The sequence below is a fragment of the Ylistrum balloti genome, unplaced genomic scaffold, assembly GCF_031769215.1.
Source record: "Ylistrum balloti isolate Yb309-2 unplaced genomic scaffold, AGI_CSIRO_Ybal_v1 Utg370196, whole genome shotgun sequence".
In the NCBI taxonomy this organism is placed as follows: domain Eukaryota; kingdom Metazoa; phylum Mollusca; class Bivalvia; order Pectinida; family Pectinidae; genus Ylistrum; species Ylistrum balloti.
Window position 1 is genome coordinate 1326691 of NW_026782173.1, and position 550125 is coordinate 1876815.

The 550125-nt window shown below is 36.1% G+C and overlaps 14 protein-coding genes and 1 non-coding gene across 24 annotated transcripts; 9 read left to right on the plus strand and 6 right to left on the minus strand.

Moving 5' to 3' along the window:
* Positions 1-9715: 9715 nt before the first annotated feature.
* Positions 9716-79369, minus strand: LOC132551369 (sperm-tail PG-rich repeat-containing protein 2-like). Its single transcript, XM_060215507.1, has 12 exons — positions 79323-79369; positions 78213-78396; positions 77825-77946; positions 76757-76906; positions 75837-76001; positions 74963-75193; positions 74451-74564; positions 72464-72629; positions 65612-65865; positions 42309-42492; positions 27162-27277; positions 9716-10515 (listed from the first exon to the last, which is right to left on the minus strand). Exons 2-12 carry the CDS (start codon positions 78322-78324, stop codon positions 10381-10383), a joined length of 1749 nt encoding a protein of 582 aa, XP_060071490.1. The 5' UTR covers positions 78325-78396; positions 79323-79369; the 3' UTR covers positions 9716-10380.
* Positions 79370-79663: 294 nt separating this feature from the next.
* Positions 79664-250331, plus strand: LOC132551341 (short-chain dehydrogenase/reductase family 42E member 1-like). The gene is made up of 11 exons (XM_060215475.1): positions 79664-79732; positions 82632-82801; positions 86801-86896; positions 178827-178884; positions 195285-195400; positions 213883-214026; positions 244147-244281; positions 245022-245087; positions 246021-246084; positions 246782-246855; positions 247271-250331. Exons 2-11 carry the CDS (start codon positions 82646-82648, stop codon positions 247499-247501), a joined length of 1140 nt encoding a protein of 379 aa, XP_060071458.1. The 5' UTR covers positions 79664-79732; positions 82632-82645; the 3' UTR covers positions 247502-250331.
* Positions 244599-244716, plus strand: LOC132551438 (U5 spliceosomal RNA). Its single transcript, XR_009554245.1, has one exon. It is a non-coding gene; the product is annotated as a U5 spliceosomal RNA (small nuclear RNA).
* An 11238-nt stretch (positions 250332-261569) lies between the features above and the next one.
* LOC132551327 (calcium/calmodulin-dependent protein kinase type II delta chain-like) lies at positions 261570-380439 on the plus strand. Of its 8 annotated transcripts, none has more exons than XM_060215453.1 (21): positions 261570-261641; positions 273376-273470; positions 295414-295473; positions 301921-301975; positions 307853-307918; positions 314676-314748; positions 327861-327963; positions 329420-329503; positions 332331-332425; positions 334721-334843; positions 336739-336822; positions 346729-346771; positions 359243-359716; positions 360567-360626; positions 362375-362461; positions 363177-363197; positions 365772-365834; positions 370492-370567; positions 371408-371499; positions 374341-374455; positions 374823-380439. In XM_060215453.1, exons 1-21 carry the CDS (start codon positions 261577-261579, stop codon positions 374938-374940), a joined length of 2052 nt encoding a protein of 683 aa, XP_060071436.1. In that variant the 5' UTR covers positions 261570-261576; the 3' UTR covers positions 374941-380439. The 8 variants fall into 8 exon arrangements, with proteins under 8 accessions (XP_060071436.1, XP_060071437.1, XP_060071438.1 ...); XM_060215454.1 differs by having other exon boundaries at positions 363180-363197; XM_060215455.1 differs by lacking the exon at positions 363177-363197.
* A 1485-nt stretch (positions 380440-381924) lies between these two features.
* Positions 381925-420271, minus strand: LOC132551392 (sodium-independent sulfate anion transporter-like). The gene is made up of 23 exons (XM_060215533.1): positions 420220-420271; positions 407166-407293; positions 404562-404772; positions 402144-402246; positions 398793-398997; positions 397523-397608; positions 396971-397050; positions 396721-396775; positions 396089-396113; positions 394916-394978; positions 393643-393821; positions 393363-393435; positions 392865-392915; positions 392582-392642; positions 391755-391810; positions 391379-391519; positions 391109-391167; positions 389632-389703; positions 389194-389296; positions 388847-388914; positions 386405-386470; positions 385945-386032; positions 381925-382657 (listed from the first exon to the last, which is right to left on the minus strand). Exons 3-23 carry the CDS (start codon positions 404759-404761, stop codon positions 382569-382571), a joined length of 1923 nt encoding a protein of 640 aa, XP_060071516.1. The 5' UTR covers positions 404762-404772; positions 407166-407293; positions 420220-420271; the 3' UTR covers positions 381925-382568.
* A 156-nt stretch (positions 420272-420427) lies between these two features.
* Positions 420428-430597, plus strand: LOC132551335 (N-sulphoglucosamine sulphohydrolase-like). The gene is made up of 7 exons (XM_060215470.1): positions 420428-420518; positions 420739-420871; positions 421590-421723; positions 422449-422602; positions 424218-424444; positions 427526-427701; positions 428471-430597. Exons 1-7 carry the CDS (start codon positions 420428-420430, stop codon positions 429071-429073), a joined length of 1518 nt encoding a protein of 505 aa, XP_060071453.1. The 3' UTR covers positions 429074-430597.
* A 931-nt stretch (positions 430598-431528) lies between these two features.
* On the minus strand, positions 431529-446437 carry LOC132551334 (leucine-rich repeat-containing protein 45-like). The gene is made up of 18 exons (XM_060215469.1): positions 446372-446437; positions 445104-445196; positions 444637-444782; positions 444439-444500; positions 443448-443518; positions 442958-443136; positions 442487-442615; positions 441750-441862; positions 440536-440594; positions 440143-440220; positions 437227-437362; positions 436774-436851; positions 434985-435096; positions 434686-434756; positions 434086-434271; positions 433738-433911; positions 433225-433372; positions 431529-432892 (listed from the first exon to the last, which is right to left on the minus strand). The coding sequence occupies exons 2-18, from the start codon at positions 445187-445189 to the stop codon at positions 432714-432716; spliced, it is 2007 nt and encodes a 668-aa protein (XP_060071452.1). The 5' UTR covers positions 445190-445196; positions 446372-446437; the 3' UTR covers positions 431529-432713.
* Positions 446438-446620: 183 nt separating this feature from the next.
* On the plus strand, positions 446621-449818 carry LOC132551371 (leucine-rich repeat-containing protein 20-like). Its single transcript, XM_060215510.1, has 4 exons — positions 446621-446701; positions 448208-448351; positions 448970-449137; positions 449259-449818. The coding sequence occupies exons 1-4, from the start codon at positions 446638-446640 to the stop codon at positions 449402-449404; spliced, it is 522 nt and encodes a 173-aa protein (XP_060071493.1). The 5' UTR covers positions 446621-446637; the 3' UTR covers positions 449405-449818.
* A 2498-nt stretch (positions 449819-452316) lies between these two features.
* LOC132551344 (leucine-rich repeat-containing protein 20-like) lies at positions 452317-460546 on the plus strand. Its single transcript, XM_060215480.1, has 4 exons — positions 452317-452422; positions 457027-457170; positions 459218-459385; positions 459725-460546. The coding sequence occupies exons 1-4, from the start codon at positions 452335-452337 to the stop codon at positions 459880-459882; spliced, it is 558 nt and encodes a 185-aa protein (XP_060071463.1). The 5' UTR covers positions 452317-452334; the 3' UTR covers positions 459883-460546.
* A 410-nt stretch (positions 460547-460956) lies between these two features.
* LOC132551393 (uncharacterized protein DDB_G0290685-like) lies at positions 460957-465595 on the minus strand. The gene is made up of 3 exons (XM_060215534.1): positions 465496-465595; positions 461712-464333; positions 460957-461621 (listed from the first exon to the last, which is right to left on the minus strand). Exons 1-3 carry the CDS (start codon positions 465593-465595, stop codon positions 460957-460959), a joined length of 3387 nt encoding a protein of 1128 aa, XP_060071517.1.
* A 2127-nt stretch (positions 465596-467722) lies between these two features.
* Positions 467723-476188, plus strand: LOC132551394 (uncharacterized). Its single transcript, XM_060215535.1, has 4 exons — positions 467723-467866; positions 468257-468316; positions 468830-468883; positions 476165-476188. The coding sequence occupies exons 1-4, from the start codon at positions 467723-467725 to the stop codon at positions 476186-476188; spliced, it is 282 nt and encodes a 93-aa protein (XP_060071518.1).
* Positions 474051-491668, minus strand: LOC132551332 (WD repeat domain phosphoinositide-interacting protein 2-like). 2 transcript variants are annotated; one of them, XM_060215464.1, is made up of 11 exons: positions 491482-491668; positions 491267-491349; positions 488834-489000; positions 488350-488544; positions 487769-487861; positions 487408-487478; positions 486455-486562; positions 485445-485609; positions 484992-485099; positions 484080-484405; positions 474051-476798 (listed from the first exon to the last, which is right to left on the minus strand). In XM_060215464.1, the coding sequence occupies exons 1-11, from the start codon at positions 491550-491552 to the stop codon at positions 476671-476673; spliced, it is 1515 nt and encodes a 504-aa protein (XP_060071447.1). In that variant the 5' UTR covers positions 491553-491668; the 3' UTR covers positions 474051-476670. The 2 variants fall into 2 exon arrangements, with proteins under 2 accessions (XP_060071447.1, XP_060071449.1); XM_060215466.1 differs by having other exon boundaries at positions 484266-484405; positions 491482-491666.
* Positions 491669-493530: 1862 nt separating this feature from the next.
* On the plus strand, positions 493531-503016 carry LOC132551326 (nucleolin-like). The gene is made up of 6 exons (XM_060215452.1): positions 493531-493698; positions 495743-495869; positions 497302-497474; positions 498305-498437; positions 500062-500177; positions 501414-503016. The coding sequence occupies exons 1-6, from the start codon at positions 493671-493673 to the stop codon at positions 501632-501634; spliced, it is 798 nt and encodes a 265-aa protein (XP_060071435.1). The 5' UTR covers positions 493531-493670; the 3' UTR covers positions 501635-503016.
* Positions 503017-503525: 509 nt separating this feature from the next.
* On the minus strand, positions 503526-512805 carry LOC132551362 (meiosis-specific with OB domain-containing protein-like). The gene is made up of 13 exons (XM_060215502.1): positions 512656-512805; positions 512192-512249; positions 511548-511679; positions 511252-511327; positions 510918-511110; positions 510450-510550; positions 508488-508540; positions 508138-508233; positions 507857-507946; positions 507115-507271; positions 504506-504719; positions 504257-504343; positions 503526-503621 (listed from the first exon to the last, which is right to left on the minus strand). The coding sequence occupies exons 1-13, from the start codon at positions 512803-512805 to the stop codon at positions 503526-503528; spliced, it is 1503 nt and encodes a 500-aa protein (XP_060071485.1).
* Positions 512806-513151: 346 nt separating this feature from the next.
* Positions 513152-528738, plus strand: LOC132551333 (protein Njmu-R1-like). Of its 2 annotated transcripts, XM_060215467.1 has the most exons (13): positions 513152-513193; positions 514121-514212; positions 514373-514438; positions 515032-515157; positions 516945-517103; positions 517542-517599; positions 518472-518528; positions 521734-521853; positions 523396-523460; positions 523931-524112; positions 524673-524773; positions 525144-525214; positions 526287-528738. In XM_060215467.1, the coding sequence occupies exons 1-13, from the start codon at positions 513155-513157 to the stop codon at positions 526423-526425; spliced, it is 1275 nt and encodes a 424-aa protein (XP_060071450.1). In that variant the 5' UTR covers positions 513152-513154; the 3' UTR covers positions 526426-528738. The 2 variants fall into 2 exon arrangements, with proteins under 2 accessions (XP_060071450.1, XP_060071451.1); XM_060215468.1 differs by lacking the exon at positions 518472-518528.
* Positions 528739-550125: the final 21387 nt, after the last annotated feature.

The window sequence follows — 550125 nt, forward strand, 5'->3', positions numbered from 1 at the left end:
AGTATCAGACACGGAACAGATGATAGTCGACTTAATTGAGTTTCATTACGGAAGCTTGGTCAAAACACTGGAACATGAAGCAGTGTTCTTTAGACCTGACCAGGTGAGTAATGGCGTCCATTAACTCCCAATCACTACCCTTAGCCTCAAATTGCTCTAGTATAAATACAGGGGGCTACAACCAGCTTTGATGTAAAAGGCCTTGCTTCCATCAGCATCCAATGTTGATAAAACTTTGACAGTAAACTCTAGTGATATAATGATAGAAATAGTTGTCTTGAGTAAAATATATACGTATATGTTCTTTTGGGGATTTGAGACACTCGAGATCATATCTAAAGCATGCATCTCCGTAGGTCGTTACAAGGAAAGCACTTGAGTAGGACCTAAACACGTATTAATCACTGCCCTACCGTGTCTCTCTCTGGTTCCTGTTCTTTACATTCCAATAAACAGACTGGCATTTCTGATGACGGAATTGACAAATCTACCGGCCAGCTGATTTGAAAGTCGAAACACTGGACAGAAAAACACTCTTTAAAATTCTAGAGTTACAATGGATTATTTCAGTCAGAAAAAAATCGGCCAATGGCCTTACAATGTTTTCTTATCTTTGCAGGAATTTGAATATTTCATGTCGATATTTTTTAAAAACAATACATTTTATAATTGCTTAACCAATTCAATTAAGATAGCAGTTGTCAAATAATAGATAACACCGACATTGAGAAGAAGGACTGTTTGTTGTAATGGTAGAACTCCAATAAGGTAATTCCACTTAGAGAAACAAATACAAACGAATGAGAAGAGGTGAAATCTAATATCTCCAGATACGCCTATCTTTCCTCTCGAATAACTTTATGCCATCTGGTTAGAAAATAGGGTTGTTTTGTCAAATACAACGCTACATAAAATGTATAAAGGGACAGAATGGTCACTACATCATTACTGCGGTCTGGTCATTTCCATAAACAGCAAGCACTTTATTGATGGATTTATTGTTCCATACAATTGTCCTTTATTTCGTTAGAAATCCATGTACCATGCATTTTGTAAGATTTCCAATCGCATTTTGCTTTGTTAGAAATCCACCGACCGATTATTGAAGATTTCCAATCGTCCCTTTTTGCGTTAGAAATCCACCGACCGATTATTGAAGATTTCCAATCGTCCCTTTTTGCGTTAGAAATCAAGCGACTGGTTATTATTTCCAATCGTCCCCTTTTTGCGTTAGAAATCCACCGACCGATTATTGAAGATTTCCAATCGTCCCTTTTTTTCGTTGGAAATCAAGCGACTGGTTATTTAAGATTTCCACTCGTCCCTTTTCTGTTAAAAATCCACCGACTGATTATTTAAAATTTCCACTCGTCTCTTTGTTTCGTTGGAAATCAAGCGACCGAGTATTTATGATTTCCAAACTTTTTGTTTCGTTGAAAAATTCATCGACTGTATATTTTGTAAAATTTCCAGTTGTTTCTTTGTTTCGTTGGGAATCCACTGACCGAGTATCTAAGATTTCCCATCGCCTTTAGGTTTCCTATTAATCATGCCTTATTTGAAACTCGCCATTTTTTTATAATGAATGTTACATATGATTTAACATCGATATAAGCATTGCTCCTCTGGTATTTCGATACCTGGTTGTACTTCTTGTCTGACATTGGGATTACCTTGCTGACCATTTTATTGGATTTCATACAGGCGTTAACATCACAGAATATTGCGATATTACCATCACTTATAAACTGATTTCTCCGATATCAAACAATCTTCCGTAGCAACAGTTCATATTTTACAACTATCATAAATTCTAATAAGCCTTTAAAGGTCGCCTGCTTTGTTTAAGCCATCAGATATTGATAAGTTAACGATGTAGGGCCAGTACGACGAGACATATGTGTTTTAGCTTCAGTACAGGTGGATTTTCATCAACTTTAGACACAGATTTTATTAAAATGATTCAACTTTTGTATCTTCTTATTTTCTTGGAATCTCTTTGTATCTAAAGGGATGTCGCTTTACACTATGTAACAGGCCCCGTGTCCTTCTGGAGGAGTGATAGGAGCTTTGTAAATCTAAGCAAAATTGATGTAGTACTGAAGCAGGCGTTATTGGTTGTAAACTCGGTCACAAAATGGACAGGATGGACAATATTGTATCTAATTTATCACGAAGCGAAACCAAAATTAACAGATAAAAGTACAACCTTTAGCAAATACGTAAAATAAGGTGGAACATTGTACTTTAAAATGATATTAAGATTATCAATTTTATTTTAGATTTCTGACGAGTAAACAAGATTCTGCTGAAGATAGACGAGCAGTCAGGTTTTACTGCTGTAGAACGGATGTTGTAAACTACATTTTATATGAAAGAAACTAGAGATTAGGGGAAACGACACAAGGAAGAGACTTTAAACACATTCCTCGTCGGACAGGAAACCCTAAATTTGATGGAGCTGGCGTAAATTTTGAACTTTTACTCTCAGAAAACTGAGATGTTCATAAAATAGTGACTTTGATACTGTGGGAACTTTACCAGTAATAAAGGTGCAGACGGGTTTGATATTGTCAGGAATTAACCTCTATCAAAGATAGAAGTGAGCTCCCCAAAGTGATGCAGATTGGCAGAAGGTTCAGCTGTAGAAATAACAATGTCAGATGAAATTTGTCTGAACGGTTTAACTAGAACATAGGGAAAAGAAACACTGTCATCTCCTGTAGGGTAGGCAGAGGAACACAGACGTTTATTGGAGAGGGTTCCCACTACAGGTAATTTTACACGCCACACTAACATCGGCTACAGATAGTAAAGGCACAACCAAACATAAAAGCAATTTCTTTGTGCCGAGCTAACCTCATTGAATGTCGAGATAAATATCGGAATATCATGGCTTGACGACATCTGACAGCAAGATGTATAGTAAAACTCGTATCGGGAGTAATACCCGTATCGGCAGTAGCTTTGTTGTGTAATACACGTATCGGGAGTAGGTTTGTTGTGTAATACACGTATCGGCAGTAGCTTTGTTGTGTAATACACGTATCGGGAGTAGGTTTGTTGTGTAATACACGTATCGGGAGTAGGTTTGTTGTGTAATACACGTATCGGCAGTAGCTTTGTTGTGTAATACACGTATCGGGAGTAGGTTTGTTGTGTAATACACGTATCGGGAGTAGGTTTGTTGTGTAATACACGTATCGGGAGAAGGTTTGTTGTGTAATACACGTATCGATCGTAGGATTGTTGTGTAATACACGTATCGGCAGTAGCTTTGTTGTGTAATACATATATCGGCAGTAGGTTTGTTGTGTAATATACGTATCGATAGTAGGATTGTTGTCTAATACACGTATCGACAGTAGGATTGTTGTGTAATACACGTATCGGGAGTAGGTTTGTTGTGTAATACACGTATCGGGAGTAGGTTTGTTGTGTAATACACGTATCGACAGTAGGATTGTTGTGTAATACACGTATCGGCAGTAGGTTTGTTGTGTAATACACGTGTCGGGACTGACGTTTGTTGCATAATACACGTTTGAAAACGGTGAATATCTGACAACAATCAGACACAAATGTGTACAGGCCTATAGTGATTATCAACTAGGTACACATGTGTACCAGTAGTACAGTGAATACCTGACATCAACCAGGTACACCTGTGTACCAGTAGCAAAATAATTACCTGATATCAATCAGATACACCTGTGTACAGGTAACACGATAATTACATGACATCAATCAGGTACACCTTTGTACAGGTAGCACAATAATTACCTGACATCAATAAGGTACACCTTTGTACAGGTAGCACAATAATTACCTGACATCAACCAGGCACACCTTTGTACAGGTAGCACAATAATTACCGGACATCAATTATGTACACCTGTGTACAGCTAGCACAATAATTACATGACATCAATCAGGTACACCTGTGTACAGGTAACACGATAATTACCTGACATCATTCAGGTACACCTTTGTACCAGTAGTATAGTTGTTACCTGACATCAATCAGATACACCTGTGTACAGGTAGCACAATAATTACCTGACATCATTCAGGTACACCTTTGTACAGGTACAATAATTACCTGACATCAACCAGGCACACCTTTGTACAGGTAGCACAATAATTACCGGACATCAATTATGTACACCTGTGTACAGCTAGCACAATAATTACATGACATCAATCAGGTACACCTGTGTACAGGTAACACGATAATTACGACATGACATCATTACAGGTACACCTTTGTACCAGTAGTATAGTTGTTACCTGACATCAATCAGATACACCTGTGTACAGGTAGCACAATAATTACCTGACATCATTCAGGTACACCTTTGTACAGGTACAATAATTACCTGACATCAACCAGGCACACCTTTGTACAGGTAGCACAATAATTACCAGACATCAATTATGTACACCTGTGTACAGACAGCACAATAATTACCGGACATCAATCAGGTACACCTGTGTACAGGTAGCACAATAATTACCGGACATCAATTAGGTACACCTGTGTACAGGTAGCACAATAATTACCGGACATCAATTAGGTACACCTGTGCACAGGTAATGCAGTTTTTACCGCACATCAATCAAATACACCAGTATACAGGTTGTACAGTGTTACCTGTGACCCAGGTTGAATTTTTTCCAAAAAATACCTTAATGAAATTCCTTTCATGGATATATATTATTAGAAAAAAACTACATAAAACATCATGTTTGGTAGGAGGCCTTTTAAGACATTCATTATGTATAGCATAAAACTATGATATTAATTTTATTATAGGAGTGAATACATAAATTCAGACGCACTGAAACATATCAATTTGTCATCAGTAGAGGTCTGTGGTGTGACTGTATATCAAATAATTATCTTTAGTAAATATCTCGACTTACTAGTGCCATCACATACCTCTATACATTTCAATTTTAAGGTGGGCCAGTACGACTGTTGATTACGTATCTAAAGTTAATGTTTACAGACACTTGTCATTTTCGAACGAGACAAGACAATTTGAAAATTAGCTGAAAGGAATTTTGAATAGTCATTATCAGATTGTAGCTCAATGTGGTTTGTCCTGTATTATTTTGCTCGACTTAACAGACAAAATCATGAGGACGTTATGAAAATAAGCTTATATACAATTTGTGTAGGTTTTTATCAGTTACTTCAATCTGTGTGTATAGCTTATTACTGGACTCTCCCTGGGGAAGTTGAACCCTGACCTCACCCCAGAAATTATGTGATTAACCCTAATTCAGGTATTTAGTATATGTCCTGAAGCCCACAGGTAAAATTGTCCACAGATATGACTCATTTCACTAATTTTGAATCAATGATAAAAACGAAATCCGGACTGTCATGTTGGATGAGAATAATGTACCTGAGGTCTATAAATTTAACGTTGATGGCAGGGGGTTCCTGATACTGTCATTTCACATTGTACACCGTGTTTGATCCCAGATGCTATCTTGTAATTTTGAGTTTAGCTAATAGACCTTTTTATTCAAATACAAAAATATGACTATGTACAGACCATATGTCCCAGGGCGATTCCTAACTACATCAAAACAACATTTAAACTGTCCAGTTAATGTAGCCTCATATCCACACTCCATGTTCACCCACGTTAACATGCCATAAAGTGCTTGTAGTTCAGACATACATGCCTTTTTTTTTATGAAACAAAATGTCAAATGAAATCTGGAACCAAACAGCTGACCATTTATATTCAAAATCTATATACAAATATGTATATAACGCGATGTAATATCATAATGTTATACCTGTATATGACATTATATAATACATATACAAAAATGCTATAATACCATGATGTTGTACCTGTATATTATGACATAATATCATGATGTTATACCTGTACATTATGTGACATAATATCATGATGTTATACCTGTACATTATATGACATAATATCATGATGTTATACCTGTACATTATATGACATAATATCATGATGTTATACCTGTACATTATATGACACAATAACATGATGTTATACCTGTACATTATATGACACAATAACATGATGTTAAATATATCTGTACTTATCCCTTATATATAACATGAATCAATAACATTTTACCTGTATTTATGTAATCCCATATTTTTAACTCTACCTGTATATGCTACAATGCCCTGTAAATGTTATACATTATTGGTATAACAGAACTTGTTTTCAGTTTGCCATTATGAAGATGAGAAATTGATTTCTGATACTACAAAATAACACATCATTAGTTTATCTAATGCTATAGGAACATTGTTATCAGATAACAAGCTATTATGGACAATGTTTTCTCTAAAGTCTGCACAATAACAGAAACAGAGTGAGTCATATGAAAGTAAACAGGTAGGGAGAAAGCCTCCCTTCTAAGTCTAATTTGCATTTAATTTTTTAACCAAACAAGAATATTTGGACTTTTCTCTGAGCCTGCGTTGAAATGAAGTGATCTTTGATATGTCACTTAAATACCAGCACCTGACTTAATGGGAAAGGGAACTGGACAACCAAGGAATGTCCTTGTCAGACTGGAGCCCACAGGCTGGTCGACACAGGGCACAACGATACCATAGCAGGTGGATCTATTCCTGTTCATAAAGATCCTCTGTCATACAGCTTTACCATAGATGGTAGATGGGAGGGCTTCCATGAACCCCAAGTCACATGGCTTTACCATAGATGGTAGATCAAGGCCTTCAATGAACCTACAAATGAAATTTAAGTAAGATCAATCCTGTACTTCTGAAGAAATAGCGATAACAAACTTCATTGAAAAATCCAAGATGGCTGCATTTCAGCCATTTTATTTTCTCGATCAGGCCCAAAATTCAACGTGCACAACTAGGGACCAAGGGGAACCAACATATGCAATTTGAGAAAGATCCATTTAGTACTTTTCAAGAAATAGCGATAACAAAAATTGTCTATGGACATATGGACAGAAGGATGACAGACGGATGGAAGGACGACAGATGGATGGATGGATGGATGGACGGACGATGGACCATGGACCAGCAAGGGATTTGAATAGCCCACCATCTGATGTGGTTGGCTAAAAAAAAGAAGGCATTTTTTTTATATATATTCATATGCAATTGAAAGGATATAGATGAACCTTAATCTGTGGTGGCTGATACAGTAAAACTGGCCAGGATTGATGGGTTGTCTTAACCTGGACAAATTAATATACCTGTATTAAGTGTTCAATGAGTATGTCAATCCCACTGATGCCTGATAAAGTGCTGTAAGATTGATGTAGAATGACAAATGAATCAGTTTGCTTACCTTGCCAGTATTTTTGTATAAGAAGTGACATATCCAGATCGGTTGGATGCTTTACATGTGCCAGAGGTATGGGTAAAATTCAAGGGCATAACTTGAGGTCATTGTATGCTCAGGACCTTGACGAATCTCCAGGGCAAAAGATGAAAAGGGCAAGGGCAAAAATCATGAACATCACATGTAGAGGACCATGGAAATACAAGGGCAACACACCTCAGTGACAATAAGAAACATCGCACAACAGAACAAACACCAGACCAACACACCTGGACAAACACCAGACCAACACACCTTGACAAACACCAGACCAACACACCTTGACAAACACCTGACCAACACACCTGGACAAACATCAGACCAACACACCTGGACAAACACCAGACCAACACACCTTGACAAACACCAGACCAACACACCTGGACAAACACCAGACCAACACACCTTGACAAACACCAGACCAACACACCTGGACAAACACCAGACCAACACACCTTGACAAACACCAGACCAACACACCTGGACAAACATCAGACCAACACACCTGGACAAACATCAGACCAACATACGTGGACAAACACCAGACCAACACACCTTGACAAACACCAGACCAACACACCAGGACAAACATCAGACCAACACACCTGGACAAACACCAGACCAACACACGTGGACAAACATCAGACCAACACACCTGGACAAACACCAGACCAACACACCTTGACAAACACCAGACCAACATACCAAGGCAAACACCAGACCAACATACCAAGGCAAACACCAGACCAACACACCTGGACAAACACCAGACCAACTTACCAAGGCAAACACCAGACCAACACACCTGGACAAACACCAGACCAACATACCTGGACAAACATAGACAAACATACCAAGACAAACATAGGACAAAAATTCTACAACAAACACCAAACCAAGATGGCAGGACAAACATGAGACAAACATACCTGGACAAACATGAGACAAACATACCAGAACAAACACCAAACCAATATACAAGACAAACATCAGACCAACACAGCAGGGAATCTGTCAAATTTCCAAGATGACTCAGACTGCTTATTAGTTGTTTAAAAGTAATACCCAATGTATAATGTATGTTTCTTCATTTCCACATACCAAAAGTCCACATGTATGTGATGATGTATCAGATGTAGCAGTATTTGTCTACAGATTACATCACTGCTGCAAAAGTCAGTGTCTGAATATTTTAACAGTTGTACAGTGCATATGTACTAGTGAATACCAGACAAAAATCAGAGCCTACCAGAAATACCTGGAGTAGTAGCCATTGATCCCCACAATACACAATATCACAATACAGCGTATACATTTATACACATCATTACAGGGTTCTCCAAACCACCAATCTCCCTCATTTACTGTCAACATCAGTTTGTAACAGGTCTATAGCTGGCAAGCCTTTACATGACAGAGCAGCAGAACTCCACTCAGCTCTTTTGATCTGTCATATGTGGGTACCAGATATTATAATCATAGACATGTTCAATTTGTGTATCTGCTTTTGAAGTATGGTGTCTACATTTTAGCCATATGGATTGTGTTTTTACATATCTGTTGGTTACCTTGACACCATGACCTTCCTATTAAATCAGACTGCTCAGCAGCAGTCATCCATTTCCTGGAATTGACATAACTTAGATTCCAAGTTGGAGTAAATTTGTACACTATGATCCATCATTAGCTCGGTGATCACACAAAATGACACCATACATAACAAAACAATAGTTACCTTTCTTTTCTTTCAAATTTATTTTCAATTTAATACATAATTTTCCACTTTCATAAGGAAATAATACAAATATTTCATCTATAGAGCTAATATTGTCCAACAAGATTGAAATACCAGCACAGCACAAACAGATGAACTTGTGAGGGACTGTCATCTCCGCCACACTACCAAATATACTGCCTTTAATGCAGCGTTGTGAGATCATTACCCCGAAATACAAACTCTTCCTTTATTACCTTTTTCTTGAAGTAACTATAAACATCACAAAGAAGTTTTACTAGATTTTATTTTGTCTAAAAATGTTTTGATAATTTCAAAATGGGTTTTTGTTTTAAGATAGAGGTGGTCATGAGGGGTAAATGATGATTAAACTGTCAGATTTTTTATTGATAAATAATTATGATGCCAGCATCCGAAACTACAATCTGGCTGAAACCTCATCCATGTTACACATCAATAACACTGGTTTTACTCAACAATAATACTCAACAAGTATAAAGCACAAAAGTCATACAAATATCACAAACAAAAAATTGTTTATATTAGAAAGAGATGTTGTTACATTATGATAAGAAACATGTCAACAATGAACTTATTATAAGGGGCTTTGGACATTTACGAGGATAAAGAATATTTTGTGAGATAAAAAGTGATGATATAGAAGTTGAAGTATGTCATTAGCTAGTATAATTGTGGTTTTGAAAGAGATTTATAAATTTAATGTATGTCATACAACTAAAAAACACTGTGGTATAAAAAGGACAATTTCTTGGAGGGCCTTTTGATATCACACATTACTAAAGTGTTGCAAAACACTGGAGAATTTTCATACGAGACAAAAATACGCATTTGTGTGAACATTATCAGAAAGTGGATTCTATCAGAGAAAAGTAGTCCTTGGTGGTGTACAGATACACATGTAATGTGAAATTGTACAAACTCAGCAGTTTAATTGCTCAGCACAAACCATCAACACCCCAGAGTGAAGATTTCATCAGCAAAATTAAATTTCAGCATTTTATGTTTAAAAATCAATTCTGTTCATACATGTTACTTTCACAATGCTTGTTGATATATTTCTGGTACAAAATAGAATTATGTCTCATCACAGTTTCTTTTGAAATAAATGCCCTAACTTTATCCAGGTACTTCCATCAGCAATGCTGTTTCATTACTGATTTCAGGACATAGCTGATACAGCTACTGCTTCCTTGCTGTACTGCTGAACTAAAGGTGTCACAATGGTCGTTTGTATATGGTTTGTGGGCAGGATCACACTCCTAGAAGGAAGGCGTGTTTTGCTGAATTGGTGGCATGGATAGCAGTGTCCACTTGAGCAGCTATGGGGTTGTTGAGGGTGGCATTAAATGTTCCTTGTAGAACTGTATCCTGGACCAAAGGTGAAAACTGAAACAAACGACAGGATACATATGTTAACATCAACTTATCAATATATCATCAAAAATGGTGAAAACTTGAGTCTTATGAGAAATCATCCAGTGATTATGTCTTGTATAACTTGTTCCAAGATGAACCATGTGAAATTGTCAACACTGGAACCTTACTCAGACAGTTGGTCATGGAAATATACACTGGCACAATAAGTTTGGTAGAACAGCTTGTACACATAAAAGTTCTCAATATCAACATTTACAACAACAACCATTCCACGTTTTCTAAGTTGTAAGCAATTCTACAGTAACAGCAATGTTAAAATGGTTCTCATCACTAGAAAAATAAAACATATTTGATCTCTAAGGTATATCTGATTCTTAATTTCTATGTTTCAAACTATCATACTTTAATTCTCCCGATGATATGACTTTGAAAGATAGATTCTATACTGTCATTATCCCAAACATCATAACAACCCACCAGTACAGAAGGTGATCAGAATGACTTGGTTGTGAAAATCAGCAGACATTCATCAGAATGATAAACTAAGACAAGATGTTGTAACTTACTCAGGTTAAACAATGAGCATATTTCCATAAAGACCATGACATTCCATTGAAAATCAATTGATAGTAACTTATGGTTCCTTTGATGAGCGGGTGTTGAGGTGAGGGGTGAGCCCAAGTACAGTGATTTATCAGGATATGTCCTGATTACTAAGATTAACTGGAGAGTTGACAAACAAACACAAATTTCACCATCTCATTCTTTTTCTTTCCTGGAGCAAAACTATAAATTTCTCTTGTTTTCTCCTGTTGAAACAGCTGGAGTATAAATTTTACTTTTGTTATAATTAATCAGCGAGGGAGTTTTGCATAGAGATTTTATGGAGTAGGGCACTAGTGAAACACAGATAGCCTATCTCCTACCCAGCTGGGTTCTCGTAAAAGTCCTATAAACACTGCACTGACACTATCCACCCCCATACCAGCCTTCTTTTATCACTCTCACAAGTGACCATAATTTCTCATTCTTTTGAGTAAATTTAATCTTCTTTGCTGGTCCCTGTAAAGGTCAAAGACAGAATAAGCCACTGTGATTTTGAGGCTGAAGACTAAATCCCAAAATGAAACTAAAACATTCAAGAATCACAGAGGTGATTCTATGTACAGATAGTGATTCTGTCCAAGCTATCTACGGAAAAGTTATGTCTTTTTTATCAGATTCTAAATCCCCAAACAGAATTTTATAGATGTTCTACCTTTTATTCAACTGATGACATACATTTGTGATTATGGTGTATAAGATCTATATAAGATCTGCTCTGAATCTCCTGAAAACACTGATGGTTAATTCTCATGAAACACATAGCATGATTTAATTGATTAATAACTGTAAATCAATGACACAGTGCTATTCTGATGCTCAGTAAACTTGAGATGTGAGTGTTCTGACATTTATTTGACAATTAACACATTCCTTCATTGTTGTTTGAATTACACAGAACTTACAGTTGAATTTTCTGTAAAGACTTCAATACATGCGAAAGGCTAACTTAACATCAGAAAGTGAGCATGACATCTGGACGTTAGTATAACTTTGATAGCTCGACTCCATGTTTACCACTATTTAAATGGCTGTTTATTACATCAAGTTTCAATGTATTTGTACTTGGTCAATTACAGGGTATGAGTGAGTTCTCCTTGAGCCACTGTCAACACCACACAAACACAGCTTCTACATTACAGTGTCGTGCTGAGAGACAAATCACTATTCTACATGTCACTTGTTTAAGTATTCCACACTAAGCTGTCCAACATTTTTCCATGATCCAGAACAATGCATTAGCTTTATCAGATAGGGCCAATGCTTTTGGTGTTCAGTGGACCCAAGCTTATAAACATTGTCTTTGTAGGGCCATCAGCTGAAAAAGGCAGTTTATCACAAAATGCATGATGTCAAGACATCCCTTTGTCAGCCTCTTCCTCAATAACCCTTGAGCCTTTAAATTTCAATGACATTTTGAAAGCTTTGACAAAAATAGGGAAGCATATCAATCAATCACTAACCTTTTCTATATCTACAGTGGAGCCAATCCACTACACACCTATTCTATATCTACAGTGGAGCCAATCCACTATACACCTATTCTATATCTACAGTGGAGTCAATCCATCACACACCTATTCTATATCTACAGTGGAGTCAATCCACTACACACCTATTCTATATCTACAGTGGAGTCAATCCATCACACACCTATTCTATATCTACAGTGGAGTCAATCCATCACACACCTATTCTATATCTACAGTGGAGTCAATCCATCACACACCTATTCTATATCTACAGTGGAGTCAATCCATCACACACCTATTCTATATCTACAGTGGAGTCAATCCACTACACACCTATTCTATATCTACAGTGGAGTCAATCCATCACACACCTATTCTATATCTACAGTGGAGTCAATCCACTACACACCTATTCTATATCTACAGTGGAGCCAATCCACTATACACCTATTCTATGTCTACAGTGGAGCCAATCCACTATACAACTATTCTATATCTACAGTGGAGTCAATCCATCACACACCTATTCTATATCTACAGTGGAGTCAATCCACTACACACCTATTCTATATCTACAGTGGAGCCAACACACCTATTCCACTATACACCCTCCACCACACATTATATATCTACAGTGGAGTCAATCCACTACACACACTACTCCACCACACACCTGTTATATATCTACAGTGGAGTACAATTCTATATCTACATCAATCCACCACACACACCTATTCATATATCTACAGTGGAGTCAATCCACTACACATCTACAGTGGAGTCAATCCACTACACACCTATTCTATATCTACAGTGGAGTCAATCCACTACATACCTATTCTATATCTACAGTGGAGTCAATCCACCACACACCTGTTATATATCTACAGTGGAGTCAATCCACTACATACCTATTCTATATCTACAGTGGAGTCAATCCACTACATACCTATTCTATATCTACAGTGGAGTCAATCCACTACATATCTATTCTATATCTACAGTTGAGTCAATCCACTACACACCTATTCTACATCTACAGTGGAGTCAATCCACCACACACCTGTTATATATCTACAGTGGAGTCAATCCACTACATACCTATTCTATATCTACAGTGGAGTCAATCCACCACACACCTGTTATATATCTACAGTGGAGTCAATCCACAATCCACTACATACCTATTATTCTATATCTACAGTGGATTCATATATCCACCACACAATCCACCACACACCTGTTATGTTATATATCTACAGTGGAGTCAATCCACTACATACCTATTCTATATCTACAGTGGAGTCAATCCACCACACACCTGTTATATATCTACAGTGGAGTCAATCCACCACACACCTGTTATATATCTACAGTGGAGTCAATCCACTACACACCTATTCTATATCTACAGTGGAGTCAATCCACCACACACCTATTCTACGTCTTCTCTGGCCATTTTTTAGTGGGAAGATACTACTACCCTTGATTAGAAATGGTTGACTGTGGTATAGAGTACCAGTGCTAGAATTGTCCCACTTCCCATCATGTAGACCATATAACTCATTTATCTAAGACCACATATGCCAACATCAATTATAAGTAATAAGACCAAAAACAAATTTGTTTTCTCAACTCTTGTGTCCTGGACTAGCCCAATGAGAACACTCCAACATGGCGGTCACCAGGGACCTTAAGTATAGAGGATAGGGAAATTATATAAGGATTCAACGAAGAGGAAGAATTGTAGGTACTGTGCCTCCTATATCTAGAGCTGATCTAATGTGTCCAGACAAGTACAAAAACAACCAAGAACTTCAAAGCTGATAAATTTTCCTGATAAAGTTGCTGGTTTTTATCAGACTTTTGTACAGAACATGGATCAATTAAAGTCTCATTAGGGGTATATTTATTGGAATAACCAGGGTGGATACCATTCAGAGCTTCAGGCTTTATCTGTCAGACTGATAAGATGACCAATAGACTCATACTCAGAAGTGTATATTTTACTGTCAAATTCCATGTTCCCTACAGGGTTCACACTGGGGTCAACGCTTAATGTTAACAGTAAGTGAAGCCAACTCCCAAAATGCATTTTTGTTGTTTCAAGTGCATAAACATTTGTTACTTTTGATAAATGTGAATTTGTCTCATTTATCTGAGATATCACTTGAATCTGAACTCTTAAAAAGTTTGGGTCAATCTTTTTCCTGTGTCTGCTGGTTAGGAAATGCCATTTAAGCTTTGTTCTCTTGGTGAACTCTATAGTGCCTATCATTCAAGTTTAACCTTTCCAATGACAAAGTCAATATTTTACTCAAGTAGTAATATCACGGTATCAAATACTCATACAGAAATCCATAAATACGCTAAAATGAATCCATGCTTAGAATACAAATAGCATTACCCCCTCCCCACCCCCCACTTCTTTTTGCAGAAATTGATAAATTCAAAACAATTACTGAAGTACATATTGATTTATCAAAATAATTTTCCTTTCTTTGAACGTGAATTTTTGGCAATTTCTCTTAATCTTTGTTAGGAGGATTAAAAAAGTAAATTAAAACTGAAGTCTTGAAATTAATCAGAAATCCTGTGTTAAGTGAGTCACAAATTTCATCATTAATTTACATTCCTATCCCCTTTACCTCCCTTACACAATGTTTCACTGCTGGTTTAAGAGAGAATTAGGACCTCACTTCTGTAATAAGTAGCAGTATGACATATAACAAGAGTATTATGATTTAGAATGATATACATCTTTCCTGTACCAAAACACATATTCAGGATTTGTTATATGAAATACAAATATGGAAATAGCAAGAGAGAAAACAGTGCTGTATTTTTACTGATAAATTAAAGCAATACCATGTTTTCAAGAGATTGGTGGAAAACTGCAAAAAATCTTCGCACAAGATTAAATTACCTAAAACGCTATTTTATGAAATGGTTATAAACTCTACCAAGTTTTATAGAAATTGGTGAAAACTGAGGAAGGAGATCTCCAAACAGTATTAAATGCTACAAAAACAAAGGGCAATAACTCCTTGAAAAATTGGTGAATCAAACTGCTTTGCAGGAAAATACAACTTTGTATCAGGGTGATTTCTCACTACCAATTTGAAAGAAATTGCTTGAAAACTGGGAGCGATCTCCTCACATGACTAACATCATGAAAAAAACAAGGGGAAGTAACTCCTAAAAATACAGTTGAATCCATCTGCCTTTCATGAAAACATAACTTCATGTCATGTGATTAAGTCTACGAAGTTTGAATAAGACTGGCTGAAAACTGTGAGAAGAGATCTCTGGACAAATAAGTATATAACAGAGGGACCAAAATACATCCCATCAAGATTTCTGACGTGTATATGAAAAAGAGGAGTTTTTGAGGCTGTTTAAGCTTACTTAACCTGAAGTGTATTTATCAGTGTTTACCTGGCTGAGGTATATTAGACTGGTTGCTGACTGCTGAGTGATAATTGTCAGGAGCAAGCAGACTGGTCAATAAGTAGTGTAAATCGGAGGTAATTGTGTGATTAAATCACGGGCCACACAAATTAAACTGTCAAGAGGGTTTGAAATCTGGATACAATCGGCAAAAAACGCATGTAATTGATTATAATTGGCCTGAATTAGCTTTGTCTCCCTAGTACATGAAAGGGACAGGTATTATACATCTAACTTAGTGAAAAATGAATCCCCAACAGCAAATCACTTAAAACCATTTTTCATGTTTTCACAACTGCTATAAAAAGATGTATATATTACAGATGTGTAATTTTAACTGTGGTTAAAGCTTTTCCTGACATTATCATCACCGTGTCACTATTACTAGACAAGGTGATTGCTGATGAGGATGAGATTCATGATCTTTTTAAAAAACCAGCTGGTATTGAATTAGAATGAAGGTATAAATTGTAAAGTCCATATAAGTATGCCTTAGTCATCTATCTGTAGAATTATGCTTATAAAAACTTGCAAAACAATTGCCATAATGTGTGTGTTATTGTGAAGTGTAGAATTTTAATTCCTGAGTTAATCTGATAATTCTATATTTAACAGACAGTATTCTACAACACCCTTCAGATGAATGTTTAATGTATCTACAAGCTTTACATTAGTATCAAACTGCGTATTATTTATTCCAATCACTTTTACACTAATTATAGATAAAATCTACATGTATAAATTCCAATATAGTTTGAATCTGAGATGTCAGCATATGAACCACCACAATAAGCCTGGCATGTGCAATAATTGTACAAGCAGAGCTGTTCAACTGAATATTTTCAATTAATTTTTCTCATAACTACATATTTACGAATACAAAAAGTCTCAGTTCTAAAAAATTCAACTGGCCACAACATTCAGATTGAAATAAATAATTGACCATTGAAGTTGAAAGCAAACATGGCCAGATAACTGGAATCTGATAAATTTGATATTTAGGAGATGGCCTTCCTGCTGAGGGTTTTCAGTGGTTTGCACTATAAACGCCAGCAGGCCTTTGATTTACTTTTGCTGATAAAATGAAATAAAGCTACAATAACTCAATGAAAAATAATGTAGCAGATAATTTTCATCTAAAAATAATTGCAAATTGAAATAAAGTCAGAAATATTATCCTGATAAACGTGAACTCCAACTGTTTAAGTGGGGAAAATTAAAAGGCTATAATCTTGTGGCCTGGTTTTATATCGTACCACCTTGTCCATATATCTCATTGTGGATTGTTCTGGTCAGGGTTTTATTTCACTTTACAGAAGATTCACAAGTTTAATTTGTCTACCCTCCTGACACTGTGGCTGGGGACAAGTTGGAAAACAACCAATAGAAGATAGGCCAACATTGTGTAATTGTCTATCTCTGACTCCCCATATCATTGCCTAACTGTGATCTCAGATTATTCCAAATCTAGCACTGACTGACTTATCATCTAAAAAAAACCTTGTATAAAAGTACAAAGTATAACATTGTTTTGAATTGTTTATGATAAGAAATCTAAATGTTGCATGTAAGAACTGATCAGAGATGAGACTACCCATACTAAATGTAGCAGAGCCATGTTGTGACCATTCCCATTTACTCACTGCCTTACCAGACTAATCACATACATTATTGTTTAACTCTCCCTGATGAAATTTACTTTGTATGTATTTTTGAAACAGTATTTTAAGTATGAATCATGTTCAATATTTAACACCCAACATTATTATGTATATGGTAAGATGTTAAACTTTTACATTTTTTTTTTTGCTTGGAATCAAATTTTATATGTGGTTATCCTTGTTCTCAATGAGTCCATGTCAACTTTGTACCAATTATGTAACAATACATATGTAACTACCAGCCTGTAATGTTTTATCCAAGGCTGATAATCACTGACAAGTCTTAATTAGTTATCTTAATATAACAAATTTGCTATCATAGTGGCTGAAAATCCAGCATCCTTTTTCCACAACTTGCCTGCTAATAACTTAAATAATATTGGTTATTTCTCAAAACAATTAAACTATTGTTCCTTGGTGTCACTACGCCATGTGATCTAAGCACGTGCAAAGCACCTGTGTAATAAGTGCAAGTTAATGTGGCATTGTCTTGGTCATGGGTTTTTGTAATCCCATCGGCTGAGCGCCTCAGTCGCAAGAGACTGATTTACGACCTCAATAATCTTCCAGCACTCGCTCATTTGCATTTTAAAATGAATGAAATATTAAAATTGATGACTCAAATGTTTTTAAGACACAAGTAACAATTGGTAATTACAGCTATGTAATTGTGTGTTATGAGCGTACTCGGTGTAATGTCGTCTCGTCCTCGGCCAATACTCACCCTCAATGTTGCTCAGTTGCCTGGCGCAAGTGCAACATTATGACCCAACATTTGAATATTTACACGATTGCATTGGAGAGGAGGATATTTTTAATCAAATTCTGTACAATCTTGCAGATGAATGAAGGCTAGTTGATTTTTATTGCTAATTACATGTAAGGCTGTCCCTTCCCATTAGTGGGGCATTAGTTATTACTGATCGTCCAGGAGATGGGAAAACATCGCTGGACGTTACCAACATCACAGTTTCACTCAAAATAATAAAAATTAGATCCGTTCTCTAACTTAATCAGGATTCTCACACCAATTTTTATATTGATATCTACATTTGTCTCAATTTTCTCCAACATTGAGCAATATGTTACTAAGCAAGAGTATGATATCGTAAAAATTGGCTATAAAATTCCTGTAGTACCCTTTCTTCTTGACGATGGATAGTGTGTTACATTTTTCTTAATTCAATGTCCGTATGAAAACAAATTGTGATGGGGGCAATCTCCAAAAAGCACTTTACTTGATTCGATGTTTCTTGCAGTTGAGCGATTTAACAGATTGATTGCTTTTTTGTAATTACACATTGAGTAACCATTTAGAGACAAAGGAATGTTTTGTAGGCCCCGCCATGAACTAGAGCAGTAAGCCTTGTGTAAGACGAGTTATCGTCTGCCAGGAATACCAGCGTTATTTCAGTGCAACATGAAAACCTCAACTTAAACTCAATCACCAGTGTCACAGGGAATGGAACAGAAATTTATAGTCATGTTTCTTTCTCATTTCTCAAACCAAAGGCGGGTAAAGCAGTGTGTGTCCTCGGTTTGCCCTCGAAGACAGTACTGGGAATACCATGGTCATTATATAAGCATTGTCTTCCAGATGGGGCACTCATCAGCCAACACCAGGATTTACTGTCACCATATCATTATGTAATGTGGATACCTTATGTAATTCAAATACAGTCTTTAAAAACAGCCAGCATCCAAATTTAAATTTGACCTTTACAATTAGCTTTAACAGGCAGTATCCCATCCAGCTTTTAATCTGACCTTTACCGTTAGCAGTAAAAGCAAATATCCCAATGTAAATCTAACCTTTATATCCAAAATTTCTAATGTAAATCTGACCTTTACAGTCAGTATCTAATGTAAATCTGACCTTTACTGCCAGTATCTAACGTAAATCTGACCTTTACTGCCAGTATCTAACGTAAATCTGACATTTACAGCCACTATCTAATGTAAATCTGACCTTTACAGCCAGTATCTAATGTAAATCTGACCTTTACAGCCAGTATCTAATGTAAATCTGACCTTTACAGCCAGTATCTAATGTAAATCTGACCTTTACAGCCTTTACAGCCAGTATCTAATGGAAATCTGACCTTTACAGCCAGTATCTAATGTAAATCTGACCTTTACAGCCAGTATCTAATGTAAATCACCTTTACAGCCACTATGTCTGACCTTTACTGCCAGTATCTAATGTAAATCTGACCTTTACAGCCAGTATCTAATGTAAATCTGACCTTTACAGCCAGTATCTAATGTAAATCTGACCTTTACTGCCAGTATCTAATGTAAATCTGACCTTTACTGCCAGTATCTAATGTAAATCTGACCTTTACAGCCAGTATCTAATGTAAATCTGACCTTTACAGCCAGTATCTAATGTAAATCTGACCTTTACAGCCTTTACAGCCAGTATCTAATGGAAATCTGACCTTTACAGCCAGTATCTAATGTAAATCTGACCTTTACAGCCAGTATCTAATGTAAATCTGACCTTTACTGCCAGTATCTAATGTAAATCTGACCTTTACTGCCAGTATCTAATGTAAATCTGACCTTTACAGCCAGTATCTAATGTAAATCTGACCTTTACTGCCAGTATCTAATGTAAATCTGACCTTTACAGCCTTTACAGCCAGTATCTAATGTAAATCTGACCTTTACAGCCAGTATCTAATGTAAATCTGACCTTTACAGCCAGTATCTAATGTAAATCTGACCTTTACAGCCAGTATCTAATGTAAATCTGACCTTTACTGCCAGTATCTAATGTAAATCTGACCTTTACAGCCAGTATCTAATGTAAATCTGACCTTTACAGCCAGTATCTAATGTAAATCTGACCTTTACAGCCTTTACAGCCAGTATCTAATGTAAATCTGACCTTTACTGCCAGTATCTAATGTAAATCTGACCTTTACAGCCTTTACAGCCAGTATCTAATGGAAATCTGACCTTTACAGCCAGTATCTAATGTAAATCTGACCTTTACAGCCAGTATCTAATGTAAATCTGACCTTCACAGCCTTTACAGCCAGTATCTAATGTAAATCTAATGTAAATCTGACCTTTACAGCCAGTATCTAATGTAAATCTGACCTTTACAGCCAGTATCTAATGTAAATCTGACCTTTACAGCCAGTATCTAATGTAAATCTGACCTTTACAGCCAGTATCTAATGTAAATCTGACCTTCACAGCCTTTACAGCCAGTATCTAATGTAAATCTGACCTTTACAGCCAGTATCTAATGTAAATCTGACCTTTATATGCAGTATCTAATGTAGATCTGACCTTTACAGCCAGTATCTAATGTAAATCTGACCTTTACAGGCAGTATCTAATGTAGATCCGACCTTTACAGGCAGTATCTAATGTAAATCCGACATTTACAGGCAGTATCTAATGTAAATCTAACCTTTTAACAGCCAGTATCCCAATTTAACCTTCACAGCTAGCAGTAACAACCAGTTTCCCAAATTAAATCTAATCATTTAACAGACAGTATCCTAATTCAACCTTCACAGGTATTTAACATGCAGATGCTGATTGTAAAAAGATTGATATTCAGGTACCACTCACATAAATCACTGTTTGAGGAAATGAATATTAGAGGGGATACATAGGGGTCATATTGTTTTATAACTACTGTGCAGAAGGGGGTACTAAGGGAAAGATAACTCTTATCCTACAGTGTTATAACTACTACTGGGGATGGGAGGGGGGGGGGGGGAGGTATAAAGAGGCAGATAAATGACTAATTTTATAGTTTTAATGCTACTGTTTAGGTGTATATACTAAGGGGCAGATAACTCTAATCTTACAGTGTTATAAATACTCTGAGGGGTGTAAATAGGCAGATAACTGACTAATTTTATAGTTTTATAACCACTGTATAGAAAAGGATGCTAGAGAACAGATACCTCTCACTTATCCTATGGTGTTATAACTACTGTGTGGATGGGGATGTTAAAGGACAGATCACTATAACTATTTCTACAGTGTTATAGCTACTGTTAGGGGTATTAAAAGGCAGATAACTGACTAATCAGAAGGTGTTAAAACTTACCTTGTAGAAGAGATACTAAGGGGTAGATAACTCTCATCAACCTTGTAGTTTTATAACCACTTTGCAGTAGGATTTCCAAGGGGCACATAACTCTGACTAATCCTCCAATGTTATATTTGTAGAGGGTATACTATGGGGGAGGATAACTCTGACAAACATTATGGTGTTATAATTACTGTGTACAGAGGGTACATAACTCTGACTAATCCTACAATGTTATATTTGTAGAGGGTATACTAAGGGGTAGATAACTCTGACCAACATTATGGTGTTATAATTAATGTGTATAGAGGGTACATAACTCTGACTAATCCTACAATGTTATATTTGTAGAGGGTATACTAAGGGGAGGATAACTCTGACCAACATTATGGTGTTATAATTACTGTGTACAGAGGGTACATAACTCTGACTAATCCTACAATGTTATATTTGTAGAGGGTATACTAAGGGGAGGATAACTCTGACCAACATTATAGTGTTATAATCAATGTGTACAGAGGATATATAACTCTGACTAATCCAATGGTGTTATAACTACTGGCGTGACACAAACAAGCAATCATTACCACTCGGCTATTACTGACACTATAACAATGGGTCAGCAGTGCATCCCTGACCGACACCATGATTGATATTGATACAGCCATTATACAGATAGGGGGTATCTAATGGCCAAACTGTCTCTCACCATCTGTCTCCACATTGGAACTACACAAACACTCATTCAATATTTTATTTTTTGACAGTTCTATTTTATGAAGGATTCTTTATTTTTTCTTTGTAACAAAAACACAGGTGAAACACTGAACAGATAAAATCTGTCACAAACCAGTACTAAATTGAACTATCTCACACCGATATACTTATACTTATACAATCTCATACCAACACTTTGATTATTATATGCCAGTAACATAACTATATAACCATATCATATTCCTACCTCCACATATCAAATTCTGATGTAATACTTTTGACCAACCGTATAGCAATTCTGACCCACCATATAACATTCTGATCCAACCATATAACATTTCTGACAAACCAGATAATAATTCTGATCCAACCATATCACATTTCTGTCCCACCATATAACATTCTGATCCAACCATATAACATTTCTGACAAACCAGATAATAATTCTGATCCAACCATATCACATTTCTGTCCCACCATATAACATTCTGATCCAACCATATAACATTTCTGACAAACCAGATAATAATTCTGATCCAACCATATCACATTTCTGTCCCACCATATAACATTCTGATCCAACCATATAACATTTCTGACCCACCATATAACTTTCTGATCCAACCATATCACATTTCTGTCCCACCATATAACATTCTGATCCAACCATATCACATTTCTGTCCCACCATATAACTTTCTGATCCAACCATATCACATTTCTGTCCCACCATATAACATTCTGATCCAACCATATAACATTTCTGACCCACCATATAACTTTCTGATCCAACCATATCACATTTCTGTCCCACCATATAACATTCTGATCCAACCATATCACATTTCTGACCCACCATATAACTTTCTGATCCAACCATATCACATTTCTGTCCCACCATATAACATCTCTGTCCCACCATATAACATTCTGATCCAACCATATCACATTTCTGTCCCACCATATAACATTCTGATCCAACCATATAACATTTCTGACAAACCAGATAATAATTCTGATCCAACCATATCACATTTCTGTCCCACCATATAACATTCTGATCCAACCATATCACATTTCTGTCCCACCATATAACACTCTGTCCCACCATATAACATTCTGATCCAACAATATAACATCTCTGTCCCACCATATAACATTCTGATCCAACCATATAACATCTCTGTCCCACCATATAACATTCTGATCCAACCATATCACATTTCTGTCCCACCATATAACATCTGATCCAACCATATCACATTTCTGACCCACCATATAACTTCTCTGTCCCACCATATGGATGGTTTAGCATTCCAGTGTCCTCTTCCATTTCAGTAAAGGGTAACATGTGGCTAATGCTATAGATCATCTGTCTGTGGTCAGAACTGGACAGCCCCTAGTCCCCTATTGACCCCCTACCACATATCCCTGCCAGCTACAATAGCACTTTGACAACAATGGCAGGACATTACTGTTTATGGTGATGCTCATAAAAACAGTGTTAGTAAGAGATGAAGAAACAATCGCAGCAAGCTGTCCAACATCAATACGATTATCTTTTGTGGCACTTTTTTCTCACCCTGTTGTCATAAATTGTAGTCGGGATTATGGACATTGTTTAGGTATAATGTTTTAAGCAATAACTGGTATTAGGTTGGCTGCCGTTTTGGATTAAGCTTGATTTATTTAGCTCCAGCTTAGCTATAGATAAGAGGGCACTATCAGATTTACTCTCTGTTGTCTGATTCTACTTGTGAAAAAACCCTCTGAAATCACATTTATTACTATCACTATTCAGTATTTATGAAAAATAAGAGGTGAAAAGAATCACTTTCATTTTCAATTCAGTTGTATTTGTTGTTATAGAGTCACACTATAATACAAGGATAGAGAGCTCTTTTGAGGAGTAGATTTTTATTGAAACTTCCTTCCCAACCCACAATGTTTGTGTGATAATCATAAAGGTCTCCACAAAACCTTTCATAGTTTAGCAATGGGATCTTTAGACTTTACAAATGTCAGCCATGTTTCTACAAAAATAGAAGAAAAAACACTGAAATGCTAAAAATGCCAAGTGCAATAAATCTAAAAAGGCAATAAAAATTGTAAGAAGAGAGAGCAGAAGTTTCAGGGTTATTTTTTCATTTTTTTTTTCTGTTCTGGTGTCTGTGAGAGAGTTTTGGGGTTAAGATCTTGACAGGAAACAAATCATAATAGCTTTCTGCAGTATGTTTTGAAATGTTTTCTTTATCCAGCAGGCAGAATACTCTTACTTTCATCACTTTCTCATAAATCACTGATATCCAGGCCAATTTATTACCTAAACAAGATAATCTCTATGGTGAAGACTTATCAACGGGCAAGGATCTCCCCCAATAAAACTCTAATTGGGAACAAACTGTAAAGACAATTTGTTCAAGCCACTGAAGCTTGGTGAATACAAAGCAGGTAAACACAATTCATCAGAAATCTATAGCATTGACAACACACTGATAACAGGTAAGTCGACATTTCTAGCGCTAAAATCCATTTCTCTCTCATTGCTTAATTACAAAAAAAGAACTGTTTCAACAACCCTATCTCTGCCTGACTTCATCAGAGACATTGGTGGGTGTGACTTTTAGACATGAGTGAAAATATAACTGTATGTACTGAAACAGCAATGATATCAGAAAAAAGTAACTGTGTTACCACCCTTAGTTTTCACAATTGTTTTCAAAATAAATATTTTTGTACAAATCCAGATAAAAAAAAGCCAAAAATAAGTTTACATATGATGCCATTAAAATCATGTGATTAGTGTATACCCTGATAGGTGATTAATAGAAATAAAAAGGCAGGCTATTATGTAGAGCTAAGTTAATTAGATCCTTCACAGGGACACTTTCTACCTAGGATTGTAAATCAATAGTTAATTACCAAGAATCGGCCAAACTTGTTATTAATCATTAATGAACAAACATGGACCAACTTTAGTGGTAGTCTGACTCTGTGCCATGGGCAGTGCTCTAGGGTAATTTTAGTGTCACTATGTGTGTAATTTGCGTGAAATGGACATGAGCTCCTGGGAAAGCCAATTGTCATGGAACATATAATTTCTAAGCAGTAGCCATCACATGAGTATACACTTCTTAATTTCTTCTGCCATCCACTTGGAATTTTTTTTATACAGAATTAAATGCTTTTTCTTGCCAACAGCTGTTTTTCAATGACCAACAGGAGAAATAAATGACCACGTCAAGATAAATATTGGCTTTAGGAATGGCCAGTTCTTGGCAGTTGGAATGACATGGAGGTACTGGAGACCATACTTTGGTCCTCATGTTTTGGCTGGTATCATTCAACCCTACAATGATGTCTTCAGTAACCTTTGCTTGAGTGACAGCCGGATGGAACGTAAATTGTGCTTTTTCCGTTTGTGATTCTAATCTGCGAGTTTGTAACCCCTTTTCTGTCTGTCACAATGAATTGAAACAAACTGTTGGTTGTTCTCATTGTACAACAAGTATAAAAACTCTACAAGGAAAACTCAAACCAGAGTTTTCATGTTTTTCATTTTTTTTTTCTTTTTGCACATGAAATGTATGTTGTGACCTTTAACCTGCATTTCGTTGACACTAAACATTCCAAGAGAGCCAAGCCCACGTGTTAGGCTTTTACATATATAAAACTAATTTGTAAGATATTTGTTACGTAGCAATGTGCACAAATGCATTTCATTGGGCTGTCTGCATGTCAGTACGTCAAAAATTTATGTCCTGTTTCAGTAAAAATCTGTTTTTTCTTGAACTGCATTAACAAGAGGAAACAATCCGTTATGAAAATATATCATTTGGTCTTGTCTGCATGTAGCACCCTGGGGGCCAGGCATTCCAACCGTGTATAGCACCCTGGGGGCCAGGCATTCTGTCTATTTCATCTGTTGAGTTGTTAATTTGCCCATAGTTTTATAGCTGACACAAGATGGGTGAAGTATCCCCATGTCTGATTTACATCATTATGTTCCCCCATTCTTTATTTCTCCACCCCTGACCGGATAAGGTATCCTTTTACAAGAATTTCTCAACTTATTCCAAACAGATCAAGATGTTTTTGGTAAAACATTATTTCTGTGTTCTGACTGCTTCCCAGAAATCCATTAACTTACTTCAATGACTTTTATGCTATGACGAAAAGCTTTACAATTGAGAGATCTTACTGTTGTTTTAACTATCATTAATGGGGTTCAAACTACAATGTCAGGGGTCTTTGAAGGTATTTTGTTCACAATATTTTTTTTTTCATTATACCAGGGTATCAATGATTTAGAATAATCTTTTTCAATATTTGATAACAAAACACAAAGTGTCACAACAGAAAGCTTCAGGGAAAATGAGTTTGATAAATTACATCAAAATTCATTGTTTGATAAATACATCCTAATTCGTTGTTTAATTCTACTTAACACAAACAGTTAAGACCAACTGTGACCTGATGCTGACAAGTCATACTTTAACTTTACTGATAAATATTTACTAAATGTGTGTAGAGATTGGTGTTTTATAGGATTACTTTTAGAATAAAAACATATAAAACATCATCAATATGCTGTACAGAAATTACCCATGGGCAATTCCTAAAGGATTCTAACATACACTCACACCCACTTCCTAATAACCTTAAAGATATTGTTGGTTTGTAAATACCCACCTCATATGACCCTGGTCCTGGGCCTTCTGCCTTGATTTCCTTGAATCTCTTATCCTTAGTCACCATTAGACCACCTTTCTTATTAATTCCTTCTTGATGTTGGTAGGCTCCAGGACCTGTAAACATAACACAAGAGTTAGTCTTCAATAGTTAACCTGTCTTTGTGCTCACCTGTACTGTCTGGTTATCTGTCTTTGTGATCACCTGTACTATCTGATTACCTGTCTTTGTGATCACCTGTACTACTGATCACCTGTCTTTGTGATCACCTGTACTATCTGATTACCTGTCTTTGTGATCACCTGTACTATCTGATTACCTGTCTTTGTGATCACCTGTACTGTCTGATTACCTGTACTATCTGATTACCTGTCTTTGTGATCACCTGTACTATCTGATCACCTGTCTTTGTGATCACCTGTACTATCTGATCACCTGTCTTTGTGATCACCTGTACTATCTGATTTCCTGTCATATAAGGAAGAAGCCATGAGAAGTCACCGATGAAACATTTTGTAGAAATATATTCTGGCTGCTATACATGTGACCTCATTTTTAGAAGAAACGATATTGTGACACATACCCAACCCACCAAGATAAATGTCTCACAGGTCACTGTCAACAGTTAAAGAGTTGGACAGATAAAGTATCTTTATTGGTGATCTGCTCATGTTTGTAGAGTTTCTGTCACTATGGCAACTATTTTACTGTGTGTTACACAAATCACTCACACTGGTTATTATCGCACAAACTATCATCTCTATAAAAAATTAAAATACTACATGTCATCTTCAATGCAGTTTATGTCATATAACCATTTATATTGCTTTTTTACTGAATAATCAGATGGTTTTAATTTTCAAGTGTTCAAATTTGATTGATGAACTGCTTCCATTTCCTCCATGGTAATAAATAAGCTTTCACCACTGGCATCAGTCAAATGAACCCAGTAACATCAGCAGTGAAATTTCACAGAATATTAACAAGACCATTGCAGAGTTTCTTCTCTAATTCATCTCATTACTAGTACATTATATAACTGTTTTTATTATGTGGAATGTTTCTTTCTTTTGTTGAAAATGATGAAAAGCAGACTGAGTTGGCATTGGTGACCATGTTGGGTATACATGACGCAGTGTGTGACAAGTGTACACTCAAAGACAGGCGGCCAACTATTTTAAGAACCCGTTGGAACAAAAACGTAACTAATAAATACATCATATTATGTCAAGTGGTAATTTATGCTTATGCTCTAATCTGTTACCCAGCAGGTAAGACAATTTATAAGGAAACAGTTTGCCAAAGCACCATAACAGAGTGTTCACCAAATTGGAAGTGACTAGCTCCACCATTGGGAATTTTTTCTGTGTTATATCAGCACTGCGCATCGTGTGTCAGGTCATATGTTAGAATCAGTCCTAGCCCTACTATGACAGACAGAAGAACTGATACAGCTTTTTCTCCCCAAGGTCCAAATACATGGTTTGCTTCACAAGTTATTGACTCTGACACCTACAATATGTTATTGAATGAAAGTTGTCCACTTCCTTACATGTCCATTTAACTTACCTAATACATTTGACCCTTTCATTCTGAAAGTGAGGTATATCATGTGATGGAATCAGGCAACAAACATGTTTAGATGTGGAATGGAGAAAGAACAATAAGCTTCAATTACTGTCAATAGACCATACACAATATTTTGTTACACAATGATATAACATGAGTGTCCCATATTTGGTCATTGTTTGGTCAACAAACAATATGTGACAATACTGAGCTGTTATCACAGGCCTACCTTAGCTAACATCCCTACAAAGAAATAGTTCTGTTTGCCATTTCTACCAGAAAAAAAAGGAATGGCTTTCAAGTGTGATCCCAATAATAAAATAATCTTATTTTTACCAAGAAAGAAAATACTGACATTGTTACACCATGACGGGAAAGAAATACTAAATTTGTCAAACTGAAACATCTGTTAGTGGAGTTTCAGACTTGTAGATTCTCACATACTCTGAAAAACCTGATAGAGAGATGGACATGGAAGGACAGACAGACAGGAAGACAAACTGATCACCATACAGCACCCCATTCCTGATATAGGGCTGTATATCACTAGCACCAGAGAAGATGAAAAAGAAATGAATGTTATTTTTTATATCTCTTAAACATATAAAGATAAGAAATGGGTGATTTTAGCAGAATGATTTCCGGGGAAAACCATTTATAAATATTGTTGAGTCCCAAACAATGAGGATGTTACAATGTGTAACAGCAGACTATATATATTGATGTTGAACATTTTTTTATATCTGTTTTCAAAACATATAAATTGCTAGTAAAGTTTTGAAAAATCTGCCTGAAGTCTAGCATTTCAAGTATGAATACCTGTCATAACTAAGTTAGGTTTTCAGAATGTGGAGGTGGCCAGCAGAAATGTCCATGTAAACTCAAACATTGGTGGTCCAAAATCAACATTACCAAATAAGAAGTATTCTGGTATTGTATTTAGTCCAACTGTAAGGAGTAAGAAGTGTACTGAACAGGTGAAAACTTTAACAAGGCACTACAGTAACCATTACACCTCACCAACATATAACAATCGACAAAAACCATTGGAAGACCATGCAGTTTTAAATTCACTTCCAGAAATAAGCGACAGGAGAATTACTGTAGAATTAAAAGTTTAAGCTGTAATAAGAAAAGCCAATAGTTTAAACAATTATTTTTATGATTACCCCACCATCTAGAAACCCTAACCTTGTTATACGATTACAACCCAGAATCGGAATTCCATTACAACGTTGATGACATCAGCATTGTACTAGGACAATAATTGAATTTACCAAACATTAATTCCTCGTCTTGGTCCACAGATAACAACAATCTATCTGTAAAACCTCCCAGCATCAGAAAAAATATTCCATTATCAGTCTCAAACTTGTTATCTTGATTAAGTTAGTGTTACGATACATATATACAAACACAACAACTTATTGGGAAACAATTCAATTATGAAAGGTGGTTTCTAGACAGCTTACACAGTGTTTCTGTTATTACAGTGTTCTGGAATTATTTTATGGAAATTGGAACCTCACAGTTTTGTAAAAGTGCTCTGAAAGCCAGATCGCACTTTGGTTCTGTATTGTGAAAACATCTATACCCGACCGAGCATCAAACATCCACTTCATATCATTTATCTTTTTATTGAATCATTCTTCTATTCAGAAATCACAGACCTAAACAAGGTTATATGTACACCCTTACTTCTCATTCCGTCCTCTCCCCCTGACCACTTTATGGAATTTGTCACTAAATGACAGGTTGACTAATAAAAATGTCACAATATCATGTCTCTGTACCAACCATTTATTATCATTTTTTCTGTTAGTAAGTAAGAATGTAGACCTCAACAAAAACTTGGCACTCAATTTTTTTATGTGTCAAGTGTATCAGTTGTGTTTCAAAAATCCTGTATAAAAGCCTAGAATGAAAAGTTACTGTACAGATTGTCCGACATGTTACACCTTTTGACTATAAAACAACTCAATTTAGAACACCACTGCTTTTATCACGCTTTATATAAAGTGAAATCTCTTGTTCCGAGTTGCCCACCATTATAAGTTTTTTTGTTTATTATCACTAATCAGTGTAGAATGCCAAGAATTCTCAGAAGAAAAGCCAAGCAAATATGTAGCATTAATCTAATCAAGTCCTGAAATACAACAAAATGATAAAGTTTTATTATAAACAGCCCAGTGTGTATATCACCAGTAAGATAAAACAGTCGGCTAACAAGAGCCTACCATTTTATTGCATCAATATCATTCCCAGAGCATGGTGCTGCTGGTCTGTGGGTTCCCTGGACAAGGTGGGGAGGGCAAAGTTCTAAGGGACATGAGCCAAGTTTTGTTCTAGCGTCTCTGTAGCAGTAAAAAGCATGGGCTGATTCTGATAAGATTATTTCATTAGAAGACATCTTTAGGTAAAACAAATTACCATTTCAGGTTACTGTACTGAACCTAAACAGAACAATGTTAGGGCTTGGGATATAACTACAATGTATTCCATCTGTTGACTACTGCCACACTTCAGAAAACAGGATTTTTTTATCCACTGGACCAAGCAATCTCTGAAACAAACTGACAAGCTATGTATGAAGGGTAATGGTACAAATGACAACATAAATCCCCATTATTTGCCTGATTTTCTGTATTTACACACTTTTTATCTGATAGTGGGATATTCTGGTATGTGTTGGGTTTGCCCATCTGAATACATCCGCCGTGAACCACATATCAGCCCAGGCCTGTAGTCGTGTACATCTTCCCTTTCTTTCTTGCTAACTCCTAGCCACTCAGAGACAACAGAAATGTAGCCAATTTTTACAAATTGCAGAGCATACTTGTCAATTTTATCAGACTGGCGGACCAGTATAAAGCAAGTTTAGGTTAATGTAAATTGAATGAGAGAGGTGCTGTCACAGGTTTTATCTAAATAGCCATTGTAGGGCCTAGTCCTGTCCAATTACCTCTCATGCCATCATAAACAGCACCAGCATCATAAGTCTGCCGATTTCTGTACCTATCCCAGGACGATAGGAAGATACTGACTGATTAGAAAACCACTGGGTAAGTTGTATTACACTGTGACAGGCCTTCACAGGCTAAGTATTATATAAGAGATACATTAAAACAATCTGACATATAAAATGGCAGCTCAACAGACCCTCAAAATGTATTCATAAGCAGGTTATGTTTGGTTCAAAAAAAGGATGCTTTTCTAAAGAGAGCACTTGAAAAAATGGGCAGAATAATTCTACTCAATTAAGCAACATAGAGTCATCAGTTTGAATGTTTTTATGGAAATTTTCTGGTGTGGAATCATTCCAAGCCTGATGGAGAATAAGTCTGAAGTCAGTTAGGGAATAAGTCTATATTCTAATAGAGAAAAATAAGTCAAGCATTTGCTTTGGAAAATCAGTCAAGAATCTTATTCAATAGTCTTGTAAGGGTATAAGTCAAAAGTTTGAACGGGGAATCTTGAAATGATGAGAAAAAGTCATTATTTCTCTCCAATTGAGCAACACAAAATCACCAGGTTTACTGAATGACTGAGCAACAATGTAATTACACATGTAAACCTGGTCAAGATTGTCCTTAAGGCAGTTTCTTTCTCTGCTCATCAAGCAAGATGACCAGTGACTAATGACCACCTCAGGGCTACAAGAAGGAATCAAACTACCTCTGATTAAAATGAATAGCCCACTTATGTGATGAGATTAAAGACATATTAGGACAAAATGATTCAGTCTCGTTTTACCCATTAACAATTTGCAACAATTGACAAACAGCTGACCAATACACAAATCTGGATTACCAATCAGTACTACCTGTTTGGGCGGGTCAGAATGACCATTAAAACTAGATGGACACTTAAGTATAAAAACTCTCGGAACTACCCATTCACTCCCAATGGTTAGCGATATAATGAATACCTCATTGGCCAGGTCAAGTTACTGACCAACAGTATATCAAATGAGAACAAATGTACACATAATGTAACTTGATAAAAATACAAAAGTAAACAATAGGAAATGTAACAGAAGGGTGTTGTCCAGTCACTGACCAGGCTTAGGTACACTCAAGGTCCAGTCAGACTTCATGACAAGGCCTAGTTAGGAAAAGGGTCCAGTCAAATTGGCCTGGCCTATTTAGGGACTAAGTCGAGTCACACTGACTGGGCTGGTTAGGATGATGTCTAGTCACACTAAACTGGTCTAGTTAGGGAGGAGGTTCATTCACACTGACCAGGCCTAGTTATGAACTATGTTCAGTCAAACTAACCTGACCTGGTAATGGATGATGTCCTCTCATAGTAATCTGGTCTAGTTGGAGACTATATCCAGTTACACTGACCAGGCCTCGTTAAGGACTATGTCCAGTCTCACTGACTAGGCCTAGTTAAGGACTATGTCCAGTCACACTGACCTGGTGTAGTTAGGGACTATATCCTGTCACACTGACCAGGCCTAGTTAAGGACTATGTCCAGTCACAATGACCTGGCCTGGTCAGGGATGATGGCCTGTCACACTGACCTGCTCTAGTTAGAGATGAAGTCCAGTCACACATGTCATTGAGGACATTCTTGTTCTGTGTTGGCTTTTGATCAGTATCACATTAAAATCCTCTACTGATTGTCACCACCATATAAACATATGACCTAAAATCCCTTTCCATAACTGCTGACACCAAAACAAGGTATTTGCTTTGTGTATTTAATAATTAAGATAACCCCCTAGGTCTGAATACTGTTCTCCCATGGCAAGGAGAGCTGGTTTTTCCTATCTGGTATAATTGAGTAAACTGGGTCCCTATCTGATACAGAATATTATGTTTGGTCATAATAATATCCCTAAAGTAGGTCTCATTCATCGTGGGAACTGAAACTGACTTCCCCATCAGTCAGTACAGTCATTAGGTAAGGTGTAGTGGCTAGCTGAGTGGTCAAGTGTTTCATCTGGGACATGAATACATGATTCACACAGAACAGAAATATTACTCATTAATAAAATTTCTCTTCTAAGTCAGTACTATACCTTTAACCAAAATGAAGACTGTTCTAGATTGCTAAATGGTTACCCTAAGTTAATGCCTTGTCTAATTGACCCGCTTCTGGACACATGTACAACAAAATATGGACACTGGACATCAAAGGATGGGTGGACCAACCATATCTATACTGATGATGTAATCCCTGACCCCAGGATCCCACCATTGACCTTGAGGGACAAATAAACAATGGACAACACAATAATCCATCTTAACCTTGTATTATCTTTAGGGCCAAAACTGAAAATGTCCAATGTCAGCTGGGCATGTGTCACAGTAGTACAGAACACACATTAACATAACCAGGCCCCTCCTCACTGTACACCTCCTCCCTATATACTTCCATGTCTTCCCTGTACCCACCTCCTCCCTACCAATATCCTCTCTGTACCCACCTCCACCCTACCAATATCTTCTCTGTACCCACCTCCACCCTACCAATATCTTCTCTGTACCCACTCTCTCCCTATCACCTTCTCTGCCCTCACCTCCTCCCTTCCCGCACCTTCTCCATACTCACCTCCTTGTACTACCCACACCTCCTCTGTACTTATCTCCTCTATTTTGTACATTACAAACCTCCTCCTTACCCACACCTCCTCTTAACCCATCTCCTCCTAACCCACACCTCCTCCTTACCCACACCTCCTTTTAACTCACCTCCTCCTTACCCAAACCTCCTCTTAACCCACACCTCCTCCTTACCCACACCTCCTTTTAACTCACCTCCTCCTTACCCAAACCTCCTCTTAACCCACACCTCCTCCTTACCCACACCTCCTTTTAACTCACCTCCTCCTTACCCAAACCTCCTCTTAACCCACCTACTCCTCTTCCTCACTACAAACCTCCAACATTAGGGATGACAATACTACACAGAGTAACATACACTTGTAACAACTTTGTCCAACATTTATTACAGAATGTGTTCCACCATCAAAGGGGAGCATTATCAGAGTCTGTTAAACATTATCAGACTTCACAACTTATTAAGCCACTACAATGGGGGAGATGTGCAGTATTACCAGCTATGTTGAACCAAAGTGATGGCAACCCAGTATACACTAGGCCACATCCTGTACTGGTCGGCAGGGACAACATTCATATCAGTGTCATATGTAGCATTGTATCATCTCCACTCTGACCTACTAATTATTAATCCATTCTGATCGACAAAACACTTGTACTCTGAAGTACAGACTGACTTTGAGAGGCTAGATTTCTCCCTGACCTTACATGTTGTGTTTACTACACAATTTCTATCCCCTACCTGATGCCTGATTCCTATGATTCTTTCCCTATCTATTAACTTAAAACAAATCAAATTAGAGTGTCAATACAACACACGTTCACTTTACAGCATAAAGACTTTCATTGTGGTGAACTTGATCAGTTAAAACCCTGTCTCATACCTGTACCTTAGAATGGATGTGTTTTGTTAAAATCTATATAAAAAACTCTGATGTTATCACTTTTCCTTTGGCCTGTTATTAACAACACAGATACACATCTATACACGTTCAATATAGCCCCTGACTAATTCACCAATCACACTCATTTCATGGTTAAACTTCAAAACATGTATTTAATTTAAAACTTCATGGAGTATTTTGGTTTGATCAGATCTCACTTTCTCATACAACTGAATGAAGTATCAGATTATGATAAAGTTTAAAAAGCAACTTCAAAGGCAGAGCTATAGTTATCCACAGAAAAATGATTGCAGATATTGGGACATGTGACACATAAACTAGTTATAAACCATCCATTCTTTTCTATAATCCTCTGATGTCGATACAGAAATGTTGGGTTTGGTCTGTACATGTGATGAGTAGGGTCCTAGACCTACAATTCTTAAACAAAAGTAGATAATTTCTCTGATGCTGATACAGAAACACAGAGAAAAATCTGGCCTTTAGTTGTAACAGGTAGGGGGTCTTAGACCTGCCTTTATTAAACAAAAGTAGATAATTTCTCTGATGCTGATACAGAAACGCAGAGAAAAATCTGGCCTATAGTTGTAACAGGTAGGGGGTCTTAGACCTGCCTTTATTAAACAAAAGTAGATAATTTCTGTGGTGCTGATACAGAATTCTAGAGTTGTATGTGATAGGTACGTCCTAGACTTGACACAATATAAGGGTAATTTATTTACATCAGTGGAACAACATTCAGCCACATTAAAACCTAGACATATTTTCATGTGTGATAAAAAAATCAATTAGAAATTCATCTTGACAATAAAGTCCTTGATTAACAATGATGTATGCTAGTACAATGTTAATCTGTTCAGTAATAAAACACCAACATGGCGACATCTGTTGACGAGACTTTTTTTCATTTGGCCTTTAAAATTGTTCACAAAGTTGGAATATGTCTCCAAATCACTGACACAATGAATTCATCTGATACTTATGGGCTTGGGATTAATGTTGGCTGACTTAACATGAAAATCTGCCAACACTTATACACTATGTCCCACCAGCATAGATTTATTTCTAAACAAGCAGTATAAACCAGCTGTAGTGTTAGAACTGAGAGGAGGGAGGTGTGCAGCGTCTCTATTTGACATTTATAACATAGTTTAAGGAGTCATGTTAATGGTGACATCTGAAACCTTGCCTCTCTAGGTGTGAATGCCATCTTGGAGGAAGAAATCCAAGCTTCGAAAAACAATTCTTTCATCCCATTTTATAAAACTTTTCAATAAATTTGAAATTTTATCAGATTTGTGCTGACACTGTGCCTGAAGACGTTTTGTCTGAGAGAAGAAATTCAGGGTGTAAACCATTACAATTTACGGTAATTTGTGTATGGGATGTTATATATTAAAGACTAATCCTATTGTAATGTTACACTGACATTTGATAGGCGTATATTTATAGCCGGTAGTCAGCTAAGGAATCAATGAATATCATAAGTCTACCTTATACAACAGATAATTTATACTAAACCCATAACTATACAACACCTGATGATGGTAATCTAAAATGGACAATTTAATTGTTTCCTATCAGTTTCAATAAAGCAATACAAGTTTCTGGATTTAAACATGTCTGTACTATGGAACACATAACATACAACAAGAAAAAATGATGTTGTACCACTGCCTGTTATTGGGTTTCTGTACCACTGAGAGATCAAAAACCAGAAATGCCAACTCCATGATCTGAAACTGTGATTAGCATTGTATATATTGCAAGTTCAAGTGAAACACACAGGTGACAGATATGTACAAAGATAAAGCAGGAAAGAAAGGCTCTTCTGCACGACAAATTCCCATAAATCATTGTATGCATTCAGCATGCATTATTGACAAGAAGCCAGGGACCTTGGCTACCAAGAGGACCTAAAACCTATGACCCCAGAGACAATTAGGCCATTGTCGGCAATGTCTGACATTTCTAATTTTTTCCCCACCAGAATATGACAAGGTAGATAATCTTTTGAAAAGTTGTCACTTTGACGTTCTTGTCTATTTTGATTTGTAACAGAATAATAGCATCACAATTCTGGTGAGGGCCCAAGGGGAAATAATTCCTAAAACTGCAGATACCTCAAAAATCCTTGGATAAATTAGCATATTTAGAAAGGTACCTGAGAGTTGAGTATTAGTATATTCAGAAAGGTACCTGAGAGTTGAGTATTAGTATATTCAGAAAGGTACCTGAGAGTTGAGTATTAGTATATTCAGAAAGGTACCTGAGAGTTGAGTATTAGTATATTCAGAAAGGTACCTGAGAGTTGAGTATTAGTATATTCAGAAAGGTACCTGAGAGTTGAGAATTAGTATATTCAGAAAGGTACCTGAGAGTTGAGTATTAGTATATTCAGAAAGGTACCTGAGAGTTGAGTATTAGTATATTCAGAAAGGTACCTGAGAGTTGAGTATTAGTATATTCAGAAAGGTACCTGAGAGTTGAGTATTAGTATATTCAGAAAGGTACCTGAGAGTTGAGTATTAGTATATTCAGAAAGGTACCTGAGAGTTGAGTATTAGTATATTCAGAAAGGTACCTGAGAGTTGAGTATTAGTATATTCAGAAAGGTACCTGAGAGTTGAGTATTAGTATATTCAGAAAGGTACCTGAGAGTTGAGTATTAGTATATTCAGAAAGGTACCTGAGAGTTGAGTATTAGTATATTCAGAAAGGTACCTGAGAGTTGAGTATTAGTATATTCAGAAAGGTACCTGAGAGTTGAGTATTAGTATATTCAGAAAGGTACCTGAGAGTTGAGTATTTAGTATATTCAGAAAGGTACCTGAGAGTTGAGTATTAGTATATTCAGAAAGGTACCTGAGAGTTGAGTATTAGTATATTCAGAAAGGTACCTGAGAGTTGAGTATTTAGTATATTCAGAAAGGTACCTGAGAGTTGAGTATTAGTATATTCAGAAAGGTACCTGAGAGTTGAGTATTAGTATATTCAGAAAAGGAACTGGCCACTGAATATTACATCACCTGAGAAATATTCGTGACAACCGAGGAGTAAATCCTGTCAAAAGCATACCAAGTATTTCCTCACCAAAGGGTTTCTAACAAAATGCAAACTCAATTTACTTGGCAAACTGTGTTAAAAATTTCAAAAAACAATACAGACCGATCCTGATGTGTAGTATAGGGGAGGAGATTTCTGGGAGAAAGCTGTAGCACCGGTTACTTACAGTGAGGTCTACTACACGAAATCAAGACTTGTTCCGAGTCAAACATTCATGTGTGGAACAGGACATAGGTCTAGTACTGTTAAATCTTCTCTCCAATCCACAGCCATTGAATAGTCAATCTAGCCAATTCTACATGTATTTCAGACAGTAATCACTTCAAATTTTCATGAAATTAATGATCGAATTTGACAAAGGTTTTCAATACTGTGACCTTGCTACTGTAACTATAGAGCTTTGATGGACTGTCCTTAATTTGTTAGATTAAAGGACAATACCCTGTGAATGCCACGTAATTATTGAACCTGATTCTGAAGTCTGGGAAGATAAATGCTGAACGTGCTATTGATTGAGTTTATATAGAGCGTGGATTCCTGAGCTGTAATCATCAAGTGACTGACATTCTTATATAATACCTATACACTGAACAGCATCCCCTAATCATTATGTACACCAACCTGCTTCACCAGAAATACCTGCTCTGTACAGCCCAATGTAAAAGTAGAAGCAACAACACCTAGCTGCTTGTTTATTGTCTAACCACACATAAGATACTGCTGATGGAGGTATTGGTATGAGTAAATATTTAACTTAAGTTGTATATACGGTTTATTGAATCCTTAAATTCATGATCTTTCTGGTGAAATTCCAATAATACAGTGTTTTTTATAAACCTATGATTACCTTTCTTTCATTCAAACTTCCAGGCACTCCATTCCAAATTTATGTTCAAAAATCCCATTTATAACGAATCCTCAGGCATGTTGTGGGTTTAAATAAAAACATCTTGATTAAATAATTTGATAACTTGATTCTCCTTGATTGATATATCCTGTCCAAAGATAATTTTATGATTTAATTTCATGGAAGAGAAATTGTGAATTCTATTAGATTAAAGACGTTGTGCCAAGCCATGTTCTGTTTGTCTTATCAATAGCGGCATTGTCTATCTTCACTACAGCCAACACAATAAAGATACAGTTAGGTGCTCATTTTGTATTCTCTGCCAGTTATATAATTACATTTTCATTTAATATGAATTTACGTTCCAAACACATTAAAAACAAATTGGGGTTGAATACTGAGGCATCTACATGCCCCACCTGTACGATAAGTCAAATTAGGTATCTCAGATACTATCCAAGCTTTTCAAAGTTAATATCATTGCCTTTTGTTTGAGTTAATTCAGTATGATAACCTACAAGTCCTTCATATTAAAGTTTTTCAATGAAAAGCCTAGTACACATACTTAAGAATCACCACTTAAAAGATTGGGGAGTCTCAAACAAAGCCAAGTGTGTTTTGGTATCCATAGAAACGGAATGTAGAGGTAACCAGTATAATGAGACAAATGGGGTAGATATTTGACCAATAAAGAAGTTCTGGTTTTTTCTATAATTACATTATCCTAATCAACCTGGAAAAACAGGAAAAAGTGGCACAATTATTAAAATGTATATAAAAACATTATGTTACATCCACACACCTGTAAGTTGTGATCAAAACCACCTGATATTACAGTATGTGATCTGTGCGTCAAAATAAAATCATTCTTAATTCAAAGCTAGAAGGCATGCTTTAGCCATGTTTGATAAACAGGAAATCTAGTTATTCCATATTAACATTTAGCCTTTCCATAGCATTACATATTGTAAACTTGGTACCTGAAAGTCATACCAGAAAATAAAACAGGGTCCTGGAAACTAAGGGAGATAACTTGCTGAAAGGTATTACAACTAAATTAAAAACTTGGCACTTACATTTACATTTAATGTTTGGGGTATATTTTACAAACTAAATATCCAATTAAGATGAAATTACACTTTTATCAAAGCAATTTTCATGTCCCATTTTCGCATTTAATTTTCTATAATTGAAAAAATGTAATTTCTTAATGCTTGCTGTTTTAAAATGAGATTTGAGTACAACACTGGATTTATATGTAAAGGTATGTGAACTTATCTGTATTTACTCCTGAGTTAGAAATATTTATGTTGAAAAATGGAGAAGCACTTGACTAAAGTTTGGACTAGAAGTTTTACCTTCCTGTTCAGTAGTACCAATTATTGTAAACATAAACTTCTATATACCTCAAAGGCATTCTATTGCAGGCCAAATGAATGGAAAGTTACCAGGAGCAATTTGATTATCCTGAAATTAAGTAAGCTACTGAAGAAATGAAACGTTAGCCCAAACTACACTTATAAATGCTTTTGGGAGTAAAAGACTTGATCTTAGTGTATATAGCATTACACACTGACTACTTCACTGACAATTAACATCGACCTCATTTTGTGAGAAAAAATTATTTCCAATAAATTCTCCAGGCACACAAAGACTTTGTAGGGAAATAAAAGTGGCCTTTATTCTTTTTCAAATATCACCTTCTACTTAAACAATTTGTTATTCAAAGTGGAATTATTTTAAGAAACTTGAAATGCCATTTAAAAGAATTAGTTGTGAAAAGCCAATATGAAAGACATGTTGAGAGACCAGAAGACTTTTAAGCATATATTCAATTCAGTGTAGGCTTACAGCTATCGTGAGCTATAATTTCATTAAAATATCAACTCATCTCAAATTTTGCAGAAAATTTCTCACAGAAGACACATGAAAGATTGGGAGTTTAGTGGAATGGTTTACCATCAGGTCTCTATCAACAGCATCTAGACAAGTCACCTTGCATCCCCATTCTGATGGATGTGCATGTTGAAAATTTAATTTTATATATGACATATCAAGAAATAGTTTAACTTAAGCAGAAGGGCTAAAGCACTTCACATGATGTTTGATAAATTGGATGTCCTGGAGTTAGATAATCATGACCTTCCTCTTACGCCAGAAGTACCCAGCACAGAGACCTGTATCCCTCCCCCCACGCCCCCTACCCATGATGCCACTTCCTTAACTACAACCATCTCCGACTGGAGCCCTCAGTCTTATCCCTGTTATCTTTGTTTCCTGGGATTTTCAGCAGATACAGTCTTATGAACCTGTTTACGTAATCTATCAAGGTAAATCACTTCAAATTTTGTCATAAATAAACGGTTTCCTGGTGGTCGGTGATATAAATGTTGAGGGTATATCTAATTTTAGCAGAGGCAGATTTGCTTTTTTTTTAAGACGACCTGAAGATTCTGTGTCCATCTGCTGACAGATTTCCCTGTGTTTTGTGGCATCTGAAAGTCAGCATCTGCTAACGTACCTATGTTTACAATCAGCAGCAGGCGGAGTCTTATTTAAATGACAGGGAAGGTGTGAAGCAGACTCGACAGACCAGTTTTTTTTTTATTTGTGATTGAAGAAATATGGGATTGATAAGATTTAGTCTCTAGATTGAAACAAGCAGATACATGTTTCAATTTTGTAGGAAATTTTTTGCCTCAATATTAAAAGAGTTGAGTGAGCCTATCCTATATCATCCATCAACCTCATATCTATGACATGCAACTTTGATTCCTAACTTTGCTGAAAATTTCAATCTGCAAAAGTACACATATTTAAAGAGTGCAATCTCCTAGAAATTGCAGACTTAGCAGATTGGAACACTTTATATATTGACTTAGAAAGAACCAAGTAATCCACAACTGGAACATGTTGATTAATTTTCAGGGTCAGGTGTTGAGAATGTCCCATTGTGTCTCAAATTGAACTCAATGCAGCTGGAACTAGGTGGAATCAAATTGCAGCTCAAGTTATCAATTTTAATATTTGGTTCACATTATTGTCAATAAAATGGAATGCATTTACTAAACTAATTAAATGCCTTTTTTCATTTCATCTACATAATTTGATACTTTTTTTTAATAGTTTTCATTCGATTTGTGCAACCAAATGCATTTGTGGTCAGTTTTATGAAATAAGAAAACAAACCTGGATTTTCTGGATCATTCTGTGTGATGACCACATCCCTTGGTGGAGCAAATCTGGATGCTGCTGACAGGAAAGATCCTTGCTTTCTCTTGGCATTCTCTGTTCTGGGTTTGATTCGATCTCTCTTAATCTGAGATTTCTCATAAGCGTTTTGCACCTCATATGATCCAGGGGGAGGTAACTCCTGTTAAACAAACATGAAAACTGCATGTTTTCTGAGACAAGACACAAAAGTGATAACATACATTTAAAAATTGTTTTGAATTTCAACTTAACAATTCTTAAGTAACAAAGAAACTTATATTCAAACAAAACAATTTTGCTGGTTCATCTGTTTGTATATGTGATGGGGAAATTGTTTAAATGACATAACAAATTACATTTCATGATCAATAAGAAAAAATCTGTCTATCATTTTGCAGTCTAAAAGCTTATCTTTTTCTGCATATTCTACAGCTATATAAAAAAGAAAATTCAAGCATTGAATATATTTCTGGTTTTGACTTTCTTATTATTCCTAATGTACAAACACTGATTTTTTCCATTAGTGTGGCTAGTGAGTTCAGAACTGATTTCAACTTTGAAACACTTGTATTTTTCATTATAAACACTTTTTCTAAACTTCTTCTCTCTAATTGGCAAAAATACTGAACATCATATTTCACATTATATACAGCAGCAAGTTAGATTTTCATACTAGCTATAATTCAATTGAAGTATACAGTATCCAGAAGTGCAAGATTGAGACTTCATGATAAGTGTGTCTGCACATGGCTGGTGCACTCTAATGAGACCGTGCATATCTGTGTTACTGGTGACTGCGCTTGGATTGGCTCCGTCGCCAGCTTACATCAACAGACAGACTCTATACTGAGAAAAATGTGATATTCACATGTGTAGCCTTAAACTCTGCCTGGAATGACATCATAATGCACCTTTATACTTGAACTTTATACAATTTTCTTTCCTTTATTCGAAATGGTTATGATTTTTAAAACATTAAAATCAAAAATCTTTATTTTAAGTTTCTTAAAACTTTCATTATCATGTGTTTCCTTGAGGGATGATAATGTGTACGAGACAAACACCAATAAAACATAAAGTTTGACATATCATGATGAATGGATGGAAACTACCTTAAATACACAGAACAAAAGAACAAGCTGTATAATTCTTTATAGCAGAAAATCAAAAGACAGCACGTGACATAAAAAGCCAGTCTGAACATGGAAACAGTCATTAATGCTATGACACCAGTTCAACATCAGGACAGTTATTGGATTGGGGCTTACATATACTTCATGTAGGCTGGAAAAAACAAGGAACACCGTACAGGTGAGGACAGTAATAATTCCATCTTTGGCCTGTACAGGATGTAAGAAACTTGGATTAAATGAGTTAACTTTATAGAGAGATAGGTCTAATGATACAATGTCCCTCAATCAGGAAACATAGCCACAGATCAGGACACTGTCCCTCCATCAGGAAACATAGCCACAGATCTGGACACTGTCCCTCAATCAGGAAACACAGCCACAGATCTGGACACTGTCCCTCCATCAGGAAACATAGCCACAGATCTGGACACTGTCCCTCAATCAGGAAACACAGCCACAGATCAGGACATTGTCCCTCAATCAGGAAAGATGGTCACAGATCAGGACATTGTCCCTCCATCAGGAAACATAGCCACAGATCAGGACATTGTCCCTCAATCAGGAAACATAGCCACAGATCAGGACACTGTCCCTCAATCAGGAAACATAGCCACAGATCAGGACATTGTCCTTCATCCAGGAAAGATGGTCACAGATCTGGACACTGTCCCTTAATTAGGAAACATAGCCACAGATCAGGACACTGTCCTTCAATCAGAAAAGATGGTCACAGATCTGGACACTGTCCCTTAATTAGGAAACATAGCCACAGATCAGGACACTGTCCCTCAATCAGGAAACATAGCCACAGATCAGGACATTGTCCTTCATCCAGGAAAGATGGTCACAGATCTGGACACTGTCCCTTAATTAGGAAACATAGCCACAGATCAGGACACTGTCCTTCAATCAGAAAAGATGGTCACAGATCTGGACACTGTCCCTTAATTAGGAAACATAGCCACAGATCAGGACACTGTCCCTCAAGCAGGAAACATAGCCACAGATCAGGACACTGTCCTTCATCCAGGAAAGATGGTCACAGATCTGGACACTGTCCTTTAATCGGGAAAGATGGTCTCACATTAGGAAGGACACTGTCCTTTAATCGAGAAATATGGTCTCACATTAGGAAGGACACTGTCCCTCAATCAGAAAACATGTTCACAGATCTGGACACTGTCCCTTAATTAGGAAACATAGCCACAGATCAGGACACTGTCCCTCAATCAGGAAACATAGCCACAGATCAGGACATTGTCCTTCATCCAGGAAAGATGGTCACAGATCTGGACACTGTCCCTTAATTAGGAAACATAGCCACAGATCAGGACATTGTCCTTCATTCAGGAAAGATGGTCACAGATCTGGACACTGTCCCTTAATTAGGAAACATAGCCACAGATCAGGACACTGTCCCTCAATCAGGAAACATAGCCACAGATCAGGACATTGTCCTTCATCCAGGAAAGATGGTCACAGATCTGGACACTGTCCTTCAATCAGAAAAGATGGTCACAGATCTGGACACTGTCCCTTAATTAGGAAACATAGCCACAGATCAGGACACTGTCCCTCAATCAGGAAACATAGCCACAGATCAGGACACTGTCCTTCATCCAGGAAAGATGGTCACAGATCTGGACACTGTCCTTTAATCGGGAAAGATGGTCTCACATTAGGAAGGACACTGTCCTTTAATCGAGAAATATGGTCTCACATTAGGAAGGACACTGTCCCTCAATCAGAAAACATGTTCACAGATCAGGATACAGTCCTGAATCAGGAATATAAGGTTGCAGATCAGGCACACTGAACCAGGATATCCTGTCTGTAGTCATGAGACATTGTTCTTCTGACATAGAATATGGTAGCCATGATGTAAGAAACCAATAAATATCCATCTTTGACCATTACACATGCCACAACAATGTTTGCCCAACATTAGGTCTACACATAGCTTCCCATTTTACCAGGATGTCATAAAGACATGCATACTACAGAGCAATTAACGCCACAAACAACAGATACAAAATATCAAAACATGAAATATTATCATAAAATGGATTTAAACACTGTTAAGCTCCTGACTTAACATGTGTAAATTGCGAACTGACACACCAGCCTGGATGTTACTAACAATTCTAATTAATAAATGCCTACATGTGCATTTCAAAAGTACATTATGACACAACAAATTATGTCACTAATTTAAATGGTTAGATTCATCTTTGGAGACATGCTCACACCTTGCTGATGAAAAAAGCCTGTTTTCTACTTTGAGGAGTTGACAATATTACAGGTAGCTGTCATTGTAGTCTGACTTAAGATATTTAATAAGCAACAGAGTGCTGTAATCAGGGACCAAGTGTACACCTGGCAGTGTTTACAATGTGCTACATGATTATTCTGCAGATAATTTATTCAAGAATTTAATTAATTTTCTAGAGATTTTATGTAATCTGAAAATTGTTATTAAGAATTATTCATATAAAGACAAATGATTAAAAACAGACCCAAAGTCACGAGATTTAATACATAAGCAAGCATGAAACATGATTTTTACCAACATTAAAAATCTGACTATTTCCTTGCTTTGATGACTGTATGCACTTTTTGTGTTATAAAGAAAATTAACTGATCAGGCAGAAAATATTCAGAATTACACAACAAATTTGATTTTTATATAGAGTATTAGAATGGGGACCATTATAAGCCCCAAAAAGTCCAGTGGAAAAGTCTTCGGTTTGGAGTTTTTGAGGTATTATCTATGCTCAGACCAGCTACAAGCCCTAAGTATTTGTATTGAATCACTCAATTAAATTCTTGTACTAGCTTATCTCCCCCTAGTTTGAGACTTTTAATTACACATTTCCCACTGAACAAAATTACAAACGCTCAATCTTATGATTCTGATATTCTAGAGAAAATCGAATTGTTACCATGTTGGTGTGATTACAGAAATACACATCTTACACAGTACACAAGATGAAATATCATAAGTCATCATGATTTAGGAAAATAATGCTAGGTCAACTACAAATTAATATTTCTGTCAAACAATGGCAGATTATTGTTTCAGATGGTCTGGTCTGGTGCACCATATGTCTGATCATTTCTGTAGACTTAATTATACTCCTGGACAGTGTAAAACTTCACAGTGGATAGCCAGAAATAAAACTAGCCATTAATGAAGGTCACACATTTTTTTGGCATTGACACATGTAATTTGTACCCAGACCCATCATAATGTCTATCACTTCCACAGCAGGGAGCTGGACAGTGCCTCTATAAACACCCCTGGATTGCCACACTAATTTGTCATGGTCAAGTTGACCTTATGACCTATTTATGACAAATGAAACATCACTTCAAACGAAAAAGTTATGACCTCAGATGTGGAAAAATAACATCATAACTGGTGGGTAGCAGATGCTCTCTGGTGCTGATGCTGGAACATCACTGTGTGGGATCCTATATCACCAAATGTTGCTATTTAATGGTGATAAACACTGCATGGGATTGTTACTGTTCACTATACCGATAATCCTCCACCATCTATCTATGCTGACTCTGTAGAATTGTTTACAATCAAACATACATTCATAATCATGGTGGGATATTTCATTTAAAAACTGATAAACAAAAGTGAAGGGTAGCCAATTTTAATGTCTAAGACAGATGGTTGACCAATCTCATTTTGGTGTGTATCCCTATGACTAAATGGCAAGAGAAATTATCCAGGATCAATTTACTAGATGTTTACAGATGTACACTATATTCATTCTCTACTGGTTGTAGGTAGAATATAAATATATTTATGAATGTTCAGAAAAACAAAACAAACATGCCTAATGGCCCAGATAAGCTAAGTTTCATATATACTACGGTATGTATTGGCAAAAACAAAAAAGCCTGATGACCCAGATTGGTTAAGTTTCATTTAAATAGTGTATTGGCCAAGTATACTCTTAAGTACAGTGTGTAATAGCTAAGTATGCTATATAACACAGTGTGTAATAGCTAAGTATGATATATAACAGTGTGTAATAGCTATGTATCCTATATAACACAGTGTGTAACAGCTATGTATCCTATATAACACAGTGTGTAACAGCTAAGTATGCTATATAACACAGTGTATAATAGCTAAGTATGATATATAACACAGTGTGTAATAGCTATGTATCCTATATAACACAGTGTGTAATAGCTAAGTATGCTATATAACACAGTGTGTAATAGCTATGTATCCTATATAACAGTGTGTAATAGCTAAGTATGCTATATAACACAGTGTGTAATAGCTAAGTATGCTATATAACACAGTGTGTAATAGCTAAGTATGCTATATAACACAGTGTGTAACAGCTATGTATCCTATATAACACAGTGTGTAATAGCTATGTATCCTATATAACACAGTGTGTAACAGCTAAGTATGCTATATAACACAGTGTGTATTAGCTAAGTATCCTATATAACACAGTGTGTAATAGCTAAGTATGCTATATAACACAGTGTGTAACAGCTATGTATCCTATATAACACAGTGTGTAATAGCTATGTATCCTATATAACACAGTGTGTAATAGCTAAGTATGCTATATAACACAGTGTGTATTAGCTAAGTATCCTATATAACACAGTGTGTAATAGCTAAGTATGATATATAACACAGTGTGTAATAGCTATGTATCCTATATAACACAGTGTGTAATAGCAATGTATCCTATATAACACAGTGTGTAATAGCTAAGAATTCCTAAACAGTATGTGATAACAACAAATACTGGTAGAATTATGTAGACTGATAATACTCAGTAGATCACTAAGTTACAGTCTTTGCTAAGCACTATCTTACAATTGCTGGCTAGATAATGAACATTCTCACTCATTGTGAAGGAAACTGGTTCATAGTGGTTAGAAATCCACTATCTTAGTGTCATAACAAATGTAGTTATACTGTTATTGCCAAGATAATAATTTTACTGTCACATCACAAAAGATGAAAATTCTGTTATGGTTGTCAAAGTAATTATTTCACTGTCATTGCCAAGGTAACTATTTTGCAGTTATTGCCAAGGTAACTTTTTAACAGCCATTGCCAAGGTAACTAATTTTCTGTTGTTGTCAAGGCAACTAATTTATTGTTGTCAAGGTTATTATTTTATTAATGATGCCAAAATAATTTTTATAAATACAATAGATGTAATTTTTACCTGCTCATTAAATCCTCCACAGCTTTTAAGAAAAACAATACATAAATAAGAAGTAACACAGTTTGTATGTTTGTAACATGAAAGCAATGAATGAAATTAAGTGTGATGACCAGCAGTATGTAGCAACTGACAGGTACAAGGAATACATGGGTGTATGTGATATCCAGACCTGTAGAACTTTGTCAGAAATGCTCCAGTGATTAGCTGAGCAGTGTCAGTCATGATAGAAACAAATTACTGCCCATTTTGGACAGCCCAGAGAGGTTGACCAATGGTCACTAACTGTCCAATCTGTGTACAGGTGATGGATGCCAGACTCCTTTGGTCAGCTGGTTATGGTATATCTACTGTATGATCTAGTGTGGCTGGTCCTATAATCTAGAGATGACAGACATCCACTACCTCTGGCCCAAATAAACATGTCTGCTTTTAATGTTGTTTATACTTAAAAAAAAACTCACAGCAGGAAATCAAATTAATAGCACTGGTCTCATTTCAGGAAAGATTCATACAGCATAATTTGTTGTCATAAAGGTTAGACTGTTATTTATTGGTAACCAATATCATTTTTACTTAAAGCAAGAGTTTTGTTCTGATACAAAACATTTTAGTACACCTAGACAAAGTTAGATCCAGAGTTGGGTTTAAATGCTACTAAATATTGACAGAACAAATTCAATAAATCATGTAATATTAACATGACACAGTCTTGTTTCTTCAACAGGTATAAACTAGGGAGTGGATAGTGCCTCTACTACCATGTAAATCGGCAGACAAGATCTATACTGACAGTTTAGATGTTTTCACCTTGAAAACAGGATGAATTTAGTTGAATTTTTAAAATCTGTTATGAAAGGAGCACTAGAAAAATATCTAATGAAAGCTAGGATGACCTTTAACTTGTCACAGACAAACTCAAAACTCAACTCAGAAACAGTAATCTCATCACTGACCTTTGTGTAGGTATATTAATTTTTGTATAAAAATTCATCTTTGTATAAACTTATTAATCTTTGTATAAAAATTAATCATTGCATAAATATATTAATTTTTGTATAAATTTTGTCCTATGTATGAATATTAATTTTTGTATAAAAATTATCCTTTGTATAAATATATTAATCTTTGTATGAATATTAGCCTTTGTAAAATATGGTTGATTTCATTATGTTTTCTAATTTAAACAGTTGCCATGGTTATGATATTATTCTATATAATATCAACTGAGGTGTTTGTAACAAAATATGACATTCGTATCTGCTTTAACACACAAAATAAAAATAATCAGAGCCATGGGGTATGTAAAAGTATAATGTATCGACATTTGGAACAAGAAAAAGAAAATCTGTGGTATCCTGGATCTTTGTATTAAGTCTGATAAAAATCTGTTTGGAAATGGTGGCAACAGAGAGATGACAATGATGCATAATAAGTAACATCAACCTTCCAGCCACGATTTTGGTCATCTAAGGCATTAAACCTTTGATGAAAGATAATACAGCAAGTAATGAAAGTCTTTAGTAATAACACGATTCTGTCAGAGATTATTCATGAAATGCAATAGTGATCTTGGCCTTGACATTTGACTTTGAAATGAAGACTCCCTGGGGTAAGAAAGTATGTCTAGCGTCATATATGAATCAGAAAAATTTTAAAAAAGAAAATAAAAGGAAACAAGTGAAATGAAAATAGCAGTTATGACAACTTGTGTGTTCTAGAGGCAACTGGACCACAGTATTTCTACACCACAGGTAACACCTTGGTACAGTTTTTGTAATAACACCTGTTTCTGCCGGATTTGTATTACTCATCAGGATTCTATCAGATATACTATCAGCATATTTACTCTCATTCTACATACATCCATGTATAGGAATGGTAGGAAGTAAGAAACAAATTACTTGCTGACAGGTAAAGTGTTTTGTTTGTCAAAGCCATCTAAAACAAAGACTCTCTATTCTGACTGTTGTGTTAAGTGAGGCTCCGGAAGACAGGTAACTGGAAACGTCAGTATTAGTATATATCAACCATGTCAAGTTAAAAAATGATTTCTTTATTTTCTTTTTGGGCTGATATTCTACTTACACCCAGGTACATATATATTGTTGTAAGGTTTCATCTACCTCCATTCTATATATATATATATATGTATGTTTAATTAACAATCCTGGAGTAAAATTAAGGAAAAAACAAACATTGGACAGAGAAAAACATTATTTTTTGTGAGTAAGGTTGCAATGTTAAACTTTTAGAATTTTTTTAAAATAAGTCTTCTTTTTAGATTTTTCCATTTGTCAATTTAATCTGTCTTTGAAAACGTATCCAAGGGTTTTATTCCCTGTAAAGAAAGGAGATTCCAGAACTACAAATATATTGGTCTGACCTTGGACAGAATTTGTCTATGTGGTGAGGATCAATCTTTGCCAACTCATGAAAATTAGACCAAATTGTATACAAAGTTGATAAACTGGTTTTAAGATTTACTTAATTATAATGAATCATGGAGGAGTAAGCCAGGGCAAAGTGGGCAGGTCAGGATGACATATAATAGGTGGAGAACTCACACAAGGTCTTGACAAGCTCAAAGGACCATGTGGTGACTGTCAGGTGGGCTGTCTGTCAGGCCTACAGGGTTAAAACAAGACTGCCACAACCCCAACCCTCAGCAGTGAACTTGTTGCAAAGGTGATCATTGGAAGAATGACCTGGTCTACACAATCTTCTTGAGAGTAATTAGAGAAAATGAGATCAGAGCAATTGTGTGCACAAACACTGCAGACATGACGAGCTGTGTAGTGACAGTGGTATGTAATGTGATCAATGTTTAGGAAGCTTCTCAAGGAGATGGACAAACATTTGTGTAATATAACCCTACAGACTACATCCCAATACCATATGGCTATCCAGGATAATTTACTTACAAAGTGTACCTCTGTCCATATACATTAATGGGAACTTCTCATTTGTATTACTAGCTAACTAGCTCTGGCCAAATACTTCAACTATGTGTGCACACAAAGTTTCATAAAACTCTATGAAATATGAAATGCTTGTGTCTATAGTAAAAGCTATTCAGATATTAGATACCACTATGCACATTGAGATCAAAGAAAGCTGATTTTATCCCAGTGACCTCAGCTACTCCAAAACTTCTGTAGAGGAACATCTGAGGTGAGACACACATTTAGCTAGGTATAAATGGTGTTGACATCACCTTCACACAGTTCTTATGTGGCACTGAGGAGTGATAGATTCTGGAGTCAGAGAGTCCACGGGGTGTCCATGGGAGAGTGATGGAGGCTGGAGGTGTTCATAAGGTGTCCCTGGGGTTACCAGGAGAATTGGAGTGATCAGAAAGGTTGGACACCCTGAGGACACCTGTCATGCAGCACCTATCTACCTAACTGTGTATTGGGTTAGAAAGCACTTCCAGCAAATTAAGGTTAACTGTCCAAGACAAGTCTAACAGTTCACATGTACTTGAAATCCATTTACTGATTCCCTTACAGATTCCCCAGCCCATTCCAAAGCCAATCCACCATTTAAATTTAATTGTGAAACAATAGCAAAGAACATACAGAACACAAACAAGCTGGTCTACAGGGAAAGTCATTCATCAACGTCTGTAGGTAAAGTAAAATTAATGGTGTATCACCAGGTCAAACTCTCACAGCATTAAGACACATAGTGCTGATATATCGCAATGTATCTTAGGATGACCTTCACCACAAATGCCTCTCAAAAAAATCTTGTAATGTACTGCTAGGACTGAAAATAGGATAACAAGGCCATAAAAATATTCCAATTACCTTTTGTAAAAGTGAACTTCAGTAGTAAAACCTCTCAAACATCAAACAATCAACAAATTAATAAATTCAAATTGACAGTCGAGGAACCCAGAAACACAACAAATCTGACAGAAATAGTAAAAGTACAAAGGAACCTATCGCAAGTTCATACACATAAATCTCTCCAAGTTTGTGTAATATCAGCTGTCCTCTTACACAAAACGCACCAAGTTTGGAGTCTCCCATCAACAATTTACTCAAATTAACTGTAAAATTGAAGTGAAACTTTTGCATTCTGCAAATTTTGGTAGAAGAGAAGTATTTTCTGATATCTGTCCTGACAGAAAAAAAACAACAAAAACAAGTTGAGCCGGATGTGAGACTGCATAGCAACTACAGTCGCATGTAATGATTATGTAGATAATTATCATCTTAAAGCAGAACTGTTTTCATTAGGACGGCACAGGTTTGGCACTGTGCACATACTGACAGTGAACGGCAGGGAGGTACAGTGCGACTGGTTTGTCAGATTTACAAATGATGCATATCATGCATGTACACAACCTAATTAGAAATAAATGTAAACGATGTAGGGAAATGAACAGAGAGTAATTAGACCACAGCAGTTGTGTTTGTGTACCACCAGCCCCTGATATATCCACCCTTTACAGTGGTGGAACTTCAAATCAAAATAGCCTTATTATAACCTGACCTTGCGTAACATAATATTAAAAGCTTAAGATGAAAATGAGTTGATTTTGATATTAATTCAGGATGTGTTGACTTCAGATTTACTTTTATTCGTCTAATTCCATTTTTGTATTTAAGACTTTCAGAATAAGATTAGAATTAAGGAAATTAATTAAATAAAACATTGTCTATGTCAAGAAATGGCTTATACCTGTACAACAGAAAGGTCTTTATCGGTACATCTCTCAATGAAAGTTTCTTTTGCCTGGCCCTGTATTTTGGGAGTACAATGCCTACACATATCTAAAGATGTGCCCTGGAGGCCTATACAAATCACTGAATTATGTTCCAATTTCAAGATACCAGTTTTTTCCCTAAGATAGAATACCTAGATTAGTTTCTAAACTCAGTTAAAATGTCTTCAGTCCTCCAGGAAATACAAAAATTGAAAGAGGGAAAAAAAATCAACTCTTCCAGAAAGAGTTGTTGAAATGTTGAGCTCCATGGATCTAGTGATACACACTGAGACAAGCTATCAGTAGGTGCATGAGTCGTGGGGATTATGGGTACATGGAATCTCTGTGATGACATCAAAAGGGCCATTAAATTCATGCTCTGCTTCTTGGGACTTAAATAGACACCCCTAACCCTCTGAAATCAGCCTGATAGGTAACAAGTAGAGTACTGGATGGGCTTGTATTATTTTCATGATTAGTATTTTGCTCTTGTGAACTGATGATATAAAAAAAGTTTATATAAGGAGCTGTACATATGGAAATCTTTGGTGAGTGATATTTTACTTGTATAACAAAACAATTAATCCCAAATCAGTCTGATTCTACAACCATCCAATGTTATACTCAACACCACTTATATCAATCAAAGTGCTGACTCGTGTACCAATTCCAATCTGACTATGCTTCAGGGAAAAAAATATGTGTAATTTGTGACTCAACTTTATGGTTTTTCCCTACTGCCATCTAACGCTACACATCATCTTCACAAGCCTTTCTGTGAAGCAGGCAAAAGTGCAAGTTTCTGTTTTTTCGACTAAAATTCTGTGAATTTCATCCCAGTAAAAATGACACTCCATAGACTTATCAATTTATTACTGCATGTATATCATATCTCCAGAATGATGGACTTCAAGCTCATCTAACATCACCTATGCTTTATTACAGCAATGTTTGTTCTTGTTTTTCGGCTTCCTGAAGGATGAGATTGGAAGAATCAGAAGAAAATGGAGAAGGTCTATGATGGCACAGGGACTTAAATCATAGCCTATATGTTAAATAGCCTATTACAATGACAAAGTTGGGTGAATCCTTACACCAAACAATAGTACACAGATACTTGTCTATGACAGGCCAATAAATTCCTCAGGCCATTTTCCCCATTCCAAATCCTTTTTTCCATTACTAGAAGCAACAGCTTGAGGCAACAGAATTTGACAGACTCTCTGATTAAAGTGATTTGCCTGTTTGATTGAGGGGAAATCAATCCAGGAAGCAATAAAGTCTAACCCCAGCGCCATTTCATCTCACCTCTCTGAAGGCCAATTCCATAGAATGCTGTATGTGTTTAGTTAATGTCTGTACAGACCCAGGGTTGTCCTTCACTGGGTGTGGTGCATATGTTAATTAATGGAAATGAGGGTCGTTTCCCTGGGTATTGGGACCCTGATAAGGGCTCTGGCCTTGAACTGCAAAGCCTGCACATAAAGTCACATTATGAAAGCCACATCAAGGTGTCAAAAATTAGAGACAACATTTCCATGAACATGTGGAGAGATAGCTGCAAGTTACATCAGAGTATTAACACTTCTCAATAAAAAAATATTGTAAACCAACTCTCTTTCGTGGTGACTAACTTTTACGGTTGAAGTATCATAGATAGTACACTTTGATTTACTTCAAAAATTCTACAAGGGAAGGAAGATATCCGAGGTAGGAAGATATCCAAGGTGGAAGGAAGAGAGAAATTCATGGATAGGAAAACGGAAATTGTTAAGTACTGGATGACTCCAAGAAAGGCTGGTATTCACCTATCAACATGCACCTCTATGGTTTAATGGGTCCAGTGTGTAATAGAGCTATCTCTAAGCTAGTGTATCATTGTCAATCCTGAAAGTCCTTTACTGAGAACTGCCAACAGACATAATCTCTCAATACTTCAGCAGATCTCATCCTGGATATGAGCTGTAAGACAAACACCAAATGTATTCTCACTTGTCTGTTCAACACCTTTCTATAGCTGTACATTTTTGGCACATTCGAAACTAAATCAGTCATAAAAATTCTTTCACAGAATGAAAATAGAAAAAGTTTTTATTAGAAACCTGTATCCTTCTGAATGTCTAGCTATTTTTTTCATGGAGAAGTTACTTAAGACATCAAAATTATATCAATATTTGTTTTTAAAATCATTTTTTCAGACAGAAAGAGATTTGAAATGTTGCCTTATCTATGAGAGCTGGTGGAAGTTGACAAGGTAAACTTCTACAGATAAACTCTGAAATGGCATATCTTATTGGCAACTCTCAATGGCTTCTACAGGATAAAAAGCTATCTGCTGATTTTTAATTCAAACTTTTCATGGTTTTATTTAGCAACATAGAAAGCTGAAAATAGTTTAAAGACACTAAATGGATTTATCCTTCATAAGAAGAATGATGATATTCTTTCGTAAGTGAAATGAAGTATGAGCAGAGTTTTTAGTGAATACATAACATCTGATTGTGATATCACCTGTCATTCTACTCAACCTGTTTTAAAAAAACAACAGCAGTCATTTTGAAGTCATTCAGTGCATAACTGAACAAGATGGGGAGTCCAATTGATAATACAAATATCAAAGACAAAGAAAAATTGAAGGATTATCAAACTTTTTCATCAGCCATATAGCCAGATAATCCTTTGTAATCTTCTCACATGTTTTTTTCCTTTACAACACTCAAACATTTTCTGAACTTTCACATTTTTTTTTTGGCTTTCAGCCAATGAAGCACCTTGACAAATCCAATATCAATGACAAGAACCTGTACTTGATAAGTAGGCCTGCCATCTGGTCAGGTTTGTGGAGTCACAGGAGAAAAGTCACAGACAAGTGGAGATAACTTACAAAAACCACAGACAAGTGGAGACAAGTTACAAAATTCACAAACAAGGAGATAACTTACAAAAACCACAGACAAGGGGAGACAAATTACAAAAACCACAGACAATGGGAGACAAGTTACAAAAACCACAGACAAGGGGAGACAAGTTACAAAAATCACAGACAAGGGGAGACAAGTTACAAAAACCATAAGCAGAAGAAGACAAGTTACCCAAATCACAGACAAGGAGATAAAATTTACACAAATCACAGACAAGGAGATAAAATTTACACAAATCACAGACAAGGAGATAAAATTTACACAAATCATTGACAAGGGGATACGATTTACACAAATCATTGACAAGGGGATACGATTTACACAAAACATTGACAAGGGGATACGATTTACACAAATCACAGACAAGGGGATACGATTTACACAAATCACAGAAAAAGGGATACCATTTATATTTATACAAATGACTGGCAAGGGGATTCAAGTTACACAAATCACAGGTAAGTTCAGTTAAGTCCTTACACAAATCACATGGAAAGGAAGACACATCCTTACAAAAACCCCAGGGATGGGGTACAGTGAAGGGAAGATAAGTCCTTACACAAATCACATGGAACGGGAGACACATCCTTACAAAAACCACAGGGATGGGGCACAGAGAAGGGGAGATAAGTCCTTACACAAATCATAGGGAAGGGGAGATAAATTCTTCACAAACCACAGGGATGGGGCACAGAGAACGGGAAACAAGCTACAGGAATCCAACAATCTCTCTTTACAAATATCATGCAAAAATAGAAGACCGAAGCCGAAACACTTTTTAAGAAAATCATAAACCTTGCAAAATAGTTGTAATGTTAAGCTGAATGCAGTTTTTTTTTTTTACAAATATGTTCTGTATAAAGAATTTCTTTCTTGATAATATAAGTAAAAACATGTGTGTAAAAACAATGTGAAAGAGAATTTACATGGGTATTTAGATTTGAGAATCCCAGTATACAAGCCATGAGATTAGAAACATTTGTGGAAACCCTTTACAAATGCCAGACAAGAAGATACAGTGTACAGTGGAGCGTTTTAATTACAGGAATTCAAAGAATTCTTTTTTCTTTTCTCAGAATGACTTGATGTTACAACATGGGAAACATGTCAATTTTCTTCACATGCTTTAAACTTTCTCTGTTATTTTTGGTTTACATTAAAAACAAATATCTTGACTCTGCAAATTTGAGAAATTGTATGAGTAAGCCAGAAAAATATTACCAATTCTAAATATGAAGCAGTATTTTGTAATAATTCCAATTTCCCTTTTCTCAGAATTTATCATGTCAAATCAAATGGTGTTAAGTAAGTTATTCTTTGACATTTCTGATAAAATGTTGTTGATATGATGGGTCTTCTTACTGTACAAGAAATCTGACATGATAAAGTTTAAACCTGATCATCTTAGACAGAGGCAGTCACCTTTCTCCCTAGATGTCTGGGACCTGACATCAGGTAAGTTTGTTTCATCATGGTAGAATGACATTTAAAAGAGAAAGAAAAACAGGTGGAAAGATAGGAGCTATAGAGTGAGATTATTGATGGTAAAGGAGTGTAATAAATTCTGTACACCCACAGGTAGGTAGTTCACAACCACATGCTAATGAGTACAAATTTCATTTTAAGGAGAAAACAATCAGGTGTGGTAGTAGATCTTGAGTGTGGCTATTGATAGGTGTATTGAGTTAGGGGTATGTAACTGGTCTGCCCACCCTAATCTGCCTACAGGTCTGATAAGCCTTGTAAGCAGTCCAATTCATCTACTCCATTATCAAACTCATGACAGATACATTCACATTTTTCTCCTGAATTTGAAAATTTCTCATGCATTACAATAATTGCTGCAAATTACGTACAGCTGAAATGCCAAGACGTCTGATCTTATCGGGGTTCCTCTGTATACCGACGCTTTTTTATTTATATCAATTCACTCAGTGTTTAATTTTCAAATCTTTTCACTGGCAAAGAAATTAGGCAAGTTTTTACAAGCCAATAATTGGACTTAATTCTATGCATACTGTGTATAGGGCAGCCATGTTTTCTAGCATTGATTCAGTAGAGACATAAACCTCGCCTTATTAACTTGGGATATGTAATTGTATGAAATGAATATCTGCCAGTAAAACTTGCCTAAAAGGCTGTCACGCCACATAAACTAGCTATACAGCCTGATGTAACTATATAAAACAAACCCACGACCAAGGAAATCAATTACACAAACCTAATCTACAAAACAGATCTGTCTAAGTGTCTACCCCCTTTGTGAATGTCTTTCAGATTTACTTTAAACCTACTCACACTTTAAAAAGAAGACCTTTACACATATTCAGGTTTCCTCTACAAATTTATTACTTAATGCTTTTTCATCAAGACTTTATTTTTGAAAAGAACATCTCGAATATTTAGTTTGAAAGATGGGAGATTTCTGTGTGACTTTATATCAATCTTTGACAATAAATATCTGAGAGAGGTATTCACATGATATATATCAGATGCTATGGTATCTAATAGTGAAAAAGGCTTTTATTGTGTGGAACGACTGACAAGATAACAAATAGGTTTACCCATACACAAAGTTTTAAAATCACAACTATTTGTGCTCTTCAGCTGAAATATCAATTGAAATATGTGAATTTCTTCCGTTTGTGTTGTTACAGATGATATTATACATGTGAAGCTTTTGAGACATCAGGAACCAGTAAATCGGAGTTGCATAAGAACAAGATATTCTGCCTTTAATGAATGAAACAACAAATTTCATTGTTACTAAATACAAAAAAGATGCAGAAAGGTCTAACATGCAGTAATACAGACATTAAGCTTTGGAATATTGATATTTGCCATTATTTTGGCTCAACAATCGCATGTAGGCCCTAAACGATTTTACTGGACCAATTCATTCCAGGGCTGTGTTTTGTACTAAGAATATAAGTCTTATTTAAGATGTAATTCCACAAGATTTAAAGAAAATGAGTTGCACAAGACACTCCAAGAAATGAACAATCAGATTTATGATAATTTGCCTCAATAAAATAGAAGTGTAATGGAATATTTATTCCAAGGATGGCACAATGGCTGAAATTTGATAGTGCACAGAGATGGAAAATAAATAGTTTCATCCTAAGGACAAAAGACAAAGCTACCCTGTAATTGACTTATCCCCTTTTGGGAGGCAGGATCGTGTCTTGCACTTGTGAAATTTCCTAGCCAGCCACCAAGTGAAATGATTCTCACCACAAGGGAGTCAAGCTTTTATCATTGTTTTGTCAATCAAAGAATTTGAAACAATACCAAGGGCAAGCCTTAATAGAAGAAAGGGGAGCCATTTTCTTAATAGCAGCACTATCTGTCGTTCATGGGTGGTTGAGAATCAATAGGTTTTAGCAGGTCTGTGCTGGCACAAGCCACACTCCCATCTTCAAATTTATGTTATTTCATCAAGTTTTCCTGTTCAAGGTTTTCATGTGAACTGTTGGTGGTCACACTGATGCACCGGTAATTAGTGATGTAATCATAATTAGTGCATGTCACTTAAGACAAATTCTACTCCCTGCAAGTTCATAACAACGAATGTGTGTCCAGCTAGTTTGAGTTGGATGCAGGGAGGGAAATCGAAGGCCATTGTCAGGGTGTTAGACAGGCCCTGACATCAGACAAAGACCAGCCAAGAGAAATTACCTTAAAAATTAAACTGCCAGTGAGCTAACTGTCCTACAGACAGAGCTAGATTGGACAACAAATGGGATGACATGGAGACAAAGCACCATATACAAAATACATGAGTTTATATAAGTCCCAGCTGCCTATGTTTATTAGAACTTCAAGGTCCCGTACATCATGGTTACTAGGGCAGCCTCGTCTCTCACACTGCTAACCTTGACTATACCCTTCCACAAACTCGGAGAACGTAAGAAATTAATCATCCGAATCTCAGCAAACTGGAATATTTCCATTTTAACGCCTAAATATTACATAAAAACTTGAGAGTTTGGAGTGTACAGATACTGTTTGAGTATGAATCGTTCCTTGTAAAGAGCCCGTTTGAACAGTTTTCTACCTAATACCCCTGTGGGGTTCCAAGTCCTCGAACATTTGACAGTCATCCTCATAAATCGGCATGACTCGCATCCTACACGTGCATCTCATTAACTAATTTATTCTGATTTGTTTTTTTTCTCCAAAATGATCTACACACTTAAGAAGCATACATATATATGAGGATAGAGTTCACATTTAATAGGTGTGTGTCGTGGGTTTATAATGATCAGCTGAGTCATCAACGCTGCTTCCCCATCTCCTCACCAATCCTACCTATCAATTTTAATGAAGTTGGGATTTTAAAGAAAATCTGAAATAATCTAATAATGCATAGAACATAATGACAGCCGTAGAATATCTTGGTTGGTAATTTTCTATTTCCTATAAAAGCTTGTGTTTTTAAAACATCTTCATCAGCGATAGACCCCTTTTCTAAATCATGTCGTGTAGACAAAGAATATATAGCTTTAAACTGTACCTGATTTTCTTTTTCACATGAGATGGAAAAGTTTATCATTAAGTAATATAGGGAGATATATTTACTGGCTTGGCAGTGTATGATTTATTAAATGGTTTCACATGAAATGTAATTATAGTCATTCAATTATGTCTATGATTTAATTTTCCCATTTTCCATTTTCAAATTACCAGAAAAGATTATAATGTATGAGAAGCTAATTATTTTGTACTATTTGTTATGACTGTTTTTTTTATTATCATTTTTATAAAAAAAACAGTATTAAGATTTTATAAAGATGAAGAAGATGAAGAAGAAGAAGACATTTATTAAATGAAATGCTTAGAAGATAATTATATGGAATATTTTGACTGATCAATTTTGTAAGTCAAATTTTTGTTAAAACTTTTCCCCATATAGAATTTCATTTACATTGAATAACATTAAATTTCATCAATTAATTACAAATGCAAATCTGCCAAAAATGTTCTTTTTTCTTCAAAATGTATTAGATATTTTTTTTTGTTTTTTAGGGTTGATCTCAAATGTAAATAAAATTTAGCCTGGACAATCAGACATGCAACATCATGCACAAAAATCTCTTATCATTATACATATTGGCCAAAGTGCCAAGGGAGCTAACCCCTACACTGTGTATAATGTTGGGACCATGTGCTTACCAACCACAAACCCCCTCTCTATGGTAATAGGGCCAATTGCATATGTCGTGCTGAATGAACTTTTTGCTGATAACAAGAAGAAAAATTGACTTGAAGATAAATGAAGTAAATTAGGAAGGTCCCTTATGGGGGATGTGTGGCAAGAAGGCAGTGCAGCAAGCCTTGCACAGGGCTGACCCCTTGTTAGGCGAATGACATGATCTCCAGTCGTACAGAAAATTAGATACGGAACAACACTCACAAATCAAGCAGACAGAAGTATCCTTGCTGATAATTTTTTGGTAATTTTGCGACAGAGTTTGCAACAGTGATGATCATATTCTTTGTCCTAGACAAAGCTTGATGGATGGCAAGATTAGGCTGTGCCCAAACTTGGATGAAATCCTGGTGCCACTGTTAAATACTGGTAATGTGCTTGGAATGGGATCATATCCATAATTTTGCATAATACTGGAATTGGTCGTGCCAAGCAAACATCTATCTGATGGTGTATAATCAGGCTTCAACTCTCAACTTTATCTCATTATTGTGAAAATTTGACATTTTTTCATCAACTATCTCTTCCCCATTATTCTTTGCTTGGCTATGATTGAAGATTTAAATTCAGATTTAGAATAGTGATATTGAGTTGTCTGTAATAGTAATGAAGATCCGTAGCCTTCGGCTGATGAAGTGGTCTACCTACATCAAAGTGCACCCACCATGCTATTTACTAAAGTACATATTTTTTTTGCTGTTTAATGAATCTAAGTATTATGGAAAGTCGTAACCTTCCTACCCTCTGATGACAGTTGAATGACCCTGATCAAAGGAATGTACTACTCATCGTAGAATCAGGGGATAAAAAGACTACATTAAAAAAGTCTGGACTGATGGCGGTGTATTCATCATCGTTAGTGTAATGTAAATAGTAATTATCATACTATCCTAAAACATCTACACACTCATTCACAACATTTCACATTACTGTAAATAAATGTATCTGATGCTTTAGGTGTCCAACGCGAGTATGAAAAATTTTCTAATTACTCTAAGTGATCAGAGACACGACCCAGCCGACAAAGCCAAATACTGTACTGAAAACAAAAAGGAAAACTTGTTACATTGTAACGTCAGTCAAAACGTTGGTGTTGTCATTTTTTTGGAGAAATGAGAAAGAGAGGACCATAGTCGGTATCAAGAAATGAGATTAACCAAATAAATTCTCCATTCCCTCTGTAGGTAATATCCCTAGGTCTATCTATACTTATCAGGCACAGACTTGATTCCAGTAGAGTACAGCAGATTGTAATCTTTATATATATATATATATATATTTTTATATAATATTTTTACATGGAATTGCAATGACTAATATATTATCCTGGATTTGGCACTTAATCATTTAATATCAGGTTTAAAACTGATCAATAAGGGCTAGGTAAATCCTATTTATCCTCTAAGTCTAGTCAATTACAGCAAGGGTGGGGGTGGGGTCCTAACCACAGTAGTCCTCTAGTCTAAGTCTAGTCAATTACAGCAAGGGCTGGTCCTAACCACAGTGTCCTCTAGCCTAAGTCTAGTCAATTACAGCAAGGGCTGGTCCTAACCACAGTAGTCCTCTTGTCTAAGTCTAGTCAATTACAGCAAGGGCTGGTCCTAACTACAGTAGTCCTCTTGTCTAAGTCTAGTCAATTACAGCAAGGGCTGGTCCTAACCACAGTAGTCCTCTTGTCTAAGTCTAGTCAATTACAACAAGGTCTGGTCCTAACAGCAGTAGTCCTCTAGCCTAAGTCTAGTCAATTACAGCAAGGGCTGGTCCTAACAGCAGTAGTCCTCTAGCCTAAGTCTAGTCATTTACAGCAAGGGCTGGTCCTAACCACAGTAGTCCTCTTGTCTAAGTCTAGTCAATTACAGCAAGGTCCTAACCACAATGTCCTCTTGTCTAAGTCTAGTCAATTACAGCAAGGGCTGGTCCTAACAGCAGTAGTCCTCTAGCCTAAGTCTAGTCAATTACAGCAAGGGCTGGTCCTAACCACAGTAGTCCTCTTGTCTAAGTCTAGTCAATTACAGCAAGGTCTGGTCCTAACAGCAGTAGTCCTCTAGCCTAAGTCTAGTCAATTACAGCAAGGGCTGGTCCTAACCACAGTAGTCCTCTTGTCTAAGTCTAGTCAATTACAGCAAGGTCTGGTCCTAACAGCAGTAGTCCTCTAGCCTAAGTCTAGTCAATTACAGCAAGGGCTGGTCCTAACCACAGTAGTCCTCTTGTCTAAGTCTAGTCAATTACAGCAAGGTCTGGTCCTAACAGCAGTAGTCCTCTAGCCTAAGTCTAGTCAATTACAGCAAGGGCTGGTCCTAACCAAAGTAGTCCTATAGTCTAAGTCTAGTCAATTACAGCAAGGTTTGGTCCTAACCACAGCAGTCCGCTAGTAGGACTAGTAGATTACAGCGAGAGCTAGGCCGAATCCTTAACTCAGGTATCTTATGACTAATCTAAATAGCATTTCACTGATATATATAAAACTTATTATAATATAAGTGATAATTGCCAAAAGTTTCATTGATTCTCATCTGTTCTACAATAGGCAAACTTCTATATATACCTGTATATCTGACATCATACATCTTTCAACATTCCACTGAAATATTATTGTCTGTTACACTACCATCATTATATAGAAATGTAAACTATTGTGATAAATTAGTCATTGTTCTATATCATCTCTGCACTTCAAGTTTACATATAGAAATACAATTATATCATTACATACACATAAATTTACATATCTGAACAATGATTTGTAATAATTCAGGGCATTCGATTTTTTATTTCTTAACTTAAAACAAATCATTGAGAGTGTTAATTCCTTCCACTTGCTAGACCCCATCATCAATAACATAATGATGATTGATCATATGTAGATTGTCTTGTCGTCTATGTGATGTCATTATGTGATGGTTCTTAGTACCAGTGGTACATATTTGTCTGGCGTGTTTCGTCATACAGTGAATATCTGTCATTATAAACATCTGCCAGCTAAACAAGGCGGTAGTAATCCCCAATAACCTAGATGAGTTATGGCTAGATACCGCCACTATGACGATTAAGGCAATCATTTAAATTCAAAGCAGTTATGCAAGATTAATTTTATGCAGATTCTTAGACCCATCTGTTAAATATTACACTTTAGAATAACAAATCCATTTGAAATTTGATATATAAAAAGCCTAATTTAATAGCATTTCCTTTAAAGTTGTAGAAGGAAGCCCCTAACCTTCCCTTTACTTTGACCAAGATCATTTGATATCTGGGTTTATAGTACTGTGTTATAGCACCCTTACACAAAATGGTACTTTGTTATTTCATGGATCACTGACAGTGGGTTTTTTGATGTTCTGTATCGGTGACCAGTATATTTAGTTAATGAATAGCAACAGGTGACAATCCCAACCAGAGACAGTTATTGATTTCAGCTTATCAAATATTTATTCTTTCATCTTCTGTTCTCCATTGAAAGGAAAATTTCTATAATTTATAATTTTTGTGTTATCATGTCAATTAATTTCAATTTCGAAAGTGGTTGATTGCTGTATAGTGTTCCCATGGGACTTAGTTGTTCAAGGTGTCGTGCATGTAACTGGACCACTATAATATTTACAGATAGTGTAGAAAACATCAGAATTCAAAATCTACAGCTATCAAACAGCATGTTAAAAATCGGATTTTGTTCAGTTCACTAGCAAAACAGTGGAGAGGCCTGACAAACATTATGTTTTTAATTTGGAATGATTACCATGATGACAATTTATAATTCGTCAAGTTGTAGACTGAATTACTGTCTTTGCTTCAAAATCTACTCCTTCTTCTGACATTTCTTTCAGGATTTTAACAATGTCAGTTGATATGATATTGTCTACAATTTTAGAAATATCATTTATCTTTAGTGCCAAGTCTAAGATCATCCTTTACAGTTACAATCAGTACCTGATCTGATCCTTTACCAACAATGAGACATTTATGGTATCTTTAGGTGATATTTCTCTCTCTAACCCGATCTAGACCAATGTTCCTGCTACACTAACAATGTGATCGATGATAATGAAATCTCAAATATAAGAAAATATGAATATGTACCTTTATAACACTAGGTTGCTCTGTGAGGCGAGAGGTCACGGAGGCAAAGGTCGAGGACAGGTTAGGATATCTGTTCTTGAATGGTTTCTCCTTGACCTGATAGTGGGCGGGGCCAGGGATTTCCACCTCGTCCTTCTTGGTCATTGTCTTGATCCTGACAGATGTTGTACCAAACACTCCCTTTCGTGTACTCTCAATGTATGCCTTCCTCATACTGTCTGAACCCATACCTGTAATGTTATAGGCTCCTGGACCTACAACACAACATAAGGGTCAATAGGTTACTGACTAAGTTTATCATATGTATGTTTATAATATTGTTTTCAGAGAGTATTGAAGTTATAGAAAAGTATGAAGTGTATTGGGAGGCAAGGGGTGGTGTGGTGTGGGATGGTGATATCAAAGTTGCTAGACAGAAGTGTAAAATATGAAAAAAATAAGATTATATACAAAAACTGGTGTGTGAAGGGAAAAGGGTGTGACAAGCATGAAAAAGTAAGCATGTTGGAAAGCACTGGAGTTGGAGTGAAATGAATGGAATTAAAGTTTGTCAGGAGGAGCAAATCTGTCGGGATAATACACAAAGTGATTCCTATCTTAAAACTATCTAAATCGCATACACACAGAGAGGGGTACTGTCACATGAAGTTATTAGAATCAGGAAAACAATTTTTTTTGTTATTACAATGTTTCAGTTGATGACTAGTAAATATCTCCCTCTACTCCCAAACAAATAATTATCATTGTTTGACAATTTTCAATGAAAAATTAACGGTGAGTTACAAATTTACATCACAAAATGATCATGATATTGTTACCATGTGTTAAGTTTTACCAAAACCTCCTGAGAAATAAAGGTTTTCTGTAAATAGTTACGGTGATATTGGCTGTGGCAGTCATGTCCAGAAAAACCAACTCGACTGAGGTATTGTCCCAGTTTATTTATGTTAAAGTTTTATAAAAAAATCCCTGAAAATAAAATCAACAGAGTGATATGCACTAATGAATCATGATTCTATGTTAATAGTGATAGTGGCATTGACCTTGGAGCCACGAAAGATGAACACATTTCATGTATACAACAGCAATTCTATTGTAAATTTCAGAGAAATGCATGCTGTTTGCCTTTGAATCATTGTAGACAAGTTTGCAGATTGCCATTAGAACGAGACAGGTGCAGTTTAATGTTTCTTGATTAGTTAGAAAGAATTCAAACTACGTAGTGGCCTACTTCTGACTACTATAACAGGTGTCTTTTCAAGTGATTTAATATCATCTGTGGCTTACGATATATATTCCTACTACTTCAAATTTTTCTTGATGATGAAACAAAGGTAAAGCATTAATTAACTGGATATTGCTATAAACTGCTGCTGTACATTTGTCTTTGTAAAAAGAGACTACAGACTACTTCAGACTACACTAAAAACCAATATCGTGGCATTACACAGGTAGTTTACAAAATCAACAGGCAATTTGCTGCCAAATACTTGAGTAAGTTTTCCAGTTGATCAGATGGTTAAAGGATTGTGCAGAGGCCTATTTCCCACTGGAAATGTAATAGGTTGTGTTGATAGCTAGTGATCAATGCACAGATTACAAACATGAAGAGATTCTTGAAATAGATACATTTGCATAAAGTAAAGCCTATTTACAATAATTACGATGACAGTAAAACTTAAAACACTTCACAGACATACTTCTAAAAATCCTGTTTTCGGTGTGGCTAAATTTTCCATTTAGATGAGACAGATACCCAGTCTGTTCTAATGCATAAAAGTGTAAAGATGGCTGTCCATCACCGAGGCTTAATCACTCCTCTGGGTGATATTACTGTCCTTAAGCAGGCTCCTATGTTCTGGTCTAGTCTCATTTCTTAAGCACAAATTAAGACATTGATAACATGGTTGTAAAATATTTTATAGAAATGTGTGAAAATATGACCAGTGAGTTGAGTGTGCACACCTTATTTGTTACATCTGTGAGAAGGCTTAAACATTTAATTTATCCCCTGATAGAGATTTTTGACACCCTATAAAATACTTGATGTATGCTTAAGTAATGAGAGTCCCTCTTCATATGGCCAGTTTGACATGACTCACTGTTCTACATTTCCATGTCTCCACATTTGAATGCAAGAAATATATGCATGGTCAGCCAACCAACCAACCCAGAAAGTCTACAGCCAAGACTAACACAGTGCAGTACAATCATTGAAGGTGTAAATATAAACCTTTCTGTTGGCATTAGGTGGGAGTTTTGTTGCTGACGTGGAGTTGATGGTCTGTCTTTAGTCGATGTACTTTAGGCGATGTTAAGTTGTGATGTAATCCCTTTAGCCGCTTATTACATAATGTCGTGAGCAAAAGTACCAACTGTACCAGTCATATTTATTTCAAACAAAGCAGATTTCGATTTTTACAGGCAAGGTCATCTGTGAAATTAATTCCTGACTCTATATTCCACTAGTGAGTTGGAAATGACACAGCAGGTAACATGCAACCCACTCATCATCTCTAACAGTACAAAATGTCAGTCTTTCCTGGCCCTCTCCGAGACGGCTGTACTGACTGAAAAAAACAGAAGACTTTGCCACATGGAATAACCTGTCCTTATAATAATAAATCTTCTGACTTTTCAAACAAGGTATTATTTTTTCCAAGATTTCTTCAGGGTTGATCTATCTTTCATTCTGTATTGGTCATTCCATCTGCATAATTGTCTTTTCTTCCAACCATATTGGTTTTTCATCCTGACTATATTGGTTTTTCATCCTGACTATATTGGTCTTTCATTCTGACTATATTGGTCTTTCCTTCTGACTATATTGGTCTTTCATTCTGACTATATTGGTCTTTCCTTCTGACTATATTGGTCTTTCATTCTGACTATATTGGTCTTTTATCCTGACTATATTGGTCTTTCCTTCTGACTATATTGGTTTTTCATCCTGACTATATTGGTTTTTCATCCTGACTATATTGGTCTTTCATCCTGACTATATTGGTCTTTTATCCTGACTATATTGGTCTTTCCTTCTGACTATATTGGTCTTTCATTCTGACTATATTGGTCTTTCCTTCTGACTATATTGGTCTTTCCTTCTGACTATATTGGTCTTTCATTCTGTCTATATTTGTCTTTTATCCTGACTATATTGGTCTTTTATCCTGACTATATTGGTCTTTCATCCTGACTATATTGGTCTTTCCTTCTGACTATATTGGTCTTTCATCCTGACTATATTGGTCTTTCCTTCTGACTATATTTGTCTTTTATCCTGACTATATTGGTCTTTTATCCTGACTATATTGGTCTTTCATCCTGACTATATTGGTCTTTCCTTCTGACTATATTGGTCTTTTATCCTGACTATATTGGTCTTTCCTTCTGACTATATTGGTCTTTCCTTCTGACTATATTGGTCTTTTATCCTGACTATATTGGTCTTTTATCCTGACTATATTGGTCTTTCCTTCTGACTATATTGGTCTTTTATCCTGACTATATTGGTCTTTCCTTCTGACTATATTGGTCTTTCCTTCTGACTATATTGGTCTTTTATCCTGACTATATTGGTCTTTCATCCTGACTATATTGGTCTTTCCTTCTGACTATATTGGTCTTTTATCCTGACTATATTGGTCTTTTATCCTGACTATATTGGTCTTTTATCCTGACTATATTGGTCTTTCATCCTGACTATATTTGTCTTTCCTTCTGACTATATTGGTCTTTCATTCTGACTATATTGGTCTTTCCTTCTGACTATATTGGTCTTTCATTCTGACTATATACATCTTTCATTCTGACTATATTGGCTTTCTTCTCACCACCAAGTATGTTGGTCTTCCAATCTGACTCTTCATATTGGCCTTTCTTTTTGACTTGATCTTGACTTGTCTGTCTGTGGGTTGCTCACAAAGAATGCCAAGGACAACAGTAGAGCCACATCAACATTTACAATGTATTTTCTATATAAAATTACATCATAACAAAAGAATACTTCCTGATCATTGTAGAAACATTAGTCTAGAATGAATTCTTCAGCAACCACTTAGAATAAGAAACTTCAATAGACACACTCTGGCTTGTGTGATTTCATCGTTGACTCCTGGCTACATTGATTTAGCATTACCATGTTTGTACCAATAGATTAATTGTATGACAACTAAAAAACCAGCAAATTGATGACTAGAAAGTTCCAAAATCTGATAACAGTTCCTAGAACTGATAGCCTCACACAACAGATTTAGAGCTTTGACGAAATGGACCTGAATTATAACTTTTCAATTAAAGCGCCATAAAGGCTGATGGTATCAGAAATGATAGGTGTCATAATGTGTAGGGAACATGGAAGCAATTTAAAACCAGTTAAAGAAGCAGCCAAATACACTGCTATCATAATAGATCTGTGGAACAAAGGAAATCAATTTCATGGTGATATTTATATTATATCAGCTCAAAGGATGTGAAACATAATTCAATTTTTTATCATGTATATTTAGATTGTAAGGGTTAGGGTATGCAGTGACATGTCATAATCTTGTCGATGACAGCGTGAATTTTCTCCCTCATGCAACCTGCCACGTAACAGACCTGTAAGGATGGGGGACCAGGGGGGGTGAGTCACTGTTCTTTATATGGCAGTACATCCATATTTCATCCCTATCTGATGAATGTGACAGAATTATGGAAATGACTATAAACCATGACTACAACAGGACAATAAAACATGGAGGTGTGGAAGTACACAGATAATTATTCCTAATTCACATAGAACAGTTTAACACATTATAGAGTTGTCTCCTCCTTGTCATCGACTGATGAGGAACGGATAGGCCCTAAGGAGAAACAGGACAAAAACCTGCCAAATAAGACCATGTGTGTAACAGTTTGTTACGATGACCAAAAAACTGAGTGATAAATTATTCAATTCATTAGCAGAAACCATTGTCTTTGGATGATAATGACGAAAGAATGTCAGCCCCCTGGGTGGCCATATCATGACATGAAGAAACACAGAGTTATCAGGCACACATAATTAATACCCTTTTTTAGCTACTGATTGGTATTTCTTTCTGCACAAAATATAACATCAGAAAACCTGGTGACTGGTCCTTTAGGATCCCTAAATCATTTTGATTATATTCATTATTTAAATCAAAATTCTCGCTGTCAGTTTTAAATTCATTGACAGCGGATCCCAGTTAATATCCACCAGGTGGTATATGGTATTCTCTTAGATGAGAATATTGTTTTGCATTTTTCACACATGCATGGTCATCTAACTGAAACAAAATCAGTCCACAGTTCCTCAGATAATCCTTGACCTTTGTATCGTCAGCAAATCAATAGTGGATCATTGATAATATTAGCCAATCAATAAAGGCCATGGCTTCAACTTCTCAATATTCAAAGTTAATACTATGATCATCAAGTATATCGGTGATGTCAACTGACCTCAATTTTTCATGTAAACTTTCTAATACTATACTGAAGGATGCTGAAGGTGTCAGAAAAAAAACATTCCTGTGTTTCAGATTGGTTAGAGTTTTACTAGCGCTAACTTGAAAATAAAACAAGACATGAGAGATAAAAGTGATAACGAGACATGGTCTGGACCAAAAGTTTTAATGAGGAAGACAGAAATGAGACAGAGTAATCTTAAGGTGGTAGAGATGAAGCACATGTTGGAATCATCAGCTTTCCTACTACGACAAAGTATATGAGACAAGTAAGGTGGGTGAAGGCATGGTATATTTTGTACCTAGCAATCACATTACAGTGATGAAGGCGAGTATGGGCTATTTTGTTTACTTTTTTAAATTTGAGGAACAGAGTGAGGAACACTTTGTTGCTAAAATTCTGTTACAAGGGTGAAGATAAAGGATACAAAGGAGGCTTAGAAGCCAAATCTCTTACTACAATAATAGAAGAAAATATGGAAATAGCTTTGTAGCCAAATCTCTTACTACAGTGAGAGTAAAAAATATGAGACAGACTTTGTAGCCAAATCTCTTACTACAGTGAGAGTAAAAAATATGAGACAGACTTTGTAGCCAAATCTCTTACTACAGAGAGAGAGAAAAAATATGGAACAAGCGTTGTAGCCAAATCTCTTACTACAGTGAGAGAAAAAAATACGAGACAGGCTTTGTAGCCAAATCTCTTACTACAGTGAGAGAAGAAAATATGGAACAAGCGTTGTAGCCAAATCTCTTACTACAGTGAGAGAAAAAAATACGAGACAGGCTTTGTAGCCAAATCTCTTACTACAGTGAGATAAGTGGATATGAAGCAAGCCTTGAAGCGAACAGACGGCCTATGGTGTGGATAGTGGAGATGAAGAAAGCATTGAGCTAACACAACACTACAGACTTGCACTTAATTGCATTTTCGTTTTTGTTGTCGAAAGGTTACAGTTACCATGGGATATTGTTCAACGCACATTTCTACACTATATAACCATAAAAGTCGAATAAACTTGGCAAGGAAAGCTCCAAAGGGGAGGGTCGCTTACTGGCCATCATGTGATCTAGCCATTACAATAGAGGCTCTCGACATTTCACCTCATCTAGCTCCAGGTTTTATGTAGATTTGGTGACAAAAGTAGCCAATAACAAAACTACAACAAAATTTTACAGCAAAATAATTGAGGGATTCGCCAATTTAATGTCCATGATAGAGAATATTACTTAAAGCAATAGAATTAAACAGTTTAATTGTAAAGAATAGAAAATTCTTAAAAGCATTAATTTAATTAAAAGTGTGTAAAAAATGAAAGTAAGTTTAATTCAGTGTTTAAATACATGTGAATCATTGCATGTGAGAATGTTGTTTGTGACTAACCTGGCACCTTCTTAGTTCCCTGGACTTGGTTAGGGCCAAATCTCACTGATGTTTGTCCAAAGGGGCTTCTCTTCAGACCTGTGATCCTCTTTGTGGACTCAAATGCATTTCTGGGATCGTTGTAGCTCCCTGGGGAAGGGTTGCCAGCTTTAAGGGGAGTGAATCTCTGTTACGACAAAAGACATAAATATTGTTTTCATATGAAAAAATGTCCCTACCATATAGTTTACTGACATTATGCCAGCTGTGTTATGTATCAGACTAGTGATTCACATACAGTAATAAAAAATCAATCAAAAATATAATAACCAGATGTCTGACACATCCGTTATCATCATCAAAATAAGTAAATATACTATAATATAAACACAGTGTCAACACAATATACTGACTGTTGTTACTTATACCTACACTAGGATATAGGGAGAATACAGAACATTACACAGTGTCAACACAATATACTGACTGTTGTTACTTATACCTACACTAGGATATAGGGAGAATACACAACATTACACAGTGTCAACACAATATACTGACTGTTGTTACTTATACCTACACTAGGATATAGGGAGAATACAGAACATTACACAGTGTCAACACAATATACTGACTGTTGTTACTTATACCTACACTAGGATATAGGGAGAATACACAACATTACACAGTGTCAACAATTTAGTACCTAACACAGTGTTAACAATATAGTCTCTAACACAGTGGTACCTAACACAGTGGTAACAATACTGTACCTATCACATTTGTAACAATACTGTACCTAACACAGTGGTTACAATACTGTACCTAACACAGTGGTTACAATACTGTACCTAACACAGTGGTAACAATTCTGTACTTAACACAGTGGTAACAATACTGTACCTAACACAGTGGTAACAATACTGTACCTAACACAATGGTTACAGCACTGTACCTAACACAGTGGTAACAATACTGTACCTAACACAGTGGTAACAATATAGTACCTAACACAGTGGTTACAATACTGTACCTATCACAGTGGTAACAATACTGTACCTAACACAGTGGTAACAATACTGTACCTAACCTGTTGTTACAATACTGTACCTAACACAGTGGTAACAATATATACCTAACACAGTGGTAACAATACTGTACCTAACACAGTGGTAACAATACAGTACCTAACACAGTGGTACCTGACACAGTGGTAACAATACTGTACCTATCACAGTGGTAACAATACTGTACCTAACACAGTGGTAACAATACTGTACCTAACACAGGGGTAACAATACTGTACCTAACACTGCAGTAACAATACTGTACCTAACACAGTGTTAACAATATAGTATCTAACACAGTGGTAACAATACTGTACCTAACACAGTGGTAACAATACTGTACCTAACATAGTGGTAACAATACTGTACCTAACACAGGGGTAACAATACTGTACCTATCACAGTGGTAACAATACTGTACCTAACACAGTGGTAACAATACTGTACCTATCACAGTGGTAACAATACTGTACCTAACACAGTGGTAACAATACTGTACCTAACACTGCAGTAACAACACTGTACCTAACACAGTGGTAACAATACTGTACCTAACACTGCAGTAACAACACTGTACCTAACACAGTGGTAACAATACTGTACCTAACACTGCAGTAACAACACTGTACCTAACACAGTGGTAACAATACTGTACCTAACACAGTGGTAACAATACTGTACCTAACACAGTGGTAACAATACTGTACCTAACACAGTGGTAACAATACTGTACCTAACACAGGGGTTACAATACTGTACCTAACACAGGGGTTACAATACTGTACCTAACACAGTGGTAACAATACTGTACCTAACACAGTGGTAACAATACTGTACCAAACACTGCAGTAACAATACTGTACCTAACACTGTGGTACCAAAACTGTACCTTAGACAGTGGTATTAATATTGTACCTAACACAGTGGTGACAATACAGTACCTTGGACTGAGACATAAAAGGTGGGTGCTCCACCTCGATGCCTTCTGTGTTCAGTTTTGGAGGTTCTGGGTCAAATAAGCCTTTGGAATCATACTTGCCAGGGCCTGGAACAGCCTGCAAACACAAACACAGACAACATAGACACATGAAATAGTGATGACATTTATCATAATGATCTCTGAAATAAAAATTAATGTAAGGGAAGCAACTCTTGGAATTGATTAAATTTATGCATTTATTAGAGGAAATGTATAATAGCACTAACACCAGTGGAACCATTTAAGTATCAGGTCATAGCTATTGATTTAATTTTAGATTTTACGTAAACACATCAATTCGACAGACAAAACAAAAAAAAAAAACCCAAAAATTAGCATAAATAAACATGCACATCAAATGTCAACATTTTTTCTTAACGGAGATAGGACAAAAGAAAACTCATCAATACATAACTTTAAACAGAGGACAGAGATATCTTCAGATGTGTCAGAGAAATAGTCTATTTTACCAACCTTCTTTTCTTCGTCTTTGACAATAGCTTCATGGTACCTTGGAATCCTCGCCTCAAATTTAACATGTTGAGGTTCTTCTGCATTCATATTTTCAGGCTTTCCCACCAGTTCCCGGTAAGGTTCATATTCACCTGGTCCTGGGCCCTGCCTCCCCATACTCAGATCTAACCGCTTAGATGTCTGCTTCCCAAAATGCACACCTTTGTAATTTTTTGTTGACTTTGTTTCATCCTGAAAATAAAATCATGAAACCTAAAAATTAATTAAAGCAGTTCTTTTTATTAATTAATTTGTTAATTTACATATATAATATATATATATATATAAAGAGGAAAAAAGTCTTCTGGTAAATTAGTGTATATAGTAATAATAAGTTTGAAAATTTACTGAAACATTGATTGAATAAGATTTAATGTTGTTTTGTACTGAATAGACAAAGTCAGATGTGGCCATATCAAATTTTAAATCAATTGAGGAGTGATAACACTGGTTCAAAAACATGACAATGATAGGAAATCTGAATACTATATTCAAATCTAAAATGTTTTATTATCTTCAACGTCAAATAGCACAGAAAAACTAAGAAACTTCATTTTGATAATGGTCTAAGAGAGCATCATTGGGTATATAAAGAATGATTCTTGTGAAGCAGTAACTGTTTTAGGAACACACAATATTATCTTCACAAATGTATTGCAAAACAAGCTCTTAAGTAGGTCTCTGAAACGGGTAAGATAATTCAAATATACCAAGTGAAGATATATTCCTAACATAAATTTCTAATTGGATATAAAATCAGAAATGATTTGTTACAAGACAAGCCTGGAGAAATTGCATCATCTTTCTTCAATGTTACAATAAAATGTCACCGTACATTGCTGGGTTTGTAGAAGGCAGGTCCCAGACTAACATCACGGTCAGGAGGGGCCTGTTTCTTCAGTGTCCCATCATCACATTCTTCATACCCATATGCCTGACCTGACATTGGAATGGAGGGTGCCTCTGGTTTCCTATGGAACTTGATTCTGCTAGTTAAAAGCTGAAAACAATGGAAATTGTCTGCTTACTATACCAATAACACAACATCAATCAGCTTTGTAACTCTAGAGAGGATTCATTCTTTACCATGTTATATGTATTTTTAGTAATCAAGTATTTCATTGGTCAATGATATATAACAATATATATCTTGATATTAGATTAATCACCGTTAATTCTTTGTTATATTTAAACAGTCATCTAATGACAGTTTCCTTTACAAGTACATGTGGATAACAACAACCCCGTGGAATCTGCTGACTCAGTCAGGACTGTACAGACATACTAAACCAGACCTTATAATTGTTAGAATGTTATAGAAACCATTTGAACCAACAAAACCAACAGAACCAGTCTTACACTGATTGAAGTGAATCAGTCAAGACTGGGTACTGAATCTGTCATTACACTTACTGAGCCAGCCTTATCCTTACCAACATGCACTGGTGCTGATTTGGATGTCCTGAACTCTTTATATTTATCAGAACATACTGAACCAGTTGGTACTGAACCTATCGTTATACTTACTGAGCAAGCCTTATCCTTACTAACATGCACTGGTGCTGATTTGGATGTCCTGAACTCTTTATATTTATCAGAACATACTGAACCAGTTGGTACTGAACCTATCGTTATACTTACTGAGCAAGCCTTATCCTTACTACCCTGCACTGGTGCAGACTTTGATATCCTGAATGATTTATATTTATCAGAACATACTGAACCATTTGATAATGATCCTCTTGTTACACTTACTGCGCCAGCCTTATCCTTACTACCCTGCACTGGTGCAGACTTTGATGTTCTGAACTCTGTATATTTATCAACGCTATATGTTCCTGGACCAGGATTGTCTGTGACAGAATCTCCAAATCTCTTTGATTTGTTGGCTAATGTTTTACCACCCTGTAACAAACATTGTTTCAATGGAACAAATCATCAGATAGGTATCTTAATCTCATACATGTAAACAAAAACAATACATTTCTCTATACATCAATGATAAATCAGATATTTAGAAATACAAAAAAAAAAAAACACTTTAAAGCTAGCTGTACAAATAAAACTGAATTACAGTAAATCACTAAAATATTACCTAACAAGCTTTATACTGGTACGATGTGACAGATATATAAAAGATATCTAATTTTTCCAATTTGACATATTTATTTCAGTTTGAAAGGAAAGAAACAAATTGAAAAAAAAATTGATCTAAAACTAAAATAAACTGATGTCAAGAAAGCTTGGGAAATATTAGTGTCTTCTTGGACAACAAAAAGTTTGATGTTACGCAATATGTACCATTTTGAAGAGAATTATTTATATATTCTAGCACTTTATCCAGAAAAATCAATTACAAAACTGTTTTATATACTTGATTTGTGGAAACTAGAAATGTAAAAAGGGGAAAGATTTCATAGAAAACCTTATTATTCTACATTTGCTTCATTTTTGTTTGAACTGGTAAATCAGCATATTTGCAAGAAGTGACTCAAAAAACCACACTGACAGATCAAAGGTTGTATCATTGATGGGAAAATCATATCATCACTAGGTGTTGAGTGTTAATACAAGAATATTTTTGTAAATACCTAAGTCTCACCAGTAAAAATGTAATGAATTTTTTTTCACATGTATTATGTTGTGGATCCACACATGAGAATGTCAATGTGAGACTAGTGACTAATGAAATTGTCCAGTGACATTACTTTGACCAAGTTCTAGGGATCTGCATAGATCAGAATAACCATGCATGTCCAGTGGCATTTTTCTCAAGAATGGCCTGCATGAAATGTCAACACCAACCCTGTTGAAGATACTTACCTTGATTGTGTCCTGAGCTTGAGCTGGGTCATAGTGACCAGGTCCTGGGGCTGCAACCACTTGATCTCGGACATTGAAGAAGCCATCTCTACTGGTCATAGACAGGAATGGGGCATAGCCATCTACAGGGGTCAAAATGTTTATGTAAGCATAAATCTATATAGTAATTATACCATGTAATGGCAAAACCTGATCACACCTTATCAATAATTATTCAAGTTAAAAATGAAGATTTATGATTTGACCTTTAAAATTTTTACCTCGAGCCTTTATGTGAGAAAATGAATCATCACATACACTACTGACCTCTGTGTTCTGAGATTATGAACATTTCTATTTTTATAATCATGTAGTCATTATTAATCTAAAACTATTGAATGAAATGTACCAGCTTTTACTCTGCCCTTGCCAGATAGTCCAGCATCATAAGAACCTGGTCCCACATTATGAGGTGTGGATCCATACAGAGCCACCAGATCTCTTGGTGCTCGGTCATACATTGTGCTTTTTTCACCTTGACTTTTTTGTGATTTTTTTGTCTCGATAAGCTAGATATTACACTAGCTCTTCATCTGAAAAGAAATTATAGACATGATGTTATCAGAAGTATGCTTGATAAATGATGTGATTACAATTATATATTATGTGACATATTGTTCATCTCTAATTTTAAAAAAAACACAGAATTAAATAAAAATACAAAACTTTTCTTTTTTACAGGAAGTATTGAATTACCAAAATATTTGCAATAGGTTTACACTTTTACATAAGAAGTTAATCAGATTTGAGACCATTCTATCGTACATTGTTATTTAGGATAATACAAGAAACTATATAGTTTTTCAAATGTTCTTTAATTTGATCTTGATGACATCTATCTGTATTTGGTGGGAAATTCAAATACAATTTTTGTTGCAATTTATGAAAAATGTATATATTTATCTGTCACCTATATCGCATTCATACTGATTGAATACTACCACATGGAAACAGTTTGTTGATTAAATGTAACATATGTCCTTTTGTTGAACATATTGGAAAATAAATATTTTGTCATTCTTCCAAAGGAGTCATGACCAGAACTGGGTATCAAGTTCGCTTACAATCAGTGGTGGAATTCTTAGGTGCACAAAATAATGACTATCAATGTACACATTAAGTGATCATTCCATGGCCGTTATGTTGCATTGTAGGCCATATAATGAAAACATTCACTTTAAACTCGCTATTATTTTTCAGTGGTCAGATTAGTTACATTGTTCAAGTAGACATAAGTGACAGATTCCTAGATACATTTTTGTAAAGAATAATTCCCAGAGCAGGCAAAACTTTTTCTATGAATTAGGGTACAAGATCGAAAAAAAGAAATTTCAGTACCCGAACTAAGTCTACAACACTAATTCAATAATATCGGTCAAATAAGTTGACATTGACACACACAGATTTAAACGTCTTTTACCTGAATAATATTGCATTTGCTTATTCCAAATATACGTACCTGTACTGCCATTCATATATCTTGATATATGGTTGAAAAATCTTGGGTAAAAACAAGGTAAAACTAACACCGTTCTTCCATTTACTTCTGTTGCTATGGTACAATATGGCCGCCAAGCTATCGACCTCTTTACGGTAGAGCGTTGTCGTAATAGTCATGCTTTTCCTACTTCATTGATGAAACTATATTGGATTTAGTCACAGACAAATTGAAAATATTAACTAATGATTGTGTGCTTAATGAAATAAATCAATATAGCACATACTGAAAAGTATTGATGTCGTTTAACTTTATGGTAGCACATGCGACTTCCTGTCACTATCGTCGGTGAGCGGTTTGTTTACATTTCACATTACACAACAAAAGCTACACGCCTACATTACGATTTCTGAAGGCTGGAAACGTACACTGTGTGTGGTTGTTCTTACATTGTTTTCTGTATATATTTTGCTACTTAATAATATTTATGCCATTGTTGCATATATTATGTAATCAACCCGACTGAGTTCGTCTGACCGTTTATCTGTAAGACCGTGTTATTTAGTGATTACTGTTACTATACACGACCTCCTTTTTCCCCGATTGCGTCGTGAAAATACTTTTGTTTGTTACAGCGACATCATGGATGTTCTAACTTCTACTGTGTTCAACATGTATTATGTAGAGACGTTCAAAGATACGTCATTGTACCGTTGCTGAAGAAAGAACGTATGATACTATCTCGGCTTATATATATATTTCACAAGCAATGATATTTTATGAATAGGTAAGAAGTATATTTATACATTGATACTTATACAGTATACCTCGGCACAAGGAAATATGTAACATATTATTATATGTCCCTGTAATGTAGTTACAATTATATGTATTGAATAAAGACAGTAATCATAAGAAATTATGATAAGAAGGAGAACTCTTACATTAATTAACTGTACTGCAGACACATGTCATGATAAATGGGTGCATGCTTTGGCAGACCAATGAAAGGCCATCATCACAACTTGGCAATCTTATGTGCTCACATGAAAGCTTGATATTTTTTCTAGAAAAAAGAAATTTAAAATATGCACCAAATGATTTGCCTTCAACTTTTGTTAAATACATATCCCATCAAAATGACATGTGTAATTATTTTTAATTGTTTAATGTTTAAGAATAGAACTAGTTCCAAAATTAAATTGTTTTATTCTCAAATAGACTGGATTGAAATGAGTTCAGCTAAAAAATATTGCAATCTCTTCATAGAAAAGTAAGTTGACTTGTTACAATTGAGATATTGGCATACTCACACAGTTAAAGTGAACTCAATTTTATTATTGTCCATACATGTTCAATTAGAAATCAGTCAAGCTTATTATAGACTTACACCACCTAATATTATAGTTAAAAGAGACAGTATAACAAATGTGAAGAAAGCTGTTCTTGCCGAGTACTCTTACAAGAATCAAACTTCAGGTGTCCAGCTTTATAATCCATGGTTTAATAAAATGAGTCAAAGAAGGATGTTGTATCCTCAGGGTGACAGACACCAAATTTATAACACTTTGGACAAGCCATGTGACCATCAATTTTAAGATAAGCATGCATAAGGATTTGTGATAAAGTACAATATATATAATGAATATTTCATTCTATAGAGTACCAACCTGCTTTCCCAACCTACAATGTATTCTAGTGACCTTTCCCAATACCGTAATATCAATGATAGATATCAAAGTTGAGGAAACTACTTTCAATAAGTGTTTTGCTAGATACAGTTTGACAAATGGGAAATTTTACTGTCATCATGATTTTGATGTGTTAGATGCACATTAGTACCAGTGGTAGTATTGTTAGTTCCCAATTTTGAGAATGTGAAATTATTTTGATTGACTTTGTCTTATTAACTTTTTCAAAGGTCTTTGTGTAAATTGTTCCTATTGTTCCTAAAGTCCTTTTGTTTCATCAATTATTTTGACATGTCTGTATTCACTTGTTGCATTTCCTAGAAAGGTAGCTTCATTAGGATTGATAGATAGAATTGGGAACTTAATTATAGCCTACATCCTTATATGTGTCCTCCAGACCTGTTTTCAATTTCTGTCAAATGTATATGATAAAAGATATTAAAGTAGGTGATCAGTACAGATCCAAGGGCCTGTTATTTATGTTGACAGTGTCCGTTATATTGATTACTTGTAACATATAAGCAATGCTGAGCTTGTACCACTCTTGTGTTTCTATTGACAATTTTCATGCTGGTAACAATAAACTTGGCTTTGCAACCTTTATCTTGAGCAACTTGATTATGATGGTGACCTGATAATAGTGTTTTTGTCATGTTTACAGTGCATTTCTCATCGTAAATCTCGCTCTGATGACCAAATACTCACATTCACAGTGACTGATATTGTTACAAACATATGACATCATTACGATGACAAGCTGTGTATCTTGACAATCAGGGTTGAACAGAGAAAGCCTGTAGATGAGACTTTGATATTCTGCTGATAGTTAGATTGTTAACCTTAAAATGAATTGTTTTACCACATGAGAATATAGCATTAATTTTATGACACAGACGTTTTGGGGAACAAACAGCTTTGATATTACAACTTGTTGTTTTTCTCTTCATGTTTATCGTTTAACTGCATGTTTAGAAGTCTGGTGTTCTATTTCTCATCAAAGAATGGAACAATATCTTAAAGATGAATACATAGTGTTGATAATTCATTGTCAAGCTTACATTAAATACAGATTTCAAATATGATTATGTACGGGTGCAAGCAGAATTTTATGACTGATTTTGTACAAGTGTGTTATACATTTTAAGTATGATTCGGTTCAGATGGGATGAATTTTTTAATGTATGAACATGTACAGGTGTGATAATTGTTTTTCTCTTATTTCTACCTGAGTAATACTGGTCTGTCCAGGGCGATACACCCAGGTTCGCTGTTCTTGTATTACACACCTCATGCAATACAGTTGCACATGTGTAGAATATGACATGTCCCTTCCCAACTAACTTTATCATCTGATACAATGTTTACACATCAAATGTATGTGTACAAATAGTTATTTGCTGTGACTTTTTATATTTTGTTTTAATTTTCTAGAGCAAACTTTGTTTGCCAAATTTTGGTATGGAGAATATGTCTTGTATGTCAGCTTTGCTTATTAAAAATATAGGATTTTTATGTAATATTGAGTCCTTGGTAGTACATTGTCAACATCTGAGGCTAAGATTTTTCAATGTTATAGAATTAGAATTGAGAGAGTCTTTTATTAAAGTGTGATAAAGTTTTCATATATGATTATGTACAGGTGTGGTATTCAGAATGACAAGAAGTAAGGAGGTACACCTGATAACAGGAGGTGGTGGGTATCCAGGATACACTCTAGGCAAGCAATTGATTGGACGGAACCACAAAGTTATTCTTCTGGACCTCAGGGAACCAAAATGGCCGCTGGTGGAAGGCATGACCTTTGTTAAGGTATAACCACTGAGTATAAGATAGTAGTGTAGTTATCTTTTTCATCATTATATATATTTTGTGAAATATTTAATGGTTCTGTTGTTAGCAAAATCAAGGGAGCTCTGTGCTGCAATCTGTGGGGATCTCAAACAACAATAGACCATGGGTTATTACATTGAAATTTACTAAGTATAAACATTCATATATTATAATAATATCTTCACAAATCTGTAAAATGGAATAAGATAGAGAAATCTACTAACTAAAGCATTCAGGTATTGGTTTGATATCCCTGCTTTCAGAACTTTCAGGCTTTGGTTCATTCTCGATACTCCAAGGGATACACTCACTATCGCTCTTTGCACCCCTGGAACATGTCATAGCAAAATTGAAGGTTCCATGTGGGACACCTTGTGGACTAGACGAAAAGACTAGTTTGATCCTTTAATGTACATCAAACGAATCTCAAGGTTTCATAATGGTATATTGTAATGGCTTGGAAGTGGGGTGTTGCTTCTTTCTTTTCTCCAAAGGAGAATATCAGCTGGTGATTGGTATTGTTTTTCTCCTAAAACCTGCTCTAGACCAATCAAATTACCTAGCTTGTGCCTTCAATTTTGCCATGATGAGGATGACTTTGGTTACACACCTGTTCATTTGATGCTTATTATTTCACATTTCCTGTAGCAAGTTTTGTTACTTAGTACCAATTTTCCTTCTTTGTTTTACATCTTATTGTTTTGTGAGAATTAAAAACAAATTGAAAACCCAATGCAATAATATCTTGTGGAATTGGAGGAAAAATATTTAGATTAATCATAGCAAACCTTGGTAAAAATCTCTGAAGGTATACATACTTTATCAATGGTATTATGTCTTCAGATATTGTTTGTTGATTATCACAAAAGTAGCTCTTTTGGAGGGAAATGAATTATTGTTGACTAAAAGAGTCAAACTAGATTGACCGGTCAGACTCATCTTAGTTATCACATTGTTTACCTGTGTATTAATATTCATTTGGGAGGATAGGTAGACCAATCATTCTTTTAAGATAATGGTGTTTAGTGATTACAGATGAAGCAAGGAATAGTTGAGCATATCTAAGAATGAACGTGATACCCAACTGTAATATTCCAGGTAAAGTTCAAAGGGAAAAGTCATTTTAGTTTGACTGTTTAAAAAGTTTTGAAAATGAGTCAGTTATTTTACAGAATGATTACTTCATATTTGATTTCTAGTCATTCTGGGAGAGATTCTGCTCAATGAACAGATGTGTTACTTAAGACTTGGTATCATTGCCTTTCAGCAGACCAGTAACCAATGATATAAAAACTGTATTCTTACCTTTAAGGTGATTTGTATATATCTACACAATATGATACCTTGCACTGTTAGCGATCTGTATATAGAGCAGACCAACAAATTACAGCTGGAATCTTCTTACAGCAATCTGAAAAATTAAAGATCTAATGTCAGTATAGACAGGGAAATCTTATGTTCAGGTGTCAGTGTAGACAGGGAAATCTTATGTTCAGGTGTCAGTGTAGACAGGGAAATCTTATGTTCAGGTGTCAGTGTAGACAGGGAAATCTTATGTTCAGGTGTCAGTGTAGACAGGGAAATCTTATGTTCAGGTATCAGTACAGACAACAGATTCTGATGTTCAGGTGTCAATGTAGGCAGGGAAATCTTGTCTTCAGGTGTCAGTATAGACAGGGAAATCTTATGTTCAGGTGTCAGTGTAGACAGGGAAATCTTATGTTCAGGTATCAGTACAGACAACAGATTCTGATGTTCAGGTGTCAATGTAGGCAGGGAAATCTTGTCTTCAGGTGTCAGTATAGACAGGGAAATCTTATGTTCAGGTGTCAGTGTAGACAGGGAAATCTTATGTTCAGGTATCAGTACAGACAACAGATTCTGATGTTCAGGTGTCAATGTAGGCAGGGAAATCTTGTCTTCAGGTGTCAGTATAGACAGTGAAATCTTATGTTCAGGTATTGGTGTAGACAGGGAAATCTTATGATCAGGTGTCAGTACAGACAACAGATTCTGATGTTCAGATGTCAATGTAGACAGGGAAATCTTATGTTCAGGTGTCAGTATCGACAGGGAAATCTTATGTTCAGGTATTGGTGTAGACAGGGAAATCTTATGTTCAGGTGCCAGTGAAGACAGGGAAATCATAATGTTTAAATGTTGGAAGAGACAAGGTAATGATGGAGTTTTGACTTTGAATTCTGTAATTGATTGTTGCCTTTTCTACTGCATACTTGGATGTAAATGTAATTGTGTGAATTCTCTGGTTTATTATGTTATTCTAGGCTGGTATACATCAGCTATTGATGTGGTAAAATCAAGGTGGAAATGTACAAAATATGAAACCGCCAAACATCAATAAAACAAACTTAAAGATAAAAACAGATGAGGAAATATCAATAAAATGTCAGAAGAAATAAACTGTTGGGATATCAATATGGAACACAGAATATAAACGTGAGAAGTTGGAGTAGAGAAGTGAGAAATATCAATATTAAGACATGGCCTTATGTGTTGTATACTGGCATATCTCTGTGTATATTGGTAAAAGTAACAAATGTCAGACTTTGATTTTATCATGGCCACTGATTGCTTCATGTGGAATTGATCGCTTGTTTTAACATCGTTTAATTGATTCTTTGGTGCACTATCACGAAAGAAAAGGTTTTTATCTTACATCCTGTTATGTTTACTGGACAAGCAGTAAGTATTAGTAAATTCCAAGGTCAAGATGGTGTTTCCAAGGTTAGGATACTGTATACAAAACCAGTTCTGTATTGAAGGTCAGGATGATATGGCTAAGGTCAGGGTTCTGTATTTTTGAGACCAGGATCCTGTATCTAAAATAAACAGATACCTGATCGTACATAATGTGTCCAAGCTAAAGGTACTGTTTTCAATGTCAGAGTTCTGTGTCCATGGTCATAGTACTTTATCCATGGTCAAGGAACTTATACAAAAATAGGGGTACAATTTACAGGGTAAGGTTACCACTTCCAAAGACAATCTTAGAAAGACAGTATTTGGTATAACCCCAGTAAGATTTTATCTGGTACGACCTCAGTAAGACAGTATCTGGTGCAACCATAGTAAGGCAGTATCTGGTGCAACCATAGTATGGCAGTATCTGGTGCAACCATAGTATGGCAGTATCTGGTGCAACCATAGTATGGCAGTATTTGGTGCAACCATAGTAAGATAGTATCTGGTACAACCATAGTAAGATAGTATCTGGTGCAACCATAGTAAGATAGTATCTGGTACAATCATAGTGAAGCATTATCTGGTGCAACCATAGTATGGCAATATCTGGTGCAACCATAGTAAGATAGTATCTGGTGCAACCATAGTAAGATAGTATCTGGTGCAACCATAGTATGGCAGTTTCTGGTGCAACCATGGTATGGCAGTATCTGGTGCAACCATAGTATGGCAGTATTTGGTGCAACCATAGTAAGATAGTATCTGGTGCAACCATAGTAAGATAGTATCTGGTGCAACCATAGTAAGATAGTATCTGGTACAATCATAGTGAAGCATTATCTGGTGCAACCATAGTATGGCAGTATCTGGTGCAACCATAGTATGGCAATATCTGGTGCAACCATAGTATGGCAATATCTGGTGCAACCATAGTATGGTAGTTTCTGGTGCAACCATAGTAAGGCAGTATCTGGTGCAACCATAGTAAGGCAGTATCTGGTATAACCACAGTTAGACACTATTTGGTTTACACCTGATAACATGTTTGTGGTAATTGGTATAGGTTAAAGGTCAAAGCTCACACTTAACCACTTTGGAAATGATAAGCATGTGTATGAGATTTCTCATAAACTTTGCTAAACTAATTTAGTGTAATTACAAATAATCACATTACAACAGTGACCACTAACTACTTGATCCAGTGGTAAGAGGTGTATATCTATGGGAGTCCCTGCTAACTTGGATTTTATTGTATCTGATTTGGTTTATTTGCAGGCCAGCATCACAAACCTTGATGAACTGGAATCAGCATTTCAGGGTGTGGACTGTGTGTATCACATGGCATCGTATGGCATGTCAGGCAGAGAACAGGTATATCACACATAGATACATTGTTGGAATATTAAGGTAGTGACAACACACTGGAGACCAATAAATTTTACCTCTGTGTGAGGTAGACAGAGAATTCTCCAGCCTTACAGGAGTAAAAATGTTTAGCATGAAATTTGATTTTCTCCTTCACTGTCCTATTGTTTACCAGATGTTATGATCTAATTACCTGGTACATCACAACATTGTAAACTGTATAGAACATGTGGATAATAATGTGTTATCAGATTGTGACATTGTTAACCACATGACAATATATAATGTGAGAGGGAACATGTTAAGCTAAAGGTTCTGTGAGTGATGTCTTTTCAGAAGTGGGTTGATGCAGATTTTATTTTCCCTTAAAAAACAGGAGACACTTGTGAAGGGTGGGAGAAATATAACATGTAATCTAATACCACATCCTCTGTACTTACAATACAGTCCTCTAATGGTGAATATGATAGAGAGCACACCTTCTCTAATAGTGAACATGATATAGAACACAACTCCTCTAATGGTTGATATGATAGAGAACACAACTCCTCTAATGGTCGATATGATAGAGAACACAACTCCTTTAATGGTAAATATGATAAAGAACATAACTCCTTTAATGGTAAATATGATAGAGAACACAACTCCTTTAATGGTAAATATGACAGAGAACACAACTCCTCTCATGATTGAAATGACAGAGAACACAACTCCTTTAATGGTAAATATGACAGAGAACACAACTCCTCTCATGATTGAAATGACAGAGAACATAACTCCTTTAATGGTGAATATGACAGAGAACACAACTCCTCTAATGGTTGATATGATAGAGAACACAACTCCTCTAATGGTTGATATGACAGAGAACACAACTCCTCTAATGGTTGATATGACAGAGAACACAACTCCTCTAATGGTTGATATGACAGAGAACACAACTCCTTTAATGGTAAATATGACAGAGAACACAACTCCTCTCATGATTGAAATGACAGAGAACATAACTCCTTTAATGGTGAATATGAAGAACACAACTCCTCTAATGGTTGATATGATAGAGAACACAACTCCTCTAATGGTTGATATGACAGAGAACACAACTCCTCTAATGGTTGATATGACAGAGAACACAACTCCTCTAATGGTTGATATGACAGAGAACACAACTCCTCTAATGGTTGATATGATAGAGAACACAACTCCTCTAATGGTTGATATGATAGAGAACACAACTCCTCTAATGGTTGATATGATAGAGAACACAACTCCTCTAATGGTTGATATGATAGAGAACACAACTCCTCTAATGGTTGATATGATAGAGAACACAACTCCTCTAATGGTTGATATGATAGAGAACACAACTCCTCTAATGGTTGATATGATAGAGAACACAACTCCTCTAATGGTTGATATGATAGAGAACACAACTCCTCTAATGGTTGATATGATAGAGAACACAACTCCTCTAATGGTTGATATGATAGAGAACACAACTCCTCTAATGGTTGATATGATAGAGAACACAACTCCTCTAATGGTTGATATGACAGAGAACACAACTCCTCTAATGGTTGATATGACAGAGAACACAACTCCTCTAATGGTTGATATGACAGAGAACACAACTCCTCTAATGGTTGATATGATAGAGAACACAACTCCTCTAATGGTTGATATGATAGAGAACACAACTCCTCTAATGGTTGATATGATAGAGAACACAACTCCTTAGACTGCTGATATAAATTTTGTTGGACATTTACTGAAATGTGTTCTTTGTAAGAAGCCCTATTGAGGTTTTCACCTAAGCCATTAAATGATTTTGTACAATGCTTGTAATTTGTTCTTTTAATGGATGGAAAATAATCCTAAATCCTCAAACTAAAGAAAATTTAGCACAAACAAGAATTTTTGATAAAAGCCAAATAATCTGAAAAGATATACATAGTTGACCTGGTTTGTGGAGAGTGGATGATGGACCTGTTGAATCATTAGACCTCAGAGACTGATCTGCTTATAACTTCTGCATCAGTTCCGAAAAGTTCTACCATGCATTTACTCTATCAAGTGACAGATCATGGTGGTGATGACAACGTGTAATCTGTATTTAATGACAGATTGATAAAAACAAACGTAAAAGCTGGTTTTAGATGTTAACTACAATGTAGGTTGATAAAGAACTCGTTTGATTGGTACAAGTCAGCAGTCAGTCAGTCATGTGATATAATGGCAATATCAACAGCACAATAAACTAGTAACACAAACACTGTTTATCATCCTACAGATCAATATGTGCCTATCACTTTAATCTCTGTCCTGTACAGAAATGTTTCATGCATGGTTGCATTTGTTGAGGATTCTGACTGGGGGTTTTCAAGTTATTTCTTAATTTCAAACGTTAGAACAATCTTTTCACTGCTACCTTTTCACTGGTGATTGAACAGGGCAGTTATGTGAATTCTCTGCTTTCGATGACATAAACATAAAAAAAAAACATAATGGATGCATGCTCAGAAGCAATTTTTTCAGGATTTACATTTTGCAGTTGAGTGGCCTATTTCTTGGAAGACAGATCAGTAGGTGGTCCCATCAGAGACCATATTGTTCATTTACAATAATTAGGTTGAGATTTTAAAATCACAGAATTCTAGCTGCGCAAGTCATGATCTTATATATATTACATGCACTAAGGTTTACTGTTGTTATTGTAGAAGAAACTTTTTATTCAAGTATGGTAGGATTGTAGCTGTCCAGTAAAGTAAGAATAATGTAATAACAGCCACTTTTTTCCAGTAGATCTTTTCTAAAGATTGTTTGGAGATTTCCTCTGTCTGGATTGCAACATTTCCTTATTTGGTGATGCAGAACAAATTCAATTTTGTATATTTGCATGAGGTATTTAAAGGATTTGAAAAATTGAGTTGCAGTAATTTGCTGTTCTACCTCAACTAAGTTACATTTACCAAAAGTGATTACTGTGTCAAGGCCATTTGTTAATCTCCAACAGAAGGTCACTAGTCTATAACATCACCTATTCATGTGTGATTGACTCAAGGTGGCTGAGAATACCAAGTCTAGCTCATTAAGATGTTAAATGTCTTTAGTGATTCAAAACCAGACACATTGCAGCAACAACTTGAAACTTGAATTCACAAATAGGAACATTTTTTTTTCAAACTGTAAGTTAGTAAATAAAGTTTCTATGGTGTCAGAGTCCAAGGTTAGTACAATATCTGACAATTGCAGCCTTCAACTCAACATAATTGTTCTTAAACTTCATTTACACTGACATGAATGACATCTGGATACTCTATTAAAGGCTTTAGAGGTATTTTGCAGTACTTATAGATTATAATGTGAATATAAGATATCACACTCTTTATCAACTGGAGATCCAGATTTTATATATATGATTAGCTAATCAAGGGTTTGAAGACCAAAATGCTGATATCTGGTTTAGGACTGGATGTGGCCCAGATATCAGCTCATCTAGAGACCCAAGACTTGAGGTTATGAATGGTTTGTTATCAAAGTAGTCATATTAATAATGTCTTATTACAAATTTTGAAAACAAAACAAAAGGGGTAATTTAAATATTCAACAAACTTAAGAAGAAATTCAACATTAAGTGTAAGAGCTGTCAGATATGTTAAGTGTAAGAGCTGTCAGATATGTTAAGTGTAAGAGCTGTCAGATATGTTAAGTGTAAGAGCTGTCAGATATGTTAAGTGTAAGAGCTGTCAGATATGTTAAGTGTAAGAGCTGTCAGATATGTTAAGTGTAAGAGCTGTCAGATATGTTAAGTGTAAGAGCTGTCAGATATGTTAAGTGTAAGAGCTGTCAGATATGTTAAGTGTAAGAGCTGTCAGATATGTTAAGTGTAAGAGCTGTCAGATATGTTAAGTGTAAGAGCTGTCAGATATGTTAAGTGTAAGAGCTGTCAGATATGTGATGTTAACAGAAACAGGTAAGTGTAAATCTAAATTACAAACTGACCATAGAACTGAATTAAAAAGTGATATCAGCAAAGTTGGCAAAAACAATTCTTTATAATCTGCCATGACACTGATATGACGAAGCAAACAACGCCTGTATCCTAAACAAAATTAAGATAAGTAAAAGTCTTTGGAAGTCATATATATAGATATACAAATATATATTATAACTGTTACATAAATCTGACTGATATTTTACTCCAAGCTTCATAGCAGATTACTGCATGCTGTGGAGGACATTCTTTAAAATAATTACATGATATCAATTAGAACACTTCACTAATTCACAAAACTTGCTCTCAGGATAATGAAAAATGGTTACCTTCGATTTCCTGTTAATCAAATCTGTCAAAAGCACCTATTGATTCAAAGAAGGATATAAATGGAAATCTCCTATACAATTTCTTCTTCTGTGTTACTTACAAATGCATCACATCGTTGTCATTTGGAAGCTTTCTTACATCATTGTCACTTTCAGGCTTTCATCGCAACACAGATGTTTGCCTTGATATACTGCTAGAAGACAATTCTATCTGTCACTTAGGCCCATTGATGAAGTCATGTCAGGAATCACAGCAATGCTAGTCATGGCCGTCACAAATTTATCATTCAAATTGCTGTAGAAATATCTTGTCAACAGAATATTTATCCCAAGTCTATAATTTTTTATTATGCAAAACACATCATGTCAAATGACATTTGTGTAATTTGTTTTTCGACATGTTTGTAGAGATTGTTGAGGGGTGTGTATGCACAGCGTAATGGAGAAATTCACAGATATGCAATACCCGACAAGAAACTCGAGGAATATTGATTGTATTACAGGATATGTATGGAAAAAGATGAAATGTTTTACATTTTAGAGAAATCTGTGAGGAATTCTTCATGTATATGTATACATTATCACTAGCCTTTGATGTTGGGGAGGCTGCATGCCTGTAGGGTAATGGAAGGGGAGGTGAATGTTGTAGATCTAATAACTACCAACACTAATATTGGAGGAAGACGGGGAGAGGGGGACAGCGAGAACTACTATGATTTTGATACTTATGTACACATTTCATAACTACCAACACAAATATCAAGTACAATAAGTTAATATTGTTCCCAATATTTCGACACATGTATACAGAGAGTCATGAGAAACAGATAGTGTGTGAACCACAGCCTAGGAACAGACACATGGTTTTAAATGTTAACTATTTATCAGCTACCCCTGACAGTTATTGTCCTATCATATGAAAAGAAACATTTTTTTTTGCTTCTGATAAAAATTTAAAGCGGGTTTAATGCACTAGTTTGAAACAAAATCTGGATATTTTGTAAGAATTTACTAATGAGACTTCTGTGTTTATCTGTGAAAGATACTAAAGAAAACATGGGTTTGTATTTTCCTCGGGTTTATTTTGGTAGCGTTGGTTTGATGGAGAAATCTACATGTACAAAGAGTGCTGTGAGTTTCTCTCGTCATTTCTCTGTGACAGTTAACGCTGCTTGTATCTTCTCTCCTATTTACTTCAAAGTGAAAGTATAAAAGTTTATTACAGGTCTTTAAATGGTGAGAGTTTGGACAGGTGTTCTCCTCTCCATCGGTACAAATGAAACATGGGTTAATTAAGGGAAAAGAATAAAATAACTGTATAACCGTCACAAAATAGGGAGACGCTGGACCACAGTTATGTCGAACATTCGTATTCAATTTACTCCTGATGGCAGTACCTTAATTCCTTACCACAGTTTAATTACAGCGTTTTTGTAATGTCTTTTAAAGACACTGATGTGTATTGCATTCGATATTGTACATTCAATTGAAAATACAGTTGCTCCTTAATTGGACGAACCTAATCTGTTTCTCTCACTGGAGATAACACTTCTTTAACAGTTATCATTATCTCTTCAATATCTGCTCCATTTTATCCAGAGAGAATCACCTTGTTCTTAAATTCCTTTATGTTAAGGTTTTTCTGCTGTGCATGTGTTGGTAGAGGTCTGTAACCAGTACAGCAACACTATCGCTAACTATTAGTTCTTTTATCGAATTACTACTGTAGAACTATCACTCACTATTAGTTAAAAATAGAAATAAAATAACTAAAACTACAACACTATCAATAATATAAGTGCTCTACACTACTAGCATTATAACACTATCACTATTTATTAGTGTTTGTAAACTAACTAGAACTTTAGCTCTATCACTAACTTTTAGATCTGTTAACTAAGTAGAGCTCTAGAACTAACAGTAACCATAAGTGCCATAAACTAACTAGATCTGTATCGCCTTCAGTAACTAGTAGTGCTGTAAACTAACTAGATCTGTATCGCCTTCAGTAACTAGTAGTGCTGTAAACTAACTAGATCTGTATCACCTTCAGTAACTAGTAGTGCTGTAAACTAACTAGATCTGTATTGCCTTCAGTAACTAGTAGTGCTGTAAACTAACTAGATCTGTATCGCCTTCAGTAACTAGTAGTGCTGTAAACTAACTAGATCTGTATCGCCTTCAGTAACTAGCAGTGCTGTAAACTAACTAGATCTGTATCGCCTTCAGTAACTAGTAGTGCTGTAAACTAACTAGATCTGTATCGCCTTCAGTAACTAGCAGTGCTGTAAACTAACTAGATCTGTATCGCCTTCAGTAACTAGCAGTGCTGTAAACTAACTAGATCTGTATCGCCTTCAGTAACTAGCAGTGCTGTAAACTAACTAGATCTGTATCGCCTTCAGTAACTAGTAGTGCTGTAAACTAACTAGATCTGTATCGCCTTCAGTAACTAGCAGTGCTGTAAACTAACTAGATCTGTATCGCCTTCAGTAACTAGCAGTGCTGTAAACTAACTAGATCTGTATCGCCTTCAGTAACTAGTAGTGCTGTAAACTAACTAGATCTGTATCGCCTTCAGTAACTAGCAGTGCTGTAAACTAACTAGATCTGTATCGCCTTCAGTAACTAGTAGTGCTGTAAACTAACTAGATCTGTATCGCCTTCAGTAACTAGTAGTGCTGTAAACTAACTAGATCTGTATCGCCTTCAGTAACTAGTAGTGCTGTAAACTAACTAGATCTGTATCGCCTTCAGTAACTAGTAGTGCTGTAAACTAACTAGATCTGTATCGCCTTCAGTAACTAGTAGTGCCGTAAACTAACTAGATCTGTATCGCCTTCAGTAACTAGTAGTGCCGTAAACTAACTAGATCTGTATCGCCTTCAGTAACTAGTAGTGCCGTAAACTAACTAGATCTGTATCGCCTTCAGTAACTAGTAGTGCTGTAAACTAACTAGATCTGTATCGCCTTCAGTAAGTAGTAGTGCTGTAAACTAACTAGATCTGTATCGCCTTCAGTAACTAGTAGTGCTGTAAACTAACTAGATCTGTATCGCCTTCAGTAACTAGTAGTGCTGTAAACTAACTAGATCTGTATCGCCTTCAGTAACTAGTAGTGCTGTAAACTAACTAGATCTGTATCGCCTTCAGTAACTAGTAGTGCTGTAAACTAACTAGATCTGTATCGCCTTCAGTAACTAGTAGTGCTGTAAACTAACTAGATCTGTATCGCCTTCAGTAACTAGTAGTGCTGTAAACTAACTAGATCTGTATCGCCTTCAGTAAGTAGCAGTGCTGTAAACTAACTAGATCTGTATCGCCTTCAGTAACTAGCAGTGCTGTAAACTAACTAGATCTGTATCGCCTTCAGTAACTAGCAGTGCTGTAAACTAACTAGATCTGTATCGCCTTCAGTAACTAGCAGTGCTGTAAACTAACTAGATCTGTATCGCCTTCAGTAACTAGCAGTGCTGTAAACTAACTAGATCTGTATCGCCTTCAGTAACTAGTAGTGCTGTAAACTAACTAGATCTGTATCGCCTTCAGTAACTAGTAGTGCTGTAAACTAACTAGATCTGTATCACCTTCAGTAACTAGTAGTGCTGTAAACTAAATAGAACTATAGCACTTTCATGCAGAACCATCACCTAACTAGTTGTACTATCACTAACTTGTAGAACCATCATCTAACTAGTACTGTACTATTATCACTTACTTGTAGAACCAACACCTAACTAGTTCTACTTAGCTTTGTCCCTCCCTAAACCATCAGCACTGACATCTTATCCATCTCTGGTTCCCTGTAGCATCAGCATTTACATTCAATCTGTCTCAGGTTACCTCTGTCATCAGCACTGACATTTTATCTGTGTTTTTTTCCCCTCTACAATCAGCACTGACATTCTACCTAGCCTTGTCTGTCCCTCTACAATCAGCACTAACATTCTACCTAGCCTTGTCTGTCCCTCTACAATCAGCACTAACATTCTAATTAGCCTTGTCTGTCCCTCTACAATCAGCACTGACATTCTACCTAGCCTTGTCTGTCCCTCTACAATCAGCACTAACATTCTACCTAGCCTTGTCTGTCCCTCTACAATCAGCACTGACATTCTACCTAGCCTTGTCTGTCCCTCTACAATCAGCACTAACATTCTACCTAGCCTTGTCTGTCCCTCTACAATCAGCACTGACATTCTACCTAGCCTTGTCTGTCCCTCTACAATCAGCACTGACATTCTACCTAGCCTTGTCTGTCCCTCTACAATCAGCACTGACATTTAATCTATGTTTTTCCCCTCTACCATCAGCACTAACATTCAACCTAGCCTTGTCTGTCCCTCTACAATCAGCACTAACATTCTACCTAGCCTTGTCTGTCCCTCTACAATCAGCACTGACATTCTTCCTAGCCTTGTCTGTCTCTCTACAATGAGCACTGACATCTTATCCATCCCTGGTATAAGCACTGACATTCTGTCTAACTCTGTCCCTCCCTCTACCATCAGCACTGCCATTCAATCTATCTCAGGTCAACTCTGTCATCAGCACTAACATTCTACCTAGCTTAGTCCCTCCCTCTACCATCAGCATTGACATTCTATCTAGCTTTGTCCCTCCCTCTACCATCAGCACTGATATTCTATCTAACTCTGTCCCTCCCTCCGCCATCAGCTCTGTTATTGAATTTATTAAGGTCCCACCCTCCACTACAACATTGTTTTATACTGGAAGTTAATCAATAAGTATAAAACACATAGTCTTTGTAATGATGCCATTGCTAAAGAAACAATTACAACATAAAATCAAATTTACTGTTCTGCTGCGGAATGAATCGGAAAGAAGGCCAGTGTCTCATGCTATTTATATTTTGTAAAGGTACATTTTTTGTCTTTTCAGTAATAGAAGTTTGTTAATGACCCAACTAGGCATTGTTTCAAGATTTAACAATTCATTTAATCCAAGTGATTATTTCCTAGTATCGTCCTCCCCATAGCTCTGACCCAGATGCTTTTTATAACTGTGTTAGTCACTGTTTTCTTGACCTGTTTACTTAAAACAGAATTAATACTAATGATTATTTGATATAAGGAATATTGGATGATTTTGTATTGATCCGTCATGACGACATAATGAGGACATAATGAGGACAATATCTGGTAAATGTTTTTACTGTGATAGATTTTCAGATTCTTTGCAGATAATGTACAAGTTTTAGCACACAAATGAATATGAAGATGTTTAGGGCTATAATATTTAACTTGTCAATAGGAATGATGGTCCTCATCTGTGGGTATCTATATGGGAGACACTCTAGGTCAAAGGTCACTAGTATCAAACTCTAGGTCAAAGGTCACTAGTATCAATTACAATGTATTTCACCAATGCTTTTCTGTAATTACAATCCTGTTAATTTTTTACATTTGTTTTAAAACAATACAGGTTTATAACAACTGGCATTGCCTTTTGTTACTAGGGCATTGATAATTTCAGTGAAAATCAGAATGAATTTTGTGTCACTTGCCACAGAGGAGCTCTATCAGAGGTCGTTGTCAAGCCCCATCGGAGGTCGTTGTCACTGATTATTTATATATGTACCAGAGAGAGTCATTTATTTTTGTCTTTTATCCATAGAAATTGGCACTGCTTAATGAATCTCACAAAAACATACATTTCTTTGATCTTAACAACACTAGTAGCTTCATTTGAAATCCAAGACAACTTGGCTGAAAGCCCCTTCCTCATTACAGCCGTTTTTAATGTAGAACAACAGAAGTAGGGGATGTGACCAGTAAAAAACTGTGTCTGAAGAACAATTAAGGCAGATCTCTTTAAAGCCTTATGACATTTCTCTCCAATGTTTCTGTGGCTAAAATTGTTTGATAAACTTGTTTTTGATCTTCAGAAAATTAAAGAAATTTTGAAATGATAGAAAAAATGTCCATTAATTGAACAACTTAAGTTAAAAGCCTGTTTAAACCTTATGTAACTGACATGACAATCACATACCAGATAGAACAAGGGCTTGTAATTTTAATCTGTTTTTGGACCAGATCCTGTATAGCTTTGCATCAACTATTAATGTTTTGGTTTGAAGTAGTGATGTCACATTAATGATGTCAGGCTATGCTTCTTCCTATAACAACATTGTGAGATATTGGTTGTATTTGTGTGTGTATGTGCAAAAACTGATTATCTTTGTGCAAACATTTTACAGAGATTGAATGTCTTTGTGTAATAATTCCCCAGAGATTGATTGTCTTTGTGTAATAATCCCCCAGAGATTGAATGTCTTTGTGTAATAATCCCCCAGATATTGATTGTCTTTGTGTAATAATTCCCCAGATATTGATTGTCTTTGTGTAATAATTCCCCAGATATTGAATGTCTTTGTGTAATAATTCCCCAGAGATTGATTGTCTTTGTGTAATAATTCCCCAGAGATTGAATGTCTTTGTGTAATAATTCCCCAGATATTGATTGTCTTTGTGTAATAATTCCCCAGAGATTGATTGTCTTTGTGTAATAATTCCCCAGAGATTGAATGTCTTTGTGTAATAATTCCCCAGAGATTGAATGTCTTTGTGTAATAATTCCCCAGAGATTGAATGTCTTTGTGTAATAATTCCCCAGAGATTGAATGTCTTTGTGTAATAATTCCCCAGAGATTGATTGTCTTTGTGTAATAATTCCCCAGAGATTGAATGTCTTTGTGTAATAATTCCCCAGATTGATTGTCTTTGTGTAATAATTCCCCAGAGATTGATAGTCTTTGTGTAATAATTCCCCAGAGATTTAATGTCTTTGTGTAATAATTCCCCAGAGAATGAATGTCTTTGTGTAATAATTCCCCAGAGATTGAATGTCTTTGTGTAATAATTCCCCAGAGATTGAATGTCTTTGTGTAATAATTCCCCAGAGATTGATTGTCTTTGTGTAATAATTCCCCAGAGATTGATTGTCTTTGTGTAATAATTCCCCAGAGATTGATTGTCTTTGTGTAATAATTCCCCAGAGATTGATTGTCTTTGTGTAATAATTCCCCAGAGATTGATTGCCTTTGTGTAATAATTCCCCAGAGATTGATTGTCTTTGTGTAATAATTCCCCAGAGATTGATTGTCTTTGTGTAATAATTCCCCAGAGATTGATTGTCTTTGTGTAATAATTCCCCAGAGATTGAATGTCTTTGTGTAATAATTCCCCAGAGATTGATTGTCTTTGTGTAATAATTCCCCAGAGATTGAATGTCTTTGTGTAATAATTCCCCAGAGATTGAACGTCTTTGTGTAATAATTCCCCAGAGATTGAATGTCTTTGTGTCATAATTCCCCAGAGATTGAATGTCTTTGTGTAATAATTCCCCAGAGATTGAATGTCTTTGTGTAATAATTCCCCAGAGATTGAATGTCTTTGTGTAATAATCCCCCAGAGATTGAATGTCTTTGTGTAATAATTCCCCAGAGATTGAATGTCTTTGTGTAATAATTCCCCAGAGATTGAATGTCTTTGTGTAATAATTCCCCAGAGATTGAATGTCTTTGTGTAATAATTCCCCAGAATGTCTTTGTGATTGAATGTCTTTGTGTAATAATTGTGAATGTCTTTGTGTAATAATTCCCCAGAGATTGAATGTCTTTGTGTAATAATTCCCCAGAGATTGATGTGTAATAATTCCCCAGAGATTGAATGTCTTTGTGTAATAATTCCCCAGAGATTGAATGTCTTTGTGTAATAATTCCCCAGAGATTGAATGTCTTTGTGTAATAATTCCCCAGAGATTGAATGTCTTTGTGTAATAATTCCCCAGAGATTGAATGTCTTTGTGTAATAATTCCCCAGAGATTGAATGTCTTTGTGTAATAATTCCCCAGAGATTGACTGTGTAGGTGTAATAATTCCCCAGAGATTGAATGTCTTTGTGTAATAATTCCCCAGAGATTGAATGTCTTTGTGTAATAATTCCCCAGAGATTGATTGTCTTTGTGTAATAATTCCCCAGAGATTGAATGTCTTTGTGTAATAATTCCCCAGAGATTGAATGTCTTTGTGTAATAATTCCCCAGAGATTGATTGTCTTTGTGTAATAATTCCCCAGAGATTGAATGTCTTTGTGTAATAATTCCCCAGAGATTGAATGTCTTTGTGTAATAATTCCCCAGAGATTGAATGTCTTTGTGTAATAATTAGATGAATTCCCCAGAGATTGATGTCTTTGTGTAATAATTCCCCAGAGATTCCCCAGAGATTGAATGTCTTTGTGTAATAATTCCCCAGAGATTGATTGTCTTTGTGTAATAATTCCCCAGAGATTGAATGTCTTTGTGTAATAATTCCCCAGAGATTGAATGTCTTTGTGTAATAATTCCCCAGAGATTGAATGTCTTTGTGTAATAATTCCCCAGAGATTTAATAACTTTGTGTAATAATTCCCCAGAGATTGATTGTCTTTGTGTAATAATTCCCCAGAGATTGATTGTCTTTGTGTAATAATCCCCCAGAGATTGATTGTCTTTGTGTAATAATTCCCCAGAGATTGATTGTCTTTGTGTAATAATTCCCCAGAGATTGATTGTCTTTGTGTAATAATTCCCCAGAGATTGATTGTCTTTGTGTAATAATTCCCCAGAGATTGAATGTCTTTGTGTAATAATTCCCCAGAGATTGAATGTCTTTGTGTAATAATTCCCCAGAGATTGAATGTCTTTGTGTAATAATTCCCCAGAGATTGAATGTCTTTGTGTAATAATTCCCCAGAGATTGATTGTCTTTGTGTAATAATTCCCCAGAGATTGACTGTGTAGGTGTAATAATTCCCCAGAGATTGATTGTCTTTGTGTAATAATTCCCCAGAGATTGAATGTCTTTGTGTAATAATTCCCCAGAGATTGATTGTCTTTGTGTAATAATTCCCCAGAGATTGATAGTCTTTGTGTAATAATTCCCCAGAGATTTAATGACTTTGTGTAATAATTCCCCAGAGATTGATAGTCTTTGTGTAATAATTCCCCAGAGATTGATTGTCTTTGTGTAATAATTCCCCAGAGATTGATAGTCTTTGTGTAATAATTCCCCAGAGATTGACTGTGTAGGTGTAATAATTCCCCAGAGATTGAATGTCTTTGTGTAATAATTCCCCAGAGATTGATTGTCTTTGTGTAATAATTCCCCAGAGATTGAATGTCTTTGTGTAATAATTCCCCAGAGATTGAATGTCTTTGTGTAATAATTCCCCAGAGATTGAATGTCTTTGTGTAATAATTCCCCAGATATTGAATGTCTTTGTGTAATAATTCCCCAGAGATTTAATAACTTTGTGTAATAATTCCCCAGAGATTGACTGTGTAGGTGTAATAATTCCCCAGAGATTTATTATTTTTGTGTGATAATATTCTCAAATGGTTACCTGTCTATTGATGATACATATTTTCCTTTGTTTGCAAGACACTGAGTCTGAAAATGTACTATGAGTGTTTATTTAGACAATTCAGTTTATTTGGTATGCTGTTCTGTCCATGTATGGTGTTAGTTTTCTACATGTTGCATGTCATCATGAACAGACAGGTACATGTTCCATGCAGACCAGGAATTATGTTTTAATCTATAAACCCTCTGAGCATATCAAATGCCTGTAAATTGGCAAGGCCTTTAAATGCTGCTCAGTCAGATTTGGGTAAATCCCTCATGATGAAAAATCCCAAAGGTGATTTTGAAGTGATGGAAAATTTAGTTATAGGTAATGGTGGAAACATGAAAGCTGAGTTGATCATTTGTATCCTGACAATTACTGTACACTTTAGCACTAAGCAAAAACTAACAGCGATGATGAGAAAAATGTCTCTCTCACTGTCTCTAGCTGGATACATGAAAGGGCAACTCCGATTGAATCAATTCCTTGTTGAATTGAAATGTTGTGTTGCCATTGAAAGCTGTGTTGTCCCTGAAGAGGAGGATTTAGATTGTAATTCCAGATTCCATGCAAGTGGGCAATTGGAGAAATCCAAACAGAAATGGTGAACATTGTCACTGTTGATACCAACAGAATGCTCATTGCTGGGCCACACAACATTGCTGTCGGTGGTCAATGGATAGAATCTGATGTGATTACCGAGGAGTGTAAGACTGTAGTCTTCACTGTTGTACTAGCTCTATACTCAACACAGTAATAAATGTAGATACTGATAGGTTCATTTTCTTCTTCATTTTCTTAACTATTTAATGGATTTTGATAGATATTTCCTGAAAGCATAACAATAAATTAAATGAAATAATTTGGATTGAATGAGAAGATTATGACAGTAGCCTACCAGTTCACAGATCTGTACAAAAACCACAGACATCTGGTCTGCTTCAAGCCTATTCTGTATGATATTTTATAGCCATTTTCTGTATTGAATGTGTCCTGGATTAAACAATGGAAATTCAATTTGAAAAGATGAGTATTTTCCTATCTCTAGGGTGCCACATACAGCCAGGCAGTTGGCAAGAACTACTGATATGTTTTTTTTCCCTACATGTTGCAACCATGTTGCTATGTCAACAAGCTCAGAATGTTATGAAGACAGCCCTGCAGTGGAGTACTAGGGTGCCTTCTGTACCAAGTTGTCAGTTATTACCTTATATGGTGTTAACACTGATTCTTGGATAACAAACCAGTTGAATTTTCTCCTTTGGTAAATGTGTCAGTTTATATATCTTTATATTATATATAACAAATTATAGAGGACTTAGGATTGTTTTGACTATGATGGTGTACAGTATTGGTACCATGTGGCTATTTCTAGAGAGTAAGTGCATGTTATTTTAGGAATTTTTCAGTTAAGAACAATGAGTAAGATAAACAAAATCACAGGCAAGCTCTCAGGTTATTAACTGTATGTTATATAGGTTTTACATAATAGTTAAGATGGTTTCAATAGACGATGTCTTCAAACATTTTTTAATGATGTTTTATCAGAAGTGGAACACTTTTCCTCATTACTTCTTTATGCTTTCTCTGCACTTTTATAAGGTAACTGCGAAAATTCTATGCCCTTAATTTAAATATTTTCTTACTGTTTATACAAAATGTAATAATATATACTTATGAAATCAAACAAATTAAACATTCAAAAGTTGAATAATTATTAATTGTAAACTTGGGCAACATCTCGGCCTCACCTTAGATTTTGTGGCTTAATACCTGTATTTTGAAGAATCAACAATGTACATGTATAGCTGTATCATCAGAACCATCAGTAAACAGATTCACCTCATCAAACACTGTATGTTATAGGTCAGTTGTATGTAATGTGATCAGTAACACCTCACCAAACACTGTATGTTATAGGTCAGTTGTATGTAATGTGATCAGTAACACCTCACCAAACACTGTATGTAATAGGTCAGTTGTATGTAACTGTATGTTATAGGTCAGTTGTATGTAATGTGATCAGTAACACCTCACCAAACACTGTATGTTATAGGTCAGTTGTATGTAATGTGATCAGTAACACCTCACCAAACACTGTATGTTGTAGGTCAGTTGTATGTAATGTGATCAGTAACACCTCACCAAACACTGTATGTAATAGGTCAGTTGTATGTAACTGTATGTTATAAGTCAGTTGTATGTAATGTGATCAGTAACACCTCACCAAACACTGTATGTTGTAGGTCAGTTGTATGTAATGTGATCAGTAACACCTCACCAAACACTGTATGTTATAGGTCAGTTGTATGTAACTGTATGTTATAGGTCAGTTGTATGTAATGTGATCAGTAACACCTCACCAAACACTGTATGTTATAGGTCAGTTGTATGTAACTGTATGTTATAGGTCAGTTGTATGTAATGTGATCAGTAACACCTCACCAAACACTGTATGTAATAGGTCAGTTGTATGTAACTGTATGTTATAGGTCAGTTGTATGTAATGTGATCAGTAACACCTCACCAAACACTGTATGTTATAGGTCAGTTGTATGTAATGTGATCAGTAACACCTCACCAAACACTGTATGTTATAGGTCAGTTGTATGTAACTGTATGTTATAGGTCAGTTGTATGTAATGTGATCAGTAACACCTCACCAAACACTGTATGTTATAGGTCAGTTGTATGTAACTGTATGTTATAGGTCAGTTGTATGTAATGTGATCAGTAACACCTCACCAAACACTGTATGTAATAGGTCAGTTGTATGTAACTGTATGTTATAGGTCAGTTGTATGTAATGTGATCAGTAACACCTCACCAAACACTGTATGTTATAGGTCAGTTGTATGTAACTGTATGTTATAGGTCAGTTGTATGTAATGTGATCAGTAACACCTCACCAAACACTGTATGTTATAGGTCAGTTGTATGTAACTGTATGTTATAGGTCAGTTGTATGTAATGTGAGAGTAAATTCTATGATGAGTACCATCAGTAAACAGATTCAACTCAACAAACACTGTTATGTTGTTACACAGGTGCATGCTAGCTAATGTACAGCCTTGAAACTAAATTGTTGCACCCGAGGCCAATGTGTACTCAACAGAGAGAATCCGTTGAGTTCTGAGTGGTAATTAACATTTTGTATGATGAATGTCAAAAACATGTACAAAAATAAACATTGCTTAACACACTCTTGAAGTTTAAAGGTAGTGATTTGGAATTGGAAAATTTTTAAACATGAATAAATCACATTCCTGACAATATATCATGAGGATAATGAACAGTGTCGATTTGTGAAAAGAATAGACGATTGTTTTATGTATTGCAGAGACAAAGAAGTTTACAACTTCACTTCAGTTGTACAACTTCCTGTCAATTTAAATCCAATATACGTAATCAAGTTCATTTCAATTATATAGCTTCCTGTCATTTTTTTACTGTATGTAAAGATAGTATATTGTAGACCAGAGTCTGCTTTAAGGATCAATTCCTAAATAAATCAACGCACTAAGTCATTAAATTGTGATGATTATGTCAAAATTTGCTGATGTAGGAGATTCAAACTTATTTTGTCACAAGTATAAATTCTGAGATTCCCTTGAAGTGTGTAGATACTGATATAAATACCTTGCACACATCGTAAAAACAAAACAACATTTTTGGTCTGCGTACACTTTTATTGTCCCTCCTGGGGAGGTAAATCACTTTTCAAATGCACTGCTGTTGTTGTTGATATAACTTGACTTCCATACATGTTGTTTGGCTCAGATGTGTTTCCCAAAGTGTAGGTTTTAGTGTGTCCAAATGTCAAATATCTTCAACTTTTAGGGATTTATGTAGATATAAAACCAAAGAAAAAAATGATATATTTTTGTAGTTAGAAATAAAATAGAAGTGTGTGCTGATGGTGCCCAGCTATCACATACTTGGCGTGGTTTATAGTATAGATTTACAAATCTTCATAAGAACCTGTGAGAGGTGGGCTATGTATTAATCATATGAAACACAGCAGTGGTAGATTACTACTGATAGTGCCTTCCTGTGACAGCTCAGCACTTGGCATTACAACTAGACAGTCTTTTTCTTGTCAGAAACATCCATATATTACACCCATAAACTAAGGATAACTCTCCTGTCTTGACATGTGGAACTCTTCTCTTTGAAGGTTACAGTTTTGCATTTTAATGGTTTTAATGTTCTCCTTTGAAGAATACAATCAGTTTTTACTCTTATTGTCTTCAGGGAGAAAAGACCTGACTAAAATTTGACAATAATTAGCGTGATGATGGATTAATGGAATTTAAAGTTTTATTGAAAGTCAAATCCAGTTTCCGATGAAATTCAGTATTTTCCCTAACTCCAAGAGGAAATAAAGGAGATTATTCTTTTTTGTATGACAAACTTTATGACGTGTTTTTTTTTAGTTGTGTGTGTTTTTTAAAAATCACTTTAACAAGGAGCTGATTTGACCTTACGATGTAATTAATTTTCTGTTAACTATGATGTAGGGAAGCATTCTATTTTGTAATAGTGTTTGAATCTTAAGGTCAGAATCTTACTAGGACTGCATACCCTAATATATCATGTATATCATTTACTGTCTAATTTTATTTTTGGCTCTGAAGAGAACTGTCTAGTTTGCCTTTGCATATCAGGGCTGGGTATTTACAGGGAGGACTGAGTGATATAGTAATTTGGTTGTGGGTCTGATCTTGCTAGACAAGAATGTTTGACCTATTCCACAGTAAAAAGAACTTAAGAACGTCTTAGAAGGAAGTATAGTGAAATTTCCACAAGAAAATAATTCATTTTAACTCGATTTGTTATGAAACAACCTCTTACCTTTCTCTATAGTGAAATAACTGAAATATTTTTTCAATGAAACAACCTATTTTTCTCTCTAAACAACTAAACAACAGGTTATCTTTTCCCTCAAAGGGAACATCATGTAACCTTATAACCTTTCCCTCAAGGAAACAACATCAAAACTTTCCCTCAAGGAAACAATATCAAAACTTTCCCTCAAGGAAACAACATCAAAACTTTTCCTCAAGGAAACAACATCAAAACTTTTCCTCAAGGAAACAACATCAAAACTTTCCCTCAAGGAAACAACATCAAAACTTTCCCTCAAGGAAACAACATCAAAACTTTCCCTCAAGGAAACAACATCAAAACTTTCCCTCAAGGAAACAATATCAAAACTTTCCCTCAAGGAAACAATATCAAAACTTTCCCTCAAAGATACAGCATCTGACCATCAAACTTTCCCTCAAGGAAATAATATCTAAACTTCCCTTTAAGGAAGCAACATATGACCTTTTAACCTTTCCCTCATGGAAGTAACATCTAAACTTTCCTTGAAGGAAACAACATCTGACCTTTGCCCTTCTAACCTTTCCCTCAAGAAACAACATCTGAAATTTCCTTGAAGGAAACAACATCTGACCTTTGCCCTTCTAACCTTTCCCTCATGGAAACAACATCTAAACTTTCCTTGAAGGAAACAACATCTGACCTTTGCCCTTCTAACCTTTCCCTCAAGGATACAAGAACTTTCCTTGAAAAAAACAACATCTGACCTTCTAACCTTTCCCTGAAGGAAACAATATGTCACCTTTCTCTCTAGGGTTTGTCATCCTTGGCTATCGCTGATGACTTCTGGGTACTTGATAGTTACTATCAGTTTTACATTTACTGTGAATATGGAAGTCGTTGTGTATACACATTGATTTGTGACCGAGACTTCTGTACTCCTGGTATCTATAGACTGGTTAGAATGTCTGCTAAGTACCTTATTCACCATTCCACATGACTGCAAGGCTCTAGTCATTCCTTTTTGTGTGTTTTTGTTTGCTGTAAGAATTATGTTGTACTTATGTTTATGTAGACATGATGATGTTACATATTGTGTTGTGTCTTGAGCTCTACAGATACCACTCTGTGATTACCAGACGAAACAATATATTGTTGGATACAATCTTCTAGACTTGTAAGTTAATTTGCTGATGTAATGAAGACAAGACAAATTAAAACTACATTTAACACATGAGTATGGAGGCATTAGAGACCTATTCTGCCACTAAAAATGCATAATTGTTTTGAAAAAGGGTAAATCAGTAAATGAAATTCGCACAAAAGTGGGATGAGTTTTCTCTCTTTTGTTATATTTGGTTGAGAGTTGTGAAATGCTTCAAGTTCTTTTATGATCTATATAGACGATCTGTTCAGTAATAGATTACTCTGAAAAGGTGAGCTGCACTTTATAGAATATCAAAGGTATGTGTTAAACAGATGTCTCTAGAGAGTCTGCCTGCTTCTTGTTCACAGGTAAAACACCTGTTGATAAATAGCTCCATTTTTTTTCTCTTTACCTGTTTTTTTGAGTGGTCAGTATAAGCATTTAGCTGTTTTGTGGAGTGGTCAGTATAACACTTTAACTGTTTTGTTGAGTGGTCAGTATAAACATTTAGCTGTTTTGTGGAGTTGTCAGTATAAACATTTAGCTTTTATTTTGAGTGGTCAGTATAACACTTTAACTGTTTTGTGGAGTGGTCAGTATAAGCATTTAGCTGTTTTGTGGAGTGGTCAGTATAACACTTTAACTGTTTTGTTGAGTGGTCAGTATAAACATTTAGCTGTTTTATGGAGTTGTCAGTATAAACATTTAGCTTTTATTTTGAGTAGTCAGTATAACACTTTAACTGTTTTGTGGAGTGGTCAGTATAAGCATTTAGCTGTTTTGTGGAGTGGTCAGTATAACACTTTAACTGTTTTGTTGAGTGGTCAGTATAAACATTTAGCTGTTTTGTGGAGTTGTCAGTATAAACATTTAGCTTTTATTTTGAGTAGTCAGTATAACACTTTAACTGTTTTGTGGAGTGGTCAGTATAAGCATTTAGCTGTTTTGTGGAGTGGTCAGTATAACACTTTAACTGTTTTGTTGAGTGGTCAGTATAAGCATTGAGCTGTTTTTTGGAGTGGTCAGTATAACACTTCAACTGTTTTGTGGAGTGGTCAGTATAAGCATTTAGCTGTTATTTGGAGTGGTCAGTATTAACATTTAGCTGCTCTGTGGAGTGGTCAGTTTAAACAATATACTGGTCAATTTAATTAGAATGATTGATGTATATCAGTTACATACAGTGCCATGAGTCGATGCATATGTATAGTGTTTACAGCAGATGATGAACAGATCACATCTTGTTACTTCTAAATAAAGAGGACATTTTCACAGAGCTTCATAGATTTTTTTTTTCATTGTTAAGCTTAGTACACTTTTAATATTCTACTTATTACAGAGGTTTGCATATCATTCAAACTAGTACAGGAGTGACCTCTTGGAAAATTCCTAAATAGAACTCTACAAATAAGTTTTATCTGGCCTTTTTTGTTTAAACTTGTTGAGATACTTTTACAGTGTTAACCCTGACGTTATAAATTAGAATGGGGACGACCATCACGCCAGCCCTATCTCTGTGTATTGGCCCTGACTTGCATGCTAGCAAGCAATGTGCTGGATTAAGTTGGCAATTTACTTCCTTTAGTCTAGACTGTCTGTGCGATGCTATAAATGACCTGATTAACATTATATGTCTGGTATTTTATTAAACATTTAAATATTCTTTAATGCCAAGGAATGTAAATTCTATGTTTTAATTTTTGTTCTTAGTAGTGTAGATTTTATAATTACTAAGGTAGTTTTGTGATGACTTGTTGGCGGTAGTGATAGTTATTATTTATATACTGACCCGTGATTTCTCGTTTATGTACCAAGTTTGAAACAGAATTAGTATTTATATACTGACCCGTGATTTCTCGTTTATGTACCAAGTTTGAAACAGAGTTAGTATTTATATACTGACCTTTGATTTCTCCTTTATGTACCAAGTTTGAAACAGAGTTAGTATTTATATACTGACCCGTGATTTCTCCTTTATGTACCAAGTTTGAAACAGCATTGAAGGTAATGGCTTTAAACGTGATAAGCACTGCTCAACAACTGTGCCCTTTTAGGTTTTTTTTCCGGGAATTTGACTGACAAGTTAATCTATTGTGAGAAATGTGGAGGATATGACTTGTTAAAAAGAGGTAAATGTTATTGTTAAAACTGTCTTGTTTTGAGCTTGTACCAAGATTTGTATGGCCCTAGTCTTCATTGAGCTTGTGTGGGATCAACAGGGACATCTATATGTAAAAACAGGGATTAGACGAGAGAGACATTATCAAATATAGAAAGATAGCAAAACATTTGATTTGTAATGACTTTAAAAATAGATGGTGTTTGACATTAATAGTATGGTACTGTTGTTGCTTTGGAATATGTTACATTGTTCAAAGTACACTTAGACACATCTTCATTAATGTTGAAAATTGAAGTGAAATAATTATTTAAATCAGACAGACAATTAAAGTAACTGAGAATAATAGAGTAAACAGTGCAATCTAACATGATATAAACCAACGTAATCAAACGTGATATAAAACAGTGTAATCTAACATGATATAAAATAGTGCAACTTAACATGATATAAAACAGTGCAACTTATATGATATGAAACAGTGCAACCTAACATGATATAAAAACAGTGCATTCTAACATGATATTAAATCTAACATGATATAAACCAATGTAATCTAGCAGGATATTAAACAGTATAATCTAACATGATATAAAACAGTGTAATCTAACATGATATAAAACAGTGAAACTTAACATGATATAAAACAGTGGAACTTATATGATATGAAACAGTGCAACCTAACATGATATAAAAACAGTGCATTCTAACATGATATTAAATCTAACATGATATAAACCAATGTAATCTAGCAGGATATTAAACAGTATAATCTAACATGATATAAAACAGTAATCTAACATGATATAAAACAGTGAAACTTAACATGATATAAAACAGTGGAACTTATATGATATGAAACAGTGCAACCTAACATGATATAAAAACAGTGCATTCTAACATGATATTAAACCTAACATGATATTAATAAATGTAACTTAATGTTATATGAATCAGTAAAAGCTAACATGATATAAAACAGTATTTTCCAGAATAAAGCAGCTCATTCATTCCAAATTTATCAAACAGCAATAATTCTGGAGATGATATTGAAGAATTGCCAATAATGTAACAAATTATTTGATAAAAAGTTATGAAATATTGCATTATGTAAATCATGACACTTTTTCATCAGAAACGATTTTAAGTCAGAAGTTTACTACACAGTTTTGCTTCAGACCACATCTATATTAGTTTTGATAGAAATATTTAGTTTCAGTGACCTGTGATAAAGTCTCCCGAGCTCACTGGTATTTATATGGTTAGTTGTACTCTTGTTCTGTTACATTCCTAGGATCAGAAATAAGAATGCTTTTCTTAAGTACCACCCAACTGAGATGTGTCAGTTTCTGTAGGAGTACTATACAAGTACCTCTTGAGTCTCTACCAGGTCCTAGTATTGTATGCCACCCAACTAAAGTGTAAGCCTGTATCTTTGGTTACCATAGCCAGCTGTTTTACTGGTGTAGAGTGTCTCTGTAGAGTGAATGTCAGCACCTGTGTCCCAAGTATCCTCACCAAGTCAAGTGCTTTCCCCTCTTTCTGCCTGTAATGTGTACACTCTCAAAATGCCATTGTTTTATGTCAAGATTTTGAGTGAGGAACAACATGGTTTTGATGACAATTCATCAGAATTCAAATTAACAGAAATGATTCTGTTAGAATCTCCATCTCTGTTTTACATTTTTCCTTCTTGCTTCTTATTTAGTCAGGTCTGTCTTGAGAAGTCAGTTACATAACATCAGCCTCCATTTATATTCCTCTGTCTCATTGTGTTGAGAAATGCCGACAGATAACCGTTCATCCATGTGGAGTTTCTTTGTGTTTATGTACTAGAATTCAAGCCGTTAGACAGGACATAAGGATCTTATGTTATAGGACTCTAGGTGTTAGACAGGACATAAGGATCTTATGTTCTAGGACTCTAGGTGTTAGACAGGACATAGGGATCTTTATGTTCTAGGACTCTAGGTGTTAGACAGGACATAGGGATCTTTATGTTATAGGACTCTAGGTGTTAGACAGGACATAGGGATCTTTATGTTATAGGACTCTAGGTGTTAGACAGGACATATGGATCTTATGTTCTAGGACTCTAGGTGTTAGACAGGACATAGGGATCTTTATGTTATAGGACTCTAGGTGTTAGACAGGACATAGGGATCTTTATGTTCTAGGACTCTAGGTGTTAGACAGGACATAGGGATCTTTATGTTCTAGGACTCTAGGTGTTAGACAGGACATAGGGATCTTTATGTTATAGGACTCTAGGTGTTAGACAGGACATAGGGATCTTTATGTTCTAGGACTCTAGGTGTTAGACAGGACATAGGGATCTTTATGTTCTAGGACTCTAGGTGTTAGACAGGACATAGGGATCTTTATGTTATAGGACTCTAGGTGTTAGACAGGACATAGGGATCTTTATGTTATAGGACTCTAGGTGTTAGACAGGACATAGGGATCTTTATGTTATAGGACTCTAGGTGTTAGACAGGACATAGGGATCTTTATGTTATAGGACTCTAGGTGTTAGACAGGACATAGGGATCTTTATGTTCTAGGACTCTAGGTGTTAGACAGGACATATGGATCTTTATGTTCTAGGACTCTAGGTGTTAGACAGGACATAGGGATCTTTATGTTATAGGACTCTAGGTGTTAGACAGGACATAGGGATCTTTATGTTATAGGACTCTAGGTGTTAGACAGGACATAGGGATCTTTATGTTCTAGGACTCTAGGTGTTAGACAGGACATAGGGATCTTTATGTTCTAGGACTCTAGGTGTTAGACAGGACATAGGGATCTTTATGTTCTAGGACTCTAGGTGTTAGACAGGACATAGGGATCTTTATGTTCTAGGACTCTAGGTGTTAGACAGGACATAGGGATCTTTATGTTATAGGACTCTAGGTGTTAGACAGGACATAGGGATCTTTATGTTATAGGACTCTAGGTGTTAGACAGGACATAGGGATCTTTATGTTCTAGGACTCTAGGTGTTAGACAGGACATAGGGATCTTTATGTTATAGGACTCTAGGTGTTAGACAGGACATAGGGATCTTTATGTTATAGGACTCTAGGTGTTAGACAGGACATAGGGATCTTTATGTTCTAGGACTCTAGGTGTTAGACAGGACATAGGGATTTATGTTCTAGGACTCTAGGTGTTAGACAGGACATAAGGATCTTATGTTCTAGGACTCTAGGTGTTAGACAGGACATAGGGATCTTTATGTTATAGGACTCTAGGTGTTAGACAGGACATAGGGATCTTTATGTTATAGGACTCTAGGTGTTAGACAGGACATAGGGATCTTTATGTTATAGGACTCTAGGTGTTAGACAGGACATAGGGATCTTTATGTTATAGGACTCTAGGTGTTAGACAGGACATAGGGATCTTTATGTTATAGGACTCTAGGTGTTAGACAGGACATAGGGATCTTTATGTTATAGGACTCTAGGTGTTAGACAGGACATAGGGATCTTTATGTTATAGGACTCTAGGTGTTAGACAGGACATAGGGATCTTTATGTTCTAGGACTCTAGGTGTTAGACAGGACATAGGGATCTTTATGTTCTAGGACTCTAGGTGTTAGACAGGACATAGGGATCTTTATGTTATAGGACTCTAGGTGTTAGACAGGACATAGGGATCTTTATGTTCTAGGACTCTAGGTGTTAGACAGGACATAAGGATCTTATGTTCTAGGACTCTAGGTGTTAGACAGGACATAAGGATCTTATGTTCTAGGACTCTAGGTGTTAGACAGGACATAAGGATCTTATGTTCTAGGACTCTAGGTGTTAGACAGGACATAGGGATCTAGGTGTTAGACAGGACATAGGGATCTTTATGTTATAGGACTCTAGGTGTTAGACAGGACATAGGGATCTTTATGTTATAGGACTCTAGGTGTTAGACAGGACATAGGGATCTTTATGTTATAGGACTCTAGGTGTTAGACAGGACATAGGGATCTTTATGTTATAGGACTCTAGGTGTTAGACAGGACATAGGGATCTTTATGTTATAGGACTCTAGGTGTTAGACAGGACATAGGGATCTTTATGTTATAGGACTCTAGGTGTTAGACAGGACATAGGGATCTTTATGTTATAGGACTCTAGGTGTTAGACAGGACATAGGGATCTTTATGTTATAGGACTCTAGGTGTTAGACAGGACATAGGGATCTTTATGTTATAGGACTCTAGGTGTTAGACAGGACATAGGGATCTTTATGTTATAGGACTCTAGGTGTTAGACAGGACATAGGGATCTTTATGTTATAGGACTCTAGGTGTTAGACAGGACATAAGGATCTTATGTTCTAGGACTCTAGGTGTTAGACAGGACATATGGATCTTTATGTTCTAGGACTCTAGCTGTTATGTTTTAGGACTCTTCCTTTAATCTTTACACTCTGTTACTGTGATTGGTTGTTGGTAAACATTTTATTTACTGTTAAGGTTTGTACTTTATCCAGTATTTCTCAGTAAACATATTTGCAGATCCTTACATTTTAAGGCCATTTTCCTTTCTGTGCCTTGTCCTTGCCTTTCTGAGTCATGTCTTTTTCCTGTGTCTTGTCTCTGCCTTTCTGGACCAAGCTCTTTTATGTGTCTTGTCCTTTCCTTTCTGGGTTGTGTCATTTTCTGTGACTTGTCCCTGCTTGTTTGGTCCATGCCATTTTCTGTGTCTTATTCCTGCCTCTCTGAACTATGCCATTTTTTGTGTCTTGTCTTTGCTTTCCTGGGCTGTGTCATTTCTATGTCTTGTACTTGCCTTTATGAGCTGTGACTTTTTCGGCGTTTTGTCCCTGCTTTTCTTGGCTGTGTCATTTTCTGTTTCTTGTCTTGCACTTCTTGGCTGCATCTTTTTCTGTGATTGGTGCTTGCCTTTCTGAATAATGCCATTTTCTATGTTGTGCCCCTGCCTTTTGATGCTGTGTCTTTGTCTATGTCTTGTCCTTGTCTTCATGGACTTCAGGACATCAAAAATTCAGGAATGTACTTTTAAGTCTGTTTTGTCATTTTGAGAATGAAAAATGAGATGTTCACATAATAGCCCACATAGCCAAATGTGACACAATTAGTTTTGAAGAGTTCTCTGGTGATGTTGCTTGGCAATATTCGACCCACATCAGCAGAGTGTGGTTTCATTCTGGTACAAACACATGACAATTCCAGCCACAATTAGCTCAATCAGCTTCATCTATTTTGGGTTTATAGAAAATGGGGGCTATCTGTAATTAATTGGCCTGTTTAATAAAAAACGTTGAGTCCTGAAAGCAACCATAAACTGCCGCTAGCCTCTGTATCATGCTGCTTCTCGCTATGTCATGTGTCCTGTGTGCAGCTAACTGTATATTGATTTAAAAGTTGAAAGATACAAAAGATCCATTAAAGTTCACAGGAAAACTTTAAACCAATGACAATTTTTGACTCACCTGAATCACAGACCAAGAAAACCTACTAGTATTGTCATCTCATTGCCATTCTTTTCTATGTTTGTCATACCATAACAATTTTTGTTCTGAATTATGCAGCAGTTCTGCTGGAAAGAAGTTCAATCAAACTTCAGAATGAGTTTTTCAGTGTTTAGTCCCTGCAGAGTGTGATAAGTTTTCATTCCGTCAGCAGGTATCCAAGATGGCCACCACTGAAGCCATCAGGAAAATCAGTGTGAAATTGTAAGCTCCATTTCTCATTAAGGAACTTCAGTAAATTAATTTTTTTTTACAGATGATCAACTGATGACTGCAATTCTTTTCAGATTTATGATTGCAATCAGAAATCCAATTTGGCTTTTAGCCATTTTGAAATCCTGTGATGACATTTAAATGAGCCAATTTTGCAACATTATAGTAGGAATGATGAACTTTCATGAAAAAATACTTCTTCTGCATGTCTGGGACCATGAACAGCATCATTTCCTCTGGGATCAAAGTTCAACATTGACAATTAAGGTGGAAAAAAATTTCTGATGACAGTTATCAATTTTAGTCAACAAAAACAAAAACAAAAAATGTGACTACTTACTTCTTAACTAACATCTGTTCCTTCACAAATGATGGTCATTCACAAATAACCATTAACACTTTTGCACCTCATGATAATGACCATAATAATGACACGGTAAAGACGTACCACGAACTGAAAGCTCATACTGACAAGAGGTTAATAATTGTTAGGCTATGTGGTCCTCACAAAAGTTAACCGTCTGATTACTCTTCCAGTGTCAACGACTGGAAACAGGAAAATTGGATTTCTTCAGGTTGAAGGTTTTTCACAAACAGAAGATTGTTCAACATGTTTCTTAAATATTGAATAATACTAGAGCTTTAAGCTTTCAACTTCACTGTAATTAATTACAAATGAAGTGGAAAGAGACCAATCACAAACTGGAAACTGACAAGTCTGATTGATTGGTTGATTGATAGATTATGAATGATTTTAAATTGTAATAAGTCAGTGACATCCTTGTCATTTTGATACTACTGTTTCTGTTAAGTCACATTTACATGGATGTATATTCATGCAGTGTTGGTTGAATATTAAATGCTTTGTATTCCTGTCATTTGATGACTGGTTTGAGTGACATATAAAACATATAAACGTAGATATATGTATGCTAATAAGATCTAACTTATACAGATTGTAGTGTAGAAGGTGTTGTGTCTTGGGACAGACCATTTGGAGTGTTGGAAGTAGTGGCACCATTAGCACTGCTTATATTACAATATACTAGTACACATATGTTGCTAATGACCTTCCACATAAAGACTATACACTTTTTGTAGATGATATGCATAGTCAAGCTAATATTATTCAGAGTAATTCCTGTTTGTCTTTTTGTGTTTTTTGAAATTGCATTTTCTTGGTCTCTTTTATTGCACAATAAATCTACTATACTAATTGGAACAGTTCATGGACATGAATTCATGGATTAAGAACAAAAAGAATAAAAATGAATGCCCAATGGAATTTAATAAATTACACTTACTGGTAAGTAAATTGATGTCCAGTAGCCAATGAATCTGTGGGTGAGCATCACGACCTTTGGCTTAATGGAGCTTGACTATATTGATTTTAGTCCACCTTGCTGGATTTGAGGTCACCTGAGACAAAGTTCCATGGTGACCTATTGTGATCACCTTTTGTCAGACATTGTGTGTGCATAAACTTTTAACATTTTCATCTTCTTCTCAGAACTCTCTGAACTGATTTCAATGAATTTTTACTTCTTCCTGGCCAAAGATGAACCAGAAAAGTGAATTATAATGTCCCCACCCCCAGGGGCCTGAGAAGCAGAGCCAAAAGTGGTCAACATCCAGTTAGGATAGAATCATATGCTCTTCATGGATAAAGCATCTTAAGGCGCTTTACCATAATTGTGAATTCCATAGCCCCATGGTCTCATATTTCCCCCTGAGGAGGGAGTAAAGTTTTCAATTTTTTATATAGGAAAAAATACATTTTTTAGCATAATTTGTTTAATTTCCATTGGAAATATTTCAAACTTGATTAGAATTACTAGTATAGGATGGCAGCTTGATGGTATGCTCATATTCATCCTGGCTGTTCTCCAGGAGCTGATGGGTGGGGTCAAAAAGGGTCAAACTGACTCAAAATTCAAAAATCTCCTTCTCAACACCCAGATATGGTAGAATCAAATGCTGTACGTTGTTGGAAGGATCTGAAGGTACTTTACCAAAATTCTGGATATCATAGCCCCAGGGTTTCACATTTTCCCTTGGGAGAGGTTAAAGTTTTAATAGGAAAAGTGCATTTTTTAGCATGATGTTTATTTTCCATGGGATAACTTGGTAAGAATTATTAGTATAGGATGACAGTTTTGACTGTATGCATATACTGACACTGGCTGACCGCCAAGGCCTTAAAATACATATCACTTAAGTGTTACAATCATAAATGTCACAATTTCTTTTTTGTGACACTTGAAAGCTATACTTACCCTATAACTTTTTAGGTCATCTGGACCCGAAGGGTCCGATGACCTATAGTCATCATGCTTCGTCCGTCGTCGTCCGCCGTGCGCCGTGCGCCGTGCGTAAACTTTTCATTCAAACGACTTCTTCTCAAATACTAGAAGGTCTAGGGGGCTAATACTTGGCACAGAGGATACTGGCATGGAGCTCTACCAAGTTTGTTCAAATGAATGACCTTGACCCACTTTAAAGGTCACAGGGGTCAAATATGTTAAAATCTTTAAACAACTTCTTCTCATTAACCAAAAGGCTCAGAGTGTAGATATTGGGCCTGTGACATGCTGGGATGAAGGACTACCAAGTTTGTTCAAATGAATGACCTTGACCCACTTTAAAGGTCACAGGGGTCAAATATGTTAAAATCTTTAAACAACTTCTTCTCAATAACCAAAAGGCTCAGATTGCTGATATTGTGCCTGTGGCATGCTGGGATGAAGGGCTATCAAGTTTGTTTAAATGAATGACCTTGAACAACTTTCAAGGTCACAGGGGTCAAATATGTCAAAATCTTTAAATAACTTCTTCTCAAATACTAGAAGGCCTAGGGGGCTAATACTTGGCCCATAGCATGCTGGCATGGAGCCCTACAAAGTTTGTTCAAATGAATGACCTTGGCCCACTTTCAAGGTCACAGGGGTCAAATATGTTAAAATATACAAAGGACTTCATCTCAATAAGCAAAAGTCTATGAGTGCCGATATTGGGTCTGTAGCATGCTGGGAGGAAAGGCTACCAAGTTTATTCAAATGAATAACCTCAACCCACTTTCAAGGTCACAGGGGTCAAATATGTTAAAATCTTTAAACAACTTCTTCTCATTAACCAAAAGGCTCAGAGTGTAGATATTGGGCCTGTGACATGCTGGGATGAAGGACTACCAAGTTTGTTCAAATGAATGACCTTGAACCACTTTAAAGGTCACAGGGGTCAAATATGTTAAAATCTTTAAACAACTTCTTCTCAATAACCAAAAGGCTCAGATTGCTGATATTGTGCCTGTGGCATGCTGGGATGAAGGGCTATCAAGTTTGTTTAAATGAATGACCTTGAACAACTTTCAAGGTCACAGGGGTCAAATATGTCAAAATCTTTAAATAACTTCTCCTCAAATACTAGAAGGCCTAGGGGGCTAATACTTGGCCCATAGCATGCTGGCATGGAGCCCTACAAAGTTTGTTCAAATGAATGACCTTGGCCCACTTTCAAGGTCACAGGGGTCAAATATGTTAAAATATACAAAGGACTTCATCTCAATAAGCAAAAGTCTATGAGTGCCGATATTGGGTCTGTAGCATGCTGGGAGGAAAGGCTACCAAGTTTATTTAAATGAATGACCTTGAACAACTTTCAAGGTCGCAGGGGTCAAATATGTCAAAATCTTTAAATAACTTCTTCTCAAATACTAGAAGGCCTAGGGGGCTAATACTTGGCCCATAGCATGCTGGCATGGAGCCCTACAAAGTTTGTTCAAATGAATGACCTTGGCCCACTTTCAAGGTCACAGGGGTCAAATATGTTAAAATATACAAAGGACTTCATCTCAATAAGCAAAAGTCTATGAGTGCCGATATTGGGTCTGTAGCATGCTGGGAGGAAAGGCTACCAAGTGTATTCAAATGAATGACCTCAACCCACTTTCAAGGTCACAGGGGTCAAATATGTTAAAATATACAAACGACTTCTTCTCAACAAGCAAAAGTCCATGAGTGCTGATATTGGGCCTGTAAGATGCTTGGAGGAGAGGCTACCAAGTTTGTTCAAATGAATGACCTCAACCCACTTTCTAGGTTTGGCTTGCTTTTTGTCAGATGACCGTTAAGGCCCATGGGCCTCTTGTTTTTTATATTCAATATTGCTTATGTCAGGTGACCGTCAAGGCGGTCAGGTGTCTTGTTTGATATTTCATCCTGAAGGTGACATCATTTTTAACCCAGATTGGGATATATCACTCCTACAAACATACATCTACTTTTTTATTTTTCCAAATATCACATATATACACTTGTAGATGGCTATAACACCAGAGAAATTTACTTTCAGAATTTATAAGGTCATCTGACCAAAATGATGGAATGAATGGCTACCAGGTTTGTTTAAATGAATTACCTTGACCCACTTTAAAGGTCACAAGGGTGAAATGTGTTGAAATGTTTATATGACTTCTACTCTATTACCAAAAGGTCCAGGATGCTGATATTGGGCCTGTATAATGCTGGGTTAAAGGGCCAACAAGTTTGTTCACCTTCACCTACTGCCATGGTCACATGGGTCAAATGTGTTAAAATGTGTAAGCAACTTCTTCTTAATCACCAAAAGGCCATGGGTCTTGATAATGGGCCTGTAGCATGTTTTTTCAACCTGCAGTATGTCCAGAATAATGGCATTGTGTAGTACAGGTGTGAAGAGTATGATTTCAAGTTTACAGGAAATGTCTTTTATGTAAGCTGTAGTGTTGTTAAGTATTTTATTTTAGGCCTATTTGGTCTCTTCCATATAAAGGTCTTTATACTCAGATGACCCTTAAAGCCTGTGGACGTCTTGTTTTAATATTGATTGATAAAATTTTGCATTAAGAACAAACTCATTTTCATCACAAATATTACTTCAACTGAGTATTTGTTTTGCAGTCATATCTGTAATTGTACAAAATATGGTATACATGCTATTAGTGCAATGTCTGTTGATTTTTTAATTAAACTATTTGAGTCAGCTAAACTGACACAGATGATTCAATAAAGATGACATGCTGTAGGTGTTTTTTGGAAGGTCCCTCACAGCACACTGATGGTCTAGCTACTGCTAAAACTCTGCCAGGTGGGAGGATGGTAGTCTCCAGTTGAAAAGAAACACTACATGATACCTTGTCATAAGGAGTGGCTAATTGGACTAACACCTGCCTAATTAGTTAATTATGTCATGTTTACTTTCTTCCTCCTTAGTTTAACCTGCTAATCTTGGTCATAGTCATCTTAACATATCAAACACACGGAATCTGGTGTTAATTCGATCCAGATTTTGGAGTGACACCCTGTTCTTCCTCTTGAAGGATTCCCTCATACAATATATGATTACATCGTTGTTAGCATGTGTCCAACAAATAACGGGTAATGAGATATTACAGCTGTTACTTACACTGTCGTAACGACTAGAAGCTTTTCTTCATTCAGTTACTAATATTGCCAAATGTAGTTATTTATACCTACCTGGAATTCCCAACAGAAGAGCTTTATTCCAATAAAGCATCTGACTCTTTAAAATCATTTTAGAAGTAGAAAAATACCTATACGCTGTCAATTTAATTCATTTAAGTAAAATTAAATGATGCCATTTTGAAAAAAAATAAAAAAAAAAATAAAAAGCATATGTTTTGAAGTTGAATGACCTAGAACGTGACTTCTGTACTTTGTTGCCATGCTGAACAGCTTAGTTGAGAGGTAGTGTGTACCTTAACTATCAGTTTAGGGTTTTATAAATGAGTTCCTTTTGGTTGGATCATTGGTACATGTATTGTTGAAAGCATTTTTATCAGCGTCATTATTAATTGACATTTTTACAATCATTTTTCCATGAGATTGCATGCTAAACGGCCATCAAAACATTCAAAGTTTTCTCAACTGTTTGGGAGTGTTACGCCAATAATTTCCTGCAATCACAATTTTATTATTTTTCTGACACATTGTTCATTTTAATTATTTGAAATTATGAAGAAAGATGATATAAAAGTTTTGATTACTTCCTCTTCATTATAAATACATGTATGAATTTTAGAAGATAAAAGAGAGCCAGTCGTTAGAAATGTTAAAATACTCTTACCTACTTCATTACCAAATGAAATAAATCTGATAAAACATTGATAGGGTATTCTGTTATAACAGAACTAGATATGTACTGAGGAATTTCAGAAACTTCCACACAGACTATCTTACAGAGGACATTACATGGAAAGTGTATCTTACAGAGGACACGTCATTGGAATGTCTGTCTTACAGAGGACACTTCATTGGAAGGCCTGTCTTACAGAGGACACTTCATTGGAAGGTCTGTCTTACAGAGGACACGTCATTGGAATGTCTGTCTTACAGAGGACACTTCATTGGAATGTCTGTCTTACAGAGAACGCTTCAATAGGTCAGTCTTACAAAGGACACGTCATTGGAAGGTCTGTCTTACAGAGGACACTTCATTGGAAGGTCTGTCTTACAGAGGACACGTCATTGGAATGTCTGTCTTACAGAGGACACTTCATTGGAATGTCTGTCTTACAGAGGACACGTCATTGGAATGTCTGTCTTACAGAAGACACTACATTGGAATGTCTGTCTTACAGAGGACACTTCATTGGAAGGTCTGTCTTACAGAGGACACTTCATTGGAAGGTCTGTCTTACAGAGGACACTACATTGGAATGTCTGTCTTACAGAGGACACTTCTATGAAAGACCTGTCTTGCAGAGGACACTTCATTGGAATGCCTTCCTTACAGTGGACACTTTATTGGAATGTCTGTCTTACAGAGGACACTTCATTGGAAGGTCTGTCTTACAGAGGACACGTCATTGGAATGCCAGTCTTACAGAGGACACTTCAATGGAATGCCAGTCTTACAGAGGACACTTCATTGGAATGTCTGTCTTACAGAGGACACGTCATTGGAAGGCCTGTCTTACAGAGGACACGTCATTGGAAGGCCTGTCTTACAAAGGACACTTCAATGGAATGTCTGTCTTACAGAGGACAAAATAAGGTTGTCTGAACAAATGATACTTCAATGGATGCCTTTCTTACAGAGGCAACTTCAATAAAAGGTCTGTCTGAACAGAGAAACTCTTTAATAGAAGTCCTGTCAGAACAGAGAAACTCTTTAACAGAAGACCTCCCTGAACAGTGGAACACTTTAATAGAAGTCCTGTCAGAACAGAGGAACACTTTAATAGAAGACCTGTCAGAACAGAGGAACACTTTAATAGAAGTCCTGTCAGAACAGAGGAACACTTTAATAGAAGTCCTGTCAGAACAGAGGAACACTTTAATAGAAGACCTGTCTGAACAGAGGAACACTTTAATAGAAGTCCTGTCTGAACAGAGGAACACTTTAATAGAAGTCCTGTCAGAACAGAGGAACACTTTAATAGAAGACCTGTCAGAACAGAGGAACACTTTAATAGAAGTCCTGTCAGAACAGAGGAACACTTTAATAGAAGTCCTGTCAGAACAGAGGAACACTTTAATAGAAGACCTGTCTGAACAGAGGAACACTTTAATAGAAGTCCTGTCAGAACAGAGAAACTCTTTAATAGAAGACCTGTCAGAACAGAGGAACACTTTAATAGAAGACCTGTCTGAACAGAGGAACACTTTAATAGAAGTCCTGTCAGAACAGTGGAACACTTAGATAGAAGACACGTGTGAACAGAGGAACACTTTAATAGAAGACCTGCCTGAACAGAGGAACAATTTAATAGAAGTCCTGTCAGAACAGAGAAACTCTTTAACAGAAGACCTGTCTGAACAGAGGAACACTTTAATAGAAGAACTGTCAGAACAGAGGAACACTTTAATAGAAGACCTGTCTGAACAGAGGAACACTTTAATAGAAGTCCTGTCAGAACAGAGAAACTCTTTAATAGAAGTCCTGTCAGAACAGAGAAACTCTTTAACAGAAGACCTGCCTGAACAGTGGAACACTTAGATAGAAGACATGTGTGAACAGAGGAACACTTTAATAGAAGTCCTGTCTGAACAGAGGAACACTTTAATAGAAGTCCTGTCAGAACAGAGGAACACTTTAATAGAAGACCTGTCTGAACAGTGGAACACTTAGATAGAAGTCCTGCCTGAACAGTGGAACACTTAGATAGAAGACATGTGTGAACAGAGGAACACTTTAATAGAAGACCTGTCTGAACAGAGGAACACTTTAATTGAAGACCTGTCTGAACAGAGGAACACTTTAATAGAAGACCTGTCAGAACAGAGGAACACTTTAATAGAAGACCTGTCTGAACAGAGGAACACTTTAATAGAAGTCCTGTCTGAACAGAGGAACACTTTAATAGAAGTCCTGTCAGAACAGTGGAACACTTAGATAGAAGACATGTGTGAACAGAGGAACACTTTAATAGAAGACCTGCCTGAACAGAGGAACACTTTAATAGAAGTCCTGTCAGAACAGAGAAACTCTTTAACAGAAGACCTGTCTGAACAGAGGAACACTTTAATAGAAGTCCTGTCAGAACAGAGGAACACTTTAATAGAAGTCCTGTCTGAACAGAGGAACACTTTAATAGAAGTCCTGTCAGAACAGAGAAACTCTTTAATAGAAGTCCTGTCAGAACAGAGAAACTCTTTAACAGAAGACCTGCCTGAACAGTGGAACACTTAGATAGAAGACATGTGTGAACAGAGGAACACTTTAATAGAAGACCTGTCTGAACAGAGGAACACTTTAATAGAAGTCCTGTCTGAACAGTGGAACACTTAGATAGAAGTCCTGCCTGAACAGTGGAACACTTAGATAGAAGACATGTGTGAACAGAGGAACACTTTAATAGAAGACCTGTCTGAACAGAGGAACACTTTAATAGAAGACCTGTCTGAACAGAGGAACACTTTAATAGAAGACCTGTCTGAACAGAGGAACACTTTAATAGAAGTCCTGTCAGAACAGAGGAACACTTTAATAGAAGACCTGTCTGAACAGAGGAACACTTTAATAGAAGTCCTGTCAGAACAGAGGAACACTTTAATAGAAGACCTGTCTGAACAGAGGAACACTTTAATAGAAGTCCTGTCAGAACAGAGGAACACTTTAATAGAAGTCCTGTCAGAACAGAGGAACACTTTAATAGAAGACCTGTCCGAACAGAGGAACACTTAGATAGAAATCCTATCTGAATAGAGGAACACTTAGATAGCTGTCCTGTCAGAACAGAGGAATACATGCCTTTCAACCATTTTTTGTGGCAGGGCAATGTTTTAGGATTTGAAAATAGATTTTATATCCTTTAAAAGAAATTTGTTATTTTAAAACTTTGTTATGTACATTACAGCAATACAGATGTGGTATCTGTAAGTTAATTCAATTATGATATGCATGATCAGACAAATTATCAATGATATAGTAGGCTGTTTTTAATTTACATTGCCATAAGAGATAACTGACTTGGATGTAGCAGATAAATGTTATTTTTCGTTAGCTGTAGATATTGCTGTATTGCAGATTGATATTTGTCCTGAACACAGAGCCCAGTGAGCCGACCATTACTGGCTACTAAAAGCAGTTTACAATGTAAGATTTCTATTTCCTGACAACAGTTTCCTAGTGCTGTAATAAATAACAGTGGTTTACATACTTGCATGTAGGTCGGATTAAGATAGAGTACATTGGGCTGTGTAATGTATCCGACATACATCAGTTTGCAGTTGGTCAAGTAACATTATACACATGGAAAATCAGGAATAGAATTGATCCCAGTGATCTTACAGGAAGTTGGTCCCTATTCTGATAAAGTTCTGCCATGTACCAATGTTTCATATTTCATTGTAGATATGTATTATCAATAAGCATGAAGCCTACATACCATTCTGTAGAGGTAGCCTTGTTGTCATGCTCCACAAATATCTTAATCAGTAAGACAGTAATGGCTCATAGAATTCTGGAACTTCATGCAACATCCTTAGAGTACTTTTACACACATATCAAATGGCATATTACATTGGTTGACATTGAGGTCGTTTTTAGGATATGATAGCATGATGAAATCGCACCACTGTTATATTACACAGCGAGGTATTGTATGGAAATTTCAGACAATCCTATTAAACAACACATGGAGTACATGTCTACAGCTCTATTATAGAAATTCCATATTGTCAATAAACTCAATGTTTACCTTCATTTTCTCAGCAGACATGAAAGTCTTTACATTGATATTTAGCAAATGATAAATTATTCAATCACACAAGGTCAAATCACCTGACCTTGACATAGATATTGGATTTTTAATATATCAGTATATCCACAATGATGTCCTACTAAGTCAAATCACCTGACCTTGACATAGATATTAGAAATGATTTGTATATATACTGTTTTACATAGTACATGTATATTACAGTCACCATTAAAGGGATACCCCAGTTTCCCTTATCATGATATAGCTATACAATCTGCAGTACATAGTTAAAAAAGACAAGACAAGGATTCCTGTATACATCCACATACATTACTGTAGTCTATACACAAACACTGCCTTACACCCTCTGCTGTATACATCTTCACAAACACTGACTGACACCCTCTGCTGTATATATCCTCACAAACACTGACTGACACCCTCTGCTGTATACATCCTCATACATTATTGTAGTTTATACACAAACACTGACTGACACCCTCTGCTGTATACATCCTCACAAACACTGACTGACACCCTCTGCTGTATACATCCTCATACATTACTGTAGTGTTTACACAAACACTGACTTACACCCTCTGCTGTATACATCCTTACACAAACACTGACTTACACCCTCTGCTGTATACATCCTTACACAAACACTGACTTACACCCTCTGCTGTATACATCCTTACAAACACTGACTGACACCCTCTGCTGTATACATCCTCATACATTACTGTAGTCAATACACAAACACTGACTTACACCCTCTGCTGTATACATCCTTACACAAACACTGACTGACACCCTCTGCTGTATACATCCTTACACAAACACTGACTGACACCCTCTGCTGTATACATTCACATACATTACTGTAGTCTATACACAAACACTGACTTACACCCTCTGCTGTATACATCCTCATACATTACTGTAGTCTATACACAGACACTGACTTACACCCTCTGCTGTATACATCCTTACAAACACTGACTGACACCCTCTGCTGTATACATCCTCATACATTACTGTAGTCTATACACAAACACTGACTTACACCCTCTGCTGTATACATCCTCACAAACACTGACTGACACCCTCTGCTGTATACATCCTCACAAACACTGACTGACACCCTCTGCTGTATACATCCTCATACATTACTGTAGTCTATACACAAACACTGACTTACACCCTCTGCTGTATACATCCTTACAAACACTGACTGACACCCTCTGCTGTATACATTCACATACATTACTGTAGTCTATACACAAACACTGACTTACACCCTCTGCTGTATACATCCTTACACAAACACTGACTTACACCCTCTGCTGTATACATCCTCATACATTACTGAAGTCTATACACAAACACTGACTTACACCTTCTGCTGTTTACATCCTCACAAACACTGACTTACACCCTCTGCTGTATACATCCTCATACATTACTGTAGTCTATACACAAACACTGACTGACACCCTCTGCTGTATCCATCCTTACACAAACACTGACTGACACCCTCTGCTGTATACGTCCTTACACAAACACTGACTGACACCCTCTGCTGTATACATTCACATACACAAACACTGATTACACCCTCTGCTGTATACTATACACAAACACTGACTTACACCCTCTGCTGTATACATACATTACTCTATACACAAACACTGACTGACACCCTCTGCTGTATACATCTTACACAAACACTGACTTACACCCTCTGCTGTATACATCCTCACAACTGTACATCCTTACACAAACACTGACTGACACCCTCTGCTGTATACATCCTTACACAAACACTGATACACCCTCTGCTGTATACATCATACTTACACAAACACTGACTTACACCCTCTGCTGTATACATCCTCATACATTACTGTAGTCTATACACAAACACTGACTTACACCCTCTGCTGTATACATCTTCACAAACACTGACTTACACCCTCTGCTGTATACATCCTCATACATTACTGTAGTCTATACACAAACACTGACTTACACCCTCTGCTGTATACATCCTTACACAAACACTGACTGACACCCTCTGCTGTATACATCCTTACACAAACACTGACTGACACCCTCTGCTGTATACATCCTTACACAAACACTGACTTACACCCTCTGCTGTATACATCCACATACATTACTGTAGTCTATACACAAACACTGACTGACACCCTCTGCTGTATACATCCTCACAAACACTGGCTGACACCCTCTGCTGTATACATCCTCATACATTACTGTTGTCTATACACAAACACTGACTGACACCCTCTGCTGTATACATCCACATACATTACTGTAGTCTATACACAAACACTGACTTACACCCTCTGCTGTATACATCCTCACAAACACTGACTGACACCCTCTGCTGTATACATCCTCATATATTACTGTAGTCTATACACAAACACTGACTTACACCCTCTGCTGTATACATCCTTACACAAACACTGACTGACACCCTCTGCTGTATACATCCTCACAAACACTGACTGACACCCTCTGCTGTATACATTCTTACACAAACACTGACTGACACCCTCTGCTGTATACATTCACATACATTACTGTAGTCTATACACAAACACTGACTTACACCCTCTGCTGTATACATCCTTACACAAACACTGACTTACACCCTCTGCTGTATACATCCTTACACAAACACTGACTTACACCCTCTGCTGTATACATCCACATACATTACTGTAGTCTATACACAAACACTGACTTACACCCTCTGCTGTATACATCCTTACACAAACACTGACTTACACCCTCTGCTGTATACATCCTCATACATTACTGTAGTCTATACACAAACACTGACTTACACCCTCTGCTGTATACATCCTCACAAACACTGACTGACACCCTCTGCTGTATACATCCTCATACATTACTGTAGTCTATACACAAACACTGACTGACACTCTCTGCTGTATCCATCCTTACAAACACTGGCTGACACCCTCTGCTGTATACATCCTCATACATTACTGTAGTCTATACACAAACACTGACTTACACCCTCTGCTGTATACATCCTCACAAACACTGACTGACACCCTCTGCTGTATACATCCTCATACATTACTGTACATTGCTGTATGTCCTATACACAAACACTGACTTACACCCTCTGCTGTATACATCCTCATACATTACAGTCTATACACAAACACTGACTTACACCCTCTGCTGTATCACAAACATGACTGACACCCTCTGCTGTATACATCTGTAGTCTTACACAAACACTGACTTACACCCTCTGCTGTATACATCCTCACAAACACTGACTGACACCCTCTGCTGTATACATCCTTACACAAACACTGACTGACACCCTCTGCTGTATACATCCTCACAAACACTGACTGACACCCTCTGCTGTATACATCCTTACACAAACACTGACTGACACCCTCTGCTGTATACATCCTCACAAACACTGACTGACACCCTCTGCTGTATACATCCTTACACAAACACTGACTGACACCCTCTGCTGTATACATCCTTACACAAACACTGACTGACACCCTCTGCTGTATACATCCTCATACATTACTGTTGTCTATACACAAACACTGACTTACACCCTCTGCTGTATCCTCCATCCTTACAAACACTGGCTAACACCCTCTGCTGTATACATCCTCATACATTACTGTTGTCTATACACAAACACTGACTTACACCCTCTGCTGTATACATCCTCACAAACACTGACTTACACCCTCTGCTGTATACATCCTCACAAACACTGACTGACACCCACTGCTGATGAATTCCTGTAAACAATATTGGAGTATTGATGTTATCTGATGGAATTTTTCACCCTGAATGCCAAATATAAAGAGACATATTGAATTGTCTGTAGTTTTCTTGTACAGTTTGACTGATTTATATGCATAGCATTCTGGTTGAAGGATCTCACTCTTTGATACAGAAAGTACTTGCTGTCTTCAAGTTTGGTGTAGTCTTGGTTAGTTGATTTTTTGTTCAATGGTATTTGATTGTGAAATAAAAGGGAAGAGAAAAGGCTGGAACAACATGTACTTTACTTTGTCACATTTACAATATGCGATACACATCTCCACTGTTTCATATTAGTTTTATGGAAAAAATGATTGACTTTGATTTACAGCAAACACCACACAGATAGTGATCTTGTTTGAGATTTAGATATAAATAGAATATGATACAGACTGTCAGAATAGTTTAAAACTATAGATTCACAGTGAGTTTTGATTTGATTTTGATGTGTAAGATCAAAGCTGGGTTTAAATGATGTCACTACGACTCCTAACTATATGCACAGAAATGATGCTCTTTGGTTTAATTAAATAATTTTTGAAAAACGTTTTGAGATGGAAAGGGTGTATTGGTGGGTGTAAAACTTAATAATTCACAACATACACTTTACTATTTAATTACACGACATGAAATGAGTCTAAAACAATAGTTTTGAAGAAAACAGCCATTAAAGTAACATAAAGGCGCAGTAAAATGCCATATTGAAAATTGCTATTTTTGGAAGATCAGGTAAGTCGGTTGGCTAGCCAGTGAGACTACCAACCTGTAGGCGGGCAAATGCGTAGGATGAAGACAGCCATACTGTTGACCGACAAACAAATAAACTGGAAGACTGCATTCTTTATGTTGATGTTATGGATCTTCCATTCTGTAGACTAAAAATCACATATCGTAGGCTGAGGGTCTGTCATTTTACAGACTGATAAACACATAGGCTGAGGGTCTGATTCTACAGGCTGACAAACACATAGGCGCAAGGTCTGATTCTACAGACTGACAAACACATAGGGTCAGGGTCTGATTCTACAGGCTGATAATCACATAGACTCAAGGTCTGATTCTACAGACTGACAAACACATAGGGTCAGGGTCTGATTCTACAGGCTGATAATCACATAGACTCAAGGTCTGATTCTACAGACTGACAAACACATAGGGTCAGGGTCTGATTCTACAGGCTGACAAACACATAGACTCAAGGTCTGATTCTACAGGCTGACAAATACATAGATTCAAGGTCTGATTCTACAGGCTGACAAACACATAGACTCAAGGTCTGATTCTACAGGCTGACAAACACATAGGCAACAAATGTATTAAGCCTGCTGAGAATGTTTCACTGCTATTCATACAGATGACATATATATGAGCACAATGGATGTTATCTTTGTTAAATAGTTACATTAAGAGAACATTTTGAACAATTCAGATAAGCCTTGGCAGGAATATTGTTGGCGGGTGAACATTAAGCCATTAACTCACAACACGTGACAGAAATGATAAATTGTTAAGGTTATGTAATAAATTCAACAAGGCTTTACTGATGAATTTACTGCTTGCATTTCAAACAAACACTACTTGTAATGTACACCCAAAGGAAGGCATAAACCTGTGGAAAAGACTGGTCAATTTTGTGTTAGTGTTTTCCAGATTCTCAAGGCTGATCTGTCCTGTCCTACTTTGTCTTCTCTAGATTCTACAAGGCTGATTAATCCTGTCCTACTTTGTCTTGTCTAGATTCTACAAGGCTGATTAATCCTGTCCTACTTTGTTTGTCTTCTACAAGGCTGAATAATCCTGTCCTATTCTATATTCTACAAGGCTGATTAATCCTGTCCTACTTTGTCTTCTCTAGATTCTACAAGGCTGATTAATCCTGTCCTACTTTGTCTTCTCTAGATTCTACAAGGCTGAATAAGTCCTACTTTGTCTTGATTAATACAAGGCTTATTAATCCTGTCCTACTTTGTCCTGTCCTACTTTGTCTTCTCTAGATTCTACAAGGCTGATTAATCCTGTCCTACTTTGTCTTGTCTAGATTCTACAAGGCTGAATAATCCTGTCCTACTTTGTCTTGTCTATATTCTACAAGGCTGATTAATCCTGTCCTACTTTGTCTTGTCTAGATTCTACAAGGCTGAATAATCCTGTCCTACTTTGTCTTCTCTAGATTCTACAAGGCTGATTTAATCCTGTCCTACTTTGTCTTCTCTAGATTCTACAAGGCTGAATAATCCTGTCCTTCTTTGTCTTCTCTAGATACAAAGCTGATCTTCAAATAAAAATTTAAAAGGTGTATTCTACAAAGTGTGTATAAAAGATCATTCCCATTTGTCCATACTGGTACCTTATTTGTTGACTGGGTAGACTAAATCACCTGTTATATAGTCTGGTTTATGCATATGTGACCTTATACTCAACGATTTTAGAATAAGGCTCTTGGTGAAGGGCTATTCATATTGGTAGTAAAACTTCGTAAGACATTGTACCGTTTTACAGCATTGTAGGACTCTTCGATGAGATAGTGTGTACATGGAAACATTCACCCAGTGTTTCATTTTCATCCTGCAATTTATACATCATTATATTTGTTTAAGCTTTAACATGAAACTGTAGCCCACATTTATTTTTTTGTTCTAATGACTACTTGTGAAAAATTTACATGAAAAGTAAAGTGACCAGTGAAGGATACAAGGAAAAAGTAATGATCTGTGTCACTGTTCAGGTTCCATATTGAAATTAAAATTCTTCATTTTCAAGTTAAGTAGAAAACTAAGAAATAGCATAGGGGAAAACAAAATTAAATGCTGATTCAAGGGTGTTTGTGTCAAGTTTGATCTAAATATAACTTTAGGGAAACTTTGATACAAAACATATAAAGAATGACCAACCCCTTGGTACTTTTGGGTATGGGGACTTTAAGATTGTATTATCAATAGTTCACCCTGTACTACAAAAATAGTTTACAAATCATGATAATGTATGACATTGTACAGAACTATAAATTACTTGTTGTCCATCACAGACAGAATCAATTGAACCAATCCGGACACAATAATGGAAGGGAAGCCTTCAGCTTCTGATGGCCAGACTGCGTCATTCATCACAGTTGTCAGGGCTATCTATACAATCTCTCTAGAAAGTGTCGATATGGCCAAGGATTCAAAAAAGAAAATATTTATGAAACATTTTTCTCTTTCCGTTTGATCATGTTTTACATGAAATAATTAATTTACAATGGTTTTTTGTCTGATTGGCCATTATCTGTTGGGACATGGACAATATGGTCACAGATTGGGTTTTATTCCTGTAGCTAGGCTGTCTGGGACTTTTTCTATCAGCTCATTCCTCCCACTCCCGGGAGATCTAGACTGTATACAGGCTTTTTTCAGGTTGAGTTTTCTTTTTCTTCTCCTCAATATGGTTACTCTGAGAGGAATAGAGTTACAATAGAAAAAGGCAGGAGAATTTTGTGAGAGGTGACGCAATATTGATAGTCTCTAATTATATTAATCTGTACCTAAATAAGTTTTACCTGTAGTGTCAGATGATGTAGATAACACTGAACATACCTTGTCTTTTTTTGAAATATTTTATTATATATACAATATCATATCTCACTTAATTTTTGATGTTCTGTCTGAAAATAATGATAGATACTTTTGGTACAACTATGGGGCAAATATAAATCTGTTGAATGGTTTTCAGGATTCAGGATATGACATAGATTCTGAACAGGGATGGGGGCAATAAAAGGGCAGAGCAAAAATGTTGTAGTTATTATACATGTGTACTTAAATTGATGTATTACTGAAAACCTGACGACTTCCAGCTACACCTCAGCACTTCCTGATGAATTCCACCTATACCCCAACACTCCCTGACAACCTCCACCTACACCTAGACACTTCCTGATGACTTCCACCTACACCTCAACACTTCCTGAAAACCTCCACCTACACCTCAACACTTCAACATCTTCACACTCCTGACAACTTTTATGTGCACTCCCACAACACCTGACAACTTCTATGTATACTCCCACAACACCTGACAACTTGTATGTACACTCCCACAACCCCTTATAGCTTTGTTGTATGTCCCTATACTCCTGACAACTTCTATGTACACTCCCATAACACCTGACAACTTCTATGTACACACCCACAACCCCTTATAGCTTTGTTGTATGTCCCTATACTCCTGACAACTTCTATGTATACTTCCACAACACCTGACAACTTGTATGTACACTCCCACAACCCCTTATAGCTTTGTTGTATGTCCCTATACTCCTGACAACTTCTATGTACACTCCCATAACACCTGACAACTTGTATGTACACTTCCACAACCCCTTATAGCTTTGTTGTATGTCCCTATACTCCTGACAACTTCTATGTATACTCCCACAACACCTGACAACTTGTATGTACACTCCCACAACCCCTTATAGCTTTGTTGTATGTCCCTATACTCCTGACAACTTCTATGTACACTCCCATAACACCTGACAACTTCTATGTACACTCCCATAACCCCTTATAGCTTTGTTGTATGTCCCTATACTCCTGACAACTTCTATGTGCACTCCCACAACCCCTTATAGCTTTGTTGTATGTCCCTATACTCCTGACAACTTCTATGTACACTCCCACAACCCCTTATAGCTTTGTTGTATGTCCCTATACTCCTGACAACTTCTATGTGCACTCCCACAACCCCTTATAGCTTTGTTGTATGTCCCTATACTCCTGAAAACTTCTATGTGCACTTCCACAACCCCTTATAGCTTTGTTGTATGTCCCTATACTCCTGAAAACTTCTATGTGCACTTCCACAACCCCTTTTAGCTTTGTTGTATGTCCCTATACTCCTGACAACTTCGGCTTACATTTCTATATCCCCTGACAACTTCAACCTACACCACCTTACCCCCTGATGACTGCCACCTACACCCCAAAACCCCTTTATGGCATTCATGTACACTCCCATTCTTCCTGACCAAAGAATATCAGATAATCTCTAAATCCCATGATTATTCTCAGGGAATCACATTTTGTCATCAGGTCGACACCCAAATCAGTGTTGTAGCAAAATTGATTTGACACAAGTATTGGATGTAGAAGCAAATCACATGACAAACTTGGTGATATGTAATATTGATGAGATTACAATAGGCTATGATTTGTTTACTGGTGGTCAATACTGCCTCTAGAAAAGGGAACAGTATTTCTCCCTTCGGATATAAAATTGACAGCTAAGGTTGTTGGCATACCGGTAATTGAAACTCTGGGTATAAATTTCTGTGTGTTACCGATTGTTTCAGTATTATTCAAGTGTAGGTGTTAGGTGACCTAGTAGCACTATGACTGTTAGAAAGTGACCTTGAAGCTGTTTGACCAATGTCAGAAAGTGACCTTGAAGCTCTCTGACCATGTTAGAAAGTGACCTTGAAGCTGTTTGACCCATGCTAGAAAGTGACCTTGAAGCTCTCTGACCATGTTAGAAAGTGACCTTGAAGCTTTTTTACCAATGTCAGAAAGTGACCTTGAAGCTCTCTGACCATGTTAGAAAGTGACCTTGAAGCTGTTTGACCAATGTCAGAAAGTGACCTTGAAGCTCTCTGACCATGTTAGAAAGTGACCTTGAAGCTGTTTGACCCATGCTAGAAAGTGACCTTGAAGCTCTCTGACCATGTTAGAAAGTGACCTTGAAGCTGTCTGTCCAGTCTTTGATGGTGATTAAATTGTTGTTGACCTATATTACATGGTGACTAGCAGTTCTCATGTTGTTCCCCTTGACCTACTGTTATGGTCACAGTGGTCAAATGTTTTGAAATGCATAAGCAACTTCTTCTCAATGACCAAAAGGTCAAGGGTCTTGATATTTGGCCTGTAGCATGCTTTTTCAACAAGCAATATGTATGGAGTAATGGCATTTGTGTAGTGCATGTATAAAGAATAGGATTTCAAGTTTGCAGAAAACGGCTTTATGAACCAGCCAATGTCTTCTATGTAAGCTGTAGTGTAGCAATTTATTTTAGACCTATTTGGCCCTTAAGGTCTGAGGGCCTCCTGTGTTAAATGTGAACTAGTAGATCTTTTACTTGATTTCATGATGTTCTCACTTAGGTTATTACTGTAATAATTATTACACATTCACACAAATACCCTTCCACACATTCATAAAAAAATCATAACTCCCTCATCAAAAAATCTCTTTGGGTTTTTTTTTTTCTCAGGGGATAAAATGTTTGGTCGCTTCTCTGTTGACTCAATTGCAAAGTGTCAGATTTACCAAATCCGATGGAGCTGTTGCAGGTTATAAATAATGTACTGGTATAACAGTACAAGGTGAGAATATACAGAAAATTCTCTCATAGCACTGACATCCTGTTCATGGTCTCGTCATCCTGGTTCTTGAAACACAAGGCCATGTTCTAAGTTTGTAGCACAAAGGACATTACATTTATATAATGACTTATGGGGTTTGTACATTGATTTCACTGAGAGAGACACGCATAGGTATCAAATGTGAATTTTCTATACAGACACAGAGATATACAAATGTCACTGTCAATTATCACTATTGTTTGTCCAATTATCATAGTTCAATTCTTTGATCTAAACTTATATTGTTTGATCTAAACTTAAATTGTTTGATCTAAACTTAAATTGTTTGATCTATATTGCTATTGTTTTATCTAAACTTATATTGTTTGATCTAAACTTAAATTGTTTGATCTAAACTTAAATTGTTTGATCTATATTGCTATTGTTTGATCTAAACTTAAATTGTTTGATCTATTTTGGATCAATGTGTGTCTGTATAATCATTTCCTTCAGACAGTTAGATACACTGCATACTGAACATAGAACCAAAAGGACTGTTTGTAAATAAATTATAGGTGATCCATGATTTATATGATGAAAAGATTATGATATATGAATTAAATACCACATAGGTGATGTTTTGATGATAACTTACATGTAAAAATTACCTGTATTGACTGATCAGTTTCTACATGCAGCTGTTCGGTAAACAAGCTTTTTCATTTCAGTAATAATTACCATATTGGTGATTTTTCAGAGCATTTGAGTTGCTAATTTCAGATGAAAAGAAGTTTTTATAAGACAATAAGTAGAAGATAGGTCATAGATGTGCCTCAGAAGGCTAGTATTAAATAGGGATGAGTGGGGCCACAGACTTCTGTATATCTACGACCTAGTGCTTAACAAAGCGTAGCTGAATAGACTACAGTGCGTTGTAACGATCTTGTATACTTTACTGTTTTATTGTTTTGGTGATGTAAATAGAGGGACAATTAAGGATCAGGAAGAATGAGACAAATTTGTTCAAAAACCTTTCCAGGAATAACAAAGATGTCAACAGACAGCTGCAGACCATGAACGAAGGCAATGGAGCACAGATCAGGGATGAAAGCTGATTTGAACAGATTTATTGACTGTCTGCAAACTTAAGTACTGTTCAATATTGACGATGGACTTCTTGTATAACCAATTAAAAACAAACAGTAATGACATACTGTTTCCAAGTCAGAAATTGCTGTATAGGTAATAGGGCATGGTGTAATACTGCAACTAAAACCTGGTTGTAAAGTGGATGGACCATTGAGAAGTATTAAAAGTAGGACCTGGTTGTAAAGTGGATGGACCATTGAGAAGTATTAAAAGTAGGACCTGGTTGTAAAGTGGAAGGACCATTGATTTGAAGTATTAAAAGTAGGACCTGGTTGTGAAGTAGATGGACCTTTGATCTGTAGTATTAAAAGTAAGACCTGGTTCTGAAGTGGATGGACCATTGATCTGAAATATTAAAAGTAAGACCTGGTTCTGAAGTGGATGGACCTTTGATCTGTAGTATTAAAAGTAAGACCTGGTTCTGAAGTGGATGGACCATTGATCCGAAATATTAAAAGTAAGACCTGGTTCTGAAGTGGATGGACCATTGGTCTGAAGTATTAAAAGTAAGACCTGGTTGTTAAGTGGATGGACCATTGAGAAGTATTAAAAGTAAGACCTGGTTCTGAAGTGGATGGACCATTGGTCTGAAGTATTAAAAGTAAGACCTGGTTGTTAAGTGGATGGACCATTGAGAAGTATTAAAAGTAGGACCTGGTTGTGAAGTAGATGGACCTTTGATCTGTAGTATTAAAAGTAAGACCTGGTTATAAAGTGGATGGACCATTGATCTGAAGTATAAAAAGTAGGACCTGGTTGTGAAGTAGATGGGCTGTTGATCTGAAGTATTAAAAGTAAGACCTGGTTGTGAAGTAGATGGGCTGTTGATCTGAAATATTAAAAGTAGGAACTGGTTGTGAAGTAGATGGGCTGTTGATCTGAAGTATTAAAAGTAAGTCTGTTTCATGAAGTTGGTTTACCATTAGTGGCAATGTTTTTATTGAGAGTTTTTTTTTATCTTTTACATTTAAACTATTTTAGAAATATTTTACTTTATTAAAGTTTTCTTTAAATTTGATGATTAAGCTATGTTAAACCACAAATTTATAGTGTCTGTGTTCATAAAAACATTGAAGCATTCAAGATAAAAATAAGTGGACATTACAGACTTTTATAGCATGTGTAATATCTAACTTTATACATCTCATAATATATTTTAGTTTCCTTATTTATTTGAATAACTGGTTTAAGACGTTTTGTTATAGATTTTGATCTATCTATAGAGCTACTAGACATAGCAAGTTGGTGTCATGTTCTTGGATAATATCCTAACTGATTTAATAATGCTACATGTACCAGATGTGTAAGTTGTGGCTTTTCATATTTAGTTTCACTAAGACAAACATTATTTTCACCATGGTTAGAATATGGCTTGTACTGATAAGATCTTTACAAATATAGATTTGAAGAGGTTTGTGTAGGAATTGTTGCATGATTAAAAGACGTTTTGTTCATCTCCTTTGGCACAAGTAGGCAACGGTTTAGCTTTACTGCTCTATGGCTGTGGCGATGCTGTGAGAAATAAACGCTGTGAGGGGAACACGGCAGGTTCGTTTGATTGATAGATATGAGATACTATCACTTCACAATGGACATGGGACATGCAATAGACACATAGAGGGACAATTGTTTCACTCTATGACACCACAGGTGATACACATGCTGGGTATATTATATCATAAAACATGGCTATCATTGGCACCTCATCTCCTTGTGTATAGAGCAAAATCTGTGGCCTAGCGTTATCTCTTGGGTGTACAGAAAGGCTTATCCGCAATCATTTTATCTCATTGTGCAATGTCTTACCTTTTTACAATAAAACCTTCATCAGATTAACTCAGAACAGTGTGGAGGAGCTGTACTTAATATTTTTTATAGTCCTAGGATGATAAAATCAGGAAAGAAATTGGATTGACATTTTAAATATTTAAATTAAGTCAGCATGACTTCACAGAGTTTGGAACATTGTATTAGTGATTTCTATTTATACACACCTCCAAGTGAAATGACTTAATCATAGAAATTATTCTGAAACCTTGACCTTGTAAAGTTAGTGGCTGCCTAGTGATGCTTGGTTTACAGACTTGTTAATGTGATGAAGGTCATTCCAAGGTCTTTGTTTAACATTTACAGAGAATTTTGCTGGATATGGAATAAAATCCTCTTTACAACTTGATCAATGCTACGTTTACTCAATGAAAAACTGAAGTGAACCTGTCGGTGAAATATTAGACTTTTGAATGATACACAACTGAGGGTTGTTGCAACAGATCTGTTAGACATTCATCAAGTCGAAAAGACATCAGAAGGGAGATACATTATATAAGGTGACTGAGGTATCTAACAGAACACAACTTTTACTCCAGATCGTTCAGACTTCTGTAGTCAGTGCTGTCACATTTTGGTTCAGAATCATCCTAGGTCGGTGACTCTTCTTTGAGATTACCTGACTGGTCCCTGGTCTTAGCTTCTCTACTCTCTGTCCAAAGACCAGTAACCAACAAAGGTTGGCATCAGAAATTGCTATGCCTTCAACAATATACATTTCTTCCCCTTTTCTTGTTAATTTCAGTAACTGTGATCATTGTTATTGGTGTGTACTTTATACATTTATACTACATTACAGTTAATAAAAAATGTCAACATTTTAGTCAGTTATTGAAAATTCAAACACAGGTGCTTGCTACCACTTTGTATGGCATCACTGGTGGAGGGTAGTGAAACCTAAGCCTGCAACCAATCTATCAGATTGCTGAGGTAACCAAAGGGGGAGACTGTCTCTGCCATTTGGTTATCATTTGATATCAGGGGAGAGTGCATATGTCAGAACTGTGACATTAAATCAGCAAGGCATTCAAAGGGAGGTAAATCTTGTATAAAATCACTAAGGCATTCAAGGGGAGATAACTATAATACAAGCATTTTAAGGCATCAGAAAGGTTCTCCTGATACAAATCTTGTGAACTGCTGTTTATGAAAACTCATGGTCTTATTTACAACCTCTTCCAATTATTTCATTAGCATTACTTCTACAGATAAGCTGACTTTTCTTGTGAAAGGGTTTTGTTTGATAGGTGACCACTTTCAGCTGGTGATTAATTGACAAGGAAATTATTCAATAGAGACTTATCACATAGACATATGATTATAATGAGGTTGATAAAATGATTTATCAACCTGAGGAAAAATTATGTTTTCCTTAGGGTCAATAGTAATTGTTCATTATGTGATGTTTAACATTCTAAATAAAATGTGAAGACCTGTCTAAATCCTGTCAGCCATATAGATGCTTTTGTTGGACGAAGAAATTGAAAGCACTCGTTTCATTCACATCTAGAGGCAGTCTTCAAATTCTCCACTGACTAAAAACTCATCTTGGAGATCTAGCAACATTGTTTCTGTTAGTTCATATTTCAGGGTTATAAGGTCAAGGTCACTGTTACTAACAACTAATTCAGTGACATGATTCTAGTGATTTCATTTCTGAAGTTAATTTGTTTAAACTATCGATGCATTAAGTGATACACCTATAATAAGTTTCTGTTTCAAGGCCCCTAAGTCTGAGGTCACAAATACTCTTTGCCAAAATTTACTGAACAATGATACCAAGTTCCTCTAGAGTATTGGTGTTGTCTTATGGCCCCATTCTAGTTTACTCTTACTTAAGTCATGAATTTGAAATAAGTTTTCTTTATCATTTATAATCTATCTTTGTATTTTGTGTCAAATTTAATGAGGTATATAAGTGTTTTCTGACTTCCTTTTTTAATTGTTTGAACTTTATTTTGTTATATATATAGTACGCAGGCTGATATTTCAACTTCCTGGTTTTGACACTCGTAATCAGTTAGATTGTAGCTAGTACAGTAAATTTTTTAATTCTGTTATTGATGTCAGGTAATGTACAATCTCTAAGTTGATTTTAATGATGACAGCCTGATGAAGCTTTGGTATTTCTCTCCTCTGATGAATGTGAATATAACTATCAGCACTTCCTGTCCAGGCTATGCCCACCTTATTATGTAGCCAGAAAATTCTTCCTTTTTTTATCTAAGGTCGTACTTCTTTTGCAGACTGTAAAATCTTCGTTCGTTTTACCTTGAGTGTCACATCCTCATACAGACAGTTAAAACTTTGTTATTTCTAGTTTACCTTGAAGTTCATTTCCTTTTGCAAGCAGTAAACATTTAGTTCTTTTTTACAGACAGTCAAATAGATTATTTTAGTCTAGCTGCAATGTTGTAGGTTTTTGAAGAGAATGTATGTAAAAAAATTATCTTTGAAGGTAATTTTCCTTCACTTACAGTAAATGTTCTTTCTCTAGGTTCACCATGAATGACAATATATACGATCAAAAGTCATTTTTCATTCACATAGAACGTTTTTTCCTATGTGGTATCATGTCACTGATTGTTAATACAGAGTTGGTGGATGTCTCTAATATAACTAAATCTACAGGGATGAAATCCTGTTGATCTATCTGTGTGTTTCTTTTTATACCACTTGCTCTGAAGGAATTTTATCAGGAAATTGTGGCTGCAATAAGACCTTGTTGTACCTCTTTTAATAAAGGGCTCACATCCCTGGCAAATTTTTAACCAGTTAAGCAAATCTCATTCTGGCTGCAGACCATAATGTTCCAAATTATGTTTCTTGTTTTTTAATATTTGTTTTTGTAAAATGATTTTTCTGAATAGATTGGCAGTTGTATTTGTGGTGCTGGGGAAGATTTGTATGCAGGTCCATGTGTAAGATCCCATGTGTGTCAAGTTTGATAGCCAGTGCATCAGACAGCTTCAGTTTTTAGTGTTCACTATTTTCATATCAGACAGAAAGAGCCATGGAAATAACTTCATTAACTAATTTATATAGTTGAAATGCTGCCATTTAATATAAAGTGTTTACTTGCTCTAAATTTCAGTTTATTTTTCCTACAAGTTTACATGTATATCTGCTGGTACTTAATTGTATCGTTTCAAAGTATAGACCTGTCCTTATTATTATTTTCAACAGTCTTGAAACATTAGTCAGGTAGGATTATAGAACTTACCTTTAGCTGGTTACCCTGTACAGACGACTTAGACACACTTAGAGAAGTCCTCCACATACGTCACTAGGAAATTCACATACAGTTTCTGGATCAACTCTATCAACTGGCAGTAATTTGTATAGTCACTCACAATTACCAACCGAATCCAAATCACAGCTGTCCGACTTAGGCAGAGGGGAAACAATATCACAAAGATATCCCACGACTTCTTACACACAAGTTCACACACTTATTAATGATATAGAAATATTGACAAAAACTAACAAAGCTGCAGTAGAGCCATGTGAATGTATTAATTTGTTGGGTACAATGTATCTTTGTTGGCTATTGAGGGGTACGGAGGCTGGTACATACAACTCCACTCTCAGTCCTAGAGACATGGGATGACACAGCTCCTAGGCTATTCAGCAACGCTCAATGCAACAAGTGCCAGCCAGTCCACTGTAAGGAAATAGCAGGCAATGCTTGTTCCTGATCATAGCCTTTTGTTAATATTTGGTGAATCAATTTATTGGTATTACACTGTACAAATGTACAACATTGGTCCTTTATCATGTCAGATTGTAGCCACAGATCTGGAGAGATAGCCTGTCACAAACTCTACTAGAAACTGTCAAACCCTCCTTCATCCCCTGCCATCAACTCCCAACCCCAGTTTGAAAAAAAGATAGTTTTACTGACAGTAATATCATATTCATTGTATCTATAATCTCTTTACCCCCTACCTAAGCTTGTCACAAGTTGTAATGTTAATGAGGTTAGCATCATATATCAGTTACCTCAACCCCTACCCAAGCACCAGTTACCTCCACCCCTACCCAAGCTCTTCACAAATTGTACTGTTACTGAAGAAGGGGTAGCATCATATATCAGTTACGTCCACCCCTACCCAAGCTTGTCACCAAGTGTACTGTTACTGAAGAGGGGGTAGCATCATATATCAGTTACCTCCACCCCTACCCAAGCACCAGTTACCTCCACCCCTACCCAAGCTCTTCACAAATTGTACTGTTACTGAAGAAGGGGTAGCATCATATATCAGTTACGTCCACCCCTACCCAAGCTTGTCACAAAGTGTACTGTTACTGAAGAGGGGGTAGCATCATATATCAGTTACGTCCACCCCTTCCACACCATCATTTATCCCAAACCCCTACCCAAGCTCTTCACAAATTGTACTGTTACTGAAGAGGGGGTAGCATCATATATCAGTTACCCCACCTAAACCCCTACCCAAACTTGTCACAAGCTGTAGTGTTACTGAGAGTGACATATCAGTTAGCCCCTACCCCTACCCAAACTTGTCACAAGCTGTACTGTTACTGAGAGTGACATATCAGTAGCCCCCAACCCCTACCCAAGCTTGTCACAAGCTGGACTGTTACTGAGTGACATATCAGTTACCCCCAAGCTTGTCACAAGCTGTACTGTTACTGAGAGTGACATATCAGTAACCCCCAACCCCTACCCAAGCTTGTCACAAGCTGTACTGTTACTGAGAGTAACATATCAGTTACCCCCAACCCCTACCCAAGCTTGTCACAAGCTGTACTGTTACTGAGAGTGACATATCAGTTACCCCCAAGCCCTACCCAAACTTGTCACAAGCTGTACTATTACTGAGAGTGACATATCAGTAACCCCCAACCCCTACCCAAACTTGTCACAAGTTGTACTGTTAATGAGAGTGACATATCAGTTACCCCCAACCCCTACCCAAACTTGTCGAAAGTTGTACTGTTACTGAGTGACATATCAGTTACCCCCAACCCCTACCCAAACTTGTCACAAGCTGTACTGTTACTGAGTGTGACATATCAGTTACCCCCAACCCCTACCCAAACTTGTCACAAGTTGTACTGTTACTGAGTGACATATCAGTTACCCCCAACCCCTACCCAAACTTGTCACAAGCTGTACTGTTACTGAGTGTGACATATCAGTTACCCCCAACCCCTACCCAAACTTGTCACAAGTTGTACTGTCACTGAGTGACATATCAGTTACCCCCAACCCCTACCCAAGCTTTTCACAAGCTGTACTGTTACTGAGTGACATATCAGTTACCCCCAACCCCTACCCAAGCTTTTCACAAGCTGTACTGTTACTGAGTGTGACATATCAGTTACCCCCAACCCCTACCCAAACTTGTCACAAGCTGTGCTGTTATTGAGTGTGACATATCAGTAACCCCCAACCCCTACCCAAACTTGTCACAAGTTGTACTGTTACTGAGTGACATATCAATAACCCCCAACCCCTACCCAAACTTGTCACAAGCTGTACTGTTATTGAGTGTGACATATCAGTAACCCCCAACCCCTACCCAAACTTGTCACAAGTTGTACTGTTACTGAGTGACATATCAGTTACCCCCAACCCCTACCCAAACTTGTCACAAGCTGTACTGTTACTGAGAGTGACATATCAGTTACCTCCAACCCCTACCCAAGCTTGTAACAAGCTGTACTGTTACTGAGAGTGACATATCAGTTACCTCCAACCCCTACCCAAACTTGTCACAAGCTGTACTGTTACTGACATTGATATTATGTATCAGAAACCCGAACCCCCTTGCCAAACCTTACCTGTTGTATTAGTATCCCCTACCCAAGCCAGTGTTACATATAAAACTGTTGTCAGTTATCTGTCTATTCATCTGTGTATCTGTCAATATTTGTTTGTTTCCATGCAATATCTCCATTTCTATTGTGTCAATTGCACTCAAATTTCATCCATTATTTTTTCAAAGAAAGTACTTATTTGGGATTGCTTTTCAGGTCAAAAGGTCAAAGGTCAAAGTCAATGTTACTTTGATAGAAAATCTGTTTTTGCTTAATATCACCAGTTAATTTAATTTTACACAAACTTTATATATAGAATAGAACTGGCAATATACCGGAAATGTTATTGGTTAATATATCTTATGACATAATGAATCAACATTGACTGAAATCAAATGAAAACTTTCCCTCCTACAGGTCATCTGGTCTAGCTGCAGGCCAAGGTCACAAGTTAAAAAGTCAAGTGGTCAAAACTAAAATATTTTACTTGTTAATATTTTGTTATGAAACTATTCTATAAAGATGTCTAGGATCAAATGAGAAAGGTTAAGGTCACAAGGTCAAAAGTCAAGGTCAAATTTGAGATATTTTACCAGCAATTGTTTTGTTATGACAATATGAAGTGAAATTAACTAGGATCAAATAAGAAGTCATGAGTGCAGGTCAAGGTCATATTTGAATATTTCACAGGTAAATGTTTTGTTCTAACAAAGCGATGTGTGTGCAGCTGAGGGTTAATAGGTTTATATAAAGGTGACATTCTTTTTGTTTTTTTGATTTGGAAATATTTTCTTTATCATTATGATGAATATTTGATCACTGAGAAGTCACCTGACCAAAAGTCAAGGTCATAGGGCAAAAGTCAGATATTAGATATTTTCACTTTACATTTAATAATTTGTTCTGGCATTATGAAGACATTGTGAAGCCCTCTCTGATGCATCATTGCTCTAATGTTCATTGTAAAACTATACAGTGCTACTTGTATCTAAGTTTGTGATTTATGAAATTCTAAAAATTATTGATGATTAGCTCAGCATTTGAAATTAACTCTAACATTTCACCATTACACATAGAATGTTGTGACCAGGATCATTCAGGTCAAAGATCATTGAAGTTAAAAAAATCAGTTTACAATAAATCTTAATTGTTTTACTATTGCTTGTTCATTGACCTCTCTTACTGCAAGGAATCAATTCACTTAGCTATTTTGAATGTTCATGTTCTGATACGAGACAGCTATTTTGAATGTTCATGTTCTGATACGAGACAGCTATTTTGAATGCCCATGTTCTGATACGAGAAAGCTATTTTGAATGTCCATGTTCTGATACGAGACAGCTATTTTGAATGTCCATGTTCTGATACGAGAAAGCTATTTTGAATGTCCATGTTCTGATACGAGACAGCTATTTTGAATGTTCATGTTCTGATACGAGACAGCTATTTTGAATGTCCATGTTCTGATACGAGACAGCTATTTTGAATGTCCATGTTCTGATACGAGAAGTCTTTGTCTATAGTTCCAACGGTCTGAGATGAAAGAAAGTACATGTACCATTGATAAACAGATGAGATATAACACTATCACTTAAATCAGAAGTGCTTAAAATCTTCCAATGCTCTCAGACCTCAAAACTTTCACTTTTTTGCTTATCCAAAGGACTCCTTATATGGTAAAAGGATTTTATGAAAGACACAAGTCAATAGCAACTACAACACAAATCTCAAATTATGATATAATACTGCCAAATATCCCATTTTGTCAGAGATACAGGCTTAGAAAGTCAGTCTACTAACAACACCAAAAACAGTTTTTTTCTATTGGTATGCTTGAATATCTTAATTCATTTTTTATTCCCAAAGAAATGAACATTTAAAGATAAAAGCAACAGGTTGAATATTTCTGCATCTTGTGACTTGGGATATATTGGAGTACTCTGGAAACTTTGTAGCGGAGACAAATTTAATTAACTAGTTAAAGATCATAATTAACACGTTTCCAAACAATGTCCCCATCAGTTGCCAGGTGACCAAATGAAACAAAGTTGTTCTTCTCACCTTGGAGAGTTCAGTTATCGTCTAGTAATTAGCACTTCCTATGTGCTGGCTGTTGGATTTTCATTACAGTAAAAGCAGGTTTGGAGCAAGGGAATTCTAGGAGGCGATGTACAAATGACAGTGTGTTTTTTTCACAGACATGCAAGTTGTTATTGTTTAAGAGTGCCTGCACTGTTGGGTAATTGTGCACACTTACTGACATTGTTGTGGTAATCATTGGAGACTGATATGTACATGATAGGCTCTATGGAATGCAGTTCGTTGTTACATTATCACTTGTGCCATGCTGATTGGTGATATTGGTCCGGGAGATCTCTGCGGGACATGGACACATTCAGTCGTGATCTGCCTTGTCTCGGGGGATTTTCAGTCACATTTTTGATAGTGAAACCTAAAGCACAACTGATAAAACTGTAAATTTCTCATTAAAGCAATGATGACCATTAAAGCAATGATGACATGAGTCAAAATAAGTGACAACACTTGGTATACTTACAACAGATTAGGAAGATTTACGGGTTAAAAAAAACATCTACGAACATTGATCTTCATTGCTGTTTATTGATAGACATCATTACTGTATAATTCCAAGACAAAATCATTTTCCGTCTATTTGATATCTACTTTAAAATGCTGTGTACAATATCTTTGATACTGTCCTTATTATTTTAACATGTTTGGATGAATTTTCTGTGTGAAGTTTTTGTGTTCCAAGATTTGGAATGAAGACTTGGTGAATCACTGTAAGAAAGCCACGAGGACGAGCGGCATTGTAATTTACTTCTAACACTGTTGTGATGTTTGAACAATGGTTCCCCCATAAATTTCACGACAATGTCTCCATAGAATAGTTTTTAATGGCTATTTCTATTGATTTTCATCAGTACCTCCAAGGTCAGATCATTTATTTACTCAGAGCTGGTTTTAAGAAAAGATAAAGTTGACTAGGGTGACTGTACTATGGATTATCTGTGATCCTTTTATTGGAATAACTTGATTAGCAAATTTAAAGATTGACAAGCCGAATTCATTGTCTGTTGGAGTGACAATCTGTTGATTACAGCGTTCAGTCTAGAAAATATGTTAGCATTGTTAATGGGTTTTTTAGGATAAATTACAGATGGTCAGTAGTGATAGAAAAATGATAGGATGCGAGTTATTTTGAGTAACTGCTAAGCAAATTTTCAGTTTGAATGTTAAAGTCATTATTCTGTCATCCCGATTCTACAAGTAGCAGTAGTGAAGCTGTTTCCCTGTCTTTACCTGACATTCTACCAGTAGTTGTGATGTACCTGTCACCCTGTCTGTATCTGACATTCTACCAGTAGTTGTGATGTACCTGTCACCCTGTCTGTATCTGACATTCTACCAGTAGTTGTGATGTACCTGTCACCCTGTCTGTATCTGACATTCTACCAGTAGTTGTGATGTACCTGTCACCTTGTATGTATCTGACATTCAACCAGTAGTTGTGATGTACCTGTCACCCTGTCTGTATCTGACATTCTACCAGTAGTTTTGATGTACCTGTCACCCTGTCTGTATCTGACATTCTATCAGTAGTTGTGATGTACCTGTCACCTTGTATGTATCTGACATTCTACCAGTAGGAGTTTTAAGCCTGTTGTCTATACCTGACATTCTACCAGTAGGAGTTGTAAGCCTGTTGTCTATACCTGACATTCTACCAGTAGGAGTTGTAAGCCTGTTGTCTATACCTGACATTCTATCAGTAGTTGTGATGTACCTGTCACCCTGTCTGTATCTGACATTCTACCAGTAGGAGTTTTAAGCCTGTTGTCTATACCTGACATTCTACCAGTAGGAGTGGTAAGTCTGTTGTCTGTACCTGACATTCTACCAGTAGGAGTGGTAATCCTGTTGTCTGTACCTGACATTCTACCAGTAGGAGTGGTAAGCCTGTTGTCTATACCTGACATTCTACCAATAGAAGTTGTAAGCCTGTTGTCTATACCAGACATTCTACCAGTAGGAGTGGTAAGCCTGTTGTCTATACCTGACATTCTACCAGTAGGAGTTGTAAGCCTGTTGTCTATACCTGACATTCTACCAGTAGGAGTGGTAAGCCTGTTGTCTATACCTGACATTCTACTAGCAGAAGTTGTAAGCCTGTTGTCTATACCTGACATTCTACTAGTAGAAGTTGTAAGCCTGTTGTCTATACCTGACATTCTACCAGTAGGAGTGTTAAGCCTGTTGTCCTTACCTGACATTCTACCAGTAGAAGTTGTAAGCCTGTTGTCTGTACCTGACATTCTACCAGTAGAAGTTGTAAGCCTGTTGTCTATACCTGACATTCTACCAGTAGAAGTTGTAAGCCTGTTGTCTGTACCTGACATTCTACCAGTAGTAGAAGTCTGTAAGCCTGTTGTCTGTACCTGACATTCTACCAGTAGGAAGTATACCTGACATTCTACCTGTTGTCCTTACCTAACATTCTACCAGTAGGAGTTGTAAGTCTGTTGTCTATACCTGACATTCTACCAGTAGGAGTTGTGAGCCTGTTGTCTGTACCTGACATTCTACCAGTAGAAGTTGTAAGCCAGTTGTCTATACCTGACATTCTACCAGTAGGAGTGGTAAACCTGTTGTCTGTACCTGACATTCTACCAGTAGGAGTTGTAAACCTGTTGTCTGTACCTGACATTCTACCAGTAGGAGTGGTAAACCTGTTGTCTGTACCTGACATTCTACCAGTAGGAGTGGTAAGTCTGTTGTCTATACCTGACATTCTACCAGTAGGAGTGGTAAACCTGTTGTCTGTACCTGACATTCTACCAGTAGGAGTGGTAAACCTGTTGTCTATACCTGACATTCTACCAGTAGGAGTTGTAAACCTGTAGTCTGTACCTGACATTCTACCAGTAGGAGTGGTAAACCTGTTGTCTGTACCTGACATTCTACCAGTAGGAGTGGTAAGCCTGTTGTCTGTACCTGACATTCTACCAGTAGGAGTGGTAAGCCTGTTGTCTATACCTGTCTGTACCTGACATTCTACCAGTAGGAGTGGTAAGCCTGTTGTCTGTACCTGACATTCTACCAGTAGGAGTGGTAAGCCTGTTGTCTATACCTGACATTCTACCAGTAGAAGTTGTAAGTCTGTTGTCTGTACCTGTATTGTGAGTTTGTTCTAGATGGTTCTTTAAGTACAATTGTTCAAGTGATGTCAGGACTACAATGTGAACACAACCTTGAATGTCCCCTTTCCACTCACAATTTTCATTTTGATAATTGAAAATGTCAGATTTTTGCATTTGTCTGGGATTCGCATGATGAATTTGTCTCTGATGAATGCTGATAAAGACTGGATGTGCAGACCTGGCTAAGTGACACATTACAGTCATTTGATACATTGAATTGATGTTTTATTTATCTAATGTACAGCTCCCAAAAACTACGTCCAACACATGAGAGATCTGACACAGGCCATGTAACCTAGCAGACATTTTTCCAATGCTTGACTACTGGGGAAATGCAGAAGGATGGAAAGGCTATCGCAGGAGAATCAGACATCAGCCATGCCGCTATATGGGCTGTGGTGGATAGCGATTTCTAATGAAAATATACGAGGCAGATGGAAAGACCTCTGATGTAATATATAAGTACTCTATATTGGAATGACAACCGTAACATGTCCATCTGCCCACAAACACTGATAGCAATAAATTCACAGAGAAAGAAATATACGTTGAATATATGTAGTGGACAATACAGTATAGCATTATCTGTGAATTCAGATTGTGTTAGCAACGGCATATCATATAATGCTAGGATCATGTGAGTTAGATATCGCTTCCACTATACAGGGCACCTTTTCTGTCAGTTTCCTGGCCTTGAGGGGACAAGTTGTAGACTACACCAGTATCTATCACTATGGAGATAGATTTGTCAATAGTTGTATATATGGCACCAAACGTTGATATTACAAATTCTCAAAAACTGAAAAAGCTTTCATACCAGTCTCGGAGGATTTGCGTCTCCAGAACGGCTCATCCTACAGTTAAGAGTTTTCTATTGCGTTTTACCAGATGTCTGTATGCAAATTGAGTAGGGACTCTTGCATGTCATAAATAAATCCTCTAAAGTCACCTTGAAATGTCACGTTTATTATACAGCTTAGGTGTGGCTTTATCAACTTGTATATAGATTGAAATCCATTGTATATTCTGTGTTTATTGGCAATAATAGTTGGTAAGGTATTTGCTTGAATTGACATGATTAACTGAATCAAACTGATATTTTGACAATCCAGCATGTATGTAGGATGTCCTATGTCCACCTTGTATTGAGGATGTCCTATGTCCATCTTGTATCAGGGATGTCTTGTGTCCACCTTGTATGTAGGATGTCCTATGTCCACCTTGTATCAGGGATGTCCTGTGTCCACATTGTATTTAGGATGTCCTGTTTCCACCTTGTATTTAGGATGTCCTATGTCCACCTTGTATGTAGGATGTCCTGTGTCCACCATGTATTGAGGATGTCCTGTATCCACCAAATGTATGTAGGATTTCATGTGTCCACTTTGTATGTAGGATGTCCTGTGTCCACCTTGTATGTAGGATGTCCTGTGTCCACCTTGTATTTAGGATGTCCTGTGTCCACCATGTATGTAGGATGTCCTGTGTCCACCATGTATGTAGGATGTCCTGTGTCCACCTTGTATTTAGGATATCCTGTGTCCACCTTGTATTTAGGATGTCCTGTGTCCACCTTGTATGTAGGATGTCCTTTGTCCACCATGTATGTAGGATGTCCTGTGTCCACCATGTATGTAGGATGTCCTGTGTCCACCATGTATGTAGGATGTCCTGTGTCCACCTTGTATTGAGGATGTCCTGTGTCCACCTTGTATGTAGGATGTCCTTTGTCCACCATGTATGTAGGATGTCCTGTGTCCACCTTGTATGTAGGATGTCCTATGTCCACCTTGTATCAGGGATGTCCTGTGTCCACCTTGTATTTAGGATGTCCTGTGTCCACCTTGTATTGAGGATGTCCTGTGTCCACCATGTATTGAGGATGTCCTGTGTCCACCTTGTATTTAGGATGTCCTGTGTCCACCATGTATGTAGGATGTCCTGTGTCCACCTTGTATTTAGGATGTCCTGTGTCCACCTTGTATGTAGGATGTCCTTTGTCCACCATGTATGTAGGATGTCCTGTGTCCACCTTGTATGTAGGATGTCCTATGTCCACCTTGTATCAGGGATGTCCTGTGTCCACCTTGTATTTAGGATGTCCTGTGTCCACCTTGTATTGAGGATGTCCTGTGTCCACCATGTATTGAGGATGTCCTGTGTACACCTTGTATTTAGGATGTCCTGTGTCCACCTTGTATTTAGGATGTCATGTGTCCACCTTGTATTAAGGATGTCCTGTGTCCACCTTGTATGTAGGATGTCCTGTGTCCACCTTGTATTGAGGATGTCCTGTGTCCACCTTGTATTTAGGATGTCCTGTGTCCACCATGTATTTATGATGTCCTGTGTCCACCATGTATGTAGGATGTCCTGTGTCCACCTTGTATTAAGGATGTCCTGTGTCCACCTTGTATTAAGGATGTCCTGAGTCCACCTTGTATGTAGGATGTCCTGTGTCCACCTTGTATTGAGGATGTCCTGTGTCCACCTTGTATTTAGGATGTCATGTGTCCACCTTGTATTTATGATGTCCTGTGTCCACCATGTATGTGGGATGTCCTGTGTCCACCTTGTATTAAGGATGTCCTGTGTCCACCTTGTATTAAGGATGTCCTGTGTCCACCTTGTATGTAGGATGTCCTGTGTCCACCATGTATTGAGGATGTCCTGTATCCACCAAATGTATGTAGGATTTCATGTGTCCACTTTGTATGTAGGATGTCCTGTGTCCACCTTGTATGTAGGATGTCCTGTGTCCACCTTGTATTTAGGATGTCCTGTGTCCACCATGTATGTAGGATGTCCTGTGTCCACCATGTATGTAGGATGTCCTGTGTCCACCTTGTATTTAGGATATCCTGTGTCCACCTTGTATTTAGGATGTCCTGTGTCCACCTTGTATGTAGGATGTCCTTTGTCCACCATGTATGTAGGATGTCCTGTGTCCACCATGTATGTAGGATGTCCTGTGTCCACCATGTATGTAGGATGTCCTGTGTCCACCTTGTATTTAGGATGTCCTGTGTCCACCTTGTATGTAGGATGTCCTTTGTCCACCATGTATGTAGGATGTCCTGTGTCCACCTTGTATGTAGGATGTCCTATGTCCACCTTGTATCAGGGATGTCCTGTGTCCACCTTGTATTTAGGATGTCCTGTGTCCACCTTGTATTGAGGATGTCCTGTGTCCACCATGTATTGAGGATGTCCTGTGTCTACCTTGTATTTAGGATGTCCTGTGTCCACCATGTATGTAGGATGTCCTGTGTCCACCTTGTATTTAGGATGTCCTGTGTCCACCTTGTATGTAGGATGTCCTTTGTCCACCATGTATGTAGGATGTCCTGTGTCCACCTTGTATGTAGGATGTCCTATGTCCACCTTGTATCAGGGATGTCCTGTGTCCACCTTGTATTTAGGATGTCCTGTGTCCACCTTGTATTGAGGATGTCCTGTGTCCACCATGTATTGAGGATGTCCTGTGTCCACCTTGTATTTAGGATGTCCTGTGTCCACCTTGTATTTAGGATGTCATGTGTCCACCTTGTATGTAGGATGTCCTGTGTCCACCTTGTATTAAGGATGTCCTGTGTCCACCTTGTATTAAGGATGTCCTGTGTCCACCTTGTATGTAGGATGTCCTGTGTCCACCTTGTATTGAGGATGTCCTGTGTCCACCTTGTATTTAGGATGTCCTGTGTCCACCATGTATTTATGATGTCCTGTGTCCACCATGTATGTAGGATGTCCTGTGTCCACCTTGTATTAAGGATGTCCTGTGTCCACCTTGTATTAAGGATGTCCTGAGTCCACCTTGTATGTAGGATGTCCTGTGTCCACCTTGTATTGAGGATGTCCTGTGTCCACCTTGTATTTAGGATGTCCTGTGTCCACATTGTATCAGGGATGCCCTGTGTCCACCATGTGGTGAGGATATGGAGTGAGGTTATGTATAAAAAAAGATTTACAAAGTAAGACATGAGAGGATGGAGACAGGACATGAGAGGATAGAGATAGGACATGAGAGGATAGAGATAGGACATGAGAGGATGGGGATAGGACATGAGAGGATGGGGATAGGACATGAGAGGATGGAGATAGAACATGAGAGGATGGGGATAGGACATGAGAGGATGGGGATATAGGTGAAGTATTTAAAAAGGATTTGAAAATTGGAATGCAGGAGGACAGGTATAGAAGTTGTGTAAAAATGATAAAATGATAATAGTAATGCTAAAAGAAATAAAACTAACTCAGAAATGTGTCATAATAAAGTTGTGTAGTTACACGACCTTGAAAACTATTTCTGTGATAGCAAAATGTGTCATGTAATCTTTGCTCTAGATTTCTTGGAAATGCTTTTGGACTAAAAGCATGTCTTATTTTGCCATGTCCTTCCAATATACAACTGACAACCACTGGTTTGTAAGCTTGTGTATCTACATAAACTTGACAGGTCACATCAGAGCTGGCCTTTCTTTGGCAATATCTCCTAGAATGGATCAAACTGTACAAAGGTAAAATTACCACACAAAAATGTTAAAACTTAGGAATAACATGTAACATCAGTAAGGAGGTTATCCTATATTTTATTGGGTATGATGCCAGTTGGTGGAGTTTGCCTGTTTCTTCTGTTAAGCCCACTAGCAGTTTGCCTGTGGTTTCTGTGTACTTTTTCTTCTGTTAAGCCCACTAGCAGTTTGCCTGTGGTGTCTGTGTACTATTTCTTGTGTTAAGCCCATTGGCAGTTTTCTACATGCCCATACCTTTAATCTTTTGCTAGTATTTCACAATTAGATGGTTGAACATTTTTGCTGGCATAGCATTATCTCACTGGGATGACTTTACATCATTACTTATTTGGAGCCCATAGCTTTTCTGTTGTTTCACCAAAACTCCAAACTGACTAGAATCATACACCTTGAAAAGACAGTTCATCTCAAGCCAATTATGATCCTACATTATTTGCACTTTATGAGTGTGTTTTGGAAGTTGTAGTGTCTACTAATGAAAAAAAATCTTAAACCATTCTATATACAGTTGAACCTTGCTGTCTCAAACTCGTTATGGCCATTGGAAATCTTCGAGTATTTGATTTAAGTGAGTGTGAATTTATTTTGTAAAGTTAGGCAGGGACCAATGAAATGCTTCAAATTAAATGGTGTGTTTGAGTTATATATGTTTGATATAGTGAGGTTTGATTGTAGAAAAGTGATGTCATTTCGTTCATGTTTGAAACAAATTATTGCTTTACCATAATTGGAATACAGATGAAGGGAGACAATCCCTATATAAGAAAGGTGTAATTGGAGCACCTTGATGTATTCCTTGTCCTTGCAAAATTATGTTTAAGCTGTATCCCTTTTCATTGTAATTATAAATCAACTGTCAGAAGTAATATAATTAGTAGAGAAGTACATCCATGCAGGGGTTTCAAGATGCTGTACTTCCCAGTATATCTTTACTGATATTGTCCCAGAAATGGACATTAGCACACAGATTTTAAGATACAGTGTGATGTCTTTGTTCAGCTTGTTTTAGGATACCTGAGTCTCAGGGTGATCTATTACGATGCCCTTTTATATAGTACTTTCTTCTGGAAATCCCTGAACTGCTTTCAAAAAAACAAATTTTGCTAAAAATATTCCATGAATAAAGGTAAACCAAAATTATAAATCATATGGTCGAAAAAGGGTGAAACTGTTGTAATTTCAAAAATCTTCCTCTAGATATTCAAATATTTAAGAATCAATTACTCATCATGGAAAGAAGGATCTATGGGGGCTTTATCAAAACTGTAAATTTCATTACAATTTCTCCTGGGGAGGAAGTAAATTTCACAATAATCTATAAAGGAAAATTACCATTTTGAGCAAAATTTGTTCATCTTTAAGTGGAAATAATTCAAGCTTGATTAAAATTATAAGTATAAGATGAATTTGATAATGTGCACATATTGATTCTGGCTGACTCCAGGGACTGATGGGCTGGGCCAAATGGGGTCATATTTATTCAAAATTAAGAAAAAAAAACCTTTTCACTACCCAGATATATGAGAATTCATTAAATACTCTCAATGGATAAGAGTTTATATATGGAAAATACATTTTTGAGTGAAATGATTGCCTTTAATTTAAACATAGTTAGAAGACTAAGCATTGGATGTTAGTGTAAAGAAACAGCTGTATGATGCTGTTTAATTCCTTATCTTATGTTTACTATACATTAGTATGTATTGAAGGATACTATACATTAGTGTGTATTGAAGGATAATATACATTAGTGTGTATTGAAGGATACTATACATTAGTGTGTATTGAAGGATACTATACATTAGTGTGTATTAAAGGATACTATACATTAGTGTGTATTGAAGGATACTATACATTAGTGTGTATAGAAGGATACTATACATTAGTGTGTATAGAAGGATACTATACATTAGTGTGTATTGAAGGATACTATACATTAGTGTGTATTGAAGGATACTATACATTAGTGTGTATTGAAGGATACCATACATTAGTGTGTATAGAAGGATACTATACATTAGTGTGTATTGAAGGATAATATACATTAGTGTGTATTGAAGGATACTATACATTAGTGTGTATTGAAGGATACTATACATTAGTGTGTATAGAAGGATACTATACATTAGTGTGTATTGAAGAATACTATACATTAGTGTGTATTGAAGGATACTATACATTAGTGTGTATTGAAGGATACTATACATTAGTATGTATTGAAGGATACTATACATTAGTGTGTATTGAAGGATACTATACATTAGTGTGTATTGAAGGATACTATACATTAGTGTGAAGGATACTATACATTAGTATGTATTGAAGGATACTATACATTAGTGTGTATTGAAGGATACTGTACATTAGTGTGTATTGAAGAATACTATACATTAGTGTGTATTGAAGGATACTGTACATTAGTGTGTATTGAAGAATACTATACATTAGTGTGTATTGAAGGATACTGTACATTAGTGTGTATTGAAGAATACTGTACATTAGTGTGTATTGAAGGATACTGTACATTAGTGTGTATTGAAGAATACTATACATTAGTGTGTATTGAAAGATACTGTACATTAGTGTGTATTGAAGAATACTGTACATTAGTGTGTATTGAAGGATACTGTACATTAGTGTGTGTTGAAGAATACTGTACATTAGTGTGTATTGAAGGATACTGTACATTAGTGTGTATAGAAGGATACTATACATCAGTGTGTATTGAAGGATACTATACATTAGTGTGTATTGAAGGATACTATACATTAGTGTGTGTTGAAGGATACTATACATTAGTGTGTGTTGAAGGATACTATACATTAGTGTGTATTGAAGGATACTATACATTAGTGTGTATTGAAGGATACTATACATTAGTGTGTATTGAAGGATACCATACATTAGTGTGTATTGAAGGATACTATACATTAGTGTGTATTGAAGGATACTATACATTAGTGTGTGTTGAAGGATACTATACATTAGTGTGTATTGAAGGATACTATACATTAGTATGTATTGAAGGATACTATACATTAGTGTGTATTGAAGGATACTATACATTAGTGTGAAGGATACTATACATTAGTGTATTGAAGGATACTATACATTAGTGTGTATTGAAGGATACTGTACATTAGTGTGTATTGAAGAATACTATACATTAGTGTGTATTGAAGGATACTATACATTAGTGTGTATTGAAGAATACTATACATTAGTGTGTATTGAAGGATACTGTACATTAGTGTGTATTGAAGAATACTGTACATTAGTGTGTATTGAAGGATACTGTACATTAGTGTGTATTGAAGAATACTATACATTAGTGTGAAGGATACTATACATTAGTGTGTATTGAAGGATACTGTACATTAGTGTGTATTGAAGAATACTATACATTAGTGTGTATTGAAAGATACTGTACATTAGTGTGTATTGAAGAATACTGTACATTAGTGTGTATTGAAGGATACTGTACATTAGTGTGTGTTGAAGAATACTGTACATTAGTGTGTATTGAAGGTGTACATTAGTGTGTATAGAAGGATACTATACATTAGTGTGTATTGAAGGATACTATACATTAGTGTGTATTGAAGGATACTATACATTAGTGTGTGTTGAAGGATACTATACATTAGTGTGTGTTGAAGGATACTATACATTAGTGTGTATTGAAGGATACTATACATTAGTGTGAAGGATACTATACATTAGTGTGTATTGAAGGATACTATACATTAGTGTGTATTGAAGGATACTATACATTAGTGTGTATTGAAGGATACTATACATTAGTGTGTATTGAAGGATACTATACATTAGTGTGAAGGATACTATACATTAGTATGTATTGAAGGATACTATACATTAGTGTGTATTGAAGGATACTATACATTAGTGTGAAGGATACTATACATTAGTGTATTGAAGGATACTATACATTAGTGTGTATTGAAGGATACTGTACATTAGTGTGTATTGAAGAATACTATACATTAGTGTGTATTGAAGGATACTATACATTAGTGTGTATTGAAGAATACTATACATTAGTGTGTATTGAAGGATACTGTACATTAGTGTGTATTGAAGGATACTATACATTAGTGTGTATTGAAGGATACTGTACATTAGTGTGTATTGAAGGATACTATACATTAGTGTGAAGGATACTATACATTAGTGTGTATTGAAGGATACTATACATTAGTGTGTATTGAAGGATACTATACATTAGTGTGTATTGAAGGATACTATACATTAGTGTGTATTGAAGGATACTATACATTAGTGTGTATTGAAGGATACTATACATTAGTGTGAAGGATACTATACATTAGTGTGTATTGAAGGATACTATACATTAGTGTGTATTGAAGGATATACTGAAGAATACTATACATTAGTGTGTATTGAAGGATACTATACATTAGTGTGTATTGAAGGATACTATACATTAGTGTGTATTGAAGGATACTGTACATTAGTGTGTATTGAAGAATACTGTACATTAGTGTGTATTGAAGGATACTGTACATTAGTGTGTATTGAAGAATACTATACATTAGTGTGAAGGATACTATACATTAGTGTGTATTGAAGGATACTATACATTAGTGTGTATTGAAGGATACTATACATTAGTGTGTATTGAAGGATACTATACATTAGTGTGTATAGAAGGATACTATACATTAGTGTGTATTGAAGGATACTATACATTAGTGTGTATTGAAGGATACTGTACATTAGTGTGTATTGAAGGATACTATACATTAGTGTGTGAAGGATACTGTACATTAGTGTGTATTGAAGGATACTATACATTAGTGTGTATTGAAGGATACTATACATTAGTGTGTATTGAAGGATACTATACATTAGTGTGTATTGAAGGATACTATACATTAGTGTGTATTGAAGGATACTGTATATTAGTGTGTATTGAAGGATACTATACATTAGTGTGTGTTGAAGGATACTATACATTAGTGTGTATTGAAGGATGCTTTACATTAGTGTGTATTGAAGGATACTATACATTAGTGTGTATTGAAGGATATGATACATTAGTGTGTATTGAAGGATACTATACATTAGTGTGTATAGAAGGATGCTATACATTAGTGTGTATAGAAGGATGCTATACATTAGTGTGTATTGAAGGATACTGTACATTAGTGTGTATTGAAGGATATGATACATTAGTGTGTATTGAAGGATACTATACATTAGTGTGTATTGAAGGATACTATACATTAGTGTGTATTGAAGGATACTATACATTAGTGTGTATTGAAGGATACTATACATTAGTGTGTATTGAAGGATAGGATACATTAGTGTGTATTGAAGGATGTTATACATTAGTGTGTATAGAAGGATGCTATACATTAGTGTGTATTGAAGGATACTATACATTAGTGTGTATGGAAGGATACTATACATTAGTGTGTATTGAAGGATTTGATACATTAGTGTGTATTGAAGGATACTATACATTAGTGTGTATAGAAGGATGCTATACATTAGTGTGTGTTGAAGGATACTATACATTAGTGTGTGTTGAAGGATACTGTACATTAGTGTGTATTGAAGAATATGATACATTAGTGTGTATTGAAGGATACTATACATTAGTGTGTATTGAAGGATGCTATACATTAGTGTGTATTGAAGGATACTATACATTAGTGTGTATTGAAGGATACTATACATTAGTGTGTATTGAAGGATATGATACATTAGTGTGTATTGAAGGATGTTATACATTAGTGTGTATAGAAGGATGCTATACATTAGTGTGTATAGAAGGATACTATACATTAGTGTGTATGGAAGGATACTATACATTAGTGTGTATTGAAGGATATGATACATTAGTGTGTATTGAAGGATACTATACATTAGTGTGTATAGAAGGATGCTATACATTAGTGTGTGTTGAAGGATACTATACATTAGTGTGTGTTGAAGGATACTATACATTAGTGTGTGTTGAAGGATACTATACATTAGTGTGTATTGAAGGATACTATACATTAGTGTGTATAGAAGGATGCTATACATTAGTGTGTATAGAAGGATACTATACATTAGTGTGTATTGAAGGATACTATACATTAGTGTGTATTGAAGGATACTATACATTAGTGTGTATTGAAGGATACTGTACATTAGTGTGTATTGAAGGATACTATACATTAGTATGTATTGAAGGATACTGTACATTAGTGTGTATTGAAGGATACTGTACATTAGTGTGTATTGAAGGATACTATACATTAGTGTGTATTGAAGGATACTGTACATTAGTGTGTATTGAAGGATACTATACATTAGTGTGTGTTGAAGGATACTATACATTAGTGTGTGTTGAAGGATACTATACATTAGTGTGTGTTGAAGGATACTATACATTAGTGTGTATTGAAGGATACTATACATTAGTGTGTGTTGAAGGATACTATACATTAGTGTGTATTGAAGGATACTATACATTAGTGTGTATTGAAGGATACTGTACATTAGTGTGTATTGAAGGATACTGTACATTAGTGTGTATTGAAGGATACTGTACATTAGTGTGTATTGAAGGATACTATACATTAGTGTGTATAGAAGGATACTATACATTAGTGTGTATTGAAGGATACTATACATTAGTGTGAAGGATACTATACATTAGTGTGTATTGAAGGATACTATACATTAGTGTGTATTGAAGGATACTATACATTAGTGTGTATTGAAGGATACCGTACATTAGTGTGTATTGAAGGATACTGTACATTAGTGTGTATTGAAGGATACTATACATTAGTGTGTATTGAAGGATACTGTACATTAGTGTGTATTGAAGGATACTGTACATTAGTGTGTATTGAAGGATACTGTACATTAGTGTGTATTGAAGGATACTGTACATTAGTGTGTATTGAAGGATACTATACATTAGTGTGTATTGAAGGATACTATACATTAGTGTGTATTGAAGGATACTATACATTAGTGTGTATTGAAGGATACTATACATTAGTGTGTGTTTCAGTTAATTCTCTGATCTTTGTATCACAATGCTACAGGAATTATTACAAGGATATAGTATTGCACTAATTTGGAATGCTGTGGTTAGATAACATAGTTCAGTAATGAAACATTACTCTGGTTTGTATTTGTCGGATAGCTCCACTTTATGGTAATACAGATATGCATGAAATCTAAGTAATGCCAAATAGTTGTTGAAAGTTATACCATATTAAGCACTGAAATATGAATAGACCTATATCTCAATATTTCATGATAAACAATAATTTTATCTTTCAAAACCGTAAATTGCTAAGTCACTATGTAACAATTTATTTCCTCCTACATTGTATGATATATCAAATTTAGATATGGACATAGAGGCGTTGTTTTGCCTGCATCCATTATTAACTTAACTTAACTTGACCCTTGCCGACCTTATGATGACCTTTGACATGACTTTACAGTACTTTATAAGAAATTTGCAGGAAAACCATTGGTTTACTTATAATGTGTCATTTAACATGTGATTTTTCCCGATCAATTTTTATTTGCTATTTTAAGTTATCCTCTCTGTTGCTGGAATATTGCTCCTCTAATTCGGTACTTATACATGGATGACAATTGATGATTGAGACCTCGTCTTCTAATACATCTTCAGCATTGTTTTCACCACCATTGCCACCACAGCTCAAAGTTTGAGGATTATGAGAGATTTTTATCCTGATGATGTATCTTGAGGACCATTGAAAACTACTTATGTACAATATACCTTTTATCTTGTGTTATATGTCAGAAACATTAGAGAATCTTGATTCAAATACTGCCTTACATGATGGCAAAATAGGCACCACAGCTACTTCATGGTTTTGGTGCTAGTATTATGGTAGTACATTATTACAGGTGTGAATGATTTTGATTTTGTTAAAGAAGGGGGAAGTCTTTTATTATAATAATTATGTCAATGGGAGGGGGTGTCTATTATTATAGTGATGTGTGGAGGACGATGTAATTTGGACAGATTTAATGAAGTAAGAGTGCGTACATGTGCATGTAAATAGGAAGGGCGATTGTCACAAATGTCATGGCATTCATTAAAGACTAAAAAGTAATGACTGGAACTAAAACAGGAACACAACATTACAGATTATGTCTCAGAATAAACACACAATCTACACAACTTATTGATTCATATGGTTTCAAAGTCTCATGACTAGATGAATGTCAACGTTCTTCATTCTTCTTTTTAAAATGGATATAAGTGAGAGACAATTTCATTCAAGTGCAATGACTCCTCTGTAGGTGTAAGCAGCTGGATTTACATTGACATCAAATAAAAATAGGGCTACAGATCTGATTCAGCGGAGAATGATGATTAATTTAATTATAGGACAGAATAACTGCCCTTTAGTTTTGAATAAAAGTTATAAATATTACCTATCAGTGTTCCTTAATGCTTAAAGTAGAAACTTTATTGTAAAACAATGTAATTTTAGTTAGATCTACCAACTCACCTGTGATGACATATACTGATTATCCTGTGATGACATGTACTGACTGTCCTGTGATGACGTGTACTGACTGTCCTGTGATGACATGTACTGACTGTCCTGTGATGACATGTACTGACTGTCCTGTGATGACATGTACTGACTGTCCTGTGATGACATGTACTGACTGTCCTGTGATGACATGTACTGACTGTCCTGTGATGACATGTACTGACTGTCCTGTGATGACATGTACTGACCGTCCTGTGATGACATGTACTGACCGTCCTGTGATGACATGTACTGACTGTCCTGTGATGACATGTACTGACTGTCCTGTGATGACATGTACTGACTGTCCTGTGATGACATGTACTGACTGTCCTGTGATGACATGTACTGACTGTCCTGTGATGACATGTACTGACTGTCCTGTGATGACATGTACTGACTGTCCTGTGATGACATGTACTGACTGTCCTGTGATGACATGTACTGACTGTCCTGTGATGACATGTACTGACTGTCCTGTGATGACATGTACTGACTGTCCTGTGATGACATGTACTGACTGTCCTGTGATGACATGTACTGACTGTCCTGTGATGGACTGTCCTGTGGTGACATGTACTGACCATCCTGTGATGACATGTACTGACCGTCCTGTGATGACATGTACTGACTGTCCTGTGATGACATGTACTGACTGTCCTGTGATGGACTGTCCTGTGGTGACATGTACTGACCATCCTGTGATGACATGTACTGACTGTCCTGTGATGACATGTACTAACTGTCCTGTGATGACATGTACTGACTGTCCTGTGATGACATGTACTGACTGTCCTGTGATGACATGTACTGACTGTCATGTGATGACATGTACTGACTGTCATGTGTTGACATGTACTGACCGTCCTGTGATGACATGTACTGACTGTCCTGTGATGACATGTACTGACTGTCCTGTGATGACATGTACTGACTGTCCTATGGACTGTCCTGTGATGACATGTACTGTCCTGTGATGACATGTACTGACTGTCATGTGATGACATGTACTAACTGTCCTGTGATGACATGTACTGACTGTCCTGTGATGACATGTACTGACCGTCCTGTGATGACATGTACTGACTGTCCTATGATGACATGTACTGACTGTCCTGTGATGGACTGTCCTGTGGTGACATGTACTGACCATCCTGTGATGACATGTACTGACCATCCTGTGATGACATGTACTTACCGTCCTGTGATGACATGTACTGACTGTCCTGTGATGACATGTACTAACTGTCCTGTGATGACATGTACTGACTGTCCTGTGATGACATGTACTGACTGTCCTGTGATGACATGTACTGACTGTCCTGTGATGGCATGTACTGACTGTCCTGTGATGACGTACTGACTGTCCTGTGATGACATGCACTGACTGTCCTGTGATGACATGTACTGACTGTCCTGTGATGACATTTACTAACTGTCCTGTGATGACAAGTACTGACTGTCCTGTGATGACATGTACTGACTGTCCTGTGATGACATTTACTAACTGCCCTGTGATGACATGTACTGACTGCCCTGTGATGACATGTACTGACTGTCCTGTGATGACATGTACTGACTGTCCTGTGATGACATGTACTGACTGTCCTGTGATGACATGTACTGACTGTCCTGTGATGACATGTACTGACTGTCCTGTGATGACATGTACTGACTGTCCTGTGATGACATGTACTGACTGTCCTGTGATGACATGTACTGACTGTCCTGTGATGACATGTACTGACTGTCCTGTGATGACATGTACTGACGGTCCTGTGATGGACCGTCCTGTGATGGACTGTCCTGTGATGACATGTACTGACTGTCATGTGATGACATGTACTAACTGTCCTGTGATGACATGTACTGACTGTCCTGTGATGACATGTACTGACTGTCCTGTGATGACATGTACTGACTGTCCTGTGATGACATTTACTAACTGCCCTGTGATGACATGTACTGACTGTCATGTGATGACATTCATGCACTGACTGTACCTGTTATGACATTTTTTTTATTAGAGCAATTTTGACTAAGGTACCTTTAGGGGAAATGTGATAAGTCAGAACAAATTCATCAGAATTACAGACATTTGTGTGGTTGAAAATAGTGTTTTGGGATAGGATATTAAAACAAATCTAATTAAATATTAACACACTGTAGGTATATATACAGGTACATTTATGTACAATTTAATTATGGTTGATTAAGTTTATTTAAACTTTTTTTTGTGGAAATATCTGAATTATAGATGTAGATAAGTCAGAACATATTGACTAAGGTACCTGTAGTATAGATGTAGATAAGTCAGAACATATTGACTAAGGTACCTGTAGTATAGATGTAGATAAGTCAGAACATATTGACTAAGGTACCTGTAGTATAGATGTAGATAAGTCAGAACATATTGACTAAGGTACCTGTAGTATAGATGTAGATAAGTCAGAACATATTGACTAAGGTACCTGTAGTATAGATGTAGATAAGTCAGAACATATTGACTAAGGTACCTGTAGTATAGATGTAGATAAGTCAGAACATATTGACTAAGGTACCTGTAGTATAGATGTAGATAAGTCAGAACATATTGACTAAGGTACCTGTAGTATAGATGTAGATAAGTCAGAACATATTGACTAAGGTACCTGTAGTATAGATGTAGATAAGTCAGAACATATTGACTAAGGTACCTGTAGTATAGATGTAGATAAGTCAGAACATATTGACTAAGGTACCTGTAGTATAGATGTAGATAAGTCAGAACATATTGACTAAGGTACCTGTAGTATAGATGTAGATAAGTCAGAACATATTGACTAAGGTACCTGTAGGTGTTAAAATTTTCACGATTCTCTAAATAAATTAAATATCACTAGATCTACAAGAAGCATTTGTGTTTTGTACCTTTTGTGATGTCTTCTGGACCTAGATTCTGTCACATATTGATACTATTTCTAAAAGTTTTAGTTATCTCCAATAAATTTTGTTTTCTTAGGCTTGCCAAATATATGAATAACATTATAGATGTGCATTGTGTATTCCTGTAACCCCAGTTCCAGCCAAACCCTTCGGTAATAATCGTAGAAGGGCATTGGGTTACAACTAATTTCTTGTAGATTTCTGTAGTTTTTACATTCTTTGAAATTTTGATTTCCCAGATGATGATAATTAAGGGAAACTTAGTTGCATATGTGATACAAAATACTGACTAGATGTTGAGATAATTAGTGTTTATACCAGTTGTGTACGGAAGACTTGGACTTATGAAGTTGTCCTTTGAATAGCTTTTGGAATTATCCGTCTGCAGATGGTGTGACAATGTGTAGTTGGGATCAGATGTAATTAGGTCGCTAGGGAGCCCTTAGTTTACCATTGTCTTTTCAACCCTCCAAGGGCATTCGAGAGCTGTCTGTCAGGTAACCATCGCCTTGTGGTCACACACTCTCTGACTATTGAATTCAGGATATATCGCTTTTCGCAGATTCCCTGTTGACGTGATCTAATCCTCCTGTCTGACTACCCAATATTTAGTCTTACAAACCCCTAGGCTGTCTCTCTGTTGTCTGTCTGTCCATCCAATTGTTGGTCTGACCTGTCCAAGTTGAGACTGACCTGCAGATCTTGAGGCTGTCCTTCTGTCCATGTCTGTTCCTCTGTCTGTCCATTCATCCATTAGACTGACCTGTCTGTGTCTACACTGACCTTCATATCCAGAGGCTGTATCTCTGTCTGTCTGTCATTCTGTCTGTCTTTCCATTTATTGCACTGACCTGGCCATGTCTAAACTGACTAAACTAAACCTGCCACTCTGTCTGTGTTTGTCCTACTGTCCGTCTGTTGGTCTGATCTGTCCATGACTAGATTCTCTTCAATCAATGTTTCTTTTGTAGATTTTTTATTTATAAGGAGTTGTAGTACATACGATAATATTTAAGAAATATGGTCATTTTCAATTATATTGAGAAGGACAAACCCAAACTTATCAGTGATTGCCCATTCATTATACCTGTTTACCCTAGGTTTGGTGTATTATAAGAGTTAGCTCCCTTGTTTGTCATGATTTTTAAAAATGAACATGGTAAAACAACTAAACAAATGGTTAATAGCTATGTTTATTTGAGTTACATAAAAATATATTTAGATTATTCATGTTCAATTCATCTTGATTTCTGACCCAAAAAATATTCGTGTAAATTCTGTAATTTGAATTTTTGTTCTGTTTCAAATAGCAAATTTTTATATTTGACCAATCAATAAAAAGAAATCAGTGATAAAATGGATTTTGTACTATAAGTTTATTTATGTAAGTTTTATGTTTCATTATAATACCAAATACATTCAGGTCAAAAAATCAATTAAAGTCACTCATTACCCAACATTTGCCTATCCAAACAATTCTGAACATAGGTAATTAATTATATCACTGAAATGCTTCTATTGTTTGAACTAAGCCAGCAAATGGGATCACTTTGTGTATTGATACAAAGATATGGATGGTATAGATTTTCACAGATTATATATAGAGAGTCATATATTACAACATCCTGATTAATGCAGTGTTTTAAATCACTCAATCATTTGGTCAATTTTCTGGTTAACCACTTATAATTGGGATGTAATTTTTCAGACAAGAGACTGACAAGGAGAGATGGGATGTCAGATACATGCACAGTGTTGTATATATTGCTTTAAACTTGTCTCTGCTTCTTATTGAAACACCTAGCATGTTTTGTACTGACCACTGATATTTAAAGCAAGGTCAGACCTGTGCTCTGTCACTAAGGACCTAACTAGGTCAGACCTGTGCTCTGTCACTAAGGACCTAACTAGGTCAGACCTGTGCTCTGTCACTAAGGACCTAACTAGGTCAGACCTGTGCTCTGTCACTAAGGAGTCGACTAGATCAGCTCTTTGCTCTGTCACTAAGGACTTGACTAGGTCAGATCTATATTACTACAGACCTGACTAGGTCATGTCTGTACTCTGTCACTGTCTGTTGCTTTGGACCTTATTAAGTCAGGCCTGTACTGTTACTGATGATCAGACTAGGTCAGACCTGACTTCTGTTACTAATGATCTGACTAGATCAGACATGTCTTCAGTTACTAAGGACCTGACTGGATCAGACCTGTCTTCAGTCACTAATGACCTGACTTCTGTCACTAAGGACCTGTCTTCAGTCACTAAGGATCTGACTAGGTCAGACCTGTCTTCAGTCACTAAGGACCTGACTAGATCAGACCTCTCTTCTGTCTCTAAGGACCTGTCTTCAGTCACTTAGGACCTGTACTCTGTCACTATGGATATAGTTATTTAGACCAGGCCTGTACTCTGTCACTATGGATATAGTTATCTAGGTCAGGCCTGTACTCTGTCACTATGGATATAGTTATCTAGGTCAGGCCTGTACTCTGTCACTATGGACATAGTTATCTAGACCAGGCTGCACTCTGTCACTATGGCTATAGTTATCTAGGTCAGGCCTGTACTCTGTCACTATGTGTATAGTTATCTAGGTCAGGCCTGTACTCTCTCACACCTGTACTCTGTCACTATGGATATAGTTATCTAGACCAGGCCTGAACTCTGTCACTATGGGTATAGTTATCTAGACTAGGCCTGTACTCTGTCACTATGGATATAGTTATCTAGGTCAGGCCTATACTCCGTCACTATGGATATAGTTATCTAGGTCAGGCCTGTACTTTCTCACTCCTGTACTCTGTCACTATGGATATAGTTATCTAGACGAGGCCTGTACTCTGTTACCATGGATATAGTTATCTAGGTCAGGCCTGAACTCTGTCACTATGGATATAGTTATCTAGATGGAACATGTACTTTGTCACTCAAAAGGAGTACTCTATCACTGGAATGAAAGTGAGTGTCCCAAGACAATATAGGTGTTAAAGAGCTCCTGGTGATTTGTTTACAGTGCATTATTAGGTGATAATGCACAACTGAATCGACCCACAATGGCGCCAGACCCATACATAACTTGTATTTTATAGAAATGTGTTTGTTCAAAATTGTTTAGGAATTTTAACATTATTAATTCATGGTAACATAGAAACGTGTTTTCAATTTCAATTTAATTACAGTTTAAATTCTGAAATATATTTGATATTAGAAACCTAAAGATAAGCATTTTATTTCTGGTACAATCAAGCCTCTTTATTCACAGCTTACTAAACTTCATATCACAGTAACTTAATTTGACTTTGAAACCTGAATAGGATTACATGCATTAATATGGCCTTTGGACCCTTACGAAATTTTCAGATAGTATGGCTAATGTTACGTGCAATTCCAATGAATTTGACAAAAAAGAGGATGTTAACATGTGAAAAAGAGATGGTCTTATTTTGAGGTTTTTTAATGTAAAACCAATTTTCATGATGTAATACTTACCATAACTTTAGTATGCAAATACAGTACCTACACCCATCTTTGTATCCCAACAACAAAAGATTCAAAAGAAAAACAATCCCGCCCTCCCTACGATCCATGAGCCATCACGGCAGGAACGCAGAGTGATCTCCCTTCCTCTAATAACCTTTATGGCATAAACCCCTCAGAGGGGCAGCCAGGCAGATAAGGAAGAGGGGAGGATAGGGTGGGACTCCATAAAGTTATGGTAAGTATTACATCATGAAAATTGGTTTTACATTAAAAAACCTCAATTTCATTTCAGTAATAATTACCATAACTTTAGTATGCGAATTCGTCTTACCGTAGTGGTGACTAGAAGCCAGGCAGCCCCTTCAGCACAACCAAAGTAGTAGGGAGGGAGAACAGAGTGCTAAAGTGAAGGAAGGGACCTCTCTGTGAAAGAGCAGGTGTACCCACATGCCGCCATACGGAAAGACATGGCCCGGGGCTAACGAGGAGGCCCAGCCACTGACTATGCCACCACCAAAGGTCCCAATGAATACAGGCCTTCTGAGTGGGAAGCTAGGGATCACAGATAAAAATCTGTGAAGGTATCCCTGCCCTGCCAGAATACTGCAGACATGACCTCCTGAAAGGAGGACTCATTGAGAGAAGGGCCCAGGATGAAGCAAGGGCCCTGACCTCGTGAGACCGCGCTTTCGCTCTCGCCCGAGCCAGATCATCAAAATACTCGTAAGCATACTAAATCACCTGGCAAACCCACCTGGAAACCGACTGGGAGGAGATATCTCGTTGTCCCTGTTTAATGGGCAAAACAGATGGGATCGAGAGCCCCCCCCCCCCCCCCCCCCCCCCCCCCCCCCCCCCCCCCCCGCCCCCCCCCCCCCCCCCCCCCCCCCCCCTGGTTTTATCAAGATAAAACCTAAGAGCCCGACAAACACAAAGCAACCTATCTCGCTCCTCCGAGCTAGTCACAGCCAGGATCCTGATGGGATCGTGCGAGAACCCCGGAACCTGATTCTTCGCTAAAAACAACTCTATTCATAGCAAAGCCTCTGATTAGGGCAGAAAGAGAGGAGGACTAACCGATCTCCTTCCTGCCATAACAAGCAAGAACTCTGGCAATAGCTGTACGATAGCCAGCAATAGTGCCAGGTGGCAGATAGCGGTACCTAAACAGAGAGATTAGGAAGTCCGCAATCAAATGCAGAGGCTTCGAATGAATAAGCTTCCTTGCCGACACACCAATCACAGAAGATCATCCAATGTGACTGGTAGACGGCAGAAGAGGAAGCCCTGATTGATTGCTCAATGCAATCTGACACCTCTTGAGAAAAGCCTGCCTTGGCGTGGCTTCCAGAGATAGCCTCAACTCGTGAAGGTGGAGGATCTCTGGTCAAGAGTGTGTCGTTCTGGGCCAAGGCTGGCGAAGGAGATTCGGTCTGGTGGGGAGAGCCAAGGGCTCCTCCACCAGAAACGACAAGAGCTCCTGAAACCAAGCTTGCCTCGGCCACAGAGGGGCTCTCAGAAGTAAGGAGCAGTGATGCTCCCAGAACTTCTGTAGAACCCTGCCCACCAGGTTGAAGGGAGGGAATGCATATGCATACGTCCCTTCCTATTCCAGAGAAAGGGTGTCCACAGCCCACGCCTTACGGTCTGGGACCGGGGAGACGAAGGTTAGCAGCTGGTTGTTCAGGGAAGTGGAAAACAGGTCTATAATAGGTCTGTCCCACGCCTGACAATTCCCCTTGAAAATCAAGGGACACAGCTGCCATTCCGTCAACACCGGCTGGTGGCGCCTGGAGAGTGGCCACCAACACACTCAGCCTGCCAGAAAGATGCTTGACCGCTATGGTCAACTGCATGTCCTGGCAGAGAAGAAGGATGTGGATGGAGAGGGCACACAGGACATGAGACCTGGTGGCCCCTGTCTCTCCAGATACGCGACAACTGTTGTCGGTAGCCACACTTTGGACTGCAGGATACCCCTAAAGGACTGCAGAGCCAAATGAACAGTCTCATCTCGAGTACACTGATGTGCTCCGAGAGCTGTTCGCCAGACCACTCCCCCAAGCGGCATTGGCCATCGAGGTAAGCTCACATTCCTGTCATGAACGCGTCCATGAACAGGATCATAGAGGGGAAAGGCTTGGTCAGAGGTACCCCGTGGAAAACGTTCTCCTGAATGGTCCACCAGCAAGAGAACTCCCTGACCGACTGGGTAAGCGGGATCCAGGCCTCCTGGATGACGGAACCCAGTCAGACAGGAGGAACATCTGGAGAGGTCCGATGTGAATCCTCCCTAGGGGGACCACATATGCCAAGGAGTTGAGATATCCCAGAAAACTGAGGAACCAATGTACCTGGACAAGCGACCAAGTGATGAAAGTCAGAGCCAGAGCCCTGACCTTCTCAAACTTCTCCAGAGGTGGAAGGGCTAAGCCCCGAACCATGTCAAAATGGTTCCCCAGGAAGAAGAAGTCCTAATATGAAGGAACCTCTGACTTCTCTCTGGAAGGAATGAAGCCGACTCTGAGCAAGAGTTTCAGGACCAGACGAGTGTCCTTCACTAATGATTCCCACACCAAAAGAGGCATGAGGGAGTCGTCGAAATAGATGTGGACGTCTATTCTGCGTGAGTGAAGGAAACACCAGCAGCAACTTGGTGAACACCAAAGGAGCTGTCGTGAGCCCCAAGGGCATCTCTGCCTTGGCAGCATGGTCCCTACTTCCTCCTGGAGCACCCGTGCCCTTTCTGAATCCCTGGGAGGAGGAAAGAAACAAAAACGGCCAGTAGGCGAGGGACGAATCCTGAAGAAGGGAAATACCTAGACCTTCCCTGACCACCGACAAAAGCCCAAGCGTCATCTGTAATATCCTGCCACTGGGAAAGGAAAGCAGAGAGACGTCCGCCCACAGGGAGTTCCGGATGGGGCAGATTGAGCCCCTGCCAGACCAGAGAATCGTCTGCCCACCCGGAGCCTGAGCCTGCGGGAGAAGGACATGAGCCCGGGAAAGGAGAACCACCGTCCACCCGGCCATACCCTTCGCCTTTCGCGGCCAAGAAGCAGAAATAGTCAGGAACCCTTCTTCTTGCCCCCAGGAGGTTTCTTACCCTTCCTACCCTTCCCCTTGTTGCCGTTGAAGTGTTGTGCAGAAAACTGAGCAGCCGAAGACTTCGCCTTCTTCTTAGGAGGCACTGACCCCTGCGAGGCACTGGCCTTCTCAGCCTGAAACCTCTTCACCAGAAGTGCTGAGGCGACCGAGTCCTCCTTCATATCCTTCTGAACCCAAGGAAGAGCTCCCCTGAACAGGGTAGCGCCCTAGAAGGGGGCATTCAACAAGCGGAAACGGTAGGGTTACTGGACTGGGCGGATTTTCAGAACTGAAAACTGCCTAGCCAACACGGCATTGACGAGCAGAGAACCTGCAAGGCTGCCGTGTCCTGTATGTCGGCTGTTCTGTCTCGGATAACCGACACTCAGGCAAATCGGATACCCTGTATAGACAAACTGTCAGGAAGTCTATGTATGACAGAACTTGGATGGATAGGTGCAACATTCTCTCCATCCTGTGGTGCTCTTTGGGATCGAGCACCACCTGGTCCACTGATTTGCCGGGCCAGGCAGCCAGCTGTCTCAACTCCAGCTGTGCTGGTTGAGAGGCCAGCTGCCCATCATGTGTGGCATAGTCGGAAGCTGAAGCCTCCGACAATTCACCAACACTGAGCTGCAGACCGACAAACCCGGAAGCACGTGTAGAGAAGGAGTCCTTCTCTAAAACCGGAGCCCGGGCCGTGGCCAGAACCGAAGACATGATATTGCCTTCTGGCAGAGACCGATCTGAGCGAACGGAAGCCCGAGGAGCCACCAGGGAACCCAGAAGGATGGTGGATTCAGGCGCCAACGATGCTGAGGCGGTGGGCAAACCTCCGCCCTGAGAATCCGGGAGATGTTGGCCCGGAGGACCCGCATCCCAGAAAGCACATGCTGAGCCTCCGCTTCAGCAGTCTCAGGGCCATCTTCCCCTTGTGAACCCTCTTGGCCCAGGAGAAAGATGTATGACATCGTCTTCCTCTGCCGAGCCCGCACCCTCGATGTCCATCTCCTCCTCAATAGAGACCGAAGTCCCCTTGGGAGGAACAGGGGCCGCCAGAGGAGCCATCTCCGCAGAGGGGAACTCCTCTTTATGGCATTTGGACGCAGCGCGACCAACAGCCGTAGCTGTAGGCTTGGGTCGGAGACCCGAAGCCGACCCCTGGGAACAGGAGACCGACGGGTCCGCGCTTGAGGCGGAAGTCCTTAAGGTCTGGCAAACCCTTATAGGACTGGCCAACAAGGCCCCCGAAGTAGCAGAACATTGGGGGGATTCCGCACTGCTATAACATCTCCTAGAGGAGAGACCAACCCCTATGGGTTCCACGAGTGAAGACCCAAGGGGTAAAAACCCAAACCCCTGAGGGAATGGGAACGGTCCAGCGGGCCGGGAGTGACCCCAGAACTGGCCAAGATGGCCTGCCTGAGTCTGGGGCTGGACACCCTGTCCAAAGGACCAGGATGAACCGCCACTCCCACCAGGTGGAAACCCAGACATGTACGGGCTAAGCCCGTAACTGCTGAGTAACTGTTGGTACCCAAAACCATCCGCAGGTTGGCCTGGGCGACCCAGGAATAAGTGCCCGCATGCACCCCTACTCCCTGAGCCCGGGGGAAAGGGAGACCGGAAACTGGACTCCTGGCCTGAAGCCCCAAACCCTTGGGGGAAAACCCCCTGGGAAACCCTGCACTGGGAAATCTGGATAGGGACGGAAAGTCCCAGAGCCAGAAGCCTGTGAGGGTGGGAAAACAGACCCCGCGCTGACACCAGGATTAGTGAACTCAAGTGTCACTAATCCCCGTAGCCACAGACAATCCTGACAAAAAGTCTGTGGCCCCTGACCCTATACCCGAAGGCACAGTTCCGGAGTCAAAGCAGCCCCCACCAACGACGCCACCTGGCGCGCCTAGGTCCCTGAAGGAATCAGAGACCTCGACCGGAAGTCCCTTTCCGACGGTAACACCGCCGCCTATCGAGAGCTACCGGCCAATTCGACCCTTGACTGCGCCGAGTCAGGGTCGGGCTGCCCCCCCCCCCCCCCTACTCCAGGACGCACCTGGACAGGGGGAGCCACCCCCTGCTGAAGGGCGGAGCTCGGTGGAACGAGAGCACCCCCAGCAGGAACGCTCTGGTTCAGAACTTGAGGAGGGAGGTCTTAAAAAGCTTACTTCCCTTACCGGAAGAAGAGGACGAATCCCTCTTCCGGCGGAAAGTTAGCTGGAAAGGCATGGGAGCCTAAGCAGCAGACTCCATGTGCAAACAAAGTTCACATAGCGAGGTCTGGCTGCAATGTCGGCAAATGGGACAGGTATCATGGGGTTCCCATTATCTATAGAAATAGGAACATCCATGCGCTGACCCCCGACGTAAACCCGGCACCTTTATCCAGCATCGAAACAATAAAAAATTGTAACAATGAAAACAAGGATAAAAAGTTTTCTAACAATCAAAAAACTATGAACGAGATCATAAAACCTACCGTACGCAGCAAGATTGTACTGCAAAAAAAGAAAACGGTCGTACAAAACGGCCGACAAAGCAGCAAGAAAACAATTTCAACTTCACGAAAATCCGAGTGACGAGACAAGTAGTCACGCACTCGAACACGCGGAGGAAAAACACGGCCGGAAACGAAGTTCTCGAACAATCAAAAAACTACGAACGAGAGCACAAAGCCTACCGTACGTAGCAAGATTGCACTGCATAAATAAAACGGCCGTACAACACGGCCGACAAAGCAGCAAGAAAAACAAATTCCAACTTCACGCAAATCCAAGCAACGAGACAAGTAGTCACGCACTCGAATACGTGGAGGAAAAAACGGCCGGAAATACGGTCAAAATAAACAAATGACAATACTTAATTTCACAATATAAGTTGGGAGATGGGTTTATAGACTACTAATAGAGTAACAATATACTCAAACGACAATGGCAGTACGAAGAGAAGGAGTAAGAAAAGCACTTAGCTCAGACACCTCCACACTCGTCGGCAGCCATAAAGGTAAGAGGAAGGGAGATCACTCTGCGTTCCTGCCGTGATGGCTCATGGATCGTAGGGAGGGCGGGATTGTTTTTCTTTTGAATCTTTTGTTGTTGGGATACAAAGATGGGTGTAGGTACTGTATTTGCATACTAAAGTTATGGTAATTATTACTGAAATGAAAAGACTGTTTGTTGGTATTGAGGTGTTTATTCGTGTACATTTAAACAGAGTTTGTGTCACCCTCCAGGACGCTTCACTGTCACCAAATCTATATAATTACTATCGTATCAGATTATATAAAGAATCAGGGTGACGATGTAATCTCATTCTGTTTTGTTTTTGATGTCATGTCATCATTCTTTGATTATACATGTGAAGTTGAGAACATTTTGCCTGACTTGTAGTGTATAATTTTTTCTTTCCTTTTCTTTTCTTGTAGGACCTAGAAAATAATTGATATCTATTTTTCCATTGTCCTAAAATGAAATTGTGATTACTTTGACAACGACAGGTTTACTGTCTTCCATGAAAATATCAAACTAACTACAATGACATCTAAGCACAGGAAGCTACAGACAAAACAAGGAAATAAGAAATCTTGATATTATTGAAGGAGAAATAAAATGTTAGTGGGCCGGAATCTGGTGACAGATGATTATCTATATACAGTAGGAGTTGTCAGGACATTGTTGTTACATGCACGTAATGATCAAATTCAAAGGCCTGCTCATTAAATTATGTGACAGCTACATGTATGTTGATTTACTCAAATATCTTCTATGTAAATCTCATCAATTTGGAACATCTGTGGGATTGGACAGATTTTTAAAGACATGGCTGGTCACTTTCCTTAAATGATGACAAGGAAGACAGTGCTCCATCCTCGAGAGGGACATACTTAATGATAGACTGAGGCTTGGCAGTAAAGGACAGTCCCCCTGGTATCCTGGGGACTTGATGAAATCTGTCAGTACACCGGCTGAATTAGTATACTACTGTAGGTCTATGTAATGGCATTATGAAAATTACCTATCAATATCTACATTATAAATCAGTTTCCAGGAAGGACGCCTATTACAAAGCTTGTCACATACTAATGAAACATGTACGTAGGAAAATTATTTATAAAATTATTGTCTTGTATATTACACAAAGAACGGTAGAATTATTAACTTCCAATTAAATTTCAGAAACAGGGTCTGGGAATTTTCAAAAATGAGTCTTCAGAATTGTTAGATTTATATATTTGTTTGGAAACTCACATTAGAGGCTTTTCTAGTCAATGGTTTGGAAACTGTCGTACATGGCTTTCCTATTCATTGTTATAGGAACCTGGCATCATAAGATGCTGACACCAAAGGATTGTTTTATAAACACAGTATCATGAGAAACTGGCATCTGAGGATTTTCTAGTCATTGTTTTAGGAAACTAGCACTGACGTTGTCAGGAAAGTGGTATAAGACCTTTCCTAATCAATGTTATAGGAAATTGACATCAGATGGATTCCTGGTCAATGTTTTAGGAACTTGGTATCATGAGAAACTAGCATCAGAGATTTTGCTAGTCAATATTTTAGGAATCTGGTATCATGAGAAACTAGGATCATGAGAAACTGGCATCAGAGGTCATTCTAGTCAATATTTTAGGAACTCGGTACCATGAGACACTGGCATCAGAGATTTTGCTAGTCGGTATTTTAGGAATCTGGTGTCATGAGAAACTAGGATCATGAGAAACTGGCATCAGAAGTCATTCTAGTCAATATTTTGGGAACTCGGTACCATGAGACACTGGCATCAGAGGTCATTCTAGTCAATATTTTAGGAACTCGGTTCCATGAGACACTGGCATCAGAATTCATTCTAGTCAATATTTTAGGAAGTTGTTGTCTTTTCATGTCATTGAATGCATTAACATTAACAATACCCAGTTGAAATAAATGGCTCTTAATTACATATCTTTGTTCTGCAGTTTAGATGGAATTAAGGACAGAAGTAGAAGTGATACGGATGTTCCTGACAAGTGACAGATTGAGCACAGGTTACTGGGGACACAACCCCACTGTTCTTACTGCACCAGTGCATGTTATAGAGAGTAATGAGTGCTATGTCTCCCATGTCTGTAGAACGTTTCTTTTTCATATATTAAATCTGTTTTTGCTTCATTGACTTTTTAACTGTTGCTCAAGCTTACTGAATAAAAACATGTACCACTTAAATAGTTTTCTTAAAAAAACTCAGTTTAAGAAAAATCAAGAAACTAGGCTTGATGGCTTTAAAAGTAATTTGAAAACATAAGACATTTCTCCATTGTTCTTTTTATTTTACTTGAAATTGGTGGCTCCTTTTGGTTTGACCTTGACTGTTAAATATGCCTGATCTCAGCTATCGTATGTCTCTGTTCAACTTGTCATTTTACCAGTAGGCATTTTTCAACTATACTCATGCATTGGCTTCAGTCTCGAGACCACATATGTTTCATTAAGATTAGAATACCAAGTCAATAATTATTTAAGTTGCTGCCAGCCGAATTGTGTCTCAGAGGTACCCAAGCTCGTCTGTAAATACTCTAGTCACTATCTACATAACAGCATTACTTAACATTCTCCAGACAGAGTCAAGACTGGTCTTTATTAAAAAGTTGTAGAATGTAAGATTGACTCGACACGGAATGGTATATTTGTACGGAAATACTTACAAAAATTACCATTTAACAATTGATGGTCCTAGCACCAAATCACTGTCACACATTGTTTTCTAATTCAGGTAGTCACGGTCACAAAATGACTGATACCCTTCAGCTTATCATTGTCATAAAATAACCGGTACCCTTAAGCTAATCACTGTCACACAATAACTGGTCCCTTCCATTTAAACATTGTCACACAATAACTGGTCCCTTCCATTTAAACACTGTCACACAATAACTGGTCCTTTCCATTTAAACACTGTCACACAGTAACTGGTCCCTTCCCTTTAAACACTGTTACACAGTAGCTGGTCCCTTCCATTTAAACACTGTCACACAATAACTGGTCCCTTCCATTTAAACACTGTCACACAGTAACTGGTCCCTTCCATTTAAACACTGTCACACAGTAGCTGGTCCCTTCCATTTAAACACTGTCACACAATAACTGGTCCCTTCCATTTAAACACTGTCACACAATAACTGGTCCCTTCCATTTAAACACTGTCACACAATAACTGGTCCCTTCCATTTAAACACTGTCACACAGTAGCTGGTCCCTTCCATTTAAACACTGTCACACAATAACTGGTCCCTTCCATTTAAACACTGTCACACAGTAACTGGTCCCTTCCATTTAAACACTGTCACACAGTAACTGGTCCCTTCCATTTAAACACTGTCACACAGTAACTGGTCCCTTCCATTTAAACACTATCACACAATAACTGTCCTAAAGTCCTGTTTTTCACTCATAATCAATGATGTGCTGTGCTAATAACTGTGTGTCACTTTCTGGTAACCATAGAAAACAATACTGTTTTTTGATAATGACTGTGTGTCATTTTCTGGTAACCATAGAAAACAATGCTGTTTTTGATAATGACTGTGTGTCACTTTCTGGTAACCATAGAAAACAATACTGTTTTTTGATAATGACTGTGTGTCATTTTCTGGTAACCATAGAAAACAATATTTTTTTTTTGATAATGACTGTGTGTCATTTTCTGGTAACCATAGAAAACAATGCTGTTTTTGATAATGACTGTGTGTCATTTTCTGGTAACCATAGAAAACAATATTTTTTTTTTGATAATGACTGTGTGTCATTTTCTGGTAACCATAGAAAACAATGCTGGGTTTTGATAATGACTGTGTGCCATTTTCTGGTAACCATAGAAAACAATGCTGTGTTTTGATAATGACTGTGTGTCATTTTCTGGTAACCATAGAAAACAATACTATTTTTTGATAATGACTGTGTGCCATTTTCTGGTAACCATAGAAAACAATACTGTTTTTTGATAATGACTGTGTGTCATTTTCTGGTAACCAAAGAAAACAATACTGTTCTGTTGATCAAATATATCAGAAACCAAAATAAACATATTTTCTTTGAACTCACCTCATCTGAGGGACCAATAAGTGTAATAGCCCCTTAGGGATTTGCTTGTCTTCTGTTGATGATTTTTTCCCTTAAAACATTGCCAAATCCAGAAATTGGAATTGATTGTGAAATCTGCTTTTTTTGTTACGAGATTTGTGCAGATTTTAATATTGTGATATCAATGAGGAAGGACACATTTGTTATATAGGGGTATGGCCTAACAGGAGTAATGGAGGTAAATAAAAGGGATTGATGGATGTTAGAACAACTGTTTTGTTGAATCCTAAAGCAACAATTGTACCAGGTGTCTATCTAACAATGTTTTTCTGTTGTTTCAGTTAAACAAGAAATTGATTGAAGCTGTGAACATAGGAGGCACTGAAAACGTCATTGATGGTAAGATCTTACTCTCAGGAAGATCACAGACTGGTTTGTGCTGTCCTGATTGGGTCCTTTAGCAAGATTTGTCACTCCAATTGCATTTGATAGCATAGGGAAGACTTCTGTATGTTGTTCACTGAGGTAGCTCTAACAAGCAACTATAAAAAGAAATGACCTCAAAATGACCTAGACTGTTCATAGAGCAATAGACTCGGTAGACTTGAGTGTTAGTCAAGTAACCTGAGGTAAAGATTTTAGATGTGTAACATAATGTTTCCCAAACGATAGTGGTTTGTGTTTCTCAGGAAGCTGAGAAGAATTGTAGAGAGGTACTGTAGAGAGGAACTGTAGAGAAGTACTGTAGAGAGAAGTCGTGTAGAGAGGTACTGTAGGGAGGTACTGTAGAGAGGTACTGTAGAGAAGTACTGTAGAGAAGTACTGTAGAGAGGTACTGTAGAGAGGCACTGTAGAGAGGCACTGTAGAGAAGTACTGTAGAGAGGTACTGTAGAGAGGTACTGTAGAGAAGTACTGTAGAGAGGTGCTGTAGAGAGGTACTGTATAGAGGTACTGTAGAGAGGTACTGTAGAGAGGTACTGTAGGGAGGTACTGTAGTACTGTAGAGAGGAACTGTAGAGAGGTACTGTAGAGAGGTACTGTAGAGAGGAACTGTAGAGAGGTACTGTAGAGAGGTACTGTAGAGAAGTACTGTAGAGAAGTACTGTGGAGAGAAGTCATGTAGAGAGGTACTGTAGGGAGGTACTGTAGAGAGGCACTTATGAAATTCTGTTGTTAATCTCAGAATTACTCTTGAAACAAGTTTTTTTTTTATTCAACATGTTTTACACAATAATCGAGTTGTGCCCACTGTGCTCACATCCATGTCTGATATTCGTCCTATAAAGATTCAATCAGAATGTTGTTGATAGCTGCCCTCTTTACATCATATGTACAACATACTAAAATGCCTTGTAGAAAGCATCGCAGTAATATGACAAAATTAAGAATTGTCATGAAAGTTTTGACCTTTCCACAGAAGCATCCTGTTTTATATTAGATTTGTATTACGTCTCAAGAGAGATCTATTTAAATTTACGCTTTCTGTTTGATGTCAACAATGACGTCAGTGAGAGCATATAGAACAAAAATATGTTGTCATAAAACCCATAGATAATTATTTCCATCTTTTTCCCTTTCCTTCATTTTTCGGTTTGCTTAATTGTTTTCTAGGACAAATACATAAACAAATGTCTGGAGACAGTTTGTAATTTCCAATTCAACTGTCATGGATTTATGAGATATGGTGATATTCTTATCATTTTGTTTAGATTTAAATTAAACTGAATGTCAAACATTATCTGAGATAATCTGAAAGGAAATAATGTAAAATAAATAAAGTTTGTTCGTCCAAAACCCTAGTCTGAAAATCAGGAATGTCACAGCTGAGTCTATAAATCTTCATGGGAAACCCTACACCAACTATTCATGTTCACATAGGGCGATGGTAGAGGCAGAAGAGGTAATTGACTTAATCGTATTGGTTGTCGTTGGGATTCAAACGGTTACGCTGTTCATCAGAAAAGCGTTAGAGTAAGGAAAGCAACAGAGCCTGAAAAAGATAAAGTCGTTTTATCGCTGACCATTAACATTCAAATCATATGCCAACAGTAATCAGGCCTATAGCTCACATTCCACAAGTTATAGGTCTCTGTGCAGTTCTAGTATTGTCATACACTGTCAGCTAAAGTTTTGATCCCATCACAAAGTAAATAAGGCAATATAAATGTGTAGTGAAGGCTTTCTAAATTTTCAGTTATAAGCTGTGTATTATAATCTTCAATGTCAATGGAATCTGTAGTTTTACAATCAACTAAGACTTTTATCAATATCAGCTGTACACAATGAAGTACAATAGAATCTACTGCATTTTATCGACAGAAAGATGACCATATTGGATTTTGACAATTAACTTTCTTAATGCAATTTCTTGAGAAGTACAAGATGGATCTGTCTCAAATTTCATTTATTGAGACCTCTTTAGCCCTCACTGAGTCCTTTTGGTTTTTAGACTGTTTAAAAAACCTGAATTGCCAACAGGCGACCATATATGTTTTGGCAATTAGAGTTTATCATCAGTATTTCTTCAGAGGAATTTTCAAACTTCTTAGAATTAAGTTAAAAGAAAGAAAGAAAGATGAAAGAATGAAAGAAAGAAAAACAAACAAAGAAAAAAGACTACAGAAAAGAAAAGATAAGGGAATACAATCTAATTTTTAAGAACAAACGAAAATCAAGCAAAGATGGGCACCAAGATCCCCCTGGTATCTCTTGTTACATAATGGTGGGTGGACTATTCAAATCATTTTGTTGTCTGTCTGTCCTTCCATGATGGAACTTTTTCCAACAAATTCTCCTGGACTTTTAAGCAATTTGGAATTTTTTTGGTCACATGTGACAAAGTCTCAAGTGACCTATTATGATCACCTTTTGTCTGCCGGCATCCTGCTTGCATGCTGGGTTAAAGAGCTACACAGTTTGTTCAAATAAATGGCCTGGACATAGTTTCAAGGTCACAGGAGTCAAATGTGTTAAAATCTTTAAATGATTTCTTCTCAATAACCAAAATGCTGAGGGTCTTGATATTAGACAAGTATCATGCTGGGATTGAAGACTACCAAGCTTTTTCAAATGAATGACCTTGAACTATTTTTTGGATTTTGAGAGATTGTTTGTTATCTGGTTTTGAGAGATTGTTTGTTGTCTGGTTTTGAGAGATTGTTTGTTGTCTGGTTTTGAGAGATTGTTTGTTGTCTGGTTTTGAGAGATTGTTTGGGTTTTGAGAGGTTGTTTGTTGTCTGGTTTTGAGAGATTGTTTGTTGTCTGGTTTTGAGAGATTGTTTGGGTTTTGAGAGATTGTTTGTTGTCTGGTTTTGAGAGATTGTTTGTTGTCTGGTTTTGAGAGATTGTGTTTTGAGAGATTGTTTGTTGTCTGGTTTTGAGAGATTGTTTGTTGTCTGGTTTTGAGAGATTGTTTGTTGTCTGGTTTTGAGAGATTGTTTGTTTTCTGGTTTTGAGAGATTGTTTGTTGTCTGGTTTTGAGAGATTGTTTGTTGTCTGGTTTTGAGAGATTGTTTGTTGTTTGGGTTTTGAGAGGTTGTTTGTTGTCTGGTTTTGAGAGATTGTTTGGGTTTTGAGAGATTGTTTGTTGTCTGGTTTTGAGAGATTGTTTGTTGTCTGGTTTTGAGAGATTGTTTGTTGTCTGGTTTTGAGAGATTGTTTGTTGTCTGGTTTTGAGAGATTGTTTGTTGTCTGGTTTTGAGAGATTGTTTGTTGTCTGGTTTTGAGAGATTGTTTGTTGTCTGGTTTTGAGAGATTGTTTGTTGTCTGGTTTTGAGAGATTGTTTGTTGTCTGGTTTTGAGAGATTGTTTGTTGTCTGGTTTTGAGAGATTGTGTTATCTGGTTTTGAGAGATTGTTTGTTGTCTGGTTTTGAGAGATTGTTTGTTGTCTGGTTTTGAGAGATTGTTTGTTGTCTGGTTTTGAGAGATTGTTTGTTTTGGAGAGATTGTTTTGAGAGTTGTCTGGTTTTGAGAGATTGGTTTTGAGAGTTGTGTTGGTTTTGAGTGATTGTTTGTTGTCTGGTTTTGAGAGATTGTTTGTTGTCTGGTTTTGAGAGATTGTTTGTTGTCTGGTTTTGAGAGATTGTTTGTTGTCTGGTTTTGAGAGATTGTTTGTTGTCTGGTTTTGAGAGATTGTTTGTTGTCTGGTTTTGAGAGATTGTTTGTTGTCTGGTTTTGAGAGATTGTTTGTTGTCTGGTTTTGAGAGATTGTTTGTTGTCTGGTTTTGAGAGATTGTTTGTTGTCTGGTTTTGAGAGGTTGTTTGTTATCTGGTTTTGAGAGATTGTTTGGGTTTTGAGAGATTGTTTGTTGTCTGGTTTTGAGAGATTGTTTGGGTTTTGAGAGATTGTTTGTTGTCTGGTTTTGAGAGATTGTTTGTTGTCTGGTTTTGAGAGATTGTTTGTTGTCTGGTTTTGAGAGGTTTTGAGAGATTGTTTGTTGTCTGGTTTTGAGAGATTGTTTGTTGTCTGGTTTTGAGAGATTGTTTGTTGTCTGGTTTTGAGAGATTGTTTGGGTTTTGAGAGATTGTTTGTTGTCTGGTTTTGAGAGATTGTTTGTTGTCTGGTTTTGAGAGATTGTTTGTTGTCTGGTTTTGAGAGATTGTTTGTTGTCTGGTTTTGAGAGATTGTTTGTTGTCTGGTTTTGAGAGATTGTTTGTTATCTGGTTTTGAGAGATTGTTTGTTGTCTGGTTTTGAGAGATTGTTTGTTGTCTGGTTTTGAGAGATTGTTTGTTATCTGGTTTTGAGAGATTGTTTGGGTTTTGAGAGATTGTTTGTTGTCTGGTTTTGAGAGATTGTTTGTTGTCTGGTTTTGAGAGATTGTTTGTTGTCTGGTTTTGAGAGATTGTTTGTTGTCTGGTTTTGAGAGATTGTTTGTTGTCTGGTTTTGAGAGATTGTTTGTTGTCTGGTTTTGAGAGATTGTTTGTTGTCTGGTTTTGAGAGATTGTTTGTTGTCTGGTTTTGAGAGATTGTTTGTTGTCTGGTTTTGAGAGATTGTTTGTTGTCTGGTTTTGAGAGATTGTTTGTTGTCTGGTTTTGAGAGATTGTTTGTTGTCTGGTTTTGAGAGATTGTTTGTTGTCTGGTTTTGAGAGATTGTTGTCTGGTTTTGAGAGATTGTTTGTTGGTTTTGAGAGATTGTTTGTTGTCTGGTTTTGAGAGAGTTTGTTGTCTGGTTTTGAGAGATTGTTTGTTGTCTGGTTTTGAGAGTTTGTTTGTTGTCTGGTTTTGAGAGATTGTTTGTTGTCTGGTTTTGAGAGATTGTTTGTTGTCTGGTTTTGAGAGATTGTTTGTTGTCTGGTTTTGAGAGATTGTTTGTTGTCTGGTTTTGAGAGATTGTTTGTTGTCTGGTTTTGAGAGATTGTTTGTTGTCTGGTTTTGAGAGATTGTTTGTTGTCTGGTTTTGAGAGATTGTTTGTTGTCTGGTTTTGAGAGATTGTTTGTTGTCTGGTTTTGAGAGATTGTTTGTTGTCTGGTTTTGAGAGATTGTTTGGGTTTTGAGAGATTGTTTGTTGTCTGGTTTTGAGAGATTGTTTGGGTTTTGAGAGATTGTTTGTTGTCTGGTTTTGAGAGATTGTTTGTTGTCTGGTTTTGAGAGATTGTTTGGGTTTTGAGAGATTGTTTGTTGTCTGGTTTTGAGAGATTGTTTGTTGTCTGGTTTTGAGAGATTGTTTTTGTCTGGTTTTGAGAGATTGTTTTGAGAGATTTTGTCTGGTTTTGAGAGAGAGATTGTTTGTTGTCTGGTTTTGAGAGATTGTTTGTTGTCTGGTTTTGAGAGATTGTTTGGGTTTTGAGAGATTGTTTGTTGTCTGGTTTTGAGAGATTGTTTGTTGTCTGGTTTTGAGAGATTGTTTGTTGTCTGGTTTTGAGAGATTGTTTGTTGTCTGGTTTTGAGAGGTTGTTTGTTGTCTGGTTTTGAGAGATTGTTTGGGTTTTGAGAGATTGTTTGTTGTCTGGTTTTGAGAGATTGTTTGTTGTCTGGTTTTGAGAGGTTGTTTGTTGTCTGGTTTTGAGAGATTGTTTGTTGTTTGGGTTTTGAGATATAATTTGTACAGCTCTCCTATTTTGGTTAACCTCCATATTGAATTTGCTTTTAAGGATGAGCACCTGTAGTTGGTACTACTGCAAATAGTTCTACTTGTAACTTTGGTTACCGTATTTATCACTAAATTGTTTACCAGCATGTAAATCATTCTGGTGATATTCCAGGTTGATCATAAGGTTGAAAGATAGCATTTTGTATGATATTATGTATTTGCCAGACATGATTAAGAGGATTTATAAAAATGGACTCAGAGTCAACCTTTGCTATAATCTGTGATGTAATAATGGTGAAGGATAGGTTGGATTTGGATGTGGTTTACACTCCAGTAATGGAAAGCAGTTACGCCACAGTATTCAATAACTTGCAGAATTGGAGAAAAGGCACAAATCATATTGAGAAATAGCCATTAATTATACAATTAACTAATCTTATTATCATTCCTTTTGGCATTTTGACCTTGAAGTAATGTATCACGTGGATTGGCTTTTGTCTTCGTTCTGATTATGTGGTGTTCAACTGCATGCAGCCAAGCCGTCCCAAACACTATGTCAATAAGTTCTCTGATTTCAGGGAGATTGTTTTTCTTACGTAATCAATCACCTGGTTCAATTTCAAGTCGAGTTGTCAAATTACAATCAAATGCTTTAAACGCAAGAAATATCATGAGAGTGTTAGCGAGGCCCTCTGGGACGGAAATCAGGTTGCTGAAAACGTGAAATATTTGATAGCTCAATATTACGCTTAAGTGTTGGAATGGGTGATTAGTAGTCCCTGACAATTGTTCCACTGAATCCATTCTCCACAGGGACCGAAACAAAAATTGATAAAAATCACTGTCACACCGTAAACAGTGTTATTGAAAGCAGTATTCTACAAGACAGTTTTTGCTCTGAATCAAGGATCGGAGCAGTACAATTTTGGGAATATTCATGTCAAATCCCTACAATTAGTGTCGCTTTTAAATATCACAATACCAAAGAGTCTGTTCCTTTGTTCCCAAATATTTAGTAATGCGGAAATTTTAGTCCGTTCAACATTTTTTTTAATGTCATAATTTGAGTGATGGGTAGGACTGTTTGATGGACATATTATGCTCTATGTTCCATAGTTTTGTAATGTGAGCAGTATACAGGCAAAATGGCAGAGACCGCTAGTTGCTTCATCATGACAGAGATGTATCCTTTGGCAACAGGATCAAGACTGATCACTGCTTTTCTTCCTCTCTTTCTTGTAGCTTTCTTCTTCAAAACTAGCATAGTCACGGAAAGGCATCAAATCAGTGTCACCAATACTCCCTTCCTATTTTGGATTCAAGAATTCTACATTTCGGTTTTATTTTTTTTATGAATCAGGAAAACAGGATAGAAGTTTAAGCCCTAGACAGCCATTCAATGGGAATCTACTTTGCGGGAGATTGTAATGATTGCAGTGATAATTGTGTAACGATATTGATAATCCATTTCTATTTTATCATTACGTATCTATTCATAACAATCATTGGGCACAGGGGGATTTTAATGCTATATATGTATTTCAAACTTGAAAATGCTTTTGACTGATTAAATGGATAGAATTCTGGGAAAATTTAATGTGTAAGTAATGATCAGGCTCTAGAGACTTACAATTGAATTATAGTGTAACTTGTTGTAATCACTGGAGTTAATATTCATCTCTAATGGACCAATGTGTATTATTGTAGACAGTGATGGTAGTTCTATTTGGTTAGTGTTGGGAAATAGGTGAGAATGTTTTGGTATTCTCCTGGTGTAAATTATAGACAAAGCAGAGGAATTATACAATTACATTTGAATGTTTATAGTTACTTGTAACGATCACTAAATAAAGAGAGCTTAAGAATAATTGATTAAAATTCTCGGAGCGAGCAATTTTGTTGGAAGACAATTTAAATGAAGTTATATCTCAGAAGAGCAGTTGTAAATACCTATACAGCAGTTCTGTTGTCCCTAAGTTGTAATTAACCTACACACTGAAATAGCATGTGCAGTTTTTACTGATGATATGAAAAGTGTCCAAAAAGCCTACAATAAGTGTGAGCTTGAGACATTAAGTCTTCCTTAGATCTGATAGGTAGTTTCTGCCATATGCTTGTACCACACAGCTCTGCAGTAGATTTCCCAGGCCAATACTTCTCATATCCAGTTTGGGTATAATTCTCCCATTTGAAGAACATCTACAGTGACATAGTGGAGAAGATCTATTATGGATTGGCAACTTGTGTCTGCATCACCTGAACTCTTCTTTAGGGAAAGATACTTCATTCCTTTTTTCTGTTGTGCATTTTAGGCTTAATGTACCTTTACTTAGAAGTTGTCTTTAGTAGAATATCACTGGTAATTGACTGTGTATGGGTGTTAATATTTACCTGTTACTTTCAACATGTATAACCTTTATGATATTATTGGTCATGCCTACTTTTAACTGTTCATCGTCAGCAGCTTAACTTGCTCTATTCCTGAATTACAACAAAACCAACAGGGACAGCTTCTCTCTAAGCTGTATATGACAATTATAGCATGATGGTTTTTGTTTCCATATGCTGAATGATCCTGTTCCAGAGGAGACAAACCTCCATAGTGTTTACAGTTGATTTGTTATTCTACGAGTTGTTCCCAAGATCATGAATTCAATTGAAAGTAATGACTGATGAAATAAACTTATAAAACAGGGTTTCAAGATGATTGAGGTTGATTAAGTCTGTAGGGAAGTTTTATGGTCGCTGTCATCATCTGATCTGGGAATAGTCTGTTTTCTTGTGAAGACGTGTTTGATACTTGATATTATGCATGGTGCTATAATTTGAATAAATCTGCTTCTTATTTGGGTAACTTAACATTGCTTGTGTGGATTGGCCAGGATTTAGATGGCTTGTGTTATCAATAAAACAGAAGATGCAGATATTTTTGGAATACCTGGTTATATATTTTTTTTGTATTTTTATCAAGGTTCGCAATATTTGTTCATATTTTCTCCTTGTTTCATCTATGTTGGTGTTGAATCAAAATCTTGTTAATGTTGGTATTGTCTAGTTATATTTATGAGGGTTGTACTTTAAAACAATTTCTTATCGCTATTTCTTGATAAGGATTGATGGATCTTTCTCAAATTTCATGAAATTCTCCCCATTTGTGATGCTTTGATTTTTGGAACTGATCAGAAAAACAAAATGGCTGACAGGCGGCCATCTTTAGTTTGACAATGAGAGTTGGTATTGTTATTGTTTGAGAAGTACTTGTTGGATCTTTCTCAGATTTCAGATGTAGGTTTCCTATGGTCCCTAGTTGCGTTCGTGTGGTTTTAAGACTGATCAGAAAAATGAAATGACTGACAGGCAACCATCATGCATTTTGACTATGAAAGTTTCTTATTACTATTTCTTGAGAGGAATATTCAAATTTCATATAATGAAGAACAAAAACAGAGAAATGAAGAGAAAGCATGCAACTTTTAGGAACAAATAGAAACCTAACAATGGTGGGCGTAAGATCTTTCTGGGATCTCTGTTATTGTGATGATCATCTTATAAAGCTGTTAGTACATGTAAAAGTTTCTTTCTTGATCATTGTACCCTTTATTTCCTCTAGTAGAGGATCAAAGTCTCAATTGTAACATATTTTTATTTACCAAGACAGTACGTATTGCCACTAGTATCCCAAGTAGCCATCCATACAACAGTGCTGCAAACTTTATCACTGTAATGTATGTCTATTCATTAAGATATTCATTTTTTGACACCCTACTGTTGGTAACACACCTTTGTTGTACATCTGATCAGATAGGAAATAACATGATCAGGTCACACCTAAATGTACACTAGTAGCTGAATATCACTTGTTGATGAATTAACATTGAACTTTTACAAAAACTGTAGATGTAGGACCTTGATAGTTTATTTTGGTGTAAACACATTAGTGTTAGCTTTCGACTTTCCATTAGTATAACATGGCTTACCATGTGTAACTTACTGACACATCATACTGACTCTCTTTACTATTCTTGTACAAAATTGTCATGGCAAAGCTTGGATGTTTCCGCAAGGTTGTGATGGGTACCTCCCTGTTCCCGTGGAGTTTCAAGGATGGCAGCATCGTATCCAAGTGACTGCACATGTACAGAATCATCTATCAGTAGTAATACCCAGCCTCACCTAGAGACCTGTACTGAGGGCGTGATCCTACTCTGATTCTATATATACAGTGAAGTTCTTCTGTCAAGCATGACCGTAACATTGATCACCCCTCACAGGCCTTACTGTCCCTCACAGGACTCATTCTATTATGGAGACAAATCAAAACCGCATGATTTATATGTGAAAAATGCTATAAACTTTCCCAGGACCTTCATTGGCTGACAAAAACATTGGCAGCATTTAATTTCCATTTGGACTCTAGGGACAACTGATGCATCTTAAAATGCCATATTTAACAAACACTTTTTTGCTGCTATCACAGAAAATGTTGTAATAATGATATCAATCTTGTGTCCCTAAACTGAAGATTAAACTGACTGAAATTGTGTAATGTCTTCTGGTTTCTTCCTGGCTGACAATTGTTGCATGCAATAAAATAGTATCCCACTGAATGACCCATCTGTGTATTGTATTGTGTTCACTAAAAATTAACGAGCTGACAACTGTAACATTTCATCTGATTGGTTAATTGTAAAACTAAATGTATGAAATCTATCAAAACTTGAATGATTTCACATGTTTATTGTTAAAGTGCAGTCTCAAGTACATTGGAATAATATCTTAAATGGATGGTTCATAAAACTACATTTGCTTAATGTAGATGAATTTGATGAGTGTTGCAGTAGAGAAGATATTTGCTACATGGTTACAGTCAAACTGTTAAAGACACACTTACCAAAACATGCCTCATGTTTTAATTTTGAGCAGCATGTTACATTAAAGTTCACTTTTTTTCTGATGGCTAGTTTTTGAGACTGCATTCTGACTCAGCGTCGTCCGTTTTAGAGGGGTGCAATGTAAGGACCACAGTGTATCACCCTGATGCTGTGAACGAAGGATAAAGTGATTTTTCAGTCCGTCCCATTTGTGTCTTTGCTTGAACTTATTTTGGCCATATTTTGCATGCAGAGGATGAAATGTTTGCTGTTTGGAAACACAAGTAAATTATATCTACTATCTTAATGTATATTTACATTACAATGCTACTCATTGTACCCCCTTTAATCTAAATACAATGTTGTCAAACATTTTCCAGACAATCAAACATTTTCCAGACAATCAAACATTTTCCAGACAATCAAACATTTTCCAGACAATCAAACATTTTTGTATATTAAAAAAAAAAATAATAAGACAATGAAATCTTTTATTTTAAAACACAAAATATGGCAATATTAAAAAATACTTAACAGTATGATGACATAAGAGTTCACCTGTATGATGATATAAGAGTTCACCTGCTGGAAGCAAGCCTCTATAGTTATTGTGGTGGCACTTCAAAGTCACAGCTACGTAGGATGTATTTCTACAATGAATCAGTTTGAAGTATGCAGTATCACAGACACCTTGCATGTGTCATTTTTTCCAAAATGCTGAAGTTTGTTTTATTGTTTATTACAGTAACCTAACCATTTACTTTAACAGACTGTTGAAGTGGATGTGATTGTATTATTGTGATTTCATGGTTTAAGTTCCCAAGTTTAAATTCTGCTTTATTAAATAAACATTAAGTCTACTCTTTGTGACTGGACTCTGATATGCACTCCTTTTATACAAGTACCTCTCTGGTCATGGCAGAGTCTTTACTAAGTTTTACTCTTCATATAACAATGTAATTATTCTAATTGGCTAAGGATTTGGTTTCATATTGTGGCATGCATCACTAGGTCATGTGATAGTGGTGGTCATCACCACAGTGAGAGAGAAACGCTGGTATCAGTATTACAGAGAAAATTAGAATAATTGTGTTGTAACATTTTAACCAACATCAGCCCCTCCAAAACATTTGTTTTTCATAGTTGGTTTCATTGATTAAACGGCTCCTTGCTGTCTGTTCCCTCATTGAGATTGTTGTTCGACTGATTGTCTCTGTAGCATTAGTAATAGATACCTGGTGTTGAGTCAGTGAAGGTCATCCTGTACATGACTGACCTTGAACCTCATCACTGATAATTGGTAAAATGTATCATTATACCATGAAATCAAAAACAGATGAAGTCATTTCGTTTGTTAACCGATCCATGTTTCTGAATGCTGCACAAAAATTTTTTGTTCTTTTTGAAATGATATCAAATGATCAATGAACATGTGGAAACATAATAGTATAGAATATGTACATAGGAACATAATAGTATAGAATATGTACATGGAAACATAATAGTATAGAATATGTACATGGAAACATAATAGTATAGAATATGTACATGGAAACATAATAGTATAGAATATGTACATGGAAACATGAATATGTACATAGGAACATAATAGTATAGAATATGTACATGGAAACATAACAGTATAGAATATGTACATAGGAAGTATAGAATATGTACATAGGAACATAATAGTATAGAATATGTACATGGAAACATAACAGTATAGAATATGTACATAGGAACATAATAGGAAGTATAGAATATGTACATAGAAACATAACAGTATAGAATATGTACATAGGAACATAATAGTATAGAATATGTACATAGAAACATAACAGTATAGAATATGTACATAGGAACATAATAGTATAGAATATGTACATGGAAACATAACAGTATAGAATATGTACATGGAAACATAATAGTATAGAATATGTACATGGGAACATAATAGTATAGAATATGTACATGGGAACATATAGTATAGAATATGTACATAGGAACATAATAGTATAGAATATGTACATGGGAACATAATAGTATAGAATATGTACATGGAAACATAATAGAATATGTACATGGAAACATAATAGTATAGAATATGTACATGGAAACATAATGGTATAGAATATGTACATGGAAACATAATAGTATAGAATATGTACATGGAAACATAATAGTATAGAATATATACATAGAAAATAGTGTATAGAATATGTTCATAGGATAAGGAGAATATGGAATATGGATAAGAAAACAAGAATATGAAATAAGGACAAGGAAACAAGAATATGGAATATGGATAAGAAAACAAGAATATGAAATAAGGACAAGGAAACAAGAATATGGAATATGTATAACAATAATGGAACCTAGAATATTTGTTTTATATAGAATCTAAAAACTTGAAAGAGATAGAATGCCTTGTTTTGATGAATTGATGTCTCTTAATTATATCATTATTCTAGGAATTTCAATTAAAATTCCATTTGAAACATCCATGGAAAAGGTGCATCAATCGCTGTCTTAGTATTAAAAATGGCAGAGTGTCACCCAGAGTGTTTAGCATGCATGATCGTTAAATATTACAACAGAGACGCATGTCTGTTGGTAGTCAAGACACCGTCCCCGGGGTAACAGAGATGTAATCCCCGTCACCATGCTGACCTCGTGGGGATAGTGTACATGTCTGCCACCTATTACGTGTGTAATTAGCCGTATTAATTAACATTATCTTTCCTGTCCATCAGGGATGCCTGCACTATCAGGGTGTGAATGTCCCTAACAGGTCTTTAACTTGAGCCCACAAATATGACAACTTGGTTCATCAGGAGAGAGACAACTACAAAATATCACCAACTGGTTAGTGTGGTGACTGTGTTAGCATTTCAAGATGTTATCATTAATTACATAGCTGTAGATGACTCATGTTAACCTGCTTGTAATACTGTATTGTAGTCAGGTCCATGTTGGAGTCATCTTGTCTCTCATTCCCAGAGAAATTTCAACATTTGAATATTTTTTAAAAATATATTTCCCATTCTATCATGAGAAAAAAAACAGAGACGAAAGAAACACGATTTAATCTGAGATATGTGTCTTTGGGGATTGTTTTAAGTTGTAAGTTTTGATGGGATTTTGAGGAGACAATATTTCAGTGACCATTGTTATCAGCATTGAGCCAGGATCTTCTACCACTGTGACTTTATCTGTCGGTTTTGTCAGTGCTCATGGAGCCCCAGGGGCTGGCTTATCTCCCCTTTGACTGAACCGTCTATGAGCAGTAGGGACTGATAGTGTTTTAAACATTAACCTTCTGTTATGAAACTGTCAACTACAAAATTGCATCCTTCAAAAATATGTACTTTGTTGTAATATATTGGAATGGTAGATTTAAAGAAACATGTTCTTTACCATTTTTCTGAACATTTTGATCATGGTTCATGGACTTAATTTGAATTTCAAACATCATTAAAAAGAATTACAGCAACTGTTATGTATATGCAAATAAATTGAAAATGAGGCTGATTGAAAATCTTAATCAGACAGATTGCTTTATTGACCCACCTGCCTAAACTTGAAATAGCATTAAACCACTACCTACAAAATTCAGTCAATATTGACCACTCTTGCAAACATGGCTGTTCCAACTTATATGTTAACCTATCAGTAAAGTATTTGTTTATATCAATCACAACATAGACCAGGTCAGTCAACCTGTCTGGTGCAGATGAGTATAGATATTAAACAAACCTGGTGGCTCCTTAATGCTAAAGGTTACTTTCTCTCTGCAGAGTAAGACATTGTGTGTTGCTGATTACATTTTGGGAATTCTTTTAAAAAAACCCAAAACAGGTTATTTTACAGAAAACTGGAAAAGGTTTATTTCTATTTTACAACCTGATGTACCATTGAGACTCAATATTGCAGTATTGAAATGAAGCTTTTGTAGAACAAGAGACAAGGGATTAGCTAGAAATATGAGGTGGACTTGCTATGATGGTGCTGAAGTGGAAGGAAACTAATTAGATTTGTCTGTTAAATTAGCTCACCTAGCCCAAAGGTCTGGTTTATGTTTGTATATTTACAGCCTGTCTGGTTTATGTTTGTATATTTACAGAATGTCCGGTTTATGTTTGTATATTTACAGCCTGTCTGGTTTATGTTTGTATATTTACAGCCTGTCTGGTTTATGTTTGTATATTTACAGAATGTCCGGTTTATGTTTGTATATTTACAGCCTGTCTGGTTTATGTTTGTATATTTACAGCCTGTCTGGTTTATGTTTGTATATTTACAACAAGTCTGGTTTATGTTTGTATATTTACAACATGTCTGGTTTATGTTTGTATATTAACAGCCTGTCTGGTTTATGTTTGTATATTTACAGCCTGTCTGGTTTATGTTTGTATATTTACAACATGTCTGGTTTATGTTTGTATATTTACAACATGTCTGGTTTATGTTTGTATTTTAACAGCCTGTCTGGTTTATGTTTGTATATTTACAGCCTGTCTGGTTTATGTTTGTATATTTACAGCCTGTCTGGTTTATGTTTGTATATTTACAACATGTCTGGTTTATGTTTGTATATTTACAACATGTCTGGTTTATGTTTGTATATTTACAGCCTGTCTGGTTTATGTTTGTATATTTACAGCCTGTCTGGTTTATGTTTGTATATTTACAACATGTCTGGTTTATGTTTGTATATTTACAACATGTCTGGTTTATGTTTGTATATTTACAACATGTCTGGTTTATGTTTGTATATTTACAACATGTCTGGTTTATGTTTGTATATTTACAACATGTCTGGTTTATGTTTGTATATTTACAGAATGTCTGGTTTATGTTTGTATATTTACAGCCTGTCTGGTTTATGTTTGTATATTTACAGCCTGTCTGGTTTATGTTTGTATATTTACAGCCTGTCTGGTTTATGTTTGTATATTTACAGCCTGTCTGGTTTATGTTTGTATATTTTCAGTCTGTCGGGTTTATGTTTGTATATTTACAGCCTGTCTGGTTTATGTTTGTATATTAACAGCCTGTCTGGTTTATGTTTGTATATTTAAAGCCTGTCGGGTTTATGTTTGTATATTTACAGCCTGTCTGGTTTATGTTTGTATATTAACAGCCTGTCTGGTTTATGTTTGTATATTTACAGCCTGTCTGGTTTATGTTTGTATATTAACAGCCTGTCTGGTTTATGTTTGTATATTTACAGCCTGTCTGGTTTATGTTTGTATATTTACAACCTGTCTGGTTTATGTTTGTATATTTACAGCCTGTCTGGTTTATGTTTGTATATTTACAGAATGTCTGGTTTATGTTTGTATATTTACAACATGTCTGGTTTATGTTTGTATATTAACAGCCTGTCTGGTATATGTTTGTATATTTACAGCCTGTCTGGTTTATGTTTGTATATTTACAGAATGTCTGGTTTATGTTTGTATATTTACAGCCTGTCTGGTTTATGTTTGTATATTTACAACATGTTTGGTTTATGTTTTTATATTTACAGCCTGTCTGGTTTATGTTTGTATATTTACAGAATGTCTGGTTTATGTTTGTATATTTACAACATGTCTGGTTTATGTTTGTATATTAACAGCCTGTCTGGTTTATGTTTGTATATTTACAACATGTTTGGTTTATGTTTGTATATTTACAGCCTGTCTGGTTTATGTTTGTATATTTACAGCCTGTCTGGTTTATGTTTGTATATTTACAGCCTGTCTGGTTTATGTTTGTATATTTACAGAATGTCTGGTTTATGTTTGTATATTTACAGAATGTCTGGTATATGTTTGTATATTTACAGTCTGTCTGGTTTATGTTTGTATATTTACAGCCTGTCTGGTTTATGTTTGTATATTTACAGCCTGTCTGAAGAACAAAATCCGGCGTATGGTGTACACAAGTACCTACAATGTTGTGTTTGGAGGACAGGAGACAAGAGATGGAGATGAAACCCTGCCTTATCTTCCCTTAGACAAGGTACATGTGTTTACTGCCTTTTAACTTCAAAGACCATATCATCAATTTATTGTAATATCATTGTCATTAATATTAGGACCAATCCTTAATTCTTGTGTCAATTTAATGCCTTATTTTAGTCCCTCCCTAGCCTGTATATATATCCTCCTTACCTCAGATTCCCTCCACCTGTGACAGTGACTAATTTCCCTGTATATATACCCACATTTCCTCCACCTGTGACAGTGACTACTTTCCCTGTATGTATACACTCCTTACCTCACATTCCCTCCACCTGTGACAGTGACTAATTTCCCTGTATGTATACCCTCCTTACCTCACATTCCCTCCACCTGTGACAGTGACTAATTTCCCTGTATGTATACCCTCCTTACCTCACATTCCCTCCACCTGTGACAGTGACTAATTTCCCTGTATATATACCCACATTTCCTCCACCTGTGACAGTGACTACTTTCCCTGTATGTATACACTCCTTACCTCACATTCCCTCCACCTGTGACAGTGACTAATTTCCCTGTATATATACCCACATTCCCTCCACCTGTGACAGTGACTACTTTCCCTGTATGTATACCCACCTTACCTCACATTCCCTCCACCTGTGACAGTGACTACTTTCCCTGTATGTATACCCTCCTTACCTCAGATTCCCTCCACCTGTGACAGTGACTAATTTCCCTGTATGTATACCCTCCTTACCTCAGATCCCATCCACCTGTTACAATGACTAATTTCCCTGTATGTATACCCACCTTACCTCACATTCCCTCCACCTGTGACAGTGACTAATTTCCCTGTATATATACCCACCTTACCTCACATTCCCTCCACCTGTTACAATGACTAATTTCCCTGTATGTATACCCTCCTTACCTCACATTCCCTCCACCTGTGACAGTGACTAATTTCCCTGTATATATACCCACATTTCCTCCACCTGTGACAGTGACTACTTTCCCTGTATATATACCCACCTTACCTCACATTCCCTCCACCTGTTACAATGACTAATTTCCCTGTATGTATACCCACCTTACCTCACATTCCCTCCACCTGTTACAATGACTAATTTCCCTGTATATATACCCACCTTACCTCACATTCCCTCCACCTGTGACAGTGACTAATTTCCCTGTATGTATACCCACCTTACCTCACATTCCCTCCACCTGTGACAGTGACTAATTTCCCTGTATATATACCCACATTTCCTCCACCTGTGACAGTGACTACTTTCCCTGTATATATACCCACCTTACCTCACATTCCCTCCACCTGTGACAGTGACTAATTTCCCTGTATGTATACCCTCCTTACCTCACATTCCCTCCACCTGTTACAATGACTAATTTCCCTGTATGTATACCCTTCTTACCTCACATTCCCTCCACCTGTGACAGTGACTAATTTCCCTGTATGTATACCCTCCTTACCTAAGATTCCCTCCACCTGTGACAGTGACTACTTTCCCTGTATATATACCCACCTTACCTCACATTCCCTCCACCTGTTACAATGACTAATTTCCCTGTATGTATACCCTCCTTACCTAAGATTCCCTCCACCTGTGACAGTGACTAATTTCCCTGTATGTATACCCTTCTTACCTCACATTCCCTCCACCTGTGACAGTGACTAATTTCCCTGTATGTATACCCTCCTTACCTCACATTCCCTCCACCTGTGACAGTGACTAATTTCCCTGTATGTATACCCTCCTTACCTCAGATTCCCTCCACCTGTGACAGTGACTAATTTCCCTGTATGTATACCCTTCTTACCTCACATTCCCTCCACCTGTGACAGTGACTACTTTCCCTGTATGTATACCCTCCTTACCTCACATTCCCTCCACCTGTGACAGTGACTAATTTCCCTGTATGTATACCCACCTTACCTCACATTCCCTCCACCTGTGACAATGACTAATTTCCCTGTATATATACCCACATTCCCTCCACCTGTGAAAATGACTACTTTCCCTGTATGTATATCCTCCTTCGCTCAAATGCCCTCCACCTACTTTATTGTCAATCGTGGAATTTACATCAATCTTTTCAAAAGTGCTGACTTGATTTGGCCAATGTTGGTTAAGGTACTGACATCTTGTCTGGCCCTTCTGTGTAGTTCATAGTACAGTTGATTTGACGACAAATCTGATTTGCAGGAAGCCAACGGTGGCCTTGTTCAATATACAGTGATTCTTTGGTTAAGAGTTCCTCATTTTGAAACCTGTACCTGGTGGATAGTACCAGAAGTTATCCTGCTAGTGTGTGTATATATGTATATGACATTTATGTGGTGGTTTGCAGATCTTGGAAATGTCAATCAGGAATACAGCATTTATTCAGTAGAATGTTTTTAAAGTGTTGAAATATACGTAATTACCTAGTTATTTGGAATATCAAATGTAGATAATATCTAGGAACGAGAAATAAGTGTGTAATGCATCCCAATGGGGAGTTCTCAGTTCTACAACAGAGTGATTGAAAATTAAAAATTTATGTACATTTCAAAGCGTGAACTTTCCAACAATTCATATTGGTCACCCTGGAATAGAAAATACTCTGATTTCTGAGATAGTAATTAATTTACTTGACTAAAAGCTGTCCTTTATATCTGAGGGCTTAGAACAATAATGTAACACTGGTGTACTTGATTCACAGTTTTATTGGTGGAATGTTGTTAAAGAGACGTTTTTATTCCTGCTCAAAGATGTGAAATGTGACACTATTGAAGTCGAGAATTTCTAGGTTTTAAATTGATTTTAAGATTGATCAATGGATGCTAGAGACTTCTTGTTGCAAGTAAATGTGAATAATTTCACTTTGATTTTTACATTTTCTAAGATAGAATATATATGAAGGGGAGATAAATCTGGAAGAAAAGATCCTTTTCATTTTCATATTCATGTTCAAATGACCTTGATTCTTTGGTCTGTCTGTTTTCCATGCATAAGCAGTTCTTTTTAGCACTATTTCTGTGGAAGTAGTTGTGCAACATTACATGACATCATTTGATTTGCCGATAGGAAGAACAATGATACAATCAGGTGGCCATTTCCATGATGCAAACATTAGAATTTTAACTCAAAGTCAAAGGCTAATGGCTGAACAACAGTGTAACAATTTTTTGTAATTCTATTAAAAGGCAAAAGGCAATGGTGAGTAAATCACCAATTCTAAATTATTGAAGTATTTCTCAGAAAATTGTACAAAGGTTCCTGTGCAGCCCTAGTTGTGCAACATATTTTGTTTTCATGCATTGCACTGCAAGCATGAGGTATCCTAATTAAAAAGCATTATTGTAACCTATGATTCCAATTTTTCGGTCACCTGAGGTGAAGTCTCAAGTGACCTATTGCGATCGCCTTTTGTCCAGCATCATGCATCAGAAGCAATTTACATTTTGTATTAAAATCTTTAAGTGGCTTCTTCTCAACAACCAACAGGCAGCCATCTTTGATTTTGCCTTGTGAAGATTGTTATCCCTATTTCTCAGGATGAACTTAATGGATCTCTCTCAAATTTCATACATAGGTTTCCTTTGGTCTCTACTTGTGCCTGAGAGATTTTTGGACTGATCAGAAAAACAAAATGATTTCCAGGCAACCATTTTGGATGTGGCAGATAAAGATTATCATCGCTATTTCTGCAAAGGAATGTTCAAATTTCTTATCATTGAGAGCAAAAACCATGGTGGGTGCTATGATCCCTCTGGGATCTCTTGTTGTGGTGTGACATCTCGCTGACTTCTACTTTAGCAGATATTTATTTGGTGTGACATCCCTCTGACAGCCATTTCTTTGGCAATCATTTCCCTGCTGTCATATATGATAATGTCGGTTTGTTTTATTAAATAAACTGTTGGTTCTACTGAAAGACATTACAGCACTGATGATGAATTGTTAGACAATATGTCTAAAATCAGATGAAATTAATACACATTAAAAAAAAAATTCAGTGAAGGTCAACAGATACAGAATAATCTTTGTTAAACTCACCAGATATGTGAAGTTTGATGAAATACATCTGTACTTGTACTGTACTCTTAAAATGTATCAAGTTGATTGTCAAGCAGGATAACTTAATAGTGTATAGTCAAGCATGACAGATGAAATCTCAAAGCCAGTGCCGAGAAAAAAGGTGGTGGCGAGGGTCTCTTTGAAGTGTTGGATATTGGTTATCTTGAATATTGGTAATTAAAAACATTGATAGTCAATTACGTTAAGATACTGTTTATTTCAATATTGATTGAATTAACAATTAATTTCTTTTCATCATAGTTGGTCACTTCCTGTTGTCCCTCATAAAACTGCTATACCTCTATCAAACAGAATATTCTTCTCTTTAATCTAAGTCCGAGACAATCACTACAATTGTACCTGGAGATGACTATATGGTATCAAATACAGGTGATAAAAATGTTATTGTTATGGATAACATCATATTTAAATTATAAATATAATTGTTACACTGAGAAACAGATCATTAAAGATTTAAATATTCACCTTGTGAAAAATGACCTTATCATATGTAATTGACCAATCAAATAGGAACGGTTAATTTGAATCCTTCTAATACAATTGTGTCCAGATACAATCTTCAACATGTCTCCTCACTATGTGGTTTCCATAGTGATCTGTTGTGATATTCCTGATAAAATCACTAATCAAGTTGTTTCATTTAAGAGGGATTTTTTTGTAGAGATTTTCCCCTATTATGGCGTAGCATTAAATAGTGAATGGGGAGGCTGTTAGATGATGTCAGCTTTTTTTTTATCACAGTTATCAGATACGTAACTTTACAATAGATCCAGCTTTCTTAATCTTAATACAGATTTTTCCTTAATTTCTTGATTTTATGACCGTTTCTGCACCGGTGCCAATTAGTATTAGTCTCTAAATTAGCTGCCTAGCCAGTAAATAAAGCTATTGGCAAACCTAATACATGGAAACTATCTCTAAAGGGACAATTGAATTAGTATTTTATCATCAATTTATTGATATCGTTATTTTTGAAGATAAATTGTGTATGAAATGGTAAAGCCTTAAATTGGAGTATTCTAGTGTCTGCTTGCTGATAAACACACTTTATAGGCTGTTATTATTGAATTATCTGTATTTGTTTTTATGATATTAAAATCACTTATCTGATACCCATAGTTTCCTTGTGTAAAGCCATCATATTTCATCATAGACATTCACAGGGGAGGATTGTCATAGGGAAGAGTTTGGGTGTTAGAGTATCTCTCAATCCTCGAAAGTTTTCTGGGGTTTTTTTTTTTTTTTTTTTTTTTTTTTGTGTGTATTAAGGGATGCCATGATGTCATAACAAAATGCATATCAACCTGAAAGAGCTTTGAAGGATTTCTTGGGAAAACTATGAAAGAAAAGTGATTGATGAAGCCTGAATTAATTATTACTGTAAAACCATAAATTTTTGTGGGTGGTTTACTTCCATCAATATCATGGTATCATAAATTTTTATGTTCTCAAACTGTTAAAATCAGTATTTTGTAGATTTATTGAGCTGTATTTATCAACAAAATCAAGTGTTCACAAAATAGCATTTTGTTTTTTTTTGAAAATCACAAAAATGAGCCCCATGAAAGTATGTTATGTGAAAGTAACAAAAAAAAAAACTCACCAAACTTTAGATGAAAAAAAGAATGGCAAATTATTTGTTTAACTATTCATTCAATCTCGATTATTTTGAAATGGTAAATTTGAAGTGACTATTTCTTCCTTGACCAGCATGAATGTCACATGTGACAAGTATTCCGTGGTGATACAGAACCAGCAAGTTGGTAAATATGGTAATGTTCCTATAGAAAACACTGCTATCTCTCTGACTTTTGCCCCCAGTACAGATAGCTGATTTCTGAGTTAAAATAGACACAGATCAGCCATCGATCATAATAAAATTTATTTTTACTTAGCCAAATTGACATGCACTTATGGTATATTGCCAGGAGGAATTTTTTAAAGTGCTTAAATATGGAAAAATTGTATATAAAGGTTTAGATTCACATATCATGGTACTGAAAACGAGATATAAAACCCAATAAGCATATTTCTGCTATCTTGGGGAGCGAGCCTGGATTATGTTGAAGCTTGTCGAAGTCCAGAAATACATTTTGTATCATTTGATAGAGCAAACGAGGCTCTTTATCAATAAACATTAATGTCCTGCTGAACACAGAAACAGCATTGATACAAACTGTAACATTTACATTGACAAGACCTAGTTTGTTTTGTCCTTTTGATCACCGGAAAGATTTCAGTAACATAGAACATTGAAAAAAATGTCTATAGAACACGAAATGGTTGGTTCATAGCTTATGGTTATGGGTTCCTTCAGTTTAGAGATCATTTATGGTTGTAGAATGGAACTGAGTTTATTTGCTATAAACATGGTTACTTTGGTTTAAAGAATTGGTGTTTTGGTTTCTTTGGTATGTAGAAAGGGTTTTTGAGATTCCAAGGTTTAAGGATTTTCAACACCTATTAAGACAAACTGACCACAGATTTCTTTGATTAATAAAAATAGGTTTCTTAGATTTTAGGTTTAAAGACTCTAACCACAGGGTCCTATGGTGTAGACTGATTCCAAGGGTTCCTTTGGTAAAGAGACTGGATTCCTTGGTTCCTTTGGTAAAGAGACTGGATTCCTGGGTTCCTTGGTAAAGAGACTGGATTCCTGGGTTCCTTGGTAAAGAGACTGGATTCCTTGGTTCCTTTGGTAAAGAGACTTGATACCTTGGTTCCTTTGGTAAAGAGACTTGATTCTATGGTTCCTTTGTTATATAGACTGAATTCCTGGGTTACTTTTGTATAGAGACTGGATTCCTGGGTTCCTTGGTAAAGAAACTGGATTCCTTGGTTCCTTTGGTATAGAGACTGGATTCCTGGGTTCCTTGGTAAAGAGACTGGATTCCTTGATTCTTTGGTAAAGAGACTGGATTCCTTGGTTCCTTTGGTAAAGAGACTGGATACCTTGGTTCCTTTGGTGTATAGACTGGATACCTTGGTTCCTTTGGTAAAGAAACTGGATTCCTTGGTTCCTTTTGTAAAGAAAACGGATTCCTTGGTTCCCTTGGTATAGAGACTGGATTCTTTGGTTCTTTTGGTAAAGAGACAGTTCCTTGGTTTACTTGGTAAAGAGACTAGAATCCTTGGTTCCTTTTGTATAGAGACTGGATTCCTAGGTTCCTTTGGTGAATAGATTGGATACCTAGGTTCCTTTGGTGTATAGACTGGATACCTGGGTTCCTTTGGTAAAGAGACTTGATACCTTGGTTCCTTTGGTAAAGAGACTTGATTCTATGGTTCCTTTGGTATATAGACTGAATTCCTGGGTTCCTTTGATACAGAGACTGGACTCATTAGATTGTCAGGTTTAAAGTCTTTTATCTCAGGTCAAGACAAACTGACCACAGATTTCTTTAATTTATAGAGTGGGTTCCAGAGATTGTTAGGTTTAGTGGTTCTAACCACAGGTTAAGACAGATTGATCACAGAACTCTTTTATTGATAGAGTGGGTTCTAGAAATTATTAGGTTTTGTGCCTCTAACCACAGTTTAAGACAAAGTGACCACAGATTTCTGTTATTGATAGAGTGGGTTCCAGAGATTATTAGGCTTAATTGCTCTAACCACAGCTTAAAACAAATTAACCAGATTTCTTTGATTTATAAAATTGGTTTCTTAGATTGTTAGGTTTAGAGGCTACGACCGCCAGCTCTCTTGGTGTAGACTGGATTCCTTGGTTCCATGGTGCATAAACTAGACTCCTAGGTTCCTTTGGTGTATAGACTGGATTCCTGGGTTCCTTTGGTAAAGAGACTGGATTCCTGGGTTCCTTTGGTAAAGAGACTGGATTCCTGGGTTCCTTTGGTAAAGAGACTGGATTCCTGGGTTCCTTTGGTAAAGAGACTGGATTCCTGGGTTCCTTTGGTGTATAGACTGGATTCCTTGGTTCCTTTGGTAAAGAGACTGGATTCCTGGGTTCCTTTGGTAAAGAGACTGGATTCCTGGGTTCCTTTGGTGTATAGACTGGATTCCTTGGTTCCATGGTGCATAAACTAGATTCCTAGGTTCCTTTGGTGTATAGACTGGATTCCTGGGTTCCTTTGGTAAAGAGACTGGATTCCTGGGTTCCTTTGGTAAAGAGACTGGATTCCTGGGTTCCTTTGGTAAAGAGACTGGATTCCTGGGTTCCTTTGGTAAAGAGACTGGATTCCTGGGTTCCTTTGGTAAAGAGACTGGATTCCTGGGTTCCTTTGGTAAAGAGACTGGATTCCTGGGTTCCTTTGGTGTATAGACTGGATTCCTGGGTTCCTTTGGTAAAGAGACTGGATTCCTGGGTTCCTTTGGTAAAGAGACTGGATTCCTGGGTTCCTTTGGTGTATAGACTGGATTCCTTGGTTCCTTTGGTAAAGAGACTGGATTCCTGGGTTCCTTTGGTAAAGAGACTGGATTCCTGGGTTCCTTTGGTAAAGAGACTGGATTCCTAGGTTCCTTTGGTAAAGAGACTGGATTCCTGGGTTCCTTTGGTGTATAGACTGGATTCCTTGGTTCCTTTGGTAAAGAGACTGGATTCCTGGGTTCCTTTGGTGTATAGACTGGATTCCTGGGTTCCTTTGGTGTATAGACTGGATTCCTAGGTTCCTTTGGTAAAGAGACTGGATTCCTAGCTTCCTTTGGTGTATAGACTGGATTCCTTGGTTCCTTTGGTAAAGAGACTGGATTCCTGGGTTCCTTGGTGTATAGACTGTATTCCTTGGTTCCTTTGGTAAAGAGACTGGATTCCTGGGTTCCTTTGGTGTATAGACTGGATTCCTTGGTTCCTTGGTAAAGAGACTGGATTCCTGGGTTCCTTTGGTGTATAGACTGGATTCCTTGGTTCCTTTGGTAAAGAGACTGGATTCCTTGGCTCCTTTGGTAAAGAGACTGGATTCCTTGGTTCCTTTGGTAAAGAGACTGGATTCCTTGGTTCCTTTGGTAAAGAGACTGGATTCCTGGGTTCCTTTGGTGTATAGACTGGATACCTTGGTTCCTTTGATACAGAGACTGGACTCATTAGATTGTCAGGTTTAAAGTCTTTTATCTCAGGTCAAGACAAACTGACCACAGATTTCTTTAATTTATAGAGTGGGTTCCAGAGATTGTAAGGTTTAGTGGTTCTAACCACAGGTTAAGACAGATTGATCACAGAACTCTTTTATTGATAGAGTGGGTTCTAGAAATTATTAGGTTTTGTGCCTCTAACCACAGTTTAAGACAAAGTGACCACAGATTTCTGTTATTGATAGAGTGGGTTCCAGAGATTGTTAGGCTTAATTGCTCTAACCACAGGTTAAAACAAATTGACCAGATTTCTTTGATTTATAAAATTGGTTTCTTAGATTGTTAGGTTTAGAGGCTACGACCGCCAGCTCTCTTGGTGTAGACTGGATTCCTTGGTTCCATGGTGCATAAACTAGATTCCTAGGTTCCTTTGGTGTATAGACTGGATTCCTGGGTTCATTTGGTGTATAGACTGGATTCCTTGGTTCCTTTGGTATAGAGACTGGATTCCTAGGTTCCTTTGGTGTATAGACTGGATTCCTTGGTTCCTTTGGTAAAGAGACTGGATTCCTGGGTTCCTTTGGTGTATAGACTGGATTCCTTGGTTCCTTTGGTGTATAGACTGGATTCCTGTGTTCCTTTGGTGTATAGACTGGATTCCTTGGTTCCTTTGGTAAAGAGACTGGATTCCTAGGTTCATTTGGTGTATAGACTGGATTCCTTGGTTCCTTTGGTAAAGAGACTGGATTCCTGGGTTCCTTTGGTGTATAGACTGGATTCCTTGGTTCCATGGTGCATAAACTAGATTCCTAGGTTCCTTTGGTGTATAGACTGGATTCCTGGGTTCCTTTGGTAAAGAGACTGGATTCCTAGGTTCCTTTGGTATAGAGACTGGATTCCTAGGTTCCTTTGGTATAGAGACTGGATTCCTAGGTTCCTTTGGTATAGAGACTGGATTCCTAGGTTCCTTTGGTGTATAGACTGGATTCCTGGGTTCTTTTGGTGTATAGACTGGATTCCTGGGTTCCTTTGGTAAAGAGACTGGATTCCTAGGTTCCTTTGGTAAAGAGACTGGATACCTTGGTTCCTTTTGTATAGAGACTGGATTCCTGGGTTCTTTTGGTGTGTAGACTGGATTCCTGGGTTCCTTTGGTATAGAGACTGGATTCCTGGGTTCCTTTGGTAAAGAGACTGGATTCCTGGGTTCCTTTGGTGTATAGACTGGATACCTTGGTTCCTGTGGTATAGAGACTGGATTCCTGGGTTCCTTTGGTAAAGAGACTGGATTCCTAGTTTCCTTTGGTATAGAGACTGGATTCCTGGGTTCCTTTGGTGTATAGACTGGATACCTTGGTTCCTGTGGTATAGAGACTGGATTCCTGGGTTCCTTTGGTAAAGAGACTGGATTTCTAGGTTCCTTTGGTAAAGAGACTGGATTCATTGGTTCCCTCGGTAAAGAGACTGGATACCTTGGTACCTTTGGTGTATAGACTGGATTCCTTGGTTCCTTTGGTAAAAAGACTGGATTTGTTGGTTCCTTTGGTAAAGAGACTGGATTCCTAGGTTCCTTTGGTAAAGAGACTGGATTCCTTGGTTCCTGTGGTATAGAGACTGGATTCCTGGGTTCCTTGGTAAAGAGACTGGATTCCTGGGTTCCTTTGGTGTATAGACTGGATTCCTAGGTTCCTTTGGTAAAGAGACTGGATTCCTAGGTTCCTTTGGTAAAGAGACTGGATTCCTAGGTTCCTTTGGTGTATAGACTGGATTCCTAGGTTCCTTTGGTAAAGAGACTGGATTCCTGGGTTCCTTTGGTATAGAGACTGGATTCCTGGATTCCTTTGGTATAGAGACTGGATTCCTTGGTTCCTTTGGTATAGAGACTGGATTCCTTGGTTCCTTTGGTGTATAGACTGGATTCATTGGTTCCCTCGGTAAAGAGACTGGATACCTTGGTACCTTTGGTGTATAGACTGGATTCCTTGGTTCCTTTGGTAAAGAGACTGGATACCTTGGTACCTTTGGTGTATAGACTGGATTCCTTGGTTCCTTTGATACAGAGACTGAACTCATGATATTGTTAGGTTTAAAGTCTTTTATCTCAGATTTAGACAAACTGACCACAGATTTCTTTAATTTATAGGGTGGGTTCCAGAGATTGTTAGGTTTAGTGGTTCTAACCACAGTTTAAGACAAATTGACCACAGATTTCTGTTATTGATAGAGTGGGTTCCAGAGATTGTTAGGTTTTGTGGCTTTTCTAATGACAGCTTAAGACAAAGTGACCACAGATTTCTTTTATTAATAGAGTGGGTTCCAGAAAATGTAAGGTTTGTCGCTAACCACAGCTTAGGACAAACTGACCACAGACTTCTTTGATTTATAGAGTGGGTTCAAGAGATTGTTAACCTTAGTTGCTCTAACCACAGGTTAAAACAAATTGACCAGATTTCTTTGATTTTTAGAAATAGGTTTCTTAGATCTTGGTGTAGACGGGAATCCTTGGTTATTTTGGTGTTTAGACTGGATACCAAGTTCCTTTTGGTGTATAGACTGGATACCAAGGTTCTTTTGGTGTATAGACTGGATACCAAGGTTCTTTTGGTGTATGGACTGGATACCAAGGTTCTTTTGGTGTATAGACTGGATACCAAGGTCCTTTTGGTGTATAGACTGGATACCAAGTTCCTTTTGGTGTATAGACTGGATACCAAGGTCCTTTTGGTGTATAGACTGGATACCAAGGTCCTTTTGGTGTATAGACTGGATACCAAGTTCCTTTTGGTGTATAGACTGGATACCAATGTTCTTTTGGTGTATAGACTGGATACCAAGGTCCTTTTGGTGTATAGACTGGATACCAAGTTCCTTTTGGTGTATAGACTGGATACCAAGGTTCTTTTGGTGTATAGACTGGATACCAAGGTCCTTTTGGTGTATAGACTGGATACCAAGGTCCTTTTGGTGTATAGACTGGATACCAAGGTCCTTTTGGTGTATAGACTGGATACCAAGGTTATTTTGGTGTATAGACTGGATACCAAGGTCCTTTTGGTGTATAGACTGGATACCAAGGTCCTTTTGGTGTATAGACTGGATACCAAGGTTCTTTTGGTGTATAGACTGGATACCAAGTTCCTTTTGGTGTATAGACTGGATACCAAGTTCCTTTTGGTGTATAGACTGGATACCAAGGTCCTTTTGGTGTATAGACTGGATACCAAGGTCCTTTTGGTGTATAGACTGGATACCAAGGTTCTTTTGGTGTATGGACTGGATACCAAGGTTCTTTTGGTGTATAGACTGGATACCAAGGTCCTTTTGGTGTATAGACTGGATACCAAGGTCCTTTTGGTGTATAGACTGGATACCAAGGTTCTTTTGGTGTATAGACTGGATACCAAGGTTCTTTTGGTGTATAGAGACTGGATACCTTGTTTCTTTTTGTATAGAGACTGGATTCCTTGGTTCCTTTCGTATGGAGACTGGATTCCTTGGTTTCTTTTGTATAGAGACTGGATTCCTTGGTTCCTTACGTATGGAGACTGGATTCCTGTATTAAAGGATTTTGACCAGAAACTTCTTCAATTTTTTTCAATTTTGTATTTTTCATCATCATCATTGTTGTCGGCCACCACAACCTCCAGTAATATTGATAAAACCCTAAAATGATCCAATCATCCATGAATAAGTTAGCCAATACACGGGAACAAAGTTATAATTCTCAACTGCCGAGCGTGTGATTTCAAGAAGAATAATTTTGGAATGCATCATTGTGTATATCATAAGATTGCATACTGCGGGTGTTTGTGTGCTGAGAGTTTTGTCTGGTTGAATGACATATATGGTGTGTTGTGTAAGGGTTGTTGTATAGTTTCCAAATATATTGCATTTAAGTTATTGTTGCTTAATTAGCATATATATTGATTAACCATTTACCCTGTCAGAAGATTTTCTTATTGACTGGTTTGTAAAATTTAACACGTTTTGTCAAATCCGTTTGTGAAATTTTATTTTTTACATATTCAACATCATTCATGAAATTCCATTAGCATACTCCAATGAAAGCAACATTTCTTACTTGTTCAGAAAAATATAGCAATGGGTTGAAATATTAATACCACTGTTAGTTTTATAAACAATTATCTTTTTAATGCTTTCCATTTAAAACATATCACAGTATCTGAAAGTAAGAATGAAAGAAAAACTATTGCATCAATCAAAGCCTGCACAAAAAGTATCGAAACAAAAGGTGGCTGATTTCCAAAGGGACGTAACTCTGAAATAGAAACAGTATTTTTTAGCCCACCATCATCAGGCGGTAAGCTATACGAATCGTCCTACGTCCATTGTCTGTTGTTGGTAAACAATTTATGTTATCGTTATTTCTTTAGAAGTACTGGTTAGATCTCTTTCAGATTTCTCATGCAGATTTGATCCCTAGTTGTACCCTTTTGATTTTGGGACTGATCAGGAAAAATAAGGTGGACAGATGGCCATCTTGGATTTCGCCTAGTAAACACTGATATTGCTATTCCTTGAGAATTGTTGCATAGATCATTCTCAGATTACATGTGTAGGTTTCCCTTGATCCCTAGTTGTGCAAATCTGATTTTGGGACTGATCAGAAAAGCAAAATGGCTTCAATGCGACCATTTCGGATTTGGTAGTTAAAGATTATTATCGCTATTTCTGCAATTGTTCAAATTTCAAATCATTAAAAGAAAAAAAAGAGAAAAGAACAGAAAAGAAGGTTAAAAATCTAGCTTTTACATCAGAAATAAAGATAAAACAATAATGTGCACCAAGATCTCTCTGGGATCTTGTTTTATTGTCTTATTATCGATATATCATGGAAAATACTTACATTATACACCAACGCACAGAAATATAGCTACTGAGTATATCATATTTCCATCAAATAATACATTTTTTTGTACTGTAAACAAAACAATGTTATCCTGTCATTATTTTGTACAACAACATGGGATAACATCGACGGTGTCTCACATTTAAGTTATATTTGAATTCATTGCCAAACATATTAAGTAGAATGTCTATAAAATTTTGGAATAATAGCTTGCGAAACTGAAATGGCCATATATCGTGAGTTAATATATTTAGTGGTTAGATGAGTATTTAGAGGTAGTAGTGCAAGAGTACACATAACACTGCACAGTCTAAATTACAGGGATTACACCAACAGAAAGATTTGTTCCTCCATCTTGTCTCAGTGTGCACCATATAATCAGGATCTGAAAGGATTGGACAGACATGTAAAGTAGGCATGATCAAGCATATGTCTATGTGACCAACGTGCATCATGCTGGAGATAAGTAATACCTACAAAGCCAGATGTTGGGATACGACTGGTGAGCACATCAATATCCCTTAAATGTACACTATATCTAATGACATATGATTAGGGGTGAAAGTGATACCCTTTCATCTTTTGATTTGAAGACCTTGTCAAATTCAGAATTGATACCTTGTTTCTGATTCCGATATCAGTTTGGCCTAGAATCTTGTTTTAATACTAAGATGTCACCTTTGCCAAGAATCTTGATCTGATACTGATGTCAGTTTCACTGAGAATCTTGTTCTATTTGCTTTGCTATGAATCGTGTTCTGATACGGACATCAATTTCTCTGAGAATCTTGTTTCATAACTGATGTCAGTTTCTTCTAGAACTTTGTACTGTTACTGATATCAGCTTCACCTAGAATCTTGTTCTGTTAGTGATGACAGCTTCACCTAGAATCTTGTTCTGTTAGTGATGTCAGCTTCACCTAGAATCTTGTTCTGTTAGTGATGTCAGCTTCACCTAGAATCTTGTTCTGTTAGTGATGTCAGCTTCACCTAGAATCTTGTTCTGTTAGTGATGTCAGCTTCACCTAGAATCTTGTTCTGTTAGTGATGTCAGCTTCACCTAGAATCTTGTTCTGTTAGTGAAGTCAGCTTCACCTATAATCTTGTTCTGTTAGTGATGTCAGCTTCACCTAGAATCTTGTTCTGTTAGTGATGTCAGCTTCACCTAGAATCTTGTTCTGTTAGTGATGTCAGCTTCACCTAGAATCTTGTTCTGTTAGTGTTGTCAGCTTCACCTAGAATCTTGTTCTGTTAGTGTTGTCAGCTTCACCTAGAATCTTTTTCTGTTAGTGATGTCAGCTTCACCTAGAATCTTGTTCTGTTTGTGATGTCAACTTCACCTAGAATCTTGTTCTGTTTGTGATGTCAACTTCACCTAGAATCTTGTTCTGTTGGAGATGTCAGCCACACCCTGGATTTTTATTCTTACCATATTACATCACACAGCATACAAATGCTTGGTTTTAACCAATAATAATCCAACTGCCTTAAAGTTTTACTTTGTTGGTAAATATTATGAATCTTCATGCTTATTTTTCCTGTCATTAATTTCTGAAGACACTATCATAGGTTCAACATCAAAGAAAAATGACTGGTCTTTAAGTTCTCATCTGATTATATAAAATTTTCATCCAGTTTACAGGGAAATATACTCAGACAAGTTGAAGGTTAAGGTTATGTACTTATCATTCTATTGACACAATAGTTCAATCTTTCTGTTGGCACATAGACATAAAATCTTAATATCCATTAACATCACCTTGCACCAATCTGATTCTCACTTCTCATGGGGATGGAATCTGTTGTTTAATGAGAGGAATTTCACAAATATAACAATTTCATGATGTCACTTCTAAATTTGTTTAATCATTTTGAAAGAAAAGAAACGACATACAAGTATATTGGAGACTAAACATGAGATAGTGTGATGATTTGGGGCAGTATGTTGTATTGTAGCTATCAGATTTCTTACTTTTATTAAGTAGTTTGTCACCACATTATCAGACAATTGTCTGAACATCCCTCATGTACAATTTTGTCAATGCTATTCCTATCGTCTGTTACTCCTGACCATGGTCATGGTTCCCCTTGTACACATCCCTAATGTCAGGAATTTTGTAAAAACTGTGATTAAATAAAAAGTCTTACAGTAGCCGATCCATGAAAGAAGCTATTTGAACAATTTTTCTATAACACAGAACCCAACATATGCCAGGATCACAGACATGCTGAATAATTTACTTCTGTCTTTGCTCTGTACCATTGTCAAATGAATTATTCAAGTGAAAACAGGTGATTCATAAAGGTTGATGGCAGATTGCATGCAAATCACTCAGCTGTAAAAATGGTCAAATTGAAGATTCAAGTTAAGATAGGTGGACAGTGTGCTTCCTTTTTAATCAAATTAGCAGTGATAGTAGCCACTGTAGCCTTGACAATATGTCGTAGATTACAAATCAGAAATCTTGATTATTGAGGGTTCTCATATTCCTCTAATGGACATTCTCTTCACTGCATTGGAATGTATGAAGCATTTCCTTGTCCTCAATTATGCCTTGTAAATTATATATATTGAGCCATGTGCAACTCAATATATCAGGAACATCACGAATTTAAAGTGGTAAAATATAAAATTCTGCACTGTGGTACATGCAAGTTTATGATGGAAGGAAAGTTCTATAATTCAACGTAGCAAATGAGTTCAGTGTAGAGTAAGGGTACATAATTTCACACAGTATGTAAATTCACACACCTGTTGATCTTTTGTTTCTTTGCTCCCACTAACAATGGTTTGTGCTGTTTTTTTTTGTACTTTTGCTGTTCTAAATATAGCACTTCTGATTAACCTAATTTTGAAAACAAGTCTCTCATCAAAGAAAATAGACACAAGGTAAATATTTAAATGAAACTAATCCCAGTGACTGATTAGGTTATACATTTTCAAATATTAAGAGAAAATATTGTTTTATCAAATTATAATTGAAGTTGTTTTAAAATTGATTGAATATAGCTTATATCAGTTACGTCTCCATGACCTGTTGTCTGCTCACATACATTTACTTTTGTAGGGAGCAGTCATTATCAAAGAATATGGGTTAATAAGCCTTTATTAAGCCTTTTTTGCTCATCCAAAAAATTAGGAGATTGCTGACTTGTCTGTCCATCCACCCTTGGCCCCTCATTTGCAGAGTTATTGCCCTTTGTTGAAATTTCTTGTCCGCACTATAACTTTGCCCATAGTTATGCAAGGATCATGAAACTTAGTGTATACATTGGTCATTCAAAGACAATTGATGTGTTTCAAATTTAGGGCCCTTGACCCCTCAATTACAGAATTATTATTTAGATACACACCTAAAGAGTGCGAATTCACATACCCTCAATATAACCTTCATATATCATGTTATACAAAAAATGAAATTTACATTAGGATATGTCCAGGTAACAAGGAAATATACTTTGCTGAAACTTGTAACATACTCCAAGTCCATGTACATAAATCATATAGATGTAACATAGTATCATTAAGTAAAGTGAATACAGAACAAATGAACTTTACCAGTAACACAGAGTTGATGTCAATATTTACCAGTAGCACAGAGTTGATGTCAATATTTACCAGTAACACAGATTTGGTATCAACATTTACCAGTAACACAGAGTTGGTATCAACATTTACCAGTAACACAGAGTTGGTATCAACGTTTACCAGTAACACAGAGTTGGTATCAACATTTACCAGTAACACAGAGTTGGTATCAACATTTACCAGTAACACAGAGTTGGTATCAACATTTACCAGTAACACAGAGTTGGTATCAACATTTACCAGTAACACAGAGTTGGTATCAACGTTTACCAGTAACACAGAGTTGGTATCAATGTTTACCAGTAACACAGAGTTGGTATCAACATTTACCAGTAACACAGAGTTCAGTAACACAGAGTTGATGTCAATATTTACCAGTAACACAGAGTTGGTCCTAGTACAACTTTTATTCCATTTTTATGATACCCCATCAGACATTACCACAGATCACAGGTGGAAAGCTTGATTAGCGTTCCTTTTCATGTCTCCTCTGAGAGAGAATCTTTGTGCGTGAATAATGAGACAATTCTTCTATTGGAAATAAATAGAGATATGAAAATTTCATTGAGATTAATTTTATTTCATTCTTTAATTGTTCGGTGCAGGGTTGGCCATGTATACTATTAAGCCATTAGCTTTGTTGTGCCAGAGGTGTCAGCCATTTAAACAGATAAGCGCATGTAAAAGTACATCGGTAGAGTTTTCAGAAAAAAGTACCCATGTCCATAACTTACAACTGGGAAAAGTAAAGCTGATTACCTCAGAGATACAAGCACTTTAATTTCCTTACAAAAATGATGTCTTCACTTTTTGAACAGCTATCCATGAAACAATGCTTTGTAGTACAATTCTTCAGTATCATTATCACCATGTTGCTTGTAGATATATTTCTCCGGAATTTGTGTAATTTTAATAATTTTTATTTGTATATATATACCATACTTTCTTTGCAGCATCCTGATCATTATTCCCGTACGAAAAGTATTGCAGAACAAACGGTACTGAAGACAGATGGAAGGAATGGTTTGAGGACTTGTGCTTTACGTTTGGCTGGAGTGTATGGTCCTGAAGACCAACGACACATCCCTCGCATTGTGGTATGTCTGAAATTTAACTTTCTAGTACCTTTACGAACCTATCGGTAAATTAGTAGTTCACAGACCAATGCTAAGTTAAGAAAAACATTCATTAAGTTACGAGCCATCATAACAATAGGTTATGATGAATCAGTATATGAAGTGCTGTGGTAGTTCATAAGATATGTTGTGTGACTGAACTTAGACTCCTTGGTGAATTGTGTAACATCACTATTGACTCATTTGTAAGTAATATAAGAGCATTGTCGTCTCCTTGGTGAGTTAAATGTGTGAAAGTACTGTTGATGTCTTGGTGAGTTGTGTAACATCACTATTAACTCATTTGCAAGCTGTGTGACAGTAATATAGACTTGAATTGTAATTAATCATTGAATTTGTATATTGTTCAGCTAATATATAGCTTGATGTCAGTGGAAATATCCCTGCTTACTTCATAGAAAGACTTTATTTTCCTTCATGATGTGGAAGAACTTTACCTGTTTTTTTGTGGTTTTGACATTTGTGTTTAACCTGCCAGTATAATATGGTGTTACAATCAGTAGCTAACTTTATGACCTTACTGCTCCCTGATGTACGGATAGCATTTATTTAATGTAATCATCCTTGAAACTTATCTCTCTTCGTGACATAAATTTCAGACAAAATGTCAGTGATTGCATGGAAGCTTATAATGCTCTTTTACCTCAGCAGAGTTGTAGAGCTCTGATGCAATTTAGATTGATTTAATTATAAAAACTTGTCCTACTGAGTATACAGTTCTACCTTCTCTTTCTGCCAATTACATAGGTTAGAGGATTAGACATTAAGTCTCGTGCGTTTTATTTTCTTAATGCTCATGGTACATACATCACGAACATGTTGTACTTTTATTTTAAATCTGGTACATCATATTCTTACTGAAGTTAAAAATCAATTGGATGAAGTTTGATCTCTTTATTCAGATTTCTTAGCCTTCTAGGATGTGATACGCTGAATCTTTAACACTAGATACCAGCTAGAATGTTTAGACCATACATCTTTAGGGCCCTGCTTTGCAGATACGGGTGCCCTATTGTAATTAGTCTGTCCATCTGTCCATCCACCTTTTGTTGGGTTTTTGCACATGTCCAGTTCTGGTAGGCACACAGATTTTATCTAGTGTTTCCTGGGAGAAATGCTTGCTTGGGATTGATTTCATATTTAAAGGTGAAAGGTTAAGGTAGTCACTGTTATTTTAGATAAAGAATCAGTGACTGCATTGTCTCCAGTTCTATTCAGCAGATTACATTTACTTTTTATCTCTAGTTTCTTCATAGAAACTGCTTGCTTCAATCACTTTCATGTTCATAGGTCAAAGGTTAAGGTCAATATTTTTATTGCTATGACATGAAGCAAAATTGACCATAATCAAATAAAATTTTGTTAGATTTTGGGTCAGGGTTAAATTTTGAATAATATTCTCGTAAGTGTTTTATCATGAATGTATGATGAAAAATTTACCAGAATCAGATGGAAAGTCACCTGACTTCAGGTCAAACATTTCATAATGGTCAATATTTTGTTAAAAACTTTGAAGCAAAGTTGACCTGAATCAAATAAGGAAACATCTGATCAAAATTCAATGTCAGTGGATTCAGAGTCAAGGTATCATTTTCTTTCTCTTAATAATTATATATTTACCAGCAACCTGTTTTGTCTATGTCCTGACATCACTGAACCCAGGAGTGGAACATGGTAGGCCTAGTTGTCTACTTTATTGTCTGCCTGTCTGTCCAGGCAACACTTCCCAGTTGAACATGGCAGTCATAGTTGCTTATAGTTGACTGTTTAGGCTACTTTCTTGTCTGTCTTTCTTTGCTGACAAGATAGCCCTGGTAACACATACTGGTGATTGTGCCATTTACTCTACTTAATTGTTTGTCTTTCTGTCAGTCCCCTATTGAAACATGTTCAGCCATGTTGTCTTGTTAATTTTTCTGTCCACCAGTCCAGGCAGAGCAATATCTGAGCTTGTTTTCCCTCATTCTCTTGTTATTTGAGATAAATGTATCTTATTGCTGTAAATTATTTGGTGGTTCTTTTGAATTTGCTCGTGGCTTGCTAGGTAAAAAGTTTCTTCTTGATTCAGTTTCTATCTTGATCATGAATATTCAACAATTATTTTTTTCCAAATTTCTTTGTAATCAACACATTTATTCAGAATTTACATTCGTCATACATTTCCTATTTTAGATTCATCTTTTTGATTTGAAAATTGAATTCATTTACACATTTTTATCACAGAAATGAATTCATGAACAACTAAAAAATTCTACAGGTCTATTATGAATTAACATCTTTGAGAAACCTTGCATGACAATAAGTGCTGTCTGTCCAGCTACTTCACCCGAATTATTATCCAGGGCTAGCAAGTGACGCCACATTTCTGAGCCAATTGTGTTGCATATCTATCTAATTTCACAACTGACACGCTGACTCTTTCATTTGATGTGGGAAAGTACAAGGAGCTTAACCAATATGGAAGTTTGTGTGATTAATATCTTGTGTTGAACTTTAGAATTTAAGGAGGAATGAAAAGAAATATGATGACTCCGAGGATGTGTCATTGCCATGGAGATGAGTGATGATAAAATACAATAATTTGCATACATGTGACACTTTCATTAGCAAGTGTATGAACGATGGAACAGAATATCGCATGATTTTAACATGTGGTTTGTCAACGTATGCTAAAGCATTCTTCAAAACCCACCACACAAAATGTCTTCAACCAGATGAAATGGGGAAAAAAGTTTAAAAAATCTTTTGACAAATGCTTGTTTATTATTTCCTGTCTGAGGATTCATGGCATGAAAAAAATGACCAGAAAAAAATAGAAATTACGACAGGTGTGATTAATTAAAACAAATCATGTTGTAAAAAGAGGAAAACCATTTTCACACATGTCATTAATGGCGTTTTTTCATACATTCTTGAAGTTAATGGAGTATTTTGATGAATGTTTAGAATATCGACAGATTCAGACCAGAGATGATAAATCTGTTGCACTGCTCAATGAAGAAGGCATTGTGATAACTTGCTCACAAGGTAGTGACCAATCAGGGATGTTATTTCACTCAAATGAAGCAGAAAACCTCTGATAAACACCCAATTTGATTGCATTGATCTTAGAGATTTTATACTGATGATATTTCCTGCCTGGGTAAACTGGAGGATAGTTAGCATTCCTCATAATGTTGGTACTTACCTATGATGACAATTCACCTATTGTAAATGTCACTGTTCTCCTGTAGTGTCACTGCCCTCATACAATGTCACTGCTCTCCTATAGTGTCACTGCTCTCCTACAATGTCATTGCTCTCCTATAGTGTCACTGCTCTCCTGTAGTGTCACTGCTCTCCTATAGTGTCACTGCTCTCCTACAGTGTCACTGCTCTCCTATAATGTCACTGCTCTCCTACAATGTTACTGCTCTCCTATAGTGTCACTTCTCTCCTATAGTGTCACTGCTCTCCTACAATGTTACTGCTCTCCTATAGTGTCACTGCTCTCCTGTAGTGTCATTGCTCTCCTATAGTGTCACTGCTCTCCTGTAGTGTCACTGCTCTCCTATAGTGTCAATGCTCTCCTATAGTGTCACTGCTCTCCTACAATGTTACTGCTCTCCTATAGTGTCACTTCTCTCCTATAGTGTCACTGCTCTCCTACAATGTTACTGCTCTGCTATAGTGTCACTGCTCTCCTGTAGTGTCACTGCTCTCCTATAGTGTCACTGCTCTCCTGTAGTGTCACTGCTCTCCTATAGTACATCCAATCTTCCATAGTGTCACTGCCCTCCTACAATGTCACTGCTCTCCTATATTGTCAGTTTCTTTAATGATGTCACTATTTTAATGAGTCACAGATGTCATAGTGTCACTGCTCTCCCATAGTGTTACTTTTTTCTGTAGTGTCATCACTCCCCCAAAGTGTCACTGCTCTCCAATTGTGAAATTGTAGAATGTATCAAATATAAGTCAAGGTCACAGAGGTCGTAGTAAGAGGTAAATTAATGTCATCTTCAACCAGAAATAAATGAGTGAAAAGCAAGATTTCTACATTTTGCAAATTAAACTGGTAAATCAAAGTGACTCATGGCAACGCAGAGTAACAACATGATAGAAGAGGATAACCGTAGAGCCATGGCAGGGTTTGTTCATTGTTCCAGCATTTAAATGAATATAGATGTGTTTTACTTGATAAATAGATATTCCTACGAAACCATTAAAGTATTTAACAATACAGTTGTGGCTGTGAGCTATTGACTACCAGCAGCAGATATACAGCACAAGAAATGGCTCTACGTGGCTGTTTAATTTGTGTGGACTCAAATTTACAATACTGGCGCCCCTTTCCACGGAAGTTTCTACTTGAATATTAAACAGACAGCTGTTGAATTGAGATTTGTTTTCCAAGTAAATTTGGCATACAATCAATAGTGTGATAAAGTTTGGTGATTTATCACCAAATCCGGATAATTCTAGAGTTCTTATCACAAATACTCTATGGATTTTAGAGTACTTTTTGGTTTATTTCAGCAATTCCACACGTACTATGCTCTATGAAATACATTTCTAATCCTTAAGGACTTGAGATTTGACAAGTATTTATGATTTTAGATAATGTATATTTTTCTGGCACATTGAATTGGATAAACAAAGTACAAATATCATGATGAACAGAAATACCCAAAGCTCCTGGAAAGTGAACTTTAACAAGATTTCTGAAATTTCCCCAGAAACTTCATGCATTGGTTTTGCAGTACAGATTTTAGGTTTCCTTTGTGAAACTCATTGACATTTTCAGAATTTACCAGGTTTTTTATCTTGATTTTAAAAGGTATGTACATGGACAAAGTTCAAATGCACCAGAGATCCAAGGGGCAGGGCCAAAAGCATGTAAATTGTCTAAAATTTAGAAATCATCTTCTTCAGAACCAGATGTCTTAGAATTAGATACTGTTTATGGATAGTGATCCTAAGGTGCTTTAGGTAAATATGCATTTCATTATTTCTTTAGTTAAATTACAAATGAAAGTGCCCCAACCCCTGTCACACCACCAATGGATGACAAGTATTCATTTGACTTTAGTTTGTATATGTATAAGGAAGTAAAGGCTAGTAAACACCTTGTAATAACTTTTTCCTTTTAGTATCATTAGAAATAAGTCAAACCCTGTAGTCTTGAGACTGACATTAAACCTATTCAGAATACATAATTGGTTTCTGTGATGATTAAATTAGATATGGAATTGGGTTCTGTCTAAATGGCAGTCATTTCTTCATCCCTCTATGTGTCTGTCCATAAGTTAGTTTTTTCCAATTTGGGATGATATCCATTGAGATAACAAAGACTACTTGGGATATCATGTTTCATGATTTTATCAGGTCAGCTTGACCTACTTTTAATGGTTACTGTACATCATAGGAAAACAATGTATAGTTTATATCGTCTATATAGTTGTAGGATTGCAGATTTTGAATACAAAGCCATCTCACGATGACAAGCGTATTATGTATAGCCTGTAGTACTCTTGTTGTTATTATCATATTATTTTCAATGAGTTTATTATTGTGTTATTTATATAAAAAATTTAATCATTGACAAAGTTTTACAAATTTATAAGTAACCCTCTTATCTATATATCCCAAAATAAATGATATATTATGTAATCATTGAATTTTTGAATAATGCCAAACCATACTCAAAAATATGCACAGTAAAAACAATGTTGGAATGGAATTAATGCCCGTTATTGTAATATTGATATATACATATATAGGGCTGATTGATAAGTGTTGAGTCTTGTATTGAAGAAGTTAAGCATTGATGTACTTCTTCAGCTCTACTGTTCCCTTGCTATTTAAGACTGTGTACCCATCGACTGGTGTAATCAGGTTAGTTTATGTCGAAGAGGTAGCACTCTAAAGTAAACAAGGCAAGTGAATTTTGCAAAATGGACAAAATTGCTGAAAGAGCAGTGATTCAATATTTGCATAAAAAAGGTCTAGCACCAAAGGATATCCATACTGAAATGGTAGCAACACTAGGGAATGATGCCTCTTTATATGCTGTAGTGTAAACTTGGATGGCAGAATTTAAGTGAGGGCTTGTCACTGTTGCCACCCCAGAAATGGTCAATAAAGTCCATGATATTGTTATTGCTGACAGGTGAGTTACAGAGAGATATACAGCTAGTACAGTTGGGATATCATAAGAAAGAGTACATTCCATTCTTACAGAAGATCTTGCAACGAGAAAACTCTAAAGTCCGTCGAGTACCAAGAATTCTGACAGTTGATCAGAAGCACACCTGACAGTTGATCAGAAGCGCACCTGATAGTTGATCAGAAGCACACCTGACAGTTGATCAGAAGCACACCTGACAGTTGATCATTAGCACACCTGATAGTTGATCAGAAGCACACCTGACAGTTGATCAGAAGCACACCTGACAATTGATCATTAGCACACCTGACAGTTGATCAGAAGCACACCTGACAGTTGATCAGAAGCACACCTGACAGTTGATCATTAGCACACCTGACAGTTGACCAGAAGCACACCTGACAGCCTCTGTTGCATGGCAATCTGAATCTTTTAGAGGCAGATCCTGCTAACTTTCTCCACAGGTTTGTGACTATGGATGAAACGTGGGTCCACCATTTCACCGCAGAGGCCAAACAACAATCTGAAAAATGGAAGCACCCTGATTTGCCCCTGCCAAAGAAGGCAAAGACTGTTCCATCAGCTGGGAAGGTTATTGCATCAGTTTTCTGGGATGCTGATGGCATTCTGATCTTAGATTATCTGTAAAAAGGACGAACAAACAGTGGCACATATTATGCATCACTTCTTCAGCAGTTAAGGGAAAATATTAAAAGTGCTACAGAAAACTCGGTAAAGGTGTGTTGTTCCACCAGGACAATGACTCTGTTCACAAGTCTGCCATTGCCATGGCTGTCATTAACAATTGTGGCATCTGCCTTATTGGCCTTATCTCACTCCATTAGAATTTCATCTATTTCCAGAATTGAAAAAGGCCATTTCCGGTACCCACTTTCATCAGGTGACGATGTCACACATGCAGTGGAGAACTTTCTGAATGGTCAAGAAAAGGACTTCTTTAAAAGTGGCATTGAAGTCCTTAAACATTGCTGGCAAAAGTGTATAGATACTGAAGTGGATTATGTTGAAAAATAATGCAATATGTCTGCCAAAAGTCAAACCCTTTAATATTAGGCTCACAACTTATAAATCATCTCTGTTGTTCTGTGCCTTTCTTTTTAACAGCAGGGTGGAAGGGATAATGTCATGCTTTGTGTCATTTTGTTACATTTACAAACTAACCTTGGATGTGAAGCTTGTGATAGGACTTTAATAAGCCATCGTTGTGAAATCTAATTAAATATTTCTGTACATCAGCAATTTCATACCTCAACCTTTACTGTCATAGTATCAGCTATGTCATACCTACAGCTGCCATCACCTGTTTATTTAGATCATAACACCTGCATGTATCACCAGAGAAAACCAGTAAATAACAATATTGGTGTGATGATTCAGGAGGGACAATGTGATATACCAATATTGCCTTCTAAGGGGTGTTTCTGTAACATACAGCACATTAAAAATCAACATCTTCCATATGAGAAATTGGAAGGTAAAAAGATAGGAAAGAGTTAATTATATTGCTAACAAATGTCTGAGATTGTGGTTCAGTAATTCAATTCTACTATTCCCATGTTTCTAACTCTTCAAGCCAATAAAGATAAAATAGAAATCATCCAAGGTCAGAGTGAGAGATGGTTTGACAGCAATGGAATGCCAGATAGACTCAGAACATTGATATGGAACATTGATGTGGTATTCATGGTGATAAAAATGAGATGGAAAACTCTGTTGTGGTGTACTTAAGGGTTCCTGAGGGAAGAAAAGGACACTGTGGTGTTGTAGTAAAATGGAAGGTATTGGTAGGAACATAGATATATTTGTAATCGCTCAAAAATTCACTGAGATATTCTCATCTTCTTTTCTTCCTTCTTTGTTATCATAAGGCTCATCATAAGGAGACCTATTGCCATTGCCTTTTGTCTGTCGTTGTTCAGCTTCTTCTTCAAAAACGCTCTCTACGGCAGGGCCACAAATAGTGAAAAACATACTATTATTTTAAAATCTTCTCTACTTGAAGACACAACTGAATGAGTGTATGATATAGTTGTAATGTCAATGAGTATATAAATTTTTGGGCAAAGCAAATATACAGCAACACGAACAATGCTACACATTTGAAAACTCTCAGCTCTTGCATAGGCATATGCAGGCGAAAGTTTTAGGAAAGGATGCAAGCCTTTTTTTTTCAATAAATTTCAAGGTTCCTGGATCAAAGGTGATCAGCTGTTACAAGCAGTAAAATTGCCAGTTTTCTCTGAAAATATTACTTACAGGTTATTTTGGGTATGCCAGTGTATCTTGTTTGTTCTTTTTAACTTCATACAGGTTTTTTGAGTTTTTTATTTGACATATTTGTCTCATTCTTAAGTCACTCTGTAGGCCATACATCATTAGCAAATACCTTTTTTTTACCTTTCTTTCAGGTCCTATTACTGTCTCTTTCCAATCTCTGAAAACAGTGTACTCAAAAGACCCTGCCTAAGTACAAGTTAGCCTGTTTCTTGAATACTGTCAGTGCTTGTACAAGCACAACCTTAACACAACAAAAGTTTTCATGGAAAATGATGTCAGTGATAATAAGATAAAAGGGATGTGTATTTGCATTATTAAGACAAAATGAATTAGAAAATACGTTATCTTTTTTGCTGAAAATTTCATTACATTTTCCTGTATGTTAAAGGTTGTATTTTTGTTATAGAAGGGGAGAGGTGGAAGGGGGAACATTTTTACCCCTGAACTCCATGACTTACCCCTATCATACAATCAGAATTTATACATCATTTTCTCCTAGGTTTGACACAAAGAAAATTAAACTTTCAATTGAAAAAAATTAATTTTACATTGGGGACAAAATTTCATTATATTTTCAAACTGCACCACCATTGTGACAGAATAGTTTTATTTATTGTTGTCACTGCCTGTCTTGGGGAGGCTCAAGTCTTGAAGGCAGTTATGAATTTCTACGGGCATGAAAAATGATGTCAAAAGTATTTAGAATTTGGATTCATAAAGGAAGTACATAATGTATACAGATGAGGGGATGAAACCACAGACAATACGGGCAATGAAGTGACTCTGTCTTTGATAACAATATGTTCACCATGTGTTCCTGTCTTTTATACCACTATGTTCATCATGTCTTCCTGTCTTTGTTGTCATTATTTCTTTGTTTTCCTCCTCTTTTTATTGACATCATATGTTTGTTGTCCAGTATTCATGTCAATGGTGCAGCGTCAATCATCCATCTGGCATCTGTCAACTTTTTCTATTAAAAATCACTGCAAATCATGAATGACTCAACATTTTTTGACCAAATTTGGTCTAAAGCAACTATGGGGGAAGGGGAACCTGTTTGTATAAACATTAGTTCTCAGTCCATAGGGTTGGGAGGGCAGGCCAAAAATGGGGAAAATTTGAAAGTTCCTTAAAATCCTTCTCCTCCTGAATGAATATTGCCCAAATATGGTCTGAAGCATTCTTGGCTGAAGAGAAATCAATCTTGTATAAAAGTTAGGCTTGGACCTCTGGGGCCAGAGGGGAGGGACCCAATGACGTATTCTTAGGGAACGCTCAAATGATTTTGTCCTACAAGCCATTATGCATGCATGTATACTGGTATATATCTATTTCTCACTTTATACTTAATATATAACAAATAAAACTGTGTTATAATTTAACCAATTACTTTAAATGAAAAATGTGTTAAATTACAGATAGTAATTTTAGCTCAAGAATTTTTTTTTTCGATGTACATAGAGTGATACAATGTATACATAAAGTTCAGTTCGCTTATCACGTTTTGCTGTAGCAGAATTTCACTGACCAGTGTCTGCTTAACTTTATCAGAGCTGATCTTACTAACAAACACATCCAAGTCTGTGAAACTTTTAAACACATGATCATCAACATCACATTGATTTTGCACAAATGATTTTAATTTTAAGAAATTCCCAAGCCTCACTATCAGTAACACATGTTTCTAGTTGGCTGCCCTCTTCATCATCGTCGTCATCATTGCTGCCATTGTCACGAACTTGTGGTCCTTTCACCAAATTCCTAATTTCTTCTGATGTTACAACACTGCTGTCAATATCACGATATTTCTCTACCGTGATAAGTTTGTCGTTAGACAGGAGAAGTCGTAATTCCGACATGTCATCCAGGTCGCTGTCAATCTCAAGTTGATTGGCTGAAACCCCACCTTCTCGAAGCATTTTTGATAGAATGTGCTGACACTATATGCCATGCCTTCACAAGCCAGTCAAGCACATTGCGTATGATGACACTGAAGTCTTTGTCGACCGCCTTGATTTTTTGCCTCAACCAATGATTTGCAATAGGATATTTTGACCAAATTGGTAATCCCTTGGCCATGTGCATTAACTGTATCAAGTTTCACATTTAAAGAAAAAATTTGTTTATTTTTTTGGTCGAAGTCTCTATAGTGAAAAATATGTTTCGCTTTGTAAAGCCAACAACAAAAATAATCAAAATGTATATTTTACAGTGTTTAATTGAACATTGTTCAATTGTCTTTTATCAAGTGCCCATGTCAGTACGCGACTAAAGCGAGGAAAACTTACCTGTGTTACATGTCACATTTTGCTACCTCTGACAGTTCATATCATGTGGGTTTAACACAGTGTTCAAGGGACTCGGATACACTTCTGGATTTACCTGGTTTTTATTGTAACTGATTCATAATAAGTGGGAAAAGAGAATAAGAATATTGAAGACATTTTGCAGGGGATTTCATTTTCATTCATATAAAGTGAATTTTTGTATTATCAGAGTTTATATTAACTGGGTTTGACTGTATATATAATACTACATTACATATACCCATTGTTGTGATATTGACATCATGTAATTATTCACTTTGTGTATGTATAATTTATTGACCATGCTTATGTAACAGGTCAAAACATGGTGACACATTCCATTAATCAAGATTGTCATGGTTACCCATTGTAAAATTACCCGTTATTCATGCACAATGATGAATTTATGTAAATTTTCCTCTTAAATTTTCAAACCGAGCCATTTCGATTGAAATGTGTGACAGTTAAAGCCGTGTTTTCTTCCTGTTATCTGAATCAACCTGTTTAACATTTCCTTGGATGACAAATATCACCTGGGAAGGTTAACAATCCGGAAACTGACAAACAGTCCAAGGTCATGGGTGTTTCTCATTATAACAATGACATAAATTTTGTTAATGGTAAAAGGTTAATTATGTCTCGCAAAATCTCTCATAGATGTAAGAGTATTTCATAATATGCATCTAGAAAATTTTAGGTAAAAAATATTCACAGAAATAAAAAGAAAAAAAAAGATGTTGATGAAATTTCTGCTACTTGTGTCGCTGATAAAAGAAAACCAGCAATATTTTGGAAAATATTCCAGTATTTTATTGAGATTTTGAATATTCACATTAATCATTTTTACATTGATGTACAAATATTTTAGGTTATTAAATAATAGAAGAATATTTGCATTCTTATTATCTGTGGTTCTGTGGTTGAAAACATCAACAGTTTACATATTATAGTAAAATCTATATGATTTACATAGGTGTATAGTTGGTTTGTGGAAATTGAAAATACATAAATTCAAAGGTTTATGTCAATGTTGTTTATATACCGCAACTTACAAAAAATTTCTGAGTTTACAGGAAAAGTATGTGAATAATCAGTAATTTAATAGGCCTTTAAAAGTGTTTATTTAGATTATCACATGATTATAACAGTCATAATCTGGCTATATGTACACAAGTCCTAAAACCTGGCCACATGTCTGCAAGTCCTAACCTAGCCACATATGTACACAAGTCCTAAAACCTGGTCACACCTCCACAAGTACTAACCTGGGAATGTGACAACAAGTCCTAAAACCTGGTCACATATCTACAAGTCCTAACCTGGGAATGTGTTGACAAGTCCTAAAACCTGGCCACATGTCTACAAGTCCTAAAACCTGGCCATATATGTACACAAGTCCTAAAACTTGGCCACATATCTATCAGTCCTAACCTGGGAATGTGTTGACAAGTCCTAAAACATGGCCACATGTCTACAAGTCCTAAAACCTGGTCACATGTCCACAAGTACTAACCTGGTAATGTGTCTACAAGTCCTAAAACATGGCCACATGTCCACAAGTACTAACCTGGGAATGTGTCAACAAGTCCTAACCTGGGAATGTGTTGACAAGTCCTAAAACCTGGTCACATGTTCACAAGTACTAACCTGGTAATGTGTCTACAAGTCCTAAAACATGGCCACATGTCCACAAGTACTAACCTGGGAATGTGTCAACAAGTACTAACCGGGGGATTTGTCGACAAGTGAAAACCTGGTCACATATCTACAAGTTCCAACCTGGTCACATGTCTTAGGGTCCTAGCATGGCTACATATCTTCACGACAATCTTCACAGAAATGGCCAAGCTGTCAATCAAGTACAATATAAACGTCACTGTGATTCTACATAAAAGGTCTTGGTAATTATATTACAGTTTTAGGACATAGAACAAAAAATTGTATACCATTTGTATTCATCATGTTGTAGCAAGAGTGGGCTGATTTTCATGTTTATTCGACAGACTGTGGGTCAAGTATCTGCGTGATTGGCATAGCAAAGTCATGTCTGATCATGCTAAGTTCTTGTGACATTTTGTGTGTTTTAGAAAATAAAACTGTCCAAAACCATTCCAATTATGTTGGAAATAATATATATTTTTATTTATTTATAAATGATATATTTTACCAGTATAAGAAATTGTATTATCAAAAACATAAGTTTTAAAAGTTATTTCACATGAAAAGTCACAATTGTATCCATTGAAGATGGGAATGTTTCTTCAGAAAAATAAGACAGGTTTAAACATGAATCAGGATTATTTAGTTTTGATAATATTCCAAAGACAACTGCAAGTACAAATTACTTGAATAAGTCTATAACAATATGGAGGCTTGATATGACGAAGTGTTAGAGGATTCTTTAGGTCATTTTATGCTACTTAGAGGTTGCTGGCCACAAGAGGTGAGGACATTAAATCTTTTCTCAAATGTCCCTATGAAAATTGAGTAAGTTAGTGAGTTTATTCATTCTGAGCATTCAAGGCACTGAGATGACAGTTTATTTTCATTAGTCTCAGACTAATATCATTATACACAGTTATTGTGAAGAAAATAAAATTGCATATTCATCATATTCTCTCAAGTCTGTTCACCATTGTTTTTCTTGCTGAAGTTAGAGGTCATACATTTGGGTTCTGTGTATATGAAGGTCATAGTGTTTCTGTGTATGTTAAGGTCATAGTGTTTCTGTGTATGTTAAGGTCATAGTATTTCTGTGTATGTTAAGGTCATAGTGTTTCTGTGTATGTTAAGGTCATAGTGTTTCTGTGTATGTTAAGGTCATAGTGTTTCTGTGTCTATTAAGGTCATAGTGTTTCTGTGTATATGAAGGTCATAGTGTTTCTGTGTATGTTAAGGTCATAGTGTTTCTGTGTATGTTAAGGTCATAGTGTTTCTGTGTATGTTAAGGTCATAGTGTTTCTGTGTATGTGAAGGTCATAGTGTTTCTGTGTATGTGAAGGTCATAGTGTTTCTGTGTATGTTAAGGTCATAGTGTTTCTGTGTATATGAAGATCATATTAATTGTTTCTGTGTATGTGAAGGTCATAGTGTTTCTGTGTATGTGAAGGTCATAGTGTTTCTGTGTATGTTAAGGTCATAGTGTTTCTGTGTATGTGAAGGTCATAGTGTTTCTGTGTATGTTAAGGTCATAGTGTTTCTGTGTATATGAAGGTCATAGTGTTTCTGTGTATGTGAAGGTCATAGTGTTTCTGTGTATGTTAAGGTCATAGTGTTTCTGTGTATATGAAGGTCATAGTGTTTCTGTGTATGTTAAGGTCATAGTGTTTCTGTGTATGTGAAGGTCATAGTGTTTCTGTGTATGTGAAGGTCATAGTGTTTCTGTGTATGTGAAGGTCATAGTGTTTCTGTGTAGGTCATGTTAAGTGTTTCTGTGTATGTGAAGGTCATATTAAGTATTTGTGTGAATGTGAAGGTCATATTAAGTATTTGTGTGTATATGAAGATCATATTAATTGTTTCTGTGTATGTTAAGGTCATAGTGTTTCTGTGTATATGAAGGTCATAGTGTTTCTGTGTATGTGAAGGTCATAGTGTTTCTGTGTATGTTAAGGTCATAGTGTTTCTGTGTATGTGAAGGTCATAGTGTTTCTGTGTATGTTAAGGTCATAGTGTTTCTGTGTATGTTAAGGTCATAGTGTTTCTGTGTATGTTAAGGTCATAGTGTTTCTGTGTAGGTCATGTTAAGTGTTTCTGTGTATGTGAAGGTCATATTAAGTATTTGTGTGAATGTGAAGGTCATATTAAGTATTTGTGTGTATGTGAAGGTCATATTAAGTATTTGTGTATGTTAGATAGTAGATTCCTACATAGTGTGTACAATCATACTGTGCTCCCTACCCTACTTTCACTACTGTAGCCTATAGGCCCCCTAATACTGATATTTACCAAGCTTCATCCCCACCAAATTGAAAACTTGACATATTGTTATTTTTTTGTTCACAATCTGACAACAATAGCAGGGACCCTGAGAACAATGATCATTGCTCAGTGACGAGGCCTTGTTGGCTCCTGCCTTGCATTGACCTGTATACAGAGACAATCATCCTCTGTCCTGGACATGCTGTATGTACCATCACTGAGAAGGATCATGAATGACAGAGTTTGTTTGAAGGAGGGCTTTTCAATAGACTATTCAGGCTGTGTTCTAATTTTTCTTCTGCGCTAATTTGTCTCTGTATTTTCAAACTATCGGTGTCGACATTGATTATTGTATCATGTACTTTCTTTTAGTTTAAATTAGATTTCAGTTTACCAATGTACAGTTGGCAGCTCTTTCATCGGTTTGTATCACATGTCCTCCATCAGCAAGTATCACATGTCCTCCATCAGCCTCCATCAGCAAGTATCACACGTCCTCCATCAGCATCACATTTCCTCCATCAGAATCACATGTCCTCCATCAGCATCACATGTCCTCCATCAGCATCACATGTCCTCCACCAGTATCACATGTCCTCCATCAGCATCACATGTCCTCCATCAGTATCACATGTCCTCCATCAGTATCACATGTCCTCCATCAGCATCACATGTCCTCCATCAGCCTCCATCAGCAAGTATCACACGTCCTCCATCAGTATCACATGTCCTCCATCAGCAAGTATCACATGTCCTCCATCAGCCTCCATCAGCAAGTATCACACGTCCTCCATCAGCATCACATTTCCTCCATCAGAATCACATGTCCTCCATCAGCATCACATGTCCTCCATCAGCATCACATGTCCTCCACCAGTATCACATGTCCTCCATCAGCATCACATGTCCTCCATCAGTATCACATGTCCTCCATCAGTATCACATGTCCTCCATCAGCATCACATGTCCTCCATCAGCCTCCATCAGCAAGTATCACACGTCCTCCATCAGTATCACATGTCCTCCATCAGCATCACATTTCCTCCATCAGAATCACATGTCCTCCATCAGTATCACATGTCCTCCATCAGCATCACATGTCCTCCATCAGTATCACATGTCCTCCATCAGTATCACATGTCCTCCATCAGAATCACATGTCCTCCATCAGTATCACATGTCCTCCATCAGCATCACATTTCCTCCATCAGAATCACACGTCCTCCATCAGAATCACATGTCCTCCATCAGCATCACATGTCCTCCATCAGAATCATATGTCCTCCATCAGTATCACATGTCCTCCATCAGTATCACATGTCCTCCATCAGTATCACATGTCCTACATCAGTATCACATGTCCTCCATCAGTATCACATGTCCTACATCAGCATCACATGTCATCCATCAGTATCACATATCCTCCATCAGTATCACATATCCTCCATCAGTATCACATGTCCTCCATCAGCATCACATGTCCTCCATCAGCAAGTATCACACGTCCTCCATCAGAATCACATGTCCTCCATCAGTATCACATGTCCTCCATCAGTATCACATGTCCTCCATCAGTATCACATATCCTCTATCAGTATCACATGTCCTCCATCAGTATCACATGTCCTCCATTAGCATCACATGCATCACTTGTCCTCCATCACCATCTCTGGCCTCATCGTACATCATATCTTTCATCAATACCAGATGCCCTTCATTAGTACACCATATCCTTCATCAGCACCAGATGTCCTTCATGAGAACACCATATCCTTCATCAATACCAGCTGCCCTTCATTAGTACACCATATCCTTCATTAGCACCAGATGTCCTTCATGAGAACACCATATCCTTCATCAGCATCACAAACCCTTCATTAGGTCATCGTATCCTTCATCAGCACCAGATGTCCTTCATTAGAACACCATATCCTTCATCAGCACCACAAACGCTTCATTAGTACACTGTAGCCTTCATCAGCACCGCAAACCCTTCATTAGGTCATCGTATCCTTCATCAGCACCATATGTCCTTCATTAGTACACCATATCTTTCATCAGCACCAGATGCCTTTCATCAACATATCATGTCCTTTAATGTCACCGTGTATCCTTCATCAGTATACACATTCTTCATCAGTGTACAGAACATCTACCAGTACTACAGGCTTTTCATGCACACTGTATGTTGTCCGTTTGCACCACCAACCTTTATGCCTACAGTATCCCACACAGTGACTCACATAGGAAATTGGAGTTTTTCGGAGTTGCTGTATAATTAAATTGCTTGGGTTTGATGAGTGTGACAATGTGCACATGATTATGAGCTTCTTTTACACAAATTTAAAGATATTTTCCAATCTGTTGCTGAAGGGACCCATACATAAAGACCATTCTCCATCATCCAAACCCAAAGCTGGACGTTTGTTATGGGAGCTCAATCAATTTGTCCTGGCTCTGTTTCCTGTTGTTGAAGGACAGATTATCTAAACAAACTAGCTCTCCTTTAATATCAGTTTCTTTTTGGTTATGGTGATTGTATTTTTTTTTCTTTATGGTTTTGATTTAGAAAATAAATTTTTAATTACATCGAGTTTATGGAAACTTGCTTTCCAGTCTTATGTACTTTTATGTATGTATATATATAATTACATTGATATTACAAAGTTTTATATTTTGGAGAAAAAAAACCTTTCAAACTGTAAACTTGTAAATTTTTATACATAAAGTTGTATGTAAATGTTATTTTGTACTCCAACTTCAGTTTTTATGAGAGATATTGATCCTGAAGGCTGTTGTAGAACCTGTGTGATATGAGATAAGGTATTGATCCTGAAGGCTGTTGTAGAACCTGTGTGATATGAGATAAGGTATTGATCCTGAAGGCAGTTGTAGAACCTGTGTGACATGAGATTAGATACTGATCCTGAAGGCTGTTGTAGAACCTGTGTGATATGAGATAAGGTATTGATCCTGAAGGCTGTTTTAGAACCTGTGTGACATGAGATGAGACATTAATCCTGAAGGCTGATGTAGAACCTGTGTGACATGAGATGAGACATTGATCCTGAAGGCTGATGTAGAACCTGTGTGACATGAGATGAGACATTGATCCTGAAGGCTGTTGTAGAACCTGTGTGACATGAGATAAGACATTGATCCTGAAGGCTGTTGTAGAACCTGTGTGACATGAGATGAGATATTGATCCTGAAGGCTGTTGTAGAACCTGTGTGATATGAGATGAGACATTGATCCTGAAGGCTGTTATGGAACCTGTGTGACATGAGATGAGACATTGATCCTGAAGGCTGTTGTAGAACCTGTGTGATATGAGATAAGACATTGATCCTGAAGGCTGTTGTAGACCTGTGTGACATGAGATGAGACATTGATCCTGAAGGCTGTTGTAGAACCTGTGTGACATGAGATGAGACATTGATCCTGAAGGCTGTTGTAGAACCTGTGTGATATGAGATGAGACATTAATCCTGAAGGCTGTTGTAAAACCTGTGTGACATGAGATGAGACATTGATCCTGAAGGCTGTTGTAGAACCTGTGTGACATGAGATGAGACTTTGATCCTGAAGGCTGGTGTAGAACCTGTGTGATATGAGATGAGACATTGATCCTGAAGGCTGTTGTAGAACCTGTGTGACATGAGATGAGACTTTGATCCTGAAGGCTGTTGTAGAACCTGTGTGACATGAGATGAGACATTGATCCTGAGGCTGTTGTAGAACCTGTGATAGAGATATTGATCCTGAAGGTCATTATTTGTGATCATATCTGATTTGAGTCTGTAGTTATAATTTTAATAAAGAAATATTTGCAAAACTTTGATATATCTACATGTCAATAAGACACTTAGAATTATATATATTTATCATAAATACAGCCTTTAACTGAGGTTTGGTATGTAACACAATGTAATAGATTGTTGTATTTTTATGTAATTTAGGGTGTAACATATGCTTTATGACTGGTTGAATCTTTACTGAAAGGATAGATCATGATGTTATAGAGCTCTGCATCATCTCAGTGTGATGTGTGGTGTGACCTCACATCCTGGAAACATGTATCTTCTCTCGCACCATAAATCATGGTAGCGTAAGGTGTGATTATGTATTTATGACGCCTCGGCTCTGATCTATCACAACCAAACACTAGAAGTTAGCATCTCATTTTATAGAAGGAAATAATGAAAAATCGAACAATTTCCCTTCTAAATATGTACCGTTATTTGCTGCTATGTGCTCCATCTTCATCTGTGCCCATTATGTAAGAAGACTGACAGATATATCGTGGAAGTTTGGGCTGTGAGCAATGACTTGGTGTTTCGGTCAGACTGGGGTGTAAGGTACAGCAAATAATGGTAGAGGAACGAGAATCTACTGATAGGCTAATATTACTGGTGTTTCCAAGATGAAGGAGATAGTCTGACAGTCAGATAGATATACATGATTGGAGCCTGGTGGTAGACAGTTTCCACACGACCACAGTCCGACTACATTCAATAATGATATTCCCTATTGGCGTCCGAGTGACAAATCGGTCAGGAGACGTAGGATAACTACTGCTTCAAGAAAGGGAATGCATCAGTGGTCCAACAACACACATATCACTATGTCAAGATGGTACCAGGTGCAGTTCATCACACAAACCATATATGCTCCTCACTGTCAAACTTAAATTAATTTCCATCTTCTCAATTACAAGATATGGTTATTACTATTGTGAAGAATTGAAGGTCTATTGTATACCAACACTGAGCAAATTTATCCTTTCCCCATTATAGTACCAAAGTCTATGATAACCTCATGATAAATTTCCATTTCTTTGTTGTTTTGTCAATCTGTGTGATAATCTGATGTCAAATTTCCCTTCACTATCATCAAATTGATGCCTGTCATGACCTCATGTTAAATTTCCCTTTTCCATCATTGTACCATTACTGTCATATACTACTGTAAAATTTAACTTTCCCATCATTGTAACATTACTGTCATATATTACTGTAAAATTTAACTTTCCCATCATTGTACCATTACTGTCATATACTACTGTAAAATTTAACTTTCCCATCATTGTAACATTACTGTCATAGATTACTGTAAAATTTAACTTTCCCATCATTGTACCATTATTGTCATATATTACTGTTACCTAAAATGTGCAGATGCCTGTCTGTATTACAAATAGATTATCTGTTTCAGTCCATAGTGTACACTTTTGTTGACATTTTTGAGAGATTTTCAATCTGACGTTATCAAAACCTTGCCTGTAATTTCTGTGGCCATATTAAATGAAATAGGCTACCTTCATAATTACAGTAGGATATACATAACATATAAATAATTGCCTTATATTTGCCAGCTTTAATTGGGAAAAGAAATACCTCATTAGGTATTTGTGACATTATTCCAAAACAATGGTACCATTATATTCTTATTCTGACAACAGTTGGTAATGTTTCCCTTTTTCTCATAAAGAAACAAAAAAATAGAATGAGGGTTGTAAATTTAGATTAATGTGCTTTTCAAGGTCTTTTTCGTAAATTAACTTTTTTCTGTGAAGGCTGTAAAGATGTAATCATCTGCAATGCAATTATTCCTAGAGTATAGCTTGTTGAAGTAAAAGTATAACCGTCCCTAAACTGGAGATAACTTCTGGTACTTTAGGACCTTATAGTGATCAAGGGATAACATCTGGTACTTCAGGACCTTAAAACTGTCCTGGGGATACCTTCTGGTCCTTCAGGTACTTAAACTTCTGGTCATGAAGGATCCTAAACTTCTCAGGAAATACCAACTGGTTCTTCAGGGCCTTATAGTGATCTGGGGATAACTTCTGGTCCTTCAGGGCCTTAAATTGTTTTGGGGATACCTTCTGGTCTTTCAGGGCCTTAAATTGTTTAGGGGATACCTTCTGGTCCTTCAGGGCCTTTAACTGTTCTGGAGATACCTTCTAGTCCTTCAGGGCTTTTCTTCATGGCCTTAAACTATTCTGGAGATACCTTCTGTTCTTTCAGGGCCTTAAACTATTTTGGGGATACCTTCTGTTCTTTCAGGGCCTTAAACAATTCTGGAGATGACTTCTGGTCCTTCAGGGCCTTTAACTGTTATAGGGATACCATCTGGTCCTTCAGGACCTTTAACTGTTTTAGAGATACCTTCTGGTCCTTCAGGGCCTTAAACAATTCTGGAGATGACTTTTGGTCCTTCAGGGCCTTTAACTGTTTTAGAGATACCTTCTGGTTCTTCAGGGCCTTAAGCTGTTCTGGAGATACATTCTGATCCTTCATGGCCTTAAACTATTCTGGAGATACCTTCTGGTCCTTTAGGGCCTTAAACAGTTCTGGAGATACCTTCTGGTCCTTCAGGACCTCAAACTCTTCTGGAGATACCTTTTAGTCTTTCCGGGACTGAAACAATTCTGGAGATACCTTCTGGTCCTTCAGGGCTTTTACTATTCTGGAAATACCTTCTGGTTCTTCATGGCCTTTAACTGTTCTGGAGATACATTCTGTTCCTTCATGGCCTTAAACAGTTCTGGAGATACCTTCTGGTCTTTCAGGGCCTTAAACTGTTTTGGGGATACCTTCTGGTCATTCGGGGCCTTTAACTGTTCTGGAGATACCTTCTGGTCCTCCAGGGCCTTAAACTGTTCTGGAGATACCTTCTAGTCCTTCAGGGCCTTAAGCTATTCTGGAGATACCTTATGATCCGTCAGGGCCTTTAACTGTTCTGGAGATACCTTCTGTTCTTTCAGGGCCTTAAACTGTTCTGGGAATGTCTTCTGGTCCTTCATGGCCTTAAACTATTCTGGAGATACCTTCTGGTCCTTCAGGGCCTTACACTGTTCTAGACATACCTTCTGGTCCTTCAGGGCCTTAAACTATTCTGGAGATACATTCAGGTCCTTCAGGACCTCAAACTGTTCTGGGGATGTCTTCTGGTCCTTCAGGGCCTTAAACTGTTCTGGGAATGTCTCCTGGTCCTTCATGGCCTTAAACCATTCTGGAGACACCTCCTAGTCCTTCAGGGCCTTACACTGTTCTGGACATACCTTCTGGTCCTTCAGGGCCTTAAACTATTCTGGAGATACATTCAGGTCCTTCAGGACCTCAAACTGTTCTGGGAATGTCTCCTGGTCCTTCATGGCCTTAAACTATTCTGGAGATACCTTCTGGTCCTTCAGGGCCTTACACTGTTCTAGACATACCTTCTGGTCCTTCAGGGCCTTAAACTATTCTGGATATACCTCCTCGTCCTTCAGAGACTGAAACTATTCTGGATATACCTTCTGGTCCTTCAGGGCCTTTAACTGTTCAGGAGATACCTTCTGGTCCTTCAGGGCCTTAAACTGTTTTGGGGATACCTTCTGGTCCTTCAGGGCCATAAACTATTCTGGATATACCTTCTGGTCCTTCAGGGCCTTTAACTGTTCAGGAGATACCTTCTGGTCCTTCAGGGCCTTAAACTGTTTTGGGGATACCTTTTAGTCCTCCAGGGCCTTAAACTGTTCTCGGGATACCTTCTGGTCCTTCAGGGCCTTATAACTGTTTGGGGGATACCTTCTGGTCCTTCAGGGCCTTATAACTGTTTGGGGGATACCTTCTGGTCCTTCAGGGCCTTATAACTGTTTGGGGGATACCTTCTGGTCCTTCAGGACCTTAAACTATTCTGGAGATACCTTTTAGTCCTCCAGGGCCTTAAACTGTTCTCGGGATACCTTCTGGTCCTTCAGGGCATTAAACTGATCTGGGGATACCTTCATGTCCTTCAAAATCCTTTAACCTTCCAAATAAATAACTGTTATTATGGTAAGCTTCTTTAACAGGGATACAAAATAACGAGCTAAAAGTTCATTATTCTTGGAAGTTTGATTTATTTGCTTGTAGTAACTTTGCAAAACTTTGTGAAGAGAATTTTTTTGTTAAATCAAAGATTCATTGTAGTGTAAGATACAGGTATTCCACAGCTGTATTTATTACTAGTCCACAATTCCTTTCATCAGAACTTTTTACACTTGGTATGTTTTGCACCTGTACAAAGTAATCACCTCTAGAGCTAATCTTTGACTTCTTTTTCATGCAATGTGACTGCGAAAAGGGTTCCAAGAGGAGATAACTGTAAACTTAGTAGTACAAGGTTACAATTAATGACCTATGCTGCTCCTTTCAAGTGCTTTGGCTATTAAACATTCATTGACTCAAAGGAGAGGTGTGGTTTCCTTTTATGTGTTACCATGACCCCCTCCCTCCCTGCTGGTTAAAGAGGGCTGTCACATCACAGTGATGTTTTACTATAGTTAACAGTATAGGAATGCTGGCAAACATCACAGTCAATACCATCAGGATGTTTAAAATGGGAAAGTATTAAAACCTTACAAAAGAATCAGACGGATCATGATGTTCTGGTCTCATAGTAGTGCTGTGGTTTAGGATATTGATAACACTTTGAAAGTGGAATTTGTTAATACTGCTATTTCTGTGGAAGATGTTGTCACACTGAGGCGTAAATAGTGGTCTTTGAAATGTGTGACCAATCTAGATCACTTACACAAGAGTATTTTGGATAAGAATTAAACAATTCCTTGGCGTGCTTCCATGATCAACAGGTGCCGCAGCCCAGATGAAAGGTGTTTCATTTGGTGCCAATTTTCTGTAAAGACACCCCTATCCTAGCACTGTCTTGAGTTAGCCTTTGGTTGCCTAGCAACAGTAGCGACACAAGTGACACTCTGCCTTATACAATTCCCTGGGGAAACTGTCTTTTACTGTTAGTTTGTGCAACAAGTTAGGAGTTCCGTCATCAGAAAGGAAATTGTCACATCTTTGCAGAAAATTGGATTAGATGAGCTAGTTTTCGTGCCTCTTAAGCTTTTAACTTGACATACTGGTATCTATGGTTAAATATTGCAATGAAACTTATCACTTTGTTTTAGATTGGAGTGTTAAACTGTTAAAAATGAAGCAACAATATGTAATATACGTGTCAAACCATTTATACTGAATCGTTTTTGTCACCTTTCATCAAGAAGAGCTTCAAGTGCATCAAAAGTACTTGTCATTGTCAGCAACATTTCAGGTTTCCTTAGACAGTGGAGGGACAGACATATTTAGGACAGTGATCATGGGCACAGACTAAAGATTGTGTGAAGACAGACATACCGGTGACAGTAATCATGGACACAGATTTATAGATTGTGTGAAGACAGACATACCTGGGACAGTAATCATGGACACAGGCTGTAGATTGTGTGAAGACAGAAATACCTGAGACAGTAATCATGGACACAGGCTATAGACTGTGTGAGGACAGAAATACCTGGGACAGTAATCATGGACACAGATTTATAGATTGTGTGAGGACAGACATACCTGAGACAGTAATCATGGACACAGGCTATAGACTGTGTGAGGACAGAAATACCTGGGACAGTAATCATGGACACAGATTTATAGATTGTGTGAGGACAGACATACCTGAGACAGTAATCATGGACACAGGCTATAGACTGTGTGAGGACAGACATACCTGGGACAGTAATCATGGACACAGACTTATAGATTGTGTGAAGACAGACATACCTGGGACAGTAATCATGGACACAGGCTGTAGATTGTGTGAAGACAGAAATACCTGGGACAGTAATCATGGACACAGACTTATAGATTGTGTGAAGACAGACATACCTGGGACAGTAATCATGGACACAGACTTATAGATTGTGTGAAGACAGACATACCTGGGACAGTAATCATGGACACAGGCTGTAGATTGTGTGAAGACAGACATACCGGGGACAGTAATCAGTTACACAGACTATAGATTGTGTGAAGACAGACATACCGGGGACAGTAATCATGGACACAGACTTATAGATTGTGTGAAGACAGAAATACCTGGGACAGTAATCATGGACACAGGCTGTAGATTGTGTGAAGACAGACATACCGGGGACAGTAATCAGTTACACAGACTATAGATTGTGTGAAGACAGACATACCGGGGACAGTAATCAGTTACACAGACATTTGCTATTGTATTTTTTCTGATTGATATATCTTTATTTTTTTTACTAACTGATCATTGAAGCTGCTTTGAGGTTTTATAGTATACATTGCCAAAAGTATCCTTAGGCAACACTTATCAACTACAAACCATCATCTGATATTTCATTAAAGATATAGAAATCTTATTTCCCTGTCATCATAAATTGATCATTGTGACCATCAGAATGTATATTTTTGATAAAGAAATGTTGCAGGATAATTGTCAGCCAATACTTCTCTCATACATTTTTTAACTATTGATGTCGTGAGGCAGGTGTTTAGTTGGATGCTGTCATAAAATTTAAGGAAAAGTGGCTCATTTCCATCCCGACTAGTTTTTATTTCCTAGCTGAAATATGAGCTTTCTTTTTATGAAACACTAAAGTATGAGAAGAAGTTTTATATCCTTGAAAAGTTTATCAATATTGGGATTATTTGGTAATATTGTACAGCTGATTCTGACATTCTTTGAAAGAGCACTAATGTTATTAGATAATTGGGAAATGATAATGATAATTAGTTTCAACGATGTGTAATTCAAAAATGTGGGTTAAGATACTTGATATGTTTCTAAAGTATAACAATTCATATCATGTGTGAAGCGGGAGAACCAAGAAATAATGATGTTTAGTCCCAGGTTTTCTACCTTCATGCTGTAATAACCACCAGTTTCTGGAGAAACTCATCACCTCTGTCCTGTGATTCTCAAATAACCAACAGTTTCTGGAGAAACTCTACTCCTCTGTCATGTGATGCTGAAATAACCACCAGTTTCTGGAGAGATCCCACACCTCTGTTATGTGATGCTGAAATAACCACCAGTTTCTGGAGAAACCCCACCCCTCTGTCATCCACCAGTTTCTGGAGAAACCCTACTCGTGTGTCGTGTGATGGTGAAATAACTTCCAGTTTCTGGAGAAACCTCACTCTTCTGTCGTGTGATGCTGAAATAACTACCAGCTTCTGGAGAAACCTCACTCTTCTGTCGTGTGATGCTGAAATAACCACCAGTTTCTGGAGAAACCCCACTCCTCTGTCTAGTGATGCTAAATTAACTACCAGTTTCTGGAGAAAAACCTCACACCTCTGTCTAGTGATGCTAAATTAACTACCAGTTTCTGGAGAAAAACCTCACACCTCTGTTATGTGATGCTGAAATAACCACCAGTTACCAGAGAGACCCCACTCCTCTGTTATGTGATGCTGAAATAACCACCAGTTACCAGAGAGACCCCACTCCTCTGTTATGTGATGCTGAAATAACCACCAGTTTCGGGAGAAACCCCACTCCTCTGTTATGTGATGCTGAAATAACCACCAGTTTCCGGAGAGACCCCACTCCTCTGTTATGTGATGCTGAAATAACCACCAGTTTCCGGAGAGACCCCACTCCTCTGTTATGTGATGCTGAAATAACCACCAGTTTCCGGAGAGACCCCACTCCTCTGTTATGTGATGCTGAAATAACCACCAGTTGCCGGAGAGACCCCACTCCTCTGTTATGTGATGCTGAAATAACCACCAGTTACCAGAGAACACCTGTTTATACCATGCCTTGAATGTTTTTGTGTTCTCAGAGGTTATTATATGTAGCTCATGTTCCTTATAAATTGGTTTAGGGGTATCTATATGTACATTTTATCATCCCAAAGTTACAGTCATATTCAGTTTGACTTTATAGATGGTTTTGGTGTTTTAATCTTAAAATTCTTTTTAGAACAGTATGAATAAAGCATTTGTCAATGGTGCTTTCTTTAACAATACAGACAAAAAAGGTCTTGTTGTAACACTAAACACTAAGATGTCTTGTTGTAACACTAAACACTAAGATGTCTTGTTGTAACACTAAACACTAAGATGTCTTGTTGTACCACTAAACACTAAGATGTCTTTCTGTACCACTAAACACTAAGATGTCTTGTTGTAACACTAAACACTTAGATGTCTTGTTGTAACACTAAACACTTAGATGTCTTGTTGTAACACTAAACACTTAGATGTCTTGTTGTAACACTAAACACTAAGGTATCTTGTTCTAACACTATGCTCTGAGAGGTCTTGTTCTAACACTATGCTCTAAGAGGTCTTGTTGTAACGCTATGCTCTGAGAGGTCTTGTTGTAACACTATGCTCTGAGAGGTCTTGTTCTAACACTATGCTTGTTGTAACACTATGCTCTGAGAGGTCTTGTTCTAACACTATGCTCTGAGAGGTCTTGTTCTAACACTATGCTCTGAAAGGTCTTGTTCTAACACTATGCTTGTTGTAACACTATGCTCTGAGAGGTCTTGTTCTAACACTATGCTCTAAGAGGTCTTGTTCTAACACTTTGCTCTAAGAGGTCTTGTTCTAACACTATGCTCTAAGAGGTGTTGTTCTAACACTAAACACTAAGAATTTTTTCTGTAACAATACACACTAAGATGTCTTTCTGTAACACTAAACACTAAGATGTCTTTCTGTAACACTACACACTAAGGCATCTTGTTGTAACACTAAACACTAAGATGTCTTTCTGTAACACTACACACCAAGATGTCTTACTGTAATACTACATCCTAGATGGTTTTACAGTAACACTACAAAAGAGGAAGGGTCTTGCTGTAGTACTAACCATGTAAATGTCCCCTGGGGCCAGGTAGGTGGGGCCCAATAGGGAAAATTATCAATTTCTTAAAATCTATCTTGCTCTGATATAGGAATGCCTAGATTCTGTCCCAATTTGGTGTGAGAAATGCTTTGGAAAAAGGGATCAATTTTGTATGAACAGTGGGTTTCGGTCTATTGGGACCAGAGGGCTGGGTCAAATAGTGGACATTGAGTAAATTCTTTAAAATCTTTGTCATGTTGGAACTAAAGATATTGTTTGTGAAGAAAACAGCTGCATCTAACCTCCATTTGGAGGAGGGTTGAGCATATTACGGGGAAATAGATACAAGTGTTTTAAATACTTTTGCCTTGGTTAAAATAAATCAATTTCAGCATCTAAATCCGGTAAGCGATACAGGCCCTCTGGGCCTCTTGTTATTTTAATGTTAACTTGCTTTTCAATAAAAAATTTTGGAGAGTTTTATCCCCAAGTAAACACACCACCACAAGATTTTATTGCAGCTCTCCCATAAAATCTAAGTTGAGCTGGTTTTATTGTATGTTCCCTATGGATTAATTATTGGAAGTCATTAGATATCGTTTGACTTAACATCATTCTCAAGCTTGGTTGTGATATTTGTCATCCAAGAAGTTTCCGTGCAAAAACAATCATCTGACTGATACTCTGTGCAGGGGTATTGTATGCTTCTACATCTCCAGTGACACACATAAATTGGAGACAATGCTTCGTAAATTTCTACCTCCGAGGACAATTCTCACATTTTACTTTCTACAGTTTCTCTTAAATCTGCTGTGAAGTAGCACTGGAATTTCAGCTGTGTGAATCCTCGGGGTGTGCTCAAAATGTGTATGGGAATGGGAGATGTTTGGAACTCCCTCAAAGCCTCTCTGTTCCAAGACTCCTTGGTCAATTTTCCAGAATTATTTTGTAGTCCCTTGCAGCGTTTTCAAGGTGACTTCATTTGTTTGCAAATTTTTATATCTGCTTTATGAAATTATTGTAGTGGTGACATGGTGCTGAGGTCTGTTTATACACAAACACAATTTATGGCTTAGCATTGATTCTCCCATTAAATTGCCAGTTCATACCATTATGCCAAATTTCCTCTAGATATCATATTTATGGTATGTCATCTGAGGATACCAAATCCAATGTCATCAGAGGTTTCTCTAACTAAGGTCATTTGAGGTTATCACATATCGAAGATCATCTGAGATTTTCAATAACATGCTTAGGCTTGGTATAGGACCTAGATGAGATGAAGGGACAAATTACATGATTTAGGCTTGGTATAGGATCTAGATGAGATGAAGGGACCTGTTACCTCATTTAGGCTTGTATAGGATCTAGATGAGAAGAAGGGACCAATTACATGATTTAGGCTTGTATAGGACCTAGATGAGAAGAAGGGACCAATTACATGATTTAGGCTTGGTATAGGATCTAGATGAGAAGAAGGGACCAATTACATGATTTAGGCTTGGTATAGGATCTAGATGAGATGAAGGGACCAGTTACCTGATTTAGGCTTGTATATGATCTAGATGAGAAGAAGGGACCAATTACATGATTTAGGCTTGGTATAGGATCTAGATGAGAAGAAGGGACCAATTACATGATTTAGGCTTGGTATAGGATCTAGATGAGATGAAGGGACCAGTTACCTGATTAAGGCATGGTAAAGGATCTAGATGAGAAGAAGGGACCAATCACATGCTTAGGCTTGGTATAGGATCTAGATGAGATGAAGGGACAAATTACATGATTTAGGCATGGTATAAGATCTAGGTGAGATAAAGGGACCAGTTACCTGATTTAGGCATGGTATAGGATCTAGGTGAGATGAAGGGACCAGTTACCTGATTTAGGCGTGGTATAGGATCTAGATGAGAAAAAGGGACCAATCACATGCTTAGGCTTGGTATAGGATCTAAATGAGATGAAGGGACAAATTAAATGATTTAGGCATGATATTAGATCTAGGGGAGATAAAGGGACCAATTACCTGATTTAGGCGTGGTATAGGATCTAGGTGAGATGAAGAGACCAGTTACCTGATTTAGGCTTGGTATAGGATCTAGATGAGAAGAAGGGACCACCTGCTGAGGGCAGCTAACCACAATACAATCAAAAACAATCACTGATGGTTGAGTCATCATTGTATTGACTTAGGTGTAGGTTGTGGATCATCCTTTGAAGAGGGACAATTTTCTTTAGATATAAGGCTTTTCGCTCCTCCTACTTGTTATCAATATTCTTTAGAAGTATGGGATCTAAACATTTCTTGAGAAGTACTGGATCATTTTACAAATTCATGTGAAGGTTTCCCTTTGGGGCTGTTTACGTGTATTTAGGGAGTGATCTTTAAATGGCCAACTTTGATTTTGACAATTTAAATAGTTTATCATGGTATCTTAAGTGTATTTAGGTCTGTAAGTATATACCTAAATATCCTACACGATTACCGTACCATTAGATGTCTAAGGTTGATGTTTTAGGCAATTTCATGCAGATTTCTTCTGTATTGATTTTGTGAAATTTACAGTGTTTTTGACTGAACTTCTTTGTGTTTGTATACAAAGAATGTGTTACTGTCGATGATATTCACATCAATTCCACTTGTTTTCATAGATAACTTTCAGTATTAGTTGTAATTTCTTATGATTGAAATGACGAAACTATGCGGATTGGTGGCATAGGGGAGACAACTCTTACATTTACTTTCTGTGTTATAGGGCTATTTGGAGCAAGGACTTCTGTTGGCGTCAGCTGCCCCTGACAGTCTTCAGGACTTCTTACACGTAGAAAACCTTGCCCAGGGACACCTGCTGGCAGGGGAGGGGCTGACAGAAGCCCGAGGATATGTTGCTGTGAGTGATTTTTTTTTTAAATTATATTAACCTTTTTTTAACATATTCGATTACGCGGTTGTCTCCCTTGAATCATTAACGCACCTTATCATTTAAGAGAGCAAATAAATCCTAATTTTACTGTGTTAATCATTAAGAATGCATTTCTATGCAAATTAACAAATTTTAGTTTATTTAAGTCTTGATTTGTATAATAGTAATAGTATTAATCAGCACCAGCATTTTATGACAAAATAAAAGAAAAAAATATTCTTTTTTAGTCACCCGTGAAAAAAATCTGATTTTTCTTTTATATAGGTGAGAAAACTTACAGTACGGTACTCTGGTTTCTCTTCAAACCACGCATAAATCTTTCGCCTTTTACTAAAGATTTCCGTGGAGAGGAACATTCAATGAGTCTATAGACTATTTTTTCAACCCTGTGTTAAACAGGGTAACAAAATTAAGAAAGTAAAGTGTTGAATGAGTTGAGAAGGAAGTGGTTTGTTTATACAACCACTTAAGTCAACTAGCTTAGATAGGAGATCAAAAACGAAGGGATAGGTTTGGACTGATCAGGCATATTATTTCTCAATTTCAATCATAGCCGATGCCAAAAAAGGACTATGGGATTTTCATACTGTAACCAGAAGTGTGCAACAGTCAGACATTTGAATTGTTATTTCATATAATAATTTGTGAAAATTAATTAGAATTTTCTTCGAAACAAATAACAAGTAACAAATTTACACCTATTACAGGCAGGGCAAGCTTACTTCCTGTCTGATGGCTGTCCAGTAAACACACTCCAGTTCTACCAACCCCTGGTAAGCTGTACATGCTGTCAAGGTATTTGCTGTACTATGTGTCACATAGTTGAGGCTTCTTGTCTATGTTTAGAATGAATATTTTATTAACACATTGAAGGCCTCGTCAATAACATGTGTTATCTGTTGACAGACTGAAGGCCACAGCTATAACATGTGTTATCTGTTGACACATTGAAGGCCTCGTCTATAACATGTGTTATCTGTTGGCAGATTGAGAGCCTCGTCTATAACATGTGTTATCTGTTGACACATTGAAGGCCTCGCCTATAACATGTGGTATCTGTTGACAGATTTAAGGCCTTGGTTATAACATGTGTTATCTGTTGACACATTGAAGGCCTCGTCTATAATATGTGTTATCTGTTGACACATTGAAGGCCTCCTCTATATCATGTGTTATCTGTTGACAGATTGAAGGCCTCATCTATAACATGTGTTATCTGTTGACACATTGAAGGCGTTGTCTATAACATGTGTTATCTGTTGACACATTGAAGGCGTTGTCTATAACATGTGTTATCTGTTGACACATTGAAGGCGTTGTCTATAACATGTGTTATCTGTTGACACATTGAAGGCCTCCTCTATATCATGTGTTATCTGTTGACAGATTGAAGGCCTCATCTATAACATGTGTTATCTGTTGACACATTGAAGGCGTTGTCTATAATATGTGTTATCTGTTGACACATTGAAGGCCTCCTCTATATCATGTGTTATCTGTTGACAGATTGAAGGCCTCATCTATAACATGTGTTATCTGTTGACACATTGAAGGCGTTGTCTATAACATGTGTTATCTGTTGACACATTGAAGGCCTCGTCTATAATATGTGTTATCTGTTGACACATTGAAGGCCTTGGCTATAAAATGTGTTATCTGTTGACACATTGAAGACCTCATCTATACTATGTGTTATCTGTTGACAGATTGAAGGCCTCGGCTATAACATGCCTAAGGTGGTGATTTCAGTGACAATGCTGTATTTCTTTGGTAAGTATATGTTGTAAACAAACAGAGAAGAATTCAGAGATTTTTTTAATTCCTTTTACTGTTAAGGAATCAGTAGTGATCAGGTAATCACACAATTGATACAAAATTGTTGATCAGATTGGAAGATGTTGAAATTATGATGGATACTCGCATATAAAATAAAACATTTTCATGTCTGCTTGACATTCACATGCGTTGAAGGTAGAAATAGGCATGAAATCTTAGGAACACACCTAAGGTAACATCAGCTGTTAGCTTAATTGCAGATATACTTCATATCATTACTATCAAGTATAATCAAGGTACGAGAAAGAGCCACAACTCCAGTAGCGAGGTTTCCAATAAATGCAGACATATTTCACTCCTGCTAGGTAGGCCAACATCAGGGCACAATTTTTTCATGTGTGTTACATCACTGGCATAATAAAGTTGAATAACAGTAGTGGTTATATGACAAAGACAATGGACAATATGATGATACAAAAGAGCAACAGGGGATTAGACAGGATAATTAGGACTCTTATCAACATTTGTTTTGTCATTTTCATGTATCTTGTTAAACCTAAACATAATTTGCAGGCTCCATCTTGCATCTGGTTGACTGATTGTTAATACTGATACTTCAGTTTGAATTTATTTTTTGTATAATTTTTTTTCCAATTATGTCAGACTGATTGTAATAATCATTTTATTTCAGCTTTTATAACAGAATGGGTACACTTCATCGTAGCAAGGTTCCATAATTTCCAACCAATGCTAACAAGAACAGAGGTATAGTAGTTATCATTGTGAGAATCTACTCATGTCTCAAGAGATCATCTTTAATTTGTCAAAATTTGTGCCACTACATTTGATATGGTAGATCTTGATCTTGTAAGAGTTATCTCCCTTATACCACTTCAATAGACAGTTTGTTTCAATCAAATTTTTCTATGATCTGTACCTATACATTACTTATCTAGTCCACAGATTCTTGCCTTTTCTCTCTTGTTCACTGAATATGATTCATGTTTCTTTGAAAGGATTGAGTTCCACTTTCCACTTATTTAGGTTTTAGCTTTTTCTTTGCATCTCTCTACTTCCATTTTATTATGCATTTTATTGTGTTATTTGTTGGTAATAATGATGTCATATCATATGACACTAGACACAGTTTCTTGAATTTTGACTGTTTGTATGTTTGTAGGTGTACAAGTCCTGTGTCACACACTACTACAGTGTCGCTAAGGCTCGCAAGGATCTCGGCTACAATCCAGAAAAGAAAAACGACATTCAGGAAGTTTTAGAATTCTATAAAAAAGAAGGAAGAATGAAGAAAGTGAGAAAGCAGTCAACATTTATGTACTACCTAGTTAACATTATCATAGCAGTAGTGTTTGCTTCAGTTGTCATGTCATTTCTACCAGGTGTAAAATGATTCATTAGCCTTATAAATAATTGCTTATTCGAAATTCAGAAATAGATGAAATTGTTCATATCTTGTAATATACACTAAAACTCAATATTGAGACAGAACATGAATGGTCTTAAAAGTGGGCTGGACTGTAGTAGGAAATATAACCAAGCAGCTTGCCTATTATCACTCTTTTCAGTATTTTTATAGTCATTAATTCAGTAAGTTTTATACATGACATTAAGCACACAGTAATTGTATCTAAGTAGCCAGTCTGACACCTGTTATAGCTTTGTGACTTGTGATAAGTCTGATTAGTTAAGTGATGTTCAATGTAAAACTTTGAGGTTGTAACTATATTTATTCAACAATAAGCCCATGTCTGATAACAGACCTGCCAAGTCACAAGCTTCTCGCGTGAGTCTCACGCATTTGGCCACTGTCTCACGCACTCACGCAAGCCTTAGATATCTCGCGCGAGATGAATTTATTGGTCAGAAATTTTCAAAAACCTCGTTTTCTACACTTATACCGCGGTTATATGATCCTAAGCAGTGGTGACAATGAGTCGAGCGATGTGTGGCGCACTCTGCCACCTAGTGCTACTGATTAGCCAATCACAGTGATGCTTACATGTGGCTCTGACAGTCTAACAGTTTGACTAGTTAAGTCTTTTTTTAGCACATATAAAGTTTAATAGTTAGTGAAGATATTCCCAGGAACCTCAAGCAAAATATGAGCAAATTCATCCAATCTCAAGCAAAATTTCAAGCAACCTCCAGCAAAGTTGTTATACCCCCTTGGCAGGTCTGTGATAATCTTGTTCAAAAGATAATTAGAAATCAGTGCTCTCAGCCTACCCAGTGACTTCCGGTTAGAATTTGTTTGCTGGCCTCTGGGACTTTTGTAGGATATATAAGGTTGTTGATATAGGTGTTCTTTAATTAGACATTTGACAATCATTTTTAACACTAAGATTGTTGTTATAACATCTTTATACATAGAAATTACTATCATTATTCTGTGAGATTATGTTGAGATGTAATCAAGGCTCCGTGTGCTATATATATGGAGATTATCATTTAGAATTTAAGGTACATCACTTTACTTCTGTGCCTGGTCAGGATACATGTACAATTTATATGTGTGTTAATTTTACTACCCAAAAACTATCTGAAGTTCATTTATAAATGCTTTTGTTATGTAACATATACTGAGCCGCCTATTTATCATACTTTTCTAATTCTAGTAATATCCATCAGTAAGAAAAGTACAAATGTTGTTAAACAACATGTTTTTGTCAGCTAAACCAACCCCCACAGAAAGCCTATGAAAACATTGTTAATATAATTAACTTACAAAATACATGGTATCGAGCTCTGTCTGGCCAATACATGTGCTTCTATGTATATATTTTTTCTAGTATGAAATATCTTAAGATATAGAAATAACAACAGTAATGTCTATCTCATGATCAGAAGGACAGAGGAGTTCATGCTGAAGGCTGCCAACTTTACCATTGATCATTTTAAAATGCCACCAGATAATCAGGGACATCTGTATTATACGTCCTTGTAATAATTCATTTGTCAGGAAGAGAAACTTGATGAAATTTGATTTTAGTCATTTTGAAGGTGACTAGGTGTTGTGTAAATGGTTGTGAAACCCTAATGCCCCTCTATTGGTAGGGAAAGTAAAAGTAATAATTGGGTTGAAGGCATTTACAAGCAATCAGGTGAAAAGGACAATGTTTTGTGTCAGAACATAGTGATGTTCTTGTAAAAACCTTAATGTGGAGGGTATATACATGCATATACAGTGTACATATCTTGGACGGAATGAATTAAAAGTTGTAAAAATCAATGGCCTTCATCCACCAGTAGGTGACAGCATGGTGATGAAGATTTACTTCCACATTAACATAAACAACATACAGAAGATACAATTAGTGTTCCCATATTTTATCACATCACTTTCTATGTAAAAAGTGCTGGAAAAGATAGCTGTTTAAATAAGTATGTTTACAATACAGTCAGACCTGTCTATAGAGGCCACTCAAGGGAGCAGAGAAAAGTGGTCTTTATAGACAGGTGGCCTTTATATAGAGGTTCAATGACAAGGAATTGTATTATATAGGAAACCAAAAAGTAGCCTTTATTGACAAGTTGCCTTTGTATAAAGATAGCCTGTAAGACAGGTTTAACTGTATATGGTAATTACAGTTAAATTGGTTTTACTAAAAATACAGATGTGTCAGAAAGCAGGATATTTACACAGGTTCATTAGAGAAATTCATTTTCTACTTGTAATGGCAAAACATTCTTCTTCTGTGTCTTGTTACATGTCTAGTATATTGAAAAGTCAAATTATTAAATTTTTATCATACAAAGCCATTTCTGTTACAGATTTCCTGTAACATGGATATTTTCTGTTGGAAAAAAAAATGTTTCCTGTTTCCAGTAATTAGGTCATGTTGGATTTACAACTCCTTCCTGTTCAGCACTAACTTCCGGGTGTAACTGATACACATAGTGTGCCTGATCCTGCTTGTTCAAAGTTTGATTATTAGTGAGAGAAAATTTCAAAAACAGATACAACAAAACTGTATTCTCATAATGGTTGTATTGATTTTTAGAGGCAGACCAGTCTGATTATTTGAATCAGTTTTACACTAAAAGTCATTTTGTTTAATATTGTTTACTAACTGCTGGTTAATCAAGATCAGGTTTTTAACTGTAAATCCAGACCAGATGAATTATTTTAATTTCTGCTGAATTTTTTCCCCCATTACAGTATTAAATGTTTATTTCTATTGTACAAACTACATCTTGAAATAAACCAGAATATTTCTGAATTTTCTTGTGTTAACTTTTATTTAAATTTAATTGAGCATATTTCATTTGTTTTGGATTGGACACTGCTTTTTAGGTCATCTGACCCAAATGGTCAAGATGACCTATTGCTATCATGCATCATCATCCTGTGCTGTTTGCTGTGCACCATCCATAAACTTTTCCTTTAAAACACTACTCCTGTTTAAGGCCTCAGTGGATTTCAACCAAATTCAGAGAGTTGATTTGACCCTTAGGGACCTGGGGATTGGGCCCAAAAAAGGTTATTAGTCAATACTGTGCTTCTTTAATGCTTGAAAGGATTTTATTCAAATTTTGTCTGTAACATCACTGAGGTTGGGGAATCATTTCATATATTAAGAAAGTTGATTCGACCCGTAGGGATCTGGCAGTAGGGCACCAATTGGGAAATTAGACTATATATATTTTGCTTCAAACCCTACTCTGCCTTAATGGTTAAATGGATTTTACTCAAATTTGGTTTGTAGGTATGAAATCATTTCTTTAATTCAGAAAAATGTTTCGACCATTAGGTACTTGGGGGCAGGGCCCCAAAAGGAGAAGTTAGATAATATTTTGCTAAAAATGCTTCACCGACTTCATGACCTTCACATCATATTGAGAAAAAAATTTGAGATTGATGTGAAAGAAAGAGATAATGTGTTGTGATTTTTCAACCTGATCAAAAGTTCAACATGGAAACCACAGTGGACATTTTGTAACATGATTGTGCAACTGTTTTTCGTGAACAGAACCAACCATTGATGAGTTTCTGACACTTTCAAGGAATATTCAAAATTTGAATTTATCAGATTTGGTAGACCACCTTCAGGGAATTCTGTGGTTTGTCCCACCATTTGTCGATTGTCAGATGACTGTTAAAGGACATGACCCCCTTTTTATAAGTCATGCTCTGATCAAGAACCTCTTGGAAGTTTTCTTGGTTGATTGGATTGGATGGATATTTTTGATGTTGCGTAAGTGACATAAAAACAAGAGTATACTCTTGAAGATTTGAAGCACCTGTATAATTATAGATTTATATATATATATATCTTTCACACTTACATCAAAGAATGTGTACATCAGACAGCAATTGCTTTATGTGCATTATTGCATCAAAGAAATATATGTATATAGCTACTCCAATGCAGGTACAGAAAATCCTATTATGTTTGAGAACCATAGATTTTCATAAAACATGTGGGAAAAAAATTACCTTATGCACATTATTAGAACAGCAGGAAATAATGCCACCGTGCATCATTGAAGACACCATGTCAACTTAATAGTTCCAAGCATTAAGGATGATGACTTTATTTACTTCTCACAAATGTGATTTGTAACATTATATCTAGATGTCTTACTTGTGTCTTCACATTAAAAGCATGGCTTTATAAACAGATTAAGTAAATGTCACACAAATAACAAGACTGTTTAATGTTGTAGCTGCTTTATTTACAATCAAATTATATTGATATATGCTAACCAGTTTTGCATGGAGGAGGGATTGGTCAGGGCAATGGCAAAAATTTTGTTGTTTCCTTCTTGTGGATGAAAATAGTTCTGTTCTTAGCCAATTGTTGACATCATCTATTGATGTTGTGATTCACATGACATTGACATCACCTGACACAGCCTTGTTGTTGTTATGTTCCCAGTAATAGCCTTTTTGCTACCTGTCACAGCTTATTGTTGTTATGTTCCCAGTAACAGCTTTTTTGTTACCTGTCACAGCCTTATTGTTATGTTCCCAGTAACAGCCTTTTGTTACCTGTCACAGCTTATTGTTGTTATGTTCCCAGTAACAGCCATTTTGTCACCTGTCACAGCCTTATTGTTATTATGTTCCTAGTAACAGCCTTTTTGTTACTTGTCACAACCTTATTGTTGTTATGTTCCCAGTAACAGCTCTTTTGTCACCTGTCACAGCTTATTGTTATGATCCCAGTAACAGCCTTTTTGTCACCTGTCACAGCCTTATTGTTATGATCCCAGTAACAGCATTTTTGTCACCTGTCACAGCCTTATTGTTATGATCTCAGTAACAGCATTTTTGTTACCTGTCACAACCTTTTTGTTACTTATTACAAATTATTGTTTTGTCACCAAAAAATAGTGGTGTTTTTACATCTTTTTGCTATCAGTAGCAGCCATTGCCAGTAACAACCTTGCTGATGTTCTTCACACGCCTGCTTATGTTCTTCACACACCTTGTGTGATGTTTCTGGAGATATATTTTGATAGCCACTTTAGGTCTGAAGCATTCTTAGGTACAGAGGACTCAATTTTGTATAAATGGTTTCGTCCTGCTGAGGTAGACAGAAGGGCGTGGCCCAATTGAGGTTTGCAATACACGCACTGTTGGCCTCTTGTTGCATTGTCCAAAAGCTTGCTTCTTGTTGTGAAATCAATAGCTTGCAGTGTCATTCACTGTTCAGCAAATTTCCACCGGCCAGTTAGCAACTTGGCTACATAGATGTGCATGTATCTACTACATATTGTTCCATCTAGCAATAAAAGTTGTTGTTGCCCCTGTCCAATAAAAGTCGTTCTTGTGCCTAAACAATAAGAGTTATTGTTGCACCAGACCAATAAAAGTTGTTGTTGTGCCAGACGAGTAAATGTTGTATAGCCTGACAAATAAAAGTTTTCATTTGGTCTGACAAAAAAAGTTGTGCCTAACAAGAAAAGTTGTTGTTGCGCCTGTCCAATAAAAGTTGTTGTTGCGTCTGTCCAATAAAAGTTGTTGTTGTGCCGTTCGAAGAAAAGTTGTTGTTGCGCCTGTCCAATAGAAGTTGTTGTTGCGCCTGTCCAATAAAGGTTGTTTTTGCGCCTGTCCAATAAAAGTTGTTGTTGCGCCAGACCAATAAAAGCTGTTGTTGTACCGGTCCAATAAAAGTTATTTTGCGCCAGACTAATAAAAGTTGTTGTTGTGCCGGTCCAATGAAAGATGTTGTTGCGCCTGACCAATAAAAATTGTTGCTATGCCGGTCCAAAAAAAATCGTTTTGCACCTGTCCAATAAAAGTTGTTTTTGCCCCAGTCCAAAAAAAATTGTCGTTGTGTCTGATCAGTGAAGACTGTGTTTTTGACAGATTAATGAAGACATCTGATCGATGAAGACAGTTGTACTTTTCCCTGATTGTGAAGACTGTTGTGTTCTCGTCTGATCAGTGAAGACAGATGAACTCTCACCTGGTTGAAGAAGATTAAGAAGATGTGGGTTTGTGTTGACATTGATTGTTATGGTTTACCGTGACTAAATAGTGGTTAACGGTTTCACAAGACGAATAAGTCAGACTTGCACCCGATCAATGAAATGAAAGTCGCAGTTTCACATGAAAATTGATATTTTCACCAGCCACTTAGATAAGTGGTAATAATAAGTGACCTGTTCTTCCTTAATTACACAGTAACACACTCGTCTCTCGCACACATGGTACGTTTCTTGAACATCACACTGACCTGTAATTATCCAATACACGTCCCCCTTTTTCCAGTAAATTACTGTGACAGAGATAACGACCGTTGGGGAAATAACATGTGTTAACAGAAAGTTAATCCATTTAAAGATTAATCGGGAGTCATGTGATCACCGGAGTACGCCAACAGAATGAGCTGTTTGGAACGTGACGATCACACCTATTCAAAACATCTTGCATTAGTATCGACATAACATCAGTAACGATGCCGTGTAACCTGCAGTCTCTCGTGATTGGATATCGCGTCTTTGTTTCTATTAAAGTTTCTTGGATTCTGAAAATTTTCAAACTGAAGCTGAATTGTCATTTGCTAAGGATGATATTGCACCATAGTATTTTTATATGGGACATGATATGTCAATATTGCAGAAAATGCCAGTTCAAACGATGCAGTTTTCTAAATTGGAAAGTTGTATGGCTTGAGAAGTAATATTAGAATAAAAATTAAAATGATATTAACACAAATGACTTAAACAATGTTTAGGAGCGCGGCAGATAGCCGTGGACAGTGATAATTAGTTCGTTTCTAATGGATTGAACTAGATATGTAAATATTTGAATTATCACAACACACTCATCTATCTGCCATACCTACGATATACATTTTGTATGTTTAGTTACAAGTTGTTGTATGAAATGTCTGGAAATCTTAAAATAGTGATGGAAAGCTGAAATAAAGTTCACATACACCAGACAAACGTCATAATAGTACTTTTTACCGGTGAAATACAAGAATTTACTGCGAAATTAATTATTGATATTTTTCTTTTGTGGCCAAACATAGAACAGAGACCTCTGAAATAAAACCACTTTTTTCACACTACCTCCGTCAGGCTTGCTCTTCTTTATAAGAAATGCGGTTAACACATCAATTTTGTTTTCTTGGTGATAAACTTCACATTCTACTCAATAACATTTACCTGATGTAAATTTTATGTAAAAAAAATTGTGTATCTTATTAATATTCAGGTCACTTATGAAACGTCACTCATCAAAGGACCAGAACTATTCTTAACCTACCACCATGGTATCAAAGTTTCCATGGTGATACAACTTGTTGTTGGTGATAGAGTCCAGGCATATGTGACGGTCGTCTGCTCGCAGAACATCATGACGCGAAACAATTGATTTGATGATAAGTGCCTCGCGTTCCCTCACAAATGATTTCTTCAGTCGGTCCGAATTCCTAACAAACCCAAGCAGGATGGCGAATTCAGAAATTTATCTGTCCCATGATAACACTATCCATACAGCAACATGTGTTTTGAATTGTAAATCTCATAAAGTGCTAGAACTGCTGTATGATTGGATACTAAAAATTGAAGTCTCTGGACGGAAATCAAACCATTATGTTGACGAATTTGACCAACAAGGACCCAGGAAAGTATTGCAAAGTACAGTAGCTGACAGGAAGTGATGACTATTTGTAGTGTTGTAATGTTTAACTGAGAGGGGGTCTTATGACCGAACATGTCATTTCAGTGAAATTGCACTATAAAAGTGGCCACATTCAACAAGAACCCGTCATGATGTGAGAGTTATTTCAACTAAGTTTCGTATTTGAGTGTGCGCCATCTGTTAGTAAAATAAAGACCATAAGGCCTTATTGAATGAAAGTCATCTGCTGCACAACATGTCAAACGTTTCCTTTTTCCCACTTGCGTTTACTAGTCTCTGTTCTACTCGGTTTTCGTGGTCGCCGTCAACCAGCCACTAAGTATTTACAGAAATTATTGATATACATACTTTTATTTACCAGAAATCAAAATGGCTGCCATAAATACCTGATTTTACGTCAAAAGGTGTGGCTCACTTCGGGACGACTTCATCTATAAGCGTCAACAAAACTAAAACAAGAAAAGTATTCCTTACGTCCCTGGTGGCAAACATACACCTAATTCAGATGTTATACGGCTTGAAAGTTGCCTGTCAATTAATTTGATATTCTGATGGAACTACAAATTGAGACACGAAGAAACATATAATTAACATATTCTCTTAGTTTCTACCTCTGCATTTTCCAATTTTGACGAATCAGAAATCTCATCTGAGCTTCTAGCACTTTGTATGAATATCAAAAGTATAGTGGCTGTGTTTATAGAAAATGCAAACACGATCATATTTCCTGCTTACGAAATTGGCGTAGAACCAAGAAAACACGACCTACACATCATCCGGTTTTGCTGAAGAGGTGTTACCTATTAGAACACGCTGGTAAGACATCCGAGACCCACCATTTACACAAAATTTATTTTCCTTCATCCAACGATTCTTCACACCAAATTAAACCATAATCCTGGCATTCCTAAGAGAAGGATAGACAAATCCCTGTATTTCTCTAATATGGTCACGCCCTTCTAGGCCCATTGTGTCAGACCCACCATTTATACCAAGCTGAATCGTCTTCGCCTAAGGATGCTTCAGACTTGACTGAGACAGAATAAATGTATTCATACAGAGGAAAATGGACTTTAAAGAGTTTGTTCCATTTCCCCATTGAGTCCCTCCTCTATTGTCCCAAGGATAGACAAATCCCTGTATTTCTCTAATATGGTCACGCCCTTCTAGGCCCATTGTGTCAGACCCACCATTTATACCAAGCTGAATCGTCTTCGCCTAAGGATGCTTCAGACTTGACTGAGACAGAATAAATGTATTCATACAGAGGAAAATGGACTTTAAAGAGTTTGTTCCATTTTCCCATTGAGTCCCGCCTCTATTGTCCCAGGATGTCGAGACCCATATTTTTGAGTCCCCCTCTGATGCCTCTGACCAAACGTGGACAAAATCCTGACATCATTAAAGAAGTAGAAGAATTTTCAGAAAGTTGCTCAATTTCCCATATTAATCCCCGTCCCTACTTTCAAGGGGACGGGTGCTAGCAAAATCCGCCGTTTATCGTCTTTGCAAAATTGAAAATCCTTCATTCAAGAATACTCCAGTACAACTTTGAACAAGATATTATTTTTCCTGTAGAAGAAGAATTTGCTAAACGTAGTTGTTGACGGACGGACGACGGACGCTACGGTACAGCATAAACTCAAACTGGTCCTTCAGACCAGGTGAGCTAACAACGTTTCACAGCTGGATCAACGAGCAGATGGCTGTATCTAGACGTATCACAATACAGCCATTCCGTCTTCCACGACGTACACATGTGTGTAGTTCTTTTTCTCCGCTCAATATCAGAGTGGTACAAATTACCAGCAGACATTTATAATACTGTACAACTTTTCTTATCTTTTTTCGACTGTCTTATCTCATGTACTTTTATGTAAACTTCTCCAGCTGAAGACGCCCCAAAGCTTATTCTAAACTGCTATTCTGATATATATCTATACTGTAGTCATATCGTGGCATTTTCACTCGAGAATTAAACGAGGATTCCTCTGACCTCTCCATTCTGTATTTCAAAACAAATGAGCGCATTAAAACCCTTTGTATGAGCTGTTCTTGTCTAAAAAGGCAAATAGCGATGCAAAGATATGGCGATTTTCTACCAAATCTAAGAGAATTATTCTAACCCTGGTTGTGGAATTTGTAAGATTTTCCATTTGGATTAAACTTGGTTGGCGTTGTGTTTGACAGAACCTCAGTAGATGTCGCGTTTGGCTCTAACTTTGGGGCGGTGCGTTCGGCTTTAACTTTGGGGCGTTGCGTTCGGCTTTAACTTTGGTGTGTTGCATTTGGCTTTAACTTTGGGGCGTTGCGTTTGGCTTTACCTTGGTGGGTGTTACGGTTGACTTTAACTTTGTGGTGTTGCGTTTGACTTTAACTTTGTGAACGTTGCGTTTGACTTTACCTTGGTGGGTGTTACGGTTGACTTTAACTTTGGGGTGTTGCGTTTGACTTTAACTTTGTGAACGTTGCATTTGGCTTTAACTTTGTGAACGTTGCGTTTGACTTTAACTTGGTGGGCGTTGCGTTTGACTTTAACTTGGTGGGCGTTACGATTGACTTTATAACATTGTGAGCATTGTGTTTGGGCTTTACTTGGTAGGCGTTGCATTAGAGCATGACCTTGTAGGAGCTGCATTTGGCCAGAGCTTGGTAGCGTTAGAATATAACTTGGTGTGTAGCTTTATTCATGAGATCAATGACTAGTTTGCTATGAAATTATATATCTCATAATTTGGTAATAAAATGAGGCAAATATTTTTCTCGAGTCTTATTTGTCATTAAGAATAAGTGTAAAATGCTCTCAAGTGGAAACTTCTCAACCGTTCGAGGAAATTCTTTTAATAACAGTCAGATCACACCGTTAGAAACTGCTCGGCTGATCCGATGAATAAATCAAATCATAAATAGTCTGAAGAACTTATTAAATTATTGGAAATCGATTTTAGCGAGAAAAAAATGACATTATCCGAGCGCGATATTTACTGGGCAGTGCAACTCCAGAAAATCTATATATCGTAAGAATGGTGTGACTTCTGTAGGATACATTATTCTGGTTTGTTAAGATTTTAATGAGTTCTGGTATGATGACGTCATACTTGTCCACAGGAATAGCTGTTTTGACACCAGTAAAACAGGTAATCAGCAGCTGTTTACCGCTGATTGCAAACGAGTATAACATTATATAGCCACACCCTTTTTTTAATTGTAGGCATATTCGAACTGTCATTCGAGTGTGGTAGATTTAATGTTGAATATATATTTTTTCAATATTCATCGAAACGTGGGAGACGCAAGTTACATGGACAAGAGTGACCAAGAGGTCGCGCGCAACTTCTAATTGTCCATTCATTATACGTCCACGATTCAATACACTAGACTAGTACATATATACCATCTACATCTGTATGTTGCAAAGATTCATATTTAGTAAATAGAAAGTGCCATTCAGACCAAAACTTGTGACATCGCTTTATGTCACACTGATAAAGATCAGTTGATAAAAACCGACATGTCAGTGGCAAAAATATATACATATACAGTAGACAAGTTTAAAGTATTTTTTGTGGTATAGTTGTACTTCTTCCATGCACAGGACAGGAAACTATTCAAGAATCATGCCACAGAACACGAATGCAATATTAGGAGTGTGTATAGATATCATTTTGGACTTAACAGCAATATTAACAGGACAAACCAGACAAAGTCTTGTCAGTCTGAGATATGATGGCTTCGTTACATTCCACCAGAATTTGTTCATGGCTGACTTAAACATCAGGTTTAAGCCTACACAAACATTTTCCCTAAATAGGAGTACACATGTACAACTGCCAACAACGTTGTTAAGACCATGTACAGAATTGCATCCTGACAGAAGTGTCTGCGAGTAACGCGTTTGGATCCCAATGGGTTCAAACGGAATAGTCATAACTAAGAGCTGTGGTGTCTGGGCTTCGTGTGAATATTATCTAGTCTTACAACCAGACTACCAATATCAGGATAGCAATGACAGGATCATCTCTGACATAGCTGATAATAATTGTTTTAAACAGAGGGCAATTGGAGACTGTGATTCCTTAATCATATCACCGTGTGCTGTGAACCTCAATCTCTTGTACAACAGGAATCAAGAGCAGTTAGTGCATTTTTTTATGATTATGCAGTTTGTACAAGATGTGCATCCTCGATTTCTTCCAGCAAACATTGTTACTTAACATAAACTTGATATACAAAACTAAGAAATGTTACTATCCTCTACCTTGTCATGAAGTCGTCTTTGTAATGAGGAAGGTTGGCTCGCAATGTTAAATATTGTGTAGCATACGTGTTTGTTGTTTATATATTGCATAACTATTGTTTGGATATAAAATAAAAATGCCTTGAAACTGACTGATATCAGATGAAGATCCAAATTTACTAAATTTTACACCGTTATAAGATGGGTAAGTTTCTCACTACTCACCGTTTAACTTTGTGTAGTAATCACATAAACCTATACAGGTAAGGTAGGGCAAACACTGTAAATGATCAAACTATCAACTCACTCCATTGTAGATCATGTTTAAAAGTCAATTTATGGTTTATTGTTTTGTTTACATAAAGACTAATTTATTGTATAGAGAAGTATAGACACCATCCTAAAAGACCGATGTTAAACTTTCTCTCGACACCTTACATGGAAGATCGAGCGGTCGCCATACCATCATCGGTTTAGGCGATAAAATTTATGAAATGCCCGACATATATGCCTGAAAACATCATGAACTTTCACAAAAAGCAAAGGTGAAATCAGATATGAAATCCATGTGCACATCTTCTGAATCTGATAGCTCTTAATTCCTTTGACAGATACAGAATAAAATTTTATTTGTTTATTTTCATTTCCCTTTTTTCCTCGGGACAGAAAGACAGAAGTGGCTTGACACTTTTGTCTCTCTTCATCCTCAGCAAAATACATATCTGAAGACACTGGCTAGGTATTCACTATTTATACCGCAACTGGCGCTGCATTTCACCTGCCATATATAGTTTTGTTGTAGTCGGCGGGGACGAAAAACGGTGGTGTTTTAAAATGTGCGTTAATTCGATAGAATTACTTTCTGAATTTACATTAATAGGTCTTAAAAAAACTGTTGAACTAGGCAATTTTATATGTTGTAATGAATACGTTTGTTTACGAAAATTGATAAAATCGCTGCCATATTCGTGGCGTTTGGAACTAATGTATATTTCTGCGGGTACTTTGGCATACGTCATCAGGCAGAATTCAGTTTTACGGCAACGTCAAGTAAACAAAGATTTAACAACGAAACTGACGAAGTTTTGATTGTCTACTTTTCCATCATCATCTCATGATAGAAGAAGAATGCATGGTCAGTGTCTTGAAATATGAACTGCATTTTGGCTTGGGACAAAAGGACAAAAGTGGCTCGCACCTCCTGTCTTTCTTCACCATTGCCAAAATACTGATAATGTTTTTCTCTATATACTGTCTTGCTAAATTAAATCGGCAAGGTGCAAAATCGTATACATGTAGTGTACAATACACTTAAATATATATATAAAAAACGATAGAAACATATAGGAACATCGTTACTTTTACATGGTACAGACGCACGTTTCTATACAGGCTGAACGAACTAATTTTGGAAATTAAATATTAAAGCTTTTGCCGCACAATGCGGAATCTCGCTGAGTTATGATATGTATGTACATAAGCAGAGTAAAGAAAGTGTACACTGCATTTGATTAGTTTGATGTGAACTTACTCTACGTTAATTATGAAATATAAACATACATTATAAATGAAAGAATATTGATTACAAACATAAAATTGTTTTTAATAAATAATTCAACATTTAACATTAATTGTATTTAATAAAAATGAATGCAAAATTGAACTATAAAACCAATTAATGTATAATCTCCGCGTAAACAGGTTGTAATCATGTCACACCATCAAGCTGACTTACGCTGAAACTCCAGGACGTCCATGCTCAAAACGCAGAGATTAGTAATATCTGTTAACAGATTACCTGTACATCGATAACTTACGATATTCATACTTTTAATCAAATGCTTACAAAAATCCATTCTTGGTAGGCTATAATAAAGAAGTGTACGATACAATAAATATCGAGTTAATATATTTTATAATCCCGCTATTTCATCCAGACACATTAAGTTGATCCCCGATCCACGATTTTGTTCGGCTCCCTTATATTGTAATTGCAGTTATGGTAACTACTGATGCGGAACCATCAATGCAGTGATGCTGCTTCAGAGTGTTTACAAACAGTTCACCGAGATCTCGCCAACCCAGTTTACGAGAACCTGCGAGATTAGCGGACCATTTCAGATTCAATATGGCTGCCCAGACTACTACACAGAAATTTAGTGATATATACGATCTAAAAGAAGAACTTGGAAAGTAAGTATGGATGTAGTTTTTCAATCACTTGGAATTATAATCTTTTACGGAATTATGCATAACCAAGCGCCGCGGATTATATCCTCCGTTGGTTGAACAGCGAGTTCATGTTGACAACGTATCTGTCAGCGGCAGTGTCATCTCAGTGTGTCGGTATCATATGTGTGAGAGTGCGGAGCAGCACGAAAGGAGAGACATCAAGTGGAGCTCGCGCGAGTCTGCCCAAAAACGGATTTATCTATCCCATAATCTTGGATTATCTATTTATTTCTAGCACTAATCCATCACCACGATACCGGGTTTGTGGAATTCGCTAGTTTGTGTATTAGGCGTACCTGTGTATTAGACGCTAGCATATGTTGATGTATGCATAGGAATGGAACCGTTTACTTAAAAGTGTAAATGCACATGTGTAAAATATGGCTTCCTATTTCTAGTGTATCTGATTATTACTCAAACTTCCGTACACTCCTCTATATGATTACATAACATTTTTTCCCAATATCTATCAGTGGATGTTATCATCATTATTTGATAATCGCAAAACCATTACATAATGTCATGTGCTCCTCATTTCGCTTTTACATATTTCCATTGGTCTCAGATAAAATTTTCACCAGATTATTATCATCAGATTTAAGGCAGTTTAAAATCATGTTGACTCTACATTAGTTTATTTATTGAGTTGTTGTAAACAAAATTGAATTTAATAGTGTTTTCCGACCAATTTAATCAGTAAAAACATTTATTGCTAAATATGCAGTTTACTTTTCAGTTTTAAGTGATGATTAAAAGTATGCAAAATTAAACACTTCTGAATATTCACATTTTAAATTGAAACATGTTGGATTATTTCTGTATAGAGTGTATGGTACTTAAAGGAAGAGAGCATACACCACTCACAGATGTATCAAATCACATTAGATTAACATTTTCAACTAACAATATCTATCATTTATTATCAAAAACTTGAAAAAATGTGACAGATGCCAGCTCATAGTCAGCTTCATGTACCAGTGTCTGCTGATCTTTGAAATATGGGGACTCCATCCACTGAAGAGTAAATTAGATACATGTATATAGCTGCACAGCTGACCAAAAATAGGAGACCAAAGATAAGTCTCGAAGTCCTGGAGTCCAAGTATCGTTAGTTTTATAGGACTTGTAATGATTCTGTCATTCATTACCTGAGAGCTTTTCATGTTCATGTCATTTTTATTTTGGGGGATGGGAGTTTGTTATAACATTGACCATTACATCTCCAGTGATCAGCATGTTGACATATCAATTACACATGTGGAGCTGCAGAAGCAAGACAAACAGGAACACATTATCATAATCATCAGTTGGTATGCCGGAGACCTGTACAATAATAATGTTCTAGTATCATTTGGGAAACCAAATCATAGAATAATGTATTTTGTTTATGCAGATAAAAAGAAAATGCAGATCTTGTGTTATTCAGGTGTCTGACATCAGCATGCATGTGAATATTAGAACAATGTTTTATGTGTCCCTGGAATATTTTGATATTTTCCCCTGCTTTTGAGACTATTGAAATGTACTGCATGAATTAATTATTTTGATATGTGCAATTACTAGGAACTTGATACATATTTGATTTCATCAAAGAATTTTTAATGAGGTCAGAGCACCATGATGAGTATAGTTACAAAGAGACATAATGAGTTCTCAAATTTTGAGTACCACAGGAAAAGCATGAGTCCAGGACTCAAATATTTGAGTCCCAAAAATCACTGAAAAGTCATGCAGCAATCTTCATTGCAATATCCATTCATAAATATATTGCTACAGGTTAAATTGTCAGCTTGTCACTGGACTGACTTTCCAGAATTGGGACCTCATTATTTGTTCAGTGATAGTAAAATGACATTGTATATTATTTATAATTATGGGTAAAAGTATGAATATCACAGTGAGCATAGTAATTAGCACTAGAACATCTTAGAAATCTAATATTAGCATGATCCTAAAAAAATCAATGCAAGACTTCTACAAAACAAATTTGCTTGGTTATCGTTTTCTGTTGATAGTAGCTTATGGCGGGAAGTGAGTCTTCTAGTCGTCCATTATTTCTGTAGACTGAACCTTTACAAAGACATACACCCACATACCTGGTACACACAGAATGTTTTAATTTTATCTCATGTCTCTCTGGGAATGTTTATTACTGATATTTCTGCTATCGTATTTCAACAATGGTATGAATGAAAGCTCATAGATGGTGGTAATATGCAACCGTATGACAAATTTTAAATATGTTTGTAATGATAACAGGGTGTAAATGATATGGGTCAAGGCAGACAAGAAAACAAACATTTCAATGCCCTACTGATCACTGCCATTTCAGTACTAAAGGCAACTGAGGTGATAAAATGTCTTAGTGGGCGTATATGTGGGTGTAAACATGCGTCCCTCCCATCTTTAATCTCAAGTTCACTGTTGTTCCATATTTTAACAAAGTAAAATGCACTGTAATGCTTAGTGTCCTAAATTTGACAGATTTATGTTTTTGTGTTTTTTGTAAAATGATATGTTCAAGTTTCTCTATTGAAGGATTTTTGTACAAGCATGATATTTACTACTTGTGTCACAAAATGAAGGTAGGAGACATATTGGGTTGGTATCCTTTCAACTTTAGAAAATGCTGAGCTTCTGAAGTTGATAGAAATTTAACTATCTACCAATTTGTTGTTTATAGAAAACTGTAGAAAGTACATTGTGTTAGATTGGGAAATAATTTTAATTCATAAAACAATTTCAAAAGCATTCTGAATAAAGAGTAAGAGACATCACGGTCAGACACAAGATTATGATTATGTATTTCATAATTTATTACTTTTTAATGCAATCTGTTGATTTTGGTAGGATTTTTTCTGGTAATTACACTTACTGTGCTGTTCTGAGTAGTTTTATAAAATGTGATGGACATCAGGGATTCTTTTTGTAAGCAATTCACAATGGCTAAACAAAGTTCACTGCTACATAATGGTATGACATAGTAGTATTTTATTAAACACAAAACTGTTTGGTGATCCTTTATAATTAGTGAATAGTTACCTGTATATGTTAAATTTTGACAAGAAATAAACTGAATGAAAACAGAATGATGTCGGCCGGATGTCAAATGTAATAGGAGCCAGAAAATTGGCAGTCAGAAGGACTTTGCCAACTGTTTTTACATAATGTATTAGCAAATATGTTTTCCTCAATTCTGTAGTCGGGCTGATGTGACAGGAACTTGAATTGAGTCCTGATAATTCTTCACATTTCTCCTGTTTGATTATTTCGGAACTGTCTAGTCTGTCTAAATATTCATGATAGCATCAGCAATTATTAGTGGTTATGGTTGAAGGATTGTTATAAACTACTGGACTCCTCTCATATGTCTTAATTTTTTTATGCTTGTGTCATCTGTTCTTCATTGTCACCATACAATGCCAGGCATAGACAGGAAAGATTTTCTGTTTGATCAGTTCTTAATTTTCACCTTGTATTACCTATATAGTGTAGACAAGAAAAAGTTCTACTCTATCAGATAGAAATATCCAAAGTTCTGTTCAGGGTAAGTTTGATCAATTCTTCCTTAGCTTTAGAGTAGGGCAGAAGAATCTTGACCTGAGGATGAAATTCTTAATTGTCTAACTCGAGACATATGGATAGATAGTCCAGAAGCTCTCCCTAAGGTTATTGAATATTCCTTTTGCTGCCCCATTTTCTGGAAAATATTTAATTGATCAGGACATTACAAGTAATGTGTAACTGTACAACCACAATACTGTATGTCGTTTAGAATTAATTATTAATTAATTTATTAATGAAGCTATTGACCCTGATACATCATGATAAAGACTTCAAAATAAAGGAAAAGGATACATTCAAGCATACAGAGTGATTGCATATAACGTCGACATGTGAACATAGAGGTCCAATCACAACACACTGTAACAGTTAACCTGCCAACTGGTTTGGCTCTGGAGACAGATTTGTCAAAGTGCATAAAATGATTGTGGTTATAAAAATTGAGGTGGTGTGTTACCCTAGAATGTTGGTGGAAAGATTGAGGTGGTCTGTCACCCCAGACTGTGTGTAAAGATTGAGGTGTTCTGTCACCCTGGAGTGTGTCTTTAAAGGTTTAGGTGACCTGTGACCCTGTTGTGCGTATAAACACCAAGGTGCTCTGTCACCCTGGAGTGCATATAAAGACCAAGGTGCTCTGTCACCCTGGTGTGTATATAAAGATTGATGGGCTGTAGTCACCCTGGTGTATGAATAAAGATTGAGGTGCTTTTTCACCCTGGAGTGTGATTAAATAATGAGATGCTCTGATCTGTCAGTCTTTAGTGTGTATGTAAAAATTGAAGTGTTCAATCTCCCAGGAATGTCTGTTAAAATTTAGGTGCTCTGTCACCTTGGAGTGTGTGTAATGATTGAGGTGCTCTAGATCTGTTACCCTGGGTTTTGTGTGTAAAGATTGAGGTGCTCGGTCATCCAAAAGTGTGTGTAAAGATTGAGGTGCTCGGTCATCCAAAAGTGTATGTAAAGATTGAAGTGCTCCAGATCTTTTACCCTGGATTTTGTGTGAAAAAATTGAGGTACTCTGTCACCCTGGAGTGTGTTTGTAAAGACTGAGGTACTCAGTTGCCCTGTTGTGTGTGTGTGAAGATACTGACCACTTACTAACATAATGACCTTACCTTAATAATACATAGGTATTGGTCATTGCCAGTGAAATGAGTTTGCATCAACAATTGACAATTGGTTTGAGATGTAAAGCCTAAGGGCCTTATTCTTGATTTAGATATTGAATACAAATAATTTGATCTTACTGATATAGGGTATACATTAATACAATGAATTAAAGATTTGGCTATTAAAATGTTATGCCTATTAAAGAGACAATTAACTACAATACAATCTACTTTATGAAACTTATTTTGACATGCCTTATGAATAAGATTTGTTAAAATATTGATAAAACTCTTTTTCTTTTGAGAAAAAGATGGGAAAACTAAGGAAATCCTTAGATGTCTGGTTAGATGTTCAGGATACATTATAAACGTTCACATACGTTGGTTATCCAACAGTTAACTTGACCAGTTGTTCTAAACAGTTCATTTCGATACTCTTTGCAGAATTCGTCGACATAGAAATGTTTGTTACATCCGAGACAACTATTTTTGAAAATTTAAAACGAGGTATAACACCATAATGTGGTAGATTTAATATCATAATTGGTGTTAAATCCTGACCCAAGCAAGACTCAATAGGGGAACTCTTGAGTCACACTTAGATTCTATGGGGTATGCTGTTATGTGTGAAGAGTCCTTAGACCAGTGAGATTCAATTCAATGTATTATGTGAATAAAAGGTGTGACCCAATGGCACACTAGAATTTGGGAATGAAATCAATGGCAAATATAATTTTGATTTTGGAATATCATTTTTTCTGAATTTCTTTTTGACATAGTATTTTTTGCCCTAGTATTTGGGTGATCACTTGAACATTCTTGTTGTTATCGTTATCTAAACTATATTATGGCACCTCAGTTACAAAAATTTGTTTCTCTCATTAATGAAATGAGAAAACATGCATAAATCAGACATCATTAATGTGAGTTATGCTATATAAAGAAAGAAGATCTTTGATGACAGACGCCTGCCCACTGGTCCTGTCATTGTGTAATAACTCTAAAAGTCATTATCTGGTAAGATCAGTTTACATGTCAGTGAATAATCCCGTCTAATGGGATCTCTGTCTTAGTGACAACCTATATTCCCATAAAGACAGCCATTGACAAAATTATTCTTAAAATGAAATCTGTCAGCTAGACCACATGGTAATTTTGCCTCTGGTATTCTTCAATCATTCTGTTTGTTGAAGTATTACTGGTGTCACTAGGGATGGTTACATGTGAGTGTCTTAATATAATCACTCTAATGTATTATGAGTCGGAAGGGATCCTTTGCTAATAGATATTTATAGGCAAAATTAAAAGTATGCTTTATAGAAAGCATCAACGTATTTATAAAGAATATTTCATTCTCATGTACATTTATGTAAATATATCAGCAATAGTTGTTTTATGTAATATGATATGTATTTTCAGTTAATGAAAATTACAAGTTTTGATATTTTCACTCCATTTTGACTAATCAGATCTCAATATCTGTAATAAAAAGTATTAATTTCCCCAGAGTGCATTGTAGTATGGTTTAGGAAGGAAAACTCTGGTACATAGATAATGAGAGGGAAGTTTACTATATTGATCCTGGCCATTCTAAGTTTAATTTTACATGTATCACAGTGATACTTGTGTTGTTATTACTTTATTCTAAATTAATTGGATTTCTTGGATGTAAAACTAAAGCTACTCTATTAGTTGGAGTAATAATATCAGTCTACACAAATAGACATAGTGTCAAATTAAAACTGGCATCAGTGAAAGGCAATACAAATAGAAGATAAATAGAATATTCCTTTTGTTTTCTGATGAATAACTTTTATATCTGTACAATTATTTTTTTACTGCCTTGCTGTGCACCAATGAAAAATGTTATAGTTCCCACCCCACTTGATGAAATATTACATTTATTCATCAAGAAACTCCGACCAGCCTCTGTTTATTAAAAGGCATGAATTTTGTTAAATTCTATTGCAGCATAATCCAAATAGCACTACCACCTAATTAGGCAATGCTGAAATATACCTTGATGTCTATTTGTAGGTAGATGAAAGCACTTGTTATACATGAGCATAAAGTTTAATGAGGTGACTGGTCATGTGGTATGTGTGACATCAAAGTGTTATTTTGACTGACAGTGTCTAATATGTCATCAGAATTTCCTGTACTTTTAAAAATTACAAATGTCTATCACATGTATTGACTGGCTATATATGAAAATGTTACGACAGAATTAGCATACACAAGTCCAAATTGATATTTCAAATTTCAAGAGTACAAGACAGAACTGATGAAAAATCATTTAAACTTTTGAAACATCTCAGAGGCAGTATGACCTGGCTGATATATATACAGTATATTATACAAAGAATACATGGTCAGTGTCTTAAAATATAAGCTGTAATTTTGCAAGGGTAAAGAAAGGAAAAATTGGCAAGCCTTTTGCATTTGGAGAAGATGGTCTTGTAAAAATTAACCCTTTTTCTATGATTTCAATTACTTGATTATGATAAAATTTCAATTTGATTTGGTTTGGAATTTTATTTCTTCAACCTTTACTTAGATCTTGAATTAAAATATGGCAAAACTTCCTTTTTCCTGAAGATTTCTGATTTCTTATATAAGTCATTAATTTGATATCCGTGTTTGGAATGAAAAATTCTAGTGAAAAGTAACAGTTTACTGCAGATATTTTAGGTATAACGATATAAGCTGTGAATCATTTAGGAAAAGGTCATTCATATAACTGCATAAAGTCATGTCCCATAAATAAGGAAAAAAGCACTTCAATTTTAGCTTTCAAATATCATTATGCAAACTATGCATTGTATACAAAAGTAGGTTTTAAAGGTAGATCTTAGACATATATTAATGGATATAAGCTTGATATATAAAAGGCATATTTTATAAGGTAAATAGAAGCTCACCATCAGGGAAGTAACGATTTGATGTCACGCATCATGTGACCTCATTCTGCAGTCAAAATATGCATATTCACCAGAGTTTAAGCTGAAGGAGATAGGACAGGCTTTCATGGTCATCTGTGTGCCGTAATAGACAGGATACCGTAGACTGTATGCATTATTGCTTTATTTCAGGCTGAAATATCAAATTATGAAAAATCATGGCCAAAATCTTTTATATGCATTCTGTTGTAAACTTCCATTGTAAAATTTTGCTAAAGAATAGTTGTGTTGCAAAAAGGAGATGGAATATCTCAGCTACAAGTTGGTCAAGGTCAGTTGCAGCGAATTGCAAGCATTATTATGGTTCAAATCTTTTCATATTAGGTAGATAATATAGACCTTACATTTTATGGTGAACACAAGATGAAGATTTATGTATATATGTATATATAAATATATATTCACATGAATATCAACACTTCTGTGATACAGAAGAAATCAAATGGCACAAATCTACTATCAGATTAGACTTCTTTCATATCTAGATGATCATGAACACAACAATAGAATACTGCATGAAAAGACGGACATCTATAGAAACATGTTTGTATTTTCAGAATACCTCCTATTTTGAAATTTGGTAGCAACTACCATTTTGCACTGGGAGAGTAACTCCCATTTTGCAGACTTAAATGCTGAATCTATATCTTTAGACTTTGGTGTTATTTTGAAACCAAATTTATGACTTCAGTTGTGCCTTTTGGAAGCCTTTTCAGTGACAGGAAATAGTAAATTGTGTTTACTGATGAGAGCTTAATGAAACAGCTGTAGTTAGGAGGATAAGATATTGACCAGACTAGACTTGACCTTTGCAAGTTGATGGATCAATATTACTAGTGAGATTTCTGTACACTGCTGGTGTGAAACAATGCTGCACAGCAACAAACCCCCTGCTGTCCTTATATCAAACACTTACGCATCTTCTTAAGGTGTGTTACCATACGTATGTATAATCCGTAAGAATTGCTGGAACACTTGATTATGCTTGTCTTGCTGGAATACGTATTTAATTTGTCAGTCCCTGTGGCTTTAGAATGTTCTAGGAATTCTCAATCCTTTCCCTGGGATATTTGGATGTATGAGGGTACAAGGATTCAGATCAACTGTGTATGACATAAAATCTAGCAAGACTGAATGAAACTCCCTAATTTTTCCAAATTCTTATTGGAATGCTGTGGCTTAGCTAATCAAAATCTTGGTTACAGTTGTTAATTGTTTAATCATCTACAAAAGCATTAGATTATCATTTTGAGTAAAGTAGATTTTAAATCTTTTAGAAATTGATATGTAATGCTGTAACAGTCCTGTTGTAAACAAGCTTATAGCCTTGTATTTTTTTTTCCTTAAATAATTGTCTACCCGTCTTGACTTCAGGGAATTCTTTTTCATATAACATAAAAGTCAAAAGTGAACATACATATCAATGAAATCGTGACCTTCCAATTTTAGCCTATAGAGGCAGAGGGTGATTTCTAGAATCACGTGTATTGCAGATCACTACATAGTTTCGCAATCCACCATTACACCTTTTGTGGGTGGAAACTGAGTTTCAGACTCGCTAGCTATACGTTGTGGTAGCTATTGCAATATAGACAATAGGTCAGTATTGTCTGGCATCTGGAACAAACCAAATGTATTGTGATTTTTTTTTATTTAAAAAAAAGTTCAGGTATTTATATATAGTTGAAACTTGTTGTCACGTAAAGCACTTGAGTCGAAATTCTGTTTGAGTCAAAATAATTTGCGAATTCCGATTTTTATCCTTCTTTTTCTTTGTAATTTTAGTTTCGATGACTTGAATTTCATTGAGTCGAAATCTCGCTCGAGACAAAACGATTTTTCAGTCCCTTCAATTGTAAAGCAAGGGGAAAGTCATTTGTCGCCTCGAAAGTGATTTTTATCAAAACATCAGCACATCTTCTGACGAAATTGATTAATATATATACAGAGTAGAAAGTCACCTATGTGTAATACATGGCTAATTACAGCATATCGGTCCATTGTACACACAACACTTGATCTCTGGCAATTAATAACCAGTTTAATTATCCAATTTAAGGTTGGCTCCTAAATTAGTGTCACCATCCTGTGGTAGTCACTTACTTGTATGTTAAAAAAGTAGTGCTTTTATACAAAACATGAAAACATTGAGTTTGGTTTCGTGCATCTTCAGGAAGGATAAAAACAAAAGCGTCGTACTAGTACAAACGTTTTGGCGAAATATGATCCATACTTTTTTGAGAGAAACTAATCTTGAGCTTGTTTACTAACAGACTGTTACCAGGCACTTCGTGATTTGTTAAGTCTAGTGGTTGTACAGTGTTTTCAGGTAAAAAAAATCTAGTGCCGTGTTTTTCATGTGTTTATTTATCCATGATAAAGTCATATTAATATGATCCGTAGCTTATTGAAAGGAAATTTTAATTTCGTTTTATTGTCATTTTGTGAAATATATGTACTTGGTCAATAAGGGTGTTGTACATTTGTGCGGTCAATAAGGGTGTTGTACATTTGTTGTTTGCATGTATAAACGATATAAGGAGAAAGTGAAAATAAAATATTTGTTTAGTTACTGTCATTTCAAATAACAGATTAAACTGCATGTATCTCAAAGTCAGGAAGCTGATATCGTCAACCTCATTTATACACTTTGTTGAGTCGAAATTCAGTTAATTCGAAACATGTCCCTTGATTTTGACTGTATATATATATATGTATAAATGATCTGATATAAATATGTTTATATTTGTATTGATCAAAAAAACTTGTTATATATAACTTCATTTCTCTTTGTCTGATCAACCTCAAACTTCATGAAGTGCTTCCGTACCAAAAGTGCTTTCTTGGGATTGCTTTTGAGGTTTGAAGGTCAGTGGTCAAGGACAGTGTTACCATTTATCGGAGATTGGTTTCAGGTGATAACTTGAATTTCTTTGGACAATTACTCAAACTTCATGCAGTGTTTTCATTTTCAAAAGGGCTTGCTTCGGATTGCTATTCAAGTTTGAAAGTCAAAGGTCAAGGTCACTTTTACTATGAATAGAAAATTTGTTTTCTTACAATAGCCTTACCAAAGGTATTTGGTTAGGATTGCTTCAAGGTCAAAGGTCAAGATCACTGTAGATGTTAAAAGAAAATTTCTTTAGTGTGATTACTGGAGTTTTTGTTTTGGACAATTGGACTCAAACTTCATACAATGCTTCTTAACCAAAGGGACTTGTTTCAGATTGCCATATTTGGAGCAAATTAATACTTTTTTAAAAATCATAATTCTGCACATAATTGTGATATACATATCTATTCTCAGCACTATGATCTAATCTGCAAGGTTACTCATCACATCTCAAACAAATGGACAAATTATATAAATGGAATAAATACAATGAATATCTATGGCTGTTCTTCCATAAAACTTTTCTCCAGAATCCTTGCTAGGCAGGTGACACATCCACTTCAGTGGAATTCTCGTTTTATCTATAATCTGTTTACCATCTCATTACTTACTATTTTCGACCTGAATGTATATATGATTATAGTACAGCCGAAAAAGATGGTCGATTCCCTACTGCCTTGTACACCACAGATGTTGATGCTAGTACATTCCACACTGGTCATTTGTCTGGTGAAGGTGACCATGCAGTCATCGAACTATTGCACTCAAATCTTCTGGTTGTGTTATAAGAACTTCTGTTCTATTGACATTACCAAGCTTAGAAAATGTTCCTTGGAAAAAAACTTCGATTCAATTTAACTAAAGTTTAAAGGCCACTTGATGCTTGTTAGGAGATTTAAAGCTCTGTCAACTTCATTATTTCTTGCTTGGTTCCAATAAAAATGGTATGAGAAGACTGGATGCAAGTCTGTAACGATAGTGTCATATATCATTCTCATGACAGGGTCAGACAATGGAAAACAATGGTCTTTCCTGGTCATTGATTTCTGAAAGGACACTGTTACATGTATTAAGGAACCTAGACGGATATAATCTACTAGATGAGCTAATATGATTTCAGCAACTGACATATGATTTAATTTTACATATTTCTCTTCCTTTACTTGCAGGGGTGCTTTTTCCATTGTGAGAAGATGTGTACAGAAATCCACAAATTTAGAGTTTGCTGCAAAAATCATTAACACAAAGAAATTATCGGCCAGAGGTAAGAATACAATGATTGTATATATAATGGTAGGCTTTGAGAGCCTATATCAAGCTGTAGGAACATGTGCTTTACTCATTAGCCAAGAAAAGAGAAAAGCCAGTTTCTTATTGCATAATATGACCTTGAGAGATTGTTCATGTGATGATTAGTCTGTTTGGAAAATGGTTACAAACAAGCATTGTTCCTGTGTAGGACACAAAAAGGCTAACTCAACAAAAACCATTATACAGTCACAGGACCAGTAATCCATACTTTACTGATAGCAGGATATTCAAAGTTAGAAATATAATAGCATTTGTATGATTATCTGAATTGATACAATTACTGGCAAACAATGATTGATTTCTATGATGCTATGGAGTTATTCAATAAAAGACAATTTGTAATCCAGATGTATCAGAACTCACAGAATTGTACTGAATGATGATTGTGTTAACAATATCAATGGAAAAGGAAAAAATATGTTCCTGCTTCACCTTGTTCGGAGTTGTCATAGGAGACCAGCATTTCAAAGGTCGAGTATTGACTTTCTGGTGACATTGTCATGTATAGGTGTACAATGTTTGCTATTTCTTGGATCCTCCATAAGAGGGCCATTTTATGATTTTTGAAGCTGTTAAAACCAAACCACCTGTTATTTTACTTTATTTGAGATCTAGAAATTCTAGAACAAAACATAATGCCATCATGGTTATAAGATAGGACACTGCTCCTCCTTAAACTGTAAATAGTAAACATGTATATATTCTGCATGAACACAACACAATGAAAGTATAGATATTTAACCTTAATTGTATGATTTTCCTACAGTAGACATACCTTATAAATTTGTTTAGAATTTTCAACAAAAATTTAAATATGATTGGAATTGCCACATTCTGACAGGGGCTGTTGTGTTGTCACACCAGTGTTGACATCCATGTTTGGATGTGTGTCTACATAGGGCATTTGTTGAGGTTAAGATTTGGTATGAGTATTGAATTTAGTAGATCATGCATTATATTTAATAGGATGCCAGCATTTGGTATTCGTGTTTGTGTTGTGTTGTGTGCAAGATAAATAAAGTGAAATGCAAAATTGAAAAAAAAAAAAAAATAATAAATAAAATTTTTTATATGGGTTGAATAGATTAAAGTGTATAACTTATTGTGATAAATTTAAGTAACAATATATGTAGATATCACCTGGTTATAAAAGAAGATGTGGATACTTCATGCTTGTCGCCAGAAATAAGGAATTTACCATTTGAAGTGGTTTTTTTTAAATTTTACATTATGTTGTTGGGATATTTAATGGTTTTTCTCACAAATTAAACTTTTGATAATGAAATATGAGCCATTAAGACTTCTTATTGCAATGAAAAGTGAACTATGTCATTCACAAACAGCTCTTGTTTTACAGGTCATGATATATCATTTTATGGAAAATATTTATGTGAATATCTCCACGGTAACAGTAGCTGTGATGATGACAACTTAATGTAATAAACCATTGTGTAATGATACTTGCTCTAGGCCTGTAACTTTTTGATGGATGCATGTTTAACCAGTACTGTATGACCTTAAAGTATATTAAGTGTTGCAAGAATTAAATTTGTTTTTTAACTTAATTGAAACATAACCATGATGCAATCAAGCCGCAACACAATTGATATATCATTTTTAATAGTAATTTGTTTTGAGATGAGTCCCACAGTCTAAGAGACATAAGCTCAGGAATGGAATATCTCTGCCCAAAAACAAACACTATGTTGAGTATCCTTGGTTTACCAAAAATGGTTTACTGTATTCTGGTTCTATAGACAAGATATGGTGTATTATATTCTGGTTCCAGTGACAAGATATAGTTTAAAATGTTCTGGTTCTATTGACAAGATATGGTGTACTAAATCCTGGTGCCATTTTCAAGGTATAGTGTACTATGTTCTGGTTCCATTGACAAGATATAGTTTACTATATTCTGGTTCTAAGATATAGTGTACTGTCTTCTGGTTCCATTGCCAAGGTATAGTGTACTATATTCTGGTTCCATTGACAAGATATGGTGTACTATATTCTGGTTCTATTGATAAGATATGGTGTACTATATTCTGGTTCTATTGACAAGATATGTGGTACTAAATCTGTGCCATTTTCAAGGTATTGTACTATAGATATGTGGTACTATATTCTGGTTCTATTGATAAGATATGGTGTACTATATTCTGGTTCGATTGACAAGATATGTGGTACTATATTCTGGTTCTATTGACAAGATATAGTGTACTATATTCTGGTTCCATTGACAAGATATGGTGTACTGTGTTCTGGTTCTATTGACAAGATATGTTGTAATATATTCTGGTTCTATTGACAAGATATGGTGTACTATATTCTGGTTCCATTGCCAAGATATAGTGTACTATATTCTGGTTCTATTGCCAAGATATTGTGTACTATATTGTGGTTCCATTGCCAAGGTATGGTGTACTGTATCGTGGTTCCATTGACAAGATATAGTGTACTATATTCTTTTTCTATTGACAAGATATTTTGTACTATAGTCTGGTTCTATTGACAAGATATGTTAACCTATATTCTGATTTGTTGACTAGGTATTGTGTACTACTCTGGTTTATAGCACCAAAGACATTTTGAGCTGTGTGCAGTTATAGAAAAAAATAAATGAATTATACAGAAATGAAGGAACCGTTTTTTTTAAATGAAATGATGTATATGCATAATGCATTTTTTTGTGTTAGATTATTTTACATGAAATATGGTTATAATATGTGATATGAAAATATACTTATATGCTTTATATTTACATGATTTTCTATCATTAAAAGGTGAAAGTAGTTATAGAAAAGTGGGGTAAATCAAATTTGTAAAATTGGTCTTGATCGTAATGATTAAAGCTATGTTTTCAAGATGCACTTCTTAAACGATATTTAATTTACACTTTGGTTAGAGAGCAGAATTATTTCTGATATTGATTTGCAGGATAAAACTCATTTATAGACAGAAATATACAGACACAAATTAATTGATGATGTGGTTTATAGCCAGTCATATCCTCTATATAATTTGTCTAGACTTAGAATACCATGATCGATCAGGTGAATGCAAGGAAATTCTCCATATAAAATTGTTCCCACTTCATTACATTTGGTAATCTAAGAAAGTATAAGCTTCTGTATGATGAAGCTTCTACATTTTTGAGGCTACTGTAACCAATACTTTGACCTTGGACCTTTGTCATTGAAAATAGTTGGTCTAGAGCACAACTAATGCTTGAGATAAAGCACTCCATTTCGTGTACAGAGTGTGTTGAAAGTCATTTTGATAGATCTGTACTTTGAAGTCTAATTAATTAAAAACAAAACAATCTGAGACATGTCTGTGATACCAAACTTTGTTCAGAAGTAAATTCTATTTAAAAAAAAGTTTCTTTGATCTAAAGTTTGAAATCTGACTTCAGTCATTTTAGAAATGTATTGAGGATATCATTTTTACCTGAGTGCACTCTAAAATCTTAAGGATATTACGAGTGCAAGAAAGTCAGAGTCACTGCAATATATATGTAATCCTGATAAATCTCTGTCATCGGAAAACAGTTTTCTACAGTAAATTGTAAAATGGTTTACATGGAGCTTATTTTGAACAGGTTTGATAAGATTATGTCAGACAGACTTTACAAAGTGCTATATGTTGAAATCCTGGCTGATAAAAGAGGGATCATTTGTATTTTGATCGAGTATGCTTTTATTTGTTTTAAAAACTTGAAATATTAATTGTCAAAGCAGTAAAAAGAAATTGCTCTCATACAAAAAAATAGAATGAAAAGTTACTTTTGTGAAGTTTTCATACTAGGCACTAAACTGTTTTTGACACAAACCCATTCACTGCTGATATAACTTTCAATTCAGAAATGAAAAGAAAACTTCTGTTTTGTATATGAAACAAAAGAAGATCTTACGATTGTGGACATTACTATCGGTCTGGTATTTACCTTCAATATTTCAAATGCCTACATCCTTCATATCTTTATTATTTATTAGTTTGGTTGTATATAAATAGGCCAGGTCACCTGCCTGTAGTTTGCGTACTGTGTTTGTGTGAGTTTTAACTGCAGAAGTCACCAGTCTTTTAATATAGCGGTATTCTTTACTTGAATTCTGGTTATCCATTATAAGACTTCTTACAATCTCTATTGCTTTGTAGTGCACTGGCCAACATGTGCATCTACTTTTTATCTGTGTAGTAGACAGGAAAAATAATCAAACCTCCATTTCCTCATGGAAAGCTATAAACAATGAGGTTAAAAGTGTTGAAGAATATTACACAGGATGAAAATGTAAAGCAGGAGATTATTGGAAAAAGGAAGAACAGAAGCAGATATTTAATTCTGTATAGAATAACTCTGTTATATCTAATAACACTTTATCAGGATACCAGGCAACCCTGTATAGAATAACTCTGTTATATCTAATTTCAGTTCATCAGGATACCAGGAAACCCTGTATAGAATAACTCTGTTATATCTAATGCCACTTTATCAGGATACCAGGAAACCCTGTATAGAATAACTCTGTTATATCTAATGCCACTTTATCAGGATACCAGGCCACTCTGTATAGAATAGCTCTGTTATATCTAATAACACTTTATCAGGATACCAGGCCACTCTGTATAGAATAACTCTGTTATATCTAATGCCACTTTATCAGGATACCAGGCCACTCTGTATAGAATAACTCTGTTATATCTAATGCCACTTTATCAGGATACCAGGCCACTCTGTATAGAATAACTCTGTTATATCTAATGCCACTTTATCAGGATACCAGGCCACTCTGTATAGAATAACTCTGTTATATATTATATCAGTTTATCAGGATACCAGGCCACTCTGTATAGAATAGCTCTGTTATATCTAATAACACTTTATCAGGATACCAGGCAACTCTGTAAAAATAACTCTGTTATATTTAATATCAGTTTATCAGGATACCAGGCCACTCTGTATAGAATAACTCTGTTATATCTAATGCCACTTTATCAGGATACCAGGCCACTCTGTATAGAATAACTCTGTTATATCTAATGCCACTTTATCAGGATACCAGGCAACTCTGTATAGAATAACTCTGTTATATCTAATATCAGTTTATCAGGATACCAGGCCACTCTGTATAGAATAACTCTGTTATATCTAATATCAGTTTATCAGGATACCAGGCCACTCTGTATAGAATTACTCTGTTATATCTAATATCAGTTTATCAGGATACCAGGCCACTCTGTATAGAATAACTCTGTTATATCTAATGCCACTTTATCAGGATACAAGGCAACTCTGTATAGAATAACTCTGTTATATTTAATATCAGTTTATCAGGATACCAGGCCACTCTGTATAGAATAACTCTGTTATATCTAATGCCACTTTATCAGGATACCAGGCCACTCTGTATAGAATAACTCTGTTATATCTAATGCCACTTTATCAGGATACCAGGCAACTCTGTATAGAATAACTCTGTTATATCTAATGCCACTTTATCAGGATACCAGGCAACTCTGTATAGAATAGCTCTGTTATATCTAATATCAGTTTATCAGGATACCAGTTCACTCTGTATAGGGTAGCTCTGTTATATCTTTTGTTGGTTCATTAGTGTACTAGCTAACGATAAAAACTAGCTTAACAGGGTACCAGCTGATAAAAGTTTTTTTTCAAGTGAAAAGATCTGTGAAATAAAGCATTGTTAGGTGTAAGAGTTTACTTAAGACACACTTCAAAAGGAATTGAACACAAGTTATAACAATTTAGGAATGTAGAAAGGAGAAAAGGTCTGTGTTGTGGAGCTCATGAAAGGGAAATAGTAGACTACAATGTACAGTGAAGCAATTCTTGAAGTACTGTAGTTGTTCATAGACGATGAAAAGACCAACATAGAATTTGTTCGGAAAGAAAGTATTTGTTATGTATTGTAGAAGTATCTGATGTTCGTCCGTAAACAATGTTTGTTATAGTTATTTCTTGAGAAGTACTGGATAGGTCTTTCTCAAATTTCATGTATTGATTCCTTGGGCCCTAGTTTTGCCTGTTTGATTTTTAGGACTGATCAGAAAAACTATATGGCTGTCATGTGGCCATCTTGGATTTTGAATTTGAAAGTTTGTTATCACTATTTCTTGAGAACTACTGCATAGATCTTTCTCAAATTCAGTGTGTAGGTTCTCCTTGATCCCTAGTTTTGCCCTTAGTCTTTGGGATGAATAATCACTCATACTTGCCTTTTAATGGTTCATCTAGCTATCTTTCTCTGCTGTATAAGCTAGCCATAGTATGAACTGAATCTATATTCATAAAGATAGTAAACCATGTAGATAAGAATCTGTTGGCCCACAGGGCCGGGCCTGTAGCTGTAGTGATCTTTTTACCTAGAAAAGAAAGTAAACCACCTAATAATACTTTTGATGCTCAACCTTAAAAGGTTTTCAACTTACTTATAATTGTGTATGCAGCATGTAGCAAATTAGATGAAGATTGTTTCCATAGACATGCAAATTGTACAGATCCTGGAGGTATATCATGTTCATTTAGAAATTTTCAGGTTATAAATCTGGCACTTTCTAAGCTGTAACCCAGGCTTTCCCAGTGAATATGTATTGGCAGATTCATCCATTTTGAATCTGGAGATACAATATTTATCTGCCTTTTTAGATTTCTGTAGCTTATTCTTCTGGATTATAGTGCTTGTGGATTTTTTTAGCAAGGTTTATCCACAAAATGTGCAAATGAATTGAAAATGATTTTACAGTCTTGTGAAAAGTTTCTGAGGAATTGCATTATCCATGTACATGGTCTATTTGAAGCATGAGTTAACAGTCAAATAAATCTGAGGGGCAGCTGAGAGTGCTGTTCTTGCTAATCTTGTCTGCACGCAACCCTGTTAGAGACTTGAAGTAGAACTTCACTCTGTGATTGTTGTTGTAACACTAAACCTTCCAAGTCCAATTCCTTCTCTTTTGAATAATTCAGAATGCCTCCTGACTCCAACAAGATATAAAGCACTCCAGCATCACACACACAGTTCTTAGAACAGTCTCTTTTCTGTTCAACATTGATTTAAAGAGTAAACTTGCTAATGATACGTTCACAAGTAAAATCTACTTATTGAGCATGGTAGACTGTAAATATATCAATAGCTAGGAGCCTGTAGTAATTTGTATGGTCAAGGCTGTTGTTACTTTGTTCCAAGGTTTCCCCATAAACACCTGTGCTTTCTCACATGTGATTTACAAACATAAGTGAAAAGCAGCTAAAGACCAGATGAAAATTATGGGTATAGATGTGAAGACGAATCTTATACAAATGATGTAAGCATATTATTTGTCTAGGCTAATTAGTGTGTCTGGGATGAAAATAATGTTCATTATATTGGATTTAAAGAGAGTCCTCCATTTAATGAATGGATTTTATTTTTCTCCTTCATTACGTTGTGTAACTTGCAAGAAAGATGAAGATGATATTATACAAATTATTATTCTATATCCAATATTATGTTCAGAAGTTTTCTCAGTGACATTTTCCTTCTTAACATTTGTAACAGCAGCCATGAAAGTCTCTCTAAGGTTTAACTAGATAAGTCATTTTCTGTTACTAGTACTCAAGAATCTTTTGTAGATCCTCAGAAAGTTTGACTTAATTGCCCTGAAACAAGTATAGACTTTACCAGTGGTTGTTTTAGAATAGATGGTGTATTATTGAAATGTAGGAATTATAGGGATAAATGTGGTATAGTTCCACCATAGACTGGTCATTATGGGCTAATGTAAAAGCAGTATCACATTGAGGATTGCAGTTATTTTTGGAACGTATTGGCCGTGGTTTTTTGTCATAGTAAATATTTAAACAGGACCTAAATATGAATTCCTGAAATAGAGATAATGTCTACAGGTTTAAAGTTACAGAGAGCTTGTGGATCTCTTTCAAGATGCATGTAACTGAGAGGGGCAAATAATGGATTTTGAAAATTCAAATGGACATGAAAACAATTGAATGCCTTTGATGCATTTTCGATGGAAATTGGGCATTTCAATGACTTAGTATAACATACTGATGCATGTGGTTAAACTTTTATGAAGACTATTGATTGTTAATGCGTTGATTATTGGTTAATTGAATAATAACTGTATACATGGCCACTTTTCAAGTGCAAATTTGGTGGTATTATGCAATTTCTATTAAGAGGATGCATGTGGTAAACTGATCAAATGATAAGTGAAATGGGACACTCTTTGTATATGTCCATAAAAGAAATCCTTCGTTGGCAATTATGTAGGAGGGGCAGAGTCTTTCTATCATCTGTCAGTCTGAATAATTTGAAAAAGATGCAATGATATCAGTAGTGCTATACAATGTGTTGTCTACAGCCTGTTTATATACATACAGCCTGTATCACAGTATGGATGTCAAGTTGGTTGATCTGCCTGTAAATACATACAGCCTGTATCATGGTGTATGGATGTCCAGTTGGTTGATCTGCCTGTATATACATACAGGCTGTATCACAGTGTATGGATGTCAAGTTGGTTGATCTGCCTGTATATACATACAGCCTGTATCACGGTGTATAGATGTCAAGTTGGTTGATCTGCCTGTATATACATACAGCCTGTATCACGGTGTATAAAGTAGAGTTGGTTAATCTATCTGTATATACATACAGCCTGTATTAGAGTGTATGGATGTAGAGTTGGTTAATCTGTGTTCCAATAATGTGCTTTAGGATAGAAATTTGATTTGTCTTAATGATTCAGTGGTGGATTGGGAATAGGATGTCGTAGGTTGTTTGCTAATGTAATTAACTATTCACTGACTTATAGTTGCTCTATGATTTGACTGTTACAGTAATATGATATTCAATCGCGAATGACTGTAACAGAATTTCTATTTTCATTTTGCCGTTCATTCGGATATCATTTCTAAATATTGAAACAGCAACATATCCCAATCGGAGCTAATCTGTTTCCTTTGTGTTAGAATACGGAAGCCATTGGTTGATTTCCCATAGGGTATGGAGCATACTGCACTAAAGCCATTGATTATTGTCAGTGATAAAAAGTGCTAGTGTAAATCTGGTAACCTGGCTCTGTTTTGTATCCGGTAGGGCACTGCAGGATCCCTCACATGATAATGATGATAAATCAAGATTTTTAGACCCTGGTATACAACGTGTGAAGAGAGGGGAAGTATGGAGGGAGATAATTCTGCTAGCTGTCAGTCTGTACTGCAGCTTCAGCCCTCACATCAATTATTAAACCCAATATATGGACTTTTATAGTTGTTGCAATGCAGCTCTAAACCAGCTGCCTAAAAGCTCATACCATGTCAGGTTACAAGTGAAGTAAGAGAAGGTCTTCATTGGCAGCACAGATACTATGTCAGTTTTATGTAAATCGAAAGCAAAATTGCAGCTGCATGCCATACATTTTTATTTACATGAGAAAAAGTTCTTGTTTTAACGAAGGAGTTATGGTTATTGCTTTAAATAATTTTGAGGCTTAGATCCTATCTGATATTGAGTTAATTTCTTACAAACCAGTTCAATAAAAAATTTATACCAGTCGAAGAGATCTGGAAATTAATTTTTTGGAGAAGAATGTTGAAATTTAGTTTTGCTGTTCAATATTATACTGCATATCCAATGTGGAGGTAAAGCTGGAGTGAAGGGTGATGACAAACTGTTTCCATCTGTCATCTTCTCCACTAACCTACACAGCATAACCCCAGTATCTCATGAAAATCAATACATTTATATATTTTCACGGAGAATAGTGAACAGATTTAATACATCTGAAATTCACAGCATTGGGAATTTAAGTCATAAAATTTGTGAACAGATATGGCTGGGATATAAACATTGGGTAATATCATTGGGTAATATTTAAAAAGAAATTCATACTTTTGTATTGGTGTTTTTCTTATCTCTCAAATGATCAGGAACGCATATCAATTGCTACTATTTCAAACCTTTCATTTTAAACTAGTACCTCTTTAATTTTGTTTATTTTACAATATATATGTAGATGAAAAGTTGTTCTCACATGCAGAAGTGCAGATCGTCTTTTTAAAGGTCACCTGGGATTCAGGTGAAACTTCCCTGAAATGATCCTGAGATGGTACTAACCAGATTATTTTTTAGCCTCAAAAAGTTCACCATGGCAGTCACAGCAGCCATTTTGTAACATGATTGTGCAGTCATGATTTCCCTGAAGAACTTTTTTTTATGTATTTCTTCTTAAGTTCTACCAATGCAGGATGGGATCCAGCTCAAATTTGCCTAAAGTGACCCTGAGGTGGTCCTAACCATGTGCCCTAATTTTACAGATCAGTCCAAAATCCAATATAGCCATAATCTTCAAGAAACTCATTTGAAACTTCAGTTCCATTGGTACCATTGAACTGAAATGTTAAGAAACTGTTTTTTTTTTTTTTTTTCGCCTTTACTTCAAAAATGTTTTGAACTGTTTTAATCATTTAATAACTGTTCCCTCAACTACTAATACTATTATTAGTCTCTATGCCTCTTGTTTAAGTATAGTGCTGGTAAGAGAATGCCTTTACAAGTTGTAATCCCATTTGGTAGATTGAACAAATAAAACATGTTTGAATAAAGAAAGATATTATGTAAAATCCAGACATATGTATGATAGCATAGTGCAGGTATATATGTAATAATACAGTGCTGGTATTGTGTCATAGTATAGTACATATATGTGTATATGAAAATAGTGCAGGTATGGTAGGTGTAGGTATGTGTGTGATAGTAAAGTGGAGGTATAGTACAGTGTAGGTATGTGTGTGATAGTAAAGTGGAGGTATAGTACAGTGTAGGTATGTGTGTGATAGTAAAGTGGAGGTATAGTACAGTGTAGGTATGTGTGTGATAGTAAAGTGGAGGTATAGTACAGTGTAGGTATGTGTGGAGGTATAGTACAGTGTAGGTATGTGTGTGATAGTAAAGTGGAGGTATAGTACAGTGTAGGTATGTGTGTGATAGTAAAGTGGAGGTATAGTACAGTGTAGGTATGTGTGTGATAGTAAAGTGGAGGTATAGTACAGTGTAGGTATGTGTGTGTGTGTGATAGTAAATGTGTGTGGAGGTATAGTACAGTGTATGTGTGTGGTATGTGTGTGATATGTGTGTGTAAAGTGGAGGTATAGTACAGTGTAGGTATGTGTGTGATAGTAAAGTGGAGGTATAGTACAGTGTAGGTATGTGTGTGATAGTAAAGTGGAAGTATAGTACAGTGTAGGTATGTGTGTGATAGTAAAGTGAAGGTATAGTACAGTGTAGGTATGTGTGTGATAGTAAAGTGGAGGTATAGTACAGTGTAGGTATGTGTGTGATAGTAAAGTGAAGGTATAGTACAGTGTAGGTATGTGTGTGATTGTAAAGTGGAAGTATAGTACAGTGTAGGTTTATGTGTGTAGTAGTAAAGTACAAGTATATTTGTAGTTGGTAGCATGCACGTACATCCCATTGTTATATACTTTACCTACAGGCATGTACTTTCATCAAAGAAGTAGTTTGTTTAATCTTCTTAAAAGCTCGAAAGAATCATAAAAAAGAAAATGGCAATATTGCTAGGTTATCAATCGTTATTGAATCTTAATAATCACTGCAGAGGATTTCTTTCGGAAATTGTGATTACAGTATTAGGGATGTAATCTTAGAAATCAATGGAACATGAATATTTGAGACTATTTACCTTTGAGCCAGCTTTTCACAAAGTATTCTGGTTGTCTGTTGACAGGATTATCAAATGTAGGTACATTTATCACTACATCCTTATTCCATTGATTTTCCTAAAAAGACTAAGAGAGTACATTATTTTAAATGACATTTTCTGAAATAAAACAATATTTGTGTCTCTTTTGTGTTTGGTACCATATGCCACCAAGCAATAACTCAGATTAAACTGGGGTAACACTTAATCTATCAAGTCACAAGTTTGCTTTACCACCTAAAGCAGCAGTGGCACATGTATTACTGGTAAGTCATATACATGCTCTTACTGTATTAAAAATGGTATATCGAAAAATGCTGACTGATGGCAAGCTTCTGGAATGGTTCAAGGTGGTAATGGTACGCTGGCCAGTAGTTGCACATTTTAAAGTCAGCCATTCTCATATTTCTAGGCCAGTGCAGTGTCTGAACCAAACTGTTCATGTTGACGAGTGTCCCAGGTCTTGCAGACTTCGGGAAACTACAGATAGAAAAGATAGACTTCTATGTAGACAGGCAAGGTGAGCCCCATCTGGCACTGTCATCAGACTCATGGGACAGTGGAATGTCAGTGTTCATTTGAACAATAGGTGACTTCACTCTTGCCGACCATTTAAAGATCCTTTGTTGATTAGAAGGCACAAACAAGCAAGACTGCAATGGGCACGTGATCACTGAACAAAGTATATTAGGTCTTGGCGAAGAATCCACTGGCCTGATCAAACCTGCATTTTACTTGGTCCCAGAGACAGCAGGGTCTGTGTTTGGAGACCAAGAAGTATGACATATTATCAGAATCAAATTCTGGGATTAATTACATAATTAACAAATCACAGACAAGGATCTATCTTTGAGTTTGAATATGAATGTTTTGTTATTGCTGTTGGATGGGTCTTTCTCAATTTTCATTCGTAATTCTGGCAGACAGGCAACAATCTTGGATTTGGCAGTTAAAGATTATAATTGCAATTTCTTAAGAAGAATTTTAAAATTTCATATAATCAAGAGCAAAAAGTGGAGAAAGGAAAGAAGGGAAAAGATCCAACATTTAAAGTACAAAAAGGATCATGCAAACAATGATTGGCATCAAGATCCCTCTGGTATCTCTATTTCTTAAATACAGTGAACAAAAGTAAGCCCAATCTAAGTTATATGTAATTTTTAACTTATGGCTAAGTATATGGACTGATTATAGAGAATTAACCATTCACTGCAATAGGATTTAGGTTGAAAGTGAAGCATTATTTGGTAAAGAACATTGGCGGATGACTTTGAATTATTTTGTATTAGGTTGATGGCTAATAACTCAGCGTTATTGGGTATTATGTTGATGGTTGATAACTTAGTATTATTTGATATTTGATCAATGACTGGTAACTTAGCATTATTTGATATTTGATCAATGACTGGTAACTTAGCATTATTTGATATTTGATCAATGACTGGTAACTTAGCATTATTTGATATTTGAACTACAATTCAGCTATTTTGACTGAACTGCTATTTTGGCCGAACTGCAATTCCGCTATTTTGGCCGATCAACAATACTTCTATTCTGGCCAAACTGCAATTCTGCTATTTTGACCAAACTGCAATTCTGCTATTTTGGCCGAACTGCAATTCTGCTATTTTGACTGAACTACAATTCTGCTATTTTGACCAAACTGCAATTCTGCTATTTTGACTGAACTACAATTCTGCTATTTTGACTGAACTACAATTCTGCTATTCTGGCCGAACTACAATTCTGCTATTTTGACCAAACTGCAATTCTGCTATTTTGACTGAACTACAATTCTGCTATTTTGACCAAACTGCAATTCTGCTATTCTGGCCGAACTGCAATTCTGCTATTTTGACTGAACTACAATTCTGCTATTTTGACTGAACTACAATTCTGCTATTTTGACTGAACTACAATTCTGCTATTCTGGCCGAACTACAATTCTGCTATTTTGACTGAACTACAATTCTGCTATTTTGACTGAACTACAATTCTGCTATTTTGACTGAACTACAATTCTGCTATTTTGACCAAACCACAATACTGCTATTCTGGCCGAACTACAATTCTGCTATTTTGACTGAACTACAATTCTGCTATTTTTTATTTGATATTTGATCAATGACTGGTAACTTAGCATTATTTGTTCATTGACTGGTAACTTAGCATTAATTGACGTAAAGTGATGGTTGATAACTTATTACCATCTGGAATTAGGTTGATAGCCAAACTACTGCTATTTTGGCCGAACTACAATTCTGCTATTTTAACAGAAGTACATTACTGCTATTTTGGCCGAACTACAGTTCTGCTATTTTAACAGAAGTACATCACTGCTATTTTGGCCGAACTACAATTCTGCTATTTTAACAGAAGTACATCACTGCTATTTTGGCAGAACTACAATTCTACTATTTTGGCAGAACTACAATCTGCTGTTTTGGCAGAACTACAATTTTACTATCATGACTTCATTTAGTATTTCTTCTTTGCCCACTGTTTGAAAATATGTTTGGTATCATCAATATTGAATCCTTTGAGCTGTGGACAAGTTTTCATACCATTAGCTTTAAATTTGCCAAAGTAATTTTCAAATAACAATGACTTTACTAATTATGTCACTTTTTCTTTCTATGGAAATGTGTTCACACTAACCAACCAATCCAACAGGTGAAATGGTGTTTATTAGTTTCCAGAGGTGTATGCATCAACAATTAACAAACATGACCTAAAACAATAGGACGCTTGAGGCAGGTATAAAAACATCTCAGTATTGATTACTCTCACCGAAATTGGTTCATTTTATCCATAGAGTGTAGACTGATGTGGGTCAGATTGAAAATTGTTTTCATTTGCAGGAAAATTGTTGGTAATGAGCGAATAGTTGCCTGATCAATGGTTTGTGAATATTGATTCCTCATTTGAAAAATGATTCTGTCTCACTCACCAGTTGTAAAGGTTGATAGGATCTAGTCCATGATCGAGGTCAGAGGCTGATTGGGTCACACAGTTGTGTGGAGTTTTTTGTGACCTTTTACTAGTTTGTAAGCTAGACTGTCCTATCGGCTATGACATCTACACTGTAACACTGTGTTCTGCATTGAAAAGGAAAGATAATCTTGATGTAATCCATTAAGTAACTTAGTGGTGAACAGTTGTGTAAACCAAGAAAACATGAACCTGTTGGCATCAGAAATTAGTTTACTTGGTAAACGTTAAGCGATTGGATATATCTTTTTCATGTCCCTGTCCTTCAGTTTCGGGAAAATTATTGTTAACAATAACTGGTCTATTCCAATGTGTTTGATGTCATTGTCATCATCCTAACTTATTTAAACAAAGGTTAACTATCATAAAAACAAGGTTGGTGAGGTGAGGTTTCAGGATTGCAAGGTCAAGGTCATTGTAAATGTAAAAAGTTACTGATCATTTAATTATTATCACTCTAATGACTTATTTCTGTATGAACTGTGGTTAAACCTTGTAAAAGGATAAGTTTGATAATAAATTTGCTGAGGCATGGTAGTTTCTTATTTCAATTTCTGTTTAGTGTTCAAATTAAGCATTTGTTTGTTACAAGGTCATTTAGAATTTTGTTGTTAATGAGTTGTTATCTGTAGGTCTCTAGTTTTTTCTCTATTTAACATCTCACTATTGTAATGTTATGTACATAATCTCAAATATTTGGGTTACCGTATCAAAGTTTAGGACTTACCATGATTCTTATTATTAACCCACCTTCATGGTGGGTTATTCAGATTATCCTACATTTGTCTACTGTCTGTAAACAGTTGTTTTTATTGCTATTTCTTGAGAAATACTTAAGGACCTGATTGATTTTGGTACTGATCAGAAAAAACAAATGACAGGTGACCACCTTAGATTTGGTAGTTATAAATTATCAGTTATCATTTTTTGTCTGTTGCCATCTGCCGCCATTTGTCCTGTGTAAACATTCAAACTTCTTGTCAATAACGAAATAGCCCAGGATGCCAATATTGGGCCTGTAGTATACTGAGATGAAAGACTGCTAAGTGTGTTGAAATGAATGATCTTGACTCGTGTTGAAATCTTTTAAACATTTTCTTCTCAATAACTAAACTTCATTTTAAAGGTCATAGGGGTCAAATATACTAAAAATACTGTAGCATGTTTAGATGGAGCTCTTCCAAGTTTGTTCAAATGAATCACCTTGACCCACTTTCAAGGTCACAAGTGTCAAAATCTTCAAACAAATTCTTAATAACCAAAATGTCCAGGCTATTGACATTGGTTTTCTAACATTATTGGAAGAAGGGCTACAAAATTTATTCAAATGATTGACCTTGACCCTTTTTCGAAGTCTAAGTGGTGAAATGTGTTGATAACTGAAAATGTCTTCTTTTAACAAACAACAGAAATCCTGGGTCATGGTATTTGTGTAGTGGCATATGTGACCCCTCAAATACAAGAGTTATTGCCATTTGTCAAAACTTTGCATCTAGAGCATGACTTAAATTGTTTAGATTCAAACTAGGATAACAAAACTGGGTATATACATTGAGCATTCTAAAGCAATGTGCAGTTTACAAACTTCAGGGCCTGCAACCCCTTAATTACAGAGATATTGCCCCTTGTTAAAAGTTTCTTGCCTGAAGCATTACTTTGCCTGCATTTCAACTATGATATTTAAACGTGATGTATACATCAGTCATACAAAGTAAGTAAGATGCAGTGTAGCAAAGTCAGTGCCCATAACCCCTCAGTACAGAGTTAATACCATTTGTTAAAATTGCATGTCATGAGCATAGCTTGCTTGCATTAAAACCAGGATCATGAAACTTGGTGTATGCATTAATCATTGAGAATGTACAGTATATATCCAAATTATTGCCCATTATGAACATTTTTCTGTTCAATAAAGTGGTTTTCGGGGAGCATTCGTCAGTTTGACTGATATTATCGTCTGATTTGGCACAGGGTCCCACGGACCTTGCTTGCCTAAATTGAAGTACTTCAAACCATTCACATCTGAAGTTGTTGTTTGGGGGACTTATGTAACAATCCCATTACAATCAATACTAGTTAATTGTAACACACAGTATAATACAGTTGTAATACAAAAAATAACATGGTTGTATTCACAATATTTTGTAGTTATATTTAAAAAAATGACATTGGCGTATTCACAGCAGTATGCAGTTGTAATACAAAAATGGCATTGTGCATTCACAGCAGTATGCAGTTGAAATACAAAAAATAGCAGGGGTGTATTCGCAATATTATACAGTTATAATTAAAAAAATGACATTGGTGTATGCACAGCAGTATGCAGTTGTAATACAAAAATGGCATTGGTGCATTCACAGCAGTATGCAGTTGTAATACAAAAAATAACATGGGTGTATTCACAATATTATGTAGTTATAATTAAAAAAAATGACATTGACATAGTCACAGCAGTGTACAGTTGTAATACAAAAATGTCATTGGTGCATTCACAGCAGTATGCAGTTGTATGATGAATGTAAATTAAATGAAAAAAAAAGCATTTTTGTCTCTTGCAACATTCAGATTACTTAGTCAGCCAGAAAATCAATATTTCTACAGGCAAAATCATATGATTTATCGCTTTTTCACTGTCACTTAATCATAAAGTGGTTGTAATGCAGTTTGATTTGTGTTTTAGCAAAATATCCTGTAAAAATGCATGAAGCACAACCTAGCTCACCTCATGCCTGCTGTGTTGACAGAGAGGTCAATGTAGCATCATACAAAACACATTCATTATTTATGGTGCAGGATTTTATACTCAGGACTGAATTCGACTATCACAAGGTCGTCTCACCAATATCCTCCACAATGAAATGGCAAAACATCCGTCCCTTCAGTGTGTTTGATAACCTAACCCAAGATATTTCTGTTGTTCACACTTTGGTTCAGATAATTTTTGTCCTCATACACGAGTTATGTATGGACTAATGATTTTGTATTAGTTTGAAGCTTAAGGTACTCATTGATGAAGTAATCTGTCTACTCCATCAGTAATCATTTATAAGCATTGTAATGCTGTCAGTTGGCATTTGTAGGCATATAAATGCAAATGCATTATGGACATATGAATGCCAACAGGTAAATCAAGGGCCAAGTCAATGAAGCGTACCAACCTTTATCCAGTTGGTATTCATGATACAGGAACGTCAACATTCAGTCCAATGCTTTTATTTACCATTTTCAATTTTCATCCTGTTATAAGGTAAGGCAATATATCTGTTTACATAACTGGCAATGTTCCTATGCTGTTGGCAGTTCATGGGCTGGTAACACACAACTGACTTTAATAAGGTTACATAGTAGCTGCATGTATAGCCATTTATCAAACTGATGTTTTCTTGTTAATGTTTGTTGTAAGTTTCCATGAAGAAGAAATATTTTTGTGGTCAAGTGTTGTAAGCTTGGATTAAAATGCTAAGTTATTAAATAAAAGCATCCTTCTTCTGTACCTGGTGTATTAGACATCAAACCATTATCATCTCTAAATACATTCCAAACCACTTGTTAGCTAGGTTCTGTGTGACAGAATTCAGGTTAGGTCTTTATCATAAGAAACCAAATACTGGATTCTACTTGAATTTGGAATTATAATGATTGCAAAATTTTTCTTTTTTTTTTGAATAGTTGATCATGATTTTAATTTATTTCTCTCACACATTGTCATGTATGGAGGAAAAGATAGCATTAGAATATAAACTTCGGATGATATTACTGCAGGTTGTACTGTTGTTTGGTTTGATAAAAATTTCTGTGTTTTGCGAGAGTGTTGATATATAGCAGCTGTCAGACAGGCTTATATATTGTGGTTAGTGCGTGGGTGTTTCACAGTTGACAAATGTTGCAATAATTGCACACCTAACCGAGTGGGTGTCAACAGTTGTCAGGTAGGGCAATTAAACTCTTATCATACTCACACTGCATACATTTGGTTTGTCAAGATTTTTCCGCTATAGGTAATACATTATGCTTTTAACAATAAATTTATTAAGTTTCTGTCATAAAACAAAACTTATAACTGCTCCACTTACATAAAGATGTCATTGATTAAAATTTAAAATTAGCCTGTGTCATCTGATTTATTGAAGCGTTCAAGGTTAAGATATCTGTTTATCTTCTAATTTTGTAGTGTGACTTATTTCACCTGTTGACAGCTCATGGTATGTTCTGTCCTAGCAGGTGGAAGTGTGACCTTTCTGCCATCAAGAAGTGTCATACTTAGCAATGTTTTCAAGACACCAATTTCATTGAGAAAGAGGTTGCTGAGGCAGGCTGTGTAGTAAATCTGTTTAGCACATGCACCATGTGTTTTCCTAACAAGCCCTTTTGCACTGACTGTCTGATGGCATGCCTGTAACATAGACCTACTCAGTCACAACAGATGCTGGATCTGTATTGATTAAGCTTTGATTTCATTCTTACATGTGCTCTAGAAGGCTTTTATGTACAGTGTGACAAGAATCCTGTTGAAATATGTCCTATCAATCGTCATATTGTATTGTTGCTTTATTCAATATGTATTGTTGACTGGGAGTATAAAACAGGATGTGCAAAGTTAAGGCCTGATCATGGACTTATATTTTTTTTTTCCCCAATTTGATTACTATTTTTAACTCAAGAAGTGACTTATGACTTGAGCTTTTGCACAAAGATATTGATATTTGGCATGAAGGTTCCTGAAGGTTCCAACATTGGTTCGATTTGGTTAAAGTAAACCTTCTCTCTTTTTCAATTATTTAGACCTGTTTTTGTCCAGACTATTTTTGTCCAAATATATTGTAGTTTCATTAAGGTTTGGTGCATGTCAGCATTTTCTACATTGGCAGACCAATCAACAACGTCCACAACCTGGAGCTGTGAAATTAATAAAGAACTGCTGGTCAAAGGCCAAGTAGAAAAATAAATTGTGAGATGAACTACCTTGAGTCCATTATCCTCAAACCTCACACTGCTTCCACACCGATAGTACTTGATATTGAGATAATAACTTCCATTGCCTTTTTGTCAATCATGTTAAGTTTCTGTAAAGTGACTTTCCTTGAGGAGATGCTCTATGCATATAGCAGTTTTGGTTTGAAAGGTCATAAAGTTCATATTTACAATATAAGTCCAGCTTGAAAGTGCTTGTACATGCCACTTCAGCATTTTTTTAGTATCATTTCCTTGAATTTAGCTTGCAAACATAAAGCTTCATAAAACTGATTCTTGTCCTACCTTGTTTGTTCACCTTGACCTACTGCCATGGTCACTTGGGTCAAATGTGTTGAAATGCATAAGCAACTTCTTCTCAATAACCAGAAAGCCAAGGGTCTTCAGCATATGTTTTCAACAAGCAATATGTCTGGAATAATGACATTTTTATTTTAGACATATTTGGCCTATTTCATATAAAGGTCTTTATAGTCAGATGACCCCGAAGGCTTGTGGGTCTCTTGTTTATATAAATGTAGGTGTACAATACATTGTATTAGGGAACTGTTTATCATGGTGATTCTCTGTATTACTCTAGTTCTACAGTACATTGTGTAAGGAGACTGTTTATCATTGCAGTTCTTTATATCCAGTTTAGGTCTACATGACATTGTGTAAGGAGACTGTATATCATGGTTGTTCCTTATGTCGTTTAGGTCTACATTACATTGTGTAAGGAGACTGTATATCATGGTTGTACCTTATGTCGTGTAGGTCTACATTACATTGTGTAAGGAGACTGTATATCATGGTTGTTCCTTATGTTGTGTAGGTCTACATTACATTGTGTAAGGAGACTGTATATCATGGTTGTTCCTTATGTCGTGTGGGTCTACATTACATTGTATAAGGAGACTGTATATCATGGTTGTTCCTTATGTCGTGTAGGTCTACATTACATTGTATAAGGAGACTGTATATCATGGTTGTTCCTTATGTCGTGTAGGTCTACATTACATTGTGTAAGGAGACTGTATATCATGGTTGTTCCGTATGTCGTGTAGGTCTACATTACATTGTGTAAGGAGACTGTATATCATGGTTGTTCCTTATGTCGTGTGGGTCTACATTACATTGTATAAGGAGACTGTATATCATGGTTGTTCCTTATGTCGTGTAGGTCTACATTACATTGTGTAAGGAGACTGTATATCATGGTTGTTCCTTATGTCGTGTAGGTCTACATTACATTGTGTAAGGAGACTGTATATCATGGTTGTTCCTTATGTCGTGTAGGTCTACATTACATTGTGTAAGGAGACTGTATATCATGGTTGTTCCGTATGTCGTGTAGGTCTACATTACATTGTGTAAGGAGACTGTATATCATGGTTGTTCCTTATGTCGTGTGGGTCTACATTACATTGTATAAGGAGACTGTATATCATGGTTGTTCCTTATGTCGTGTAGGTCTACATTACATTGTGTAAGGAGACTGTATATCATGGTTGTTCCTTATGTCGTGTAGGTCTACATTACATTGTGTAAGGAGACTGTATATCATGGTTGTTCCTTATGTCGTGTGGGTCTACATTACATTGTATAAGGAGACTGTATATCATGGTTGTTCCTTATGTCATGTAGGTCTACATTACATTGTGTAAGGAGACTGTATATCATTGCAGTTCTACAGTATATTGTAGGAGGAGACTGTCATTGTAATTTGTACATACATTGGAGGTGTATTTAGGCTACAGTAAGTCTTTGAATACCAAATTATGGGATTTTTACTCTGACACATGAGACAGAATTCCTACATAAAGAAATGTATTATTTAAGGTTTATGTTGCTGTCATTAATTCATGATCCATTCCACTGATACTTGTTTTACCACACAAAAGATTGTGTGTCTTGCCTTAATCAATTCATAATATGCTTGACTTTGCATGACTGCTACTACACAGTAAAGCTGAGTTGTAAGTTAGATTGAAGTAGCTAGATGTATTAGTAGTTGTGTGACAGAAGAGCTCCAAGGTTGTAACAATTTGTCAGAAATTGTACTCTAGCAACTATAATATGCTCACAACTATGTATGAAATATTTGAGTATAGACAAGCTGCATGGTGACAATGCAGCAAATCAATTCATTTATTTGTTGATTTTGCTGAAGATAAAACAGATGATGTTTCATCAATTTCTTTTTGTTTTTTCAGATCATCAAAAGCTTGAAAGAGAGGCGAGAATATGTAGACTATTAAAACATCCAAATATAGGTATGTATGTCGATGTTATTGTCAAACTATTCAAAAATAGGTGTGTATGTCAATGTTGTCAAATAATCTGAATATATGTTTATATGTCAATGATATTGTCAAGGGAGGCTTAGCTTATGCTATGGTGCGGCATCCATCCATCATCAGTCAACTTTCCTTTACATAACTTCTTCTAAAGAACCAAAAGTCAAATAGTCATGATATCTGGCTAGTAGCTAGAATCAGATTTGTTGAAATGTTTAAATGACTTCTGCTGAGTTATCAAAAGGTCAATAATCTTGATGGTTCTTGGGATGAAGCCCAACATAGTTTGAGGAAAGAAATGACCTTGATTCATATTCAAGGTTATGATTATAAGGGTCAAATTTGTTAAAACCTGCAAACAACTTCAAATTAACAAAAGTCCTAGAATCATGATATTTGGCTAGTAGTTTCTTGGGATGAACATCAATGATGTAAAATAGAAAAGAAATAGTTTAGGAAAAGTCAACATTCAAGAAACTCAGTCAGTGCTGCATTGTACACATTCACATGTTATTGTAACCTTCCTTACATGTCAAGCAAGGATAGTTTTTTTATGTCACATCAATGTCAGTCATATTTAAAGTCTTCTGTACCATGTATATAAGCAGATATTTGTCTGTGATTTTAAAATCTTATTTTCCAAAAGCAATGAACTATGCACAGATAAGACTTGATTATATTGATTTTTTTTTTTATCTTTCAAAATACATGAAATTGAAAATATAGAACTTGTATGGCTTGGGGCCTTCAAAGATTGTCTATGCACAGATATAGAGCGTGACGTTACGTATAGTTGACTAAACAATCTCTCCATCAGTGTATACTGTAAAATTAGTGAAGACCCTTGCATGCTTACAAAAATCTTATAGTCCCATATTATTTCTCATATAATCTACACAAAGCCATTTAAATCATAAACAAGCGTGGCAGTCATTCTAGAATTTGAAAGTCAAGAAGGTATCATATTGTGATTTGTATTGAAAGGTACTTTGTATGATTGATTAAATCCAAGAGAATGTTATTTTTATTGCAATCTTTATATCATTCTTTAAACGATTAAATTTGACGGTTTGACAGTCTGTTTTAGTCATAACATGTGGTGGGCAGGTACTTGGAAAAAAAGGCAGTACCATCATGTACTGATTTGCTACATATTTTTTTCATTCTGACGATTTTTGTTTTCGTCCACATATAAGTTACATCAGTTGTAAGAAGTTGTGGCTTCTAATCTCGAAAATATGGTATTTTAATAGGCTTGAGTTTCAATTCAATTATTAGTTACATCAAGTATCCCAGACACTGCAGAAATTTAGACAAATCGAAGCAACGTTTCTGCTGTAGAATTGTAGTGTTACATAACATATCTGGTGATTTAGGTCCATTCTGAATGAGCACTAAAAGTCACTTTGGATTAACCAGGAGATCTATTGATGGATATTAGTTTTTGGCTCCAGGGGCCTGAGGGATGGGGCCAAAAAGGGAAAATTTGCAAGTTCTTTAAAATTTTACTCCTCTTACAGGAATGAAATGATATGGTCCAAATTTGGTCGGAAACATTATGGAGTGAAAGTAAATCATTTTGTAGAAATGTAGGGTCTCAGTTCCCTGGGGTGGGATTGGTGGGTTCCAATGGGGGGAAATAGAACAAATTCTTTAAAATCCTTCTTCTGTAGAAATATCAAGATTCTGTCCCATATTGTTTGAAGTATATTTTGGTGAAAGGGAATTTATTTCTTATAAACTGTATGTCTCTGCCCTCTGGGGGTGGGGAAGAACAGTGGAAATAGAAGAAGTTCTTTAATATCATTCTTTTGTGGAAATGCCTAGATTATGTCCAGATTTGGTTAGAAGGACACCAAGTTGAAAAGCACCTAATTTTGTATCAGTCAGAGATGTGGGGCTCAATAGGGGAAATGCAAGTTCTTAAAAATACAAGGATATGAATGTTTGTACAAGTTTAGTCTTCAGGAATTTTTGTGAATGGTGAATCAAACATTTGTTTGACCACTTTACTGAAACCCAATAGGGAAATTATTACAGAAATTATTTGTTATATATTAACTTTTTTTTTCAAATGACTGAATAGCTAGATGAGCCATGCAGACCCCTTGGGCCTCTTGTTCTGGAGTAATTGGTCTTGACTTTGTGATGGTTCCATTGTCATCAACTCCGACATTATTGACATATCATTGTGGTCAATGTGTGAGAATTCATAATTCTTTCAGAGCGCACCTTGTGAAAACAACCTAATTTATTTATCAGCAGCATATGGTTTTGATTGACCAAGTCTATACTAATTGACAACTGCAGAAGTTAAAAAAAATGTTATGTAAATAGGTTATAGTCCTTGGATATCTTATTTATCATCCTTACTCAGTTACTGCATGGAAGGCAGTATAGCATTTCATTGTCATGATTGATGTCAGACTCCAACAAAAAGATTACTCACTGACGTTCTTTGAATAATAGTCATTGATTGGTCAAATATTGGAAATGGCTAAAAGATTATTGTATATATTACTCATCCCTCAATCCTGTTCTTAGGAACACCGATTACATTGTAGGTGTCATTATCCCTAAGGTCAGCCTTGTTATTATCATTCCAACATCCCTTACAACCCGAATCCAATCTTGTTAGGTGTGGTTTGTGTAGAGGATATATCAATGTGCAATTACAGTTTGTTTCATCCTCTGGGGTTGTTTACTATCAATACAAACCAGCAAAGTAACAACTTCTTGTCAACATTACAATCCACATTAAAGGAAGGCTGCTATATCTGTGTCATATAATCCTACATTGAAATATAGAAACATACCATATCTTACAGGGTAATATTGATTAGTAAATGTCACACCATATCATATTGTGTGATATAGAACAAAGCTTGGTGAATGTTGCACCATATCATACAGTCACACCCTGTCATACAGTCACACCGTGTCATACAGTCACACCATATCATACTGTGTGATATAGAACAAAGCTTGGTGAATGTTGCACCATATCATACAGTCACACCATGTCATACAGTCACACCATATCATACTGTGTGATATAGAACAAAGCTTGGTGAATGTTGCACCATATCATACAGTCACACCATATCATACTGTGTGATATAGAACAAAGCTTGGTGAATGTTGCACCATATCATACAGTCACACCATGTCATACAGTCACACCACATCATACTGTGTGATATAGAACAAAGCTTGGTGAATGTTGCACCATATCATACAGTCACACCATGTCATACAGTCACACCATATCATACAGTCACATCATATCATACCGTGTGATATAGAACAAAGCTTGGTGAATGTTGCACCATATCATACAGTCACACCATATCATACAGTCACACCATATCATACAGTGTGATATAGAACAAAGCTTGGTGAATGTTGCACCATATCATACAGTCACACCATGTCATACAGTCACACCATATCATACTGTGTGATATAGAACAAAGCTTGGTGAATGTTGCACCATATCATACATTCACACCATGTCATACAGTCACACCATATCATACAATCACACCATGTCATACAGTCACACCCTGTCATACAGTCACACCATATCATACAGTCACACCATGTCATACAGTCACACCATATCATACAGTCACACCATGTCATACAGTCACACCATATCATACCATGTGATATAGAACAAAGCTTGGTGAATGTTGCACCATATCATACAGTCACACCATATCATACAGTCACACCATATCATACAGTGTGATATAGAACAAAGCTTGGTGAATGTTGCACCATATCATACAGTCACACCATGTCATACAGTCACACCATATCATACTGTGTGATATAGAACAAAGCTTGGTGAATGTTGCACCATATGATACATTCACACCATGTCATACAGTCACACCATGTCATACAGTCACACCATATCATACCGTGTGATATAGAACAAAGCTTGGTGAATGTTGCACCATATCATACAGTCACACCATGTCATACAGTCACACCATATCATACAATCACACCATGTCATACAGTCACACCATGTCATACAGTCACACCATGTCATACAGTCACACCATATCATACAGTGTGATATAGAACAAAGCTTGGTGAATGTTGCACCATATCATACAGTCACACCATGTCATACAGTCACACCCTGTCATACAGTCACACCATATCATACAGTGTGATATAGAACAAAGCTTGGTGAATGTTGCACCATATCATACAGTCACACCATGTCATACAGTCACACCATATCATACAATCACACCATGTCATACAGTCACACCCTGTCATACAGTCACACCCTGTCATACAATCACACCATGTCATACAGTCACACCATATCATACAGTCACACCATATCATACAGTCACACCCTGTCATACAGTCACACCATATCATACAATCACACCCTGTCATACAGTCACACCTTGTCATACAGTCACACCATATCATACAGTCCCACCATGTCATACAGTGTAATATAGAACAAAGCTTGGTGAATGTTGCACCATATCATACAATCACACCATGTCATACAGTCACACCCTGTCATAGTCACACCATGTCATACAGTCACACCATGTCATAGTCACACCATGTCATACAGTCACACCCTGTCATACAGTCACACCTTGTCATACAGTCACACCATATCATACAGTCACACCATATCATACAGTGTAATATAGAACAAAGCTTGGTGAATGTTGCACCATATCATACAATCACACCATGTCATACAGTCACACCCTGTCATAGTCACACCATGTCATACAGTCACACCCTGTCATACAGTCACACCTTGTCATACAGTCACACCATATCATACAATCACACCATATCATACAGTGTAATATAGAACAAAGCTTAATAAATGTCAAAACGTCTCTTACAGTGTACAGAACAACACTTAGTAAATACCACAGATTACAGTGTAATATAGACCAAAGCCCCACACCATGTAGAGTTAAAGATAGTATTACCTCCCCCACACCATGTAGAGTTAAAGATAGTATTACCTCCCCCACACCATGTAGAGTTAAAGATAGTATTACCTCCCCCACACCATGTAGAGTTAAAGATAGTATTACCTCCCCCACACCATGTAGAGTTAAAGATAGTATTACCTCCCCCACACCATGTAGAGTTAAAGATAGTTTATCTCCCCCACACCTTGTAGAGTTAAAGATAGTATTTAACTCCCCAAAGTATTACCTTTCCTACAGCATGTAGAATTGAAAGTAGTATTACCTGCCCTGATACCTTATGGAGTTGAAGATAGTGTTACCTCCCCACAATATTACCTCCCCTACACCATGTGGAGTTGAAGATACATTCACTTCCCCCACACATTGTGAATTTTAAAAATGGCCACAACCCTACCATCCTTATTGAAAGGTTAACACAGCATACAGTTCCTGACTTCTGTGAAGGTGACCAGAATACGGAAAGTACCTTTAGGTGTTGCTTATCTACATGGGTTACAGGTCAGAGTCCAGGAATGTTTGGGTTAATATGTTAATTCACTAGCCCTTTGTGTCATATTGAATAAACACTGGCACATTTTGTTGAAGGAGTTGGTAAACAATTCAAGGTAATGAACTCTTCCCATGGGACATGACTAAACATATCTATGTCAGGCCCGGGACACATGTCACCTCAGGTCTCCCCTTTAACACAGTTCTGTGTATCCTGTATTTAGGATTACCTGAACCAAAACTGGTTCTTAATTTTTGGGTCGATCAGAAATTCAATCTGGGCATCTTGGATGCAGATTAAAATGATTTTTATTACTAACTAGTGAACTAATCTGCAGCATTGAGTCTTTTATACTTTAGTTAGAACTGTTAATGTTTGATGTTAATGTAATGGTTTGTCTGAATCTCATAATTGACAATTAGGTAATGGGAAATTAATCCAAAATTTTTGTCAGAATAACTTAGAAATAAATGCTTGAATTAGGGAAAAAAATCTTAATTGACAGAAATTTGTGAAAATACTGAGGAAGGGGGTTTCTTGGGTCCTGTGGGCGAGTGAGAAATTCATGCGAGTTGTGGCTTTACTATAAGCCCTCTGCTGGGACTTTCTTTATTAAATAGATTATGACTAGAATTAATACTAACTAGAAAATGATAGTAAGTTATTTCAATGGTGACACGATTGTAAAGCGAAAAATTTGTTTTGTTTTATGCAAATACTTTACATGATTGTCCCACAGACAGGAAAAATGGTAGCACTTCAGGAAATGTTAAGGCCCAGGGACCTCTTGTTTTTGATTGCATTTAGTGTTCTAACTTTGAAATGCATTTTTATACCATCAGGAATTTAAAATGTAGTTATGTCCTTAAAACTTACTGTTTAATTCATTTATTGATGTGTATGTTTATGGTAATAATGTTGATTTGTTTGTTTCAGTTCGGTTACATGATAGTATACAGGACGAGGGATTTCACTATCTAGTGTTTGACTTGTAAGTATCCAAAGGATTACCAATGCTGTAATTGTAATTTATTTTGTGAAAAGGTTTAGATAATGTTGTAATAACTTGTGCCCAATGCTGTTGCTGACAATAATGGCAATAAGATATGTTTGAATCAGAATTCAGTTATTACTTTCAAACTTATAGATCTGTAATAATGAAGAAAAATCTCAAGTTGCATCATTACAAAACAAAATGTGACCTGAAAAATACATCCTGATTATAATTGGAATCAGCATACATTTGTAGGCCTCAGGTTATGTAAATTCTTTTAAAATTTTTTGACAGAATTAAGGCTCTTTGTAGGTGGTTCTTAGCTCAAATTCTCATTAGCTGAAAATCCCAATGTCTCCATAATGATAAGCTCTTTTGATACCTTAACTTTAACAAAGAATATAGTGTTTGTTTTACCTGTGTGGACATATGTTCATGCATTCAAATGTTTATGTACTGTTTGTTGATTACATCTTGACAAATATTTAAAGCATGGACATCAAAATCATCATGCAAGTGTACATCAACACCTTAACTTTAACAAAGAATATAGTGTTTGTTTTACCTGTGTGGACATATGTTCATGCATTCAAATGTTTATGTACTGTTTGTTGATTACATCTTGACAAATATTTAAAGCATGGACATCAAAATCATCATGCAAGTGTACATCAACATCATAATCATTAGCAAGAGGTAGCATGTCTCAACAGTCTGACTTTTTACTTCAGTCGCTGAAATTAGCCACAAATTGACAAGTCGACAGTTGTACCTGTGTTGCTTACCTTTCACTTGTTGATTATAACATTGTAAAGTGAATTTAATTTCTGACCATAAGTTGTTGTGTATGTACAATGCTTGTTCCTTGCTCTGTCAAGTTTAATTCTGAAGGCATTTTCTTGGTTATGACAAAGATTGTGGGTCTGTGATGAAACATAGTGCATAGCAGCAATTCATGTTTCTTTATTGGTGATAAGTGATGAAGAAAAGGACTGATTTCTTCCTGTGTTTATATTTGATGGGATAAGTTATGCATATAAAGTACATTTTAGGTGTCAAAATAGCATATGTTGTTGTCAGAAAAGTGCAAAAAAAAGTCCCATGGTGCTGCATAACATTTAATGGCAATACTTATGAATAGAATTTCTACTTCAGTTCAAGTCACTTTCCTAAATGCTGGATGAAAACATTGAATATGTGTGGGCCTGATATCTGGGTGTCCTTCAAAAGTTTTGTGGTGAAAAACATTGTCTACATCAAGGACAATATATATAATCCATATGTTTCAGTGACTGTGTGTCCTCTCATAGTTTGGTTTCATCGCAGTATCTCATGATCTTAATCTAGAAATAGGTCACTACATTTGAAAATAAAATGGGATGAACTGTCCAGTACAGCTTAGTCTTAGGTGATCTGTCTGTGTTACATTTTTCATCTGTTATGAGGTACCTGCTGGGACCGGGCAAATTTGATCAGCTAATAGGTATGATCACAAAAGAGACAATTTCTATTTGAGGTTGATGTTTTTTGTCTGGCTGCAATGAAAGTGCAGACACCAGACTAATGTATTACTTCTCTATCAGTGGTGGCATTCAAATCACTGTCACACGTTGCTTGACAGCTCCATTTCTCAGGAAGTACAAGTGTTTCAGCAGCCAAACTATCTAAATATTATAAAGTGTATAATACTAATCATGACAAAATTGGAGATATGAACAACTCTATGCTAGTTTGGGTAGATTTTGACATTTGGCAGGAACTTTTAATAATTTTCAGATTAACCGTGAATTTAGTTCATGTCTTTAACAATTTAAGAGTTCAGTGTGTAAAATGGATTTTTCAGTGTCTTCCATCAAATATTTTGTCTATTGTTATCAATAGTTGCAACTTCATTTGGACTATTTGCCTCACTTTGATTAGTTAGTGGAAGTGTTTTCAGTTTGGTTAAAAGATCTGTGATAAAGTACTTAAAGGAGAGGCACTGACATCTCCTTGGTTAGTTTACTACCTAATTAGCAGTAAATTAACTGTTGAATGTTTCAACCCTTTGTTGCCATGTGTTTGGCACTATTTTGAACCCCACCCACCAGTGACATAAGATGGAAGGGTGACAGATAGTGTGGTGTTAATGGACATCTCTTATACAGCTCTAGGCAGGCTGGAGGAGGATGTAACGTGTGAAGGAATCAAAGCGGATCATACTTGAGATGTGTTAAAATGATTATGTCACAAATGTTTTAAGTTTTAGTGTGGTGTAATGGAGCATCTATATAGCAATCATACCTTGATACTACCAGTGTTTTCTGTGGAGTGCTGTGATTAACCAGCAATATCAAAATAAAACCATAACGCTATTTGCTAAAGCATTCATTACATATATTTACATCTGAAAAGACGAGAGATGCTATATTTAGATATTTATTTAGCTTCCGAACAAAGGTGTGTTTATGAAGCCCTTGGTCTGCAGTCAGTGTTGTCACAGTAAGATACATAGACATCACAACAATGATCACATGACCAAATTCTGTTATAGTTGGATAACACATGCAGTACTTGTGTGGTCAGTAATAGGTTTGCTGTATTCTAGATTTTCAGAAATTTATTGTGATTATAAGAGCCCTATTTGTGTAGGTTTAATTTTGTAAAAAATGAGTTGACAAGTCCTGTAATTACTAAAGGAGGAAACAGCTGTATGATGCTGTATAATTCATTGTTTTGCTCTGATGTTTCTAATTCTAAATTTGTATTAAAATTTGCATTTATGTTTGTCTTTCGCAGTTGTACAATTTTTGTACAGAATGGCAACATCAGCTATTGATCAAATTCCAGCAGCCTGTTCACTGCCCTGCCTTATACTGTACAATTATATTTGTTCTGTGTCCTGTCTTTGTTTGTATTGGAATAAAACCAATTTGTAACATATTACAAGAATACCTGTCCTGTGTTAATTTACAATTACACCTACACTATTTGACTTCAACTTCATCTATCTGGATGTATCATGTGACCTCTACTCCCACAGTATTTGATACTTACGATCACCTTTGTCAAGCATCATGTGTCTGTAAACTTGCAGGAGAGGCCTGAAGGGCAGAGGTAAAGGTATCAAATTTACTCAAATTTCAAAAATCAACTCAACACCCAGATATGTCAGAATCAAATGCTCTTTATGGATGGAAGCATCTTAAGGTGCTTTACCAAAATTGTGAATTCAATGGTCCCAGGGTCTCACAATTCCCCATGGGGAGTGGTCAAGTTCAAAGTTTACTGTAGCTTACATAGGAAAAGTATATTTTTGAGCATATTTGTTTAATTTTCATTGGAAATATTTCAAACTTGGTTAAAATTATAAACAAAGGATGATAGCTTGATGGTATGCTTATACTGATTCTGGCTGACCCCCAGGGGCTGCTTGGTAGGGCCAAAAGGGGTTAAACTGAGTCGGATTTCAGAAAATTTCTGCTCAACTCCCAGATATAATAGAATCAGATGTTTTTCGTGGATTGAAAGATCTTAAAGTGCTTTACCAAGATTGTGAATTTTATGGCCCAAGAGTCTCAAATTTGCATTTAACATTGTTTAATTCTCATTGGAAGTAACTGTGTAAAATTATTACTATAGAATGACAGTTTTCATGGCATGCACAATTTCTTTTTTCTCAACACTTGAAAACTGCTTACTCTTTATCCTTTATATTCAATATTGCATATCTCAGGTGACTGTCAAGGCCGCTAGGCCTCTTATTCAATATATGTCAACAATCTATATACACACATTATTTCCTAATAAAGATTCTGTAGCATGATCACTCAATATCCACATTCTTCAACAAATTTATTCACCATTTCTATATTCACATTCTTATTGTGTGAATTTGTGAATTTTTAGGAATTCTAAGGCACATGATAAACCCTGTTAAGTTAATTAACAGTGTTGAGCCCTTAATTCTGACCTCCTATTTGTTATTGTTAACATGCATCATGAGGTGCATCGGCATTATTGAACCCAGCACTAATAAGGTCAGGGTTTTTGTTTGTGATTGATGAGATATTATTGATTTTCTGAAACCAAGGTCAGTTGTTATATTTCCTATCATGGTACAAAGATTGTGATTATATTGTTGGCTTGAATAAAACATTCACAACAAAAAGCACCCATTTACATGAAATTATAATACATTCATAGAGACAGTGTAAACAAGGTCAGACAGGACTGTGTGGAATGATAAATATGGGTAGGTCATGTTAGATCTGTGATAGATTGATGGTAACATTTTCTGTACATTTGTCTGGGTAAGCCAGTGTTAAATAAAAAACACATCAGTTTCATTCTAGACAAACAGTTACATCTGTAACTATAATTATAATTATTGGTGGAGTCACTGTAGTTATAGCTGTAATTATTGGCGAGTCACTGTAGTTATAGCTGTAGTGATTGGTGGAGTCACACTGTAGTTATAGCTGTAATTATTGGCGAGTCACTGTAGTTATAGCTGTAGTGATTGGTGGAGTCCCACTGTAGTTATAGCTGTAATTATTGGCGAGTCACTGTAGTTATAGCTGTAATTATTGGCGAGTCACTGTAGTTATAGTTGTAGTGATTGGTGGAGTCACACTGTAGTTATAGCTGTAATGATTGGTGGAGTCACACTGTAGTTATAGCTGTAGTGATTGATGGAGTCCCACTGTAGTTATAGCTGTAATGATTGGTGGAGTCACACTGTAGTTATAGCTGTAATGATTGGTGGAGTCACACTGTAGTTATAGCTGTAGTGATTGGTGGAGTCACACTGTAGTTATAGCTGTAGTGATTGGTGGAGTCCCACTGTAGTTATAGCTGTAATTATTGGCGAGTCACACTGTAGTTATAGCTGTAATTATTGGCGAGTCACTGTAGTTATAGCTGTAGTGATTGGTGGAGTCACACTGTAGTTATAGCTGTAGTGATTGGTGGAGTCACACTGTAGTTATAGCTGTAATGATTGGTGGAGTCACACTGTAGTTATAGCTGTAGTGATTGATGGAGTCCCACTGTAGTTATAGCTGTAATGATTGGTGGAGTCACACTGTAGTTATAGCTGTAATGATTGGTGGAGTCCCACTGTAGTTATAGCTGTAATGATTGGTGGAGTCACACTGTAGTTATAGCTGTAATGATTGGTGGAGTCACACTGTAGTTATAGCTGTAATGATTGGTGGAGTCACACTGTAGTTATAGCTGTAATGACTGGTGGAGTCACACTGTAGTTATAGCGGTAGTGATTGGTGGAGTCACACTGTAGTTATAGCGGTAGTGATTGGTGGAGTCACACTGTAGTTATAGCTGTAGTGATTGGTGGAGTCACACTGTAGTTATAGCTGTAGTGATTGATGGAGTCCCACTGTAGTTATAGCTGTAATGATTGGTATAGTCATATTATAGTGTTTGGTTTAGCAATCACTTTCTTGGTGTTCAGGTGATGGAAAATTGGAGTTGATTTATATTTTAAAGCAGTTTTCATTGGGTTGCTTCTATCAGGGGTTTTGATAAGTAAATGAGGAATCCTTATAGAACTTACATAATAGATTTTTCTTCTGAAAATTATCTGTTGAGAGATTGTGATGTTTAATGTTGTGCCAGGTCTACTGTCTGACTCTGGCTTGGTGCGATGTTGACATAGCTGAGCATGACACTTTTCCTAGTTCTCAGGAGGCTTCTGCAAAAGCTTGAAAGCAGATATCCTGGTCACATTGATGAGATTACTACCATATATTCAATTTAAAACCCAGAGGTGGCAATGTTTCTGTTTCTGAAAATATGAGGGGAAAATATCTATTGTATATTCCTCTAGAGAACATGTTGTGTTGACTTCATGTTGAATTAATTGTATTTCAGGGTAACAGGAGGCGAATTGTTTGAAGACATTGTAGCCAGGGAATTTTACAGTGAGGCAGATGCAAGGTAAGCAGGATAATACTGGAATAAGCATGCACATGTTTAGTTGCACACACAAGCCCATCATAAAAAACACAAAAACTGGGAGGAAATCACTGAAAAAGGCAAGTTTTAATATCAGGATTATCTTAAAGTAAAAGGAAGGTCAAAATCAGAAATATCTTACACAGTAAGGGAGAGATTAAATACCAGGAATATCTTACTCTGTAAAGGGGACATAAAATACCAGGAATATCTTACTCTGTAAAGGGGACATTAAATACCAGGAATATCTTACTCTGTAAAAGGGACATTAAATACCAGGAATGTCTTACTCTGTAAAAGGGACATTAAATACCAGGAATATCTTACTCTGTAAAAGGGACATTAAATACCAGGAATATCTTACTCTGTAAAGGGGACATTAAATACCAGGAATATCTTACTCTGTAAAGGGGACATTAAATACCAGGAATATCTTACTCTGTAAAGGGGACATTAAATACCAGGAATATCTTACTCTGTAAAGGGGACATTAAATACCACTCTGTAAAAGGGAATACCAGGAATATCTTACTCTGTAAAGGGGACATTAAATACCAGGAATATCTTACTCTGTAAAGGGGACATTAAATACCAGGAATATCTTACTCTGTAAAGGGGACATTAAATACCAGGAATGTCTTACTCTGTAAAGGGGACATTAAATACCAGGAATATCTTACTCTGTAAAGGGGACATTAAATACCAGGAATATCTTACTCTGTAAAGGGGACATTAAATACCAGGAATATCTTACTCTGTAAAGGGGACATTAAATACCAGGAATATCTTACTCTGTAAAGGGGACATTAAATACCAGGAATATCTTACTCTGTAAAGGGGACATTAAATACCAGGAATATCTTACTCTGTAAAGGGGACATTAAATACCAGGAATATCTTACTAAAGGGGACATTAAATACCAGGAATATCTTACTCTGTAAAGGGGACATTAAATACCTGTAAAGGGGAATATCTTACTCTGTAAAGGGGACATTAAATACCAGGAATATCTTACTCTGTAAAGGGGACATTAAATACCAGGAATATCTTACTCTGTAAAGGGGACATTAAATACCAGGAATATCTTACTCTGTAAAGGGGACATTAAATACCAGGAATATCTTACTCTGTAAAGGGGACATTAAATACCAGGAATATCTAAATACTCTGTAAAGGGGACATTAAATACCAGGAATATCTTACTCTGTAAAGGGGACATTAAATACCAGGAATATCTTACTCTGTAAAGGGGACATTAAATACCAGGAATATCTTACTCTGTAAAGGGGACATTAAATACCAGGAATATCTTACTCTGTAAAGGGGACATTAAATACCAGGAATATCTTACTCTGTAAAGGGGACATTAAATACCAGGAATAAATCTTACTCTGTAAAGGGGACATTAAATACCAGGAATATCTTACTCTGTAAAGGGGACATTAAATACCAGGAATTTCTTACTCTGTAAAGGGGACATTAAATACCAGGAATATCTTACTCTGTAAAGGGGACATTAAATACCAGGAATATCTTACTCTGTAAAGGGGACATTAAATACCAGGAATATCTTACTCTGTAAAGGGGACATTAAATACCAGGAATATCTTACTCTGTAAAGGGGACATTAAATACCAGGAAATACTCTGTCTTACCAGGAATATCTTACTCTGTAAAGGGGACATTAAATACTAGGAATATCTTACACATTAAAGGGGACATTAAATACCAGGAATATCTTACTCTGTAAAGGGGACATTAAATACCAGGAATATCTTACTCTGTAAAGGGGACATTAAATACCAGGAATATCTTACTCTGTAAAGGGGACATTAAATACCAGGAATGTCTTACTCTGTAAAGGGGACATTAAATACCAGGAATATCTTACTCTGTAAAGGGGACATTAAATACCAGGAATATCTTACTCTGTAAAGGGGACATTAAATACTCTGTGTAAAGGGGACATTAAATACCAGGAATATCTTTCTGTAAAGGGGACATTAAATACCAGGAATGTCTTACTCTGTAAAGGGGACATTAAATACCAGGAATATCTTACTCTGTAAAGGGGACATTAAATACCAGGAATATCTTACTCTGTAAAGGGGACATTAAATACAAGGAATATCTTACTCTGTAAAGGGGACATTAAATACCAGGAATATCTTACTCTGTAAAGGGGACATTAAATACCAGGAATATCTTACTCTGTAAAGGGGACATTAAATACCAGGAATATCTTACTCTGTAAAGGGGACATTAAATACCAGGAATATCTTACTCTGTAAAGGGAATATCTTACTCTGACATAAAGGGGACATTAAATACCAGGAATATCTTACTCTGTAAAGGGGACATTAAATACTAGGAATATCTTACTCTGTAAAGGGGACATTAAATACCAGGAATATCTTACTCTGTAAAGGGGACATTAAATACCAGGAATATCTTACTCTGTAAAGGGGACATTAAATACCAGGAATATCTTACTCTGTAAAGGGGACATTAAATACCAGGAATATCTTACTCTGTAAAGGGGACATTAAATACCAGGAATATCTGTAAAGGGGACATTAAATACCAGGAATATCTTACTCTGTAAAGGGGACATTAAATACCAGGAATATCTTACTCTGTAAAAGGGACATTAAATACCAGGAATATCTTACTCTGTAAAGGGGACATTAAATACCAGGAATGTCTTTCTCTGTAAAGGGGACATTAAATACCAGGAATATCTTACTCTGTAAAGGGGACATTAAATACCAGGAATGTCTTACTCTGTAAAGGGGACATTAAATACCAGGAATATCTTACTCTGTAAAGGGGACATTAAATACCAGGAATGTCTTACTCTGTAAAGGGGACATTAAATACCAGGAATATCTTACTCTGTAAAGGGGACATTAAATACCAGGAATAAAGGGGACATTAAATCAGGAATATCTTACTCTGTAAAGGGGACATTAAATACCAGGAATATCTTACTCTGTAAAGGGGACATTAAATACCAGGAATATCTTACTCTGTAAAGGGGACATTAAATACCAGGAATATCTTACTCTGTAAAGGGGACATTAAATACTAGGAATATCTTACTCTGTAAAGGGGACATTAAATACCAGGAATATCTTACTCTGTAAAGGGGACATTAAATACCAGGAATGTCTTACTCTGTAAAAGGGACATTAAATACTAGGAATATCTTACACATTAAAGGGGAGATAAAATATTAGGATTATCTTACTCTGTAGAGGAGAGTCTAAACAAAAATATGGGAGATAGAAAGTTTCCTGTAATCAAGAGAAGCATTGAGGAAAGCAGAAGAGTTTGATGTTAATAGAGGCATTATTTTAGATTGATTTTTTTGGAAGTTATTCAAATGCTTGATATTGAAATAAATAACATGCTTGATTGAGATCAGAAGCAATTCATTTTAGTGATTTTTTGAAAATTTTTGGGGCATGCACTGTTAAAAGACATTTTATAGGTTTCAAGCAGTGAAATTTGGTTTTGGATTCATTTGCAGATAACTCATCAAAGCTACCAAAATCCAATATCTCTGTTTAAAATGCCTTTTACTGCATATAAATGGCTAGCAGTGATCAACATTCAACTAACTTCTTATTGATTTTGTTATTGTCATTAATAAAACATCCAGAACTTTCAAAATCTATTTCAGCAAGATATTTATTTTGATGATAGATGAGGGTTTATGAATTTCCATATCCTTGCATTTTCTATACTCATGCCACCAAAGTAAGGAGTGTGTCCTATTGATTGTTACATAGAATCTATATTCAGCACTTGGTTCAAATAGATTTAGTTTGGCTTATGAAATTGTTTGAATTGAGCATGGACACCAAACTCAGTTGGGATCAGGACATCAACAGATAGTTGTGTAGGGTACCAAGGGAAAACATTTAATTTAGCAAGGGAATATATTAAAGGGAAATATCCTTAAGAGCCATCAACCTGAACTTTTGATATGATTAAAGTTTCCATGTACAGCATGTATAAAGATATGCTGAGGGAGTTGTGAAATATTGAACTAGAAGCTGTCACATGCTATAAAGATGGAAATTTACTTATGGGGGAATTTACACTAAATATGCAGAAGTAATTTAGCTGCGTAAATTTCTTCCATGCATTTATTTGTGACATATTTCTTACTTATCAAAATATACATTAGATATGCAAAGCTTCATTGATCTTGAAATTGACCTTGTATGTACAGTTTGCTTATTGAAGTCGTGAAATTAACCCCCAGTGGAAATAAGCACAATTACAGTATTATATTCTAAAGTAGATGTCATTATAGGGAAGTGTGTACCTAATCCTCCAGAGTAAGATAACACTATCATCTCAGACTCCAAGGGGAACTTGCTCTTCCAGATCATCAATAAACTTGTAATCATTTTAATGATACTGACAGAATGTGAGAATTTCTAAACTTGTTAATTTATTGTTCATGGATTTAATTGATTTTTTACTTCAGTTACTTCATACCGGTTTGAACTTTTGTGAAAATTCAGATTCTATACAATAAAGTAGGTGGGCTGAAACAATTTATGAGCAAGTGTGTAGGACTAGGATAAAAAATAACCCCAACAGATGAGCTGGAACAAACAGAACAAATAGGTTGAATCAAAAACAGCAGTAGGTAGACTGAAACAAACTATGAGCCAATGGGCAAGATTTTTAAAAGAAATGAGAGGAATCAAAGCAATAATAAGTAGGCTGAAAGTCAATTTAGCAAGTGGACAGGATCAAAGCAACAATAGATGGGCTGAAACAAACTAGGAATCATTGTGTGGGATCAAAAAATGACAGGTGGGCTGAAACACACTATGAGCAAATAGGAAGGGTAAACTGAAAGCAAGTAGGTAGGACTAGGATAAAAAAACAACATTACACAAGCTGAAACAAACTACAAGGCCATTAATAGCATAAAAATAACAGAAGTTGGGGTTTAAAAAGCCATGTGTTAATGCATGTGATCGAAAGCAACAATACATAGGAACTAAATCAAACAGTGGACAAGGGGGCAGATAAAACAGCAATAGGAGGCAGGATTACAGAAAAAGTGGGCAAGTAAATGTAAATGTAGGGTAAAAACAGAAATGCATATGAGCTGAAACTAACTTTAAAGGATACAACAAGCTGAAAAAAGATAAAGTTGTGGGTACAACATAAAAAATCGCTGAAAAACAAGAGATGGACTGAAGCAATCTCAGCTGTAAGGTACAACAAAAACTTCAATTGGTGAGCAGAAAATACAGTCACCTGCATGCTGAGATAAATGTAACATTTGGTAATTGTTTTGATTCAAAAATAAACAATGTGGTGCAATGACAATAAAATTATGTGCATGTGTGAGTGAATTAAACATTTCCACTTTTCAGTCACTGTATTCAGCAAATCTTAGAAGGTGTAAACCATTGTCATCATCATGTTGTAATCCATCGTGACTTAAAGGTGGGTGAGCTGACTTTTCTCTGAGTGAAGTTTGGCTGTCAGTCATCTGCCTGCCTAGTGATTTGTCAGTAGTCTGTGGTCAGTTGGCTCGCCAGTGTTATCAGTAGCTATAGTCCACTGACGGTTTGCTCCGCCTGGTCAGCTAAGCCTAAATTCTGTGCAGTACTCATCCATATTGTCTCTCATACAGTCCTTTTGTGCATGGCTTATTATATTTATACATAGAACAGTTCTGTCTGAAAAAATGCTCCTTGGTGCTTCATAGCTGAGATCTAAATACCAGAAACCAAAAATATTCTACACTTAAACAATAACCTAGTCAATATCTTTGTAGTATGTACTACTAATCAGGTTTGTTAAAGAAGTCTCAGTATTTTCTCCAACATATAATTACAATATTGAGTGAAAAGGACTTTTGAGTGAGGAAGTTTTTGAGTGTCTATGGAAACATCACTAGGAAAAACTGTGAATGATTGTAAACTAGTTGACTAAATAAATAAGGAAGACATTATATCTTGAGTTAAGAGGGATAGGATTTCCAGGCGGTACTTTGAATATTAGACCATCTATGTCAGCAAGCAGATTTTAAAAAGTGATTCTGTCAACAGGCAGTAGGGAAAGTTAAATTTAGTCTGTCCATAGGAATTACAGGAAGTTTGATTTAGTCTATCTACAGGCAGTACAGGAAGTTTGATTTAGTCCATCCACAGGCGGTATGGAAAGTTAAATTTAGTCCGTCCACAGGCAGTACAGGCAGATAGATTTAGTCCATCTTTAAGGTGTATGAAGGTTTTATTTAGTCCCTCTACAGGTAATACATAAGCCAACTATAGACATTACGGGAAGTTTAATTATTCAGTCTAGAGGCAATAGGGAAAGTTAAATTTAGTCCATGTAGAGGTAGTATAAAATGTTTAATTTAGTATATCTGCAGGCAATTCTTGAAGTGAAATTTAGTCCATCCACAGGCAGTATGGAAAGCTAAATTTAGTCCGTCCACAGGCAGTACAGAAGGTTAAATTTAATCCCTCAACAGAATGTCTGGCCCATCTACAGAATACATTGTGTGGTTTATATGTCATTTGATCATTAGCCAGCTAAATACAGTATGGAGTATTTTTGGAATACTAAATAAAAGGATTGTATGGTAGGATCCTTTAGATTAACAGTAAAAAGTGTGTTTGTATGGCCTTAGTCCACTAATGACACAATATTTAGTGTATATTTTAGGATCGTTTCTTTGTTTTCATATTTCAGTCACTGCATGCAGCAAATTTTAGAGAGTGTTAACTATTGTCACCAACATGGAATAGTCCACAGGGATTTAAAGGTGAGTGAGAATAGATACCATTGACCAGTCTGTGTCAGAAGGATCCCTGAGTTTAGGACAATAGAGAGTGAGGTATAACATCATTTGTTATCTCCTTTTTTTTTAAGTCATTATATTATACTCTTTGTTAGCATTTCAAGATTTTTGTGAGTACTAAGTAAGTACCATGTAGGTAATGTCACCTTCAACAAATTATGTTTGAAAATGCTGTTGAAACAGTTATTCAAAGTTATTCAGATACTAAAAAGCACTCAGTGAAGTTAATAGATATTTGTGTGTTAATTAGGCTAACCACAACTTGTGTCAATTAAAGTTTGAAAATTAAGAAATAGTAACTTTTGTATTAGCTATTGTTGTACATGTCAGTTGTTCAACTCATTGACAATGCAAGTGAAAGAAAATATATTAAAGAGAGTTGAAGACATATTTATTGAGGGGTTGGAGTAGGAAGGTGTTAGAAATGAGAAATAGAACTTTAAAGTTGATTTTACTACTAATACCAGTGTTGAGGTGCATCCCATCATATCTAAACTGCTTTTTCCCCATGTTGTCATGTAACCTCAGTCATCAGTGACATCTGCTGTATGTGTATCCTGGCTAATACATTGATATTGAAATCGTGGGTGTTGCTATCTAATTCTCCTTTGTCATGCTTGTTGGTCATAATATCAGCTCTAGCTACTTGTTTCCTTCCATTGAATATTGCCACATTATGCAAGCTTAAATGATATATTATCAAATCGCTTTTTGTCTATGGTCTGTCTATCAATCCATTAGTATCAATCTGTCTGGTAACTATTGTTTGTGATCTTTTCTTCCAAAACTCTCAAAAGATCTTCTTGAAAGTCCATCGACATAATCGGTTTGATTCTTGTTTAGTGATCACAGTTTCATTTAAATGCTTTAAATGCTTTAAGCATCAGTGTGACCTTGAATCAATTATATTAAGCATGGTGATTGAGCTGCAGTCAGTCGACCTGTCAATATTCAGTTTACATAGTATATTATAGGTTACAGGTCGTTATGTTTCTATGGTCATGAATTAATTTTAGTATGCAATAATGCAATAAGATTTTCTTAGAAGACATTTCTTTCAAGTTTGAATTGCCCAAATGAAGATCTGAAGACAAAAACAAAAGCAAAATCTACACAAATGAAATGAATGGTAATGTGGATTTATTTACTGGGAGACTACAGGAGAAAGTAGCATTTATAACCTTCATAACACATCATACGCATCATTTAAAACAGTGGATATTCTTAAAAGGTTAATTAGTGGGATATATTAACTGAGACTTGACAAATGAACTTTGTCACTTGGTGTCAGTCTTCAATAGAAAATTATTCTAGTCTAGATGAATTTAAATTCCAGTCCAATAGTTAGTTTGGTAGCAATGATAATGGTATCATTGCTATGTTTTGGTAACCATATACTATAAACCAGCTATCATTCACGGCTACAATCTTTTGTGAATTCATCATTGTTAAATTCTGAGTGCACAACGACCTTCGTTTAAATTGTGTAGGGAACCCCATATGCAGTCCCTAATTTTGCCACAACAGGTGACTTTACTGCTGGGTTCAGAGGGAACCAAGTCAGTAGTGACCTGTTCATATGTCAGAATGACTTTGGACATTTGACCAACAAATGGTACAAAAGAAATAAACCCATCTCATTGACTTTTGTTTAGGTAGCAATATGAAGGTCAGAGTCACCTAAAATCTGGCATGGCATCCACAATAAAGGTAACAAAGATCTCTACTGGAGTGTTTTAGTGAGGCAAAACACAATCTCCTCAAAATCAAACATTCAAGGGACTAAAGTGTCTTTACATTGAATTGAATAATTCCTGATATTTACGAAAAATCTTATAGGTGTATCTGTTTTAGACATAGATATAGGATAAAGTATGCATTAGGTAAATAGTTACTTTATAAAACACCAAATGTTAGCTATCTAGTGTTTATTGTCTACAGAATCTGTGTTTTAATTCTCGGCAATTAATTTTTGCAATTGTGAAATTCGCTAGGTAAATCATGCAAGAAAGAAATCTTAAAGTAGTGTTGTTAGCTGGGTTAGATAATATTTATTGATGAATTCTACTATAGACTACATAGGCCCCTAGATTAAACAGTTAAATGCAAAAAAAAAAAAAAATTAGGAAATTAATGTTTACACAGGAAAGCTATAAACAAAACATTTCAATGCAAAAATCCAAAGGCCCAACAAGAAGGAACAATATATGGGAACAACATTTTTTCATCTATAAGATTATTTATGAATTACATCAAATCTTTCATTCATTGTGTGTGCTACCTACCACATGCTAACATACGTATGTATTCTGTATAATTCTGACCATTTGAGATGCATAAGACTTACAGTATCATCAAGGAATGACATTGCCATGAGAATAGGATTGCCATGAGAATAGGATCGCCATGAGAATAGGATTGCCATGAGAATAGATGAGAATAGGATCAATTGAATGTTGTTGGGTCATGAAATCAGTATGGAAACATATTGGAATCAGAATACTAAATACTAATTGATGTTCATGAATGCTGAACATGATTTACATATTTTGAAATACCAACTGATAATTTTGATGAAATTGATAAATGTTTAATTTGAATTTCCAAATCACATGCCAGTGGCCCTGTTTGAAAAAATTTGGAATCTGCCTTGTCATTCTCAGAAAAACAGATCATCATCATAAACTGAGTTGAGTTAGCCCCCTATTTACAGGCATATGTTTGCTCATATTTTGGTTTTGAGACTGATTTTGAAATCCAGATGGCTGAGTGGTGGCCATTTTGGATTTAGACATGTGAAGTTTCTAATGAATTGTTCTTTAATTTCATTTGTAAGTTCCCCTTGGCTCTTAACTGTACATGATAAATTTTAGGATTGATTTGAAAAGAAGAAATTGCTGGTAGGTAGGTTGTTATGATAAAAATACTTTGAAATTGATAACCTGTTTTTTTAGCTTGACTGGTTGGCTACTTTTTTTTTTATCTTACTTATTCATGTTATCATGTGTACACAAGTCTCCTTTCAATACAATCTGTCACATTATAATTAAGATTGATTAGAGGAAATATGAAATAAGAAAGGAAAATATCCAACTTCTCAATAACCAATCCTGATTGTATGGTGAGTGTCAAAATCCTTCAGGGAACATTTTCTTGTTCTTATTTACTAAATGTATATTTCACTTAAATGTGTTAAGGGTTTATCTTGGACAACAAATCTCTTGTGTTGTATAAGTTCTAACTTGTGTTTCAGATACTCTTTTATTATCAGATAAATATGTTTGTGATGTTTGAATGATAGAAGACAAATATTACTGTGCTGTGTTTGATTTTAAAACCATACACATCCACTCCTTTCAGAATTTAGTGAAACTTCTTTACCTTGAGATTTGTTGGGTTCTGTACATTTATCATGATGTAATCTGTGACTTTGTTCCAACCACAAACTTAACGGAAACAGTGTTCTAACAATCTAAAAGCATCTTGATGAGGATGTTTGCTGAGAAAATGTGTCATTTAAGCCATATTTGCTTAGCTGGCATTTGATTTCCACCAAATTTATCAGCACTAATGGATTGTAGATGAAGTGTCTAGAAGGCATATCTTTATATCCTTCTCATTGATCACAACTAGAGACATCTCTTCCATCTCGGTATGCCTCAAGTTAACCGGATTGAGATATTTCTTGACTTGCAGAAAGTTGATAGATAAAAGATCAGTTTTTTTTTGTTTGATTGATTGATTGATTTATTGGAATTAAGACATTTTTCTATAAACAATTGTTTGTGAAACAGCTACTGATATTAACTTCCATTATATCACTCCTATTTTCTTTGACAGAAACACAGTGACTTGCTGTGGGAGAAAGACAAAATATTAAGCTACTGTATTTTATGTCAGATACTCTAGAATATATTCTGTGGTGTAGGAGGTAATGATAAGTATAGGAAGTGAGTAGAGACAAAGATATATATAACTTTGACGTGACGTCTCTTCCTATCTTGTTCTTTCGGACAAAATCCTTTTGAGCACATTACCCATTTCATTTGGTGACATACGCTTTAAAGTTTTCTTGGCATTAGGTAGTCAAGCAGACCTGTTTTGCAGAGAGAAAGACTTCATTTGTAGGGGAAAAGACTACCATTTACTGGAAAGATGGTCGCTGAAGTTTGTTTTGTCTGGGACGTACCACAAGGGAATGTTGAGCACAAAATATACCAGTGAGCTCTGTCTTTGTGATCCATTAATGGGGTTTACTTGTATTGTGCTGTGAAATGTGAGATATGCTTTCGCCTTGCTATAGGTCCCCTGTGTGTCATTGACTCAAGTGGTGGCCTCTTACAGTTGCTTCTGCACATCAGCTGTTATAACATGCAGCCTGGTGGAGCTTCTGATATTGGAATTACAGTTGGGGAATTATTTTTTTCCCATTTTCACACCCATATTCTAGTTTTTTTTTAATTTGCAAGAATTTTTTGCTGAATTTTTGTACAAGAAAATAATTTCAGTGGAAAATTTTGTAAGAATGGGTACACTTGACACCATGCATAATATAGGGTAAAACTTGCATTTGTTATTTAATACTTTTCTTTTGGAAGTGTTAATCCAATTTAAATTTTCTGATTGTGCTCAAAGGATGAATCAGTCTTAGTTTTCTCCAAAAAGTTTGAATGTCAGTCTGCTTCAATCAATAAAATGTGTGAGTTTTTGTGAGGATGTTTTAAGATGATAGAAAAAAAGATAAGTTTCCTTACTTCCTTCATTCAAACTTCATCCAGGCACTAGAAATGGAAACTTTAACTTGCACCAGTATATTAACCACTAAACAGTTTGTTGAAAGTTGAGAATTTCATCCTGACCATTTGTAAGTAGCTCAAGGTTGTGAGAAAATAAGAGCTAATGCTGTTCTCCCAGTTCAAAAATTTTCTTTTGATCACATCTAATCTATCAGATTAATATGCAGTTCCTAATTCTCTCCCTTTTACTCTCCACATAGGATCTTACCCCATCACATAGAGAGTCATGTTCTGGTAACCTTTGGCCTGATTGGCAATTTCATCTGCAGCAAGTCTTTTTGTCACAACATCTGAATCTATCTGATTGAATTTTGGATCTCTATGCATCAGAGTAAGAAAAGGGTCAGCCTTTCAATCAGATTGACATGGAGTTATGCTCTAGCAATTGTCAACATGTTGTGACGAAATGACTTCATGCACAAAAAGGATGATGTAAGCTATTTCACCCTCTTTCATTCACTTTCTAGATTTGGTAAGCTGCAATTTTATTGGCTAATCCAAGAGTTCACCAGAACATGATCCCTTAGGGAGTTGTCATATCCTAGATGGAGAGTAACAGAGTGACAAATAGGATCAGCATTTTTATCAGATGGGTACTTCATTTCTCTTTTTTTAGGTCATCTGACCCGAAGGGTCCGATGACCTATAGTCATCATGCTTCGTCCGTCGTCGTGCGCCGTCCGTAAACTTTTCATTCAAACGACTTCTTCTCAAATACTAGAAGGTCTAGGGGGCTAATACTTGGCACAGAGGATACTGGCATGGAGCTCTACCAAGTTTGTTCAAATGAATGACCTTGACCCACTTTAAAGGTCACGGGGGTCAAATATGTTAAAATCTTTAAACAACTTCTTCTCATTAACCAAAAGGCTCAGAGTGTAGATATTGGGCCTGTGACATGCTGGGATGAAGGACTACCAAGTTTGTTCAAATGAATGACCTTGACCCACTTTAAAGGTCACAGGGGTCAAATATGTTAAAATCTTTAAACAACTTCTTCTCAATAACCAAAAGGCTCAGATTGCTGATATTGTGCCTGTGGCATGCTGGGATGAAGGGCTATCAAGTTTGTTTAAATGAATGACCTTGAACAACTTTCAAGGTCACAGGGGTCAAATATGTCAATCTTTAAATAACTTCTTCTCAAATACTAGAAGGCAACTAGGTCAAAATCTTTAAATAACTTCTTCTCAAATACTAGAAGGCCTAGGGGGCTAATACTTGGCCAATAGCATGCTGGCATGGAGCCCTACAAAGTTTGTTCAAATGAATGACCTTGGCCCACTTTCAAGGTCACAGGGGTCAAATATGTTAAAATATACAAAGGACTTCATCTCAATAAGCAAAAGTCTATGAGTGCCGATATTGGGTCTGTAGCATGCTGGGAGGAAAGGCTACCAAGTTTATTTAAATGAATGACCTTGAACAACTTTCAAGGTCGCAGGGGTCAAATATGTCAAAATCTTTAAATAACTTCTTCTCAAATACTAGAAGGCCTAGGGGGCTAATACTTGGCCCATAGCATGCTGGCATGGAGCCCTACAAAGTTTGTTCAAATGAATGACCTTGGCCCACTTTCAAGGTCACAGGGGTCAAATATGTTAAAATATACAAAGGACTTCATCTCAATAAGCAAAAGTCTATGAGTGCCGATATTGGGTCTGTAGCATGCTGGGAGGAAAGGCTACCAAGTGTATTCAAATGAATGACCTCAACCCACTTTCAAGGTCACAGGGGTCAAATATGTTAAAATATACAAACGACTTCTTCTCAACAAGCAACAGGTCCATGAGTGCTGATATTGGGCCTGTAAGATGCTTGGAGGAGAGGCTACCAAGTTTGTTCAAATGAATGACCTCAACCCACTTTCTAGGTTTGGCTTGCTTTTTGTCAGATGACCGTTAAGGCCCATGGGCCTCTTGTTTTTAAACAACCTGTTTCTCAAATATTAACCTTAATTTTTTTTATTTGCATCAATTATTACAGGTGTAAGAGTAATATATCTCCACAACACACATTGATAAACAACACAAAAACCACATATTTGAATACTTAGGCTTGGTTTCGGGATATTTTTTTTATCAGGGATTGTTAGCCAACCTGATTCATCATTATAAAATTAGAGCAATATAGTCTAATAATACAGAAATCCTTTAGACTCATTAATACTACAGAAATGGGGAAACACTCTAGATTATCAACATATTGTCAGAACAGTACTATGGAAATGGGGAAACACTCTAGATTCATCAACATATTGTCAGAACAATACTACGGAAATGTGGAAACACTCTAGATTCATCAACATATTGTCAGAACAATACTACAGAAATGGGGAAACACTCTAGATTCACCAATATATTGTCAGAACAATACTACAGAGATGGGGAAACACTCTAGATTCATCAATATGTTGTCAGAACAATACTACGGAAATGTGGAAACACTCTAGATTCATCAACATATTGTCAAAACAATACTACAGAAATGGGGAAACACTCTAGATTCACCAATATATTGTCAGAACAATACTACAGAGATGGGGAAACACTCTAGATTCATCAATATGTTGTCAGAACAATACTACAGAGATGGGGAAACGCTCTAGATTCATCAGTATATTGTCAGAACAATACTACAGAAATGGGGAAACACTCTAGATTTGATCAATATATTGTTAAAATTGTTCAAATTGCTATCTTGTATTGGGAAATCATTTTTAGTCATCACTTTATGGTTAGCACAGCTATAGAAAAGATTCACCATCATATTGCTAGCTAAGCGGCCTTGAAAGTGAAAATCCAGACCACCACAATATCGTTAGTTAAGTTCGTTGTTAGGACAGCTATCTAGTAACGGAAAATTCAGAAGATCCTTACTACAAAAACAAAGCAGTAGTGACATTTCAACAGAACCTTAATTCGTACTCGAGTTTCGTGATACTAGGGCAAATTATGGACAAAAGAAAGATTTACATAGGGAAAAGGAGATTAAGACAGTATAATTATAACATAGAACAGCTTTATAGATAGAAATTTCTGAAAAGATTATCACTTCAGATTTTTAGTTAGAACAGCTTCTAAAGATTATCTGTAATACATTCTTTTTGTTGATAGGCAGAGAAATCTTGAAGATCATCGGTAACTATTGAAACAGCTGTTTAGAAAAAGAAAATCCAATAGAATCATAATATCATTGGGCCATAGAGGAAATTTCATAGATAGTCACTAAATTGGTAGAGCACCTGCCATGAAACTGAAACTTAGGAAGAATATCACTATATTGTCAAGAATTGGAGAATTCACAACATCATCACTATATTATTGAGAAAGAGAGAATTCACAAGATCATCACCTTATTGTCAGAGCTGTCTAGAAAGAGAAAATCCACAAGATCATCACCTTATTGTTAGAGCTGTCTAGTAAGAGAAAATCCACAAGATCATCACTTTATTGTTAGAGCAGTCTAGTAAGAGAAAATCCACAAGATCCACAAGATCATCACTTTATTGTTAGAGCAGTCTAGTAAGAGAAAATCCACAAGATCATCACTTTATTGTCAGAGCTGTCTAGTAAGAGAGAATTCACAAGATCATCACTTTAGAGCTGTCTAGTAAGAGAAAATCCACAAGATCATCACTTTATTGTTAGAGCAGTCTAGTAAGAGAAAATCCACAAGATCATCACTTTATTGTTAGAGCTGTCTAGTAAGAGAAAATCCACAAGATCATCACTTTATTGTTAGAGCAGTCTAGTAAGAGAAAATCCACAAGATCATCACTTTATTGTTAGAGCAGTCTAGTAAGAGAAAATCCACAAGATCATCACTTTATTGTTAGAGCTGTCTAGTAAGAGAAAATCCACAAGATCATCACTTTATTGTTAGAGCTGTCTAGTAAGAGAAAATCCACAAGATCATCACTTTATTGTCAGAGCTGTCTAGTAAGAGAGAATTCACAAGAATCACTTTAGACTAGTAAGAGAAAATCCACAAGATCATCACTTTATTGTTAGAGCTGTCTAGTAAGAGAGAATTCACAAGATCATCACTTTAGAGCTGTTAGTAAGAGAAAATCCACAAGATCATCACTTTATTGTCAGAGCTGTCTAGTAAGAGAGAATTCACAAGATCATCACTTTAGAGCTGTCTAGTAAGAGAAAATCCACAAGATCATCACTTTATTGTCAGAGCTGTCTAGTAAGAGAAAATCCACAAGATCATCACTTTAGAGCTGTCTAGTAAGAGAAAATCCACAAGATCATCACTTTATTGTTAGAGCAGTCTAGTAAGAGAGAGAAAATCCACAAGATCATCACTTTATTGTCTAGTAAGAGAAAATCCACAAGATCATCACTTTATTGTGTCTAGTAAGAGAAAATCCACAAGATCATCACTTTAGAGCTGTCTAGTAAGAGAAAATCCACAAGATCATCACTTTATTGTTAGAGCAGTCTAGTAAGAGAAAATCCACAAGATCATCACTTTATTGTCAGAGCAGTCTAGTAAGAGAAAATCCACAGTCTAGTAAGAGAAAATCCACAAGATCATCACTTTATTGTTAGTAAGAGAGCTGTATTGTTAGAGCTGTAAGAGAGAATTCACAAGATCATCACTTTAGAGCTGTCTAGAAAGAGAAAATCCACAAGATCATCACTTTATTGTTAGAGCTGTCTAGTAAGAGAGAATTCACAAGATCATCACTTTAGAGCTGTCTAGAAAGAGAAAATCCACAAGATCATCACCTTATTGTTAGAGCTGTCTAGTAAGAGAGAATTCACAAGATCATCACTTTAGAGCTGTCTAGAAAGAGAAAATCCACAAGATCATCACTTTATTGTCAGAGCTGTCTAGTAAGAGAGAATTCACAAGATCATCACTTTAGAGCTGTCTAGTAAGAGAAAATCCACAAGATCATCACTTTATTGTCAGAGCTGTCTAGTAAGAGAGAATTCACAAGATCATCACTTTATTGTCAGAGCTGTCTAGTAAGAGAGAATTCACAAGATCATCACTTTAGAGCTGTCTAGTAAGAGAAAATCCACAAGATCATCACTTTATTGTTAGAGCAGTCTAGTAAGAGAAAATCCACAAGATCATCACTTTATTGTCAGAGCTGTCTAGTAAGAGAGAATTCACAAGATCATCACTTTATTGTTAGAGCTGTCTAGTAAGAGAAAATCCACAAGATCATCACCTTATTGTTAGAGCTGTCTAGTAAGAGAGAATTCACAAGATCATCACTTTAGAGCTGTCTAGAAAGAGAAAATCCACAAGATCATCACTTTATTGTTAGAGCTGTCTATAAGAGAGAATTCACAAGATCATCACTTTAGAGCTGTCTAGAAAGAGAAAATCCACAAGATCATCACCTTATTGTTAGAGCTGTCTAGTAAGAGAGAATTCACAAGATCATCACTTTAGAGCTGTCTAGAAAGAGAAAATCCACAAGATCATCACTTTATTGTCAGAGCTGTCTAGTAAGAGAGAATTCACAAGATCATCACTTTAGAGCTGTCTAGTAAGAGAAAATCCACAAGATCATCACTTTATTGTCAGAGCTGTCTAGTAAGAGAGAATTCACAAGATCATCACTTTAGAGCTGTCTAGTAAGAGAGAATTCACAAGATCATCACTTTATTGTTAGAGCTGTCTAGTAAGAGAAAATCCACAAGATCATCACCTTATTGTTAGAGCTGTCTAGAAAGAGAGAATTCACAAGATTGTCAATATATAATAGAACAGCTGTCTAGAAAAACATGTCAGAAGGTTCATCTGTATATATATATTTTCAGAACAGCTAATGTTTAGGAAATACCATTGATTCATCCTTATATTGATAAGTGGTATTCCTTGTGTTAGATAGCAATAAAAACCATCATCTGGAATTATATCATGTTTATTGTTTTGTTTACACTGTTATTTTCCCAGATGGTGGCACTCAGGTGACGTGTGTTGTATTCACTACGTGTTTGTTGAAGACAACCCGTGATGATTCATAGACCGATGACAGGGATGCACTTATAGTACATTTGGTTGAGTTTGTACTTGTTTCCCTTCAGTTCTTTGGAAACATAGAATCACAATATCAAGTGACTTGTCAAGATTTTTTTAGTTGGTTGTTAAATCAATGTAAAAGTCAAATTGTGTGCAAAATTTCATCTTCATGATGAATTGAGAACGTGATTGCTTGCCAGTATGGCATTGTTCAGGAATGGAAATTAATCGTACAACTGGTGCTGCCATTTGCAGAGTACACTTGCCAATTATATTTTTGCTGTGACCAGTGGTGACAAAAAACAGCTATATTTTAGCATGTGCATTAATGTGACAAAATTACTTTCTGATTTACTGAAATAGTACATGAGAAAATATGAAAAATTGCTTAAATAAGGGTTTTTTCTGTTGTAACAAACAAGCTTATTTAGGAAATATTGATTTTTCAATAAATGCTGCAGGATGAATAGAATACATGGTCAGTGCCTTGATTTATAGGCTGTTTTTTGACTCGGGACAGAAAGACAAATGTAACAGAGACCGTTCATTCTTTCAGTGTCTCTGCTCAGATTTGAACTTGGGACCTCTGGCTTACTAGTCTGATACTGTACTGATTTAGCTAAAGAGAAGTTCTCTCTAGCCGAACGGTATATTGTAGCTAGTATTTACCAGAGTTACACAAAAGTGACTGACCATTGTTGTCATTCTTCACTCAGGCCAAAATACAGCCTATGTCATCAGATAATGACAATATACAATAACTTAGGTTGATGGGAGTGACCATTAGTGTAGGGAACAAGGATATCATAAAACTGGACATTTTAGGATGATGGGAGTGACCATTAGTGTAGGGAACAAGGATATCATAGAACTGGACATTTTAGGATGATGGGAGTGACCATTAGTGTAGGGAACAAGGATATCATAAAACTGGACATTTTAGGATGATGGGAGTGACCATTAGTGTAGGGAACAAGGATATCATAGAACTGGACATTTTAGGATGATGGGAGTGACCATTACTGTAGGGAACAAGAATATCGTAGAACTGGACATTTTAGATTGATGGGAGTGACCATTAGTGTAGGGAACAAGAATATCATAGAACTGGACATTTTAGGTTGATTACTGTAATGTAAGTGAAGGAAACAAGTTGTTCTATGTATATAAGACTGAGACAAGGCTCTGAATGACTGAGTGTATTATTCAGACACCACAAGTTATTGGTTAATAATGAAAATAATTATCAAGCTGTTTACTATAGATACGGGAAAATGAAACTGCTCATCAGGAAGTGAAATGGTTTCCTGGACAGGGATATGGACATATCAAGTGTATTCATGGTGTTAATACAGGAAGTGAAATGGCTTCCTGGACAGGGATATGGACATATTGGGTAATTTGCTGGAAATCAAGTATATACATGGTGTTAATACTATGTGGTGGTATCTACACTGCTGTTTATTACTACCCTTAATTAACACAGGTTTATAAACAATTCCCTCAGGAGGCATCTCAACCTATGTTTCAGTGACACAGCTTATGTACTTAAGAAACTTATATTCTCAGAATATATTAAACCTGAACATGTTGATATTAACATACACTTAATGTACTGTTAATAAACCATATTGAAGACAGTGTAACCTGTATTGTAACATAGCACCATCTATATATTATCAATAGGTAGGGTGAAAGGACAACATAGTCTATATGTATAAAAAAGAAGAGATGACATACAGTAGTGTACAATACAGAAGTGATGTCTGTTGATGACATACAGTAGTGTACAATACAGAAGTGATGTCTGTTGATGTGACATACAGTAGTGTACAATACAGAATTGATGTCTGTTGATGACATACAGTAGTGTACAATACAGAAGTGATGTCTGTTGATGTGACATACAGTAGTGTACAATACAGAAGAGATGTATATTGATGACATACAGTAGTGTACAAAAGATAAAGATATGTTTGTTGATAGATAACATTATGTAAAAAAGTTTGAGTCAGACATAATTGACTTTAATTTGTCCGATGTCTTTGGTTTGTATCCTAATTGACTTGTACTGAAATTTGGTTGTGTCTCATTATATGAAGAGTTTGCTCCCTTTCTTCATCTTTAATTGCAAATTTGGCTTTTATATCTTGCCTTGTAGAGTACAAAAATGAAAAGATAGTGTTATCCATAATGTACAGGTATGTAAAAAGGGGAGATAATTTGTAGTGTATACAAGGTGAAAGGAAAATTAAGCTGTAATCAGAATTGGTATTTGTATTCCAGCCTGAAAACTTGTTGCTAGCTAGCAAAGCCAAAGGTGCGGCAGTAAAGTTAGCTGATTTTGGATTGGCCATAGAAATACAAGGAGATCAGCAGGCATGGTTTGGTAAGTATAAAATCATTATATTTCTACAAAAATATGTAATAGATGCTACAATGTATATTCCTAATCTAATTATTTAAAAAGATTTCATAATGAATAATGTGTTTATGTTCTTGTGAAATACAAATAAAAATTAATTCTAAGGTGAATAATTGTAGAAAATTAGATTCCCAGTAATGAAAAATGTAACAATTGTAGCAAAATAGAAAAGAAATAACAGTATATACTATCAAAAATTTTCAGTATAAAATATTATGAATTCCACGCACTGTCCAGTATTCTGTTAATCTCTTCCAGAAGGCTCGTAACTGGCTATCGCTTCTCTGAATTATTTATGTAGCTATTTCTAGAGGTTTTATTTGATTTCGATCTTCAGGTCAAAGTCACTATGATATATATTTTGTATTTTGGTAGATAATTATATCATGGCTCGGGATGAGTAACACTTCCTTTCCTTGACCTCTAGGTAGTGGTAAACTTTGACCTACATTTTAAAAATTTATGCCATACTGCTGATACCTAGGCCATTTAGCTTAGCCAACATTGTGTGTGCCATCAGCAGATTTCCCTTCGATCTTACACACATTGCATGTCCAGGGAATTCTCCAACACAGACACAGTTCCAATTGAGCAAATTGTGCTACCATAGCTGTGTACCCAAGATTGGCTTTACTAAAACACCACAATGAACTTGCCCATCACAAGTCTATATTGAGTGATAGAATAAATGGCAGGAATTTTAGCTATGTATGACTCGGTAGATTGTGAATGGTTTCACTTGTTGGTAATCCTAATGGAGGCTTGATAGGTTGACAGTAGGGCCAATAAGATCTTTGATTATCCCTATCTTGTCATCAGTTTTATTCTAAGACTGCTCATTGTCGTCTTTGGCAGTAAGTCATTCAACCGATTAACTATCACAACTTTACAGGGACTTGCCTGTGGAACAAGATCCTCTGATGCTTTACTCATGTTTTTCTCTTTCTTTTTAGAATATTAACGATGTCTTGGTCTGTTCCTGGAATTTTCTGGAAGAGAATGTTATTTTGATATTGTTCTGACCTTGAAGACTTTTGATATTGTTAATACTTAAATCAGACTCTCCTGATGTTAACAGGTTGGGGATGCAGGCATACCTAGATAGCTATGATTCAGATCAAACGTTGAAGTATAATCTTTAGTGTTTAGTTTGTTTATGACATAGAGTAATGACAATATTTATAGATTTTAATGTAAAATATCTAGGAAACTTACTGTTGTTTTATTATGATTGGTGGTGTACAAATTGATCTATGGTATCAGACCGTGTCGTAACTTGTGTAAAACAGGACGGCAAGTATGGTTAGAATTTTGAACTCATCAAATGTAAAATGTTGGAAAGTGCGTCTGGCTCCTAGTCTCTTGTTGCTCAGCATTCTCATGCATAATAATGACATTGTGATATATGTATATTTTACAGGCTTTGCTGGAACTCCTGGCTATTTGTCCCCAGAAGTCCTGAGAAAAGACCCCTACGGGAAGCCTGTAGATATATGGGCATGTGGTAAGGTGTCTGTGTCATACATTGCCGTAGTACACCCAATAAATGTATTAATCTATATTGCCAGCACACATCACTTTTGTACTTTCATCACACATTACCATAGGACACCCAGTAAATGTCCCTGCCTGTACTATCATCAGATATAGCTGGAGTACACCCCTTAAATGTCCCTGTCTGTCTGTCATCACATTACCATAGGACACCCAGTAAATGTCCCTGTCTGTCTGTCATCACATTACCATAGGACACCCAGTAAATGTCCCTGTCTGTCTGTCATCACATTACCATAGAACACCCAGTAAATGTCCCAACCTGAATTATCATCACATAACCATAGGACACCTCTTAAATGTCCCTGTCTGTACTGTCATCACATAACCATAGGACACCCCTTAAATGTCCCTGTCTGTACTGTCATCACATTACCACAGGACACCCAGTAAATGCCCTTGCCGGTACCTTCACCATACATTACCATAGTACACCTAGTGTTGGTCCCAGTCAATACTGTCACCACACATTACCATAGTACACCTAGTATTTGTCCCAGTCAATACTGTCACTACACACATTACCATAGTACACCTAGTATTTGTCCTAGTCAATACTGTCACCACACATTACCATAGTACACCCAGTAAATGCCCTTGCCTGTACTGTCACCACACATTACCATAGTACACCTAGTATTTGTCCTAGTCAATACTGTCACCACACATTACCATAGTACCCCTAGTATTGGCCCCAATCAATACTGTCACCACACATTACCATAGTACCCCTAGTATTGGTTCCAATCAATACTGTCACCACACATTACCATAGTACCCCTAGTATTGGTTCCAATCAATACTGTCACCACACATTACCATAGTACACCTAGAATTTGTCCCAGTCAATACCGTCACCACACATTACCATAGTACCCCTAGTATTGGTTCCAATCAATACTGTCACCACACATTACCATAGTACCCCTAGTATTGGTTCCAATCACCACAATACTGTCACACCACACACATTACCATAGTACTGTCACCACACCCTAGTACCCCTAGTATTGGTTATTTGTCACCACACCCAGTCAATACCGTCACCACACATTACCATAGTACCCCTAGTATTGGTTCCAATCAATACTGTCACCACACATTACCATAGTACCCCTAGTATTGGTTCCAATCAATACTGTCACCACACATTATCATAGTACCCCTAGTATTGGTTTCAATCAATACTGTCACCACACATTACCATAGTACCCCTAGTATTGGTTCCAATCAATACTGTCACCACACATTACCATAGTACCCCTAGTATTTGTCCCAGTCAATACTGTCTCCACACATTACCATAGTACCCCTAGTATTGGCCCCAATCAATACTGTCACCACACATTACCATAGTACACCTAGAATTTGTCCCAGTCAATACTGTCACCACACATTACCATAGTACCCCTAGTATTGGTTCCAATCAATACTGTCTCCACACATTACCATAGTACCCCTAGTATTGGCCCCAATCAATACTGTCACCACACATTACCATAGTACACCTAGTATTTTTGAAGGTATATTATATATCCTGTTATTTGGTTACCCCTACCACCCCCACTCTTAATGATGACACTACCTTTGTAGGTATGATACTATATATCCTGTTGTTTGGCTACCCCCTACCACCCCCACTCTTAATGATGACACTGTCTTTGTCAGTGTGATACTATATATCCTGTTGTTTGGCTACCCCCTACCACCCCCACTCTTAATGATGACACTGCCTTTGTCGGTGTGATACTATATATCCTGTTGTTTGGCTACCCCCTACCACCCCCACTCTTAATGATGACACTGTCTTTGTCAGTGTGATACTATATATCCTGTTGTTTGGCTACCCCCAATCACCCCCAGTCTTAATGATGACACTGTCTTTGTAGGTGTGATACTATATATCCTGTTGTTTGGCTACCCCCTACAACCTCCACTCTTAATGATGACACTGTCTTTGTAGGTGTGATACTATATATCCTGTTGTTTGGCTACCCCCAATCACCCCCACTCTTAATGATGACACTGTCTTTGTAGGTGTGATACTATATATCCTGTTGTTTGGCTACCCCCTACCACCCCCACTCTTAATAATGACACTGTCTTTGTAGGTGTGATACTATATATCCTGTTGTTTGGCTACCCCCTACCACCTCCACTCTTAATAATGACACTGTCTTTGTAGGTGTGATACTTTATATCCTGTTGGTTGGTTACCCCCAATCACCCCCAGTCTTAATGATGACACTGTCTTTGTAGGTGTGATACTATATATCCTGTTGTTTGGCTACCCCCTACCACCCCCACTCTTAATAATGACACTGTCTTTGTAGGTGTGATACTTTATATCCTGTTGGTTGGTTACCCCCAATCACCCCCACTCTTAATAATGACACTGTCTTTGTAGGTGTGATACTATATATCCTGTTGTTTGGCTACCCCCTACCACCTCCACTCTTAATAATGACACTGTCTTTGTAGGTGTGATACTATATATCCTGTTGTTTGGCTACCCTCTACCACCCCCACTCTTAATAATGACACTGTCTTTGTAGGTGTGATACTTTATATCCTGTTGGTTGGTTACCCCCTACCACCCCCACTCTTAATAATGACACTGTCTTTGTAGGTGTGATACTATATATCCTGTTGTTTGGCTACCCCCTACCACCTCCACTCTTAATAATGACACTGTCTTTGTAGGTGTGATACTATATATCCTGTTGTTTGGCTACCCCCTACCACCCCCACTCTTAATAATGACACTGTCTTTGTAGGTGTGATACTTTATATCCTGTTGGTTGGTTACCCACCATTTTGGGATGAAGATCAACACAGACTTTATGCTCAGATCAAGGCTGGGGCTTATGATGTAAGTACAGATTCAAGGATTTGCTCAAACATTTTATATATTGAAAATAATGGTTTCCAATTTTGTTATCATGTATATATCTTAGAGTGTGACAGAATATCTTTGTTATCCGTTACTGTAATTAGAACAAGTGAAAAATATAGATTTATTACACTTTTACCTGTGAAATATAACATTGAGAAAAGTGTATATTTCATTAGTGAAAAGTAACACATTTGCACTTACATGAATAGTAAAGTCTGGTACAAAAAACTAGAGGTACAGCAAGACATCTGTATGGGGGCTGTTTACTAGTAACATGACCTTCAGTTTCACTGTAAGCATCCATTTCCATGGAAGTCAGCAAACAGCGCCTGCCAGTAACTCAAATTACCTTATCAGAGGTCCAACTCATTCCCCAACCAAATGTCTTGAAAAAGGAACTAGACATTTCAAGTGGATTTGGGGTTTTTATTCAGCAAAACAAAGTAACTTGTCTCGAACCATCCAGCTACACACTTGTGAAAGACACTACCATATTAGGGTAGCAAGAAACAGTTAATTTGCATTTTTCCTGAAATTATTGGTCATGTTTGAGATATACAGGTATAGCAGTTTGGTTATTATAAATACATCCTTACATATATATATTTATAAACTATATGACAATTACATTGATAATAGAAAGATAAAATTTGTGTAAATAAAAAATTTCCTCTGATCTCTGACATGCGATTGCCATGGTTACCATCTTAAAAAGTGCTAAAAATGAAAAAATACTGCTAATTCAAACCTAAAACTACCACTTTAAACATTAAACTTTAGAAGAAATTTATTTCTGAAACCTGTCTTAAAATCAACAACACTGTCATGGTAACAAACTACTAACATATCAACAAAGTCAAACTCGGAAATCCTTCACAACATGACCACATGTAAACACTAGGAAAATTTTACTTCCTGTATAGGTAGTTTTTGATGTGTAGACACAGGTTCGAGACTGACCAAATAGTAATCTCCAACACAAATCTAAAATTTTATTCTGAAAAAAATAAAACCCCACATGGTCCACTTCAACATGACAAGACCAAGATACTTTTATGATGGGGTAATCTAAAGAACAAAAATATTGCCATGGCTACACCTAGAAACTGTGTATTGCTACCTACACACACATGAAATATATTTGTTATTACTAAAGACACTCAATATCTTGTCATAAAAATGATATATATATCATATCTTACAGGAAATTATTGAATTTTCCTGTAATTTTATTTTTTAAAGGAAAAAAAACAAAAGGCAATGCCAACATAAAATAAAGTGGTGTTAAAAAGTTCAGGAAGAATGAGTGCTTTTGACTACAAAACTTCATTATATACCAAATAAATCAACCTGCCTTTCATTTATTTTCAAGCAGGAAAATTTACAAATTTCACTGTAGTGACTAGAAAGCTCTGCGATTTCACTGCAGTGAAAATATGATAGAAGATTTTAGGATGTATGTTACTATATTTCACATGCAAAAATGCAATAAAAAAATTGAATATTGCTTTGGATATTATATACAAAATTACGATATGTTTTTATGGGTCTGATATTTTGTCCTTTATACTTAAACCTGACATGATTGGACAAAGTGTTAAGTACAAATATGGACAGTGATCCAAAAGTTTAAAATTACAACAATGAATTCATTTATTGCTTTATACAATTGTATATTATTAAATAAGGGTTGTAATAGCTCAGTAGGTGATGTGTTGACTTATGTCATCACAAGTGAAAGTCTGAGGAGCCTTGTTAGATGAATCCTACTTGTAGCAGTGTATGTTTCTCAGGAAGCTAAGGAACAGAAAAGTCTTTGCTGATGTAGAGCCTGTTGCATGTTGTTACCTGGACTATGCAGTGGGCAATAAACTCAACTAAACAAATTAGTGTTATAAGAACTATATTTGTATTTTAACTTCAAGATCAACATCACAGGAAAAATGAAAGATCTTGCCATTTTTCTTCCTTTCTTATTTGGATCTTCTAAAAGATTTAACATTGATCAAACTTCTTAGATCTTGCAACCCTAATATTGTTTGTGCATATTTATACATTAATAAATCACAGCAAACATCCATTTTTGACAGTCCTTATAAAATTGAATGGCTATCCATGCCCTGACATTATTTCATTGGTTTGGATGATGTTACATGTCACTCTGGTGTTGCACTGACAAAATCAGTAATGGACAAGCTTGTCCAGTAAATAGCTGAACATATTTTGTTGGTAAGAATTAGTTTGCAGTATAATTGTTCCTTATACTTGTAGTACCCGTCTCCAGAATGGGATACAGTGACACCAGAGGCCAAGAATCTCATTAATAGTATGCTGACTGTCAACCCTGCAAAACGTATCAACGCCACTGAAGCTCTCAAGCACCCATGGATATGTGTAAGTGGGCTGATGATGCACTTCTTGATTAGGATGAAATATATAGACCAGTCTTGAGGATCCAATGGTAGTGTATGGGAAAGAAAAGTTCAGCTAATCAGGTCATTGGTAGGAAAATAGTACAGCTAACAAGGTCCATGGTAGGAAAATAGTTCAGTTAAGGAGGTCAATGGTAGGAAAATAGTTCAGATAACAAGGTAAATGGTAGGAAAATTGTTCAGATAACAAGGTCAGTGGTAGGAAAATAGTTCAGATAACAAGGTCAAGGGTAGGAAAATAGTTCAGATAGCAAGGTCAATGGTAGGAAAATAGTTCAGATAACAAGGTCAATGATAGGAAAATAGTTCAGATAGCAAGGTCCATGGTAGGAAAATAGTACAGATAACAAGGTCAGTGGTAGGAAAATAGTTCGGATAGCAAAGTCAATGGTAGGAAAATAGTTCAGATAACAAGGTCAATGGTAGGAAAATAGTTCAGATAACAAGGTCAATGATAGGAAAATAGTTCAGATAGCAAGGTCCATGGTAGGAAAATAGTTCAGATAACAAGGTCAGTGGTAGGAAAATAGTACAGATAACAAGGTCAGTGGTAGGAAAATAGTTCGGATAGCAAGGTCAATGGTAGGAAAATAGTTCAGATAACAAGGTCAATGGTAGGAAAATAGTTCAGATAGCAAGGTCCATGGTAGGAAAATAGTTCAGATAACAAGGTCAATGGTAGGAAAATAGTTCAGATAACAAGGTCAATGGTAGGAAAATAGTTCAGATAACAAGGTCAATGGTAGGAAAATAGTTCAGATAACAAGGTCATTGGTAGGGGAATTATTTTGTTTATTTCAGTCTCAATTTATTCTTTTATAACTGGCGGAGGGAAGATGATTTCATTGTTCAAGGGAAGTAAATCTTAATGACATACCATATCTTTTTGTTATCTGTTTTCAAATTAAGATATATAAAGAAGATCATAAAATTATTATTACTGAGAATCATTATCATGTGATTGTTCAGGCATTTAAATATGTAAATTTTCATTGTTATTTCTAGTAGATTTAGCTTTTATTGCTTACGGACTTGACTTGGCAAAAAGAAATGTTAGTTTTTATCATAAATCATGATAATATTGCTTGTTGTAAACTATGTTCTTGTAAATTATATCAACTGAAAACAAAAGTACATAAGTTGTAAATCAGTGACTAGGAATGATGAAGTGATTTGTAGTCTGTAGATCTGCAACTGTAGTGAATAAGTGATAACATGTTTCCATATTTAGTCAAGTGATTGGTCAGCAATGTGGTACTATACAACTGGACAGTGGTAGTAGTCCATGACCTGTTCTTATATGTACATGCAAGGTGTTATTTTATCAGAGAGTGGAGTCAGATTTAAACTTTTTTTTTTTTAAAGTTAAAAACCCTTGAAGTTATTTCAAGGGGTTTCTTGTTTTATATCTTTATCAGGGATTGTTTAAATGTAAATGATAACAACAGGGTGCACTGGGCTTGATGAATAGGCTAAATTGTCACATACCCACCTTGTAACTGTCTAACATGTGCAGGTAGTGTGAATATTTGGAATAGACGACTGCATGAGTCTGCATATGTCGGATCTACCTTAGTAGCCTGCTGGTGTAGTATATGTGTGTTTAATTTCATTTCAATAGCCAGGTAAATGATTGTAATTTTCACCTGGTCATTTAAACACTGCTTATTCGTGAGTATTTTCAGTTTACAGTTTAAAATTTTGAAGGTTTCATTTGTAGATATGTCTATGGAAAAGTATATTTACATATGACTAATATCCTGTTTCAATCCAGGAAGTGTTTGGAGGTAGGATAGAGACTTGACCTGCTTGGTTATCAGTAGCTCCCTGACATAAGTTTGTTTTGTTGTTTTACAGCAACGTGAGAGAGTGGCATCTGTGGTTCACAGACAGGAGACTGTTGATTGCCTCAAGAAATTCAACGCAAGAAGGAAGCTCAAGGTGAGTATTTTTACCTAATTACCATATTTCTGTTTAATAGCCCTCTAATGGATACAGATATAGAACTGTTATTTGGTAAGAAGTTGTATAAGGATCATATTTATCAATTAACGTAAGGAATTTTTTTAAAGTAAAATTTTCACACAAGCAGTAAGCACAACATTGAAGGCCTTATTTAACTAGCAGAAATTTTCAAACATGTCTTAAAAGGCAATAACAGAACAAAGTCCATTTTTTCCCCATTGGTTTCTGGCAAGGGCATTTGTGCCTTCCAACACATCTTGTTCTTGTTTACAGTTGTCTCAAAACTTCTTCTAAGTGTTCACAAATATTCTCTCTTCTTTGAAATTAAGTTTCAGCCTTTTTGGTAAATCACAAGGTCACTGTCGTTAGAACTTTGATCTGCAGACTTACTTTGTATTAATTTGAGGCTTTATATATATGACAGGGCTAGGTACTACATGGATCATACTGATCCAGCATTATTTAGGATCCTGTAATGGTCACTATTGGTCAGTTAGTGTGACAACAATACAGGATCCTGTAATGGTCACTATTGGTCAGTTAGTGTTACAACATGGCAGGATCCTGTAATGGTCACTATTGGTCAGTTAGTGTTACAACATGGCAGGATCCTGTAATGGTCACTATTGGTCAGTTAGTGTTACAACATGGCAGGATCCTGTAATGGTCACTATTGGTCAGTTAGTGTTACAGCATGGCAGGATCCTGTAATGGTCACTATCGGTCAGTTAGTGTTACAACATGGCAGGATCCTGTAATGGTCACTATTGGTCAGTTAGTGTGACAACAATACAGGATCCTGTAATGGTCACTATTGGTCAGTTAGTGTTACAACATGGCAGGATCCTGTAATGGTTACTATTGGCCAGTTAGTGTCACAACATGGCAGGATCCTGTAATGGTCACTATCGGTCAGTAAGTGTTACAACATGACAGGATCCTGTAATGGTCACTATCGGTCAGTTAGTGTTACAACATGGCAGGATCCTGTAATGGTCACTATTGGTCAGTTAGTGTGACAACAATACAGGATCCTGTAATGGTCACTATTGGTCAGTTAGTGTTACAACATGATAGGATCCTGTAATGGTTACTATTGGTTGGTTAGTGTTACAACATGGCAGGATCCTGTAATGGTCACTATTGGTCAGTTAGTGTTACAACATGACAGGATCCTGTAATGGTCACTATTGGTCAGTTAGTGTTACAACATGATAGGATCCTGTAATGGTTACTATTGGCCAGTTAGTGTCACAACATGACAGGATCCTGTAATGGTCACTGTTGGGTAGTAAGTGTTACAACATGGCAGTACCCTGTAATGGTCATTATTGGTCAGTAAGTGTTACAACATGACAGGATCCTGTAATGGTTACTATTGGTCAGTTAGTGTGACAACATGGCAGGATCCTGTAATGGTCACTATCAGTCAGTAAGTGTTACAACATGACAGGATCCTGTATTGGTCATTATTGGTCAGTAAGTGTTACAACATGGCAGTACCCTGTAATGGTCACTATTGGTCAGTTAGTGTTACAACATGACAGTACTCTGTAATGGTCACTATTGGTCAGTTAGTGTTACAACATGGCAGTACCCTGTAATTGTCACTATTGGTCAGTTAGTGTGACAACATGACAGGATCCTGTAATGGTCACTATTGGTCAGTTAGTGTTACAACATGGCAGGATGCTGTAATGGTCACTATTGGTCAGTTAGTGTTACAACATGGCAGGATGCTGTAATGGTCACTATTGGTCAGTTAGTGTTACAACATGGCCGGGTTCTGTAATCTTCTCATGTTTTACCCTAGTTAAGTAAATGGTAATAACTTGTTAGTGCAAGTGTACCAATTGTTAGACTGTATAAGGACACTGTCTACCAAAATGTAACATCAGGAAGCTTTCTCCTAAAGTATAGCTGCTGCTGTTTTCATATTTTGACCCTGATGCAAAGTTGAAAAAAGAAACTGTCTATGTCAGAGCTAGGTACTTCATAGGTCATACTAGTCCAGCAGTATTTAGTCCCCTCACTACCACCCCACCTCTCAAAGGATACAGTGTGATAATCTATTTCTGTATATTGTTTAAGATAAAGGTGATATCTGTATCACAGTGCGACTAAGTTCAGTACTTACATCAATTAGATAGCGAATATTAACAAAAAGTTAAATAAATAGATGTTGTATTCAAGGAACTTTAGCACATGTTGCCATTTGTTATCATTACATTGAAGGGTTCCATTTTTATATACGTTTATTCTCTGCACTATAGGAATGCCATGTCAAAATCCAAGTTACAGGGTGACATGCTCACATGTGATGACTTTGATAAAGATCAAAAGAATTCCGAAGCATGGTGTGCCTCTTTTATAATCTTCAAAGAACATGACTATCAGTCCAGTGATTGGTTAGTCTGAAACCAATCCACAGTTTACTGCAGAGAAGGATATTAATAACAGTTAGATTTAGGAATTATGATTTACATGTATTTTATGAGATAAGGGTAAAGTAGATGAGTTATTTAATTTTCATCAACTCTTTGTTTTAATATGTAGTATATTTGAAATCTAGTTATCTTTGCATGTGAATTGACCTTAAGTTTCATTAATATATACCTTTTTAAGGTCACCTGAGACAAAGTCTCATAGTGAGCTATTGTGATATCCTTTTGTTCGGCATTGTCTGTCATACGTTTATAAATTTTTTAGGTCACCTGAGACAAAATCCTAAGGTGACCGATTTTTATTAAACTTGGCAGAAACCTTCCATGGCTAAATGTTAACCAGAATTATAAACCACCAAATTGACTGATGTTTCAAAACTCTTCTCAATACCCAAATACGTAGAAACAAATACTCTTCATGGATGGAAAGGTCTTAAGGTGCTTTACCAAAATTGAGAATTTCATGACCCCATTGTCTCACATTTTCCCTTGGGGAGGTGGTAAAGTTTACTATAGTTTATATAGAAAAATCACATTTTTGAACATTATATTTTCTTTTGGAAATAGAACAAAATTGGTTAGAATTGATATTACGGGATGATAGTTTGATGTCATGCATATAATGACCTTTGCTGAGGTCCACTATGTCCTTATATAGACAGTCTGATGTTCAGTTGTCTCAGGTCCAAACCTGAGTCATCACATTACTTACCTGATAAAAGCACTATGGAGTTATGTGTACTAGTGATTATTTTATCAGTGAAGTAGGGATGGCAAATGAAATGACAGGTTACAGGTCATGTAATATAACACCTGTACATTATTTTAGGCCTTGGTAAGGAACAGTGGAACAATTTGACATAATACAAATCCTGTACATTTTTGAAGTCTTTGCTGGTCAGTAAAACTTTGATTACATAATGTAACACCTGTATATATTTGATGACCAATGTTAGTAACAGGTAATTATAATGTAACAACTGAATATAGTTGATGTCCTTGACCAGTAACAGGTAACACTGTTACAACTGTACATGTTTGATGTCCTTGACCTGCAACAGGTAACTGTAACACCTGTACATGTTTGATGTCCTTGACCAGTAACAGGTAACACTGTTACACCTGTACATGTTTGATGTCCTTGACCTGCAACAGGTAACTGTTTAACACCTGTTAATGTTTGATGTCCTTGACCTGCAACAGGTAACTGTTTAACACCTGTTAATGTTTGATGTCCTTGACCTGCAACAGGTAACACTGTTACACCTGTACATGTTTGATGTCCTTGACCAGTAACAGGTAACACTGTTACACCTGTACATGTTTGATGTCCTTGACCAGTAACAGGTAACACTGTTACACCTGTACATGTTTGATGTCCTTGACCTGTAACACCTGTACATGTTTGATGTCCTTGACCTGCAACAGGTAACTGTAACACCTGTTTGAATGTTACATGTTTGATGTCCTAACAGGTAACACTGTGACCAGTAACTTCTGTACATGTTTGATGTCCTTGACCAGTAACAGGTAACTGTGTGACACCTGTACATGTTTGATGTCCTTGACCTGTAACAGTGTAACACCTGTACATGTTTGATGTCCTTGACCAGTAACAGGTAACTGTGTAACACCTGTACATGTTTGATGTCCTTGACCAGTAACAGGTAACTGTGTAACACCTGTACATGTTTGATGTCCTTGACCTTCAACAGGTAACTGTGTAACACCTGTACATGTTTGATGTCCTTGACCTGTAACAGTGTAACACCTGTACATGTTTGATGTCCTATATGTTTGATGTCCTTGACCTGTAACAGGTAACTGTGTCACACTTGTACATGTTTGATGTCCTTGACCTGCAACAGGTAACTGTTTAACACCTGTTAATGTTTGATGTCCTTGACCTGCAACAGGTAACTGTTTAACACCTGTACATGTTTGATGTCCTTGACCTGCAACAGGTAACACTGTAACACCTGTACATGTTTGATGTCCTTGACCAGTAACAGGTAACTGTGTGACATGTGTACATGTTAAATGGCCTTGGTTAGTAACAGGTATTAATGTTACACTTGTATGTGTCCTTGTTCAGTAATTGAATAACAGATAACACATGTTTGTGATAATGCCCTTGTCCAGAACACTCATGTGTCATTACGTAATCATCTGGTGTAGGTGTATTTGTCAAGCTACTTTTTAAAGGACAAAGCGTAGATGCCAGGATTTCTATTTAAAGACGACTGTAAGACAGACTTAGCCGTTACAAGATCATATGTTAGACTATCAACTGTAAGATTGACAAGTGATTGATTCATTACTGTTGTTTTCTTCTTGTTGTTAGTAATTTTGTTATTGGATGCAGGATTAAATAAGAAAAGTGATAGGAGAGGTATTATCCTTCTTCATCATAATCTTATCAAATGACTATTTAAAAACAAAAGTTTTATTACCCAAAACTTGTATATAAACATTAGATTTTCTTGCTATCAGTCAATTTCAGTGATCAATCAATGTCTGATTATGAATATCATGTATTATACAGGTACAGAGAGAATTTTAGTGTGTTGTACCTGTGTGGTGTTTTAAGTGTATCTCCTACTGGGAAAGTGGTGCCAAGAATTTAGCTGGCTAGTCACATAATGACGTGGAGACAAGACTTAACTGTTACATATATGTACATAAGTTGATTCTCTCTGCTTGACTGCCTCTATGCAGTCAACATTAAGTGCCATCACACAACAGTATTCAAGTAACACAATTCTTTCTTGCTCACCTGTCATTGTCAAGGTGTAAGGAAATATGTCAGTGTTGTACAGAACCTGTATGTGGATGGTGTTCCACATCTGCCATAATCATCTCATGTTTTCTTAGGCTGGATTAATGTATAATTATACATTCAGTTGACTTGCGAGGGATTTTTTTCCTCAATTCATCATGTGGAATTTTAATTACAGAACTCTTTAAAAAGATCTTAAGTATAAAGCATATGCTTGGAATATGTGAAGTTTCAAATAACTAAGACCTTCAAGTGTCCATTACAATAGCATCTTGGTATGCCATGAGTGATGATACGGATATACATTTTACAGCTCAGGATTTGGCACAGCTGTCCACTTCCAATGTCAGAATGTATAATGTTAATTCACATGATGAAAATGTGATAGTCTTATACAAGGAGGATGACATTGAGATCGCTATGGAGGATGTGAAAGGAGACTCTGAAGTCTACTGTGGCAAAAGGTTTCTTGACAGTCAACTTTCATTGAACAATCCTCACACCAATAAGAATGATACAGTGATCATGGAAAATTTGATGATGAAAGATATTGTGTACTGTGGTAAACGTTTTCTGGAGAGTGATTGCACTGCAGCGTCTACATCCAATGTAGAGGATATCGAGGCAGTACACACTGGACAAAAGATGGGATCAGTTGAAGAGGAATTCCCTAGATGGGAAAGTGAGGAATTAAGTGAAAGTTCAGCAGACGTGGATTTTAAAAACATCTATGTGCAGACCATTCATGGAGATGAAGATACTGAGATTTATAGGATACAGAAATATCTAGATAGTCCATACTCTGATTCTAAAAGTCTGACTTCAAGTGATTTGGAGGAAGATAGAAAGAATGAAAATGATGATTATCTGGAAATGTTTCATGAAAGAACAGAGATATACTGTGGTAAAAAGTTTCTTGAAGGTAGTTGGTCCTATTTAAGAGGTAGTACTCCAATGGAGAAAGAAATTGATAGGAACAGATTTGACTCCTCAGAAAGTGACCCTGACATTGTCACCACCGTGGTGCAATCTCACCCTGTACAGACAGATGTTTACTGTGGGAAACAGTTTCTAGATGGTGACTGTAATCCTATATGTATGAAAGTGTCTGTCGGTGAAGAGCCTATAGAAGAGATAGACCTTTATGTAGAGAGTGAAGGAGTAAACCTAGAAGCAGACATAGATACTGAAAAGGGGATTGAAAGAAAAGAAGATATTATAAACCCACTAAATGGACAAGGAAGTGGTTGTAATCTTTATTTTGGAAATGGTTGCGATAATGATGATGTACTCCCCAGAGTGATAGATGTAGGGTTAGTCAGTGTAAACTTTCAGAGAGAATTAGAACTTTACTGTGACCAAGCAAGTTCTAAAACATGTAGTTCTGATAATACTGCAGAGACACATGAAGTAAGGATGGATATAGACTTTTTGGAAAGTAATAATGATGTGGGATTGCTAGATGGCCATGAGGATGTAGAATTAGTGGAGACTGTTGAGGATGTAGTATTACTGGAGGGTAATGAGAATAATACTGGGAGTCTCCATGAACAACAAAATGATATTGAAGCTAAGGGAAGCAAACAAGCAGCAGAATTAGGCAAGACATTTAGCAAAGCAGAATACTATAATGAAGAAGCTGTAAGAAGATATGAAGAATTAGTAATAGAAGGAAGAGTGAATACACATCACCACAACACTTATGAACCTGACTTGTCAACAGAGGATACACAACATAGTGAGGTTCTTAGTAACATGTCTTCAGATCATCTCAACGAAGAGGAAAGCGAAGAGCAGCATATTGAAAACGTAAAAGAAGACAAACAGAAAAAGATAACTGCATCCTCAATTTCTTTGGAGGAACCTCCTCAGGTAGTAGGTCTTCCTGCTATCCAATATGAATTTATAAATGTCCATGCTTTTCTTGGGGGTTCTTCTCCTTTTATGAAACTGAAGGCTCCTGATTAGTACCCAGGTAGTAAAACACTAAGATTTGTTTCTAATTTTTAGGCTTAACGTACTGCAGTTTTGGTTTCAGCTTATAGTCACAGCCTTTGGAACCAGCTGTTAAAACTTATCCTAGCTCTCTGATTGATGAAAATATTCCAACGATTTACCTGCTACCCCAAGTGGCAGTTGTATTTATAAACAATGCTGCCATCCTCTCTGATTGATGAAAATTTTTCAACGATTTACCTGTGACCCCAAAGTGGCAGTTGTATTTATAAACAATGCTGCCATCTTTAAAAACAGTGTCATACATGCAAACTGTTGTTATGAGACAATCAAGTATCATACTAAAAACTTACAAATTTAACAGGCTGGGTTTTCATGAAAATATTCAGATTGAGATTTGTATCAATCAGGAACTAGCATTGTACTGGTTTGCAGAGGGTTCTCCGAGGCATGACAATATATATACAGTAACTATTTTATTTATTTTCCTTGCTCATAAATTTTGCATACTAGATAATCCCAAAAATCAATTATGGCAGCCTTGAAAAATCTTTGAAGAAGAGAAAAATTCTTAAGCTACGTAATGTGGGCACTCCGCACATTTGACCTTTAATTTTTCTAGAAAATTTTGGCACTTTTACATGCGGGTTTTCACGGTAGCAAAATAAATTATTTATAATCTGTTGTAATGTTTTGTTCATGGTTCAATATTCATTACCAGTGCCAGTGGCAATCTCTTGATTTGGAACTATATTGTTTCAGTGAATTGTACATTTTACACAAATTCCATTGATTTGATGGAAAATGTATTTTCATTTTATCTGTTGATCGTCATTTCCAAAGAGGTTTTTTTGCATGTGATCTATTATATTATCTCACAATTATATACCTTGATTATAATTTTCTGAGAGTAATGTCCCTTTATCCTGTAAGTGGTCATAAGTTTTGTCTGGTGCAGTACCAATTTCAGAATGCGCCAGTGCCAGGACACAAGTTTACCTGGTGCAGTACAAGGAAATGTGTTTATCTGGTGCAGTATAAGGATGTGAGTTTGTGTGCTGCAGTACTAGGACACAAGCTTGTCTGCTGCAGTACAAGGACACAAGCTTGTCTGCTGCAGTACCAGGACACAAGCTTGTCTGCTGCAGTACTAGGACACAAGCTTGACTGCTACAGTACCAGGAAACAAGCTTGTCTGCTGCAGTACCAGGACGCAAGTTTGTCTGCTGCAGTACCAGGACACAAGCTTGTCTGCTTCAGTACCAGGGCATGAAATTTGTGTGCTGCAGTACCAGGACACAAACTTGTCTGCTTCAGTACCAGGGCATGAAGTTTTGTGTGCTGCAGTACCAGGACACAAGTTTGTCTGCTGCAGTACCAGGGCATGAAATTTTGTGTACTGCAGTATCAGGACACAAACTTGTCTGCTGCAGTACCAGGGCATGAAATTTTGTGTACTGCAGTACCAGGACACAAACTTGTCTGCTTCAGTACCAGGGCATGAAATTGGTCTGCTGCAGTTCTAAGACACAAGTTTGACACAAATTTTCTACCAGTTTTTTAAGAGCTTCAGTTCCACTAGGATATGTAGTTTTGTTTTTCTGCTGCATTACCAAGACTTAAATTTGTCTGCTGCAGTACCAAGACATAAATTTGTCTGCTGCAGTACCAAGACATAAATTTGTCTGCTGCAGTACCAAGACATAAATTTGTCTGCTGCAGTACCAAGCGTGTTTTTCTGCTGTTCATGTTTTCATTTCTTATGAACACATGATTACAAGTACCATAGAATACAGATATGCTCTTGCTTTTTATTCGAAATTTTTGACTCATTTTGAATGCAAGAGGTTGATTTTCATTTTCTCCACTGGGTTTTTCTCACACCACCTAAATGGATTGCTTAGAAGTTTTCCCAGTGTTTTGTAAACATTCTCTTACACTTCTTGTTACTAGGACTTTGAACTTAATACTTTCAGTATGGGTTCCCCTTGGTGAAATCATGTGGCATATATCAAAAGCAGGTCACTCTGACCTATGTTTTGACCTTTGTACCTACATTAAAGAAAATCCTTGTTTGGGCTCTATCTCCTATACTACTGGTCACTGAAACGTTGTGCTTGCCCTACATTTTGGCCTTTGACCTACATCAAAATAAAAGAGGTATATAATTTCACATTGGCGAGGAACTATGATTCAGTGAGTTGTTTTGTTCCAAAATATTATTTCTTTACTGATATTGGTCACAAAATGAAACAATCTTTTCCTGTCATTATTGTAAAGATATTTTGAAAGGAAATTCTCAATTTTTGTCCTTAAGTTTGTCTACTAAGATAAAACTGGTATAGATACTAAAAACATGATAAAAGATTTCAAAGTTTACCAGAGTTATTATACTGTCACTAAAAAGAAAAATATAAACAGCTAAATCAAGGATGGAGCATCAACACCAAGGATTCCTTGATCGGTAGTTTTATTAGGTTGACATGTTTCGGCTAGCTAGACTAGCTGTCATCAGAACAAAGCAGTCATAAGAAAAATATAAGTTAATGTTATGTAACTAGAAGATAGTGCTGAAACAATGGCCCAGTAAATGAAATATAAATCTCCCTTTTCATGGAAATAACATGTACACTCCAGTTTACATTTTGACACATTTAAGGATTTCATTGGTATTGTATTCATGAAATTTGTTTTGTTTTTCAGGGTGCAATCCTTACTACAATGTTGGCTACAAGGAATTTCTCCAGTAAGTAAAGTTGTGATAGATTTTGTTAGTAATTGAGCAGGTATGACAGGTATTAAGACTATTTAGAACATGTCTTACAATCATCATGATGTAATGTGTGATGTGTGAATGGTGTGTGTTTAATTTGTAATGATCAGTTTGACTGAGAAGGTTATTTTGGTAAAGACTATGATGTAAAAGGGTTTAACACTGAAGAACCTGCAACCAAATTTCATCACCATTATAATGCTTCTGGTTTGGGTACAATGTTTCAGTGTATAACTGTGTGTTATCAGTGCCTCTAGTGACCAGTGCCCATTCAGCACTTTCCAATGCTGAAGATTCAATAGCAGTGTAAGAAATCCAGCAATGAGAATTATTTGTTATCCTGACTATTGCTAAGGAATTTAGATAAAATGACTTTAATTAAAAATTTTCGTTATCCAAAATGATTGGTATTTAACAACTCAAACATATCATAAGTGAGGATCATGGATAACATCTCAAACATATCATAAGTGAGGATCATGTTTTGAATATTATAGTGATCACATTGTTAAGAATTACCAGAAAGACTACTAAATCATATGTCAAACATGGCTTGTGTTCACATTTAATGTCTATTAATTAGTCATGCAGACCTAGACAATAAATATCAGATATGATGAATGATGAAGCTGTAAGCCTGCTAGCTAGGGCATGGTTAACTTAAAGTCTGCACCAGAGGGTGATAGCTTCATAAAAATATTAGTGGATGACCAGTTTACTTTGTCGGTTGTTTAACATGCATACTATTATAATAATTCATGTATGTATTTATGAAGGTATATGTTAATTATTGAATATTATAGGTTTTTGTTAATTGGCTCTATTATTTCCCTGTACCTGAACAGAATAGAAAATTTGATTTCATGCTCTGTTAAGCTGTGATAGTAACAAACACTCTGTAAAAACATGCAGGACACGTTGTCGACTAGTAGTATAATCATTCAACTGTGTTCATGTTAAATTCAGTTACTATTGATACACTATACCTCTCCAAATGGGCAGATAGATTTTGCCTAGGAGAAGAATAATTGTGAAAATCATTGGTGTAAGCTGTGGCCCATTGTAGAATTCACATAAGTGATTAATTATCATAGCTTTACATTTTTTCATTATTCTAAGACAGCTGCAGTGGGCATTATATAAGAAGATGGAGGAAGGAGATTTACCTCATCAAACTCTGTATATACAATAGTTCTCTAATATTTCAGATTTTTCTTACATAGTGTATAATATTTGCATATACTGTTTACAAAGGTTACAGCTTGAAAGTCTAACTAGCCAGCAGCTACAGGCAAATAGTTGTCTCAGCAAAGTCTGTTTAACTAAATGTATATGTATCTGGTTATCACTACAAAGTCTGGTTAGTTATTGTATGTGTATCTGGTTATCACCACAAAGTCTGGTTAGTTATTGTATGTGTATCTGGTTATCACCACAAAGTCTGGTTAGTTATTGTATGTGTATCTGGTTATCACTACAAAGTCTGGTTAGTTATTGTATGTGTATCTGGTTATCACTACAAAGTCTGGTTAGTTATTGTATGTGTATCTGGTTATCACTACAAAGTCTGGTTAGTTATTGTATGTGTATCTGGTTATCACTACAAAGTCTGGTTAGTTATTGTATGTGTATCTGGTTATCACTACAAAGTCTGGTTAGTTATTGTATGTATATCTGGTTATCACTACAAAGTCTGGTTAGTTATTGTATGTATATCTGGTTATCACTACAAAGTCTGGTTAGTTATTGTATGTGTATCTGGTTATCACTACAAAGTCTGGTTAGTTATTGTATGTGTATCTGGTTATCACTACAAAGTCTGGTTAGTTATTGTATGTGTATCTGGTTATCACTACAAAGTCTGGTTAGTTATTGTATGTGTATCTGGTTATCACTTCAAAGTCTGGTTAGTTATTTTGTGTATGTCTGGTTAGCATTACAGAGTTTGACATTTAGTTTTGCCTGTACTGTGTATGGTTACAGTAAATAAGTTCACTGTCTGTGTATGGTTGTTAATTTAAACACTTCCTGTATGGTGTAACAGTTAATTTAAGCATGTATGTTGTTACAGTTGATTGAGCCGTTACTTGTATGTGGTTATCTGTGTGTGGTTACAGTTGTCAGTTCCTGTGTGTGGTTGTATCTGTGTGTGGTTACAGCAGTTCCTGTGTGTGGTTACAGTTGATTAAGTCAGTTCCTGTGTGTGGTTACCATCTGTGTGTGGTTACAGTTGATTTAGTCAGTTCCTGTGTGTGGTTACAGTTGATTAAGCCACCATCTGTGTGTGGTTACAGTTGATTTAGTCAGTTCCTGTGTGTGGTTACAGTTAGTAGAGCCACCATCTGTGTGTGGTTACAGTTGATTTAGTCAGTTCCTGTGTGTGGTTACAGTTGATTTAGTGTTCCTGTGTGTGGTTACAGTTAGTAGAGCCACCATCTGTGTGTGGTTACAGTTGATTTAGTCAGTTCCTGTGTGTGGTTACAGTTAGTAGAGCCACCATCTGTGTGTGGTTACAGTTGATTTAGTCAGTTCCTGTGTGTGGTTACAGTTGATTTAGTCAGTTCCTGTGTGTGGTTACAGTTAGTAGAGCCACCATCTGTGTGTGGTTACAGTTGATTTAGTCAGTTCCTGTGTGTGGTTACAGTTGATTTAAGTCAGTTCCTGTGTGTGGTTACAGTTAGTAGAGCCACCATCCTGTGTGTGGTTACAGTTGATTTAGTCAGTTCCTGTGTGTGGTTACAGTTGTGTGTGTGTGGTTACAGTTGATTTAGTCAGTTCCTGTGTGTGGTTACAGTTAGTAGAGCCACCATCTGTGTGTGGTTACAGTTGATTTAGTCAGTTCCTGTGTGTGGTTACAGTTAGTAGAGCCACCATCTGTGTGTGGTTACAGTTGATTTAGTCAGTTCCTGTGTGTGGTTACAGTTGATTAAGTCAGTTCCTGTGTGTGGTTACAGTTAGTAGAGCCACCATCTGTGTGTGGTTACAGTTGATTTAGTCAGTTCCTGTGTGTGGTTACAGTTGATTTAGTCAGTTCCTGTGTGTGGTTACAGTTGATTTAGTCAGTTCCTGTGTGTGGTTACAGTTGATTTAGTCAGTTCCTGTGTGTGGTTACAGTTGATTTAGTCAGTTCCTGTGTGTGGTTACAGTTGATTAAGTCAGTTCCTGTGTGTGGTTACAGTTGATTTAGTCAGTTCCTGTGTGTGGTTACAGTTGATTTAGTCAGTTCCTGTGTGTGGTTACAGTTAGTAGAGCCACCATCTGTGTGTGGTTACAGTTGATTTAGTCAGTTCCTGTGTGTGGTTACAGTTAGTAGAGCCACCATCTGTGTGTGGTTACAGTTGATTTAGTCAGTTCCTGTGTGTGGTTACAGTTGATTTAGTCAGTTCCTGTGTGTGGTTACAGTTGATTTAGTCAGTTCCTGTGTGTGGTTACAGTTGATTTAGTCAGTTCCTGTGTGTGGTTACAGTTGATTTAGTCAGTTCCTGTGTGTGGTTACAGTTGATTAAGTCAGTTCCTGTGTGTGGTTACAGTTGATTAAGTCAGTTCCTGTGTGTGGTTACAGTTAGTAGAGCCACCATCTGTGTGTGGTTACAGTTGATTAAGTCAGTTCCTGTGTGTGGTTACAGTTGATTTAGTCAGTTCCTGTGTGTGGTTACAGTTGATTTAGTCAGTTCCTGTGTGTGGTTACAGTTGATTTAGTCAGTTCCTGTGTGTGGTTACAGTTGATTTAGTCAGTTCCTGTGTGTGGTTACAGTTGATTAAGTCAGTTCCTGTGTGTGGTTACAGTTGATTTAGTCAGTTCCTGTGTGTGGTTACAGTTGATTTAGTCAGTTCCTGTGTGTGGTTACAGTTAGTAGAGCCACCATCTGTGTGTGGTTACAGTTGATTTAGTCAGAGCCACCATCTGTGTGTGGTTACAGTTGATTTAGTCAGTTCCTGTGTGTGGTTACAGTTGATTTAGTCAGTTCCTGTGTGTGGTTACAGTTGATTTAGTCAGTTCCTGTGTGTGGTTACAGTTGATTTAGTCAGTTCCTGTGTGTGGTTACAGTTGATTAAGTCAGTTCCTGTGTTTGGTTACAGTTGATTAAGTCACTGTTTGTGTCTGGTTACTGTTAATTAAGCCTTTATTCTCCTGTATAAGAATTACAGTGAGATTTTAGGGAACACTGGGAGTATTTGCCAATTATATCCTATCACTGAATGAGCACGTGTTATTCCTTAAATGTAATGCTCACCGCCCTTCCCACATCACAAGTTCCACTGTCTCTTTTCATGCCTAAATTAGATAAAGTCTTCTCTATTTTTCTAATAAAGGTAAATTTGGTTGTCAATGCTTCATGGATTTGCACCAGTAGTAGAATAAAGACCCCTGTGTGCTGCAAATATCACTTATTTAACATCATAAAGTACTGGAAATTTGTTTACAAATATTGCAGGAATGTAAACTGCATGGACTCATCAAAATACACATCATCAAATGTGAATATCATTATCATACACATACCATCATATAATAATAAGATACTGTAGAATATTGCTAGTATTGGGACAGTAGATCCTGTCCAGACAGTGTTGCTGATGATTCACAACTCCATTGTCCATGTCATTGCTTCATGTGTGTACAATGTCTCTGAGACCTGAGCATGCTGAATGTTCCCAGTCTCATCTCTGTTTTTTGTTTGCTTTGTATGACTATAGTAAACAAAGGTAAGTGTTTCTATATTGTTAGCCCTTTCCTACAGTAGACCTAGTATTCAGTAAAACTTTTAATCTTGCTCTATAATATCTGATTGAATGGTTTAAAAAATATGCTTATGTACATCTTTTTTTTTAAATTTCACTTTTTTTCACTTCATGCTTAACTTGATATTCACGTTATTTTGAATGAGTAATCAATTTAGATTAATCTATCAAGTGCACAACATCTAATGTACCAGGTAATTAATCACAATTTAATACTATAGTGTATGTAGTGCATCAAATCAATTGTACGAGTCACTGCTGCAATCAGCTGAAGTACAAGTGCACTTGCCTTTCTGCACAATTTAGAAATAATATCATAGTGTTCAACTTGTATGAAAACAGGAAGGTACCTATGATATTAAGCATTTATTCCTTATAAGCACCTGTGATATAACAGTGGGTCTGTTTGAACTACCTCTGTATACCATGATAACCAAGTCTTACCAATCAGATTTTGTTTGATTACTAGTACAGTACCCAGCATCCCCCTGGAACCATGTTAGTGTTGTGCCTACCAAGGGTCCCCATTAAACAAGACTAGTACAGTACCCAGGGTCCCCATTAAACAAGACCAGTACAATACCCAGGGTCCCCATTAAACAAGACTAGTACAGTACCCAGGGTCCCCATTAAACAAGACTAGTACAGTACCCAGGGTCCCCATTAAACAAGCTAGTACAGTACCCAGGGTCCCCATTAAACAAGACTAGTACAGTACCCAGGGTCCCCATTAAACAAGACTAGTGCAGTACCCAGGGTCCCCCTTGAACCATGTTAGTGTTGTGCTTACCAAGGGTGCCCATTAAACAAGACTAGCACAGTACCCAGGGTCCCCATTAAAGCAGACAGGTGCAGTATCCAGGGTCCCCATTAAACTAAACTGGTGCAGGAGCCAGGTTTTCCATTTAAGCAGACAGGTGCAGTATCCAGGGTCCCCATTAAACTAAACTGGTGCAGGAGCCAGGGTCCCCATTAACACTGTAATATCTCAAGTTTGGGTGAGAGTTATCCTGGAATTAGTGTGCCCTTCCCAATATCTATTATTAGATGGAAATTGATTTATGGACTGTACTCATTTTTATGAAACTTGAAACAACTGTTTAACCAATTAGTTTGTATCTTTAGCACACTGTCATGAGATGGTGTTATATTCAAATGGCACACGCTGGTGATCTGTCCATCCATCCATCCATTCATTAACAATATTTGTGATCTCTGTTTCTTGAGATGTAGGGTATGGATCTCTCTCAGATTTCCATGTAGGTTTCCTTTGGTCTAATGAATTCATTTTGAGATTTAAAAGAAAGTTTCCATTTCCCAAATGATTCGGAGATGCCCCCTATGATAATGATATCTTTTGGTAAGCATAACTAAGGAAGTGGTTGACATTTTAGTCCAAGTCTTACTTGGAAATGATTATGGGCATCCCAGGGTATCAAAATCTTACAACTTGTCAAACCAGCTTTCATTTCAACACTGACCGCCTGAAATGAAACTCACCTGAAAATGATATTATTGCACGTACATGTGCCCCAAAAAGATTGCACTCACTTGAGGACTTCAAAGTTGCTTGAAGATGACCAGTACTTTTCAGCTATCCAAAAGTATATATAAAAAATATGATAAAACTGAAAACAAAGGAAACTCCCTGCTGTCTATCACATATATCTTGCAACATGTGCATGATCACTAAACTCTGGACACGATCAGTTTTACTATGTCACTGAAGCACTTGAAAAATGCTGTATAACATAGGACTATTATTGTTTTCCTCAATTTTGATCGTGTAAATGCTTGACAAGTAAAACATGTGGTGACTTATAATAGATTGTTTAAAATTTGACTAGTGCACTCTTTTCATGAAGGAAATAACTGGAAATAGTAAAGCTTATTATGAAGGAATTTATACCAGTACTCTTAAAAAACAAGGTAGGGTTTGTCGTAGTTATTTATTTGTTGTGTGTTTTTTCCTCCAAAAGGCACAGCTCAAGGTGTGTAAATTGCACTGTAAATAAATGTTTATTTCTGGTATATGGCTAATATTGTATCTGTTTGACATAGATACACATTAAATGTCCATTTTGAGCTTATTCAGTCACTCAGAAGAAAAAAATGGAAGCAAGTAAACGTACCTATTATTTATGTTGACATTGAAATAATAATAATCGGTTTGACAGGTCACGGTCCTTTTATACCCTCGGATGTCCGTATGCGTTTCCATCTACACATATCTCAACACATAATTTTTTTTAACTTGCATTATGAGCTTTAAGTTATTATCACATTTTCTCCTGAAAAATGGCACTTATTATTAAACAGTTTTCACTGTACTATATGGTAGGTTGTATATGTGAACTTCATACACCAGGTAGGTTTTGTGTGTGACCTATACGCTGATCAGGTACGTTTCATGTATAACTTATATACCACTCAGGTAGGTTTCATTTGTGACCTAAACACCAATCAGGTAGGTTTCATGTGTGACATAAGCACCAGTCGGGTAGGTTTCATGTGTGACCTAAACACCTATCGGGTAGGTTTCATGTGTGACCTATATATTCGTATGTGTTGGCTTTCATGTACTTCCTATACATTCAGAAGAATTTCTTGGATTTGGCTATATTAACAATCATGTGATGACTATTATCCACATTACGAGATACAATTGCATGTTCTCCAAGGAAGGAAATAAATAAGTTGTCATAATATTCTAGTGACAAACCAGCACACAATAATTTTTTATTATTCTAATGACAAACCAGCACACAATAAATTTTTATTATTCTAGTGACAAACCAGCACATAATAAATTTTTAATATTCTAGTGACAAACCAGCACACAATAAATTTTTAATATTCTAGTGACAAACCAGCACACAATAAATTTTTAATATTCCAGTGACAAACCAGCACACAATAAATTTTTGATATTCCAGTGACAAACCAGCACACAATAATTTTTTATTATTCTAGTGACAAACCAGCACACAATAAATTTTTGATATTCCAGTGACAAACCAGCACACAATAAATTTTTGATATTCCAGTGACAAACCAGCACACAATAATTTTTTATTATTCTAGTGACAAACCAGCACACAATAAATTTTTGATATTCCAGTGACAAACCAGCACACAATAAATTTTTGATATTCCAGTGACAAACCAGCACACAATAATTTTTTATTATTCTAGTGACAAACCAGCACACAATCATTTTTTGATATTCCAGTGACAAACCAGCACACAATAATTTTTTATTATTCTAGTGACAAACCAGCACACAATATTAATCCTTGCTTATTCTATATTTTCATGCCTAGTTTTTATACCACAGTATCCCTTAGTTACTTTTTGCTATTGAATCTGACTTTTGTTCTATTATATTTACTAAGTGACATGTTATTCATACTACAGGAAATAGTTGCTATGTAAAATCAAAGAAAAGCAAAGTTGCCAACCCTGTGATCATATTAGCTAAAAAATTCACATGTGTTAAATCTAGAAGAAAAAAAAACAACTTTTTTATGTGAAATTGTTTATTGGTGCATAAAGCATGTGGAAACCAAAAAAAAATATACTCATATGGAAGTTTATAGTTTTATCCAAGACAGAAAAGAAAAAAGAAAAAAATCCTATGGGATGACGTGTACATTGAGATTATTGTTGGCAGAATTTAAAAACAATAACAGAATTTTGTCAACAGGATCTTGGAGAAAGCACCAAAAGCCTTCATGTTTTTATTTAGGATTGATAAGTCAGCATTTAGCCTTTAGGATTGGTCATTTACAGAATTTAGAGTTTGATCGTTTACAAAATTTAAAGCTAGCTTGTCCTTAACCTTGTGACATTGACATAATGGTCCTGTCTTGTTTTTATATGTTTGTTTATTATATTATAATTTCTGGTAGCTGTATATGTATTGTAATGGTTTCTAGTATGTTAAGATGACCTAAATTGATTTCTTACAAGGTGGTGGTTGGGGTGGAGGAGGTAAAACCATTTTATTTTGTCAGTGTGCTTATACATATTCACTGCTTCCACTTATGTTTAGTTAAAAGTTTGGTATTTTTTTTTGTGATAAATTTTGAAAATAAGTGTGATATGACTTGGTACCCATTGTCCTATTGAAGTTATTGCACCTCAAACTTCAACATTTTTCTAGAGAGCACATCATCTGTAAGGATTTTTGTTGGAGTGATGTGTGGACCTATTGTTTATTTATATGTATATATTTTGTTGCCACAAGATGTTTGCACTGTAATATAAGTAGAACTGGATGTTATCATTAGAATACCTGAATGTGTATCGTTGTATAGTATATCTCGCTTAAATTAAAGTAACTTTGCTGACCAACCATCAATCTACCTGACCACATTCATCTTTTTGTGGTCATTACAGTGACATAGTGACAAAGATTTGATGCCATTCCAAATTACACTTCAATCTAATGATTCTGTTCTGCTGATTTATTTTTGAAAAGTCCTATATTTAACAAAACATTTGTATGACGAGATATACTTTACACATGAAAACAAGTGTTTAATATGTTTTGAAATTGTAAAATATTATCCTGGGTCTTAAAATATCAGTAATGAAAAGTTTTCTGTTAGCTGTTGACAAGACTGTTGTCAAGGGAATGCGTAAGTGAAGTATTCATTTTTATTTCATCTCCTTATGTAGACTGCAGGCATTGCAGTGGAATCCTTTGCTTAAAGCAGGTGGTTCAGTGATTTGATTTCTTTTAATCAGGGTGATACAGTTGTCTCCCTTGGCCCTAGTGGAGTGATACAGTTGTCTCCCTTGGCCCTAGTAAAGTGATGCAGTTTTCTGTCTCTGCCCTCTGGTTTGTAATGGGGTATGAATACGATAATCCTCGAACAAAGTAGCCCCTTATGCTTCTAAAGGCAGTAATGTGGTGGTTTATGGAGCTCCTAGAGGGGTGATGTAATTATCTATTGTGTCCCTAGATTGGGGATGTAGCATATGGTCTATAGGGTTCAGTGATATTATTAGTTCAAGTTCAAGGAGGGATATATGTTGGTTAATAGGGTTTTAGATGGGTGATGTAGTGGTCTATAGGTTTTTAGATGGGTGATGTAGTGGTCTATAGGTTTTTAGATGGGTGATGTAGTGGTCTATAGGTTTTTAGATGGGTGATGTAGTGGTCTATAGGGTTTTAGATGGGTGATGTAGTGGTCTATAGGGTTTTAGATGGGTGATGTAGTGGTCTATAGGTTTTTAGATGGGTGATGTAGTGGTCTATAGGGTTTTAGATGGGTGATGTAGTGGTCTATAGGTTTTTAGATGGGTGATGTAGTGGTCTATAGGGTTTTAGATGGGTGATGTAGTGGTCTATAGGGTTTTAGATGGGTGATGTAGTGGTCTATAGGTTTTTAGATGGGTGATGTAGTGGTCTATAGGGTTTTAGATGGGTGATGTAGTGGTCTATAGGGTTTTAGATTGGTGATGTAGTGGTCTATAGGTTTTTAGATTGGTGATGTAGTGGTCTATAGGGTTTTAGATGGGTGATGTAGTGGTCTATTGGGTTTTAGATGGGTGATGTAGTGGTCTATAGGGTTTTAGATGGGTGATGTAGTGGTCTATAGGGTTTTAGATGGGTGATGTAGTGGTCTATAGGGTTTTAGATGGGTGATGTAGTGGTCTATAGGGTTTTAGATTGGTGATGTAGTGGTCTATAGGGTTTTAGATTGGTGATGTAGTGGTCTATAGGGTTTTAGATGGGTGATGTAGTGGTCTATAGGGTTTTAGATGGGTGATGTAGTGGTCTATAGGGTTTTAGATGGGTGATGTAGTGGTCTATAGGGTTTTAGATGGGTGATGTAGTGGTCTATAGGGTTTTAGATGGGTGATGTAGTGGTCTATAGGGTTTTAGATTGGTGATGTAGTGGTCTATAGGGTTTTAGATTGGTGATGTAGTGGTCTATAGGGTTTTAGATTGGTGATGTAGTGGTCTATAGGGTTTTAGATTGGTGATGTAGTGGTCTATAGGGTTTTAGATGGGTGATGTAGTGGTCTATAGGGTTTTAGATGGGTGATGTATTGGCCTGTAGAATTTCTAGATGGGTAATGGTCTTTGGGGTTAGCTGTTGACAAAACTGTTGTAAATGGAATGCATCCGTGAAGTAATCAATTTTATTTCTTCTCTTATGTAGACTGCAGGCATTGCAGTGGAATCCTTTGCTTAAAGCAGGTGGTTCAGTGATTTGATTTCTTCTAATCAGGGTGATACAGTTGTCTCCCTTGGCCCAAGTGGAGTGATACAGTTGTCTCCCTTGGTCCATGTGGAGTGATACAGTTGTCTCCCTTGGCCCTTGTGGAGTGATACAGTTGTCTCCCTTTCTTTTGTATATATAGGTTTGTAATGGGATGTTTATAGGAGACTTAGAGAAAAGTAGCCCAGTGTGATTTTTCCCTGCATAGAAATCCAGCTTTTTAATATTTCTGAAAAGAACCTCAGGTTGGTGGTGGTTATAGCTGTTTTCCTACACCCAAAGTTATGATTGGAGGGTTTGCTTTGTAAGGTATAAGTCAATTATAGAGTATAAATATCATCTGTGATTCATTGCTTTCTGTATCAAGGTGACAGACAGAAATATTTACAAGCTTCCTCAAAAATGCTATCAACAAATGTAGAAAGTAATTGAGTATAGATATATATTTAGGTGTCTGAATGTTATAAAAGTGTACAATTATTTACGGAGTGTGATACTTTACCATAATCACTGGACATTGGTAGCAGATGTGTTACTTATTAGTGTATGACTCATAGGTCACCCTCTGACGGCAGCCGTCAATATAAATGGTGGCTCTACTCCCAGCAACAGTGTCACTAATGCCGCTACCACCAATGCCGCCACAAAGCTTGCCGCGCTCGCAGGTATGAAGGACTGGGTATCCCTGCCTGTGCCTGCTGCCCACCTGTAGGACCGATCACATGTGCATTGTGTTTTTCTTACAGCGCCACAGTCACATTTAAAGGACAGTTGTATCAGTCATTGGGATTATACTTGCCTTGTGGCTGAAGCATAAAGTATATGGAACTTCTTTGACTACCTTGCTTCACTAGTATGTAGAAGATGTGGCTCAATCCTAACATATTGTATCTACTATGATACTGTTGCTAGAGTCATTACCATACATATTTAATAAATTTAACAGATGATCAAATGTATGTGTTTTGTCCAAACCTGCTCACATGGCTGTCCTCCAGTCATTTATTAACAAAGTAATGAATCATCATGAAGTAATTGCAGAACTTCATTAATGTATTAATTCATTTGTTTTCAGATACTACATTGTATTCTTGATTTATCAGACCAACATCTTATTGGTTACTTGTTTTTACACTGAACTTGTGTTAACTGTCTGTGACAGCGAACAAATTTGTCAAGTCATTCATTCATCAACACTTCAGTACTAAACATGGAAATCTGCATGAACCTGGTACTTGATTGTTTTAGAGAATGATGTTAGAAGCAGACAGAAGGTAGTCATCTAAAGTAAAATGTCAACATTAAGATTAGCACATATCCTCTGTGTTTAATCTAATAAGCAAGCTTATTTGTGGACAAATGTGTATGATTAGCATTAAAAGCATGCAAGACTAAGTGTGTTGATCACAGTTGCTTAGTTTTCGCTGCAGTCTGTACAACTTGCTCTATATCTCCTGGACTTCAGGTCAAGCATTGCCAGTCACAGCCAAAGTCAACGGTGCAGCAGCTAATGGCAACATGGCAGCAAAACTTGCATCCTCTCTTGTAGTAGATTCTGGAAAACAGGCAGTTCCAATTAGAGATCCACACATGGAACAAGCAACAGCACTGAAAGATGCTGCATTTGATAAAAAGGACAGGCCCAAGAGTCCATTTGGATTGACTGGTGAATCCAAAGGTACTGCCAAGTTTCCATTCACAACACCTGAAGTGACTAAAGAGTCCGCAACAATGGCATCAATACTGTTTGGTCAGCCTAAGAAAGAGCCATCCAACTTCCTTGCTGCTTTGGTCTCTGGCCAAGCCAAACAGGAAGTCTCCAAAAGTATTGCAGTGTTAACAGGACCAGAAAAAAGTCCAAAACCTGTCCCTCCTGCTTCTGTAGCTGGGCAAAGTCAACTTGAGGACTCCATGATAACCAGCGGTGTGATGGGTGGTGGTAAGGAGGGAATGGTTTCAGAATGACCAGTGGTCCCAGCTTTTCCCCTCTCTGCCTGTTGTCCCGTTGCTGGTTCCGATGAATACTTGGTTATGGTCACATGTGGCCATATATGTTGCCTTTCCATGCTAGACCTACTAACTGGCACATTAGTTTGATCTGTTTGTTAAACTCCAAAAATAAAATACTATATATTTGTCATTTCAGTCTTTATCTTTTGTCACCTTTGTGACCTTCATTCTTTAACCTTTTCGACACTCTGTCTATTGTTTCCCACCTTGAGTCTTCATTATTTAAGACCTTCATTCTTCCTCATTTGTAACCTTCAGTGTCATCCTTTGTGACCTTCAATCTTTATCCTTTGTGGCCCCAATATTCATCCTTGGTGACCTTCATTCCACATTATTTGTTACCTCAAGTCTTTATCCTTTGTGATTATGACCTTCATTCTTATTGTTTGTGACCTTCAACCCAGTCAGAGTGGCCTTATAACCTTCAAACTTTTGTGACTTTCAATAATCAGTGTAGCTTTAATCAAGTTATTTTAAAAACCCTATGGATGTGGCTTTTCAGAATTACAGTCTTCCACTTAAACAACCCACTAATACTCAAATATGTTTGTGTATGTGGATAGCAAAATTTGGAGCTGACATTTCTTGCTGGTCTCATGCATGCAAGATACTTAAATCAGATTGGAATTTGTGTTCATTTTTACTGATATGTTTAACTTAAATGTTTGGGTTGTTACAGTAAGTATAGTAAGGTTTGCTGATTGGTAATTGTGCTTGCTGATGATCCTGTCCCATACTCTGTATTGGCCATGTTAATGTATGTGTTTTTACTGACCCAGGTCAAGTGGTACCAGTAGTCAGTAGTCCTAATGACTCGGCAGTGACTGACATGGCCTTGGGTAAGGTCTAGTGTTCAATCCCAGCAGTCACCATCCTCCCCTTGTTGGGCCTGATTCACCACAACTATTCTATTAGGACTATTCTGTTGAGACTAATTCAGGACTAGACCTTTCACTATCTTATGTAGTAACAACAAGATAAGTGGAGTCACAATTAATTGTGTGTTGTGAGTTTGCATTGCAGTGGACTGTTTTTGCTGTGATGAAGTGACCTGGTTGGTCGAAAGTAATTTTCTTCAATCTCTGGACTTTTGAAAGTCCTAATTTCTTTACTGGATCGCAGGACTTCATTTTCTTGCAAAGCTGCTTCTGAAATCATGTACAGGAAATTGAAATAATAATTTGAATTTAATTGTTGACTGAATGAAACAAAATTAATCCAACTCCCAAACTTTGTGTGAAGTTTGCTATATTCTGTAATGTGATGGCTGATTTTTGAACCAGAGTTTTGAGTGAGATATTGCTTATGAATAAATATTAACTGCTGTCATTGAAATGATTTGTGATTATATGGTGTGCTGTGCTGTACAATATAATTGTTTTACCTGACTGGGCTATCACACATCAGCACATTGGGCATTCTCATTATATCTATAGTTTAATGTCTGTCTTAGAAATTCAGCACTATACAAGATTCATTTCCTTAAGTTTTCAGCATGAAAAAATTCCTTTCAAAGAAATTGAATATTTGAATAAGACCTTTTATCATCAATTCTGATGACGTGTTTTTTGTTTGTTGAAAGCTTTATAGAAATGTGTGATTTATGTGGGGGAAAATATGTATACTGAACATTCTTTGGGAAGTGTTTTTTTTTAAGTTTTTGAGGGTTTTTTGTACAGACTCCATACAAAATTTACTCTTCATATTAAAAAAATGAGGAAACAATGACCTCACCTTTCACATACTTTCTGGAAGAAGTATTACCCATGTGTGCGTATGATTAGCTGAGTCAGGACATCACCATACCTGTGTGGTTCACCTGTGTGACTTCTGTAGCTAACACAGACTCACACATCATCCTATCGAAGAGTGTGTGTTTGTAAACTCAAATGATCATTGCCATGCACTTAGGCAACAGTTGTCCTAACTTACAATAACTTGTCATCCTTATATGTAACAATCTACAAATGTCATAACAAATGTTAATATGTTTAAATCATTTAACAGAATGATGCTGGAAACTTATAATTATTTTTGTATTTCTACTACTTTAATTTTATGTCTTTTACTATTGTTTTGTAGTTAGAGATTTGTTGATATTTTTTGCATATTTTCAATCTTGTTATCTCTTCTTTTGCTTAAATTGCTAGTTAAAATGCTTTGGGTGATGTTCCCTGACAGAGGGACTACTGTTTGGTTTCAATCTTCAGAACAATAGAAGTGGCCTCTCATCAATAATCATACTATTAAAATTGAACAGATAAGGATTAAAATTGATACATACATGTTCATAATTTTTCAGATTTTCAGAAATGTTTTTTCACTGCAATATTTTCATGTCTGATTATACAGACTTAATGGAACATTAGTTCCCATCCACAATTGATTAAAAGAAGAACTAGATGAGTTTAAATGACTTATTGTTGCTTAACAAAGCTTTATTAAACAGTCGTGTATTTTACACTACATGGTTTTGTGTATCAGATATAATAGTATCAGATATAATAGTTTTCAGTAGAAATTTTTATTTACAGCTTCACCTTCAGTTGCGATCATTGAATAATAGCTGAGATGTTCTTTCTCACAGGCCGTAGTTTGATGGCAAAGAAGAATGATGGAATCAAAGAATCCACTGACAGTTCAGCTACTATTGATGAATCTGATGACACCAAAGGTATGTACTGTGGGAAATACCTGGTCAAATATAGTAATAAGTAAGAGAGTATCACCGAGGCAAACATGAAAGGTTTGCCACCATGTGGAAATAAATCAATAATAAATGTTGATTCAAGCCAGTGAAATGATTGTCACAGCTTATAAATGTTAGACTCATATATGGACAAACTTGTAGAAGAAAACATTGGGTGAAGTAGGGGGGAATACATATTTCTGAGTTGGGCAGAAGAAAACAGCTCTTCAGTAAAGATGAGGATAGATAGAAAGATATGTGTCCTGAACTAGGTGGGTGACTGGGATGGTTGTGTAAATTGATTGTCATTTGCTAGATGGTCGTTTGATATGAGTGATCAACCTGGCATTATTGGAGAGACGCCAGATCATAAATAAACATTTGGCGAAAAAACTTTTGACAAATGTGAAAGTTCAAAGGAAGGCAGTTTGACAAGTAAAATTTTCAGTGAAGTGTCATTGATGGGCTTTTCCATGCACATAGTCGGTTCAAGATTGTATTGTAGTTAGTGGTATAGGTTATCTTGGAGGTTCATGAAAAGGGAATTTCAAGTCCAGAAAAAAGGTGAGAAGGAATACTGATATTAGATATATTGGTACACTTGATAATGTAATTACTAGGGAGAATTGAAACAGACAAACAAGGCAGATGTTTTGGTCATTTTATACCTATTTATTGTTTTTGCCTGCAATCTTCCAAGTAGGAAAAAGCGATATGGACAGTGAGTATGGCTGCTTGATTATGGCGCCTTGCCTGTTTACTGTAATATTTAATATTTAGATACTGTGTAGTGTATCTCTCACTCACCATCACTCTGGTCAGTACTGGGCACTACCCAGCATTGTCCAGCAAACTATTCTAAAACTGACCAATGGAGAAGAAAGGAGTCCGACTGTAAATGTTGAATCAAGTGTAATATCGGCTCACTTGATTTGTTTTGTTTTGTTAGCACCATTGTTGGTACATATACACCACATATATAACAACTGTTGTATGTGGCTTGTGCATGCTCCAGTATAACATTTGATGGAGAAAGTAATCCAAAAGACCTACCAAACTCTTCTCAAGTTTTCTTTTGTTGATTTATTAACTCTGTTTACAATGTGCAGCAAATGTTGTCTAATTCTGTGATTCTACTCTCTCCACTGTAAACATCTTCCTAGAACATTCTGTTATTGATATTCCCCGATCCCCTAGTTGTCTGATGATGCCCATAGGTTCTGATTTGTGATCCCTCTTTTGATTCTTTGACCCTTCGTTTGAAATCACTGATCTTTTTCATCACATAGATGGTCTGTTTACAATTCTATACAATTACAGTATTCGATTGTACTTTGGTTTCCCTAAGACTGCCCTCCAGCCCAGAATGTATCACAACTGTCACTGGCTGACATGGTTTCTTTACCGTTTCTCATTCAAGGGTATAAAATAAGATGTTGCCTTCAGATAAAAATAAAGATTGAAAAATGATTACACAAAACTCTGCGCTTCACAATTTCTGTTATTTAAAAAAGATTTGATAATTTAAGGAATTTTTTGTTGATATCAATGAAGTATAACACGTTGGTGTTAAGGCTCACCAAACCTATAGAAACACTAGATGCATGACTGTTGTTAAGCCAGCACTGTCATGAAATGCCTGCAGCCTGTGTATGACATTAGTATGTACAAAATCTGTTTGCATTACCATCACTTAAGTATTTCAGTTAAACTACATATGGAGTTTGTGGCATTATAGAGTTCTCAGAAATAAATTCACAATATATATATAATCCTGTGTATAAAAGTATTGTGTACACTCTTGTTATTGTTATAGATGTTCTCACCACAACCATCAAAATCACAGCAGTGTACAATATTAAAGCAATTCATTCTGTTGCCTGCATTGAAATGCTAGTATATAACTGTTCTAAGTTTCTTAACCTTTTTGTCACGATAAGCAAATTTACGACATGTGTAGTTGTGTTGAAAATTGTTTTCAATAGTCAACCAGCAATCTGAAAAAAATTAGGAGAAAGTAATATAATCTCTTTGTACCATAATTTTCATCAGAATTAATCAAATAAAATCTTATAGTAAGTATTACTTGTAAACTTGTTAAAGACAATTACTGTGATTTGATTTATAATATTATGGAACAAGTCTACCTTCACAGCTTAAATTGGATCTTATTAGTAGACTCTTTTTTCATGTTTTAAATCTTGAAGATTAGATTTATTTTATAAAGCAAATTGATGTGTTTAGATTTGTGTTGTGTTTGTTCATGTCCTGTTGTAGTGATGTCCTTTTAGTTTTGTCACATTAAGGAAAGGTGTGGTACCAGTATATGATGGCCAGAACCAGCATATAATGGCCAAGTTTTATTTTTAAAAATTCATAATTGTTGATGCCTTGTATCCGCAACAAAAATGATAAAAGTTTCCAAACGGTGCTGAAGTTAAAGGTCAAGGTCAAATTTGGCGTTTTTGAACTGGTATACATTTAGTTATGATATTTCGTTGTAGTCATATTATAAGTCATCTGACCACATGCCAAGGAGAACAGTTTTTTATTAATGATATAGAAGATATGTCTTGTGAATCTTGAGAGCAATAAGGTTGACACAAGGTTAGGGAGTATGTAAAAGTATATAACTTTTCAGATAATACCAATCCTTTATAAATATTTCAAGAAATGTTGGTTGTTTGTTTGGATATAAGTCACACCTGGCAATATAAATGATATCTGTGTTGTGGTATTGTTATGTGTTGCTGTAGAGTGCTACTTGTGTTGGAGCATGGTACCAATAGAGGTAGGATTTCTGTGACTGGTCTGTTGGGTTTTCTCTTCACTTCTTTTTATCTGTATTTGTGTGTAGATATATTTTCAGAAATTATTTCCAATCAATTTCACAGACAATCAAAATTAGTATTTGAAATTATAAAGCAAATTATTATGAAAAGTGTTGAATTTCTGTACAAATATTTACAAAAGTATAAAGTTATGCAGTTTACTATGAAAAATTAAAGTTTAATGCATTTGTAAAGGGGAACATATTTCAATTTGATAGAATTATAAATACACATACTAGTAATTAATGATATTTAAGTGCTATTAAGTATGATAGCTTAAGTTAGATACGTTTTACTGGTCTAGATAACACTCCAACAGATAATATCCATCGCAAGGCTGAGAGAAGACCTGTAATCGGAAAGCATGTGTTAAAGTTCTCTTTCCTTTGAGCTCTCCAGCTTTTTAGTTGGCTGACCAGTGTTTGTAAGATGATATGATTTTATTTGTGACATCATCACTACAGGGGGCATCACTCTGACAGAATTGCAGATTAATGAGTCTTCTACTGAACCTCACAAAACGCCGTGTAAGTAACAGCGTTTTGTTTGATGCACTTCCCCTCCATATTTTCAATTCAAATGAAGGACTTTTTGTTTGAATGCCCAAATCCACAACCAAAACATATCCTTGACCAACATAGAATACAAGCTGTACTTACTCCCAGAAGTGGCATGTCCCCCTTATCCTGTATCCATATCAACATTAGAAGAAAATCCAATTTCACCTTTAATAAGATTTCATATAGAAATTTTCTGCAGGTTTTTAATTGTTGTGTATATTGTTTTGATTTTGTCTAGTTCTCTTGTCCTTGTAGATCATCCCTCTGGTGATGTGTTTTTGTATTTACGTTTGCCATTAGACCCTCCTCTAGATGATAAGACTATTTGCCAGTAATCTGTCCCTAGGGTAATATGGCTGTTGTAAGTAGGCTGTCCCCTGGGTGATATGATATTGTGTTAGTAGATTGTCCCCTGGGTGATATGACATTTTGTCTGTAGACAGCCCCCTGGGTGATATGATATTGTGTTAGTAGACTGTACCCTGGGTGATATGACATTTTATCTGTAGACTGTACCCTGGGTGATATGACATTTTATTTGTAGACTGTCCCCTGGGTGATATGACAGTTTGTCTGTAGACTGTACCCTGGGTGATATGACATTATATCTGTAGATTGTCCCCTGGGTGATATGACAGTTTGTCTGTAGACTGTACCCTAGGTGATATGATATTGTGTTAGTAGACTGTCCTGTCGGTGATGTGCCTGGTATCTGTTTATCACTTATGTGTAGGTTTAATAGTGATAGGCTCACGAAAGACTATTACTTGGATTTTTAGCTCACCTGGCCCAAAGGGCAGCGTCAGTCATTTGTCAGTTTTTCCCATAAATCGCTACTAGTCATAAACATCTGACCGGATTCTACCCAGATTTGGTCTAAAGAGCATGCTTGGGGGAAGGGGAAGGAATTTATGTGTTAACCTTGGGTCTAGGCCCCCTTAGGCCTGAGGGGCTGGGCCCAATCTGGAAAGTTTATCAATTTCTTTAAGATTTGTCTTGTTCTTTAATAATGGCAGGATATTGCCTAAATCTGGTCTGAAGCATGCTTCGGTGAAGGGAAGTCAGTTTTACCTAAACAGTAGATTTTGGCCTCCTGAGGCCAGATTGGAGGGGCCCAATGGGGGAAAATAAAGCAAATTCTTTAATATGCTTCTTCTGTAGGAATATCTGGATGTTGTCCCAATTTAGCAAAATAAACCAGTTGAACAATTCAGGCCTTATGGGGGGAGGGGTTTGAGGTGGTTCATCTTTTTTGTATGCACATGTATGTTTTTGTAGATTCAAGCATGATTTGATATTTGAAAAACCTCATTGCTTGTAGATTTATGGAAATATTTAAAGGATATAAACCCTCATGTGTTATCAGCTACTGCTAAGAAAGAAAAAGGCAAAATAAATTAACTTGTTAACATTTCCATATATAATGGTATGTTCACTACATGCATATTTTACCAATTGAAGATAATTTGATCAAACAAAAGACCGATATTTCCTTGCTGTATTCAAAATTTGAGTCAAAATTGATGTTGTACCAGCGCTGCGTTTTGTTACTCCTGTGGTCTCTACCATGGCTATGTTGTCTGATGTGCTGTGTTGTGGATACTCCTTTTATAACCTGGCCCAAATTTGCTCCTGAACAAGTTTGATAAGGTCTCTACTGTAACATGATGGACTATTCATAGGTCTGCACTGTCAAGGTTTGTTACGTAAAAAGAAAAAATTACTAGTTCATCCAGGATTCACTTCTTGCAACTGACTCAGAACATTTCGAACAAGAAGTTGACCTTACTCTTGACTCATTACCCCTAATATGGTCTTTATTACTTCCATGTGCAAGCTTTCTTATTCTTCTCTTAAGTGCTGTACATCATCTTTTGCACTCTTGCCTAGTGCTCTGCTTGATACCATTATTACCTAGGTTACTAGTAGAAGAAAGACAAGGTAGGCCACAACACTGTGCCAGTTTTGTGTTAAGGGTAAGTCCTGGTTTTTGGTCAAGGCTTGCCTTTGTGAGAGGTAGGTGATGAAGAAGTCCACAAAGCTTGCATCTCTTCATTCTGGTACAGGTTACACAGCAAAGATGCTCCACAATCAAAGATAAAGCAAGACTATCCCTCCTTTTTCAGACTTAGGTCACAAACATCCTCTACAAGGCTACGCAACACTGTCTGGACATTTGTTCCAGATTATGCTGCAAAGATCACCCCTAAGATGCTTTAGCAAAGCTCTCTCTGCTTTGGTCCAGCTTAGGCCGCAAAGATTACCCCCAAAGATGCTTTAGCAAAGCTCTCTCTGCAATGGTCCAGGTTAGGTCACAAAAATCACCAAAAAGGCTAAGCTAAGCTCTCCTTGCATTAGTCCAGGTTAAGCCACAAAGATCACCTGCAAGGCTGTAGCAATTAGTTCTCCCTGCTTTGGTACAGGTTGCGCCGCGAAGATCACTCACAAGGCTAATCAAAAATCTCCCTGCTTTGGTCCAGGTTACGCAATGAAGATCACCTGTAAGGCTTAGCAATTAGTGTTCCCTGCTTTGGTCCAGCTTAGGCCACAAGGCTTGCTTTAGCAAAGCTCTCTGCTTTGGTCCAGGTTATGTGACAAAATTCACCAAAAAGACTAAGCCAAGCTCTCCTTGCGTTAGTCCAGGTTAAGCCACAAAGACCTCCCACAAGGCTAAGCCAAATTCTCCCTGCTTTGGTCCAGGTTAAGCTACAAAGATCACCTGCAAGGCTTTAGCAATTAGTTCTCCTTGCTTTGGTCCAGGTTATGCAACAAAGACCTCCCACAAGGCTAAGCCAAATTCTTCCTGCTTTGGTCCATGTTACTCCACTAAGATCACCTGCAAGGCTTTAGCAATTAGTTCTCCTTGCCTTGGTACAGGTTATGCCACAAGGCTAAGCCAAGCTCTCCCTGCTTTGGTATAAGTTACTCCACAAAGATCACCTGCAAGGCTTTAGCAATTAGTTCTCCCTACTTTGGTCCAGGTTATGCAACAAAGATCACTCATAAGGCTAAGCCAAGCTCTCCCTGGTTTGGTACAGGTTATGACATGAAATTTACTCACAAGGCAAAGCTTTGGGCTAGGTAAGCTGCAGAGATCACCCACAAGGCTTAGTAAAATTCTCTTCTGCTTTGGTCCACCATAGGACACAAAGACCTCCTTCTCAGCTAAGCATGGCCCCTTCTGCTTACGATTTAGGCTACTCTAAAAGATCCTCCATTAGGCTCAGAATAAGTCCATTAAACTATCAGTCGATTCGTCCAGGTTAAGCCACCAAAATTTTCCATTCCGTCACAAGGTTGTGCCTGTTTTTGGTCTTGCTGCAGTAGAGTTTGGCTATTTGGTGGTATCATTTTGACTTCTGTGAAAAATATGGTTTTCATTATCCTTGATTTTTCTCTGTTTGATGCCTCCAATCAGAATCTATTGAACTGTAGAAAGGGACTTGAAACCATTTCTATTTGAAACAGGAAATGTAGGTGTGTGTTGGTGTTAGCTTAGTAGACTTGGGTGTGGTTCCTACTGAAGTAAGTACCAGTACAGGGTTGGATTACATACAAGTAAGTATGTATATAAGATGTGGCCATCTATAGATAGAGTCTGGCCAAACTTTTAAGGGTGTAGCTGAGCATTGGTAAGTAGCTTTAGGGTTTGATTGAATATAAGTTAACATCTTAAAGATTTGGCTGGACTTTGGTAAGTATATTTAGGGTTTGGTTGAACTTTTGTAAGTATATCTAGGGCTTGACTGATCTTTGGTAAATATATATAGGGTTTAACTGGACTTTGATAAACATATATAGAGTTTGGTAAAAATATAGGAAACTTCTCTAAGGTTTGAATGAGCTTTGTTTTCAGTAAGCATCTGTTTGGTTTGATTGAACTTGTTGAGGATTTGGTAGAACTTTGGTAAGCCTCTTGAGGGTTTAACCAAACTTTTCTTAGCCTATGCAGCATTTGGTCGATAATTGGTAAGTATGTGTAGGGTTTTGCTGACTTTGGGTACTGGTAAGTATCTGAATGGTTTGGTCAAACTTTGGTAAGTTTCTGCAAAGTGTGGTCATATATTGTTAAGCATATATAGGTAGTGTGTGACAGTAGAATAGACTGTATAATAGAATTGTAAAAATGAAATCTTATTGGAGCAGCATTGTTCAGACAAATGTTGGCCCACTTAAAGTATACTGACTCTGTATAACCCCACATAAGAGGATGCAGGGTTGACATACTTCCTTGAAGGAAAAAATTGTGGAATAAAATATTAATGTTTAAAACATTTTCACTATACCTTGTTATACCTACAAACAATAAACCATAATAAGTGTTTGTTGAATGACATGAATATACCAGTAAATATTTGATTCCTAGATTGTTGTCACTACTGGAACATATCTCTAGAATGAAGTCATTTCTTGGTCGTGATGTAATTCATTGTATCATTGTACAAATATACTGACTCTGTGCATCCCTGAGCTAGAGAGATTATATAATTCAGTTAATCTATGATTGGAGGTGCTGCAACCTTTTATAGTATTCACATCCTAGCTCCAGTGGTAGGTGAAAAATTAGGCTCAGCACACATTCTCTCTTCAGTTAATTATGTATTATGTTCCCTTTGGTTGACAGGTAGAAAACAGGATGTGATCAAACTCACTGAGCAGCTGATAGCAGCAATAACTAGTGGCGATTATGAAGCATACACGTACGTATCTACTGTTAAACTGAATGTATCGCATTGATTAATTCACATATATTGGAAGGCGTGAATAAACATTACCAGAGATTTTTAGGTCATCTGACCGAAAGCATCATCATGACCTCTAGCCATTGTCATTTGTGCCACCAGTTGGATTGAGCTCAAACTTGCATGAAATGATCCTGAGATGGTCTTGATCAGGTGTTGTTATGCCTGAAATCCAAGATGGCTGCCATTTTGAAAAATATATTTTAAACTTCTTTTCCAGTTCCACTGGTGAAGTTGGTCTATAAATTGGTGGGAATGTTAAGGAAAAGTAGCCAACAAAGTATTTTTATTTTTCGACACAGCAGTCGGGGAGTCCATTTTGTTACATGATTGCGCAATCATGGTTTTCCTTTGAAACACCTATTTCAAACTTCTTCTCAAGTTTCACCTGTTGGATTGAGCTCCAACTTTACTGTCAAAAAATAGGTAACACTTGTTACAGTTACCAACTTCTCACCAAAACTAACATCTTCATCATGGAAAACAGCTTCTTAGCAAGATTTCATTCAGAGTTTAAAAAAAAATAACCCATCTCTTTGCTGAAAGTTTTTGTTGTCAGATAACTGTTAAGACTTGTTGGCCTCTTGTATTACTTCCTTGCTGACAACACCCATTACATAAAGTTTGGTCATTACACGTTTTATTTTACCTTGTTGATCTGTGGTTGGCTGAAGGTTCTCATTGTTTCCATTATTGTCATAGCTTCATGGCATTACCTAAGAATCCATTTCATAATTTTTCATACCAGAGTTTACACATGTATGATGAGTGGCTTATGTATACTTCATTCTTTTATAGCAAATTCGTGGATCCACATATGACATGTTTTGAACCTGAAGCCATGGGAAACTTAATAGTTGGCATGGATTTCCATAAATTTTATTTTGATGGTAAGTTATCTCTTAACTGATTATTTGATTTGATTTTTCCATTTGTGTGAACAAGAATTCAATGTTATAATCATTAAGGATAAAATATTGAGGCAGAAAAAATTGGGTTTGACATCTACAGTTCCACCAGTTCTTTGAAGACTTTTGATGAGTTTAACCAGAAGCAGGTTTCAACCACAATACCAAGATTGATAAATACATACCTCATATCTATTGCAATAGCTAAATTATTGCTTCAGTATAGTGAAAGGGATAAAGTCCTTAATCTGTGCACAGCACTTCAGTATAACCAAAGGAGATAAGGTCCCTGATCTGAGTGCTTTGATATAACCAAGAGGATAAGATCTTTAATTCGAGTACTTTAATGTCACCAAAGGGATAAGGTCCGTGATCACGGCACTTCAGTATAACCAAAGGAGATAAGGTCCGTGATCACGGCACTTCAGTATAACCAAAGGAGATAAGGTCCGTGATCATGGCACTTCAGTATAACCAAAGGAGGTAAGGTCCTTGATCATGGCACTTACATATAACCAAGGAGATAAGGTCCTTGATCATGGCACTTCAGTATAACCAAAGGAGATAAGGTCCTTGATCTGAGCACTTCAGTATAACCAAAGGAGATAAGGTCCTTGATCACGGCACTTCAGTATAACCAAAGGAGATAAGGTCCTTGATCATGGCACTTCAGTATAACCAAAGGAGGTAAGGTCCTTGATCACGGCACTTCAGTATAACCAAAGGAGATAAGGTCCTTGATTACGGCACTTCAGTATAACCAAGGTGATAAGGTCCTTGATCTGAGCACTTCAGTATAACCAAAGGAGATAAGGTCCTTGATCATGGCACTTCAGTATAACCAAAGGAGATAAGGTCCTTGATCTGAGCACTTCAGTATAACCAAAGGAGATAAGGTTCTTGATCATGGCACTTCAGTATAACCAAAGGAGATAAGGTTCTTGATCATGGCACTTCAGTATAACCAAAGGAGATAAGGTCCTTGATCATGGCACTTCAGTATAACCAAAGGAGATAAGGTCCTTGATCACGGCACTTCAGTATAACCAAAGGAGATAAGGTCCGTGATCACGGCACTTCAGTATAACCAAGGTGATAAGGTCCTTGATCATGGCACTTCAGTATAACCAAGGGAGGTAAGGTCCTTGATCTGAGCACTTCAGTATAACCAAAGGAGATAAGGTCCTTGATCATGGCACTTCAGTATAACCAAAGGAGATAAGGTTCTTGATCATGGCACTTCAGTATAACCAAAGGAGATAAGGTCCTTGATCATGGCACTTCAGTATAACCAAAGGAGATAAGGTTCTTGATCACGGCACTTCAGTATAACCAAAGGAGATAAGGTCCGTGATCACGGCACTTCAGTATAACCAAGGTGATAAGGTCCTTGATCATGGCACTTCAGTATAACCAAGGGAGGTAAGGTCCTTGATCTGAGCACTTCAGTATAACCAAAGGAGATAAGGTCCTTGATCACGGTACTTCAGTATAACCAAAGGAGATAAGGTTCTTGATCACGGCACTTCAATATAACCAAAGGAGATAAGGTCCGTGATCATGGCACTTCAGTATAACCAAGGGAGGTAAGGTCCTTGATCTGAGCACTTCAGTATAACCAAAGAGATAAGGTTCTTGATCACAACACTTCAGTATAACCAAAGGAGATAAGGTCATTGATCTGAGCACTTCAGTATAACCAAAGGAGATAAGGTCCTTGATCATGGCACTTCAGTATAACCAAAGGAGATAAGGTTCTTGATCACGGCACTTCAGTATAACCAAAGGAGATAAGGTCCGTAATCATGGCACTTCAGTATAACCAAGGGAGGTAAGGTCCTTGATCTGAGCACTTCAGTATAACCAAAGGAGATAAGGTCCTTGATCTGAGCACTTCAGTATAACCAAAGAAGATAAGGTTCTTGATCACAACACTTCAGTATAACCAAAGGAGATAAGGTCCGTGATCATGGCACTTCAGTATAACCAAGGGAGGTAAGGTCCTTGATCTGAGCACTTCAGTATAACCAAGGGAGGTAAGGTCCTTGATCTGAGCACTTCAGTATAACCAAAGGAGGTAAGGTCCTTGATCTGAGCACTTCAGTATAACCAAAGGAGATAAGGTCCTTGATCATGGCACTTCAGTATAACCAAAGGAGATAAGGTCCTTGATCACGGCACTTCAGTATAACCAAGGGAGGTAAGGTCTGTGATCATGGCACTTCAGTATAACCAAAGGAGATAAGGTCCTTGATCATGGCACTTCAGTATAACCAAAGGAGATAAGGTTCTTGATCATGGCACTTCAGTATAACCAAGGAGATAAGGTCCTTGATCATGGCACTTCAGTATAACCAAAGGAGATAAGGTCCTTGATCTGAGCACTTCAGTATAACCAAAGGAGATAAGGTCCTTGATCACGGCACTTCAGTATAACCAAAGGAGATAAGGTCCGTGATCATGGCACTTCAGTATAACCAAAGGAGATAAGGTCCTTGATCACAACACTTCAGTATAACCAAGGTGATAAGGTCCTTGTTCTGAGCACTTACATATAACCCTGGAGATAAGGTCCTTAATTTGAGCACTTACATATAACCCTGGAGATAAGGTCCTTAATTTGAGCACTTACATATAACCCTGGAGATAAGGTCCTTAATTTGAGCACTTACATATAACCCTGGAGATAAGGTCCTTAATTTGAGCACTTACATATAACCCTGGAGATAAGGTCCTTAATCTTGATGCCTCTGTGTTTTCTCTTGTTGTGAAGAACTTTTGATCTACACTGGTATGTAACATTGTAACCATTTCTATTTTTAGTACATACAAAGAACAATAAGCAGATCAACACTAGTATATTAAACCCCCATGTTCACCTGTTGGGAGATGATGCTGCTTGCATCGCATATGTCAGGCTAACACAGTACATAGATAGGTAAGTAGGTCGGTTTGGCTGTTTATATATACATGTAGATGAAGTCTTGACAGTATCTATTTAATCTGTATCTATTTAATAAGAAGCATGCTGCTGTAACTCTCAACAGTCCTCTTTGCAGAATGTTTTTTCCACTCTTAATTTGGATTCTGTATACTTCATATTGTTCCTTACCTAAGGTAATTTGGTTCATTACATAGAACAACTTAATCTGACACTATTGCGCCACAATTTCTTCATTATATGTATAGATTTTAAGAGGACAGTAATGCATTATTTGAAATTTAGAAATTTGTTTTTTTACCTTGTAATTAAAGTAATTGACTGTAGGCTACAATATAAGTAATAGCTCTGTTTTCACCTGTAGAAATGGTCTACCTGTAACTACACAAGCTGAGGAAACCCGTGTCTGGCAGCGTAAGGATAATAAGTGGCAGAATGTTCACTTCCATCGGTCAGGAAGCCCTTCCGCACCCAACAAATAGACCCCAATGGTTACCCTTCTTACGGTGGTAGGAGGGACTTAATGTTGCCAGAAGCAGAGGGACGGAGCCTTGGGGCCTGTTTTTGCTCATTCTGACACTTGAGATTTATATTTCCAGCTGGTCATATTGTCCTAAGTGGCCGCCTAGCTCTGTGGCCTACTGCTGCCATGCATTTATGTGGCCTGAAGGTGGAGCCATTAAGGAATGACCTGTCGCTACACATTGTTTCTATCTCATTGAAGTGTATGTATAGGCTGCCACTTATCTGTTCTGTACTAGGAATAATAACACATATACCTGTCTAGCCAGCAAGCACACCATCATCACCGTCAGCACACGGTCACATCATTAGAAATACTGTCACGAGTCATCAGAAAATAGACAGGATAAAACTTCTTTCGAATGTTCTTAAAATGTGTTTAGAGATATACTCTCTTTTTGTTAGAATTTCATGTATTGATAAGTCACACAGCAGATGACATGAAATAATATTCTCTGTAAAATTTTTGTCTCAAATTCAAAATTGATAAATAAAATTATCAAAGCAACATCAGGTTTTTTTAGTACACGAAAAAAAAACTTTTTTGATCAAAAATAGAAGCAATGAACAAAGCAATTATGTGTAGAATTACAGAACGTGTGAGTGACTGAGGTTGGTTGTAGAGCTTAGTCTTTTTATTCTATTTATGGATAACCTTGTTACAGAGTACCAGATTTATTCATTATTCTTATTGACTTTTATTATTATAAATGCAAACTATAACTCTTGTATCAGTAGTATGATATTGTTACAAAGCTTTACTAAGTAATCTTGTGTGTTTGTAGGAGAGAATGTGTGTTTTATGTGGGGGGAGATTAGCACTTCTAGATAATACTGATTTTGAATGTTGAATGCATTGCGATACACAAGTCCCTTTTTTCAGTTATTGATCATGTGCAATATTAATTGTGATGTTTTTGCCAATTTTTAATAAGGTTTCCTTTGAGCCCATTATTCAATCCTACACCTATGGCTGTTTAGCTGTATAGTTTGGTGATAACTATTGATATCAGTCAGCAAACAAACACCACAATTTACTTATATCAATCAGACGGATACCTTTTTTTTCATACCATTGGGATCTGAGGTAAACCTGATCAATCAGGGCAGATCTAGTATCGCCACCACTCCCTACTTGTCTGGTAGTTTATATACGTATAGATTCATGCATATTCATTAACATTTTAACATGTTTATCCATTATGGGCATATTTAGATGTATACCATACCTTTTTGCTGAATATTAATGTATTTCACTCTTAAAATTGTATATATTTTGAAATTATTTAGTTTTGAATAAAAATTGTTATACACTATTTTATGATATAGATACATTTGTTATTTCCAGTGTGTAAGCTTATCTATATGTTCATTTCTCCTTAATAAAGTGACAGTTTAGGTCACCCCGGGTTGATGATAATCCCATTGTTTGTTCATTTAGGACTTTGAACCTGCAGTTGTCACTCCTGTTTGCTCATTCCTTTGATGTCTTGATCATACATAATCTTTGTACACACCCTCCCCGTCCTTACCTTTGAAATATGCAATTTTAGCACCGCCAAGGCAACACCACATTCCCCTTAGCCTATCTTGCTTCAGCTCCACCCCACTCCCACCACACCCCTTATATGCCTATTTATATAAATTCTAGGTATGTTTTCAGTCTGTAGTATGGTTGATATCTAAATTTCCAGCAGATTGGCTATTGAGAGTGTAGTTGAATTATTTTGCTCTTGGCCCTTTGCACTAACTAGCAGAATACTGTATGGTGATATGATGACAAGTTTCTTTTGATTAATCCTGGAAGAAGAGGAAGTTTTCTTAATATCATTAAACGAGGGTTGGTATGTTCACTACTTTTAGTGTAAGGTTCCTGTGCTATAGTTTTGTATGTTTAGTAGATATGTTTGCTCGTGATTGTCATATGAATCACTGGAGCCATACGCTGCAATGTTTTAATCAAAATGACAAAATTCAGATTATGCAGTTAACTAAAAATTTATATTTTATTGAAAACAAAATCAATGTGAGCTTTTCATGGTGTGAATTTCTTAATCAGCTTTTTACTGAAGCTTGATAAATCTTTAAGTATATCAAACATAAAAATTAGTACATAAATGCTTTTTACCTATATTTGTCAATGTACAAGAACTGAGTGGGCCATCCTGCACTTGATTTTCATGATAATTTTTGGAGGAATGGGTTAACATTACAGTTCCCACGGGACTATTATAATTTATCATGAAGATGGAACCTAAACTTTGTATTGTAGGCAGATTTGTATATGGTCTGTGTACATTTAGAACGAGCACATCTAATACAAACTGTTGTAAACAGTTCTAAAGTCTCTTAATATCAGTACCCTTATTACTCTTTATGAATGTTTTGTAATACCAACATGGTAGATATGCTTCTTTTTGTTCTCAAAATTAAAAACTTTAATTTTTGAAAATCATTTGACTAATTTTTCCTGCTGTCTTGAACCAGAGTTAGGTGGTATTAAAATAGGTTATTATTATTTTCCCTTATATTAAAGTTTGATCATGTATGTTAACATAAATACAATGTTTGATTGCTTTTTTCCTTGGGGAATTTATGATGCATAGAGTGCTAATATGTTTATTGGGGAGTTACTATTAACATTATTATACGAAATTTTGATATTACCATTTATCATTTTTTTGCATTCATTTATATACACTTTTTTTCTTCCACAATGCATTTTGCTGGTATAATGTTTTTGTTTTTCCCATTGATCAATGTGTCATTACTGGTACCAAGTAGCTGCTGAATAGCTACAGACTGACATACCAGGTAATTTACAGTTTATATGAAAGATCCTTATGAGCCATCTGTTTTGCTAGAAAATATATCGTTAAGTATTCATAAACCCTACAGTTGTTATTTGGTACTTCTAGACATGTAGGACACACTTGATAATTTTCTGAGAACAATTTGTATTGTACTGTAGTGGTAAATAATTAAATTAAGATTTCTGTTCACTTAAAAGTTCAAATGTTAATCTGCAGATTCATTCAACTATTGGTTAATTCAAACGAGAAGTTACCATCAAAAAAGTATAAAGTTACAAATATTTTGTATATTATTCTGCTATTTACACTCAAAGGCAATGATTATTCAGCAATATTGTGGGTTTTTTTAAATCTAGATGATTCTTTTGTTAATGTCTTTTGTGATCGTGGTTTGTTTAATACATGTTGTGAGACTGTTGATAGTGTGGGACATCCTAACAGTAAGCGTTACATCAGCTCTGGGACAGTCTTACTTCACACCAACAGCTGGCCACAAAAAATAGGTATACCTGTGTTGTCTGTGTCTCCGGCCTATCTCTTCTATTATCACATGCAAATTAATTGATGTCTACACTTTTGAAACATATTTAAGCATTGTTCCTAGCCTTTTGGAATACTGATAGTTGATGTTAGTTTTCTAGTATGGTACATTACGTTTTGTAGTATAGTTATAACTCCTCGAAGGAGCATTTCATATTTTAAGAAATATCTTGTAAATATTTTTAAATATTTTTGTCATTTGGAAAAAAACAATTGTGAGACTTTCAGAAATACTAACCACATACATGTAAGACTCAGAGGATGTGGAACTGCATGGTACAGCTTGGCCTACCATTTTATACAGCACTGTATCTGTCGTTACGGACAAGTAACAATCTGTACAAACTGATACTCTCAATAGTTTTGTTGTTTTCTAGTAAATGTTAATTTCCTTCAATTTGAAACATTCCCTTTGAAAATATTTATACATACTTTAATGGTCATTAGATTGAAGTTGTATGACATACTGGCACGTATCAGGGTATTTATATGATCAGTTTATTTTGTAGTTAAATCGTGATTAAAAAGGACATCGGTCCTAAGCAAGGCTACTTACTCTGTAATTATATTAAAACTACGCTGAAGGTTACACTATGGACAGCTTTCCTCTGTATTCCACCAACGCCATCCTCAACACAAGACGATGGCCTTAGTCACTGTGCTTTTAGAAACTTTTGGTCCATGGTGTAAAAAAAGAGTACAAGATGTACTGAGGGAAGTGTAGTCGCTGTTAGTTGTGCCATATTTATATACTGAGTTACAACAGTTAACACCAGTTTCATAAGAGAGTGACAGTATTTATGATAGATTTTACAGGAAATTAACTCATTTGGTGTCGTTTATTTACAAATTGTTAAAATATTTTTTTCCGAATGTTTTATCCTTAAATGGCAGAGGATTAGAAAATTGTGAATTGAAAATTTTATATGCAGGAAAGTGTACACATGTAACATAGAGAAATGATATATAGTTTATAAATTATAACCAGTTTGGTTAGTTAATATAAGATGCACAAAATCTTAAGAGTAATGACAAAATTATGTAAAAGTAAAATGCAAAAAACTTTAATGCTATATTGTAGAGCTGCTGTTATTTTGAAATCTGCACAACAGTGTTAAAAATACATTGCCAGCATACATGTGCTGGTGTTACATAGCCAGTATATATTTACTGGTGGTGTTACATAGCCAGTCTATAATAGTGGTGTTACATAGCCAGTATATATTTACTGGTGGTGTTACATAGCCAGTCTATAATAGTGGTGTTACATAGCCAGTATATATTTACTGGTGGCGTTACATAGCCAGTATATATTTACTGGTGGCGTTACATAGCCAGTATATATTTACTGGTGGCGTTACATAGCCAGTATATATTTACTGGTGGCGTTACATAGCCAATATATTTGTACTGGTGGCGTTACATAGCCAGGATATTTGTACTGGTTGCGTTACATAGCCAGTATATATTTACTGGTGGTGTTACGTAGCCAGTCTATAATAGTGGTGTTACATATCCAATATATATTTACTGGTGGTGTTACATAGCCAATATATTTGTACTGGTGGTGTTACATAGCCAGTATATATTTACTAGTGGTGTTACATAGCCAGTATATATTTACCGGTGGTGTTACATATCCAATATATATTTACTGGTGGTGTTACATAGCCAGTATATTTGTACTGGTGGTGTTACATAGCCAGGATATTTGTACCGGTGGTGTTACATAGCCAGTATATATTTACTGGTGGCGTTACATAGCCAGTATATATTTACTGGTGGTGTTACATAGCCAGTATATTTGTACTGGTGGTGTTACATAGCCAGGATATTTGTACCGGTGGTGTTACATAGCCAGTATATTTGTACTGGTGGTGTTACATAGCCAGGATATTTGTACTTGTACGATACAAGTTAATATCATTTAAATGATCCTTTCTCTTTCTAAGCCATTACAGCACTTAAGCCACCCATTTTTTCATATATTAAGTGTCGTACACATTTCTTAATTGAATTTTTTCAACCATGTATGTATGTGATGTAGTGCTTAAACAATTTAAATGTATCCCTTTTGAATAAAACACATCTCAATTCTGAATAAAACTTTGTTTTGTTTTTGTTATTATATGTGATGTAAGAAATACTGAAAGATATACTTTGTTGAAGTTTATGACATTAGTGAGGCAAACGTAGGCTTAGACATAGTAGTGGTATTCTATCAATGTCAGGGGAGAGAACAAAAAAGAAAACAGAAGTATTAAATACCATATTATGAGATAAATAGCATTTATTCTGTTACAACATTATCAGTTTGGACCTTTTTATAAAAAAGAGACAAAATATTTTTACTGAACCAATAAGTCTCCCACTCAATTGGTTACAGGACCCAAGCTTTCTTTAGTGCTTTAGGGCAGTCTCCAACTGGATGAAGTACAGGACCCAAGCCTTCTTTAGAGCTACAGGGCAGTCTCCCACACGATAAATGACAGGACCCAAGCCGCCTTTAGAGCTACAGGGCAGTCTTCCACTCAATGAATTACAGGACCCAAGCCTTCTTTAGAGCTACAGGGCAGGCTCCCACTCGATGAGTTCCAGGACCCAAGCCTTCTTTAGAGCTACAGGGCAGTATCCCACTCAATGAATTATAGGACACAAGCCTTCTTTATAGCTACAGGGCAGTCTCCCACTTGATAAAATACAGGACCCAAGCCGCCTTTAGAGCTACAGGGCAGTCTTCCACTCGATTATCACTTTCATTCATTATAGCTATGCACAGATTATAAAATGGATCTGAAAATTATGTTACACATATTATGCATAGAGGCCACCGTAGCGTTCTGGCTAAGCAGCGCTGTGGCAGTTTGCCTTTGAATATAGAGTCTGGACGTTATAATAAGCCGCCTAGGCCTCTAAATGAGAGAACTTGTCCTTTTTGCACTAATGCTATCGAGTCAGAAATTCATTTTATTTGCAACTGTAAAGCGTATTGTGATTTAAGGGAAATTTTAATTTTAGATAGGGCTAATGTTTTATGTGATAATTTTAAAGCCATGAGTGCAGAAAATCAATTTATCTTTTTAATGAATTGTGATGTTCTACAAATTAATCTTGGAAAATATGTATTCTTAGTGATGAGAAGAAGGCGGTCACTTTTAAATAATGGATAACCGTTTTAAGTATAACTGTATATTTTATGTATATAATCGTGTCTCACAAGCCAATTAATGGCTGGGCATTTTTACTATGATGGAATATATTTTAAAGAAATTGTATATATTTTGTAAAAATGTGTGACACGGAAACAAAATAAATAGATTATAAATTTTGATGGTCATCTATTTAGGTTAAAGTTCATAAGTCTGTGTTGACCACATATGAAATAAGTAGCTTGTTTACAAGATATCTTGTGAACCCCTCAATAGATTATACTAACCCCTCAGTAGCTTTAGAGAAAATTTGATCCTTCACCATAAATCAAAATAATCAGAAAAACACTGTAAAATCTTTTCATCACAATTTTATTACAATAATTAAATCACATTTTATTTGTCATAAAAATGTACATTAAATTTGTGTGATAAATCTATGGTACATTCTGAAAGAATGATTCTGATAGCCGTGATGTAAATATAGATCACATTATTGGTCATGAACATGTGTATAGAGTAAAATATGCCAATATGTAATAGCAGTATAAAAATAAACTCGAATAATGACTCAAACTATACAATCACAAACCTTTTGTCGTAAGCAGTGAATTAAGAGAGACAGGAGGCAGTTTTCTGGAGCAATTTAACTGGAGTTCTGGAATGTCATTTTATACATCAGACTGCATAAAACATTTGGACAAGATCTTTCACTTTTGTAGCACAATGATCAAAATCTGGAAAACGTCTTAGAATTAAATCAGTAATGAAGCTAACATGGAATTTACATTAAAATCATTTTTAACATTTGTTTTCTTAAATTCAAGAAAGGACTTTTGTTAAATAACAGAAAATTTTGGCTCTACTTGTCACAACATTGGTTTGCTTGTCAGATATGACTTGGATAAATCCTGAGGATTTTGATGTACAAATAAGACAGAATTATGCTATGACTGAAGTCTTGAATTCCAGTTTTTTGCCTTGGATCCTCCTATCTATTAATGGCTGTTACCAACAGACTAAGAGCACAGAGAACTACATCCCTCTTGAGTATCAGCCTACAACAGTCCATTATGTCACACCTTATCACAGTCTAATGCCGGAATAGTCCGGTGGTACAACCACAGTTGTCTCTCCACTTTTTCCAAGGTCACCAAACTCGGGACTCAACTCATCTGAAAGAAAATTTCACAGTTACAGAGAGCATTAATGAAATGTGTTCGCTAGATGACTAGAAATGTATATCAATGATACAACAGGAATAATGCAAGAACATTGTATTATGATGTTATAACAGAGACTGTTTGGAATAGTGATGTTATAAAAAAGACTGTGATGAGAAGCATGACATTATACAAGAGATCCCAGAGGGATTTTGGTGCCCACCATTGTTTGGTGTTTATTTGCTCATTGAAAGTTGGATCTTTTCCCTTCTTTTCTCTACTCTTCTCTGTTTTTACTCTTAATGATACAACATTTGAACATCCCTGTGAAGAAATTGCAATGATAATCTTTACCTGCCAAGTACAAAATGTTCACCTGGAAGCCATTTTGTTTCTTTTGATCAGTCCCAAAATCAAATGGGCACAAGGAGAGACCAAAGGAAACATACGTATGAAATTTGAGAGATATCCCTTCAGTATTTCTTAAGAAATAGGGTTAACAATCTTTATAAAGAGAAATCCAAGATGGCTGCCTGTCAGCCATTTTGTTTTTCTGATCAGTCCTAAACTCAAACATGCACATATAGGGACCAAGAGAAACCTATGTATACATAAAATCTGAGAAAGATCTACTCCTTAAAAAATAATGATAACAAACTTTCTAAGTCAAAATCCAAGATGGCCACTTGTGGGCCATTTTAATTTTACTGATCAGTACCCAAATCAAACTGGCACAAGGGACAAAGGAGGACCTACATATACAATTTGAGAAAGATCCATCCAGCAGTCCTCAAGAAATAGCGATAACAAAAATTCTTTACGGATGGACGAACGACCCACGGATGCAGAGTGATTTGAAAAAGACTTGAAACTTGACATTATAACAGAGACTGTTGGGAAACAGAACATTATCACAGGGACTGTCTTGAGGATCATGATATTATAACAGAGACAGTGTGTTAAAAACATGACATATAACAGAGACTTGAGAAACATGACATTATAACATAGACTGTTGAGAAACATGATATCATAACAGAGACAGTGTGTTAAAAAACATGACATATAACAGAGACTGTTGAGAAACATGATATTATAACAGAGACAGTGTGTTAAAAAACATGACATATAACAGAGACTGTTGAGAAACATGACATATATCAGAGACTGTGTTAAGAAACATGACATATAACAGAGACTGTGTTAAGGATCATGACATTACTACCGATGAAGGGAAGGTGTGAACGTTTCAAGTACTGTATTACTGAACAAAGTATTGATAGTATTGTACTGAAGTACTTCACCAATCGAATTCCTTAAATTTATGCAACAAGCTCTCTGATTGGCAGAGCCAAGTCTAGATCGATTGTGGGTGGAGCCAGGTGAAAAAATACTGTGCAGACATCGGCATTTTACAAACACTCGACTGTCGCGAGAGGTTAATTGGAAGAGTCCAAGTCACAGGTGGCTTCAGATCAGACCTAATTGGGTTGTCCCATTTGTTTCGTTCTACACCCAATGATACCTTGCTTTTCCATCGATGGTACAACGAGAAAACGAAAGTTACTCAGTACTAAACTAATTTATGTACAAAATATATATCAACAGGTTAGATCACTGGGACTGGAGAATTCATAACATCTTAACAGTGAATATAGTCATATAGTCATTCTGTACTAGTTTTATTTATTTATTTATTTTTTTGAAAGGGGGGGGGGGGAGGGTTGGCTCAAAATATTTCGGTTTAAGCCCAAGCTCTATTATATGTAACAAAGAATTACGATTTACCTGGGACCTCCTGATATATGCCGATAATTCATACTGCATTAAAAAGTAAAGGAATTCTGTGGTCCCATATATTTTTTATTTTATTTTTTATCTTTCCATCGAAAATTATACATATCCGCAACATGTGAAAAAACTTTGAAGTTGGTTGGGCAGAATATCTAGAGCATTTACTACTGCAAGTTCCAGAAATTCTGACACAAGTCGGGTATTTGCCCGAAGCCTCTGTCTCATGACATTGAATACATATTCAGTTACGTTGTATCCCGGGGAATAAGGCGGCTGAAAAACCAGGGACACGCCATATTCTTTCAGCATATTTCTTAAAATGCGCTCTCCCTGTCTATGGTGATGGAATCCACAATTATCCATCACAACCACATCGCCTTGTACAAAAACAGGATTCCCCATATCGTTCGTATCGGACATAATTTCGTCGAAGAAAATTTTGCGTACTGTTGCCGTCGTCGGACATTTTTCCAGCGATTACTTAGTAATTGTTATGTAACTGATAGTGTACATTAACTCCGCCTACCGGAACAAATTGGGTGTCAGATCAACTATTCAGGTTGTCTAAACTCCGCCCCCGACCAATCACAGAGGTCGTTGTATACTTGACTCGATTATTTGAATACTTCAATACAATAGTATCGATACTTTGTTCAATACTATAGTAAGTGTGTCGTTCACACCTTCCCTTCATCGGTAGTAAAACAGAGACTGTTAAGAAATATGACATGATAGGGACTGTTGTGTTTCTTGGCATTATAATAGACTTGTGTATAATGATATCAGACGAGTTCTTGTGTCGATCATTGACAAACTTTTGATGTTTTCTTTACCAGAATCTCAAGAGAATAAATGTTGGAATTTAGCATATAGCAACTGATATATGTGAACTATTAAAGATTGTTGTTGGTTTTGTTGCTGTGGTGTCAGAAAAACTTAAACAATAGACTGTTCCATGATGGTAGGTTTTAGGTTGGAAAACTGAATAGTTTATTTTTGTGTCTGTAAAATTTGGAAAGGGTATAAAGAAAAGCATATTTCATTGAAGAAAAGCTGTAAATATAAGGACTAACACTGTATTTTGTACAGGCTGTCAGGTAAATTGTACAGGTGTTGTACTTATCCTCTGTTTACCTAAAACACAACAAAATATTGATCCTTATATAACTGAGATCATGTTAAAAATCATGACATAATAGCAATGCCTGTAATCTAATTATGACAATAGCATATTATATACATAAACTTTAAAGTGAAAACAGAGTAATTGTATCTCCTGGGGAATGCATGAGGAAGGATTTTTAGTGTTCAGCTAATTTTTAAAATTATCAAGATGAAAGACTATTGAGACAGACAGGTGGTCCTCATCAAAATCCCCTGAATTCTGATCCTTTTACCTCTATATAATACTGGGGGACTATACAGTAATAACCAGCCTTATACAGTAGTGAACAAATACTGAAGTGGTGAATAAACAAATACATAGGGTTAGGGTTAAACATCACCTTGTAGAAATTTGCAGCCTTCCTCTACAGTGGAACTGACTAGAAAGTCTGGGATATCTCTGTCTTGTAAAGTGTCCAACACTTTGGTCTAAAAGTAAAAAAAAAGAGGTTACAGTTATTTTGTTTCTGTAATAAACTAGAAAAGTTTCCTCCTACACAAACCAGAGTCAGGTATAGAACTTGATGTTACACACAACAAGATAGGACTGGACAGACAAACATGGGTAACAATGAATTCCAGTTATAGTACTATCTATCATAGAGATATCCAATGTGACAATACCAAACTTTAGATAACTCTTTTGAAAAAGAACATATGAAAAAATACTATAGACTTGATAATTATATTGTCTTTGCCAAATACATGATGTGGTTCCTTAGGACATCTCATCAGGATTTGTACTATAGGGATGGTCTGCCATAACTGTAACAACGTCATCTTAATCTTTTAGTTACTTACACCAAGACATGCAAAGACAATTCTTGCATCTTTTCGTTTGAATTCTGCAATCAGCTCAATAATGCCCTAAACAAAGAAATTAACATACAGTTCATTATCTAAGAACCTTAAAAATGAGATTATATCTAAAAATCTTAACAACGAGATTATAGCTCCAAATCTTAACAATGAGATTATAGCTCCAAATCTTAACAATGAGATTATAGCTCCAAATCTTAACAATGAGATTATAGCTCCAAATCTTAACAATGAGATTATAGCTCCAAATCTTAACAATGGGATTATAGCTCCAAATCTTAACAACGAGATTATAGCTAAAAATCTTAACAATGGGATTATAGCTCCAAATTTTAACAATGGGATTATAGCTCCAAATCTTAACAATGGGATTATAGCTCCAAATCTTAACAATGAGATTATAGCTCCAAATTTTAACAATGGGATTATAGCTCTAAAAAAAATCTTAACAACGAGATTATATCTAAAAGTCTTAACAATGAGATTATAGCTCAAAATCTTAACTAGATTATAGCTCCAAATCTTAACAATGAGATTGTAGCTCAAAATCTTAACAACAAGATTATATCTAAAAATCTTAACAATGAGATTATAGCTCCAAATCTTAACAACGAGATTATAGCTCCAAATCTTAACAACGAGATTATAGCTCCAAATCTTAACGAGATTATAGCTCAAAATCTTAACAACGAGATTATAGCTCCAAATCTTAACAACGATATTAAAGCTCAAAACTTTAACAACGAGATTATAGCTCAAAATCTTAACAACAAGATTATAGCTCCAAATCTTAACAATGAGATTATAGCTCCAAATCTTAACAATGAGATTATATCTAAAAATCTTAACAACGAGATTATATCTAAAAATCTTATCAACGAGATTACCAGGTATATCAAAATATCTAAACAACAAGGTTATATCTAAAAATCTTAACAACGAGATTACCAGGTATATCAAAATATCTAAACAACAAGGTTATATCTAAAAACTTTAACAATGAGATTACCAGGCATATAAAAATATCTAAACAACAAGGTTATATCTAAAAACTTTAACAATGAGATTACCAGGCATATAAAAATATCTAAACAACAAGGTTATATCTAAAAACTTTAACAATGAGATTACCAGGTATATCAAAATATCTAAAAAAACAAGGTTATATCTAAAAACTTTAACAATGAGATTACCAGGTATATCAAAATATCTAAACAACAAGGTTATATCTAAAAACTTTAACAATGAGATTACCAGGTATATCAAAAAATCTTAACAACGAGATTATATCTAAAAACTTTAACAATGAGATTACCAGGCATATAAAAATATCTAAACAACAAGGTTATATCTAAAAACTTTAACAATGAGATTACCAGGTATATCAAAATATCTAAACAACAAGGTTATATCTAAAAACTTTAACAATGAGATTACCAGGTATATCAAAATATCTAAACAACAAGGTTATATCAACAAATCTTAACAAAAAGATTATAGCTTATATCAAGAATGTAAAATGTCAGACCTTAACATAAAGAATTTTTCTATGATCATATATTAAACCCTCTTTAGGTCTGGAAACCCTCAGAAAATTAAACCCTCTCTGGGTCTGGAAACCCTCAGAAAGTCAAAACCCTCTCTGGGTCTGGAAACCCTCAGAAAGTTAAAACCCTCTCTGGGTCTGGAAACCCTCAGAAAGTTAAAACTCTCTCTGGGTCTGGAAACCCTCAGAAAGTTAAAACCCTCTCTGGGTCTGGAAACCCTCAGAAAATTAAACCCTCTCTAGGTCTGGAAACCCTCAGAAAGTCAAAACCCTCTCTGGGTCTGAAAACCCTCATAAAGCTAAACCCTTTTTGGGTCTGGAAACCCTCAGAAAGTTAAATTTAACTTACCTGTACAGATCTGTAGTCTGTCACTATAGTAAGTATGTCAGTAACTTACCTGTACAGATCTATAGTCTGTCACTATAGTAAAGTCAGTAACTTACCCTCTCTAGTCTGTCACTATAGTAAGTATGTCAGTAACTTACCTGTACAGATCTATAGTCTGTCACTATAGTAAGTATGTCAGTAACTTACCTGTACAGATCTATAGCCTGTCACTATAGTAAGTATGTCAGTAACTTACCTGTACAGATCTATAATCTGTCACTATAGTAAGTATGTCAGTAACTTACCTGTACAGATCTATAATCTGTCACTATAGTAAGTATGTCAGTAACTTACCCGTACATATCTATAGTCTGTCACTATAGTAAGTATGTCAGTAACTTACCTGTACATATCTATAGTCTGTCACTATAGTAAGTATGTCAGTAACTTACCTGTACAGATCTATAATCTGTCACTATAGTAAGTATGTCAGTAACTTACCTGTACAGATCTATAGCCTGTCACTATAGTAAGTATGTCAGTAACTTACCTGTACAGAACTATAATCTGTCGCCGTGACATACGTACAGTCCACAACAACTGATCTCAGTTTATCACCTGAATAAAAAACAGAAACATACATAGTGTTGATGAGGTCATCATGTTTTTAAATGAGTCTTACCATACCTTAATAAGTCAATGAGTTGATATTTCCCACCAACCAGATTACAGTATGTTGATTAATTACTTGAAGAAATTTTAAAGCAATCATTGTAATTGGTACATTCTCCTGAAATTTCATTGACATTTAAGTAAGAGAGGCATAACCTAGGCAACTTCAAAACATTTTAACGGCACCAAATTATTATCTGTAGCTGATATCAAAGGAATTCTAACCTTGAATGGTGGCTGCCTCAGTCACTGTGTTCTGTAGGAAGTCTACAGCAGGGAAACGCACCCCCTGGTCCACCTTCAGTACAACCACTCCCAACTCGGACACCTGTCATCAGACATCAACCATTTACAACTAATAATCCACAATCAAGACATCATTTTATTATAATACTAATATAATGGTTGTAAAACAATTTTCTACATGACTATGGTTTTAACTTGAGAGTAACACTCTGTGTTTAAAATTTATCACAGAGTTACAGTGCTATTCAGTGAATATACTCATATAATATTTCTGTATATGATTCCATACTATATGACCTACTGTGAAGCCAGTACTGCTAAATCGACAGAACTCATGTGTCACCATTTTTCTGCGTATGACAAGAATAAACAGTGGTATGACATTGAGTTCTCTGAGAATTGTGTTAGTTAACTTACATCAATTTTAGGTCTAGCTATAGGATAGAGTAACAACAGCAGGTCCACACCGACACCAATAAGGATCCCATACTGTAGAGAAGATAAACCAAAACAGTGTGACAACAACATAAAATATGTCTTACTGAGGAGTACACACCTTGTTCTATACTAAAACATGATGTTACCCCCAAACTATCTGTGTGTAGACAGAATATGTAGACTTTAAACAGAAATCTTTCTACCTGTCATGGACAGGAAATGACATCTGTTATTGCTCACCTGTTCTGCGGCTAATAAAGCGAAAATATGATTAGAATCATCCCAGACTTGACAACTCTTCTGATCACGTTGCAGGTTTAACTAGAACTGTCATCCTGAGGATAAGTAATACCCCTAACAGATACAAAGACTTTACTTATCAATCATTGTTAGCACATACCATTATCACAGCTATTTCATTTCCTACAATTCAAAAATATAAAAAACAAAAAACACAAAAAAAACATCCTAAAACTATTATCAACTATATGAATAAACACTAAGCAGAATTTAATGCTAGAAAAATAAGTCAGTCAAAAATTGGGAAAAAATCATTTTTAATTAAATGAGGGGAAAACGTATTAATATGTTAAATGGTACTATTCCTCGATGAGGTGAACCTAATTTCAAGTTCATTGGACATTCGATTTCATAGTATACATCATCCTATAACAGTGTCTATGCAAGAAATCAGCATTCTACATCCATTATCAACAACACAACAACACACTCAGCACAGCTAAACACAAAGGGGGAATACAAAGTCACTTTAGGAGGTATACCTCCATATTGGATTGGTTATTCCTGTAAAATTTCAAAAAGATCCTTTGTAAACTCAGCAAATGCAAAACCAGACAAAATAGTGTTAATTATTATATATAAAAGGGGGATAACTTGCTGAAATGGGAAAGGGGTGGAATTCTAAGTCACTTTAGGGGGCACATCTCCATATTGTACTTGCTATTCCCACAAAATTCTGTTGTTAACTGAGCAAATGCATAGCTCTATAACTTTGTGACGAGGAATATTATTATAGATTCAAGAGTCTTTTTGGTTACTGAGAAGAAGTTGTTTGAAAACTTAAACACATTATACCTCTGTAATATTGACAATGTAACAACCTTGGTCACCATTCCATTCACTATGTCACAATATCATGACCTTTAACCTCTTGGTTACTGTTAAGTTTTTAATGCTGAAGAGACGGATAGACAGAAGGACATACAGACCGATGGACGGACAGACAGCATACAATGGCCTAAAGCCCCCAAGACTAAGGCAATATTTAACATCCCACATTTTCAAGTTTGGAACAGTCTATGTGTAGTTGATGAAAAGTATGAATCATAATGGTTGACTTTTTAAATATTAGCATTTCAAAGTAATTATCTAATAATTGGAAATTTGAATCCTAATTAAATGATAAATGCTCATACATGTTGCTGACAGTACTCACCTCTATTCCAACACCTAAGGAGGACACGAATGTCACAAACAAGGGAATCAGGTCAATTTCTACAAGTAAGGTTAAACTGAGCTTACAACAAAGGAATATCATACATTCAGCATTAAACAGATATTATGTGAGTAGTACATCTTTATTCCAAACTTTTAATTCTTTTTTTCCTCTTTTACTTTACTTTTTTCCAAAGAGAAAAAAAAAGTAAAATCAGGCAAGAGTCACCTGCTCTTTACAGAAATAAAAATCAACAGAAAAATGACATACTGTTTGCCTTCCATAGTTTTTTGACAATTTTGTAGTCGACCATCTGTATGACAGCTGAGATGATGACTGCTGACAATGCAGCCTTGGGGATGTAGAAGAAAAGAGGAGTGAGGAACTGCAGGGCTATAAGCACCACGGCACCTGAAATTAAAGTTATTATTATAGACCAATCACGGCATTTGTAACAAAAGACTAACCACAGCATCTGTAACAAAACACCAACCACAGCATCTGTTACAAGGAACCAATCACAGCAATGATACAATGATAATCTAACTTGTGTCTGTAATATTTCAGCATTAACAAGCAATGGAAGAATTGATAATATTGGTTTATCACATATAAATATCAGAACAGTTATACTATAAAATCTCACCTGTAACAATACCTGAAGCTGGAGTTTTCACACCACTCTGGGAATTAACAGCAGTTCTATAACAGAGTAATGTAACACTTGATCTAAGTGAAATAAAACATAACATTATAGAACATGATGGGCCATAACAACCATAAATACTCGATGTTTATCAGAAACCATCATTGGAGGGAGAGTGTTGCTTACCTTACTTGATCTAAGTGAAATAAAACATAACATTATAGAACATGATGGGCCATAACAACCATAAATACTCGATGTTTATCAGAAACCATCATTGGAGGGAGAGTACTGCATTATCTGAGACACACTTTATATTGGGTTTCATAAAACAAGTGATTGTTTAAGGTATATAATTCCAAAGTATCATTCACATGAAGATTGCTTAAACTGTTCCAGTCAGTGGAAGAGAAGGTGTTATTTGAAATTAATAAACTGGCAATTTTACACTACCTACAGTTACTTGGTGGGTCAGCTGTCTTACTCGTTACATGTTTGATTCCAACCAGCTACAAATACTCAATCCCAAATTGTTTGAAAATTGAAAACTGTCATCCTTTTGCCCAACCTTTAACCCCCAATTAGTCAACCCTTCTATATTTTTTACTCTAAGGACCCTACCATCACAACCTGGACAAAACATGCCCAGTTGTTTTGTGATTCTCTAACCAAACTGACTACTGTAGACCTCTAAATCACCATTATATCTCCTGTACGTTTGATCCCCATGCCACTTCGTCAATTCTGTGAGTTCACAGCAACTTTGTAAGTGATGAATAAGATAAAACTCACTAAGAAAAAGTAAGTGATTAAAGTATAAGACTTACCTGGAGAAGCTTCCTGTCACTGGGTATGAAGACATGAAGGAGCTCAATATGTTAGCAATACCTGGCCAGGAAAAAAAATAATGCACAAATTCAAATATCTTGGACATTCTAAAATAAAATCAAAATTATTCAAAATTAACCACACCTTCCTCATAACTACTGATTACACATTTCATAAAAAACTTAATATACTACACACACAGAATCACCTTAGAGACTGAAATAGCTGATACATCTGAACAAGTTACTGACACAAGGTCACAAACTAAGATGAAAAACTTACCAATAGCTATCAACTCCTGGTTTGGAAAGATTTTGTAATTATTTTGTCGAGCTGTAAAGAAAAAAGAACAAATGAAAGTCCACATTTACATTCAATTGTCTAAAACAGTTTATAAATAAAAACAACACATAAATAACACAATTTACAATAATCAATTAAATGCTTATTAGTTAGTGTATCAATATGGAAACTGTATGATCATTTTTTTAATTTAAAAAAATCTATGAAGGTACTCTGATCTGCAGATAACACAGCCTACATATTTACACAGCCTACATGTTAACACAGCCTACATGTTAACACAGCCTACATATTTACACAGCCTACATGTTAACACAGCCTACATATTAACACAGTCTACATATTTACACAGCCTACATATTTAAATAGCATACCCATTTTACTAACTGATTTTTCAAATCATTACATTTTTTAGGAAATTTTGGTTTGTTTTCTTACATAAATGCTGATTTCATAATAAAGAAAATAAGTGATTACCAAAGGCTTTTCCAATGGCGATGAGTTCCACAAGGCCAAGTAGTGGTACTATACCTATACCTGCTCCAATACCCTGTAATTCACAAACAGGACAGAAATAAGATATACGCTTTAAAAATGTTTCACACAAATATGATCTGACATCATCTCCTGAACTTGAACTTAATATTCAATCTTGATTTGTTATGAGGAAAAAAAACCTAAAATCACTTTTCAGTGTCTTTTAAACTGAATCTTCTCACCACATAATAAATTCAGCTACTTATCCAAACCAACTTACAGAGAAGATAGTGCCTGCTGATATGGTGTCATTTCCATTCTGAACGGAAAAGGAAGGTGCTCTAAAGGGAGGTAATCCTGCCTTGATATCTCCTGTTATGCTGATGGCATCATTGATATCCTGGCTCCTTAGGATAGCTACCACTCCAGCTGCTGTGATCACGATGATGGCGTTAGCAGCTGTGACAGAGGACAGGTAATTCAGGTAAGACTTGTAATTCTTACAATGCACATCATTATATTACCGAGAAAATCCATTTTCTATGATTAGCCAAGAGGTTTCTCAAAAGTTTCGACAAAATGCAATTTTAATCATGCAATTGGCAAATTCTTGTACCAGAGTTAACACAAATTGAAAACCTACACTACAAAAGGCTACAGGGAATTTCCATAACACAAGGTTATTAGTTGATTTCCAAGACTAAATATTTTTTCTTTCTTTTTTTCAATTTTCATTTGACATTTTAAATGCTGTGTCTTATAACATCCCATCCTATATAGGAAATACTGTTAGTATGCTGACAGGTATATCAGTGGTCCCCATCCTATATAGGAAATACTGTTAGTATGCTGACAGGTATATCAGTGGTCCCCATCCTATATAGAAATACTGTTAGTATGCTGACAGGTATATCAGTGGTCCCCATCCTATATAGGGAATACTGTTAGTATGCTGACAGGTATATCAGTGGTCCCCATCCTATATAGGGAATACTGTTAGTATGCTGACAGGTGTATCAGTGGTCCCCATCCTATATAGGGAATACTGTTATTATGTTGACAGGTATATCAATATATTAACACACTCCGCCACATGGCTCACTTGTCCCTGTCAGTCATATGATTCACCTGTCCTAGTCAGCCACACAACCCTCCAGTCGCAGCCAATTCACTAAACTCACTGATCCCTGTATGCCACACAACTCACCTGTCCCTGCTAGTAACACAACTCACCTGTCCCTGCTAGTAACACAACTCACCTGTTCTGTTAGTCAGCCACACAATGTAACAAAACTCACCTGTCCCGTAACAAACTTTTCACACACAAGCTTGGTAACAAACTCACCTGTCCCTGTTAGTAACATCACTTACCTGTCCCTGTTAGTAACACAACTCACCTGTCCCTGTTAGTAACACAACTCACCTGTCCCTGTTAGTAACATCACTTACCTGTCCCTGTTAGTAACACAACTCACCTGTCCCTGTTAGTAACACAACTCACCTGTCCCTGTTAGTAACACAACTTACCTGTCCCTGTTAGTAACACAACTCACCTGTTCCAGTCAGCCACACAATGTAACGACAAACTTTTACACACAAAAGTGTCTCCACTATTTCTATGTGTATTACATGCATATATTTTGATCAATTATTACAAACTTTTATCACTAAAGTATAATCTTAACAGTAAAATGTATTTGAATTCAACAAAGTTTGCTTCTGATAAAACTTGAATTACGAGAATAAGTTTTGGGAAAAACAGTATCTCATTATCAATATATAATTTGTCTATAGGAAGAGACAAAAAAACTTACCTTTATCAGATAGAGACAAAGAAACTTACCTTTAGTAGAAAGAGACAAAGAAACTTACCTTTAGTAGAAAGAGACAAAGAAACTTACCTTTATCAGATAGAGACAAAGAAACTTACCTTTAGTAGGAACAGACAAAGAAACTTACCTTTAGTAGGAACAGACAAAGAAACTTACCTTTAGCAGGAAGAGACAAAGAAACTTACCTTTAGTAGAAAGAGACAAAAAAACTTACCTTTATCAGATAGAGACAAAGAAACTTACCTTTAGTAGGAACAGACAAAGAAACTTACCTTTAGTAGGAACAGACAAAGAAACTTACCTTTAGTAGGAAGAGACAAAGAAACTTACCTTTAGTAGAAAGAGACAAAAAAACTTACCTTTAGTAGAAAGAGACAAAGAAACTTACCTTTAGTAGGAAGAGACAAAGAAACTTACCTTTAGTAGGAAGAAACAAAGAAACTTACCTTTAGTAGGAACAGACAAAGAAACTTACCTTTAGTAGGAACAGACAAAGAAACTTACCTTTAGTAGGAAGAGACAAAGAAACTTACCTTTATCAGATAGAGACAAAGAAACTTACCTTTAGTAGGTAGAGACAAAGAAACTTACCTTTATCAGATAGAGACAAAGAAACTTACCTTTAGTAGAAAGAGACAAAGAAACTTACCTTTAGTAGGAAGAGACAAAGAAACTTACCTTTAGTAGGAACAGGAAGTAGAAAGAGACAAAAAAACTTACCTTTATCAGATAGAGACAAAGAAACTTACCTTTAGTAGGAACAGACAAAGAAACTTACCTTTAGTAGGAACAGACAAAGAAACTTACCTTTAGCAGGAAGAGACAAAGAAACTTACCTTTAGTAGAAAGAGACAAAAAAACTTACCTTTAGTAGAAAGAGACAAAGAAACTTACCTTTAGTAGAAGAGACAAAACTTACCTTTAGTAGGAAGAAACAAAGAAACTTACCTTTAGTAGGAACAGACAAAGAAACTTACCTTTAGTAGGAACAGACAAAGAAACTTACCTTTAGTAGGAAGAGACAAAGAAACTTACCTTTAGTAGAGACAAAGAAACTTAGAGACAAAGAAACTAGGAAGAGACAAAGAAACCTTTATCAGATAGAGACAAAGAAACTTACCTTTATCAGATAGAGACAAAGAAACTTACCTTTAGTAGAAAGAGACAAAGAAACTTACCTTTAGTAGGAAGAGACAAAGAAACTTACCTTTAGTAGGAAGAGACAAAGAAACTTACCTTTAGTAGGAAGAGACAAAGAAACTTACCTTTAGCAGGAAGAGACAAAGAAACTTACCTTTATCAGATAGAGACAACGAAACTTACCTTTAGTAGAAACAGACAAAGAAACTTACCTTTAGTAGGAACAGACAAAGAAACTTACCTTTAGTAGGAAGAGACAAAGAAACTTACCTTTAGTAGGAAGAGACAAAGAAACTTACCTTTAGAAGGAAGAGACAAAGAAACTTACCTTTAGTAGAAAGAGACAAAAAAACTTACCTTTAGTAGGAAGAAACAAAGAAACTTACCTTTAGTAGGAAGAGAAGTATTAGACATATAAGTCCCATGGTCATATCCCAAACTCTGAAACATTCCAACAGTCACATCCCCATCATCATCATATTTCTTACCGACACTTTCAAACTTTATTGAAATACCTCATTCCTTATAATACATTTCATTTTCATGTTAATTTGAGAACAAATTCAGTAAAAACGGTAGCTCCAAGAATCTTCTTATCTTATTCCCTGTGATTCTAACTATGGTGGTCACACTTACTTGGTTTCTGGAAGCTTTCTAAATGTTTCATACACCATATGTGGAAAGTCCCTCGGTATATCAGTCAGCCCAAATATTCCCTGTAAAATCATACATAATAATACAGTTTCATTAAATAGTACTGACACGAAGTATAGACTTAGTCCTTTTCTTTCTAAACACATACCTAGGGTAAACAGAATTTCTACTCACAAAGTTATCTAAAAGTGTTTTTGTTTTATATTACTATAACAAGTACTTATTGATTAGATAGTTATGTCAAATAAGAGGAATATATAATCACCTCTAAATAAAAAAACTAGAATTATAGCAAATCAGGTGGGCCAATTGGGTATATCAATATACACATGATTATCTGATGAGAGTTATCTCCCTTTCTACTGGAAACTTGGGCACTATAATGGCAATATAAGAAATTGTTCCAGTCTTATATCTAAAGCTAACCTTATCCAATTCTCTACATCAACTTATAAATGTGTCTGTCCATTTAGAACAGCAGCCCATACTTTAATCAAATAACACATTCCGTCAAGTTAGATTTTCATGACATACCTTGACTTGACCAAAGCCGATGGTGATGGCTGCAGCTGAAGTAAAGGCATTGATGACAGGGTAGGATATAAAGTTCACTAAAATACCTGTAATATTAATACAAAATATCATTGATGACAGGGTAGGATATAAAGTTCACTAATATACCTGTAATATTAATACAAAATATCATTAGTGACAGGGTAGGATATAAAGTTCACTAAAATACCTGTAATATTAATACAAAATATCATTAGTGACAGGGTAGGATATAAAGTTCACTATTACCTGTAATATTTATACAAAATATCATTGATGACAGGGTAGGATATAAAGTTCACTAATATACCTGTAATATTAATACAAAATATCATTGATGACAGGGTAGGATATTAAGTTCACTATTACCTGTAATATTAATACAAAATATCATTGATGACAGGGTAGGATATAAAGTTCACTATTACCTGTAATATTAATATAAAATCTCTCTGATGACAGGGTAGGATATAAAGTTCACTATTACCTGTAATATTTATATGAAATCTCTCTGATGACAGGGTAGGATATAAAGTTCTCCCAGATATATTAAAATAACCATCAATCCAGCCTTGAATGCCAGTGTTTTCATGTTGTTTCTCAAATGGCTAAAGATTTACAATGAATAATGGGCCACACATTCTTGTATTTTTTTATGTACGTCTTATATTGAAAAAGAAAAGGCAGTTTTCATTTTACCACTATTGACAACTCATACATTTCTGATGAACATAACTAAAGAGCTGTACACCGACAGTTAATAAAAACCATTTTATCCAGTAGACTGTGGTATAAAAACAATAAAATCTTTGTTAAAGGTGCACACAGACACAGATAATAGTTTTTTCCTCAATATTGTTATATTGTAATTTTGTTTTCATCACAATGTCATTCCGTTTAAATGATTATTTTATGTAATACATGTGTACTTCTGGGCCACTGTAAGCTAAATGAAATGTCTCTCTGATTCAGTGATGTTACCAGAAATAGAAGTCACATTTCCGAAATACATGTCAGTCATTTCAGGTGAGTGAATTTGAGATCATATCTGTGGATTTTTTCAGACAAATACTGGTGTTTCAGTGATCAATTTTATTAGATTAATCTTTTCATTTTTGTATTTGTTTAGTTTCAATTCATCGCAGTGATGTGATTCTTATGGCCCGGAAACTAATACGCCAAGGATAAATGAATTTCGAGCAAATATAAAGATGACAACAATTTTCAGTACAGGTGTGCATGAATTACATACCAAGGTTAAGGACGCCCATGAGGAATTGTACACATCCACACAGGAGACAGAGGACTATTGCATAGGTAGGGTCATTCTCCACAGGAGAATAGGCAAATGCAGCTGTCATCAGGGACATTATGGCTGTGGGTCCAAGTGTAATGTCTTTGGCTGTCCCCAGGAAGCAGTACACAAAACAACCCATAAATGCCGAGTACAGGCCATACTGAAACATACAAAAAGGCCATGGCCCTAAACAGTCATCTGACAATCTGACGAGCAACGAATGGATGGACAAACACAGAATTCACTGATGGTGGTCTGATAAATCTTATCAATTAAAATTTTTAACATACCTTGAAAGTATCAGAAACTTATTTGTGGTAGGTTATGTTTATGAAAAACAGTTGTACAATCATGTTACAAAATGACTACTATGGTTACCATGTTGAAGTTTTGATCAGACTGAAAAAAAAATAACATATTACCAATTTCGTTTTTTTTTAGCAAATCAAACACCAAGTGTTTTTCTCAAAAGTCTGAATGAAACTTGAGAAGAAGTTCAGACTATTTGTTCTAGATGAGTCATGTTGGATTTTGGACAAAAGTGAAAAGCACAAGATTTGGTCAGGACAATCTCAGAACCATTTAGTGCACACTTGATATCATTGCCACACCCTAATAAAGTTTCAGGCAAAATTTGGTTAAATTTACCCAGACATTAAGAAGGAGTAGCGTTTTGGAACAAAATATTGTCTAACTTTCCCTTTTCTGGCCCCGCCCCAAAGTTGCTAGGGGTTGAATCAACTTTCTGAATTTTTAAAATGACTCTCCACCCACAATATTTTGTACCACATTTGGTTTAAATTGATTCAAGCCTTAAGATGGAGTCGAGTTTTGAAGTCAAATTATTGACAAATTTTCTCATTTGGGGGCTGTGCCTCCAGGTCTCTAGGTGTGAAATCAACTTGGATTTAAGAAATGATAACCCACCTGCCAAGATGTTTCATATTAAATTTGATTGAAATCTACTCAAGCATAGTCCATAGGGATCAAATCAATTTATTTGAATTTAAGAAATGATACTCCACCCCAATGATGTTTCAGACCAAATTTGGTTGCAATCTGTCAAGATGCTTAGCAGGAGTGGTAATTTAAAGGAAAAGTTGATGGATGGTGCACAGCGCACAGCAGTGGACCATGCATGATTACTCGTCAGGTCAGATGACTTAAAAATTCATCCATTGGAGATCCTGTTTGAAAAGTAACTTCAAAAGTTCATCCAGCATACCAACATAGATGATATGGACTTACATCAAGTATCCTACAACTCCAAGCCAACATCAACACAATAAATTTGAAACTAAAATGTTATTTACATATGACAATTGACACACTGAGATGCTTATAAAGCTGATAAGACATCAAACACTGGCTGAATCTGCTCTATGACTTATCAGACAAGATGTTACCGGAATGTGATTTGGAATTTACAACATAAACTTGATGATATGATATCTTGGACAATGGAGTGCCTACAGATAGTAGAGGAGGGCCAACTGTCATCTCTGCCTCCAATAAACCTCTCTACTAGAAGATGGCACCTGATCTCATACCCCCTCATAAAAACATGCCCCCTACCTGTACAAAGGTAGGCAATGACCTATTAGTTCTTTATAAAGAAAAAGAAGAAATATCCGTAACTGTAAAGTAGAAGATCAAAAGCCAAGAAATCGGTAAACAGATTTACGATTGGTGATGACCCCTGTATAAAGTCTGAACAGCTTACTGACATATGTTTAAAATTTATATATTCTTTGATACAAAGTCTAGTACAACGACCATCATGATTAGTAGACATATTCTCAGGGGATGGCTAACATAAACTTTTCCTGTTGTCAAATTCCTATTGTCTTGATCTTTACCATAAAATTATCTTCCAATGAAACAAGTTAACTTTATTGTCCTATAGTTTGAAATGTATGATCCCTATTTTTTTAATCCAATAGGCTTTACGTCAATATACCTGTGTACGTGGTTATGTTATCTTGATGTATGTAACTCCCACGGGTACCTACCTGTGTGAGTCATGTGTTATCTTGGCATATACCAGCCCCTGAGGTACCTACCTATGTGGGTAGTCGTGCTATCTTGGCGTATACCAGCCCCTGAGGTACCTACCTATGTGGGTAGTCGTGCTATCTTGGCGTATACCAGCACCTGAGGTACCTACCTGTGTGGGTAGTCATGCTATCTTGCATATGGCAGCCCATGAGGTATCTACCTATGTGGGTACTCGTGCTATCTTGGCGTATGCCAGCCCCTGAGGTACCTACCTGTGTGGTTACTCGTGCTATCTTGGCGTATGACAGCCCTTATGGTACCTACCTATGTGGGTACTCGTGCTATCTTGGCGTATGCCAGCCCTTATGGTACCTACCTGTGTGGGTACTCGTGCTATCTTGGCGTATGACAGCCCTTATGGTACCTACCTATGTGGGTACTCGTGCTATCTTGGCGTATGCCAGCACCTAAGGTACCTACCTATGTGGGTACTCATGCTATCTTGGCGTATGCCAGCCCTGAGGTACCTACCTGTGTGGGTACTCGTGCTATCTTGGCATATGACAGCCCTTATGGTACCTACCTATGTGGGTACTCGTGCTATCTTGGCGTATGCCAGCACCTGAGGTACCTACCTATGTGGGTACTCGTGCTATCTTGGCGTATGCCAGCACCTGAGGTACCTACCTATGTGGGTACTCGTGCTATCTTGGCGTATGCCAGCCCCTGAGGTACCTACCTGTGTGGGTACTCGTGCTATCTTGGCGTATGCCAGCCCCTGAGGTACCTACCTGTGTGGGTACTCGTGCTATCTTGGCGTATGACAGCCCTTATGGTACCTACCTATGTGGGTACTCGTGCTATCTTGGCGTATGTCAGCCCTGAGGTACCTACCTGTGTGGGTACTCGTGCTATCTTGGCGTATGCCAGCCCTGAGGTACCTACCTGTGTGGGTACTCATGCTATCTTGGCGTATGACAGCCCTTATGGTACCTACCTATGTAGGTACTCGTGCTATCTTGGCGTATGCCAGCACCTGAGGTACCTACCTATGTGGGTACTCGTGCTATCTTGGCGTATGACAGCCCTGAGGTACCTACCTGTGTGGGTACTCGTGCTATCTTGGCATATGACAGCCCTTATGGTACCTACCTATGTGGGTACTCGTGCTATCTTGGTGTATACCAGCCCCTGAGGTACCTACCTATGTGGGTACTTGTGCTATCTTGGCGTATGACAGCCCTTATGGTACCTACCTATGTGGTTACTCGTGCTATCTTGGCGTATACCAGCCCCTGAGGTACCTACCTGTGTGGGTAGTCGTGCTATCTTGGCGTATGCCAGTCCCTGGGGTATCACTGTCAGTGCCACAGTCAGACCAGCAACCAAATCGCACTGCAAGGTGTGAAGGCTACAATGAGGAAAGACACAATTTCAAAAAAAGGCCTTAGAAGAACCATGCTTACTATATATTTCATTGAATATAGAACAAGAGGCCCATATGGGTAAAGTGTCATTAAGGGGGCAGAGACCCACAGATTATACACAAGTGAGACCCCTTTACTCATGGATACTTCAGACCACATTTTAGCAAAATCCAATCATTTCTTCAGGGGGATAGGACTTAAAGAACATGTTCTATTTCCCTTATTGGGCCAACACACCCCTTCCACCCCAGGGAATGGAGTCCCCTTCACCTAAAAAATGCTTCAGATCAAATTTGTTCAAAATGAAATCATTCTTACAGGAGGATAGGATTTTAAAGTGTTTGCTTAATTCTCTTATTGGACTTCACCCCTCTTGCTACTGGTGGCCAGGACTAACCATTTAAACACAACTGAATTCCCTTCATCAAAAGGTTGCTTCAGACCTAATTTGGGCTGAATCCTATCATTCCTAAAGGAAGAGTAGGATTTTAAAGAATTTGCTCCAATTCACCTATTTGGCCTTGCCCCTCTGGCCACAAGAAGCCAAGACCCACTGTTTATCTAAAATTAATTCCCAACACCCAAGAATACTTGAGATCAAAATTGAGCAAAATCCAATCATTCCTACGGAAGGAATAAGATTTTTTAAAAGTTGCTCTATTTCAACTATTTGGCCCTGTCCCTCTGGGTCCACGGAGCTAAACCCTACCATTTATGCAAAATTTGCTCTTCTTCCCCAAGGATGCTACTGAACAAATTTGGATGAAATCTGCTCAGTTGTTCTTAACTAGAAGCAATTTGTGAAAAAATTAAAGAATGGATGGATGGCTAGACAGACAACGGATGTATGCAGTACGACATAAGCTCACTGGTCCTTCGGACCAGGCAAGCTAACAAAACATAACTATATCAGTTAATCTCCATTGGCAAAACATCACTATATCATTCTCCGTTTGAAAACATAGCTAAAACGTGTATTATCAATCTTCATTAACAAAACCTAACAATATCAATCTTCATTAAGAAAACATTATTTCAACAATTTCCATTTACAGTATAAGGTCTTTATCAAAATGTTTGTGAAAATAAGTTGACATAATGTTGATCTTTAATTAAAAAGAATTTATATTAAAATAAGATTGTTGTTTTATCTATCAACTTGTACATATAAAAATTGAACATCTATATTTTGTGAGCAGCATTTTTTATAAAAAGAGAAATCAATGTGTTTTATTGTATTAAATTACTTCAGAAGGTTGAAATGATTTATCATTGTTTTTTTAATTTTGAAAATAAATTGTAGTTAACTAAATGCGAAAAAAAAGAAGACTTAATTAAGCAATTCATGTTCATGGATCTCCCATCAGACACAATTTTGTTCCTCAAAGCAAAGATGTGTTTAGAAAACTGACAATTTTTTTTTATAAAAATAACGTAATTTTGTATGTAAAAGGATAACTGACCTATCTTGTTGTGGAGTATAATTAAGTGTACAAAGCTCTGCTTCCACTGATACAAGACAAAATGAGTTTGTTGAATGTATGAAATAAGGATTTACCAATAAGTAAAAGAAATGAATACAGCAAAATGAATTAAACAGTAACAAATGTTATCATTTTTCATTAACTTGTGTTGGGATCAAAGTTAAGACTGAGTAAAGTGATGACACTAGGCAGTCATTAACTCAATCATTCTCAAAATTCACCACTTATTAGCCAAGGAAAATAAATATTTATAAGGGATCAAATGAAGGGGGATATTCTTTAGTTATCAATACGAGCTTTGTTAAAAAAACCTCTCCTAAATTTTCTGAGAAACGATACAAATTTTCAATTGTCAATCTAAGATATTAGGTTGAAAATGCACAATGCATTATGCATATTGGACCAAACAGAAATAACTTAAGAAAATTTTAAAACGATCCACCTAAAATTTCATACAAAAAATGATAACAAACTGCTAAAATCCAAAACCATCACTTTGAAAACTTCTGGGTACTTCAGATCAGTCCTAAAATTCAACAGGCACATGTACAACTAAGGATCAAGAAAAAACAATTTCCTTTGTCCTTTTTAACCAATATCAAACTACCATATCAAATTTTGTTACATAGCGACCAACCTTTTTTGCGCTAAAATGACGGCCATAAAGGTTCATTGTAAAATTTCAAAACACATCCTGCATTTCTGCAGACTAAGAACTGTACATGTTTCAGGATGGATGACAGATTTAAGATATAAGGTGACTGCTAACAATCTGAGGATATTTTACTAGTAATAAATAAAAATAAATTACTTACTTATATTTGGGTAGCCAGTTAGTAATTGGAACTCTTTCCTTTAAATTTTCCACAGAACAGCACTTTTTACAGTAGTTTTTGGCTACCATTTTCACAACCTTAGCCACACCCATGCCTGCATGTATGGTGATTCGCGGGGGAGGGGAGCTGTGTGTCCGCCTGTGTGACAGTAACGGCTGACTTTCCTCTGGTTCCATCATGGATATTCATCCTGTATATATACCCAAAGGTCAGAGTTCAATAGGTAAGAAGAAAAAAGGGCAATAAATGAGATACTGAGTGTAACAGATAAGACCTTCAGTCGGTATGGCAGCCCTGAATGTAACAGTAATACCTAATTGTCATCAAACTAAATCCCATACCTGTGAAAATATACCTTGTGATTATCATTGTTTACCATGTCAGGCTGTAGGTCAATGCTCTTTTGGTATACATCAATTAATTAAGTTCCACACATCTCAGACAGGAAGTCAGTGATTAACAAATCTATATCTATATTTATCTGACCAGATAGACAGATCAGATAAAAAAAAGGGACTGAGGAATATTGACTAATTAGTTAAATTGTACATAGTGGCTAAGATGAATGTATTGTTTTAACACCTGTGAATAATCACTTTCACAGGTAATCACGTGTTCTGTTTACCTCTAAGTGTCCTGAGCCACCCTGTGACTGAGTATCCTAGTTAGAATAACTATCCAAAATTATCTTAGACATATTCTAGTATTATTTATATATATATAGAATGTTTAATGAGTTTTATTTCATATGAGATTTTAGAACGTAAGTTTTTATTTTTGTGAGAGTTATATAAGAGTTCTTATAAAACCTCAAATGAAATGAAAACTAATTTAAGATACTTTTTTATCACATAACTCAAGAAAGTTATATTTTCATAGGTTTTAAAGTAATGATGTAGAGGACAAAATCAAAAGGATCGAGGCAACCATCTGCTACATAAAACCTATTCCAAAACAACAAATTTGCATTATACAAATAACATGATCTCCAGGTGCCTAAACAACTTGTCTCCTCTCGTTTTGTTGTATTCAAACTATCAAATATGAAATATGTTTAGCAAAAGAATGAGATAAATGAGGGTAGCAATAAGTGATGATAGCATGTGTATCCGGTACTGGTGTTCTTTTATTTGGACAATGTGTTTGAGGCTCCTAACCCATGGAAATTTGTGTTTGTCAGGAAGCTGAAAAACAGACAGGTCTGTGTCGTGGTTGTATCCTTGGGCAAGACACCCAATTGTTTTAGACGGTATTCAACAGACCTTCAGCACACTTGTAACAAACCTTTTGTAGGTTATTCACTCAGGTAGTCATCAGATACTACAAGGAGAAACTTCGCCTCACTTGCTGTTCATGGGATGATAAACCCCGCAAACCAATTAGGAGGGGGTGGGGAGGGAGCTAACACTTTCCAGTAATACACTGAGGCTCTGACAGACCCAAGGATATTCAAATTTTGTTAGAATCCATGTATCTGTGGTGAAGAAGTAGAATGTCAAATACCTGATTCCTCTTCTAGACCCTCCTTTCATCTAGTTCCAAAACCAGACAGAAAAATTTAAACAGATAAGTTTTCTGATATAGACAAAAGAAATGTATTCATAACAATGTTTTATAGACTATGTGTATGTCAATACAATATATTTACTGATTGATGGTCTCCTTTGAAATCAGACAGCTTTCAAGCTTAAACTGATATATCCCCTTATTATCAGCACTTTAAGTGTTCATTCAGAGCAACAAAGACAAAGGTTATCTTCAATAGTCTAAATCTTCTCCTTCACTCATAAAATTTAGTCATATTTTATATTTAACCTTGGAATTTTAGGACATTTTACAACCTTTAACAATACTGACACCATTTTTTTATGACCAGTTTCAACTACATTTTAACATGTATTGCACATCACCACATCTTACTCAGATATCAACATTAATAATTAATTGTTTACATGAAGGTTACTAAGATAACCTCTTCACATCTCACAATGATCTAGAGTGTGTAAAGCATCCGGTTCTGCAATATTACGTATCCATGTCAGATATAATGAAAGTCATAAATATACCACAAAAAGAGAGAGATGAGTTATTAACCTACTCTATGGGTTTGTAAATATGAAGTAGACTTTTGGCAAAGACCTGAAACAAATGTTAGAAAATTCAGCTGGAAGGATTAAACAATATAACAAAATAAACAAATCGTCAATATGTTTCAAGTACCTTCAAAAGAACGCAGGAGAGATATATCTGAACGGACCACAGATAAATCAAGACAGGAATTACAGCTGTCAAATATCAATATCAGACCTACTTATAACATAGTAGATCCATAACGGAAAGGACTAATGATACCCTGTTCTCGCCAGGGTTCGGACTAGCGACCCTTTGGTCTCGTGCTGGACACCATGTAGCTTGAGTAAAGGGTACTTCCCATTTGCTGTGCCTAGTAAGGTGACCTGTACTCTCTCCTTCTACAGAGCTATCAGTTTTTAAAACCAGTCATCATATAACAAATGAAAATAAAAAAGATATTGATTTGAAAATCATTACAATAAACTAAAACTAAAATAGCTTTGAACTTACCACTGAGTGAGTATCAATGTTAAAGTGAGTATTATTCTGTAAGTTTGACTAATGATGACTGTCGTCAGCTCTCGGTCATCTGTAGATCCAGTTTAAAAGACATGGTCTCATCTATGTGCAGGCTTCCTCTGTAACAAATGTATGAAATAGAGAAAATTGTGTCTTGTCAAGCTTGAATTTAACCCCAGAAATTGTTTTAAATTTTATGCAAACTATCAACTTTGTGACTGTGAAGTCAGAATTTCAAGAAATTTTACAAAATCTGTACTATGAAAGTTTACAAGCAGCTGTTTGCCTGAGTCATCACAAGTGTACACTTAGTGTAACAGACTGCTCTTCATAATCAGTGTGATCACCAATCAATACAACATCACATACTGTCACTTAAAACATCGTCAACATGTCGCTACTTAAAACATCCTCAACATGTCCTTACTTAAAACATCGTCAACATGTCCTTACTTAAAACATCGTCAACATGTCCTTACTTAAAACATCCTCAACATGTCGCTACTTAAAACATCCTCAACATGTCCTTACTTAAAACATCGTCAACATGTCCTTACTTCAAACATCGTCAACATGTCCTTACTTAAAACATCGTCAACATGTCCTTACTTAAAACATCATCAACATGTCCTTACTTAAAACACTGTCAACATGTCGTCACTTAAAACATCCTCAACATGTCCTTACTTAAAACATCGTCAACATGTCGTTACTTAAAACATCCTCAACATGTCCTTACTTAAAACATCGTCAACATGTCCTTACTTAAAACATCATCAACATGTCCTTACTTAAAACACTATCAACATGTCGTCACTTAAAACATCGTCAACATGTCCTTACTTAAAACATCATCAACATGTCCTTACTTAAAACATTGTCAACATGTCCTTACTTAAAACATCGTCAACATGTCCTTACTTAAAACATCGTCAACATGTCCTTACTTAAAACATTGTCAACATGTCCTTACTTAAAACACTGTCAACATGTTGTCACTTAAAACATCCTCAACATGTCCTTACTTAAAACATCATCAACATGTCCTTACTTTAAACATTGTCAACATGTCCTTACTTAAAACATCGTCAACATGTCCTTACTTAAAACATTGTCAACATGTCCTTACTTAAAACATTGTCAACATGTCCTTACTTAAAACACTGTCAACATGTCGTCACTTAAAACATCCTCAACATGTCCTTACTTAAAACATTGTCAACATGTCCTTACTTAAAACATCCTCAACATGTCCTTACTTAAAACATCGTCAACATGTCCTTACTTAAAACATCGTCAACATGTCCTTACTTAAAACATTGTCAACATGTCCTTACTTAAAACACTGTCAACATGTCGTCACTTAAAACATCCTCAACATGTCCTTACTTAAAACATCGTCAACATGTCCTTACTTAAAACATTGTCAACATGTCCTTACTTAAAACATCATCAACATGTCCTTACTTAAAACATCGTCAATATGTCCTTACTTAAAACATCGTCAACATGTCGTTACTTAAAACATCCTCAACATGTCCTTACTTAAAACATCGTCAATATGTCGTTACTTAAAACATCCTCAACATGTCCTTACTTAAAACATCGTCAATATGTCGTTACTTAAAACATCCTCAACATGTCCTTACTTAAAACATCGTCAACATGTCCTTACTTAAAACATCGTCAACATGTCATCACTTAAAACATTGTCAACATGTCCTTACTTAAAGCATCGTCAACATGTCCTTACTTAAAACATTGTCAACATGTCCTTACTTAAAACATCGTCAACATGTCCTTACTTAAAACATCGTCAACATGTCCTTACTTAAAACATCGTCAATACGTCCTTACTTAAAACATCGTCAGCATGTCGTTACTTAAAACATCCTCAACATGTCCTTACTTAAAACATCGTCAACATGTCCTTACTTAAAACATTGTCAACATGTCCTTACTTAAAACATTGTCAACATGTCGTCACTTAAAACATCGTCAACATGTCCTTACTTAAAACATCATCAACATGTCCTTACTTAAAACATCGTCAGCATGTCGTTACTTAAAACATCCTCAACATGTCCTTACTTAAAACATTGTCAACATGTCGTTACTTAAAACATCCTCAACATGTCCTTACTTAAAACATCCTCAACATGTCCTTACTTAAAACATCATCAACATGTCGTTACAAAGTCAAATCTGACTTCAAGAGTACGCTAAATTGTTGATTTTTTTCTGTTTTCCATATTTGTTATATCAGATCCCCTTCAATCTCTGATTAAATAGAATACCTCCGATTCACACACTTCCAGTTCACACTTACTGATGGCAAAGTCTCAAGCATTTCACTTATATATGTTAACAGGAAGCAAAAGAGCTTTCACGTACTTTTTGTTCATATAATTTTTAATTTCCACAGCAATGCTTCAAATCAAAATAGAACTGGTCTTTTAAATACAGGCCTTAACTTCCTTTTCAATCCACCCACTTCCCTATAAGAAAAATAACCATCGACCATTTAAATAATCATATATTTCCTTATAATATGTAAGGTTGAATTCTTTTGAATATTTATTCAACTAGTATCAACACTTTAAGGCACTGTTAATCACATGGACAGATCACTTCTCATGTAACCTTCTCTTTATCTAATGGCTAGATCTTAAGTCAATATAACCCTATATCCTTCCCAGGGTTACATCAGACTCACAATTACCTCTAACTCAACAAATGGCTACACTTAACATAACTCATATCCATCACGTCTTCAACAAGTTCAATATTACATCCAGTTCATCAAATGGTCACATCACACTCAATGACCAATTCATTAACAAGGCTTCATCAGATTCAAAATAATTTATCCATCACAAATCTACATCAGACTCAATGTAATCTCTTATTCATCACAGGGCTAAATTAGACTCAATATTATAACCTCTTTCTTGTCACAGAGCTACATTAGACTCAATATTATAACCTCTTTCTTGTCACAGGGCTACATTAGACTCAATATCATAACCTCTTTCTTGTCACAGGGCTACATTAGACTCAATATTATAACCTCTTTCTTGTCACAGGGCTACATTAGACTCAATATTATAACCTCTTTCTTGTCACAGGGCTTCATTAGACTCAATATTATAACCTCTTTCTTGTCACAGAGCTACATTAGACTCAATATTATAACCTCTTTCTTGTCACAGGGCTATGTAAAACTCAATATTATAACCTCTTTATTGTCACAGAGCTACATTAGACTCAATATTATAACCTCTTTCTTGTCACAGAGCTACATTAGACTCAATATTATAACCTCTTTCTTGTCACAGAGATACATTAGACTAAATATTACCTCTTTCTTGTCACAGAGCTACATTAGACTCAATATTATAACCTCTTTCTTGTCACAGGGCTACATTAGACTCAATATTATAACCTCTTTCTTGTCACAGAGCTACATTAGACTAAATATTACCTCTTTCTTGTCACAGAGCTACATTAGACTCAATATTATAACCTCTTTCTTGTCACAGAGCTACATTAGACTCAATATTATAACCTCTTTCTTGTCACAGGGCTACATTAGACTCAATATCATAACCTCTTTCTTGTCACAGGGCTATGTAAAACTCAATATTATAACCTCTTTCTTGTCACAGGGCTACATTAGACTCAATATCATAACCTCTTTCTTGTCACAGGGCTACATTAGACTCAATATTATAACCTCTTTCTTGTCACAGGGCTACATTAGACTCAATTTTATAACCTCTTTCTTGTTACAGGGCTACATTAGACTCAATATTATAACCTCTTTCTTGTCACAGGGCTATGTAAAACTCAATATTATAACCTCTTTCTTGTCACAGAGCTACATTAGACTCAATATTATAACCTCTTTCTTGTCACAGAGCTACATTAGACTCAATATTATAACCTCTTTCTTGTCACAGAGATACATTAGACTAAATATTACCTCTTTCTTGTCACAGAGCTACATTAGACTCAATATTATAACCTCTTTCTTGTCACAGAGCTACATTAGACTCAATATTATAACCTCTTTCTTGTCACAGGGCTACATTAGACTCAATATCATAACCTCTTTCTTGTCACAGGGCTACATTAGACTCAATATTATAACCTCTTTCTTGTCACAGGGCTACATTAGACTCAATATTATAACCTCTTTCTTGTCACAGGGCTTCATTAGACTCAATATTATAACCTCTTTCTTGTCACAGAGCTACATTAGACTCAATATTATAACCTCTTTCTTGTCACAGGGCTATGTAAAACTCAATATTATAACCTCTTTATTGTCACAGAGCTACATTAGACTCAATATTATAACCTCTTTCTTGTCACAGAGCTACATTAGACTCAATATTATAACCTCTTTCTTGTCACAGAGATACATTAGACTAAATATTACCTCTTTCTTGTCACAGAGCTACATTAGACTCAATATTATAACCTCTTTCTTGTCACAGGGCTACATTAGACTCAATATTATAACCTCTTTCTTGTCACAGAGCTACATTAGACTAAATATTACCTCTTTCTTGTCACAGAGCTACATTAGACTCAATATTATAACCTCTTTCTTGTCACAGAGCTACATTAGACTCAATATTATAACCTCTTTCTTGTCACAGGGCTACATTAGACTCAATATCATAACCTCTTTCTTGTCACAGGGCTATGTAAAACTCAATATTATAACCTCTTTCTTGTCACAGGGCTACATTAGACTCAATATCATAACCTCTTTCTTGTCACAGGGCTACATTAGACTCAATATTATAACCTCTTTCTTGTCACAGGGCTACATTAGACTCAATTTTATAACCTCTTTCTTGTTACAGGGCTACATTAGACTCAATATTATAACCTCTTTCTTGTCACAGGGCTATGTAAAACTCAATATTATAACCTCTTTCTTGTCACAGAGCTACATTAGACTCAATATTATAACCTCTTTCTTGTCACAGAGCTACATTAGACTCAATATTATAACCTCTTTCTTGTCACAGAGATACATTAGACTAAATATTACCTCTTTCTTGTCACAGAGCTACATTAGACTCAATATTATAACCTCTTTCTTGTCACAGGGCTACATTAGACTCAATATTATAACCTCTTTCTTGTCACAGAGCTACATTAGACTAAATATTACCTCTTTCTTGTCACAGAGCTACATTAGACTCAATATTATAACCTCTTTCTTGTCACAGAGCTACATTAGACTCAATATTATAACATCTTTCTTGTCACAGGGCTACATTAGACTCAATATCATAACCTCTTTCTTGTCACAGGGCTATGTAAAACTCAATATTATAACCTCTTTCTTGTCACAGGGCTACATTAGACTCAATATCATAACCTCTTTCTTGTCACAGGGCTACATTAGACTCAATATTATAACCTCTTTCTTGTCACAGGGCTATGTAAAACTCAATATTATAACCTCTTTCTTGTCACAGGGCTACATTAGACTCAATATCACAACCTCTTTCTTGTCACAGGGCTACATTAGACTCAATTTTATAACCTCTTTCTTGTTACAGGGCTACATTAGACTCAATATTATAACCTCTTTCTTGTTACAGGGCTACATTAGACTCAATATTATAACCTCTTTCTTGTCACAGGGCTATGTAAAACTCAATATTATAACCTCTTTCTTGTCACAGGGCTACATTTAATTCAGAATAGCCTATTCATCACATGACTCCATCATACTCAATATAATGAATCATCACAGACATACGTCATATTCAATATCAACTAAATATCCTATGACATCAGACTCAATATAACCTACACATCACAGAGTGATATCAGACTCAATATAACCTACCCATCACAGAGTGATATCAGACTCAATATAACCTGCACATCACAAAGTTATATCAAACTCATTATAACCTACCTATCACAGAGTGATATCAGACTCAATATAACCTACACATCACAAAGTTATATCAAACTCAATATAATCTACCCATCACAGAGTTATATCAGACTCAATATAACCTATTTATCACAGAGTTACATCACACTCAACATAATCTCCTACCCATCACAGAGTTATATCAGACTCAATATAACCTAACCATCACACGACTACATCAGACTCAATATAACCTACCCATCACATGATTACATCAGACTCAATATAACCTAACCATCGCATGACTACATCAGACTCAATGAAACCTACCCATCACATGACTACAACAGACTCAATAAAACTATACATCACAGGACTTCCTCTGACTCAATATAATCATGAGCACTTCTTATTTTTCATAGGGCTTCCTCAGACTAAATTTTTGACTTCACTTTAAGTCTTGTCTTTTACAAGGTAATAGACGATACTTCACAATTTCACTATATGGAGAACTATGAGACATTGGCTTACTGCACAACACAGTAAGTCATACGATGTTAGGATTTACTTAGCGACCGAACCCAATTCTGCATTAGATAATGTAGGGTAAGTAAACAACAAAAATTTATTTGTATAGCATATTTCATTTGCATAAAGAGTGAACACATAGATGTCTTGGTAGCCATGAGCCAGAGGCACCATCAGTCAGCGACCCAATAAGTAAAATGTAGAGTAGATATGTTTGTTAAGTAAATAAATTAAGATAGGTCGTACCATTTGTAGTTTGTATCAGTTTGACTTCCTGTGGTAGATAAAATGTTAAAACAAAAACCACACTACATGTTTATATAGAGGTGTCTAATAACAGGATCACCGTCACCCTGACTTCGACAATCGCAAAAACTTACTGTCAAGTTACAATTGTAAATAATTTTTTTCAAGCATCATTTAATCTAATAAGTAATTTGTTGTTTGTACACACAGAATTTTACAAATACTGATAATGTAATGAAGAGATATCACATGCAGACAACATGTTCTGGTCATCTGTGGGTCAATATATGGTACATAGCCCTATCAGGCTCCACACGACATACAGAGTTGTATGTCATATGACAGGTCAGGATGTCGCTATGTTTACTGAAGATTGTTACCTCCATCACTATTCTTAGACCAGTCATGTGACTAGTTTCCCTTATTTGGCAATGAAAAATGACATATATATCAATAAAACAGGATGGTATACAAACATTAAAAGCCAACTTGGAGTCAACAGAACTTCACTAGATCTAAACTAGTTAGCTAATTAAACAATTGAATTATAAATAGATTTACTAAAGATGGATAATATTACAGCACAAAAAGCCAGAGATGTACTCTTCTTTTCAAAGTAACAAACCTTAACCTAAGACAGGCAACTTTGGCAAGCACTTTTATCCAGAACACAATACATAATATTTGAGTTTGATTGGCTCGATAGAGCTAAGGTTATTACAAGGAATCCAGTTTTCTATATGTTAACTTTAATTGCAATGTATGTATAGTTTAAGTTACAATGACCTAAGACAATTCAATTTATCTTCATGCAAGAAACAATTTTTCTATTTGTACTAACTGTGACCTTGGACTTTGACATCAAAATATGAAAACGCAAAGTCAAGCAGGAACTTTCAGTAAAGTGTCTGAGATTTGAGTATGATGTTTAAGCCTTTGTTTGGATGATGTAAGTGATGACCAATGCCACCAACCTGATGGCTGTTTTATGCCACAAGAATACTCGACAGCTTTCAGTATTTCCGGCTATAAATCAATCATAAGTAGGGTCGGGTATTTTTTCCTTCCCATATTCATAACTCAGATATAACAAGTTGTGATGTGAATTTATGAAACCTGTCTTTGAGATTGGCTGAACACATAAGAGGCACAATACGTAATTATCTTTAACATTGTCATGTTAGTTAATGAGAGTTCTAAGAGGGATCTTGGCACCCACATTGATCTCTGTTTGTTCCTTACAAGTTGTATCTTCTCCCTTCTTTTCTCTTCCCTCCTCTATTTGTTTTCTCCTAATGATACAAGATTTGTACATTCCTTAGCAGAAATAGCAACAAGAATCTTTAATTGTCAAATCTAAGATGGTCACCTTTCAGCCATTTTTTTCTGATCAGTCCCAAAATCTAGCAGCTACAACTAGGTACCAAGGACAGACTACAAATCAAATTTGAGAAAGATTGAACTAGTACATCTCAAGAAAGAGTGATAACAAATTTTCATGGTTGAATCCCAAATGGCCACCTGTTAGCCATTTTGTTTTCTGATCAGTCTTAAAAACAAACGGGCACAACTACTGATAAAGGAAAAGTTATATATGAAATTTGAGAGAGATTCATCAAGTACTTCTTAAAAAATAGTAATATGAAATTTGAAAGGAATTCACCTAGTACCTTTCAAGAAATAGTGATAACAACTTCATCATTTAGCCTACATCTATCAGGCCTGAATGTCTGATGTAGTTTGTGTACAACCAGATATAAATGAATTGCAAAGCTAAGTTTTATTTTGACAGTTACCCAGCTTCAAAATCACTCAGTCTCAAACTCATCCTGGCTGCTCTTGTGGAATAAACTCAACAAGTTAACTTAAACCATATAAACATTTGTGTAACATCCTAGTTATTGATTTTAAATCAAAATTTGCTGTAATGATCCTGACCATGTACCATATTTTCTAAGTTATAAGTAGCACCAGTATATAAGTTGCAGGGCCAATTTTTATTGATTTTTACAATTTTATACACATATTAACCGCACCAGAATATAAGCCGCAACCTTTCTTACGTTATGGTAACCACTATTGTTGACATTTGTTGGTATACACTCATGTAGCATCCTTGGTGTCAATTTTAAATAGAAATTTGATGTAACAATTCTGATCATGTATACATTTACGTAACATTCTCAGTGTCAATTTAAATAGAAATCTGATGAAATTTAAGATGATATAAAACATCTTTAATGTGACTTTGATGGATGTAACACATCCTACAGATGGATTTAACTTGATCGTTTGATGTAAACGGAGAGATTAGACAGAGCATTTTCCTTGAACCTTTAAGGTTAAGAGGATTTAGAATGGTAGTTTAGAACATATGATTCTGTAATATGTCACTGCACTGTTTTACATAACAAGGTTTCCTAGTCCTATAAATTTTTTTGTATAATCATCCCTTGTGTGCTTGAACAGCTGTACACCTGATAGATAGCACAGCTGACTGGTTAAGTATTTTGCAATTCCTTATGTAATACCTATAAAAATATACTCAACTGTTCGTAAAATTTACATCAGGCACATATTTCATAACTGAATACAGGAAATAAGTAGTGGTCCTCCACCAGGTAATGAACATGCAACCCCTGGCAGTTTCAAGTCTGTCACTCTACCATTCAAGCTGAAGGAAAATTTCCACAAAGCTTTAGAATCTGTATACAACCGAAACCTGCTAACCCACTTTCCCTTTTGTCCCAAAATACCACATGAACCCAATGTGTCCTTGATCCAATAAAGCTTCTCTTTTTCCTCTAGTTTTGAACTTATGTCTAAAGCACTAAATGTAAGAAGATATACGTAGTGTTCCTCTACTGGAATCAAACCAAGGCCTCCTTTTTACATGCCTGCCACTCAGCTGATTGAGCTAAAACGAAAATCCCTCTCACAGGAAACTTACATGCCGTTTTTGTTCCTTTACAGCCTCAAAAACCTGCCACACAAATAATTTCTGATATACTTACCAAATACTCCAAGCAACAATTTCTCTTTCTAAGTTAAAATTCCTGAAATTCTGCAAAGATGATTGCAAATGGCCATAACACAATGAAGATCAGTCTCCATATATCTATAGGCTTCCGTATATATTAAATGTCAATATTTCCATGTGAAATAATAATGTAGACTATATTCACCATAGACGTCAGTAAAAAGTGACAAAGAAGTGCATCAATTGTAGTTACTGTAAGAAGTAAGACAATGTAGACCACAGACAAATATAAAATTGTCCAGGGACTGAAAACTTATCACATCAATCTTAAGTTTACTTAGTTGATAACCTGTAGCTGATGTCCACTGTGGTCAGTTTTACCCCGTGTGGAAACCAGAGATAAATATAGCTACGTGAAAGAGCATGAAATCCAACCCTGGAATAACAAATATCACACAGTCAAAGTGAAGATACAAATTTGATTAGACACAAGATTTCTTGACATCAGTTAAAATTCTTTTGAAAAATCACATTAAAAAACAAAAATTACCTTACTTGATATGCCATGTTAAGTGTCAATTACAACAAAGACTGGTTTTGGGAAAGTATAATGCATACATACAGATCGAGCTTCACAAATGACTGTTTGTAAATAGCGACTAGTGCCCAACCATACAGTTAAGATTTTCTTGAGTTTTATTGAAAACCACAAAGAGAACTTGTGTAGCATTTAATTTGCATGAACTAGCCATGGATTTGATCCACCCAGCCTCACCCTATGGTGTCAGAAGCAGGGCCTGTTGAGGAACTGGGCCCAATAAGTGAAATTCAGAATCCTCTTTAGAACCAATCTTCTTCTGTAGGAATGACAGGCTTTTGTTCAAATTTAACGTAAGCATAATGAGGTAAAGAAGAAGCTGGATCTCTCTCACCTGAAGGCACAAGGGTGGGGCCAAATATGGGAAAAGTTTTTATATCCATTCTTCTGTTAAGAGGAAAGGATTTTGAGCAATTTTGTTCTGAAGCATCATCGAATGGTGGGGAGTCAATGTGTATGGTGAATTGGTAATTCTGAGAGGCTATACTTAAGGGATTGAGTGCAACAGTTTGGATATAGCCATTTTGGCCAAACCAAACCAGATGAGTGATACAGACCCTATTGACATCTTCTTTCTGTTTGATTATCTTTCCACAGAATCCGATACATATTACTATACATATTACCATTAGTTGTACAGATCTAAACTGTATAGTACATAGTAATCTAATCATGATTTGTAGAGTTATTTCCCTTTCTACATAATCAGGATTTTGATTGTCCCTTCTGCTAAGAGAACAAAAACGTGACTTTATTTGATCTGCTGCACCCATTCGCCCATGGGAGGCTTGTATTTCTCTGTCTCTTCTACTATTGTCAACTTCTGGTTATATCTTAATTACATTTAAGCAAATCCTTATGATGGAGGCTCTACATCTTAATCTAGACCAAGAAAATTAGCAGAGTCATAAATATTCTTTTACCTTATAATATTATGAAGACAAATGATTTTCAAGACTGGAAAAAAATATTGATAAGGAATTTAGAAAAAAGATATACTGGTCTGGTATCAACTTCCTTAGTAAATTGAACTTCATTTTTTTTATTTCAATTTTACAGCAACTTCTGTTAACCACTTGAGTCCATTTTCTTCTTTGCTAGTTGCTAGTTTTGAGATGCACCTGACTAATTCATTCACAGAGGAATTTTGAATATTCTACAGTAAACTACAAGCTACTGAGAATTACTCTTTCATAAATTCTACTGATAAAGCATCTGAGAATAGCAAATTGGAAGTCCCTGGTTTGATCCTTGTTAAAGGCAGTATTAAAACAATGTTCTCTGTTACACAAACTACATGGGCTCCCATATAGGGGCCAAGTTATTTCAACAAAGTGAAGGCTAATGAGCTTGGTATCCCTGACATTTGATCTCTTGCTTAAAAAATACAAAAATAATGATCTCTGTCACTATCCTTAACCTGCTTCCTGCTAATAATACTGGGAAAAATTCTTTTAATGTAAGTGGTAAAACATCCGATCAGGAAACTAAAAGATCATGAATTGGACTGAACGTTATATTCTGTTATATTCATGGGGATTCTGATGATTTCCATGAACTAGCCCTGGATTTGACACACCCTTTTGGTGTCAGAGGCAGGGCATGTTGAGAAACTGGGCCAAATAAGCAAAATTCGACAAAATCTTTAGAATTTATATTCTTCTGTAGGAATGACAGGTTTTTGTTCATTTTTTGATCTCAAGTATAATAAGGTAAAGAAGCTGGAGCTCTCTCTACCTGGATGCAGAAGGGTGGGGTAAAAGTGTGATACATAAGACATGAGTGGAGATTATACAAGCAATTCCTATGTTATTGTTGATAAAACTACTTCCACCAACGTCCAACTCCTAAGTAATCATTATTGATAGTTCTACATGTATGTCCATAGACTGAATAATGCTCCATGCATAGATTACTAAATTTTGTAATTTTACACCAAGAAGAAATTTATTTTGTGCTATGATCTTGATGTACACAGACAAAATGTAGACACTCCATTAGATTAACATACATCAGGGCTTTTTTCCACTTGAATCTCATGTTGGGCGAAACAAAAACAAACGGAAAAAAAACAATTGGTGAGGAATTTTTTAAAAAGTGAATTTGGCCAAGTTATGAAATAATGTCATTGGGAATGATGCTCAATATATTCATCCCTATGGAGCCCCTGGAAAAAGGCTTATATGTTTATATAAGTAAGACTCAACAGATTAAACTGATAAGTCAGCTGATAAATGCAGAATACCTGATTTTTTTTGTTCAGCTATCAAACCTCACTATCGTTTATATGTATAGTACATATATGATATTGTTCTGTCAGAAGGGAATCCGTGATTAAATAAAACTATTCCAGAATCTCTAAATCAACATCATGCCTGCTTAGATGTTACTCCTAAATTGTGACGGTCCAAAGTGTCTACATGTACAATAAATTGGACAAGTAACATTTTGTTTTGGCAGGTTTTAAGTCATTTAAACAAAATTAAAATGTCAGTGGAATAAAACACGTCATTCAAAATTATCAATGAGAGTTCTACCTCTGTATGTGTTTACATACTATTTTTAGTAAGTGGGGAGCTAGACAGCAAACGCTTACTACAAAACAAACACGGTTATCCAAACTGATGTGCTTCACTCATGCCCTGGACCCAGTGATCACAGAGGTATCTTAGTTACCCGTTTACGCGTGATTTAAGTCGTGTTAAACTTGTGGTAAGTGTTGTCACCTTGTTAACTTTGAAAATAATTAAACCCCCACCGTATCAACAACATGAATATTTACCTTTACTGGCAATGACACTGCCATCAGTCTTTCTTGACAGATGCGGGTAGCATCACGTGCTGTGAGAGGCGACGCCACAATTTTGTCACGTGATGTAAACAGGAAGTTAGAAGGAAGTATATGGGAAAATACGATGAGTCTCGAAAGCATACTTTGAATCTCTCTGGGTTTTTCTATCTGAAAAAGAGAATCTCAATATTAGCTGAACATGGTGTCTATTAATGTCCATTTCATTGTTCTTCACGGTATAATCATATTGATATCAAACGTGCAATCAAGGAACGTGCTCCTTATACTTGGTAAGGTGTTAAGTGCAACAAATATTTCAAAAAATAATGTTCTAATGTGTGATGTTCAGTAAAAGTTTGACGTCAGCTTTCAGTTTCACTTTGTCTTTTCCTACATTCATTGTTCATGTTATGTTATATTTCAAACGAAGCGTAATTAGATTTCAAACATAAATGTAGATACAAACGCGATTGTTGTTATATTCAGAAGTATGTGCTTGATAATGTTTAGGGGATGATGCGGGATTTGAGACACAGGTGTACAACAATCATATTTGTAAAACACCAAATCTGAACAAGTTAGCTGAGAGGAGCTTGGTCTTCAACAACGCATTTACATCAGTGAGCAGTTGTTCACCTAGCAGGTATAAACATTTACATATAGAACACTATGCAGTGTATTAAAATTATCAGCTGGAGTGTCGAGCCTTGAATTCTGGGTTGGTATCGTAGATAAGTAATTTAAGTCATTTGTAAATATTGAATAAAAAATTTCAATCTTAGTTTTCTTTTTCTGTTATGGTTGTTACAGTGAAAGATCTAATTATCTTGTTTTCAGTTAATTCTATGGATTGGCAATTGTTAAGTATTTAGTTTTTCACTATTGAATAAGTTCTTATTGGTTATTGAAAAGGAAACGAAAAATAAACGAACATAAATAGGGATGCTGAAATACCGGATAAGCGGTAATAACTTTAATTTTGTTCATTTTATTTTTGTGGAATTTCCTAGTACATGTACAGTAAAAAAATTTTGAAAAACAGATGAAGTATATGCTAAGGTTACAGTTGAAGTCCATTCATTATTTTGTGAAAGAGATCATAGCGATGACAGGTAGCTTAGATTTTATTAAAAATATGGAAAAAAGGCATACAGATAAGAATAACACCAGCCATAGTTAAACATCCTGATATACATGTAGAATAGGAGAATGTGAAACTAGTTAGTAATTCCAATATTTTCATAATGATCAGGAATATCCAACACATGGTTCATTAACTACATATAATAAACACTAAATAAGACAAAACAATCTTGTCCTATAAAACATTATAAAAAAGGACTAGTGTCTTATGTTCACAGGTCAGTCGTGTTGTCAGGATTACCTCAGCACCAGAATGGAATGTATGGACTGTTCAATGGATACCACCACTTTCAGTCATTTGATGAAGTCAAAAGCTTGCCACTACTTCTGAAGGGGGCAGGTATCAGAACAGGTACGACAGAGGACAGGTATCAGTATAGGTTAATCAGAGTACATTTGACACTACAGGTAAATTAGGGGACAGGTGTCAGTATAGAAGGATAAGGTTAACACATCAGTACAGGTTAACCAGAAGACAGATGTCAGTGCAGGTACATAAGGAGACAGGTGTCAGTACAGTTAAATCAGGAGAGAGTTGTCAGTACAGGTTAATCAGGAGATAGTGCAAGTGCAGGTTAATCAGAAGACAGATGTCAGTTTTAATCAAAAGACAGGTGTTAGTGCAGGTACATCAGGAGATAAGCATCATTACAGATTAATCAGGTAACAGGTGTCAGTGCAAGAAAATAAGGTGAAGACATAAGCACAATTTAATCAGGAGACAGGTATCAGAACAGTTAACCCAGGAGACAGGTGTCAGTACAGGGTAATCAGGAGACAGGTATCATTTAAAGTAAGACAGTTTGTACCAGTTAATAGGGAGACAGTTGTAATTGGAGACAAGTTTCAGTACAGATAATCAGAAAACTATTGGCAATACAGGTAAATCATGTGACAGATATCAGAATAGATAAATCAGCAGACAGGTGTTAGAATAGTTAATCAGAAAAAAGGTGTCAACGCTGTGGTGTTAGTATTAGGGAGACAGAAGACCAGTATCATGGGGGCCACTGACACTGGTATGTTAAGTTGTAGGATATTTTTACCATGACATGTTATTTTGTTTTGACCTGACAGGTATAATTGGTAAGAAGAATGTGGGTCCAGAGTCAGTATACCCATTTGATTACTCTGTGACGGAACTTGATGGCCATAGTATTCTACAAACAGGACGGAATATCACTTTCATTCGTCAACATGTTCGAGAATTTCTACAACACAATTCATCCAGGTGAGTGTTTCTTTATATCACAAAGAAAATTCTTCAGAAATTAAAAGAACTTTTTCACTGCCTAATATCTTTTGTGTATTAACTTATTATTTCTTGTGTGTATATACTTTGTAATGTATACCTCTCTTCATGGTAGGTACTATTTTCATCTTATTCTCATTTTTCTTTTTTTTTGCCAAAATTTTGGTGAAATCTTGAAAAACCTTAAACTTTATAGAGTAAACATAATGAGATAGTGACATACCCCACTCACTAAGTCAGTTCCATCCCCAGTTCCACTCACTTAACTCAGTTCCATCCCCAGTTCCACTCACTTAACTCAGTTCCATCCCCAGTTCCACTCACTAAGTCAGTTCCATCCCAAGTTCCACTCACTTAACTCAGTTCCATCCCCAGTTCCACTCACTAAGTCAGTTCCATCCCCAGTTCCACTCACTAAGTCAGTTCCATCCCCAGTTTCACTCACTAAGTCAGTTCCATCCCCAGTTTCACTCACTAAGTCAGTTCCATCCCCAGTTCCACTCACTAACTCAGTTCCATCCCCAGTTTCACTCACTAAGTCAGTTCCATCCCCAGTTTCACTCACTAACTCAGTTCCATCCCCAGTTTCACTCACTAAGTCAGTTCCATCCCCAGTTTCACTCACTAAGTCAGTTTCATCCCCAGTTCCACTCACTTAGTCAGTTTCATCCCCAGTTTCACTCACTAAGTCAGCTCCATCCCCTGTTACATCCATTACTGGGTATGTCAGTTCCATCCCTGTGCCTTACCCACCAATTCTATTTAATCCTTTAACTCTACCCATCAAGGATTTCTCTCTCTCTCTTACTATGTCACTTCCATTCCCCTGTCTTAACCACCAAGGAAGATCCATCCTAAAACCCTACCCACAAAGTAAGTTCCAACCCCTATCACTATCACTCAGGTCAGTCCATTCCCCCAGCCTTACCCACTAAGTTAGTCCATCCCTACATCCACCCACCAAGTCTGTTTCATCTACCAGCTCTATCCACTAACTTGGTTCTGTCCTCCCACAAAGTCAGTGCCATCCCCTACCTCCACCCACCAAGTCTGTTTCATCCACCAGCTCCAGCCTCCAAGTTGTTTCCATCCAATAAGCCCACCTACAAAGCAACATTTAACTGTAACGTCTAAACAAGGTATATATATTGTCTTCAGTTTCCTTATCTTTCCTCTATTATTGTCCCTTTGTGACAGAGGTAGAAGTGTATATTTACCCTTACACAAAAATGCATGAAACATCAATACATACATCTGTATTACAATACAACAAACTCCTTTATCAGCACTCTAGCAACTTTGTCATTTAATGGATTTTAAGAGAATTTACATGCAGATTTGGTATGAAAATATTTTGTGTAAATTTGATTTTGCAGAGTCAAGGATGTCATTCTTACTTTTAGAAATCATATATTTCAGCACTTCCGTAATTTGAATTTTCATTTGATTTTAGTGACCTAATACCTCCAGTATATTAATCAGTCTCTTTTTTGTTAGCTGTCAATTTTTATGAAGGCAGATGGATTTATATCATTTGCCGTGTCTTCTTTTCTTATCAGATAAAAAAAAATTACTGATTTGAAATATATTCCAGTCCCTTTTTCCTGTACGTGGCATTCCATGACCCCCACCGATGTGGCCACACTCATCCCCAGTATGGACAGTTCTGTGAGAAGTTTGGAGCTGATGGAAGCATGCCTGATTGGAAGCCCATAACTTTTGATCCTGCATCTGTTGTTGTCCCATATTTTGTTCAGGACACACCTGCTGCCAGACTGGACATTGCTGCTCAATACACCACCATAAACCGCATGGACCAAGGTAAACTATTCTGATGGATTCTACAATTGAAGTATCAAAACATGTAATGTATTGGTGTAGTCTCTTATATAACACAGATCAACATGTACTGGTGCAGTATAATGTATGGCCCCATGTATATAACACAGATCAACATGTACTGGTGCAGTATAATGTATGGCCCCATGTATATAACACAGATCAACATGTACTGGTGCAGTATAATGTATGGCCCCATGTATATAACACCGATCAACATGTACTGGTACAGTATAATGTATGGTCCCATGTATATAACACAGATCAACATGTACTGGTACTGTATAATGTATGGCCCCATGTATATAACACAGATCAACATGTACTGGTGCAGTATAATGTATGGTCCCATGTATATAACACAGATCAACATGTACTGGCACAGTATAATGTATGGTCCCATGTATATAACACAGATCAACATGTACTGGTGCAGTATAATGTATGGTCACATGTATATAACACAGATCAACATGTACTGGTACAGTATAATGTATGGTCACATGTATATAACACAGATCAACATGTACTGGTACAGTATAATGTATGGTCCCATGTATATAACACAGATCAACATGTACTGGTACAGTATAATGTATGGTCCCATGTATATAACACAGATCAACATGTACTGGTGCAGTATAATGTATGGTCCCATGTATATAACACAGATCAACATGTACTGGTACAGTATAATGTATGGTCCCATGTATATAACACAGATCAACATGTACTGGTACAGTATAATGTATGGCCCCATGTATATAACACAGATCAACATGTACTGGTGCAGTATAATGTATGGCCCCATGTATATAACACCGATCAACATGTACTGGTACAGTATAATGTATGGTCCCATGTATATAACACAGATCAACATGTACTGGTACTGTATAATGTATGGCCCCATGTATATAACACAGATCAACATGTACTGGTGCAGTATAATGTATGGTCCCATGTATATAACACAGATCAACATGTACTGGCACAGTATAATGTATGGTCCCATGTATATAACACAGATCAACATGTACTGGTGCAGTATAATGTATGGTCACATGTATATAACACAGATCAACATGTACTGGTACAGTATAATGTATGGTCCCATGTATATAACACAGATCAACATGTACTGGCACAGTATAATGTATGGTCCCATGTATATAACACAGATCAACATGTACTGGTGCAGTATAATGTATGGTCACATGTATATAACACAGATCAACATGTACTGGTACAGTATAATGTATGGTCACATGTATATAACACAGATCAACATGTACTGGTACAGTATAATGTATGGTCCCATGTATATAACACAGATCAACATGTACTGGTACAGTATAATGTATGGCCCCATGTATATAACACAGATCAACATGCACTGGCACAGTATAATGTATGGTCCCATGTATATAACACAGATCAACATGTACTGGTACAGTATAATGTATGGTCCCATGTATATAACACAGATCAACATGTACTGGTACAGTATAATGTATGGTCCCATGTATATAACACAGATCAACATGTACTGGTACAGTATAATGTATGGCCCCATGTATATAACACAGATCAACATGTACTGGTACAGTATAATGTATGGCCCCCATGTATATAACACAGATCAACATGTACTGGTACAGTATAATGTATGGTCACATGTATATAACACAGATCAACATGTACTGGTGCAGTATAATGTATGGTCCCATGTATATAACACAGATCAACATGTACTGGTACAGTATAATGTATGGTCCCATGTATATAACACAGATCAACATGTACTGGTACAGTATAATGTATGGTCCCATGTATATAACACAGATCAACATGTACTGGTGCAGTATAATGTATGGTCCCATGTATATAACACAGATCAACATGTACTGGTACAGTATAATGTATGGTCCCATGTATATAACACAGATCAACATGTACTGGTGCAGTATAATGTATGGTCCCATGTATATAACACAGATCAACATGTACTGGTACAGTATAATGTATGGTCACATGTATATAACACAGATCAACATGTACTGGTACAGTATAATGTATGGTCCCATGTATATAACACAGATCAACATGTACTGGTACAGTATAATGTATGGTCACATGTATATAACACAGATCAACATGTACTGGTACAGTATAATGTATGGTCACATGTATATAACACAGATCAACATGTACTGGTACAGTATAATGTATGGTCCCATGTATATAACACAGATCAACATGTACTGGTACAGTATAATGTATGGTCCCATGTATATAACACAGATCAACATGTACTGGTGCAGTATAATGTATGGTCCCATGTATATAACACAGATCAACATGTACTGGTACAGTATAATGTATGGTCACATGTATATAACACAGATCAACATGTACTGGTACAGTATAATGTATGGTCCCATGTATATAACACAGATCAACATGTACTGGTGCAGTATAATGTATGGTCCCATGTATATAACACAGATCAACATGTACTGGTGCAGTATAATGTATGGTCCCATGTATATAACACAGATCAACATGTACTGGTACAGTATAATGTATGGTCACATGTATATAACACAGATCAACATGTACTGGTACAGTATAATGTATGGTCCCATGTATATAACACAGATCAACATGTACTGGTACAGTATAATGTATGGTCCCATGTATATAACACAGATCAACATGTACTGGTACAGTATAATGTATGGTCCCATGTATATAACACAGATCAACATGTACTGGTACAGTATAATGTATGGTCCCATGTATATAACACAGATCAACATGTACTGGTACAGTATAATGTATGGTCCCATGTATATAACACAGATCAACATGTACTGGTACAGTATAATGTATGGTCACATGTATATCAGATATACTTTAACAAAGTACAAACAAAAGTTAAGCTATATTTGTCGTAGAGAAAGACATAGAGATTACAAGCCATGTAGACAAATCTTTAGAGTGTAAGTAGTTGTCCTCCAAACATAAACATCATTCAATGTACTATTTCTTTACCTCAAGGTATAGGCCTTATACTGAAGGAACTAGAATTGGCAGGCCATGCAGATGACACTCTAATCATGTACTCCTCCGACAATGGCATACCTTTTCCAAATGGCCGCACCAACTTGTACGACTCTGGTATGGCAGAACCATTCTTCTTGTCATCACCACATCATAGGAAGCGCTGGAACCAGGTGCGTGCATAACTACATATCTCTCCTACTCAAGGTTTCATTATTTTGATTCTGTTTTCCTATTTGATATTTGGACCAGGATTATCAGGTAGTTACAGTCGGTAGAGTGTTTCTTCCTTTTCCACAAGTCATAAGTTTGGTCAAAAAATAATTTTTACCAAACAAGTCAAGCCTCACTAACAAGAAATTATTATATTTGGTTTATAATTTCATGTGATAATTTCATATTAAAATAGAATTTTAGAAAGAAAAAATCTGCAAAACTCTTTTTCTCAGAACTTCATTGTATCAAGGCTAGTCACTGCTGAACTAAAATACATTGATGACAAGTTTTGTAAATCACATATAGAATGTAATATGTTCCTATACTGGACAATGTATGGGGACAGGTATGTCTTACAATCAAGACTTTACATGATTGTTTGTGCAATTAACTCATTTTATGAGGCTGACTTGAATTATAACATATCATCATTTAGATCCAATCTGTTATCAGTTGTGACATGCTGTTAAGGTTTTTATACAGAGTTAAAATAATGGGAAAATACTGAACTATCAGCCAACACAGCACATGCAGCTCTGCTTAGTGTTCATACAATTAATATAATGGCTATTTGGACACTGATAAGATAAAAGATAATAAGATTCCTTCTCAATTTTACAACATTGCTGCTCCAGTATATTGAAATTACTGAAATGAACATCCAAGAACAGATTTTGTTTTAAGAATTTGCTTTGAATTCACATGAAATAATTTTTGTAATTTTAGAAAAGTGACGCCATGTTGAGCCATGTGGATATCCTGCCTACAGTACTTGATTGGTTTGGTGTCAAATTCCCTCACTACAAAATCCTCAGAAACCATGTGACCTTGACTGGCAAATCTTTACTCCCATTGCTTGAGGTAGAACCGAAGGAATCCTGGGATACTGTATACGCCAGTCACAGCCTCCATGAGGTCACCATGTATTACCCAATGAGGGTGGTGAGGAACAAACAGTATAAGCTCATTCAGAATATCAACTTTCAAATGCCATTTTCAATAGATCAGGATTTTTATATTTCAAGGACATTCCAAGATTTGCTGAATAGAACACATAAGGGAGAGGACACACATTGGTACAAAACTCTCCACAAATACTACTACAGGGACCAATGGGAACTCTTTGATATCATTAATGACCCACAGGAACTTCAAAACCTAGCTCATGATTCTAGTCATTCAAAGGTTTATCATCAATTGCAACACCAATTGAATATGTGGCAGAATATAACCTTTGACCCCTGGATTTGTTCACCCTCTGGTGTTCTACAGGACGCTGGACCACACAAGTACCATCCACAGTGCTACAGTATGTACAATGGACTATGAGGAAGTGAATTCCAGTTACATGTACATTAGACCATGAGGTGTGGTCAAGCAGTGAAGTAGTTGTAACACTCGACTTCCAATAACAGAGATTCCTTTCCCTATTTAGATGTGAAAAGTGAAACAGTCTGCTGCCCACCCTCTAGTTTCCTTCCACCTAGCATCCCGGATATACGCTACAATCCAGACCAACACAAAGATTGTTCTAAAGGATATTAAGTTTATAACAGTGGAAGTAACCATAACATTATGTATTGTCAACTGTGGACTGTTATAATACTGCAATGAAAAGTATTTGTAACATACTTATAGAGGTTCAAGTATAACAACACTCAATGTATGTTACAAGACCTTGGTTTCATATTGATAACCTCAACTATCTCAAATTGAAACCAGCATGCCTCTTCATAGCCAGTAACAAGAGTTCTGCAAGGCAGAACATAATACACCTGTCACAGGTTACACAGGCATATTGCAACAGGGAATGAAAGGAATAAAGGTAAAGAGCCTCCCGATGAAGTTGATCCATTGAAAAACTAATCAAGATATCAAGCACACACCGTTTTGATGATTAAATAAAGGGCCAGAACTCCTTGAATTACAGTTGGAAAAATGCAGTCATTGAACTTTTCTCAGCAAAAATGACAATGAACCTTCCTATCATGTTTGAAGTTCAAGAGATTAAGCGGACAATGTTTCCGTAATTGAATAAATAAGGCCATTACTACATAAATTCCAGTACAAAATTTGCGGTCATCAAACTTGTCAGAGCTATCATGATAATGAACCTTCCTTGAACTATGAATATGAAACTATGAAGTTTGAAGGTAAATAGATGAAAAACACTTTTGATATCGAGTGGACAATGTTTCTGTTATTATTTAAAGGGCCATAACTCCATGAATTATGGTTAAAAAATTACCATGACCAAATTAGCCTAAGATATCATGGTAATGAACCTCCCTATAAAGTTTGAAGTTGATCTGATGAAAACTACTCATTATCAAGCGAACACCGCTTGTGTCCCCCTACCCACAAACCTGCCCTCCCGCTCAAATGATAACAAAATACAGCCCATCTTCAACAGACATATAAAAGTTTGACTGATAGATGCAAATGTAAATGAATCATTTGTTTATGATGGAGATATTTCTATTATTGGATTTATTTTGCATTTTGCATGTTATATATGGTGTCAGTTAGCTGATACAGGCCTATTAGGCCTAGCACCCTCTTACGTGTTAGATCTTATGCATGAGGTAAGGGACAGAGGCCTCCTCAATGGTATATCAGGCCTATGGGGACTTTTGTTTCATATACTTTACATATTAGATCTGGTGTCTCAACTATGTGATACAGGCCTGCTAGGTCTTGTGGTTTACATTCTCTATCATGCATATTTTTTTTCTTCTTAATTTGGCTTCGTTAACTTAGCAATAAAACTTTCAGGGAAATTACTTCCAAATTTCCAAAGATCTGAAATTATTTTTTTCAATATATATACTTGTTATGTTTCTCAGATCACAGAAAGAGTTCTTAAAACTGAATTTGAAAATTTATTGAACTTATTAAGTTATAGAAGCATGACACAAGTCTCATCACTCGAATAAATCACTTCCAAAGACTGGCTGTTCAAATGTTTGTTCATTTTTTATACAGTTGATATATCATGGTACATATCCATACATCTGTGACATAGAAAAATGAATGGTATACATATATTTATACATTTATATAATTAATGAATATTTTCATAATCCATACCTACTTCTTTTCATCTGAAATTAAACATTTTAAAAATTCATGAAAAAATTATAGAAGAAACAAAGCAGACACGAATGTCAGATCTGATTACAATGAACAGTAACAGGCATAAGTTTTATTTTACTGTACACAGAGAAATGTAATGTTAAACAGACAGTAATCTGACATACAGTGTCATTTCATGATTATTTTGTAACCATGAATTCTCTTTTGTTTGAAGTTCAATATATACAGTCTGCCTGTTTTCATTCCTCCATGGTTCCAAAACCAAATCAAACATTAACATGGATGCTATATTTTACAATATAACGATATAATGATAATTTTTTGTAATGAACACTATACCACACATTTGTCCCACAGAACTCCTGTTTAGTGAACATTCACATCCAGCAATGTATACTTCTTCACTCTTTGTCTCTATAACAAATCTACTTTACCTTTGATTCAAGTATAACACAGCTGAAAATTATTGACAGTGTCTTGTTACCAATTTTGTAATATCTATTGTCTCCTGAAAGACTATAATGTTTCATCATATGTTGTGATACAAACATTCATTGTTTAAATGTGGTGGCAAATCATTTCATGCCAACTAAACTAGAATATACATGTCATAAGAAAATATGATAGTTATATAGAGTGTAAAATTACTGACTTTTAGGTAGAAAAAGAAAAACAATGTAATGTTGACTCTATAGAAAATGCTGTTTTAAACACTTGTCATTTTCATTGAGATCTGTCTTTATTTCATGATATTAAATGAATAATTATAAAGGAATATTTTATACTGTGGTAATAAATCTTTATATCAAAATTAATCAGGCTTTGTATTTTCTTATTCCATATTAATGAAGCAATAGATACCAGCTTTGATAATTTGAACAGTTTTCCAAAAATTGTACGTGTGTAACCAGTGTTAAAGATGTCACAAAAAGCATGCAGATCCTCATTATGGGTTCTGCTGACCTGCTTCAATAGGACATTTAAAACAATAAGAAGAACTTATCTCAAATTTACCTGTCTTAGTGTTATACTTTGTGAAAAGATAAAAAAATAATTGCATAATTTACACAAGTTGTGTGATGCATTATGCAGTTTGAATTCCTAAGACAAGGTTTTTCCAGCTTGAGTGTGAAGTGGAGCTGTAGTGCTGTAGAGAAGCACTAGGGAAAAAAAAGAATAAAAATACTCAATGAACATTTTATTTTTTTAAGAAAGATGCATTTTGTATTACTACTATGACCAAGTATTACGAAACACTAAAAACTATTCTACAATTGAAATAATTTATCATATCACAGCTGTTTTACACAAAGCTACACAAGAATGGACAACAGATACACCTGTCCATTTATAATCAATTATAGCACAGAGCTACACATGAATGGTCTAGACAGTCACAAGTAGCATAACACCATGATATACATTACAAAACATTCACAGCTCTTTGATAAAAGAGTGGCAGTCTTCATTGTTTCATATTTAAACTTATTGATGCACTGCATCCAGGTCATGTTTGTTGTTTACTAACTTGACCTAAAAAAATAAAAAGTAATGGTCTGGCAACACATGGACTTGCTAAAAGCACTTCATTCTTTCGCGACACACAGCATATTTTTATGACAATCAACTGGTGACCAAAGTTCAACCCACACATCAGCAATCCACTTTACATGTTTTGATATCACAGTGAAGTACTCTATATTTCATGACACTTTGTTGTACAATGTGTCGGGTCAAAGATATGTTGAGTATGACTCCCAGCTGGTCTTTGGAATATCCTGTCATTGAGGGTCACATGATGCTGTTTACTAAATTGATACCGGTCCGAGAAAGTCCCCTGGACGTTGTTTACTAGTTTTATATCAGTGCCCTATCAGTGAGCTGGTACTTTGTTGACATAATTCATGATAGCATTTTGTAACACTTGAGCTCGTTGGCTTTCTTCCTCTCGTATACCGTTGAGTTCTGCCTCCCTTGATTTTAACCTTCTTTTCAAATCCTCAGTCTCCAAGTCCTTTTCTTCCAGAAGTTGTCTGTGTCTGAGAAGTTGTTCTGGAAGTAAATATTGAATTTTTAGACACATGATCTGGTAATGCCTTGACTGAAGTATAGAATGCAGTGATATACCAGTAAAGCTGAAGGAAACAGCCTCAACATAGCTCTGATAATCTACAAAGTACATAATTATACAGAACAACTAACGTCCTTATAATTTGAGAAGTTTAATTAAAAGAGGATAACCAGTTTGAAATTGGCTGGTCTATAAATATTAGTCTGTAGTTTGTGATCTTTAGTGTACATCTATACTGACAGGACCGTACCTGTATATATTACATGTCTATATTGCTGGTGGTGTGAGATTTAATCAGCCCCTATACACTTACCTGACATCTTTCTGTCAGCTTCCCCCAGTTGCTCCCTGAGTTCGGCCTGGATTTTCCTCTCCCCATCAAGCTTAGTGAGTGTTTGATTCAAGTCTATCTTTACCTTACCCACTTCAGACAGTGTTGTCGTGTTCTTTTCAGATAACTCCTGTGGATTGGTGAACAAAGCCATTTTTATTTTTATTCATTTCATGAAATTTATCCATTCCAATATTTTTCTGTCCTAGCCAATATGATGGTTTCATAACGATCCATGAAGAATTAGAAAGACATTAGCTTATAGAGACAAAACATATGATGTTACAGAATGCCTCTATCTCTGGTTATAATAAAGCATCTGAACATATGAAGTGTCCCAAAATATCTAAATCTATTTGGAATAATGGGTATTGTCTGTGTTAATCCATTTAAATGCCTTTAACAGTAGTAGTCTATAAAACTAAATTTAAGAAAGGTAGTATTCAGGCCACAGAGTCACTTTTATCTTGTATTGTGATACTGTGTATCACTCACCTGCTGAAGCTCTTCCACCCGCCTTTTCATCAGTTCAAGCTCCATGGTGAGCGAGCTGTTTTTGGACTGTAGTTCCGATGCTTGGCCTGACATCTGGTTACACCGTGATTGGAGCTCATCTTTAAGGTGCATCTCCAGCTTCAGCTTTTCCTCCATATGTTGTTGACGAAGATCCTTCAATTAGAGTCAGTCAATAAACTGTTTTAGTTAATAATGAGTTACCTCCCTTCCCACCCAAAAAAGAACATGATTACCCCCGCCCCTTACTCTCAAAACAATGTACAACTATATTATTTCTCTAGGATATAAAAAAAGGCCTCAAGTAAATTGGATGTTAATCTGTCATACCTCCTCACTTAGGAGTTTCTGTTTAGCGAGACTGAGCTGTTCCTCATGGTGAAGTTTGTTGTTCATATTTGCGTTTTTGTGTTTACTGATCTCCTCCTCTAAGGCCAGTCTTGTCATCTCCAGCTTCTGAATCCTTTCACGCAGGGCACTCTCTGTTTCCTCAGCCTCTTGTCGTACTCTTGCCACCTGTACAAGGAGACATGATCAATGTTACCTTCCACATTTGTTATTTACAGTGCACCCGACCACTAACAAACCTTAAACGTTACAAATTCATAAAAATAGTTTCAATTTAAATAATTACCAACAATTCTAAGTTGACAAGATAAAATTTGTCCATGGATCCTTAAGACATAAAATTAAATCAATCTCTGCCCTGCCCACTACAACTGGATTTTTCAGGAGATCTACCTGCTCACAGCCCTGATATCCCTTTTTAGTTAGTTAGTTACAGGTTTTATGTGTCCGTGATCCCTCCCGTTTCTGGATATCATCTAAGTGATGAACGTCAGTGTTCTTGCAATATGAACCACAGTACCCCAAGTCGAGCTCTACAGAATTTCAACAACACAGTCTGGCTAATACACATTGATAGTTTACCTCTTTTTGTCTGATCTGCTCTGCATCTCTTAAATCATCCTTATGTCGTATCCGTTCTTGTTGTAGACGCTCTGCAAACATTGAAAGACGTTTATCATTTTGATTTCTATACAATACAAAGATGTTTATAATCATCAAAGAAATGTGAGTTCTTTTCTCTGAATCTCACACCTTCATGCCTCTGCTTACTTTTTTTTCTGTTGTCTATGTAAACAAACATGATCTGTGTCCCATGTAACTTATAAATGTGACCTTAACCTTTTTTTCTTTATTCATTGTGTCAAATTTTAAATGTTTACCATCAAAATGTGTTCCTTTCAGTTTCAATTCTGCTGTTAAGTGTGTAATTTGTTCCTTCAACTCAAATATTTGATCTTGCTGTAGCCGACATTTCCTTTCTGCATCCTCCAACTGAGAACAAATCAAGGGGAGATCATTTATAGAAAGATATCACTCTCTGGACACAAAGGGCAAATCATTATACAAAGATATCGCTATCTGGACACTTCAGTTCACAAAAAATATCACTCCCTGGACACCAAGGGCAAATCATTATACAAAGATATCACTCCCTGGACACTTCAGTTCACAAAAAATATCACTCCCTGGACATCAAGGACAAATCATTGTACAAAGATATCACTCCCTGGACACCAAGGGCAAATCATTATACAAAGATATCACTCCCTGGACATCAAGGGCAAATCATTGTACAAAGATATCACTCCCTGGACACCAAGGGCAAATCATTATACAAAGATATCACTCCCTGGACACCAAGGGCAAATCATTATACAAAGATATCACTCCCTGGACACCAAGGGCAAATCATTATACAAAAGATATCACTCCCTGGACACCAAGGGCAAATCATTATACAAAGATATCACTCCCTGGACACAAAGGGCAAATCATTATACAAAGATATCACTCCCTGGACACCAAGGGCAAATCATTATACAAAGATATCGCTATCTGGACACCAAGGGTAAACCATTATACAAAGATATCACTCCCTGGACACCAAGGGCAAATCATTATACAAAGATATTGCTATCTGGACACTGCAGTTCACAAAAAATATCACTCCCTGGACACAAAGGGCAAATCATTATACAAAGATATCACTCCCTGGACACCAAGGGCAAATCATTATACAAAGATATCGTTATCTGGACACCAAGGGCAAATCATTATACAAAGATATCACTCCCTGGACACTGCAGTTCACAAAAAATATCACTCCCTGGACATCAAGGGTAAATCATTATACAAAGATATCGCTATCTGGACACTTCAGTTCACAAAAAAATCACTCCCTGGACACCAAGGGCAAATCATTATACAAAGATATCACTCCCTGGACACAAAGGGCAAATCATTATACAAAGATATCACTCCCTGGACACAAAGGGCAAATCATTATACAAAGATATCATTCCCTGGACACAAAGGGCAAATCATTATACAAAGATATTGCTATCTGGACACTGCAGTTCACAAAAAATATCACTCCCTGGACACAAAGGGCAAATCATTATACAAAGATATCACTCCCTGGACACCAAGGGCAAATCATTATACAAAGATATCACTCCCTGGACACCAAGGGCAAATCATTATACAAAGATATCACTCCCTGGACACTGCAGTTCACAAAAAATATCACTCCCTGGACATCAAGGGTAAATCATTATACAAAGATATCGCTATCTGGACACTTCAGTTCACAAAAAATATCACTCCCTGGACACCAAGGGCAAATCATTATACAAAAGATATCACTCCCTGGACACCAAGGGCAAATCATTATACAAAAGATATCACTCCCTGGACACCAAGGGCAAATCATTATACAAAGATATCACTCCCTGGACACAAAGGGCAAATCATTATACAAAGATATCACTCCCTGGACACCAAGGGCAAATCATTATACAAAGATATCACTCCCTGGACATCAAGGGCAAATCATTATACAAAGATATCACTCCCTGGACACTTGTATCCAGGAAATATACTGTATTTTCCTTTACACTCATTACTTTTATTCACACAAAAAAAGTATACAATAAAGTATAAACATACCTTTGTCTCTAACTGGATATTCTTGTCATGTGCCACAGACACCTCCTTGTAGAGTTTTGCCTCAGTAACTGAACGATCCTGAAACAATGAGAACATTTTTTTTTTCTTAAAACCTCAAATTTTACAAGGATATTTAAATGATGATGGGTCAAGCAAATGACTTTTAATGTTGACCCTATAACATACATATCAGTTAAATGGATTTCCCCAAGTAGACATAAACTAGAAGTGTAATATAATGGCTAACTAAACACCCCTCCCCAGTAAAATTCCTTTCAATAATACCAAAACAAAGGTGGTCATGACACCCTGGCAAATCACATCTATAAAATAAAAACCGACACAACCAAACAGCTACCCAATTTACCAATATTCACATAAGTACTAGGCAAATAGTCAAATCAAAATACAAGTCTGAATTGTGTAAATTTGTTATCATGACATCAAACTCACCTCCTGGTATCTGCGTAGATCCTCCTGGTGGCCACCCACCTTATCTGATAACTCCTGTTTTAGTTTGCTTATTAGCATAGAGTAATCATTACATTTCTGTTCTGTAAGGGCAAGTTCAGACTCTGTCATGGCAAGTCTAGATTTAACAGAGCAAGAAACACATAATGATATAAGATTTAAATGACAACTTCAGGAAACTGAAGAAATTTGAAGTCATGGTTTTACACACATTAATCAGCATATGTACAGTATAGTTCCTGATAGCTGAATAGGCAAGTAGCACAAGTAGGAGTATAGTGTATTAGTGTACTGATTAGAAGTATAGTGTACTAGTGTACTGATTAGAAGTATAGTGTACTAGTGTACTAGTGTACTGATTAGAAGTATAGTGTATCAGTGTACTGATTAGAAGTATAGTGTATCAGTGTATTGATTAGAAGTATAGTGTATCAGTGTATTGATTAGAAGTATAGTGTATTAGTGTACTGATTAGAAGTATAGTGTATTAGTGTACTGATTAGAAGTATAGTGTCCTAGTGTACTAGTGTACTGATTAGAAGTATAGTGTATTAGTGTATTGATAAGAAGTATAGTGTATTAGTGTACTGATTAGAAGTATAGTGTACTAGTGTACTGATTAGAAGTATAGTGTACTAGTGTACTGATTAGAAGTATAGTGTATCAGTGTACTGATTAGAAGTATAGTGTACTAGTGTACTGATTAGAAGTATAGTGTATTAGTGTACTAGTGTACTGATTAGAAGTATAGTGTATTAGTGTACTAGTGTACTGATTAGAAGTATAGTGTACTAGTGTACTGATTAGTAAGTATAGTGTGATTAGAAGTATAGTGTATTAGTGTACTGATTAGAAGTATAGTGTACTGATTAGAAGTATAGTGTACTAGTGTACTGATTAGAAGTATAGTGTACTAGTGTACTGATTAGAAGTATAGTGTACTAGTGTACTGTACTAGTGTACTGATTAGAAGTATAGTGTACTAGTGTACTGATTAGAAGTATAGTGTACTAGTGTACTGATTAGAAGTATAGTGTACTAGTGTACTGATTAGAAGTATAGTGTACTAGTGTAGAAGTGTACTGATTAGTGTAAGATTAGAAGTATAGTGTACTAGTGTACTGATTAGAAGTATAGTGTATTAGTGTACTGATAAGAAGTATAGTGTACTAGTGTACTGTTAGAAGTAAAGTGTACTAGTGTACTAGTGTACTGATTAGAAGTATAGTGTCCTAGTGTACTAGTGTACTGATTAGAAGTATAGTGTCCTAGTGTACTAGTGTACTGATTAGAAGTATAGTGTACTAGTGTACTGATTAGAAGTATAGTGTATTAGTGTACTGATTAGAAGTATAGTGTACTAGTGTACTGATTAGAAGTATAGTGTCCTAGTGTACTAGTGTACTGATTAGAAGTATAGTGTCCTAGTGTACTAGTGTACTGATTAGAAGTATAGTGTCCTAGTGTACTAGTGTACTGATTAGAAGTATAGTGTCCTAGTGTACTAGTGTACTGATTAGAAGTATAGTGTACTAGTGTACTGATTAGAAGTATAGTGTACTAGTGTAATGATTAGAAGTATAGTGTACTAGTGTACTGATTAGATTTATAGTGTCCTAGTGTACTGATTAGAAGTATATAGTGTAGTATAGTGTATAGTACTGATTAGAAGTATAGTGTATTAGTGTACTGATTAGAAGTATAGTGTATTAGTGTACTGATAAGAAGTATAGTGTATTAGTGTATAGTGTACTGATTAGAAGTATAGTGTACTAGTGTACTGATTAGAAGTATAGTGTATTAGTGTACTGATAAGAAGTATAGTGTACTAGTGTACTGATTAGAAGTATAGTGTACTAGTGTACTGATTAGAAGTATAGTGTATTAGTGTACTGATTAGAAGTATAGTGTATTAGTGTACTGTACTGATTAGAAGTATAGTGTACTAGTGTACTGATTAGAAGTATAGTGTATTAGTGTACTGATTAGAAGTATAGTGTACTAGTGTACTGATTAGAAGTATAGTGTATTAGTGTACTGATTAGAAGTATAGTGTATTAGTGTACTAGTGTACTGATTAGAAGTATAGTGTACTAGTGTACTGATTAGAAGTATAGTGTATTAGTGTACTAGTGTACTGATTAGAAGTATAGTGTACTAGTGTACTGATTAGAAGTATAGTGTATTAGTGTACTAGTGTACTGATTAGAAGTATAGTGTATTAGTGTACTGATTAGAAGTATAGTGTACTAGTGTACTGATTAGAAGTATAGTGTATTAGTGTACTAGTGTACTGATTAGAAGTATAGTGTACTAGTGTACTGATTAGAAGTATAGTGTACTAGTGTACTGATTAGAAGTATAGTGTACTAGTGTACTGATTAGAAGTATAGTGTATTAGTGTATTGATAAGAAGTATAGTGTATTAGTGTACTGATTAGAAGTATAGTGTATTAGTGTACTGATTAGAAGTATAGTGTACTAGTGTACTAGTGTACTGATTAGAAGTATAGTGTATCAGTGTACTGATTAGAAGTATAGTGTACTAGTGTACTGATTAGAAGTATAGTGTATTAGTGTACTAGTGTACTGATTAGAAGTATAGTGTACTAGTGTACTGATTAGAAGTATAGTGTACTAGTGTACTGATTAGAAGTAAAGTGTACTAGTGTACTGATTAGAAGTATAGTGTATTAGTGTACTGATTAGAAGTATAGTGTACTAGTGTACTGATTAGAAGTATAGTGTATTAGTGTATTGATAAGAAGTATAGTGTATTAGTGTACTGAATGGAAGTATAGAAGTAAAGTGTATTAGGGTATTCAGTGTAAGGGTATTGATAGGAAGTATAATGTACTAATTGTTATTATACTAAACAAATAAGATCTTATCACTTACTTAGAAGCTACAGAGTTAAACGAAGCTTTCCTTTCTTCCAGGGCTTCGTGTAGATTGGTGATTTTATCAGCTGAAGACCTGATCAATAAGAACAAGACGAATTAATTGGTTACTGATACATGTAATAAAGATCTTTCTCTTTTAATCTGAATCATGATTTCAACCTGATTTTATCAGACAAAACAAAACTCAATTCCATTCATTTATATCATAAGTCAATAGTATCTACGTAGAATAGAATGTGCATGTTTCAGAAATTTCATTAACCTTATATTTTATAAATACACATATACACCTGTCTTTCCATGATTATTTAGTTATATTTGAAGCATTTGGCACTCATGAGTAAAATGCTTATATATGAGTAACTATAATTGTTTTACAACAGTTTACCTTTTGGATCGGCGTAGCAGCTCTTCTTGTTTGTCTATAGTATCCATGAGGTCATTCATCTATGAGAATTGTAAGGTCAAAGGTAAAAAGTCAATCGAAAACTCAAACATTAAAACCACACATTTATTATGTTTTTATCAAATGAAGCTTTTCTATCAAATAATTCACTATCATTTGATCCAACATGAAAAACGAGGAGCAAAACAGAGGTCAAGTCAGCCTTACCAGGAAGTGTACAACACTTCTTACCACCTGTAATGTCTTGTCATGTTCCTACCTGTAATGACTTGTCATGTTCCTACCTGTAATGACTTGTCATGTTCCTACCTGTAATGACTTGTCATATTTATACCTGTAATGACTTGTCGTGTTCCTACCTGTAATGACTTGTCATGTTCCTACCTGTAATCCTACCTGTAATGACTTGTCATGTTCCTACCTGTAATGACTTGTCATATTTATACCTGTAATGACTTGTCGTGTTCCTACCTGTAATGACTTGTCGTGTTCCTACCTGTAATGACTTGTCATGTTCCTACCTGTAATGACTTGTCATATTTATACCTGTAATGACTTGTCATGTTCCTACCTGTAATGACATGTCATGTTCCTACCTGTAATGACTTGTCATGTTTATACCTGTAATGACTTGTCATGTTCCTACCTGTAATGACATGTCATGTTACTACCTGTAATGACATGTCATGTTCCTACCTGTAATGACTTGTCATGTTCCTATCTGTAATGACATGTCATATTTATACCTGTAATGACATGTCATGTTCCTACCTGTAATGACTTGTCATTTTCCTACCTGTAATGACATGTCATATTTATACCTGTAATGATATGTCATGTTCCTACCTGTAATGACTTGTCGTGTTCCTACCTGTAATGACTTGTTGTGTTCCTCCCTGTAATGACTTGTCGTGTTCCTACATGTAATGACTTGTCATGTTCCTACCTGTAATGACTTGTCATGTTCCTCCCTGTAATGACTTGTCATGTTCCTACCTGTAATGACTTGTCGTGTTCCTACCTGTAATGACTTGTCATGTTCCTCCCTGTAATGACTTGTCGTGTTCCTACCTGTAATGACTTGTCGTGTTCCTACCTGTAATGACTTGTCGTGTTCCTACCTGTAATGACTTGTCGTGTTCCTCCCTGTAATGACTTGTCGTGTTCCTACCTGTAATGACTTGTCGTGTTCCTACCTGTAATGACTTGTCATGTTCCATTTGTTTCATATGCTTGGACATCATTGTGATCTTTTTACTGTATTCTCCTGTTACTAAAGCACGGTCCTCGTTCTGACTTATGGCTGTTTCTACAACACAATACACTTGAAATGAACAAATGAAAATGCATTCATTTTGAGCTCAACAATTAAACAAATATTGTGAGTGAGGTTGGAGTGGGCAAATAAAGTTAACCTGGCAATGGCAGCATCAAATTTTAAAATATTTCAAAAGTTTTTGAGCAAATTCCTCAAGCTGTAATGGATCACCACCATCGAGCTGTTAGTTATAGAATTGTCTATTCATATTTTCTATATTAATGAGCCCAAAATGGACCAACTTTACATTGTTCAGCAAATGTTAAATTAAATTTCATTACATATCACAGAGTTGCTCTGATGAAATGTATAATTTATAACTTAAAAGTTTTCTTAACCTGAAGATTCAAGTTCTTTTTTTTAAAAAGACAGAAAATGCTATTATTTAACCAGACACCTGTAGAAACATTTTTGTGATTTTGTGATTGATAACTAATAAATCTTTCATTTAATTTTCTCATCTAAGAAAAAGTGCCTTTCCCTATATTATATATATTTGTTGTTTTTTGTGTTGATATCTATTATTATAGAAAACTGAAAACAATTTCTTATGTAATATAGTCCAGAATTTAACCTGTTTAACCATTTGTCTACATCTTGAGTGTAATGGCTTACCAATAGACTTTAAGATATCTACAGGGATGTTGTTGCCAGCTAGCTCCATTCTACACAGGGTTTTATTAGTTTGTAACATTTCTAGTAAAGCACGGCCTCCCAACAGCCCAACATTGTTCCATCGTAAGTCTGAAAAAATTAACTTGTACTTATAAATAAAGGTATAGAAACACGTTTGGATTGTTCATCCTATTCGAAAGAGCTGGTATTGTAATATTTTGCTTTTTGAAATAAAACTACTTTTTACTAAAACTGAATAATTTTAAAGAAAACCAAACAATCTTGTAATTTACATACAAATGTACTTTATACATCTATGGAAGATATACTGATAAATAGTGAGATATAAAATTGTTTGATTATATACTATTGAAATAAACAATAATCTTATACACTAAATATATCAATTTCTGAGTAAATGTAAAACAAATTACAAACTGAACGGTAAGTACCAACTAATATTGTCCTTACCCAGAGATCTTAGCGTGCTGTTCCTCTTGAGCCCTGCAGCAAGCTCTATGGCTCCGTCATGATTGATCTGGTTGTTCCTGATGTCTAGAGCCTGGAGACTATCATTGGAACCTACTCCCTCACAAAACAGAGCAAAGGAGTTGTCCAGCATCCCCAAGGCATTCCATTCCAGACACAAGCTGTGTACAAAAATAATTGGACTAGTTTGACAATCCACCAGAAATAAGTAACAATACTGTATATCATTTCCACTAAACACTTAAGTTTTAAACTGTCTTACCAGTACCCAAAATATTTGTAAATACGAAAATGAAAGTCCTTGTTACCATCAGTTTTTTAAACAAATGATCCAGCATCACCATGTACCTTTTCTTGTTCTAAAATGTTTTGACAGTAATATTTAACTACAAAGTTATCATCATTAGTCTCTATCTTATATTGAGAAAAATAAACTATTCTACTCAGTAAAGATGTAAGCTTTGTAGTATACCTAAGGAGGGTGTGGTTGTGACGCAGCATCTTTCCAAGGAAGTCCACACCTGTTCCACGGATGTTGTTTCCCTAGAAGATAAAAGTATTTACTAGTTGGATGTTCTCTTTGATACTTTTTCAAATCTCAATTTTATGAATTAATTAGTTTACTGAAATAAATATTTCTGGATAACTGGGTATGCAAAATGAGATAATAAAATCACAATGGCAGATGGTATAAATGAAACCACAACACAGTATCTCTTTATACATTAGCAAAAAGGAACATTTGTGCTGATAACCAACTACTTTATCTATAGCATGTTTATATATCTTAGAATGAATAAGATCGTTTCTCAAAATTCCTGTCAGTTTTTAATTCATTAATTAAAACACAAGAATGACCCTTTTGTGTCCATGCTTCTCCATTATCAGGATTAAGTAAAAATTTAAGTGGAGAGAAATTCAGCTAAACAGAAATTTTAAACTTTAAAACGGCTCAATTAATTAACAAAGTCAAAATAAATTTAAAGTGAATTTCTTAATTTTAATATGTGTTGGAGAAGTTATATACTGATATAAGTATCTATTATTCCATGTTTTGTTGACAGCGTTCAAGGTTTTCCATAATAGCCGGTCGCCAGTCAATTTGACCGGTTACTTTGATCATTTGGCCACCTACACCAATCCAGTTCCGTAATAATGTTCCGTACACGACTACATGTACACGGCAGGCCAGCCTCCTACTTTCACTACACAGCCTACTACTAACAAAATTATGGAAAACCCTGAGCATTTGTACTTAAGAGAGAAACTGAACTAACTGCAAAACTTATACAAACAACTTTATCAACAAGTGACATAATTTATTCATGATTTCACAAAGTAATATCACAGGAGTTTCATACAATACTGATGTCATGACTATTACATGGCACAACTTACTTATGTGATAAAATCCTTTCTTTAGTCTCAGTCCTGGTAAGTACATATATAAATAAAAATCTCACCTTCATGTCAAGTTTTTTACAGTAGTTGTTTGTGGAAAATCCATAAGCTAATCCTTTTACACCTGTAAATTAAGATGATATCACATAAAACACTACTTCAATTGGTACTATATTACCTTGGTATTTCAAAATTTTCAATTTATTTTCAACATAACATTTGATGGTATTTTATCAATATATGAGTATAATGTTTCATACCATCTTCACTAAGCATACAATCAGCAAACTTGATTTCTCTGAAATTTTTGTCTGTGGCAATTGTTTTCCCAAGGGCGTGGCATGTTTTAGCTGATAAACTGTTTGTTGACAGATCTAACACATGTTTTCCTTTCCCGCCTTCAAAACTACAAAAGAAATAATCCTTGTAACCATTTTATATCATTCAATGGCTTTATATGTTTGTAAAAAACATCATATTACAAGTTATGGAAGGTAAGTTCTACAGGGATACTCTGTTTCATCCTCTTTGAACTAACGATTATCATAATTGTGTGATTGGGCTTTCGATGTCAATAATGATTCCATCTTTCATTCTGTAATCCATAATCCAAAATAATCCTACTAATTTCAAAGTGTTTACAATGTTACACACATGGTATTTATTTGTATATAAATAACAAAACACCTAGCATGTTCAAAAGACTTGTACATTCAACATTTCTTACCTTTTTAATTGGGTTAAAACACAATCCTGGGGTTCAATGTGACTTTCTTTACAAAGGCGCTGGAATACATGTCTGAAGCTCTCCATACTTCCACTGTGTGACACAAGAGAATAAATTTTGTGTTTAATAATTGGCTTCTGTCCATTTGAGACATATAGTTATGTCACTTAGTCAATAGCTTCTTGGATAATGTTTTGACTGCAAGAAATCATTGACAACTACAAACATGCTAAACTTGTCACATAACAGTAAACCCTTGACACTAATGATACATTCTTCTTTGGAATTAGACCAAACTGAGGTAACATGTTTGGAGGATATAAATGGTAATACTTGTAATCAGTAAAGATTTTAACCCTCATTATTGTATAAATTTGTCAAAATTTCCAAAATAATAAGCAAAACAATTTTTCATAATAACTTGCTGTTCACTTGTTTGTGAATAGTGCAATGGTTGGAACTGTCTTGTTGCAAAGACAGCTCAAAGTTAAACATTGCCTTCATAGAATCTAAAATAGTGTGCAACCTATATATGATTTTAGCTAAAGGTTGTCACTTCTTTGATGTACCATGTAAAGTATTAAAAATGTTACAAAATATCATGTCAAATAAAACATCACAATTAAGATACCTATACTCCATCAACTCCAACATAAAAGATGACTGTTATTTATAGATTTCACTAATGACAATGGAAACAAATATAAGAAATTATTAGCAATTTCCTTGCCTCTAGATGGAAAGAGAGTTTTGTCATACCATTTTTTTACCATTAATTTCGATGCTTATTAATTATACAACTAAAACTTGACAATTAATTGCAGTAAAATTCGATTTCATAGAAAACTAAAATCACTATGATATAATTTTAAAGAAAAAGTAAAAAGAATATATCGTAAATCAAAGAAATATAGCTGGCTGTTTAAGGGTCATAAAAACTCAATGTATTTATTACACAGACCAGGACCGTTATAACAGTGTTTTTATTCGTACAGTATTCTAAACCTGCACATACAACTATATAATATATAAAATATATGTATTGACAATAACTTCTTGTTATCTGACCGAGAACTAGAGAGTAGGTCCCAAAGTAAGCAGATCATAAACATAAACAATCGAGTTGACCGTGTTGTGTTCAGACTTGCAGTTTACAATTAAATGTTATTTTACTCCAAAACAAATAACTTTAACATCAAGGTATGTTCCTAAAAGGGAAATCGAAGTTTCATAATTTCATTGTCAATATATACATTGCATTCATTTACCTGGTTATCGCGAAATGCTCTACAAATAAAATGTCACTGCAACAGTTTTCCTTTCATACCGCCATTTTGAAACTTTTTGTTGCTATTCTCCGAAGTCCCAGAAATGTTTTAAAATTTAGCAAATTATTGCAGCTCTTTACTCAAGCGTTTTATTGACAGCGAAAACATGTATTTCCTATCTTCGACGCAAAAGAGTCGATGTTATTTGTAAACAGAGATCATGTGGCGTGTAGACTAGAGCATTGACGTCGGAGGGTATCGTCATCATGGCAGCAGAGGCTGCTTTAGTGGCGAATCGTCTTCGAGAAGCACAAGAAAGCAATGTTATTGGTATACATTCCTTCATGTTTATGTTATAAGAAAGTAAAGTGGTATTTACTCTCAGTTTGATTTAAGACTGCATCTGTACCTACAGCACATGTCTTCTGTCTCTAATGTTACTTCGGTTTAGTAGTAGTATTTGGGGACCGTCAGTTCTGATTATTAATCCCAAGGCAGTGATTAAATGGATAAGATATTTATGTACATTTCATTTAGATAAAAAGAATTATGATTAGATAGGTAGGGTACAGTGACAAGTGATTTGAAGGTGTCAACAGCGAAACAAAAGATTACTGACGTGAGTTCTGTTGTGTGATAGTTTTTGGATAGAAGGCGTGTTTATAGCAGTCTGTAGATGATTTTATGTGTCTGAAAGTGTATGGGTTGTCGTGGCTTGAATTAGTGCCGATGTCGACAGGCAGGAGATTTTCAAGATGAAGTGCAGCAAGGCCATGTACTATTTTGAAGATTATAAGTCTGTTTTGCAAGAGGCACCTGTGAAGCAGAGATTCAGTCATATTGGTGACAGAGCTTTTATTGTGTTAATTGTTACACACGTATCTAGTGGCTCTGCAATGCACTTTCTCTATCTGGTTTATTTGGGATGTATTTTGACGATCTCGAACTTTTGTGCTACATGTATATTCTAGCTTAGAACATACTAGAGTTTATCAGAATGGTCTTTCACATGTGAAGAGTTTATATTTAAATTTCATCAAAGGATGCAGAGTGATTGATTTGTTTAGATGTAATGGAGTTGATGTGCAGGTCCCATTTCAGAATAGGCTGTGCAGTGATCCCCAGATTTTTTGTAGATTTTTTTGTCTCTAGGACATGGCGATGTAAAGTGTCATTTGGAGGTGAAGATGATCATTTATTTGTGACTTCCAGTATGGAGCAATTGTCAGGATGAAGGGACATAAGCCAATCTTATTCCCAGACAGCTGCAGTGTCACGGTCCAACTGAAATTTGTGAACGTCATCATTGGACTTGATGTCCCTGTATATAATAGTGTCATCAGCAAAGAGAAAGATAATGCAATGTTTAATGTATTCAGAAAAATGGCTTAAGTCTAGTGTTTCAGTGGATGGCATCCTCAATACACCAAGGGTTACGATCGCTTTCGCTCTCTGTACCCCTGGAACCATTTTCCATACACCAGGGGTTACAATCACAGGCTGATACACTCCTTTTGAAGATTACAGAGGAGGAACACCCAACTTCAAAGCCATAACAATATATGCTATGCGACCTGAAATTTGTTTGATGTACATCATAGGATCAACCCAGTCTTTTGGTGTTGTCCACAAGGTGTCGTACAGGAAACCTTCAATATTGCCATGAAATGTTCCAGGGGAACAGAGAGCGAAAGTGATTGTAACCCCTGGAATATTGAGGATGGTGGGACAGTGTATGCAGTTGTTCTGGAGAAAAAGAAGGATGTTTTTTGATAATATATGATACATTCTGTAAATATAATCAGAAATATGTGTAGATTTTTTTTTCTGTTGTAGATTTGACAAACTGTGGATTGATGAAAGTTCCAGATGCAATTTATATATTCCTGAAGCACACACCTGTGTTATCCTGTTCATTTTCAAAGAATCAATTAAAGCGAATTCCACCGCGGTTTCCAGTGACATTCAAAACAGTCCAAGGTGATTCCTATTAATGATAATAATAGAAAAGTGATGAAATGTCAGTAAACCTGAAATTCACATGTTTTAAAAGCAGACAGTAGAGATGTTAGGGAGATTTATAAGAAGTTTTTGTTGGTGATATAGATTTTTGCAGATAGTACAGAGATACACATGTCCCTCAGTGTAATTTCAGATGAACTATATATGTAAGCAACTGCATCATTAAATGATTCATCACATCAATGCAGCTTTTGCATCTTTGAATACAATAAAGCTCTTGACCTCTTTTGTTTGAATTTGTGGAAATTGTTTTGCTCTCCATAATTTCAGTTGAGGATGGGAAAACTTATTGCGAAGCTCTTTTGTATTGATTTAATGGTGTTCAAAAGACACTTTGAATAGTAAAAGCTTTAGAGCCTTTTTTCTTGAACACAGGAGGTATCCAATTCAAAATGTGTATTGAAATATGCTAATCATTTGGTTGTCTATATACAAGTTTTACAGAAAGGTAATCTCTTTCAGGTATTACCGCTATCATTTTCCTTGGTATGTGAAAGCACAATATAAGACTCTGAAAGCACAAAAGACTATGATTTGACATACATGTGTACATAAATCTTGATTGCTTTTTCGCAGAGCTGAATATGAGTGATAACAAACTGTCAGAGCTGCCAGAAGAAATGAGTGAACTGATCGACCTAAAAACAATGGACATTTCCAGGAATCAGTTCACCTCATTACCAGATTTTGTGTATCAGTATTCAAACTTACTACAACTGAAACTCCACTCCAATCAGATTTCAGGTATAGGATCAATTTACACGTAGTGTAAATAGGATGTACACAATTTCAATTGTATTTTGAACAAAACACTACAAAGCTTTCTAAAATTACTTCATTCATGAAATTGACATTTTTGTTGCAGATATTGACACTGAAAAACTGGTGCAAATGTCTTCCCTCCAAGAAGTCGATTTTCGAGGTAATCCACTGTCAGCAGAAGTGGTGTGTCGTCTGCAGGAGTCGAACATCACAGTACAATTGGACAAGCTAGGGGAGGGAGATTCCTGACATTGGTCGACAGTAGCTTGTAACAACATATAAGTTTGTGACATAAAATAAGTTTGGTCATTTTATATTAGCTGTATGTATAACATAATTATTTGGAACAAAGGTAGTATTGATTGTGTGATCCCAAGATTTTTTATGAAACCATCACCGATATTAACAAAACCCAATTATAAGCTGTCTACAACCTGCTAATGATTGAAAATATTTCAGCTAAATCAAATACTAGTAGTCTATTTGTCATCATCAGAGCACCAAATCTTACAACTAAATATAACAATTCTTCAGAAAATATGAATTAGTGTTGTCAAGAAAATGTCGCTGACCACAAAAATTTCTGACAAGATTTATATATACTTTTGTTGTATTTTATATGTTATTTACGTAAAATTTATATCACTGATAACTTCATTATTCATTAATTATACATACACTTTTCTTTGCTCTTTAATAAATTATTTAAGGAGGTATAATTGTTTTCATGATTTATCTAAGTTATAAATGTTGAAGCAACGAATAATTGGTATACACATCATTCATTAGAATTAATGATACATGTCAGGTATACATTGTGAACATATTTATTTCTTGTACCAAGTGAAAAAAAATAACAAGTAAAATAAACAAATTATCATCAATTGCTTTCGTCAGTTATTTTTTTGTTTGGTGTGCACTTGTAATATTTCCTGGACAGATCGTTCACCGTGATACTGACGTATCAAAACTACCATTTGAGTGTACACCAGTGATGTTCCCCGGACAGACCACCGTGATACTGACGTATCAAAACTACCATTTGAGTGTACACCAGTGATGTTCCCCGGACAGACCACCGTGATACTGATGTATCAAAACTACCATTTGAGTGTACACCAGTGATGTTCCCCGGACAGATCACTCACCGTGATACTGACGTATCAAAACTACCATATGAGTGTACACCAGTGATGTTCCCCGGACAGATCACTCACCGTGATACTGATGTATCAAAACTACCATTTGAGTGTACACCAGTGATGTTCCCCGGACAGATCACTCACCGTGATACTGATGTATCAAAACTACCATTTGAGTGTACACCAGTGATGTTCCCCGGACAGATCACTCACCGTGATACTGACGTATCAAAACTACCATTTGAGTGTACACCAGTGATGTTCCCCGGACAGTTCACCGTGATACTGATGTATCAAAACTACCATTTGAGTGTACACCAGTGATGTTCCCCGGACAGATCACTCACCGTGATACTGACGTATCAAAACTACCATTTGAGTGTACACCAGTGATGTTCCCCGGACAGTTCACCGTGATACTGATGTATCAAAACTACCATTTGAGTGTACACCAGTGATGTTCCCCGGACAGTTCACCGTGATACTGATGTATCAAAACTACCATTTGAGTGTACACCAGTGATGTTCCCCGGACAGTTCACCGTGATACTGATGTATCAAAACTACCATTTGAGTGTACACCAGTGATGTTCCCCGGACAGATCACTCACCGTGATACTGATGTATCAAAACTACCATTTGAGTGTACACCAGTGATGTTCCCCGGACAGATCACTCACCGTGATACTGATGTATCAAAACTACCATTTGAGTGTACACCAGTGATGTTCCCCGGACAGATCACTCACCGTGATACTGACGTATCAAAACTACCATATGAGTGTACACCAGTGATGTTCCCCGGACAGTTCACCGTGATACCGATGTAACAAAACTACCATTTGAGTGTACACCAGTGATGTTCCCCGGAAAGATCACTCGCCGTGATACTGATGTATCAAAACTACCATTTGAGTGTACACCATCAATGTTCCCCGGACAGTTCACCGTGATACTGACGTATCAAAACTACCATTTGAGTGTACACCAGCAATGTTCCACGGACAGTTCACCGTGATACCGATGTAACAAAACTACCATTTGAGTGTACACCAGTGATGTTCCCCGGAGAGATCACTCGCCGTGATACTGATGTATCAAAACTACCATTTGAGTGTACACCAGCAATGTTCCCCGGACAGTTCACCGTGATACTGACGTATCAAAACTACCATTTGCATTCACTGTTTTATTATTATACAATTGTACTTGGAAAGAATGTTCCGTAGAATGATGCATTATAAAACGAGTCTCATTAGTTTTTCTTTGACAAGTCATGTCCTTGGGACGGATTTCATAAAGTCTCGTTTAATTTACAACAGTTACATTATGACTTACACGTTTTAAAGTAAAAATGTGGAAGACAAAATCTAAAGGAGGCAGCCATTCTGTTGCGTCGTTTTCAACTCGTGACGTTATGTCGTTGTCCATGTTATAAACATCATTATCTTTTTCTGACTTATGTAACACAGGAAAAGCACTCTAGGGCACATTACTCAAGTAACATACGCAAAAATATTACATGTGTGCATCCACCAGATTATGTGATTGAAAGGAGCTGGCTGGCCGTCATGATATAAGACGCGTGGTGTGATGTTTGCCTGTAAAGCTCGGCCAGTTATAACGACCGTAAATTCCACAACAAGACAGTTTCTTGCTTACACATTCCCTACGCATGTTGCTATCATTTACCGACACTAATTTGATTTTAACTTAAGAAAAAACTGCTAATGTTATCCGTCAAGTAGAAATGCCCATTTGACGGTGAGCCGTCACCGCTGCCGAGTCAATAATGATGATGCTGTTATGGTCATGTGATTTTTTTATCGTACTGTACATCACATCTCTTTCTGGTTAGATGAGCAAAAACATGGCCGGGAATAGATCGTTGTGATCAAGCATTTCAGAACATCTTTTCTGAAATCACTTAAGAGTATTTATTGCTACATACCAAAAGTCCACGCGAATGGGTCCGTACGGCATCATGGTAACCACAGTAACGGACTAAAATTATGAGCTATTAATAGACAAGACGTTATGGCGACGGAGGTAGAGAGGAAGGCAGCAGCAGAAGTTGCCGAAGTTGCTAGACGTCTACAAGAAGCAAAGGAAAGTTGTATTCTAGGTAAGATTTACATCTGTAATACACGCCATTTTAACAGCCAGTATTCTCTAGAATATGATTTATTTGTACATAATGCAATTGTGTATTACAAAACCTTTGATAAGTTATAAGTGTAGATATATATATAGAAACAGATAAGATACACGTGCTGTGCATACACCGACAACCAGCACACACGTACTTATCTGTTGTAGTCGACTGACTGATGTTAATGCGTTAGTCTAAGTGTATAAGCACAGTATTAAACAAGTACTTAAATGTGACAAGTAGAAATCATAATAGGTAATTATCTTTATGAGAATTGACAAATGTAACTATATCAAACCCTTGTAAGAGATTTCTGTGTAACCGGACACTACTCGAAAGTAGTATTTTTTATGCTATAATACATTACCAATATATACTCTGATCAGCACGGAGAGTGTTCCAGTGTTGGCTACCACACCTGCCAAAACCCCTCAATTCTTTTAAAATGCTCTCGATATATACAAACACATGCCTCTTATCTTAAGGCACACGAATGCTAAATGCATGTGTTGTTCAGTTATGGAAAATTACTAATATTACGTTAATGGATATTAAAGTGACATTTTCGGTAACCTCACATATATAAGATAACTATTCTTCTATATACTACATGTATGTATCAGATTATATAGACATAGCAAGATGTGTTTATGAAACAGTACTGTGCCTCGGTTACAACAAAAATCTGAAATTGGACATTAAAATTGTATTGTGTAAGGCATGTGCTAATTGCATGCACGTTTTGTGAAACACTTATGTCCTCATTGTGGTAATGGTTGCTTGTTCCATTTTGGTACCATCAGAAAGGTCTTGTCAAAGGAAACACACATACCTAATATGAAAGCCCTACCTCCTTAAATACGATAGTTATGGCCAAAGTCAAAATTTGTCAAATGTAGGTTAAAGGTCACGGTCAAGGTCACATGGTGAACAATTTGGGTACCAGCGGAAAGGTCTTTTACAAGGAGTACACATGCCAATTATGAAAGCCTTACCTCTTACAGTGCAAAAGTTATGGGCAAGATTAAAGTTTACAACACACAAAGAGAGAGCACAAAAACAATATGCCCCGACCCTTCGACCCGTGGGCATTAAAAGCATTATTAATAGACAAATAAATGTGTTTATTATAGATAAATCAACAAACTGATAAATTCGTGAGAAATGTTATCACTCCCCAAACCTAATACCATTGTAGACCTCTCTGACTGTGGTCCGTAGTGGATGTTCCTGACGTAAATATCTGCCATTGTAGACTGACTGTGGTCTGTAGTGGATGTTTCTGATGTAGCTATCTACCATTGTAGACCTCTCTGACTGTGGTCTGTAGTGGATGTTCCTGGCATAGCTATCTACCATTGTAGACTAACTGTGGTCTGTAGTGGATCTTCCTGACATAGCTATCTACCATTGTAGACCTATATGACTGTGGTCTGTAGTGGATGTTTCTGACATAGCTATCTACCATTGTAGACCTCTCTGACTGGTCTGTAGCGGATGTTTCTTATATACCTATCTACCATTGTAGACCTCTCTGACTGTGGTCTGTAGCGGATGTTTCTGATGTAGCTATCTACCATTGTAGACCTCTCTGACTGTGGTCTGTAGTGGATGTTCCTGACATAGCTGTCTACCATTGTAGAACTCTCTGACTGTGGTCTATAGCGGATGTTTCTGATGTAGCTATCTGCCATTGTAGACCTCTCTGACTGTGGTCTGGTTCTGTAGCGGATGTTCCTGACGTAGCTATCTACCACTGTAGACCTCTCTGACTGTGGTCTGGTTCTGTAGCGGATGTTCCTGACGTAGCTATCTGCCATTGTAGACCTCTCTGACTGTGGTCTGGTCTGTAGCGGATGTTCCTGACATAGCTATCTACCATTGTAGACCTCTCTGACTGGTCTGTCGCGGATGTTTCTTATATAGCTATCTACCATTGTAGACCTCTCTGACTGTGGTCTGTAGTGGATGTTCCTGACATAGCTGTCTACCATTGTAGAACTCTCTGACTGTGGTCTGTAGCGGATGTTTCTGATGTAGCTATCTACCATTGTAGACCTCTCTGACTGGTCTGTAGTGGATGTTCCTGACGTAGCTATCTACCATTGTAGACCTGTCTGACTGTGGTCTGTAGCGGATGTTTCTGATGTAGCTATCTACCATTGTAGACCTCTCTGACTGTGGTCTGTAGTGGATGTTCCTGACATAGCTGTCTACCATTGTAGACCTCTCTGACTGTGGTCTGTAGTGGATGTTTCTGACATAGCTATCTACCATTGTAGACCTCTCTGACTGTGGTCTGTAGCGGATGTTCCTGACGTAGCTATCTACCATTGTAGACCTCTCTGACTGTGGTCTGTAGTGGATGTTTCTTATATAGCTATCTACCATTGTAGACCTCTCTGACTGGTATGTAGCGGATGTTCCTGACATAGCTATCTACCATTGTAGACCTCTCTGACTGTGGTCTGTAGCGGATGTTTCTGATGTAGCTATCTACCATTGTAGACCTCTCTGACTGGTCTGTAGTGGATGTTCCTGACATAGCTATCTACCATTGTAGACCTCTCTGACTTTGGTCTGTAGCGGATGTTTCTGATGTAGCTATCTGCCATTGTAGACCTCTCTGACTGTGGTCTGGTCTGTAGCGGATGTTCCTGACGTAGCTATCTACCACTGTAGACCTCTCTGACTGTGGTCTGTAGTGTATCTTCCTGACATAGCTATCTACCATTGTAGACCTCTCTGACTGGTATGTAGTGGATGTATCTGACATATAGCTATCTTCCATTGTAGACCTCTCTGACTGGTCTGTAGTGGATGTTCCTGACATATATCTATCTACCATTGTAGAACTCTGTGACTGTGGTCTGTAGCGGATATTTCTGACATAGCTATCTACCATTGCAGACCTCTATAACTGTGGTCTGTAACGGATGTTTCTTATGTAGCTATCTACCATTGTAGACCTCTCTGACTGTGGTCTGTAGTGGATGTTTCTGACATAGCTTTCTACCATTGTAGACCTCTCTGACTGATCTGTAGTGGATGTTTCTGATGTAGCTATCTACCATTGTAGACCTCTCTGACTGGTCTATAGTGGATGTTTCTTATGTAGCTATCTACCATTGTAGACCTCTCTGACTGTGGTCTGTAGTGGATGTTTCTGACGTAGCTCTCTACCATTGTAGACCTGTCTGACTGGTCTGTAGTCTATGTTTCTGACGTAGCTATCTACCATTGTAGACCTCTCTGACTGTGGTCTGTAGCGGATGTTTTCTGACATAGCTATCTACCATTGTAGACCTCTCTGACTGTGGTCTGTAGCGGATGTTCCTGACGTAGCTATCTACCATTGTAGACCTCTCTGACTGTGGTCTGTAGTGGATGTTCCTGACGTAGCTATCTACCATTGTAGACCTCTCTGACTGTGGTCTGTAGTGGATGTTCCTGACGTAGCTATCTACCATTGTAGACCTCTCTGACTGTGGTCTGTAGTGGATGTTCCTGACGTAGCTATCTACCATTGTAGACCTCTCTGACTGTGGTCTGTAGCGGATGTTTCTGATGTAGCTATCTACCATTGTAGACCTCTCTGACTGTGGTCTGTAGTGGATGTTTCTGACGTAGCTATCTACCATTGTAGACCTCTCTGACTGGTCTGTAGCGGATGTAGACCTCTCTGACTGTGGTCTGTAGCGGATGTTTCTGATGTAGCTATCTGCCATTGTAGACCTCTCTGACTGTGGTCTGTAGCGGATGTTTCTGATGTAGCTATCTACCATTGTAGACCTCTCTGACTGTGGTCTGTAGCGGATGTTTCTGATGTAGCTATCTACCATTGTAGACCTCTCTGACTGGTATGTAGCGGATGTTCCAGACATAGCTATCTACCTTTGTAGATCTCTCTGACTGTGGTCTGTAGCGGATGTTTCTGATGTAGCTATCTGCCATTGTAGACCTCTCTGACTTGTATGTAGCGGATGTTCCTGACATAGCTATCTACCATTGTAGACCTCTCTGACTGTGGTCTGTAGCGGATGTTTCTGATGTAGCTATCTACCATTGTAGACCTCTCTGACTGGTCTGTATTGGATGTTCCTGACATAGCTATCTACCACTGTAGACCTCTCTGACTGTGGTCTGTAGCGGATGTTTCTGACATAGCTATCTACCATTGTAGACCTCTCTGACTGTGGTCTGTAGCGGATGTTTCTGATGTAGCTATCTACCATTGTAGACCTCTCTGACTGTGGTCTGTAGTGGATGTTCCTGACATAGCTATCTACCATTGTAGACTGACTGTGGTCTGTAGTGTATCTTCCTGACATAGCTATCTACCATTGTAGACCTCTCTGACTGTGGTCTGTAACGGATGTTCCTGACGTAGCTATCTACCATTGTAGACCTCTCTGACTGTGGTCTGTAGTGGATGTTTCTGACATAGCTAGCTACCATTGTAGACCTCTCTGACTGTGGTCTGTAGCGGATGTTTCTGATGTAGCTATCTGCCATTGTAGACCTCTCTGACTGTGGTCTGTAGTGGATGTTTCTGACGTAGCTCTCTACCATTGTAGACCTCTCTGGCTGTGGTCTGATGAAGATACCTGATGCCATTTATATGGTTTTGAGAGGAACAACTATAAGGACAAGCAACTTATCACGGAATCAGTTACAGAAAGTTCCACCAAAGTTACCGGCCAACTTCAAGCTGCTTCAAGGTATATCTTTATAACATTATATATGTATGGAGCAAGTTAACAACTCCATGGTAAACTCACATACTGTTGCGTTAGTGTACAGTGTGTCTGTCAACAGCTTCAAGATATATCCTTATAACATCACACATATATACAACATGACAACTGCTCCAATGTATATCCTTATAACATCACACACATATACAGCGTGTCATCTGTTCCAATGTTTATCCTTATAACATCACAAACATATACAGCGTGTCAGCTGTTCAAAGATATATCCTTATAACATCACACACATATACAGCGTGTCAACTGTTCCAAGATATATCCTTATAACATCACACACACATACAGCGTGTCAACTGTTCCAAGATATATCCTTATAACATCACACACATATACAGCGTGTCAACTGTTCCAAGATATATCCTTATAACATCACACACATATACAGCGTGTCAACTGTTCCAATGTATATCCTTATAACATCACACACATATACAGCGTGTCAACTGTTCCAAGATATATCCTTATAAAATCACAAACATATACAGCGTGTCAACTGTTCCGATGTATATCCTTATAACATCACACACATATACAGCGTGTCACCTGTTCCAATGTATATCCTTATAACATCACACACATATACAGCGTGTCAACTGTTCCAAGATATATCCTTATAACATCACACACATATACAGCGTGTCAACTGTTGCAATGTATATCCTTATAACATCACACACATATACAGCGTGTCAAGTGTTCCAAGATATATCCCTATAACATCACACACATATACAGCGTGTCAACTGTTCCAAGATATATTCTTATAACATCACACACATATACAGCGTGTCAATTGTTCCAATGTATATCCTTATAACATCACACACATATACAGCGTGTCAACTGTTCCAAGATATATTCTTATAACATCACACACATATACAGCGTGTCAACTGTTCCAAGAAATATCCTTATAACATCACACACATATACAGCGTGTCAACTGTTCCAAGATATATCCTTATAACATCACACACATATACAGCGTGTCAACTGTTCCAAGATATATCCTTATAACATCACACACATATACAGCGTGTCAACTGTTCCAATGTATATCCTTATAACATCACACACATATACAGCGTGTCAACTGTTCCAATGTATATCCTTATAACATCACACACATATACAGCGTGTCAACTGTTCCAAGAATATCATTATAACATCACACACATATAAAGCGTGACAACTGTTCCAAGATATATCCTTATAACATCACACACATATACAGCGTGTCAACTGTTCCAAGATATATCCTTATAACATCACACACATATACAGCGTGTCAACTGTTGCAATGTATATCCTTATAACATCACACACATGTACAGCGTGACAACTGTTCCAAGATATCCTTATAAAAACACACACATATACAGCGTGACAACTGCACCTTGATATGTCCTTATAATATCACACACATATACAGCGTGACAACTGCACCTTGATATATCCTTATAACATCACACACATATACAGCGTGATAACTGTTCCAAGATGTATCCTTATAACATCACACACCTATACAGCGTGTCAACTGTTCCAATGTTTAACCCCATATCACGGAGGTATAAATTACACACTGGTACAACAAATATTACAGAACAACTTGTCTACTACTTGTTTTGTGGAAATAACTAAAGTAATATGACTTGGTTAATGTCGTATACAATTGAGAGGCTCCGAGACTTCAATAATTTAAATTTTTATATTGATATCGGTTCTTCATGACTACATTTGAACGTAAATAGAAAGACTTTCGTTTGTTCATCACACATCTTGCACTTGCTTTTACTGTATTTACAAGTAGGCAGAATTTAGCAGTTTAAATATGTTTTGGATAAGTGTATTGCCGTAATTTTAAAACTCCAGAAAGGTATGCAAGTTTCTAGACTGAGATGTTTATATATATGTTGTTCTGGAGATGTATACTTTTTACACTGTGCACAACTTGTAACATATTCACCATAGTATATCATGCAATTTGTTTCAGAACTTAATCTGAGTCAAAACTTCCTATCTGAGTTACCAGGAGAAATGAGTTTGATGTCGGAACTGACTGCTTTGGACTTGTCAATGAATCGTCTCCGTGAAATACCACCAGTAATCTATCAGTTCGGTAACCTACAGGTGTTGAGGATAACCAGGAATGCAATTGTTGGTAATGTCAAATTTCCAACTCTTTGATGTTGATTTGTTACTAATAAAGTAAAAAACAAAACACCCACGTACTTTAAATAACACATATACTCAGGTAATATCTTAAACCTTTGTTATTTACACTTAAATATTTTATTCTTTTATCATGTATTATCTTGAATCAGAGTCACAAACAATTATTAATATTATGTTTTTTGTAAATTTATTTTATTTTTATTTAGCAAATAAATGTATTTTTTATGAAGTGATTCTGATGTTCTTGAGGATCCGATCTCTTTACCGATATCTGAAAAAGACTTTTATTTAAGAGAAGCAAATTTATTTCTATTTCTTTCTTCAGAAATTGATATGGATAGGCTAAGTCAGATGTCCTCTCTACAGGAAGTGGATCTTCGCGGTAATCCTCTGTCACCGGAAGTAAAGAGCAATCTTCTCGAGAGAAGATTTCGTGTGCTCATTGATGACGTCGAAGAGGAAGAAAGTATGAGTGTGGATTAAATCCTGATTCATACGTGTCATAATGAAGAAGAAAAAGAACACGCGCCAAGATTCGTCGGTTGTTACTAAGTTAAAGGCTTAATGTTTACTTTTTGATACACCATACAATTCCTAAATGTGATAATAAAATCATGCTTATTTGTATAAGGTTTTATTTCATTAGGGTAATCTATGTCGCTGAAATATTGATAAACAGAACATTGAATTCCATACGCCAATCAATATCCGTATGCAGTATTTTCATTGTTTACATCAGTATGTTAGATGTAAACACAATGGTATGAAAGGCGTTATATTCAATGATACTCTCTATTGTGAAATGAAATGTCCGCATTTTATTGGAACACAATCATTGTAATACAATTCCATATTTTCCTGTCGATATGCATTCTTGGAATTTATGTGGACAGTTTCAAACTTGTTGTGAATAGCGACAACCCTGCCGATCATTAACATTTAAGTGTGTTTGTACCGTTTTAATGTTTATATTTATATACTTGTCTGTGATGTTTGTGTATGATGGCAATGTTTACGTATTTCTCTTACCTTCCATTGTTTCATTACTCCATTGGAACAGATATAAATGCGTTGTAACCATTGCTGTTTTGTTGATACATTTCTGCTTGTGAAATAAAAAGAATTGGTTCACGTATAATCTATCGCATATCAGCTATTTATTGTTTGTAATATCTTATCAAGGGACATTATACAAGCAACGCTCTCATTGTATATTGGCGTTAGTTCGTTTTTACTATTTCTATAAACAATTATTAAAGCCCATATGCCAAACGTTGCGAAATACGCTTGCCTGTATAGTTCTCTTAACTATGTAAACCGAAACTCCTTCTCTCGCGACCCTAAAAACACTAAAAACTAATACTAAAAAGTTCATTAAATCTACCCGTGTAGCTGATTATTACAATATTCCTAGTTTCCCACACCCAGGAAAGATGTTCTCGGTCTCTCAAATTATATCAATTCAACGTTTTATACGATCCTTCTGTTTCTAGCAATCCAAGGTTTTCCACACTTTGATGACGGCCCCCTAACCAGATATGCTCCTGTTGTAATCGTCTATACCACTATTGGGTTTCCAGCACCTTGGAGAGAAGCTCCCACTACGTCGTCCCATATCATGTCTTGATTATTTGAGTCTTCATCGACTGGTAGATCATACGATCCAACAACTGGTTGTATATCAGCATTAGAAAAGTCACTTGGTACTAAATCAATTGAAGCCAAATCAGAACCACTTCTTTGTGGCTCTGTTTCACTTTCGTTTGGAATTTCTTTATTTTCTGCGCTGACAGAAGGACTCTCGATTTCATCAAGCACCCTTTCAAGAAACTCGTCTGAATTTTCATCGTTGGATTTTTTAAATCCCAATTTTCCCATTAACTCGTAGTCGATTTCATCTCTCTCACTTCTGTCACCATTTGTTGTACCGTCCATGGTCTTACTTACTTTATCGAGCATCTGACTTGGGTCATTAATGCCTCTTACGTCAATACCCAAATTATTAGTGAGATGATTCTTAAATGCAGTAATGAAATCGTCATCAAAATCGTCATCGTCGTCCTCCTCCTCCTCACTATCGTTATCAGAATTGCGGGCGTCACCATCAAGATCATCACTGTCGTCACCATCAAGATCATCATCTTCGACCGTTTCCTCCGAGAGTGATTCTGCATCTTGAATATCGTCTTCTTTATCCTCATCACTTTCCTCGTCCGCGTCCACTTCATTTGATTGTAATTCATCATCATCATCATCATCATCATCATCATCATCATCGTCATCGTCGTCGTCGTCGTCCACCGATTCTTCACTTGGAACATCCTCCAATACTTCTCCAGATGATTGCTCTGGTCTTGGAGAATTGTCATCTATATCACCTTCCTCCCTTTCTATCTCTTCAGATACATCCAAATCGTGATCATCAGTGTTATCGTGGTTTATAGAATTTAAATCCTCATTATCATCACCACTCTTGTCAGTATCTTCTTCAGCACTGTCATTTCCATCTGACTCAGCTTCAGTGTCATTCTCCAATTCGTCGTCATCAGTTTCAACTGAGGTTATTTCCTCTTCATCTTCATCGTCGTTATTGCCCTCGCCATTTGCATCATCATCATCTTCATTGTCATCATCGATTTCAACATTATCTTCTGTTGTATCGTTCACCTGTTCGAAGTCTGAAACGTTTCTGTCGTCATTATCATTATCATTATTTCCATCGTCAGCGTCTTCTTCATCTACGTCATCATTATTTCCATCGTCAACGTCTTCTTCATCTACGTCATCATTATTTCCATCGTCGACGTCTTCTTCATCTACGTCATCATTATTTCCATCGTCGACGTCTTCTTCATCTACGTCATCATTATTTCCATCGTCAACGTCTTCTTCATCTGCGTCATCGTTATTTCCATCGTCAACGTCTTCGTCATTTTCGTCATCATTATTTCCATCGTCAACGTCTTCTTCATCTACGTCATCATTATTTCCATCGTCAACGTCTTCGTCATTTTCGTCATCATTATTTCCATCGTCAACGTCTTCTTCATCTACGTCATCATTATTTCCATCGTCAACGTCTTCTTCATCTACGTCATCATTATTTCCATCGTCAACGTCTTCGTCATTTTCGTCATCATTATTTCCATCGTCGACGTCATCGTCATTTTCGTCATCATTATTTCCATCGTCGACGTCTTCTTCATCTACGTCATCATTATTTCCATCGTCAACGTCTTCTTCATCTACGTCATCATTATTTCCATCGTCAACGTCTTCGTCATTTTCGTCATCATTATTTCCATCGTCGACGTCATCGTCATTTTCGTCATCATTATTTCCATCGTCAACGTCTTCTTCATCTACGTCATCATTATTTCCATCGTCGACGTCTTCTTCATCTACGTCATCATTATTTCCATCGTCGACGTCTTCGTCATTTTCGTCATCATTATTTCCATCGTCGACGTCTTCTTCATCTGCGTCATCATTATTTCCATCGTCGACGTCTTCGTCATCATTATTTCCATCGTCAACGTCTTCGTCATTTTCTTCATCATTATTTCCGTCGTCGACGTCTTCTTCATCTACGTCATCATTATTTCCGTCGTCAACATCTTCTTCATCTACGTCATCATTATTTCCGTCGTCAACGTCTTCTTCATCTACGTCATCATTATTTCCATCGTCGACGTCTTCGTCATTTTCGTCATCATTATTTTCATCGTCAACGCCTTCTTCATTTACGTCATCATTATTTCCATCGTCGACGTCATTTACGTCATCATTATTTTCATCGTCGACGTCTTCGTCATTTACGTCATCATTATTTCCATCGTCGACGTCTTCGTCATTTACGTCATCATTATTTCCATCGTCAATGTCTTCGTCATTTACGTCATCATTATTTCCATCGTCGACGTCTTCGTCATTTACGTTATCATTATTTCCATCGTCGATGTCTTCGTCATTTACGTCATCATTATTTTCATCGTCAACATCTTCGTCATTTTCGTCATCATTATTTCCATCGTCGACGTCTTCGTCATTTACGTCATCATTATTTTCATCGTCAACGTCTTCGTCATTTTCGTCATCATTATTTCCATCGTCAACGTCTTCGTCATTTACGTCATCATTATTTCCGTCGACAACGTCTTCGTCATTTACGTCATCATTATTTCCATCGTCAACGTCTTCGTCATTTACGTCATCATTATTTCCATCGTTACTGTCATCATTGACATCGTCATCGTCATTATCATTATCATCATTTTCAGCACCATCGTCATCATTGGTGTCGTCGCTGCCATCATCATTAACATCGTCGTCATCATCGTTATCTGTATCGTCATCGTCGTCATCATCATCGTTATCTAAATCGTCATCGTCTTCATCATCTTCATTAGCATCGCCATTATCTGGACCATTATTATTAAAATTGTTACCACTCCCTGAAGGAGCTGTTTCAGTTTGTGAAGCATCAGGATTTACCGCTTCTACAGGGAGATCTCTCTGTAAAGCCTTTATTTCTGCTTCTAACTTAGACTGAGATGGACCAAGTTCTGCGTTGCTCCATGCACCCGGACGTGAGAGTACCGATTCCGGTTCAGTTCCGAATCCGAGAGAAGGTTGTGGAACTGAATTATCTGTGACTGAGTTAGCCTCTGCATCAGATGGTGTTTGTTGACCTGCTTTAGACGGACTGAGCTGGCTTCCTACGTAATATGTTTGTCCATCCGGTCCAACCACTGACATCGGTTGATCACGGTAAAAGAAATTGTTGTTGTTTTTGAAGCCAATGCGTCTCACGTTATTGTTTTGTACAGACGAAGCTACTTGTGGCAAACTGCTTTGTTGTTGAACTTCATTTTGTTCCCGAATCCAATCTGGTTGCTGAGTGAAGCTCTTGTGTTGGTCTAAAGGCTCAATAACTGAAATAAAGACAAGATCATAATAAGGTTTCGATATATCGTGGAATTGTCTGTTTAAAACGTTTGCATACCGATGGGACTTCGAAAACTACAGAAATGTCTAGTAATTATGATATCTTTACAGTGACATACCAGGTGAAGTTCTAGATCAGTAGTCTGTAAATAAATTTTCATTCTATAAGTAAATGTGACCTTCCATCAGTAGTTTATTGGAACTTTTCATACTAATTTAAATATGTCACATCGCTGCGACATGGAATTGCAAAGCATGGTGAAATGAACCGAGGTCAAAATAGCGTTATGATGAAATGAATCTTCCGTGACATTTATATTCTATTTTCAATATTTACAATGAAAAACCGTCATAAATTAATTCGCTTTAATCATGTGTCCTTTTAAAGTATAACTTGTTTGGCAACATGGTCTAATTTGCCGTGTGAATTAACAATCAACGTTAGTTAAGAATTGGTAACTGACGAGAGTGAGCTATTTTTGAACAGGTATGCTACATCTGTGTGGTGTCATCTGTCCTGTTCCATCGATATCATCTCCAGCTTGAGTAGCTGTGCACAATAAAATTCCTCTATCAAATGTCAGTCCGACTTATTGAATGATTAGACAATCCATTACGTAGTGTTTCCGTGCGTGTTTACATACTGCTAATGAGGTAATAAACGGCCAAGTCAAAGGCCATGTCGTCACTGTAGACGGAAATATCACGTCTCGTTTGTTACTCGTCTAATTCACTGTGATTTAATGATTATGTGTTTATAGTGTTTTCATCTGTTTTAAGTGTCCGTGAAACTGTACTCATTATATTAACGGTTTTCAAACACAGAATATTTGGTACAAAAAAAATATCTCTCTTTTAGGACGAAATGCATCCTGGGTCTCTATATAGTGTTTACTTCTGGTGTTGTTGGACGACTGACACAAGTTGATCTTTACAAGTTCTGATTTAGACCGATGTCTTTTTAATTTGCAACACGGTGATTCATGACGATGTTAGGTCAAAATTCCTTGCATTCCATGTAACACTTCACAGAACCATCGAATCAAATTTTAGGTACTGAGAAATTGATTTACAAATCATAATTTTTCACAGTTTTATCTTCTACATTTGTATTGAAATGTGATCTTATATCTTTTGTATAATCCTTACCTGGATCCACCCAGTTAGCAACAGACTGTTGTTGAACGGGTAAAGCTGTAACCAGGACCCCAAGGGAACCACACAAACACAACCACGTGATGACTGACATGACGAAAACCTGCAATCAAAATAAAATACGCGTTACTTGTCAACCACAATGCTGTGAAATAGATAAATAATATGTGTGTTCGTTTGGTGCTCTGATTACTAGAAATCATAGTTATCTATTAAAACAGTTTTTATTTCACACGAAATTTACACATATATAACATAAGGATTAACAAGCGTAGTAGTTTTATTAGTTATTAGCGGTTATGGATTGCTGTTATTAATTATATATATTAAATCGGAACAAAATTTCGTATACACCTTGACCTCAGGTAGGGGTCATGACCTCATATTCATGTTCTAAGTAAGGTAACTGAATCAGGCTGACGTTGTCCGTTTTTGTCTGTTCACAGGTAACACCCTTGAATTGACTTTAAGTCTAGTTTTTATCAACAAAATCGCACTCTATGACGCGTTTTCTTTCATCATTCTTGCAGAGAATAGATAAAAAATTTAATAAAGAGTGCAATCTATCTTATACTTCCTGGTGGTATTTTTTCCATGGACACACCTCTGACGGGTGTACGTGTAATGCATTAATGCAGTACCAATTGATTAACGTCAATGATAAATTGTGATAGTAACCACTCACAATCTTATATTAGTCAGCGAAATGCCCCTGACAATAAACAGGTGAATGCAAATTACGACTTTAGTTATATCTACCTCTGACATTTAACACCTACCTTTATCTAATAATAAATCACAGGTGTTGTTCATGTCCTGGTGACAGGTTAAAAAGTCAAATTTTCTAATTAGCACACAATTAAGTAATTAACTGTTTAACGAGGAATTTGTATGAAAATGTTCAGTAATATATTATACACTTCCGGAAAACTTAAGGTCGTCATGACACGATGTTCGGTTGTGAGACGCCAGTTTTATCGCCATTTAAGTTGTAGTGTATTTAACCTTGAATTAGGCATAGTTACATTACACTGACACCAACGTGATGCTTTCGGAACACACGTGTAAATATTCAAGCTCTGTTGATCATAGCAAACCCTATTGTACTTGACATTAACAAAAGGTATAGTCAAACCCTTTTCGAATGACTCTTACTTTCAGTTCAACTAGGAAAAAACTTACATGTAAACGGAGTCTTAATTCTTTAAATCTATTAAAAAAGGGTGCAAAATTTAGAGTAAGGTAAAAAGGATAATGAGACAGGGTGTTCCGGAAGGGTAATCGTCTTCTGCCTTTTTTATCTTTACAATAAGAAATGTCATATTCTCAAATCAGAAACAAGCTGATAACAACTGGTAGATAAACTATAACGAACATTGAACACATCTATATGGCATGTGTAAATAATATATTGATTACAATTGTCATCATTTTAACAGTCATCGCATTGGCGATGAATTCTACGACCAACTTGAATGTTTTACACAGCAAAACTTTGTTTGTTAAGATAGGAAATTATTGTTCACTAAGAACATTAAAAGGTTACATATCTTTATAACAATATTTGTCATCCTTGTCACTGATCTCCGAAGGTGTATGTATATATTCTAAATTTCTTACTATGATCACTCGGTACTATATTGTATATAACTGTAATTATGATATTTTGTGGAATAGAAGTGAGCTGAACTATACCGAATTGACTAGTTTGATACAAAATTGAAACGGAACGAACTGGATCAGCTGGACCAAGATTGAAAAAACATTTATTACCACTGTAATAAACACTATTATCACTGTAATAAACAATATTACCACTGTAATAAACACTATTATCACTGTAATAAACAATATTACCACTGCAATAAACAATATTACCACTGTAATAAACAATATTACCACAGCAATGAACACGATTATCACTGTAATGAACAATATTACCACTGTAATAAACAATATTACCACTGCAATAAACACTATTACCACTGTAATAAACAATATTACCACTGTAATAAACACTATTACCACTGTAATAAACAATATTACCACTGCAATGAACACGATTATCACTGTAATGAACAATATTACCACTGCAATAAACAATATTACCACTGTAATAAACAATATTACCACTGCAATAAACACTATTACCACTGTAATAAACAATATTACCACTGTAATGAACACTATTACCACTGTAATGAACAATATTACCACTGCAATGAACACTATTACCACTGCAATGAACACTATTACCACTGTAATAAACAATATTACCACTGCAATAAACACTATTACCACTGTAATAAACAATATTACCACTGTAATGAACACTATTACCACTGCAATGAACACTATTACCACTGTAATAAACAATATTACCACTGTAATAAACAATATTACCACTGTAATGAACAATATTACCACTGTAATAAACACTATAAACACTATTACCACTGCAATATTACCACTGTAATTAACAATATTACCACTGTAATAAACACTATTACCACTGTAATGAACAATATTACCACTGTAATGAACAATGAACACTATTACCACTGTAATGAACACTATTACCACTGTAATGAACAATATTACCACTGTAATAAACAATATTACCACTGCAATAAACACTATTACCACTGTAATAAACACTATTACCACTGTAATAAACAATATTACCACTGTAATGAACAATATTACCACTGCAATGAACACTATTACCACTGTAATGAACACTATTACCACTGTAATGAACACTATTACCACTGTAATGAACAATATTACCACTGCAATGAACACTATTACCACTGTAATGAACACTATTACCACTGTAATGAACAATATTACCACTGTAATAAACAATATTACCACTGCAATAAACACTATTACCACTGTAATAAACAATATTACCACTGTAATAAACAATATTACCACTGCAATAAACAATATTACCACTGTAATGAACACTATTACCACTGTAATAAACAATATTACCACTGTAATAAACAATATTACCACTGTAATGAACAATATTACCACTGCAATAAACACTATTACCATTGTAATGAACAATATTACCACTGCAATGAACACTATTACCACTGTAATAAACAATATTACCACTGCAATAAACACTATTACCACTGTAATAAACAATATTACCACTGTAATGAACACTATTACCACTGTAATGAACAATATTACCACTGCAATGAACACTATTACCACTGCAATGAACACTATTACCACTGTAATAAACAATATTACCACTGCAATAAACACTATTACCACTGCAATAAACACTATTACCACTGTAATAAACACTATTACCATTCTAATGAACAATATTACCACTGCAATGAACACTATTACCACTGTAATGAACAATATTACCACTGTAATGAACAATATTACCACTGTAATAAACAATATTACCACTGCAATAAACACTATTACCACTGTAATAAACACTATTACCAATGTAATGAACAATATTACCACTGCAATGAACAATATTACCACTGTAATGAACAATATTACCACTGCAATAAACACTATTACCACTGTAATGAACAATATTACCACTGTAATAAACAATATTACCACTGTATAAACAATATTACCACTGTAATGAACACTATTACCACTGTAATGAACATTATTACCACTGTAATAAACAATATTACCGCTGTAATAAACAATATTACCACTGTAATAAACAATATTACCACTGTAATGAACAATATTACCACTGTATAAACAATATTACCACTGTAATGAACACTATTACCACTGTAATGAACAATATTACCACTGCAATGAACAATATTACCACTGTAATAAACACTATTACCACTGTAATGAACAATATTACCACTGCAATAAACACTATTACCACTGTAATGAACACTATTACCACTGTAATGAACACTATTACCACTGTAATGAACAATATTACCACTGCAATAAACAATATTACCACTGTAATGAACAATATTACCACTGCAATAAACACTATTACCACTGTAATGAACACTATTACCACTGTAATAAACAATATTACCACTGTAATGAACAATATTACCACTGTAATGAACAATATTACCACTGTAATGAACATTATTACCACTGTAATAAACAATATTACCGCTGTAATAAACAATATTACCACTGTAATAAACACTATTACCACTGTAATGAACAATATTACCACTGTAATGAACATTATTACCACTGTAATAAACACTATTACCACTGTAATGAACACTATTACCACTGTAATAAACAATATTACCACTGTAATGAACATTATTACCACTGTAATAAACAATATTACCACTGTAATAAACACTATTACCACTGTAATGAACAATTTTACCACTGTAATAAACACTATTACCACTGTAATGAACACAATTGAATAGCGACGCGCAAGATCATATCAATTAATAATGCGTTCTCATTCTCCTGTAAAAACAGTTTGATGGAGATCATCAAAGGAGATCATTATTTTATTGTTTCTTAAGTGATACAAATGAGTGTGTCAGATGTATACAAACCTACAGTGTTGTCTAAAATGTGACATGTGAATGGTCGAGATTTATTGGTTTTTTTGTAATTGATTGAAGGATCCATTTATATGTACGACGAGTTGTGAAGATGTGTCAGGTGTTGTATACGCGTTGAATTGTAATTTGATACAATTAGTTATGTTGTATAAGAAAATGTAGAGCATATTGATTCTAAAGAATATAACAAGTCAGAAAGAAAATGCATAATTAAATATTCTGAAACTGCAATTACTCTTTTTAATAAAAGCATGCATATTTCTGTTTTTCTTACTAGGTTTCATATATTCTACTCGTTAAAGAAACAATATTTAATAGATTCTACTCGTTCCAGAAACAAGATTTAATAGATTCTACTCGTTACAGAAACAAGATTTAATAGATTCTACTCGTTACAGAAACAAGATTTAATAGATTCTACTCGTTACAGAAACACGGTTTCATAGATTCTACTCGTTACAGAAACAAGATTTAATAGATTCTACTCGTTAAAGAAACAATATTTAATAGATTCTACTCGTTCCAGAAACAATATTTAATAGATTCTACTCGTTACAGAAACAAGATTTAATAAATTCTACTCGTTACAGGAACACGGTTTTATAGATTCTACTCGTTACAGAAACAAGATTTAATAGATTCTACTCGTTACAGAAACAAGATTTCATAGATTCTACTCGTTACAGAAACAAAATTTAATAAATTCTACTTGTTACAGAAACAAGATTTCATAGATTCTACTCGTTACAGAAACAAGGTTTCATAGATTCTCGTCACAAAAACATTATATTGTTTATACATTTCAACTTAAAACCGCTAACACTGATATACAACTAAATATGCGCACAGGTTACTCAATAGTTTCTTTCATGATGTTTGAAAAGTGCTTAATCTTACAAAGCTGAGTAGGAGGATAAGTCTTATCTAAATGATAATGTTAATCAGCAAAAATTTGTTATGATAGATTAATAATAAGCAATTTTACGGCTTATTTTATCACAATATAAAAGAATTACATTTCGAATTTGAATACATGGTCTTTTGCTGCCTTGGTGATTCCAATAACAATATTGTGTCATAAGAAGTTATAACTTTACTCTATACATGTCTAGTAATGCACAATGTCAACTTTTGTACAAATATGTAACATTTAGCCATTTTAGCGTACATGTAATTCTGTGTCGGTCATGAGTCATTAAGGAATAAACACGTTACTTCATAAGTTAGACATAAAATAATACAGACTTTATAAACAACCAATGTCATTTTAAAATCTGTAAAACGTGTATTTCCTTAACTTATACTATAAACATGCACGCGGATGTAATATGTACGAGTTATCGAGCCATGGCACATGTCCAAACAAAATGAATGTTCCTGAGCTGAAAAAAATCCAAATTGTATTGTTCGCAGGAGTGAATGACACATCGACATTGCTAGTTTTTTTTTCTATCAGTAACATGCATTCAGACAGTCTCGTAATAAACTACGATTATAGAAATACGTTGAACAGGTACAATTAAGTAATTTACACGAGACATTAACGACGATGTTTTACGTATGAAATCCGGGGTTTTACTGTTTTCCAACTACTAAAACATGACACAGTTCATTAGTAAATTTGAAAGAATATTATAATTACAGCTCAAAAAAAGTTATTTTAAGAATAATAAAAAAATTACTTAATAAGCTGCTAAAACCTCCACTGATAAACATTAGAAGACACGGAAGTGAGCCTACCTGTGTGTTGCGGTATACTCCTTGCTCTGTGGGACTGGTCTACCTACCTCAGGAAACCTCTTCACTATATATACACTAATGGTATCTTACCTGATAGGTTACCTACAATATGACGCGCTAATGAGCTCACGAGATAGTCGATGACTAAATGGTGTTCAAGTGTAAGGTGACGTACCCTTAATAGAAAAGACCGCACTGTCAATACGTAAAAGACAGGTTCAGAATATAGAATATACATACCTTCTGGCATTGTCAGTTACGAACAAATTACAAAAGATATTGGAATTTTAAGTCTAGAGCATCTCCCAGGCTAGATTTGACATTTTTTCCTTCGATTTTTACTTAACTCATTTGTATCCAAAGTTTCAAAATTTTGGCCCAGAGCATCACTGGCGAATTTTTTGTGGTGTTTAATTCACTATTTGGCTCTATTGTATCTAATTCTAAATTTGTATTGAAATATGCCTTCTACTTGAGTTTCTTTTGTACAATGATAAAATTGATTCAAGGACCTAAACATCGCGTAGACCTAATCAAAAACAAATCCTACAAAAACATTTGCAATTATAAAGGTAAATATGATGGTTTCGTTTTCTTTGCAAAGATTAGGTCTATACAAAGCTTACTCTGAAGATTTTCGATTAACATAATTTCAATTTCTCAATCCCAGTCACAAGATTTCCATGACAGATATTGACTTATTTCAAGAGATGCATGTTGGTTAAGATAATAGAATTTAAGAATGTATTGTCTTAAAAAATCCATTGGGAAGTCATATATTTGCGTTTGCTGTCTCATGGTTCCGTCTTCACCCTTTCTGATCCTGATTTTATAGAACTAAATGTTATTTGGATACAAGCCCATCGTATGTATATTTCTTTCGTTCATAGTCCGAGTTTATCAGTTATAGTTATGTTGACAATGCAAAATTTACTTACGGAACACCCTGCAGCTGGGCCCGTATTCATGAAACCGTTCTCATGCTCAAGCATGAATTTTGTGCTCATGCCTTATGTCTTATTTAAATTTAAAAAATAATAAATAAGGTTGATTTTGCAAAAGATTTAAAAAAAAAATGAAAGGACTTAAAGTCAAAGTTATATTCAAAGTTTATATTTGACATTTGTATTATTTATATGGTTTAGGAGAATTACAAAAAAAGTTTGCTTGAGCACAAGATCTATGCTGGAGTATTCTTGCTCATTCTTTGCCCTAGTTTTATTGGATACATTAATATGGATTACATGTTCACGCTATTTCATTTCATCTTCATAGGAATAAAATAAGTTTATTCTGCTGTCGTTAATAACCTTGAAAATAAGATATGCTTGTGGGTAGTAAATGACCTTTCTTTATTCTAATCAAACAATATTGAACATCTTTCCTGATCTTGTTCTGAATGTGATTACATTCCGTGATAGACTAACCCATAAACCACTTTCTCGATTCCCATCAGCAGGCCGACCACGTCCCATATCCCATCATGTCTCCTCGTCTCATTTTAATTGTCGTGCTAATGAGATCGGCTAGCCACGACAGGAGTTCCTTCCTCCCAATAAATATATGATTTCACGACACGTCATTTTGCAATGGTGTAGTTATATTCTTGGACAAAATGTTATATTTATAGTAGGCCATGATGATGCAAGACATGCTGAACACGTCTGAACATTTGATTGAACTCTGTGTACCATAGACCGAAAATGTCTGTCTCTTAAATGATAATTTGATGTCAATATTCCCATTCATTGTTGTTATTGATATTTACATTTTTATTGGCTGTGCTCATTCTAAAATGAAATGTATCAATAACAGTATAATAAATGTAAATATTGACATTAAATTATCATCTTAAATACAGAATTCTTTGGTCTACGTGAACAAAAGAAAAACGTCCTTGTACCTACAGGGGAGATTAGAAGTTATATGAAATTTATCAACCAGACGTATGTTATTTTATCTATTGAACAAAATGTTTGAAGACGGCGAATCATTAGATATCAAATGCCTTGTGTATAGGAGACTAGAATGCAGGAGATTGGAGACAGACAACAAAGGTGAATTAGCGTCATCGCGTTGTTCAGTCAACAAAATAAGTTAGTGTTGATTTTTGCCTAATAGAATGGGTTGTGGAGAAGGTCCTGTTTTATAATACTAGGTAGATATGAACGGTTAATGTGTAGGAGTCCGATAGAAGGAAAGCAGGGAAATTGCAGAGTAAAACAAGAAAAAAAATTATGGCGTCATAAGACATATTTATTAACAGCTTTCGAAATATTACTTCCTCAAAAAGATGTACAATTACCCTGTACAGATAACAGGTGTCGGCTAAATCTGACATCTCGTAAACAGACTAAATATACATAAAACATTTCTGACATATTGTTACAGGTCCCTGTTGGTACACAGGAAGCAGTTCAGGAGTGCCGCATCCATGGACAAAAAGTATACATTCTGTCCAATCCTCACGTTTATCACAAAACGGACCAAGTTGACTTTTACATAATATTTAATACATAGATAATCAGAAGAATTAGAAAAAATACAAAAGTATATCATGTAAACATATTTTGTTTAAATGGACTAATTAACTGATAGCTGACGTCTGTCCAGTTGATTTTATTAATTTGTAACATTTAGTGACTAGAAAACCTCCAAGTCAACTGCACCAGAAATAAATAGAACACAAGTGTGCCATTTTTCTACGTTGTGTTACTGCAGTAACATCCATATGACCCCTTCTCTTGTATTGGCAGACTATCTTCACACCTACAATATAATCTGCAGCATGGTAGTGTAGACTGTATGTTATAATAGAGCGTTGACATAGCCAAGATAGTGAACATTTTGTGGCCGTAATTTTAATAAAACCACGCTCCAATATTAAGTCTTTAATATAAAGACGTGATCTATGTTTATGAAATTCCTTTTAAAAAAGTACCACTAAAACATACTACGTTAAAAATGATTTCTAATTTTGATGGTATGATGATAACCGGCATAGTTCTGTAGACCTCCAGCATGTGTACATCAGGCTTTCAAACTCAAGTCATATATGCACAAAGTGTTAATCATATGTTTACCAAACTTTCCCAGATGAAGTTGATGCTCAAGTTATTCTCATCCTGGGTAAAAAAGCTTGTTCTACAACAGGATACCTGTATATTGTACTGGAATAGGTTTGACCATCCACCCATGGATATGCATACTGTTTAAAGCTTGTCTGTATACAGGGTTTTGGTCTATATTACACTGAAGATTACTTCTGTATGTACCACTGAAATTCCTTGGATTCCAGATATATGTGAGGTTACAAATGAAGTTGTCTGTAACACATTCTATAAATATACTGGTATCCAATAACAATACTTACCATATATGGTCATCAATGGTTCAGCAAGTGCATTGTACTTGAGTAGAAAACTCTGAATGTATAAATGTCTAAATCAGCCCGCACAAGTTTGAGAGTGATGCCGACTAATATTACCATGTAGTGTGACATGTCCATGCTATCCTGTTAGGTGTGATTGAATCTGATAGCAGTATGAGAGACGATGTTTATAACAAATATAAATTATGTGTGATTGAACTACTATATCTGATGTGTTACCTTACTTGATACATTAATGTACCAGTAAGGAGGTTTTTCCTACTGAACGTTTACTGTCTATAACACCAAGAACAGTTGTGCTGTACAGCCGAACATTAAACATTCAGGAAAACGATAAACAAATATCACTCATAGCAGGTGTACACAGCCAAAACACTTATCACAAGTACAGCAAGCTCTAAACAGCGTACAAGATAAATTCATCGACTGGTAATGACAAAGAAAAATTTAATCTCATAAATTTGCAAGGACAGAAAGAGTTGGTGCCATATACAAGTAGTTCTTAGCTAAAATGTTAGGAAGACAAAGAGTTAAATCTTTAAGTTCAAATCACAATCACTCTTCATACATACAGTATGGTGCATTCAGTCAGATTATTTCACCAATTTTAAGGAAATCACAATCACATAGCATGTCTTTAATTACTCAGTAAGAAAAAATTAATTTATACATATCAAACACCAACAAAACTAGTTGCCTTGATTAGTTTATAAAACTGACACAGAAAAGTCAGGTACATGAATGTACACAACTTTACAAATCTTTCAAGCCAGCTGAAAAAAAATTATTACCTCAAGTCAGTTTTGGTATTTGACATGTAAATATTCTTTCTTTAAAAGCTTTTTGTTTCATGACAAAAATTATGAAACCTCTATAGCAATCTTGTTCTAATCTTAATACAATTACTTGCAATTTAAGGGAGTCAAAAATATTATAAATTTTATTAATTTACTTTCAGGAAGAGTTTTCTAAGACAAAATAGGCAGCTGAAAAGTAAATTTAAGCATACAGAGCAAGTAAATATGAACAGATGTAGTAATGGATTTCCAACGCCTATCAGACCAGGTTTGGAATGTTGTAACTGGTTTCCTTTAATTAAAACCATCAAACCCTTTTTCACATGGACACCGTCAAGATGTGAATGTGCTCATGATTTTTTATATTTTTCTGATGAAGAAATTACATTTGTGATAAAATCTCACTTATACCATTTACATGAAAAGCTTCATTTTTTTTTTTACAGAAAATTTGTTTGTCTTGGATGATATTACTTGGATATCATTGACATTTTATGGTGTTGGAGTGTGCATTACTAATGCTTTATGTATCCACCATGCTAATACATCTGTAACATTACTCCAACAGATCATTTAGATCTGTTTTCTGAGCTCTGCAGAGGGTTCAACTGATTCTCCAATTCCTTAGACTTCTGGGTAATTCTGGTAACCAGGTGGTGCCATGGTTTCAGTCATTCTTGTGGGTCATTGGTGGAAACTCATTATCATCATCCAGTCGGAGTTGACCAAGGCCTGGAGAGCCACTGCCATCACCACCCATAGCACCTTGATCCACCTCCTGGTAAGGCTGGGACTCTGTAAGGCAGAGAACATCAATCAACATCAGCCAAAACAATAATCTGAATTTATAGCTAGTGTAGGATCAGGTTTCCAATCATAGATAATTTTGGTCAAATTTTCTTGAAATATATACATGTGTTGTATTGAAGATAAAAATGTATATGACATCATCTAATAAGCCTACAACAGCTATACAATAATATATCAACAAAATTATAAATCTGAAAGGATTTGATATTACAACAATCTTCAAATACATTATTGTTCTCAACATTGTCAGTAGAAAAAAACATTCATGCAGAAAAGCTGGTATGTCAGCCCAGTCAGCTGTTCTCCTGTACCCTGTGAATACACATTGTAGACATGTTTCCTACCAGAAAGATACGAAGATATACTGGTACCACCAGACAAGGCAAACCAAAATGCCAGTGTTTCCTGTTCCAATCCCAACATTCTTTCCTCTGACCTTAAAATACATTTACTCCTATTTTTCTGTTGTTTTTGCTGTTTGGTTACCAATAACAACCTTATTTTCATTGATCCTGAAAGGCTTCCCTAACTCGAACTTTTTCAAATCTGGCATCTTTCTCCACTGATGAACTGTCCTATATTAGTGTTGAAAGAGTCCACAATTCCAAATTTTTAAATGTACATATATGATAAATCAACAGAAAAATATTGAAAAAATCCCTAAATTTACAGTGCTGAAACAGGAAACCAAATCGTTCTTTTCTCTCACCACCATTTAGCCTGCATTAAGACTGAAGCTTTCCAGGTTACAGAATACCCATCCAGCCCTTTACAATAAAGATGAAGCAAGGATGCTGAACAAGATGCTAAGCACCTACTGTATTTGCAATACCAGGCCCCACTTGTATAAAACATCTCAACTTGAGATTTCCTCAAGTTGAGATTTTCCTCAGCTGATATCTCCTCAAAAACGGCTTGTATAAAATTTTCTCAAGGAACAGGAGGAAGTCATCGGCTAGGATGTCCTGAAATTCCTTGAGGAATTTTCATACAAGATATTTTCAAGGAGGTATTAGCTGAGTAAAATCTCGACTTGAGGAAATCTCAAGTTGAGATGTTTTATACAAGTGGGGCCAGATTAGCTTCTATTTACCACTCTTGACATCAGGTAAAGTATTTGAATCAGAATTGGTGAACAAATCTGCAAGTACTATCACTTCAATATTGTAAACAATGCTGTAACCATAGCAACAGAAATAGATTGTAAAAAGTATCTGTGTATCTCTCATGCATAATATATACATGCTGAAATAAGATAGAAAAAAAGGGGAAAAAACCACTGCTTGATTTATACACAATATATTGTATTAAATAAAATATGTGTGACCAGATCTCTCTTCCGTTCAATTTTTTACTAAGTAAGAAAACTACAAAACACACTTAAGATCGTTATTTCAGATTGATTTCAATTAATAGCATGTAATCACCTTAGATATGTAGGCAACATCAAAATAAGGATATGGAAATCCTGTAATTCTCAAAATTCACTAAAATAAAAAATTACACTTTTTGTTCGGTACCGTGATTACATTCTGAATACCTGGTAGCACCTGAACTTTATGAGAAACTGAACCAAAGCAAAATTTTAAGTTCCTTCTTTTCTTGTAAATGGAAGTGTTCAGCTGTTCACTAAACTCCTTCTTTTCTTGTAAATGGATGTGTTCAGCTGTTCACTAAACTCCTTCTTTTCTTGTAAATGGATGTGTTCAGGTGTTCACTAAACTCCTTCTTTTCTTGTAAATGGATGTGTTCAGGTGTTCACTAAACTCCTTCTTTTCTTGTAAATAGATGTGTTCAGGTGTTACTATACACTAAGTCTGGATAAAGCAATAATTGAACTGCGGTATGAAACAGCCAGAATATATATAAAGTAGCGATTTATGCAAAGTAGCAAATGGTGTTAAATATGCCCAAACAGATATATAAAATTTGCCAATATAGTCCTGCATCTTAAAGCAGTACATCGCTTCCTATATCTTTATTGCAATCTGCGCATATCAATAAGGATTAAAGTCGTACATGAACAGCATATAGATCAATACAGACATACTGTTACATGCTTCAAGAATAATAACACAGATACTTTGTCTTAAAATGCATCACATAATATATTGTACAGAAAACAAGTTAACTGCCTATCTACCTAAAATGACAGTTAATAACACTTAACCAAACAGCCTCTCCCCAAACATTCTAAGTATCGGTATGTTAATGTGTGTGTGAACAGCCCCTTCCTAACATTCTCAGTGTGTTAATGTGTGTGTGAACAGCCCCTCCCCTAACATTCTCAGTGTGTCAATGTGTGTGTGAACAGCCCCTTCCTAACATTCTCAGTGTGTTAATGTGTGTGTGAACACGTTCTCCATGTAACATTCTCAGTGTGTTAATGTGTGTGTGAACAGCCCCTCCCCTAACATTCTCAGTGTGTTAATGTGTGTGTGAACAGGTTCTTCATGTAACATTCTCAGTGTGTTAATGTGTGTGTGAACAGCCCCTCCCCTAACATTCTCAGTGTGTTAATGTGTGTGTGAACAGCCCCTTCCTAACATTCTCAGTGTGTTAATGTGTGTGTGAACACGTTCTCCATGTAACATTCTCAGTGTGTTAATGTGTGTGAACAGGTTCTTCATGTAACATTAATAGTGTGTTCATGTGTGTGTGAACAGCCCCTTCCTAACATTCTCAGTGTGTTAATGTGTGTGTGAACAGGTTCTTCATGTAACACTCTCAGTATATTAATGTGTGTGTGAATAGGATCTTCATGTAGCATTCTCAGTGTGTTAATGTGTGTGTGAACAGCCCCTCCCTAACATTCTCAGTGTGTTAATGTGTGTGTGAACAGGTTCTCCATGTAACATTCTCAGTGTGTTAATGTGTGTGTGAACAGGTTCTCCATGTAACATTCTCAGTGTGTTAATGTGTGTGTGAACAGGTTCTCCATGTAACATTCTCAGTGTGTTAATGTGTGTGAACAGGTTCTCCATGTAACATTCTCAGTGTATTAATGTGTGTGAACAGGTTCTCCATGTAACATTCTCAGTGTGTTAATGTGTGTGAACAGGTTCTTCATGTAACATTCTCAGTGTGTTAATGTGTGTGTGAACAGGTTCTTCATGTAACATTCTCAGTGTGTTTATGTGTGTGAACAGGTTCTTCATGTAACATTCTCAGTGTGTTAATGTGTGTGAACAGGTTCTTCATGTAACATTCTCAGTGTGTTTATGTGTGTGTGAACAGCCCCTTCCTAACATTCTCAGTGTGTTAATGTGTGTGAACAGATTCTTCATGTAACATTCTCAGTGTGTTAATGTGTGTGAACAGGTTCTTCATGTAACATTCTCAGTGTGTTTATGTGTGTGTGAACAGCCCCTCCCCTAACATTCTCAGTGTGTTAATGTGTGTGAACAGGTTCTTCATGTAACATTCTCAGTGTGTTAATGTGTGTGTGAACAGCCCCTCCCCTAACATTCTCAGTGTGTTAATGTGTGTGTGAACAGCCCCTCCCCTAACATTCTCAGTGTGTTAATGTGTGTGTGAACAGCCCCTCCCCTAACATTCTCAGTGTGTTAATGTGTGTGTGAACAGCCCCTTCCTAATATTCTCGGTGTGCTAATGTGTGTGTGAACAGCCCCTCCCCTAACATTCTCAGTGTGTTAATGTGTGTGTGAACAGGTTCTTCATGTAACATTCTCAGTGTGTCAATGTGTGTGTGAACAGCCCCTCCCCTTACATTCTCAGTGTGTTAATGTGTGTGTGAACAGCCCCTCCCCTAACATTCCCTGTGTGTTAATGTGTTTGTGAACAGCCCCTCCCCTAACATTCTCAGTGTGTTAATGTGTGTGTGAACAGCCCCTCCCCTAACATTCTCAGTGTGTTAATGTGTGTGAACAGATTCTTCATGTAACATTCTCAGTGTGTTAATGTGTGTGAACAGGTTCTTCATGTAACATTCTCAGTGTGTTTATGTGTGTGTGAACAGCCCCTCCCCTAACATTCTCAGTGTGTTAATGTGTGTGAACAGGTTCTTCATGTAACATTCTCAGTGTGTTAATGTGTGTGTGAACAGCCCCTCCCCTAACATTCTCAGTGTGTTAATGTGTGTGTGAACAGCCCCTCCCCTAACATTCTCAGTGTGTTAATGTGTGTGTGAACAGCCCCTCCCCTAACATTCTCAGTGTGTTAATGTGTGTGTGAACAGCCCCTTCCTAATATTCTCGGTGTGTTAATGTGTGTGTGAACAGCCCCTCCCCTAACATTCTCAGTGTGTTAATGTGTGTGTGAACAGCCCCTCCCCTAACATTCTCAGTGTGTTAATGTGTGTGTGAACAGGTTCTTCATGTAACATTCTCAGTGTGTTTATGTGTGTGTGAACAGCCCCTCCCCTAACATTCTCAGTGTGTTAATGTGATTGTGAACAGGTTCTTCATGTAACATTCTCAGTGTGTCAATGTGTGTGTGAACAGCCCCTCCCCTTACATTCTCAGTGTGTTAATGTGTGTGTGAACAGCCCCTCCCCTAACATTCCCTGTGTGTTAATGTGTTTGTGAACAGCCCCTCCCCTAACATTCTCAGTGTGTTAATGTGTGTGTGAACAGCCCCTCCCCTAACATTCTCAGTGTGTTAATGTGTGTGTGAACAGCCCCTTCCTAACATTCTCAGTGTGTTAATGTGTGTGTGAACAGCCCCTCCCCTAACATTCTCAGTGTGTTAATGTGTGTGTGAACAGGTTCTTCATGTAACATTCTCAGTGTGTTTATGTGTGTGTGAACAGCCCCTCCCCTAACATTCTCAGTGTGTTAATGTGTGTGAACAGGTTCTTCATGTAACATTCTCTGTGTGTTAATGTGTGTGTGAACAGGTTCTTCATGTAACATTCTCAGTGTGTTAATGTGTGTGTGAACAGCCCCCCCTAACATTCTCAGTGTGTTAATGTGTGTGTGAACAGCCCCTCCCCTAACATTCTCAGTGTGTTAATGTGTGTGTGAACAGCCCCTTCCTAACATTCTCAGTGTGTTAATGTGTGTGTGAACAGCCCCTCCCCTAACATTCTCAGTGTGTTAATGTGTGTGTGAACAGGTTCTTCATGTAACATTCTCAGTGTGTTTATGTGTGTGTGAACAGCCCCTCCCCTAACATTCTCAGTGTGTTAATGTGTGTGAACAGGTTCTTCATGTAACATTCTCTGTGTGTTAATGTGTGTGTGAACAGGTTCTTCATGTAACATTCTCAGTGTGTTAATGTGTGTGTGAACAGCCCCTCCCCTAACATTCTCAGTGTGTTAATGTGTGTGTGAAAAGCCCCTCCCCTAACATTCTCAGCGTGTTAATGTGTGTGTGAAAAGCCCCCTCCCTTCTCACATTCTTCGTGAGTTAATGCATGAATGAAAACACTCTTTCTGTAACAATCTAAGTGTGTTAATGTATGTATGAACAGCCCCTCCCTTTACATTCTCAGTATGTTGATGATTGAATGAACAGCTCCACCCCTCTAACAACAATAGGTGTCATATGACTGGCAGGCATACTTGCACAAGGAATAATCCTAAAGAAACATAAGACAATGAAATGTTATTGAATAATGAGCAAATGAATTCTGTTTTAAAAATAGCACTACGTAATTCTTTAACCAACGAAATGATCAGCTCCTTTTTGAAGTATATGGTCAATCATGTACAAAAATGATAACTAATTGTAACTTAAAAGTGTTGAGATTTTAAATGACATCAATCACTGATCATTGTATATATATGTGTGCTATGTATTGAGTGAATGAATAAATAATATAGTTTAAAATATAGAAAGTGATACCAAGTAGGTACATTGCAGAACTAGTTTTTTGTAAGTAATGAGGACAATATAGAACTATTTCTGTATAAGTAGTGGGACCAAAGTAGAACTAGCTCTGTATAAGTAATGGGTACAATGTAGAACTAGTTCTGTATAAGTAATGGGTACAATGTAGAACTAGCTCTGTATAAGTAATGGGTACAATGTAGAACTAGTTCTGTATAAGTAATGGGTACAATGTAGAACTAGCTCTGTATAAGTAATGGGTACAATGTAGAACTAGTTCTGTATAAGTGAACGGTACAATGTAGAACTAGCCCTGTATAAGTAATGGGTACAATGTAGAACTAGTTCTGTATAAGTAATGGGTACAATGTAGAACTAGCTCTGTATAAGTAATGGGTACAATGTAGAACTGGTTCTATGTAAGTAATGGGTACAATGTAGAACTAGTTCTGTATAAGTAATGGGTACAATGTAGAACTAGTTCTGTATAAGTAATGGGTACAATGTAGAACTAGTTCTGTATAAGTAATGGGTACAATGTAGAACTAGCTCTGTATAAGTAGTGGGACCAAAGTAGAACTAGTTCTGAGTAAGTAATTAATGGGTACAATATAGACCTTGTTCTGTGTAAGTACCATAATGCCTCAGGGTCAAAATTAAGATATTTCTGTTGAAACTGAGCAAATCATATTTTGGGTGTATTGTGTACCATTGTTTATTTTCATGAAATCAAAAGTTGTTGAAATTTTACTCAATCTGACCTCTTCAAGCATTGCTTAAATCCTTGGTTTGAATTATTTCCCATTAAAAAGAAAAAAATCCAAATATTCCCAATAGCAATGTAAAAACTGTTAAAATTTTGTCCTCCAATATATTGAACTTGCAAAAAAGTACCTTTTGATAAAGTTAAGTTAGCTTTAAAAGTTAGTGGTGTGTTATCCTACTGTTCAGGGGTTAGACAGTATCCTGGACTTAAGTTGAATATCATATATATATATTCAAGTTTAAATAACTACTTGTGTTATCTGTAAAATGTTCCTCAACCTAAGCTATGCATAGATTTCCTTTTATTTAAAATTGTATTAAAACATTTTTATTTCATTGTGAGAAGAATCATATTGATCACAATATGTCTGGAACAAAAGGAGTGAATTTCTCTATAGACACTGATCAAGATAGTAAAACTACAGCTAACATGCTAAACCAACAATAATGAAGCCATAGATCACATCAAATATCAAAAGCAGGTCATATGAATGATCTAGGTAATACAATTAACTGTAAAGATTTCCAGTGTTAACAGTCATCTAGTAAAATACAAACTAAACAAACTAAAACTTAACATAGCTGAGGTGTAAGGAGTTTACGAAGGTGTAATGAGAAGGCAAACTAGTCATGACCCTAGACCAAGATGACTGTGCTAATGTTGGGGATGCAGCCAGCCATACAAGTGTGCCTGACAATCATACGTTACCTGCACCACTGAGAATTTCATCAATAATATCCATGGGATCCTGCTCATCGTCCAACCCCACCGCTACTTCCTGTGGCCCTCCCATCTTCTTCACCATGTTGGCATAGCTGTTCCTGGGGCTGGGGGCCACAGGTGAGTATGTGGTGGGTGGTTGTGGGAAGTGGGCGCCGGTCCCCGAGGGCTTACCTGGTGGTACGGGTGTAGCCGTTCCCGGGGGACTGGGGTCTGGTCGTCGAACAGTAGATGCGTAGCTTGTCCCGGCAGCGGTAAGAGGTTTGTCCTGGGAAGTTGTCTCACCTGGAACTTCCCCAAGCTTTCCATCCAACCTAACAAATAGATAATACTTCTTATGTAATGACAGGTGTTCAAAACTGTTCTCATGTTATACCTGAATCAGTTTAGTAGTCACAAGTAGGTCGTTACATTTTAAATCAACAATGTTCCTTCAGTTCTGAGTAGTGGAAATGAAATGTTTAGCATGTGGATAACCTTGTGTATAATGAAAAAAGTTTCCTCTTAGGCAGTAGCTAGGATCATTATGACATGCCCACTGCCTAAATGTTATCAATACCTTCTTTTGAGAGATTGGCAATAAATTGACTTAAAAAATAAAAAATATTTGTGCAAACTGATACAAACTTGTACTTATCAAGCTGTAATGGATTTAGAGTATCACTATACCGATTTAGTTACTCACCATTATTACAAAATGGTGTATAAACTGGTGACTTACTGTAGGTTTTAATCAACATACATATGAGGTGCTTTATCTATTTTCTGTCTGTAAATTTAAAGTTGCATACTGATAGTTATTATATTGGAATATAAGTTTAAAAAATTGATATTACAGACCACTGCTGAAAACATTCACATATTAGTCATTGCTCAAATAGAACCAAACCTCATATATACCTGTGTTGTCGCAGCAACATACACTCCCCTCCTTCATTCGGGTCCAAGTTGTAGATGTGAAGATATCCATCTTGAGAAGCAACCAACAAACGGGGCACTTTCTGAATACTAAAAATCAAGTATTTTGCTTTAATAATTGCTTTGACGAAGAAACATAGATAAACATCCATACATTGATTGAAATTATCAACAGCCAAAGATATGAATTTAGTGAGCTAGGAAATTGAATATAGTACACAATAATTTTCATCAGAAGTGAATTTTTTTCATTTTTTAAACTTTGTATTGGTATGGAAGAGAGAAAACATTGTGAATATGGCTACTGCTATACCTAATTGCAACTAAGGTTGAATTAATGAAATACATTGTTATGAAAAAATTGTAACATTTCCAAGACCTTGAAACCAACTGGTATCACACAGCTATAACTATGTTAAGTTACGAGTTACTTACATAGTGAGTGCACACACATTCCGCAGACCTGATGTAGGAAGTCTAGATGTAGCAAATGCTCTCCCCTGATTAAACATCTCTGTGACCTGTGATGGCAAGTATGTTGCAGAGGATTTCAGAGCCTGTCCAAAATAACCCACCCATGTCTGTGGCTCTTCTTGTGGTCTGAAGCAGAGAGTATCAAGAAAAAGTTCTTAAATTTTCCAGTTTTTAAGAGGTGTGACTTTCTTAACATGGCAAGTAAGTTTGAATCTATGTAGCAACTCCATGTCACTCTGTACACTCCACAACGCATGCTCAAAAAACCCAACTCAGATCTCAATCATTTAACTCAGAATCTAGCAAAATTGCACCTAACAATATTGCATTGAACTTGAAAAAGCCCATGGTCATGGTGTAAAAATATCAGGTAGTCTGGAAATCATTAACTATGAATACCTATTCAGTCAAGTTAACAGCTGTATCTATTAAATACTAAATGACTAAAGCATGGCCCAATTTTACCCCTCATCACAACTTTGATCAACTATACAGGGTTATAAAGAGTTGAGGGCAACAAATTATTGCCAGTGTTCAAAAATGAAACACACATTTGTGATAATCCATATCAAAATTCTGAAGTTAATGGTTTAAGTTTGGACATTCTAATGATAAATTTAACATGACCTTGATATCTTTGATGTGAACATAAATGTATTATGTTATACTTTACCCATTATCATCATTTCCAGAGACTTTTTAAAGACAAATAATAAACAATAAGTAATGAGAGATTATCTAGTCTGAGCAACATTACAATGATATGAATATTGACTTTCCTACTTTTTACTAATATTATATTTGAAATGTTAACAGATTGGGTAGCTCCTCTTACCAGGGACTGTGGTTATGAAGTTGTTTGAAGTTCTTAACTCATTTAATTACTCATTTCTGTACAGAAGTTCTCCCTAATCAAAACACATTTGTTTAGTCTGCATGCGTAAGATTTTTAAATAAAAGAAATTACTAACCTGTCCTTTGGAATCTCAAGTTTGAAGACATGAACAGTTTCAGTGTCGCTAGATGCTGACAAGAACATGGAGTCTACACTGAAGGCTAATGAATGGATGCTTGCACATCTGTAAAATATAAAAGAAAAATACAGTATGTTACTTTCACTATAGAAATATGAACTTAATTTATAGTTTCATACATGAATTCTACTTTGTGATTATTAGTTAGAGTTATTGATCTGTCCATATGCTCTCACTTGTTGCCATAGGTACTGTTGTAAACATTCTCCATCTTCCATTTTTATTCAACTCTAAACAGATTTTCCTTATTTGCTGGAGAGTTTGAACTCGACCAATTATATTCTGAATTATGTCCCTTTCACATTCCACTGTATAATGTCCACTGTACAGAACAGCACTGTACCAGGTTTTTGTCATTTGTAAGAATTAAGTTAACAAATGGTATTAAAAATTTGATAGCAGTTACCTTGAATGCAGAATGTTAAACAAGATTAACGACAGATTGAAAAATAAAATTTTGCATGTTAACCTGTCTATAATTAGCTGTAAGCATATGAATTCATATTTTAAGAATGAGGAATCTTATGAGGAATATCAACATCAAAAATCATTTCTAGAAAACTGGCTACCAACTGAACAACCAAAACTTTTACTTTTTGAGTACATGACATGGGGCAAAATTATCAATTACTTTAAAATAATAAAAGCCAAAATAAAATTATAGCTTAGAAGTTTCTATCTAGATCATCTCTTACAACTACTGAAGAGTTCTGCTTGTACTTATCTCAAAGTCAGGAAAAGTATGTTTTTGATTCACATATACTTGAAATTGCTGTACACTGCAATTACTGGAATTTTGGTGTTTCATTTGACTTGCAAGAAATCATGCCTTCACTTGCATACATGTTTTACTTTTTTCAAAAGATGTATTCATATATTTAATCAAAAACCTTTTCACTCCTCTTCTAAATTCAAATAACTTCTGTCCCTCTGGTACAGAGAACACTCGTATCACAGTACCCTGTTCAAACAAGGAAATGTAGAGTTTACTATCAGTGCTATTACATAATAATAAAATGATCAAAACTTCAAGCTTGTCCAATAACATTTACAAGTTAGGATGTGTAATATATAAACATGCACATGGTATATCAGTTCAACAGATATCTTTCCTCTTAAAAATTTCATTCTTATGCACATCTAATGTACTCAGTTCCATAACTGAACAAAGTAAAAGCTAATGCTATTCTACACAATTTAGACACATGCATGACTAAGAACTCTGAAACCCATAAAACTGAAAATTAAAACCTTTTTTGAAGCTGTAGCTATTTTAGTGCCTTGGTTATTGAATGCCAGTGCTGCTAATGGATTGTCATGTGCCGGTATCATTATAACTGCTCTCTGTAATCAAAACATGTATAATTACTACATCTAACAATCTTACTAACCTCTTTACTCAGATAACTAGTAAGCATTGCTACCGACTTCAGTCTCATTTCCAATGTCAGCAATTAAATCAATGAATGGGTCAAAGTTAAACTGAAGTATACAATATCCTTGATTTCAATAAACCTGGATTTACGAAAACTGTAACATACAATAAATAGGCTTTTCACTACATCTCCTTGTGCACAGAACATGAAACACAGCTAAGTTCTAGATTACGTCCATTACAAACAAACCTTCCAAGGTTTAGATTTGTTATCCCATGGTCAAAGCCATCAAGATTTTTTTCTTTCCCAAATTATTGATAATTTCCACAATGTTGAAATATCTGTACAGGAGTATTTTATTCCTTGTTTTTGTAAAATTGTCCAGTATATATAATAACAAAGCTTTTTACCTAAACAAATATTACTTATTATCACATACAAATGTATGATACTTACTAAATTCATTGTATCAAATATTTGAACTTCTCCAATTTGATTACTACCAGGGTAAGCTAAGAAACAATTGTCATTGTTTATAGATAATGCACAAAGTCCATTCCGATTTGGGGGTGTGTCACGTATTGTGTGAAGTACTTTCATGTCCCGAATATTGTGAATGTACAAACTCTCCTCCAAACAAACGATGAGTCTCTGAATAAAAGGAAATATAGGACATTATACATACCTATCATTTGCTACATACATAGTCATTATATATCAGGATATGTACTTGTTGGTGAAAATATTCCTAATTAATAAAGAAATCAAAGTTATTACTTATTTCAGACACAGTAATAAGCTTCATATTTTTTAAAGAATAAACTCTATTGTTTGTAAATTTTCTGCCTTCACTTCACGACATCATCTATTACAATTGATCTAAATTCCCTTTACATTCATATGACCAGTATGTCTCAGTCAAGGCCATTTGTTTACTCACCTGTCGATTTAGTCTTACAGCCAGTATAGAATTGGAATAGCTGTAATTGCATATTTCTGTGCCTTTTTTGAAGTGACATACTTTCAGTTTCCTTGGAGAGGACAAGCTTACAATTGCTACCAAGCTACTAGAGAAAAGTCTTTCTACTATACATATATCTTCATTTTCTGAAACAAAAATGAACACTTCTTGAGTGAGAATACATTCAGATCTCGAACAAAAAATAACACTTTCCAAGTGAGTATACATTCAGATCCATTACAAGCATTTCTTTTTTCTAAATATATTCATGAACACATATGAATAAATGTTCGATATTTCCTGGTGCAGTCTTTGGTGAACTGATAGTATAAACCCGATGATTTCTACTAGCAGCAACTGTGAACCCTCGATGAAATCAAACACCATACCAACCTCTAACTTAACTTATTCAATTTAATTTTCTTTTTCACTACACATTCCTTAAAAAATTGCTACAGACCTCATGATCATCAAATGAGTAGCAATGTAACTCCGAAAATTTATAAATGGTCAAGTTTTTTTTCAATTTCAGGTTCTTTTTTGATTTTATAAATTAAAAGTATTTGTGAGTAAAAGTATTTTGCTGATTGCAGAAAATCAATCTGAAATTGCATTTCTATTTTCTGTCATTTTATTTTATGGAGAACATATAGCTAGTTCAATACAAGTTTAAAAAGGACAACAAAATAACTAATTAACTTAACTTAACTTAACTTAATTATTATATTGTTATCTCATAATTCGAACAGGACAATACCTGCTTGTCAGACTAAGAGCATATGATTTTTAGTAAAGACTTCTTGAAATTCAAATAAGATCTATTGCAATAAATATTCTGTTCAGTAAAATAATTACATTCACCATTTTAATTGACTCTATAAACTTTGGAATTCTCATCATTACACATCAATAATTATAGTCTCTCTTGTGCAGTATTGATATGACGTAAATGAAGGACTCTACTTTAAACATCATCATACCATACACTGGGCTTCAATTTCGAATCATTTAAAATGCCTCTGCAATATATAGTCTGTTAAAAATATGGTCCTTATGACAATCTTTTCAGAGTTTCTAGGTTTTCTTTGACAAAATATCAGTAAATGTTAGAATTATGTATTTTAAAGTGTTCCGTGAGTGACAATAGAAATGAATATAGTATTATTTCTTATAATTATGATTCAAAATCAAAAAGGTTAAAAAAAATCCATCAAAATTGACCAGTCCAATAGTAAGACATTGATGTGTAAAGTGTGAGATTTTCACCTGTCCTTCAACTGCAAATCAGCCTTAGGGTGACTTGTGCTTAACGGAACTCTATTGTCTGTGATATTACATGTTCAACAACTGGTAGCAATTGCCATGTAGGGAATAGGTGAGACTGAGAACAGCTATGCCATTCAACATTAGGTTACACATCAATGTTTTGTTTTTATAGTTTTGAGGGATTAGATATGCATAAATTGTATATCTATAATAATTATTATTATTCAAATCAAAATCTGTTACTAGACATAGCGAATGAATGCACATGTCTGAAGATGTTTGAATTAAATTTTGCAGTAAGGTGGGATTTCTGAACATTGTGTCCAAATTAAACACGATATCAAGAGTAGTGAAATTTTAGGAAAAAAAAATTCCTTTAATTAGTATAAAAGTTTCACAAGGATAACCAAAAGTACAAGAAGCATTAGTTAAATTTACTAGTGAGTTCAACAGAAACCAGACAGAGGACTCAAGAGTAATGAAGCCTGGTAGTAGAGTAAACAGTTTCTGAGCACTGATGAGGAATTTGCTGTACATATATTGAACCAGAATTCATCCTGTGGTCCCACTTCAAGTAAGTATGTTACCCTAAAAACAGAATTACCCAGAAAGCCTCAAGGCTGAACTTAATGCCACTTTAGTGTCTACTATTAAAACAGAACAATATGGAGCTTGGGAGAAAACTACAAAGATCTAATATGAAAAATGAAAGATACTTTATCAGTTCAACAGGTTGCACACCACTTGAAAAGTTAGCTCAAAATTGTACATTGAGTGTAAGTTGTACAACTATGTGTGACAAGAAAAAATCATGAGATATGCATGTGACCTAAATGGATGTTGATGTGATAAACTAATTCCCTGTTGTGATATATCAACCACACGTTGCGATGTTACTAAAAATAGAAATTATCACAGCTTGTTTACGACATTCCAGCTGTGTGTCAGCTGATGTCGACGACAGTGACATAATGCGTCATTCTGACATTAAATGTAATCACATGATAAGAACTTACATATCAAATCATCGTATCTTTCAGAACAAGCTACCAGTCGATATATTACAGACAAACGTTGCACTGTTACCAACATTCAAACACAGTTTAGAAAGGGAGTAAAATAGAACATCCATATCTTTGACCTCACCATTTTCATATATTTGTTCCAATTTATCTACCGAGCTAAGGGAAAACAACTTGTAACCGGTCCTTGTCCCAATAGCCAATGATCTGGAAAAAAGGAGAAATTTCGACTTTAATGAACAGAATACTTAGTTAGTATTAGGAAAATCTACTGATGCAACAACAAACACGTAAAATCACAACGGCAAAAGATGGGAGGAGCGTATAACTATTTCTTACGTGCAATCTTGATTGAAGTTAACAAATAGCAGCTCTGATTGCTCGTCCTCGGTTTTAGCTGCGATGTTCATTAGGCCAGTAACACTTTTGGCCACTCCACTGTATAAATAATCCGTACTGGTTGAACGTCAGTTTCTTTCCACAGCTTTACCTAGGTGGCCATTTGTATTTACATCGAACGATTTCCTTTTGTAACGACGGTTTTGATTGGATGTTATTTGAAGAATCGCTAGGATGTGTTTCAGAATGACAGAAAATCATACCACATTTTACTCGTGTCAATAACTATTTATTTAATGTTCTTTTAAAACTGATTTTTTGGCTGATTGTATTTTAGGCGACTGTCGCAAGGATATTTGTATATATCTATTGATCGGGAAATCTTTATAAATTGATGTAGATTAATCCTATTGTCCGTGAAAACAAACCGGATGTTTTGATTTAGAGAGAATATAGGAGCAGAAGACAGGATAAGGATATGTATCTTAAATGATCATCACACCACATTTCTTTAACACTCCATTTAAGAAAATCCAAAATCTTGTACTATTCGCCCTGTAATATTCCAATGTCCTTGCCGCGAGAATATACCTGATTTGCCCAAAAGTGCGGCTCAATCTGGTTCCTGGAAAAAAATCATGGACCAGAACTCTTTGGACTAGCTTTAACAACTTTACCGAAATACTCTTCAAGTGATAATGTATGTATTACGTATATCGATTTGTATAAAAACTGTATGAGTTTGACAATTCATGCAAGAGTGTCACAGGTAGTATACCATCGAAAGCATTAAAGCAATTTGTGAAGTGAAACGGATGGAGGGATTGCTGCCGACCATTATATTGTAAGTTTGACGTCCCTGATATATGTTAATAAATTATTGTAATATCAGCGGTAAATTATCCAGAGACATATATAACACATGTGTTATATATGTCTCTGTATATATATATGTGCTGTTGATTAATCTCAGGTGATGTTCGAGGTGACTTCTATCACCAGATTTGATATTTTGTTAGGTCCTTTCTAGTCCTATGGTGTTTTTAGATTGGGTGATTTATTTGTACCTAAACTTCAAATATTAAGTTGAATGTACATCGAGATTTTGAATCCAATAACCAGTTTTATCAGTGTTCTCTGAACATTCTGATCAGTCTTTCTGTACGGACTCCATACACCATAAAGCATGATCCAGACGGGATATAGGTGATTTGAACAGCACCACAGTGAGGCCTAGTTTAAACATTTTCGCAACATGGTAATTCAGCATGATAAATGATTAAATCTGAGATGGGTTATAAAACTTTTCATCCACCTTGTTATATAGTCCCAGCGCTGGTACGGACATGACTCTAATTATTCTTTTCTTTATTTGTAACATCATTTTGCATGGATCATTTTATAGCCACGATGTAGACCATTATGTAGAAGGGTGGTTATGAAAGTTACTATTAATGTAGATTTCAAACAGAATTATTTAATCCGGCAAAGCTTCACTAAAGATACACAAGAGAACAGCTTCCATCTTTACAATATATTAACACAAAGGTGAAAAATGCTGCATGAATGTAATCATATTTGTACAATTGAAAACTTCACTGTCCGAAATAGAGCTTTGAGAGTGGTTCATAATTTGTTATTACAATTGTAGATATAAAGCGGCATAAATAAAAAAAAATCACATTGTTCAATATGTCCTCGGCGTGCTTCGAACAGACTTTTGAAATTCGATGCCCTATGTTATGACGTCAATATCCGGGAGCCAATTCACAGCCTAAATCAAAAATTACTGCGCCAAGTTTCTATATATTTTACAATTCAGTGTGCTTGTGCGGTCGTTAAAACTACAGTCTTATGATAAATAATGTACATATATTAAAAGTAACAATCACTTAAATGTGATTTGTGAAGGCACAACCCGTAAGGGCACTACAAGAGGCAAAATTTCTATAGATGGCGAACTTCTTTCGGAAACTAATTAGACTCGAATCGATGCACGCCCCTCACACTTAAACATTATCGAAGCATAGGGTGTGCATACGACAGCATTCTTCGGGATTTTTACATGGCGGCAGAGGATCGGCAACAGTAAAGGGACAATTGTAAAAGACTTTTCTGTCAATCTTGCAAAGGTAGATCTGGCAAACGATTAATACATCTGCAGACCGCATTTTAGAAGAGCTATAGATATGGATGACTACAGGAAGAGATCACGCGGTAACAAAAATTTGGCTGAAAGGGTCTTTGTTCTGGGTACTGCAAACAACGGGATTTCCCAAATGTCGCCAAAGTTTAGAGGAATTCGAGCTCCGATACGAAGCACCGCCACAGTATATGACCGAGCAAACAAAATATATTATGGCCACTTACGACGGATGCTAAAGATAAAGTCTTGTGATCACTAGTTTCGACGACTGGCACATGTATCCTGAGCAAACGTCTTACTTCGGTTATCTATAGAACACGCCTGAAAATCGTTGAAATTGACGAATGAAATACATTTCTACTTGATAATTGATTCATTGCACTGATCACCAGTCTTATCTTTTAGAACCTCCGATCAAGTCCTGCAGATGTCTGTTTAATAGTATGAAAATGAGACTCTGACCCCTGCTAAGGGTTGACGTCATGCATGCAGCATGGTTTAAAGATATAACAATATGAACTGTTGCCAATTCATATTAACCCGAAAGTATTCTTTATAGTTTATTAGGTCCTAGATTTGAAAAAAAAAATGATATTATAACATTGAATTGAGTATATATAGTTGCCAAATCAGTGAAATGCACACTGGCTAGTGGGTAACCAACATGCTCTCCCGAAATGCCAACTTTCACCTGTACCTTTGAAAGGCATGCAATATACTTAACAGTCAGTGACCATTATGAGAAAATGTATGTTTCAATTTTTTTTTGAGAAGATGCTGCCTTTAGTATATTAAAGTAAAAGTTTTGAGATGAAAAATTATCTAAAGATATGATTCTGAAGTGTCTAGCCAGAAGCACTGCCCAGAATCTTGCCTCAATAAATAAATAAATCAGTAAATACAACTATATTTGGCTATCATAATTAACTCTGGTCATCATGATTTGATGGTCAAATATTATAAATATAATGGAATAACCGATCTTAAGATAAGAAAATACGACAATATAGATGTAAAACAATGTAAATCAGTTGAAATTTGGATACTAATTTTAAAAATATGGTAAGAAGCCAGAGTGACAGGTTGGCGTGTGAAGTCCTGAAAGGAATATTTAAGGCTGAATTAGCAACATTTATTGGTATTGTATACAGGTAATATATATCATTGCATAGAACCAAGAATTTAATATTCCAATCCCATTTCATATGGCCTTTATCAAGTATTACACTTGGTATATTGTTTTCAAAATGCCAAGAGCGAATAGTTTTTCTGAATATTGTGAGACATTTACAGCAAATGATCTTAGATGAAGTTTAATGATTAAGCTGCTTTTACTAAAGAACCTCTGAATCTTACTATGGTGGTGCAAAACAAGTATCCAGAAGAGAAATTGTAGCAATTTGAGATAAAAGCAACTGAAAGGATTGCAAACTATTGAAAGAAATTAAACTCTGGGATGCATTGCGATGAGAACAAGCCATGTTACAATATTGGACGCAGATGCAACATGTATGGACAATGCTTCTGTGGTACCCAGACTCTGACCCTTTCAGCGACCTGCAGGAATTAAAATGTTCCAAAGCATGTTGATCGTTTCACATGAGTGAAATGATGCTTGACCCAATTTGACCTTGAACAGCTGTCTCTTTGTGAATGTAGTCTGAAGGTTGAAGCAGTTGAAATTCTGCAAATAAGGACATTTGAACAAAAGTAGAAAATAAAGTTAGATAATCTGGGTTTTCAACAAGTATTAAAGAAATGAATCTTGCAATTTACATATAGATCATTGCTTGTGCCTGCTTAAATGAAATAATTATTTAATCAGCAATGAGATGTAAATTAACAGTGATAATAGATTATTTCTCCTAATTTGTTGATGAACATGCAACTTTTTTAATATTGGGTGAAAGTCTTAATCGTATAGCTGGTTTGGTTTATTTCTAGAAACTCACTGTTTAATAGTATGTAACTTGTGCAAATGTTTGAAAGTTTATTGTAATCCTTATCCAATCCCCATTCCTGCTGTTGAATTGTATCTTGCATTTGCACAAAGTAAAACTCCAATCTGTGAGTTTTAAACTCTCTGCTCATTTTGTTGATTTATATTTATTTCAGATGATGATGAAAAGACTCTTTTTGTCAAAAACTTGGCAGAATCGGTAACTCAAGACACCTTGAGAGATTTTTTCACTGAATCCATTGAAGTGCGAATTCCTTCTCGCCCAGATGGTGCTAACAAAGGGTAAATCAATGTACTACTTTGCTATTTACCGACCATACTTGTTCTCTGTGGAGAATGTTTCAGTTGATTTACAGGGACATAACGTTGATAGAATGCTATACAGGAAATTGTGTTAACGTGTGGAGAATGTTATAGTTCAATGCTACATTTTTACAGGGACTATAATGCTACATACAGGAACATTGTGTTAACGTGTGGAGAATGTTATAGTTGATTTACAGGGACATTGTGTTAACGTCTGTAGAATGCTACATACAGGAACATTGTGTTAACGTGTGGAGAATGTTATAGTTGATTTACAGGGACATTGTGTTAACGTCTAAAGAATGTTATAGTTGATTTACAGGGACATTGTGTTAACATCAGGAGAATGTTACAGTTCTCTTATCACTATATTATTTGATAGATTATTTAAATTTGCGATACTTCAATTTTTCTTCTATAATGGTCATAGACATCATCAGCTGTGAATTGTTGTTTATGAAGGATAACTGTAGTGAGTAGGAAAGATTGAAACCATACACAGTTTACTAGTAGAAACTATTGTGGATACTGTATTTGGATATGTTGAAAAGCGATACATGGGCATATCAAATCATAAGTATTTAAGCATGGTCAACAATACTTGTTGAAAATTGTGAAATTCAGAAAAATAGAGCAAATAAGAGTAGTCTTTTCACAATAGCTTGAGTAGATTTGTGAACTTAATTTTGTTGCTGTTATAAACTGCTTGCAAGCGTAAAAATTATCTGAATTTTTCACTTTTTCAATGATACAAACATCGTTTCGAGTTTTTAGGATGTTCAAATTGCTCTATATCTGTGGTCCAGCTGTAAACCATTTTTTTTATCACTATTTCTTAAGAAATATATGTTGGATCCTTCTCAAATTTCATATGTAAATTCCCCTTGGTCCCTAGTGGTGCCCACTTGATTTTGGGTCTGATAAGAAACAAATGATGGACCAACAGGCAGCCATCATAGATTTTTACAATGAAGTTTGTCATCCCTATTTCTTCAGAAGTGCAGGATGGTTCCCTCTCAAATTTCCTATGTAGGTTTCCCTTGGTCCCTAGTTGTGTCTGTTTAATTTTAGGACTGATCAGTACAACAAAAATTGCTTCCAGGCGACCATCTTGGATTTGGCAGTTAAAGAATATATATCTATTTCTGCCAAGGAATGTTCAAATTTCTTATTGTTAAGAGCAAAAACAGAGAAGAGAAAAGAAGGAAAAATTTCAACTTTTACAGAACAAACAATATTGGGTGCCAAGATCCCTCATGGATTGCATTAAAGCATGCAGTTATTCTGAATTGGTGACTCTTACACAGTAAAAAAAAAGACAGCAGTTTAATGTGTTGTATTTGAGTATTTTGAAAGGTTTCTGAATAAAAATGATATATTTATATATGATATGCTTTCTTAATTTCAGATTCGCATATGTTGTCTTCAATGATGAAGCCACCGTAGAACAGATGTTGAAAGACCATCAAGGTGAAGATCTAGAAGGTTTGTCCTTATATTTGGACTATGCTGGCAGTCGTGGAAGCAGAGCAAAGTCTGCGAGATCTGACTATGGTGGAGGAAAAAAATATGGTGGAGGCAGTAAGTGGGGTTTTTTGGGGATTTTTTTTTTTCGTTATTTTTTTTCATGCTTTCATCATGGCTAGGTATATGTTTAATGGTAGCAATATAGTAATGATCATTTTACCATACAAAACATTTTTTTTTTTTTTTTTTTTGATTATCTCTAGTAAGGAAATGTTACCAATTACAAAGCTTTCATGCAAGTAGTGCTAAATATGAGGAATTGTCATATTAATAATTCAGTGTGTGGATGGAATTATGGCTTGAGATTCTTTTTTCAAGGGTAATGCATTCATATCATTCTCTGTAAATAAATATTCACAGTTGATGACTGGCTAAATTAGTTTGTCGAATGTCTTTCAAGTAAAAACCATCATTGATCTTCTGAAGTTTCCAAAGTGTTGCAATTATTATTGCAAGTAAGGTCCTTGTTCCTGAGGTAGTCATAATTTTACTTTTTTTTCCTTTTTTAAAGTTTATGGCAAGTTTTATCTTAAGAGTTGCTTGAGAAAATTTTAATTCCATGTGATCTGTTTAAATTTCATGTGTTATGATGTGATTGTGGTTTTTTTTTTGGAAAGAATTTAAACAGTGCTGTTTGCATAAAGCAGATCAGGTGACTGTCACCACCTTTCAGCGTGGTATTTCATTGAAGATTTGATGACATGGAAATATTTTATAATTTCCAGGTGCAAATTTTGAACCTGTTTATTAAGTTCTCTCAAAAGATATATGAACATCAGCTGTGCAGTATGCAGGGATGACCAACAGGTAAAATTGAAATTTAAAACAAGAAAAAAAAGGGTAAGTGTCATTTGTAAAATAAAAAATATTATTTTATTATATAGGCGGTGAAAAGACTAAGGTTCTTTTTGTAAAGAATTTGTCATACAATGCAACTGAGGAGGATCTTCTAGATGCATTTGAAGGATGTGAATCTGCACGACTGATCAGGTTTCCCGATACCGGAAAACCAAGAGGGTTGGTACCTTATACAAGATTGATTGCTCAATCAGATAAGATGTTGAAACCAATGACCGACTTTTTCTTCTAAGAGTTTTGCTATTGATCAACATCTGTTGCATGAAATTAAAAATTGAACCATACAGCACATGTCTACGTAGACTACCATTTACAGTGTTCATGTCTGAAAATTAAAAGACAAAAAAAATAACCTAGAAATGATATTTAAATTCCTAATTTATGTGACATTATGACTTTGGTAGATAAAGCAGATATTTTTATTAAATCATTGAAACATTGAATTAGATTCTAATATTGCATACATTTCTTAGTATAATACTTGAGACGGATTGTATTATTTGTTTAGTAGATGTAATGCATGACCTTTAAGATGGGTTCCTGCATATTTTCATATAAGTGCATTTTCTAATGAAAGCTGGACTGATTTCTCTTTTTCCTGTATTGATGGTTATAAGCATGTTATATAATACACATTTAATATACTGTTTAAAATAAAGAAACCTGAAGTTTATGAATATTACAAAAAGAATTCTAATATCAAATTGCTCAGGTTGCACGGGTCCCAGTTTCAGAATGTAATTTGGAGTACATTTTAGCATTCAGTGCATACTTGATATAAATTAAAAGAATGATTCTTACATTTGTGGATGTTTTGGGCATATTTTGAAAAGAATTGGTTATAGAAATTTCTAATGTAGCATAATCTTATGATACTTTATTGTACAAGCTCATAACAATAGGGCTATATCATGTCTTTTTCATTGGAGTACTAACAGTACAGTGGGTGACTTAGTTTTCTGTTTACAGAGCATAACATCTTAGGTAAAAATTGTTTTCACCTATCTAAAATCGAAGTAAAAGTGTTGTTTATGGTGGCCCTGATTTTTCCAAAGCTAATCTTCCATGAAAAACCGTCATATTATGGATGCATTATTTTGCCAATCAATTACCATTTTAAAGGACAATATCCGAATGACATGTAATTCACACAAATGTACAAAATTGTTATGTTGTCAGAGCTTCAACTTTGGAGCTTGCTCTACACCTGTTTTATATATACGTGTGTGTAAAAGAAAAAGAAAACAAAAAACAATAAAACATGAATTTTTATGTTGATTATATTCACCTACTTTCAGCCTCTCATACTCTGAATTATTCTGACAATCTATCAACTAATATATGTTGACTCCAAGCTGATATATAAAAGTTGATAGAATGTCAGAATGATTTGTACTAGGTCTTTCCAGGAAGGGAGACTACACTAATAGTACTAAATTAAGCTGTTGGCACTGGAAAGCTGATCATGACGATCATACAGCATATTAACATTTAATCTAAGAATTCAAATATATTTTCTGAATCTAAATGGCATGTATACTTTCTTCATTAGTATGTCCAGTAAATGCAGGAACCCATCAGTATTAATTGTATACAATTAAATAATGTTTTCAGTGTAAGAAATTTTACCATTTTGTAAATGAAATACTCAGATTATTTTATATTCAGTCTGCTAACATTTTATCGTGATCATGGAAATAATTTTGTTTTCACAATAGGAAGTGAAACAATTCTGTCATCACCATACACATGCATTGAAATATTTTCCTCTTTAATCTGACAGCTTTGGTTTTGTGGAATATGCATCACAAACAGATGCAACTAATGCATTGAAAGAGAAGCAGGGATATGGCATTGATGGACGGGAGATTTACATAGATTATGCATCTGATAGACCAGGTAAGTCTGACTGTAAATTGTAAATGATGCATGTAAAATATATGAAATATTAGAAAATCTTACAAAAAAATAAGAAAAATTGAAAAGTTTTGACTTTGGAATTTATTTAGTGGGAAAATTTTTCTTCACGTCTTTAAATCAGAGGTGTTCAACAATAATGATATTGATAGTACTATGTATTTTGTAGTAAACTAATGTGTATCTGACTAAAAAAACATTTGATGGAACAGACATTGTCCTGTGTGTTTCTGTTCTAGTTGTTTACATTGGAAGTGACCTATTGCCCATCTTGCATTACTGTATATTCTTGGTTATAAGTTGTACTGTTATATAGGCAGCAAAGCCAATTCTTATCGTGTTGATCCACATCTGCACAGTATATAAGCCACACTCTTTCTTACAATGTGGTTACCATTTTGTGACCAAAATGTGCTGATGTAACCGATGGCAGTTATGAAGATCATCAGTCAAACATTTAATAAAGTTTACAAATGAATTATGAATAATCCTTTATTTTATCGATGTATTTTTATAATTATTCTAACTATTCAAAATACGTAGAATAGCAAATATCGAACACAGTTGGCTTGGGCCCATTAAAGGTAGTGTATGCACAGTTAGAGGGCGTGATGATGAATACGGTTAACTTAATCACTCCATTGGCATTTTGCATCTAAATATTAACTAAGACCCTTGCATGCTGACAGTTGTTCTTGAATCTGACCTATCACCAAATCCCAGGATGCAATAGGCTAATGCAGACTTATGCCATGCTTTCTTGTAATTGCTGTGAAGTTACCTTGAAAGTCAAGAAGATATTATTGTGATTCATATTAAACGGTATGATTTATTAAAGTGAAAATGTTTTTAATGTAATCTTTAGTCATCCTGTATATGATAACAAGTGACTGTTCTACATGATCTGTTCCGTCACAAACATGTAATGAGCAGGTACTTGTAAAAAACCCATAGTACTTTCTCGTTCTGGTACACTAAATTAAATTTTTTTTTCAATTCTGCTGATATTCTTTTTTATCCACATGTAAGCTACACCAGTATATTAGCAACAAGTCCAACTTGCACAAATCTGATGGTTTCACAGATGATTAATAAATTTCTTCAAGGAAAAGATATAATTCCTTACTTTAAAAACTAAAAGGGATTAAAGACTTCTTTCAGTGAACACAGTCTCTAGTTTGGATAGTTGATGATTGATGGTAATTTACTTGACAAAAGGTGGTGACCATAAAGGCAGTGGATATGGAAATCGGGATAACAGGAGAGGAGGCTACAGAGGAGGAAGTGGAAGTCGAGGATATGGAGGAGGAAGAGGTGGTGGTTACAGGGGAAGAGGACGTGGTGGTGGTGGCGGTAGGGATTATGGTAGCAGGGACTACGGCAGTCGGGACTACGGTAGTCGAGACTACGGCAGTCGGGACTACGGTAGCAAATACTGAATGATGTCTCATTTTGTTGAAGTGTCTAACTATATTATATAAAAATGTGTAACATTTATTCTTGACAAGAACATCCTTCATTGGATTTAAATATGATCTTGTAAAATTTCATAGCAGAAACATGCTGAAGTGTTACCGTAGTTTTAATTTCCGATATATTTGTACTGCATACATGATTCATGACTTTGAAAATGTTGTCTCCTATGGAACAATAATTTAATAGTATGAGTATTGATGACTGCAAATACAAATGGCATTATCATCTTAAGTATCAAAACCTGTGTTAAATAGGAGATATTTCTGTCCCACAATGGTTTGCTTTTGTCAGTGTTAGGAAAACTAGGAGAGAACCATAGGGATTACACTTAAAAATCAACATTTAAAGATTAATAGCTTGTTGCTTAATGAAGAAATTTTAATTATCTTCCAAAGAATTATGAACACAGTAAAGTAAGATATGGGATGCAACATTCTAAACTTTGAATTCCACGAATTCGTGTGGAGGTTACGTTTATTATCATTGTTTTATATCAGTTTTTGATCATGCTCTATTTTAATATGTTTGTTTCTCTCAAAGAGAAAAGTTTCGATGGTGATTTTAAAAAAAAAAAAAAAGGTAAATTACTGGTCGTGATCTTACATATCATCTTTTACAGCTCTTTGTTGTAATGTTATATAGTAAGGTGAGTGTATGTATTACTTTACTTATATACTTGCATTTGTGCATTGCTTGCTGCAAGACCATTCGTTACAATAAGGAATTGTAAAAGTTTTGTAGGAATTTATGCGACCCTGTTTGTATTGGTGTATCAAGATCATGTCCCTATTCTTACAGATATTGGAAGTTTCTACTTATTTGATAGATTTATAAGATTTACACATATTGTGTTGTGTGGTGGAATTCTTCATTGTAATTATTCATTGTAACAGATTTTTTAACGTGTGGTATTTTAACCTGTTTGTCATATTATGCATAAATTTTGCTTATCGTCAACCACAAGCAGCAAATTTTCTTCCCTTTTTTTTCATGCATTCCTTATATCATTTTGTCACATTTTTCATACTTCACTCGTATTGATTATTTGTAAATCACTTCTTTAAAAGTCCATTGATAAATAATATCTTAAAATGGCTATTTCATTTAAGGAGTTTTTTTGCTTCAAACACCGTTTGCTGTAAGTTTAAGTCGCGTATTTGATCATTCTCCAATTTTTTATTCCTGAAGAAAAACAAACTAGCTGCCAAGTACTCAGCAACAGAAACATCATAATTACAGACTTTGTGATGTCATGAAGAAGAGAAGATATTTGTGATCATTGTAAATGTAAGGTGTACTACGTACAGTTGTTTAACATGCAACAGAATAAATTTATATCATGAAACTTGAACTTTTTCATCTTTGTGTGCATAACTGTCAATAAATCGCCATGCTTTCACATCTTCACATAATGTACAATATAATGCTTGACCACAACCACAACAGTTGTTTTTCTATGAGTGACATTGATTGGTTTTAAAGTTCATGGGACAATGAAGAACTTCTACACTTACAGAGCTAAGGGTTATATTTGTTCCATAAGTATTTGTCGCTATATTTTATTAAAGTTGTATGATTAAGTTGTGATGAAATAACTGTCCTGCTGTAATGTTAAATAACAGGGATAAAACATTGTTACGATTAGAACATATGGCCACTATTTACACTTCATTGACTTTAAACGCTTATTGCTTATAATTAAAACTGAAATATCTGTAAGCTGTGTGTAATGAGCCGATAAAAAAACAGCTGTGCTATTGGTTATGTGGAAATGAAAACAAAAATTCATATTGTAAAGCTATCAAATGTTTAATATATAAACTAATCTAGTATCACAGGCTCAGTGTAAACAAGTTACTGTATTGTGTATTGAAATTCTTCAGCATCAGTAGATTTGCACGAAAGAACTTTCAGGAAGACTTTGCCTGCTTCTCCAACAGAACGACTCAACTGAAATTGAAAATATCTGAAGTTAGTAAACAACTACAAGCTATAGCAAATGGTCCCTTTAATATCTCACTTACTTTACTAATTTTCTATGTACATGCTACCTGACCTTGACCATGGAAACATCAATAGGGACTACAAAAAATTGGTCTTTTCAATTTAACCCGTTATACTTTTTTCACAACTCGCTCTGCTCCATACCAGGGTACTTTGTTTTTGGATAAACATGTTAATGTATATTGTTGACGGAGACATACAAAAGTTTTCAGAATTACATGCAATGCTGTTTTTCTGCTGGGCATAAACCTTAATATTGGTAAGGTTGAGTAGCCCATGGTGCTAAGGAGCATCTGCGTGTTTCATTTGGATATTGGTACATACAGTGAAATATCTGATTCAACGTCCAATTGAAATTCTTATCGAAATAGGTCGCAAAGTTCTTCAATTCCACAATTTAAATACATTACGATACATATTTATATAACAAAACATTTATTTTAAAATGTCCATTGTTCACAGTCACCACAGCTTAAAAAAAATGCCAACATGTTAACACAATTTGATTTTCAGAAAGAAATATTCTATTTTTGTGCATGTTTAAGTAGTGTATTTTAAAGGGAAAAACTAGATCAACATACTTTGAAGTGCACTTTACGTTTCTCTAAAAGATGAGTCCATTTTACTTGTGTCTTTCTTTGAAACGAAACTTTAGGAAACTCTTCTGCCTGCAACAAAATTGTAATTGATTATCATCGTAGGTCTTTATTTTTACTACATAATCAAATTAACTATTTTTGAAGGCATTTTAAGGATTTTAAAAGATGAAATGTATGTTTCTGTTCAGAATTCAGAATTTTCTTGATGAAAACAATAGTCGCTCTTTTTACCTTAATTCCAATCATCTGTTGCGCAACATCACCATCTATACTGCAGTAGTCGATGGTACCGGTCTGGTCCGACCATGAAACAGGTACGGAATATTCCACTGAAGGTTTCGTGTTGTCGACAGTTGACGAGAATGTGTTCAAGATGCCATTGCTGCATTCTGGATTACTGCACGCGTATCCAGTATTTTCACTGACAGTTTGTCTACATTTTTGACTGGAATAAAAAAGACTTTCTACAATGAGACCCGTGATTGACGTAGTTAATATAGTGCAAGTACATATTAGAACTTTAATCAATGAACTATATGAAATTTTCGGGTATCAAAAATTTAGCTGGAGTACGGTATATAACAAAAGGTGTACTCACACATTAAGAAGAATGTACAAAAGACAGTTAATCGCACCTTTCAATACAAATTTAGAATTCGATAGATTACAGCCAAACAAACAATCATTTTACATCAGAGCTTAAATATCTAAGTATAAGTATTAATAAATCGAGACTCAAGTTCGATTTAACATACAAGCGTGACGATATATAAGGCAACACATTAATTTTCCACTCTTTTATGACTACTGAAAAATAAGGTAAAGGATAAATAACGATGATTCTATGACGGGGGAAAATGTACACGTTTTATTCAGTTACACATGTAACGAAAACCGCAATGAGTTATAAAGTCAAAAATTGTAGATGTTGCGTGGAGTATATATACTAACACGAAACAGAAACGCCGGGTACACTAAATATACTACAAATGATTTATTGCTTGGCCTGGAATAATGACACTCGGTCAGGTTGATGTGTTGTTCGCGGTCACTAGGTACACGTGTTTAAAATCACACAATACCTGACCTGCGCGCTCCGTGCGAGGCACGTGCTAAAATACAAGAATCCCGTGCAGGGGAAGGTCATTGAGTTCGCCAATGGAAATTTTCAGTCTATTTGATACTGTTCAAGTATTCGGATTGATTTTTCAAAGTTTGATTCGAATTAAGCAATTTACATCCATGCCACGATTGACGGAAGTCCAGCGGGGACAGGCTATAGGAATGCTTTTGCAGGGTCAGGGCCAACTTCAGGTTGCTGCACATCAACGTCTTGTCCAACGTGTGCGAGTGACGGGGAGGGTCATCGACCGACCGCGAAGTGGACGTCCGCGCGTAACGACGCCACATCAGGATCGGTTTATAAGACTTTCTCACTTACGTAATCGCCATCTCACAGCTACCGAAACTGCAAATAACACTATAGGCAGTCATAACCGCCATATTCATCCTGATACGGTTCGAAACCGATTACGCGTCAAAGACCTAAGAGCCCGACGTCCCTATGTTGGTCTGCCCCTAACTCCTGCGCGTCGCCAACGCCGACTGGCTTGGTTACAAGCACACTCGCCCAGAAACTTTCCTATGGGGCAATGGAGACGGGTATTTTTCACTGACGAATCCCGGTTCACTCTCTACCGTTCGGACGGGCGACGTCGTGTATATCGACGTCGAGGGGAACGTTACACCGACGCGTGCGTCGCTGAGCGGGATAGGTTTGGCGGTGGTTCAGTATGTGTTTGGGGCGGTATCTCCTATGGGTTTAAATCACCCCTGATCGTGATTGACGGTAATTTAACCGGCGTAAGGTATAGAGACGAAATCCTTCGCCCAGTTGCCGTGCCATGTGTGCAAGCACGGAACCTGCTATTCCAGCAAGACAATGCCCGGCCCCATGTCGCTAGAGTTTGTCAGCAATTTCTTGCCAACAATAACGTAATCCCAATCGATTGGCCAGCATTCAGTCGAGATTTGTCTCCAATTGAGCATTTGTGGGACGAATTGGATAGGAGAGTTAGGAGACGTCCAAATGCCCCCACTAATCTGGTCCAGCTCACACGTGCCTTGCATGAAGAATGGAATAACATCCCCATTGCAAGGGTTAACACCCTGATGAATTCCATGCATAGAAGAATCAGGGCTGCGACAGCTGTGCATGGAGGACACACAAGATACTGAAATGTCCGGCCGTGTTGCGCAATACAAGTAGGGTCATCGCTAAAAGGGGGATATTTTTGGCATAATTAGCATTGATAATCGATAGAACCTTCAACAAATGGTTCCATACAGATGAAATTGTATACAAAAATGAATGAAATAATGTAACAGTAAATTATATCATTTAAAAGAATCTTTTTAGGTTACACGGCGTTTCTTTTTCGTTTTAGTATACTAAAAAAGTGAATCTAGCATAAGAAAGCAGAGAAAAAGTATATTACGACGGAAAGGTAATGACTAGAATTTATTGGATTTAACGATGGAACAATTATTTGTCATCGATTCTTATGTGAATCAAATGGCACACGAAGACAAATTGCAATTGTTTCTGAAGATACTTTCATTAAGCTAAAATATTTGGTCAAATGTTTAAAAAGAACAAGTTACAAAGTTACGTGTCAGTATATGAAGAAATGGTATACTAAATTATTCAAAAGCGATATTGTAAAGCATTTTAAGTTACTTAGATGCATTGCTATTTGCCAGAATTTTGCATATTTGAATACATATTAGTTTCATGAACTTTAACAATACCGTAAGAAATTACAGCAATAATAGCATACCATCTGTATCTGAGGACTCGGCTAGTATCTCCGTCAACATCAAAGTGCGAAAGGTACGCAAAGATTATTCCATATATCGTAGGTTTCCATTGGTCTGTCCTTTCTTTCTTCATGTCCATTAATTTGGAAACAGTATAGATGTCTGTGATACTTTCCACTGTAAATAAGTACCATAAAATTAATGTAATGGTCATTTTGATGTTCTTGCTCAATTAAGTATTGGTGTGGTGGATAAAAGGGACGGGTACAGTTCACCTTATTTACAGATATAAAGGAAGAATGGCTGCTAGGAATTCATTTTTTATACATTTTTAGGAATAAAACTATTAAAGAAAAAACCTTGAAACGTGGAGAACATGCTGTGGCACGTTTTTTTTTTTTTTTTTTTTTTTAAAACTTTTGGTATAGATGGATAGTAATATATATCAATGGGTTTTCTATAAACCTAAATAAAAAATGCGAAGCTTGCTTTGGCAAAGCCAATTTATTATATATTATAGAATTACCCGCATTTCGTTTCGTCGGCATTTAAATGACCGATTCCCTTAAAAATAGTTTAAGTATTTTACCAGAACACCATGATAAACAATGGTTAGGTATAGGATGCTTTGTTTTTTTTTTAAATTTTTCCCTGAAAGTTCGTTCTTGAAATGGCTCTTTTCAGTGTCTTATAAAATCTGAAATGCGGTTTTCTTTTTAAATGAAAACATAAAATAGCCATATTGCATATTCAAAACGTTACATGGAGGATCCGATTGTCCTGTTGTTCCTTCTTGTTCCACAAAGTTTTGTGAGTGGGCAAACTGGTACAAACTGTGGGCCTCCAATGTATCTATAAAATAGGACACGCATGTCATAATATCTATCCAAAGTACTCGGGTACACTACTAAACAAAATCACCCATTTACCTCTTCGTCATTACGCAAACTGATTCAAACACATATACCGTTCTCTAGAAAATTCAACTAGCATTGTAAGATATCAGGTGTAACGAAAAGTAAACGTATTTGTACACGAATTACCTGGATTTACAGTAAAAATTGTCTTGGAATCTGCCGTAGAAACCATGGTGGCTCGAAATTCATCATAGGAAACTCTAACATCGGCAATGAACAGCACTGCACATCAAAGGAAAACATTAAATTCCGTTTGTATTTAATGGATATGCTAGTAAACGCTTTCATTATCGATACGTGTGTGTTGATATCTGCTGAATCGTGAATTATCTCAAAAAATGTCTGTGTCACTTTTGTTTCTTCTGCCATTAGGTATGAAAATGAAAAGGATTTTAACTCTACATGCAGCTTTGATTTTGATACGTAATCTTTCATTGCAATGCAAAAAAGGTAAAGACAGTGCTATTCACAATTACCCGTATCCAAGGCTACCCAGCTTTGTGCAATGTCTATCATATCAGACTCCCATCTGAAAAAAAAAGCCAGACAGCGTTACATAAAATATGTATATAATACTATTGATTAAACTGTACTTGGAATGACCATGGCATTTGTCACAGATCATTTAGAGCAAAGAAGTTCTGATCGTCTGTTGCTATACAGCGAATCTGATTCCAGGTAATGTATAGCATGCATACAAGTTTGAATTGTGCATCAACAGTCCACATAATAACCATCCTACGTGCTGTTTTGATTGCAAGAAATTCATACAAACTTTATTTCGTTATTCTTTTCTTTAAGCCTTATGTCGCACAACATCGAAATAAGTCTTATGAATACCTGGCAGAAACTCCTAGAAACGCGTTGTACGAATAATAAGTTATAAATTGTATTTGTGTCAATAAAAGGGACAATTTTCATTTTTTGTTTTGTTTTTTTTTTGTAATGAGCCTACCCTGTCATTTATGAAAATTCTTATTTGATCGATATTCTGCAAAATAATAAAAATGACATCTAATTTGTAAATATTTCATACAATCAGGTTATAGATATGTATATATACATTTTACTTAGTAAGTTGCGGTCTGATCTTTTGAACGGATCCGACATGAGCAGAACTCGAAAAGCTTTTCAGTACAGCGCTGATGGTGAAATACTAAAAAAACGAGAAGTATATATATATTGGATTTTATTTTCCATGATGATAATTTCCTTAAATATGACAACTACAACATGCATCTGCAGCAGTTTCAAAGCCAAGAGAAACCTAGAATGGCATGTTATAAATTACTGGGGGAGAGGCTTGTAAACATTATATGACTTAGGATCGTTACCTACATAAACCATCGCGTTATATAGAGAATTCATGGTCAGTGTCTTAAAAAGGAAGCTGTATTAGGATGAAGGAAGACGAAAGTGAGGAGCCACACTGTCTTCTGTCCCGAGCCAAAACGCAAAAACGCAGCTTATGTTTTAACACTGACCATGCATTTTTCTATGCTGCAACATTAATTAAAAATCAGACAATCAAAACTTCAACAGACTGGTTTTGTTGTTAAATCTTTGTTTACCTGAAGTCAACGTTGCGCTGAATTTTGTCAAAATAATTGCTCCGCGCAGAAATACAGTTCCAAACTTCAGAGATATGCAAGTGATTTTTTGAGTTTTCATAAACTTTTCATTACAACATATAAAAACGCTTCTTACAACAAATAGTTTTATTGTTAAGCGTATCTTTAAGTACATTATTTCGGAATAATTTTGCGGAACATGATAGCAAGTTTTACATATCCCAATGGTATTCCAAGAAACTCTTAAATGAACACTTGTTATTCAGCAATGGGTGTAAAATGAGTATTCGTTAATGCCTCCACCAAAGGGTGACGTTTGTTTTTAAAGCCAACTTAGAGATTCCCAGCGGATTATTTTTATGTGCCAATACGTACCGAGTATAAATATTACATTTTTTCAAGAACCAGTGGGATCTGCGGCATTTATTATGTGAACTTAAACGAGATCCCAAAAAACCCGACAGGTAAGATTTCCTTCGGAAACGGTTTTTCTACCAAGTGATTGTTACGGGAAATATCTTCGGAAGAATTTCATGTAGAATAAGATAGAACGAGAAAATCTTGTAGAAGTAATTTTGCAATAAGTATAACTATTCAAGGGAAATCGTTACTACTCGAAATATATATTACAACGTACAAGCCTATTTTGAATAAATATATTTACTGTCATTCGAGTCAAAGTCTAACGGAATGTGGTCATTGTGTCATTTCGTTAAAGAATCTTGTTATATTATTTTTGTATTAATCATATTTATTTGTGAATTTTTACATATAAAGGCTTTAAAGACTGACTTTTAACTGATCCGCTCTGCCAGATTATTTCTATTTCAAATTATTTTGAAACTTAAGAAAAATCAATTGTTTTACAAAATCAAGGCAAACGAAGCGCATGTTTCATCCATCAGTTTCAGTTCGCATCTCTTTGTTTTCTTTCCTGTTTTGGTAGTTATGTCCTTCACCGGTCCTATCTGAAAACAATAGCACAGAGTACTTCATAACATTTTTTCAAGTTGGTCGTTGGTCTGATGAAAGTGTCAGTGAAGTCAGCAAAACGCCACACTTAAATCTACTGCTTGTGAGCAAGAACTTCTATTCCAGTAGAATAATATATATATATGTAATTACAATACAGTGGGTTTTTTTTATTCTTAAAGCTGTAGTTTTGTAATATACATTTGACATTCAGACTCGACAACTTTACATCTACGTAATTACTTTTTAGAAGTTTTGATAGTCATAGTCATAACTTGGTATCAACCTTTACCAAAGTGACTTGATAAAATAAATTTTTAAGTCGCTGCAGTCGTTAGATATTCTGAAATCAATGTTATTTACCCTTCTGACAACAGTTAAAAGATTGATGTGTTCTCCACTCAGACTCTGGCCGTGTGCAATAACATCTTCTAGAATGTAATAGTCATTATTGGCTTTGATTGGCACATTTTGAAGTCCATGGAGAAAGTCAGCTTCTGGACCCGAGTAATGATCAATGTTGGAATGATTTTCGCTAAATGTGATGTTGAAAGACCTTTTTAAAGAAGAAACGTTACATCATTAAATAATCTGCAACGCTGTATAATACATTTGACGGGTTCAATATTTCTCGTTCGTCAATTGCCAATAGTAGCTATGAAGTCGCTAACGCGCAAAAAAAACTTATATCACTTACATAGGTGTTGAAGGTTTATACTTGTCTTCATAGCCATCGTAAGATTTAGGCTGAACTTGTACATTAGAGAGTTGAACTGAAACGTTAAAAACAATTCGTAAAGATGACTCCGTAAGTCTAAAAAATGAAACAAAAACGTGTACATGCTTAATTTACTCATTGGTTATCACTTATAATATATGTTAAACGATCTATCGTCAATATTAAAACGAAGATACTTTGACAAGCATTTTAACGATACAATTCAAATTCAAGGTTAATCAAACAAAATCTTTGTAAGATTGTACTATGTTTACCAATGTCTGAAATAGCAAATTTTGCTGCAATATCTTTGATTCCAAGTTCTGTTCCCCAGCATGTGACATTTACAAAACAGGACGGCGCATCTCTAAGCACGAAACTCATCAAGTACCTCTCAGTACCAGGGTCTTCCAGGGAAGAAATAAACAATTAAGTTTATGAGATATAAATGTTTAAAAACAATGAATAATAACATTTTCAAAACTACGGTTTCTTGCTTCTATTGCATAGATAACGAAAAGAAATCATAATTACAATGTTGAGCATTTTAGTACGTTATTCAATTTTATTAGACTTTTCGAAAATTACTAAGGTTATTACCTATGATTGCTTACATTTTTCCAAACGGACGAACTTCGCTATATACTGCTTGCTATCTTTTGGGGTTTGAAAAAGATGTATAGTGTGTTCGGTCTTCAAAACGTTATAAGATTTGTTGTCTCATTTACTTTATTTTATAAGCTAATTTTACTTTCGTTTTTTTCACGTTTTCATTATTAATCGTTAATAAAAAAGTGAAAATATATCAAAAGTATCGGCTCGTAAAATAATGTGATTGATATAATAAAATATCGTTTTATTTAGAGACTGCTGAATATCCTTATCTGAATGGACCAACGACAACAAAAGTTCAGCTAACTTTTCTTGCTTTGTATGCACTTTGGGACGTCTTTGGTCAAAATTATCCCAGCGACAGCCTGAAAAAAAGGACAGATTCAGTAGCGCGTGCGCATGAAGAATTTGTTGACCGAAGGTAATGTTTTAAATTGAGAAGATGTCCTTGATGTTTTCTCATTTTGAAAAAAACAAAAAACAAACAAAAGAAAACAAAAACAAAAACAGCAGTTGATGAGGATAAAAGGTCTGTTTTTGGTCGTAAAATAATCAGTTCCGTGGGTTATCATGAAATTAGTATCCATAAATCTGTACACAAATACACTTCAATAAACAATCTGTTTGGACTACAGCATTTTGTTTGTGCTAGCTGCTTCAATAACTTTAACATATGTTGTATAGGCACATATTGAGTTAATTAATAAGATACACTGAGACTTTAAAATAAGGTTGGTAAATGTGTTGTTGACTAATTATAAACTGACTTACGGGACTTGATATTCCGGGATGCAGATTCTCCAGTTTTGTCAAGGTCGTATTCTTTACAATATCACTTTTAGGATATTTTGTTCTGCGATCAGAAGATTCAGCAGCGTAAGAGACATCATTAAAATCAGAAAACCTGCCTGTCCAAGCCATCACAGAAACTGTCGTCTGCTATCAGCAGGTGTTGCAGACGATGCAAAACGATCTCTTTTTGAAACTTCTTAAAATCGTTCGTATGCGAATTCTTCTTGTAAAAACTATATCATAGTGTCCTCATTTTTTCTCCCTCCTTTCTTGATCTTCTCCCTTTAAACGTTTCTGTGATAATGTAGAGCTTGATTATCTTCTTTTATGGGCAGATAATAGTTTGTTTACAAAGTTGCACGTGGTTCACTATTGACAGATGGCGCTTTTTTTGACAAGATCAGTATCAACATTACGTTTTAATCGATAGTAACACGTTAGCGTTGATCAAGCTTTGAATTAACGTTGCTGCAACCGAATGGACGGATCGGAAGAAAACGCAAGCACGGCTTCTGAAGTTAGTGGACATTTTCTTCGGTTATATTTGAATCAATACATGTTTTCTCGTTTTACATGAATAGCCCATTTGACAATATTGTGTTCATTCCCACACCCTTGCCCACAAGGACCTGCTATACTGACATGTTACGTTTACTGATAGATGCAAGGATTGACATTATCAGCTGATTGTTGAAAACAAATCATGTCAAATGTCAAATCAGGCAATTGTATCCACAGTTTCTGCACCTCATACTCAGTATGCTGTGTAGATGACTGTGTATTTTACTTCGTTTGTTTACAATACAGTTACGTATCTGTGGTCATGTTATAATGCTATAGGGAGGGGATTTCTGTTGGTGTGAACTTCGGATATAGGCCAATAAGGATGTATTTCTTGTTGCGTTTCTTTTTGTAATCTTGGATAAACTCATCATCTCTCTGCTGCTGGGTTCTCTAGTATCCAGTGGAATGTACAAGAAAGAATAATGTTAAATCAGGTACCCAGCATGGTGTCATTGACACTTTTTTATTGTTGATATTCATCAAACCTTGAATATGACACCTACCTACCACAAGATAACTATACCTACATCTGTGGGCCTGTACTGGATCCCATGAGCCACCTTCCTCTGATCTTAAGTCGGACAGATATTTACCCATCCTTACTTTGATATAGGTTTCTCTCTCTCTATGACATGTAAAAAATCTAAGTCTTATACTGAGTTTTTATTTTTTCTCCTTCATGCAGTTTTCATTGGTAAATTGCTCCAACTTAGGCCAATTGAAACATCCATGCTATCCAACTGAAAAGCTGAGAGTTTCAAAATAGCTGTTGGTAGAAGGAGGCCTGGTATTAATATTAGCACTATATCTGCCTTGGAATGGGTCACCTAAATGTCTAAACATGAAAAACTGTTTGCTGATAGCTATTTATGCATTGCAGGAGAAGTCTGTCTCACCAGACATGGAGCCTAAAGAACAGGAAGAAAATGATTTTGGCAGACATTTTGCACTTTACTCCTGTAATGTACACAAGTGAGTCAGGGTTACCTTAGAGTGCTGATTATTCTTTTCAAAGGCAATGGTTAAGCATGTATCTTATGATTTTTAAATTATTTGTTGAGCTTGTGTCATTTTCCTTTGTTCATTCTTCGTATAAAGTACTGTTTTAAATTATACATATTCTGTTTAACAGAGAAGAGAAAAACTCAGAAACTGATAGTGTAGCATCAGGAAGCAGTCAGACTGATACCAATTTTAGGTAAGTCACATAAATCTGCAGTGAATTGGGTAGGCATTTGCTTCTAATGTGAAAGTTATTAGATTTATTCAAACAGACGCAGGATCAAGATATTACTTATATATACATCACCATCAAATGCTGTTGCATTGTCCAGTAATACGGCTTTCCCGTCTTCCCTCCGACTTAGAGTCAGAGGTTATGTATTGGCCTTGTGGCCTTATTTCATGAACTTTCATTAGTGACTTTGTATTCCAGACTCAATTGTTGGGTCTTTCATACATATGTTCGGGTGTGTATTATATTGAATCCAACATGATTTCATACAGCATGTCAGTACAGTGTTAACATTATGGTTTAAATCTCTGAGTTGTCCGTATATATACAAGTACATTGAAACCTTGATCAGGATGATTTCTACAGATTTTCCTCATTATGGTATATATTAGCTTGGCCTTTAGATACCATTTCAGAATTGTGTATGAATTTTATGTTTGAATACTATAAAAATATATTTAGTTTTGGGAACTGATTCCATTAAATGATTCCACATGTAGTTTTTATTTTGAAATATCTTTCCTCAATAAACATGAGCTGTTCTGTTGATTTTTTAGTTTATCTGTTTTGTCTACTGATTTGGATGCACCTGTTGAGACTGAACTCAGGAAATTCATTTGTCAGAAATTGATGAAGAATTTGGTTTATAGTGATAATGGATCCATAGCCTCTATGGAATATAGGTAAGTTCTGTTGAAGTTCCAGGATGATGAAGAATCACTTCTGCTACAGTCAGTGGAACTGTTAGATAGTAGCCATCAACTCTTTACATATGGCGAACATTTGGAACATCCAGATCAGTGTTGAAAATTGTCAGTATAACAGCTAGGTGAATTATAATGTAATGCTAACTTCAAATAGTCCAATTTAAGTCTTTTGTCTACTGTAGAGCCAGTCCTCATGTCAATTAATGAATATGTACATGTTGATAGTAATGGTTATGATTATGATACTATCTTGATTGATATTCGAAGTAAATGTTGACCCTGATATATCCATCACACAGCAAATGTTGACCCTGATATATCCATCACACAGCAAATGTTGACCTGATATATCCATCACACAGCACCTGATATATCCATCACAAGCCCTGATATATCCATCACACCTCACACAGCAAAATGCTGATATATCCATCACACAGCAAATGTTGACCTGATATATCCATCACACAGCAAATGTTGACCCTGATATATCCATCACACAGCAAAATGTTGACCCTGATATATCCATCACACAGCAAATGTTGACCCTGATATGTCCATCACACAGCAAATGTTGACCTGATATATCCATCACACAGCAAATGTTTACCTGATATATCCATCACACAGCAAATGTTAACCCTGATATATCCATCACTCAGCAAATGGTGACCTGGTATATCCATCACACAGCAAATGGTATATCCATCACACAGCAAATGTTGACCCTGATATATCCATCACACAGCAAATGGTGACCTGGTATATCCATCACACAGCAAATGTTGACCCTGATATATCCATCACACAGCAAATGTTGACCTGATATATCCATCACACAGCAAATGTTGATATATCCATCACACCTGATATATCCATCACACAGCAAATGTTTACCTGATATATCCATCACACAGCAAATGTTAACCCTGATATATCCATCACACAGCAAATGTACCTGATATATCCATTGACCTGATATATCCATCACACAGCAAATGTTGACCTGATATATCCATCACACAGCAAATGTTGACCTGATATATCCATCACACAGCAAATGTTGACCTGATATATCCATCACACAGCAAATGTTGACCTGATATATCCATATGACCTGATATATCCATCACACAGCAAATGTTGATATATCCATCACACAGCCTGATATATCCTCACACAGAGATATATCCATCACACAGCAAATGTTGACCTGATATATCCATCACACAGCAAATGTTGACCCTGATATATCCATCACACAGCAAATGTTGACCTGATATATCCATCACACAGCAAATGTTGACCCTGATATATCCATCACACAGCAAATGTTGACCTGATATATCCATCACACAGCAAATGTTGACCTGATATATCCATCACACAGCAAATGTTGACCCTGATATATCCATCACACAGCAAATGTTGACATTGATATATCAATAACAGTAAATTTTGACCCTGTTATTTCCATAATGCAGCAAATGTTGACCCTGATATATCCATCACACAGCAAATGTTGACATTGATATATCAATAACAATGAATTTTGACCCTGTTATTTCCATAACGCAGCAAATGTTGACCTGATATATCCTTAACACAGCAAATGTTGAACCTTCTATATCAACAACACAGTAAACAGTTATATCGCTAATATGGTTATAGTGGATCTTAGTGGTATTTATGATACAGTAAATGTTGACCTTCATGTATTTATACCATAATGAATGTTTGCCCTAATGGTATTTATAACACAGGTCAGATGATGATGTGAAAACGAGTTACTCCTGTTATTACTGTATGTTGGAGAACATAGATGAAAACCCACTGATGGTCAATGATGACAGAACACCAGACCCACAACAAAGGAAATACATCATTTGTTTCATGGCACTACAGAAAAACAGTTTGGATTAATATCCTTTTGACACTGTTCATTTGTACTAGTTCATTTACATAGATAAAGTTTGAGGTAATCTTATTTTAATTTCAGGTTGTATATGAAGGTTCACAAAGACCAACATTACTGTTGCTACATATTACAAATTGTCTCCCCTATTAAATGTTTTTATGACCGTGTCTATTCTGTTGACTGTTTCCCATAGTAAATATATTTAAAGAATAAGATCTACAAATAATGTAATCATAAACAATGTTTAATGCATTAAAAGCTGACATAAGGCTTTTACTTATAAGTATGTATATTAATAAATCATTGTCTGAAACTGGGATCCAAGTTTATATTGTATGGTGTTTAACATTGTATATCTGAAGTAGAATGCAGTTTGAAGTTGTTTTTTTTTTATCAGAAGTGCATGTTTGATATTTTACTATTATTATCCTGACTTGAGAACTTTTCAACAAGAACTTGACATCTATTCCAAGGGAGTTGTGAAATACCTTGATCAGCAGGTAAGACTTTCTCCTAGCACTGTATAAGAACCTATACAATGATTTTTTTCATCATATATATAGTCTCAAAAACATTCAACATTATGCTAACAATATAGCCCAAATTAGATGTTAGATGCTTAAGAAGTACACCAGATCCTTGTTTTATCAAGGATGACCATCACTGAGACAAGTACCAGTCATTAGTAGCTAGGTATCAGTATATAGTAAAATGCTTGAATCTGCATAAATAGTTTTAAGTCTGTTTCTCTTCTTTAGAATTTAGAAAACATTATTTTAAGAGGTTGCACAAATTTTACCTAACACTATTTTCTGCCGGGTGGTTGTACATCTTATTATATACCTGGTAAGGTATGATATTTTTGTCACAGCAGGCTATTATTTACTGAAAATGATAACAATGTTTAAATTGCAGTAACTTAAATTAAAAAAAATTTCTCAACACTTTTTGCATTTACCTGACCACAAAGATATCAAAACCAAAGGCAAAAAATTTCATTTTGTTAATAATAGTATGGAAAATATAATTATTCAATACCTGTGTAGTTGATCAGAAATATACAACAAGTTCATTGGAAAGTTAGAAGTAAACACAAGTACAATGTAAAAATGTGAACAATTAAAAAAAACTGGTAGAATATTTGATGTACATGTATCTTCAAAGTTACAAACATTCAGAATGATATAAATACCTTTTTGTAAAATTTGTATATAGCCTTTGAGGATATGCACAGTCGTACTTGTAACATATTTAACAAGTTTTCTTGTAACGACTTGTTAAATTGATTAACAGTTTTCTCTGCTTGTGTATCATATATTTTGACATAATGCATGGCTTTCTTACCTTACTTGGCCTTCATACTTTAACAAAGGTTTGCTGTGATCCTAAAATACAAGGAGAACAAGGTACGCCGGATGATATATCCAAGGTAACACTATAATACATAACTTTATCTTTGTGTTTTTGGGTATACAATGAAAGTTCATGCTCTGTATATAGGTAATATAGTTTAAGGCTAATATGAGTCGCAATGATAGAAAAAGCAATCTTGTGCTATGTTTTTGCAGAGTTAGATGAGATTAAAATAAGTGATTTTGATACATATATTGCAAATTATAGAATGTAGAAAAGATTACTCATGATTGTTTTAAGGATACAAACTTTTACTAATGAGTGGAGTTCTGTCTTAAGTTTTGTGTAAAGAAAGTTTTTTTATTATAAACTCTTCCCACTCCCCAAATGTATCCTGAGGAAAGTAAACTGATGTGTTTGTTTTTCGTATGCATTGGTTTTTATCCACAAATGATGCAATGTGTCATGGTATTACATAGTTTGTTCGTCCGTCCTTCCATCCTTCCGTCCTTCCGTTCTTCAGTAGTCTTTCATGAACATTTATTTGTAATGACATTTCACTGATTTTTGTTTAACTTTGTGTGATTAAAGGGATATTCCAGACAAAGTAGGATTTCATGGATGCTTTTGAAGAACAATTGTACAAAATCATCTACTTATGTTCTTATGGAAATCCTACACCTCAATTTACCATTTAAACAAACATATATTTATAATCAATATGTGGAAAGTCCTTATAGATCTATCTAGATCGATTTACAAACATTTGCATGTCTCTGATTATGCCATTACAGGTTTTCATTACTTTAAGTCAGGCAGAATGAAATATTTGTGTAAATTATAAAATTAACAGAAAATAAACCTAATGAAGTAATAAAATTGTAACCCAGAAATTTTAGTGAACAGCATACACACGTGTGTATTTACCAGATACTCTACATAAATCTGTGATCCAGTGTTGTTTCAGCTCCAGATATCTGCATTTCCGATGCGCTACATTTAGACGGTTTGGCTGGGAGCCTGCGTAATCCCACCAATTCTGCCTGTCCAAACTGACCACAGCAAAGATATTCTGATGCTATCATTAGTTTTAAAGTCATTAGAATGAGTTTTTAAAAGGTTCAGAACAACCAGAAATTTTGCAACTTGGGAGGAACATCCCTTTAATCACCATGACATAAAGTTGTCTTTTTCTGAATGGTAGTGTTATTAGAGTGTTCAATGTATTAGGAAGATTAAATGTCCCTTGTTTTCATATTGTTGATCTTGTCTGGAGATTGATTCTTCCAGTTTTCAACAAGCATCTCTCTAACTTCGTAGGCTTGATCATTATGAACTGAAGTTGTGTTTTCCTGTACTCATATCTTATTTGATTGGAAAAGTTATTACTCCTTGTTGTTTTCAAAGTGTTAAATTGTCCAGAGATCTCCTCTATCAGTTTTCAACCAATTTCTCACAAACTATGTAAGCTTTATGACCATTACATTAAACTGTGTTTACCTAAATGGCTTATTCATTTGATCATTTTTGAAAGAGTTTTTGCCTTTTTGTTTATTTCAGCATTTCAATCTTATTCAAATATTTCCTTCCTCAATTTCTAACCAATTACCATATTGATTTAAGTGAAAATGAAGAAATTTGCAGCATCTGTGTGCCATAAATTAAAAAAAAAAATCAGTTTTGTGTCAGCCATAGAGATGTTGCCATTAGTTTTTGTTTCATTTTTTTTTCAACATCTTAATCTTTCCTTTTTTTTCTTATTTTTTGGTGTATTTCCTTGAAACTTTTTTTTCTTTGCAATCACCTTTTCTCTGGTGTTGTGCATCCCTAAACAGTTTGACCCAACAGGGGCCTGATGGGAGAGACCAAAAGTGTCAAATTGACTCAAACTTCAAAAAATCTTCCTCTCAACACCCAGATATGGTAGAATCAAATGCTCTTCATGAATGGATGCATCTTAATGTGCTTTACCAAAATTGTAAATTTTAAGTCCCCAGAATTTCACATTTTCCATGGGAAGTGGGTAAAGTATACCATAGTTTCAAGAAGACAGTAGAATTTTGAGCATCATTTGTTTAATTTCCATTGGTTAATCCTGGCTGACCTCTAGGGTTTGATGGCAAGGCCTAAAGTGGTCAAATTGACTTAAATTTCACAGATCTTCTTCTCAACACCCAGATATGGTAGAATCAAATACTCTTCATGGATAAAAGCATCTTAAGGTGCTTTACCAAAATGGGTCTCACATTTCTTCCTGTAGAGGAGGTTAATTTTACTCTACATTTATAGAAAAGTTGCATTTTTGAGCAAAACATTTGTTTCCCATTGGAAATAAATTGGTAGGAATTATTAGTATAGGATGATATTTTCGATGGTATGCTCGTATTAACACTGGCTTACTATCATCAATGTCACAATTTCTTCTTCATGACACTTGAAAGCTACTTATCCTTTAACCTTTATATTCAATATTGCTCTCTTGGGTTACTGTCAAGGCCGCTACACCTCTTGTATATAACTTATGGACAGGTATCCTGCATGTTCCTTTCATGGAATTTTTCATTTTTGGCTCACCTTGCCTAAAGGGCCAAGTCTGTCTGTCAACTCTTCCTTCAAACTGTTACTAGTCACAATCGACTGAGCAGATTTTGACAAAATTCATTCAAAAGAGCCCTTTGGGGAAGGGGACACAATTTTGTAGAAATGATGGATCTTGGGTCCCAGGGGCAGGAGGGGCAAGGCCCTATAGGTGAAATAAAGCAATACTGTAAAACCTTTTTCTTTAGGAATGCCTGTATTCTGTCCCAATTTGGTCTGAAAAATCCTTAGGAGAATAGAAATCAATTTTCTACACTGTATTGATAACAGTGGTTAATATGGCATATTGGAAGGGCAACATAAGAAAACTAACCTCAGACATCTAATAAACTGTGTAGGCCTACATGTTTTCATATGATTTGTAAAAAATTGATTATCCCTGATTTATGGTCACATTTGTTAAAACTTTGTTAAAACATCAGAATAGCATTACATCTAGGTAAAAGTCACGAGCCATTTTGTGTGGCATTATTTGTTACATAGATCAAAGTTCAAGGTCACAGGGGTCAAATTTGGTGATTTTTTTTCTTAAGTACCAGGCGAATAAATGTCTTCATATCTGTCACCAAACTGAAATGAAAGAAATAAACCAGGTGAATTTTTTGCATTTACTGTCACTATACAAAATGTGTAATGTGTAACGTGTTTAATTGTGATTTTGTTAACTTTCAACATTTTTTTAGCTGACAAATATTGACACTTCTGTGCAAGCTTACTTGGCAAACTGGTGTGAGGTGACCATGGATTACACATGTCGATGTATGAAAATACTCAAGCAAAGTTCAAAGTACATACTCTATGGGGTAAGTATGTATTGCATTGAACCTGTCAACACTGTCAATAATATAGCTTGGTACAATTTAAGACATTTTTATGCTGCAGTCATTTTATAGGATAATGGTTAAATCAGACACTGACAGTTGCACCTTTTGTTCATAGCAGTTACAATATAAAACATTTCTACATTTGTATACTGATGGTTCAAAAGATAATGATAAAGTTGCTGCTGCCATGGTTTCACAAGATGAAGTCTATGGATGCTGGCTACCGAACAACGCCTCTATATTCTCGGCAGAAGTGTGAATTATTAACCTTGCCCTCGAATATATTCAAACAAACAAAGTAAGAGAGCTCTTTCTGTACTTCAATGTTTTAGGAATAGAAATATTGAAAATAACTTCCATATTGCTTTTTTGCTGGGTTCCTGGGCACATGGAATACAGGCAATGAAAAAGCAGCTTTATCGCTACAACCTGTTGTTTTTAAACTTCATTTCACTGATTTTAAACCATTTATCGCACACTTTTTAACAGCTCAGTGGCAGGAGGAATGGAGTCAATATACAGATAATAAATTGCACTTTGTAAAACCTATCATCAGTGAATGGTCTCTATACTATAGAGACCAACCACCGAAACAAAGTTGTCCATTCCCATCTTCGATGGGCAATACATACCTTACTTATTCATATATGTTGAAAGGTGAAGATAATCCTCGCTTCATAGGATGTGATGAGCCATTCAAAGTTAAACATTTGTTAGTGGACTGCATTGACCTTCTGTCTACTCAAGAAAACTTTTATCGTAATGTTACAGGTCTAAAGACCTTTCTTGAAACTGTTGAAATTTATAAAATTCTAGGTTACCTGAAAGATGTCGGCCTATATTATTGACCATGACTTACCATTTTATTCCTTTGTGATAATATAAACGTTTTTAGCATTTGTCTTTTACAGTTTAGTTTGTTTGATGTTTTCCCTTTTTGGATTGCTGTGTGTTTCCTCGGTTGATGGCCCTAGTGACCTTTTATGTGTTGACCGGATGTCAAGACTGTAATAATAATATTATATAGGATGGGAGATATATAGTTTAACATATATCAATGCACCACATCCCATTCAGAACCAAATTAATATCTTGAAAACGTCCCAATAGAATTGAGTAATAACATGAAACTCTATACCTTATCAGATACCTGTTTAAACAGGAGTAAGGGCAGTTCTTATAGACATTTGTAGATTTCATATCGCAATAATAACTTGATTGTGACTTCACCTTGGTTTAGCCACAATTACATCTTATAATGAGTTTGGTGCTCTCACATTTTGTTCATGTATCACATATATATATTAAAGACACCAGTTATTGAACTTATTATACAATACAAACTTTGTGGATGAATTTCAGATAAGACATGTTTTTTACTGAGTGCAAAAAAAATGTACTACCTTACTCTATAGGAATGACCAGGTCAAAATTCAGTATAATAATATATATTGATTCTCTTGTCAATTTTGTCAACATAGCAGATGGGTGTGACTTACCTTGATCTTATGTGATTTTCAGGCATTAGTGGATGCCAAGTTCCAGTTTGAAGGTATGACAGAACAACAGAAAGAGGACTTACAGAGGTACTGTCATAAGAATGTTTTAAATAATCTTAAAATGATGTACATAAAGGATATTTTAATGACTATGCTGTCACTTTCATCAGGCAAATGACAAGTGTGAAATGTATGGATGTTTGAAATATGACTGTAACCCTGGTAAAATACTATTCACAATACCTCTCAGCTAGAAGGAACATCTCTTCAGCTCAATCGGTTGAGTGTCAGACTAGTAAACCAGAAGTTCCAGGTTCAAACCATAAAAGAGACACTGAAATAGATAATGACCTCTGTTACATAACTATACCAATAGCAGTACATTCTTATCAAGCATTTGTTGCTTCAAGGAACTGAGTTAGATGTTTCATTCCTAAAAATATCAGACAGCTGTTTGCTTTGCTTTAAAATTGTTTTTTTCACAGTTATATAACTATACATATCACAAGAGTATGGAACACCTGTGCTGTAACCTACCATGGTTTATTTCTTTCAAGGTTTCTGAATGCATGTAATTTGTCTGAGATTCTAAAACAAACAGACCAGGAGAAGCGAGAGGCTAGTCCAGCATCAACGGGGAGCCTGGATTTACTGGTTGACCTGGGAGAGTACCATGCTACACCCCAACAGACACTCACATTAGTTCTGGCAGAGGATGTTGTTAATTGTTCACCTGAAGGTATGTATGATGTAATACATTCATGTCTAAAAGGCTGACTTCAGGGAGAATAATGGAGACACACCTTTGTATAATAAACATTGGCCCCACCCCCTGACATACGACAGTGTTACTCGGCTATATCTGAAGGTATGTATGTGATACACTGTTGTAATCTGTTCTTTCATAATACATCTACATGTAGATCATCCTGGGTGATGTTGAAGTGTCTTGTCTAGGTGTCGTGAACTTGTGTTTTTACCATACATACACAAAAGTAAGCTAAGTAAGGGAGATAAGTTTGATCAAATTACTGTACCTCTCCTGTACCAATAGAGAGATAAGTTCTATCAAATTACTGTACATTTCCTGTACCAATAGAGGGATAAAGTTTTATCAAATTACTGTACCTCTCCTGTACCAATAGAGAGATAAGTTCTATCAAATTACTGTACATTTCCTGTACCAATAGAGAGATAAAGTTTTATCAAATTACTGTACCTCTCCTGTACCAATAGAGAGATTAAGTTTTATCAAATTACTGTACCTCCCCCATGTATATCACATATTTTGTTTTGTAGTTTGCACAGCCTTCTGTAAGGATTGGGGTAAAGTTCTGAACAAAACTGACCCCAATAGAGCTAGTCAAATCCGACATGTTTTGGAAGCTTTTAAGATAAAGGTATGTGGCTAGGGTTATATGTTTATGATGATTTAAATATACCTGGGAAATGGGAAGGGTTAAACATATATATATATATATATATAATTTGTTTTTTTTTTTTTTTTGATAATGAGATATGGTTATTTCAAGGTAGGTAGTAATGATATCTATGCAGGTTTATGATATGATAATCATTGGAATTATAATTTATTCATATTTCAAAAATAATTTATCATAAAACTCTTCTACACTTCCTTAGGTTTACATAAAACCAAAAAGTAGTGGTATATATGGCAAATATTGGAGCAGTTTCTGTTGTGGATGAAGAATGCATTAGAGTTATCCTTCTTAGGACTTGATGTTTATAATGAGTATTTGTTGTTTTCAGTACATCCAGAGTATTAATACTCTGAAGAGACTTCTTATCCAGGCTGAAGCAGATTACTATGCATTATACAAGTAGGTGTTTCTATCAGGGGATGTACATTACTTTATTATGCAAGTTTTTGAAAAATTTTCCTGTTATTTTATTAAATATATCTCAATGTGAATTATGATTTTAATCTTGGAAAACATGACACGATTTAGTGTCATAATTGCTTAAAATATCAAATTCAGAATCTTTATTAATGATAAGATAGCACAAAAGACCCACAACTGGATAGCACCTTTTAATACAAGTTAAAAATTTAGATACAGTAAAGCCAAAAAATTAATTAAACTGCATCATACAGCAGTTTTATCTTTCCAGGAGTCATCAGAGGTGCTTAGGGCCTAAATTCTGAAACCCAGAAAGGGGCAGAGACAAATCAAAATTAATAAAAAAAAATGTCAAAAATTAGATGGGGCAATGCATAAGTCCCATAAATAATAAAAAAAACCCATGATTTTCACATAATTTCAAAAGAGTGTCAAGTACATGTGTACATTCTGAACTGTGCCACTATTCAGATGAATTATCAGGTGACATGCAGGTTACTGCAAACCTTGGTGGAGAAGACGTGCTATGTTTAGTGGATTTTTATCACATAATCCACCAGTCATCAAGTAAAATCAATCAAAAGTACCAAAGTAGTACAAAATATATCTTAAAGTTTCAAGGCAAAAATAAAAACTTCTAAATCTTGTTTCGTAAAATCTTATACAAAATGAAAACATTTATATAGATAGAATAAGAAGAAAAAGTTATGTTATTCAAAATGTTGAAATAAAGGCTATGTAACACATTTTTTCATTTGATAATTTTCATGATCTAATCCCTGATGTATTCATGAATTCTGTTGCTAGCCAGAAGATTGTGATATTTCAATAATTACATCACTTTTAGACTTAAATTATTTTAAAATGGGGATAATGTAAAGTGTTTTATGCATGTACTGGTGATTTAATAATGAATTTTGTCATTTTTACACTCGATTTCGTCTCATGTTTAAACCAAAACTCAAGATCTCATCTCCAGAATATACTTAAAAACAAGCATACTATTCCCTAATTTTGTTTGATTCTATCTTACTCATTTTTTACATTTTAGATCGTATGTATTCATTAAGAACTCTGGGAACTCTGAAATACTCTTAAACTATGGCCACCTAGACTCTATACCTGAAGTGCAAGATGTTGTCAAATCATTGAAGGAGTTCATCACAGAAATCAAGCAGAACCAGGGATGAAATCAAACCATGTGTGCAGCTTCTGTTTAACTGATATTTGTACTTTAAGGGAATATTATGAATATTTATTTCCCTATATCGTAAGTTCAATGGTGAAATGAAAAGAGTTCATTATGTAAGGTAAATCAAATATCAGATAACAAGAGAGTTTTGAAATTAATTTCCAAATTACTTCTACCTTGGTATTTAACACATTTTATCTTAATAAGAACATGCACTAATGGATGGGAGACTACTTTATTGACGGGATCAACTTCCTCCCTGATAACATTTTCTTAAATTCAATTTTAATGTATATTTATTTTAAGGATTTTATCTAGAACTGATTTGTTGATAATGAATTTGTTTTTATCTCATCAACAAATTTAGGATTAGTAGTTCTAGGCAGAAGGTTTAGTTAATTGGAATACATAACAAATCAAGCAGGCCTGTCATATTTATATAATATACTAATTGTTTATGGTAATTGGAGTTCTGATTTATCCACCAAATTCATTCTCAGCTGATAAGGTACACATTATACTTTCAGAGTCCTTATGTTCTCTAACACTTTCATTTACAGTTGGTTCATGATTACGTTTTATTTCATTCAGTTCTTATTAATCAAGTTCAAGTAGGAATCCTGATGGCAGTTGTTACTGACATTATATGCAGTCTAGGATTCAGCTTTTAAACAAATTATCAGTACCTCCTCCCACCATCCCCACCCTCCAATTAATCTGAGTTCTAATTATGTTCTGCAAGGTGTCAAACATGAAAGATTCACAAAAAAACTACTGAACAATTTTGATAATCAGCAGTTTTGTGCTAATTAAGAACCAGAGATCATTGATATCTGCTGTTTTTATGATAACAAGGTTGTGTTTTCTGTGTATACCAGTTCTATTAGGCAGCAAATGTTAAATTTGTTAAGAAGCTATTCGAAATATCTTATAATTTGAGCATGATATGCATAGTGATGGGTCCTTCAGTATGGAAGGCTGGCCAAATCACTCTTTTTATTGGTTAAAAACCTGTCTGGTTGTTAGATTTATCTGAAGGACATATAAAAGAAGTGTACATGTATATATTGGAACAGTGTACAGCAGGTATGGCATATAAAATACTTTGTAGTTGTTTGATGTGACAGGGCTAATGTTACTCTATTCAAGTTTAGGAAAGTTCAAAGGGATTAAATTTTGTGGGCATGTATAACATACATTTCCCAAGATTTTGTTTTACTGTAAAATGTTTACTGAGAGTCTTAATTTTTACTGCATCTTTAATAACTGTGAATAAAGTGAAATGTATTCCCTCCCAAATAAACCAACCATATAGTATTATGATAGCATCATGAGGACAAAATTTCTGTGCTGCTGTTCTTTAGTTTGGGTGAAAATGCAAGAAAATAATTTGTAATGATGTTATTAGAACTATGATGTATCAGGGAATCAGAGGCTCTATACAAGCTGGAACAGGTGATGTAAAAGTGTTTATAGATATTATACAATGTACATATTAAAAAGGGATAATGTTGTTATATATTTGTATTGTTCATGCTCTCTTGTCATTCTATAGACTTCATGGTACATTTGCCTACTAAAGAATAGTATTTCAATGTAAAACTTTATTATATTAATTCAATACACAGATATTTATTTCTCCATTCATAAACATATTGACATCCATTGTGTTGTCTGTATTTTTTACCCATAGACATGTAACTCATGTTGAAAGAGATACAAAAAAACGTAAAAAAATTGCCCTTGTCATTTAATCAGAAAAATTGATGTTAGAGAATGTTAGAAGTAATTTGGACTTACTAAAAATGTTCTCTATTTAAGATCTTCCTAATATTTATATATAGTAAAATATACAGATATTTTGGGAGGGGTGGGAAAGTTTTGCTTTGAATTCAAAATCAAAGGTCAGGGAAATTTGGATGTCAGTTTTGAAAATAAAATATATCAGATATTTTTTTTGAAAAATCAGTTGATCAGAATTCTGTTGAAGTAAGACAATAGCCTCATGTCCTGAACCAAAGTACTCATTACTGATGCCTTAATGTGACATTTGTTAAGACTTTCTGTTTAAAACTGATGTGTATGTATTGAAGATAATTTACTGGTATGGAGGTATTATTACCTTACTGTGACACAATTCAAGGGTTGATGACATGTGTAACAAGTTATTTGATACCAAATTTGTAATTTTATGGGAAATTGTCAACGTTACATGTAATTGCTGATAATTGTTTTCTCTGTTTTTATACCACTAGTTATATAATTTGAACTGTAGAAATCATGAAAATAAGGTTGTTGAAATAAAGTTATTAATGAGGTTCAGTAGAATAGTTGTGTTTGATTGCTGAAAGTATCATATTAATAGTTTGGTGAAATTTATTGTTTTTCAATATGGATAAATCTTATGTGGTTACGATAATGATTGAAGGCAATAGCTGTGTGAAGAAGCATAATAGCACATGTATTATATTTCACAAGATGATTTTAGGTACCCAGTGGAAGTGTTTTTACTGTTTACAATAACACATTACTGAGATGCAGGATAAGTTTTCCTTTAAATGCTTTTGGAAAGTCTGATATCTGCCTAAATATGCTTAGGAAAGAGCCTAGCAAATTTTCGTCCTCCTAATAGTTAAGATCATATAAAAACAGTGTCTATGTACAGTGACACCTCTCAACTGTCATAAGTAAGATAGTGTCATAATATTGACATAGCATGACAAGCCACTCACCCCCATTTTACTGCTGACTGATGAATTTGACAAAACCAACATTAAAAAAAATTCACCAAGTATGGACCCTGGTTTGAATTTGGCAGGGGATATGACCATTGGACTAGCAACATACTCTATGAAGTATTCCTGGGTTAGGCATTAGGCATTAGGCATCCTCCATACACCAGGGGTTTCAGTCACGTTCGCTCTCTTCACCTGTGAACATGTCATGACAAAATTGAACTCACTATCAAAGTAATTAGGGTCTCATACGAAAATGTGGGTGCCATATAGTAATCACAGTGTCCATCTGTCTGTCTGTCTGTCAGCACTTTTGTTTCTGTGTGATAACTTGAGTTTGCTTCGGCCAATCTCACCAAAATTTTATACTGTACTTCCTTACTGAAAGTGTTTGCTTAGGATTGCTTTACAGTTTTAAAGGTCAAAGTCCATGTTACTATGAATAGAAAAATCAGTTAAAATATCGCCTCTAACAAAACTTCTGTTCTGAACCGAAGGGAGAATAACTAGAACATGAGTACATGAAGGGCTGTCCTAATATTAATGTCCCGTGATATACATTAAAGTGAAGGAGACTGTGTGTTGTGGCACAGTCAAAATTTTGTTGACATTTCCTACCTTTTGCTCAGGACAGGAATTTCAAGCCACATAATGGAGCACTTGCTGACATAACAGTGTTCTAGTTTAATTGGTTAAGGAGGAAAAAAGCTGTCCAATCACAGGCTGATATGCTCCTTTTGAAGATTACAGAGGAGCTACACCTAACTTCAAAGTCATTACAACATACCATTTTGCTACCACAAGATTTGTCTATGTTCATCAAAGGATTCAACTAGTCTTTTCATCTTGCCCACAACATGTTGCACATGGAACCTTCTATATTGCCATGACATGTTCCAGGGGTGCAAAGAGCGAAAGTGGTTGTAATCTCTAGAGTATCAGGATGGGCTTTAGGGGGAAAAAGTACTTAAAATTAGGATAAAAATGAGGAAAATAAAAGCAGCAAAAATATGAAATATTCACAACAGTACAGTGACCAGTAGAGAGAGAAATACTTTAAAACACTACAATGACCAGTTCTCTGACAAGTGGAGAGTAAAGCTCTCTTATAGTACAGTGGCCAGCAGACAGTAAGAAATTCTCTTACAACAGTACAGTGGATGGTAGAGAGTGAAACATTCTTTTAAAACAGAACAATGGCCAGTATAGGGTAAGACTCTCTTACCACAGCACAGTGGCCTGTATAGAGTAAGTCTCTCTCTTACCACAGTACAGTGGCCTGTATAGAGTAAGTCTCTCTCTTACCACAGTGCAGTGGTCTGTATAGAGTAACTCTCTGACCACAGTACAGTGGCCTGTCTAGAGTAAGTCTCTCTCTTACCACAGTACAGTGGCCTGTCTAGAGTAGGTCTCTCTCTTACCACAATACAGTGGCCTGTATAGTGTAAGTCTCTCTCTTACCACAGTACAGTGGCCTGTATAGTGTAAGTCTCTCTCTTACCGCAGTACAGTGGCCTGTATAGAGTAAATCTCTCTCTTACCACAGTACAATGGCCTGTATAGAGTAACTCTCTGACCACAGTACAGTGGCCTGTATAGTATGTCTCTCTCTGTACCACAGTACAGTGGCCTATATAGAGTAAATCTCTCTGTTACCACAGCACAGTGGCCTGTATATCTCTCTTACCACAGTACTGTGGCCTGTATAGAGTTAAGTCTCTCTCTTACCACAGTACAATGGCCTGTATAGAGTAAGTCTCTCTCTTACCACAGTACAGTGGCCTGTATAGAGTAACTCTCTGACCACAGTACAGTGGCCTGTCTAGAGTATGTCTCTCTCTTACCACAGTACAGTGGCCTATATAGAGTAAATCTCTCTGTTACCACAGCACAGTGGCCTGTATAGAGTAAGTCTCTTTCTTACCACAGTACAGTGGCTTGTATAGAGTAAGTCTCTCTCTTACCACAGTACAGTGGCCTGTATAGAGTAACTCTCTGACCACAGTACAGTGGCCTGTATAGAGTAAATCTCTCTCTTACCACAGTACAATGGCCTGTATAGAGTAACTCTCTGACCACAGTACAGTGGCCTGTATAGTGTAAGTATCTCTCTTACCACAGTACTGTGGCCTGTATAGAGTTAAGTCTCTCTCTTACCACAGTACAATGGCCTGTATAGAGTAAGTCTCTCTCTTACCACAGTACAGTGGCCTGTACAGAGTAACTCTCTGACCACAGTACAGTGGCCTGTCTAGAGTATGTCTCTCTCTTACCACAGTACAGTGGCCTATATAGAGTAAATCTCTCTGTTACCACAGCACAGTGGCCTGTATAGAGTAAGTCTCTTTCTTACCACAGTACAGTGGCTTGTATAGAGTAAGTCTCTCTCTTACCACAGTACAGTGGCCTGTATAGAGTAACTCTCTGACCACAGTACAGTGGCCTGTCTAGAGTAAATCTCTCTCTTACCACAGTACAGTGGCCTGTATAGAGTAACTCTCTTACCACAGTACAGTGGCCTATATATAGTGTAAGTCTCTCTCCTACCACAGTACAGTGGCCTGTATAGAGTAAATCTCTCTCTTACCACAGTACAGTGGCCTGTATAGAGTAACTCTCTGACCACAGTGCAGTGGCCTGTCTAGAGTAAGTCTCTCTCTTACCACAGTACAATGGCCTGTATAGAGTAAATCTCTCTCTTACCACAGTACAGTGGCCTGTATAGTGTAAGTCTCTCTCTTACCACAGTACAGTGGCCTGTATAGAGTAAATCTCTCTCTTACCACAGTACAGAGGCCTGTATAGAGTAAATCTCTCTCTTACCACAGTACAATGGCATGTCTAGAGTAAGTCTCTCTCTTACCACAGTACAGTGGCCTGTCTAGAGTAAATCTCTCTCTTACCACAGTACAGTGGCCTGTATAGTGTAAGTATCTCTCTTACCACAGTACAGTGGCCTGTATAGTGTAAGTATCTCTCTTACCACAGTACTGTGGCCTGTATAGAGTTGAGTCTCTCTCTTACCACAGTACAATGGCCTGTATAGAGTAAGTCTCTCTCTTACCACAGTACAGTGGCCTGTACAGAGTAACTCTCTGACCACAGTACAGTGGCCTGTATAGAGTATGTCTCTCTCTTACCACAGTACAGTGGTCTATATAGAGTAAGTATCTCTCTTACCACAGTACCATGGCCTGTACAGAGTAAGCCTCTCTCTTACCACAGTACTGTGGCCTGTATAGAGTAAGCCTCTCTCTTACCACAGTACTGTGCCCTGTATAGAATGAAGTACACCACAACAGTGTAGTGGCCTATAGGGCGTGAAAAACGTCACAACAGTGCGTAGGCCTTTACAGAGTGAAATACGTCACAAAGCAGAGTTGCCTGAAGGGAATGAAATGCGCCACAACAGTACAGGGGCTCGTAGAGAATGAAGAATTTTCTAACAACAGTACAGGGGCGTGTGGAGAATGAATAATTCTCTTACAACAGTACAGTGGACTGTAGTTTGAAGACCTTACAGCTGTGATGCCTATCACAATAGTACACTGATCAGCAGACCTTGGTGTGCAAAACATCTCATAAAAGTACATTTTGATATAGTCCAGTGTTCTCCTCAAAAAAAAGGGAATGCCCATTTTCCCCGTAATATTGAAGTCAGCATTGATGTTTCACTCCAAATCAATATCGGAATTACATTAGTCAGTCTGGTGTCAATATAGCAAACAGCCGCTGAAAAATAAAGAGACTGAGTTCACAGATAATATGATAGCCTTGCAGGTATTTCTATAGATTAATGTGAAAGTTTGCAAATAAAATGAAATAAAATAAATCTAATATTTTAGCAGCATTACTGTAATCTTGGGTATATCTGTTTACACTGTCAATGCACAGTGTCGCAAATTCATAGGTGATTGCTGCTGATTAATGCTCGTTTATACACTGTACCATTAGAGAACAAACGGATGTTCAAAAATTCCCCTCTAAGATAGAAAACTGATACAGAAGTAATTATCTTCGTGTAAATATACATTGACCTGGTTTGGTTCAAGTTTATAGAACACGCGCACACTTCGTCATCAGATAAGGTTCTCTGTTGCAGCATTGCTATCACACATGCACGTGTATCTTACGAAAAAAGAAGTTAATGGATAATTAACTGGCATTCTTTTATGAAAGAAAACAAAACGGAGCCTGTTATTTTATCTTAAACTTGATCTTTTAATTGATCGTATACAATCGCCAAACGTACGGATGCATTGCAATGTTGAAATAACGAAAGTAGCAGTCTGTTTTAAGCAGCATCGTCAGTTGCAGGTAACGAGTGCAATATTTGCCGAAGCATTTGGTGCAATCAAGTTGTAGATGACGTAAATTGTTCTGATATATTTGACCAAGGCTATGTATATGTTCGAATGCACTTAATAACTTAATAAAAAAAATTGTAATCACTTGAAATATTGTTTTATTTTTCATTGCTGTGTTGGAATCTCTATCGATTGTCATTCCTTGAGATGGACAGTGAAATTCATTGCGGTTGTCGGGGTGATTCTATGAAGTTGTTGGTCGTGTTAATGTTCTTCATTAACCTTCTATTTCTGGAGTCACTGTACAACCGTGACTTCTTATTAATTAAGAAGAAAGTGGCTATACTTGTATTCAGTTAAGTCAGACTTATGGGAGAGATCAAACAAAATAAGAATGACAGCCTAGCATGGCATTGTATACTATGCAACCCCATTCACAGTCTGTTAGAGAGTATTAAACTTATGTTACAACTTACGGAACGGTTATTAATTTCTAAAGGTGCTTAACTCATAAGGTTTATAGCCTTTAACATAATGCTTACTACTCTGAAATACACCACAGAGGAGCAATCATGGACCTACTGCACGGCACTGAAATCATTGTTTACGATTCATCTTATGTTTAATTTGACGCTAGGGAGAGCGTATCATATAATTGAAATTAAAATCCTACAAATGTACCACTCAATTCTAATCATTCGCGTGAGGTTACGTGTATTGTTATGTAGGTGGTAGTGGTTACGTGTATTGTTATGTAGGTGGTAGTGGTTACGTGTATTGACGTGTAGGTGGTAGTGGTTACCTGTATTGACGTGTAGGTGGTAGTGGTTGCTTGTATGGACATGTAGGTGGTAGTGGTTACGTGTATTGACGTGTAGGTGGTAGTGGTTACGTGTATTGACGTGTAGGTGGTAGTGGTTACTTGTATTGTTATGTAGGTGGTAGTGGTTACGTGTTTTGACGTGTAGGTGGTAGTGGTTGCTTGTATGGACGTGTAGGTGGTAGTGGTTTCTTGTATGGACGTGTAGGTGGTAGTGGTTACTTGTATGGGCGTGTAGGTGGAAGTGGTTGCTTGTATGGACGTGTAGGTGGTAGTGGTTAAATGTATGGGCGTGTAGGTGGAAGTGGTTACGTGTATTGACGTGTAGGTGGTAGTGGTTACGTGTATTGACGTGTAGGTGGTAGTGGTTAAATGTATGGACGTGTAGGTGGAAGTGGTTACGTGTATTGACGTGTAGGTGGAAGTGGTTACGTGTATTGACGTGTAGGTGGTAGTGGTTACGTGTATTGACGTGTAGGTGGTAGTGGTTACTTGTATTGTTATGTAGGTGGTAGTGGTTACGTGTATTGACGTGTAGGTGGTAGTGGTTGCTTGTATGGACGTGTAGGTGGTAGTGGTTTCTTGTATGGACGTGTAGGTGGTAGTGGTTACGTGTATTGTTATGTAAGTGGTAGTGGTTACTTGTATTGACGTGTAGGTGGTAGTGGTTTTATGATAATACTGTGTTTGGAGACCCGTCAATGACAGAAAATTTAGTACGAAATCAGCAAATATCCCATGATAGTTGTAGCAACAATGGAATGGGTTAAAAAAGCTTAGATCAAGATCGGAACTTCATTTTGATGTACTTTACAGCTGTGACAATAAGGAGATTTGACACTGTATGGTAAACATAGATGTTTGATAGGCATTTTCTACTCAGACGTTGTATGATAATCCCTGGTGCTCCCACACGTTCTGTTGTAATCCCTGATGTTTGATACGCATTTTCTACTCAGACGCTGTATGATAATCCCTGGTGCTCCCACACGTTCTGTTGTAATCCCTGATGTTTGATAGATGCCTCAAAACCAAGGTTAACACATTTCTCTCAACGACATTATCAATTATCGAGTTCATTACAAGACTGACACTTAATCTTCAGGGTGACGTAACTATCTTTGATAGTCTGAAACCCAGAGAGCTTTGAAGTGGAAGGTGTAAAGACAATCAAAGTTAAGGCGACAATGGAGTTAGATGTATGACTAGAATCATTATAGAACGTCTGGGATTACGGTGTCAATTACATTTACACCGCTATAAAATACCCTGCAAACTTCCACCAAACGCAACATAGAAAAAGGTTGACGTTTATCACTCAAACCTTTGTGTACTTTGAAGTAATAATTACGGGAAACTTACAGAAAGCGATTCCAATCCGAATTGTCTAATTGTTAGTGAGACCATATATCAGCTCCCGAAAGTAGCTTTTCTAGTCAGGTAGCGAATGTCTTATATGTTCACATCGGTGAAGATTAAAAAAAACCGACTTTTACCCTTCCATGCAAATAAACACCTGAAAACATCTACATTTAATACTGACAACTGCATTTGTACGTAATTATAAAGATTTACATGTGTTAGTAAAGCGATTTACCTTTTAAAGTAAAGACATCTACATTAGTCAGTATGTACATCTTCTCTTTTAAGTGGACATATGCAATATATCATAAAACAGTTTACTAGTAAACACAATATTAGCATTCTAAGTATACAATATGGGCTAATAAATGATCAACGCTGTGAAAGAAATGACAAAACTCGACAGAGATACTTTTGGATAATTATTAGTTTACGAAACACAAAAATAAAGTTGTGTGACGATACGAGAAGATAGATGAAGCACGTGTATATTTTACTAGAAGATAAGACAACACAATGAGATCAAGAAGAGGCTCAGTCAGATATTACAAGAGATATCTGGGTGGGTTGTTATAGATGTACGACCAACATAGTAGCGACAACATACTAACTATTACCACTAGCGACAGAGTAGTCACCAACTTGTTCCGACTCGGATTTACAACTCACCAATTCCACACTCTGTTTACAAGACAATTACAATGTGTACGATGTCCTTAAATAAAAAAAAACAGACCAATAGTTTGCAAGCAGGAAAGTCAGGTATCCTGTTATCCTGTAATACCCGTCCCCTTGTTCATGTGTATCTGATATGTACTGACATCCGTCCCTGGTTCATGTGTATCTGATAAGTAGTGACACCCGTTCCTGGTTCATGTGTATCTGATAAGTAGTGACACCCGTCCCTGGTTCATATGTATCTGATAGGTACTGACACCGTCCCTGGTTCATGTACATCTGATAATTACTGACACCGTCCCTGGTTCATGTGTATCTGATAAGTAGTGTCACCCATCTCTGGTTCATGTGTATCTGATATGTATTGACACCCGTCCCTGGTTCATGTGTATCTAATATGTAGTGACACCCGTCCCTGGTTCATGTGTATCTGATAAGTATTGACACCCGTCCCTGGTTCATGTGTATCTGATAAGTATTGACACCCGTCCCTGGTTCATGTGTATCTGATAAGTATTGACACCCGTCCCTGGTTCATGTGTATCTGATAAAGAGTGACACATGTCCCTTCGTTCATGTGTATCTGATAAGTATTGACACACGTCCCTTCGTTCATGTGTATCTGATAAGTATTGACACATGTCCCTTCGTTCATGTGTATCTGATAAAGAGTGACACATGTCCCGTTGTTCACATGTGTATGTCCTCATGCCTCTTGTTGACGTAATTGATAATTTGAACGTCGTCTCATCGTTTGAACATATCTAACTCCGCGTAGGATTATTGATATTCAAAATAGTTTCTGTAACAATTCGATGAAGGTTAAATGAATGTTACGTTGAGAACAGGACATACAGAAGGTGGTATTAACACTGTCCGTTTCCTACGTGTTACTTAAATCAGACATATTACATGTCGAGGGACACCATGTGAGGGAGTTACGCAATGTGTTATTTTTGTGGTTGTAAACTGGTCTCGCTAATTTAAACCTGTTACTATACAACTAGCGGGGAATAATTCGGAATGACAGGTGTAGATAACGTGTCTAATAGACAGACTATGTGGGAAGAAACCACCTACTGCATGTATATATCAGAAACAGGCTACCACGAATATCTCTGTACCAGGCTAACACAAATGTATCAGAACCGGACTACCACGAATATCTCAGAAACAGGCTTACACAAATATCTCAGAACAGGGCTAACACGAACATCTCAGAACCGGGTAACACGAATATCTCAGAAAACGGGCTAACACGAATATATCAGAAACAAGGTAACACGAATATCTCAGAAACGAGCTATCATGAATATCTCAGATACAGGCTTACACAAATATCTCAGGACCGGGCTATCACGAATATTTCAGAACCGGATAACACGAATATCTCAGAACCGGGTAACACGAATATCTCAGAACAGGGAAACACGAATATCTCAGAAACTAGCTAACACGAATTTCTCAGAAACAAGCTAACACGAATATCTCAGAAACAGGCTACCAAGAATATTTCAGAAACCGGCTTACACGAAAATCTCAGAACAAGGCTGACACGAATATCTCAGAACCGAGCTAACAGGAATATCTCAGAACCGGGCTAATACGAATATCTCAGTACCAGTGTATCAGATACATAGGCGGACCCCTTCCCTCCCCTTATATTAGCCAAGTGGTTATTTGCAAAAATAATAAACTTAACTCCCATCATCAAACATCTACAAGCCTACGACTCCTCAAATTACTTACGAATTGTACACATTATCAATTAGTATTCGTATGTCCCGAATCAGACGGTAAAAACTCATTATAACTAACATTACACGAAAGTTATTTCATCGACAAATTACTGTATTTACTACGTAAAGCATTAATTATCTGGATTAACAATCAATGTTCTTTTATTATAATGTTCACTTGTCGTCAAGTACTTAAAAACAAATCCCTATAGGAGTGTTACCATACATTTATATGAAGCACAGTCCCTTTATATGTGCATGTAGTTATATAATTTATTAGTAAAACCATAATAGTATTAGTCCGTCGCCCAGTGCATTATGCAATCAGTGATTGTTATACTACCGCGGAATTGGCGGCATCGGTAGATTACAAGAACAAGTCAACAGAGATTAAGCTTCTGGGTGTCGATATCGACATTAACGATGTAACAGAAGACGTTCAGATATAATTGTAACCTCAGTAAACATGGCTACAATCGAGAACAGGTGCGCACACAGAGACAATCTCTCACATTATGTTTCCTCCTTAATCTAGTGTGAAAAGTCACAACTTAAAAATTCACTGCTGCCACCAAATTGTACCGTAAGTGTCCTTATGGTCCAGACACCTCCTACAGCACCCAAGTTTAGTGTGAGTCGTCGAGAAATACAATTCAACACCAATCCTTATTTTTTTGGACTTCTGTGTTTAGAATCATCAACATACATATCGAGTAACCGCAACACCACGTGAACAGCACGTGCCATAACTCCCGGCGATATAGAGCAAAATCTTACAACGTAGTACAATCAAATAAAGCAACGCCTCAAGATCCAACTCGTACACTCCTTTTTGTACTAAACCTGGTCTGGCAAACTTTGCCTATCAAGTGATCATTGTATAACCTTTTACAATCTTGTTGTTTCTTGTCTGAGCAGCTAGGCAAACTGGTCTTATTACGTGCACAAGGATACACATAAACATTAAGAAAACAATTAGCAATGTGTTAATGATGAACGTTGGTGATATGGACAGAGACACCGTAAAGACCCCACAGAGTGACGTAATATCAAAGGACGTGAATTGATCAATTAATTAGTTAATTAATTAACCCAAACAGTGTCAGACTAACGGAGAATATCACAGAACCAGACTGACGGAGATCACAGAACCAGACTAACGGGGAATATCACAGAACCAGACTGACGGAGATCACAGAACCAGATTAACGAAGAATATCACAGAACCAGACTGACGGAGAATATCACAGAACCAGACTAACGAAGAATATCACAGAACCAGACTGACGGGGAATATCACAGAACCAGACTGACGGAGATCACAGAACCAGACTAACGGGGAATATCACAGAACCAGACTGACGGAGATCACAGAACCAGATTAACGAAGAATATCACAGAACCAGACTGACGGAGAATATCACAGAACCAGACTAACGAAGAATATCACAGAACCAGACTGACGGGGAATATCACAGAACCAGACTAACGGAGATCACAGAACCAGACTGACGGGGAATATCACAGAACCAGACTGACGGGGAATATCACAGAACCAGGCTAACGGAGAATATCACAGAACCAGACTGACGGAGAATATCATAGAACCAGACTGACGGAGAATATCACAGAACCAGACTGACGGAGAATATCACAGAACCAGACTGACGGGGAATATCACAGAACCAGACTGACGGAGAATATCACAGAACAAGACTGACGGGGAATATCACAGAACCAGACTAACGGGGAATATCACAGAACCAGACTAACGGAGAATATCACAGAACCAGACTAACGGAGAATATCACAGAACCAGACTGACGGAGATCACAGAACCAGACTGACGGAGAATATCACAGAACCAGACTCACGGAGAATATCACAGAACCAGACTTACGGAGATCACAGAACCAGACTAACGGATAATATCACAGAACCAGACTAACAGAGAATACCACAGAACCAGACTAACGGAGAATATCACAGAACCAGACTAACGGGAAATATCACAGAACCAGACTGACGGAGATCACAGAACCAGACTAACGGGGAATATCAGAGAACCAGACTGACGGAGATCACAGAACCAGATTAACGAAGAATATCACAGAACCAGACTAACAGGGAATATCACAGAACCAGACTGACGGGGAATATCACAGAACCAGACTGACGGAGAATATCACAGAACCAGACTAACGAAGAAATCACAGAACCAGACAAACGGAGATCACAGAACCAGACTCACGGAGAATATCACAGAACCAGACTAACGGAGAATATCACAGAACCAGAATAACGGTGAATATCACATAACCAGACTAACGGAGAATATCACAGAACCAGACTAACGGAGAATATCACAGAACCAGACTAACGGGGAATATCACAGAACCAGACTGACGGAGAATATCACAGAACCAGACTAACGGAAAATATCACAGAACCAGACTAACGGAGAATATCACAGAACCAGACTAACGGGGAATATCACAGAACCAGACTCACGAGAATATCACAGAACCAGACTAACGGAGAATATCACAGAACCAGACTCACGGAGAATATCACAGAACCAGACTAACGGAGATCACAGAACCAGAATAACGGAGAATATCACAGAACCAGACTCACGGAGAATATCACAGAACCAGACTAACGGGGAATATCACAGAACCAGACTAACGGAGATCACAGAACCAGACTAATGGAGAATATCACAGAACCAGACTGAAGATCACAGAACCAGACTAACGGAGAATATCACAGAACCAGACTAACGGAGAATACCACAGAACCAGACTGACGGAGAATATCACAGAACCAGACTGACGGAGAATATCACAGAACAAGACTGACGGAGAATATCACAGAACCAGACTAACGGAGAATATCACAGAACCAGACTGACGGAGATCACAGAACCAGACTAACGGAGAATATCACAGAACCAGACTAACGGAGAATATCACAGAACCAGACTGACGGAGAATATCACAGAACCAGACTGACGGAGAATACAACAGAACCAGACTAACGGAGAATATCACAGAACCAGACTAACGGGGAATATCACAGAACCAGAGTGACGGAGAATATCACAGAACCAGACTAACGGAAAATATCACAGAACCAGACTAACGGAGAATATCACAGAACCAGACTAACGGGGAATATCACAGAACCAGACTCACGGAGAATATCACAGAACCAGACTAACGGAGAATATCACAGAACCAGACTCACGGAGAATATCACAGAACCAGACTAACGGAGATCACAGAACCAGACTAACGGAGAATATCACAGAACCAGACTAACGGAGAATATCACAGAACCAGACTAACGGGGAATATCACAGAACCAGACTAACGGAGATCACAGAACCAGACTAATGGAGAATATCACAGAACCAGACTGACGGAGATCACAGAACCAGACTAACGGAGAATATCACAGAACCAGACTAACGGAGAATACCACAGAACCAGACAGACGGAGAATATCACAGAACCAGACTGACGGAGAATATCACAGAACAAGACTAACGGAGAATATCACAGAACCAGACTAACGGAGAATATCACAGAACCAGACTGACGGAGATCACAGAACCAGACTAACGGAGAATATCACAGAACCAGACTAACGGAGAATATCACAGAATCAGAATGACGGAGAATATCACAGAACCAGACTAACGGAGAATATCACAGAACCAGACTAACGGAGAATATCACAGAATCAGAATGACGGAGAATATCTTTCTATGTAATATAACTACACAATGCCTTAGACACCCCAAAATATTGTATACTGCAGAAGCCCTAAGAAACATCGGTGCATGCCCTCGTGGTTTATTTCGAATGCACAAAAGAGGCGTACTACAACGCGCTTTATACTGATATCAATGCGAGAGCCAGGGATGTATAGCATTGATGAAATATCAAAATATAAAGTTTTGTATGTGTAAAGATGCCCATTGTTCGTTTGTGTATACATCCCGCTTACATACATTGCATGAACATCGTAATACCAAAGTTACTTTATGGGGATGGAAGTTCAGTATCTGATTGTGGTTTGAAAACGGGGACAAAGGAACATTCAAATTAATACAATATGAAATTTCATATCTTTGTGTACAATGATACATATTTCTGTGGGACACAAACATTTGAATAACCGTATAAAAGTGTACTACGATACAAAAATATATGAAATCCTTTCTCTTTTTGTAAGTCTATGTTTTTGGCCATCATATAATTCATATAATGCTTCCTGAGCATGAATCGTATAAAGAATAGATGGAGCTACAGGAAGATGAAATGAACGTGGTATTAAACCCATACAGAAGTATGGTAAACGAGGAATCGTGATCACTGCAACGCTTATTATACCGAAAATTATCTTAACTTGACAAATCTGTTTGCACCTGTTCTGTTTGTATTTATTCACGTTACACCAGTTAACTAATGATGTTATTGTGTTACTGAGCAGGGGCAGGAACAAACACATAAAGCTCATCAGTCAATCTGTGGCCTACTGTAAACAGCCACGTTAACACAACGCTACGTCGACTTACGCAACATGCAACCATGCAGATAAGCCCAATGAATTTAGTCGATAACGAGCCAATGAAATTACGACATTTTATTTCCGCTTCTTCTGATGGTAAAGAAACTAGTCGTTTGTACGTAATTATGATTGCAAATGTAATTTTACCGAACATACGAAAAACATCAGATTTGATTTCCGGTAATTGATAAAACAAATTAAGATATTTCCACTGATATTTTTAAAATTTTCATTGTTTTTGCGAAACAGATAAATGCATTTATTTGTACATCTTTTCAATAAAACTTTATTAATGTAAATATGAATAAGTTAGTTGTAAATAATTTCTTTTATTGTACTCTTAAATTTTAGGATATGAAGACGTAGTTTCGTTCTCAGGCCCCAGTCGTCTCGATAATCATGTATAGGACTGATAGCTTTCAGGCTACACTGTGCAGAATACCAGTATAAGTATTATGGCACTCGTAATACCATGCAATATGACAACCACGCAGTCATATTTTTGGAACAATCGGCAACCACTGGTCATTTTGATATCTTACTGGAGCAGTGTATGCAGAAGGTCGACTTTGAAAATTATTAAAATGGCACATAGAAATCCCAATGGCCTATAATGCCCCAATGCGTGAAGGTGTTGTGTGTGTGTTTGTGGTTGTATAACTTTATTCCTCATCTTCAACTTTAAATATTATGCCTCACTGACTCACACGTTTGGCGACTCACAAACATGGCGGGGAGCGACATTGAAGAGATGAAGTATAATAGTTCGTTGTCTCTGTGTGATGATAACCAGTGTTTATTGTCCTTCATTCTACTCAATATTCCTCGTTTGTAAACCTGATTAAAACAATAACATGCTGTATTGACCTACGATATGTGGTTTATTGGCAGATCTGTAATTTCTATTTCAAGGAATCAATTTGTAGGAGAAATGTATCCTTACTAAAATGTCTCCACGTCTTCAAATGATCACGTTTCGAAATTGCAGATATTTATTGACTGAATTCCCAGCAAAATATACAATTAAGATACAACAAAGGCTTACAATTGACAATTAACGTGGAGCGGTAGAACATCTGTTGATAAGAATGGATGATAATTAAATCTGAAGCAGCACATACGCCTTGTGATACCAATCACACTAATACAGCGTGCGATTAATCAGCAACTGAAAAGAAAAACATTGTTTGTAAATGACGGATTGACTTTATGCATGACGTGTTCATTTATTAACACACAGACTTCAATCATCTTAATTCATTATATAATATATATTCTTCTGTACGTGACTAATTAATATCTTATTAATATCAATACAAGTGGTTGTGTCAGTATGTGACTTTCTGATATCAGTGGTTGTGTCAGTATGTGACTTTCTGATATCAGTGGTTGTGTCAGTATGTGACTTTCTGATATCCGTGGTTTTGTCAGTATGTGACTTTCTGATATCAGTGGTTCTGTCAGTATGTGACTTTCTGATACCAGTGGTTGTGTCAGTATGTGACTTTCTGATACCAGTGGTTTTGTCAGTATGTGACTTTCTGATACCAGTGGTTGTGTCAGTATGTGACTTTCTGATACTAGTGGTTTTGTCAGTATGTGACTTTCTGATATCAGTGGTTGTGTCAGTATGTGACTTTCTGATATCAGTGGTTGTGTCATTATGTGACTTTCTGATATCGGTGGTTGTGTCAGTATGTGACTTTCTGATATCAGTGGTTGTGTCAGTATGTGACTTTCTGATACCAGTGGTTTTGTCAGTATGTGACTTTCTGATATCAGTGGTTGTGTCAGTATGTGACTTTCTGATACCAGTGGTTGTGTCAGTATGTGACTTTCTGATATCAGTGGTTTTGTCAGTAGGTGACTTTCTGATACCAGTGGTTGTGTCAGTATGTGACTTTCTGATATCAGTGGTTGTGTCAGTATGTGACTTTCTGATATCCGTGATTTTGTCAGTATGTGACTTTCTGATATCAGTGGTTCTGTCAGTATGTGACTTTCTGATACCAGTGGTTGTGTCAGTATGTGACTTTCTGATATCAGTGGTGACTTTCTGATATCAGTGGTTGTGTCAGTATGTGACTTTCTGATATCAGTGGTTCTGTCAGTATGTGACTTTCTGATACCAGTGGTTGTGTCAGTATGTGACTTTCTGATATCAGTGGTGACTTTCTGATATCAGTGGTTGTGTCAGTATGTGACTTTCTGATATCAGTGGTTTTGTCAGTATGTGACTTTCTGATATCAGTGGTTGTGTCATTATGTGACTTTCTGATATCAGTGGTTTTGTCATTATGTGACTTTCTGATATCAGTGGTTGTGTCAGTATGTGACTTTCTGATATCCGTGATTTTGTCAGTATGTGACTTTCTGATATCAGTGGTTCTGTCAGTATGTGACTTTCTGATACCAGTGGTTGTGTCAGTATGTGACTTTCTGATATCGGTGGTGACTTTCTGATATCAGTGGTTGTGTCAGTATGTGACTTTCTGATATCAGTGGTTTGGCCGTATGTGACTTTCTGATATCAGTGGTTGTGTCATTATGTGACTTTCTGATATCAGTGGTTTTGTTGGTATAGGACTGTCAGATATCATTGGTTTTGTAGGTAAAGGAATGTCAGATATCACTGGTTTCGTTGGTAAAGGACTGTCAGATATCACTGGTTTCGTTGGTAAAGGACTGTCAGATATCACTGGTTTTGTTGCTAAAGGACTGTCAGATATCACTGGTTTTGTTGCTAAAGGACTATCAGATATCACTGGTTTGTTGGTATAGGACTGTCAGATATCACTGGTTTGTTGGTAGAGGACTGTCAGATATCAATTATTTGTTGGTATAGGACTGTCAGATATCACTGGTTTAGTTGGTAAAGGACTGTCAGATATCACTGGTTTTGTTGGTAAAGGACTGTCAGATATCAATTATTTGTTGGTAAAGGACTGTCAGATATCACTGGTTTTGTAGGTAAAGGACTGTCAGATATCACTGGTTTTGTAGGTAAAGGACTGTCAGATATCACTGGTTTTGTAGGTAAAGGACTGTCAGATATCACTGGTTTTGGTGGTAAAGGACTGTCAGATATCACTGGTTTTGTAGGTGAAGGAATATCTCTCCTGTTTATGATCGCCCTTGTTGATAAAGGTGAACTATTCTGTCACAACACATCATCATTTACTGGAAGCGTGCACCTTTTGAGAAAAAAAACATCAAATGATAAGCCTGCGGACATGTCAATGACATGCCACGAGTATTTTTAATCGATATTGAAGCAAGATTTAAAGTTCAAGCAAGACGTTATATGAAATCCATTGTTAATTCCTAGCTATGATGAAACTTGCATGTCAAGTCAAAGAGATTGCGCGAAATCATAGAAAGTGGATAACAATGTTTATATCACTGTAGCGGGAAGGAAAGCCGACGGCTGGCAGACATTTGGTATATGACTATTTGAGGAGAGAAGCATATGATTTATAGACGTGTGTTATATTATTGATGTGGGCGAAGCTTGATTAAGAAAGCAGACCTTTTGAAGATCAAAAAACGTTTTGTAGAACATTGCTTGTAAAGGAAACTGGCAACTGACTTTTGGTATATCATTGCTGTGGGATAAGGTTTGTGTGTGAGACGACTCAAAGCTTGAAGACATTTGCTACTTTATTATGGAGGGAATCAGACGACAGATGATGAAGCCAGTGCCATTAATGGAGTCAGGAAACACGGTGCAGATGTTTTACCCTGATAACCCAGGAAAGAGTAATTTGTCTTTGTCCAAAAGTTGTCTTAACCCATGCCTCTGAGAATTTTCCTATATTTCGTGAAAGGTTATTTTTGATTAGCCATCCTTCAAACCAGTATTTTATATGGCTTTGCTTACCATGAGCTGGAATAACGTGTTGATTTTCGATTATTTCCAATGCCACCGATTTAACACACTGACATTGCTTGTTGGGAAAAGTCAAGTTAAGGAATCACTAGTAAACAAGCGGCATGACGAAGTCGTCTTTAATTAATATTTAACCGGTATTGTATATACGGCTACGTCTATCAGCAAGTTTAGTTTGCCTTTGTATGGTATTTTATGGAAAAACGAAACCTTCTCTGCGTATGTACATATCAATGGCATTAAGAAATCTGTGTAATTATAACGTAATGTTATAAAACTACACAGAAAATACCAACATGTTGACAAAATCTTAACTGAAACTTCAATTCAATGGAAGGGGAGCAAAATATGAACTACGGAAAGATTTGTAAGAGGACTCTTGAAAAATTACCAGGAGAATAAGACCAGATGTTCCGGAAGAGTAAGCGTCTTCTACTTCATCGACGATATTCACCATTTAAATCTTATTCAATCCAACAGTTTGACCCAATGAAACATATTTTTTCATATCACAACCAATAAGGAATTGCCATTGGCAGTTTTGAAATTTTACGTTTCACATTTCGATGACTGCACGTATTGTCACCTCCATCGGATATCCTTTTTGTCTTACGAAGGTGAAAGCGAAGTAATCGAACGTCTTTTGAATGTCGAAAAATATTTAATACACTAAGTAGATCTACTTGTCGTTAACTGAATGGAGTTCAACAACTTTGTACGATTGTAATATCCTTAACTAAAGTACATGTTTCCGTGCTGTCTAAATTACAAAAAAAAATTCATCACTTTCATGAAATTCTCAGAAATATTTCCTTAGTGATGTGACGCGTGCGTCACTCATATCCGCCGTATAGTTGAAGTGTTTGACATACCTGATTAGTAGCCAAGTAAGGCGGAAAAAGGGGCGTGCCAAAATCTCGATTGCCGAGCGGCCTATAGCATGGTAACTCACACGTATTTCTGTCACCCAATCATTTTAGTTCTGATAACTGCGCGGGTTTGATGTAAGGTTTTAATAAATATATGTCGTGATAGGTGTCCTGATCATCTGATTCACATACCAAGCACAATCTACATTACTTATGTCAACGTTTCGTTCATGAAACAATTAAACTGGTTAAACAATAAACAATAAAATGTGACCACGTTTTAAGCTTTGTGAAGTCTGTAGATTTCCTATGCATAAACACGATATTTTTGAATGTCGCACATACTTTGACACATGCTGTACCTGACAAACCTAAAAAAAATGGCTGTGAATTAAACTTTATGGTTAATTTTTTCAGCCAAAGTACGGACCAGTAGAATTGAAAATAATGTAAAGGACACGAACGTTCTGTGTCATTTGTTTTCCATTGGTTGCATGACCGCTGCAAAATCTTTTCTGATTGCATCACGTGATAGACCGGATGTAGCTGGGGTTATCCTTTTGTGTGATTATTCGTGCTATATTAGTGCTAAGTCATTGAGATGATTATCTTACATGTAAGTCATATGACATCTCAGTCAACACCTCGTGATTGCCGTGTTCTACCGACAACATATCAGTGGGATCAGGGTCTGTCTTATAGATAATAAAGAGGCAAAAGTACTGCTTATCATGCAAGCTAGCTTAACAATGAATGTCATAAGGATAGCGTGTGAATGGTGCATATTAAAAACGGGGAAAAAGAAACTGCATCGGTGAAAAAAAAAAGATATTAACATTAATACGTACAAAAGTATTTTCTTTTCAATTGTAAAAGACACACTCCACTCAAGATACCTTAAAATCATAGAGAATCAAAGAGAAAAAATAGTGTCTCCTGTGTCATTACTGGTTATGTAAACCTTCAATAACAATAACCAAACAGCAATGCCATTAAAGATGCGAAATGACGCATGGAAAATTAGCCAAAGTTTTGGGCGTTTTGTAGGTTGATGTACACGACATTCAATTTCGTTCAATACATGCTTAAAGTGACGAAAGTGAAAGGCCATGTAAAAATTTCAGGCCTTGTAACAAGTATGGAATGTAGTGTAGCGATGTCATGTGGAAGAAAATTGTTATGTTGTTGAATACACTAGAAGACTTGCAGGATCTCAGCGGCTAGTCGCATCTGTTTCCACTGATGACTTCCAGAGAGGTGTTTCCTGTTATCTCTTACCTCGGCCAACATCGCTGTCCTGAAAACTTTGTCTAACAGGAGCGGTCATCACCGTTGTCCAGGTGTAACAGAGCCTCGTAAGAGGAAAATCATACATCCCGTTCAGTCAAGCGAAACGAAAATGACTCCTCACCAAACATTGTTGCAGGACAAGGATAACATGGCGTTGATGGTAAATGTACCGTTCATGTAGACGACTCTTTATAGTTCTCGGACTGAATGTTGGTACACCTTCAAAACTGCATTAATTTGGCGCGATTCTTGAAATGACGTTATGCCGTCAAACGAAGACATCCTGACCTGGGATGGACACTGTTGACTGACGGAAACGTCTCCAGAAACCATTTTATTCCGATGCCAATTAAAGTGTCCACCGGAAGCTTTTTTTGGCAACACCAGTTTGAACCATTTCAACTGCTCAGTTATGGACCTTTCCATCCAGTCTAGGCATAACGTATCAAATATGTTTATTGATAATAAATTAATTTCCTTATTTCTTTTGGACGTCAGGATTGAAAAAAACAGTAAAAAAAGTTACAAAGAAAATATTGTCTAGTATAAGTTTAAGTCAAATATAAAGTGAACAATGGCGAGAGCCTTCCACATCCTGGTTGGGTCAACCCAGGCGGCGCACCTCCAGAGGACGTCTTTGAAAGCGTCGAAAGGTCTGAAGAAGGCGGATCCATATGACCGGCATATGTTGGATTCTTCCAGAGTATTCAAGGTATAGGCATAGATCTAGGATTGCGTGTGATTTAAAACATTCATTTGAAAAAAATACATAAATAAAAATGAGGACTTTTTCCATTCCGAGGCTGACAACCAGTATGAAAGAAGAATCTTCATTGGACAATTTTTGTTAACTACCCCTAACTACGTCATATTTGATTGGTCATTGTGGCGATGTAAGAAATTATCAGGGAAAAGAGTCTGTTCTAAATGTAAGAAATATTACCAGCTTTGATTACCTTATAAGGATAAATGTTAATTATCTCTATGTTACTGATCCATTACGCTTTCATACCTAAATGAATCCCTAAGAAAATTGTAGATCATTATGAACAGATATAGAATGACTCTATTGAAAAGATGTATGATGTCAAGTATAGAACATAATTATCGTTCTCTGGTGATAATTCAGGTTCAATGAAAACCTTATCTTTATGTGGGTTAAATATGTATAGTTTTGGAATCGACTAAGTAGAGGATACTGCAGATGTAAATTAACATTAAAATAGAATCCTTAAGTACACTGTCGTGGTACAAGTAGTTCTTTGATAAATACAACTACATCACCAAGCAGATCACCATGACAGATGATGAGACACTATTAATACATAACCAGTTTTCTTCGGGAGTCCATATTCTTCAAATGAAGCAGATCATAATGACGTCATATCACCTACAATAGAGATATAGTATGACATCACGTGATTTGTGTCC

What these genes read in the sequence shown, in the direction of transcription:
- LOC132551369 (XM_060215507.1), bottom strand. Translation starts at nt 78,324, where the DNA reads ATGTATGACCGAGCACCAAGAGATCTGGTGGCTCTGTATGGATCCACA. An exon ending in CCTTCTACAAACCCAGCAAT is followed by an intron (nt 75,194 to 75,836) that starts GTACGGTGACAT and finishes TTTTATTTTCAG; the next exon opens with GATGAAACAAAGTCAACAAA. An exon ending in GAATGATCCAGAAAATCCAG is followed by an intron (nt 27,278 to 42,308) that starts GTTTGTTTTCTT and finishes TTATGTTTACAG; the next exon opens with GTCCTGGAGCCTACCAACAT.
- LOC132551341 (XM_060215475.1), top strand. Translation starts at nt 82,646, where the DNA reads ATGACAAGAAGTAAGGAGGTACACCTGATAACAGGAGGTGGTGGGTAT. An exon ending in GCATGTCAGGCAGAGAACAG is followed by an intron (nt 86,897 to 178,826) that starts GTATATCACACA and finishes CTGTTGTTTCAG; the next exon opens with TTAAACAAGAAATTGATTGA. An exon ending in GACACATCCCTCGCATTGTG is followed by an intron (nt 214,027 to 244,146) that starts GTATGTCTGAAA and finishes TCTGTGTTATAG; the next exon opens with GGCTATTTGGAGCAAGGACT.
- LOC132551327 (XM_060215453.1), top strand. Translation starts at nt 261,577, where the DNA reads ATGGCTGCCCAGACTACTACACAGAAATTTAGTGATATATACGATCTA. An exon ending in CTAAAAGAAGAACTTGGAAA is followed by an intron (nt 261,642 to 273,375) that starts GTAAGTATGGAT and finishes CTTTACTTGCAG; the next exon opens with GGGTGCTTTTTCCATTGTGA. An exon ending in CCATAAATTTTATTTTGATG is followed by an intron (nt 371,500 to 374,340) that starts GTAAGTTATCTC and finishes TTCTATTTTTAG; the next exon opens with TACATACAAAGAACAATAAG.
- LOC132551392 (XM_060215533.1), bottom strand. Translation starts at nt 404,761, where the DNA reads ATGATGGAACCAGAGGAAAGTCAGCCGTTACTGTCACACAGGCGGACA. An exon ending in CATGGGCGTCCTTAACCTTG is followed by an intron (nt 397,609 to 398,792) that starts GTATGTAATTCA and finishes TTAATATTACAG; the next exon opens with GTATTTTAGTGAACTTTATA. An exon ending in TCGGCTTTGGTCAAGTCAAG is followed by an intron (nt 397,051 to 397,522) that starts GTATGTCATGAA and finishes ATGATTTTACAG; the next exon opens with GGAATATTTGGGCTGACTGA.
- LOC132551335 (XM_060215470.1), top strand. Translation starts at nt 420,428, where the DNA reads ATGGTGTCTATTAATGTCCATTTCATTGTTCTTCACGGTATAATCATA. An exon ending in GAACGTGCTCCTTATACTTG is followed by an intron (nt 420,519 to 420,738) that starts GTAAGGTGTTAA and finishes GATAATGTTTAG; the next exon opens with GGGATGATGCGGGATTTGAG. An exon ending in GGGGGCAGGTATCAGAACAG is followed by an intron (nt 421,724 to 422,448) that starts GTACGACAGAGG and finishes TTGACCTGACAG; the next exon opens with GTATAATTGGTAAGAAGAAT.
- LOC132551334 (XM_060215469.1), bottom strand. Translation starts at nt 445,189, where the DNA reads ATGGAGAGCTTCAGACATGTATTCCAGCGCCTTTGTAAAGAAAGTCAC. An exon ending in TTGTATGCTTAGTGAAGATG is followed by an intron (nt 444,501 to 444,636) that starts GTATGAAACATT and finishes CTTAATTTACAG; the next exon opens with GTGTAAAAGGATTAGCTTAT. An exon ending in CAGCACGCTAAGATCTCTGG is followed by an intron (nt 442,616 to 442,957) that starts GTAAGGACAATA and finishes TAATTTTTTCAG; the next exon opens with ACTTACGATGGAACAATGTT.
- LOC132551371 (XM_060215510.1), top strand. Translation starts at nt 446,638, where the DNA reads ATGGCAGCAGAGGCTGCTTTAGTGGCGAATCGTCTTCGAGAAGCACAA. An exon ending in ACAAGAAAGCAATGTTATTG is followed by an intron (nt 446,702 to 448,207) that starts GTATACATTCCT and finishes TTTCTGTTGTAG; the next exon opens with ATTTGACAAACTGTGGATTG. An exon ending in GACATTCAAAACAGTCCAAG is followed by an intron (nt 448,352 to 448,969) that starts GTGATTCCTATT and finishes GCTTTTTCGCAG; the next exon opens with AGCTGAATATGAGTGATAAC.
- LOC132551344 (XM_060215480.1), top strand. Translation starts at nt 452,335, where the DNA reads ATGGCGACGGAGGTAGAGAGGAAGGCAGCAGCAGAAGTTGCCGAAGTT. An exon ending in AAAGGAAAGTTGTATTCTAG is followed by an intron (nt 452,423 to 457,026) that starts GTAAGATTTACA and finishes CTACCATTGTAG; the next exon opens with ACCTCTCTGGCTGTGGTCTG. An exon ending in CAACTTCAAGCTGCTTCAAG is followed by an intron (nt 457,171 to 459,217) that starts GTATATCTTTAT and finishes AATTTGTTTCAG; the next exon opens with AACTTAATCTGAGTCAAAAC.
- LOC132551393 (XM_060215534.1), bottom strand. Translation starts at nt 465,595, where the DNA reads ATGTCAGTCATCACGTGGTTGTGTTTGTGTGGTTCCCTTGGGGTCCTG. An exon ending in TGCTAACTGGGTGGATCCAG is followed by an intron (nt 464,334 to 465,495) that starts GTAAGGATTATA and finishes TCTTTATTTCAG; the next exon opens with TTATTGAGCCTTTAGACCAA. An exon ending in AGTATTGGAGGATGTTCCAA is followed by an intron (nt 461,622 to 461,711) that starts GTGAAGAATCGG and finishes AATCAAATGAAG; the next exon opens with TGGACGCGGACGAGGAAAGT.
- LOC132551394 (XM_060215535.1), top strand. Translation starts at nt 467,723, where the DNA reads ATGAACACTATTACCACTGCAATGAACACTATTACCACTGTAATAAAC. An exon ending in CAATGAACACTATTACCACT is followed by an intron (nt 467,867 to 468,256) that starts GTAATAAACAAT and finishes ATTACCACTGTA; the next exon opens with ATGAACACTATTACCACTGT. An exon ending in CAATGAACACTATTACCACT is followed by an intron (nt 468,884 to 476,164) that starts GTAATGAACAAT and finishes ATTTACTTTCAG; the next exon opens with GAAGAGTTTTCTAAGACAAA.
- LOC132551332 (XM_060215464.1), bottom strand. Translation starts at nt 491,552, where the DNA reads ATGAACATCGCAGCTAAAACCGAGGACGAGCAATCAGAGCTGCTATTT. An exon ending in ATGTTGCTGCGACAACACAG is followed by an intron (nt 484,406 to 484,991) that starts GTATATATGAGG and finishes TCTATTTGTTAG; the next exon opens with GTTGGATGGAAAGCTTGGGG. An exon ending in TGAAATTCTCAGTGGTGCAG is followed by an intron (nt 476,799 to 484,079) that starts GTAACGTATGAT and finishes TCTGCCTTACAG; the next exon opens with AGTCCCAGCCTTACCAGGAG.
- LOC132551326 (XM_060215452.1), top strand. Translation starts at nt 493,671, where the DNA reads ATGGATGACTACAGGAAGAGATCACGCG. An exon ending in CCAGATGGTGCTAACAAAGG is followed by an intron (nt 495,870 to 497,301) that starts GTAAATCAATGT and finishes TCTTAATTTCAG; the next exon opens with ATTCGCATATGTTGTCTTCA. An exon ending in TTATGCATCTGATAGACCAG is followed by an intron (nt 500,178 to 501,413) that starts GTAAGTCTGACT and finishes ACTTGACAAAAG; the next exon opens with GTGGTGACCATAAAGGCAGT.
- LOC132551362 (XM_060215502.1), bottom strand. Translation starts at nt 512,805, where the DNA reads ATGGCTTGGACAGGCAGGTTTTCTGATTTTAATGATGTCTCTTACGCT. An exon ending in ATCCCGGAATATCAAGTCCC is followed by an intron (nt 512,250 to 512,655) that starts GTAAGTCAGTTT and finishes CCTTTTTTTCAG; the next exon opens with GCTGTCGCTGGGATAATTTT. An exon ending in GCTTCGTTTGCCTTGATTTT is followed by an intron (nt 508,541 to 510,449) that starts GTAAAACAATTG and finishes TTTTTTTTTCAG; the next exon opens with ATGGGAGTCTGATATGATAG.
- LOC132551333 (XM_060215467.1), top strand. Translation starts at nt 513,155, where the DNA reads ATGGACGGATCGGAAGAAAACGCAAGCACGGCTTCTGAA. An exon ending in CAGACTGATACCAATTTTAG is followed by an intron (nt 514,439 to 515,031) that starts GTAAGTCACATA and finishes TTGATTTTTTAG; the next exon opens with TTTATCTGTTTTGTCTACTG. An exon ending in ATAGCCTCTATGGAATATAG is followed by an intron (nt 515,158 to 516,944) that starts GTAAGTTCTGTT and finishes TTTATAACACAG; the next exon opens with GTCAGATGATGATGTGAAAA.